The sequence below is a fragment of the Malaya genurostris genome, chromosome 3 (genome assembly GCF_030247185.1).
Source record: "Malaya genurostris strain Urasoe2022 chromosome 3, Malgen_1.1, whole genome shotgun sequence".
Taxonomy (NCBI): Eukaryota; Metazoa; Arthropoda; class Insecta; order Diptera; family Culicidae; genus Malaya; species Malaya genurostris.
Window position 1 is genome coordinate 67,471,287 of NC_080572.1, and position 576,716 is coordinate 68,048,002.

Here is a 576,716-nt window from a genome sequence, read left to right on the forward strand (position 1 = left end):
CGTTAACTCACGAGCAGTATAATCGAAACACAACCTCTTCGCTTGAGTGGTTTTTGCTGAATCATTTCGAACAATTTACCACTGTTGGCACTTGAAACAAAAATGGTGTTTCCACAAAAATCTCCCTTTTTTGTAAGGGCAAATTTCACTCATAGCCTGAATACGAACCTGACAGCCTAGAATGGACTATCCGGTGGGAAAATTTGATACTTCGGTGAAGTCAGGCTCTGCAAACCGTGTTCGAAGTCGGCCAGTGGGAATTCGATCAATCCACCGGGAGGAAAAAGAGCGGCGGCGCACCGTACGAAATAGGCTATAAGTGCCAAAGGAAATCTATCACCAGCATCCCGGGCCAGAGTGTTTCTTCATTATCGCCTCCAGAATCGAGGCATGGGTGTTGGCGAAATGATTCCGGTTGACCCTCACACTGCCGGCGGTGGCAGTGGTTTTACTTCCGATAGATGATACATTTCTCTGGGGCCCCGGGGAAGCGATGGGAATTCGAACTTAATTGTAGCTTTATTACATTTTCAGGATGCTTTTAACAGAAATTGAGATACGTCCGGCATTGGAATGGCAACCGGAGAAGGGAAATGAATTATTTCTTCTGCAACGACATCAGATATAAATTAGTCCAAGTTTGTTCTAATTGCAGTTGTAAGTTGATTTTCCTTTATAATTATATTATAAAATTATTATACTATATTTTGTCGAACAAGTCACTGCCCGTCCCGGAGGCAGAATACTTATCAATTGTTCGAACGACAGCTCTGCAAATTGCCATCCGAACCAGAAAACTGCATTCCGCCTAATTGATTGTTTATTGCTTTTCAATTAAATTAGATAATAAATTGAATATCGCAATTAAAATCGAACTTTTCTTCGCTCGTTCCCGTCAGCGCTGCTGACGGGCGAAAAGACGCAATTTCCCACGCCTGAATTGATTGTTTCCATCGGATTGTCGTTTGTTGCCGGTTGCTGTCTGCGATGACAGACGTAGAACCACTTACCTCCAAGTTACGATGGGATGCTCCCACTTCTGGCCCTGGATCACGAACCGCCGATGCCGCCGGTGCTGATAGTGCTGTGGGTGCAAACTGTTGGATGGCTGAAAGTCCGGTGAGTTGGGAAGATCCGGGGCCCCGCAACGGGGCTTCCGCATCAGTTCCAATGTTTCCCGGTTGATATCGCCCGTTGGATTCAAATTAGCGAACGACTGGAAGACGAAGAACCGTCAATCATAAAATGTCTGCGCGATAATTGTCGGGTTTTGTTTAAAACATCCGTCAAGGGTGTGGAATTGTTTAGTGTTTTGAAATTGGCATAAATTTCCGTCCCGATGGAAGTGAACTCACCTGAAATTGTCTCACTGCCTGTTTCAGTTGATCCATCGTGCGAAGGTTCCCCGTCTCGATGTTCGATTTCGGGAGGTAACCAAACTCCATTAAATAGTTTTGCTGAAACAAACGAGACAATCATCATTAGTTCGCAGACCATTTTAATATCTTTCAATAATTAATGGCGTAACGAATGTGTGTAAACATAACAACATAAACTACAAACCAGATTCACGATAAAACATGCAAAAAATACGTCACATTTTGCAACAATCTTGAGCAACAGAACATCTTTGAAACAGTTAACCAACCTAAAAAATTCTTCTGTCTATTACCGTTTCCGTTTTTGAACCTAGACGCGGGCTTTAAGTTTCTTAGGTTCTTTATCATTATAGCAAAACCGGCAATTATTGTCGTCAAAACTCGTTTTGCCTTTCTCATATAGAAAGGCTATGCAATCACTGTAAAAATCGACTTTTTAACCGAGGCCCGGAGGGCCGAATGTCATATACCATTCGACACAGCTCGACGAAGTGAGCAAATGTCTGTGTGTGTGTGTGTGTGTGTGTGTGTGTGTGTGTGTGTGTGTGTGTGTGTGTGTGTGTGTGTGTGTGTGTGTGTGTGTGTGTGTGTGTGCGTGTAACAAAAATATGCACTCACTTTTCTCAGAGATGGCTAAACCGATTTTCACAAACAAAAATTCAAATGAAAGGTCTCATAGTCCCATAGCCTGCTATTGAATTTCATTCCGATCCGACTTCCGGTTCCGGAGATATAGGATGATATGTACCAAAAAAGTGAAAAAAATATGCACTCACTTTTTTCAGAGATGGCTGAACCGATTTTCACAAACTAAGATTCAAATAAAGGGTACTATGGTCCCATAGCTTTCTATTGAATTTCATTTGAATGTGACTGCCGGTTCCGGAGTTATATGGTAATATGTGAAAATTTGGGAAAAAGCTTACACTCAATTATCTCTGGAACAACTCAACCGATTTTTGCAAACTAAGATTCAAACGAAAGGTCTTATAATATCCTAAAAATGTGTGGAACATTTTATCAGGATCCGACTTCCGGTTTCGAAACTAAAGTGTGATAAGTGGAAAATTACCAATTTTATTAGTATTTTTCCACGAACGATGGTTAAAAACAGGTACAAATCCCATAAAACTGTCCGATAATATCTTCTAGTTTGCAGAGCTTGTTAGTTTGTGGGCATAAAAACTTAATTCGACACTACTGGTCCCCTCTTTTCCTGTTCCGAGAGCACCGAAAGTGGAGAAGAAAAACTCCTAAAACTAAATTCACTTCGATTTCTCTGCGATGCTTGAATCGATTTTCACAAATCTAGATTTAAATTAAAGTTTATACTGTCTTTAAAGCTACTGTGAAATTTCATCCGGATCCGACTTCCGGCTCTGAAATTACATGTTTTATGCCGTTTAGCTCGACTTACATATGCAGAGGTAACAGAAACGCAGGTTCGTTTCGTTTGTTAGATTTAGTTTAATTGGTTTAATCGAAATAGAGCATGAGATAGTAAGTATAGGTTTAACTACGTTCAAAACTGTTTCAATTTGTAGGTCATATTTGTTGGTAGCAAACGGAACCAACTTTGGCTATTCCGTTTATCTGAATCCGGTTTCGGAAGAATTGGAAATAGTGATCAAAAACTCATTTACTTTTCTTGGAGATGGCCAAATCGATTTTCACAAACTTATAGGTTCAAAAGAAAAGTCTTACAGTTTCATACGGAATTCCTTAATTTGTTGTGGATACTACTTTCGGTTCCGGAACGACAGGGTAAACAGGTTTTATAGAGTTTGTGAGATTAGATCCGAACAAATTATCCTATTTCTATTCAATAAACAGTTGTTTTTGCGAATTTCACGGTTAATTTTATGATGTAATGAGTAATATGAGAAAGGCATCATTACACCACTAGGTGGATTAAAATAGGTTTTTGACATTTAAGTAGGTCTGTTTACATCTTCTTGAGGCAACTTGGTTCAACATTAGGTTCAATATTTGTGCTTTGAGCGGTTAGTGGAATGCAACTAAACTGTTTTAGAAAAGAGAAATGAAAGTCTGACCTCTAAGCTGATACACTGAGGATGAATGCAAATTATTTTTTTTATTGTGACGTCACAAATGAACAAGCATTCATCATTGACAGTTCAGCGGTACTGTTTTCAGACAAGCTTAAAGAAATCGAGGAGCACATCTCAAACAATCATCTTTAAACTTCATAGTCATCCAATTTTATTCAAGAAATCTTTAGCAACAAATGTTTTGGAACTCTATTTAAGCCAGATGAACCGTTAACGGCCTCATCCGTCTGTCAACAAACAAACAGAAAAAACTCTATTTACAAATAGTCAGAGATGCCAGGTAAAAAATTCAAATATCTGCAGACAGGGTTTCAAAAGTCTGTAGATGTGAAAAAAAAATCGGCAGTAAGCAAGCAAAACTGACTTGGCGAAGCAAAAAAAAAAAGGTCGCGGCAATTTCAAAAGTCTGTAAATTTGGACGAAAGTCTGCGAAAAACTCGATTTTCAAAAGTCTGCACAACAAAAACTGTCTGCAGCACTATACCCAAAATCTGCAGATTTACAAACAAATCTGCATATCTGGCATCTCTGCAAACAGTACTGCTTAACTGTCAAACTGTGTTCTTCCGATTGAGGTTAGCAGTGACGGTAAAAAACCTAATAGCATTCGAAATATTGCTATCTGTCTGTTACGATTACGTTAGTATTATAACGAAATAGTTAAAAACTTTCATAGTGGAATTTAGGAGAACATTCATTTTTCTTTTCTAAAACGGTTCAACAATAATTTTTTTACCGTTCTTGCTAACCACAACTTGTTCGACAATTCAGCAGTACTGTTTACATGATCGCAAGGTAATTTGGTTTGACTCATGGGTCAAAATCCATGAGGGCAGTACTGCTGAGCTGTCAAGGATGAACACTTATTCATTTTTGACGGAACGGTAAAAACTCTAATAAGCCAAAGTTAAGACAAAGTCTATGTAAACAGTCGTACTAAACTGTGATGATGAATGGACCGGAATTCATCTGTGTCGTCAAGATAAAAATTTATTTTATTTCCACCTTTCTCATTAACATTTCACGAGAAATCGATGCAAATTTCATATAGGACATTTCGAATAACTATTTCATTGTGCACAGTTATTTGGAAAATCCATTGTGGTCTGTATCTAGGCTAGCTAAACAGCTGAAATTGCCCAGAAATACCGTATGGCGAGTTATCAAACGGTATAAGGAAAGATTGACGACGATTCGGAAGCCTCCTGACAATCGTCGGAGTGGAACTGGCGACCGGAAACTGCGTGGTAAGATTTTGAAGACGATTAAGAGGAATCCTAATCTGTCGGACCGTGATTTGGCCAGAAAATTCGGTGCTACCCATAGTACCGCGAGGGGAACTCGACTCCGGGTAGGAATCAAGTCGTATCGAGCTAGCAAACAGCCAAATCGAACTATAAAACAGAATAGTGTGGTCAAAATTCGTGCTTGGAAACTATATGACCAGGTGCTGACCAAGTTCGACGGGTGTCTTCTGATGGACGATGAAACCAATGTCAAAGCTGACTTCGGGTAAATCCCAGGTCAAAACTTTTACTTGGCAACGACTCGGGGATGTTCCAGCCAAATTTAAATTTGTTTTTACCGACAAATTTGCAAGAAAATTTATGATTTGACAGGGCATTTGCAGCTGTGGCAAAAAAACGAAAGTTTTCGTTACAAATAAGACAATGACATCGGAACTATACCAAAAAGAGCGTCTCCAAAAACGAATTTTGCCGTTCATTCGATCCCTCGACCATCCCGTAATGTTTTGGCCAGATTTGCCAAGCTGTCATTACAGCAAAGTCGTTCAAGAATGGTATGCAGAGAAAGGGGTCCAGTTTGTTCCGAAAAACCTTAACCCATCCAACTGTCCCCAGTTCCGCCCTATTGAGAAATACTGGGCAATCGTGAATAGGAAACTCAAGGCAAAGAGGAAGGTTGTCAAAGACATCAATCAGATGATGACCTGGTGGAATAAGATAACTAAAACGATGGACGAAGAAGGTGTGCGGCGCCTAATGAGACGTGTTACAGGAAAAATTCGAGAATTACTTCGAAACCGTGACGAATAATTTTATCCGTATTTTTTCTTAAAAGTATGAAGAAAACGTTACATTTGTATAAAAAGAGATATATATAATATCAAAAGAGTCAAATTTTTCAAAAAAAATTTTTTTTTGCGATAACACTAAATTTGGACGTTTCATGCAATTTTAAGATTTTTTGCATCAAAAAAAATTTTCGATTTCGGAAATTTCATGTATTTCCCCTTATAGTGCTTTTTCAAGATCGAAAATTTTCACTTATACCATCATATCTCCGGAACCAAAAGTCACAGCCATTTGATCTTCAAACTTGATCAATGGCCTAACAATAGCTTTCAAACGGGTCTAGACATGTTAAAATCGGTTCAGCCATTTCCGTGAAACTTGCGCGATAAAAAACAACACGTTTTGTCAGATACGTCATTTATACCATCATATCTCCGGAACCAAAAGTCACAGCCATTTGATCTTCAAACTTGATCAATGGCCTGACAGTAGCTTTCAAACGAGTCTAACTTTGTTAAAATCGGTTCTGCCATCTCTGAGAAAATTGAGCGGAAAAAAACAACACGTTTTGTCAGTTACGTCACTTATACCATCATATCTCCGGAACCAAAAGTCACAGTCATTTGATCTTCGAACTTGATCAATGGCCTAACAATAGCTTTCAAACGAGTCTAACTTTGTTAAAATCGGTTCTGCCATCTCTGAGAAAATTGAGCGGAAAAAAACAACACATTTTGTCAGTTACGTCACTTATACCATCATATCTCCGGAACCAAAAGTCACAGCCATTTGATTTTCAAACTTTATCAATGGCCTGACAGTAGCTTTCAAACGAGTCTAACTTTGTTAAAATCGGTTCTGCCATCTCTGAGAAAATTGAGCGGAAAAAAACAACACGTTTTGTCAGTTACGTCACTTATACCATCATATCTCCGGAACCAAAAGTCACAGTCATTTGATCTTCGAACTTGATCAATGGCCTAACAATAGCTTTCAAACGGGCCTAGACTTGTTAAAATCGGTTCAACCGTCTTAGTGAAACTTGCGCGATAAAAAACAACACGTTTTGTCGGATACGTCATTTATACCATCATATCTCCGGAACCAAAAGTCACAGCCATTTGATTTTCAAACTTTATCAATGGCCTGACAGTAGCTTTCAAACGAGTCTAACTTTGTTAAAATCGGTTCTGCCATCTCTGAGAAAATTGAGCGGAAAAAAACAACACGTTTTGTCAGTTACGTCACTTATACCATCATATCTCCGGAACCAAAAGTCACAGTCATTTGATCTTCGAACTTGATCAATGGCCTAACAATAGCTTTCAAACGGGTCTAGACATGTTAAAATCGGTTCAGCCATTTCCGTGAAACTTGCGCGATAAAAAACAACACGTTTTGTCAGATACGTCATTTATACCATCATATCTCCGGAACCAAAAGTCACAGCCATTTGATCTTCAAACTTGATCAATGGCCTGACAGTAGCTTTCAAACGAGTCTAACTTTGTTAAAATCGGTTCTGCCATCTCTGAGAAAATTGAGCGGAAAAAAACAACACGTTTTGTCAGTTACGTCACTTATACCATCATATCTCCGGAACCAAAAGTCACAGTCATTTGATCTTCGAACTTGATCAATGGCCTAACAATAGCTTTCAAACGAGTCTAACTTTGTTAAAATCGGTTCTGCCATCTCTGAGAAAATTGAGCGGAAAAAAACAACACATTTTGTCAGTTACGTCACTTATACCATCATATCTCCGGAACCAAAAGTCACAGCCATTTGATTTTCAAACTTTATCAATGGCCTGACAGTAGCTTTCAAACGAGTCTAACTTTGTTAAAATCGGTTCTGCCATCTCTGAGAAAATTGAGCGGAAAAAAACAACACGTTTTGTCAGTTACGTCACTTATACCATCATATCTCCGGAACCAAAAGTCACAGTCATTTGATCTTCGAACTTGATCAATGGCCTAACAATAGCTTTCAAACGGGCCTAGACTTGTTAAAATCGGTTCAACCGTCTTAGTGAAACTTGCGCGATAAAAAACAACACGTTTTGTCGGATACGTCATTTATACCATCATATCTCCGGAACCAAAAGTCACAGCCATTTGATTTTCAAACTTTATCAATGGCCTGACAGTAGCTTTCAAACGAGTCTAACTTTGTTAAAATCGGTTCTGCCATCTCTGAGAAAATTGAGCGGAAAAAAACAACACGTTTTGTCAGTTACGTCACTTATACCATCATATCTCCGGAACCAAAAGTCACAGCCATTTGATCTTCAAACTTGATCAATGGCCTAACAATAGCTTTCAAACGGGTCTAGACATGTTAAAATCGGTTCAGCCATTTCCGTGAAACTTGCGCGATAAAAAACAACACGTTTTGTCAGATACGTCATTTATACCATCATATCTCCGGAACCAAAAGTCACAGCCATTTGATCTTCAAACTTGATCAATGGCCTGACAGTAGCTTTCAAACGAGTCTAACTTTGTTAAAATCGGTTCTGCCATCTCTGAGAAAATTGAGCGGAAAAAAACAACACGTTTTGTCAGTTACGTCACTTATACCATCATATCTCCGGAACCAAAAGTCACAGTCATTTGATCTTCGAACTTGATCAATGGCCTAACAATAGCTTTCAAACGAGTCTAACTTTGTTAAAATCGGTTCTGCCATCTCTGAGAAAATTGAGCGGAAAAAAACAACACATTTTGTCAGTTACGTCACTTATACCATCATATCTCCGGAACCAAAAGTCACAGCCATTTGATTTTCAAACTTTATCAATGGCCTGACAGTAGCTTTCAAACGAGTCTAACTTTGTTAAAATCGGTTCTGCCATCTCTGAGAAAATTGAGCGGAAAAAAACAACACGTTTTGTCAGTTACGTCACTTATACCATCATATCTCCGGAACCAAAAGTCACAGTCATTTGATCTTCGAACTTGATCAATGGCCTAACAATAGCTTTCAAACGGGCCTAGACTTGTTAAAATCGGTTCAACCGTCTTAGTGAAACTTGCGCGATAAAAAACAACACGTTTTGTCGGATACGTCATTTATACCATCATATCTCCGGAACCAAAAGTCACAGCCATTTGATTTTCAAACTTTATCAATGGCCTGACAGTAGCTTTCAAACGAGTCTAACTTTGTTAAAATCGGTTCTGCCATCTCTGAGAAAATTGAGCGGAAAAAAACAACACGTTTTGTCAGTTACGTCACTTATACCATCATATCTCCGGAACCAAAAGTCACAGTCATTTGATCTTCGAACTTGATCAATGGCCTAACAATAGCTTTCAAACGGGCCTAGACTTGTTAAAATCGGTTCAACCGTCTTAGTGAAACTTGCGCGATAAAAAACAACACGTTTTGTCGGATACGTCATTTATACCATCATATCTCCGGAACCAAAAGTCACAGCCATTTGATTTTCAAACTTTATCAATGGCCTGACAGTAGCTTTCAAACGAGTCTAACTTTGTTAAAATCGGTTCTGCCATCTCTGAGAAAATTGAGCGGTAAAATATCTTCGAAAAGTACACATACACACACACACTCACACACGCACACACACACACACACACACACACACACACACACACACACACACACACACACACACACACACACGCGCGCGCACACACACACACACACACACACACACACACACACACACACACACACACACACACACACACCGAGCGTGGTTAACCGTTGTCATCATCATTTCAAAGGTGTTTACCCAGAAGCCAGACAAACTGTGAATTTCGAGTCAGACAGTGCTACCGTCAACAATAAAAGCATTCTCAATTTCCAAATAAAAACTAATGTACTTCTCCTTCCGTCAACGTCACCGGAACGTGTCAGCTTCCGTCAAAATTAGTTTAATACTTTCTTTACCCAACTACCCGACGTTATATGTGAATGTCTCCATAAGAACGCATGTAATTAATGTTGACGGTAATCAAAGATCATCGAAAGAATCATTCGTTTCAAAAGTCATTATCACAGCATCAAAAAATATGATACATAGAAATAAAAAAAATTTTTTTATCATTTTCTGTAAACATCATCTCATGAAAAAAAATCACGCGATCCTGCCAGGAGTCGAACCTGGAATCTTCTGATCCGTAGTCAGACGCGTTATCCATTGCGCCACAGGACCCATATTTACTACTAGTTCTCAGTTCTAAAGAAAAACATCGTACCCGACACGTATCAAACATATACGATTAATTCTCTATGCATCGTCACGAATGAACTCAAATGTTCATTCTTGACCACTTGTCGGCTCTGCTTACATGGACATTATACCTGTTGAACGAAACGCTTATGCAACCGAAGCAGACTAAGTCAGTGAATTAATAAGTAGTTCAACTGGGAGCTGTAAAAGGCACAAAACCGCAAACTCGCATACTGCCGTTCGCATCCATCATCATTACCGAGCGCGTAACAGATTTAATGCCTCATTGTAAGAGGCGTCTGACTGAAACAAGAAAGAAAATCACGAGGCTTGAAATATTGCATGATTCATTCGTTTCTGAAATGTTTCAACACTTTAGCTGATGTGGTAAAACGAAAGAAAGAGAGAAAATGTGTGTGCGCATGTCACGAAATCTAATAATAGATTCTATGGAAACGTTGCCAGTTACATTATTACAAAACTATGAAAGAATATCAAACATACAGACTCAACAAGTCAAGCCATTTTCTTCAAATATCAAAATTAATTTGAATTATGGATAGTTCGGTATCAACGATATCTAATATCATCCGTATACAAAAAGAAATAGTTGGCTTCGTTTTCTATAGCGATGGAGAGTGTTTCATTGGATAAAACTTGTCCGTAATTTTTCAAAGGAGTAAACTTATTTTACGTGAATTTTTATTCTATGTATGAAGCACAATTATTCTTACTGATTAAAATATGAATATAAACAAATACTTGCAGTTTAATTCAAACCTAACTGCTGTTCGGTTACATTTATTAGTTACCAGTTCTAGCACCACTGCTAGTGGCTCGTCAAGCGAGTGCAGCTAAATGTGCGCAAGAGAAGACGGAATGAATGCGGATGAATTTATCGGCAAAGAAGGATACCGGCGACTTTATTCCCAAGTTTGCTATCCAACCCAACCAATATCGTTTTCGATTTCTTCACTGGAGCTACACCAGTGTGGGTCAGAAAGGATGCATTTGATCACACTCAAACTTGAGAAAGTCTAGTCGGGAGCTACACACTACAGTGGTGCACCGAGTAAAACCAAACCTAGCGAGGATTAAGTTAAAATCAATCAACGCTCTTATGCCTTCGTATTGAGTTGATGTGTTTCCACTTGAAGCAACAACACAAATATTAATGATAGTAATCACTGATAGTAATTGCATTGGTAGTAAACGCTTTAAAAGATTATAACTGTTCCTTATAGAAAGATTATAGTCACATAACAAAAAGCACGATGTTCCTCTCTTCTTCTTTCTAACTGGTGCCACTTCAGTTTGACACCGTCTAATAAACAAACACAGCAAGAAGATAGCATTGCAAGCTAATTTTTGTTGATGATAACCCTCACTGAATCGCCTGAATGAGGAGAAGGATCGAAAACGTTCACTTTCTTACCAAATACTTGAAATTTCACCACCTTGAACGCCAAAAGTCGTTGAGAGCTACGTGGGAAGCGTTAAAAAATGCAACGATGGCCTCCGAACATGAAATGATTGTTTTGAAATCAAAAATAAGCGGAAAAATGAGTATTTACATATATTTTCTCTGGTGCATCAAACATAATCAACTTTTCATTCATTCCAATAGGATTTATTCATTTGATTTTTTATTTATATACACCTAACCTGACCATACTGAAGCTTCGCAAAAAAATGGATGTGTCAGAAGTGGGGTTCGAACCCACGCTCCCTTACGGGAACCAGAGCTTAAATCTGGCGCCTTAGACCGCTCGGCCATCCTGACTACGTGAGAGAAGGGTGGATAAGAGCGCTTGGAGAGTTTTGTGTTAGTCGTACCTGGTACCGCTGTAAATAAATTGATTGTGTTCACAATCTGAATGCATCTCGTTGCATCTATTACAGAAGTCCAAAAACAGTCAACAGGTTGTTTGAGAAAGAGAAAATAATAATGGATTTCTACGAAACTTATTTTCTACGGCTTTTTGGTAGTAGGTGGATTTGAAACGCAATGCAGGAGTGATTTTTTCCACCTAGAATTGATCATGTTGATCGCTAAGATGATTGACAAAAGTAAATTGAAAAATCGTTCAACGGTTCATGTATAATTTAATACTGATCTTACATTGGCAACACCTAGGGCAATATTCAGATCATTCGTAGAAATCATTTCTCATCAATTTGTTTCGTATATACGTGAAAGGAAAGTGAGAATATCTTGTCATTCGAAGACAGTTTTTTCGAAGGTTTTCGTATGCTCTCTGTATTAAATTTTACAAAATAACATCACAAAAGAACTCGTGATGAATGAAGTTCATGTTTGATGATGGTAAATGGACAGGTGGCGAAGGTGCGGTTGTCTTCTTCTTCTTCTTCACTTCTGGTGGTGTCACCTCACTTGAGATGACGCCGATTGATGGCACAGCGATTTAGCTATATTGCCAGTTAGTTTTCGTTTATAGTCCAATGGACTTTCTTTTCACTGGACTACAAGTGAAACCCTCGCTATTAGGTTTTTTACCGTCACTGCTAACCTCAATCGGATGAACACTTTTTGACAGTCCAGCAGTACTGTTTGTAAACAGAAATTTCTTTTGTTTGTTTATTGACAAATTGGATCAGACTATTTACGGTCCGTATCGCCTAAATAAAGTTTTAAAACATTTGTTCACGATTGAATACGGTTCGTTTTTGATATTTATTAAATAAAAGTGACTAGTTGCAAAGTGTAAAGATGATTGTTTTAGATGTGCTCTTCGATTTTTGTTTAAGCTTGTTTGTAAACAGTACCGCTGAACTGTCAAGGATGAATACTTGTTCATTTGTGTCGTCACGATAAAAAACCTAATGTGACAACGTGGATTCACCGAAGTACGGATGAAAATCGTTTCTTTCTCGCGAAATACTCGAATTTGCACCGCACTAACACGATACGACGTGTTCACTCGTTGAGGGTTTCACCGGAAGTGAGGTGCGGTTGTCAAACAAGAAGAGAAGGAAAGAAAAGTGTAAACATCGAGCGTTTCAGGATTACTTGCGTGGATTCTAATTGGATTGCCGAAACTCTTAAAACTGCATGAAGCATCGAAATTTAGTGTCATCTCGAAAAAATTTTTTTTTGATAAAATCAACTTTCTGGGACTTTGATTTGATTTGATAATTTCGCGACACACTTGGAAAAAACCTTTTTCATGCTCAATTTTTCATGAAGGATAGTAAATACACTTCCATATGATATCTGTGTCATCTCAGCAATCTCACGGAGCTTCACTTTACGATCTTTTGTTATAATTTTTGTCACTTCACTCACATTTTCCGGTGTAACGGCTTCAAAATCGTTGCTTTTGATGGACAATAGTCCGGATAACATTTTTCAATCCATTGTTTCGCTTGCACGGTGTTTTTACCCATTAAAAAACAATGTTTTATCAGAACACGAAACTCGGCTTTTTCCATTTTTTAAACAAACTACAAAACGACTTTACTCCAACCTCGATAACTCAGCTGTTTCTGGTCGGATCGACTTAAAATTTTGACCCGTTTCAAGCAAAGGTTAGCACTCTAGAAAGACGTGGTTACTGGTTTACTACGAGCGCCATCTCTGCTTTGGTCTCGGGACTTATTGATCCATGTGTTAGTAATATAGTAATAGTAATAATATATAATAAAAGTAATAAAAATAGTAGAAAAAATTTATAAAAGAAATATATTTTCATGAGACTGTTATGAAAGAAGAGAAAGGCATTATCACACCACTAGGTGGATTAAGAAGGGGTTTTTCGCGATAAAACCAGATCTCGAGTTTTCATAAATTTTTAAGACGTCTGGCAACAAAACTTTTTTCCTTAGTTATGCGGTTGTTTTAATGCGAATTTTAAAAGCTATGCTGTTTTTGCTACGCGGCACGTATCCCCCGCATAAAAAAACACTTGAGTGTATTAAGTTTTTTTACCGTCACTGCAAACCTCAACTTTTTTGACAATTCAGTAGTACTATTTACATACTCGCAAGGTTGCTTGGTTTAACATAAGACAGACCAAAGGTAAAACCCATCGAGGCAGCACTGCCCAACCGACGACACGACCTGTCACTCGTCTATCAAAATTGTATCGCAAATTTAAGTACCCCTCAGTAACTCGTTACGTCAAAACGAAATCACTTATAAAAATGTTGAAACTGGCAACACATGCTGATAAATTATTGATATTTAATAATAGTTTCCATGGTTACTATTTATTGAAGACATGTAGAATGTAAATAAATGTAGGAAAGATGTGGTTAACGTTACAACCGGATTAAACCGAATTATTTCCGTACAAATAAATTTGGCTTTAATAGTGCAATATTCAATTTAAACATGGATGTTAATCTTGGAATAAAATCAACTTTGTTACTAACATGAATGGACGTACATTCTTAATTTCATATTTTGAATCTTTTTGGGATGATGATACCAATTTATGACATGTTTCAGTAAGTAGTAATTTTGACACACATCTGGAGTGGATCAGGATGTTTATTTCGTTCCATCATGCTTGCGACTACAGTGTCATCTTCTCGATAGCTTTTAAAGCGTGGAAACTATAACGGCGGTAATTGGTTGGACCTAGTTCAAAAACTGTGTTCCGATCCGGAAGAAACTCAGGAAAAAGTCCTTTCATTTGAATTTAACTCTAAACTCAATTTAACATCAATACTGTCCATACTATAGCAGTTACAACGAGAGAATAATTGCAAAAAGATTCGTGAGCGAAATTTAATGAAAACTTGAAAGCCATTTTAAAATTTATTGCGTATATTATAACGCACTATTTTGTAACAATAGAACCTAAATAAAAGTATAATAAGCAGCTATTGTTTTTCAATAAAATAATTTTTTTTTCAGCGATGAAACAAAAAATGACTCCAATATTTTCTCCGTAAAACATTGTCATCCCTATGGGAGGAGTGACAAAAAAGCCCTGTTTTTAAGTATTTCATTCTGGGCGAATGATCGAGCTTTCAGATTTGTAACAATATTTTTCGGTTTTTCCGGACCAGTCTTCCATTGGCGAAAAATCTGAAGTAGCGAAAATATCCCACCAATTGTACGGAACGATTGAATTGAAATCCTGAAAACAATTCTCTCTGAAATGCAAGTTACTGGTGCGACTGATGTAGCGGTTGATATACATATAACGTCAAGATGCAGATAGAGAACCTTCCAGCTTTGCTATGTTATCTCCATACACTCTACCGATAAACAAAGTTGTACTTTTTATTCAATCGTAGTCCAATCAGACTTAACGTACCTGTTACAAGTCCTTTTCCATAATCCGGAATATCTTTTTCACACTGTTTGTTTATTTATTCTGGGGTCCCTTAGTAACTAGCTCGTAGCAACTAAAACAGTGTTGCTCGATATAATTATTTTTATTGTTCTCTAGGGGTCGGTAAATTTATGATAACTGGCGGTAAATCGTTAACGGACATTTTTAAAGCTATTTTTTCTTCGGAGTGTCTGGTCGTGTCGTCGGCTCAACTGTTAAGGATGAACGCTTGTTTATTTTTGATGTCACGATAAAAAACCTGTTTTGATCCACCTAGTGGTGCCTTACTCATATCAATCATACTATCATATATAATACTGTGGTATTCTTCAAAGTAATTTTTATCGATTCTTAAAAGAATAACTGAAATCGGTTTGTTTGATTTTTAACACAGTTTACCCTATATTTCCGGATTCGGAAGTCGGATTCGGATGAAATTCAGGAATTACGTATGGGACCACAGGACCTTTCATTTGAATCTAAGTTTGTGAAAATCGGTTCAGCCATCTCCGAGAAAAGTTAGTGCAAAACACGTGTTTAATCCACCTAGCAGTGAGATGATACCTTTTTTTATCAATCCGCATGTGTTTTTTGCATGAATATTCTTGAAACTGCAAATCGGATCGAATTTGAAGTGTGATAATCGATTAAACATGCCATGATATGTAAGTTCCACTTTAGAGTTTACGGCAATTTAAGGTACTTCCAGAGCCGGTATTCAGGAACCAGCATAACCCAAACCGATTCGTATGGCCATATGACGAATAAATTACAACAGTTTTGAGTCCAACTTTGAAGCTTTTCGGGGTTGTCATCTTCTATACCGGTTTGAATTTTAAAAATTCATCATCATGTAATTCGAGAACCGGAAGTCATAATTGGATAAAATAATTAATTTTTGTATATAAGTTTGTTTTAATTAAAATTTTTGTTTCTGAAATTTGAATAGGCTTTTTTTAAGAAAAAGATTGAGTTTTGAGAAACGATTTTATGCTGGAACCGGAATTCTAAAATCGGTATGTCCGAAGTCAGATAAATTCACCTGAGTAGCTGTGCAGTTTACATTTGTTTCAAAATATTTGAAAATCAGTAAAGACATCTTTGAGAAATCATAGAACGAATTAAATTGTTGGGTGCCTTCTGAATCGAAAACTGAATACCACTAAAACTGAAAAAAGTTTTTTTTATCGACTATCCAAATCTGCTAACCCGATAAACCTGATTAATTTATGTGGAATAGACATTTTTATACCAATCACCCTGTATCCCCAAAACCGGAAGTTGGATCTGACTGAAGAGCAAGATGTTTTATAGAATCTTGAAACTTTTCATTTGAATTTTAGATGATTCTTAGATGTCATTTGAATCTTAGATCGGTTCAGCCATCTACGAGAAGAATGAGTTACACAATTTTGATTTCGTTTCACATATCATCCTGTAGTTCCAGAACCAGAGGTCGGAATCAAACATAATGCAAGAACTTTGTTTGGGAGCATACGACTTTTCGTATGAATCTGAATTTGTAGAAAAGAAATTTTCCGAGAAAATTTAGTGAAATTATTTGTCACACACGCATTTGCTGATCTCGACGAACTGATTCGAATGGTATATGGATGTTATGTTCTTCCAACATTTATTGCTGTAAGTAGTTTAAAACAATACAATTAAAAAAAAATCTGCCATCATCTGGTTTACATATGCCATGTTCGAAAGATTATGTTGCCAAAAATGAACCGTGCTAAAATTGGTCCGAGGCAAATTGTCATAAAAAAGGATGCTGTACACAGTGTTTTTGGTACTTAGAAACAATTATATGTAACAGTATAAAAAATCGTGTTTCATGTTGCTCCCAAACATTGCTTTTTCATACAGCGCTCAAAATTCCTTCTACTGGAATAAGGCTTACACAAAAATTTCGATATCTCCGTTAAAAATTGACGGATTTTAACAATCTATGGCTTGTTGGATAGGTATTACCGAGCGAAATCTAAGTCTGGAAACATATTCTGTTTTCAAGGTCAAATGTGACAGATACTGTCAAAAAACTGAACGTTTTGACATAAAACTTCGTATAACTCAAAAAGTAAACATCCGATCTCAAAACCATTCAATAGCGTTCTGGGTGACAGGGAGACCTTTCATTTGCGACTAGTTTGATCAAAATCGGTCCAGCCATCTCTGAGATCTCGACCTCTTAGTTGACAACACACATACAGACACACACACATACACACACACACACAGACATTTGCTCAGTTCGTCGAGCTGAATCGATTGGTATATGACATTCGGCCCTCCGGGCCTCGGAAAATTTTTCGAAAGTTTGAGCGAATTCTATACCTATTTTTTATATATATAAAAAAAAGGTAAAAACGTTACACACACATACACAAACATACACACACATATACACACACACAGACATTTTGCGTACTCGACGAACTGAGTCGAATGGTATATGACACTCGGCCCTCCGGGTCTCGGTTCAAAAGTCGGTTCTCACAGTGATTGCATAACCTTTCTATATGAGAAAGGCAAAACGGACACTCAACTCAGCACGTGAGCTAGCACATGAGTCAGCTCACGAGCTATCTCCCCATTCCAGCAGATTAGCCAGCATCGCGAGCTGGTTCTTCGAAGCATACGACTCTCGATCTAGTAGCAACACGGCACACGAGCGTGTGCTTCGGACTTCGTGTGCATGTTCTTGAAAAGGTACATCACACGGACTGTATGAGAGCTGGCTCGTGTGCTGGACCATCACTTAAAATCGCCTATAAAATACGTTCATCAACACCATTCCATTTAATTCATATTTGAAATCATCATATTTTCAAATATAATGCCTGAATGTATGTTGCACAGAATACCATCGTAGCAGAAACACGCCTGAAGTTATACCCATCAACGTCAACTGCGTTACGCCAAAATTTCAGCTTAATCAGTTCAAATGGATCATGATACGGGAACTTTTAATTATGTTGTATTAGAATAACACGGAAATATACTATTTTCTCTCGTTTACTAATTTCTAAAATCGGAACTTTGCCCGTGTATCAAAACTAACGTAACATAACAGTAACAGTTATCTTTTCGTGTACTAGAGAAACCATGTTAGGTTAAAGGCAATTTGGTCAATCACAATTTACACCAGATAACAAAGCAAATGAGTCACAGTGAAAGTGCAACAAACATTTCAATTTATCGGCATCCGTTAGCAGTAAGAGCCCTAGTTGATCTATTTTCCTTTTCGCACGCTCTCTTGGCTCCCTGTCTGTCGCCGTCGTCGACGATTGATTCAAGTTCGTTTCTAGGTAAGATACGGAAGCTAATAAAAATCAATTTATTACTCGAATTGAATCATTGAGGCTCGAACGGCGCTGCCGGAGCCGAAGGACGCCAACCAGCTAGCCGCTCTAGTGCTAGTCGGATCCTCGGGATAAAATCCCGTTAATTCTGGAAAATGTAGTATGAAAGAAACTGGGGCCATTTAATCGGCCAGGAAGAGCGCAGAAAAGCAAGCCAACAGTAACCTGGATACTTTTAGAGCCAAGTCGGAAGTTGGCCGCTTTGAAGCGCTTTAAAGGGTTTTAGTCTTTTTTTTTTGGGGAGCAAATCAGAAAATCAAGGAAAAATACATGTAGAAATTTGGTCAGGTTTTAAACACTTACAGCTCAGTCTATTTTGTATCAATTATTGTCGTGAATACGACTTACATTGTTATGGGGCTCCTTTTCAAAATTTACCCTCTGAGAGAGTGATAAGTTTTTGATCGTGAATATCTCCTGTTATATCTAACGAATAAACATAATTTTTGCTACATGCAATCGGAAATATGATCACAATTTTATGATAAAATTTTCAGTTGTGTGACATAATCCCAAACAATTCAAAATTTAACTTTTCTGAAATGTATCAAAGGGGATAATTCATAAGGCGCGTTTGCCTTTCTCGTATTTTTAAAGCTCATAGCTCAGGGTTTTTACCTTCGATTTGCGAAGAAGAAATCCTTATAGTTCTTTAGAAAACTTTCAGAGCCATTAGAACGGCTGATTTTGTGTGATGCTCTCCACCGTTGTCCTCTTTCCGTTGTTTTTCCACCAAAGCAAACAACTGGCAGCTGTGACGTTATCGCTCTTGTCGGAAGCGAAACTAGCTGAACAAACGACACTCAATACATCTGCTTGCAGTGGCGATAGAAACCAAACTGATCCAATTTTTGTTGAGAGGTTTGTTTTTACCTGATTTCGTTTGTAGCTTTTTCACTAATGGGCGGTCCTAACGGCTATAAAAATAGAGCAAATAGAATTTTCATTTCGATTATTTCATTTCGGATTTGCATTTCATTGAAAGAAACTATACGGATGCTGTACGGGATTCATTCCTGCCTTTCAGAAGGACCAAATTGTGGAACTCACTACGATATTAAGCACTGTTCGGAACATTTTTCCCGGACGATTTGTTGTACAGCAGCAGATATTTTGTTCTCTTCCTCAGAAGGCGTTCTGATTGGCTGGTGTTGACATGGGTCAAATGAGACAGGTTTTTCAATAGTGTACTATTGAAATACTTCAATGCTGTTGCTATACGCGTTTAAGTTGAAAATTTTCGATTCTATTGGTAGTTAGATTATATAAATCCTTTCACAGATCACTGAGCTATAAGCTTTCAAAGTAGGAGAAACGCAAACGCGCCTTATGAATTATCCTCTTTGATACTCATTTATACCAAACATTTCAGAAAAGTTAAATTTTGAATTGTTTGAGATTATTCAACAAAACTGAAAATTTTATCATAAAATTGTGATCATATTTCCGATGGCATGTAGCAAAAATTATGATGATACGTTAGATACAACAAGAGATATTCACGATCAAAAACTTATCACTCTCTCAGAGGGTAAATTTTGAAAAGGCGCCCCATAGTAAAGTATGTCGTATTCACGACAATAACTGTTTGCATACAATACTTGAACACAAGCTCGCAAGTATGTACAAAGATATAATTGCATACATTTGGGATATTGGTGTAATTTCGTCGGCTATGAAACAAATACAAATCAAGCGAAGCAATGTTCGGTGTTGGTTCCTAATCAAGATCAATCTAATGTCGTTTTCGTTTTTAAATTGCACTACACTGGTGTAGCGAAAGCTGCACTGAAACCGTTCGTTTTTACCAATTGCACTACACCAGTGCTACACTTTTTCTGCACCGATACCACTGGTGTAGCACTCATCAAAAGTTTGGTGTAGCTCTGTGCAATGGAATCGTTTATTGTAGTCAATGGTTACTGTTTATGTTTTCGTCATTTTTGTTCGTTTATTCATGCCTCAGTGTAGCACTGCACCGGTGTAGTGCAAATTAAAAACGAAATCGCCATAAGCAGACTCTCGTGCAATAGCGGATTCAAAAGTGTGACGATTGATTGAACTGTTTGATTGTAGATCATTAGAAATTTTGGTTGCCTTGTTCCACATCAATGGCTCGAACAACCACATGGGACTGATTTTTGTAGTTTTTTTGAGTTGGTTGAATTGGAAATGTTTCTGATTTTAGTTAACATAAGGTTCATTCATGATGGTAAACCTTGTTTAACGGTTTATTATATAGATTGGTTCAACATAATGCTAACAGTATTAAATAGCTAATAACGGAAATGAACTACTTCAAGTGGAAGCATAAGTCCTATCTACCACATTCAAGCTTTCGCCCTTTACAATTACACGCCCAGTTTACAAACAACCATCAACAACTAATCAAATTTCCAATCGGTTGCTTCGATGGGCTTCAGTCGATGGATGGAAAATTGAAAAAGGAAGCAACGAATGAAAAATCTGTTTTTTTTGCTTTCCTTATTCTCGAAGGAACAAACAGTTTCGAGATTCAACAAGCCGGCGCTTCGGTCTCTTGATGATGGTTGTTGTCCAACCCTAGGAGTCCGTTGGTCATAGGGAAGGGTAAAAGCTTTCGTGACCCATTAAGGCGAGACCGTGATGGGTGACGACGCATCGATGACCGTCTGGGAGATGGTGTTGGGTTGAACAAAACACGCATCCACTCACCATCGAGCGGTCTCTCCGGGCCGAGTGCTAAAAGTGGCTCAGCATGAATCCTTCGTCACTGCAAGACGGACTCAGCACGAACGGAAGCTGCATCGAAGAATGCTTTCAACACTAATTTCCTATCGGAATAAAGCCTTCTAGAATAAATTGTCATTTAAAATGTGTGACCACCCCCCCGCAGACGGATGTTAATTTTCAGCCACTGCGCACAATAAACCTCTACATCGGAAGCAACGTAATTACTTCTAAAATGTAACCCAGTTCGTACTGAACTGTGACTACTGTTGCGTCTGCGATGCGCGTGTCTGAGATTTGACGGATGGTCAAAGGCGGTGGTGGCCGAGTGGTGCGGTGGAAATGCATCCGCCCTGGCGACCAATGGCCACGCCACTCGCAATAGTACGTGTTGCCAAGTCCAGCTGCGTGAAAGGCAGAAATAAACAATACGTGACCTGCGGCCGCACGACAGCATCATCGCGAGTTTCTTTTTGTGACCACTGCACTGGCAGTCGGATTCTAGATCATGGTTTGTTGAAATAAATCACAACAATCGACGCCGGCGGGTGTAAATGACACGAGCAAAAAAAAAAAGAATATACATCACAATAACTATCGATTGCGTTGAACCGCTCGGTTCGCTCTGCATCTGCCTTTCCCGGGGCCACTGGTCGCCAATTCAGGATTATTCATCACGCTAGAACACTTTACACTGTTTTGCGTAAGCCCTTATTCAAACAGAAATGAAAACCTAACCTCACTGGAAATCTTCCACTTGTGCGAGCAGCACTTGAACCGAACTACTCCCCTTTCCTTCTTCGAATGTACCACAGCTGGGAACGCCTGAAAGCAGCCTGAATGACAAGCACACTCCAGGATGTCACCGGCAGCCGACAGGTGGACAGTTTGTTTATTCGGGCATAACCAGGACCGATTACTATAATTGTACGGCTTACTGAAACGTCCAACTTCCTGGATGATCATCATTTAAGGACAATCAGCACTCGGTTTTCGGGGTTGCGCAAGGGATGGGGGGACGGCTTCAGAGCGCGATAGCCGAGGATAGACAGGATCCTCGATAAATGTCCACTCGAAATCAATCGCAGTCCCGTTAATGAGTGGCATTCATTATGGGAGAAGTGTTTTGCGGAGGTGTGTTATTCTGCCAACCTGGTTATTATGTAAGCTCGATGGATCGGGAAGTTGTTTAGCTGGTGGAACTGCTGAAAATTAGCCTGCAAAATCAGAACCAACTTGTTCCAATTGGGATGTTACTTTGGAGAGACCAATTTGAATTAGAACTTATTTTCAAAAAGAGGATATGTATTTTTGCATGAATTTTTTTTCAAATCGTTAGGGGATACCGGGGCTGGTTGACCGAGTGGATTTTTTGAAAAGGCTATTATGTTCCACTAAAATCAGTACAGATATCGCTGATTTTAATGGAGTATAAGGTCATACATGTACACACTTAAATTTTATCATTGAATCTCGGCAAAATAGTGTCGAGATTTCTAAGACAAGACCAGAAAACTGGGGAGGCTGCTTTTGGTTCCAATTTTATGTCAGAATGGACCAGTTTCTGATTGGTTGATTTTGATGTTGCTACCCTCATCCTTGTGAAAAGAAAAAAAACTTTTGCAAGGTACGCCAGTTATGATGCCGAGTATAGAGAAAATCAGAAAACAAGTTTAATAAAATGTATAATTTTGATTCACCAATGAAAATAAAATTTTTCAGAGAATATTTCACTGTTTTTTTCACCTCATCTGTAATGAATAAGTATAGTAGCAGACAGTATAACTAAAAACAGCATCAAGCCGTTTTTATTTTCAGCGAATCAAACTGTTACCAATAAAGATATGTTAAACTAAGGTAACGGCTCCCTATTTCATCTGAGCTTCTATTTCCATCTCATTCCATCACCTCTTTACTTTGAACATGAATAATATTTACCAACCTACATGAACCAAACTGTGAAATGTTTTAAAATAATTCTAAAATCACTTTCCCATTGAAAGAAATGGTTTTAAATTCTTCGGTGATCGTTTTTTTCATTTAAAATAAACTCTTTTTTCAATTTAGGACACATTTTCGTCTCAAGATTTACAGTTCCTCATGTTTCTGAATATCTACTAATCGATTCGTCTCATAACATGATCACTATTTCGCACAATTACACTACCATTGAATGCTGGATGACTTCATAATTAGAAATGTTCACTTACCACTTGTTTAATTAACGATTAAACACTTCAAAAATTACTCGACAAGCAATAAAAGTCTTCAAAAATATGAAATGAAAGTTTTTCACTTAGTTCACTTGATTGCGCTTTGTTTTCATCTCATTTGGTGTCGCAAAGTTGCCAAGTTATCTCATAATGTTACAAAACAAAAATTGTTTTTCTTCTTCAAATTATCATCAAAAAGTATGTTTTTCGTATCCATGGCATTAGTTTAATTATATTATTGATGTTAATATTTCAATAAAACTGTTTCGGTTTCGAATATTACCTAGTAGCACTAGTACTAGTACTTACTAGTAGCACTGGTTTCATTCCGCTATACGTAAACATAACGCTGTGAAGTGTATGTGCTTCATCTGCTGCGGACAGAGATGCCAGATATTTTTAAAGAAAATATGTATTACTTTGCATAAAAAGTCTATATCTGCTCTATCTGTTTTCACTAATAAAATGATGTTAAAAGATAGTTCTTTATATCTCCGTAAATCATTTTTTATCAATAACAATATATATATATATATATATATATATATATATATATATATATATATATATATATATATATATATATATATATATATATATATATATATATATATATATATATATATATATATATATATATATATATATATATATATATAGAATTTTCGAAAATTTTCGTGTGGCGATTTTTATAATGGATGAAAATTTCATGCAGAGAGTTAGATCTCTGCGTTTGTTGCGGTAGGGTTCCCATTTCACGATGACATGACCTTCAGTTCCTTAAGCTGCTTCAACGTGATCGTACCTCTCTTGAAGTGAATTAGGTACAATGCGTCTCTGTACGTGCGTTTATCCTCTTCTCGACGTTTCATTCGATGAATTGCCAGAGCCGGTTTTTTAAGTGACTCTTCGCTGACTAACGGAAGTCCTCTCAGCACAACTTTGTATGGTTTTTCACTCGGCTTGTCATGAGTGAAAAATTCAGCTTTCGTTTCCTGGAGATGTACCATTACCAGATCATACTCGTGCTTTGAGCTTAGTCCCAAAGCTGCATAACTTGAATGTTGGTGCGACATTCAATGAATGTAGAGCCTCCCGCAATGAGTGATAATCTGCATTGACAACCATCAACGGTGAAAGCTTGATTTTCCTGATCACTGTTTTCCAAGTGGCATTATCCGGATCGGCATCCGGATTGGTATCAATATCCAGTGAAGCGTAGGTGTTCATTGTAGTCACTGACACATGGCTGGCAGATGATTCTTTGGAACTTGTAGTTTTCTTCCGCTTCACGGACCCTCCCGAACTGTCTCTCTCACAATCGGTCGCTTTAAGCGACATTATCTCCAATTCACTCGAATGTATCAAAGTTTTACCTGTGTACTCGTTGAAAACAAAGCACAGATTTTTTTTTACCATGTCGAGGTTCTTTTATCCTTTCAGCAATGTTTCAATTTCGCTTACTAAATACTCGAAAACTGCTTTTTTTAAATTAATAACGACTGCGACCAGAGACTTTTGAGAACACCGATTTTTATCGATAGGTTTAAGTCGTTGAGATACAGTGAAAATATGTACGGTCATAAAATGCTGTCTTCGGGATCTCCAGAGCTGACAGTTAAGGGCGCTGCTATACATTTTGCGGTCGATTAAAATAAAAATGATCAATTCTAATCTTTTGAGCTTGGCTGCTGTTATATGGTGATTAATTTAGTTAAAAGCTGCTGAGATATTCAATAATTTAATAAGGCAAGCGTATGAGTAGTGGATGTTAAGTGCTAAGTGAACATGACTGTCGACACCTTTCAATGACTACTATCTGTGTACGACAAGGAAGCCGTCATTAATTTTTTCTTTCTTTCGGCCCCTCAGTAAAGTTATGGCACTTAGGAGCAAAAAGGGTTTTTTCCAAGCAGCAAAAAATTTAACGTCTGCTTACCGGTATACATTAAACCGTTGCACAGTGGGGCAAAATGGACCAAAAGCGCGACGATTTTTTTGGAGGCATGATACAGCTGACAACAAAGCACTTTTTTGGTGTAAAATGGTCAGTAAAATCGATCCCATGTATTTAGAAGGGCCCGGGTTGGTGGTTCAATGCATAGGGCGCTGGTCTTACAAGCCAGTTGTTGTATGTTCGACCCCCGACCTGGAAGGATTCGTAGTGTCAGTAGGATCCATAGTACTAGCCATGCAATGATTCTGTACACTAATAAGAATCGGCTGCGAAGTCTGTTGAAACAGAAAAGCCAAATTCCACAAAAGGAATGTAATGCCAGAACTTTGCACGAAACGCTATCATGTTCATTTTACCTCAAATTCCCTTTTTATACTGCATTGTATTCAAGCTTAACTATATAACCATGGTTGTCGGAAGCACCAATCAGGTCACAACGAAATTTTGGCAAAATGTAACGACATTTTTGCAAAAATGAATGAGAATTTTGAGATGTGGAAAAATATTTTTAATGGGAAGATTAAACTACTGGAGCACGATATTGGCATACAAGTAGAGAAAGCAGTAGAAAGTTTAAAACATGAACTGTCCCGAAAATCATCTGGTAATACAAATAAAAAATCGTTTGCTGATGTGCTAAAAAATGATAACGGAAAAAATATTACCCCGAGCGGTCCTAGCCGAAATCTTAGATCTAGGAAGCGACCTAGAATTGACGATAATGATACGTTATCCCCGACTAACAATACCAGTGACAACCCGCTCTCATCGGTTAGTGGTCCACAGTCTCACAAAAATGATTGCGTCATCGTTGTTCGCCCAAAAGAAACAAAGCAAAGTGCCAAAAAAACTAAGTGTGACCTAAGCAATCATATTGATCGTGTTTTGCATAAGATTCAAACAGTTCGTGAAGGGAACAGTCGATCAATTATTCTTGGCATCAAATGTGCTGATGCTGTAGAACCCGCGGTTGCCGATGTTAGGAAAAAGCTTGGTGAAAATTACGAGGTGTCAGTCCCAAAACCAATCAAACCGAGACTGAAGATTGTAGGTGTTGCCGATATGCTTTCTGAAAGTGAACTTATGGAATGTGTGAAGGATCAGAATGAATCAGTCAACTTGACTGAGTTGAAATTAATCACTTGCTTCAAATCAGTGCGTAACGACATTACGGTATACGGTATTATATAGTCTAAGTGAATAATGATGCGAACAAAGCTAAGTTAAAGTTGGGTCGTGTAAACATTGGCTGGGATATATGTAGAGTGTTTGAATGCTTTGGGGTCGTGCGCTGCTTCAAATGTTGTGCTTATGGACATAAGAGCAATGAGTGCAACCACTCTCAAGTATGCTCAAAATGTGCTGGTGTCCATTCCACGGCTGTTTGTGTCTTAGAAATACTGTGTTGTGCTAACTGTGCTCAGATGAACAGAAACCGAAAATTGAATCTAGACACAAAACACGAAGCGTACAGTTTGGAATGCCCTGTGTATAAAAAGCTCGTTGAGAAGAAACGTCAGCATATTCTTCGTGCTGGATAGCAATTACTTGGATTTAAATCAACTGACGGACTACTGTCGTCTGCCATCGCAGATACTGACGCGGCCAAGCATATTTCTCCAGATCCTGATGTCGCCATGACTTTTTCTCCAGGTAAAGCTTGGGAGGCTATATGTCCTCTCGAAGCTACACTCGATACTGCACCTCCTCAAAAGAACTCTTGTTTGCAGCCAATGACTGAGAATGACGTCTGCAATCCCGATTCCGTCACTCGCCTGCTGACTGACATCGCAGATCCGGATCCTGATGCTACTACTGTACTACTAAAAATATACTATCAAAACGTGCGAGGTTTGCGCACCAAAATCGACGACTTCTTTGTTGCTGTTTATGATGCGGAATTTGATGTGATTGTACTATCGGAGACATGGCTGAACGACGACATCTCCTCGCTGCAGTTGTTTGGTCCTGGTTACACAGTCTACCGGAATGATCGTGACTCAAAAAGTGTTGGTAAAAAAAGAGGCGGAGGTGTACTTATTGCTGTTATTAACCGATTAATGTCAAAAGCAAACACAAACTGTAACAATATTTTAGAACAGCTCTGGGTTCATATAGGTAGTCGCGATTATAATGTCTGCGTGGGTGTGGTCTACATTCCACCTGATATGGCAAGCAACGCAAGCGTGATACAACAGCATATTGATTCTGCATTGAATATTGTGAGTGGACTGGATCCTTCTACTTCTCATTTGCTATTTGGAGATTTCAATCAACCTGGTCTTGTATGGAAGAGTACTTCCTACGGTTATGCTACCATCGATCCGTCATCTTCCTCTCTTTCGGGAGCAAATTGCACTCTAATAGACGGGATGTCTCTTTTAAATATGTTCCAAATTAGTATGGTGACAAACAAATTGAATCGTACTCTAGATCTTCTGTTCATAAACGAGGAAGCATTAGCGAATTGTCACGTGCGTCAAGCTGTCGAGCCTCTCGTTGGGATTGATCCTCATCATTCACCTTGGTCAAATCGGCACCTTCGTGCACTCAAACGCGTAAGAGCAGCTGCACTTCGGCATTATACAAATCGACGCAACCCTATAACTAAGCACGAAATCACTCTCGCTAGTAACAACTACAAGGTCTATAACCGCATGCTTTATTCTAGACATGTTTTACAAACACAAGCCGATCTTAAACAACATCCAAAACGTTTCTGGTCTTTCGTGAATAGTAAACGCAAGGAGGTAGGCCTCCCTTCTACTATGACTCTTGGAAATGAATGTTCAAATTCATCTTCTGGAATTTGCAACTTGTTCGCTAAACATTTCTTAAGTGTCTTCGAAACAATTTCATTTGATCCTGCTCAGATGGAATTCGGGCTCAGAGATGTTCCTTGCGATATTATAAGTCTTGGTAACATTCAATTCACATGCGAAGAAATCATTTTTGCGTTGAAAAAACTGAAGTCATCAACATCAACTGGCCTAGATGGCATTCCTGCCATCATACTCAAACGATGCGCGAATGCACTGTGTGTTCCTCTAAAGATAATCTTCAATAAGTCTCTGTCGCAAGGAATATTTCCACAATGCTGGAAAAAATCGTACATGTTCCCTGTGTTCAAGAAAGGAAATAAGCAAGACGTAGTAAATTACCGCGGTATAACTTCTCTTTGTGCTGGTTCTAAGTTATTCGAAATTCTCATTAGCAATGTTCTGTTTGAAAAAACCAAATCATACATATCGACCGATCAACATGGTTTTTTCCCCGGTAGATCAACAGCTACGAATTTAGTTCAGTTTACGTCACACTGCATCAGAAACGTTGAAGATGGAGCACAGGTTGATACAGTTTATACAGACCTTAAAGCAGCGTTCGATCGTGTTGACCATACTCTGCTACTTGCGAAAATTCGAAAACTAGGTGCATCGGAAACATTCACAGATTGGCTCAAATCGTATCTTGTTGGCCGTTCACTTTCTGTTAAGCTTGGAAATTGTGAATCAAATAGCTTCTCGAATCTGTCGGGTGTGCCTCAAGGTAGCAATCTCGGACCTATGCTATTTTCTTTGTTCTACAACGACCTCTGTTTTGCCTTGCCACCAGGGTGTAGGCTTGTTTATGCAGACTATCTCAAGCTATTTCATATCATTAGATCTGAAGAAGACTGCATGGCCTTACAACGACAAGTTGATGTCTTCAGCGACTGGTGTACGCGTAACCGATTGACGCTTAGTATATCGAAATGCTCCGTTATTTCATTCACACGCAAGAAAGAACCTATTCTCTGGAGATACACTATTTTTGGAAAATTCCTTGAGAGAGTATCAATTGTAAGGGACTTAGGTGTAGTACTTGATTCTCAGCTGTCGTTCAGAAACCACTACTCCCATATAATTGCACAAGCTAACCGGAATCTTGGATTTATCTTTAAAATAGCAAAAGAATTCAGTGACCCTTACTGTCTCAGATCATTGTATTTCACCCTTGTCCGATCTGTTTTTGAAGCTTCATCGGTAATATGGTGTCCTTACGCGGACGTTTGGATTAACCGAATTGAGTCAATACAAGCTAAATTCCTCCGCTACGCCCTCAGATCTTTACCTTGGCGCAACCCGACAGAATTACCACCTTATACTGATCGTTGTCGATTACTGGGTATGGACACACTTTCAAAAAGGAGGAATATTTCCAGAGCTGTATTTATAGGGAAACTATTGATGGGACAAATTGACGCTCCTAATATCCTTTCTCAAGTAAATATCAATGTACCACCTAGAACTTTAAGATCGCGGAACTTTTCAAGACTTGACTATCAACGTAACACTGACTATGGACAAAACAAACCGATTAGGGGAATGTGTAATAGTTTTAATAGTGCTTATGAATGTTTTGATTTTTCCATTTCATGTGATGTTTTTAAAAATAGACTAAGAAGATTATTGTAATGTATAAGTGTAAGCCCACAATGTAATATGAAAATGTATGTATAACTGTATTACTGTCAACCGTCAAAAAAGATGAAGAGGTTTTTTACGCCCAATTGGACGATTGAATTATCCTCAATTGGGCTTTTCCCCTTCCAATGCTTCATGGAGACTATAACAGGTCAGATGAAGGAATAAGAATAAGAAATAAATAACATGAAACCGAAGAACTTGCAGAAGAGCGGATAGAGTTTTTCCGATGTAAAAAAGTCTAACAAATCAATTGCATATAGTTTTATTGACAGTAGAAAACTCGTTGCACCGTTCTACCCCATTTCTTTTCTAGTTATAATATTCAGTTGAAATATGATCTACAATCCAAAAGCAGATGGAATACGATCTATCAATATTGGTTCATAATACGTGCAAAACATCTGTGATCCAATTAAACACAATGAGAATGACAGTACTAGCCTCGGTTTTTCAATGACTGAGCGGAAACATATATTGGAGAAGCCAAATGAATGAAAAACTAACAGAAAAGATGATTTTTTGGAAAAAGATACGCTCAGAGACAGGACCCGAACCTGCGTTCTTATGCATTCCGTGCATACGCGCTACCATTTCGCCACTCTGAATCTTGTTTTAGTCACTCTAAAACGCCAAACAGACACAATAGCGCGTACATGCATAAGAACGCAGGTTCGAGTCCTGTCTCTGAGCGTATCTTTTTCCAAAAATTCATCTTTTCTGTTAGTTTTTCATTCATTTGGCTTCTCCAATATATGTTTCCGCTCAGTCATTGCAAAAACTGAACTTAGTTATGGCGGCTTTACGTCAAACAACTAAAATTAATAAATCGTTAGTACTAGCCTGTTTAACCCGTTTTACCCCAATTTATATCAAAAGTCGTACTTCTGGTTAAACTTTCTCTCGCGTACCGAAAGCAAGCTGATTGCGGTTGATGAAAATAGATTGATATAACGAAGAAAGATCTGAAAATTGGATTACAAATGAATTCAATGACCGTACGAATCATGTTATACCGTTTTACCCCAATTTAACCTTTAACTGAGTCTTAAGATTTTGCTCCACATTGAATTCATCTGTAATCCTATTTTCAGGTCTTTCTTCGTAATATCAAACGATTTTCATCCACCGCAATCAGCCTGCTTTCGGTATGTGAAAGTAAGTTTAACCAAAAATACGACTTATGAATTAAATTGGAGTAAAATAAAAATTGTATTTGTGGGAAAATTGGGGTAAAACGATGTATGAACAAAGCATGCGATCTTGAACACTATCTGTAAATTATTATTTGAGGTTATATGCGAAACATAGAACTGTCTTGTTTAACCAAAATTGGTCCAAACACCGATCCGTAGAACTTTTTTTTCTGTAAATTCATGGAAGAAGATGACTGGGGGTAAAACAGAATACAGTTCATTTAGGGGTTAGCCAAATTTTGTGCTAGGGCACATAACCGTTTTCATTATTTTTACGTTTCGTCTTTGACTCATCAGTGCAGAGCAGTTTAAATTGAACTGCTTAGTGCTAAACTCGGCAGTTCAATTTGAACCGCTAAGCAGACGTAAAGTTTCTGCTACTTACAGAACACTTTTTGCCTTAGCACAAAATTTGGCTAACCCCTAAATGACCATACCTGCATCGGCCAGAAATAGTCGAAAACACGTTTTCGTTCGGCACGTCAGAAAAGACATTGCACTTCGTTGCAAAACAAAAAGTGTTCTGTAAGTAGCAGAAACTTAACGTCTGCTTAGCGGTTCAAATTGAACTGCCGAGTTTAGCACTAAGCAGTTCAATTTAAACTGCTCTGCACTGATGAGTCAAAGACGAAACGTAAAAATAAAGAATACAGTTGTTTGCGGTCAATCTTATTAAAAACAATCCATTTATCTAACTTATGAACATGTCAGGAATACCTTCCGATTGGTTGAATTGAATTTTTTCCTGAGTTTCACAGTTAGTTTTCAAAGTAAAGCCAGAAAAAAAGAATTGAAGCAAAACGGGCATGATAGTGAATTTTGCGGATCTTCTAACTATCATAAATCGATTCTACAGAAAAATTTGCATGAGAAATACACTGTGCGTTGGGTAGCGCTAGCAGCTCAACATAAACTGCTAATGCACTGATAAGTCGAAGATCTAACAATTTGAAAAAATAAATTTTCTAAATAACTATGCGTAATTTCTAGTAAAGGAAAAAAACTGACAAACGAAGTTTGATACAGAGCCAAATGCACACCAATACTGGTATTTGCAATATACTGCTATGGAATGCCAGAGAACAAATATTGAATTCATTGGGCTGCTGAAAACGAAAACACGGACGCTTCGCATTTGATCAGTCGAAGTAACTCGGAAAACTAGTGTTTGAAACACATTCTGACCTAGAAAACTGCCACAAACTGTTTATTGTCGTAAGTCGAAGAAACACGGTACCGAAAACATGTAGATTATTCGAGAACACCAGTAAAAGTTTATTCATTTTCAATGCTCACCAGTCGATGGTTATTGCTTCCGAGTATCCCCACCGGAGGGAACAATTGTCGGGATGGAAACTAGTTTTCCAAACTGCAAAGTGGGGCGAGAAAACAAGTGTTCTCGGAGGGATGCACACTTTGAAGAAATGCAACAGAATAAGAAAGAAAAAAAATACAACATTCTTACTGCTGATCGGTTTCGGTGATTTCGAGTTGCTTCCAGTGACAGAAAACTTTACACAATCGAGCCAATAGATATTTATTTTCTTTTGTGTGCGAATCCAGTCGGTGACCGCACTTACAGGAAAAACTACCGGACTGTGAAAGGCGAGAACCGAAAAGCAGTGGTATTTTCTTTATGTGTATTCTTCGTTCGAAGAAAGTTTTCCGGCGGATCGATGGGTGGAGCGAATCCCAATGGTGATCAGGGCCAGAGTGTTCTGTACTTTTACTGCTTTCGGGAATAACGAGGTTTTATTATGACCCACCAGTGACAAATAAACGCGCGCGCGAGTGGACAAACTGTTGGGTGAACGCATTATATGAGGACTTAACGGCTCGCGGACTCCCTGCGGGTGGACTTTCCGTCCAGACAGTGGACAAGACTTCTTTTGTTTTCGTTCTGTCGCGAAAACGATTCTGTACTGTGTGTGGGACTGGATCCGAACGAGGTGTTGATTTTATTGTTTACGAGGGTATCGAACTGAGTATCAACAATTTTATGGTTCACGCTGGTGAGGGTAAATTTCCTTGGGTTTCCGAAGTGAATGCGGTTGAATCGAATTACTGCTCATAACTAGTATCTCAACCCGTTCGTTTTTTTCTTCGATATGCTTGCATGTCTGAGAACTGACACTCAGACTAGCCTGGCTAGCTGAAATAATTCACTATTAACGCCGGATCTGAATGGCATTTTGTTCCTCGCGCACGCCTCGGGAAGCTAGCAATGCAATCGAAGGACATTCACGCCAAATCAAATTGAGACACGCGGCGCAAAACATCAGCATCAGCATTTATCGCGATTGGAGTTGTGTCATCCCTGTAGCAGCAAGTTTATTTTCTTTATCCCATCCGGAATTTTCCGAAGCACACCACCCACCGCGCCGAACAAGCCGAACCGGAATGTGCATCCTCTCCGATGCGTCGGGGGACTCCGACAGCCATAATCACATCTTGTTACACCAAACAAGTCAGCCAAACGGTTTTATTATTATGTTGTATTTCGTTTTGTTGAATAAGTGAATGTGGAAATGAGAAAATAAGGCGAGCAAACGTCCGATTTTCATTCCGAACCATGGAGTCTTCCATAAACATAAGCCATAAACAAAATACATAACTATTGCAGCTCACAGATCAACAATATGTCTGTGTGTGTGAGTTTGACCTACACCAAACCCCACTGTCTGAAAGCGGTTAAAGAAATGGAAAGAGTGTCATATACCATATACCAATGTCTATGTCTGAATGTCTGAAATAAATAAAATAAATTAATAAATCAGCCTTTTTTAAGGCTAGCTATTCAAAGAACTATTCTTCGAACAAATCAGTCTTTATTAAGACTACCACAAAATCAGTCTTTATCAAGACTTTTCCAAACTAGGAGTCTAGTCGAAGACTTATTTAGCCTAGTTAATTCAATTTCAAATTTCATTCATTTCAAAAATGCCTGCGTCCAACCGGAAAGGCAACAAGCCTAAGGCTAAAAATAATTCAATACGGAATAAATCAAAATCCGTTATTAAACATTTTTCTAAAAACATTCACGATCATATAGAATCTGAATTTGAAAATAAAAGATAACGGATGGATTTCCCTTCCGTTGATTCTATGCCGTCTAACAATATTTACGTGATTCTTCCTGAATCCGATTATAGCGACATAGAAGAAAATTCTTCGAAAATTCCCAAAATGGACGCTTGTCGTTCTGAAAAGAAACAACAATCTATGCCTCTAGTGACGGTGATGATTTCCGACTTCAAAGCTGAGCTTTCTACTTTTCTCCCGGAGGTAAAAGTCACATTTCAAATCGGACGAAGAGGAGAATGTCGAGTCTTGCTTGATGGATTGGAAGATTATGAACGTCTTATCCGATATTTGTCCGAGAAACTTCATAAATTTTATTCATATGATATAAAGTCAGACAGACCCTTCAAGGCTGTCTTGAAAGGCTTATCAAATGATCAAAGTACTGATGGAATTAAAAATGAACTAAAAGAATTGCTTGGATTTGCCCCTTCCCAAGTAATACTAGTAAAAAGCGAATGGTACTTCTAAACCACGCTCTGGAATTTCCCATGAACTTTACCTAATACACTTCAATCGAAGTGATGTAAACAATTTGAAAACTTAAAAGTACGTTTCATTTCCCACATTAAAATTCATTGGGAACATTATAAACGGCATAATCGTATTGCAAACTCAACGCAATGTCGTCGTTGCCAAGGCTTCAGCCATGAAACCGAAAATTGTCATATGGATCATAAATATAAATCCAATTATTTGAAATGTACTGTCAGGGAAAAAATTTTAAACGCTCGTTCGCTTAGACAACAAGTCAAATCAACGACCTTAAATTTACAGAACATACCTGAAAATCAAAAAACCGTTACAAATATATAGCCTAATTCTAAGAAGGCACTTATTTCTTCTAATTTAAAACCAAAAAACAGTTACGCCTTCCAGTTCGTCTTCTAACGAAAACAATTTATTGAAAGGTAGATCGACCTCGTCATCATCTTCTTCTTCTTCTAATGACAGTTACGCTTTTATAGCAGGTAGAAAACTACCACTTAATTCTTCTAATGTTAATAATCAAAACACAAGAACGCCTTGCAGTTCATCTTCTAACGAAAACAATTTATTAATAGGTAGATCGGTCAAATCATCTTCTTCAAATGACAGTTACACTAACGTAACAGGTAAACATTTACCTACCAATATTCCCTCAATGCCATTCGCTTCTTCAAACGAAGTCGATTTAGGCGATAAAACTGCAAATAAAATGATCTACCCACAAGATCAACTTTTTCAAATGATCATCCGAATGAATTCGACTGAATCACGTTTTGAAGCATTTCAAATCGGATGGCAATTTGCAAACCAAATATTATAATGAATTTAAAATTTAACAGTGATGTTAAATAATTATTTGAATATTTTAAATTGGAATGCTCGATCTTTAAAATTGAGTGAAGATGACCCAAGTAGCACGTTAAGTTGATGTCCTGTATTTTTCTAAAGATGCAATTTATTAAATTAGTTCATATTACTATTGTAGTAACTGTTGTGTTATGGAAAAAGCGCAATTTTCTGTGTTGTGCAACATATCTTCAAGTTCTTCCGTTGTCACGAACATTAATTCACAATTATTGTGCAACTGATACAAAAACTCATGCATCGACCTCATTACAAATGCAGCAATAAAATCAGCGAAAAAAACAACTGTGAAACTCATGGAAACTACTTCCTAATGTAAACAAGAATTGAATTGATGTTTACAAAAACATAGCAAACATAATTTCTAATGAATAAGTTTCACATTTGATTTTCAATACAACTGCCCGTAACACAATCATGGAACTTTAAAAATATTCTGCACATAAATAAATGGTAATACTACATATTGTAGAATTGATCTTTTATGTTTTAGTAAATAGAAAATCGACAACGAACTGCATTTTTATGGTGAAGCATGTCTTCGTACGCCTGAAATTTTCAAGCGCCTTTGAACGTACGTGTTTTGATGATTGCACATCAATTTCTATGCAAATAACAATCTATTCTTTTCAATGAATATGATCGAAGGAGTGTTTAAAATATGTACAAGAAAGTTATCGAACATTCATACACCTTTTCAGACGATTTTAATAATATTGATGTTTCAATTAATCTGAAAAATCTTGAAATGAATTGTTCCTCAATATTTTCCAATATGGCATCGAGAGTAACAGTGTGTTGAAAAGAAAATGGTTCACCCAACGTAATGATTTATTTTACCTAAATAAATGGAAATATAAACATGTAAATACTGGAAAGAGAAATTTTCATTTTTATTTTTATCAAACTAGTTGACCTAAACAACAATACAGTTTAGTCATTCATCTTAGTTAACCCGACATTTGTGATACGCACTGTAGGTATTATTTCGGCGAGTTCATGTGCTTTAGTTGCAAAAACAAGTTGCTCAAGCGGTAATATATAACTATGAAAGTAACTATGATGAACTTAACTTTTCGTTCAATATCTTTGAAAAGTGATGTCAGGTCTGTTCATTTTTTCGCGAGATGAAAACCGAATACAAATTATCTGATTTGATTTTTGTTTTCATTGCGTATGTAATGCTGTATTTCTGGAACTTTTATGATAATATTCTCATGTCGGCAAGTTTTACGTTTATTTCAAGCAGATAAACCTGGTACAACTTATTTGCAAGTTTCGAATTGTTTTTTTCTAAAAATGAAGAAAACTTCACACACTTGCCTAAAATTTCACGAGGCAGTCAAGACAATGTGGACTCGGCAGCAAAATAGTTTTTACTGCGAGGTTTTCAGTCCGGTTTACCATTTTTTGCCTTGCGGAGAGCATAATTTCACTATTTTTTTCTTCACAAGAGATATACAGCTATTTCGACATATATTGAGTCCGATACAAGTATGACAGCCATTTGGAAAATTTCTGATGAGTTGAACAATTGTTTTAGTTACTTCGTTTTTACATGACGATGTGAAAATTTAGGCAGAGCTTCTATAACTACTAGTGCAACGTGGGCAAGTTGGTGATTTGCTGCACAATTGTTTTAGATATACTTAAAATTGTTCTTAAGTGATTTTTTCGGTGTTATCGTGAAACTTAACAGGTATAAGTTGCACAACCGATTTTAATATATTTAAAAATCTTTTTGAACATATCTAACATAAAAAAAAATTCTAAAACAATTGTAGAACCTCTTGAAATTTCAATAAGTTGCATTTGCTACTTGGGGAATTTTATATTTTTTTCAAAGTTCATAAAATTCATATTGCCATTGTGACAGAAACATTTCTTAAACCAAATGTCAAATTGAAAAGTAATCTACATTATGTGGTTCATCGATTTGACAGGTTTACTGGAATGGGTGGTGGAGTTGCCATTTTTATCCAACGGCAAATTAAACATCGAATTTTACCTTCTTTCAATACTAAAGTTATTGAAAGCTTGGGAATCGAAATTGAAACCAGTCATGGAATTTATTTCATCGCTGCAGCATTTTTGCCATTTCAATGCACCGGCGAATAATTAAATTTCTTTAAAGGCGATGTGCAAAAACTCACAAGATATCGACCGAAATTTTTCGTAATAGGAGAGTTAAATGCTAAGCATGTCCAGTGGAATTGTAGGCAAAATAACAGTAATGGTAAAATACTTCATAATCAACTTTCTGGTGGTTACTTCACAGTTCTTCATCCCAGTAATCCGACTTGTTTCTCTTCCGTGAAAAACCCGTCTACAATTGATCTGGTTCTAACAGATCAAAGTCACATTTGTAGTGAACCGATTACACATGCTGACTTTGACTCAGATAATCTTCCTGTAACATTCAGACTTTCCAACGAAGCTATAATTAATCCTATTAGTTCTATATTCAACTATCATAGAGCAAATTTTTTGGATTACAGATCTCATATTGAAAAGCATGTGGATCATGAAACTATTTTAGAAAATTCATTATATTATCGAAGCTAGAAATCTTCCAGTTCCCAAAGCTCAAACTAAATTAAATTCTCCTATCATCGATGACAATCTTCAACTGCTCATTCGGTTGAAGAATGTTCGTCGACGACAATATCAACGTTCTCGTGATCCTGCTATGAAAAACATAGTTAAGGATTTACAAAAAAATTCTTATTAAAAATTTTCCCGATGTTGCCTTGAGACTCCTGGTTAAGATTTTCAACAAGTGTTTTTCATTAGCTTACTTCCCAAAAAGATGGAAAAAACGCTAAAGTAATTCCTATCCTCAAACCTGATAAAAACCCAGCAGAAACATCAAGTTATCGACCAATTAGCTTACTTTCTTCTATCAGTAAACTTTTTGAAAAAATTATCTTGTTGAGAATGATGTCTCATATAAATGAGAACTCAATTTTTTAACCAGAACAGTTTGGATTTCGTCATGAACATTCAACTACTCATCAACTTGTCAGAGTAACGAACATGATAAAAGCAAATAAATCTTCTGGGTTATCCACTGGAGTTGCTCTTCTAGACATAGAAAAAGCATTCGACAGTGTTTGGCACAAAGGTTTAATAGCAAAAATGTTTGATTTCCACACGGAAACACCCGCGATCCCATTTCAACCAGAATATTAGTTGATTTTCTGAATTCGATTGGTTAAAATTTGGTACAACTAATCGATTGTTGTTTTAACTAAACTGTCATTTTTGTTTTTCGATTAGCAGAAAATATGGTTGAAACAACTAATTTAACTGTTTGAAAAAAAAATGCTGTCAATTAGTGAGGACACATACCTTTCAATTTCAACAAATATTTTAGTTGAAATAACTTATGTTGTTATTGAAACAAAATTCTGTTAGTTGAAAAATAAATCGGTTTTATTTGTTTTAGACATTGCAAATAGTTAGAATAAATTATCATTACGAAATCAGTACTGATCTGATCTCTAAGTGATTTTGATTTTTGTATGATCATGATCATGTCAAGTCAAGATCAGTAAAGATCTAAATTTAAAAAAAATACTTCTGATTCGATCGGAAATGATTGATGTAGAAAAACGTTTTTAGTCAGCAAAAGTGCCCGGAGGGGCGAGTGCGAAATTATTAAATTTACCTAAAATGAGTATTGGAAGATGATGCCTTCAAACGGTTGAACTAAAGTTCTGCACTGTTAATTTTAGTCAATTTATATGAGCTTAAGTGCATCAACCGCTGGGAATTGGAATTTTGCGACGGCAATTCAAACGCGCCATTCAATCGCAGCGCGTTCTGTGTGTTTGAAACCCTTCGCTCCTGTTACTTTTATAAATTAAATTCATGTCAAAAAGCGTTTTATTGCTAATGCATGAACATCATCATCGGTATCGAACAGCTGGAAGTAAAACAGTCTGCTGGAAGTAAATCAATGATCGAATTTGAAGCATAAAATTTTTGGGCATACCTGAAAGATTACGAGATGATCATTCATTTACATTTTATAATTTGTCACCAAATCTTTTCCATCTTAAGGCCATCGTCCAAGTACCATGCGCGCGGGTGGTTTTAGGAAATTTTCGATGGAAATTTTGAAAAATTTGACAAAACCAAAACCATACAGACCTTTGAAATACTTTTATCTATCTACAGGGTTAAAATGGCTGGAATATTCGGACGATTTTCGGAGTTTTATCAAAAATAGCACTGAAAAAATGAGCTTTTTTTGTAATTTTTCACGATTATTTGAAAAAATAATTCGATGGTATGAAATTTTTTTTTTCAAAAAAACTTTATGCTGGCAACAAGGATTACATTCGGAAACATTTTTGGATAACCATATCATATAACCGATTTTGCGGAAATTTTTGAAATTCGTGTATTTTCTATAAAAAGCGTGAAAAGGTTTTCCAAAAATGTGTCCGAATGTAATCTTTGTATCCATCATATGGTTTATTTGAAAAAAAAATCTATGTCATCGCATTATTTTTCCAGATAATTGTGAAAGATCACAAAAACACTCATTTTTCAGAGCTATTTTTGATAAGACTCGGAAAATCCTCCGAATTTTCCAGCCATTTTCACCTTGTAGATAGATAAAAAGTATTTCAAAGGTCTGTATGTTTTTGGTTTTCTCAAATTTTTCAAAATTCCCATCGAAAATTTCCTAAAACCACCCGCGCGCATGGTACTTGGACGATGGCCTTAAACAAGGTTAACTTTATCACAACACCGCTGTTAGATAAACACTTGTTATATTAAATTTCTCAAATCGAATGAACACAATTTCACCAAACGCTTTAACCATCGATGTTGTTTTCATTGACATTTTGAAGCGACGCGAACAGATTTCAACTAAAAAAGTTGTTGATTTTGCATTGCGATTATTGTTTGGCTTTCAACTGTCTCCGGCATTTGACAGCATTCAAGACAACATATTTTTCAACTACTTGAATATATCCAAATCAAAAAGCATATTGGTTGAATCAAAAAGAAATTAGTTAAATCAACTATCGTAAAAATCAAAAACTGCGATATCGCAATTTTATGATCGAAGGGTTCTCCGTGCAGTTTCCTATTTATTTGATCAAAATGATTCAAAATTATTTAGTTGATCGCACTCTTCGGGTTAGCTATCAGAATTTTAAATCGGAATTGCTCCCCGTACGAGCCAGTGTTCCGCAGGGTTCGAGCTAGCTCCAATCTTGTATAATATTTTCTTCTGATCTTCCAAATCTACCCGTTGGTTGTCAGAAATCGCTATTCTGTGACGACACAAGTCTGTTAGCCACAGGTAGAAATCTAAGAGTGATCTGCAGTCGCCTACAAAGAAGTTTGAATATTTTCAGTGATTATCTGTCAAAATGGAAAATTAAACCAAATGCAGCAAAAACGCAATTAATTATCTTTCCTCATAAGCCAAGAGCTTCTTTTCCTAAACCAAACAATAATCACGTTCTCAAATAGAATGGCTTGGAATAGACATGGTCTGATCAATCTAAATACTTAGGTTTAACATATGACAAAAAACTCACTTTCAAGGATCACATTGAAGGAATCCAGAGAAAGTGTAATAAATATATTAAATGTTTATATCCTCTAATAAACTGAAATTCTAAGCTCTGTCTAAAAAACAAATTGTTAATTTATAAACAAAATTTCATGTTCCACCAGGAAGAAAACGCTTCAAAGGATTCAGAATAAAATTCTGAAAATGACTTTGAAGCGTCCTCCCCGGGTTTAGTACAAATGAGTTACACAGACTCACAAATATAGAACCATTAGATGTAATGTCACATAATATTATAAGCAAATTCTGACAAAAATCGATGCAATCTTCAATTGAATCGATTCGCTCTCTGTATTAGTTAGTGAGTTAGTATATAAGTTCCTTTTCCCCATTACACAATACAAGTTGGTTTAGAATTTTCCCTACACAAAAATCTCAGAATATCAGAAGCAAATGATGTCCTCATGGTGAAAACGAAATCATTTATATAATAGGGCTGAATAGTCACCACTTGCAGCTGAACACCCAATTTAAATCTTAATAATTTAGTTTTAACTCATATTCCAATAAATAGTTAATAAAAAAGAACTGAAATCAAGAAATCATTTGCAGCATATATTTATAGATTCCTTTTCGAACTACGCAGAATGATGCGGTGTTTTTATGCATGAGGCATAGCCTCCTATGCCGAACAAGAAAATGACGTCAATTTGGTCCGCTGGGATTGGTGAATGAAAACATAGGCCGATTCTAATCATTTTTTCAATAGTATGCTATTGAAATACTGAAACGGCGTTGCCATACATGTTTAAGTTAAAAGTTTCCGATTCGATTGGTTGTTAAATTATATCAATCCATCCACAAATGACTGAGTTATTAACGTTCAAAATTATGACGCAAAAAGGTTACTCGGCTATTTTTGAAACTTTTAATTGACCCCAGGCCCCGTATAGTGAAGAGTAAGACATTTTTAATGCAAAAAAAAACAAGCTCAAAACTCAAGCAAAATAAATTGGAAACTTGCTTCCATAGTCAATATTTTGGAATGTTTTGCTTTGATTCATAATTTACAAAATCTATTTATATTTTACCATTACGCACTAATGGTTACTAAAATCATTCCCAAATGAACCGTCTTAAAAGAATGATAGGTTCTTTTGGATTCCCCTATGAAAAATGAAACTATTTCGTTATGATTCTAACGTAATATTGAACGACCAGAGACCGGTATTTTAAAATTTTATATATCTATCCCAATTATTTGGCACTTGTTTATACAATTACTATTTAAATATAAATCTGAGTCAGAATTTCTGACCCGAACCGACAAATCGAAGGTAAATCACGCACAAATGAGAAAAGTTAGCCATTGCGGATCTAATAAGACAACATCCTATAAGTTGCATTTCACCACAACGCTACTTCCTTCCGGCTTCTGCTTCAATCTCGGGTTCTTGGAAATCCACGGAGAACGGACGGATGACTGTGGTATTAGTTTCCTGAATTATCACAAATCACGAACGCAACTTGATTTGCATTTTGTATACTTGCATCTTCCGATGTCAAGGATGTGCGGGGAAAACCGAGTGAAAGGATCTACAAATTTTTCTCGACATTCATTCGGAGAGGGTCCAGCTTTTTGCTTACTTTACTACGGGACGCCTTTTCAAAATATTCCCTGTACAGGAATGAGTAGAACTTAATCGTGAATATCTCTTATTGTATCTATCTAAATAGCAAATTTCTTGCTCCACGCTATCGAAAATGTGATCAACGATTTATGATTGAATTTTCAGTAGTGTGAAAAAACCACAAATAACTTTACATTACAGTTTTCAAACATGGTTGGTATTGAAGTTTCATTCATTCTAGCCTGCGCAGTTGAGAGTATTATTACCATAATTATTAAAGATTTTTTTGATAATGTTTTTCATAGACATTATTGAAGTTCGTACTCAACTTATGAGAACGATTTTAGGTATGCATAAGTGTGAAGAAATGTGGTAATTTTATTCCTGTTCACGTCATCCAGTTATGTCTCTGACATTACCCACCCACTATTGAGAAAAGTTATACAATCATTGTGAAAACTGGCTTTTGAATCGAGACCCGGAGAAATACTTCATCAACGCGTTAAATATTTCACAGGCTGATGGACGTAGGTTAGTTCATTGTTCATTTAATTTTCGGTGAAAATTTTAAATCGAAGATGGCATCGAAAGAAGAGCAAGTGTGAAAAGTAATTGTGTGCGGTCGCAATAAAAATCCGGATCTGTCAGTCAGAAGCAGAGCTAGTAAAAGTCATTTTCATTGACTGGAAAATAGACAAAAATGACAAGAAATTACTGTCACTCTCAGCTTCGCTTGCAAACTATGAGAACGAAATCCATGTCCAGTCAATGACATAAGCGGGACAGTAGTTTCAAAATTGTGTTTTTTCTTCCATTTGCCCTTTCAGTCATTTGCAGTTTTCAGTGAAAATCCCACAGTATGCAGTGTCGATATTCAACAACCCGTGGACAACTTGACAGCTCCCATACATCTAGAATATAAGTAAAAGTTTTGCTTCTCTGGTTCCACAATGGCGTCGTAAATAGAGTTACCTTTGGAAATAACGAATCTGTTTTTCGACAATCTGCGGCATTTTTTGACATTAAATAAATAACTATGATGATAAGTTACTATGGTTTAGTATAAGTATATTTTTTCTCTTTTCATCAATGGAAGGTTTACAAGTATGTAGTTCATCACATTTCAATGAACAATGAACGTGAAGTAATTTTTTCTACTGAATCTTGAAGCACAATACTACTAGTTTGCAAACCAAGATTAAATCTATGGTTTCCTTATCATTATCCAAGTCGTTAGAAGATCATTCAATGATATCAAATACTTCTACAAATGGTTACTAATTCTTTGCGTGTTCATTGATACGACTAAATACGTTAGGTACTCTTTAGTCACACACCACATTTCAAAAAACACTTCGTTTCTAACTCTATCAATTACTATTAATAGTTATCTTTTCAGAACAAAGAGAAAACTACAAGGATCAGCCCCATGGGGTTGTTCGAGCCGTTGATGTGGAACAAGGCAACCAAAATTTCTAATGATCTACAATCAAAAAGTTCAATCAATCCGAACCAACACCGAACATCATTTGTCTTGATTTGCATTTGTTTTATGACCGACGAAGTTACACAATTATCCCAAATATATGCAATTATATCTTTGTACATACTTGCGATTTCGATAATTAAGCTTCTCTTCGCCAAGCTTGTGTTCAAGTTTTTTATGCAAGCAGTTTTTAGCGTTAAGTTTCTCTACCATTCTGCGATTTCGGTTGAAGCGATAAACTATTTCTCATTATCAATCGAGTTCATCTAATATCAATTAGAAATTAATCTTAAGCACTCAAAATTTATCCAGAGGTTGTTGTCAATTTCTCATGGGGAAACGACATAACATGGAATTCCGAGCTTGCATGACAAGATCAGAGCATACCAATTAAGGACTGAGGCCAGTGTGTTTTAGGACGTTTTAACGGGTTATTTTCACGCTTCAAATCTAATTTTCTCAGAAACGATGACGAATAACAAAAAACCCAACTGACAATCTCTTAGAAATTTAGTTTAGATTATTCTGTGAAAATTTCTGAATGATTGTTTGACTTTAGCGGTCGGGAAAGTTTTTTTTTCTGAAGGAAGATTTGGACAGCTGAAAACGGCAACTTTCAACTTGTTCATTGAATATCTCGCCTTCAAAAGCATGGATCAAAAATCTATCCTGACAATGTCTAGATAATTTAGTTTAGATGCGATTAGTACATAAAAGCTTATATGTTGTCATGATAAAAATTAAGTGAATGTTATTTTTGTAATGGTAAGTACGTTTCTATGGCGGCACCATTTCTGCCTGGTAACGTAACGAAACATGAGAGAGAAATAATATCGGCTCATCAAGGCTGCCAAACAAGTGGTAGCTTTATTGGATTTTATGTGATGTAGTCAAACCGAAAATATCAAAACTTTCTTGGCCACCCGGCCACATCGAGAGTCATTTTACACATTTACGAGAGAGCATGGAGAGAAATGTAATACGCACAGCGAGCGACACGGTTTTACGCTAACAACTGGCATCAGAGCTTCAAATCGTTTTATGGCACGTTTTTGCCTTGCTGTCTAGCAACAACCTACCTCTAGCATGCTAGGAATAGGACTGAAACGTTAGCTTTAATTTCGCTTCTATTTATAGATTCGCGTGCTTTCAACGTTGGGCAGAGTGAATTTAAAGATAGAAAAATTACAAAATACGCATATTTGTAGATTTATGACGGGTGTTATGGATGAGTTTGTTGCTATGCAGCGCTGTTAGAAAAAAGTACGGGTGTGCAATGTCAGAGACATAACTGGATGTCGTGAATACGAATATGACACGCTTTATTTATGCTTCCGAATTCGAATTGGTAGTTGATCGATTGTTTGAGTTGTGCAATTTTCCCCTCTTTCATTACAAGAATTTAAAAAGATGCGCCTAGACTAAATTACAGATTAGTTACATTAAACATTCCGAAACGCAATTAAATATTATGAAATAAGAAGTATAGTTCTTTATAATAAAATAATGGTGGCTCTGAAAAGAACTTTTTATGAAAGCGTTCGTGATGGAGAGTGACGAGTTGAGTTAGTTCAGCACGCAGACTCTGAATTCTAAACCCATATTCCGGGAATAAGCTCTGAAACTTGAAGACGATTTTTCGCCATGACTAGAATTATGTTGCTACCATTAATGCAAGTCGAGATATTCACGATTAAGTTCTGCCCATTCTTCCATATGGCTAATTTTGAAAAAGCACCCCATAGTAAAGTAAGTCGTATTCACGACAAAATCGCAATATTTTCATTTCATTCAGGAGTTCTTGCGTGAGTCACAATATGAAAATTACGCTCCTTTTAAATATATTGCTGGACGCATACACAGTGACCGTAAATGACGTAATGAAGTATTGGTTTCTCTTGTAAACTTTTTGTTTCGTAATTCATTGCACCCGTATTGTTTAGGTACACTAGCGCCGTCCTGAATTCAGTGGAACAGATATGAAACAGGCTCATTTCTGTCATGTTGTGTATGGGTTGATATTCAACACAAAGCTGTGAGAATTGAAAACGACAGAAAAAGATTTCACAATAAGTTTTAACTGTTGGTGCTCGAATTTGTAGTAGTTTTGGTTTCTAAAGAAGTTCTGGGATGTAATTATTTCGATTTGCCATATTTTAATCACTTTTTATAGCCAAGCGTCACAGATTTTCAATACATCGGTGAAAGAATGAGAATTCTCGGTTGATTTTCCAGAAGGCCGTAACAGCAAGTGACAGTTTCTCTTTGTTCACTCTCTCTTCCGATTGTTGTGATGTGATCTAAAAAGATTTTTTTGGATTTCACAGTTCTGTTTGGAAGTCGAACGTTTCGAGCATCATTCTATGCAAAGAGTTAAGTGATAAACGTGTAAACCGCTTGGTAATTAATAGAAGAGAAAGTAAACAAAGAGAAACTGTCACTTGCTGATACGGCCTTCTGGAAAATCACCCAAGAATTGAAATTCTGCTGTTGCTACCTGAAGACGTTAGTTTGGTTTCGTCTTGTCACAGAGGAAAGAGCAATTATGCTCTCTCATTTTTCCGATGAGAAACGAAAATGCTTCGTCTCTCTTCGTTTGTTCTGGTGTCGGTCATTTACGAATGGGACAGTAATATATTGAAAATGAGGTTGTTGGAATGGTTTCTTTCATTGCGAATGCGTGACAAGTTTAAGCTCTGGTCAGAAGACTTGCGAAAAAGCTTGTTTTTCCTGCACGCACTGTCCATTACCGTCTTATATATTTCGATACACGTTTGACAACAACCAGGAAGGCTGGGGTAGAACTGGGTTGATCCGTTTTGTTTGATGTCTTCACGATAGTTACTCAGCAGAGTGTAAAGATTATTTTTAAGTGATAAACCATGCTCCAAACCTTACAGTAAAGACACAAAAAGTAATGTAAATTGAGTTTTTGTTTGCATAAAATAGTGTCATCTATATCTTCTAAACTATAAGAGATAGAGGGTTTATGTATTCCGCAAAGTTTTTGAATTTGAGTTTATCTAAAATATTGTACAAGATTCCAAAAACCTATTTCTTCAAATTAAAAAGTTAGACTTTTTTGTGTCTTTACAGTGAGTTTTGGAACATGACTTGTCACTTAAAAATAATCCTCATACTCAGTTGAGAAACTTTTGTGAAGACATCAAACAACTAAAATCAACCGTTATAGCATAATAAAAGAAATCACATTCCTATTACCACCACTAGCAGCAGTGGTGCTAGATATATTAAGGAGTGAGCCATTGTTCGGACCTTGAGTCGGTTTTCCTTTAATAACTTTTTCTACAAATTTCGTATTGTTTTGCAGTCTTCTAAAGTTTTCTTCCTCGATAAATTTTCTATGAAAATATCACATGGATTGATTTTTAGAGATCATAGGTTGATTTCCAGCCGATATTTTTGTTAAAAGTGAATTTCTCCATACCAAATCCCATACAAACTTTAAACCGTGGGTGCGAAAATATAGTTTATCCGATCGAGCTAAAATTTTGCATGATGCTCATGGGACCCAAATAGAACACGAAAAGTTCGGTGGAGCTGATATAAATTTTTTGTCCCACCCTAATGACCCCGCAGATGCAACTTCTCAGATAGTGTGTCTAAAAGCTGCTTGATAATTAAGACATCTATTGAAATTTGCATCTTCACGCCTTTTGAATTAGATAGAACACCAAATGTCCATTAAATTTTTTCAAACCGTTATATAAATGACGAGCTTGGTCTTCCGGGTTTCGATTTAAATCAGTTGATTTCCACAGTTATTAAAATTCTTTCCCATATTAGAAAAACATAACAACTCGTTTTCATAATTACCACTGTCTCCGGGAAAGGATAATACGATCCGCAATTCCTGCAACCAACAACGAGACTGTCGGGCCAAGACACGCGAAAACGAGAAAACACACATTTCTCATCCTCACACATATACACTCTCACACACACAAAACGAAACAAATTGTTCGATAAACTACTCCTCCTCTTTTTTTTCGGTGTGTGAAAGGACCGAATAAACAAGCATTGGTTGACTGAGTTTGTTCCATTACGATTTGTATTATTGTTATACAAACAAGTTGAACTTGTGCCGTGGATCGAAGCGAATAACCATTGGAACCCCATTGGTACTCTTTGTATATTCGATTTTCTTTGGCGAACTGACTGAAACCGTTTGTTTCACCATAACGCTTTCGGTCCCACGAATCGTCCTTTGCATGCTTTACGGTGCATATCAATTTCTTTTCTTTTATCTTCGCTTTATTATCAGCATGTACAGGTGTTTAAAACAATAACATTTTCCTTCTGCAATTCAATCTTGTGTTTGTTTTTTCTTTGGAATAAATTGTTTGCCTAAGTTTGAACTATGCAACAAAACAACAAGCAATGGAATTTCACCAATCTAGTAACCCGCGTTACCAAGTTAAGTTAATCAGGAGAAATCCGATCCGGACACTATTAGAATAACAATGCACTGCACAAGTGTCGTTATCCTATGCTGCCAAACAAGCTCCTTCGGCACGCTGCCGAGTTCGTTAGACGCGCATCGGGTCATCCAATACCGGAAATTGCACCGCACTTGTGTTAACAGCATCTTGAACAAAGAAAAAGAAAACATCGTCCGGAATCATACAAAAGTTGCGACAAAGCATAACACCAGAAAGAAGTGTCATTTTCCTATTTTTGTAGAAGATGAAATGGCAGCAAAATGATCTGCTTCGAGTGTGATAAGAAAAGTGCACTTTTATTACTTTCAACCGCTCCGATCCGGAATCACATCAGCAGTGTCCGTTCTGAGCAGCAACCGGAGAGGACATGATGTCCAATGTTCTTTTCGACAGTGTTTCCTGTCCCATATTGCTGAGAACTGATTTCGGTCGGGAAGCACGATTGGATTTCTTTGTGGAGGGTTTTTATCGTCTTGATTTTATTTTTCTTTTCGAATTTTGCCCTAGGGATAGGTTTCAAAACTTTAGAAGTTTCAGGTTACAGTTAACTGATTTTACCTCCAATGCTTTTATAGCCAGTTTGATTCTTCATAATTGTAATATCAGTCCGATGTATGTTTCCATCGTCGTCTTAAAGCTACGTATCACCGTACCACTCGTGTCGAACCTTATTCACTTAATCATCCCTACCAGAGTAATCTTAAACAGTTCAAATGAGAGTATAGCACCATTCCGTAGACCTCTTCTAGACTCGACAGTCCCCCAGGCCTTCTGGAGTATCTGTCGTATTGCGAATATTCCTTCTCTAATTATATCAGATAACGATGAAGTATTTGAAAGAGCACCTTGTCGTCAGGGTTCAGCAGGATGAATATGAAGTAGTTGTATGCCTTATTCCTTATTCCTTATTCCTTATTCCTTATTCCTTATTCCTTATTCCTTATCCCTTATTCCTTATTCCTTATTCCTTATTCCTTATTCCTTATTCCTTATTCCTTATTTCTTATTCCTTATTCCTTATTCCTTATTCCTTATTCCTTATTCCTTATTCCTTATTCCTTATTCCTTATTCCTTATTCCTTATTCCTTATTCCTTATTCCTTATTCCTTATTCCTTATTCCTTATTCCTTATTCCTTATTCCTTATTCCTTATTCCTTATTCCTTATTCCTTATTCCTTATTCCTTATTCCTTATTCCTTATTCCTTATTCCTTATTCCTTATTCCTTATTCCTTATTCCTTATTCCTTATTCCTTATTCCTTATTCCTTATTCCTTATTCCTTATTCCTTATTCCTTATTCCTTATTCCTTATTCCTTATTCCTTATTCCTTATTCCTTATTCCTTATTCCTTATTCCTTATTCCTTATTCCTTATTCCTTATTCCTTATTCCTTATTCCTTATTCCTTATTCCTTATTCCTTATTCCTTATTCCTTATTCCTTATTCCTTATTCCTTATTCCTTATTCCTTATTCCTTATTCCTTATTCCTTATTCCTTATTCCTTATTCCTTATTCCTTATTCCTTATTCCTTATTCCTTATTCCTTATTCCTTATTCCTTATTCCTTATTCCTTATTCCTTATTCCTTATTCCTTATTCCTTATTCCTTATTCCTTATTCCTTATTCCTTATTCCTTATTCCTTATTCCTTATTCCTTATTCCTTATTCCTTATTCCTTATTCCTTATTCCTTATTCCTTATTCCTTATTCCTTATTCCTTATTCCTTATTCCTTATTCCTTATTCCTTATTCCTTATTCCTTATTCCTTACTCCTTATTCCTTATTCCTTATTCCTTATTCCTTATTCCTTATTCCTTATTCCTTATTCCTTATTCCTTATTCCTTATTCCTTATTCCTTATTCCTTATTCCTTATTCCTTATTCCTTATTCCTTATTCCTTATTCCTTATTCCTTATTCCTTATTCCTTATTCCTTATTCCTTATTCCTTATTCCTTATTCCTTATTCCTTATTCCTTATTCCTTATTCCTTATTCCTTATTCCTTATTCCTTATTCCTTATTCCTTATTCCTTATTCCTTATTCCTTATTCCTTATTCCTTATTCCTTATTCCTTATTCCTTATTCCTTATTCCTTATTCCTTATTCCTTATTCCTTATTCCTTATTCCTTATTCCTTATTCCTTATTCCTTATTCCTTATTCCTTATTCCTTATTCCTTATTCCTTATTCCTTATTCCTTATTCCTTATTCCTTATTCCTTATTCCTCGATGACATGAAATACGATTAGAAACTCTTAAACAGTAATTGACTTTTCTGACAGCTCACTTACATCCACAAATGCCCATTTGCAACTTTGAAATTAGGTTGTTTTAATCACGAAACACCTTCCATCAAACATTTTAAAGTACGATTCAAACTATCAATTAATTTCTTTCAACATTTAATGTTTTAATAAGAGTTACAAACAGCTCCTTTCCATTGCCATTCCTTGCTTGTAACGGTCACCTGATATAACGTGTGAATCGTACTTTTGCCGAGTGACATACACCAAGGAAAAAGTAGGGGAAAGTCTTATAAAGCGCCCCTGCTAGCCAAAATGCCCCCTTTCCTTTTTTAAGCATTGAATACTTTTCTTAACCAAAGTTTTATCACTAACACTATCTTTTCGTAGGATCTTTCTGCTATGCAAGTTTGGTGTTTGTCGTTTGCAGGAAAGTATGAAAAAACTAAAAATTTCATTTGGCAGCTTTTCGATGTAAAGTTTTGCTTCGACTAAATAGATGTTTTATCCGCCATTTCTTTGACATACTGATTATCTCAAAACAGTAACTTTATGGACATTTCAAGAAGCATAATGCATCATTGTTGTGGGATAAAATGTCTTTTGTTGTGTGTCATGCCACTGATTTGTTGTGAGACATATTTTACGGCTGCTGGGGCATTATGTCTGAGGCGAGCGGAAAAAACTAAGAATGTAGCCGTTTTGGAAAATGTGTTTATATCAATCAATTCTCATCTTTTCTATTTGAGTCATTGAAAATTATGTTCCTCATCCGTATTGCAGTGAAATACTTACATTCTCGAGGAAAATATATCAATACACTTGGAAATATCTCAATGTTTTCTTAAGGGGGGCATATTATAACACTTTACCCTAAGTAAGTTTTTCATGAACAAAGAAGAAATCAAGTTCATTCCGAGTCTAAAGTCTTATTATCTATGCAGGCTAAAATTATTCACGTATTTCATCAATAGTATACGTAATGTGAAAATGTCATAATTTTGTCTTATGATTTAGTCATGACGTGCTTTTTTTGGAAAGAATGCTTCCGGATCCGGAAACATTAATAATTTATTCATTTACTGACCAATTTTATTATTCCAGAGGTCATGCATCAGCGAGTATGGGAACATTCTAAAGATATTTTCAGTACAAACCAGCTAAAACTGTCTTCAAAATGTTTTTAACGGTTGATACATAAAATGTTCAACAGACTTTACTATATTGCAAAAATAAAAAATATTGAAGAACTTCCCTTCTATATATCATAAGACAAACTTATGGCATCCATTTATGTTATTATCTCTACGTCTGAAAGTCATAATTCGTTCTTATGGAGTTCAAAGATCATTTCGTCTGAGTGTATGAAATTTGTTTTGCATCACGAAACATCCCAGTAATTTGTGCGAAAATCCCACCTAACTGCACTATTTCGGTTGTAAATGTTTCACAGCACAGCAACAGAACCAATATAACTAAATAAAATGCTAAAATATTAACATAGTTTCAATAAAAATAACATAAACATTTTTTAAATGTATTAGCGCTTATAATTTTAAAAAATGAACAACATTAAAAAAATCAGAACTGATTGTAAAGCGTTATCGACGATCATTTAAAACTGAGAACAAAAACCATCAAATCGATTAAGATGTCAAAAACACGAGTCACGCAATACCGCTGTTTGGAAACGATACACTTTTTTCCTAGCGGCACACAACCACTGTCGACTTTTGCCAAGCCAACCCGTGCTGCCTGCCTGCTGCTGCAATGCGGCTGAAACAAGTTGGTGAATCATCTTTTGCGCCACCGAAGTCGACCGATTGAAACAAGGCACCCTTGTGACGATTGCTGCTAAAGTTACCGTTTGATTAGTCCATACAAAGCAGCACCAGCTTTTAATTGACATCGAGCACTCGGGTAGGCACCCAAGTCAGAATGGCCGAGCGGTCTAAGGCGCCAGATTTAAGCTCTGGTTCCCGTAAGGGAGCGTGGGTTCGAACCCCACTTCTGACACATTCTGTAAAAGATTTTTTACTGACCATGATGATGGATTAGTTCCGGAAGCTTTTTTTTTTACGAAATCGGTCTTCGGTGTTGTGGTGGACTTGTCTTGTTACCGATTCAAACAAGAGCATTGATCACTTTGTTCGGACCGGCAACGAGACAAGTCAACAACACCGAAGACCACAGCACAGCGTTCGCAAAGGGGTGAGCGTTGCCGGCAAAGCGTGTGAGAGCGAGAGAACGTGTGAACTGAAGGTAATGCCATGATGAATTTGTGAAATAGACGTTCATTTGGTAGGGAGTGAATTTTTCATTCTGGTTTGTCATTGTATGCAAAATCGGTGTGCGTTTAGTGAACACGTGAGAATATTTCTGTTTTTCGATGGGCAGCTCGTACAGCTGGTGAATTGAAACAGATGGAAATTTATGTGAGCAACTTGACACCGCCATATGCAGCTCCAGCCAGGATAGGGTCGATCATTCATGTTCATATTCATTCAATTTATTCTTCACGGGTAGCGGTCTAAGCTGAATGGTCCGCTACTAAATTATTACATAGAATACAATTAGGTTGTTCACACATTTGGACATGTATAAGAAGTTGTGCTTACGGGGAAATTTACAATCTTCGAAAAACAGCCATTGTCACAAAACTCAAAAGCAGTTTTCTCCGCTGTCGTTGAGCGGAAATTCATCAATAAAATAAAATATCAGCTTATTTAGTTCATTTATCTGAATGAAATAATGTTTTGACTTTCTGTAATTGCTGGAAAAATCTCTGAGTTGCTGGAAAACCCGATTTACGAACGGAGCCTCGGAGACCATTCGAATGAGCTCAACGAGATCGGAAAATGTCTGTGTATGTATGTATGTGTGTGTCTTTTTGCCTTTCTAATATAGAAAGGTTTGCAATCGCTGTGAAAACCGACTTTACAACCGTGGCCCGGAGGTCCGAGTGTCATATACCATTCGACTCAGTCCGTCGAGATCACAAAATGTCACTCAATTTTATCAGAAATGGTGATTTTCAAAAATTTAAATTCAAATGAAAGGTCTTATAGCCTCATACAATTTTCTTGAATTTAATTTGGATCAAACTTCCGGCTACAAGGAAATAACAAACACAAACTTATTAAAAAATACGCGCTCAATTTTCTCGGAAATTTCTTAACCGATTTTCAGAAACTAAGATGCAAATGAAAGGTCTTGAAATTATTTAAAAAGTCCCCGAAAAAATGATTCAAATCTGACTTCCGATTCCGGTATTACAGTGCAAGTGAAGTTCGATGAATTGTTACTCATTTTTGAAATTGCTCAGGTGTATTCAGAGACCCGGAAAGACCGTAAGTAGTTATTTGGAAATTCTAGCATTAGGTTGCGAGTGATTTATAGTAACATTCATAACGGATCAATTGAAGTACAATCATTACTAGCGTTAATTATCTCTAATATTTACTCATAAAACTATAACTATTTGTTTCCACGACTTTTAAAACCATTTCTATTTATCTGTCTGACGTACGTAAAACCCATTCAAACACCACAAAACCAATCGTAAAACCGACCAGTCCAGCGGGCGCCAGTAGTGCTCCAGACACCACTTAAAAGATTTGCCCATAAAATAACTGCAATAAGCAGTTTGCTCCTTGAACAAGCGGTCAGGCGAATCAGGCCCTAATCGTGATTCAATAAATATCCTAAGCTGATCAATAAATTCACGATTAAAGAACAAGTTCACATCGTTGAAAATCGCCATTACGGAGAGGTTGGAGAGTTTGGCTCTGGTGTGAGGCACTTTTTCAAACTGTTTCATTCCATTGATAAGAATCCAATGGTCCGGTGGTTCAAGATCTCACTCTGCTCAGGCGTCCTTCGCGTTCCATCAGACCAGTAACAAGAAACGTTATGACAGGAGGCGGTAGTCGTTCTTAATCCGACATTTTTATCTCGCACTTGGTGCGAAATCACCCAGCAACTCTTTGCTTGATTGAATTTAGCACTTAGTACTGATGCTGACCGAGCACAGATTTATTTTGTTTTTTTTTTGCCAACGCCTTTTTCCTTGGGTCAGTGTGGAACCCGTCAATCATCCGGATCAAAAACAATCGTGTCTCGGTAAAAAGAATGTTCCATCAGAAGAAAAACTCTGTCCAATAAGGCGAGACAAAGTCCAGTAAGTTGACGGTGATCCTCGGCTAATGTATGCAAATTCAATTTTAACACTGTCATCTACAGAACGACAGGTCAGCGTTCAATTTGCAAGGGAAAACTTTGTGTTCACGATTTGAACACTTTCCCATCCGTCAGTCAGTCAGTCAGTCAGTTAGTCAATGTGAAGAATGCCGATCGCTTAGTGTTTCAAGCTATTGGATCCTAGTATTTTTAGATCGCACTTCTCGTGAACACTTGACACAATGTGATCTTGACGGACTGATTTGGTTTAGCGTCGCGCAGATTCTTGGGATGGAAAGGAAAACCGATCGGTGAATTATTTTCGGAGTACTATTTATATTAGTTCAGGTTCGCATTCAAAAGGATTCAAAATATATTGTAGAGTTTGGTTATACGGTTGAAAATATAATCGTAGTCGAAGAATGGACCGAGCTCGAGTATCAATCTAAAAATCTTTGTTGCTTTTCGCATAGAAAATCGTTTAGTTCTCATAGACAAACATTTAATTCCATACCATCCTGCGTCAACGATCATCATTCTGTGTAGGTGTTTTAAATATTTACAGAGGCGCCAAAACATGATGGAATTTGTAATAATTTATCGCACGCTTAATATATAAAAAAAAAATAAAATTTCTTAACGATTTTTCTGGGAAACTATTTGAATTAGATTAAATTTTAGATAGTTATTGTACTGTTACATAAATCCAGTGAGATACCACCGTAATCATAATTAATTATTTGCATGAACGTGTTACGCTACAGCCATTCAGAGTACAGAACCGTCCTTCAGCGACGACCGTGACAATTATCTTTCATGACGTTTTCCCTGTTGGAAAGGTTGTGCTACTGCTGGTGTCTACTGTCGTGAAATGAGATTAGAGCAGTCTCATTCACCTGGTGGATACTGTACTGTTTTTTAAGCAGAATTCTGTGTGGGATACAATCGACGCTTCAGCAGAGAATCTGTGGCAAGCGAATTTATTTTTGTTCCTATAGAGAAATTCCAGGAATGAGTAGACGAAAAAGTGACAAAATCAGAATCGATCTTCTCCGATTTGGATGAAACTTTGCACATGGCTTCAGTATGGCAAACCATAAGTTTTGAACCGATGGAGAGGTCAATCCGACTCACGACTGATTTTCAAAAAGGGCGTATGTATTTTTGCATTTCACAAAAACTGCCTTTTTCAAATCGTTATAACTCGGAAACCGTTAATTGTACAAAACTAGCGTTCAGGAAGAAGTTGTAGGGAATCGATTGGGCACTCTAAAAAATATATACACTGAAAAAAATTTTTGAATTTTTTTCTCAATAATTACAAAATAATTCGAAAAAGTTAAATAAAAAAAAATCAGGGTTATTAAAACCTACAGATTGATGGCTATCCGATCCGTGCCTTTTGAAAAACAAAGAAGTTACAGCTAAGACAATTTACAGATATATTCGAAATTTCAAATTCTCGTTGAAAGATATTTCAGTGTATATTTTTTCAGTGTATATTTTTTTAGAGTGCCCAATCGATTCCCTACAACATCTTCCTGAACACCATTTTTGTACCATTAACGGTTTTCGAGTTACAACGATTTGAAAAAGGCAATTTTTGTGAAATACAAAAATACATACGCCCTTTTTAAAAATCAGTCGTGAGTCGGATTGACCTCTCTCTTCGGTTCAAAACTTATGGTTTGCCATACTGAAGCCATGTGCAAAGTTTCAACCAAATCGGAGTAGGTCGAGTCGGATCATCTGCTAAGCATTTCTGGAATTGCTCTCAAGTGTTATTACCAAATAACATTATTGAGACGAATTTTTATGAAAATTAAGTCAAAATTAAGGAAACTTAAAAACATGAAGGCTTGGGGTAATGACGGAATTTTTAATATTCTTATTAAAAATCTTCCCGATGTTGCCTTGAGACTCTTGGTTAAAATTTTCAACGGGTGTTTTTCTTTAGATTACTTCCCAAAAAGATGAAAAAACGCAAAAGTAATTTCTATTCCCAAACCTGATGAAAACCCAGCAGAAACATCAAGTTATCGACCAATTAGCTTACTTTCTTCTATCAGTAAACTTCTTGAAAAAATTATCTTGTTGAGAATGATGTCTCATATAAATGAGAATTTAATTTTTTTACCAGAGCAGTTTGGATTTCGTTATGAACATTCAACTACTCATCAACTTGTAAGAGTAACAAACATGATAAAAGCAAATAAATCTTCTGGGTTATCCACTGGAGTTGCTCTTCTAGGCATAGAAAAAGCATTCGACAGTGTTTGGCACAAAGGTTTAATAGCAAAAATGTCTGATTTCCAGTTTCCTATTTATTTGATCAAAATGATTCAAAATTATTTAATTGATCGCACTCTTCAGGTTAGCTATCAGAATTGTAAATCTGAATTGCTACCCGTACGAGCCGGTGTTCCGCAGGGTTCAAGTGTAGCTCCAATCTTGTATAATATTTTCACTTCTGATCTTCCAAATCTACCCGTTGGTTGTCCGAAATCGCTATGTTGTGACGACACAAGTCTGTTAGCCACAGGTAGAAATGTAAGAGTGATCTGCAGTCGCCTACAAAGAAGTTCAAATCGATAGTCCCACGACAAAAGGGCCTAACTGCAAATGAGAGCCTCTCTTTGTTTACTTTCTCTTTTGATTATTACGAAGCCATTATTGCAAACTCTCTAAAGTTTCCAATATAAATCGAAAGCTTGTAGTTTTATTTACTAGCGTCAAATATAAAATCTGTTCGGTAAATCGTAAAAGAAAAAGTAAACAAAGAGAAACTGTCATTTGCAGTTAGGCCCTTTTGTCGTGGGACGGTCGAAATATTTTCAGTGATTATCTGTCAAAATGGAAAATTAAACCGAATGCAGCAAAAACGCAATTAATTATCTTTCCTCATAAGCCAAGAGCTTCTTTTCTTAAACAATCACATTGTCAAATTGAATGGCTTGGAATTGACATGGTCTGATCAAGCTAAATACTTAGGTTTAACGCAGGGGTGGAAATAAGAAAATTTTTTGATTCACAGTAAATCAAAATAGTCGGCATTATTTTTTCATATCACATATTTATTGTAGATATTATAATGAATTTTAAAACGAATGATTTTTGATAAGATAAATTTTCTTTTTACTTGGAATTTAAAAATGTCTTCATCGTTATCATTATCACTGTCTGATTCGGAAATAACATTTCAACAAAGTTAGGCTCGTTTTAATGCTACTCTGTGTTCAATAAACAGGGTTGAAGTTCAAATGGCTTACGGTTCCGGTGATATAATGGTACAGGTGACGTAAACGTCAAAACCGATGATTACCGCTCAATTTTCTCGGATATGGATTATCCGATATCAATAATTTTAGTCTCGTTAGGTGAGTTTATTTCATCAGTCACATCGGAATTCCATGCTTGGTGATTGGTGATGTATTTGAAAATTGTTCAGCAATACCGTCGTAGTGGAGTAATATCATCAATGAAAATAGTAAATAATATTACATACATGCTGCGATGAATAATAACTATAATGACAAGAAAAACATGTCCAACCACAAAGCATGCTATGCAGCTAAATAACGGAAGTAACAGGAGTACAGGATTTTGCTACGTCAATTAATACGCACCATTCGAACCCTGCGCTCCTGTTACTTCTATAAATCGAATTCATGTTAGAATGGGGTTTTATTGGGTTTAATTATAATCAGCATCAACCAGCTGGAAATAAAAAAAAACTTTTGTCGTATATTTTTTACTAATGTTGCATTGCGTATTGCTATTGCGCAGTGAAAACTGCTAAATTAACATTATCAATATGATTACGATCTAAACTGATTATTTACAGAATTCATCGTCTAGCATTCATTTCCCTTCATCTAGTATTAATATTATTGCGAACTCAACAACAGGATGCGAATTCAAACAGGGTTTGGAACTAACGAGAACATGTGATGAAACTTCGTAAACCGTGCAGTAAAGAAACTCTAGTGATGAGGACTGTTAAAGGAGCATTCCAGAAAGTTACAAATTGACAATTTTTCCCAATTTGAGCACCTTCATGCATATAAATTGACAAAAATCATTGATGTTAATGTATCTTCGAAGTGAACAGTTTCACTACCTGTAAAGTTCGAGAATTCTGCTGCAGTATCTTTTACATATGGGTATCGTTTTCTAATTAGAAGCAAACATTTGAAAAAAATGATGCCTAAACTATTCGTAGATTCTCAGTAGAACGATCTATCAAATGAGCAGAAAAATCAAACTCGACTTTTTCGAATATTTTCCTGATTCTGTTTGTATATTCGACTTAAAAGGTAATTTGAAATGTATAAGTGAGAAGGGGCTGGGGCCCACTAGGAGATTGATAGTACTTATTATCTTCCTCCGGACAGTACCAGCCTAGATGCCGTGTGGAATCCGGCGGAAAAAAATGAGTCATGTATAGATCCACTGGGTTCCTGCTTCCATGTCGTAAAAGGCGACAATTGCAGGAGTTACTTTTTCCTTTCAGTTATCAGATGTTTTTCAATATTTCACATCTGATTACTCCATTTTACTAAATTATCTCTTCATTCAACTCCATTCAACTTATCAATTTCTGGTTAGCTTCGGAGAAAGTATGTTTTCTTCTTCCATGTCTGTGCATGTCTTTCAAGATTATAAATTGAATGATTAAAATCAACTATTGTGCAAATCCATTAATATTACAAAGATAACATATATCGTCATATTTCATAAATAGTAAAAAAAGTACTTGTTTGATAAATTAATATTTTTTTCTCGGTAGCCTGCTGCCCAGATCAATCAATATAACCAAATCATAATTTTAATCAATAATTAAAATAATGAAACGGAAATAATAAACAATCAAGTCGCGCGTGAAATCTGTTGACCTTTGTCTGGTGATTTGAAATGATTTTAATGATTTTTTTAGAATATGTCACTACAATGAATCAACTGTTTTGTCTAAATACTATTCACTCGTTTATATTGTAGCAGATAATTCCATCTAGAAAAAATAGGAAAGTTTTTATTCGTTACGCGATGGTATTTTAAATTGTCCTTTAGTTTTCACGAATAAGAACTGTGAGTCACGATTTCCCGGGACTTCAGTTGATGAAACGTTCACTCAGGAAGTCAGCGAGTTTAGTGGTGCATCCGAGCATCTTGAACCGAAACATACTAGCTCGCGCCCGAATACTACTATTAATGAAATATATACTAACAAATATCCTTTTCCCGTGACACTTGTGGAGTGCGCAGTAGTATTAACGTCCTCTAGTAACAACAAGTGTTGGATTAACATCCCTTCCCATTCCTTAGACGATCTACGTTCGGGCCTGGCCGGCGCCGGTACTGATCAATGGGATTCTGGGATTACCAGAAGATGTACATTGAAGGATGATTTACCAATCCCAGGTCGAATCATCTAGAAAGTCCCTGTACAATTTCAGCTAATCCCGATCAGTAACGGAGTAGCAACCAGAGGTGGTCGGTCAAGCTCAAGCTCAAGCTCAATTTGAAATGTATGAGTGAGACCAGTTTTGAAGATTTATAACCTCTTTGTGTTCATTTATACGCCCGTTTTTATTTTTATTGATGAAGTTTTTCTGATCCGGAGAGGTAAATAACCATAAGGTTAAAAGTCTCATAATTCTGGAATTGCAGAATGGGAAGTTGGATCTAAATGAAATACAATTCATAATAACTTCGTTTTGAACCGCAAGTAAGTTGTAAGTTCGTGAAAATTTATCGATACCAGTTCCATTTTATATTTATTTAATTTTAGACTTTACATCGTGATTTAAATGAGCAACAACAACAAAAAAAAGATTTATTAACATGAATGAAACATTCATTTACAAAGCTTTTTATCAAAAAATCTCCGTGTGTGATGCTGTTTGAAACATAGCAGATTTCAAAAATTGATTGAGCGTTATATGAACGGCTGATAAGCGCAACTTATCGTTAAAACCCCTTTATAGTGGTTTTGAATACGAAAACCGAAGTAATATTCTGTGTGCCAAAACCGGACTTGAACTTTTCAGAGCAGAAAACATGTAAAAAAATGTAGCAGAAAACATGTAAAAAATGTAGTTGTATAAAAATCGGGGACTTATCGGAGTGTCAAGTCACTCGAACCTCGTCGTTGGCTAAATGGGCTGAAACCGTACGAAACGTACATTTATTTCTGCCGCGGTACATGAATGCGCAACCGAGTTTTTGAGAGAGCAGCTGAAGTTCTTCGCTTGCGCTTGGTTGTCTTCTAAGAAAGAGAACAAATTTGTCTAAGCGCAATAAAAAGAGTGCGATATGCATAAGGTCTGCTGCTGCTCTGTGTAATATACAGTTTGCGCAATTTAGAAAATGATTTCAATTTTAGTTTTATTGCCGAATTGTTTAATCCACGGTGTTAAGTTTTTTGATTCACAATCGGAACTCTTGATTCACATTTTCGTGCGCAAAATGGACTTATTTCCACCTCTGGTTTAACGTATGAAAAAAAACTCACTTTCCAGGATCACATTGAAGGAATCCAGGCAAAGTGTAATAAATATATTAAATGTTTATATCCTCTTATAAACAGAAATTCTAAGCTCTGTCTCAAAAAAAAATTGTTAATTTATAAACAAATTTTTCAGACCAGCCATGCTTTATGCAGTACCAATTTGGTCAAGTTGTTGTTGCACCAGGAAGAAAACGCTTCAAAGGATTCAGAATAAAATTCTGAAAATTATTTTGAAGCGTCCTCCCTGATTTAGTACAAATGAGTTACACAGACTCACAAATATAGAACCATTAGATGTAATGTCACATAATATTACAAGCAAATTCCGACAAAAATCGATGCAATCTTCAATTGAATCGATTTGCTCCATTGTATCATAAAGCTTACTTCATTTAGAATTGGAACAAACTTTTGCTCATATTGTGGCGCTCCTGGTGGACGGATTTGGAAGTTCTTGGTGCCCACGTGTCGGGAATTTTGTTAGCTTCACGTATGATTTTTAACATTCCGCAAATCGACTGTACTTTGTAAACAATCAAGATGGAAGCCGAAAGAAGGGAAAAAATTGTGCACATTTATTTGTAAAATCCATTGTGGTCTGCATGTAGGCTAGCTAAACAGCTGAAATTGCCCAGAAATACCGTATGGCGCGTTATCAAACGGTATAAGGGAACATTGACGACGATTCGGAAGCCTCAAGCCAATCGTCGGAGTGGAACTGTTGACTGGAAACTGCGTGGTAAGATTTTGAAAACGATTAAGAGGAATCCCAATCTGTCGGACCGTGATTTGTCCAGAAAATTCGGTGCTGCCCATAGTACCGTCAGGAAAACTCGACTCCGGGAAGGAATCAAGTCGTCTCGAGCTAGCAAACAGCCAAATCGGACCTAAAACAGAATAGTGTGGTCAAAATTCGTGCTCGGAAACTATATGACCAGGTGCTGACCAAGTTCGACGGGTGTCTTCTGATGGACGATGAAACCTATGTCAAGGCTGACTTCGGGCAAATCCCAGGTCAAAATTTTAATTTGTTTTTGCTGACAAATTTGCAAGAAAATTTATGATTTGGCAGGCATTTGCAGCTGTGGCAAAAAAACGAAAGTTTTCGTTACAAATAAGACAATGACATCGGAACTATACCAAAAAGAGTGTCTCCAAAAACGAATTTTGCCGTTCATTCGATCCCACGACCATCCCGTAATGTTTTGGCCAGATTTGCCAAGCTGTCATTACAGCAAAGTCGTTCAAGAATGGTATGCAGAGAAAGGGGTCCAGTTTGTTCCGAAAAACCTTAACCCACCAAACTGCCCCCAGTTCCGCCCTATTGAGAAATACTGGACAATCATGAAGAGGAGACTCAAGGTAAAGGGAAAGGATGTCAAAGACATCAATCAGATGACGACCTGGTGGAATAAGATAGCTAAAACGATGGACGAAGAAGGTGTAGCCGGCATAATGAGCCGTGTTACAGGAAAAATTCGAGAATTTCTTCGAAACCGTGACGAATAATGTTATCCGTATTTTTTCTTAAAAGTATGAAGAAAACGCTACATTTGTATAAAAAAAGATCTTGAATTCAATAATAAATAACTGAAATACAGGCAATTGTCTTCATTTCAATTCTATCTGAAGCAAGCTTTATTTGATTATTATTGTCGGTACTTCCGTAACCGAAAGCTGGATATCGGCATAGTGACATTCGGGTCATTCAACCATTCACTAATATGAACCACAAATTTATTTACGATTCGCTATGACGATTTCAATTTTGGAAAAAATGTACCGGTAGTCGGACTTGAATATAATTCAGTAGATCAATCATGGGACTATCAATGGTTACAGACTCTCATGGTCTGCAAGCTAGACAAATTAACTAGCCAATATAAAGAGGTAGCTTATGAAAAACAAATTCTTGAAACTGACATTTTTACACTAAGCACCCTACCTTCGGAAGCAGGGGTTTAAGCCGAATGAAAATTGAAATATTCTTATGGTATCTTAGGACCTTACATTTGAATCTAAGTTTTGTCAAAATCGGTTCAGTAATTTCCGAGAAAAGTGAGTGACATTATTTTCACATATTTGGTGCAAATCAACCTGTAATTCCGGAACCGGAAGTCGGATCCAAATGAAATTCAAGAACTCTGTATAGAACCAATAGATCTTTATTTTAATTTGAACTTTTGTTTCTGAAATTCGATTTGGCTTTTTTTGAGAAAACGATTGAGCTTTTAGAAACGAATCGATACTGGAACCGGAATTCGAAATTCGGTGTAGCCGAAGTCAGACAAATTCACCTGAGTAGCTGTTTAGTTTACATTTGTTTCGAAATGTTTGAAAATCAATGTAGTCATCTTTGAGAAATCGTAGAGCGAATTAAATTTTTGGTTGCCGAAAACTGAATACAACCAAAAATGAAATAAGTTTATTTGGTTATCGACTATCCTAATCTGCTAACCCGATAAACCTGATTAATTTATGTGAAATAGGCATTTTTATACTAATCACCCTATATCTCCGAAACCGGAAGTTGGATCTGACTGAAAAACAAGATGTTTTATAGAATCTTAAAACTTTTCATTTGAATCTTAGATGATTCTTAGATTTCATTTGAATCTTAGATCGGTCATCTACGAGAAAATTGAGTGACACAGTTTTAATTTCGTTTCACATATCATCCTGTAGTTACGAAACCAGAGGTCGGAACCAAACATAATTCAGGAACCTTGTTTGGAAGTATATAACTTTTCATATTAATTTGAGTTTGTAGAAAACGATTGAGTCATCTCCGAAAAAAATTGAGTGAAATTATTTGTCACACACGCAGTTTAAATCAATATAATTATGGAATTGCTTTCAACTCGAAAATTCTGCCATCATCTGGCCATAATCGAACGATTATGTTGCCAAAAACGAACCGTGCTAAAATCGGTCCGAGGCAAAATATCATGCTGTACACATTCTTTGGGGTACTTAGAAACAAATGTATGTAACAGTATAAAAAATCGTGTTTTGTGTTGCTCCCAAGCATTTCTTTGCCAGACAGCGCTCAAAACTTCTACTGTTGGAATAGGGGAAAAAGTCGCTTAAACAAAAATTTCGATATCTCCGTTAAAAATGGACGGATTTTAACAATCTATGGCTTGTTGGATAGGTATTACCGTGCAGAATTTATGTCTGAAAATATATTCTGTTTTCAAGGTCAATTGTGACAGATACTGTCAAAAAACGTAAAACTTCGTATAACTCAAAAAGTAAACATCCGATCTCAAAACCATTTAATAGCGTTCTGGGTGACGGGGAGACCTTTCATTTGCGACTAGTTTGATCTAAATCGGTCCAGCCATCTCTGAGATCTCGACCTCTTAGTTGACAACACACATACACACACACTCACACACACACACACACACACACACACACACACTCACACACACACACACACACACACACACTCACACACACACACACACACACACACACACACACACACACACACACACACACACACACACACACACACACACACACACACACACACACACACACACACACACACACACACACACACACACACACACACACACACACACACACGGACATTTGCTCAGTTGGTCGAGCTGAATCGATTGGTATATGGCATTCGGTCCTCCGGGCCTCAGAAAATTTTTCTAAAGTTTGAGCGAATTCTATACCTATTTTTATATTTATAAAAAAAGGTAAAACCGGTTCAGCCATCTCCATATACACACAGATATTTGCTCAGTTCGTCGAGCTGAATCGAATGGTACATGACATTCGGTCCTCCGGCTTCGGTTCTTCTTCCTCGTAAACTTTAGTCGTCTCAGACTACGAAAATCTTAAAATAAATTGAAAAAATACCACATTTTGGTCTACGTGGTTTATGAACGGTCCTTTATTCCAACACCGTGCAACGCATAGGTGTTTAATTATGCAATACAATCTGTCATCTTGCAACTTCATTAAACTCATCGAGATCACTAAACTAACTGATTACATAACCTGTTTAATGAGTTTTTTGCTCCGTACTCCGACTCATAACGGATTAGTTTCTATTGCTCCGATCCGTACGGTTGTCATCGAAACCCAACCGTCGCAACGCACGCGGTTCATTGAAAACAATAACTGCCCTTGTACTGGAGCGTTGAGTCTGCTAGCTCCCACAACGCTTGCCCCGATCTTGATTACCAGAGATAAGTTAATTCTTTCTAGCTTGAACAAGGATCAAAGCAACCAGCATTAACTAATGACCGGTTGGGCGGTGGGGAGTGCGACGAAGATCAAAAACAAAAACAGAGGTCGGTTTAGGTCCCATTTAGAGATTTATGATTTGAAGTTGATGTGAGATTCAGCTCGGATTTATGATTCTGCCGCACTCCAACGCAACGGGGGAATAAATCGAAAGCATTCAGCAGTGAACGTTTCTTGTGCGATGATTTGCTCTTGACGAGTCGCGAGCGCAGGACGGGTGTTTCCCGACGACGGTGGTGATAATGGAGCGATAAATAAATATAAACTTAACATTAAGCCGATCGTTATTGATGTGGAAGCCGGTCGACGGGGTGCCGTCCCAAATGGGAAGAAAAAGGCTTGCCGCAAGAATTTGCGGGGTTATATTATGACGAACGGGGAAATTATAGAATCAGGTCTTGATGAAGGCATTTTGATTTTCTTATCAGTTTTGATTTATAAAAGAGCGCGCATCGTAAATTTATTACGGGTTTACTTATCTAATGAGCTAGAGAGAGACATTTCGGCGATTGTTGAAACGGGCATTCGAAGCACGTACCTGAAACGATAAGAAAATAAAAATAAATCAGATTCAGTCAAATTCCAATAACAAATCTGGAATCGAAAACAATCCCGAAATCAAAAATAACTTCCATGGAAACCAAACTCATCGATAGGCTATGGAAACAAGCAGCGGAACTTTTTTTTCCCCATGAATAATTCATTATTCAATATACTATTTCAAATAGTAGTTATTTGTGTCATCAAACTTTTTCCATCCCATGCCGAAATTTTTGTTTTTTTCTCACCTGATTTAATTTTCTCTGCTCGCGATCGAGTTCATATCATACTTTATTTGGATGAATATTGACTGTTGTTGAATGTGTTGTTTCTGTTCGCCACTGATTTTACAATACCGACTACCGGCCATTAGCCTGTGGCCAAGCTTTGTGGACCACCGCGTAAATAACTGATATATTGGATTTCCGTGTCTCCTCCACTCTTGGCGCGAACGGAATGACTCTCTACCCGGTGTTTACTTTTGCTTTATGATTTGACCGATACGAACTCAGAATGAATGATTAATTTTGTGTCCGGTTGGGGACACGTTGGTTGGGACTCGCGGCATGCTCCCGGACCGGACGGGGTGCAGCTAGCAGTATTTTTTTTGGATCACGTTATGCGGTCCATATTGATTGTTTTGACTGATGGTTTTTGGCGCCCCGAGTGCCCAATCGTTTTTTTTTTCGATGATGGAAGGGGGGGGGGGGGATATGGAACCATCTCCCCGACAGGAAACTCGATAATTGGATTCAGCACCTTTGATATAAAGGTACGGTAGCAGGTTGATTTCGAAATAAGTATGCATGAATCATGGAGTTGGCCGATTCCGTTAAATTTGCTGGTCGGCAATATTTCACGCAGTTCCAGAAATGGGTAGTAAGTTATTAAGTTTCACCTAATCGAGTCCATGGATGCCAGTTTGCACGCGAGACCGAAATTTGACTGAAGAGTCTAGTTATTTTTGATGTGGAACACATCTTTATTTTCTACATAGGGGTGCAAATCAGAAACTCAAGAAAAACTACACGTAGAAATGTGATCAGGCTTTAAACACTTACAGCTCAGTCTATTTCATAATTATTAATATTATTTCATCATTTGATAGGAAATATTTCTATGTTTCGATTTGAATGTATCAAGCCACGTATTTTCAATTATATATGATTGAAATTTTGATTAGTAGAGAGCAGTGTTGTATTTGGCTGCTAAAAATCTTTGGTAAGCGGATTTCCCTGCCATAGACGACGGTTTTGAAGGAGTAAGCGATGTATCAAAGAGAGAGCATCGCTCTGATTGGTCGATCGATGCAAAAGCGAAGCTGTTGGAAGCACGCGAATCTATAAATAGAAGCGAAATTAAAGCTAACGTTTTTAGTCCTTCTCGTAGCATGCTAGAGGTAGGTTGTTGCTAGACAGCAAGACAAAAAACATGCCATAAAACGATTTGAAGCTTTAAGGGCTGAGGCCAGTTGTTAGCGTAAAACCGTGTCGCTCGCTGTGCGTATTACATTTCTCTCCATGCTCTCTCGTAAATGTGTAAAATGACTCTCGATGTGGCCGGGTGGCCAAGAAAGTTTTGATATTTTCGGTTTGACTACATCACATAAAATCCAATAAAGCTACCACTTGTTTGGCAGCCTTGCTGAGCCGATTTTATTTCTCTCTCATGTTTCGTTACGTTACCAGGATACAAGAGCAGAAAAAAATGGTGCCGCCATAGAAATGGACTTACCATTACAAAAATAACATTCACTTAATTTTTATCGCGATAACATATATGCTTTTATGCATTAATCGCATCTAAATTAAATTATCATGACATTGTCAGGATAGATTTTTGATCCATGCTTTTGAAGGCGAGATATTCAATGAACAAGTTGAAAGACGGCGTTTTCAGCTATGCAATTCTTCCTTCAGAAAAAAGACTTTCCCGACCTCTAAAGTCAAACAATCATTCTGAAATTTTCGCAGAATAATCTGTACTAATTTTCTAAGAGATTGTCAGTTGGGGTTTTTGATATTCGTCACTGTTTCTGAGAAAATCAAATTTGAAGCGTGAAAATAGCCCTTTAAAACGCCCTAAAACACACTGGCCTCAGCCCTTAATTTTTTTTTCTTCATAAATACGTTTATTTCTTAAGGCAGTTTACATAAGTTTTTCTTCGCCGTAGCATCACTTTTACATAATATTCTTATCCTAATTCAATTCTAACATAGTCACAACGTTTTGAATTTATTAAAACATATTCTCTTATTACTTAAATATCATCTTAGGTAACTCGTCATTAATTATGAAATCTACTCGGAAATATTATTTGAACCAAACGATTAACTTCTATAAATTATAAAATAAGCTGTTATTTTCAGAAAAGGACTGACAGCCCTTAATTGGTATGCTCTGATCTTGTGTCATGCAAGTTCGGAATTCCATGTTATGTCGTTTCCCCATGAGAAAATGACAACTACCCTCGGATAAAATTTGTGCTTAAGATTGATTTCTAATATATATTAGATGAACTCGATTGATAATAAGAAATAGTTTAACGTACAACCGAAATCGCAGAACTTAACGCTAAAAAAACTGCTTGCATAAAAAACTTGAACACAAGCTTGGCGAACAGAGGCTTAATTATCGAAATCGCAAGTATGTACAAAGATATAATTGCATACATTTGGGATAATGGTGTAATTTCGTAGGTCATAAAACAAATGCAAATCAAGACAAATGATGTTCGGTGTTGGTTCGGATTGATTGAACTTTTTGATTGTAGATCATTAGAAATTTTGGTTGCCTTGTTCCACATCAATGGCTCGAACAACCCCATGGGGCTGATCCTTGTAGTTTTTTTGGAAAAATATTTATTTCAAACTTGTTATAAAATGATGTTTTACAAACGTTTTAAAATAGTTTCAGCAGTAATTCCATTGCTTCTTAAATGATACCAATAAAGTAATCAGCTGTTCTAGTTTCAATAGCAATTTTGAAACAAGAAGATTTCAAAAAGTATTATGAAAGCTTTCATTAAAAAAGTGTTTAGGGGTTTTTTTTAATTTAATTTTCTGAGCCAGTTTTACAATGAAATAAAAAGCATTCATTTTCTACAAATTGTTCTTGGACGTCATTTTGACGTGAATCAGATATGGCCTAACCGATCTGAAAACTTTTTGATGGTTATACTAGTTGATATACAAACTTTTTTGTTATCTATCAGGAAATAAAACAAAAATATTTTGGAGAATATCGCATTATTATGTATGAGAACATGAGTGACATTAGAAAGGCATCATTACACCTCTAGGTGGATTAAAACTGTTTTTGCCTTTCTCATATAGAAAGGCTATACAATCACTGTGAAAACCGGCTTTTGAACCGAGGCCCGGACGAACTGAGCAAATGTCTGTGTGTGTATGTATGTATGTATGTGTGTATGTGTGTATGTGACAAATAGCGTCACTCGATTTTCTCAGAGATGGCTGAACTGATATACACAAACTTAGATTTAAACGAGAGGTCTTATAGTCCCATAGATCGCTATTGAATTTTATCTTTATCCGACTTCCGGTTCCGGAATTACAAGGCAATATGTGCAAATCTATTAGAAAATGCGCATTTATTTTTTTCGGAAATTTCTCAACCGATTTTACAAACTAAACCTTGCTTCAGATAGAATTGGAACAAAGACAATTGCCTGTATTTCAGTTATTTATTATTGAATTCAAGATCTTTTTTTTTAATACAAATGTAGCGTTTTTCTTCATACTTTTAAGAAAAAATACGGCTAAAATTATTCGTCATAGTTTCGAACGAATTCTTGAATTTTTCCTGTAACACGGCTCATTAAGCGGCACACACCTTCTTCGTCCATCGTTTTAGCTATCTTTTTCCACCAAGTCGTCGTCTGATTGATGTCTTTGACAACCTTTTCCTTTGCCTTGAGTCTCCTCTTCATAATTGCCCAGTATTTCTCAATAGGGCGGAACTGAGAGCAGTTGAGTGGGTTAAGGTTTCTCGGAACAAACTGGATCCCTTTCTCTGCATACCATTCTTGAACGACTTTGCTGTAATGACAGCTTGGCAAATCTGGCCAAAACATTACGGGATGGTCGTGGGATCGAATGAAGGGCAAAATTCGTTTTTGGAGACACTCTTTTTGGTATAGTCATTGTCTTATTTGTAACGAAAACTTTCGGTTTTTTGCCACAGCTGCAAATGCCCTGCCAAATCATAAATTTTCTTGCAAATTTGTCGGCAAAAACAAATTTAAATTTGGCTGGAACATCCTCCCGAGCCGTTGCCAAGTAAAATTTTTGACCTGGGATTTGCCCGGAGTCAGCCTTGACATAGGTTTCATCGTCCATCAGAAGACACCCGTTGAGCTTGGTCAGCACCTGGTCATATAGTTTCCGAGCACGAATTTTGACCACACTATTCTGTTTAATGGTCCGATTTGACTATTTGCTAGCTCGATACGACTTGATTCCTTCCCGGAGTCGAGTTCTCCTCACGGTACTATGGGCAGTACCAAATTTCTGGCCAAATCACGGTCGATGGTATCGATAGCACATCAGAGCGATACTGTTAGTATTGATACTTTTGGTCTCGATACTTACAGTATCGCAACAGATTAATGTCAATTCCCATTACGACGGAATATTTTTGTTGGTTACAATTACAGAGGCATTAACCAAAAAAAATTTCATAATCCTGTGTGCGGGGCTGAGTATCGAACCCAGGTGGGTTGCGTGAAAAGTATCGACTATGCCTGTGTGAAATATATAGATTATACCCGTCCCCAATAGAACATATTTTTTTCTTCGGCTTCGACGAAGGCCAGGCTCATGTATGGATTGGTATGACGTGTACTAGCCGTCTTTGAAACTCGTTCGCGACAATCTCGCTTCGTCCCACAAAGGGACTGAAAGAGAGTTCGATGAGAGAAAACCATCAACAAAACACGCACATAAAGGCCATATTCTCAGAGGATTCAATAATATAATTTTTCACACTCATATCACTTTCTCTCAGTGCGCCTGTGGGACGACGCGAAAATGGCGAGAACGAATATCAACGACGGCTAGTCCACGTCATACCAATACATGCGCGACCCTGGTGCTTCCGTTCCGTCCGTCCCCGGTCCCGTCGTAATAGCAAAAGGAATTGTTCGGAAATCTTCGCGTTTCGCTTTCGGAAATCTTCGCGTTACACCTTCGACTCATCAGTGGCTTGCGGAAATTCTTCGACGAGAACCAAAAGTCGTGAGAGGCGAAGTGAAATCTATGTGGCAAGAAATATAGGTATTGTTCGGATACGCGCGAAAGAGGCTAAAAGAAAAAAAAAACAGTTGTAAAGAAATTACATCATTTCTCGCACGTTGCTTATATATTCTAATTTTATTAACAGTGTTGGCAACAACAAAAAAAGAAAACATGAATGTATTTTATGTGAAGGTGAGAACATCATCTAGGGGTTCACCGTTGGTCGTAACACGTATACTGGTGATGCAACAAATTTATGGAAAAACATTTCTGTACATCATAAAATAACTCCACAGTTGACAATTTTATTTTATTCCGAAATGATTGCTGCGCGAGTATCAATTCATACTTACAGGTATCGATACTTTATTGCCTTTTGATATCTTGTATCGATACCCAAAATTTCGGTATCCCGATACCCTAGGTATCGATACATTGCCTTCCGAGTACCATCCCTACTCTGCATACCATTCTTGAACGACTTTGCTGTAATGACAGCTTGCCAAATCTGGCCAAAACATTACGGGATGGTCGTGGGATCGAATGAAGGGCAAAATTCGTTTTTGGAGACACTCTTTTTGGTATAGTCATTGTCTTATTTGTAACGAAAACTTTCGTTTTTTTGCCACAGCTGCATAAATTTTCTTGCAAATTTGTCGGCAAAAACAAATTTAAATTCGGCTGGAACATCCCCCCGAGCCGTCGCCAAGTAAAATTTTTGACCTGGGATTTGCCCGGAGTCAGCCTTGACATAGGTTTCATCGTCCAATATTTCCAAATAACTGTGCACAATTTTTTCCCTTCTTTCGGCTTCCATATTAATTATTTACAAAGTACAGTCGATTTGCGGAATGTCAAAAATATAATACGTGAAGCTGACAAAATTCCCGACACGTGGGTGCCAAGAACTTCCAGATCCGTCCACCAAGAGCGCCACAATATGAGCAAAAGTTTGTTCCGATTCTAAATGAAGCAAGTTTTAAGAAGTAAATGAAATGTCTTGAGATTCTTCAAAAGGTCATAGAAAGGTTGATCCAGGTCCAATTTCTGGTTCCGGAATTACAGTGCGATTAGTAAAAATTTTCGATTTCATGTGTATTTTTTCACAAGCGATGGCGAAACGAGGTGCACATTTTTATGAAATTTACTGGTAAATTCATCTAGTTAGCAGATCTTGTTAACTGGTGGATATATAAATCTATTTTGGGACTATTAGTGCCCGGTTTCCGCTTCCGAACGCACCGGTAATAGTGAAGAAAAGCTCCAAAAACGGAACTCACTTCGATTTCTTAGCAATGATTGAACCGATTTTCACAAATCGTGATTCAAAACAAAGCTCTCAGTGTCTTAAGAGACACTGTGCTATTTAATCCAAATCCGACTTCCGGTTACGAAATTATAGGGCCATAAGTATCAAAACTTTCAAACTGTCATACAAAATTATGCAAAATCGGTACGCATCGGTACGTGCTGGTACGGAAGAAGAAGAAAACGCACCCGCCTAGCACACAGTTTTCTTTGTTCAATTTTGAATAGTGAGCAGGGTTGCCACATTTAAATCTATATCAACTCGACATAGCTATTTACAAATCGAAAAGGTGATGGTTGTTTTTGATTTTATTCAAGTTTGAAAAAAAATCTTGTCAGAACATAAGTAATATGAGAAAGGCATCATTACACCACTAGGTGGATTAAAAAGGTTTTTTCATAGTGCGTGCCTCACGTCGCAAAAGTGGTCAAAGAGTACCTGGAAATGCTGAAATGGGAAGTCTTGCCCCACCCGCCGTATTCCCCAGATGTCGCCCCTTCTGACTTTCACCTATTCCGTTCGATGGCACACGGCCTGGCAGATCAACATTTTCAATCCTTCGAAGAGTTGGAAAAATGGATTGCTTCATGGATAGCGTCAAAAAAGAACTCCTTTTTTCGAGCCGGGATCCGAAAATTTTCGGAAAGATGGGAGAAAGTTGTTGCTAGCGACGGACAATACTTTGTATAATACATCTGTAAGCACTTTTTCGCAATAAAGCTTTCAATTTTGGAAAAAAAAACGGCGGAATCAAAGTTGTACACCTAATAGTAGTCGAAATACTGTATCCGTCCAGAATATGAAGAAAAATTAGCAGACTTAAAGGAAATGTTTGAGAGCGTGGTACAGGATACTAAAACTTTCGTCAAGACATACTGTAAACAGCTTCCAAAAGAGAACTATTAAACAGAAACTGGAAGATGAAGAGGTGGCACAGATTTTTAAACGCATTCAACTGTGGAATTATGCATAAAAATATCTCGAGTGGCTTGATCAACGACAATAACATCTCGACTGGAAATATAAGTGCAGGAATGTCTAAAACAAAAACCTGTTATAATCTACCTAGTAGTGTAATGATGCCTTTCTCATATCTCTCACATCCTCATATATAAATGTGTGAATTTTCACCAAATAATTTTGTTTGATTCTTGAAAAACAAAAAAGTTTGTCCAACAACTAGTATAACCTACAGAGTGAAACAAATCTGTAAGACCATCTCTTAGTAAACGAAGTGCAGGTACTTCCACTATTGCAGGTGCTTCCGAAACCGGTATAATCGAATCCTCGGTCGTAAATCGAAAACCGGGAACCAGGAAAGCCGAAATTAATTTGTTTGGCCGTCCACTGACAATCACTATCGATTGGAATTGTTTTGAGGCAAGCTTAGAAACTATTTTACGAGTTTTAATCACCGCTCTTAGTGACGGAATAAATATTTTAACAATCTTCACTTGATCTCGATTATTGTGAAATTTAAAAAGCGAAAAGTGCACAAATCTAATCAAACAGTTCTAGATTTGCACTAAACTGAGGTTTTTACCTTCGATTTGCGAAATCCTAATAGTTCTTTGGAAAACTTTTAGAGCCATTAGAACAGCTGATTTTGTGTGATGCTCCCCACCGTTGTCCCCTTTTCGTTGTTTTTTCACCAATGCAAACGACTAGCAGCTGTGACGTAATCGCTCTTGTCGGAAGCGAAACTAGCTTTGCAAACGACACACAAAACATCTACTCGCAGTGGCGATAGAATCCAAACTGATCCAATTTTTGTTAAGAGGTTTCTATTTACGTGATTTCGTTTGTAGCTTTTTTACTAATGGGCGGACCTAACGGCTATAAAAATAGCCGCATACAGAATTTTAATGTCGATTATTTCATTTCGGATTTGCATAATTCATTGAAAGAAACTATCAAAATGCTGTAGGGATTCGTTTCTAGCATTCAGAAGGGTCAAATTGTGGAACTCACTACGATATTAAGCACTGTTCGGAACATTTTCTCAAACGATTTGTTGTACAGCAGTAGATATTTTGTTCTCTTCCTCAGAACGCGTTCTGATTGGCTGGTGTTGACATGGGTCAAATGAGACAGGTTTTTCAATAGTGTACTATTGAAATACTTCAATGCTTTTTCTATACACGCTTAAGTTGAAAAATTTCGATTCTATTGGTAGTTAGATTATATAAATCCTTTCACAGATCACTGAGCTATGAGCTTTAAAAATACGAGAAAGGCAAACGTTCCTTACGAGTTCTCGGTAAATTTTTCAAAAGGGCGTATAAGCGAGTGACAGTTTCTTTTTGTTGTGCCTTGAATTGTCACAATCAACAAGATCTGAGATGGTTCTCGTGTGTGTCTTGTTTCGGCAACAGTTGCTCGGAAAATGGTAGGAAAGCGAGAAAATTCAACTAGTTCTTTATGATTATCTTTAGTACTGAAAAGTGCTTTGAGTGTGCCATCGTGCTGACGGTGTCTCGTACGTTCAGAGTAGCTGCTTTAACTTAAATGACGCTATTTCTCACATCACATTTCATTTTATACCTGCTACTGGCAGCGGTGTACGGACAGCCCTTTTGGAAAAATTCCTTTCCTGTTCGCAGAACGGAAAACAGTGAGACGACAGGTCCACGATGTTGCTCTCGTGTGTCTTGTTTCGGGAACAGTTGCTTAGCAAATGGAAGGAAAAATGAACCACTCAACTTTTATATGGATGCTCTTGTATAGATGCAGACATCTCGCGTTCTGATTGGCTGGTGCTGTCATGGGTTAAATCAAACAGGTTTTTCAATAGTGTACTATTGAAAAACTTCAATGTTGTTGTAATACACGTTCAAGTGAAAATTTTCGATTCTATTGGTAGTTAGATTATATAAATCCTTCTACAGATCACTGAGCGCCTTATGAATTATCCTCTTTGACACTGGTTTACACCAAACATTTCAGAAAAGTTTAATTTTGAACTATTTGAGATTATGTCACACAACTTCGTTTTGCGACATCTACTCATCAAATCCGTTCCGAAAATATCCATATTGCGAGGGTTTTCAAGAAATATCAATAAACCGGAAGTCGTTATCTTGGATTTCCAGAATACCTCAAACATCATTTTCCGGGATCTACTCATTACACTCGTTTCGAATAATACCTACATTGTAGGAGTTTCAAAGTATACGCTTTCAAGTAAAAAACGTTTACGTTGTTTGGGATTTGATTCGGGAAGAAAAGATTACGTTTTTTGGGATTTAGTTCGTGGAAAGAGTTACATAAAAAGACGTAAAAATAAGGGGGTTCGTAAACGGAGGCTTGGGTGTAATTTGGAATGGGTTTCCCCTCGAATACCCTCACCCGGGTTGGCGGCTCAATGCATACGGCGCTGGTCTTTACAAGCCAGTTGTCGTATGTTCTCGAGTCCTTCCCGACTTGGAAAGATTCTTAGTGTCAAAAGGATCCGCGTAGCACCACCCAGCCATGCTATGATTCTGTACGCTACGAATCGACAGCGAAATCTGTTAAAACAGAAAGGCCAAATTCCACAAAAGGAATGTGTGAAGCCTATGAATTTGTTTTGGCAGTATTTCCTCAGAGATGCCAAGCATCAAATGATACTGGTGGTGATTGGATTCAATATTAAACTGAAAGCGCGTTATCTCAGAATGTATTTTGATGTAAGCAGGGTTGCTGAAATTCGCCTCACGCAACTCATTAACGTTCATCGCCTGCGAACGATTCAAGAACGGAGACAGCAAAGCATGTAATGCCGGACGAGGCAAAAGCTATGCTCAATATGTGACTGCCTGAGCGACTCGCAAGAGAGAAGAGATCTTGCTTTTCATGCTTGTTGCTATTCCGCCGTGAGCCATTCTCTACCATTTCAAGAGCAGGTATCATCAGGCACGAGTAGCGCTTACATTGAGTCAATTTTTGACTCACTGCGAGTCAAAATGCCAGCAATCATGAATGCAAGTGTACGAAAAAAATTGAAGACAAAAATTAGCGATGCGATGGAAGCAATTTTTTATTTTGCTTAGTTTAATTGTCTCGTAGATATTGCCCTGATAAAAAGTGTGCGTTGAACATCACAAATTAGCTTGGAAAATTTTAAACGTAATATCATTACTTATTATTGGAAGATGGCGAAACGATTGGGTTGGATAAAAATTAAACTGATAAATAAAACTGATAGTCTACTTCAAAACGTCGTTTAAAATCGTATACTAATGTACATATAATGTACTTCCTACTGCAATAAAACTAATGAAACAGTTTATTCAGATTTCACCGAATACTATTCTCACGTTCGTACTCCGTGCTGTTGAAATTTTGCGGCAAGTAATGGCAGATAGATTTTAAAAAAGCTGGAGTTGAATCACCTGAGGGCAATCACTTTTGTAAAGTGAAAATTTTGCAGTTTATATGGCTTATATAAGAAATAAAATAAAAGGAATTATTTTCCACATACAACTGTAGCAACACTTTTGATTCTCTTTCGGGTTGGTTTGATATTTATTTTATTTATGATTTTGAAAATGGACTGAAATATCTACAGTGATATTTTTTAAATCACATATGATTATGAATGATCAAGTCCAATACGCAATATCAATATGCAATGCAAATAGAGTGACAAAAATATATTCTGAATATTGATTATAGAGGCAAGTCTAATCTTTTAATTCCAGGGATGATTTATTTTCTCATGTTTTTATTATATTAAACACAATTTAACGCTTCTTCGCATAGATTTGATTTTTAGAAGTAATAGGAGTGCAGGGTTTTCCACAACGTTTGAACCTACTGAGACGCCATGTAACTGCTTGCTCTGCAAAAATCAAAGCAATTAAGAAGAATGGCTAACAAAGAAATAGTCATTACTAACTAAATACTCATTCAGCATCTTTTACCATACATCTACGCAAATTATCGATTAGAATAACTGTACTACGATCAGGAAATTAAGACTTTTAAATTGAGAATCACGGTTGTGGTTCCGGCCAACTGCCACAGGATGTCGAAGCATTTTGTAAAACGCAACATAAAATTGGAGGAATAGATGTTCCATTGAAATTTACTTTTGCATTTTTGTATCGCCTTATTAACTTAGTCCTATTTTAATGCATTCATTAAATTTTTGCATTTAATATTATCATTTTTGGAGTTTCACAAAACTATTGCCTCGTAAGTTTTGCTTCCAAAAGCAAACAGCAAAATAATAACGTAATGTGATATCAGTTGAGAAATTGATGAGCTGAAATCAAATTAAGATTACAATCTGATATTGCTGTCAAAAATGTATTGAAAATATAATGTTCTACAATTGACTCCCGAAGTGATCGGTTTAGCTTTTTTTTAAAAAAGAACATCCGCTAGAAGAAATTGTAAATTCAATTTCATAACATTTTACAATATTCATATTACAGAGGAAACGATTTCAATTTGAAAAATAACACAATTTATTTATTTATTTATTTCGTCAAGCAAATGTAGACTACATATAAATTGTTTACAATGTTCACTTACATACTACGCATTATTTCTACGACAAAGCTGAGATTTGATTTGATTTTTAGACATAGTAAGGTCAAGATATTCGCAGTATTGATTGTAATGGCGCATTATTCGATTGACTGGACTGTATTTTGCATAATTTGTTCTAGCTTGTTTTTCTAAAAATAATTTCCTGGAACGTAATTGACGGCTAGGTATATAAAAATTTAATTGCGATAATAATGGAGCTGATTGAATGCGTTGAGAAATAATGTCGCTGATAAAATAAAGCATTGCAAAGTCGCGGCGTTCTTTAAGTGTTTGTATATTGATGAGCATGCAGCGTGCTTCATATGATGGTAGAGGAAATGCTGTCCAGTTTAATTTACGAAGTGCATATAAAAGAAATTGTTTTTGAATAGATTCGATGCGTTCTTCGTGAATAATATTGTATGGATTCCATACTAGGCTGCAATATTCCAAAATAGGTCTGACATATGTATTGTATAATAATTTAATTGTGTATGGGTCCTGAAAGTTATGACTGAAGCGTTTAATAAAGCCCAGCATGCTATTAGCTTTATTGATTATGGTATTGTAGTGTTCCACAAAAGTGAGCTTGGAGTCTAAGATTACGCCTAAATCTCTTACAATTTTACATTTTTCTACAAGTTGATTTCCTAGATGTATGTTTGTGGGTATAGTTTCATTTTTCCTACTGAAAGTTATTGAGTTACATTTTTTTACATTAAGTTGGAGTAGACTTTTGCAGCACCAAATGTAGAATAGATTGATTTCGTTCTGGAATATTACAGCGTCGTTGATATTTTTTATTTCCATGAAGAGTTTCATGTCGTCTGCATATATAAGCACTTTCAGATTTTTGAGTATGAAGGAAATGTCGTTTATATGTAAAATGAAAAGGAGAGGCCCTAAGTGAGAACCCTGAGGTACGCCAGATGTTACATTAATTGGTTCAGACAGAATGTTTTGGAAGCGGACTACCTGTACACGATTCGTTAAGTATGATTTGAGCCATTCAAGAAGAGTATGTTTTATGCCATATTTTTGTAGTTTGTGTAGAAGTAAAGGTATGTCAATACGGTCGAAGGCTTTGCTAAAGTCAGTGTAAAGAGTTTCTACGTAGTTGCCGGCGTCCATTGCATTCAGAGTGAATGTCATAAATTCTAAGAGATTTGTTGTAGTTGAGCGGCCTTTAAAAAAGCCATGTTGTTTGTTTGTTATTACATTTTTAAGTTGATGAGTTTAAGTTTTTCATTTACAATTTTTTCAAATAATTTTGGAATGCATGAGATAATGGCTATTCCACGGTAGTTCCGAATGTTTTGCTAGAATGTTAGATTTTGCACCAGATTTAAATATTGGTACAAGAAAGGAAGATTTCCATGCTTTAGGAAAAGTACATTTATTAAGTGATAGGTTAAAAAGTAGTTGTAGTGGTAGTGTAAGTTCTTCAGCAAGATTTTTTAAAAATATTGGTGGTATACTGTCAGGTCCGGGTCCTTTTGAGGCGTCTAAGTTTTTCAGTGCTGTCGAAATGTCATGTTCTGATAGATAGTTTACAGAGATGGAGTTGGAAAATGCAGGTATGAAAGAGAAGTATTCACGGTCACGGTCAGTTTCTGAATAAGATGTATATACTTCTTGGAAAAAATTTGCAAAGTGATTGCAGATTTCTGTACTATTTTTCCCTACATGTTCGTCGAGGTGCATTTGAGATGGAAAATTGTTGCTTTTTAGTTTAGTTTTTGTGTAGTTAAAAAAGCTCTTAGGGCAAGTCTTTATTTCGTTTTCAATTTTGCGGTTATATTCTTCATGTGCTGTGTTAATGGCTATTTTGAGTTGATTGCATAGATTTAAGTAATTTTGAAGATGGGCGTCACTTTTTTCTTGTTTGTAAGTTTTGTGCGCCTTTTGTTTCCTATTTTTCAAATGTTTTAGTTGTGAATTGAACCATACAGGTAATTTGCTGTTATGATTTTTTCTTCTTCTTTTCATAGGCAAAGTTTCGGCTAATATTTTGTTTATAATGTGATAAAATTTGTTTACTTCGACGTCGACATTTCCTTCTGTACTCAGTATGTTCCGCCAATTTATTATACTTAGTCTACACTTGACTACTTCAAAGTCAATTTTATTGTATTCCGGCACTTCCTCATATTCCAAGTCGTAGGGAAGGGATGCATTGTGTGTAAATCCGCGTGGTTTATCGATTTGTCAGATAGTGCGATTTAGAATTTTTGTTACTCATATCACACATTCAGTTTTGAAACTACTCATTGTATTATTTACCTTAAAACTGTGTAGAGCAAAAAAATTTTTACGTGAATACTTCAAGGATCACATACAAAGAGTCCAAATGAAATATAATTCTGTTATCACATAATCAGGAGATAGTAGGAGAATATAGGATCAAGAAAAAAATATGCATTTAATTCCACTTAATTTAACGTCACTAATGTCACGAGACAGATAATTTTGTTGTGTTTGATTGTATGATACTTGATTTTTGGATATTTATTTCGTTATTGGAAACTGCGGAAGGTCTTCATTGCACGATTATCAATGGCACAGTTTCCAACAAGTAATTGTAGAGAGTTTGTTTGTTTTTGATAATAATAGAAATATCATTCTTCAGTAAAATCTTATGTTGGCCTCCAAATTAGTGCCTTATACAAAATTATAGAAGTTCTATTTCGGTTTTAGTTTCTATTATATTGTAGCTCTAACGCCCTGTATATTGAATGTGACGGAATTATTTGGTGTTTATGGTTCTTCTAGTATTTGTACGAACTGATAGTGTTTATCATCAAAGTTGGTCTCAACTTTTTTGGTAGTTGACTTGGTTCGACACAACTTGTCTCGAAGTCAATACAAATACTATTAGTTTATTATGAATGATTAACATGAAATTAAAAGCAATCATCACATATGTTTATAATTATTAAGGAAACGATCGTCGAATGGCTTTGTAATCGGTATATAAATAGTTTCACGATCATGAGAAACAATAATAATTGACAAAAACTTGGGACTATTACTTCTCAGGCATAATAAACAACCCTACATTCGACCGAATGAAAAATACCAATTTGGCATTTCGAATGAGGTATAATTTGTTTGGAAAAGTCGAACTCGATCGAAACACAAAATGAATTTATTATAGAACTACGGAATAGGAGTGAAAGTTACATATTTACGACACACAAAAACGCTCCATTAATAACCCTTTACAGTTTGATGTTTAATCAATAACATATTCTGGTAGGTATCAAAGTTGTCCCTAACGCTACAAATCACGATTAAAGTATAGCAAACACCGAAGAAATGTGCAGTGAAGACAATTCAAAAAGATTCGACATCTTTCTTATAAGCTTTATACAGGAATAAAATTCTATCCTGGGCGGTCATTCAGTTGTACCGCCATACGTCGCAGAGCGTGAGTAGAAAATACCGTGAGTACCGTGAGTAGAAAATTCGACTCAACGCGAGTCATCATCACCACCGAATAGCTTTCTACCTAAATGCTTCGAAACGAACTCACTGTGAGTCAACAGAGTGCATATAAGATGCTTGCTTGCTTTGCCAAGCGGTTCAATTCTCTGAGTGGAAGAAAAGAATGAATAAAGCAGACACGGAATATATACAAACTGCTCGCCGCACGGGTAGAGCATCGCCGGTGAAGAGAATAGTTCACGAGTAATGTTTCATTGATAGGATCAGCAACCTTGGATGTAAGTGCTCCTCAATCCTCGTTGGATAAAAATGGAAACTCGTCCAAGAAAATGGATGACTACGAGATCCAGTATTAAAAATAGTAAAGCTTGTAAGCAAATAGGCTTGAATAAAAAATTTGTATAAAGAAAAGATTTTATTATTTTTTTTATTAAAATTAATCGATTTTCTCCGTTCAATCGATTAATTTTAATAATCGAGTAAAAATACCTTACTACACCTCGGACATTGCTTCACTCGGACGCAGAGATGCCAGGTATTTTCATAGAAAATCTGTATTGCTTTGCAGAAAAATCTGTATTTATCTGTATTCATTAATAAAATGAAATTTCTGTAATAAAATAATGCTAGAAGATGTTATTTCAATAGACTATGATTAAAGAATAACAGATTTAATGAACATTCATTCTTCATATCTTCGTAAGTCATTGCCGCGCCCACAATTAATCAACGAAATTTAATAGTTTCAAAATGTTGACTTCAAAGTTGACATGGAATCCAACGTCCAATATTCAACGTCAAGTCAGGTCATAAAACTCTCAGTCTGACAAAGTTTCATTTGCCATGACTTCCTTTAATATCAGTTCAAATTGGTTTCAAATTATACATGCTAAACTACATGTTGATTGATAAATTTTTATCTCGTCGCTGCATTCAAATACTAATAGATAAATTTAAAAGTTTTTGTTGGTTTGTGCAGAAACTGTGAATTGCCTTAAGCACTGACGCGAAAAAATAGAAACAAAATATGTGCTTTTCGCACAAACCAACAAAACTCCTAAATGTTCTCATTTTGCGACGGCCAGTATTAACCCGTCACTCGTTTTCGCATGAGACATCAATAATATGGCACTTGACTTGTACAATATCTTTTGAGGATTGCATAAATAGTGCCAACTTTACGTATGCTTAGCGGTATTGGCACATTGTCGCAAAGCTGATTTACCGGTAGCGACACCTGCCAATGAAAAATGGAACCATGTCTTTTGGATTATTTAGTTTTATTTCCAGGCATTTAAAAAATGGTATCAAACCAAGTTTAATGCTCTATTCTGAATAAACGGTAGATTTCGCACAATGAATTAAGATCAACATTACCACCTCAGAGTAAAAACTTTTTCTTCATCTTCTACTATGATTTTTCAAATGAATTTGCCCGTTTTCATAAGAAATCGTTGAAAAGTTGGAGTAATTAGAAATTTTCCTACCGATTTGAAAGCTCTTTTTAGTTAGTTCTGTTTAGTGAAAGTATCATCTCTAAACAAGCAGCGCCTCTACATTTCAGTTTTGCGACAATATGCCAATAGATTGATCTGCTAGGCGCGAGATGGCAGTTCAGTTTGAACTGCTTTAAGCACTGACAAGCCGAAGACGAAACGAAAAGAAATAGAAACTAATTGATAGCTCAGGCAAAATAGTGTAATTTTTTCTTTCTTACTTTTTGTGAAATCTGTATAAATCTGTATAAAATTTAGAAAATCTGTATAATATCTGTACTCTGTATAAAATCAGTATGCGTATTTAAAAATCTGTATAAGGGCATATTCAGGAGTGTTCTAGTTCTAGATGCATAATTTATGTCAGTTTTAAAATTTAAATCTAGAAATTATAACAAAATAAACTGGCAGCCCCAGCAGCGTTTTATCTGTGTTTCAAATATAGAAAAAATGGAACGGCAATGTATACCAGTTTTAAATTTGACACTAGAACTGGTCGAATAAATAAAACTAAAACGGATTGCTGGGGATACGTTTGTTTCAGTTTCATTCACATTATAGACCACCCATATGAATCTTGCAGCTGCTGAATTTGCTCTAATACAGATAAATCTTTATAAATGGCATCTCTGCTTTTCAGCAATTTGACGTCTCTGTTCCACACACACACTTAGAAAAAGTTACTCAGAGTTTGAGTACTAGTTACGTATCATACTTTATACCAGAGATGCCAGATATTTTCATATAAAAACGGTATTGCTTTGTATAAAAAATCTGTATTAATCTGTATTCACTAATGAAATGAAATTCTTACAACTAAATTATGCAAAAATATTTTATTCCAACAGATTGTGGACTTTTATCTCGTCACTGGAATCAACTACTAAAAGATAGCTCAGACAGAAAAGATTAATTTTTTCTTTCTTTTCGTGAGATCTGTATAAATCTGTATTAAATTTAGGAAATCTGTATAAAATCTGTACTCTGTATTAAATCTGTATGAGCATGTAAAAATCTGTATAATACAGATAAATCTGTATAAATGGCGTCTCTGCTCGGACGTACTCAAAATATGTATTCTGAAGTTTTGAAAGAACTCTTTGAATCGAAATCCCTATCGAGACTCGAACCGATGACAAGTGGCTTGCATAGCCGTGGCAAATCCAAACCATCAGCAACTGCGGCCTTTGAAGGTATAGTTTAAGCTTTTTCAGCCGCTAGTTAGAATGTACGAACCAACATTAATTTAATTAATTTACGATTCCCAATGTGGCCAGTCTTTCCCCCCCTCCTGTGCTACCTTCCGAAAATGAGACTAACTGCATTCTTTCCATAAACCAGAAAGAGGAGTGCGTCATCGAACAAAGTGGTTGAACCAGTCCAGAAAGGATTGATTGCTTGATTTAAATTTCGATACCAAATATAGGAACGAAGTCAGCTTTTTTTCTGGGTCCCATAGATGTAAATCGATTAACTTAATGGAGACGTTTCTGAGAGGTCCTATCGGTTTTGCCTGTAAACTACTGAGTTTCTCGGCTATCAGTTGGTCGTGTTTGGTCTGCAGCTCAACTAGCCTGGCATCGCAGCAATGTCTGGAGTAAAGAACGAGGTGCAAATTTAACTTTAGCTTTGGTGGCACAATTGATGACCAATTCCGCTCATGATGAATGGGTCTGGTTTGTATGCCGCGGTGCCTTGCTTCGTGTGTAAGATAAATGATTTTAATGATATCGTTGGGATTTATTGGTTAGTCGTGAGTGTGAATCATCTGCGGAATGGGGGCTTTTAATTCGACGCCATCATTAGTCAAAAGAAACGAATGGCGGCGCCTCGTTTAAGGTTAATTAAAGGTTATTAGTGATTTACAGTCCACATTTAGGGTAAAGTTTTATAATATGCCCCCCTTAAGAAAACATTGAGATATTTCCAAGTGTATTGATATATTTTCCTCGAGAATGTAAGTATTTCACTGCAATACGGATGAGGAACATAATTTTCAATGACTCCAATAGAAAAGATGAGAATTGATTGATATAAACACATTTTCCAAAACGGCTACATTCTTAGTTTTTTTCGCTCGCCTCAGACATAATGCCCCAGCAGCCGTAAAATGTGGCTCACAACAAACCAGTGGCATGACACACAACAAAAGACATTTTATCCCACAACAATGATGCATTGTGTTTCTTGAAATGTCCATAAAGTTACTGTTTTGAGATAATCAGTATGTCAAAGAAATGGCGGATAAAACATCTATTTAGTCGAAGCAAAACTTTACATCGAAAAGCTGCCAAATGAATTTTTTAGTTTTTTCATACTTTCCTGCAAACGATAACCACCAAACTTGCATAGCAGAAAGATCCTACGAAAAGATAGTGTTAGTGATAAAACTTTGGTTAAGAAAAGTCTTCAATGCTTAAGAAAGGAAAGGGGGCATTTTGGCTAGTAGGGGCGCTTTATAAGACTTTCCCCTACGTGGTTTGGACAAGTGGCAAGAGTTACAGTTCAGCGTCTGGAAAAACAAAGGCACTCAACAACATTGAAATGTGACCAAAGCAACTCCATCAAAGTCCATTAGGATTCATAAACACGCAGATCTTCTGTGAAGGATAAACAATTAAGCCGGGGAATTGCGTTTACCACTCAACGTCCCCGGACGGCAGAATTGGTCATCAAGTAGCTCAGGAGGAATGCCGGCGAGTCTTCTCGATTCCGTTCGTTTGCGGGCAGGCAGAAATGAAACGAATACCACGGTCCACGACCAAGCACGAACCAGCTTAAATTAATGGGAATAAACTGATAGCCCAACAACTGCAACATTAACAACAATAATAACAATTAAAAGTAAAGCTGCAATCGTGTCCCGTTGCATTTTGCTTGTGCGAGCAAAGTGACGTGCCGTGGGGAAGGAAAGAAAAGTGCTGAATAGAGCAACGATATTCGTTTTGCATACACAAAGAGTGCGATTTTTATTGCCTCCTCGGAGACCAATTCTCCGCCTGGAAGCGGACACGCCATTACGGGGAAGGGGGTGGCACATGATCCCATGAATTGGTGATGCCCACCGCTCGGACAAAGTTCTAAGCTTCCACCGACCAATCCAACCACCCACAGAACCCAAGCCCCCAACCGGACGGGGTGTAGGTGCCTTCCGGGGAACTTTGGAGGTGCACCGAAGCAGAAAAATTAATTAAAACTGCACTCGAATAATTAAAAGTCTCCAGTCGTCGTCATCGCCTTTGGCGGCAGTGGTACCGACGGAAGTTGCGATGATGCGATAGCAAAGTTTGGGTAGACTTTCAAATTTAGTCGCGTTTTGACAGTTTATCTTTCCATTCCTACTCTATCTCGTAAACGAAAAACAACAATCCGGTCTTTTTTCGTCTGTTGGTCGTTACCTTCGAAAGAATTGAAAGTTTAATGAACAGAAAAGATAAGATTTTCCTAACCGTATGGCAACACTTCGCCTCCACCGGGACATCAGTTGACCAGTGACGGAGTCGGAGGTACTACTCCTATTCGTTTCATCGAAAGACAACATCGGAATTGCAAAGAGCCACTCTGACCAAACTCCCGAGCAGGAGCACTATTCAAAGTAATCCACAGCAGCCCTAAATGGCGATAATAATCTCCAGGGAAATACATAAGTTTGGAATTGAAACAAACAACGGCCACAACGTGCCAAGATATGCAACGCAAAATAGCATGAACATGAGATATAAGTCCTAGCAGCTTAGTGCATATTCATAATTATTTATTTAAATATGCAATCGACTCCGTCCGGTTGGCCGAGTGCGGGCCGGAAAACCGAAGAACGCGGACAGAATTCCGACCGAACGCCGGTATCATCTCCTCCTGGACGGAGTTACTGTTCAACTGTTTGGTGACGAAAGAAAAATTAGGATTCATAACAATTGGCCTGGTGGCGACGGTGGCTGTTTCCGTTTCTTTGCGCGGGAAATGCAGAAAGTTCATCGCGTTGCTGATTTGCATGTGATTTGCATGCAGCAGTGAAAAAAATATTTGAAATACCTTCTTCGCTGCTGCTTCGGTTTTGGAATCGGAATGCGAAACAAGGGCTAAGTCGTAGACTAAAACAGAGAATGGTCATGCTGTCCGCAAGGACCCCCAGGCGCCACCATCTAAGGCCAGTAGAAAATGATGACGCACGACACGATAATTTCAGTTGGATGTCGCCAAATTGTGGCCTGGATGGAAGCGACTGCACTGCCCCATTTGGAGAATTTAGAAGTAATTGATTTAAAATTTGGAAGTATTTCCTTTTCACATCTCGTCATGGCGGATCGAAGAGCTTGTGTCACAACAGGATAGGTCGTACACGCTTAGATTTGATTCCACTGTTTGGTAGTTTTTTTAATCAGATTTCTGAAAATACGCAACTATTAAATACCAATAATCAATCGAAGATTGAAAGAAATCAAAAGCGGTTCGGCCAAATTCTTGGTCTCGGAAAATTCAAAACGATTCAACGAGTTGCAAAGAAATGCGAAGAAGAAAATGGAATTTAAATTGAATGAAATCGAACGAAACGTTCGAAGAGTTTCAAATAGATCCAAAGAAACTCAAAAAAGATTTAAAAAACAGTTTATTCAAAAGATCAAATAAATTTCAAAGATATACTTCAATGAAATTCAAAGAGGTTCAAAGAGATTCAAAGAGATTCAAAGAGATTCAAAGAGATTCTACAAGATTCAAAGAGATTTAAAGAGATTCTACAAGATTCAAAGAGATTCAAAGAGGTTCAAAGAGATTCAAAGAGATTCAAAGAGATTCAAAGAGATTCAAAGAGATTCAAAAAGATTCAAAGAGATTCAAAGAGATTCAAAGAGATTCAAAGGGATTCAAAGGGATTCAAAGAGATTCAAAGAGATTCAAAGAGATTCAAATAGATTCAAAGAGATTCAAAGAGATTCAAAGAGATTCAAAGAGATTCAAAGAGATTCAAAGAGATTCAAAGAGATTCAAAGAGATTCAAAGAGATTCAAAGAGATTCAAGCAGATTCAATAAGATTCAATGAGATTCAAAGAGATTCAAAGAGGTTCAAAGAGGTTCAAAGAGATTCAAAGAGATGCAAAGAGATTCAAAAAGATTCTAGAAGATTCAAAGAGATTCAAAGAGATTCAGAGAGATTCAATGAGATTCAAAGAGATTTAAAGAGATTCAAAGAGATTCAACGAGATTCAAAGAGATTCAAAGAGATTCAAAGAGATTCAAAGAGATTCAAAGAGATTCAAAGAGATTCAAAGAGATTCAAAGAGATTCAAAGAGATTCAAAGAGATTCAAAGAGATTCAAAGAGATTCAAAGGGATTCAAAGGGATTCAAAGAGATTCAAAGAGATTCAAAGAGATTCAAAGAGATTCAAAGAGATTCAAAGAGATTCAAAAAGATTCAAAGAGATTCAAAGAGATTCAAAGAGATGCGAAGAGATTCAAAGAGATTCAAAGATATTCAAAGAGATTCAATGAGATTCAAAGAGATTTAAAGAGATTTAAAGAGATTGAAAGATATTAAATGTTTACTTATACTCGGTTTTAAACGTTTGGTCTTTCGCAGCTTCAAAGAAATTCAACTACATTCGCAGAGATTAAAAAAATTCACGAATTTAAAGAGATTCAAAAAGATTCTAAAACATATAAAGCGAGAGTCTCCAAGAGATTCAGAAGATTAAAATGTATACCAAAATAGTCAAATAGATTGAAAGGAATTAAAAGAGATTAGAAACAGCTTGATGGAACTCAGTGAGATTCAAAACAATTCAAAAAGTTTAGTTAATCCACTAGCTCTTAGTTTAATGATGATACCAAAAACTCCATAATTACTGAAAACATCCACTTGTACTTTTAAGCAGTTCATACGGAACTTCTGAGAACTTTAAAGTAAACAACAAGTTTCACGTGGACTTTCGGCAACTTAAAAGTACAGAAGTTCAGAGTTCCGCGTGAAGTCTCTCGCTGCATATAGAAGCCGAGCAATGTACACGGAACGACCGAAATCAGCATTTTCGCGAAAAATTTAGTTGATTTGCTGTTTTTAGTTAGTTATTTTTTGAGACAACTAAAAAATTCTTACTTTTGCTAATTTAGATTTTTTATTCTCATTCCCTTAATAATAATAAAATATTTGTTGAAATGACTATTTTTTTTAGTTGAATTCACAAATTAAACGTGCTGTCATTTCTTAGCTAAGGCACATTTCATTTCCATTCAACTAATTTTTTAGTTGAAACAAAGAAATAAAATGTTGTTTTCAACCAACACAAATGGTTGAAATGCTTCTGCAATCTGCAGCTATATGGCGCCCTGTCACCGAAACGGTAACACCGTAATGACTACTAGCCACTAGATGGCACACTACTGCCGAAAAAATTTCAGACGCGGTTGTCTTTTCCATATTGGCAGGTATAAATACGATGTTGCATTGGAGAAAAAGACATAAACGAAACATAAACATCTTTTTGAATTTTGTTTGTTCTAAATCCCTGTTTCTTCATTCTCACTGAAAACTTTGAGCACTCGGAAAACAAAAACCGAATACAAATAGTACACCGGACGGCGCAGCTCGGAAGGTTTGAAGATACAAAAAAACTTCATCACAATTAGAGTGAAACATTCGAAATTCACTTCACTGTTCCGCGTAAAAACATCATTACGCACAATCGCTTCAAGTGCGCACAAATTCTGAATAAATACACTTTCCACTAAGAGTTTACGTCATGTTTACAAATCGAATCAGAAATTTATGTATGGATATATCGTAACACATGCGAAAAACATCAAAACAACTTGCAAGCAGTTTCAACAAGACTGTCCTTTTTAGCTTTTTAATGGATTGTTTTGCTTTGACACTTCTCATGGGTTTTTGGCTAATATACTTGTTAACTAAACCAACTTCATTTTGTGTTCTTTGTGCTGTCCTTCAGTAATGATGGTGATAGATAAATAGAAACAAATTTTCTGATTTCAATAACAAATTAGTTGCCAATGAGAATTTCGTGTTGGATTGAAATATTACTGGTTTTTGTCCAGAATATTCGCCAACTAAACAAGTTCTCTGAAAATAAGAGTTTTTTCCAGCAAAGTAAATTCTCAATTTTAACTAATTTTATAGTTATTTTGGAAATTTTGTTGTTAAAATCAACTAATTCAAAAACAGTAATACGAATTAGGCACAGAGCTAATTTCGGTCGTTCCGTGTATTCTGTTCGGTTGTGATGCGCGATCTTTCAAGTGAGGACAGCTACTTTAAAAACGAGCTGCTTAGAATTCTGATTTGAACCCTTTATCTGAAGAATTCTACGCAAGTGTCGGAAGCCGGAGAATGTCATCAACTAAAAAGATCTATAAATTGAAATAGTTTTAAAAAATTTTTACGTTCCCTGCATCGTCATTCATCTCGAAAGATCGATGTGAGATCTTAAGAGCTTCTAGGGAATTCACAAGGCGCAAAAAAATCGAACGGATTCAAAGAGGTTCTAGTAATTTAACGATTCAAAAAGATTCAGAAAAGCAAAAAGAGGAGATGCAAAGAAAATTATAACAAATTGAATGAAATTAAAACAGTTGCAATAAAATAAGAAAACGGTTTCAAGAAATTTGAAAAGATGTAATTGTAATAGATTCAATGAAAGTGAAAGAGACACAATGAGATTCAGCCCAACTGAAAAAGTCCCGATTTCAAGAGATTAAAAATGATTACAAAAAGGTTCAAAAAGGTTCAAAAAGATTCAAAAAGACTCAAAAAAATTCAAAGAGATTCAAAAAGATTCAAAAAAAATCAAAGAGATTCAAAAAGATTCAAAAAGATTCAGAAAGATTAAAAAAAAATCAAAAAAGTTCAAAAAGATTTAAAAAGATTCAAAATGATTCAAAGAGATTCAAAAAGATTCAAAAAGATTCAAATAGATTCAAAAAGTTTCAAAAAGATTCAAAATGATTCAAAAAAGATTCAAAAAAATTCAAAAAGATTCAAAAAGATTCAACAAGATTCAACCACATTCTACGAAATGCGATGTGATCTCTTCGGTCCTAAGACAGCAAAATTATGTCGTTTACGCTTGAGCAAACCTAAAACTACCCCAGGGTAGTTTCATCAAACAAACACTTTTCACGAAACTGTGTTGGTTTCGCACTTAGCAACGGGGGTTTGAGAAAACCTGATATAAAAAACGTGCTTAATCCGTTTAGCAGTGAGATGATACCTTATTTTATATATCCGCATTTGTTTATTGCATGAATATTCTTCGGTGTTTCAGTTTTCATGACATTATTCTAATGTCCGTCGTTTTAAGTGGCAATTTGAGATTTTAATCACTCATTACTCTGTAATGTCGAAACTGTAAATCGGATCGATGAATCTAAAAGTGTAACAATCGATTAAACATTTCATGATATGTCGAAGTAATTTCCACTTTAGAGTTTAGGGTAATTTAAGGTACTTCCAGAGCCAGTATTCAGGAACCAGCATAACCCAAACCGATTCGTATGACCATATGACGAATAAATTACAATATTTTTGAGACCAACTTTAAAGCTTTTCGGGATTGTCATGTTCTATATCGCTTTGAATTTTAAAAATTCATCATCCTACAATTCCAGAATCGGAAGTCAGAATTGGATAAAATTGGATTTAGTTTAATTTGAACTTTTGTTTCTGAAATTCGATTTGGCTTTTTTTGAGAAAACAATTGGGCTTTGAGAAACGATTTGATACTGGAACCGGAATTCGAAATTCGGTGTAGCCGAAGTCAGACAAATTCACCTGAGTAGTTGTTTCAAAATGTTTGAAAATCAATGTAGACATCTTTGAGGAATCGTAGTGCGAATTAAATTTTTGGGTGCTTTCCGAAACGATAATTGAATACAACCAAAAATGAAATAAGTTTATTTGGTTATCGGCTATCCAAATCTGCAAACCCGATAAACCTGATTAATTCATGTGAAATAGACATTTTTATACTAATCACCCTGTATCTCCAAAACCGGAAGTTGGATCTGACTCTAAAAAAACAAGATGTTTTATAGAATCTTAAAACTTTTCATTTGAATCTTAATTCTTAGATTTCACTTGAATCTCTGATCGGTTCAGCCATCTGCGAGAAAAATGAGCTACACAGTTTTAATTTCGTTTCACATATCATCCTGTAGCTCCGGAACCACAGGTCGGAACCAAACATAATTCAGGAACCTTGTTTGGGAGCATACGACCTTTTATATGAATCTGGGTTTGTAGAAAACGGTTGAGACATCTCCGAAAAAAAATTGAATGAAATTATTTGTCACACACGCATTTGCTGATCTCGACGAGCTGATTCGACTGGTATATGGCTGTTATGTTCTTCCAGCATTTATTGCTGTAAGTAGTTTAAATCAATATAATTATGGAATTGTTTTCAACTTAACAATTTTGCCATCATCTGTTTTACATATGCCATATTCGAACGATTATGTTGCCAAGAACGAACCGTGCTAAAATCGGTCCGAGGCAAAATATTATGCTGTACACAGTCTTTTGGGTACTTAGAAACACATGTATGTAACAGTATAAAAAACGTGTTTTACGTTGCTCCCAAGCATTTCTTTGCCAGACAGCGCTCAGAACTTCTACTGCTGGAATAGGAGAAAAAGTCGCTTACACAAAAATTTCGATATCTCCGTTAAGAATGATCGGATTTCAACAATCTATGGCTTTTTAGATAGGTATTACCGTGCGGAATCTAAGTCTGAAAATATATTTTGTTTTCAAGGTCAATTGTGACAGATACGGTCAAAAAAACTGAAAATTTCGACATAAAACTTCGTATAACTCAAAAAGTAAACATCCGATCTCAAAACCATTCAATAGCGTTCAGGGTGACGCACAGTGGTTCGAATCAATAAAAACGTGGACATAAATCAGTAGCTGCCAAACCGTTCTTTTAATGCATATAGTTGCTTTGAAGAAATTATTTACAAATATATACCGCGTAATTTGATCATATCATTAATTGTTCATGGCCTACTTTGACAAAAAATTTTACCATAACTTTTTTATCTGAAGAGATAGAATTTTTTTTTCTTCTAAAAAGTTTTAGAACTAGTAAAAATAATTTACTTTGTCAAATATACCAAAAGTCTAGGTCGCACCGTTTCGGATATACAAAGCGTTTTTATGGCAACCCCCTTAAAATCAGTTTTTTATTCATAAATTGTTTCGAGCTATTTTGTTATGCATACTTTGTTTGGAATAATTGTAGAATTTATAAAATCGCATATTTTTGTTGAAGATAGTGCATAGGTTTGTTCTTTCCTGGCAAAGTTATGCAACATTTTACCTTTTTTTACCTAGGATAAAACCTTACACCGAAGCGAAATATGCAACTTTATGCAGCTGATTTTTACAAAATTTGTAGGAAAAGATGTGCCCAATATCATAAAAAAAATCTAAGTGGAACTCGGTGGAACTTTTTTTTTAGGTCTTTTCAAAGATAGTTTTAATTACTGAATTATGGCAACCCCCTTAAAACTAGTTTTCTAATCATAACTTTTTTCGTGTTATTTTTTTATGCATACTTCGTTTGGAATAATAGTAGAAAATATAGAATTTCATAATTTTGTAGAAGCTAATGCATAAGTTTATTCTTTTCTGGAAAATTTATGCATAATTTTACCTTTTTTACCTAGGAAACCTTGTGCCGAAGCGAAATATGCAACTTAATGCAGCAAACTTTAATAATACTTATAGGAGAACATGTACTTTATCCAATTTATTTTCCAATGAGTATATCTTGAGTACTCTTCTTGTGACTCATTTTCACTATGGTCATGCTGAAGCCATGAATGGTTAAGAAACAGAGGGCGCACAGTGGTCCAAAACTGGAAAAAGACGGTCACAAGTCTGTACAGACTTTCACTGATTTTTAAGAGCTAACGTGTCTTCGAAGAAGTTTTACAAAATTCTATAACGCTTCTTTTGAAAGAAGCACCTTAATTTTTGTTAAGGAGGTAGCACCGATTTCGAAAAAAAAAAATTTTTATTTTTGACGAAAAATTTTTTTTTCTATCTCATTTCAAAGAAAATAACATTTCAAGTATTTTTGCTGAAGATATGAATAATGTAAAAAAATATATCTTTTGAGATATTCGCTTTATTTTAAAAACAGTTTTTTTGGATTTACCTACGTAGAATTTATCTTTATTACCTAAGTATCTACTACAAAGTTAGCATTTAAATGAGTAACTTTTCCCAACACTTTCACAACCTAATCAATCAACTAGGTAGTTAATGTTACCTAATAAATCATTACAATATGTCACTTAGTCGCATTGCATTCGATCAATAAGTATCAGTCACGCTATCGTCCGAGTTTTCCGTATCGCTAATTTCTTGTTCTGTTGTAAGTTCTAGCATATAAATTTCTTTCTAGTTTTGATAGGTTAGTAATAAATATTCGAAATCAGTGGGTCAGACGCTACTAGGAGTCTACAAAAAACAACTGTCATCATTTTTTCACGGCTATTTTTCCTCGTGCCCAAGTTTGGATTTTTTTATTTGTTTATTAATTTTTAACTTTTTTCATTCAATAAACTATAAAGGTTGTTTTATGGAATCGCTTATTTGAAACCTAAAAAAAAACCGTACACTCATGCCTTGGACGAATTTTTGTATCTTTGTTATATTTTACAGGCTGTTGAAAAAAGGCTTTGTGTGAAATACCCCATGGATTATTACTATACATGCTATGCACGTATGCAAATATATGAAAGATATTTCTATCCTATTTCCGACTACCAGTCTGGACGCGCGTAAACATGCATAAACAAGTTCATGCTTGCACGCGCAACTTAAGCAAATTGTTGCGATTTTTATTTTGTTACTTTTTGACAATTGACAATTTTAGAATTAATCTAAGTGGAAAAAATCCAAAAAATTATCAAAACTTCAACACATATTTAAAAAATGGAACAATGTTTTCTAGACAGAATATGATAAAGTATTGTTAAAGTACAAACCTTTACGAAGAGATTTCATGTTTAAACGTGTAAATAAATTAAGTTATCGCGAAGCAACACGATTTTTAAGACGAGATGTTGATCGGGCGACGCTCACTGCAAAAGTGAGTTACAGAAATAGCAGACGCGTGACGCCCTCTGTTTCTTAACCATTCATGGTTTCAGCATGACCATAGTGAAAATGAGTCACAAGAAGAGTACTCAAGATATACTCATTGGAAAATAAATTGGATAAGGTACATGTTCTCCTATAAGTATTATTAAAGTTTGCTGCATTAAGTTGCATATTTCGCTTCGGCACAAGGTTTCCTACACGGAACGACCGAAATTAGCTCTGCGCCTAATTCGTATTACTGTTTTTGAATTAGTTGATTTTAACAACAAAATTTTCAAAATAACTATAAAATTAGTTAAAATTGAGAATTTACTTTGCTGAAAAAACTCTTATTTTTAGAGAATGTGTTTAGTTGGCGAATATCCTGGACATAAACCAGCAATATTTCAATCCAACACGAAATTCTCATTGACAACTAATTTTGTTATTAAAATCAGAAAATTTGTTTCTATTTATCTGTCACCATCATTACTGAAGGACAGCACAAAAAAACCAAAACTGAAATGGGTATTATTAACAAGTTTATTAGCCAAAAACTCATGAGAAGTGTCAAAGCAAAACAATCCATTAAAAAGCTAAAAAGGACAATCTTATTGAAACTGCTTGAACATTGTTTTGATGTTTTTCGCATGTGTTCGATATATCTTTATTTAAATTTCTAAACCGATATGTAAAAATGTCGTAAACTGTTAGAGGAAATCGTATTTATTCAGAATTTGTGCGCACTTGAAGCGATTGTGCGTAATAATGTTTTTACGCGGAACAGTGAAGTGAATTTCGAATGTTTCACTCTAATTGTGATGAAGTTTTTTTGTATCTTCAAACCTTCCGAGCTGCGCCGTCCGGTGTACTATTTGTATTCGGTTTTTGTTTTCCGAGTGCTCAAAGTTTTCAGTGAGAATGAAGAAAACAGTGATTTAGAAGAAAAAAAAATTCAAAAAGATGTTTACGTTTCGTTTATGTCTTTTTCTCCAACACAACATCGTATTTAGACCTGCCAATATAGAAAAGACAACCGCGTCTGAATTTTTTTCGGCAGTAGTGTGCCATCTAGTGGCTAGTAGTCATTAAGGTGTTACCGTTTCGATGACAGGGCGCCATATAGCTGCAGATTGCAGAAGCCAATTCAACCATTCATATTGGTTGAAAACAACATTATATTTCTTTAATTCAACTAAAAAATTAGTTGACTGGATACGAAGTGTGCCTTAGCTAAGAAATGACAGTACGATTAATTTGTGAATTCAACTAAAAAAAATAGTCATTTCAACAAATATTTTATTATTATTAAGTGAATGAGAATAAAAAATCTAAATCAGCAAAAGTAAGATTTTTTTAGTTCTCTCAAAAAATAACTAACTAAAATCAGCTAATCAACTAAATTTTTCGCGAAAATGCTGATTTCGGTCGTTCCGTGTAGGTAAAAAAGGTAAAATTATGCATAAATTTTCCAGAAAAGAATAAACTTATGCATTAACTTCTACAAAATTATGAAATTCTATATTTTCTACTATTATTCCAAACGAAGTATGCATAAAAAAATAACACGAAAAAAGTTATGATTAGAAAACTAGTTTTAAGGGGGTTGCCATAATTCAGTAATTAAAACTAACTTTGAAAAGACCTAAGAAAAAAGTTCCACCGAGTTCCACTTAGATTTTTTTTATGATATTGGGCACATCTTTTCCTACAAATTTTGTAAAAATCAGCTGCATAAAGTTGCATATTTCGCTTCGGTGCAAGGTTTTATCCTAGGTAAAAAAAAGGTAAAATGTTGCATAACTTTGCCAGGAAAGAACAAACCTATGCACTATCTTCAACAAAAATATGCGATTTTATAAATTCTACAATTATTCCAAACAAAGTATGCATAACAAAATAGCTCGAAACAATTTATGAATAAAAAACTGATTTTAAGGGGGTTGCCATAAAAACGCTTTGTATATCCGAAACGGTGCGACCTAGACTTTTGGTATATTTGACAAAGTAAATTATTTTTACTAGTTCTAAAACTTTGTAGAAGAAAAAAAATTTCTATCTCTTCAGATAAAAAAGTTATGGTAAAATTTTTTGTCAAAGTAGGCCATGAACAATTAATGATATGATCAAATTACGCGGTATATACTTGTAAATAATTTCTTCAAAGCAACTATATGCATTAAAAGAACGGTTTGGCAGCTACTGATTTATGTCTACGTTTTTATTGATTCGAACCACTGTGTGACGGGGAGACCTTTCATTTGCGACTAGTTTGATCAAAATCGGTCTAGCCATCTCTGAGATCTCGACTTCTTAGTTGACAACACACATACAGACACACACGGACATTTGCTCAGTTCCTCGAGCTGAATCGATTGGTATATAACATTCGGCCCTTTTTTTATATTTATATAAAAAGGTAAAACAGGTTTGAAACTGACTCGATTTTTAGTTCAACAACGTTGAAACTAGGTTCGAAACTAGCTTCAAACAAACGGTTTGACAGCAGTTAGGGCGGAAACTGGGTTAGGTTTGGTATCAAGCGAAAACGACATTAGTATCACTAATGATCAATATTTGTATTCGAGTGCCTAAAACCTGAGTGACGACATCCCATTCGTAACGTTGGCAACAAATCACAACATTTGATTTGTATTCAACAGGTCGATCGCTCGTTTTAGACACTCTAATTTCTGTGTCAACGACGCGTAAATTAAAAGCGAACTTTAATTGCTTGCATCTGAGAGATTGATGGTTGTATTCAGACTGCTAAGAAAAAAAGTGAAACTGACAATACTTTTCATCAGTAAATTTTCTCATGTATTCACTGTTAACAAATTCTGGTTATTCAAAACATGTTCTGCCATCGTTCATCGACATTCAAATTCCAGTAGCTCATCAGCCGTCGTAATTATGCAAACAATAAATCGCTGATAAGTGTCATAAAACTGATTGGCATCACACACCCGACACGGAAGTCAAACCACAAATCACAAGTGTAAACAAACAAAAATTTCAAATTCCTCCAAAGTGCTAAAAATAACCGATGCGTAGTCCTTAATCATAATTTTAGCTCGTAGGAAATTAGCTTGGTCATCAAGAGTATGAAGCAACTGGCAGCAAGTCAAAGACCCACAGATTTTCCATACTGATGGCGTCGTCTTGCAAACGATGGTGAAAATACACTGTTTCTCATCCTTCCGCGAACCAAAATAACAACACCGAATGCAGTGTATGTATTTACGTGTTTTCCCATTACCTCATGACGTTTTCCGCATCGTTGAAAATCTCTAGCGCCACGATGATTCAACTGTGGCTTGACGGTTATTCGATTTTCTGCGGAATAAATTTTCCTCGAACTCTAAAACCGTTTTACGCCGTTCTTTCTATTGACCATTAGTTCATGTCGAAAAAAATAACCGGAATGAAATTAAAATGCTGTAGCACTTTGTTTCTGACACTAATAATTATGAATCTCATGAATAATAATATTTTCTAAACCTTGGCGCAACTTCGGGGAGTCCATTGGCCTCTATTTTTGCGTACATGTATCGCCCTCCAATCAACCATCTGGCAGCGTCAAATTCGAAGCCGTTCGAAGCGCTGTTCCCTTTCATTCTTTTGCGAAAATCATATTTTACTCGATTTCTCAGCTTCTAAACATTTCACACGTGCTTCTTGTTTTGGTTTATTTTTTACTTTCTTCATTCCGCTCATGCTGCTACGTACACAAACCCACTCGACGTATCGTTAGGTATATGTGTGTATGTATGATGGTGATTATACCGGCCGGCTTCGTTGCGTTTGTTTTGATGCTACGAAATAGACACGGAAGGTAGCGGGAAGAGCTATTTTTAATGTTCGTCTTCATTCTCATCATCCTCGTGAAGCTGCTGCGGTGGCAAATTTCAGATGACGTGGCAACTTGGGAACCAACGAACACGCATCTCGGTCCTGTGGCGCAATGGATAACGCGTCTGACTACGGATCAGAAGATTCCAGGTTCGACTCCTGGCAGGATCGCGTTGAGAGATTATTTTTTGTGAAAATGGGCTTTTTTTGAAACTATGGAATGTATATTAAGCTAAGATCATATTTCAAAACCCAATAAAGTTGATGGTGTTGGCAAAACGATTGCTTTTATTTGGCTCATGCGTATGACTTCGAAAATAATTATATTTGAACCATATCATTGATGTAAAATTACTCCAATCGGAAATGAAATTTGAAATAAAATCTTTCTGTAAATTTTACAATACTATATGATGCATGATTAGTTAGTGATAACTTGATAGATTAAATGATATGATTCTACTGTGATGTGAAGTGAAGCCATCATCAGTTCAAGGACTTGCCAGTGGATGCGGGTAGACTTACAGTAGCCCCGATATGACTCATCCATTCACCTTCTTACTATAGCTGTTACCGAAAAGCGAACAAAAAGGGTTGGGCGGATATGTAAGTAGAGTCACTTACTCGTATTCCGCGGGAATAAAAGATGCTCTTCTAACCATAATATCCAGTGCATGGATGAAGCATATCGCTATACAGGGTCTAGTATAACGCGGTACACCCGGGGCGTGAAAAGCGAATCCGCGATAAACGGGACCCAGAGCATATGGGATTTCGACTGGTTGGGGCTGTGAACGATTATCTCGCTTCGGTCGACAGATAGAGCTATGCAATCTTCGGCAAACTTGTTGTAGATACTTAGACCAACAATTTAGTGTAGTTTGACCGACAATTTGTTAAGAACTGCTCCGCCAGGGGCGCTTTGAAAAGAGCATGAAATAATTCATATGTTCACAATTGAAAAACAGTTTGAACATGAAATATCGCGAATATTTATTTTCGGTGGTGTCGGTGTTTTCGGAAAGAATATTCCGGAGGTCAAAACAGATCAAATTGTGTAAACAGTAATTGATATTTCTCGCATGGCTGACTCTAGTGTGCAATTCAGCGTTCGAAATTCCTGCAACTCAAAATCATGTTGACTTATTAAAATGGTTTCTTCGAGAAGGTGTATTAAGGTTCCAATACCTATTGCATGATTGATGAAACAGTTCTTATTGTATCTACAATGTGATCTTCTGTAACTGAATACCATACTCGTTTATGAGAGCGATCTTATCGATCAGTTTTTGAATAAGTTGATGGAGGAGAGACAGATTTTAAACTGTTTTTCTTGAAGGCGTTAGTAAGTTACTAAAGTATTAAGATGAATAAGCTATCGACATCTGAAATCTGAGGAACTTGATAGAGTGAAAACTCGAATTTCATGCTTAATGTTTTTATTATTTATACAATTATATATAATGTTAAGTACATAAAATGTGACATATATTGCTCATATAGTTTCATTTTATTTTTTATTTGAATTAAATCTTTTTTATTGAACAGGGAACAGCCCAAATGGAGCGAAAATTTTATAGTCACGCTCTTCATCAGGCAGTAAATCTCTAAATTCAGTTTTTGTAACAAGGGCGGTTAACCAATTCGAGGTTATTACAAGTGGGGATAACCAATTCGAGGCATTATCCAACAATAAGAGAGCCTTGAATCCGATGTTGCGATTTAAGCAAAATTGTTCTAACTCGGGAATGAAACAGTTTTGCACCCAATCTTGGAAAATTTCTCGAGTCATCCAGCCTTTTTTATTGCTCCGGTAGTGTACTGGGAGATTCGAAGGCTGCAATTTTTTTAAAGCACGTGGATTAGCTACACTCCAAATACCAAACCTGAAAAAAAGTTAGTAACATCGAGCTGTCATTACGCTGTTTTTCAACGAATCTCAATAAATTTTTGCACCCTCGAATTTTGTGAAGTTCCTGAAATGATTAAAAACTTTGTAGCAGACGATTGGTAAAGAAAAACCTATGAAAATTTGATTTTTCCCGTTCCAGGTTTTTTTTTCACGCGCAAAAAATGCCCTATCTGTATGATTTCAAGCTCGCTTCACGTCTTTAACACAACCAAATGAAACGAAAGAAAGAATCTATGATCGTTCTCTCTGTTGCACTGTAGTTGTTTTTATATTCTAGCTTTCAACGCGACTCAACTAGTATATAGTAGTATGTATGCGAGAAAGTAATTCTGCAGAAACACACTAACACAATTGCGATAGCGTCGCGTAGGATGTATGCTTAGTAGATTTGTTAGAGAATCGCATGACACAAAATCATGCACATGAGTTCGCATCATTATGCGAATCCTCTGAAATAACAGCTATTTTAGCAAACCGAAAAATTCAGAAAACTATATAGAAACCGAAACTTGATAAATCCCATAAAAGTAATCATATTTCTTATCAAGTTTGTCCGCGACCAGACAGCCAGTGCAGTAAAACTTCATTCAATTCAATTGAAACTGAATGTGGAACATATTGACGATCTCTCCACTGCAGTAAACTTCACTCTCTGACACACACAATGTTTGCTGACGGCCCGAACGAGCAGCATTCAATTCATCACTCGTTTCTCTTCAATCGAGGCTCAGTTTAATTACCGTCAGTTGATCTCTCTAAGTAACAAAATATCTCTTTCAATAGTCTGAGAGCGGCATTCAAATGAGGTTCATGTAAACATTCGAAAATAGCATTCTAATAGCATGATCGCAATAGCGCAACCTTTTTTCGAATACTGAACTACTGTTCATATTATCGAATACTTTTTGATATCCCAAGCAATGTTGAGGAATATTATCTCTTAAATGCTCTTAAATTATCACACACAAGCTTTTATCAATCTTCTAACCAGTTTGTAAACCCTCGAAAAAACGATCTTAATAAATCAAAATGAATCAAGATTACAGGAATTTCCAACCCAGAATTGCACACCTAATTGCACCAAGTGAGAAAAATTCTTACAACTGTTCACACTGTTTAATCTGTTTTTACCTCCTCTACTTTCTTTCCGAAAACACCGCCAATCTATATCATCAGATTTTAGAGATATCACATAATAAATTTTATATTGTAAGATTATGATCACACTAGAGCCATTCTGTGGGTAAGTTCTCAACTAACCTAGTTTTCATAATGTAAACTATAACATTCCTAACAACTTTCCAAGAAACAAAACCGCTCTATATCTTTTAGTTTTTTTTATAAGAACATAGTTTTGATAATTGATATTTGTATTCAAGCACACTAGCTACATCTGATGGAGTAAGTCCGAGTTAATACTTTTGCTGTTTGCTAAACTTTGAATTCCCGCATTCTTCAAAATACTATAATTTACGAGTTACTTGAAGCTCAAAAGCGCTCCTAGCGGAGTAGTTCTCAACTAATTGTCTGTCAAACTATACTAAATTGTTGGTCTAAGTATCTACAACAAGTTTGTCGAAGATTGTGAGACTCTATCTGTCGACCGAAGCGAGATAACCGTTCACAGCCCCAATCAATTGAAATCCCATATGCTGTGGGTCCCGTTTATCGCGGTTATCCGGCAATAACGAATCCGGCAACAACGAATACCGGCAGAACCGAATCTGCGTTGTACGAGATCCCACTGTACATGCTTGAACCCACCTGATGGTTTGTTTGAGAAGGGCGTGTCAGACTCATTTCAAACCTTCAGAAAGAAACAAGTTTCCTTCAAGTGACTTGGGCTGGCTATCCACAATCCCTCGTCCAGTCATCAATTCGTCCGATGCCCTGATGCTCCCTCCCCTTTACGCCCTCGTGCAAAATGTTTTATATTGATAAATACAATGAAAAATAGTGTAATGAAATTAATATAACATAAAATGATATAATAGATTACAAAATAATATAATATAACATAATATAATAAAATATATTTTAATTTAATATAATATAATACAATGTCGTACAATATAATATAACATATTATAAAACAATATATAAAATAACAGTTAATGTAGGGTGCCAGTTATGCTCTTCTATCTTCGCAATACTGCAGGAAGTAGAATATTTCTCTTCTAATAACAATAAATATAATAATGAAAATAATAATAAAATAATAACAATATAATATAGTACAATGAATTATATAATAAATAATAGAATGAATAAAATGATATGTTGCGATATGCTATGGTATATTACTTCAATTTATATGTCATTTCTCATCCTCTCATTCTGCCATCAACGCATTCCATCGACCAATTGTCACCACAGACACACGTGTATGAAACATGAAACAGGAACCAGTGAGGACCAAGCTCACCTTGTGACAACCTTGATATTTAGTTAAAAGTTACTTTAAAAATGATAACTTATAAAGAAAACAAATTTGTTGTTTGCGCAGAGGTACGTAATACTACTCATAATAAACCCGATAATATAATATAATATAATATAATATAATATAATATAATATAATATAATATAATATAATATAATATAATATAATATAATACAATATAATATGAAATAATGCAATGCAGTATAATGCCATACAACATAGTATATAATAACATAAAATAGTGTAAGACGATAATATATGAAATAATATGCTATGATACAATATAACAGTTAATGTCGCAGTGTAAGTTACGTTCTTCTAATAATAATAAAAATAATAATAATAATACATGATGTAATAAACAACAGAATTATATGTTGTAATATACTATGATATACACTGCACTTTAGGATGGGCTTCAACCCTTTCGCACCCTCTCATTCTGCTACTAAGGCAGAAGGCGATAGCACCCAGTCGACGCCGTTCTATTGACCAAATGTTATCATAGACGCTCGGGGAGGCATGAGATAGAGACTTGTGAGGACTTAGTTATTTCACCATTTGACGACCATTAAATGATATGATTCTACTGATCTAATATTCAGTATGGTAACCTACTTATTTTGTAAGGATAAAGAGACTAAATCATTCCGTAATTATCCGACACGGAATGACCGAAATTAGCTCTGCGCCTAATTCGTATTACTGTTTTTGAACTAGTTAATTTTCCAAAATAACTAATAAATAACAAAATTTCCAAAATAACTATGAAATTAGTTAAAATTGAGAATTTACTTTGCTGAAGAAAAACTTAATTTTAGAGAGTGTGTTGACCAACTAATATCCTGGACACAAACCAGCAATATTTCAATCAATTTCATTTCAAATTTATCGTCTCATATTTTTGGGGCAAAACGATCCGAATTGTGTGAGGCAAAATGCTTAAGAATTCGCTTACAAAGATTATCCATAAGTTATCAATTGAATGAATAATAGTGAACAATCTTCCACCTGACAAATATTTCGTCAACGAAAACTCTAAAGCTTTCTTTAAATAAGAAGAAGAAACTTTATGAGAGTGCATATTGCCCCGTGGTTGTCATGAGCTTTTATCCAATGATGGATGTTTACCGGTTGTTTAAGATCATCCTGCCTCTATGTTCAGATAATCGTCACTTCGCGTAAATTAAAATGTATATTTTTCATGTTTTCCACGATCGGGCGTAATGCCCCGCATATATTTCAATAGAAAATTTTTAAGGGTTTTAGAAAATAAGATATTTAATGTATTGCCTTTCTCATATAGAAAGGTTATGCAATCACTTGAAAAACCGACTAGTGAAAATTGGCCCGGAGGGCCAAGTGTCATATACCATCCGACTCAGTTCATCGAACTGAGCAATGTCTGTGTGTGTGTGTGTGTGTGTGTGTGTGTGTGTATGTGTCAAATAATCTCACTAGGTTTTCTCGGAGATGGCTGAACCGATTTTGACAAACTTACATTCAAATGAAAGGTCTCGTGGTCCCATACGGAATTCCTGAATTTTATCCGGATCCAACTTCCGGTTCCGGAGTTATAGGGTAAAGTGTGTTACATATTGTACACCGTCACTTAAACCGGCGAAACAAAAAACGTAAAAAAATTTCTAAACTGGTCTCAAAACTACACAAATCGATAGTTATTATCAGTAGGCAACTAAACAAACTGATTCCGGCTATCCTGGTTCCCGGTATCCGGTTCCGGAAGTACCGGAAATAGTGGTTATATATACCAAAATGGATCTCACTCACTTTTCTCAGCGATGGTTTGACCGATTTCCACAAACTTGAATGAAAGGTCTTGTGGTCCCATACGAAATTCCTGAATTTCATCCGGATCCGACTTTCGGTTCCTTAATTATAGGGTAAAATGTGTTCAATATTGTACACCGTCACCTAAAATATTTTCGGATGCAACAAACATTCAAATTGTAATCTAGAGTGCGTACTAGAAGAGTTTGTACGTCATTTTAGTTGGTGGCCGTACGAACCGACTTTGATTATACCGGTTCTCGGGTTCCGGTGTCGGAAGTGCATATAATAGTGAACCCATTTCGTTTTCTTAAGGATGACTTACTGAATCAAAGCACTGTTTTATTCTGTATGAGAAATTCTGAATAGAATGTCACAATATTATATACATGAGAAAGGCATCATTACACCACTAGGTGGATTAAAATAGGTTTTTTTCAATGCTTTCAGCGAGTATTTGTACGTAATTTTGAGAAATAATGATTACGGATGCTAGTCATGCATGAAACTCTTCCGTGTTATTCTCTATAATTCAGATATAGCTACATTTCCTCAGAGGGTGCGTTTTACCCCTAATCGCCCAGAGTTTTTCTATTGCGCAAAGTTCTGGTGAGTTTGACGGATTGGCCTCGGTCGGTACAAAAATATCCATATCGCTGGCTTCGTCCATAATGCCAGATCCGGTCCAAACAGAATATCAGGCGTATGGTTCGAGCCCCGACCTGGAAGGATTCTTAGTGTCAGTAGGATCGTAATACTAGTCATGCACTAGTTCTGTACGCATAATGAATTGGCTGCGAAGGCTGTTTAAACAGAAAGGTCAAATTTGACAAAAGCAATATCATGCCAAGACTTTTTTATGAATAATATATAGCACTGGGCCCTCCGGGTCTCGGTTCAAAGTTCGGGTTTCACAGTAATTGCATATTCTTTCTATATAAGAAAGGCCAAAACGCAGATTCTGTGTCTAAGTTGTTGAGTGGTGAAGTTGATAGCTCTGAGCCTTCGATTTTATCGCACTACTTTCGGATGTTAAGAAGCAATATTCTACTAGAAATGCACTGACGAGACGACGAAAAAAAAACATAGAAATGTTAAAATAAGTCAAGTGCACTTTTTCCAAACCGGTTATCCACGAGGTACCAAAAACTACGACAGGAAAATAGCGGTTAAATTTATAACATATGCATAAATGAGTGAGACGAATGTTTTCGGTTACCCGTTATCTACTACTACATATGTTTTATTTTATTCACCAAGTGTCACTAAGAAAGCGGCTACGTGTAGTTACGTGCAGTTGAATAATTTACTTGCACAAACAATTTCTTTTTCAGGCCGGGTATTGCAACTAGTTCTGTATGTGCCTTCATCACATTCATCGAACACAAAATATTATTTTCTGTGCTATAATGTGAGTATAACCGAGAACCGCAGTTTTTTTTTCTTCTAATTTTAAGTGTGAGCTGACTACAACACATTCATTGAATTCTGGGCTTTATGATGCCTATTAGAAACAATACGTATTTCGTTGGAATTCTTGAGGTGCACTTGCGATTTTTACTGTTTGAAACTTAACAAAAACGTCAACAAATTGTAGGACATATTCAGGAGATCGACGTATTTTTCCATTGACATGATGAAGAATCCTCCACAACTGAAACCGAGTCCTCGTTGACAACGCGCTATAATTAAAAGGTACGATTGAACAGTTCCCCGATATTCCTTGATATGATTTGGTGAGAACTGGAGTTTGGTTGGCCACGGCAAACCATAAACGATGTCTCCAATTTTGTTGGTCTGCAAAAAAAAAAACAAATATATAAAAAGATACATACCAATTTACTTGGATTTACCATGCTTTCAAGATTTTCGATGCACTTGCAAATTTGCCACCACTGAGCGAGAATAATTGCTGCTACAAACATGCATGCCAGAGAAAATTCGGAATTTTTATCGTAAAAGCCAATCAGAACTATCAATGCTATCAAGCCGTACGAGGAATAATACTGAAGTAGAAACGTCGGTCCCGTCAATTTCTGCAGCTGCTCGACACAATCGAAAAACTCTTGCTGCTTCTGCACGGCCAGTGCAAGCTGAGTTGTCAAATATTTCGCGAACAATCGATCGTTAACGGAACCGGAGGGCTGTTGACTGAGTAAATCGTTGACATTTCGTTCCAGATCCTCGAATATGTCAACCAAAATGTCCAACTCGGTTTCCAAACCCACGAGTTTCGTGATGATACTAACGGGAAAATACATCGTCAGAGTTCCGATAATCGCCATACCCACAAATTGGATACTTTTCGTTAAAACAGAAACCATCCAAAAACGTTCACCTAGATCCAGATTCACTAAGTATTGCGAATTCAGCCACGTTCCGCTGATGAAAAAAATGGACTGAACGACTACGGTCATGAAAACGTGAAACATTGCGTATTTCACGTTGAACCGAAATGACCGGGTTCGTTTCTGTAAGGCTCGTGAGTCTTTTGGTAGATTCTGTCTAGCGTTGACATAAGCGCGAACTCGATCCTGTTCCTTTTGGGCCCATCGGTACAGGGCAACTTGCACCAGATTCTTTCCATAGACCAACCACATAGCGAACGATCCTCCGGAGTAGTGCAAATTTCGCCATTCGAGCGAAGTAGCCACGCAAAGTTTTACGGTCTGAGCTACGAACATCAGAACCAGGCAGCTTACGTAAGCGGCCCAACCGAAACGTTGACCACGGGTCCAGGATTCTTTGTTGTAACCTGTGTTGAACGGAATGTCATCGCAAATTTCTGAAATATTTCCACGTATAAATACCGATAAAGATATCCAAAGGTTTCAGATAGTAAAAATAATCGACGTCCTTCTCCAGTCTGAAGAAATTGAAATGCAACATCTTGGATATAACTTCCCGAAACGTCACCATTGCGATAAGTTTCAACTCCAACGAACAACTGAAAGACAATCTACACTCCATCGAGGACATTCGATTCGATTCTAATTGGTCGGGAAAATCTGTTGGTGGAAACAGATGGCCAGAATTGTATTCGCTGTATTTTGATTCACGATTTCGCAACTATCCAAGAAAAGTAGTTGCTTTGATCATTTCGGATGTGTCTTCGATTGAAGCCACTATGAAATAGGAAAGCGCTTTTTGTGATGTTTTATTCATAGAATTTTGACAGCACTGCAGTGTTTAGATTCACTGCAATGGTGCGCCAACAATGCGATGACAATCCTCTCCATGTGCGTAAAACGGAAACGGTGTACGTTCGGGACCTTTGGATCCTTTGTGTTTGCGTCACCATTCTGGTACAGATAACTACTCCAACGGATAACTAAGTAACAATCCACACTATATCCAGGTCATGTACGACAGTGTAATTGGTCGGGAAAATCTGAATGACAGAAACACATGGCAAAAGTTGCATTTTCGCTTTGTTATTTCGCCACTTTTCAAGAATACTCATGTTATAGTTTGCACTACAAATATTCTTCTATTGCGGCAATTGTAAATCCCTAAGAGTTGTGCGGTGCACAATGTGGCTGACTAAAAGTAAATTGCCACCCTTCGGTACGCCGCTAGCACGCATCTGGTGTTTTTAATTACTATTTATTGAAATATGAGTTAAAATTGAATTATTAAGATGTTAATTGGGTGTTCAGCCAAAGTCCTGGCATTACATTCCTTTTGTGAAAATTGGCCTTTCTGTTTCAACAGACTTCGCAGCCGATTCTTAGTGTACAGAATCATTGCAGGGCTAGTACTATGGATCCTACTGACACTAAGAATCCTTCCAGGTCGGGGCTCGAACATACGACAACTGGGTGTTCAGCCACAAGTGGTGACTTTTCAGCCCTATTATATATATATGATTTGGTTGATACAATGAGGACATCATTTGCTTTCGCAATTCTGAGATTTTTGTGTAGGGAAAATTCTAAACCTACTTGTATTGTGTAATGGGGAAAAGGAACTTATATACTAACTTACTAACTAATACAGAGAGCGAATCGATTCAATTGAAGATTGCATCGATTTTTGTCGGAATTTGCTTATAATATTATGTGACATTACATCTAATGGTTCTATATTTGTGAGTCTGTGTAACTCGTTTGTATTTACTAAACCCGGGGAGGACGCTTCAAAATCATTTTCAGAATTTTATTCTGAATCCTTTGAAGCGTTTTCTTCCTGGTGGAACAACAACTTGACCAAACTGGTACTGCATAAAGCATGGCTGGTCTGAAAATTTGTTTATAAATTAACAATTTGTTTTTTAGACAGAGCTTAGAATTTTTGTTTATGAGACGATATAAACCTTTAATTTGGATGAAAGTGAGTTTTTTGTCATACGTTAAACCTAAGTACTTAGCTTGATCAGACCATGTCAATTCCAAGCCATTCAATTTGAGAATGTGATTATTGTTTGGTTTAAGAAAAGAAGCTCTTGGCTTATGAGGAAAGATAATTAATTGCGTTTTTGCTGCATTTGGTTTAATTTTCCATTTTGACAGATAATCACTGAAAATATTTAAACTTCTTTATAGGCGACTGCAGATCACTCTTAGATTTCTACCTGTGGCTAACAGACTTGTGTCATCACAGAATAGCGATTTCTGACAACCAACGGGTAGATTTGGAAGATCAGATGTGAAAATGGTATACAAGATTGGAGCTACGCTCGAACCCTGCGGAACACCGGCTCGTACGGGTAGCAAATTCAGATTAACAATTCTGATAGCTAACCTGAAGAGTACGATAGATTAAATAATTTTGAATCATTTTGATCAAATAAATAGGAAACTGGAAATCAGACATTTTTGCTATTAAACCTTTGTGCAAACACTGTCGAATGCTTTTTCTATGTCTAGAAGAGCAACTCCAGTGGATAACCCAGAAGATTTCTTTGCTTTTATCATGTTCGTTACTCTGACAAGTTGATGAGTAGTTGAATGTTCTTGAGGAAATCCAAACTATTCTGGTAAAAAAAATGAATTCTCATTTGTATGAGACATCATTCTCAACAAGATAATTTTTTCAAAAAGTTTACTGATAGAAGAAAGTAAGCTAATTGGTCGATAACTTGATGTTTCTTCTGGGGTTTTATCAGGTTTGAGGATAAAGCTTGCTTCATTTAGAATTGGAACAAACTTTTGTTCATATTGTGGCGCTCCTGGTGGACGGATTTGGAAGTTCTTAGCGCCCACGTGTCAGGAATTTTGTCAGCTTCACGTATGATTTTGCACATTCCGCAAATCGACTATACTTTGTAAACAATCAACATGGAATCCGAAAGAAGGGAAAAAATTGTGCACAGTTATTTGGAAAATCCATTGTGGTCTGCATCTAGGCTAGCTAAACAGCTGAAATTGCCCAGAAATACCGTATGGCGCGTTATGAAACCAATCGTCGGAGTGGAGCTGTCGACCGGAATTTGCGTGGTAAGATTTTGAAGACGATTAAGAGGAATCCTAATCTGTCGGACCGTGATTTGACCAGAAAATTCGGTGCTGCCCATAGTACCGTGAGGAGAACTCGACTTCGGGTAGGAATCAAGTCGTATCGAGCTAGCAAACATCCAAATCAGACCATAAAACAGAATAGTGTGCTCAAAATTCGTGCTCGGAAACTATATGACCAGGTGCTGACCAAGTTCGACGGGTGTCTTCTGATGGACGATGAAACCTTTGTCAAGGCTGACTTCGGACAAATCCCAGGTCAAAAATTTTACTTGGCAACGGCTCGGAAGTTGTTCCAGCCAAATTTAAGTTTGTTTTTTTCTGACAAATTTGCAAGAAAACTTATGATTTGGCAGGGCATTTGCAGCTGTGGCAAAAAAACGAGAGTTTTTGTTACAAATAAGACAATGACATCGGAACTATACTAAAAAGAGTGTCTCCAAAAACGAATTTTGCCTTTCATTGGATCCCACGACCATCCCGTAATGTTTTGGCCAGATTTGGCAAGCTGTCATTACAGCAGAGTCGTTCAAGAATGGTATGCAGAGAAAGGGGTCCAGTTTTTTCCGAAAAACCTCCACCCACCCAACTGCCCCCAGTTCCGTCCTATTGAGAAATACTGGGCAATCATGAAGAGGAAACTCAAGGCAAAGAGGAAGGTTGTCAAAGACATCAATCAGATGACGAACTGGAAGAATAAGATAGCTAAAACGATGGACGAAGAAGGTGTGCGCCTTCTAATGAGCCGTGTTAAAGGAAAAAATCGAGAATTCCTTCGAAACCGTGACGATTAATTTTATCCGTATTTTTTCTTAAAAGTATGAAGAAAACCCTACATTCGTATTAAAAAAAAGATCTTGAATTCAATAATAAATAACTGAAATACAGGCTATTGTATTTGTTCCAATTCTATCTGACACAATCTTTTTGGGAAGTAAGCTAATAAAAAACACTCTTTGAAAATTTTAACCAAGAGTCACAAGGTAACGCCGGGAATATTTTTAATAAGAATATTAAAAATTCCATCATTACCAGGAGCCGTCATGTTTTTAAGTTTCCTAATAATTGATTTAATTTCATTCAAATTAAAATTGTGGACACTCTCGAACTGCTGAGCAAGTTTTTGAGATTTTTCGCCATTGGTAAGAAGTATTTGATTTCCTTCCTTGAGAGCAGGAATTGGTTTCTGAGGTTCCTTAAGAACCTTAGAAAGTTACCAGAAAGGTTAAGAACATGGTTTGGGAGCTGAAAGATTTTTAGCTTCGATAATGTAATGATTCAAATTATCAATTGCTGTGTCGATGTCCGCACAATTTTCTAAAATAGTTTCATGATCCACATGATTTTCAATGTGATATCTGTAATCCAACCAATTTGCTCTATGATAGTTGAATATAGAACTAATTGGATTAGTCACAGCTTCGTTTGAAAGTCTGAATGTTACAGGAAGATGATCTGAGTTAAAGTCAGCATGTGTAATCGGTTCACTACAAATCTAACTTTGATCTGTTAGAAACAGATCAATTGTAGAGGGGGTTTTCACGGAAGAGAAACAAGTCGGATTACTGGGATGAAGAACTGTGAAGTAACCAGCTGAGAGTTGATTATGATGTATTTTACCATTACTGTTATTTTGCCTACAATTCCACTGGACATGCTTTGCATTTAAGTCCCCTATTACGATAAATTTCGGTCGATATCTTGTGAGTTTTTGCAAATCGCCTTTAAAGAAATCTAATCGTTCGCCGGTGCATTGAAATGGCAAATATGCTCCAGCGATGAAATAAATTCCATGAATGGTTTCAACTTCGATTCCCAAGCTTTCAATAACTTTAGTATTGAAAGAAGGTAAAATTCGATGTTTAATTTGCCGTTGGACAAAAATGGCAACTCCACCACCCATTCCAGTAAACCTGTCAAATCGATGAACCACATAATGTGGATTACTTTTCAATTTGACATTTGGTTTAAGAAAAGTTTCTGTCACAATGGCAATATGAATTTTGTGAACTTTGAGAAAATTATAAAATTTATCTTCACTCGATTTTAAAGATCGAGCATTCCAATTTAAAATATTCAAATAATTATTTAACATCACTGTTAAATTTTAAATTCATTATAATATTATTTGCAAATTGCCATGAATTCGACTTCATTCGGATGATCATTTGAAAAAGTTGATCTTGTAGGTAGATCATTTTAGTTTCAGTTATATCGCCTAAATCAACTTTATTCAAAGAAGTAAATGGCATTGAAGGAATATTTGTAGGTAGACTGCCATTAGAAGAAGATGATATGGCCGATCTACCTATTAATAAATTGTTTTCGTTAGAAGATGAGCTGCAAGGCGGTCCTGTGTTTTGATTATTTACATTAGAAAAATTAAGTGGTAGATTTCTACCTGTTATACTAGCATAACTAACATTAGAAGAAGATGAGGTCGATCTACCTGTCAATAAATTTTTTTCGTTAGAAGACGAATTGGCAAGCGTACCTGTTTTTTGTTTTAAATTCGAAGAAATAAGTTCCTTAGAAGAGTTAGGCGTGGCTTTTGTAACGTTTTTTTTGATTTTAAGGTATGTTCTGTAAATTTAAGGTCATTGATTTGACTTGTTGTCTAAGCGAATGAGCATTTAAAATTTTTTCTCTGACAGGACATTTCAAATAATTGGATTTATAATTTCCATTGCAATTTGAACATGAAAATTTATCAGTGATTTCATTCATTGGACAAACTTCTTTCGAATGCGATTTACCACAATTCAAACACCGAATATCCATATGACAATTTTTGGTTCCATGGCCGAAGCCTTGGCAACGACGACATTGCGTTAAGTTTGCAATGCGATTATGCCGTTTATAAGTTCCCAATTAATTTTAATGTGGGAAATGAAACGTACTTTTTCTAAAGTTTTCAAATTGTTTACATCACTTCGACTGAAGTGTATTAGGTAAAGTTCATGGGAAATTCCAGAGCGTGGTTTAGAAGTACCATTCGCTCTTTTTTTCATAAGAATTACTTGGGAAGGGGCAAAACCAAACAATTCTTTTAGTTCATTTTTAATTTCATCAGTACTTTGATAATTTGATAAGCCTTTCAAGACAGCCTTGAAGGGTCTGTCTGATTTTATATCATATTAATAGAATTTATGAAGTTTCTAGGACAAATATCGGATAAGACGTTCGTAATCTTCCAATCCATCAACCAAGACTCGACATTCTCCTCTTCGTCCGATTTGAAATGAAACTTTTACTTATGGGAGAAAAGTAGAAAGCTCAGTACGGAATGCTTTGAAGTCGGAAATCATCACCGTCACCGGTGGCATAGATAGATGTTTCTTCTCAGATCGACAAGCGTCCATTTTGGGAATTTTTGAAGAATTTTCTTCTATGTAGCTACAATCGGATTCAGAAAGAATCTCGTAAATATTGTTAGACGGCATAGAATCAACAGAAGGGAAATCCGTCCGTTGTCTTTTATTTTTACATTCAGATTCTATAAGATCGCGAATGTTATTAGAAAAATGTTGATTTTGATTGTGATTGTGATTTATTCCGTATTGAATTAATTTTAGCCTTGCTGCCAGGCATTTTTGAAATGAATGAAATTTGAAATTAAATCAACTAGGCTAAATTAGTTTTCGATTAGACTCCTAGTTTGGAAAAGTCTTGATAAAGACTGATTTTGTAGTAGTCTTAATAAAGACTGATTAGTTCGAAGAATAGTTCTTTTATTCAAAGCCTTAAAATAGGCTGATTAATTTCTTAGTCACTCTAATATCACTCTTTGTATAGCCTTGAGGAAGGCTGACTAATTGTTAGTCCTTAAAAAGACTGTTAGTGATACAGGAAGCCTTGAAAAAGACTGAAGTAGTTGGTCAACACCAGCGGCCTTATTATTTTTCAACCGGCTTACCTCCTCCTCGACTTCTTGGAGGTCTGGGACCGGCAGTCTATCGTCCTCCGCACGCGTTCCCAAGTTCGTTACCGCGCCACCACTTTCGTATTCCGCCACATCGTCATTAAGGTGCTCATCGGAATACTGCCACCACCTCACAGTCGTTCGTGAGAAGATTCCCGTTGATGTCCTTGCACATATCAGCCTGTGGCACATGTTCTCTGCGCGAACGATTCAACTTCTCGTAGAACTTCCTTGTGTCATTAGCACGGAACAGCCAAGCTGCATTCTGCTCGGCCTCTAACTGGTCACATTCGTCGTCGAACCAGTCGTTCCTTATGTTTGGAGCCTCCATACCTAGCGTTGCTGATGCACTGCAACCTATGGTAGAACGGATGTCTCTCCAGCCATCTTCAATAGTAGTTGCGCCAATCTGCTCTTCCGTTGGTAGTGCCACTGCATACTGCTGCGCGTAATCTTTGGCTACTCCAACATCCCGGAGCCGCTCGATGTTAAAACGCAACGTTCGGTTTCGACGTTTGGAACCTACCGTCGAAAGTTTGGTGATGTCCGAGAAAATGTTTCCGTCGATCAAAACTCTGTTGGTCAGGTGATCTTCAGATAGCTTCTGTGGATATCCTTGCGGGGAAAGAAGGTGCTTCTGACTACCATTCCTCGGGAGGCCGCAAAGTTGAAACATCGTTGGCCGTTGTTATTCGATGCGGCATGAAGGCTGTTCGGTCCGATTACCGGTCGGTACATTGCCTCCCTTCCTACACGGAAAGACCGAAATCAGCATTTTGGAGAAAAAAATAGTTGATTTTCTGATTTTAGTTAGTTATTTTTTGAGACAACTAAAAAAATCTTACTTTTGCTAATTTAGATTTTTTAATTCTAATTCCCTCAATAATAATAAAATATTTGTTGAAATGGCTATTTTCTTAGTTGAATTCACCAATTAAACATGCTGTCATTTCTTAGCTAAGGCACACTTCATATCCATTCAACTAATTTTTTAGTTGAATTAGAGAAATAAAACGTTGTTTTCAAACAACATAAATGGTTGAATTGATTTCCGCAATTTGCAGCTATATGGCGCTCTGTCACCGAAAAAACGTTAACACCGTAATGACTACTAGCCACTAGATGGCACACTACTACCGAAAAAATTTCAGTCGCGGATATCTTTTCTATATTGCCGGGTATGAATACGATGTTGTATTGGAGAAAAAGACATAAGCGAAACATAAACTTCTTGTTTGAAAATTTTTCTTCTAAATCGCTCTTTTCCTCATTCGACCTCGCGAAATCGACTCTCTCACTGAAAACTTTGAGCACGCTTTCCACTAACAGTTTACGTCATTTTTGTCGTGAATACGACTTACTTTACTATGGGGTGCCTTTTCAAAATTTACCCTTTGAGAGAGTGATAAGTTTTTGATCGTGAATATCTCTTGTTGTATCTAACGAATCAACATAATTTTTGCTACATGCCATCGGAAATATGATCACAATTTTATGATAAAATTTTCAGTTTTGTGACATAATCTCAAATAATTCAAAATTAAACTTTTCTGAAATGTTTGGTATAAACGAGTATTAAAGAGGCGCGTTAATTAATTCATAAGGCGCGTTTGCCTTTCTCGTATTTTTAAAGCTCATAGCTCAGTGATCTGTGAAAGGATTTATATAATCTAACTACCCATGGAATCGAAATTTTTCAACCTAAACGTGTATAGCAACAGCATTGAAGTATTTCAATAGTACACTATTGAAAAACCTGTCTCATTTGACCCATGTCAACACCAGCCAATCAGAACGCGTTCTGAGGAAGAGAACTAAATATCTGCTGCTGTACAACAAATCGTTCGAGAAAATGTTCCGAACAGTGTTTAATATCTTAGTGAGTTCCACAATTTGGTTCTTCTGAAAGGCAGGAATGAATCCCGCACAACATCCGGATAGTTTCTTTCAATGAAATGTAAATCCGAAATGAAATAATCGAAATTAAAATTCTACATGCTGCTATTTTTATAGCCGTTAGGACCGCCCATTCGTGGAAAAGCTGCAAACGAAATCAGGTAAAAACAAACCATTCAACAAAAATTAAATCAGTTTGGATTTTATCGCCACTGCGAGCAGATGTATTTTGTGTCGTTTGCAAAGCTAGTTTCGCTTTCGGCAAGAGCGATTACGTCACAGCTGCCAGTCATTAGCATTGGTGGAAAAACAACAGTGGAGAACATTACACAAAATCAGCCGTTCTAATGGCTCTAAAAGTTTTCTAAAGAACTATTAGGATTTGTTGTTCGCAAATCGAAGGGAAATATCCTCAGTTTAGTTCAAATCTAGAACAGTTTGGTTAGATTTGTGCACGTTTCGCTGTGTGAAATTTACGTCTCCCTTCGTGTGGGCAGTGCACGTTAATGATGCTGTAATTGAAAAAACGGCCTTTCATTCTCAGCTTACACATCCTAGCGTTGATCGGCTACCACCCAATCACTCGCTGTTTGAAGCCGGTCTTAACATGGAGTACAGACGTCGTTTACTAACCAATAAAAAAGGTTTTTTAAGCAAACGTTAGTCACGTTAATCATCTCATCCCATATATGGGGCTATTAGACGATCTTCGGGACAACATTCGCCGTGAAATTGCCGCAATTGATACTGATACGTTGAGGAAAAGTGAGTGATACTTTTGTGAATGGCTAGAAAGTTGCGTATCAAGTTATGAGAAGAAAAAAATGTCCGTTCAATAAACTGCCGATTTTTGATCGATTTAATATTTTACTGGAGCTATATTTTGCCCCCGCCCTGATACGGCATCCAGCAATCGGATGCCACAAAACAACTCACCCGGGCACAATCGCACTGCTGCTAAACGGCTGACTATCTCTCAACACAACGACCAGCTACATTCATTCATTCATTCATTGACACGGTTCTGCACACCTGAGTTCCGTCAACACTGTATAAAAGCGGATTATGTTTACTCGTGAATAGAGTAACCGTCGCCATATTTTACTCAGAGGAACTGAGTTTGTCACTAGTCTACAAGAATCATTAGGTGGAGTGAGATTGGTATCCGATGCATTGGATAAAATAAATTCAGCAATTCGTTTGGACGTACACAAACTAATGAGAGTATGGGTACAAATACCTTATATTACTGCCGGCTTCAGCTGTGAGTCCTGCTGCAGGGTGTTGCCCCGAAACAAAGACTGCTCAACACAAGCAAATTCAACGGAGCGGATAATCCGAAATATGCTGCTTTGAAGCGAAAAGCACCTTCCAAACTGTGAAAGGTCGTTGTGCGACTTTCAGTGCTGTGTAGGAAATTCCACCATTATTAGTCATTTGTCATAATGTAGGTTATAGTTAAGCAATAGCAAACTTCGTTATTTGATTGGAAACAATGGACCACTAATTTTTTGCGCATCTCTGTTTCCAAGTCAGAAAAAATAAGCCATTTATTATGGAAACACGAAAGGGTTTCCAATTAGTCTGCCATTCGTCATCATCTCGCGCGATGATAGTAGACAACTGCAAAAGATCAATTATCATCGCCTGTGTGTTTTCTACCATTCCAGCTGGTGAATTCAAATCCCCAGTTCCGTAGAAGATGACTAAGACGCAAAAAGCCCCGGGAGCTAATGGAAAAACTGACCACCATGACGAAGCTTGATTAAGGGATCCCAAAGGTACTGGGGCTCGCACGCCGAACAGTACGGCAAAGGTATGCAGTTCCCTTCTTCCACCACCGGTTCAGTTCGCTGCCACCAACTTGCGGTGACACATTACTGACACGATTGTCTCTTTGTGTCAGGAAACAAAAACATTCCGCTCCGGTGAGGATGCTGTGCGAGATCACCGTCTGTCGTCTGTGGACGGTCGGCATTCAACGGCTTCAGACGAATCGCTGCTTATGAATTACGGTCCGGACCGGTGTCGGGAGGACACACGACCGAGGTCTAGTTCCTATAACGAGGGGGAAGCTGGAGGATAACTACTTTTCTCGGCTGCTGTTGAATGATGGTTTGTTTGTTTGTTTGTTTGCATAAATAGAAGGTGCTGCGCCAATAAACTTGTCTTGCTGGGAACAAGCGACGCAATTGGTCAATGGTTTCACGATGAGCTTTGGTATTTCCGTGCATCGTTGCGTGGTCGGAGGTAAAATTCATAATAGTGGTGAGTTGGCAAACACGTTCGAAACAATATTGTATGGTACAGAAGCTATACGAAACTGGTGACGAAGGATTTACGCGAATTTCAGAACTTGCCAAATTTGACACATCCATGCTAAAAACCAGCTTGACGGAAAGTGGCACGATCAACGTTAAACAGTATATTATTAGATTCAATAAAGTCTTTTCTCTTCCGTCCAGCTTGTTTTGAAATTTTGAAATGCAACCACTGGCAAGTAAAATTTTATTTGTTTGTTTATTAAAATAATCCATCTGTTTATTTGTTAAAATAATCCATCTGACAACTAAAAGTCTTAATGAATAACACGAAGTACAAACGACAAACTTATAAAAAGGATACACTTCATAATTTCTGTGAGAACTTGTGCGTCGGTTCACCAAATTCAAAGAGATGCTCAACTTTGGAAAATGCACGTATACATGCTGTCATTGGTTCATGTAGTCCGAAAGTAGTACGATGATATCGCGTAGAGATCGCTGAGAAGCACGGAAGTCAAGGAGAGATAACAATTTTGGTGAATCAATATCGCCATTGATTACTTTAGGGGCTATCATAAAAGACGTCACGTTTTTCTGGCAATTGCCGGTTACCGATAAAGCCCAAGAAATTTCACTGAAAATGGAAAAATACGAGGTCTGTTCAAAAAGTACCCGGAATTCTCATTTTTCTAAAAAAATATTTATTTATTCGTCTACATCTATATGGTCCCCTTCAAAGTAATCCCCCCTAGATATAATACACTTATGCCAACGTTTTTTCCAGTCTTCGAAACACCCCTGATAGTCACTTTTTGTAATGCTCTGTAGCACTCTCAGCGATTCTGCCTTTATATCTTCAATCGATGAAAAACGCTGTCCTTTCATGGGTCTCTTCAACTTTGGGAACAGGAAAAAATCACACGGAGCGATATCTGGTGAATAAGGAGGTTGGGGCATGATTAAAGTCTTGTTTTTTTGATCAAAATTCAGCAGTTTTGGAACGAATTTTGCTGCCACTCGTTTCATGCCCAAAACATTTGAAAAAATATGATGGCATGAGCCAACTGATATGCCAACTTCATCAGCAACTTCTCTAATAGTGATTCGGCGATCATCCATAATCATTTTTTCCACTTTTCCCACATTTTCATCGATTATTGACGTGCTGGGTCGACCGGAGCGTTCGTCGTCTTCAACGTCTTCGCGGCCATCTTGGAAACGCTTATACCACTCGTAAATACTTGTTTTTTTTTATAGCAGACTCACCGTAGGCTCTCTGTAACATTTCGCACACTTGGTTACACTTTATTTCATTTTTCACGCAAAATTTAATACAAATTCTTTGACTCTTCAATTCTTCCATTGTTTAAACTAACAAAAATCGCCGAGCTCAAAAAAACACGTCTACACCAGCCGCTACAAGACAGAATGTAAACAATGAATACAGCTGAAAATTTCACCATACATTAGGGACATATGTACCAACAAAATAAAAAAAAAATTTTGATCACCGGACTCTCCAGGCGCGCGCAATTAAAAAATTCCGGGAACTTTTTGAACAGACCTCGTATAAGTAAAGACTGCAGTTATTCAAAGAAAAAACGTTATTAATCCACCTAGCAGTGAGATGATACCTTTTTTTTGTCAATCCGCATGTGTTTTTTGCATGAATATTCTTCGGTGTTTAAGTTTTCATTACATTATTTTAATGACCGTCGTTTTAAGCGACAATTTGAGATTGTAATCACTCATTACTCTGTAATGTCGAAACTGCAAATCGGATCGAATTTAAATCTAGAAGTGCGATAATCGATTAAACATGCCATGATATGTAAGTTCCACTTTAGAGTTTACGGTAATTTAAGGTACTTCCAGAGCCGGTATTCACACGGAAAGACCGAAATTAGCATTTTGGCGAAAAAATTAGTTGATTTTCTGATTTTAGTTAGTTATTTTTTGAGACAACTAAAAAAATCTTACTTTTGCTAATTTAGATTTTTTGATTCTAATTCTCTTAATAATAATAAAATATTTGTTGAAATGGCTATTTTTTGGTGAATTCACCAATCAAACGTGCTGTCATTTCTTAGCTAAGGCACGCTTCATATCCATTCAAATAATTTTTTAGTTGAATTAGAGAAATAAAACGTTGTTTTCAACCAACATAAATGGTTGAATTGGTTTCTGCAATCTGCAGCTATATGGCGCTCGTTAACACCGTAATGACTACTAGCCACTAGATGGCACACTACTACCGACAAAAATTTCAGTCGCGGTTATCTTTTCTATATTTGCAGGTATAAATACGATGTTGTATTGGAGAAAAGACATAAGCGAAACATAAACTTCTTTTTGAAATTTTTCTTCTAAATCGCTGTTTTCTTCATTCGACTTCGCGAAATCGACTCTCTCACTGAAAACTTTGAGCACTCGGAAAACAAAAACCGATTACAAGTAGCACACCGGACGGCGTAGCCCGGAATGAGAAGATACAAAAAACATCATTTGACGTGTACAATTAGAGTGCAACATTCGAAACTCACTTCACTGTTTCGCGTAAAAACATTATTACCCACAATCGCTTCAACTGCGCACAAATTCTGAATAAATACACTTTCCACTAACAGTTTACGTCATTTTTACATATCGGTTTAGAAATTTATATAGGGATATATCGTAACACATGCGAAAAACATCTAAACAATTTGCGAGCAGTTTCAACAAGACTGTCCCTTTTAGCTTTTTAATTGATTGTTTTGCTTTGACACTTCTCATGAGTTTTTAGCTAATAAACTTGTTAATAAAACCAATTTCATTTTTGTTTTCTTTGTCCTGTCCTTCAGTAATGACGGTGATAGATAAATAGAATCAAAGTTTCTGATTTTAATAACGAAATTAGTTGTCAATGAGAATTTCGTGTTGGATTGAAATATTGCTGGTTTGTGTCCAGAATATTCGCCAACTAAACACATTCTCTAATAATAAGAGTTTTTTCAGCACAGTAAATTCTAAATTTTAACTAATTTTATAGTTATTTTGGAAATTTTGTTGTTAAAATCAACTAATTCAAAAACAGTAATACGAATTAGGCGCAGAGCTAATTTCGGTCGTTCCGTGCAGGAACCAGCATAACCCAAACCGATTCGTATGGCCATATGACGAATAAATTACAGTTTTGAGTACAACTTTGAAGCTTAATTGGATAAAATTCATTAATTTCTGTATGTATGTATAAAACTAATTAATTTTGTATATAAGTTTAATTCAATTTGAATTTTTGTTTCTGAAATTTGATTAGGCTTTTTTGAGAAAACGATTGAGCTTTGAGAAACGATTTTATACTGGAACCGGAATTCTAAAATCGGTATGGCCGAAGTCAGATAAATTCACCTGAATAGCTGTATAGTTTACATTTGTTTCAAAATTGTTGAAAATCAGTGAAGACATCTTTGAGAAATCATAGCACGAATTAAATTTTTAGGTGTCTTCTGAATCGACAACTGAATACCACTAAAACTGAAAAAAGTTAAATTTTTTTATCGACTATCCAAATCTGCTAACCCGATAAACCTGATTAATTTATGTGGAATAGACATTTTTATACTCATCACCCTGTATCCCCGAAACCGGAAGTTGGATCTGACTGAAGAGCAAGATGTTTTAAAGAATCTTGAAACTTTTCATTTGCATCTTAGATCGGTTCAGCCATCTACGAGAAGAATGAGTTACATAATTTTGATTTCGTTTCATATATCATCCTGAGGTCGAGGTCGGAACCAAACATAATTCAGGAACTTTGTTTGGGAGCATACGAATTTTCGTATGAATCTGAATTTGTAGAAAAGAAATTTTCAGAGAAAATTGAGTGAAATGTTATGTTCTTCCAGCATTTATTGCTGTAAGTAGTTTAAAACAATATAATTAAAAAAAAAATCTGCCATCATCTGGTTTATATATGTCATATTCGAACGATTATGTTGCCAAAAACGAGCCGTGCTAAAATCGGTCCGAGGCAAATTGTCATGAAAAAGGATGCTGTACACAGTCTTTTTGGTACTTAGAAACAATTGTATGTAACAGAATAAAAAATCGTGTTTTCCGTTGCTCCCAAGCATTGCTTTGTCATACAGCGCTCAAAACTCCTACTGCTGGAATAGGGGGAAAAGTCGTTTACACAAAAATTTCGACATCTTCGTTAAAAATGGACGGATTTTAACAATCTATGGCTTGTTGAATAGGTATTATCGTGCGGAATCTAAGTCTGAAAACATATTCTGTTTTCAAGGTCAATTGTGACAGATACTGTCAAAAAACTGAAAATTTTGACATAAAACTTCGAATAACTCAAAAAGTAAACATCCGATCTCAAAACCATTCAATAGCGTTTTGGGTGACGGGGAGACCTTTCATTTGCGACTAGTTTGATCAAAATCGGTCCAGCCATCTCTGAGATCTCGACCTCTTAGTTGACAACACACATACAGACACACACACACACACAGATATTTGCTCAGTTCGTCGAGCTGAATCGATTGGTATATGTCATTCGGCCCTCCGGGCCTCGGAAAAATTTTCGAAAGTTTGAGCGAATTCTATACCTATTTTTTATATATATAAAAAAGGTAAAACAGATTTTTTTCTTTTTGGAAGCGTTTTGGACAAAAGTCTTCATTGTCTGATGGTGACTTTGCCTTGGCTCTCTTGGTCGATGGTTTGAATGGTGGCGCGTTTAGGTGATGATTTGGCCGGTCTTCCACGTATTTTGTTAGCCGGAGAATCTGCTGTATGAGCAGCTAGATGTTTGGCCAAAACTTTGACTTGCTTTGTCTCGACAGCAGCTTGTATATCACTGACAGTTTTTCACGATTTTTCGAAAAAAATGGGGAGCCGGTAACCAAAATCGGTAGACATTTTGAAAATGACTAAACAAATCTTTGGTTGCGAAAATTGTAATAGCGTCCGGTGTTAAATCACGAAATAGATCGGTTTCACCTCATAAATATTCAACCCACACACCTTTCCGATTGACGCTTCTCGATTTATGATACTATAAAAAAGTCAAAAAAAACTGACCGTCGTTTTAAGCGACAATTTGAGATTGTAATCACTCATTACTCTGTAATGTCGAAACTGCAAATCGGATCGAATTTAAATCTAGAAGTGCGATAATCGATTAAACATGCCATGATATGTAAGTTCCACTTTAGAGTTTACGGTAATTTAAGGTACTTCCAGAGCCGGTATTCACACGGAAAGACCGAAATTAGCATTTTGGCGAAAAAATTAGTTGATTTTCTGATTTTAGTTAGTTATTTTTTGAGACAACTAAAAAAATCTTACTTTTGCTAATTTAGATTTTTTGATTCTAATTCTCTTAATAATAATAAAATATTTGTTGAAATGGCTATTTTTTGGTGAATTCACCAATCAAACGTGCTGTCATTTCTTAGCTAAGGCACGCTTCATATCCATTCAAATAATTTTTTAGTTGAATTAGAGAAATAAAACGTTGTTTTCAACCAACATAAATGGTTGAATTGGTTTCTGCAATCTGCAGCTATATGGCGCTCGTTAACACCGTAATGACTACTAGCCACTAGATGGCACACTACTACCGACAAAAATTTCAGTCGCGGTTATCTTTTCTATATTTGCAGGTATAAATACGATGTTGTATTGGAGAAAAGACATAAGCGAAACATAAACTTCTTTTTGAAATTTTTCTTCTAAATCGCTGTTTTCTTCATTCGACTTCGCGAAATCGACTCTCTCACTGAAAACTTTGAGCACTCGGAAAACAAAAACCGATTACAAGTAGCACACCGGACGGCGTAGCCCGGAATGAGAAGATACAAAAAACATCATTTGACGTGTACAATTAGAGTGCAACATTCGAAACTCACTTCACTGTTTCGCGTAAAAACATTATTACCCACAATCGCTTCAACTGCGCACAAATTCTGAATAAATACACTTTCCACTAACAGTTTACGTCATTTTTACATATCGGTTTAGAAATTTATATAGGGATATATCGTAACACATGCGAAAAACATCTAAACAATTTGCGAGCAGTTTCAACAAGACTGTCCCTTTTAGCTTTTTAATTGATTGTTTTGCTTTGACACTTCTCATGAGTTTTTAGCTAATAAACTTGTTAATAAAACCAATTTCATTTTTGTTTTCTTTGTCCTGTCCTTCAGTAATGACGGTGATAGATAAATAGAATCAAAGTTTCTGATTTTAATAACGAAATTAGTTGTCAATGAGAATTTCGTGTTGGATTGAAATATTGCTGGTTTGTGTCCAGAATATTCGCCAACTAAACACATTCTCTAATAATAAGAGTTTTTTCAGCACAGTAAATTCTAAATTTTAACTAATTTTATAGTTATTTTGGAAATTTTGTTGTTAAAATCAACTAATTCAAAAACAGTAATACGAATTAGGCGCAGAGCTAATTTCGGTCGTTCCGTGCAGGAACCAGCATAACCCAAACCGATTCGTATGGCCATATGACGAATAAATTACAGTTTTGAGTACAACTTTGAAGCTTAATTGGATAAAATTCATTAATTTCTGTATGTATGTATAAAACTAATTAATTTTGTATATAAGTTTAATTCAATTTGAATTTTTGTTTCTGAAATTTGATTAGGCTTTTTTGAGAAAACGATTGAGCTTTGAGAAACGATTTTATACTGGAACCGGAATTCTAAAATCGGTATGGCCGAAGTCAGATAAATTCACCTGAATAGCTGTATAGTTTACATTTGTTTCAAAATTGTTGAAAATCAGTGAAGACATCTTTGAGAAATCATAGCACGAATTAAATTTTTAGGTGTCTTCTGAATCGACAACTGAATACCACTAAAACTGAAAAAAGTTAAATTTTTTTATCGACTATCCAAATCTGCTAACCCGATAAACCTGATTAATTTATGTGGAATAGACATTTTTATACTCATCACCCTGTATCCCCGAAACCGGAAGTTGGATCTGACTGAAGAGCAAGATGTTTTAAAGAATCTTGAAACTTTTCATTTGCATCTTAGATCGGTTCAGCCATCTACGAGAAGAATGAGTTACATAATTTTGATTTCGTTTCATATATCATCCTGAGGTCGAGGTCGGAACCAAACATAATTCAGGAACTTTGTTTGGGAGCATACGAATTTTCGTATGAATCTGAATTTGTAGAAAAGAAATTTTCAGAGAAAATTGAGTGAAATGTTATGTTCTTCCAGCATTTATTGCTGTAAGTAGTTTAAAACAATATAATTAAAAAAAAAATCTGCCATCATCTGGTTTATATATGTCATATTCGAACGATTATGTTGCCAAAAACGAGCCGTGCTAAAATCGGTCCGAGGCAAATTGTCATGAAAAAGGATGCTGTACACAGTCTTTTTGGTACTTAGAAACAATTGTATGTAACAGAATAAAAAATCGTGTTTTCCGTTGCTCCCAAGCATTGCTTTGTCATACAGCGCTCAAAACTCCTACTGCTGGAATAGGGGGAAAAGTCGTTTACACAAAAATTTCGACATCTTCGTTAAAAATGGACGGATTTTAACAATCTATGGCTTGTTGAATAGGTATTATCGTGCGGAATCTAAGTCTGAAAACATATTCTGTTTTCAAGGTCAATTGTGACAGATACTGTCAAAAAACTGAAAATTTTGACATAAAACTTCGAATAACTCAAAAAGTAAACATCCGATCTCAAAACCATTCAATAGCGTTTTGGGTGACGGGGAGACCTTTCATTTGCGACTAGTTTGATCAAAATCGGTCCAGCCATCTCTGAGATCTCGACCTCTTAGTTGACAACACACATACAGACACACACACACACAGATATTTGCTCAGTTCGTCGAGCTGAATCGATTGGTATATGTCATTCGGCCCTCCGGGCCTCGGAAAAATTTTCGAAAGTTTGAGCGAATTCTATACCTATTTTTTATATATATAAAAAAGGTAAAACAGATTTTTTTCTTTTTGGAAGCGTTTTGGACAAAAGTCTTCATTGTCTGATGGTGACTTTGCCTTGGCTCTCTTGGTCGATGGTTTGAATGGTGGCGCGTTTAGGTGATGATTTGGCCGGTCTTCCACGTATTTTGTTAGCCGGAGAATCTGCTGTATGAGCAGCTAGATGTTTGGCCAAAACTTTGACTTGCTTTGTCTCGACAGCAGCTTGTATATCACTGACAGTTTTTCACGATTTTTCGAAAAAAATGGGGAGCCGGTAACCAAAATCGGTAGACATTTTGAAAATGACTAAACAAATCTTTGGTTGCGAAAATTGTAATAGCGTCCGGTGTTAAATCACGAAATAGATCGGTTTCACCTCATAAATATTCAACCCACACACCTTTCCGATTGACGCTTCTCGATTTATGATACTATAAAAAAGTCAAAAAAAACTTTTGTGTTGATTTTCATGCAGTTAAAATTTGTTTTAAGCGCAGCAAAAAGTACAAGCGTCTGTTTGCTTTGGCACCCGGCACAAAATGAACGTGCTGCTATTACACGCACATAACATTTGTCGGAACGACATTATCTGTTTTCTGTCAAAGGGACGGTGAGGTACCGGCAACCGAACACCTTCCCCTACAATGCGTTGCTGAGAAATCGAAGTGAGTTCGGTTTTTTTTTACCTTTTCTTCACTATTACCGGTGCGTTCGGAAACGGAAACCGAACACTAGTAGACCCAAAGTAGATTTATATATCCACCAACTAACAAGGTCTGCCAACTACCAGTTAATTTTATGAAAATGAAGTCGGACTTTCATTTGAATCTTAGTTTGTGAAAATTGGTAGAGAAATTTCCGAAAAATATGAATGCGCATTTTCTCATAGATTTGCACACATTGTTTTGTAACTCCGGAACCGGAAGTCGGATAAACACAAAATTCAATAGCGAGCTATGGGACCATAAGACCTATCCTTTGTAACTAAGACTTACTTTACTATGGGCCGCCTTTTCAAAATTTACCCTCTGAGAGAGTGATAAGTTTTTGCTCGTGAATATCTCTTGTTGTATCTAACGAATCAACATAATTTTTGCTACATGCCATCGGCAAAATGATAAAATTTTCAGTTGTGTGACATTTTCATATAATTCAAAATTAAACTTTTCTTAAATGTTTGTTATGAACGAGTATCAAAGAGGATAATTCATAAGGCGCGTTTGCCTTTCTCGTATTTTGAAAGCTCATAGTTCAGTGATCTGTGAAAGGATTTATATAATCTAACTACCAATAGAATCGAAATTTTTCAATTTAAACGCGTCTAGCAACAGAATTGAAGTATTTCAATAGTACTCTATTAAAAAACCTGTCTCATTTGACCCATGTCAACACCAGCCAATCAGAACACGTTCTGAGGAAGAGAACAAAATATCTGCTGCTGTACAACAAATCGTTCGAGAAAAATGTTTCGAACAGTGCTTAATATCGTAGTGAGTTCCCCAATTTGGTCCTTCTGAAAGGCAGAAATCCCGTACAGCATCCTGATAGTTTCTTTCAATGAAATGCAAATCCGAAATGAAATAATCGACATTAATTTTATATACTGCTATTTTTATAGCTGTTAGGACCGCCCATTAGTGAAATAGCTACAAACGAAATCACGTAAAAAGAAACCTTTTAACAAAAATTGGATCAGTTTGGATTCTATCGCCACTGCGAGTAAATGTATTGTGTGTCGTTTGCAAAGCTAGTTTCGCTTCCGACATGAGCGATTACGTCACAGCTGCTAGTCGTTTGCATTGGTAAAAATAACGAAAAGGGGACAACGGTGGAGAGCATCACACAAAATCAGCCGTTCTAATGGCTCTAAAAGTTATTAGGATTTGTTGTTCGCAAATCGAAGGTAAATATCCTCAGTCTAGTGCAAATCTAGAACAGTATGATTAGATTTCTGCAATTTTCGCTGTGTGAAATTCACAGCAATCGAGATCAAGTGAAGCCTTCTTTGTTTTTGCGAAAAATGTGATAAAGGGAAATGCTTGCATAATTCATACAATTTATGAACTAACTGATATTCGGAGGTGTTAAGGAGCATGTCAGTCGTGTTTGTATTTATAACATCCAGTTATGTCTCTGACATTACCCACCCGCCCTTTTTTAATTTTTTTTGTGCATGTGCATGGAAAATTGCTTACATTTTATGAATGTAGATTGCAATTACCTAATCAAAAACCTGTTTGAATCCACCTAGTGGTGTAATGATGCCTTTCTCATATATAATACTGTGGTATTCTTTTCAAAATGTTTCTCTTCGATTTTTGAAAGAAACCGAGGGATTCTTTGTGCATTAACTAAAGGGTGATTTTTTAAGAGCTTGAGAACTTTTTTAAACAATAAAACGCATAAAATTTGCAAAATCTCATCGGTTCTTTATTTTAAACGTTAGATTGGTACATGACATTTACTTTTTGAAGATAATTTCATTTAAATGTTGACCGCGGCTGCGTCTTAGGTGGTCCATTCGGAAAATCCGCTTTTTTATCGACAAATTTTGTTCAGCGATGAGGCTCATTTCTGGTTGAATGGCTACGTAAATAAGCAAAATTGCCGCATTTGGAGTGAAGAGCAACCAGAAGCCGTTCAAGAACTGCCCATGCATCCCGAAAAATGCACTGTTTGGTGTGGTTTGTACGTTGGTGGAATCATTGGACCGTATTTTTTCAAAGATGCTGTTGGACGCAACGTTACAGTGAATGGCGATCGCTATCGTTCGATGCTAACAAACTTTTTGTTGCCAAAAATGGAAGAACTGAACTTGGTTGACATGTGGTTTCAACAAGATGGCGCTACATGCCACACAGCTCGCGATTCTATGGCCATTTTGAGGGAAAACTTCGGAGAACAATTCATCTCAAGAAATGGACCGGTAAGTTGGCCACCAAGATCATGCGATTTGACGCCTTTAGACTATTTTTTGTGGGGCTACGTCAAGTCTAAAGTCTACAGAAATAAGCCAGTAACTATTCCAGCTTTGGAAGACAACATTTCCGAAGAAATTCGGGCTATTCCGGCCAAATGCTCGAAAAAGTTGCCCAAAATTGGACTTTCCGAATGGACCACCTAAGACGCAGCCGCGGTCAACATTTAAATGAAATTATCTTCAAAAAGTAAATGTCATGTACCAATCTAACGTTTAAAATAAAGAACCGATGAGATTTTGCAAATTTTATGCGTTTTATTGTTTAAAAAAGTTCTCAAGCTCTTAAAAAATCACCCTTTAGTATAACCTACAGAATGAATACAGTGTCAATACAGTGCTTTGTTCGCGTAGGTCATCCTTAAGAAAACGAAGTGGGTTCACTTTAAGTATGTAATTCCAGCACCGAAACTCGAGAACCGGAATAATCTAAGTCGGTTCGTACGGCCACCTACTAACATGACGTACAAACTCTACTAGTTTTTATCCAAATTTGGAAGTTTTTGTACGATTTTGCCATCGTACTCTATATGACCAATTTTTGTTAAATCCGAAAATATATAGTATTTTTTGGTACGACCATTAAAACCTAACTTTTCATTTGACCCTAAGATTGGGAATATCGGTTCTGCAAACTCTGAGAAAAGTGAGTGAGATCCACTTTTGAGCATATGACTATTTTCTCCCGTCGTTAATCGAAAGCCGGGAACCAGGATAGCCATAATCGGTTTGTTTAGCTGCCTACTGATAATGGCTATCGATTTGTGTAGTTTTGAGACCAGTTTAGAATTTTTTTGCGTATTTTGTTTCACCGGTTTATGTTACGGTGTACAATATTTAACACATTTTACCCTATAACTCCAGAACCGGAAGTCGCATCCGGATGAAATTCAGGAATTCCGTATGGCATCGTGAGACCTTTGATTTAAATCTAAGTTCATAAAAATTGGATGAGCGGTCTCTGAGAAAATCAATAGCACGTTTTTAGTTCACTTTGCACATTTTACCTGATAACTCGCGAACCGGAAGTCGGATCCAGATGAAATTCAATAGCAACCTATGAGACTACATGGCTTTTAATTTGAATCTTATTTGAAGAGAATCGGTTGAGTGATCTCTGAGAAAATCGAGTGCACTTTTTCTTAATTTTTTGCACATTTTACCGTTACTCCCGAACCGGGAGTCTGATCCGGGTAAAATTCAATAGTACTCTATGGAACCAAGAGACCTTTCATTTGAATCTAAGTTTGTGAAAATCGGTCCAGCTATCTCCGAGAAAATCGAGTGCACATTTTTGTTACATACACACACCCACACCCACACACATACTAACACAGACATTTGCTCAGCTCGTCGTGCTGAGTCGAATGGTGTATGATATTCGGCCCTACGAGCCTCGGTTAAAAAGTAGGTTTTCACAGTGATTGCATAACCTTTCTATATGAGAAAGGCAAAATGTTAGCAACACTTCTCAATGCATTTGTATCAGATTGCGCTACAAAACTGAGTATTTTCTGTTACAAAAGCAGTTCGCCGGAAAAATAGGTATATAGTTTTACGACAACATTCCATATTCATTGCCTTTCGCGTGTTAAATTAAAGGTTCCTATTTAGCGGGTTTACTTTTAGAAGGTACGTAAATCTTCATATCGCAATATTTTCTGCAAGAGGAAATCCATATAGGAATGTGTTTGTTGCTAATCAAATGTGTTAGTGGAAGTAAGCTGAAACTGAAACAATTTTTCTCGAGCAGTTTTAAGGAAAACGGAGGAGTTTTAGACTAAGATTTTCGCTTTTCTTAAACGGCAATTTCAAGCAGAATAAACTGACTGGTTTAATTTTCAACCATATGGAAGATTAATCGAATAAAATCAGGAAAAGAAGCGCCGGAATTTGTTTTTACGCAAACATTGTTGACATTACCCATACGCTGGCAATGAGTCTTGCTCCTTAATCTTGACGTCGACCGAAGTTGATCAATCGTCTGAATCGTGTTTAATGCTGGCGTTTCCTGATGAAAACACAAACCAATCTCATTTGCATTTGTGGTTGTAAGTGAGCTGTCAGTGAGCCTAGTAGCGAAATAGTGAGCGTTAAAATCATAGGTGCCAGGTTGCAGATTTGTATGTTAGTTTCCCGATTTCTTTTGGAAGCAGACTCTGCAATTTTGCAGACTTTTTACAGGTTTTTGAAACTTTTATATATCTAATATTGCGTTGGGTTTCTTGTTTAGGGTTTCCATGTCATACTTAAAAAAAATTACCACTTGCATTGGATCATTTCTAGTATGCGATACGTGAAAATTTTAACTTGCATCTCTGCCAGGAGTTGAACCCCTTCGCTTCGCTTCTGTTGTACTGAAGTTTACAGCATTGTTATATCAAGCATTAAGGCGAGTAGAGAAATAAATAATACAGATTTAAAAGATAATATTCTCTTGTGGCAAGAATGATTTGTTTATGCACTAAAACATCAACAAATATGTATCTGTCAAAGACGACTGAATTTTTAGAGTAGACGATTTACATTTTTTATATAGTAGGTTATTTTTATAGATAATATTGATAATGTTTCTAGTGCGGCACGAGGTTTTAAAAACCAAGACGTCGGATAATACAAAGTATCATTGTATAATTATTCGGGTTATAAAAACATTTTGTGGCCTCGAAGGGGTTGAATCGAGGCGAATTACAGTTTCGCTATTTTTGTTTGGTATTTTGTTGATATCTTGTCGCATCGCAATCTTTGTTAAACGTCAGTGAAAATGACAATAAATCGCGGTCGTTGAGCATTGTCTTAATTACATCACTTCCAGCATCGATCGGTTACGCAAGCGCGAAACTTGTTCAGTGGAATGCAGTACAACAATGTTTCCGGTCCCATATTCGGTTGACTACGCCGACGCTTCATTGGACCGCTTTTTCACACGTAAATGCATTGATGTAATAAAAATAGGAATTTCAATTAATAAGTGATCGCTGCGAGTACAGTTCCAGGTTAGCATTGTATTCAATATTGAAGACCGGATTGTTTTTTTGTCCATAAAAGATAGATGAATGTCCTGGAAAGCACATATTAGAACTGTAAGGCCTCAGTAATCGGCCGTTTGTACTGTCAACCATCATGATTGATGTCGCTTGAACATGGCAATTCATCATAAATTATCATCAGAACAGAGCTATTCTACTCGTAATTAAATCAATTCCCCTAAGAGATGTGGCCAAACTAGAAATCAATCAATCCTAGTAGGCGGCCGAAGCATTTCAGTTCAATCAGCTCCGACTGATCAGACACCAGAATTTCCTATGAATTGAGCTATGCCACGCAAAAGAAATGCATTCATGGAAGTACCCAACTGCGGGGTGGTCCCATAAATTATCGCCAACTGTCAAAACATAGTGTCGAACAGAGACTTTTGAGATGAGACATGTTCCTTCGGAAATACAATAGCAAGTTTATTTAGGGAGCGTTCAATGAATGGCGCCGCCGTCGCCGTCGACTGGAACGGAGAGCCGGGATGCGACTTCATGCGACAGGAGAGTGATGGTGATTATGATGACGTGATGCAGCCGAGACGGGCTATTCATAAATGCAATGCAGGGATCTCACTTAATTTTTCATTCTCTAATCTTACTTTATGCCTCATAATCTGCATTCGAATGGGCTGAGCCGTGCGCTTGCTTTGGAAATGGATTTAGTTGTCTAGAGTTTTCTGCGCCGTGTCGGGAATGCTTCTTCCCGCAGGAATGATTGCATGAATTATGGGCTCCGGTGCAGCGTGTCCTCGTCTGCCTCGGAGAACACTTCGACCGCGGTCGAATATAGGATGAACGGTTAGGGGGAACGCACAGGAAAGATGTCATCACCAGATTTTAGCTGACGGGAATGAAAGTTATAGCAGTCTGCCGATTTAAGAAGGGATGAGGAGGCAGAGAAATCCCCCGAAAAGATTAGTAATTTTCTTGGTGAACAATGTGTCACTTCGAAATTTGACAGTTAAAATAAGTTCTAAATTGCTGTATCGTTGTCCGAGTGTCGCTACTCCGTTATTGATTACAATATGTTGAACGTAGAAAATATGCTCCTGTAAAGCAACATCTCAGTGAACTTTGTCGAACTGCATCGGTCCGATCATCGGACCGATTGAGCACGATATACCCTAATGATCGGGTAACAAGTTTATAACAAAAAGCTGTTTTCGTAGCAAGTGCTGATATAAGTCTGCCCAAGTAACAATTTTAATATTAATAAATACTTATAGCTGTCTTCAATGCTACATAATAAATCTTGCATTAAAACTTGAAACTCCACGAAAGCCTACTGAAAACCTCTATAAGAGCATGTTCCTGCCAAGTGGACCATTCTTCATAAGGTTTATAAAGCAAAATGAAGAATTAGCATAAACCTGCGTTAAAACTCCAAATTCAAGAAAATTTTGAAAACATCTTTGCGATCAACATTTAATTTATTCGGAAGGAATGAATTCCGCTATGAATAAATTGTCGTTTTGATAATATTTTTCATGGCTATGTGTGTGTCATGTCTGTTTTGAATGCAACCGGTAAGAATACATTAGATTTTATTTACAAGTTTGAGGTTTTTTCCGAACGTAAAAACTTTATGCGCTTTTATTTTTATCGTGAATGTTTGGATAAAAATAAGAATTTTAACTTATCGCCTTCAAATAAATGCAATTTTTGCGAAAATCTCCATGATTTTTGAAAATTATTTTTTGTGATTCTTCGTCATTTTTGTATAAAACTATTTCGTGACATTAAAACTTGTGTATATGTGCTGAAAATGAATCATTAAAGCCCATCATTTTCATTCGTTTTTGCATTTCGAAGTATATTTGATGTCAATAAATGCTACGGTATAGGACGTCATAATGGCGGCCATGAAATTTTCTTTAATGCAAATTACGCTTAACCCAAGAAGCAATAAATCAAATAGCTCACAACAAACGTGTCATAAATGTACTTTAGAACCCTCAAATTTGCTCTGAGTGAAACTGTCATCAATGAACACGCACACACACAAAAATAGATTTATGAAAGAATTCAACTGACAATAATGTTTTAAAGAAAATGTTTGAAAGCAATATTAAGAGTGTTTGCATGGTTTTATTCTAGTACACATTGTTTTATTTTTAGTCCAGTTGTTAGTCTGGGTAAAAGCGTCTATAAAAGCTTTAAAAACTATGATATTACTTGTCAAAAGAGACATTTATTATAGCCGTCATAAAACAGGTATTGATTGAAAAATCAATTACAAAACTCCTATAAATTACAATCAAAACCATTAGGCATTCGAATTGTTACTTGGGTGGTCTCATTAGTAGTTAAAATATTGAAATTTTCGAATAAGTATCAAAAAGAGAAATAGTTTAAATAGGGTAAGGGACTATTTCATCTCATATGTAAGGACGTTACCTTAAAAACCTGATTTAGCCACTAAAATTACCAAGATTTTTTCATATTCCTGCTCAATTCGCCTTGCTCCACATGGAAAATTGGTTCACATTCCTTGGAAATTAAAATAATGTTCAAAAAATCAGCTAAAACACTTCTGGTATGTTCACTACTCTGCTCCTAATTCCATCTCGAAGGATTTTTATTCATCCTATCGTTGGTCCTTTATTCATCCTATTAATTAGTAATGGCGACAGCAATCAAAACAAAACATTGCACTATTACACTCTCAGGCTCGAAATGTCCGAATTTTTCTTAAAAATGGCCTAATGCCAACTATAAGACAACACACACGATATTTTTTGAACCAGTTTTGAATCATTTCGACGTTGAAAAATTTTCGGGTCGTTTTCGTTACCTTTCGTTTTAAATTGAAAATTTTACTGTGCAGATAATTTGGTAAACTTAACAACAAAACAAAAAAGGAATTGTTTTTATTGAGGCATTAGCCCTTCTAAAAACAAAATGCAGAGCAGGAGATGCCATTTATACAGATTTATCTGTATTGTATAGATATTTGCGTTCGCATACTGATTTAAATCAGAGTACAGATTTTATACAGATTTCCTAAATGTAATACAGATTTGTACAGATTCATGAAAAGTGAGAAGTAAAAAATTTGACTTTTTTCTCTGAGTATCTATTAGTATTTGATTGCAGTAATTATTTGTTAAGTTTATTAATTAACGGACATGTTAAAATGGAAATCTTAACAGATATGAAGAATTATCTTTTAACATCATATTATTAGTGAAAACAGATAGAGCAGAAATAGACTTTTTATGCAAAGCAATACATATTTTCTGTGAAAATATCTGGCATCTCTGTGCACAGCCAATGAAACATACACACACTCACTTAACAGCGTTTTGTTGACATATAGCGAAAAGAAACCAGTGCTACTAGATTTGTCACAATGGTTATTTTATTAGTAAATAACACGCTGTTTCTGGTAATATTCGAAGCCGAAATAGTTTTTTTTAAATACAAATATCAATAATATAATTAAACTAATGTCACGGATAAAAAAAACTTTTTGATGATAATTTGAAGAAGAAAAACAATTTTGTTTTGTAACATTATGAGAAAATCTGGCAACTCTGCGAAACCAAATGGGATGAAAACAAAGCGCAATCAAGTGAACTAAGTGAAAAACTTTCATCTCATATTTTTGAAGACTTTTATTGCTCGTCGGGTAGTTTTTCAAGTTTTTATTCGGTAATTAAACAAGTGGCAAGTAAACATTACTACATATGATGCATTCGATGGTAGTGTAATTGTGTAGTGATCATGTTTTGAGACGAATCGATTAGTAGATATTCAGAAACATGACGAACTGTAAATCTTAAGACGAAAATGTGTCCTAAATCGAAAAGTGAGTTTGTTTTGAATGAAAAAATCGATCACCGAAGAATTTAAAACCAATTCTTCCAATGGAAAAGTGCGACAATAACTTAAATATTCATTTAAAAAATATTCACAGTTTGGTTCAGGTACGTTGTAAGATATTATTCATGTTCATAGTAATGAGGTGAAGGGATGAGATGGAAATATCAGCTCAGATGAAATAGGGAGCCCTTACCCTACGATATGTTGATCGGAAGCTGAAAGACGTGAACATATTCTATCACACAAATAACGCTGAACAGTACGACAAACAATGTTATAGTGAAGATTTACATACTGAGTGAAGGAAAACTTCGCATAGTTCTTTGGGAATATTTGAGTGGTTCTAAAACGAGCCCATTTGTGAAATTTATCCGATGTTTACAAATATTGAGTACTTTTTGCCACCATTTATTGTCGTGAATACGACTTATTTTACTATGGGACGCCTTTTCAAAGTTTACCCTCTGAGAGAGTGATAAGTTTTTGATCGTGAATATCTTTTGCTATGTCTAACGTATCAACATAATTTTAGTTACATGTCATCGGAAATATGATCAGCAATTTATGAAAACATTTTCAGTTGTACACCGAAACCTCCATTTACGAACTAAACGGGGGTTCGTAAAAAGAGGTAGTTCGTAAAAAAAGTTTACGTTATTTGGGATTTGGTTCGTAAAAAAAGTTTATGTTATTTGGAATTTACTTCGTAAAAAAAAGTTTTGTGTGATTATTGTGGAAACCGCGCATCATATGTATATTTCCGGAACGGATGTGAAGAGTAAGTGCAAGAAAATGATGTTTGGGTTCGTTTCAAAATCCAAGATGGCGACTGCCGGTTTATTGAGATTGTCTAAAACCCCGCCATATTGGATTTCAGAACCACCTCAAACATCATTTTCGGACATCTACTCATTAACCCCGTTCCGAAAATACCCATATTGTAAGGGTTTTCGAGGAATATTAACAAACCGGAAGACGCCATCTTGAATTTCAAAACTACCTCAAACATCGTTTTCTAACATCTACTCATCAATTCCGTTCCGAAAATACCCATATTGTAAGGATTTTTTAAGGAATATCAACAAACCGGAAGTCGCCATCTTGAATTTCAAAACTACTTCAAACATCGTTTTCTGGCATCTACTTATCAATTCCGTTCCGAAAATATCCATATTGTAAGGGTTTTCAAGGAATATCAAGAAACCGGAAGACGCCATCTTGAATTTCAAAACTACCTCAAACAACGTTTTCTGACATCTACTCATCAATTCCTTTCCGAAAATACCCATATTGCAAGGGTTTTCAAGGAATATCGATAAACCGGAAGTCGACATCTTGGATTTCAGAACCACTTCAAACATAATTTTCCGACATCTGCTCATCAATTCCGTTCCGAAAATACCCATATTGCAAGGGTTTTCAAGGAATATCAACACACCGGAAGTCGCCATCTTGGATTTGAGAACCACTAAATTTCATAATAATTTTCCGACATCTTCTCATCAATTCCGTTCCGAAAATACCCATATTGCAAGGGTTTTCAAGGAATATCGATAAACCGGAAGTCGACAATTGGATTTCAGAACCACTTCAAACATAATTTTCCGACATCTTCTCATCAATTCCGTTCCGAAAATACCCATATTGCAAGGGTTTTCAAGGAATATCAATACACCGGAAGTCGCCATCTTGGATTTGAGAACCACTTCAAACATAATTTTCCGACATCTACTCATCAATTCCGTTCCGAAAATACCCATATTGCAAGGGTTTTCAAGGAATATCGATAAACCGGAAGTCGACATCTTGGATTTCAGAACCACTTCAAACATAATTTTCCGACATCTTCTCATCAATTCCGTTCCGAAAATACCCATATTGCAAGGGTTTTCAAGGAATATCGATAAACCGGAAGTCGACATCTTGGATTTCAGAACCACTTCAAACATAATTTTCCGACATCTTCTCATCAATTCCGTTCCGAAAATACCCATATTGCAAGGGTTTTCAAGGAATATCGATAAACCGGAAGTCGACAATTGGATTTCAGAACCACTTCAAACATAATTTTCCGACATCTTCTCATCAATTCCGTTCCGAAAATACCCATATTGCAAGGGTTTTCAAGGAATATCAACACACCGGAAGTCGCCATCTTGGATTTGAGAACCACTTCAAACATAATTTTCCGACATCTACTCATCAATTCCGTTCCGAAAATACCCATATTGCAAGGGTTTTCAAGGAATATCGATAAACCGGAAGTCGACATCTTGGATTTCAGAACCACTTCAAACATAATTTTCCGACATCTTCTCATCAATTCCGTTCCGAAAATACCCATATTGCAAGGGTTTTCAAGGAATATCGATAAACCGGAAGTCGCCATCTTGGATTTGAGAACCACTTCAAACATAATTTTCCGACATCTTCTCATCAATTCCGTTCCGAAAATACCCATATTGCAAGGGTTTTCAAGGAATATCAACACACCGGAAGTCGCCATCTTGGATTTGAGAACCACTTCAAACATAATTTTACGACATCTACTCATCAATTCCGTTCCGAAAATACCCATATTGCAAGGGTTTTCAAGGAATATCGATAAACCGGAAGTTGACATCTTGGATTTCAGAACCACTTCAAACATAATTTTCCGACATCTTCTCATCAATTCCGTTCCGAAAATACCCATATTGCAAGGGTTTTCAAGGAATATCAACACACCGGAAGTCGCCATCTTGGATTTCAGAACCACTTCAAACATAATTTTCCGACATCTTCTCATCAATTCCGTTACGAAAATACCCATATTGCAAGGGTTTTCAAGGAATATCGATAAACCGGAAGTCGCCATCTTGGATTTCAGAACCACTTCAAACATAATTTTCCGACATCTTCTCATCAATTCCGTTCCGAAAATACCCATATTGCAAGGGTTTTCAAGGAATATCAACACACCGGAAGTCGCCATCTTGGATTTGAGAACCACTTCAAACATAATTTTACGACATCTACTCATCAATTCCGTTCCGAAAATACCCATATTGCAAGGGTTTTCAAGGAATATCGATAAACCGGAAGTCGCCATCTTGGATTTGAGAACCACTTCAAACATAATTTTTCGACATCTACTCATCAATTCCGTTCCGAAAATACCCATATTGTATGGGTTTTCAAGGAATATCAATCAACCGGAAGTCGCCATCTTGGATTTCCAAAATACCTCAAACATCATTTTCCGGAATCTACTCTTTAAACCCGTTCCAAAAATACCTATATTGTAGTAGTTTCCATGGAGTCGGAAATCGCTTTCGATGAATGACAAAACCTCTTTTTACGAATTTGGTTCGTAAAAAAAGTTTACGTTATTTGGGATTTGGTTCGTAAAAAGAGTTATGTAAAAAGAGGTTACGTATAAAAAGTGTTCGTAAACGGAGGTTTGGGTGTAATCACATAATCATATAATTCATAATCACAAATAATTCAAAATTAAAGTTTTCTACACTGTTTGGTATCAACGATTATGAAAGAATGAAGCTTTTCTCGTACCTGGGTAGGTATAAAAGGTTAACTGGTAAAACAAAGAATATGAAAAAAGGTTAACACTTGATATATTTCGTTCATACTAGCCTGCGCAGTTGACTGAGCAGGAAGTAAAGCAGAGCTCAGTTGCAGTTCTAGTATCATGAATTCAGTTCAACTTTGAATCAATTGCGGGACGTTTGCAGAGCCAGTTCCGTTTCAAACAAGAGCGAGTGCGTCATTCTGCTACTGGTCGTTCACATTGGAGCAAAATGGGGAACATTATACAAAATCAACCCTTCTAATTGATGCTTCATTTATTCTTGCCTACGTAGTTGACCTGTTTCAATCCAGATCGGAATCCAATTCTAGGGTTTAGTTCTCAAATTCAGTTTCTGAATTCAATACCTGATTTTGTTTTCATTCCCAGGACTCAGATCTAAAATTTGGTTCATCGCCCAGAAGCCAAGTACCATAATTCTGGAACTGAAACCAAATTTCTAAGCCGGGATTTTGAAACCGAATACTAGATCTGCGATAAGCATTGACCCGAGACCTGGACTGTAGATCTGAATTCTGGAACTGGAATAGTGGTTAAGATCAGAATTCAGTTCAGAAATTTCCGGTCGGATTTCAGATTCAGAATATAGTTTCAGAATTTAGGTTCAGAATTCTGTACCAGAAATTCTGGATCTTCAGATCGAAATCCAGGAACTGAACTCAGATCGAAAATTAAGTTGTATTTCATTAATTGAGTTCTACACTGCATTCCAGAGTCCAGGATCGTAGTTCTAAACTAGAATTTGGTCACTGATTTGTCACTTGAGCGTTTAGTAGAATAATTTCACTTGAATAATATTCTAACACCATTCAATTCTACTATGTATAGTAGAATTGAATGGTGTTAAAATATTATTCTACTAGAATTCTAGAAATGTAACTGAACTTAGGAACTAGATTCCGAAGATATTTGAACTGAATTCTGGATCCGAATTTGAAAACCGACATTCTGGAGTTCAGTGCTAGGATTCAGGTTCAGAATTCAGAGCCGAAAAAGAATCCTAATCTCGAATTCAGTTCCACAACATAGTTTCAGTGATGAGTTGAACTGTTCAGAATTCAGTTACCGAATTCAAGTTCAGAATTAAATTCCCGAATCTAGCATCGAAATTGAGTTTCAGAATTCAATTCTTGTATTCGGATAAAAAAATCGGTTCCTGAATTCCAGCTAAAGAATACAGAATCTTCAACGTAAAAGAAACTGAACGATCCATTTTATTCGTATTCACGTCGTCCAGTTATGTCTCTGACATTACTCACTCGCCATTTTTATCCACATCAGTACCGGCATTGTAGACATTCAGGAAAGGGAACCGAATCAAAGAACTAATGTCTGAACATGGGACTAGCTCCGACTTCAGTTGCAAAGTTCAGGTTCCAAATCAATAACTCAGTTCATGAGTGTAGTTCTAGAGCTCTGGCACTGAACTCATTTCTAGAGTTTAGTTTTAGGAACTGAACTCAGTTCAAAACTTGCAAAACTGATTCCTGTGATTAAAACTGAAACCAGCCAAAACCGTTCGCCTAGATCCAGATTCACTAAATATTGCGGTTTTCGCCAGGCTCCACTAATGTAAAAACTGCCCATAATGACTACGTACATAAAAACGTGAAACATTGTGTATTTCACGTTGAACCGAAATGACCGGGTTCGCTTTAGTAAGGATCGTTGATCTTTTGGTAAATTTTGTCTAGCATTGACATAAGCGCGCACTCGATCCAGTTCCTGATGGGTCCTTCGGTAAAGGAGAATTTGCACCAGAACCATTCCATTGATCAGCCAGCTTCGTTCCAGTAATCTAGACCGCGCCATTCGATCATCGTAGCGGTGTAAAGGTCGACGGTCCGGACCACGAACATCAGAAACAGACAGCTTACGTAAGCGGCCCAACCGAACCGTTGACGGCGGGTTCAGGATTCCGTGTTGTAACCTACGTTGAACGGAAATACCATCAGAAAGTTCAAAAGCTGGTTTGCGAATAAATACCGATAAACTTATCCAAAGGTTTCAGATAATAGAAATAATCAACATCCTTTTCAAATCTGAAGAAATTGAAACGCACGACCTTTTTGATAAATTCCCGAATGGTCAACATTCTGACAGGTTTCAACTCCAACGGACAACTGAAAGACAATCCGCACTTCATCGAGGACCTGTTGGATTCTAATTGGTCGGGAAAATCGGGAGGCAGAAACAGATGGCAATGGGCTGTGTTTTCGTTTTATAATTTTGCAACTGTTCTAGAAAACATATTTCCTTGTTCGCACCGGATATGACTTCGATTCATGCGATTCTAAAATAGGAAAGCTTGTTTTTTTTGTGATGATTTATGCATATGGTTTTACCTCGGTGAAAAGATGCACTGCACTGGGTGACGACAATGCAGTGACAATTTTCTATACCCATGAACAACGGGACGATGTACGTGGAAGTCCACGTCATTTGAAGGTGGGATTCAAATGACGTGGACTTCCAATAACGTAAGACTCTGTTTCATGTTCTTTGTCTTGACCAGCAATAGATTTATAAGTAGGTAAGTGTAGAATTATGGAATGTTTCGAAAAGTTTTAAAATGACGAACACTTGGAACAAAGGCCCGAAATGATACTGGGAGGAATAGTTTAAGAGCAATAGTTGGTATGAATTTTTAAAGAGAATTTTTTCTGGTCCCATTTTAATATCAAACTCACCTCACACAGCAGCGATAGTCTTTGAGTGTCCTTCACTGTATCTACCAAACGTTCACAACATGCGATTGATATTATCTTGATTACGATGTGACAGTTATTATTATTAATCAAACAGCATAAACATTGAAATATATTCATTTACAACAATAAACTCCGAAGTCCGATGATGTTTTACATAGAACAATGAACTTTATCATCTCATTGATTTTTTTTACTTCAACAGGGAATAAGAGAATGAGAGAAAAAACAAAAAATGTCGCCTGTCTTTGGCTGAGTATACTTCTACTTGGTCATAGAACTATCGAGTATCTCATTTGACAGACACTTTCATCGTGCCGATTACAGTTGATGATGATTTTAGTCAGTCTTTCAATGTCATTCGACATGACTGACAAATTGCAACTCTGCTTGAGAAGTACCAGTTCTTTGTAGACTGTGATGATGGATATTGAAATTAAATTTTCATAACGGTATTAAGTTAGCAGCGAAGACTGCTCAGAAGACATCATGATGGGGAGCGGATAACGGGTTAGCTTACAACGGTCCTGTTAGCTGGGAAGGGTCTGTGGGTCTTTCCAAGGGAGATGACGAAGCAAACGAATATGCGTTTCGATAAATGCAATACGCTGGATGCCATTTTGGTGTACGAATAAAAAAAAATGCAAAAAATCAACAGTATTCCGATGAAAATGATTGGCAAGCATTGTTGGTATTGTCAGTCTCGAAAAATTAGCTACCATCACCGATAATAGTATTTTACATAATCATAACCGGACATCATAACGAAATTGTTTGATTTTCTGGAAATGTACTGGGACAGCATTCTTACCCCTGATCTGAAAAAATCCACTGTAGTGATGATTGTTTTAATATCAGATCGTTGATTTACTTATGCACTGTATTGCGTAAACGCAATTAAACGCTATTTACCATGAATTTGAATTATACATATAGGTAAGAGGAGCGCAGAATTTTACTTGTCATGAACACCTTGTAGGCGCAGTGATTGAACGTTTGTTTGTGATCGCTGTACTTGTTAGGTTTGCCTGACAGGCGAAATCCAGCGCTCCTGCTAGTTCTGTGTATGCAGTTCAAGTAAGTAGTGTAATATTTTTGAAACGGCAGTGAGTGATTATCATTTCATTATCATGTATGAGAAAACATCACTATAAGGTCAGAATTCGTAAAATCGTTTAAAAAAAATTGAAACTTTTATTTTTCGTTTAAGTGTTGATAATTTGGTTCTATTTAATAATTAAAATGACTTTCTGAAAAATAGAATGAAAAAAATGTTTTTTGAAAGTTATAGTAAAATGAAATTTTTCATTAACAAACAAACATATTGTCATTTCATGAACAAACAAACATATTGGAATGCGACTTTCACAGATCGTAGATAATACAATAAACTTAAACTTATTGTATAAAAATAACAAAAAAAAATCTTTTCAATATTTTTCTGTACAATTTTTGAAAACAATTGATCTCTATTTTGGACATTTTGAAAATTGAAAAAAATTATATAGAATTGTAGAATCTTAATCCGTTAAAAAAAACTTCAAAATTTATGACGAAAAGTATAAATACCGCCCTCCCCACGGTGTACAACCAAAAATGTTGAAGCCGGGGTAAAATAAATGGTAAAAAATATATGACTCCTCGCATGGTATTTTCATACAAAACGGGTCTTGTGATGCGCGCGTTTGTAAACACACGTGTAATTTTCCAAAGCACGTTGACGAATTCGCTAATTGTAAAATTCCATGCGCATTTCGGAACACCAGTTTTGTATGAAAACCCCGGTATGGTGTCTTGGCCATACTTTTCATGATCATAATTATCGTTGATTTTGTGGATGGTGATAATCGATGTTGGAGATCGGGCATGGTATTTTCAGTTTTTCAGCGAAGCTATTTGGTTATTTGAGATTTCCGCAACACTGTCCGTAAATATTTCAAAACCGGACTAATCGTTCTATCAGTTGAACAATTTGCAGTCATTGGGTCAGAAATACTTTCTGATCTGCTGTGAAGAAGTTGGCAATAGAACTGCGCAGGGCCGACTCAAGCTTCATTTTTGTTGTAGACAAATTTTATTTATTTATTTTTTTATTATTTTTTTGTGGAGCAGAGAAAAATCCGCCGGAGATGAAACTCCTTTGATATCTATCTCCAACAAAAACCTCCTCATCTTTTGTACCAGCAGATTTTTCACATCCAAATGATACATACATCATAACCTTAAATAAATAAAAATAAAATCCATTTTCACTTACAAGCTAACACTAATTCTAAGGCTAATTTGACAAGTGAATTGGAGACAATAGATTGATTGCACTACGAGATAGGTGGAAATCGAAGGCATTGGAGCAGTTCTAAGGTCAGTTTAGTATGGAGAATAACTCCTAAATCCTTCGCGAAAGACTCAAGTTTGAGCAGTTTATAATCGTACTTAGTTAGCGAGTAAACGACAAGACTGAACACTTTGATGCATTTAAAACCATCTTATTGTCATGGCATCAGTTCGCGAATAAGCCCAACTGAGACTGCAAAAATATAGTTCCTTCCATTTTTTTTCATTAGGGAATCTAATTTGAAATCGTCCGCGAAAGATAACTTGTGGTGTTTGAAGAAAAAGTTGAGATCGTTAATGTATAGTAAACATATAAATGGTACTAAGTGACTGCCTTGAGGGACTTCAAAGCAGATGGCGAAAAAGTTGTAATGCAGTGTCCGATTCTTATTGACCTCTCACACCAATTAGATGAGAATGTAGCGATTTAAGTAGTGATCCGCCGAATCCAAGTCTATTGAGTTTTGCCACTGTTATTTGATGCTTCATTTTGTCGAAAGCAGCGGAGAAATCAGTATATATAGCTTCAACTTATAGACGTGCTTGCTGACATCGAATAATAAAGGATGTGTAAAATAATAAGTTAGTTGAGGTTGATCGAGTTGGTATAAATCCGTGTTGACTTTCAGAGATGTAGTTGTTGCCGTTATGCGTAATGAATTCGAGAACAATAATTTCATGTTATTCTGATATGGCGCATAGTGCGGCTATCCTACGGTCATAGGAAACATCAGATTTTTTTCTCTTTTTGAACACAGGGAATTTTTGCCAGATTTCGGAAAATGTTCCTGAATTGAATGATATGTTGAATAGCATCGATAGTGGAATTAATAGGCTGTTTGAGCATTTCAGAAACCAGCGTTCGAAGATGATTTCAATTTAGAACACGCTTCTACAATTATGATATCAGTAATTAAAGGGTGTGGACCAATTAAAGAACGACGAGGAACATTGATAATAGCTTTGGATATTTGAACATTGGATATGGTTTCGTGCGACAATACACTGCTGTCGTTGAAACATCAATTAAAACCGATGATTCTATTTCGCCAAGAAACATCTGGCTTCCAGAAAAAAAGGATCTCAAGCAGCTGATATAACCTTCCAAGAGGGAACCACACGATTCTGTAAGCGAAGTGGCGAATGACTTAAATAGTTCAAGCCACTCAAAAAAAAAACTGCACAGTAAAACTTTCGCGCAAGACGCGGAGAAAACAGGAAGGACTACACACGTACAAAGTTCGAATGTCTCCGTATCGCAAAGAACTGCAGAATACGGTGGGAAAATCACGAGCACGGAAGCTCTACACCCAGATGGTGACCAAACCGCATTGTCTAATTATTGATGACGAGAGACATACGGGAAAGCATACCTTCGACCGCTTCCGGGACACAAGTTTAATTTTCCAGAACGTTAGAAAGCAGAATATGTCGAGGTACTTCGCCTCGCTTCAAATTTGGAATGAAATTTCGGCAGGTGGACGAAGGGAATTCCGCCTTTTTTTCTGCATTGGAGACATAAGCTTTCAGCTTAAAATCGCTCAACTCTAATAGTTTTCCTGATGGTTCAGAGGTTAACTAGCAGTGCAATTAGATCTGCTTACGCACTGAATAATCAAAACCGAAACACACACAAAAAACCCTTCTAAATCCAGCTAGTGGTGTGATAATGCCTTTCTCTTCTTTCATAACAGTCTCATGAAAATATATTTCATACTTTTATTAAACAATTTCGGATACTAATTTTGACACCAATTGATTCAGATTGATTAGAATAGTTCACAAAAGCATGCTTCAGTGTTTATGTCACACAGTCAGCATAATTTTTTCAAACTAGTGCTTACATTTGCGTGACGACATTATTTTCACATTTCTGGTATATACCACCCTGTAATTACTGAACCGGAAGTCGGATCCGCATGATATTTCAGAACTTTGTATGGGACCATAAGACCTTTCATTTGAACCTAAGTTTATTAAAATTGGTTTAACTATCCCAGAGTAATGTGAGTGACATTACTATCACATTTTTGATGTATTACTTTCACATTTTTATGCATATCACTCTGTATTTCCGGAATCAGAATTTGGATCTACATGATATTCAGGAACTTCGTATAGGACCGTGAGACCTTTCATTTAAATCTGAGTTTGAGAAAATCGGTTTAGCCATCTACGAGAAAAGTGAGTGACATTATTTTCACATTTTTGGTACATATCACCCTGTAATCCCGGAACCGGAAGTCGGTTCCAAAGAGAATTCTGGAACTTTGTATGGAACTATAGGGCCTTTCATTTGAATCTAAGTTTGTGAAAATCGATTCAGCCATCTCGGAGAAAAGTGAGTGACATTTTTTTTACAGATTTTTTACATATCACCCTGTAGCTCCGGAACCGGAAGTAGGATCCAAATGAAATTCAGGATCTCTGTATGGGGCTATGAGACCTTTCATTTGATCTCCGAGAAAAGTGAGTGACAATATTTGTCACACACACTAGAGATGGTCGGGTATCGGGTATTTTACCCGAAACCCGACCCGTACCCGTACCCGACGGGTTTTTGGTCGGGTACGGGTAAAAATTTTTATTTTCAATCGGGTACGGGTCGGGTACGGGTAAAAAAAATTTACTACTTACTCGGGTACGGGTCGGGTCGGGTAAAAAAATTTACTACTCACTCGGGTACGGGTCGGGTACGGGTAAATTTTTTTTTCTGATCGATTACCCGACCATTTGTACTTCACATAAATATGTTTACACGTTGACGAGAATTTTTTATTGCAAAACAGTTATTCCGAAAAATAAACAATTTGATTCAAGGGGTTTTGACATTCGCGCCTAGAACCAGACCTGAAAACTGGCATCTTTTTCCAGAAAAAAACATTTCTTTTCTTCATTTAAAAAAAAACGATCAATCATAGTTACGTGAAAAGTTATGTGAATATTTTCCACCCTACTTTTTTATAACATATTTTATAAGATACACTGCCTTAGCTCTAAGATGTTGCGGTCAGACCCTACTTTCCACGTAGGTTTTAATGGACTGCCATTTTAAAGCTGTTTAATGCACAATCCAGTAAAAATTATTTGATTAATATATAAAATGTAGTGTAGTACTCATATCACATTCAGATACCAGAAAACTGTTATTTTAAATATGGTTGAGATTTTCAAAATTTACATATAAATCATTAGGATTCTAACCATAAAAACATGAACATTTATTTCAGAAAATCTGCATAGAAGTTCTTCTTATTCTTCACTTCTGGGTGGTGTCACCTCACTTGAAATGACACCGATTGATGGCACAGCAAGTTGAGCTATATTGCCAGTTCGATGTCAACATTTCATAAGGGCACATAAACCAATGTTTACTTTCTCTTTTGTGAATATCTCCTTAATTTTCACGTGTACCTACAAAGTATTCGTGTAGAATGAAAGATAATATCTCCATGTTTCCAACATTACCAAATATGTAACGAACGTTTGTATAATAACGCAGATATAGTCGAAAGAGAAAGTAAACAAAGAAAATCTGTCAATTGTTTTTAGGCCCTTTTGAAATGTTGACGTCGAGTTAATTTACGTTTCTTTTCACTGAAAATCTCGATGCGTGACAGTCGCAAAAGTACGGGTGAAAATCTTTTCACGCGAAATGCTCAAATTTTCACCGTGTTCACTCGTTGAGGGTTCCAAGGGAGGTGGAACAGAAGTTCAATGGCTGTAAAAACCACCAGCTCCCGTTAACATCGTTGGTGTGGGTTTGTGAGGCTTACAAAACGGGCATATTTGACAGATTAATTTAAATCAAAATCATAATTCATTTTGCTTTGTAGTAAAAAAAATGTAACCAAAAAAAATTTCTCACAAATGTTCAAACTACTTACACTTGAAGGACTCACAGTTCACCATTTTCAAAATTGAATTTTTCACACCGGGAATACACGTGAATTATTTGATGTTTGGTCAATTCACGTAAACGAACCGATGATACTCTATTAATTTTAGGGGATGTTCGTGATTTTTCAAGTGATTCTAATGTGAATTTTTATTTGTGTGTCAAGATAATGAGCACGCTTACTTGTGGTTCTAAAGAATTGGATCAAAAGTCGCACTGTTTCGTAAAAACCATACCTACCCAAAATTGAATAAAATGGGTATTACGACATTTTGGATAAATATGCTTCTCGAAAAATTTGAGTAGATATTACTCCTTTTTGTTGACATTTGTAAATCAGTATAAAGTACCAAAGACATTGGAAATTTATTCATGCTTCACAGTGTATTTATATGTTTAAATGTAAACAAGCATTTTAATGTATTTTACTGACAAACTAGAGCCTGATACGCTCTATCTAGCTCGCTATCTAAAACACTATTTTTTTCCATCCTGAATTTTGGTAAACTTTTTACTACTCATTCGGGTCGGGTACGGGTACAGGTAATTTTTAATCGGGTACGGGTCGGGTACGGGTAATTTTTTTTTATTTTTTATCGGGTACGGGTCGGGTACGGGTAATTTTTTTTTATTATTGATCGGGTACGGGTCGGGTACGGGTAATTTTTTAAATTTTTAATCGGGTACGGGTCGGGTACGGGTAATTTTTTTTGCTGATCACTCGGGTACGGGTCGGGTTCGGGTATAAGAATTTCTATACCCGACCATCTCTAACACACACATACACACACAGACATTTGCTCAGTTCGTCGAGCTGAGTCGAATGGTATATGACATTCGGCCCTCCGGGCCTCGGTTCAAAAGTTAGTTTTTGCAGTGATTGTATAGAGTTTCTATATGAGAAAGGCAAAAAAAAACTTTTTATTCCACCTCGACGTGCGATATTACTTTACTTCTTCTGAATTGTCTCATTCAAACATTTGTAAGATTCTATTCTCGGCCATTAGTATTGTGAGTTTGTCAAAGATCGAGTCTAAGTCTTTCGAGATCGATTCTTTCATCTCCGAGAAATTTTGTTGCATTAAATTTCAATAGTAACATTCAAACGCGCCTAGATTTGTCCGAAAAAAATTGAGCGATTAAAAAAAACAACGCGTTTTATCGGGTATGTCACTTATGCCATTATATCTCCTGAACCAGAAGTGAACATTTAATCTTCGAACTTGATCAAGTGTTCAAAAGTGACTTTCAAACAAGCCTAAATTCGGTGAAATCGGCATAGTGCCACACACAGACATTTTTCGATTTTGTCGAGCCGAGTCAAAAGGTATTCATATGGGTTTCCGAGAGGCGCGTACCCAGACATTTTTTTCGGGGGTTGTTTTAGAGCATGTTGATGAATGTCCATACAAATGGAAGTTTTTATATAATTGTTTGAACAATTTTTTATTGTACAGACTTTTGTTGACAGTTGTTTGTTTTATTATTTACTTACTAGCTGACCCGTCGAACTTCGTCTCGCCAGAAGAATTGTCAAAAGACTAAGTGGTCAACGTTTCTCTCCATTATTTTTCTGATTACTAACCTACAATTAAATTGATAACCTACAATTAAATTCGAATTCGACACACACTCGCTTTAGCTCAAAAAGAAGAAATAACACCAAAGATTAATGTGAAAATATGTAATACCTCTGTTTAGCGAAAACTGAACAAATACACAGATTTCTATTCTGAACAGTCCGTTTTAAGGAATTACTCATACGTAAATGTTAACCCGACAGAACAAACTTCGAAGCAGTTTCTTATACATACAAAAAAATCTATTTTTGTGTTCGGTAATAATTTTTCCGGCAACGATCTATACAATATTATTTTTACTGAAAGCTACTGAATATCGGAAAATCCTATGTAAAAGTTACGATTATTTATTGTTTACTGACACGTTCTGTGAACTCTGAAATGTCATTTCTCTTGACGAACTCAGTGAAAGTTTTACCAATATTCGGAAAATTAATAAAAAATAATGAAGAATTTCGGTAATCATCACTATACATTCAGCAGAAATAAAGATCTGTCAAATAACATAATTTTCGGACGTAAAGATGTGAAAATTTCTAGATTTGTAGAGAAAAAAAAGTGGTGCGAGTTGATTGCTTGCGAAAAATAGATAATACTGATTCCTAGCGGTAATTTTTCATTTAGTGAATCTATTCAAAAAGCCTTCTACAACTTTTTATTTCAGCACTCTAAAAATATGAAGGGTGATCCCATATTCTACTAAATTTCATCCGAAAGATAATTGATCATTTTATTTGAATAAATTATTTCTGGAGAGCAAATGTAATTCAATTCATTCATCACACGCAAAAAAATAATTAATCGGATGAAAATATGTTCTGTAAACCAAATGACTTCTTCCTTTCCCAGATCTCTAATACAATTTACCAAAAAATTGTAACACTTTACGGGTCAAGACGTTTACATATTTTTAGAATTGTTTTGTAAATTTCGCCGAACGTCGCTATAGAATGATGAAGAAGTCATTAGAATTATGACAGATCGAAGTTCAGTGGAACTGTACCGATCATTCAGCAAATAAAACTTTTACTGAACAGATTACCGAATGTCCAGCTGTTTGAAAGTCAGTAAAACTGTACCGACATCCGTAAAAATAATTCGATGTGTACAGCTTTTAAGCAGCGAGAAATTTTTCTAAGAATCTGTTCTGTACGTTCAAGTTATCAAAAAGTACCATGCGTATTTTAGAGCTCTAATAAAGTGGATATTTTCAGGTACTGTGAAACTTTTGATTGCTTAGAGACAACTATTAAATTGTAATTTGATATTGATCTTACCAGTTTGAACATTCTTCACAGAATATGCAACATGAAATAACAGTCTCAATACATTATGGTAATCATCTTGAACATTGATATCTAATAACCACTTACCTTGTGCGCTTAGTCTAATATAAATCATTAGAAAGAAAAATGCAAGGAAAATCTCTTAGTGTGACCTTAGCGCTTCTACAGCGCAATCTTTACATTGATTCATTAAAAAAATTTCTGATTTGTTAATCTTGTCCCCGCAATCTACTATCTACTATTCATCTGACTCCATTGAACACAATTCATCAACTGAAAAATGATATCAAAACTTCTTCTCCTGCCTACAACGGTTTTCTAGAACAGTCATTGAGTCATTCATGTCGTTTTCGCTTGATGCCAAACCTAACCCAGCTTCCACTCTAACTGCTGTCAAACCGTTTGTTTGAAGTCAGTTTCGAACCTAGTTTCAACGTTGTTGAACTGAAAATCGAATCAGTTTCGAACCTGGTTTTTAAATCAGTTTTACTCAAACCCCCGTTGCTAAGTGCGAAATCATCACAGTTTCGTGAAAAGTGTTTGTTTGATGAAACTACCTTGGGTCAGTTTCATATTTTTCAAGCGAAAACGACATTAGTAAGCAATAATTTTGATACCCATTTGAGCACGTGGTTCGAAATGACGAATCACATCCATCAAGTATGCATGTGAAATCTCGACACTAAATATCTCGTTGCGCGCCAAACAATTTTTTCAACGATCTAGTATTCTTTCTTTCAACGGTCAAGCACTTATGCAAATCGTTGCGCGCCATCAATCGTAAATCTAGCAATCATTGGCGACTTTTTCAGTGGAAAATTCCATTGTCCATACAAAATAATTTTATTGGTTTTTCCCACTTTTCCGGTAAGTTTTCCAAATTTTTTTGATGTACGAACCCGGTGGGGGTAAAAACTGATCAAACAAAAAAAAAGCATCTCAATCCGTCCATCCGTTCTTACGTGATGCGATTACAAAGAATGATCTGTGCATTTTTATATATATAGATTTGAAAAGAAGAGTTTGCATAACATAATAATTCTTTGAGTTTCGGAGAGGGTTTGACCCTCTGTATACGCGCCTGGTCTCCGAGGTTTCGTTCGAAAGTCGACTTTTCCAGCAATTATTTTCCTATGCAGAAAGCCAAAACAAATAAATTATAAGCACGAATTCATCAAATTTGATCAATTTCACTATTTTTTCAGAATGCTGAATGGATTTATATTATTTATTTTCTACACCAAGATTCGAAATAACAAAAGATCGAATCTAACATTTGGTTCCTGAGTTTCAAGAGACAACCATCGGTATTAAAATTTCAACATTGGCTAGTTGACACCAGAGATGCCAGATCTGCAGATTTGTCTGTAAATCTGCAGATTTCGGGTATAGTGTTGCAGACATTTGTTGTTGTGCAGACTTTTGAAAATCGAGTTTTTCGCAGACTTTCATCCAAATTTACAGACTTTTGAAATTGCCGCGACCTTTTTTTTGCGCGCCAAATCAGTTTTGCGTGTCATACTTAATAGAGAAATTGCTGCCTGCAAGGCATGTTTGCTGACTGCAGATTTTTTTTCACATTTACAGACTTTTGAAACCCTTTCTGCAGATATTTGAAATTTTTACCTGGCATCTCTGGCTGACACTGACGCCTAGGGCAACAAAATGTATATCAAAGTATGTGTAAATATCGATCGAAAAAAAAATCTAGAAACACTAAAAAACACCTGTGGATGGTTCGGCAATTGGTGGATAAAATGGCTGCTGAAGTCGGCGAACAGCGTTTTCAATAAACTACCAGGGATGGGGTTGTTCTCACTATTGACGTAGGGCTACACAATTGTTGCCAAAATCACTGCTGAAGTTTGTTTTGCAAGTCTGTTCGACACTCCTAATTGTAACATTGATACCGCGGTCGAGTTTCATATATTTCACAGTTCACGGATTCCGGTGAATCGCAAAACATTCGAAGAAAGCTGCGTGACAAACAGCAAAACAATTTGAGTCGGTGCTTCATGATTAATTACATTTATCATTCTAAATCAGAGATGCCAGATATTTTCAACGACAGGAAATGGGCTGAGCGGTTTCAAGAAGCAAACAAAAACCAAAACCTCATCTGTCAAACCAGCAGCCCGTAAGTAATACGATAAACTACTGTGCGGAAAATCGGCACGTGTGATGAATCCAACGCGAAATTTGATAATAAGACGCTTCCGAGTTGCTTTGCTTTAAGCTCGTACTGTTTTGATGGAATTTTGCATCAGTGCACTACGCAAAGGTCACGGTGGCTTAGTACAAAGCCAACGAAGCCGCATTCGGACCCAAGAAGAAGAATCGTCCAAACTGTCCCCAGGCCATACCAATAGAAACCAATTTCACATTTTTCACAACAGGAAGGTGTCTTCGAGTTTGGAGACTCATCCAGAAAACTTACACCCGTCATACGTAGACAACATATATTCTATCTATTGGTTCACTAACACCATTAATAGTGCAAAACGGGGTGCAAATTTTTTAAAATTTCTGTAGACGGCGGTTGAATCCATGTAACCCAATTGATTTCATATAATCCAAGAACTCGTCTGGCGGGGGCGGTTCCATTCTTAAGCCAAAAATTCAAATATTTACATTTCACTGTCCAGAATTTCCCCCTATATGCCTTTGTTTTTCACCGTGACTGGCAGCCTCCCGAAATAGATTTCCCCTTGTTTATTATTTATGACTGCAGACGACCCCAAAACCCTACGGAAATGCATCTTTAGGGACTGAACGCGATAATCGACGATGACGACGGAGACTACGGCGGAGACGTTACCGGAAGGTCAACATCCTACTGACCCAAATTGTATTCGAGATGTAAATAAGCTACGGAGGCGGCCAACAGCAGTAGCGCACGAACGATGAGTCCGAGAACACGCACATCTGCCCACGCTGCATGCGGTACTTCTATTCTGCCACTGAAAATACTCTCAACTTGATCTAATCTCCTCAGTTAGAAGATTCCTCTACGCACACACACACAGTGGAAGTGTCTTCATCGTTGCTGATCTGACCGCGGTGGCAGTGTCTCGCGACCGTTTGATTCCGTTATTGAGTACCTGACTCTGCCTTCTCAGGCCATTACTCATCCGTTTGTGTCTCGACGAACAAGAACCGAAACGCTGATCGCATTCGTCGCGGGGGGTGGATGGATAAAAAGAACAAAAGCGGTCCGCCCGACTGACCGTGCAACATCTGGTCACGGTCTGCGGATTGCAGTGTTGTTTTATTTGTGTCTGCATCGTGCCCTCCTGGCCGTCGTTCCAATCGAATTTCTCTACGAACTTCGAACACAATGCTAATTTGTCGCCGCTTGAGCTCCCGACCCGAACAACCAGGGCCGTTCATCAATTAGCGACGTTAGAGTGCAGTGGAATTGGCGCACATTTTCGTCATTCCGTTCGGATGATCGTGCGAATTTTCCGACGAAAAGAATCACCGGAATTTCGGGATGCTGATGCAGTGGGGCTGTTCTAGTTTCTTTTTCTGGAAGCGGACCTCGTGATTCACGGAATTAGTTGACTTTTAATTTGAACGTTGAGATCTATTTTAAGTATTTTACACATACGAATACTTTTGGTTTTGTTTGGCTCAACTCGTGGTGTTTCTAGAGTTTGTGACAAAAACATGAGTTCTCATGTAACTCATAATTTCAAAAAAAAGATACATTCTATAATTCTGGAAACCAGAAGTCGGATCAGAATGAAATGCAGGAATTTTGTATGGTTCCACAAGACCTTTCATCTGAACCTAAATTTGTCAAAATCGGCACAATCTTATTTAAGTCAAGTTTCCCCTGTATGAGTATTTTCTCTTATTCTTTCACGAGACGAATGGAGGAAAGTGTAAGATTGTTACGTTGTTTGTTAATTACGTAAACAGTGAAAAAATAGGTCCAAACACGGAACATCAAAATCAACCGAATCTATAAATAAACCCTGTTGCATGTTTGCTGTTTCTCATGCCCAGACGCAGAAAAACAGCATACTCGATCAAATGCACATAACAAAATTATAACAAATGTTCAGTTATCTATACAGTATATTTGTCGGTTTATAATAACGCACAATATCGATATTATAATACAGTCTGTTACAATTACTTTCAACGTATACTATTAAAGTCAAATATTTATTATTGTTTATCGTCTTGACATCTTACATGGAAAGATGGGATAAAACGCGCCTTGAGGCAAACAAACGTATCGCTTTATTTAAAAAAAAATACGACAAAATCATTCAAAATATTGACGCAAATTGCTGAATACTGAAGTTATGTTAGGAAACAGCTAATTCCACAAAAATGTTCTCTAAAATAGTTTTGTTCCAATATAGGTCAGATATTTGGAATACAATTAGTGACTCTACACTTATGCCAACTGATCAAAATTATATAAATTTCGAGAAGAGCAACACTTCGCCATTGGTTTTAAGTATGAATTATCGAATTAAAGAATAATCGTGAATAATTCTTACATTTAACAAGTGCACTCGCTTAAAAAATGTTCATCTATCTTTAATATAAAAACAACGTATTTTAGTGATGAGTTTATATGTGTTGCTCGTTTTGTCATTTTATTGCATTATTATATTGCAATAAGTAGTCTTTCAACAATTTTCGGAACCCGGGATCGGTTAGAACGAAGCAAATTTATTTGGTCATCAACATAAATTGAGCTGATACACCCAAACCTCCATTTACGTTATAATCGGGGGTTAGTAAATCGAATAATGACGTATTAAAAATTTACGTTACTTGGAATTGTCAACGTAAAAAAAGTTTTTCTTATGTAAATGTATTATTGGGTATGTATAATATAATGAATATTTTTGGAACGGAAATCATCAGTATTTGCAGGAAAAGGATGTTCTAAATAGCTTCAAAATCCAAGATGGCGACTTCCGGCTCATTGAAGTGTCATAAAAACCCTTACAATATGGGTGTTTTTGGAACAGGATTGATGAGAAGATGTCAACTGTATGCTTATGTCAGGTTGTGTAACTCCATCGAAATTTTCCGTCATCTAACCATAACACCCGATATGAAAATGTCGAAATTTTTACGGTTTTTAAAAGATATCAATAAACCGGAATTCAACATATTGGAATTTAGAACCATTTTAAACATCCTTTATCGACATCCAATGCGTTCCGAGAATACCCATACTGTAAGGAATTTGCTTCGTAAAAAAAGTTAACGTTATTTGGGATTTACTACGTAAAAAGGGTGACGTAAAAAGAGGTAACGAACAATATTGCAAATTTCACGTTCGTCACTGTAGGACAATTTTGTAGTCATCACTCATCTCAAGCCTCGAATTTCAAAATAAACTGGAAACTTGCAAACTTTTGGTTGGTGGCTATTTTCACAGATTTCACAAATCCGTTATTCCGTAACCGGAAATCGATACCGTATAACATCCAGTAGCTGCTAATCATGATCTATGAAACAGTTCATATTTCGTATATGTCGATTTAGTTAACCACGTAAAAATTATGTGCACATTCTTGTCTCATTCACTCGATTTATGTATCGAATGATAGGTTGGTTTTCGTTCTTTTTTGCATAAGAAAGGTAGTGCTAATCTAAAACAAAATAATCAAACTAATCCCATATGACTCTAAGTATATTGTATTCAAAATAATTTCCGTTTGTTTCAACTGATTTAAAGCCATATAAAATTTTCACTAAGCCATATAAAATATATTTTTATACATAGGCAAACATCAAACCTATGTAACAGTTCGGCTGAAAAGTTCGTATCGTTTAATAGAAACACACATCAGATGCGATACAGCGATTATAGCGATCTTCCAACTTTTCGATACCATTTTTGTAGTACGATTTGTCCTTTGCCTCAAAATAGGCCGCAGTTTCAGCGATTACCTCTTCATTGCTTCTAATTTTTTTACCAGCGAGCATTCTCTTGAGGTCTGAGAACAGGAAAAAGTCACTGGGGGCCAAATCTGGAGAATACGGTGGATGAGGGAGCTATTCGAAGCCCAATTCGTTCAATTTCAGCATGGTTTTCATCGACTTGTGACACGGTGCATTGTTTTGATGAAACAACACTTTTTTCTTCTTCAAATGAGGCCGTTTTTTTGAAATTTCGTCCTTCAAACGCTCTAATAACGCTATATAATAGTCACTGTTGATGGGTTTTCCCTTTTCAAGGTAGTCGATGAAAATTATACCATGCGAATCCCAAAATACAGACGCCATAACCTTATAGGCCGATTGTTGAGTCTTTCCACGCTTTGGGTTCGGTTCATCGCGTGCAGTCCACCCAGCTGACTGTCGATTGGACTCCGGAGTGAAGTGATGGAGCCATGTTTCGTCCATTGTTATATATCAACGAAAAAAATCGGTTTTATTTCGATATAACAGCTCCAAACACTGCTCAGAATCATCAATTCGTTGTTGTTTTTGATCGATTGTGAGCTCACGCGGCACCCATTTTGCACAAAGCTTTCTCATATCCAAATATTCGTGAATAATATTTCCTTTGATATCTTTAGGGTGTCAGCTATCTCGACCAACTTCCGTTTACGGTCATTGAAAATCATTTTGTGGATTTTTTTCACGTTTTCATCGGTAACAGCCTCTTTTGGACGTCCACTGCGTTCATCGTCTTCGATGCTCATATGACCAGTACGAAATTTTGCAAACCACTTACGAATTGTTGCTTCGCCCGGTGCAGAGTCTGGATAACACTCATCAAGCCATTTTTTGGTATCGGCGGCACTTTTTTTCATCAAAAAGTAGTGTTTCATCAACACACGAAATTCCATTTATTCCACTTTTTTCACAATAACAAAAGTAGCTTCACTCAAAATGCAATATCTCACAAACTAATAATCAGACAGCTGTCAAATTTATACACGTTTCTTTTGAAGGTTGCTACTAACTGAAAATGGTATGGATTTAATTCTAGTGGCGCCCTCTCATAGAAACGATACGAACTTTTCAGCCGATCTGTTACATCCCGTTTCACATCTATATAACACGCACAACAATTGTATTTAGAAATTTTAACGAATTGATAAAATATGCACGAACATCTTACCCTGTAAGAAACAATGGCAATTACATTTCATTTAATCTCTTCCGTCGCTAAAAGATCCTTCTCCAGTTTTGAACTGCCACTTTTATATTTAGTAGAGTAAATGTCATCATTATCGTAAGGGACTGTATAATTACTTTCACTGCTACGAGTACGAAGAAGAACAAAAATTAGAATGAATTCTAAGTTCCAGGAATAGCTTGTAAGAAATATTCAGCACTCAATTTAGACAAAGAAGCTGTTTTAGGCAATCTACGATCATGCTTTATCACGTATGCCATTATTTACAGGAATACACAGTTTAAAAAAGACAAACCAACTTTCAATCTGTAGCGTATAACCATTTAAACATTTCAGGTTTACATACCCCACGCAAAAACCCACTTACATGATCACTCACTGGTTAAAAAGATGCTACGCAAAAAGGGTGCGACGATGAAAACCATCTCCATTCAGCTTTATTATTAAACACCGCTTATCATGTATTGGTGATATTTCCATCCACTCATAGGTAACCTTCACAGTCTCGTGTATTCGAAGTGTGTCTTGGCAATCGCAATCTTCCCGGTTGAAATTTGGTTCCGATTGCCGGATGCTTTTTTTTATTTCAAACAACAAAATCTCCTAAAGGTATGCAATTGTATGGCACATAAAATCTATTTTTACAATTGCACGGTGAAATTTTACGCTCCATAAAATTGGTAATAATAGTTGAAAATCCTACCGAATTCATAACAAATTTGGATATAGTATTGATATTAACATATTAAGTTTTGTTACAATTTAGTTGTCATCTAAGCCAATTTTAGATATAATTTTTGTTATTTTAACAGCTAACCAGCCAAATATAAAACCAATTTTGTTATGTGAAATAAATATCCCAATTTGTTATAAACTTGTTTCGACCATCTGATCGGGATATCTGCTGTAGGACGTTCGCAGTGTAGGTTTCGCTACAGACAAGAGCGAGTGCGTCATCCAGCTGCTGGTCTTTGGCATTGGAGAGAAAGGAAACGAAAAGTGGACAACGATGAGGAACAGGATCCAAAATCAGTCATACTAAAGGCTCTGAATGTTATCTAAATATCATCCGTTTAGTGGAAATCTACAAAATATTCGATTAGCTTTGTTCACTTTCAATAGTGTGGAATTCGCACCAAACGAGCGTGAATAAAGCTAGCATTTGGCTGCATCGCGTTCGAGAAAAATGTTCCGGAAAGTGTTTAATATCGTAGAGAATTTCGCAATTTGGCCCTTACAGTATTGTGATAGTTTCCTTTACTGAAATATTCAAATTCGGAATGAAATAATCGACAACAAAATTCTACATTTTACTATTTTCGTGGCCGTTGAGACCGCTCATTTGTGAAAAAGCTACAAACAAAATCATGTAAAAAGAAAGCTCTCAACTAATTTGATTGGTTCAGTTTGGAATCAATTGGCACTGTGAGCAGTTTGAGTGATTGGGTCATCGTTTGCATTGGAGAAAAAGAAAAGTGAACAACGGTCATTCTACAAAATCAGTTCTGCTAAGGGCTCCAAATGAGGAGCGGGTCATTTCGCCGAATGCCATTTCGCCGAAAGTCGATTCACCGAAAGGGTCATTTCGCCGAAAGGGTCGTGTCTCCTGCATGTTATGTTTCCTGTATAATTGATGTGGCGCAGCCACATAACCGAAGCCAAGATGCCGAGGCGACGCCGGCTGAGACGGCCGGCGACCTGCCGTCGAAAGCGGCGGCCTTTTGCATACAAACCTGTAACCGCCTCGTTTGCCCGGTCTACTCAAAGCTAGGTTTCTTTTCTTTAGTTAGGTCCGAACGAGCGGTAGCGAGGTCGGACAACACATGAATGTGGCAAAACGATGTGGCGTAGCCGCATTAGATAATTTTTCATTTTCACTTAATAAACTTAAAATGCCTGGTAGATACACCTCTGCAATTGCTTTGATGCTTAGTAGCTAATAGTCAACAAGTTTTCTTGTGAACTACTTTTTGAGGTTCATGAATCAATCTTTATTCAAGAGTACAAGAATCAATCTTTATTCAAGAAGTACATTGTCTTTATTCTAAATCAATTCTAATTACGATTTTAAGACGATTTCAGGATTCGGTGAAATGACCCTTTCGGCGAAATGGCAATCTGCGAAGTGGCCCATTTGGTGAAATAACCCTTTCGGCGAAATGGCTTTCGGCGAAACGGTTTTCGGCGAAATGACCCTGATCCCTCCAAATGCTATCTGCAGAACTATAAAGATTGAGAAATGCTCCGAACAGCGTTAAACTACCTCCTGAAAGCACGAAATGAATCCCGCGATTACATCATTCAGCTACTGGTCGTTTGCGTTCGAGTAAAATTCTCCGAAAATTGAACGGCAACAGAAAAAAAACGCATTTAATCAGCCCGAGAAATAAAAAATGAAAATTCGAAATCAACCTCAAAATCCTATATGTTGTTATTTTTGTAGCAATTAGAGCCGCTGTTCTGGAAGAACGTGCCAACGAAATCTCGTAAAAAGAAAACCCTTCACAAGACACACGGAAAAAGTGAAGCCTTCTGCGCGAACGATTTCGATCTTTTGATCTCCAACGACCATCGTTCGCAGTGCGACTGTCGCTTTAAACAAGTGCGAAAAATTCTTCAAAGTGAATACAACAGAAAGAATACATATACAAATTGATAGTGTTATAATCCGCAATTACGGTCAATTTGATATTTTTCCATTTAGTTCCTACGTGTTTTCAGTGTCTCCACATAGTATCAAGCAAATAGCTAACTGGATTTCTTCATATACATTAATTTGATTCTATAAAATCGGTTTCCAATCTGAATAAGTGTCGCCACTAATACATACAACGTCCAACTTCTTCAACTTGCGGAACGTTAGCACTGTAAAAAAAGGCCTCACAAACAAGTGGCAGATTTTCTTTGTGCGCAGTTCACCAAACGTGTTCGGAATTTTGCTCGTGGAAATAATTATGAACAGTGTTGAAAGTTGAAGAAATGATAACCTTCGATTCTTTTCAGAATTCAAAGCATTTTACAAAGAACTAATGAGACTTTACCTTAAATGAATGATTTATTAATAGAACAATTCATTGTGGACGCGCATTTTAAAAATGATTTGGCCCTTGTCAACAGCTGTCCTACGTTAATCTCGCATTTATGTCGCTAACATTACACTGCAAAAAAGCAATCGATCATCACTTTTAGATTGTAAAAATTCTTTTTTTTTGCTGTGTACCTACAACAAGTTTTTGCCTTTCTTAAATAGAAAGGTTAAGCAATCACTGTGCAAACCAACTTTTTTTAACATAAATTTGTAAAAATCGGTTTAGTTGTCTCTAAGAAAATTAGGTGCACAAAAAAGTTACATAATATAATAAAGTTAATAAATATTCCATTCTGAACATCGATTATACAGACAAACGCTTTGTTTCATTTTCAACTAGTTGATTTACATCTCATGCACAATTTTGATTGAAAAATGGATGACTAGGCGACTTAGTTTCAACTAGTTTACTTGAAAACAAGTTATTTCCGTGTTATGGAAAGATAAGTTATTTCCGTATGGCTTTTTCTTAGCCGACTTAGCCAAGTAGTAGAAAATGCGCTTTTTGAGTCACGCAAGTGGTTAGATGTTAATAGCAATCACTCAAATTTCTGGTTGCAAACTAGTCACAAATAAGCTAGCGTAACAAAAATTGTTTCTGATGCGCTTTACCTTATGTTCAAAAAAGAACCGGAATTTTCATTTTAAAATTCCCGCGCTTGTCCAATCGGTAAACTTTTATTCTCTCAACGTTGGCAACACTTTTATACGCATTCTGTCAAATTTTGACGCATATCGTACGATTAGTTTTTGTTTGGCGTCTATACAAAGAAGTTAAAAAATTTTCGTGTGGCGATTTTTATAATGGATGAAAATTTGGAACAACGGCTCGCCTTCGAAGCGCCATTCGGTCGATTGTTGTGCGGTTTCGACGTCATATTCATAGATCCACACCGCATCACCAGTTATGATGCATTCGATGAATGTGGGGTCACTATCTGCGTTGGAAATCATCTCTTTGGCCACATCAACACGACGCTGTTTTTGAATGAAATTCAGCTTTTTTGGCACCAGCCGAGAAGCGACGCGTTTCAAACCCAAAACATCAGTTAAAATGTGTTCGGCTGATCCATAAGAGATGCCCAACAACACAGCAATCTCTCTTATCGGTACAGAACGATTTTGCAACACGATTTGCTTCGCCGCTTCAATGTTTTCTTCAGTAACATATGTTGTTGGGCGGCCAGGGATCTCATCATGATCCTAGCTTGTACGACCACCTTTGAAGCGTTTATATCACTCGTATGCCTGTGTTTTTCCTAGACACTAACATTTTCAACGTTTTGGAACACTTAAATCCATTTGCAACAAAAAATTTGATGCACGCATGTTGTTCTAAATTTTCATCCATTATAAAAATCGCCGCACGAACATTTTTCAACTTCTTTGTATAGACGCCAAACAAAAAATAATCGTACGATATGCGTCAAAATTTGACAGAATGTGTATAAAAGTGTTGCCAACGTCGAGAGAATAAAAGCTAACCGATTGGACAAGCGCGGGAATTATAAAATGAAAATTCCGGTTCTTTTTTTATCATAAGGTATATGAAGGTTTGAAGTTTTTGACACTCATAACCCTGACATTTCGTAATCGTAGTTCGGATCGTTCATTTGAAACCAATTTTACGAAAATGGGTTAAGCAATCGCGAGGAAAAGTGAGTTCTATTTTAGAGTACTGGGACTGGTATAACCGAAGTCAAATCGTTAGGCCGTATACCTGTATGAAGTTTTCAAAACTCCTTATCCTGTAGTTTCAGAACCGGAAGTCGGATTCGGATTAAATTCGGGACTTTTGTGTGAGACCATGAGACCTTTCGTTTGAACCTAAAAAATTAAAACGGTAAAATCGGTTACGGTCATGTCTGAGAAAAAAATTAGAGGGTTGTATTAAAGACACGACCGAGTACAATAACATTAAAAATGGAACGTTTCTAGGGTCTTCACAATTAATACTAAAAAGAGATGATAATGATGATACACTAAACTAAAAACTTATTCAAGTGACTAATTACAAACTTGCTCTAGTTTAAGCGCTTAGATTGTTAGCGAATGATAAAATTGATAATTAGATGTTTTCTTGATAATTTATTCTATTCAATTTTGATCCCTTTCTACAAATTTTTACATTGTTAAGTTTTTGAATAACGTCCTTTAACTAGAAGTCAATTATGATGAATTCAAAGTTACTTGTAAGCTCAATTTTAGATGCAAACAACCTAAAGATTTAAACCTGAACGAATGAAACTGTTTTATTTTATGATAGTAATTTTCGAGAAACGTACAAACTTATTAGTTTTATAAACAATTAATCGATCCAAGAGAAGATTTTATTTATTTTATCGAAAAATGTTGTACCAGTAAACTCAGTAATAGTGTAATTTTATTATTCCTTCTTCAAAATCATCGATAATCTTCGGAAAGTGTCGGTAAATAATATGGCAACAATACGAGAAAGAAAACGTGTGAAACTTACATTGATTATCGCTTTGGCATATTAGGAATATACGGAATGGATACGGAACAAAATTCCGAAATTTTGTTCATGTTGTAACTTGATGTTATTAACACTTGAATGAACATTGTCATAATTACAACGCATGTAGCCATTGTTTTGAAGCAAATAATAATTAAACTGAAACTGGCCATTAACCAAATTCCACTAGGGTTCCTATTCAAACAATTGTAAAATCGCAGGTAAATTCACCTTGAGTTTATCTTTGATACTATATGATATTGCATCTAATTGTACTGTATATGAGAGCCTGTGGTACTCATTTATACAACTAAACCGAGGAGGCCGCTTTTAGATAAGTTTCAGAATTTAATTTTGAGTCTTTTGAACCGTTTAATTCCTGGTGGGACAACAACTTGTTCAGTCACATATAATGGAAAAGAAGTATCTATGATTATCATCATCACACAACTTTATACTGAATCCATTTTCGCGCCACCGTTTTGTTCGTATAGGAATGGAGATTTAAGTATGCAAACCGATCCGTTGACAAATTAAAGCATTTTTAATCTTACAATATTGAAGCTTTGGAATCATTTAAATTAGGAAAATCCATTAACAAATCATCGAGGAACAAGCGCTGCAAATTAGATCCGAAAAATCTATCCCCGATAATTCTAAATTGGCCTGATAGTTACCAGAGAACCTAAATAAAATCATCAATTCAAATAAATTTTTCAATGGTATGCAATTGAAATATTCAAATGACGTTGTCTCATAAGTTTAGGTTAAATGTTTCCGAATCGATTGTTTGTTGAATTATATAAATCCATCAACAAATGACTAAGTTATAAGCGTTCAAAATTATGACAGAAAAATGTTACGCGATTAGTTTTGCATGTTTTAAATTGACATCCAGCCTCGGGAAGCGAAGTGTAAGGCATTTTTAATGGCAAAATCGACCAAAAATTTGCTAAATACATGGGATATTTCAAAAGAATCACCACGCTGATTCGGTTCTTCAATAGCTAGATGATAGGTATAAGATACTCAAGCGAACACGGTGTTGCGCTGACAGCAGGTAATTTCACCAACACATAATGCAAAAGCGACATTCCAGCAAGTGAACGCATATACAATCCAGTCATCAGCTCACTGGACGAGCTACTTGTTTCATTCACAGTCAAACATCAACTAGGCAAAGAAATATTGTGCAGCCTATATTTATAGATTTCTCTTCATACTACGCAAAACGATGCGGTGTTTTTTATGCATGACGCAAAGCCTCCTATGCCGAACAAGAAGTTGACGTCATTTTGTACAACAGGGATTGGTGGATGAAAACATAGGTCGATTCCAACCATTTTTTCAATAGTTTGCTATTGAAATACTTAAACGACGTCGTCATACATGTTTAAGTTAAAAGTTTCCGAATCGATTGGTTGTTAAATTATAACAATCCATCAACAAATGACCGAGTTATTAACGTTCAAAATTATGACACAAAAAGGTTACGCGACTATTTTTGAAACTTTTAATTGACACCCGGCCCCATATAGTGAAGAGTAAGGCATTTTTAATGCCAAAAGAGCAAACAATTTAAAATTGGAATTTTTGCACAAATCACCCTGTAATTCCGGAACCGGAAGTCGAATCCAAAAAAAAACAGGAACTTTATATGGAACAATTATACCTTTCATTTCAATATTTTTTTTCAGTTTGAGAAAATCAGTTTACCTATCTCTGAGATTGTTAGTACACTTATTTTAACTTTTTTTTACCGGAAATGGTAGTCAAGTTCGTATGAAATTTAGAAGTTTTGTTTGGAGCTATAAGACCCTTCTTTTGAATCTATAAGTTTGTGAAAAAGGTTCACTTTTAAAACAATATCTGTGGGATCTAAGATCTAATGTTATGTACCTTAATAAACAAATAATTAAGAAAAAGATAGATGTAAGTGAAAGGCAATCGAATGCGATGAAATATGCTGACATTGAAAGAAAGTCCTAATTTATCTATTTAAAAATAAAAATTTATCGCACTGTTTGTAATACAGTTCAAGAATCGAATATTAGTTTCAAACAAATCGACTAAACATAAGTCGATTATCCGGGTTGTTAATCGATTACACGATTAATCGATCGACATTGCGACATCCCCAAATACAAGTGTTCATATTAAATAAAGTAGGGACATAGATTTGATTTAATCAAATAACCCAAAACAACTGAAGCGTACCGAGCTCTACTACGAACTAACCTCACGGATACTGGCTGACGTGAGGCTCTCGTTGATGCTTTGTTGTCTCAAGCTCCAGTATTAGAGCGGTTGCCCAAAAGCAAATGATAGTAGCGACCGGGAAGAAACACAAACAAAAACCAAGACGGTGCCGATTGGCTGGTGATTTGCGGCAGCAGCTGACTAGATTTTTAGCTTTTTTTGTTTGTTTGTTAACTTAGTAAATATATGCTGTAAAAGCTGTCTGTCTATCTACACACGACTGACTGACTCTTGGTTTTCGACATAAACCATTGATCAGTTTCGTTGCACTAAAATAAAAAAAAGTTCGCGACCATGGCAGGACTCGAACCTGCAATCTTCGGATCCGAAGTCCGACGCCTTCTCCATTAGGCCACACGGCCAACGGTTATCTTCAGACAGAACGTAACCAAACAGCGTCTTTTTTGACATATCGAAAATTGACACGAGCGAAATAGTCCATCTATATCGAATAGGAAACAGCTCGATTAGCAGATCATAACATGATTCAATCGAAGAGATATTCTTCTTTCGCATAGTAGATTAATGAAACCCTCTTAGAAAAAAAAAAACGTTCAACGGTGGTCTTTCGTCGGTCCAATACGTTGTATTGTTGGTCCAATTAATCGTTCAACGGGAGGCCAACACGGGACCCTCGTTTGAAACAGACCATTGAACCTAGCGCCATTTTTTTTAGTTAAACGAATTCAATATGAGAAGTTGGAGCCCCGTTGGACTAGTTTCACTGGAGTATTTTAGAAGTTTTTATACACTGCTGTGTGGGAATGAAGATATTGTATTCGATTTTATTACAATTCGTTGATTGAGAGTCGAGTAATCGGCAAAAATCCGTTTTGCCCTACGTCGGCTACCTTGGAGAGACCCTTAGATGTAATCTAATTGGACTTGAGTTGCTTAGTGATTGACGCAATGTTTGGAAAGCAATGTTTGTTTCCGATTTAATTATGGGAAACATCGACTGCTCCAGCCTTCTCGGACAACTCGATATAAATATCAGACGTAGAACTCTCCGGAAAAACCCTTTTCTTGTCCGCCAGTTTGCTATAACAAATTATGCGAAGAACGGACTTGTATCGAGCATGATTCGTATATTTAATCGTTGTTATACTATATTTGATTTTAATCTGTCTCGTACTACTCTCAGACGCTCATATATAGTATTTTTAAGAACTTGACCTAAGAATGACATTACTTATAATTCGTATGTTTGTATTTAAGTTTGTGAGTGTTAAGTATATTATGTTAGTTTGTAAGTGTACCTTGTATTTAATTATGATTAATTAATGTATGATTTGGATGTAATTATCTGTTGGTACAAAAGATTAGGAGGTTTTATGCCTAATGGAGAGAGAGAGACTTAACACTCCAAATACCAAGCCTCAAAAAAAGTTGGAACGGTAACTTTGAGCAGTCATAGCTCAGCTGTTTTTCAACGAATCTCAACAAATTTTACACCCTCGAATTTTGTGAAATTCGTAGATTGATTCCAAAACTAGCAGACGATGTAGCAGACGATTGGTAAAGGAAAACCAGTGAAAATTTGATTTTTCCCGTTCCAAGTTTTTTTCACGCGCCCAATATGCCCTATCTGCTTTGCAATTTTCTTTCCTTTGGCATAAACGTCGCATAGAAAATATTGAATACTTCAACTTTACCGAGTCATAACTTTGTTGTTAGTCAACCGATCTTCAAAATTTGTTCACCATTGGAAAGGTACTACTTCCACAAATAAAATGCACTGAAAAAAACTAAAAACAGGGTTGTCTACCCAAAGTTATAATGAAAACTGTAGATAGATGACCTAAGAAAAGATGAGACTTTTTACAATGATCGTAAATATCTCGAAATTCAAAGCGATGACCTATATATTTTTATACATCATTCGATTGCTAGTGATACCAGCTACAATTTTTGCTCAACTACCATTCCTGCACAATCAAAAGAAAACATTAAACAATCGATGAATTTATAAATATATATGAATTTTTCATTTTTTTTTTTCACATGTTTGTATATAACTCAAAAATTAAAGCGATGACAGGTACATTTTTTTGATTCAAAATATTGGAATCATTACCAGAAACAATGTATTGATGATAAAAATTATATATCCGTTCGAAGAATCTCAAAAAAATTGGTACAAATACAGAGAATTTCTATAATTGAGAAAATTTAGCGAAACAAAATCGAATCAAAACTTTTAAATTTTATGAAATATATTTTTTTATTATTTTAGTTGGAAATTTATTATGAACAAAATTTACAAAAAAAAACTGAAACTTGGATTTCACAGAAAATCTTAAAAATTTTGGTAAATATACCTAAACTCTAAAAATAATTATGTTTTTGTATTGGACAATTTTTATGCACAACCCGATCAGAAAATCTAATCAAAATTATACCAAAATAAGATATTATAACAAGACATTAAAACATATCTCATTTTGATTTAAAATCACTATGGATAGTTGTTAAAATATCAAGTGTTTATAGCAAAAATATGTATCGATTATATCTGATTATATATAAGAACCTTTCTTCACGAAATATCATATTTGTTTCTGCTTTTGATAAAATTATTATACCAATAAATGATATAGTTTTGTAATGTTACATCTTAGGAAAAGTATCATTTATATCTGAAAATTAAATCATTGTATCAACGAAAATCAGAAATTCTTTCTAGTATAGAAAACTAATTTATTATTTTGGGATATGTATTCTCTTTATTTCATCAGTGTTTTTACTCTAACTATTTGGATAATTATTTTATTTGTTAAGTTCTTCTTTGTTCCCATTTTATATCCTTCGGTGCTTTAGTCGTTATAATTTCTTTTACACTGCTTCTACCTCTATTCATCTTTAGTGGTCAGAACATGCTACTTGTATATGAATATCAACCTAAGGCTCAAGCGAATGTGTGTTCTTATGCTTGTAATACGCCAAAACACGCCTTATTAAATCCTTGAAATTTCTTGCCGCTTCATTGGCTTCTAGTGGAGAATCGCCTTTCATCATACGGTGTTCATACAAGCGATCTGAAAATTATACAAATTGATAATGCCATATATACATTGAAATTTTATATTTACCATAGATGTATTGCACTTTATCTGGTTCTAGAGGAACCGACGTTGAATAGGATGTAATCGAATGAGATTTACTGTTACCCAAGATAGGTTTCCTTCCACGTGGATTGTTTGACATTCGCCCATATATTGTTCTGCCTTTGAAACCTTCTTGCCATATTTCAAACATTAATAATTTGACAAATACGTAGTCCGATTTTGAATTTCTTGAAAAAGCTTCAAGTTGATCTTCCGTCAGCATTCCTTCAATATATGTAAATCTTTGTCTTGTATTACCCGAAATGTTGAGAAAGTCAGTTAGTCGTAGACATCTGCGATTTGATTCTGAACATTGTTTTTTCAACCTGAGCGACAACGCTTTCAATTTTTTTACTCTCAAAGTAAGTTTGGTTACCATATCATATTCATCATTCTCAGACAATTCAGACTAGAACATACATAAACATTTAAGTATACATTGAACAATCACTTTATACATGATGTCAACATACCTGTTCACCATCACGTAGCAGATCTTCGTCGATTATTGATTCTGGTTTTCTTTGTGATTTTGACAAAGTGCATTTAATTATGCCTGGTTTGTACCGATTTCGGTCACCTGACCCTGCGATAGTTGACAAATTTTCGTTACATGCTATTGGGGATGGATCCGTATCAGCGTCAACTTTTAGTCGTGGTCCAGAGACAGGAGATTTTAATGCTCGAAGAATATCGCACTTAACGGTCTCTATATCCATTAAATTAGACTCATCTTGCGACGATGTTCCGCTGGCTTGTACTGACCACTTCATTTTTTCTTTTTTTCGTTTGGGAATTTGCACTTGTGTTCCATGAACAGTTACGACTGGAGGTGGATGCTCGTTACTATGCCCTAGATTCTGGGAAGAGTACATTTTTGGCTCTACTAATGGTATATGATGAATGTCAGACGACGAAGCTTGGTTCCATGATGATTCAATATTTGTTACATTTGAAAGAAATTGTTTTTGCTTTGACAGTGAACAAATCTTGTTTCCCTGTTTGCGTTTAATACGATCTAATCCTTGTGATACATTGAACGAAATATTTTGACACTTGAAGCATGAAAAGAGATTGGCAAAAATATTTGCTCGATGAAAATAACAAACTTCCTGTTTACCAGCAAATTACTAACCTCAATTACGTCGTGGGGTGGAGGATCCAAAGAAGTTCCATGATTTTGTGATGATCTCAAAAACCGTTTTTGTGAAGATCCAATTGGTGAGCAAGTAGCAATAGTTTTCAAGCACTGAAGTTGAATTGATATGGAAGCATATAAAACTAAATTATCCACATCATAATTTATCTCCATACATTTTTAAAATTGTGGTTATGTCAAAGAAATTTTTTTTTTGAATTGACAAAAGAATATACAAACTTACCTGATCTTTTTTTAAAAACAGTAAATTCTTTTCGTTTGCGGCTGATTTTAGCATTCGAGTTGCTTTATTAATGTACTTTTTCCCCATACTTAACGACAGATCAATTTTTCTGCATATTCTCACAACTCAATGTACCAGAGATGCCAAATATTTTAAAAGAAAATCTGTATAACCCAGTATAAAATATCAGTGTATATTTGTTCTCGCATTCACATAATATTTTTAGTTTTTGTATAGAGCGTTCCATGAGGCGGAAAATGAAACAATATGTGATTGCATTACTCGTTTGTTCCATTCTCATACAAAAAGGTTGTAAAATGACTTTAAAAACTTACTTTTAAAACGAGGCCGGCAGTGTCGAGTGTTACATACCATTCGAATCGCTTCGTCTAGATAAGAATATGCCTATGTCCGTATATGTGTATGCATAAGGTACAAATAATGTCAGTCAATTAAAACAGAGAATAAAAGTATTCGCTTCATTGCTCGATGTATTTAGCATAATGGCAACTCTGCTTCAGTATGTATGCACTCTTATCATCCGCTACCTCATTTTGTGTAGAAACCAATCCAGAGTCCACCATAGTACATCTTCACATTTTTAGGTAATTAGCGTATTACACAAACCAGACTAACGACTGGTGGTGCTTTTTCTCTTGGTGTTTTAACAACAATGGGAAACAATTAATTGATCATTCCAGTCTAATTCTTGCAATAAAAGACGGGCAAAATTGCTCTGCATCGGTTTGAATCGACCAGTACACTGGTATTTTATTCGTTTTGCTTTTATGTTCGTTAGAATATTGTGAAGGACAATAGTACTGTTTTTGCACTACCTAATCGGATAAACACATCTTCATCTCTCAAAAATCAATATATCTACAATTTTATTTCCTAATAAGATTTTTTTGTACTTAGAAAATTCTTGCAAAATAAAAAAAATTTCAGCAGCTTCACCTGATATTCCATGAATCTGTGAAATAGATTCTATAATGACAGTCGAAAATTATTTCTAATTTTCAACAAGTAAAGAATTGATTTTAAATGAATTCATTTAAGTGTGCTATAGATTTCAAATGAAGTGCTGAAGATATTTTTTGATACAGACTTTTGAAAATTTAATTTTTTTGCAAACTCTTGTTGCACTTGTTCTGCAAAATTTAAGACAAGATAAAACAACTGACGTTATGATTTTGGAGCCACGCGCTTACTTGCGGCTACTCATTGAGTGAATCAAAAATACTCATTTTCGACGACTGTAAACAGGTGTCAGTAAACGAGTAGAATTTCAAACTATCACTTAGTCATAAATACTAAATCACCCCATCCGACATTTTGAACTTTGAAATTTTCGGGTGATTTGCAATTTTTCAAGATGGATCAAAACAAGTGTAAAACATATCTTTAAAATCGCACGTGGTATTTAAAATACAACTACCTTCGGAGTCATATAATCATCATTGGGTCGAATAATACTGGATTATTCTCACTTGTTCGTAAATACTATCAAAAAAAAGTTTAACCCAAACTTTGTGAAAAGCATATTTACTCAAAATTGCGAAATACCTTTTATACTCAATTTTGAGAAGATACCGTTTTTGCGAAATTGGGTGACTTTTGATCCACAATTGAGTAGTCACAAGTAAGCGTGCATACCTCGGGAGCAACTTTGACGTCTTCAACGAATTAGGCTCTCTGACAGCTCACTTACAACCACAAATGCAAATGAGATTGGTTTGTTTTCATCAGGAAAAGCATGCATTAAATACGGTTCAGACGATCAATCAACTTCCGTCGACGTCCAGATTATTTTTATTAATTTTTTTAGCCGAATATTGCTCACGTATCCGACGTTAAAATGTTCCGTGAACTTGACGTAGTGTCCTTTCATATGAATTGCTTACAATTAGTGTTGTTGTTCCGTAATCGTTCCATGCAGCTGATAGTCACTTGATGCTGCGTGTGAATCGCTTTTACATATTGTTTTGTTTTCATCAGGAAACGTGTTGGCCGCTCATTTTTCAGTCGGGCCACCGTTCATTTTTCACCGGGCGTAGAAACCTCAATAGTACTGTTTTATCTACCACAGGGCCATTCTCATCGTGTTCGCAGTGTTGGCATCATGATTATAGAAGGTGATTAAATGAAACTATAACCAACATACTTGTTTTCACGTTTATTGTTGGACCCTAGCCAGGTTTTCTAGAAACTCATAAACCGAGAATATGTTGAATGATTTATTACTAGATAAAGTAGGACGAAATATTCGTTGATATGACGAGTATAACTATTTGAATTGTACATTAAAATAATTCTTGAATAAATAAAAGAAACTGACTGCATTGCCATCGTCCCTAACTGCATGTAGTCAACTGTAGACAATGTATCAACAGGGCCCATAAAAGCAAGAAAAACTGAAATAAGAGGCTAGGTCTTAGGGCAAAATCTGTGCATCAGCTATGCATCCGGTTCGCAGACCAAAACATTATTATCTGCGGTATCCCTGGTACAACAAGAAGTATGTAAAAAAGGTATGTTTATAAAGGGTGATTTTTTAAGAGCTTGAGAACTTTTTTAAACAATAAAACGCATAAAATTTGCAAAATCTCATCGGTTCTTTATTTTAAACGTTAGATTGGTACATGACATTTACTTTTTGAAGATAATTTCATCTGCCACAACGTCGAATTTTCAGTGAATGGGCCCTAGAAAAGTTGGCAGAAAATCCGCTTTTTTATCGACAAATTTTGTTCAGCGATGAGGCTCATTTCTGGTTGAATGGCTACGTAAATAAGCAAAATTGCCGCATTTGGAGTGAAGAGCAACCAGAAGCCGTTCAAGAACTGCCCATGCATCCCGAAAAATGCACTGTTTGGTGTGGTTTGTACGCTGGTGGAATCATTGGACCGTATTTTTTCAAAGATGCTGTTGGACGCAACGTTACAGTGAATGGCGATCGCTATCGTTCGATGCTAACAAACTTTTTGTTGCCAAAAATGGAAGAACTGAACTTGGTTGACATGTGGTTTCAACAAGATGGCGCTACATGCCACACAGCTCGCGATTCTATGGCCATTTTGAGGGAAAACTTCGGAGAACAATTCATCTCAAGAAATGGACCGGTAAGTTGGCCACCAAGATCATGCGATTTGACGCCTTTAGACTATTTTTTGTGGGGCTACGTCAAGTCTAAAGTCTACAGAAATAAGCCAGTAACTATTCCAGCTTTGGAAGACAACATTTCCGAAGAAATTCGGGCTATTCCGGCCGAAATGCTCGAAAAAGTTGCCCAAAATTGGACTTTCCGAATGGACCACCTAAGACGCAGCCGCGGTCAACATTTAAATGAAATTATCTTCAAAAAGTAAATGTCATGTACCAATCTAACGTTTAAAATAAAGAACCGATGAGATTTTGCAAATTTTATGCGTTTTATTGTTTAAAAAAGTTCTCAAGCTCTTAAAAAATCACCCTTTATAATCCTTTTTTTCAAAAAGATCACGCTTCGTTCCATAACGATATTTTTCACCTTTCTAATTGGAAGATCACTGTTATGTTTTCCGTTACGTTCCGAATTGTGAGTGAAGTTCCAGAAATACCATAAAAAAGTACATTTTCCTCAAAATTTTAGGGCATAACAATACAAATAAGTCCGTCGGTGCACAGCAGGCTGCAAGCGTTATCAGAAACAGTTGATGATGGAAACATAAATCGCATGACAAATGTAAATCGATTATCGTTATTAGGCGAGAATTCTGTTAGCTTTGACAGTCATCAGTCCATTGAAGATACTGTAATCGAAGAGGACCGAACATCTCATGAAAACATTTCAAATCACGCGATAACAGATGATGGAGGGAAAACCAATTCACGTAATCTCTCTGAAGAATATTCAACTTTTTCTGAAACAGAATCCGAGAGTGCATATGATCAAGAAAAGGATAGGAATCATCCATTTCCATTTGAATGGGTTAAAAATTAACACTTATGATACTGTATTCAATATCACATATATTGTTTCAATTACAGGAATACTTTTGTAATAATGAACGCATCAAGTTTGTGGATTTCATGTACACCAAGGATGTAATGCTAATGTTGTTGAATTTTTATGTAAAGCATAAGCTCACACAACAAGCGCTGCAGGATCTACTTCGCCTGATAAATGTACTAACTTATTCGAAAACGATTCCAGAAAATTTCAACGCATTCGTAGCATCTTTTCCGGATCCATACAATGTTGAACGAAAATTTTTCTGTACTAATTGTCAATACGGGTAGGTTTGACTTACAACATTATTTTGTCCCAAATATAAGTATATTTTTATGAAAATTACCTCTACATGTCGTTTTCAAATCACGGTACACATCGTTCTAATATTTAACACAAATCTGTTGTGTACACTGACGTACTCTGAAATGTAAAATCAATATTGCACATAAGCTTTGATAGTTGAAGTGCTATTTATTTTTAATATTTTTAGATATGATGGCGTTCCTTCGATCGATATTATATGCCCTGTAGATAGCTGTGGATCAAAGGATAAAGATTATTTTATCATTATTCCAATAGAACAACAAATACGGGAAACTGTCCTAAAGTTTCATAAAGAAATAATAGAATATGAAATAAAAGTGTTGAATGAAAATATTAATTACATCAATAGAGCTGAAATAGCTAATGCGATCATGAAACAGGATAATTCCAAATTCATTACATTGTCTGCGAATGAAGACGGCGCTGCTGTGTTCAAATGCTCCGTAAAAAGGCCACTGTATCCATTATTCATAACTGTCAATAATTTACCGCCAAAATTACGCTTCTGCAAGAATAACTTAATTTTAGCTGCTCTATGGTTTAACAGAAGCAAGCCTAACATGGCGTTGTTTCATAAATATTTTGTTCAAGAAATTCAGAAGCTACGCAATGGAATAGAAATAGCAGGTCAACTGTATAAAGTAGTTTTATTGCAAATCTGTTTGGACTCCATAGGCAGATTTGAGTTGTTCTGTGGTACTCAGTTCAACGGCAAATATGGATGTACCTATTGTTTACATCCGGGAACATTGTTGAACAATCAAATCAAATATAAATTATCGAAATATTGTCTTCGAAAGGATGAAATGACACGTCGTATCATGATTGAGGTCCACGAATCTAGTACGTCAAACCCGAAATTTGGAATAAAAGGATTGAGTGTAATGTGTGGAGTGCCTGACTTCGATCTTGGAAATTCTTTTCCCGTGGACTACATGCATATGGCCCTACTTGGAGTTACCAGGTTGTTATGGGAACTTCTGATGCATAGTAATAGAACTAAACCATTCTTCATTGGTAACAAATGTCAGGTGATCGAAGAAAGATTCTTATCGATTCGACTTCCTAGCAACTTTCCCCGTCAATTGAGGAGTATAGAAGAATGGAAAAAATTTAAGGCTAGTGAATGGGAGAACATCTTGTTTCATTGCATGTATCCTTGTATGCACGACTTATTACCGAAAGAATACGGCGAACTAATTATGCAATTTGCAACCGGATTGTTTTTCTTACTTGAGTTAGAAATATCAAAACAAACGTTAGGAAAGTGTGAAAAAAACTTGAAACAATTCACTAAGAACTTCCAAAAATATTTTGGTGTTGAAAATATGGTATATAACGTTCATCTTACAACTCATCTTGTACAATCTGTAAAAAAACTGGGAGCTCTCTGGAACTACTCTCTATATCCTTACGAGAATGGAAACGCAATGTTGGCCGGATTTCATTCATCTAATAATCATCCTGTCGTTCAAGTGTCTAACAAGTACATCTTGAATAGAATTTGCCATTTTCACAACACAAGTAATGATACACACACTATGCAATGGATTTCAAGTTTATGGCAGAAAACTTGGAATGAGAAAACATTCAATCCAATAAACCACAGCTACATATCTGCTGATGTAGAAATACACGAAGAGGTAAATACTTCAATTTTTTCTGATGTTGGAAGATGCAAGTTCAATGGAATTCCCATATGCACGATGTCATCATGCTCTAAAGTCAAATATGATGATTCCTACATACAATTATCTGGATCGTTCTACCGTGTTCTCCGTATTCTTGTTGATTCGACCAATGAACTTTTCATAATCGGACAAAAACTGGAAACCGATATCTTATATGATAATATGTTCGAATATACATTGTCCACAGTAAAATGTTTAAGAAAGCTCAACAACACAGTCAGACAATGCGTCAGTGTTTCAGTAAATATTAATTCCTCTTGTGTTCGTCATTTTATATCACTCTGTAAAACAAGAACTCAAGTTGATTAATAAACGTTAATATTAAAACTTTGGCAGATCAACCTATGATGCTTTGTGTACTATGAGAGCGATGTTGTTATAGCCATATTCGAAATATACCATTTTGAGAATAATTACGGTTATATATAATACAATATATATATATATATATATATATATATATATATATATATATATATATATATATATATATATATATATATATATATATATATATATATATATATATATATATATATATATATATATATATATATATATATATATATATATATATATATATATATATATATATATATATATATATATATATATATATATATATATATATATATATATATATATATATATATATAAAATTCATATTATTTAACACGAATCAAAATTTGATATTTTTTTAATATAATTTTTTTTCAGTTAAAAAAATTATATTTCATTTGTAGGAGTTTCTGATATAAATATCAAAATAATCAACAATTTAAATATAATTTTGATACTATTTTCTGATCGGGAACCCAAACGAAATTGACAATTACTCAAATTAGGTTTTTTTGTTTTAGGTTTTCCGTAAAATCTCAAAAAATCGGTACAAGATCGGAAATTTCAAAATTTCAGATATATTTTGCGTTCCAACGTTTCTGCAAATCAAAGTGAAAATATTGGAATCCGTTTTGATTTCATCTGTTTCAAAGAGACGTAGAATTTGCTTTTTATTACTAAAATAAATTTTGTGACAACATAAAAATTTTGAATTATTACAATTGTCTTGTACAATAAGAAATAGATTGTAAAATTATATGAATTCCATATACTAACCCATGGCAAAAGAAACCAACTACAATTTGAAAAGCCTCCTATGCCGAACAAGATGTTGACGTCATTTTGTACAACAGGGATTGGTGGATGAAAACATAGGTCGATTTCAACCATTTTTTCAATAGTTTGCTATTGAAATACTTAAACGACGTCGTCATACATGTTTAAGTTAAAAGTTTCCGAATCGATTGGTTGTTAAATTATAACAATCCATCAACAAATGACCGAGTTATTAACGTTCAAAATTATGACACAAAAAGGTTACGCGACTATTTTTGAAACTTTTAATTGACACCCGGCCCCATATAGTGAAGAGTAAGGCATTTTTAATACCAAAAGAGCAAACAATTTAAAATTGGAATTTTTGCACAAATCACCCTGTAATTCCGGAACCGGAAGTCGAATCCAAAAAACTTTACAGGAACTTTATATGGAACAATTATACCTTTCATTTCAATATTTTTTTTCAGTTTGAGAAAATCAGTTTACCTATCTCTGAGATTGTTAGTACACTTATTTTAACTTTTTTTTTACCGGAAATGGTAGTCAAGTTCGTATGAAATTTAGAAGTTTTGTTTGGAGCTATAAGACCCTTCTTTTGAATCTATAAGTTTGTGAAAAAGGTTCACTTTTAAAACAATATCTGTGGGATCTAAGATCTAATGTTATGTACCTTAATAAACAAATAATTAAGAAAAAGATAGATGTAAGTGAAAGGCAATCGAATGCGATGAAATATGCTGACATTGAAAGAAAGTCCTAATTTATCTATTTAAAAATAAAAATTTATCGCACTGTTTGTAATACAGTTCAAGAATCGAATATTAGTTTCAAACAAATCGACTAAACATAAGTCGATTATCCGGGTTGTTAATCGATTACACGATTAATCGATCGACATTGCGACATCCCCAAATACAAGTGTTCATATTAAATAAAGTAGGGACATAGATTTGATTTAATCAAATAACCCAAAACAACTGAAGCGTACCGAGCTCTACTACGAACTAACCTCACGAATAATATGTTTGTCTGTAAAAGCTGTCTGTCTATCTACACACGACTGACTGACTCTTGGTTTTCGACATAAACCATTGATCAGTTTCGTTGCACTAAAATAAAAAAAAGTTCGCGACCATGGCAGGACTCGAACCTGCAATCTTCGGATCCGAAGTCCGACGCCTTCTCCATTAGGCCACACGGCCGACGGTTATCTTCAGACAGAACGTAACCAAACAGCGTCTTTTTTGACATATCGAAAATTGACACGAGCGAAATAGTCCATCTATATCGAATAGGAAACAGCTCGATTAGCAGATCATAACATGATTTAATCGAAGAGATATTCTTCTTTCGCATAGTAGATTAATGAAACCCTCTTAGAAAAAAAAAACGTTCAACGGTGGTCTTTCGTCGGTCCAATACGTTGTATTGTTGGTCCAATTAATCGTTCAACGGGAGGCCAACACGGGACCCTCGTTTGAAACAGACCATTGAACCTAGCGCCATTTTTTTTAGTTAAACGAATTCAATATGAGAAGTTGGAGCCCCGTTGGACTAGTTTCACTGGAGTATTTTAGAAGTTTTTATACACTGCTGTGTGGGAATGAAGATATTGTATTCGATTTTATTACAATTCGTTGATTGAGAGTCGAGTAATCGGCAAAAATCCGTTTTGCCCTACGTCGGCTACCTTGGAGAGACCCTTAGATGTAATCTAATTGGACTTGAGTTGCTTAGTGATTGACGCAATGTTTGGAAAGCAATGTTTGTTTCCGATTTAATTATGGGAAACATCGACTGCTCCAGCCTTCTCGGACAACTCGATATAAATATCAGACGTAGAACTCTCCGGAAAAACCCTTTTCTTGTCCGCCAGTTTGCTATAACAAATTATGCGAAGAACGGACTTGTATCGAGCATGATTCGTATATTTAATCGTTGTTATACTATATTTGATTTTAATCTGTCTCGTACTACTCTCAGACGCTCATATATAGTATTTTTAAGAACTTGACCTAAGAATGACATTACTTATAATTCGTATGTTTGTATTTAAGTTTGTGAGTGTTAAGTATATTATGTTAGTTTGTAAGTGTACCTTGTATTTAATTATGATTAATTAATGTATGATTTGGATGTAATTATCTGTTGGTACAAAAGATTAGGAGGTTTTATGCCTAATGGAGAGAGAGAGACTTAACACTCCAAATACCAAGCCTCAAAAAAAGTTGGAACGGTAACTTTGAGCAGTCATAGCTCAGCTGTTTTTCAACGAATCTCAACAAATTTTACACCCTCGAATTTTGTGAAATTCGTAGATTGATTCCAAAACTAGCAGACGATGTAGCAGACGATTGGTAAAGGAAAACCAGTGAAAATTTGATTTTTCCCGTTCCAAGTTTTTTTCACGCGCCCAATATGCCCTATCTGCTTTGCAATTTTCTTTCCTTTGGCATAAACGTCGCATAGAAAATATTGAATACTTCAACTTTAACGAGTCATAACTTTTTTGTTAGTCAACCGATCTTCAAAATTTTTTTCACCATCAGAAAGGTACTACTTCCACAAATAAAATGCACTGAAAAAAACTAGAAACAGGGTTGTCTACCCAAAGTTATAATGAAAACTGTAGATAGATGACCTAAGAAAAGATGAGACTTTTTACAATGATCGTAAATATCTCGAAATTCAAAGCGATGACCTATATATTTTTATACATCATTCGATTGCTAGTGATACCAGCTACAATTTTTGCTCAACTACCATTCCTGCACAATCAAAAGAAAACATTAAACAATCGATGAATTTATAAATATATATGAATTTTTCATTTTTTTTTCACATGTTTGTATATAACTCAAAAATTAAAGCGATGACATGTACATTTTTTTGATTCAAAATATTGGAATCATTACCAGAAACAATGTATTGATGATAAAAATTATATATCCGTTCGAAGAATCTCAAAAAAATTGGTACAAATACAGAGAATTTCTATAATTGAGAAAATTTAGCGAAACAAAATCGAATCAAAACTTTTAAATTTTATGAAATATATTTTTTTATTATTTTAGTTGGAAATTTATTATGAACAAAATTTACAAAAAAAACTGAAACTTGGATTTCACAGAAAATCTTAAAAATTTTGGTAAATATACCTAAACTCTAAAAATAATTATGTTTTTGTATTGGACAATTTTTATGCACAACCCAAACGAAATTGACAATTACTCAAATTAGGTTTTTTTGTTTTAGGTTTTCCGTAAAATCTCAAAAAATCGGTACAAGATCGGAAATTTCAAAATTTCAGATATATTTTGCGTTCCAACGTTTCTGCAAATCAAAGTGAAAATATTGGAATCCGTTTTGATTTCATCTGTTTCAAAGAGACGAAGAATTTGCTTTTTATTATTAAAATAAATTTTGTGACAACATAAAAATTTTGAATTATTACAATTGTCTTGTACAATAAGAAGTAGATTGTAAAATTATATGAATTCCATATACTAACCCATGGCAAAAGAAACCAACTACAATTTGAAAAAAAAAATATTGCTTGATTTTTGTTTTACAAGCAATTAAGAACAAAAACATATATCTTCAATTTTTCGCTATCCTAAACGACATCATTTATAATCGATAGAATATTAAAATTTAAATATCAAAAACTTAGAATTATTTCGGAATGTATAGAATTCGAAAATCATTTGAATTTTCTATTAGTATACAATTCAGAAAAAGTAGAATTCCGAATTTAGCACAAAAAATTACACGAAATTAAGTAAAACTTGTTTTATCCACTTAGTTGTGCATCATTACACAATTTTCTCATATCTCTTTTATTCTCATATAAAAAATGTAATTTTCAAACAGTTTTGTTTGATTTTAGAAAAACATGAAAGCTAGTGCATGAACTAGTGTAACCTACAAACTGAAACAGTTCTCAAATCGGTTAGGTCATCTTTGTCAGTGAAGTGAGTTCCAATATTTCAGGTACTTATAAAACTGAAATCACCCCGAATATTGGCTTTGCAGCCGCCTTTGCGATTAGCACCAACCAACCAATCTATTTGCAGCTTACAGTTGTCTTCGTCTCGTAAAACAACCTCTTCGTTTGAATGCTATTTACTGAATGAAACCTTACACCTATGTTATCAGAACTAACTGGCTCAAGTGGCATGTTCCCCTAGTTATTTGGAGATTTGTGCCTTGCCGTTCAACTTCCTGATGGGAAGGGAAGGATAAAAGGAAAATGGAAGGAAATTGGGAATTGGGTGAGGTGGGAAAACAGAACAAAACATAATGAAATAAATCGTCCTGCATCCCCGAAAGGATGCTGAACGATCTGCAGGTACCAAAATGCACGTTTGATAAAACCTCCAACTACCGAGATGCCATAGAGATTTTACAAAAGCGACACCATTCTGCATTCCCAGAAGAATGCAGAACGATTTCTTTCCGAATATGCACTTGAATTAATTTAACACTTTAGAAGACAAAAATACCTTATTTTCATATATAGCTAATAAATGACTTACATGATACGAATATATTTTCTGTCAAATACAAGAAACGGATTTTTTTCGTTTGCCTCAATGTTAGATATAGCAGTTTAAAAATAACCGTTTTTTTTAACTAGTTTTGCTCATAACTTCGGTTCAGAAAACGCTACCTGAATACGCTAGTCATTAAAAAATTGATTTTAACCAACTCTAAAAGATGTTCAAAGACACCTATACGAAAAGAGAAAAATATAAAAGCTAGAGCAAAAAATCTGATATTTTGAGGAACACCCTAAGTTGCTCTTTAAAAATAGTTGTAACACTAAAACCGTTGCAGATACTACTATGGTGTCCTCAGCAAAGCTGCTCGATATAAGTTTTTCAACAATTTTGCCGAAGAATGCAGTCCTCTATCTCAATACATCCGGAAAATAAGTTTTGGATTACCCTAATAATAAGAGCCACCCTAATACCATGTACATCGACATATGGCTTATCTTCACTGATCATTTTTTTTGAAGACATCATAGCTCTAAAGTATAATAAGGTTAAGCCACAAATGTTTTTGTCCCCCTAAATTGTGGATCCGGACCACTGTGCAATGCAATTTAACTCGGAAATTTCAAAATTTCCGATCTTTTACCTATTTTTTGAGATTCTACGGCAAACCTACAACAAAATCAGAATTTTAGTAGTTATCAATTGCGTTTGGGTTGTGCATAAAAATTGTTTAGATCGTTTATCCAATACAAAAATATAACTATTTTTAGAGTTTTAAGTTATTTACAAAAATTTTTAAATTTTTCAGTGAAATCCAAGTTTCAGTTTTTTTTTGTAAATTTTAATTATAATAAATTTCCAACTAAAATAATAAAAAAATATATGTCATAAAATTTAAAAGTTTTGATTCGATTTTGTTTGGCAAAATTTTCCCAATAATAGAAATACTCTGTATTTGTACCAAATTTCTTGAAATTCTTTAAACGGTCATATAATTTAGGTCATCAATACATTGTTTTTTGGTAATGATTCCAATATTCTGAATCAAAAAAATGTACATATCATCGCTTTAATTTTTGAGTTATATACAAACATGTGAAAAAAAAAATGAAAAATTCATATATATTTATAAATTCATCGATTGTTTAATGTTTTCTTTTGATTGTGCAGGAATGGTAGTTGAGCAAAAATTGTAGCTGGTATCACTAGCAATCGAATGATGTATAAAAATATATAGGTCATCGCTTTGAATTTCGAGATATTTACGATCATTGTAAAAAGTCTCATCTTTTCTTAGGTCATCTATCTACAGTTTTCATTATAACTTTGGGTAGACAACCCTTTTTTTAGTTTTTTTCAGCGCATTTTATTTCTGGAAGTATAACCTTTCCAATGGTGAACATATTTTGAAGATCGGTTGACTAACAACAAAGTTATGACTCGGTAAAGTTGAAGTTTTCAATATCCGATTCGCGATGCAGGTGCCGCATGAATGCAGATAGGGCACGTTTTGAGCTTGAAAAAAAACTTGGAACGGGAAAAATCTGATTTTCATTAGTTTTTCCTAAAAGATCGTCAATAATGATATACCTAAAATAATCTACAAACTTCACAAAATTCGAGGGTGAAAAATTTATCGAAATTGGTCAAGTAACAACTGAGCTATGATAGCTCAAAGTTACCGTTCCAACTTTTTTTGAGGCTTGGTGCTTCGCGTAACTTTTTTAGGCTTGGTATTAGGAGTGTTAATAAGTATCAACTCCAGTGGGCTTTTCCCTGTTCCAAATAAATGAATGAATAATCGTGATGCCAACACTGCAAATACAATGAGAATCATGGATGTTAGGTCAGGCACTCTATAATAAACCAGATCTTTTGCCAAATTTTTCAGATTTCACCTGATTTTCAAAATTTCTGCATATAAAATACCAGTTTTTTCAGTTTTAGTTGAATAAATCGTTTGAAATCGTCCAATAAGTAGAACAGTTGCAAATCAGTATCTTTAAAGCAGCGCTAATAAAAGTCATTTGCATTGACTCAAAATAGACGAAAATGACGAAAAATTAATGTCACTCTCAGCTTCGCTTGAAAACTATGAGAACGAAATCCATATCCAAACTATGAGAACGAAATCCATATGACATAAGCGGAACAGTAGTTTCAAAATTGTGTTCTTTCTTTCATTTGCCCTTTCAGTCATTAGCAGTCATGTTTTAGTCACTCTTTATAGCCAAGCATCACTGATTTTCAATACATCGATGAATGAATGAGAATAGAAATTCAGCTGATGCTCCCTGCAGACGCTATTTTGGATTCGTCTTGTCATAGAGGAAAGAGTGACATTGGCAATTATACTCTCTCATTTTTTCAATGAGAAACGAAAATGCTTCGTCTTTCTTCGTTTGTCGGTCATTTACGCATGGCGCAGTAATATATTGAAAATAAGGTTGTTGGAATGGTTTCTTTCATTGAGAATGCGTGACAATTTTAAGCTCTGCTTTAAAGACATTGCGCCACACGGAACGACCGAAATCAGCTCTGCGCCTAATTCGTATTACTGTTTTTGAATTAGTTGATTTTAACAACAAAATTTCCAAAAAAAACTATGAAATTAGTTAAATTGAGAATTTACTTTGCTGAAAAAAACTCTTATTTTTAGAGAATGTGTTTAGTTGGTGAATATAACTGCAAATTGTAGAAGTCAATTCAACCATTTATGTTGGTTGAAAACAACGTTCTATTTCTTAAATTCAACTAAAAAAATAGTTGAATGGAAATGAAGTGTGCCTTAGTTAAGAAATGACAGCACGTTTAATTGGTGAAATCATTTAAAAAAAATAGCCATTTCAACAAATATTTTATTATTATTAAGGGAACGAGAATTAAAAAATCTAAATTAGCAAAAGTAACATTTTTTTAGTTGTCTCAAAAAATAACTAACTGAAATCAGAAAAATAACTGATTTTTCGCCAAAATGCTGATTTCGGTATTCCCGTGCACAGGGTAATTATTAAGTTGAGTTTTATGTCTGTGGTTTTGCCTTTCTCATATAGAAAGGTTATGCAATCACTGTGAAAAACGACTTTTGAACCGAGGCACGGAGGGCCGAGTGTCTATACCATTCGACTCAGTTCGTCCAGTACGCAAAATGTCTGTGTGTGTATGTGTGTGTGTGTGTGTGTGTGTGTGTGTGTGTGTGTATGTGTGTGTGTGTGTATGTGCGTATGTGTGCATGTAATGTGTTTTTTGTTCACTAACTTTTCTCGGAGATGGCAGAACCGATTTTCACAAACTTAGATTCAAATGAAAGGTCTTGAGGTCCCATAAAAAATTCCTGAATATTATTTGGATCCGACTTCCGGTTCGGGAGTTATGGGGTAAAATGTGCAGAATAAAGAAAATATGTGTTCTAACTTTTCTCATAGATGGCGCGACCGATTTTCACAAACTTAGGTTTAAATGAAAGGTCCTGTGGTCCCATGTGTAATTCCTGAATTTCATGCGGATCCGACTTCCGGATCCGGAAATATAGGGTAAAGTGTTTCAAAAATTGTATACCATCACTTAAAATGGGGAAAACCTTAAAAAAAATTCTAAATCGACCTCAAATCTTTTCCAATTGATAGTTTTTATCAGTAGACGGTCAAACAAACCGATTTCGGTTATTCTTTTAAGAATCGAAGAAAATTATTTTGAAGAATACCAGAGTATTATATATGATGGTATGATTGATATGAGAAAGGCATCATTACACCACTAGCTGGATTAAAACAGGTTTTTCGAGTTGCTATAGACGTGGTCTTAATTTACTGACAAGTCGGAGATGAGGCGTACAGGAAAAAATCAGTATAGAATTTTCATTACGACCTAAGTGCAAATGGCAAATTCTCATTGTTTAGTTTTTCTTTCCATTATCACGGTACTCTTAGCAACCCGTCTCGCAAACTGTTTGCAGAGAACAATAACTAAAACTATCTTCTTTTAAACAATACTGAAAAAATTATCGATAAATATAGGACTAATCCGTAATAATTGAAAGAGTAAGTAAACAAAGAGGATTTGTCATTTGCACGTAGTTTGCAATGAAAAATATATACAGAAATGGAAATCAGATTTAATTTTTAGCACTTGGCATCCCTGGCTCTGTGGCATTTCAAAAATCTGTTAACTTGACATCACTGATGAGAATGGCCCTGTGGTGAAGAGCTGAACACGGAACCACAAAACTATCTAATGTTGAGTACTCTCCACCTGATTCCGGAGTTCCGTTCAATAACTTAATTTTAGGTAGTGGAAAGTATTATAAATCGTCCCTGCTGGCCAAAATGCACCACTTCCTTTTTTAAATATTCAAGACTTTTCTACACAAAATTTTTATCTTTTCGTAAGATCTTTCTGCTATGCAAGTTTGACAGTCGTCATTTGCTGAAAAATATGAAAAAAAACGGAAAATATCATTAGGCAACGTTTCAATGTAAGGTTTTGCTTCGAATAAATAAGCATTTTAACCGTGTAAAACGTCTAATGATTGGTTGCTATTTAGTAATTAACTTTTAGCAGTGCTAATTTCTCTATTTACAGTATAAAAATCCAGAGAAACAAAGCCATTTCCTACGTTCTCGAAGAAAATATAGCAGTACATTTAAAAATATCTCAATATTTCCATAAGGGTGGCATATTATAACACTTTACCCTAAGTAGTGGGCCTATGTAAAAATATATTGAAATGTGAGTTACATCTACTCAACGGTTGTGTTCATTTTGATTTATTGACTCTCACTGTTCAGTGGTTTTGCTCTTTGTGTTTTGACAAAAATAGAGAGACCGAATGGAATAAAAGTTTCAAAACAACTCAAAATCCATTCAGTAAAAAGCATTCAAGCAAAAAGGTTGTGTTCAATTATTACTGGCTCGTGAGTTAACGGCGGCTACCGAGACGAAACAACTCTGGCTACAGGTAAAAAAATCTGTGAGAGCCAATCGCAACTGAGACACAGTCGTGCGGAAATGTAGGGGTGCATAGGTACCAGAATTTGTACGGGGCAATTTAATTTTTGTCGTGAATATGACTTACTTTACTATGGGGTGCCTTTTCAAAATTTACCCTCTGAGAGAGTGATAAGTTTTTGATCTTGAATATCTCTTGTTGTATCTAACGAATCAACATAATTTTTGCTACATGCCATCGGATATATGATCACAATTTTATGATCAAATTTTCAGTTTTGTGACATAATCTCAAATAATTCAAAATTACACTTTCCTGAAATGTTTGGTATAAACGAGTATCAAAGAGGATAATTCACAAGGCGCGTTTGCATTTCTCGTATTTTTAAAGCTCACAGCTCAGTGATCTGTGGAAGGATTTATATAATCTAACTACCAATAGAATCGAAATTTTTCAACTTAAACGTGTATAGCAACAGCATTGAAGTATTTTAATAGTACACTATTAAAAAACCTGTCTCATTTGACCCATGTCAACACCAGCCAATCAGAACGCGTTCTGAGGAAGAGAGCAAAATATCTGCTGCTGTACAACAAGTAGTTCTAGAAAAATGTTCCGAACAGTGTTTAATATCGTAGTGAGTTCCACAATTTGGTTCTTCTGAAAGGCACGAATGAATCCCGTACAGCATCCTGATAGTTTCATTCAATGAAATGCAAATCCGAAATGAAACAATGGAAATTTAAATTCTGTATGGGGCTATTTTTATAGCCGTTAGGACCGCCCATTAGTGAAAAAGCTACAAACGAAATCACGTAAAAAGAAACCTCTTAACAAAAATTGGGTCAGTTTTGATTCTATCTCCACTGCGAGCAGATGTATTGTGTGTCGTTTGCAAAGCTAGTTTCGCTAGTTTGCATTGGTTAAAAAAAAACAACGAAAAGAGGACAACGGGGGGGAGCATCACACAAAATCAGCCGTTCCAAAGGCTAATGGCATTTAAAAGTTTTCTAAAGAACTATTAGGATTTCTTCCTCGCAAATCGAAGGTAAATAACAGTTCGGCTGAAAAGTTCGTATCGTTTAATAGAAACACACATTTTTTTGCCAAAATTCGTTTTTATTATTCAACATAATTGCCATCAGAGGCGATACAGCGATTATAGCGATCTTCCAACTTTCCGATACCATTTTTGTAGTACGATTTGTCCTTTGCCTCAAAATAGGCCTCAGTTTCAGCGATTACCTCTTCATTGCTTCTAAATTTTTTACCAGCGAGCATTCTCTTGAGGTCTGAGAACAGGAAAAAGTCACTGGGGGCCAAATCTGGAGAATACGGTGGATGAGGGAGCAATTCGAAGCCCAATTCGTTCAATTTCAGCATGGTTTTCATCGACTTGTGACACGGTGCATTGTCTTGATGAAACAAAACTTTTTTCTTCTTCAAATGAGGCCGTTTTTTTTAAATTTCGTCCTTCAAACGCTCTAATAACGCTATATAATAGTCACTGTTGATGGTTTTTCCCTTTTCAAGATAGTCGATGAAAATTATACCATGCGAATCCCAAAGTACAGAGGCCATAACCTTACCGGCCGATTGTTGAGTCTTTCCACGCTTTGGGTTCGGTTCATCGCGTGCAGTCCACTCAGCTGACTTTCGATTGGACTCCGGAGTGAAGTAATGGAGCCATGTTTTGTCCGTTGTTATATATCGACAAAAAAAATCGGTTTTATTTCGATATAACAGCTCCAAACACTGCTCATCAATTCGTTGTTGTTTTTGATCGATTGTGAGCTCACGCGGCACCCATTTTGCACAAAGCTTTCTCGTATCCAAATATTCGTGAATAATATGTCCAACACGTTCCTCTGATATCTTTAGGGTGTCAGCTATCTCGACCAACTTCACTTTACGGTCATTGAAAATCATTTTGTGGATTTTTTCACGTTTTCATCGGTAACAGCCTCTTTTGGACGTCCACTGCGTTCATCGTCTTCGGTGCTCATATGACCAGTACGAAATTTTGCAAACCACTTACGAATTGTTGCTTCGCCCGGTACGGAGTCTGGATAACATTCATCAAGCCATTTTTTGGTATCGGCGGCACTTTTTTTTCATCAAAAAGTAGTGTTTCATCAACACACGAAATTCCTTTTTTTCCATTTTTTTCACAATAACAAAAGTAGCTTCACTCAAAATGCAATATCTCACAAACTAATAATCAGACAGCTGTCAAATTTATACACGTATCTTTTGAAGGTTGGTACTAACTGAAAATGGTATGGATTTGATTCTAGTGGCGCCCTCTCATAGAAACGATACGAACTTTTCAGCCGATCTGTTATCCTCAGTTTTGTGCAAATTTAGAACAGTTTGATTAGATTTGTGCACTTTTCGCTGTGTGAAATTCTCAGTAATCAAGATCAAGTTAAGCCTTCTTTGTTTTTGCGAAAAATGTGGAAAAGGGGAATGCTTGCATAATTCATACAATTGACCAACTAATTGATATTCGGAAGTGTTAAGGAACATGTCAGTTGTTTTCGTATTCACGACATCCAGTTATGTCTCTGACATTACCCACCCGCTTTTTACTATAACTGAAATTCAACTATTCTTAAGTTTCATTTTGATATTATTAATTTGAAATTTGATGTAATGGATAACTTCGAAGAAATTCTAGCATAAGCTTCAATACTCCCAGGACTACGCAGAGGATACTTCAGGGCCATGGACAGTCTATTTTCGGCTCAAAATAAAGTAATTTAATTTGATGCAAAAACAATAATTCAGTGGGTTCCATTTCACACCCACCAACAAGATTACTGAAACTTTTGGAAATTTTAGAATGGATTTTCGCCGCATTGAATATTTCTGAACCTCTAAAGACCCTCATAACGGCATTCCTCCCAATAGCTAGAACTTTTTTGAAGCAGTTATCAGCTCAATGGCCAGTTTTATTGAATAGTCAAAAATGTGATGTATCTGCTTTGTGCGAAACCTAGCCTACATCAAACATAGCTTGATATTCTAATGGTTTTTTATACTATACGTCTCGATAGAGACTCTCCGTATGGCGCTATATATTCCTCCAAGAGCTCAAGTTGAACAGCGACAGCCTAACGAAATGGTATAAGCCCTTCCTGCTACACGATTGATTCTGGGAGATTTTAATTCGCACGGATATATAATGTTTGCGACAATTTTAACATGACAGTATTAAATATGGGTAGTAAACACGGATTCCAAGACCTCCTGAACGTCCAAGTGCATTAGATTTATCTGTTTCCACGACATCAATTCGACTAGATATCATCTGGAAAATATTGCCTGATTTACAACAAATGCAGTGCTAATTCAGTTAATATTCCATATGATTTGACCAAAAATATTGACTGGATTAAATACCAAAGTAGTATCTCCAGTATTTTAAATTCAATGGAAGAGCTCCCCCACTTGAAGAATATGACTTCCTCGTTTGATTGATCTTGGAGCCGGCAGAACAATCCCAAACTAAACGTTTTCCTGGGCCACTAACTAACAGGAGGCCTTCCTACCCTTGGTGGAAGAGATAGTCTGAGCGCCATTGAAGCCATTCGCTCAAACGCTGCTGGCAAAAATGAACCGATCTTCTTGGGCAAAATAAAACAGTGCCTGAACGACATATTGAACAATAATTATCAAATCTCTATAGTTTGGGTCCCAGCTCGTTGTTCCATTCCAGGCAATTCCACGTTTCCAGGGATTTTAAAGAAAAATGAAGCTGCAATCGAAATTTACAACATCTGTACAAATCTATGGATACCTAGCAGACCTGTTTAGAACCATCAGCGATTTGCACACTCAGAAAAAAAAACCCGGGCTAATGCTGTACCAATGAGTCCATTCGGGATTAAACGCCATAACAAAATATATATTTTGCTAACCAAACTCAAAATTGAATGCTGATAGAAATACCTAATGCAACTGCGCGGCTCATTTTCACACCAACATTTGTTAATTTTGGAAAGGTGGATGCAGCGGAACCGGAGACTAAAGCTAACAGCCAACAGTGGAAACAATTCGACTTCAGTGGATGCAAATGCATACATCGTTTTCGACATCCAAACGGAGCAGTTTTCATTACGCAGTCACCCACTCGAACACCATTCCACTGCCATCCACTGTTCAGTGTCCTCAAAACCGGTTCATTTCAATTAGTTTTATTAATTAGTTTATGTAACTGCATATTGAAAACTGGCAGAAACATGTTGTAGTTAGGCTAATGTGGTAGCGGGACTGCAATTGCGATTGAACATTATCCTGAAAGCTGCGCACTTTTGGGATATTGATAACAAGTTGCCATTAGGTGTTGAATGGATGGCGTAGGTGGAGGCGCATGGTGTTGTGTCAATATGTGTTCAAATGCATATTTGGGGGGGGGGGGAGCGAGAAGGCGAGGTGTGATCATTAGCAAAAATTAATGTTCCGCTGGAGGATTGAATAGTCGCAAGGATCCGGCGCCCGGTCGGTTTTCACCTGGACGCGAATCCCGCATTGCAACCGACCTCGCAACCGAAGATGCTGTGTGCAACGGCTTGAGACTGCGCTGCCACTGAGATTAGAAGACAGCGCAGTTGATGTGATTGCAACTTGGAGCTCGGTACGGAGCATGATCTTCGACGGTGTAGCGCTTCCCTAGCACTGGGCCATCCCGACATAGCTGCTAATCGAAACCGCACTCGACATCATCATTCATTCTGGTGCGGTTTGAGGGTTATTTTTAGCTGAACGCTACTCAGGAGATAATTTTCACACATCGACTGAGAAAGTGCTATTTTGGATTTTGTTTGTTAAACATTGGTGCCTATCGCAGTGTGAGATTCCACTGAGTGATGGATCCTGTTCTCTGTTTGGCACTTCTCACAGTCTGATTTTATCAGTTAATGAAAACTTTAGTTTTCAATCACTTTTTTTTGTGTGAGAACAAATATATTTTATTTTCTATTCAGGCACAAATTTTGGGTTCCCTCTCTAGAATTATGCAACAATTCTCATCAAACATATATGAAAACATTTTGTTTTCGGTTGAAGTTTGTTCGAATTGATTCTTACATTTATCTACGAACACCTTTCTAAATGAGTAATTGTTTGGCTTTGTTCTGTCGTGAAGTAAATTTTACTTGTTTTATTATCCGTTAGTTTACAAAGCAGGTCGTTACAAATGGTATGACTTTCCATGCTATTTGTGGTATAGTTAAGCTTTTATGAACCTATGGAATATCGAGGACCAGTTCTCAGGAACCGCGATTCGATTGTTATGTTGTATCTTTGTGTCGTTACTTTTCATAAAAACTGTCCCAGAAAGTATGTATGCAACCAAAACCCGCTGCCATTTCGCAATGGTTTAGAATCTGTCAATTTTTATGGCTGCGTCCTGTTGTTTACACTCTTCTCTAACCACTTGTGCAGTTGTTTATTCGTTTTCATTAATTTGTTTCGAGATGCGTGGACTTTCAGCAGAACAACGTCGAAAAATTGTGTACAAATGGTGGATAAACCGAAAACGGGTCGAAAAAAGATCCTGCTAACCCTTAGTTGGATAAACGTATACTCGAGCAAAAGAAGAAGGTTTCAGTTCGGGATGTGGCCAAAAAAGTGGGCACTTCGTTTGAATCTTCGAACCTATATAAAGAAGAAACAACCAAAACATAGTCCGAAACAAGAAGCATCGATCAGGCCGAGGGTTCGAAAGCTGTACAATACGATTCTTGCTGGAAATTTGAACTGTATAAACATGGACGACGAAACCTACGTAAAAACTCGATTACAAATCCTTGCGGGACCACAATATTATTCGGTGCGAGAAGGGCAAGTGTTAAACCAGTCCGAGACATCGATTGAAGTAGAAAAATTTGGTAAGAAAGCTATGGTCTGGCAAGTAATTTGTAGCTGCGGTAAGATTTCGAAACCCTTCATCACCACTGCTTCATTGAACAGCGAAATATACATCAAGGAATGTTCACAAAAACTACTTCTACCCATGATTCGAAGCCACAAGGATCCTGTTGTCTTCTGGCAAGATTGCTTCTTGCCACTACTCGAAATCAACGGTAGAATGGCAGAGATGGCATTTCACCAGAGTGATACACGCTGGAGTCAGATTCTTGTCCACACCGAGGATGCAAAAACCGAAGCACCGCACAAAGAGGAAAGCGCACTTCTTCTCAGTGTCGAATAGACAGCATTTGAGTGTGTGCTTGTGGTTAAAGTAGCTGGCGCGAGTGAAACACATTCTCTTCGCATGAATCGCTCACACGCGCTCTCGTCTAAATACACCCAAGTGACCACTGGCGCGTGATGGTGAGCGAACACTTCTGTGAACTTCAATTAATAGAGAGTAAATCTGGCCTTGCTATGAAAAATTTGCAAGGAAAACCGAAAATTTTACGATGAATTGTTTTATTTTGCTGATTTTGCGTGTCCACGCTTCTTCTACGCAAACCATACAGCAGAGTGCTCACCGGCATGTACACCTCTGTGAAAGTATCTGCATCCACCTCAGAGAATTTATTAGCTAATGCTCTAGCACTTTGGTGCGATTCAGTGGAAGAGGAAGTGGAAAAGGAAATAAACAAACGCACTCATGATGCGTGCACACTTTATACAACAGCGGTGTATTAATGTGAAAGAGAAGAGCTCTCGTTGAAGTTGTCAGTGCGAGGGGAGAAATTTTGCTTGCTCTTCGTCACACAGAGGAGATAGACATCTCTGTAGAATGGTATACTACCAAAAATGTCACTTTCGTCCCAAAAGACATGAATCCACCAAATTGCCCACAACTTCGACCAATTGAGGATTTTTGGGCATTAACGAAGGCACATCTTAGGAAACATGTCTTGGCAGCCGAAACCATTCAACAGTTCGAAAAAGATTGGAAAAAAGTGTCAAAACTTGAGGAACGTTCGCAAGGAGGTGCGCCAGCTAGTCTACAATGGCAAAGTAGCAAATTTTGAGAAAAATATTCTCTTGTTGTAGTTCAATATTATCAGTATATCGAATAAAATTTTAATATCTAACACTTGTGAATTATTTACAGTGAAATCAAAGTGCGTCCATACTTTCTGGGACAGCCCATCACTCAATAAGTTGTGTAACTAACGAATTTTGTTTTTGGTCTCAAGTAGGTTTCACATTCAGCAATTGCATCTTCAATTGAGTTGAATTCTTTACCGGCGAGCATTTTTATTTTGAGATCAACGAATCGCCAGTAGTCACTGGGGGCCAGATTTGGACTATACGGCGGATAAGGAGTCGATTCGAAGTGTAGTTCGTTCAATTTAACCATCGTTTCCACAGACTTGTGAATCGATGCATTGTCTTGGTAAAACAGTGTTCTGCGTGTCTCTACAGAAATGCTGGAAAGAAATACCGGGTCATGTATGAGACACGATCGATCATGATGACAGTAAGAATGCAACTGCAAAACTCTCTCATCAACAGATTTAAATTTGAAAAATAGGCAAATAATTAAGAAACATTATCTAATATTCTAAAGCTAGTTTGAGGAAGTTGGAACCTTCAGTTTCCAATGTATCACCGTCAAGTACGTTCAAGAAGTATTCATAATAATATTTATAACAAACTTTTTTTTAATAAAAGCTGGTCCTTTTGGAAGAGAAAGCCTGACAAAATATGGTATCATCTAATTAAATTAAGATCTTGATGCCCTACACAGACGTAAAGTTTAACTCTACCTGTTGTTTTCTACTCAGTTGACGGTTTTAAACCATGTATTTCGAGTGTATTCAAATAGAACTGTGAAAACTGATATTCCATGCAGGGCCGGTGAAACATGTTAAACTCAGGTGGGTAATTTTTCATACTGCGAAGAACGACCCACTATTTCGAAGTATTTCTCTATTCTGATGGAAATGATATTTATCCCTAAAAAGAACAAACAAGAACATTTAACATCAATAGCACCACGAACACTGAATCTATCGACATATAAGTGACGTTACTAATTCATTTATGAAAAATGGAAATAAATGTTTAAAGGGAAAAAACGCGCAAGCCGCTATAGCTTGAGAAGTGTTTCCCCCACTAGGATCCATTAAAAATGAATGTTTGTGGTATTCAGATTTTGAACGTGGCTAAATGAAGCAGTCAACCTTGAAAAATTAAGCAAGTTTTGATAATCGTGATGTATGAACGCAAAAGCAAAGTTCGTGAGATTAGATATGCTGAGATCGTTAGCACATGAACTGGAAGTCCTTTTACGATCTTGTACGAAAATTTGAGTATAAAAAAACGTCACCAAACGGATCTCGAACACGGCCGCTCATAAGCAACAAAAGTCTGCCGTAATAAAATGGAATGCGTTGGTATGGAACAATGGACGAAACATGGATCCACTATTTTTAACCGGAGTCATACCAACATTCAGACTGGGAAAGCCATCTGAACACGTAACAGGTAGCTGGAACAATCATGACATAAGTTTTTCAGATGTTCGAGGTATAATTAACATCGACTATCTTGAACAGGACAGTACCATCAAAAGTGATTCACCGTTAACCAAGACAATGCACCGTGCCATAGGTCAACGAAAACAATGAAAAAATTAAACGAGTTGGGTTGCGATCTGTTTCCTCATCCACCTTGTTCAAAATTACCTAGCCCCAGCGATTGCTTGTCCTTGCGGATCAGAGAAAGACACGCCAGCGAAAAATTTTTGGCTCGAATAAGACAGTCATCGCCGCAAAGGAAGCCGATGTTTAGACCAGTGACAAACCATTTTATAAGGATGATATTGAAAAATTATGAAAAGTGCGTATGTTTTTCTGGTTAGTTCCTGGACTGTTTGAACGACGTGTTAGCAACTTTTACTTCTTTCCTGAACCACACAGAGTTCAACTTTATTCGATACAGAATCTTGGTTTGTATGAGTGATTTTCTTAAAAACGAACACACTCTTTGAAACGCAGAAATTTAATGGAAACCGTGAACTTGTATGTATTTGTTAGAAGAAACCATGACCAAGATTTTCGTTACAAACTGAAGTTTCGATCACCAATTATCTGAAACATGATTTTATAGATATAGATTCATCTACTTCAATCGAAGTGTAGAAATATTTTTAATGCAGTTCATGTAATGATATGGAAAATTGATTAAAAATGATGGAGATATAGATGTTCAAAACCTGAGCACTGTTTGTACTGTTCTCAGTATTTTGAATTTGCACACAACGGTATAGAAAGCAAAAACGTAGTCATCTGCTCGATTCTTTCGATCCCCGTCCCAGTCTACCATCTTTATTGGAACTAACAAGATCCTTTTTATTATCACTAACATTTTCGTTCTCCTTTCCCCCGTCTTTTCACCATTTCGATGGCAACTAATTAGATCTCTGTCGTATTTAGACAGGCTGTTCCCACATCCCCTTTTTACCTCGTTTTCCACAATATTTACTTCTCTTTCATTCTCTTCAGTAACATCACCATCACCGACAACGAAGAACCGCACCAGTCGATGACAAGGCTGCGGGCCACCCGCCGAGTCTTCGTAGCCTGATGACTTTTCCCGCGGAACCACACGGACTGAAAGATGCGGCCAAAATAGATATTTACCAACGCCATCTGGAAGACTCTCATGCTGTATTCAATTCACCGGCCACTGCTGATCGTCACCAGAAAGTTGAATTTTCGAGAATCCGCGACCTCGTTGCGATATTACCTAATGATACGATTCTAGTTTAAAGTTAGTCGTTAATTAAGATTAGAAAATACCCTTGGCATCTTAGAGCTTAAACAGTGTGCCTTAAAATTATATTGTATTATTGAATATAAAAAAAACGTAGTCATAGATTTTGAGTGATTTTCTTCATGTGAAGGTGAGATGTGACAAGGTTTATTTCATCATGCAGAAATCTTTTAGTAACTCAACTTTCACTTTTTACAAGAGGAGTCGACCTTAAACATCTGCCGGAAAATTCCGATGAAGGTCTTCTACTATGTACTATTCCGGCAAAGCTACCAAAAGTTGTTACTTTCTACTTGTTACTGCATTCTTCTTTTGCCGGTTCGGAATGTAAAGAGTAAAAGACCTTTATCGGCATTTTCCGGTATCTCAGAGACCCGAGTGATTCGCATTGATGAGAGGCTTAAGCTCGGCTCATTTGTTGGAAGGGAAAAGCTAGGTTACTAAAAGATATCTGCCTGCTCAAATGACCCTTATCACGTCTCACATTTCTGCCGTATATCTTCACATCCTTGATCTACCTTAAGAATTAGCATTCTATAATTTTGATTTTATTTATTATTCCGAATTACAATAAAACTATTCTTATTATTTTGAATATTTCCATTGTTTTTTGTTCGAAATTTCAGGTGGGTAACTATCCACCTTTGGAATTTTCGGGTGGGTAGTGCTACCCACCGTACCCACCTCTTCCACCGGCCCTGATTCCATGTGCAGAAAGTTTGAAATTTGGGTGAAACTTTAAAAATCTGGTTTGTTAGAGTGTCTGTCGCAATGAGAACCATCTGATGAATGTCAGATAAATCTAGAGCATTGGCAACTCTGCCGGTGGACCAAAACTAATAGCGAACGAACGAATATTCAACATACAGCGTCGATGACCACTCGTCAAGTGGATGGTCAGTTCCACTGCAACTATCGGGCTGATCGGACGCAAGTTCGTGTTTCTCCAGTGGTGCGGTAAATTGTTTTATTCCGCTTTCAAGGTCATTTCGTATTCTATTGTCTGAATCAGTGCGGTCGAGTGATAGTTCGAATTAATCCGTCTTCAAGGTCAATTGTGAGTTGTGTAAAGAAGCACTGTGTGGTACCGTTAGCCAGCGCCCAGCTGGGCGCTGTTGCTATATTGTTAACAAATACATTGGACAGTGTATAGTGAAAAAACGTATAAGATTCCATTGTACAGTGCAGAAAGAGACTGCAAAAAAGTGCTTTTTCCTCTAGGAGGTTTTTTGCACTTTATTGATCAGGAATATCCACCGATTGCCTAGGACCGGGCCTTGTCTGCCGTTCACCCTTTGAGAGCTAAAGCTAAGTATTTTTGCCTTTTTCTTTTTTCCCCCTGTTCTTCAATACCACTACATTTGTCCTCCAATATTTACCCGCACGGACACATTTCCGTGCCATGACAGAAGGCACAGAATTGCCTGACCTCCCTCCAGATGACAAAATGGAATCATCTTATAGCCAAATATCTCGTGTAAAAAATTATCCCGATGGACTTGCACTCCCGGCCGGACCGTATGCGGTTTACATCCGGACCAAAGCCAACGGTAAAAAATTGAATCTTCTAAGACTTTCTGAAGACCTGTCCTCGCGATACAATACCGTACAAAAAATTGAAAAAGTACGCCCGGACAAGCTTAGGGTCTTGTTAGCCAGTGCAAAACAGGCTAATGAGATCGTTCAAAATGAGCATTTCACGCGGGAGTATCGCGTATACGTACCAGCTCGCGAAGTCGAGATAGACGGCGTGATCACCGATCCGAGTCTGACTTGCGAGGACGTTCTTAAGCATGGGGCAGGCGGTTTTAAAAACCCCTTACTCAAGAACGTTAAGATACTGGACTGCAAGCAATTGCGTTCAGTATCGACCGCTGAGGATGGCACTAAGTCCTATATCCCATCAGACTCGTATCGGGTGACTTTCGTTGGCTCGGCTTTGCCTAACTACGTCCTCCTGGACCGAATTCGTTTACCTGTTCGCCTTTTTGTGCCGCGGGTCATGAACTGCACTAATTGCAAACAATTGGGACATACAGCATCCCATTGTTGCAATAAATCCCGGTGTATAAAGTGTGGAGGGAGTCATGCGGATAACTCCTGCAGTGGAGACAATGAAAAGTGTCTCTACTGTAAGGAGGGGCCGCATGACCTCTCTGATTGTCCCGCGTACAAATTGCGCCAGGATAAGATGAGGCGTTCACTTAAGCAACATTCAAAGCGTTCTTTTGCTGAAATGTTGAAGAGTGCTACGCCTCCAGTAAACCTGTACGCTTGTTTGGCAACTGACGAGAGCGAATATGATGACCCCCTCGAAGGTACATCTTCGGCTGTCCCTCTTAGCTCATCATACAGAAAGAGAAGAAATAAATCTTTTCAAAAGCTCCCTAGTAAGGGTTCGAAGATGTCCTCTGATGGGTCTCGAAAAATTACAACAACTGGTAGTGATGGCAAAAAACCAGAGAGAAAAGCTCCAGGCCTTGGAAAATTAAATTCCGAGCAAGAATTTCCATCACTTCCTGGGACTTCAAAACCCCCGAAAGTCCCTAAAGATCAGTCAGAAAATTTACCAAATACTGGGTTTGTTAAATTCTCTGATATTGTGGACTGGATCATGTCTACTTTCAATATTTCTGAACCTCTTAAAAGCCTGATAATGGCTTTTATTCCTACAGTTAAAACATTCTTGAAGCAGTTGACTGCAAAATGGCCCCTTCTTTCAGCGATCGTATCCTTCGATGGCTAAGACACCCACCGAGGTCACGGATACAATTACTGTTATACAGTGGAATTGTAGAAGTATCATCCCAAAAATAGATCCTTTCAAATTTCTAGTAAATAATCTGAAATGTGACGCATTTGCATTGTGCGAAACTTGGCTAACTTCTGAAATTCCCTTAAACCTCCACGATTTTAACATTATTCGTCTGGATCGAGATGATTCCTATGGAGGAGTACTTTTGGGGATCAAAAAGTGCTATTCTTTCTATCGCATTAACCTCCCCTCGATACCAGGTATTGAAGTTGTCGCATGTCATGTTACAATCAAAGGCAAGGACCTTTGCATTGCTTCCATCTACATTCCCCCAAGAGCCTCGGTTGGGCATCGGCGGCTCAATGATATCATAGAGCTTCTTCCCGCACCGACGTTGGTTTTAGGAGACTTTAACTCACACGGTACGGGATGGGGCTGTCTTCACGACGATAACAGATCAACTATGATCCATGATATCTGCGACAACTTCAATATGACAATCTTGAATACGGGAGAAATGACACGAATTCCTGCACCACCAGCAAGACCAAGTGCGCTAGACTTATCCCTTTGCTCGACATCGCTACGGTTGGATTGCACGTGGAAGGTAATCCCTGATCCCCACGGTAGCGATCATCTGCCTATCGTAATTTCAATCGCCACCGGATTAAGACCATCGGAAACAATCAATGTTTCGTATGACCTCACACGAAACATTGATTGGAAATGCTACGCAAATTTGATATCTGAGAATCTAGAAACAACACAAGAACTTCCTCCGGAGGAAGAGTACACGTTTTTGGCTGGCTTGATTCTCGACACCGCGACTCAAGCTCAGACGAAACGTGTACCCGGCGCGAAAACTAACATCCGTCCCCCCAACCCGTGGTGGGACAAAGAGTGCTCAGAATTAAACGCGGAGAGAACTTCATCATTTGTCGAGTTTAGGAAAAACGGAACACCTGATAATTTTAGAAACTACGCGGCATTAGACGCTAAAATGAAAAGCTTGATTAAAGCGAAGAAAAGCGGTTATTGGCGTCGATTCGTAGACGGATTATCGAGAGAAACATCAATGAGCACTCTTTGGAACACAGCCCGACGAATGCGCAACAAAAACACCACAAACGAAAGCGAGGAATATTCTAACCGCTGGATATTCGATTTCGCTAAAAAAGTATGTCCTGACTCTGTTCCGGAACAGACAATCATGCGCGTCGCTTCATCAAACAGAAACGAAACACCTTTTTCGATGGTCGAGTTCTCACTTGCGCTTTTATCGTGTAACAATAAATCTCCGGGGTTAGACAAAATCAAATTCAACTTGTTGAAAAATTTGCCTGACTCTGCCAAAAGGCGCTTATTGAACTTATTCAATAGGCTTCTTGAGGATAATATTGTCCCACATGACTGGAGACAAGTAAGAGTTATTGCCATTCAAAAACCAGGGAAACCAGCCTCCGATCACAATTCGTATCGGCCGATTGCTATGCTTTCCTGTATCCGGAAATTGTTCGAAAAAATGATTCTGTTTCGTCTAGACAATTGGGTCGAGACTAATGGCTTACTTTCAGATACACAATTCGGCTTCCGCAGGGGCAAAGGAACGAACGATTGTCTTGCGTTGCTCTCAACCGAAATTCAAATGGCATTTGCTCGTAAAGAACAAATGGCGTCAGTTTTCCTAGACATCAAGGGGGCTTTTGATTCAGTTTCCATAAACATCCTATCTGAGAAGTTGCATCAGCATGGTCTTTCACCAATTTTGAATAACTTTTTGTATAATCTGTTGTCCGAGAAATACATGTATTTCGCGCATGGTGATTTGTCGACAATACGATTCAGTTACATGGGTCTTCCTCAGGGCTCATGCTTAAGCCCCCTTTTATACAACTTTTACGTGAACAACATTGATGAATGTATCAACACATCTTGCACGCTAAGACAACTTGCCGACGACAGCGTTGTGTCTATTATAGGACCCAAAGCTGCCGATCTCCAAGGACCATTGCAAGATACCCTCGACAACTTGTCGACATGGGCTCTTCAAATGGGTATCGAGTTCTCCACGTAGAAAACTGAGCTGGTTGTATTTTCAAGGAAGCGAGAACCAGCACAATTACAGCTTCAACTAGGGGGTGAAACCATAGCTCAGGTCTTCACATTTAAATATCTCGGGGTCTGGTTCGACTCCAAAGGCACCTGGGGATGTCACATTAGGTATCTGAAACAAAAATGCCAACAGAGAATCAATTTTCTTCGTACAATAACCGGATCATGGTGGGGTGTCCACCCAGGAGACCTGATCAGGTTATACCAAACAACGATATTGTCCGTGATGGAATACGGATGCTTCTGCTTCCGATCCGCGGCGAACACTCATTTCATCAAGCTGGAAAGAATTCAGTATCGTTGTTTGCGTATTGCCTTAGGTTGCATGCAGTCGACTCATACGATGAGTCTCGAAGTGCTCGCGGGCGTCTTACCGTTGAAAAACCGATTCTGGGATCTCTCATATCGATTGCTAATCCGATGCGACATCTTGAATCCGATGGTGATTGAAAACTTCGAAAGGCTTGTCGAGCTCAATTCTCAGACCCGTTTTATGTCCTTGTATTTTGATTACATGGCTCAGAATATTAATCCTTCTTCGTTTGTTTCCAATCGTGCTCATTTCTTGGATACTTCTGATTCTACTGTGTTTTTCGACACATCCATGAGAGAAGAAATTCGTGGAATCCCGGATCACGTGCGCCCTCAAGTGGCCCCAAATATTTTTTATAATAAATTTAGAACAGTCAACTGTGAAAATGTGTTTTACACTGACGGTTCAAACATCAACAGGTCCACAGGCTTCGGCATCTTCAATCAAAACATCACCGCTTCTCACAAACTCAATGATCCGGCTTCAGTTTACGTCGCAGAATTAGCTGCTATTCAGTACACCCTTGAGATCATTGAAACCTTGCCCAAAGACCATTACTACATTGTCACGGACAGTCTAAGCTCAACAGAAGCTCTCCGGGCAATGAAGCCAGGAAAGTATCCCCCATATTTCCTGGGGAAAATACGGGAACACTTGCGAACTTTATCTGAACGGTCTTATTTAATATCGTTAGTCTGGGTCCCTTCGCATTGTTCCATTCCAGGCAATGAAAAGGCAGACTCATTGGCTAAGGTGGGCGCATTAGAAGGTGATATTTATGAAAGACCAATCTGCTTCAATGAATTTTTCAGTATCTCTCGTCAGAAAACTCTCGAAAGTTGGCAAACTTCTTGGAGCAATGGCGAACTGGGACGATGGCTACATTCCATTATCCCTAGGGTATCGACGAAACCTTGGTTCAGGGGGATGAACGTGAGTCGCGATTTCATTCGTGTTATGTCGCGGCTCATGTCAAATCACTACACTTTCAACGCACATCTCCGGCGTGTTGGGCTTGCGGAGAGCGGTCTCTGCACCTGTGGCGACGGTTATCAGGACATCGAGCATGTCGTGTGGTCGTGCGTAGAGTATCGTGACGCCAGGTCGAAGCTACTGGAATCCCTTAGGGCCCGAGGTAGACCGCCTGAGGTTCCGGTTCGGGATGTGTTGGCGAGTCGGGATAGTTTATATATGCTTCTCATATACCAGTACCTTAAACACATTGATATACAAGTGTAATGTGTTATCCCTCGCTCAGAAAGTATAAACTCCACCTACAGCTTCGACACTAACATCCGCCCGATTCTCTCGATCCCCGTCCCTGTCCACCATCTTCATTGGAACTAACAAGATCTTTTTTTGTCACTAACTTTTTCGTTACCCCTTACCTGTCTCTTCACCATCTCGATGGCAACTAATTAGATCTTTATCGTTTTCAAACATTTTGTTCCCACATCCCCTTTTTACCCCGTTTCCACAATATTTACTTTTTTTTTTCATTCTCTTCCGTAACATCACCATCATCGTCCACGGAAGGCCGCCCCAGTCGAAAACCAGCACGCGGGCCACCCGCCGGGCCTTCGTAGCCTGGGGGTGTTTCCCGCGGACCCACACGGACCGAATGATGCGGCCAACATGGATCTTCGCCAACGGCATATGGAAGACCCTCATGCAATATTCAATTCACCGGCCACTACCGATCGCTTCTCGAGAATCCGCTACCGCTACATTGCATAATGATACTATTCTAGTTTTAAGTTAGTCGTAATTAAGATTAGTAAATACCCTTGGCATCTTAGAGCTTAAGCAGTGTGCCTTAAAATTATATTATAATATTGAATAAAAAAAAAAGTGGATGGTGAGAGGAATCTCAATAATTTTTAATGCCAATATTATGCGACAAATCAATTCATTTTTAAGCGTACAATATTGAAGTAATTCTTTCGAATCCAGTTAAATGTGGCAAATCCATCCAACAAATCACCGAGTTACAAGTGCTTCAAGTTAGGTCCAAAAAATCTATCACCGATAGTTCTAAATTAGCCTGCTAGTTCCCGCCAAATCAATAGCTATTTGGTATTCAATATACTCAAGCGAACACGGTGTGTAGCAGACAGAAAATGACATTCACGCACACAAACGCAACTATCCAGCGAGCGAATGGATGTAACTCAGTTCTGTCATCCACTCACTATACAAGCTACGTTGTGTCAGTGAATCGAATCATAAAAGTGATCTAACAGCTCACAGCTCTTTTTGAGAGATCCTCAGCTCAGCTGAGTGAATTTGCTAACTTGTTCACCGCATTAGGAAGAATGGAGTGTGCTACGAACTGAACTGATCGTCGGCTTTTGACGTTAATCTATTCGTTAAGGATAAAATATGACGTTGTCAGTACGAAATCTTAACTTTCACTCAGTAAGTAAAGGTACAGTCAGGCATTGCCACCTTTGCAAATATTCTTCAAATTCGGTAAAATAATTATGGTTCACAGATTATTGCTATTATTTTTAATACAACTAAGTTGACTATTATCACATCTAGATACGCATTGTATAAAAACTAACCGTTCAGTTCAACCTAAATGAGCTGATGATCTGATAAATCGAATCGATTCACTTTGGTAAACTGATCAGTTCGGAGTTGTTCACCAATATGAACTGTTTCGCACACTTCTTATTCGCAGGCACCAAGCGACTGAAAATGAAAACTGTAAAATAGTATATATTTACAGATTCTTCATTATTCCAATATTCATAGTAAGGAGAACGATGCGATATGTTTTATGCATGACGCGAAGCCTTCCTATGTCGATCGAGGGCAGAACAGCTGCCGAAATGAAATTCAAGGTGAAGAGCAACGATCGAAACCGTCGGCCATGCGAGAGAAATCAAACGGATGACATCATGATGACATGCTGTGATTGACTCGTGAAAATATAGGTCGCTTCAAGCCAGTTTTTGAACAGTATGATATTGAAATACTGAAACGATGTTGCCATACATATTTAAGTTGAATGTTTCCGAATCGTTTGGTTGTTAAATTATAGCAATCCATCAACAAATGACTGCGTTATTATCGTTCAAAATTATGACAGAAAAAGGTTACGTGTCTATTTTTGAAACATTTGATTGACTTTAGAGTTTCAACCTATGACCCTCTAAAATCTTCTGCGGATAATATTTTCGTAGGGAATTCAAACGCGGAGCAAAACCTTCGAAGGTTGCAAAACAATCCGACATTTCGGTAGTAACATGTGATTAGGGCATATCGCACGATAGGCCCTTGCGAATGTTACAAAATATAATGCTCATTGTTCGGCTCTACAACCTTCATTAACATAATAATCGATATAATCTCGTAGATAGAATCTACGAAATTGTGCGCAATATGCTTCAATTTCATGTTTAAAACTTGAGTAATGAGCATTATTTTTCGTAACTTTCAAAAGGGCATATCGCACGATATGCCCTAATCACATGTTAGTACCGATTTGTAGGGAAATTTATTAAAAGAAAACGACAGAAGGTCCGAACAATGGTTCATTCTTTAATATATCTTGCACCACTGCTACTAGTGAAAGTAATACCACTGTAACCAATAAGCACATACTAATGCCGCATTATGAAAGCAAATAATCACTAATTGGCATTTCAATTGCAATTGAGACTAAATTAGGCCGACTTTGGCAAAATATACGGCTATTCATAGATAGTGCTTTTTTATGGCTGGTGTGCATTCTGAAAGCTGCATTCTGATTGATTTACAACAGATAATTCTTTTTCAAAATTATCGTTCAACAAAATAAATTCAAATGTTTGGCATGGCATGAAAAGCATCATTCGAACAGCATTTTGTTATATTTTCGTGGAAAAATATTGAGAAATAAGTCGGTCAAGAGGCATTTTTGAGAACGCTTCTTAAAAATCATGATTTGCGGTGTCCACTGTATCTCAGCGCAGACTAATCAGAAGTGAACAAATCAAAGCAGCTTAGTTAGTGTAAAGCTTGCTTCATTTAGAATTTGAACAAACTTTTGCTCATATTGTGGCGCTCCTGGTGGATGGATTTGGAAGTTCTCCGCGCCCACGTGTCGGAAATTTTGTCAGCTTCACGTATGTTTTTTGACATTCCGCAAATCGACTGTACTTTGTAAACAATCAACATGGAAGCCGAAAGAAGGGAAAAAATGTGCACAGTTATTTGGAAAATCCATTGTGGTCTGCATCTAGGCTAGCTAAGCAGCTGAAATTGCCCAGAAATACTGTATGGCGCGTTATCAAACGGTATAAGGAAACATTGACGACGATTCGGAAGCCTCAAGCCAATCGTCGGAGTGGAACTGTCAACCGGAAACTGCGTGGTAAGATTTTGAAGACGATTAAGAGGAATCCTAATCGGTCGGACCGTGGTTTGGCCAGAAAATTCGGTGCTGCCCATAGTACCGTGAAGAAAACTCGACTCCGAGAAGGAATCAAGTTGTATCGAGCTAGCAAACAGCCAAATCGGACCGAAAAACAGAATAGTGTGGTCAAAATTCGTGCTCGGAAACTAAAGGGTGATTTCTTAGAGCTTGAGAACTTTTTTAAACAATAAAACGCATAAAATTTGCAAAATCTCATCGGTTCTTTATTTTAAACGTTAGATTGGTACATGACATTTACTTTTTGAAGATAATTTCATTTAAATGTTGACCGCGGCTGCGTCTTAGGTGGTCCATTCGGAAAATCCGCTTTTTTATCGACAAATTTTGTTCAGCGATGAGGCTCATTTCTGGTTGAATGGCTACGTAAATAAGCAAAATTGCCGCATTTGGAGTGAAGAGCAACCAGAAGCCGTTCAAGAACTGCCCATGCATCCCGAAAAATGCACTGTTTGGTGTGGTTTGTACGCTGGTGGAATCATTGGACCGTATTTTTTCAAAGATGCTGTTGGACGCAACGTTACAGTGAATGGCGATCACCATCGTTCGATGCTAACAAACATTTTGTTGCCAAAAATGGAAGAACTGAACTTGGTTGACATGTGGTTTCAACAAGATGGCGCTACATGCCACACAGCTCGCGATTCTATGGCCATTTTGAGGGAAAACTTCGGAGAACAATTCATCTCAAGAAATGGACCGGTAAGTTGGCCACCAAGATCATGCGATTTGACGCCTTTAGACTATTTTTTGTGGGGCTACGTCAAGTCTAAAGTCTACAGAAATAAGCCAGTAACTATTCCAGCTTTGGAAGACAACATTTCCGAAGAAATTCGGGTTATTCCGGCCGAAATGCTCGAAAAAGTTGCCCAAAATTGGACTTTCCGAATGGACCACCTAAGACGCAGCCGCGGTCAACATTTAAATGAAATTATCTTCAAAAAGTAAATGTCATGTACCAATCTAACGTTTAAAATAAAGAACCGATGAGATTTTGCCAATTTTATGCGTTTTATTGTTTAAAAAAGTTCTCAAGCTCTTAAAAAATCACCCTGTATATGAGCAGGTGCTGACCAAGTTTGACGGGTGTCTTCTGATGGACGATGAAACCTATGTCAAGGCTGACTTCGGGCAAATCCCTGGTCAAAAATTTTTCTTGGCAACGGCTCGGAGGGATGTTCCAACCAAATTTAAATTTGTTTTTGCCGACAAATTTGCAAGAAAATTTATGATTTGGCAGGGCATTTGCAGCTGTGGCAAAAAACGAAAGTTTTCGTTACAAATAAGATAATAACATCGGAACTATACCAAAAAGAGTGTCTCCAAAAACGAATTTTGCCGTTCATTCGATCCCACGACCATCCCGTAATGTTTTGGCCAGTATTGGTGATTGCCGAAAATTTCACAGAAGCTGCTATATTGCTATCTATATTGTATACAACATTTTCAATCCGGTAGAAGATGCTACAAGAACTCGAGTCTCTCAATGCATGAACCGCGAGAGAATTTTTCTACATTCCTTCGCTCCACTTCATACTCTGAGTATTTCTCGGCCCTTAAAAAAAATTACAGTCTGATATTGATCGTTGCTGTGTGGAATTTCCCAAGAGAGAATCGCAAGTTGACAATTATCGCAGAAAATCGAGTCGATGATTCAACTTGATGATTCTCATACTAGGTTGCAATATTTCAAAACCCTTGTGTGGAGCATTCACAGACATTTTCATAGACACAACTTATACAAAGATTATATGCACATAGTTAAAATAAGCGGCAATAGTAAAATGATTCTACCGCAATTATCAACTGCCTGTATAGAATCGGATCGCGAAACGAGAATAAGCGACCGTTTGTTGCTTCAGAGAAGATCCCCACAGCGACGTGCAAACCTTTGATTCTCAGAAATGTCATCGAGAGAAATTCGATCTCGCACTGTTGTCGATTCTATGTTAAATGAGCCATGCCGGGTTTTTGTTGTTGCGATGATTTCCAAATCTCTTTGATGGCACTGATTCAATCGTTGAAGAGTTGTCAGCGAACGTTCTTCGATACGATAAAAGCCATCCTTGGTTTTGGCCAGATTTGTCATCACAGCAAAATCGTTCAAGAACGGTATGCAGAGAAAGGGGTCCAGTTTGTTCCGAAAAACCTTAACCCACCCAACTGCCCCCAGTTCCGCCCTATTGAGAAATACTGGGCAAGCATGAAGAGGAGACTCAAGGCAAAGGGAAAGGTTGTCAAAGACATCAATCAGATGACGACCTGGTGGGATAAGATAGCTGAAACGATGGACGAAGAAGGTGTGCGCCGCCTAATGAGTCGTGTTACAGGAAAAATTCGAGAATTCCTTCGAAACCGTGACGAATAATTTGATCCGTATTTTTTCTAAAAAATATGAAGAAAATGCTACATTTGTATGAAAAAAGATCTTGAATTCAATAATAAATAACTGAAATACAGGCAATTGTCTTTGTTCTAATTCTATCTGTAGCAAGCTTTAGAAGTTTTTCTAGATCGCAACGTTTGGTACTTCGGTACCAAATATATAAGTGTTTTGCAAATAGCATTAACTTTACGTCTGCTTAGCGGTTGAACTGTTTAAGTTTGCAATAAGCAGTTCAATTTGAACTGCTCTGCACTGACGAGACAAAACGTAAAGAAAAGTAAAAACGGTTATGTGCCCTAAGCACAAACATAGGCTAACCCCTAAATGTTTTATAATTTGTTATAGTGAATCATTTCAAGAATGTTTTGTAAAGTTTTTAGGTCAATCGGAAGCAGAAGTCTTGGGCCTGTGTGCCGAGCTCTTACTTCTTCGCAGTATGAGAGAAGCAAAGGTAACTTGCTGAGTTTTCTTCCAAAAGCCTTGAAAAATTTCACAGAATATTTTCGAGATGTTTTACTAAAAGAATATACAACGAAAAAAATAAATGATTTTCCAAAAGTTTTAGACCCTACCCGCCCCTTAATGTGCTATAACGGTTGATCTGAGTTGTTTGATGTCTTCACCATAGTTCAAATACTTCAAACAACTCAGATAAACCGTTATAGCATAATAAAACCTGTTTTAATTCACCTAGTGGTGTAATGATGCCTTTCTCATATCATATCATATGTAATACTGTGGTATTCTTCAAAATAATTTTCTGCGATTCTTAAAAGAATAACCGAAATCAGTTTGTTTGACCGTCTACTGATAAAAACTATCAATTGGAAAAGATTTGAGGACGATTTAGAATTTTTTTTAAGGTTTTTCCCCATTTTCAGTGATGGTTTTCACAATTTTTTGCACATTTTACCCCATAATTCCGGAACCGGAAGTCGGATCCGCATGAAAACGTATGGGACCACAGGACCTTTCATTTGAATCTAAGTTTGTGAAATTCGGTTCAGCCATCTCCGAGAAAAGTTAGAGCAACAAAACGTACTCGACGAACTGAGTCGAATGAGGAAGTGCCGGAATACAATAAAATTGACTTTGAAGTAGTCAAGTGTAGACTAAGTATAATAAATTGGCGGAACATACTGAGTACAGAAGGAAATGTCGACGTCGAAGTAAACAAATTTTATCACATTATAAACAAAATATTAGCCGAAACTTTGCCTATGAAAAGAAGAAGAAAAAATCATAACAGCAAATTACCTGTATGGTTCAATTCACAACTAAAACATTTGAAAAATAGGAAACAAAAGGCGCACAAAACTTACAAACAAGAAAAAAGTGACGCCCATCTTCAAAATTACTTAAATCTATGCAATCAACTTAAAATAGCCATTAACACAGCACATGAAGAATATAACCGCAAAATTGAAAACGAAATAAAGACTTGCCCTAAGAGCTTTTTTAACTACACAAAAACTAAACTAAAAAGCAACAATTTTCCATCTCAAATGCACCTCGACGAACATGTAGGGAAAAATAGTACAGAAATCTGCAATCACTTTGCAAATTTTTTCCAAGAAGTATATACATCTTATTCAGAAACTGACCGTGACCGTGAATACTTCTCTTTCATACCTGCATTTTCCAACTCCATCTCTGTAAACTATCTATCAGAACATGACATTTCGACAGCACTGAAAAACTTAGACGCCTCAAAAGGGCCTGGACCTGACAGTATACCACCAATATTTTTAAAAAATCTTGCTGAAGAACTTACACTACCACTACAACTACTTTTTAACCTATCACTTAATAAATGTACTTTTCCTAAAGCATGGAAATCTTCCTTTCTTGTACCAATATTTAAATCTGGTGCAAAATCTAACATTCGGAACTACCGTGGAATAGCCATTATCTCATGCATTCCAAAATTATTTGAAAAAATTGTAAATGAAAAACTTTTTCATCAACTTAAAAATGTAATAACAAACAAACAACATGGCTTTTTTAAAGGCCGCTCAACTACAACAAATCTCTTAGAATTTATGACATTCACTCTGAATGCAATGGACGCCGGAAACTACGTAGAAACTCTTTACACTGACTTTAGCAAAGCCTTCGACCGTATTGACATACCATTACTTCTACACAAACTACAAAAATATGGCATAAAACATACTCTTCTGGAATGGCTCAAATCATACTTAATGAATCGTGTACAGGTAGTCCGCTTCCAAAACATTCTGTCTGAACCAATTAATGTAACTTCTGGCGTACCTCAGGGTTCTCATTTGGGGCCTCTCCTTTTCATTTTACATATAAACGACATTTCCTTCATACTCAAAAATCTGAAAGTGCTTATATATGCAGACGACATGAAACTCTTCATGGAAATTAAAAATATCAACGACGCTGTAATATTTCAGAACGAAATCAATCTATTCCACATTTGGTGCTGCAAAAGTCTACTCCAACTCAATGTAAAAAAATGTAACTCAATAACTTTCAGTAGGAAAAATGAAACTATACCTATAAACATACATCTAGGAAATCAACTTGTAGAAAAATGTAAAATTGTAAGAGATTTAGGCGTAATCTTAGACTCCAAGCTCACTTTTGTGGAACACTACAATACCATAATCAATAAAGCTAATAGCATGCTGGGCTTTATTAAACGCTTCAGTCATAACTTTCAGGACCCATACACAATTAAATTATTATACACTACATATGTCAGACCTATTTTGGAATATTGCAGCCTAGTATGGAATCCATACAATATTATTCACGAAGAACGCATCGAATCTATTCAAAAACAATTTCTTTTATATGCACTTCGTAAATTAAACTGGACAGCATTTCCTCTACCATCATATAAAGCACGCTGCATGCTCATCAATATTCAAACACTTAAAGAATGCCGCGACCTTGCAATGCTTTATTTTATCAGCGACATTATTTCTCAACGCATTCAATCAGCTCCATTATTATCGCAATTAAATTTTTATATACCTAGCCGTCAATTACGTTCCAGGAAATAATTTTTAGAAAAACAAGCTAGAACAAATTATGCAAAATACAGTCCAGTCAATCGAATAATGCGCCATTACAATCAATACTGCGAACATCTTGACCTTACTATGTCTAAAAATCAAATCAAATCTCAGCTTTGTCGTAGAAATAATGCGTAGTATGTAAGTGAACATTGTTAACAATTTATATGTAGTCTACATTTGCTTGACGAAATAAATAAATAAATAAATAAATAAATAAATAAATAAATGAATGGTATATGACACTCGGCTCTCCGGGCCTCGGTTCAAAAGTCGATTTTCACAGTGATTGCATAACCTTTCTATATGAGAAAGGCAAAAAAGTCAAATCATATTCCGACCACTAGCAGCAGTTGTGCTAGTTATATTAAAGAATGAGCCATTGTTCGCCTTGTGTCGGTTTTATTTTAATACCTTTTTTTTTTACAAATGTCGAATTGTTTTCCAGTCTTCGAAGCTTTTCTTCATCGATGAATTCCTTACAAAAGTAACACATGTGCTGATTTTTAGAGTCTAAGAGTTGATCTTCAACCATTTTTGTTTTGTAAAAAGTCCATTTCTCTAAACTAAATCCCATACAAACTTTAAACCTCGGGTGTGATTTTGTTAAAATTTTGCATAGACACCGATTCGACTGAAAACTGATACTTGAATAGGGCGCATGCATTTTTTCACTGTTACTCGTACACAGTGTCAAAGAAAACGTTGACGGAACTGAATCTCTAAATTTTATCTTTATATTTATATTTTAGATCCATATTTGCAATTGTTTTACCTGCAACTTTTTCATTTTAAAAAATACACCCATCGCATTCCACCAAGTATTGGATTTAAGTTTATTTTCAAAAGTTCTGCATCATTGACATTGACGTGATGATGCTTCGTATTTCGTGATGACAGTTACGTAAATATGACAGTGAAATTAATTTTGGAGAATTACCCTGATCAGAATTTTTCGCTTTAAGTCACATAAATAGAACTTCCATTTAAGAAGTGACAAGTGATTTATTTCGTTAAAAAAAATAAAAATAAAATCGAATTTGTTGAAACAATTTTGTGCAGATTTTGTCTAATAATCAGTTTCAAATATTTTTCGATTAAAAATATAAACTTATTGAGAAAATATTTGTTACACTGGAATTGCGCCATAAAAACTTCAGCCCACTCAACAGATCAATCCATTGATAACGTAACTTGGAACCGCATAACGGAAACAAACAAAAAATAAAAATGAATAAATTTGTCATGGCATGCAAGTAACAGACGAATGCATAAAAATCGTTACATCCGGCGATCCAGGGAAGAGAGCAACCAAATGCGAAGAAGTAATTTTCATTCTTGACGCATTTATCACCAGTCGGTCGCAAAGTTATCTTTTTCCTTCGTCATTCTTATTTCCTTTTTGTACATCAGTCAGAAGCAAAATCTGCGGGATCGCATGAACTTGGCTTCTGTCTGGGGTGACGCGTGTAGATAAAGTCTAACTCGAAGAAATATTGCACCCGCATCATTTTACACCCCTTAGGGTAAAAGGGTTCAACAAAAAAACAGGAATCTAATTAAAAATATATAACCAAAAAAAATTTTTTTTTCGTCGAAAATTTCCTGGATCGACCAAAAATAAATAGCTTCTAATTCCTTCTGTAGAATAACCGAAGAAACTGGACCCGACACAGCACAACAGAAGTGAACAGTAAATTGTTTTGTAAAGACCTAATTTTAAACACATCAACGTCGACTCCTGACAGAGTATTCCGTTTGTCTGTTTTTTTGTTCTGTGTTGTCACGAAACTGGATTTTCGTTGAACCAAATCTGAATAAGATCTTTTGCACCAGCCACCGCCCGAGACGTCTGTGGCTTAGAAGGATCGCACACACAAAGTTGACTGCTGGCTCATTGACCCACGAAAGTTAGAAAATCTTATAGTCGGGACCGGGTGCACCGGGGTAAGAGTAAAACCGTACTATTTTTGGAACTGATTGATTTTGGTTTTCAAATATTTATGACAATCATAGTATTCCGATGAAAGAGTTGTCCAATTTGTTTGCCTCACTCAACCTAATTCAGTTCTGTCGTGCCGTAACTCATTATGCTCGATTCTACACGGTCCGTTTGAGAGGGGTTGAAGCCGACTGAAATTTAAAACTTGCCTTCCCGTAAAAAAAACATATGTTCAATTGTTTCCGTTCGTTTCCTTTGGCAGACTCAGAAAAATAAAAATGTTGCTAGCTGAACAAATACTCGTCGCTTTTCCTCACTGCACCTGCAGGTATTTCGGCTATCGTTATAATCGGACGTTTATTCCAATTAGATTGTGAAATATCTTCACCAATAATAGGTTGAAAATATTGCTCAAAACAAACCGCCATAATTCACCTACCAAGCCGGCATGAAATAACTTCATAAATCACCGACGATGCTGCAAAACATTGCGGAGACCTCTCGGCTCCCTGTTGTGTGTCAGTGTGCGGCTGTACGAGATTACCTTTTGCCCTTCCAACAGCAACAGCAACGCAGATAGTATCTTCTCAGGTTACCACATTTCCCGTCATACGCAGCAGACAGAAGCTGAAAAATGACTCTACATGCCTCGACAGTACATGAGTACAAGGCTTCCCAAGGAAGAACGGAGCGTAAACAGAACCATTCCTTGGCCTGCTTGATACGCATGCCAGAGTCTGTGAATTCCTATTATTTTATTTTTTTTTGTTGAACACACAAATGTTTTTCTATTTGGGTTACCATCCCAAACACTGGTTCCATGTCGTTTAATGGCGCGAGGATCGTTTGGATGACAGCTATAAACGATCTTCGTTTTGTCATTATTCCGAAGCTAAATCATTTTTGTTTGTTCGGATCTACGATGACGAATTTGGGTTCTTTTCTCAGTATCCTTGGGGTGGAAAAAATTGAACTTTGATCTGATTGTTGGTTTGAATTAAGGTGACGATGTATGAAGAATCTGGTGGAATGTTAATTGGGCCGAAATCAAATAATTTACATACCAATAAGGATCACTCTGACGAAGCCCATACAATTCGAAAAAGTCATAACAGGAATCCCCTCTCGTGTCAAAGTAGGCTACTTATTCGAAAATGTTCGCTAAATTGCATTCAACATGCATCGTGAATTGAAATGTCAAAAATCAGGCAGCAAGATGTTTCTAGAGTGACTATAATCAGAGTGGCGACAGCTGTTCGTTTGGAATGACAGCTACCAGTTCCAAACGAGCAAACGACCTGTCAATTCAATGTAAAGCTAATGGAATGTTTTTAATTGTTGCCAGCATTACGGATGAGATGTCGTCACTCTGGTTATAGGCACTCTAGATGTTCCATTAGAGGTGTGAACAGTTCTATAATGAAGTGTGTTATATTCTCCTACAAAGTTGAATATCGCGTACAAAGAATGCGAATCAAAACAACAAACCGATTCATAGCCCATTTATAGAATTAATGCATTTTCGTTTTTACATTCATTTGAAGATGCTCGCGTATGTATGTAGTGAATAGTACTGAAAAGCCAACTGTCAAATCACTTAGAATGGTTTTCTTGTTGTTTTTTTGTGTGCTTCAAGGGGCAAATCAACTCATTTAATCCGAAATCATCTCACCTAATCCCCCGCAATCCCTCTCAAACTTTTTTTTAATACCTGTAAAACTTTTCCAAACTTTTCCCGCGCAATCTTTCCTAAAATTGCTTACACTAACACACAATCACACAATCTCTCCTAAACTGTTCTAAACCCTCTGAATCTTGTGTGAGTTCAGACAAATTTGAGAGAGTTGTTTACCCATAGGTGCACCGATGCCAACCCAACGGGTTTATCCGTAGATCTACGGATAATCTGACATTTATGCGGATCTACGGATGAACCATTCAAAATCTATGGATTCGCCAACATCATCCAGAACTACAAATAATGTTCCACGTTGTTGTTGTCTCATTTTTGGTATCCTGCATTTATCGGTCCAAACTGTTTAGCTGCTGACAAGCGTGTGAAATTGCCGCTCAATATTAAATTGAACCGAATTATGCGAGGTTTCCTGAATCGAGGAGTACTAAAAACGAAGCCAGGTAAGGTAATGGTCTAAGCAAGCATAATATTGTATAGCATAAGGTTAGTTCTATCAATTACAAAGTTATCTACTTTTGACGACTTCGCGAAAATCAATATATCTATCAGAGCGTAGAGAGATTGATTTTCCAAATTATATAGAAGCAACGTGCTCACCCGTTGAGAGTTTCACCGGAAGTGGTGATCGTGTCACAACATTCGGCAGAGACACTAAGCTTGCTTGCTTGGCTGCTTTTTATTTTCTCTAACCTAAATTGTCATTTATGGTTCAACTAAAATGTCATTTATGATTCATCGTGCTGGCAGTATAGCTATGACACCCAGCAAAGACACGAACCACAAACGAGTAATGAAATGTTACAGTTGAGCAGTGACATACACCATAATACCGCTGACAGACATGTGATTTCCGTACAATGATTTCTATACAACGCTGTACACGTACTGCGATGAAGTGACAGACATGTTTGTCCGTGCAGAGTGAAACGAAACAACTCAAAACTAGGCTTGATTTTCCCAGCTCCGATCGACGATATTGAAAACCACATTAGTTTTGTGGTCCGTAGCTCATCCCTAGTAACTGCCTTATGTCTGCTATAATCAATGCCCCTCCAAATTTTCCATCAAACTAGTTTTGTATGTGTGTGTTCAACGGATGACAGTTTCACTCATAATAAATTTTGTGGTTTTAAAGTACATTTATGACACGTTTGTTCTGAGATGTAAAATTTATTCCTTTTTTGTTTAATTGAAATTAGTATTAAGGAAAATTTAATGTCCATAATTTTGATGTTCTACCGTGTCATTTACTGGTATTAAATAAAAATAGAAAATGGAAAAAATATGAATAACTAATTTCGGTCGACCTGCACTATTATTTACGCAACGAATGAAAGATCATGAATGATGAATCACCAAGTTTTGTTTATAAATCATGCCGACTTTGGCAAAATCCACATTAATTTCAAGGCGATTCGTTATAGTTCCTTTTTTACTTGTAAAAACTTTTTACATTGAGCGAAAGCTTCGAAATAGTATATAAATCGAAGATATTCTTAGTATGTAACCATAAAAAACGGCATAGCACACGCATTTTCCAGCAACATGCTATCAACGTGACAGTTAATTCATTACGGGATTTTCATGAAAAAAAAAACATGATTAACATAAAGCTGATTTAACTAACTAATTTAGGAGTTATCCTGTTTGTGCTCAGGGCACATATTCGCTTTGAAATTTTCTTTACGTTTCGTCTTCGACTCGTCAGTGCAGAGCAGTTCAAATTGAACTGCCTAATGCAAAACTCGGCAGTTCAATTAGAACCGCCAAGCAGACGTAAAGTTTCTGCTATTTACAGAACACTTGTTATTTGGTACCGAATTACCACGTCTTTTCTAACGTGCCGAACGAAAACGTTTATTTTCGGTTTATAGGGTAAGAGCTCCCTATTTCATCTCATTTGTAAGGACGTTACCTTAAAAACCTGATTTAGCCACTAAGATCACTACGATTTTTTCATATTTCTGCTTAATTCGCCCTGCTCCACATTGGAAATTGATTCATATTCCTTGATAATTAAAATAATATTGAAAAATTAGCATCAAAACACATCTGACATGTTCACTACTGTGCTCCTAATTTCATCTCAAAGGTTTAATATTCATCCTATCGTTGGTCCTTTATTCATCCCATAAATTAGCAATGGCGACAGCAATCGAAACCAAAATATTGCACTATTACACTCTCAGGTTCAAAATGTCAGAATTTCCCTTAAAAAAGGCCTAATGCCAACTATGAGACAACACACGATATTTTTAGAAACAGTTTGGAATCATTTCGAAGTTTAAAATTTGTTGGACCGTTTTCGTTATCTTCCGTTAAAAAATTTAAAATTTTGCTGTGTAGTTAATTTGGAGAACTTAAACAAACAGATTTATCACTATTCAGGCATTAGCCCTTCTAAAAACCAAATGCAGAACCAGAGACGCCATTTATTCAGATTTATCTGTATTGTATAGATTTTTGCGTTCGCATACTGATTTAAATCAGATTACAAATTTTCTAAATTTAATACAGATTTGTAAAGGTTCATAAACAGTGAGAAGTAAAAAGTTAGACTTTTCTCTCTGAGTATCTGTTAGTATTTGATTGCAGTACTTCTTTAAAAGTTTATTAATCAGCGGACATATCACATGTTAAAATGGAAATCTTTTGTCAAATTTTTGATGATGAACACTGATAAACATTTATATTAAAATTTTAAGCCAATTTGAACTGATTCATTTTATTAGTGAAACAGATAGAGCAGACACATATTTTCGATGAAAATATCTGGCATCTCTGTGCACAGCAGATGAAACACACACAGTTAACAGTGCTACTAGATTTGCCACAATGGTCGTTTCATTAGTATTTAACACGCTCTTTCTGGTAATATTCGAAGCCGAAACAGTTTTATTGAAATATAAATATCAACAATATAATTAAACTAATATCACGGATACAAAAAAAAACTTGTTGATGATAATTTGAAGAAGGAAAACAATTTTTTTTGTAACATTATGAGAAAACTTGGCAACTTTGCGAAACCAAATGAGATAAAAACAAAGCGCAATCAAGTGAACTAAGTGAAAAACTTTCATCTCTTATTCTTGAAGACTTTTATTGCTTGTCGGGTAATTTTTGGAGTTTTTAATCGTTAATTAAACAAGTGGCAAGTGAACATTGCTAATTTTGAAGTCATCCAGCATTCAATAGTAGTGTAATTGTGCCCGGGTTGGCGATTCAATGCATAGGACGCTGGTCTTACAAGCCAGTTGTCGTATGTTCGAGCCCCGACCTGGAAGGATTCTTAGTGTCAGTAAGATCCATAATACTAGCCATGCAATGATTCTGTACACTAAGAATCGACTGCGAAGTCTGTTGAAACAGAAAGGCCAAATTCCACAAAAGGAATGTAATGCCAGGACTATGCTTTGTAATTGTGCGAAATAGTGATCATGTTTTGAGACGACTCGATTAGTAGGTATTCAGAAACATGTCGAACTGTGAATTTTGAGACGAAAATGTGTCCTAAATTGAAAAGTGAGTTTGTTTTAAATGAAAAAAAAAGATCACCGAAGAATTTAAAACCATTTCTTCCAATGAGAAAGTATGACAATACCTTGAATAATCATTTTGAAACATTCTACAGTTTGGTTCAGGTTTGTTGTAAGATATTATTCATATTCAAAGTAATGAGGTGGAAATAGGAGCTTAGATGAAATAGGGAGCCGTTACCCTACTTGGTTTTAAAACTATATTGAATTTAAGATGATTTCGAAATAGATTTGAAATACGTTTGATGCTTTTAGCATAAATAAATTTATTGATGGTCTACTTGGCTGGAATATAATCTTCTAATCAGTAGAGTTTTTGGAGTTCACAGTTGTTATGCTAGATTTATGAAGCAACACTGAAGACTGCAACAAGTATTTATAAAAATTGAATATGTTTCTTGGTACATGTTGAGCTTCTACGTATCCACAGTGAAAGACTTGATTCGCTGTTAACGTTTCGAAAAGTTTTTTCTTCCATCCAACGGCATTTAATCAGATGAGAAAAGATAAATTAACTAGAAGATTCAGAGTTTCCAGAACTGAAAATAGGAAGTCAATTTGATAATTAGTATTTTGATTGATCATCAATTACCAATTTATTTATTAATAACAATATGGAAATATTGTTTTCCTTATGTGTATTTCAAAACTTTACCAAATTCATGAACATTTCTTGGTTTGACTTTTTTGTCTTTCTCATATAGAAAGGTTATGCAATCACTTGAAAAACCGACTAGTGAAAGTGTCATATACCATTCGACTCAGTTCATCGAGCTGAGCAATGTCTGTGTGTGTGTGTATGTGTGTGTATGTGTCAAATAATCTCACTAGGTTTTCTCGGAGATGGCTGAACCGATTTTGACAAACTTAGATTCAAATGAAAGGTCTCGTGGTCCCATACGGAATTCCTGAATTTCATCCGGATCCGACTTCCGGTTCCGGAGTTATAAGGTAAAGTGTATTACATACTATACACCGTCACTTAAACCGGCGAAACAAAAAACGTAAAAATTTTTCTAAACTGGTCTCAAAACTACTCAAATCGATAGTTATTATCAGTAGGCAACTAAACAAACCGATTCCGGCTATCCTGGTTCCCGGTATCCGGTTCCGGAAGTACCGGAAATAGTGGTCATATATACCAAAATGGATCTCACTCACTTTTCTCAACGATGGTTTTACCGATTTCCACAAACTTAGATTCAAATGAAAGGTCTCGTGGTCCCATACGGAATTGCTGAATTTCATCCGGATCTGACTTTCGGTTCCGGAATTATAGGGTAAAGTGTGTTCAATATTGTACATTGTCACTTAAAATATTTTCGGATGCAACAAACATTTAAATCGTAATTTAGAGTGCGCGTACTAGAAGAGTTTGTGTGTCATGTTAGTTGGTGGCTGTTCGAACCGACTTTGATTACACCGGTTCTCGGGACCACAATATTATATACATGAGAAAGGCATCATTACACCACTAGGTGGATTAAAACAGGTTTTTTAAATTTACTGCAACTTTGTTTCAACTATGATTTTTTATTATTTGATGTTCAGAAGAGGAAAGAATCGTTTCATGAGGTCACCATCGCTCATCGATGGCGCTGATAGCATAAATTTTTGAAACATCATATTATTATAGAAATTCTATTTTATTAGTGAAAACCAGAGCTTAAAATTGTCACGCATTCTCAATGAATGAAACCATTCCAGCAGTCTCATTTTAAATGTTTTATTGTCTCATTCGTAAATGACCGACACCAGAACAAACGAAGAGAGACGAAGAATTTTCGTTTCTCATCGAAAAAAATAAGAGAGCATAATTGCCAACGTCACTCTTTCCTCTGTGACAAGACGAAACCAAACTAACGTCTTCAGGTAGCAACAGCAGAATTTCAATTCTCATTCTTTCATCGATGTATTGAAAATCTGTGACGCTTGGCTATAAAAAGTGACTAAAATATGGCAAATCGAAGTGATTACATCCCAGAACTTCTTTGGAAACCAAAACTACTTCAAATTCGAACGCCAACCTTTTTCTGTCGTTTTCAATTCTCACGGCATTGGTTGAATATCGACACTGCATACTATGGGATTTTCACAGAAAACTGCAAATGACTGAAAGGGCAAATGAAAGAAAAAACACAATTTTGAAACTACTGTTCCGCTTATGTCATTCACTGGACATGGATTTCGTTCTCGTAGTTTTCAAGTGAAGCTGAGAGTGACAGTAATTTCTTGTCATTTTCGTCTATTTTTCAGTCAATGAAAATGACATTTATTAGCTCTGGTGTAATTGACATTTATTACACTGGTTTTAGATAGTGCAATACATATAGAAATGAAATGAAAATATCTGGCATCTCTGTGCACAGCCGATGAAACACACACACTTAACAGCGTTATGTTAACATATCGCGAAAAGAAACCAGCGCTACTAGATTTGCACAATGGTTATTTCATAAGTATTTAACACTGGTAATATTCGAAGCCGAAACAGTTTTATTGAAATATAAATATCCATAATATAATTAAACTAATGTCACGGATACCAAAAAAATATTTGTCGATGATAATTTGAAGAAGAAAAACAATTTTGTTTGTAACATTATGAGAAAACTTGGTAACTTTGCGAAACCAAATGAGATGAAAACAAAGCGCAATCAAGTGAACTAAATGATAAACTTTCATCTCATATTTTTGATGACTTTTATTGCTTTTCGGGTAGTTTCTCAAGTTTTTAATCGTTAACAAGTGGCAAGTGAACATTACTAATTATGAAGTCATCCAGCATTCAATAATAGTGTAATTGTGCGAAATAGTGATCATGTTTGGAGACGATTCAATTCGTAGATATTCAGAAACATGACGAACTACAAATCTTGAGACGAAAATGAAAAAGGCGGGTGGGTAATGTCAGAGACATAACTGGATGTCGTGAATACGAAAACAACTGACATGTTCCTTAACACTTCCGAATATCAATTGTATGAATTATGCAAGCATTCCCCTTTTTCACATTTTTCGCAAAAACAAAGAAGGTTTCACTTGATCTCGATTACTGTGAATTTCACGCAGCGAAAAGTGCACAAATCTAACCAAACTGTTCTTGATTTGCACTAAACTGAGGATAATTACCTTCGATTTGCGAACAACAAATCCTAATAGTTCTTTAGAAAACTTTTAGAGCCATTAGAACGGCTGATATTGTGTAATGCTCTCCACCTTTGTTTTTTTTCCAATGCTAATGGCTGGCAGCTGTGACGTAATCGCTCTTGTCAAAAGCGAAACTAGCTTTGCAAACGACACAAAATACATCTGCTCGCAGTGGCGATAGAATCAAAACTGATCCAATTTTTGTTGAGAGGTTGTTGTAACTTTTTCACTAATGGGCGGTCCTAGCGGCTATAAAAATAGCAGCATATAGAATTTTAATGTCGAATATTTAATTTCGGATTTGCTTTTCATTGAAAGAAATTATCAGAATGCTGTACGGAATTCATTCCTGCCTTTCAGAAGGACCAAATTGTGGAACTCACTACGTTATTAAGCACTGGTCGGAACATTTTTCTCGAACGATTTGTTTTTTTTTTTTTCATAAATACGTTTATTTCTTAAGGCAGTTTACATAAGTTTTTCTTCGCCGTAGCATCACTTTTACATAATATTCTTATCCTAATTTAATTCTAACATAGTCACAACGTTTTGCATTTATTAAAACATATTCTCTTATTACTTAAATATCATCTTAGGTAACTCGTCATTAATTATGAAATCTACTCGGAAATATTATTTGAACCAAACGATTAACTTCTATAAATTATAAAATAAGCTGTTATTTTCAGACATTTTGTTAATAATTTCATAAACTGTTTTGAGTTTGTTTGTATCATTACATTATTTTTATTCTAATTTAGCTATTGGTTGAACTCATGGACGCAGCTGGGATCAGAACTAAGTCTTGAAAGGGGCCTTTATTAAATTGAAACTCCAGTTTTCTTTATGAAATGATAAATAAGTTTCATGTATGAAAGGTCACGACAAGCAAGAATGTCTCGAACTGGGACATTGGATAGTCTACCTTGGGTACGCAAAGAATTTATTAGTTGAGATCTGACATCACGATACTCCACGCATGTCCAAACGACATGATCAATACCCCGATAACCTTCTCCGCAAGCACAATGATTAGTCTCGGAGAGCCCAATTCGAAGGAGATGTGCATCTAACGTGTAGTGATTGGACATGAGTCTGGACATCACACGAATGAAATCTCTACTCACATCCAGTCCCCTGAACCATGCCTTTGTCGATATTTTCGGAATAATTGAGTGCATCCACCGACCAAGATCATCTTTATCCCAAGAAGCTTGCCAGCTGGCAAGTGTTCTTTGGCGAGACGAGCTATAGAATTCGTTGAAAGCAATTGGTCTCTCATAAATTTCACCCTCAATAGCACCACGTTTGGCTAAAATATCGGCTCTTTCATTGCCAGGAATGGAGCAATGAGCCGGGACCCAGACTATAGTGATTAGATAATTATTGTTCAATATGTCGTTCAGGCACTGTTTTATTTTGCCCAGGAAAAACGGTTCAGTCTTGCCAGTCATGTTTGAGCGAATGGCTTCAATTGCACTCAGACTATCTGTGAAGAGGAAATAATGGTTTGGAATTAATGTGACGATTACACTCAAACTATAATGAACTGCTGCTAGCTCTGCTATATAAACAGATGCAGGTTCTTGAAGCCTAAATGAGGCCGATACATTATTGTTGAACATACCAAACCCTGTCGCTTCTTCAATTCGCGATCCGTCCGTGTAAAACATTTTCTCAGAGTCAATATGCCTGAACTTACTTGAAAATATTTTTGGGATTTCCGTCGAACGTAGATGATCCGGGATTCCACGCACTTCGCGCTGCATGGATGTATCGAAAAATAAAGTTGAGTCAGGGACATTTAGGAGGCTGACACGGATAGGAATATATCTTGAAGGGTTGATTTCCTGTGACATATGGTTAAAATATACTGTCATGAATTTTGTTTGAGATCGAAGCTCGACTAGTCGTTCGAAATTATTAATTACCATGGGATTCAGCACCTCACATCTTATTAGCAGGCGTGATGAAAGCTCCCAAAATCGATCTTTTAATGGAAGAACTCCCGCCAGAACATCAAGACTCATTGTATGTGTCGAATGCATGCACCCTAAAGCAATTCGCAAACAACGATACTGAATTCGCTCCAGTTTGATAATATGAGAGTTTGCAGCGGAACGAAAGCAAACGCATCCATATTCCATCACTGAAAGTATCGTTGTCTGATACAATTTTATTAGATCTTCCGGATGAGCACCCCACCAAGATCCTGTTATTGTTCGAAGAAAATTTACTCTTTGTTGGCATTTTGTTATCAGAAACCTAATGTGTCCTCCCCACGTGCATTTGGAATCGAACCACACCCCGAGGTATTTAAAAGTTAAAACCTGTTGGATCATTCTTCCCATCATATGGAGCTGAAGCTGCGCGGGATCATGCTTTCTTGAAAAGACGACTAACTCTGTTTTCTCCGCAGAGAATTCGATACCAAGATGAACAGCCCAATCGGACAAGTTATCTAAGGTATCTTGCAATGGTTTATGCAGATCAATAGTTTTGGGTCCAGTAACTGAAACCACGCCATCATCTGCCAATTGTCTTAGTGTACATGGGGTTACTAGACAGCTGTCAATGTCATTTACGTAAAAATTATAGAGGAGCGGACTGAGGCATGAGCCTTGCGGGAGACCCATGTAACTATTTCTGAGTGTTGCCAAATCGCCATGTGAAAAATACATGCACTTCTCTGACAAAAGGTTGTGCAAATAATTATTTATAACCACTGGAAGTCCATGTTGGTGGAGCTTGTCTGAAAGAACATCAATGGAAACTGAATCAAATGCTCCTTTAATGTCTAAAAATACAGATGCCATTTGTTGCTTTTGAGCGAAGGCAATTTGGATGTCAGACGAAAGTAATGCAAGGCAATCATTCGTCCCTTTATTTCTACGGAAGCCAAACTGAGTATCTGACAACAAACCGTTCGTCTCGACCCAAGTGTCGAGACGTCGTAGAATAATTTTTTCGAACAATTTTCTGATGCAGGACAACATCGCAATGGGTCTATATACGAACGATTTGTTGTACAGCAGCAGATATTTTGTTCTCTTCCTCAGAACGCGTTCTGATTAGCTGGTGTTGACATAGGCCAAATGATACAGGTTTTTCAATAGTGTACTATTGAAATTGCTTTTGCTATACACGTTTAAATTGAAAATTTTCGATTCTATTGGTAGTTAGATTATATAAATCCTTCCACAGATCACTGAGCTATGAGCTTTCAAAATACGAGAAATGCAAACGCGCCTTGTGAATTATCCTCTTTGATACTCGTTTATACCAAACATTTCAGGAAAGTGTAATTTTGAATTATTTGAGATTATGTCACAAAACTGAAAATTTGATCATAAAATTGTGATCATATATCCGATGGCATGTAGCAAAAATTATGTTGATTCGTTAGATACAACAAGAGATATTCACGATCAAAAACTTATCACTCGCTCAGAGGGTAAATTTTGAAAAGGCACCCCATAGTAAAGTAAGTCGTATTCACGACAAAAAAAACCTCCTTAATCCACCTAGTGGTGTGATAATGCCTTTCATAACAGTCTCATGAACATATATTTCATACTTTTGTTAAATAATTTTGGACACTAATTTTGACACCAATTGATTCAGATTGATTAGAGTAGTTCACAAAAGCATTCTTCAGTGTTTATGTCACACAGTCGGCATCATTTTTTCAACCTACTGATTGACATTTGTGTTTCCTATTTGTATGAGAAGAGTGATGCTAATCTAAAAAAAACTCTTCTTAGTTCACTTAGTGGAATTTTCATATATCATGAAAAATCACCATGAAATTTTTCGAAATCGAAAAAAAAATTGATGCTAAAAGTCTTAGAATTGCATGAAACGTCGAGATTTGGTCTCATCTCGAAAAAAAAATTTTTTTAAATCGACTTTTTTGGGGTCCCAGAAAGTCGATTTTTTAAAAATAATTTTTTTTTGAGATAGCACTAAATCTCGACGTTTTATGCAATTTTAAGATTTTTGGCATCAAAAAAAATTTTCTATTTCGGAAATTTTATGTACTTCCCCCTATGGTGCCTTTTCAAGATCGAAAGTTTTCCAACTTTAACCGCCGGGCAGCACCCCTTACCCATGTCCGATTGAGCTCAAATTTTGCATGAGGACTTTTTATCGAGTTGCTTGAACTTTTGAACAATGGCGCTTTACGAAATTAGAGGTGATCCCAAAAGATTGACACCCTTATATACATTAGAGCGGTAGGAAACAACGTGTTTTGTCGATTACGTCACTTATACCATCATATCTCTGGAACCAGAAGTCACAGCCATTTGATCTTTGAACTTGATCAATGGCACAACAGTAGCTTTCAAACGAGCCCAAGTTTGTTAAAATCGGTTCAACCATCTCTGAGAAAATTGAGCGCGCATAAATATCTTCGAAAAGTGCACACACACACACATACACACATACATATTCCGATCTCGTCGAATGGTATATAACACTATGGGTCTCCGAGGCTCCGTTCGTAAGTCGGGTTTTCCAGCAATTCTAATACCTTTCTATAGAGAAAGGCAAAACCCTTCTTAGTCCACTTAGTGGAATTTTCATATATCTTGAAAAATCACCATGAAATTTTCGAAATCGAAAAAAAAAATTTGATGTCAAAAGTCTTAGATTGCATGAAACGTCGAGATTTATTGTCATCTCGAAATTTTTTTTTTTAATATCGACTTTCTGGGACTTAGTAAAAATATCAAAAGTCCCAGAAAGTCGATTTTTTCAAAAAAAATTATTTTGAGATAACACTAAATCTCGAAGTTTCATGCAATTTCAAGATTTTTGGCATCAAAAAAAAAGTTCTATTTCGGAAATTTCATGTACTCTCCCCTATGCACAGTGGTTTGATTCGACAAAAACGTGAACTTAATTCTCTAGCTGCTAAACCGTTGATCCGATATACATAGTTCTTTTGGAGAACTCATTCACAAAATTATACCTCGCGATTTGATCACAATAAAAATGTGCAAAGCCTACTACGATAAAAGTTCATTTCAACAACTTTTTTCCCTGAAGAGATAGAAAAACGATGTCTTCGACAAAGTTTTAGTACTTCCAACGAGAAAAAACTTTGCCGAAGAAGCTATAGGTCTAACGCATAATGTTTCGGATATAAGAAGCATTTTCGTTTGAAATCACTCAAAACCAATTTTTTGTACATAACTTTTTTCGCAATTATTTTCAGTGTTTACTATGTTCGAGACAATTTCTAAATACATAAAATTACATATTTTTGTTGACGACAAGCACGGTTTGGATTTTTTCCTAAAAAGTTATTTAACATTTAAACTTTTATATACACTAACTTTAACTACTAATTGGAAGCAGGGTCGCAGACCAAAAGGCACATACATATACTTTTTGGAAAGCTTATATCAAGTAATATATAGTAACGAAGTGTGTAGCGTGGCCTTTTTAAATTGTGTGAATGAGACAACAAAATATAGAGTGCTTTTTTGACCATTTTCTTAGCAAAAACATTGACTAAAACGACTATTTTTGGTTTATTAAAAGAGCTTCGTAGAAAATGAAATGAAAGTTGATTTTTTCAACAAATTTTTTTTTTGAGATGACACTAAATCTCGACATTTCATGCAGTTTTAAGAGTTTCGGCATAAAACAAATTTCGATTTTGGAAATTTCATGCACTCCCCCCTATGGTGCTTTTTCAAAATCGAAAATTTTCAAACCTTAACCGCCGGGCAGCACCCCTTAGCCATGTCCGATTTAGCTCAAATTTTGCATGAGGACTTTTTTCGATTTTGCATGAGGACTTTTTTGCTTAAACTTTTGAACAATAGCGGTTTACGAAATAAGAGGTGATCCCAAAAGATTGGCACCCTTATATACATTAGTGTGGTAGAAAACAACGTGTTTTGTCGGTTACGTCATTTATACCATCATATCATTGGAACTGAAAGTCACAGCCATATTATATTCGAACTTGATTAATGACCCAATAGTAGCTTTCAAACGAGCATAAGTTTCTGCAAATCGGTTCAGTCATCTCCTAGAAACTTGCGCGATAAAAAAAAACAACACGTTTTGTCGGTTACGTCATTTATACCATCATATCTCCGGAACCAAAAGTCACAACCATTTGATCTTCGAATTTGATCAATGGCTTAGCAATAGCTTTTAAACGGGCCTAGACTTGTTAAAATCGGTTCAGTCATCTCTGAGAAACTTGCGCGATAAAAAAAAAACAACGCGTTTTGTCAGTTATGTCATTTATACCATCATATCTTCGGAACCAAAATTCACAGCCATTTGATCTTCGAACTTGATCAATGGCCCAACAATAGCTTTTAAACGGGCCTAGACTTATTTCTATAGAGAAAGGCAAAACGATCACCGAAGATTTTAAGACCATTTCTTCCAATGGAAAAGTGTGACAATAGTTTAAAAATTCATTTTAAAGCATTTCACAGTTTGGTTCAGGTACGTTGTAAGATATTATTGATGTTCAAAATAATGAGGTGAAAGGACGAGCTGGAAATAGGAGCTCAGATGAAATAGGGAGCCGTTACCCTACATAAAACACCCAATGCATTTTTATCTACGGGTTCCTGGATCCTTTAACTCACCTACTTGACATTCCCTCGGCCAGTCGTCAATGTCACTGCTCAAGGAAAATCGTAAAAAATGAACAATTAATTCGGCAAGAATTCCTTCGAAATCACACTGATCACTATCGAAAGGCTAGACATCCATTGTCACAGCAAAACAATCGGATTCCGTCGTTTGCCACCGGTTCGACCAAATTATGAACCACCACGTCCCGATCGTCCCCAGCAGTGGAAGGTAGTAATTGCTGACCCTCCTTCGATAAAGAAATTAATATTATTACTGCTGCTCACGCGCTCAATGTCAAGCGCGCCTCAAGTTCACGTCAATTAATTAACGGGCCTATCCCTTCGGATATACATTGTCTGCTCGGGGAGGGAATGGAGTCGTAAGTTTGTAACCGCAGTCGCTCACCCTCTCACTCTTCTCTTCTCCTTCCTCATCATGCGAACCCCCGCGACATCCTCAGCAACGACGGTTCGTGTTCGGTTTGCTAGAACACATGTCAGCTGAAATTTAATAGGTTTACTTTCCACTTCGGAGGGCACCCATCCCTAAGAGACTTTCCGAACTGAAGCCAGAGGGCGGTGTATGTATTATGAAAAAAAAAATAGAACGGAACAAACCGTGAAGGACTTTTGGCATACGACGCGAGACGGAGTAGATCCGTCTGGTGGCGGCTGCTCGTATTTGCAAACTTCTTTGTTGGTTTCGATAGGCCAAGCCTCCAACCGCAACCCGCTCTATTATGGTAGTAAAAATTGTGATGGTCTTCCTGAGTTACCCATTGTTGTTGTTGGATCGTAAACATGGCTAAATTCTCGTTGTGATGTCGGGGAGGTTTTATTATCAGTTTTGTTGGTTGGTAGTAGTTTTATTCGTCTTTTTGACCAAGTTGCAAAAAAAAGAAACGGGTGGAATTCGTTATAATTTCATACGCATCGTGATGAGTTGTTCGTCTGTTTTTTTTAATTTTCCATGAATTTTGACAAAAGTTTTCAATAAAAAAATAGAAAAAAATTCTTCCGTGCTTTACGGCTCATTGGCGCTGATTGTAAGATCATCAATATTTCATGCGTTTATGATGGAAAGTCGTTCATATTCTCACGTTTCTCAACATGAAACAAACGACCTGATGACGGCACTGCACTAGTGGATCCACGAAGCAATTTCGTCATACCTCCACCACCAACTGTTCCCCACAAATAGTTGAAGTCCCGCTGTAATGGGACCTATTTGTTTCCCCCTCCCCCTGGATGATCCCTCGAACGATGAATGGGCGGTGAATTATGCGTGTCTTGTATTTTTAATTAACTCCATAGCACTGACAACACCATTTCTCACGAGCTGTCAATTGTCGAACGGAATGGATGGCCGGCAGCTATAAAGTTCAATTTTCTTCGGCAAGCTGCAAACGGTTGGGCTAACGAAAGTCAATCACCCGATGAAGAGACGACAACAAACAACCTCATCAATCTCGAATAACCCACCGACGACATCGCCGGTGACTGACACAGAAACCGTTCACACGTGCCAAACGTGAGTACAGACGAGTCGGCAGTGAAAGGTTAAGTAGCATAAATCTGACGTTCATCCTGTCCGGGCTGACATATCGTGGTTTACCTTTTTGCCTCCTTAGTTGATTGACTATTTGCTGGCTGGAGTACAACAACAAAAAAAAAATGCCAAGAAGTGATCCTAATTAGACATTCAGTATAGGTTGAGCCTTTTCCTGTGCGACTGAGTAACATTCGAGCAACATTAACATAATCAAATCCATAGAATATACAATTGGGTAATGCTTTGCTGTTGTCACACTCAGACCAGACCCCACCAACAGGAAAGGATTCCGTGCTTTGAATTATGAATCGGGCCCAAAAGGTGGCAAAATTGAGGCCGTCATATTCGGAACACTGTGGCAATAAAGTGGCGTGATGTCATGGGCGATCGGGAAGGAACTGATACCACTCAGAACTATTTAATTGATAGTTGCTGCTGTCGGGTGAGGAATATTGATGAGAGATTAACACTTCTCCTAGTCAATCGGGACCGGGCCGTGTGATTAATGTGTGGCCATTTTGGAAAATTGGACCACACGCCGTACGAGTTGTGGTCGAGGATAACCGAAATGTTTCGAGGCTGATGAACTTCTTAAAACTTAAACTTATAAATTGTATTAAAAAACTTTTTTAATCCACCTAGTGGTGTAATAATCCCGTCCTCATACTACTTAAAGACTGTCCCAGAAAGGATGGACGCAACCAAAAACCGCTGCCATTTCGCAATGGTTCAGAATTTGTCAATTTTTATGGCTGCGTCCTGTTGTTTACACTCTTCTCTAACCACTTGTGCAGTTGTTTATTCGTTTCGATTAGTTTGTTTCGAAATGCGTGGACTTTCAGCAGAACAACGTCGAAAAATTGCGGACTGTCACTGAGAAAGATAGCAAAATTGGAAGGAGTAAGTGAAAAAGCCTTTGAGGATAAACCGAAAACGGGTCGGAAAAAAGGTCCTGCTAATACTCAGTTGGATAAACGTATACTGAAGGCGTTCGAGCAACAGAAGGTGGTTTCACTTCGGGACGTGGCCAAAAAAAGTGGGCACTTCGAAGTCAAATGTTCTTCGTGCTAAAGAACGATTGAATCTTCGAACCTATAAGAAGCAGAAACAACCAAAACGTAGTCCGAAACAAGAAGCATCGATCAGGCCGAGGGTTCGAAAGCTGTACAATACGATTCTTGCTGAAAATTTGAACTGCAAAATCATGGACGACGAAACCTACGTGAAACTCGATTACAAATCCTTGCTGGGACCACAATATTATACGGTGCGAGAAAGGCAAGTATAAAACCAGTCCGAGACATCGATTGAAGTCGAAAAATTTGGTTAGAAAGCTATGGTCTGGCAAGCAATTTGTAGTTGCGGTAAGATTTTTTTTTTATTTATTTATTTATTTATTTCGTCAAACAAATGTAGACTACATATAAATTGTTTACAATGTTCACTTACATAATACGCATTATTTCTACGACAAAGCTGAGATTTGATTTGATTTTTTGACATAGTAAGGTCAAGATGTTCGCAGTATTGATTGTAATGGCGCATTATTCGATTGACTGGACTGTATTTTGCATAATTTGTTCTAGCTTGTTTTTCTAAAAATTATTTCCTGGAACGTAATTGACGGCTGGGTATATAAAAATTTAATTGCGATAATAATGGAGCTGATTGAATGCGTTGAGAAATAATGTCGCTGATAAAATAAAGCATTGCAAGGTCGCGGCGTTCTTTAAGTGTTTGTATATTGATGAGCATGCAGCGTGCTTTATATGATGGTAGAGGAAATGCTGTCCAGTTTAATTTACGAAGTACATATAAAAGAAATTGTTTTTGAATAGATTCGATGCGTTCTTCGTGAATAATATTGTATGGATTCCATACTAGGCTGCAATATTCCAAAATAGGTCTGACATATGTAGTGTATAATAATTTAATTGTGTATGGGTCCTGAAAGTTATGACTGAAGCGTTTAATAAAGCCCAGCATGCTATTTGCTTTATTGATTATGGTATTGTAGTGTTCCACAAAAGTGAGCTTGGAGTCTAAGATTACGCCTCAATCTCGTACAATTTTACATTTTTCTACAAGTTGATTTCCTAGATGTGTGTTTGTAGATATAGTTTCATTTTTCCTACTGAAAGTTATTGAGTTACATTTTTTTACATTGAGTTGGAGTAGACTTTTGCAGCACCAAATGTGGAATAGATTGATTTCGTTCTGGAATATTACAGCGTCGTTGATATTTTTAATTTCCATGAAGAGTTTCATGTCGTCTGCATATATAAGCACTTTCAGGTTTTTGAGTATGAAGGAAATGTCGTTTAAATGTAAAATGAAAAGGAGAGGCCCTAAGTGAGAACCCTGAGGTACGCCAGAAGTTACATTAATTGGTTCAGACAGAATGTTTTGGAAGCGGACTACCTGTACACGATTCGTTAAGTATGATTTGAGCCATTCCAGAAGAGTATGTTTTATGCCATATTTTTGTAGTTTGTGTAGAAGTAATGATATGTCAATACGGTCGAAGGCTTTGCTAAAGTCAGTGTAAAGAGTTTCTACGTAGTTTCCGGCGTCCATTGCATTCAGAGTGAATGTCATAAATTCTAAGAGATTTGTTGTAGTTGAGCGGCCTTTAAAAAAGCCATGTTGTTTGTTTGTTATTACATTTTTAAGTTGATGAAAAAGTTTTTCATTTACAATTTTTTCTAATAATTTTGGAATGCATGAGATAATGGCTATTCCACGGTAGTTCCGAATGTTAGACTTTGCACCAGATTTAAATATTGGTACAAGAGAGGAAGATTTTCATGCTTTAGGAAAAGTACATTTATTAAGTGATAAGTTAAAAAGTAGTTGTAGTGGTATTGTAAGTTCTTCAGCAAGATTTTTTTTTAAATATACTGGTATACTGTCAGGTCCAGGCCCTTTTGAGGCGTCTAAGTTTTTCAGTGCTGTCGAAATGTCATGTTCTGATAGATAGTTTACAGAGATGGAGTTGGAAAATGCAGGTATGAAAGAGAAGTATTCACGGTCACGGTCAGTTTCTGAATAAGCTGTATATACTTCTTGGAAAAAATTTGCAAAGTGATTGCAGATTTCTGTACTATTTTTCCCTACATGTTCGTCGAGGTGCATTTGAAATGGAAAATTGTTGCTTTTTAGTTTAGTTTTTGTGTAGTTAAAAAAGTTCTTAGGGCAAGTCTTTATTTCGTTTTCAATTTTGCGGTTATATTCTTCATGTGCTGTGTTAATGGCTATTTTAAGTTGATTGCATAGATTTAAGTAATTTTGAAGATGAGCGTCACTTTTTTCTTGTTTGTAAGTTTTGTGTGCTTTTTGTTTCCTATTTTTCAAATGTTTTAGTTGTGAATTGAACCATACAGGTAATTTGCTGTTATGATGTTTTCTTCTTCTTTTCATAGGCAAAGTTTCGGCTAATATTTTGTTTATAATGTGATAAAATTTGCTTACTTCGACGTCGACATCTCCTTCTGTACTCAGTATGTTCCGCCAATTTATTATACTTAGTCTACACTTGACTACTTCAAAGTCAATTTTATTGTATTCCGGCACTTCCTCATATTCCAAGTCGTAGGGAAGGGATGCATTGTGTGTAAATAATGAATATTCAATTGCAGTGTGAAATGCTTCATTTTTCCATAATGGCAGGTTTGATGCGTTCACACAAAAGTCTTCTGTGCAGTTTGTGAAAAGAAGGTCTAAATAAGCATTTTGTTGATTTTTTACGGAGTTTACTTGATGCAGGCCAAAATTAGAAATTTTGTCGAAAAAGTAGTGCAATGTTTCGTTTTCTCCAACGACTGGGAGTAAGATTGATTCATTTTCAATGTCAGAAATGAAGTCCGCATTACGTTGATTGAAGTCGCCAAAAATATGAAGCTTTACTTCAGGTACAATATTCGAAATAATTGTGTCTAAAGATTGAAAGAATAATTCAAAGGAGAATTTGTTCGCATTTTCGGGTGGGAAGTAGAAAGAGCAGTAAATATGAACCCTTCATCACCACTGCTTCAATGAACAGCGAAATATACATCAAGGAATGTTAACAAAAACGACTTCTACCCATGATTCGAAGCCACAAGGATCCTGTTGTTTTCTGACCAGATCTTGCTTCTTGCCACTACTCGAAATCAACGGTAGAATTGCATACTACCAAGAATGTCACTTTCGTCCCAAAAGACATGAATCCACCAAATTGCCCACAACTTCGACCAATTGAGGAATTTTGGGCATTAACGAAGGCACATCTTAGGAAACATGTCTCGGCAGCCGAAACCATTGAACAGTTCGAAAAAGATTGGACAAAAGTGTCAAAACTTGTCGCCAAAAAGTCTGTACTGAATTTAATGAGGAACGTTCGCAAGAAGGTGCGCCAGCTAGTCTACAGTGGCTAAATAGCAAATGTTGATAGTAATATTCTGTTGTTGTAGTCTAATATTATCAGTATATCGAATAAAATTTGAATATCTAACACTTGTGAATTATTTACAGCGAAATCAAAGTGTACTTTCTGGGACAGTCTTTATATTTTTAAAAATATCACTTTTTTCACTTCACTTTACCCTATATCTCTGGAACCGGAAGTCGGACCAGGATGAAATTAAACAGCAACCTATAGAAACTTTTATTTGAGCCTAAGTTTGTGGAAATAGATCAAATCATCTCAGAAAAAATTGAGTGAGTCTCATTTTAAACTTTTTGACCACTATTTCCGGTACTTCTGAAGCCGGGAACTTGGAACCAGTATAGCCGAAGTCGGTTCGTTTAGTAAGTAACTACACAGAAAAAATAATGAATTTTACTGGTGACAAAATTCTACAAACCATACAATTCACACACGGAACCACCCGCGATCCCATTTCAACCAGAATATTAGTTGATTTTCTGAATTCGATTGGTTAAAATTTGGTTGTTTTAACTAAACTGTCATTTTTGTTTTTCGATTAGCAGAAACGATGGTTGAAACAACTAATTTAACTGTTTGAAAAAAAAAATGCTGTCAATTAGTGAGGACACATACCTTTCAATTTCAACAAATATTTTAGTTGAAAGAACTGGTGTTGTTATTGAAACAAAATTCTGTTAGTTGAAAAATAAATCGGTTTTATTTGTTGTAGACATTGCAAATAGTTGAATCAACTCGAACAATGTTATTGATTTGCGAAAATTTTAGTCAATTTATATGTGCTTGAGTGCATCAACCGCTGGGAATTGGAATTTTGCGACGGCAATTCAAACGCTCCATTCAAACGCAGCGCGTTCTGTGTGTTTGAAACCCTTCGCTCCTGTTACTTTCATAAATTAAATTCATGTCAAAAAGCGTTTTATTGCTTCATCTTAAACAAGGTTAACTTCATCACAACACCGCTGTTAGATAAACACTTGTTATCATAAATTTCTCAAATCGAATGAACACAATTTCACCAAACGCTTTAACCATCGATGTTGTTTTCATTGACATTTTGAAGCGACGCGAACCGATTTCAACTAAAAAAGTTGTTGATTTTGCATTGCGATTATTATTTTGCTTTCAACTGTCTCCGGCATTTGACAGCATTCAAAACAACATATTTTTCAACTACTTCAATATATGCAAATCAAAAACCATATTGGTTGAATCAAAAATAAATTAGTTAAATCAACTAACGCAAAAATCAAAAACTGCGATATCGCAATTTTATGATCGAAGGGTTCTCCGTGTAACTCTCAAATATTCCTAAGACTAGATGCGTGCTAGCGGCGCGTAAGTAACTCTGTTGTCTGATGCAATCGTTCTTGCTTGAATTGAAACTAGCAATTGAGGTTTTTAACCTCGCAGAAGGTGCGCTCTCCGATGTCGCTTTTTGAATAAGTCTTCTTGCCCCGACGTCTGCTTCCATCCAACACACAAGAAGAAATGATCGATTTTCGACCACGGTTCCCCTTTCATAGCGTTCAGTTGAAGATATATGCCTGACTACCTCAAAATCGTAGTCCTTGCGCGAAAAATCCAAGCGAAAGTAAAGAGGTTTCCGCGTTGTTTTCAAGTTTTGAGAAAACTTAATTTTTGAGTTATTTGTGGTTATCTCACACTGTTCCAAATATTATCCTAAATTCCTGATCATATTTTTGATGAAATAGTGAAAGAATTATGTTGCTGCCGTTAATACAAGTCGAGATATTCACGATTAAGTTCTGCCCATTCTTCCATATGGCTAATTTTGAAAAGGCGCCCCATAGTAAAGAAAGTCGTATTCACGACAAAATTAATTTTAACTCGGAGTTTTGAAGCGAAATAAACACAAATTAGCTATGCTTTTGCTTGGTTGGTTTATTTAGCTCCAACTCTGCTAGGCTCAACGTCAGCGCCTTGGACTTAACGCTGCGCATCAAATCCTGTACCCAGCGTTGCACTTTCGCCCATTCTTTGTTCAAAACATTATTTCAAAATCAGACATTTTCTATTGGGCGAAATTCTGACAAGTTTGGTGGAATTTCCTTTTTTGGCACAAAAAAAAAGAACGTCGTTGATTTCGTGCCGCTCCATCACCGGGTACGCATGATGGCACGATGCCAAATCCGACCAGAACCTAGTGTCATCTTCTTGGGACCGAAGGAAATGACCACAGGAATTCTTATTTCTATATTTGGTCGTTGATGTGCCGATCATTATGTACGGAATGCTGAATTCACCGCATCAACATATCGATTTCTTGGCAATTTTTTCAACTATTTTGATATATTGGTTTGAAATACATTGCTTGTCAAGACAATGAAACATGAAACAGAATCTTATTGGAAGTCCACGTCATTTGAATCCCTCTTTCAAACGACGTGGACTTCCACGTACATCGTTCCGTTATTCATGGGTATAGAAAATTGTCACTGCATTGTCGTCACCCAGTGCAGTGTATCTTTTCACCGAGGTAAAACCATATGCATAAATCATCACAAAATCAAAACAAGCTTTGCTATTTTAGAATCGCATGAATCGAAGTCATATCCGGTGTGAACAAGGAAATATGTTTTCTAGAACAGTTGCAAAATCATAAAACGAAAACACAACCCATTGCCATCTGTTTCTGCCTCCCGATTTTCCCGACCAATTAGAATCCAACAGGTCCTCGATGGAGTGTGGATTGTCTTTCAGTTGTCCGTTGGAGTTGAAACCTGTCAGAATGTTGACCATTCGGGAATTTATCAAAACGATCGTTCGTTTCAATTTCTTCAGATTTGAAAAGGATGTTGATTATTTCTATTATCTGAAACCTTTGGATAAGTTTATCGGTATTTATTCGCAAACCAGTTTTTGAAGTTTCTGATGGTATTTCCGTTCAACACAGGTTACAACACGGAATCCTGGACCCGCCGTCAACGGTTCGGTTGGGCCGCTTACGTAAGCTGTCTGTTTCTGATGTTCGTGGTCCGGACCATCGACATTTACACCGCTACGATGATCGAATGGCGCGGCCTAGATTACTGGAACGAAGCGGCTGGAGTTTGGCTGATCAATGGAATGGTTCTGGTGCAAATTTTTCTTTATCGAAGCACCCATCAGGAACTGGATCGAGTGCGTGCTTATGTCAACGCTAGACAGAATTTACCGAAAGATCAACGAGCCTTACAAAAGCGAACCCGGTCATTTCGGTTCAACGTGAAATACACAATGTTTCACGTTTTTATGTACGTAGTCATTATGGGCAGTTTTTACATTAGTGGAGCCTGGCGAAAACCGCAATATTTAGTGAATCTGGATCTAGGCGAACGGTTTTGGCTGGTTTCCGTTTTAATCGCAGGAATCAGTTTTGCGAGTATGGCGATTATCGGAGCTCTGTCGTCAATGTTCGCGGTCATTTTGATCTCGCATCTCGTGGGTATGAAAACCGAGTTGGAGATTTTGGTTAACATATTCAATGATCTGGAGAAAAATGTCGACGATTTACTCAGTCAACAGCCGTCCGGTTCCGTTAACGATCGTTTGTTCGCGAAATATTTGTCATCTCAGCTCGCACTGGCCGTGCAGAAGCAGCAAGAGTTTTTCGATTGTGTCGAGCAGCTGCAGAAATTCACGAGACCGACGTTTCTACTTCAGTACTATTACTCGTACGGAATGGTGGCTGTGAGTGTAGTGGTTGGCTGTTACGAAAAAGATTCCGAGTTTTTTCTGGCATGTATTTTTCTAGCAACAATTATACTAGCTCAGTGGTGGCTCATTTGCAAGTGCATCGAAAATCTTGAAAGCATGGTAAATCCCAGGAAATTTGTTTGGACATTGTCATTTTTTTGTGTTTTTTTTTTGTAGACCAATAAAATTGGGGATATCGTTTATGGACTGCCATGGCCAACAAAACTTCAGTTCTCACCAAATCATGCCAAAGAATATCGGGGAACTGTTCAATCGTACCTTTTGATTATAGCACGTTCCCAACGAGGACTCGGTTTCAGTTGTGGAGGATTCTTCATCATGTCAATGGAAAAATTTGTCTATCTCCTGAACATAACCTACAATTTAATGATGTTTTTGTTAAGTTTAAAGAAGTGAATACATTTTTATAATTCACAGGAATCATGCGTTCAGAAACATAAATATAAATGTCTACATAGCGGCAAGTAATGGATTTTATCGATGTGTAGCACTAATTAGAATAAAGCACCTTCGTAATTCTACGTTGCATATAAAAGCCGTACTGCAATAATTATTCGACACGTTGTAAGTTTCAACAAAAAAAAAAAACGCAAAAGAAGATAATTTACTGTGTTTAGTCTATTGTAATCGATGAATGTAATAAACATGCACAATAAACATAGCGAAACACCGCGAGCACGATAGAAACAATAGTTTTCATCCATTTAATAAACGAAAACCCGCTTCTATAGCGTCTTGGTGGAATGCCTCATAAAGGCGTTCGCTTTTCAGATGTCTTTTGACATGAATACGACCCTTTGCAAAAATTGCACGGTATACGAAAGGGCAGAACTTAATCGTGAATATATCGAGTTGTACTAAACCTAGCAACATAATGCTTTTGACATGCCATCAGAAATACGAGCTGCAATTTGTGAAAAAATAATAACAACAGTGTGAAAAGCAAAGCCTTAGGAATTACATTCCGCTGTGTGGAATTTGACATTCTGTTTCAACAGACTTCGCTGCTTTACAAAATCAATTGCATGGCTGATGCTACGATCCTACTGGAACTAAGAGTCCTTCAATGTTGGGCTCAAACATACGATAACTGGTTAGTAAGACCAGTGCCCTATGCATTGAATTGCTAACTGTGTGATATAATCTTAAATAACTCAAACACTAATTTTACGTTTCGTCTATGATCTCATCAGTTTATGTTGAACTGCTAGCGTGACCTGATGCACTGATGAGTCGAAGACGAAATGTAAAATTACTAATAGTACTGTTGTTGTACCGTTGAATTCCACTATGTTATATCACGTCATTACACTCTCACAAAGTCACTATTTTCACAGTCACTATGGTTACCAAGCCAATGGTTACCAAGCCAAGTGAGCCTAATAGGTTTATTAAGTTAAGAAAGAAAATTGTGGGAATATCGAGAGACATTGCATTTTTGAAAAAATGCAGTAGATTTGGATTAACTCCCACATGCTGCAAGGTAAAGGGTGGGAGATCTTTTTCTAAAAATATTCAAAATAAAATTCAACACGAAATTCTGAAAGAGAAAACTAAAAAATTGTTTAGCATTCTGAACGTGAAAACTTTGGAATGTTATAATCTTCATTTAAAATTAGCGAAACAATATCCCCAAGGTTTCGAAATTTTCCTAAGCAAAGTTAAATTTGCAGAACACTGCGAATCTGAGCGAAAACGAATTCTCCTTCACAAGAAATTCGAAAATTTACGTTTCAAAAATTCCGCACGCCGCCCCCCAAAACCTCCAATACAGTTTTCAGAAGACTTCCTAATCAATCGGTCATCTCAGAATTTTACCAACGAACAAACAAAACTTCTCAATCTTGGGTTAAATTATGCAATTTCTTCTAAAGTAAATCTCGAACAAGTTATTATAGACGTAGAAACAGGCCTAAATAACTGTAATCTTTCTTTTTCTCAAATTAATGATGCCAGAACTATTGTAGCTGATATCATTAAAAATACCTCACTGAAAAATCAACAAAATATGGGTGATAAAGAAATAGTGAAACAATTGCGGGAAAAGCCTGTATTTTATGTTAAGGCTGATAAGGGAAACAAAGTGGTAATTATGGACAAAGAAGATTATGATAATCTGATAATTAAAAAAAATCAATGACGGCCCTTATAGGAAACAAAGAGCCGACCCCCTTCCAGATATTATTAAAAAAGTAGATAAAACTCTTCATGAATGCAACCCAAACTTCGATATCAATCTCAGTAGTCTCAAAGTTTCTAACCCTTCTTTATCCAAAATAAAAGGACTACCAAAGGTTCATAAACCTGGTAACGAAATAAGGGAAATCATTTCTTCAGTAGGGGCCCCAACTCAAAAAATATCCAAATGGCTAGTAAAAGAATTCCAATCTATGCCAAAAAAATTCTTCAGTAAATCAGTTCCTAACACACAGACATTCGTTACTCAACTTCAGAATTCAGGCGATATCAAAGATGACGAAATGATGGTATCTTTCGATGTAACCGCCTTATTCCCAAGTGTCCCAGTGAAGGACTCAATCAATCTGTTGGAAGATTGGTTACTTCAACAAAATAGTAGTAGTTTATGGAAATGCAAAGTACGGTCTTATCTTACTCTAACTCGGCTTTGCATGGATGTAAATTATTTCAAATTCAGAGGGGAATTTTATAAACAATTACAAGGGGCACCAATGGGCAATCCACTCTCCCCGTTTTTATGTGAATTATTCATGGCAAACCTTGAAGAACTTCTAAATAAGCAGGGATTATTACCTAATCGCTGGTGGAGATACGTAGATGATATATTTTGCATCATCAAACGCAACGATTTATCGAACTTCTTAGAAATAATTAATAATTTACATAAAAATATTAAATTCACCTATGAGGAAGAGAAAGACAACAGTTTACCTTTCTTGGACATTCTTATTGTCCGGGAAGCAAAATCCTTAACTTTCGAAATATATAGGAAGCCAACCAATACGGACCGTGTCATACCAAATACTTCTAATCATCCCCATCAACACAAAATGGCAGCATTCCACCATATGATTCACAGAATGCTATCTTTGCCCCTTAGAAAAGATGCTGCGATAAAAGAGAAAAACTTTATTTTCGAAATTGGAAAGTTCAATGGATATCCAGAGCATACAATTCAAACCATCTTCGATAAAAAATTAAGACTGTTGAAAAAACAATCACTTACAACTTTGACCCCCCCTTCTGAAAATTTTAAAAGAATATCAGTGGACTTCAATCAAAACATTTCACACCCACTAAAATCAAAACTAAGAAAATTTGGTTTAGATTTAGTGTTCAGCAGTATGAACTACCAATTGAAAACTCTACTAGGTTCTACAAAAGATCCTACAGAGAATTTGAAAAAGTCTGGGGTATACAAAATCTCGTGTCCTCATTGCGATAAAATATACATCGGACAAACAAAGAGAACACTGGACATTCGTTTCAAGGAACATATCTCAGAAATAGCGAAAGCATCCAAAGAATTGGAAAAGGGACTACCACATCACTTCAAGTCAAAAGTAGCAGAACATGCCTTTTTTGAAGATCATGAACTCTCTACTAATGACATAAAAATCTTAAGACAAATTTCCAATCCATGGAAATTAGATTCAGCAGAAAGTTTAGAAATTTTCAAAAATAACTCCATCTCTTTATTAAACCGAGACCAAGGGAATAGATCTTCTTGGCTTTTCCAGTTACTACCCATATCCAAGATAAAAACAAACATAGAAAACACTTAACTCTTCCAGTTTTCTGTTACCTGTTTTTACCTTTCATTTTGTGGTTTACCTACTTACGTTTCTACCTACTTACGTTTGTATAAAAGGAACTTCATTGCAGCATTCTTTCAATAAACTTATAAAACCGATACACTGAAGAAGGATGCAAATAGCACTCCGAAATACGTATCTGTATTATAACGTTTTATACACTTTCGGAAAAATAGTGACTGTGAAAATAGTGACTTTGTGAGAGTGTAATGACGTGATATAACATAGTGGAATTCAACGGTACAACAACAGTACTATTAGTGACAACATTCTACTAACAGCTCAAACAAAAATTTAATGTAAAATTAGTCACAATGGGTATGTGCACGTGCATAAATTTAGGGGTAAAGGAAAAAAATGTTTTATTGTTCCCTTTCCCCTTCTTATGATCAAAAACTAATTTTTCTCTAACTTTTGGAAACAATAATGTAGTGTAGTTCGGCTGCTCGGCCATCCATGGAAGTTGTCAACTTCCCTTTCTGAGCAGCCTAGATAGCCGTGTAGTATCGGTAGCGGTTCCCCAGCTGGCTAAGAATAACGCTACGGTCCATAAGTCCACCAAACAGGTAAGCCGTGTGGCATCCGGCGGAATCATTTTTCTACCAAGAATTGATTCACTGGTTTCCTGTTCCATGTCGTAAAAGGCCACAAAAATAGGAACTCCTAAGTCAAGGTGTATTTCCGTGCCGATGGCTGAATGGCTGCAGGAGGTTAAACATTGCAGTCGTGAACGGAATATCTTGGGTTTTTCTCTTACTGGATACACGCAATGCTTAGCAATCAACTTCTTTGATCATCGCTTCGGCGATCCAGAGATTAGAAAGCTGAGTGTCTGTGGGTGTCCTCAAGGTGGTGTACTATCCCCACTTTTATGGAACCTAGTCGCTGATGGTTTGTTAAGGAAACTTAATAACCTTGGATTTCCGACTTATGGTTTTGCCGACGATTATCATATATTGATGACCGGTATAAGCATTAACACTCTCTTTGATTTAATGCAGCAAGCCCTGCGATCTGTTGAACAATGGTGTTGTCAGGTTGGATTATCTGTGAATCCGGGCAAAACATCAATGGTGCTTTTCACTCATCGTAGGATAATCACAGAGCTCGTCCGTTGCAGTTCTTTGGTTCAGAGGTCACTGTGGTCGATCAAGTTAAATACGTCGGGGTTATTCTTGATTCAAAACTGAATTGGTCTGCTCACATTGACTTCAGAATTAAAAGAGCTTGCATGGCTTTCGGCCAATGTAGACGAGCTTTTGGAAAATCATGGGGACTCAAACCCAGATACATTCATTGGATCTACACAACTATCGTTAGACCAATTTTAGCATACGCATGTCTTGTATGGTGGCAGAAAGGAGAAGTCGCGACAGTTCAGTCAAAGCTAAATCATCTCCAAAGGATGGTCCTAATAGCGATGACAGGAGCATTCACGACAACTCCTACTGCTGCTCTAGAGGCGCTACTGTGCATTAAACCGCTACATGTGTTCCTAAAACAAGAAGCATTATCTTGTGCATACCGTCTTACGGTTACAGGGCTTTGGAACAGTAACCCATTAGATTATGCTACTAGCCACACTCGCTTGTGGTCTCAAATGGTTACGTGGGATGAGTATTTACTAGCTCCTTGTGACCTAACTCTCACATGCAGTTTTCCTTTCAAAACATTCAATGTGAGCTATCCTTTTCGTGAGGAATGGTTGTCTGGTTGTTTGGAACGACAACTTGATGAACACATAGTTTGTTATACTGACGGTTCTCTGTTAAATGGTCGTGCTGGTGCTGGTGTCTACTGTCGTGAAATGAGGCTAGAGCAGTCTTATTCACTTGGTAAATACTGTACTGTGTTCGAAGCAGAAATCTACGCGATTCTGTGTGGAATACAATCGGCACTTCAGCAGAGAAACTGTGGTAAACGAATTTATTTTTGTTCCGACAGTCAGGCAGCTTTAAAATCACTCAGTTCGAATGATTCACGGTCGAATCTAGTGATCGCATGTCGAACTCAAATTGAAGACCTCAGCATTTCAAATGCTGTTTACTTCTTATGGGTACCCGGCCATTCTGGTATTACTGGAAATGAATGGGCTGATGAGTTGGCTATAGCTGGGGCAACGAATGATTTCGTTGGCCCGGAATCAGCTTTACCATTTTCAACTAGTTGGATAAAGCACAAGATTCGTTCTTGGGCTGCATCCAAACATGCCAGCAAAAGGATATTCTCTTGTGTCTCACCCAATGTAATAAGGAGCTATAGTCAGAAGGGTTCATCGTTCTTCCTGCAGTGAATGAATCCTTTCTGTATTTACCTTAAATAGGGTTTAGCAGATTGTTTGGCATCCCTTATGGGGTACCGAATTTACTTCTGCTCGTACATACTACGGTTCGTTCTGCATTCTTCCGGGAGGATTTATTAACTGTACATCGTTCATCAGAAAGAACGCACATAGTAACAAACCTAAATAGGTTTTACAGCAGACTGTTCGGGACCTCGTAGAGGTTCAGAATTTACTTCTGCTTCCACTAAATGTGATCCCCAGCTGATTGTTCAGCATCCCTTAGGGGTGCAGAATTTACTTCTGCTTTTTGTGTTTTTGTGTCGTCAATTTTCCCCATCCTCCTAGTCCAAACCTTACCATTTCCCTTCAATCCTTCCTCCCTCCACCATACCGCTCTTGGCTCCTGGAATTTTTTTCTGGCTACCTAGAGTTTCATTGATTCAAAGCTTCAGTCTTTTTAAGGCTACCTTAATCGCTAACAGTATTTTCAAAGACTAACAATTAGTCAGCCTTTCTCAAGGCTATACAAAGAATGATATTCTAATAAAACTTTTCTTCGAACTAATCAGTATTTATTAAGACTACCACAAAATCAGCCTTTATCAAGACTTTTCCAAACTTGGAGTCTAATTGAAGACTAATTTAGCCTAGTTAATATAATTTCAAATGTCATTCTTTTCAAAAATGCCTGCGTCCAACCGGAAAGGCAACAAGCCCAAGGCTAAAAATAATTCAATACGGAATAAATCACAATCCGTTATTCAACATTTTCCTAATAACATTCACGATCTTATAGAATCTGAATGTAAAAATTAAAGACAACGGACGGATTTCTCTTCCGTTGATTCTATGCCGTCTAAAAATATTTACGAGATTCTTCCTGAATCCGATTGTAGCGACATAGAAGAAAATTCTTCAAAAATTCCCAAAATGGACGCTTGTCGTTCTGGGATGAAACAACAATCTCTGCCACCAGTGACGGTGATGATTTCCGACTTCAAAGCATTCCGTACTGAGCTTTCTACTTTTCTCCCGGAAGTAAAAGTCTCATTTCAAATCGGACGAAGAGGAGAATGTCGAGTCTTGGTTGATGGATTGGAAGATTACGAACGTCTTATTCGATATTTGTCCGAGAAACTTCATAAATTTTATTCATATGATATAAAATCAAACAGAGCCTTCAAGGCTGTCTTGAAGGCTTATCAAATGATCAAAGTATTGAATAAATTAAAAATGAACTAAAAGAAGTGCTTGGTTTTGCCCCTTCCTAAGTATTACTTATGAAAAAAAGAGCGAATGGTACTTCTAAACCACGCTCTGGAATTTCCCATGAACTTTACCCAATACACTTCAATCGAAGTGATGTAAACAATTTGAAAACATTAGAAAAAGTACGTTTCATTTCCCACATTTAAATTCATTGGGAACATTATAAACGGCATAATGGTATTGCAAACTTAACGCAATATCATGGGTATCAAGGCTTCGGCCATGGAACCAAAAATTATCATATGGATATACGGTGCTTGAATTGTGGTAAATCGCATTCAAAAGACGTTTGTCCAATGAATGAAACCACTGATAAATTTTCATGTTAAAATTGCAATGGAAATCATAAATCCAATTATTTGAAATGTCCCGTCAGGGAAAAAAATTTAAACGTTCGTTCGCTTAGACAACAAGTCAAATCAACGACCTTAAATTTACAGAACATACCTGAAAATCAAAAAACCGTTACAAATTCCACGCTTAATTCTTCTAAGTCACTTATTTCTTCGAATTTAAAACATAAAACAGGTACGCCTCCCAATTCGTCTTCCAACGAAAACAATTTATGGACAGGTAGATCGACCTTGTCGTCATCTTCTTCTAATGACAATGATGCTAGTATAACAGGTAGAAATCTACCACTTAATTCTTGTAATATAAATTATCAAAACACAGGACCGCCTTGCAGTTCATCTTCTAACGAAAACAATTTATTAATAGGTAGATAGGCCATATCATCTTCTTCTTATGGCAGTCTTCCTACTAATATTCCTTCAATGCCATTTGCTTCTTTAAATGAAGTTGATTTAGGCGATATAATTGAAAACAAAATGATCTACCTACAAGATCAACTTTTTCAAATGATCATCCGAATGAATTCGACTTCATCACTTTTTGAAGCATTTCAAATCGGATGGCAATTTGCAAATAATATTATAATGAATTTAAAATTTAACAGTGATTTTGAATAATTATTTGCATATTTTAAATTGGAATGCTCGATCTTTAAAATCGAGTGAAGATGAATTTTATAATTTTCTCAAAGTTCACAAAATTCATATTGCCATTGTGACAGAAACACTTCTTAAACCAAATGTCAAATTGTAAAATAATCCACATTATGTGGTTCATCGATTTGACAGGTTTACTGGAATGGGTGGTGGAGTTGCCATTTTTGTCCAACGGTAAATTAAACATCGAATATTACCTTCTTTCAATACTAAAGTTATTGAAAGCCGGGGAATCGAAGTTGAAACCATTTATGGATTTTATTTCACCACTGGAGCATATTTGCCATTCCAATGCACCGGCGATGCAAAGCATGTCCCGTGGAATTGTAGGCAAAATACTTCATAATCAACTCTTTCAGCTGGTTACTTCACAGTTCTTCATCCCAGTAATCCGACTTTTTTCTCTTCCCTGAAAAATGCCTCTACAATTGATCGGGTTCTAATAAATCAAAGTCACATTTGTACTGAACCGTAGATTAAATTAGGATATTTGTATTGAACCGAAGATTAAATTAGGATATATTCAAATTATGAAATATTCACAAATCCATAACTAATCAAAAAGAGTCTCTTTTTTGCAAGTCAACAACACGTGAGGTAAGCCCACTGCGCTCAATCACTGAAAATATTCTTGGTTTCTCTGTGTCAGAGTTGCCTGTTATACTTTGTGCGACATTCAGTTCGGCTTAAGCGGTTGCGTGCATTTTTAGTACTATATTTCACCTTAAATTATAAGAACAGTTCCATAAAATTCAGGTGAAGGCTAGAAAGTTCGAGTCGTACCTCTGAGTTAAACTGTTTCGTTCATTTCTGTCCCAATTCATCATCCGTTGAGTACTGATCGATAGCCACTACTGGGCCCGACACTGCCGTGCGGATGGTAACCCTATTTCTGGATGTAGTTCCAGAATCTAGGTCTAGAGCTCTGATGCTGAGTCATGGATCTGGATCTGGCACACCGATGAGTGCATTTACTTTGAATGAGACTGGCTATTACTAAAATGACTAGAAACTGGTATCCAGAAACTGCATCCAGAAACTGCAACCGAATATGGACTTACCGTATTTCTAGTCTACTTTCAAGATCAGATTCAGAATAATATGGTCCATTTCCAGGAGCAGGATCGCGATCTGGACTTGGACATTACCATTTCAAGTCCAGGTCCAACTGCTTTTTCTCATACAAGGTAAATACACTCAACAGTGTTCAACACCAGAGATGCCAGGAGAAAATTTCAAATATCTTCAAACAGTGTTGAAAAGGTCTGTATACTCGAAAAACAAAGTCAACCAATTTTGATAAATGTCTGCGAAAAGTATGGTTTTCAAAAATCTACAACAAAAGCATGTCTGCAACTAAATTTAGAAATCTGCAGATTTTCAGGCAAATCTCTGCTCAACAGCACAAAACAGGAACGATCCATTCCATACGTATTCACGTCATCCGGTTATGATTCTGAATTTACCCACCCCCCTTTTCCTCTTTAAATTTCCAACGGCACGTCACCACTAAGAATCAGTCTGATTACAAACGCAAAATACATGTATGTATTTTGCCATTACGAGAGGTACACATCTACATATATTGCGATTTTAACAGATTAATTTATCAAACTAGTCCGACTTAAGCTAGAACGAGCAAATGCATCGTCAGCTGCCAGATATGTGCAACGTTGCACCGCAAGCAGATCGACTAACTGCACTACCTTAGGTTGCACAACTTTAAAGGTGCACTAATGTAATTCTTCGGTTGCGCCGTTACTAATGAAAGCCTATTCTCTAAGTGCTCCGCCGGAAGATGAACTGCCCGATTTGGAAACGTAAATCATAATATTTAATAGACACTTCGCGAACGAGTGCGAGAAATCAAACCGCGACATAAACCAGGCGCCGCAGTGCATTTCATGACAGTAGAGAGAGAGAGAAAAAAAAACGTTGCAGTTTCTCACCGTACGGATTCGCATCTCGTTGGTGGTGTGCTGGCTTGTTCCCGTACGCTTTTTTTCAATTCTTCTATGAAACCTACAGAAAGATTTGGCGTTCAATTTGTCAATGTGTCAGGACGTCCTGGCGCAGGTGAGGTTCGAAGCAACTCCGGGACATGACGATGCAAGGATAGGAAAAAAAAGTGACGCAAAGCGCACTTTAGCGCCTGTCAATGAGTGTATTATTATCGCACGTTTGTTATGGGTCAAGTACATAGGTGAGTTATGGTTTAGTTTTTTTTGCCCGTGCAGTTGCATCTGCATCGAGTGCGGTTCAATCGGATTGAAGAAGTCGTTCATTCACAGGCGACAAACCATTCATTTTCGGAGCAGACATGGGAGTGGCACTGCTATGCAAGTAGGGTAACAGAGGTATTTTGGCCCACTTTAAGATTGATTTTATTTTGGCCCACTTTGTAAAAATATCCCCCAAATGTTATAATATCTTTGAAAACCCCTTCCGCAATAGGTAATTTAATGTGATTAGCTTCAAATTGATGCAACATGGGTTACTTAACATCGATAAAATCCGATGAAATTGATAAAGTTTGTTAGGTGGGCCAAAATATATGAAGTGGCCAAAATACCTCTGTTACCCTACTGTTCGTTTGTGTGGGCTTTAATTGGTGTTGGAATGATACTGAGGAAAGTAGATAATGATGTTAGTTTGACAAGTTTGAGTTTCGGTTGAGATTGGGACTGAAAAATCACAGTTAAGGTTTAATATACGCTCACTGACATTTACGCTTGACGTAAATTCAAGAAGGACGGAATTTCTCCGGTGATGACACAATATAACATCTACTAACACGTAAACATAAAGACTAATTTTCTCTTGAAAAAGGCCTTCAAAAATGGCCGAAACGTCGGGCAAATTCAAAAACAAATCGTCTGCCTTACTTTTTAGACTGAGAAAAGCCGTTCAATACAATAACATAAATTTTGCGTCAGTATCGATGTAAGCTTCAGCCTAATTAACTGTAAAGTTAATGATATGACTTATCTTTACATGCTTTGTATTGTGAAAGTAAGTGAATCGCGACGCTCCTTTTATGTGCATTTACAAAGATGTAACTTTTTCTAAGTGTGTACACACTTCGAAAAAAATCCTGTGATTTTACATCTTATTAGATGCACATAAATGGAGCGTCGCAGCTCACGCAAATCTACGTGGAAGAACATTTGATGTTATGTCTAAAATTCCATGACATGAAATTCATTGAAATATAAAAAAAAATAATACTAATTACGACCACCGCCCGACTTGAATCGAGAATCATTGGATCACAAAGTATGTCTGTTGATCGACTGAGCCACAGAAGCACACATCTGCTTGGCTGGTAAAAGGTGCAGAATGAAAGTTACAGTCGAAAGCAGTAAATTTCAAGCTAATCTAACTTTAAGTCATTACAAAAGAAATGAGGTCTTTATAAATTGCATCGTATGAGTGGTTATGTCACCTGCAAAATTCATTTTTTTGAGTGTCGCTTTTGTCGTAATCAAACTGTTGAAAAAGTGTTTGTTTTGGCAGTATACAAAGGTCTTCGACAAAAAAAAACATCAGAACGAAAAACATAAGTCATTTTGGTTACATCAACAACGCTTATTAGCAGTATTTCAACATATGCTGCCAATACACTATTGAGTCCAAGACGAAAACCAAAAACGTATGAAAATATTCAAAATGCTTTATGGTTATCAAAAACCGGTTTTTCGTGAGGGACTAAAACTCCTACTTTCTTACCACTCGTTGGCGGTCAGGAAGCAATTTATTTGTTCCATTCTTACGGTACGACAGGAAAAAAGGCGGATGGGTAATGTCAGAGACATAACTGGAGGACGTGAATACGAATTACACTGGCATGCGTTTTTCACACTTCCGAATGTCAATAACAACTGCTTCGTGAATTCTAAAGTTCGATATGAAAATATTCCGAGAATAAAAACATACCGAACAGCACAACACGGTTGAAGTATTATTTTCACTCAGAAGATCGAAAACTGTAATTGAAGAAGAATTTAGGTGAAATTGCGCGAATTGCGAATTTTATCAATCATTCAAAAACTCTATCAATGTTCGAAAAACAAAAAACACTTTTCGTAATTAAACTCACTATCAGCTATCTTTTTCTGTACCCGAACCCGACCAATACCCGTCGATAGGCGTGTACCCAGAATTATATTTCGGAGAGGGTTTCAGAACATGTTGTTTAATTTCCATATGCATGAAAATTTGTTTGCAGATTTGTTGAATAAAGTTGCTTGTTGAAAATTGTTCATTTGATAATTGATTTTATAATTACGCGCTAAATCATGTTCACAGTTGGCCAAGTTTTCTCAGATTTGAATGACACTTTCTGGACATGCAGACTTTGTATTGAAATGGCACCTATGTTATTTTTCCAAAATTGATCTAGACATTCTAGACTGTCTTTTGAAAAGGACTAGAAATTTTTACCAATTTTTTGCAAATCATTAGGGTAGAAAAATGTCACATCCTACAAAAAACTGTTGCGCTGGTGGTGTTCCTCAAAATAAGTCTTATCTTGGGACCAAGGATGGCTTTTATCGTATCAAAGAACGCTCACCAGCAACTCTTCACACGATTGAATCAGTGCCATCAAAGAAAGACGGATATCATCGCAACAATAAAAACCCGGCATGGCTCATTGCACATAGAATAGACACCAGTGCGAGAGCGAATTTCTCTCGATGACATTTCTGAGAATCAAAGTTTAGCAAGCTGCTGTGGGGATCCTCTCTAAAGCAACAAACGGTCGCGATCTGATTCTATACAGGCAGTTGATAATTGCGATAGAATCATTTTACTATTGCCGCTTATTCTAACTATGTGCATATTGTAATTTTCACTATCGGTTAGAAAAGATTGCGATGCAATAAGATATCGACAAAATGCCGCCAAGATAGAGAAACTGTCATTCGCATCGATTCAACCCCTTCGAGACCACGAGCCAGAAAAAATATTTTTCAAATTGACCGTTACAATGACAAATTTCTATTAGCAGAATATTTATTAAGTAAACTTCAATCATAATGAATTAATTTTTATAATGCGTATGTGATCTGCCATTGGCTAGAACTGGCACGGATTTTTTTAAGCGTGTGTTATTTATTTGATATAATAATTATTTTGTGCTTAGTATGTTTCCTTTTCATTCATATTTTGTATTAATCGATGACTTGATCTTCAAAACTTCGTGTTTTTTTCGATACATTATCGATTTTAACTATAAAAATAAACTATTACAAAAAATTGTAAATCGACCACTCCAAAAAGTTGGTCGTCTTTGACAGATATATATTTGCTGATGCTTTCAATGAACAATGAAATAACACTGATCGCTAAGGATTATTACCAGTTGAAACTACAATTGACCTCAATCCACCAGTCGATTATATATTCTTGTGGCTCTAATGCTAGTTAATTTCAATACAACAGACAGCGAAGAGGTTAAAACAACTGTCCAATATTCTGGCAGAGATGCCAGGTAAAATTTTGTGCGTCCGCATACTAGAAATGCTCCTATGCGAGCTCAAAATTTAAAATTATGACGAGATAAACCAAACAAATACCCTACAGTAATAGCAAAAGTCATTAAATTGGACGTATGTTTATAAAAACTTTGAAAATCTGCAAAAAGTCTGCTTGATTGCAAACTCTGCTAACAAACGAAATTGCAAATTTGCATACCAATCTGCAAACCTGGCATCCATGGTTCTGACGCTCATTATTTCGCTATTAGGTTTTGCACGAACATGACATAACCTCACAAAAATTAACAGAATGAACTTTTTTGACAGTCGACGTGTACTTGTTTACAGTTTAAAAGTTCATCAGAAGTTCATCGTTCGAATGTCAAAATTGCAAGTCGCCTCACACTCAACAGATTCATACATGTATCGCTCCTTGATGCTGGAAACACATACAGGGCAATTTTTCTAGTTATTTTCACTGTGGAATACGTTTTTAACAGGCACTTTTTCGTCATTTTTTCAATTTTTAATTTGCAGTCGCAAAACAAAACAAGTACACGGCAACTGTCGAAGATGAACTTGATTCATCTGCAGTTCATTTGTGTCGTCATCGTGCAAAACCTAATTCTGCGACGATTAGGTTTTTTATCGTGACGACACAAATGAACAAGTATTCATCCTTGACAGTTCAGCGGTACTGTTTACAAATAAGCTTAAACAAAAATCGAAGAGCATATCTAAAACAATCATCTTTGCACTTTGCAACTAGTCACTTTTATTTAATAAATATCCAAAACGAACCGTATTCAATCGTGAACAAATGTTTTAAAACTTTATTTAGGCGATACGGACCGTAAATGGTCTGATCCAATTTGTCAATAAACAAACAAAAGAAATTTATGTTTACAAACAGTACTGCTGAACTGTCAAAATGTGTTCATCCGATTGAGGTTAGCAGTGACGGTAAAAAACCTAATTCCGTCGCATTCTATGTCCAGCTGAAAACCACTATATAACCTTTGTTTTGTCTATGAAAATGTATGTGAATGCTCCACACAAGGGTTTTGAAATATTGCAACCTAGTATGAGAATTATCAAGTTGAATCATCGATTCGATTTTCTGCGATAATTCCACACAGCAACGATCATTATCAGACTGTAAATTTTTTTAAGGGCGTGAAACACTCAGAGTATGAAGTGGAGCGAAGAAATGTAGCAAAATTCTCTCACGGTTCATGCATGAGCGACTCGAGTTCTTGTATAGCATCTTCTACCGGATTGAAAATGTTGTATACAATATAGATAGCAATATAGCAGCTTCTGTCAAATTTTCGGCAATCACCAACACTGCTTGGGACAAAATTTTATCAAATTCAATAATGGTTTTGTTTTGTAAATCGATTTTAAATTTTTATAGTCCATTTTTTGCCTTTCTCACTGCGAAAACCGACTTTTGAACCGAGGCCCGGTGGGCCGAGTGTTACATACCATTCGACTCAGTTCGTCGAGTACGCAAAATGTCTGTGTGTGTGTGTATGTGTGTGTGCGTAAGTGTATGTAAAGTTTGCCCTAACTTTTCTCGGAGATGGCTGAACCGATTTTCACAAACTTAGATTCAAATAAAAGGTCTTTTGGTATACAAAATTCCTGAATATTATATGGATCCGACTTCCGGTTCCGGAAATATAGGGTAAAGTATGTAAAAAAATTTATACCATCACTGAAAAGGACGAAAAACCGTAAAAAGTTTTCTAAATCGACCTCAAATCTTCTCCAATTGATAGTTTTTATCAGTCGAACGGTCGAACAAATCGATTTCGGTTATTCTTTTAAGAATCGAAAAAAATTATTTTGAAAAATACCACAGTAACAGTTCGGCTGAAAAGTTCGTATCGTTTAATAGAAACACACATTTTTTTGTCAAAATTCGTTTTTATTGTTAAACATAATTGCCATCAGAGGCGATACAGCGATTATAGCGATCTTCCAACTTTTCGATACCATTTTTGTAGTACGATTTGTCCTTTGCCTCAAAATAGGCCTCAGTTTCAGCGATTACCTCTTCATTGCTTCTAAATTTTTTACCAGCGAGCATTCTCTTGAGGTCTGAGAACAGGAAAAAGTCACTGGGGGCCAAATCTGGAGAATACGGTGGATGAGGGAGCAATTCGAAGCCCAATTCGTTCAATTTCAGCATGGTTTTCATCGACTTGTGACACGGTGCATTGTCTTGATGAAACAAAACTTTTTTCTTCTTCAAATGAGGCCGTTTTTTTTAAATTTCGTCCTTCAAACGCTCTAATAACGCTATATAATAGTCACTGTTGATGGTTTTTCCCTTTTCAAGGTAGTCGATGAAAATTATACCATGCGAATCCCAAAGTACAGAGGCCATAACCTTACCGGCCGATTGTTGAGTCTTTCCACGCTTTGGGTTCGGTTCATCGCGTGCAGTCCACTCAGCTGACTGTCGATTGGACTCCGGAGTGAAGTGATGGAGCCATGTTTCGTCCATTGTTATACATCGACGAAAAAAAACGGTTTTATTTCGATATAACAGCTCCGAACACTGCTCAGAATCATCAATTCGTTGTTGTTTTTGATCGATTGTGGGCTCACGCGGCACCCATTTTGCACAAAGCTTTCTCATATCCAAATATTCGTGAATAATATGTCCAACACGTTCCTTTGATATCCTTAGGGTGTCAGCTATCTCGATCAACTTCACTTTACGGTCATTGAAAATCATTTTGTGGATTTTTTCACGTTTTCATCAGTAACAGCCTCTTTTGGACGTCCACTGCGTTCATCGTCTTCGGTGCTCATATGACCAGTACGAAATTTTGCAAACCACTTACGAATTGTTGCTTCGCCCGGTGCAGAGTCTGGATAACACTCATCAAGCCATTTTTTGGTATCGGCGGCACTTTTTTTCATCAAAAAGTAGTGTTTCATCAACACACGAAATTCCTTTTTTTTCCATTTTTTTCACAATAACAAAAGTAGCTTCACTCAAAATGCAATATCTCACAAACTAATAATCAGACAGCTGTCAAATTTATACACGTATCTTTTGAAGGTTGGTACTAACTGAAAATGGTATGGATTTAATTCTAGTGGCGCCCTCTCATAGAAACGATACGAACTTTTCAGCCGATCTGTTATTATATATGATAGTATGATTGATATGAGAAAGACATCATTACACCACTAGGTGGATTAAAACAGGTTTTTTCAGTGTAGGACTCAATAAGGATTTTTTTCAGTGTTTTACTGAAAAATTTGACTGGTTTTTTGAAAATTACTGGTCACTGCACAGTGGGTTCAAAAGCGCAATTTCACGCTCTTAATTGAGAACTCATAGGATCGTGGTTTTTGAGGTACAGTATCTTCAGCAAAGTTACTCAGAATGATAGACGCCATCTTTTGGAGAATTTTATTTTTGTGATTAATCCCCCTAAAAGTGAGGAAAAAAATATTATTTTAGTTCAGAGTCAACATAGGGGCTAAGTAACTTCAGAAAATCACTTCCAACAAATTGCAGAAGGTACTATTCCCGTAACTTGTGTGTAATTCATGATACAATGTATTTTCTGAAAAGGGTGTCCTAAAACCAGTTTTTGTAAAACATATATAATTAAATATCCTTGCCCTTGACATTTGCAATGATAAGGTTCATTGTATGTCAGATCAGATTGCAGTATATATTAAATACCATGATACTTGCCACAAACTATGATTTTTTTGCACATTGAAGTCTATAAATTGAACAGTTTAGTAACTGTTTTGTCAAGCAATCACCAAATCGAATTAAATTATGTCATCTTCTGGTAGAGAAAAGTATGATTAAAACTCATACTCACACTACTCACCCGACCACCGCTAGTAAATATGCATTTTGTTGATTTTGACGGAGTTTATTTGATTTAAGCAAAAATTGATTTTTTCTAAATTTTTAACAACGAAGCGAATCTCCTACTAATGGGGTAACCAATGATCATTTCTTGTAGTAACAGATAGCATTGCAAAGAGATTGAAAAATTGTTTTAGCTCTGTATCAGCAATTCGAAACCTTGTCAGCGAGCCAGTTTGCAATTTCTGTGAAATTATAATTTTCTAGCAAATCTTCAATTTGAAGAATACTGCAAAAAAAAAACTAGTTCGACATCACTAAAGCCCTGTCTGCTCTGCTTGCAACATATGTTCTGCGTATTCCCAACAACCCAGGCGGAATCGTGCTCAGCCTTCTCCGTATCCCAAGATGCTGCGATGCAGTCATTCTGCGTTGAACCGAGCATATGTTGATGCGTTCACAATTTCGTACGGCTATAAATAAATAAATAATTCCAAGCGGCATCGGGCTGATGATCTCGGTCTCTGGTTGGCCGTTCATCAGTCAGTCCAAAGTCGGTACCAGCAGCAGCAGCAGTGACTCTTGGGCCGCTGGAACGCGGTATTGTTCCGAATACATACGAACAAGCGCAAGCACGCATCAGGTCCAGCTAGCCATAGGTGGATGAACAACCAGGCGGAAAGAAAAGGTCAATCTTAATTGAACCATTGAATCATATTCATCGCATTCGGTTCGTGGTGGAAGAATTCTAAGCGTGGCGATAACCGAGAGTTCAACTAAACGCTTCGTGCTGCCGTTGTTTTACCGATGTGTGTTTATTTAAAATTTAAATGAGCATTTTTTTTTTCCCTGAGCATTTTGAATTCATTCACATCGGGGTGGAAAAATAAACCGGAAATGTTTTTCTCATTTCATTGCGTGGTCGTGAGTGATGCGCTTTGGTTTCATTATTTTTCTTTCTTTTTGTTTGCTGCCAGTCAGTGGGAGGGAGTGCGTTTCGCTAATAACCTAACAACCAACTAACGGATCACATCTCATCGATTCGTTTGTTTTGCTGGAAGCTGCATGGGACGGGATCTGAGCTTAAGCGTGAGTCATGGAATAATTCTCTTCTGGGCTGGCAAATTGTGTGCTGGCATATTTGCAGTGTAAAATTTGGAAAGAGCATGTGATGGACAGCACATGTTCCAGAATAAACTTGGCCTTTGGTGATGCGTCAAAGTTAGTTTGTGGGGGCGCAGTCTGTGCTTGGCCTGAGACTGGGCAGTTCTGCCAGTGTGTGGTCAGCAAATGTGGCGAACGATTCGTTAGGCATACTTTTTCCTTTGTCGTTATAATAACAATGTTTTTCGAGCATCAAAGTTATGCAAACTTTGGTAAAAGGTTCGCAGCCGTTTTAATAATTTTAATTTTAATTCAATATCGCGACAACCTTTGCCACAAGCACAATGATTAGTCTCGGAAAGTCCAATTCGAAGGAGATGTGCATCTAACGTGTAGTGATTGGACGTGAGTCTGGACATCACACGAATGAAGTTCCTACTCACATCCAGTCCCCTGAACCATGCCTTTGTCGATATTTTAGGAATAATTGAGTGCATCCACCGGTCTAGATCATCTTTATCCCAAGAAGCTTGCCAGCTGGCAAGTGTTCACCACGTTTGGCTAAAATATCGGCTCTTTTATTGCCTGGAATGGAGCAATGCGCCAGGACCCAAACTATAGTGATTTCATAATTATTGTTCAATATGTCGTTTCGGCACTGTTTTATTTAGCCCAAGAAAACCGGTTAATTTGCCAGCAGCGTTTGAGCGAATGGCTTTAATGGCGCTCAGACTATCAGTAAAGAGGAAATAATGGTTTGGAGATAATGTGACGATTACACTCAAGCTATAATCAACTGCTGCTTACTCTGCTATATAAACCGATGCAGGTTCCTGAAGCCTAAATGAAGCCGAAACATTACTGTTAAACATACCAAACCCAATAGCCTCTTCAATTCATGATCCGTCCTCGTAAAATATTTTCTCAGAATCAATATGGCTGAACTTACTTGAAAATATTTTTGTGATTTACGTCGAGCGTAGGTGATCCGGGAGTCCACGCTCATCGCGCTGCATGGATGTGTCGAAAAATAAAGTTGAGTCAGGGACATTTGGGAGGCTGACACGGATAGGAATATATCTTGAAGGGTCGATCTCTTGTGACATATGGTTAAAATATACTGTCATGAATCTTGTTTGAGATTGAAGATCGACTAGTCTTTCAAAGTTACTAATAACCAGGGGATTCAGCAATTTGGATGTCCAACGAAAGTAATGCAAGGCAATCATTCGTCCCTTTATTTCTACGGAATCCAAACTCATTATCTGACAACAAACCGTTCGTGTCGACCCAAGTGTCGAGATGTCGAAGAATAATTTTTTCGAACAATTTTCTGATGCAGGACAACATTGCATTGGGTCTATATGAGTTGTGTTTGGAAGCTGATTTCCCCGGCTTTTGAATGGTGATAACTTTCACTTACCTCCAGTCAGGTGGAACAATATTTTGCTCAAGAAACTTGTTGAACAAAGCCTTCACCAATTCTTCACCAAGTTGAATTTAATTCTGTCCAACCCAGGAGCGTTATTGTTATAAGACAAGAGTGTTATAGGAAATTCCATCATTGAAAAGAGGCTATCAATGGAACCATTATTTGGGGTAGACTCCCGAATAATGCTCTGCGTAGGAACACAATCTGGACAAACTTTCCTAGCAAAGTCAAATATCCGTTGGTTTGAGTATTCCTCACTCTCATTTCCTACGTTACGATTCCTCATTCATCTGGCCGTGTTCCAAAGAGTGCTCATTGAGGTTTCTCTTGACAAACCATCGACAAAATGTCTTCAATAGCTTCTTAGCCCGAAGTATGCACTTGCACTTGGTTTCTAAAATCAAGAATTTTTCAAAATTCTGAGGAGTTCCTCCTCCTCGTTTCTAAAACGTCTTGAAAGCATTTTGTTCTGCATATTTAGCATCTGAGCACTCTTTGTCCCACCAAGGGTTTGGAGGTCTTCTGTTAGACGATGGACCAAGAAATCGTTTGGTTTGGGCTTGTTCTGCGGCCTCCAGAATCGAACAAACGAGGAAGTCATATTCTTCAAGTGGGGGGAGCTCTTCCATTGAAGTTAAGACACTTGAAATATTACTTTGGTATTTAATCCAGTCAATATTTTTTGTCAAATCATATGGAATATTAACTGAATTAGCCTTTGTTAATGTTAATTGGAATGAAATATAGTCGAATTGAAGTCGAGCAAAGAGATAAATCTAATGCACTTGGACGTGCAGGAGGTCTTGGAATCCGTATCATGCTAACCATATTCAATACTGTCATGTTAAAATTGTCGCAAATATTATATATAAAGGATGATATGTTATCATTGTAAACGGAACCCCAAATCATTCCGTGCGAATTGAAATCTCCCAGAATCAAACGTGGAGCTGGAAGGGCTTCGACAGTTTCATTTAGCTGTCCTTGTCCAACTTGAGCTCTTGGAAGAATATATACCGAAGCAATGCAAATGTACTTTCCTTTAATGTTTATTTGACAAGCAACAACTTCTATACTAGAAGTCGAAGAAATGTTTAATTTATAAAAGGAATAACATTTCTTAATTCCTAAAAGCACTCCGCCATACGAAGAGTCTCTATCGAGATGTATAATTATCCATCAAATGATACAAAACCTGAGAGAACTGTCCATTGAGCTGATAACTGTTTCAAAAAAATTTCTAGCTATAGGAAGGAATGCCGTTATGATGGTCTTTAGAGGTTTAGAAATATTGAATGCTGCGAAAATTCATTCTACAATTTCCGAAAACTTCAGTAATCCTGTTGGTGAATGTGAAACGGAGCCCACTGGATTATTGTCTTTTCTTATGCTAGTACCTGGATTGGTTTGTGAATTTGACAAACCAGGAGGCACAGTTTTTAGTTTTCATTTTAGCTTTTTAGATTTAATACGGGGATCTTTGTTTGAATGTGTAATTTTAGGTGTCTTTTTTACAGTTCGTGCAATTCATAACATGCGGTACGAAAAGCCGAACAGGAAGACGAATTTTATCGATAAAGACATGGCTAGGCAAATGTTGTGTCATATGTGTTTCAGTTATAAGAGAAATAAAAATATTAAATTTAATTAAATCTACCTTGGTGCTGTTGTCTCTGTTCCTCTTTCGTAAAGAACGACGTGAAGCTCATCCAACGATTTCCAATTGGCAGTCTTTTGGTATCGTTTTCTGCTATCTCAGTTGCTCTGCCGTCGTTGTGGTCACCACTGAACTTGGTGAGCTGCATGTACCTGGCACCAGGTGGCTATTGTTCTTGGTGACGAACAAATGTGATGCTTGCAGTGTAGCACCTCGCGATATATGTCGTCTCTTTCGATCCTACGCAGCGTACAAATTCTGGTAGATCAGCACTGGGGTTGCCTCAGCACCTCTGTGCCTTTGCATCCCTTCGTCTTCGCACTTTTATGCGATGGCATCACTGTGCCTCGTCACTTCTATGCGTTCGCACCTCTGTGTCTCTACACCTCTGTGCGTATGAACGGGATGGCCTTCGTTACTATTGCCTTTGCGATTAGCACCAGCAGTTTAACTACCTGCAGCCTAGAGTAGCAACCGTTAACTAATGAGCCAGTATAATCGAAACACAACCTCTTGAATGGTTTTTACTGAATCAGTCAGCACATCTTTGTCGTATTTGTATTCAATATCTATTTGGAATAGTAACAACTCTATCATTAATTGTTTTAAATGCAGCATATGAAACAGTTTCTATGACAAAAGCCTCTTCCTAGTCCACCTAGCGGTGTGAAAATACCATTCTCTTGCCATTCAAATGGTCTCATTAGAACCTTTTTTTTCAGTTAACTAATTTTTGATACAATTTTAGGTTGCTTCATTTGGGTCCATTCTAAATTATTCGAATAATTCTCAAAAAGATCACGTTACTTATTCGGAGACATTCGCGAAATCAAAAGAATCAGCAATAATACATTTGAAAAAAAAAGAATACGGTCATAAAAAGTGTGACTCGTCGGGTACGTCACTTATGCGATTATATCTTGGGAACAAAAAGTTCTTCCATGATCATTGTGAGCTTGTCAAATAATCGAATACTAGCTTCCAAACGAGCTAAAGATTTTTTGGAATCTTTTACGGTTCGGGTATCTCCGAAAATATTCAGCGTTAAAAATAAACTCTATCGGTTACGTCACCTATGAGATTACATCTACCGAACAGAAAATGTTTACCATGTTTTGCCCTTCCGAACCTGGATCAATGACTTCACAATAGCTTTCGAATAAGCTTAAATTTAACGAAATTTGTAGAGCAAATTGAGTTGATGAAGTGTGATTTGTCGGTTAAGTCACTTATACCATTAGTTCCATCGTTGGTACTGGAAGTGCCGGCCTTTTGAGCCACAAAATTGATCAATGACTCAACAGCAGCTTCAAACGAACCTAAGCTTGTCGAAAGTTGAGCGAATTAAACAAACTACTCGGAGTGGGTAATGTCAGAGACATAGCCGCGAGAGTCACGTAGAATCGCATTCTAAATGTGTGTGGATATTGATATGGATATGGATATATTTGATACCGTTCGAACGTTTAACATTTTGTAGTCCAGTTCGTTACGTTACTTTTGAGGTCCTGGAAAGGATCGTTAGTGGCTTTGAAAAGGACTATTTGATTACGGATGATTGCGTTTGTATTCCAGAAGGGCGCCATTCCAAGTCATTTGTAAATTTGAGCGTTGAACTAGACGAAATCATTACATAAATATAATGGCAATACAAATCGTACAATCGCTCATATATTTTTATATTTCATACATCTCAATAGGGAAAGAAACTATCACAATGCTGTACGGGATTCATTTTCGTCTTCCAGAGAGGGCCAAATTGAGGAATTATCTCCAATATTAAACACTGTTCGAAACACTTTTCTCGAATGCGATGCAGCCAAATGCTAGTTTTATTTGGGCTCGTTTGGTGCGAATTTTACCCAGCAAAAAGTGTACAAAGCTAATCCAATTATTCTAGATTTGCACTAAACTGATGATTTTTATCTTTGATTTGCTAATAAGTAATCTTAATACTTCTGTAGAAAACATTTAGAGCCGTTAGAAAGGCTAATTTCGTATAATGTTCTCCATCGTTGTCCACTTTTCGTTTTCTTTTTCTCCAATGCAAACGACCAGCAGCTGAATTACGCAATCGCTGATGTAACTCACACTGCGAATGTCCCACAGCAGATATGCTCACAGAAGAACTAGTTGTTTTTTGCGTTTAGGCTTGAGGAACGGAGATTTGAGCATATTCGCCACTGGCTGATACACCAGTTGAATTGGACCTATTTCTTCACTATTTAAACAATGTTTACGTAATAAACGTACATGAGCAGAGATGCAATGTTAGCTCGACAATCGAACTTTAGTAAAAAAATCAATTAAAGAACCGGTTTAGTTGTCAAATTGTTTCGAACTTATGTGAAAAAAAAACTATACAATAATAAACATGGAATAACAGCTATAAATTCATGGTAAATACAAATAAATTGAATATCTGAATAGTATTGCAGAGGACATAAACTCTTCAGAGTGAAGTCAACAGATTATTTATTCGTGTTTCCACACGAGGTACTTGGAGAGGACCCAACTCAGGTAGCATTTATATACTTCAATCCGAGCGACAATTTAGAAATACACCCTCAGATCTGGAACTCACCACATTATCGTCGAAATCCCACGACTTCGACTGCGAACCATCGGACCGCGACGTTTCCAATGGTAGTCCGGAGATCAAACGAATCCAGCAGAAGGGAATCAGGAGCAAGCCACCGATTATCGGTAGCAGTAAGGTATTCCACTGCTTCGGACACATCTTCCGCTCTCTACCAGCCGCGGTAGCCATCGCGGCTTTTGTATTGATTTCGAGCACCTCAACAGCACTTATTATATCACTTAAAACCGGCTTTTTCGAACTAATATATGTATGCTTTTTTTCTTCTCTTTTTTTTTATTCCGTAGCCTCCGGACAATCAAAACTTTTTTTTATGCACTCAGCCCACCGTTGAGAGCTTCTTCCATTCCCGCCGTAGCCCCATGAAAACGATTAATGACCGGCACCACGAATCAGCTTCGTGTCTTATTTCACTTCATTTCAAGACACGATTCGCACATTTCCTGGGGACACTCACGGCTAACAAAGAACGGATATTTTATATTTTTTAGCACGTTTTCTTTCTTCTTCCTGTATACTAACGAATTTACTAGCATATCCAATGCCGGCTGGCGCGCCTTCCGTCAGAGCCGTTTCTCCGGAAGATCGAAGAAGGGCGACGACACGGGCGAAAATATAAACCGGTGGGGAAGTGATGCAGAATTCTGGCGTCGCAAGGATACTTTCGTGAACTTTCATTCATGGAATTATTCCCTCGTTTTTTTTTTATTTCTCCGCGCAGGATCCTGGGATGAATCATACACAAACCCCGAAGCGTGTTGTTTACTTTTTGAAATTCGAATCCCAACCAGCAACGAGCACTTAATTGGAACCACGTTGCAGCCGAACTTCAATCGTTGGATCACTAGTCACAAAATTTGGTTACACTCGGAAACCATCAGCTGTTGCCTTTGACACGATTAATCCGATATGAACTGCACCCGTCGTCGCGGCCCGGAGCACAACCCGACCGGTGCGTGCCACAACAAAAAGGGCTGAAATACACAAACACGTTCACGGACGGTACGGCGAATATTGACCGCGCAGGCGCTTGCCTCGGAACCTTACCGCATCTAGCAATTCCCCCGACAAAACAACACGCAACAATCGAAGAAGTGTTTGCACCCTTCCGCGGGACGGAATTCGATTTCGGATAAATTAGCACCACCCGGCGAGTCCCTAGTTCCGTTACACGGATAACTCGAACGAACAAAACTCAACCCCACGAAAAAAGCGCGCGCGATCCGATCAACGGACACCGTAGTACTAACTAACCACCAAACCGGAATTCACCATCGAGTCCTGGACTACCAAGTTACCAGTCAGAGAAGGGCCAGTACAAAGCGATCAAGAATGATCTTCGAGCGTTCATGTGTTCACTCATGAATTCTTCAATGGGCCCTATTATCGCTCGCGTCCGATGCAGTCAGTAGGCGTTCGTTCATTACACGTGCGTTTGCAAGAGATCGAGCAGATCGGCATGGCTGTGTGTGAGTGTAAGTGCGTGTCTGTGGTACGCGGCTTGCCGGTAGAACGCACGCACACCAACTGGAAGGCAGCAGCGTTTTGAAAATACAGACGACTGTGGCCGATTGCAGTGTTTTGTTTATCGCATCCGCATGCATGTTTCGTTTGTTGATTTAATTTGTATGCACGAGTACTGTAAAGACGTTGTTTTGGTTTAATTGGCAAATAATGGACGAGAAAGTCATGTTCGTGTGTGATTTAGGCAGAAGTTTTCAAAATTTCGGTTGATTTTTCAGAAGGCCGTAAGAGCAAGTGACAGTTTCTCTTTGTTTACTTTCTTTTCTATCAAATTACCAAGAGGTTTCCACGTTTATTACTAAACTCTACATAAAATGATACCCGAAACTTTCGACTTTCGAATGAGAACGTAAACAAAGAGCAACCGTTGCTGAAAATTAACCCATTATAACCCAGGGGTTCCCAAATTTGAACCAAATGAGTAGATATCATCAATACCATGTGTTGAAGATCTTGGGAAATGCCATCCCAAGTAACATTTTTATTATTAATAAATACTTGTTGCTATCTTCAATGCTACATCATAAATCTTGCATTAAAACTATATGTGTCATGTCTGCGTTGAATGCAATCAGTAAGAATTAATTGGATTTTATTTACAAGTTTGAGGCTTTAACCGAACGTAAAAACTTCATGCGCTTTTATTTTTATCATAAATGTATGGATAAAAATAAGAATTATAACTAATCGCCTTGAAATAAATACGGTTTTTGCAAAAGTCTCCATGGTTTATGAAAATTATTTTCTGTGATTCATCGTCTTTTTTGTATAAAACTATTTCGTGGCGGTAAAACTTGTGCATACGTTCTGAACATGAATTATAAAAGTCCATCATACTTCCTCGTTTTTGCATTTCGAAGTTTATTTGATGTCAATAAAGGCTACGGCAAAGAACATCATAATTGCGGCCATGAAATTTTCTTTAATGCAAACTACACTTAATCTAAAAAGCAATGAATCAAATAGACCACAACAAGAGTGTCATAAATATACTATAGAACCCTCAAATTTGCTCTGAGTGGAACTGTCATTAAATGAACACGCACACACACACACAAAACTAGATTTATGAAAGAATTTAACTGACAATAATGTTTTAAAGAAAATTTCTTAAAGCAATATTAAGAGCGTTTGCATGGTTTTATTCTAGTACAAATTGATTTATTTTTAGTCCAGTTGTTAGTCTAGGTAAAAGGTTTTATAGAAGCTTTATAAACTATGATATTACCTGTCAAAAGCGACACTTATTATAGTTGTTATGAAACAAGTAGTGATTGAACAAGCAATTACAAAACTCCTATAAATTATAATCAAAACCATAAGGCATTCGAATTGTTACTTGAGAAATCACTATTGAAAATCTTTTCCAAACGAAATTATCCTATGTATGATATAGCATACGCTGAGACAATACAGTAGCAAAAAAAGACACAATACACAAATAAAAATATTTTATGAATTTACATCTATTTGCATGCACATATTTGAAGCAGATAATTAAACATAAAATTACTTTACAATTTTGTACGTTTCAATACGATTTAATCGCAAAATAAGCGTTAATTAAAAGATACAGCTATATTCATTGAAAATTCAATGCAATCCAATTTAGTTTAGCATCGATGAAGGTTTTCAATCAAAATTCTGATTCAACCCATGTCTATTCCATGTTACTATTGATTTACATCTCGTGTAAATTTCATTATTTTTTTTCTGTGTATAAAACGAAATATTCGATGCATTTCGTTTAAATATTTCTTCGTTTCGTTTTTTAGCGGATTGTTATTGATAATATAATTTTTTGTATATATTGTATTGTAAGCTGCAATAAACAATTTAATTTGAAGAAGCCTTTTATTAAGCCAACCTGGGTTCGATTCCCAACCCCGCACACAGGGTCAGAAGGTTTCTCTGGTCTGGAAGTGGTGAATGACTTTAAGGTTAAAACCTGTGTGATCGAAAATAAAACATAACTCCATTCATTTCCATTTCTTCTTTTTAGAAAAAAAGCCTATTTGATATTTGAGATATTTGTACGATTTGTTGGGAGTATCGTATGCTCATTTGATAGTTTTTCCAATGTTTAATAAGTTAGAGAGGTATTTATACTTCCTTTTCTAATTTAGCGTTCTACTCCATGTTTACGTGTTCGATAAATCCAAAAGGTTCCCTATCCTTATTACTATTTTTTGCAGCTATGTTTTTGAATATTCTACGTTTCGAAGATATATAAAAATGAATTTGATTTGCTGGTGGCAAGAGATTTTCGAAAGACCACTAATCAGACAATTCTTATGCTCGAGTTTATGGACTAACGATATGCTTTGGAAAAAAATACTACTGTATTATCCCACCCTATGATATATCACACGTTCAAATGTTAACAACAATTTTTTATTGTCTAACATATTTTTTTATATTTGGCTGCAGAAATAACTAATTTGAATCTTTGGCAATGGTTTATCAAAAGATGGAAGTATTACCTTATGGTTTCGAACATAAGATTCACACGAATATGTTGCTTACTTTTCTTTGGTCGTTTGTGTGAACTTTGCAAGGTTATAATACGAATAAAACGTTGACACTTGAAAACAATTTTAATATATAAAGAAATAAGAAGTGTAAACTTTAAATTAGTACTCTAGTAAAGCTGTTAGGTGTTGAATTTCTAAAGTAAACATGTATTAAAATATAGGAAGTTTCGCGTATGATATATCCTACGCTAGGACATAATGGGTTAACCGAGAAATATGACAACGATATGACTATTAAGTAGACTAGAAATCCGACACTAGTGTTCCGATGCAGCCCATAGAGGCTCAATGGGTCGGACAGGTCATGACAACGGTTATCTGAGATTGTTATGGTAGTCTTTTCATGAGCTACCTTGAAAAACAAAAATTTAACCATTGACAGTAAGTAGGGGAAGGGTTTTACCCTATCCCCGAGGCGTAATGCACCTTTTGCTTTTCTCAAAAGTAACCAATTCTTTTCACTGAAATTTTAATGAAACTGAAAGTCCGCCATAACAACAAATTACTATAATATTTTGGTAGCGATGGTTCAATCATATCTAAAAAAAATATAAAAAACCAATTATGTTTCTGTTATAAGTAATTTTTGATGTTCATTCTATAGTCATTTTATAGGGTGAGGAAGACGATTTTAATTATTTATCATGTATTTGCAATTTTATAGAAAATTCGTCAAATTTATCGTCTCATATTTTTGGGGGCAAAATGGCCCGAATTGTGTGAGGCAAAATGCTCAAGTAGTCGCTTACAAAAATTATCCATAAGTTATCAATTTAATGAATAATACTGAACAATCTTCCACCTGGCAAATATTTCGTCAACGAAAAGTCTAAAGCTTTCTTTAAATAAGAAGATGTTTTATGAGGGTGCATATTGCCCCGTGGTTATCATGAGCTTTTATCCGATGATTGTACCGGTTGTTTAAGATCATCCTGCCTCTATGTTCAGATAATCGTCACTTCGCGTAATTTGAAATGTATATTTTTCATGTTTTCCATGATCGAGCGTCATGTCGCGCATATATTTTAATAGAAAATTTTTAAGGGTTTTGGAAAACATGATATTTAATGTATTTTTCAATGCATTCAGCGAGTATTTGTACGTAATTTTGAGGAATAATGATTACGGAAGATAGTCATGGATGAAACTCTTCCGTGTTAATCTCTACAGTTAAGATATAGCAACATTTCCTTAGGGGGTGCGTTTTACTCCATCTACTCCTATTGGTGTGCATTATTCGAGCGATCCAATACCGAAAAAATCGACAATATGCCTGTACATAAGACCCACGCTACCATCAACGATTTAGGGGTCCAATGGTTTCTCCATCCACATTATGCTCTTAATTTGTTTTCCACGAACCATTAACAGATCGGCTGAAAAGTTCGTATCGTTTCTATGAGAGGGCGCCACTAGAATTAAATTCATACCATTTTCAGTTAGTACCAACCTTCAAAAGATACGTGTATAAATTTGAGAGCTGTCTGATTATTAGTTTGTGAGATATTGCATTTTGAGTGAAGCTACTTTTGTTATTGTGAACAAAATGGAAAAAAAGGAATTTCGTGTGTTGATGAAACACTACTTTTTGATGAAAAAAAGTGCCGCCGATACCAAAAAATGGCTTGATGAGTGTTATCCAGACTCTGCACCGGGCGAAGCAACAATTCGTAAGTGGTTTGCAAAATTTCGTACTGGAGGCTGTTACCGATGAAAACGTGAAAAAATTCACAAAATGATTTTCAATGATCGTAAAGTGAAGTTGATCGAGATAGCTGACACCCTAAAGATATCAAAGGAACGTGTTGGACATATTATTCACGAATATTTGGATACGAGAAAGCTTTGTGCAAAATGGGTGCCGCGTGAGCCCACAATCGATCAAAAACAACAACGAATTGATGATTCTGAGCAGTGTTCGGAGCTGTTATATCGAAATAAAATCGATTTTTTTCGTCGATATATAACAATGGACGAAACATGGCTCCATCACTTCACTCCGGAGTCCAATCGACAGTCAGCTGAGTGGACTGCACGCGATGAACCGAACCCAAAGCGTGGAAAGACTCAACAATCGGCCGGTAAGGTTATGGCGTCTGTATTTTGTGATTCACATGGTATAATTTTCATCGACTACCTTGAAAAGGGAAAAACCATCAACAGTGACTTTTATATAGCGCTTGGAGGACGAAATTTCAAAAAAAACGGCCTCATTTGAAGAAGAAAAAAGTTTTGTTTCATCAAGACAATGCACCGTGTCACAAGTCGATGAAAACCATGCTGAAATTGAACGAATTGGGCTTCGAATTGCTCCCTCATCCACCGTATTCTCCAGATTTGACCCCCAGTGACTTTTTCCTGTTCTCAGACCTCAAGAGAATGCTCGCTGGTAAACAATTTAGAAGCAATGAAGAGGTAATCGCTGAAACTGAGGCCTATTTTGAGGCAAAGCACAAATCGTACTACAAAAATGGTATCGAAAAGTTGGAAGATCGCTATAATCGCTGTATCGCCTCTGATGGCAATTATGTTGAATAATAAAAACGAATTTTGGCAAAAAAATGTGTGTATCTATTAAACGATAGGAACTTTTCAGCCGAACTGTTACGATCTCCTTGTGTTTTTTTTTGTTTCAAAATATCAAGAAATCGATGTTTCTTCAATTTGGTGTTTTCGATTGCTACTTCCGGAACCTGAAATCGGGATCCAGTTTTGAGGAAGATGTAGAAATTTTGAAAAACACTTCACTTAATCTGGCAATTATTCGACCCTGTGGCTAGTTCCTAGCGGCTAGTGTTCGGATTTCATAGAAAACTAGGTTGGCGAGTTTGACGTAGGACTGCAGTCGAGTTAAATAAAAAGGCGGTTGGGTAATGTCAGCGACATAACTGGATGTCGTGAATACGAAAACAACTGACATGTTCCTTAACACTTCCGAATATCAATTAGTTGATCAATTGTATGAATTATGCAAGCATTCACTTTTTCCACATTTTTCGTAAAAACAAAGTAGACTTCACTTAATCTAGATTGATGTGAATTTCACACAGCGAAAAGTGCAAAAATCAAATCAAACAGTTCTAGATTTGCACTAAACTGAGGATATTTCCCTTCGATTTCCGAGCAAGAAATCCTAATAGTTCTTTAGAAAACTTTTAGAGCCATTAGAACGGCTGATATTGTGTAATGCTCTCCACTGTTGTTTTTTCACCAATGCAAATGACTGGCAGCTGTGACGTAATCGCTCTTGCCGAGAGCGAAACTAGCTTTGCAAACGACACAAAATACATCTGCTCGCAGTGGCGATAGAATCCAAACTGATCCAATTTTTGTTGAAGGGTTTGTTTTTACCTGATTTCGATTGTAGCTTTTTCACTAACGGCTATAAAAATAGCAGCATATAGAATTTTATTTTCAATTATTTCATTTCGGATTTGCATTTCATTGAAAGAAACTATCCGGATGTTGTACGGGATTCATTCCTGCCTTTCAGAAGGACCAACTTGTGGAACTCACTACGATATTAAACACTGTTCGGAACATTTTCTCGAACGATTTGTTGTACAGCAGCAGATATTTTGTTCTCTTTCTCAGAACGCGTTCTGATTGGCTGGTGTTGACATGGGTCAAATGAGACAGGTTTTTCAATAGTGTACTATTGAAATATTTCAATGCTTTTTCTATACACGCTTAAGTTGAAAAATTTCGATTTATTGGTAGTTAGATTATATAAATCCTTTCACAGATCACTGAGCTATGAGCTTTAAAAATACGAGAAAGGCAAACGCGCCTTATGAATTTTCCTCTTTGATACTCGTTTATACCAAACGTTTCAGAAAAGTTTAATTTTGAATTATTTGAGATTATGTCACACAACTGAATATTTTATCATAAAATTGTGATCATATTTCCGATGGCATGTAGCAAAAATTATGTTGATTCGTTAGATACAACAAGAGATATTCACGATCAAAAACTTATCACTCTCTCAGAGGGTAAATTTTGAAAAGGCACCCCATAGTAAAGTAAGTCGTATTCACTACAAAATTCTGCGTCTAAAAACTACTGAAGTACCACTCTCGAAGTATGTAGTTTTGAGAAACACACAGATGAGTATAGAAAAGAAAGACGTAGTCCTACGTCAAAAGCTAAGCATATCAGCATTTGTGCACGAATTCAATCGAAACGAATTCATTTTTAGATTCATCACTGTCTCATGTTGCGTTCTAAATCGAATTGCATTTTTTCCAGTTACTCATTTCAGTAAAACCTAAAGTGACTAATTATCGTCATTGCTGGGAATTTCTCTTTGTTGCGAAGTAAAAATCGATTTTTCACCTGCCAGTGTGTGTCTTTCCGCAACCTTGCCGCCCGTGAATCACCTGAAAAAGCATGCTCCGTGACCGATGGACTCATTTCTACACAGCAATGTCACGCAATCAGTTGCTTAGTGTCAGCGGTTTTTGTTTTTGTTAACTATTTTCGTAATGCTTATTGATAAATCGGATTGGCAATCAAGGTCAAGATTTAGAATTTTGTGATGATAAGATATTTTTTTAAAATCATTCTTTACTAATACTCTCAAACAAACTTAACTGCATTTTTGAACTCGTAACTGTAGAAATGTCAACAAAGGCTCCAATGAAATTGCGCACTTCGTTAACCCGTTAACGATAACCAACTTAAATAGGAATCATGTAAATTACCATTTTTGAAAGCTGAAAATTATAGAAATCGCTTGAGATAATTGAACTTTTAAAAAAAATTGTTATTCGTCTGAATTGTCCCTCTTAAAAACATCAGAATAACAGATGCTCAACCGATGAAACAAACACACACACACACACACACACACACACACACACACACACACACACACACACACACACACACACACACACACGCTCCAGCGTTATGTTGACATACACAGATGAAAATATTTTGTGAATTTACATCTATTTTCATGCACATATTTGGAGCAGGTAATTAAACATAAAATTACTTTACAACTCTGTACGTTTCAATACAATTTAATCTCAAAATAAGCGTTAATTGAAAGATACAGTTATATTCATTGAAAATTCAATGCAATTCAATTGAGTTTTGCATCGATGAAGGTTTTCAATCAAAATTTCGATTCAACCCATGTCTATTCCATGTTACTATTGATTTAAATCTCGTGTAAATTTCATTATTTCTTTCTGTGTACACTCTTACCAGCCGTTACCTAATTTTGGGTCAAAACCTACTCAAAATCAACTAATGTCCATCTCCCCAATTTTGGGTAACGAGTGATGACCTCAAAATTTAGGTAAATGTAAGTTTAGCACACAAGCCACCCATTTTTACCGCTCAACTCAAAGTTTGAGTAGATAACGACCTAATTTTGGGTAGTTTATAGAAGAGCTCGACAATGAGTGATTTCTCAGTCGGTGTTGAACAGCCGTTCGCACCGCACGCGTATAGCTCTTGGCTCCTGGAAATTTTTTCTGGCTACCTAGAGTTTCATTGATTCAAGGCTTCAGTCTTTTTCAAGGCTATCTGAATCACTAACAGTCTTTTTAAAGACTAACAATTAGTCAGCCTTTCTCAAGGCTATACAAAGAGTGATATTAGAGTGACTAAGAAATGAATCAGCCTTTTTTAAGGTTAGCTATTCAAAGAATTATTCTTCGAACTAATCAGTCTTAATTAGGACTACCTCAAAATCAGTCTTTATCAAGACTTTTCCAAACTAGGAGTCTAATCCAAGACTAATTTAGCCTAGTTAATTTAATTTAAAATTTCATTCATTTCAAAAATGCCTGCGTCCAACCGGAAAGGCAACAAGCCTAAGGATAAAAATAATTCAATACGGAATAAATCACAATCCGTTATTCAACATTTTTCTAATAACATTCACGATCTTATAGAATCTGAATGTAAAAATAAAAGACAACGGACGGATTTCCCTTCCGTTGATTCTATGCCGTCAATATTTACGAGATTCTTCCTGAATCCGATTGTAGCGACATAGAAGAAAATTCTTCAAAAATTCCCAAAATGGACGCTTGTCGTTCTGGGAAGAAACATCAATCTATGCCACCAGTGACGGTGATGATTTCCGAATTCAAAGCATTCCGTACTGAGCTTTCTACTTTTCTCCCGGAAGTAAAAGTCTCATTTCAAATCGGACGAAGAGGAGAATGTCGAGTTGGTTGATGGATTGGAAGATTACGAAGGTCTTACCCGATATTTGTCGGAGAAACTTCATAAATTTTATTCATATGATATAAAATAAGACAGACCCTTCAAGGCTGTCTTGAAAGGCTTATCCAGCCCGGTGGCAAGGATAGGGCGCTCCAGCAAGTGCTAGCGTGGCCAACATCTGCGACATTTGGTGGGCAATCAGAGCTCCAGATTTTTGTTAGCCATTCTTCTTCGTTGTTTTGGTTTTTGCAGAATGATGCTGGTGACAGTTTCATGACGTCATAGCAGGGGGCTGGGCTTATCAAATGATCAAAGTACCGATGAAATTAAAAATGAACTAATAGAATTGCTTGGTTTTGCCCCTTCCCAAGTAATACTTATGAAAAAAGAGAGAATGGTACTTCTAAGCCAGGCTCTGGAATTTCGCATGAAGTTTACTTAATACACTTCAATCGAAGTGATGTAAAAAATTTGAAAACTTTAGAAAAAGTACGTTTCATTTCCCACATTAAAATTCATTGGGAACATTATAAAAGGCATAATCGTATTGCAAACTTAACGCAATGTCGTCGTTGCCAAGGCTTCGGCCTTGGAACCAAAAATTGTCATATGGATATACGGTGCTTGAATTGTGGTAAATCGCATTCGAAAGACGTTTGTTCAATGAATGAAATCACTGATAAATTTTCATGTTCAAATTGCAATGGAAATCATAAATCCAATTATTTGAAATGTCCTGTCAGAGAAAAAATTTTAAACGCTCATTCGCTTAGACAACAAGTCAAATCAATGACCTTAAATTTACAGAACATACCTGAAAATCAAAAAACCGTTACAAATGCCACGCCTAACTCTTCTAAGGAACTTATTTCTTCGAATTTAAAACAAAAAACAGGTACGCTTGCCAATTCGTCTTCTAACGAAAACAATTTATTGACTGGTAGATCGACCTCGTCATCATCTTCTTCTAATGTCAGTTATGCTAGTATAACAGGTAGAAATCTACCACTTAATTCTTCTAATGTAAATAATCAAAACACAGGACCGCCTTGCAGTTCATCTTCTAACGAAAACAATTTATTAATAGGTAGATCGGCCATATCATCTTCTTCTAATAGCAGTCTACCTACAAATATTCCTTCAAAGCCATTCGCTTCTTTAAATGAAGTCGATTTAGGCGATATAATTGAAAATAAAATGATCTACCTACAAGATCAACTTTTTCAAATAATCATCCGAATGAATTCGACTTCATCACTTTTTGAAGCATTTCAAATCGGATGGCAATTTGTAAATAATATTATAATGAATTTAAAACTTAACAGTGATGTTAAATAATTATTTGAATATTTTAAATTGGAATGCTCGATCTTTGAAATCGAGTGAAGATGAATTTTAAAATTTTCTCAAAGTTCACAAAATTCATATTGCCATTGTGACAGAAACTTTTCTTAAACCAAATGTCAAATTGAAAAGTAATCCACATTATGTGGTTCATCGATTTGACAGGTTTACTGGAATGGGTGGTGGAGTTGCCATTTTTGTCCAACGGCAAATTAAACATCGAATTTTACCTTCTTTCAATACAAAAGTTATTGAAAGCTTGGGAATCGAAGTTGAAACCATTCATGGAATTTATTTCATCGTTGGAGCATATTTCCCATTCCAATGCACCAGCTAATAATTCAATTTCTTCAAAGGCGATTAGCAAAAACTCACAAGATATCGACCGAAATTTTTCGTAATAGGGGACTTAAATGCTAAGCATGTCCAGTGGAATTGTAGGCAAAATAACAGTAATGGTAAAATATTTCATAATCAACTCTCTCAGCTGGTCACTTCACAGTTCTTCATCCCAGTAATCCGACTTGTTTCTCTTCCGTGAAAAACCCGTCTACAATTGATCTGGTTCTAACAGATCAAAGTCACATTTGTAGTGAACCGATTACACATGCTGACTTTGACTCAGATCATCTTCCTATAACATTCAGACTTTCCAACGAAGCTATAATTAATCCAATTAGTTCTATATTCAACTATTATAGAGTTAATTGGTTGGGTTACAGATATCACATAGAAAATCATGTCGATCATGAAACTATTTTAGAAAATTCTGTGGACATCGACACAGCAATTAATAATTTGAATCATTACATTACCGAAGCTAGAAATCTTTCAGTTCCCAAAACTCAAACTAAATTAAATTCTCCTATCACCGATGACAATCTTCAACTGCTCATTCGGTTGAAGAATGTTCGTCGACGACTATATCAACGTTTTCGTGATCCTGCTATGAAAAACATAGTTTAGTATTTACAAAAAGAAATTAAACATAGATTTACTCTTTTGCGAAATAAAAATTTCGCTAAAGAAGTTGAACAAATTAAACCATATTCTAAACCTTTCTGGAAACTTACTAATTTTCTCAAGAAACCTCAGAAACCAGTTCCTGCTCTCAAGGAAGGAAATCAAATACTTCTTACAAATGGCGAAAAAGCTCAAAAACTTGCTCAGCAGTTCGAGAGTGTCCACAATTTTAATTTGAACGTTGTGAGTCGTATTGAAAATGAAGTCTCACTGAAATATGATCATATTTCAACCCAAGTGTTATCACAAGATGACATTATTGAGACGAATTTTGATGAAATTCAATCAATTATGAGGAAACTTAAAAACATGAAGGCTCCTAGTAATGATGGAATTTTTAATATTCCTATTAAAAATCTTCCCGATGTTGCCTTGAGACTCCTGGTTAAAATTTTCAACAAGTGTTTTTCATTAGCTTACTTCCCAGAAAGATGGAAAAACGCTAAAGTAATTCCTATCCTCAAACCTGATAAAAACCCAGCAGAAACATCAAGTTATCGCCCAATTAGCTTACTTTCTTCTATCAGTAAACTTTTTGAAAAAATTATCTTGTTAAGAATGATGACTCATATAAATGAGAATTCAATTTTTTTACCAGAGCAGTTTGGATTTCGTCATGAACATTCAACTACTCATCAACTTGTCAGAGTAACGAACATGATAAAATCAAATAAATCATCTGGGTTATCCACTGGAGTTGCTCTTCTAGACATAGAAAAAGCATTCGATCGTGTTTGGCACAAAGGTTTAATAGCAAAAATGTCTGATTTCCAGTTTCCTATTTATTTGATCAAAATGATTCAAAATTATTTAATCTATCGTACTCTTCAGGTTAGCTATCAGAATTGTAAATCTGAATTGCTACCCGTACGAGCCGGAGTTCCTCAGGGTTCGAGCGTAGCTCCAATCTTGTATAATATTTTCACTTCTGATCTTCCAAATCTACCCGTTGGTTGTCAGAAATCGCTATTCTGTGACGACACAAGTCTGTTAGCCACAGGTAGAAATCTAAGAGTGATCTGCAGTCGCCTACAAAGAAGTTTAAATATTTTCAGAGATTATCTGTCAAAATGGAAAATTAAACCAAATGCAGCAAAAACGCTATTAATTATCTTTCCTCTTAAGCCAAGAGCGTCATTTCTTAAATTAAACAATAATCACATTCTCAAATTGAATGGCTTGGAATTGACATGGTCTGATCAAGCTAAATACTTAGGTTTAACGTATGACAAAAAACTCACTTGCAAGGATCACATTGAAGCAGGGCCGGTGAAACATGTAAAACTCAGGTGGGTAATTTTTCATACCGGGGGAAACGACCCACTATTTTAAAGTACACTAAAACCCCAATTTACGCGAATTTAATTTGCCCGACTTTTTTCACGCGTTCTATTCGAAATAACGCGATTTCTTATTTAATTTACGCGATGATCGCGTAAAAAAAGGTTTTTGCATAATGATGAAAATTTCAATTTATATAATTACAAAACAATCTAGCATACTTCAGGGAATTGAATATTATGAATTGTTTAATTTCAAAGAATCTAAACAAGAGCGTGGGCATCCAAGAATTATCTGGAAAACAAATATTGTATATAATCGTTTTCATATAACTATTAAGTGCGGTATGTACTCGTAGTACTATTTATAGAAAATTGACATACTGTGATAAGATCTGTAGAAGAACTTGCTCATTTAAAACCTCCTCGGAAACGGCCTCAAGATCTACCAACGTAACCGATGATCCAGCCGAAAACTTCCTGGAGTTTAGGCCTTAAGATCTACCAGTGTAACAAAGTGCATTAACGAACTTATCGTTCTCGGTCTGCTGAATGCTCGTATTGATCTTAAGATCTGTTTTCACTGAAGTTCTTGGACGACTGGGAACCTACCTGGAACAGCTAGAAATAAACAAGTGAACAATGTGTAGCTCTAAAAGTTTGAACTACAAACAAAAAACGTATTAGCCGTTGTAGTTCTGATTGTGACACAGTGTAGTTCCTAAGGACAGTACTCCAAGTAGTTCTTGGATCTTGGAACATCTCTTAAGCATTTCCATAGTCACAGAACATACTCAGAAGGTCATCAGACGCTAAAGCATTGGACGTAGTAGGATTGTTCATGTTATTTACACTAGTTTCAGTGTACTCCTTTGTTCTAATGGAAATTCTATTTATCCCTTAAAAGTGCAAGGTCGTTTTTTTCCTAATGTTTTGTTTCTATAAAACATTGCATGTAACGAAGGACTACCCAGCTAGTTTCTATACAAAGGCAGCAGGCTTTCGTGATCCGTTTTAACTTATTCGTGTCTGCGAATTTTCGAGATTATTGCTTTGAGAATTTTCCAGGTTATCCAGCATTTCCTCGAAAACAACCGATCTTCAATCGAAATGTGGCGCGAGTCGAACGGCGCATAAATCAAATCGATGAACAGTCCAGCCGCTGATGTACATAACGCATTGACCAATAAGTCCCGGGACTGACCCAGAGATGACGTTTGTGATGTCGAACTAATCTCATTTTTCGAAAGTACCAACCTTCAGAGAACATGTGTCAAATTTTCAGATCAATAGCATCACAAACACTGAATATAATACGTTACATATAAGCGACGTTACTATTTATGAAAAATGGAAATAACGATAAAACATTGATAAAACCGTCTATTGATAAAACATAGCGTTTTAATAGGGAAAAATCAGCGCAAACCCAACACTAGCTTGAGAAGTATTTCCCCCACTCGGACCCATTAAAAAAAAGGCGGAAAAAATTAAGCAAGTTTTCATAAAGTTCATTAGATTAGATGTGTTGAGATGGTTAGCACATAAACTAGAAGTTCTTTTACGATATTGTACGAAAATCTGGGCATAAAAACAATACGTTTGTATGAAGCAATGGACGAAACATGGATCCACTATTTTTATCCGGAGTCATACCAGTATTCATACTGAAAAAGTCACCCGAAAACGTACCAGGTAGCTGAGGTGCTGAGGTGCTCTAGATATCATCAACATCGACTACCTTGAGCTAAAAGTACCTTCAAAAGTGATCATTACACTGATTTATTGATGCGTTTGAAGTGCAAAATCGTAAAAAACGGCCCCATAAGATGAACCAAAAAATCACCCTTAACCAAGACAATGCATCGTGACATAAGTCAATGAAAATATTAAACGAATTGGGCTGTAATTCGTTTCCTCACCCACCTTATTCACAATAACCTAGCCCCCAGTGACTGCTTGTCCGTAACTGATCAGAAAAAGACACGCAAGTGAAAAATATTTGGCTCGAACGAGACAGTCATCACTACAACTGAAGTCTATGGTCAGGTCATTGACAAATAATTCTATAAGGAGGGACCCAAGTAACATTTTTAATAATAATAAATACTTGTAGCTATCTTCAATGCTACATAATAAATCTTGCATTGAAACTTTAAACTCCACGAAAGCCTACTGAAAACCTCTATAAGAGCATGTTCCTGCCAAGTGGACCATTCTTCATAAGGTTTATGAAGCAAAGTGTAGAATCAGCATAAAGCTGCGTTAAAACTTCAAATTCAAGAAAATTTTGAAACCAGCTTTACAATCAACATTAAATTTATTTGGATGGAATGAATTCCGCTATGAATAAACTGACGTTTTGATAATATTTTTCTTGACTATATGTGTCATGTCTGCGTTGAATGCAATCAGTAAGAATTCATTGGCTTTTATTTACAAGTTTGAGTCTTTAACCGAACGTAAAAACTTCATGCGCTTTTATCGTGAATGTATGAATAAAAATAAGAATTATAACTTATCGCCTTGAAATAAATACGATTTTTGCAAAAGTCTCCATGATTTATGAAAGTTATTTTCTGTGATTCATCGCCTTTTTTGTATAAACCTATTTCGTGGCGGTAAAACTTGTGCATAAGTTCTGAACATGAATTATAAAAGTCCATCATACTTCCTCGTTTTTGCATTTCGAAGTTTATTTGATGTCAATAAAGGCTACGGCAAAGAAAATCATAATGGCGGCCATGAACTTTTCTTTAATGCAAATTACACTTAATCTAAGAAGCAATGAATCAAATAGCCCACAACAAGAGTGTCATAAATGTACTTTAGAACCCTCCAATTAGCTCTGAGTGGAACTGTCATTCCACGCACACACAAAACTAGATTTATGAAAGAATTTAACTGACAATAATGTTTTAAAGAAAAATTTTAAAAGCAATATTAAGAGCGTTTGCGTGGTTTTATTCTAGTACAAATTGATTTATTTTTAGTCCAGTTGTTAGTCTAGGTAAAAGGTTTTATAGAAGCTTTAAAAACTATGATATTACTTGTCAAAAGCGACACTTATTATAGTTGTTATAAAACAAGTAGTGATTGAACAAGCAATTACAAAACTCCTATAAATTATAATCAAAACCATAAGGCATTCGAATTGTTACTTGGGGAGTCTATTCGATACAGAATCTTATTTTGTATGAGTAATTTTATTAAATGCGAACGCACTCATTGAAACCCAGAAATCTTATGAAAACCGTGTACAGACGAAACTGTTTTATTTGCTAAAGGAAACCATGACAATGATTTTCGTTCCTAACTCAAGTTCCAATCACCAATTATCTGAAATATGCGTAGAAATATTTCCAAGCAGTTTGTGTGATGTTTGTGTTTGTGATATTGAAAATCAATTCAAAATGATTGAGATATTAATGTTCAAAACCTGTTTGTATGGTATTATTTTCTGTATTTTGAATTTGCACACCGGAGTAGAAAACATAAACGTAGTCTTACGTCAAAAGATTTTGAGTGATTTTATTTATATCTTAGTATCTTAGCTTTCACTTTATACCAAAGGAGTTGAGCTTAAACATCTGCCGGAAAAATCCCGATTAAGCACTTCTACCATTTACTATTAGATTCATCAAAGCTACCAGAAGTTGTCACTTTCCACTGCATTCTTCTTTTGCCGGTTCGGATAGTAAGGGGTAAAAGACCTTTATCGGTACTTTCCGGTATATCTGAGAGTGGAGTGGTTTACATTGATGAGATGCTTAAGCTCGGCTGGAAGGGAAAAGTTAAGTTACAAAAAGATTTCTGCTTGCTCAAATGATCCTTTTCATGTCTCATCTTAATAAATATATTGTTAAAAAAAATTCACATCCTTGCTCTACCTTGAGAACTAGCATTCTTTAATTTGGATTTTATTTATTTTTCCGAATTACAATAATAAAACTAATGTTGTTTTTCGTTCGAAATTTCAGGTGGGTAATTACCTACCTTTGGAATTTTCGGGTGGTTAGTACTACCCACCGTACCCACCTCTTTCACCGGCCCTGCATTGAAGGAATCCAGGCAAAGTGTAATAAATATATTAAATGTTCATATCCTCTTATAAACAGAAATTCTAAGCTCTGTCTAAAAAAAAATTGTTAATTTATAAACAAATTTTCAGACCAGCCATGCTTTATGCACTACCAGTTTGGTCAAGTTGTTGTTCCACCAGGAAGAAAACGCTTCAAAGGATTCAGAATAAAATTCTGAAAATGATTTTGAAGCGTCTTCCCTGGTTTAGTACAAATGAGTTACACAGCCTCACAAATATAGAACCATTAGATGTAATGTCACATAATATTATAAGCAAAATCCGACAAAAATCGATGCAATCGTCAATTGAATCGATTCGCTCTCTGTACTAATTAGTAAGTTAGTGTATAAGTTCCTTTTCCCCATTACACAATACAAGTAGGTTTAGAATTTTCCCTTCACAAAAATCTCAGAATTGCGGAAGCAAATGATATCCTCATGGTAACAACCAAATCATATATACAATAGGGCTGAAAAGTCACCACTTGTGTTCAGCCACCCAATTTAAATCTTAATAATTTAATTTTAACTCATATTCCAATAAATAGTTATTCAAAAAAAAGAATGAGTGATTTCTCCTAAACAAAATATGTTGAAATGATTTTCAGTGTACGGAAAGATACCACACTTCTAAGAACTGTCACAATCAGTGGGATTCTATGATCGAAATTCATTACTCAGGAAGACAGCAGAACGACCGTTGGATGTTTCGTCCGCTAGGCTGTGTGTTTCGAACACGCCATTCAAAACACTTGATAAAGACTTGCTGTCCTGTATCAACCGTCAGCCGATAAGAATGAATTCTCTAACGTCTGCCTTTCCGTACAAATCACACTAGGAAAACGGAACGAAAACCTCCCTGAAACGCGATAACGCACTATTCAGGCGCGTGCGTTGACTATGCAAACAAGTGTTATGCTATGCAAGTTTGTGCAGCCTTATCAATTGCACAGAGCAAACTAAGTTTCAAGGCATCGCACGGATGACCGATTCGATCCGTTTGACCAGGAACACCCGTTGGCTCAAGTCAAGGGAAACTTCGGACCAATGTCTTGAGATGTTTACTTCACTCTTGAGAATTGCATGATTTTCAATCAATCCCCAACCCAAACATTTTCCCAGACAATTAATCATCTCCCTTGGCCATTGTACAGGAACAGCATGCGCCGCTCACAGGACTGTAAACACTCCGGACTGTCACGTCCGATCTCCAGCGATGCGTTAAGGTTACCCTTTTGCCCAGCACAGTATGCATTTCACGCGAGAAGGCCAATATCAAGATCGCGGGAGCGTGGGTGATCGATCCTTGACTCATCGTGTCTCGCCCCTTTCCGATGACTCGTTTCCGTCAAAACTGCTTGTAGGTCTTTACGGATTATGTTGTTGACATCGGTGTCTCACTGAGCCGTGTCAATATTTGGTCAGTGGTTGAGAAAGTGCCCGAGACTGGGCAAGTGGCACTTCTGAAATTAATGAGTTGATTGGATGATCAACATTCAACCGATGATGCGATAGGTGATTACTTTTGGCAAAAGGAAAGGTAAAAAACGAAACAAAACGAACCATTCAGTGGATACCCCAACTGGTAGGAATTTTACATTACTGGACGGCAGCATCACATTGTGCGTTCCTTTTACGGCGCGACATTTGCCAGTGTTCTAAAAATCCGATTTGCCGTCTGCTCTCCTGACCGTACAAGGAAACTTGCTTGCCACAATGTTCTTGATTCATGTTTCGTTTCGTGCTTCTCGGTTTGTCGAGTGCAAGGCTTCGCAGTCGGTTGCAGTTTTATTATAACAGCTTGTCTTGTTTACTTTCAGATGAATGCATGAAGTGAAGACGGTGCTTGGCTGTGTGCGAGTGTGTTAGTTTCCATGTTCATCAGTGAATATTGTGACTGTGTTTTCATTTTGTGACAGTGGGGATGTTTAGAAGAGTTTTTAAAATTAGTCTTTTATCACACAGTTCAATGTAAGCAGTCGTGGCCGAGTGGTTAAGGCGTCTGACTCGAAATCAGATTCCCTCTGGGAGCGTAGGTTCGAATCCTACCGGCTGCGATAATTTTTTGCTACCTCCTGTAGGAAAAAAAACCTCAGTAGATATTCTACAGCAGAGACACCTCCCGTGTTCATGTGGCACACCACTACCTAGCGTGCTACAATTTATAGCACGCCTAATCAACTGTGGCCAACGGCTGATTATTTTTGACACTCATACAAAAGTGACGAAAGCTGTAAACAACACCAACTGACTACCACCACCATGGTGAAACAAACAGTCTGGCATCTGTCATCGTCTAAAACAAATTCTCCAGAAGGCGGTTGAAAGAAAAATTGTCTATCGGGTCTGCAAAACTCATGATATCACGGTGTAATTAGGGTGTGTTTGCTCGTTTGCCTTTGAGTGAAGGTTGATGCTGGGAGTGGAAGTGATTCCTCTGCTACCATCCAGCAGCCGGTGGCGATTTCAAGTTCTCGGCACACTGGTGGCTTGGTATAATGGTGAGTAGTAGTACTGGCGTGACAAATAAAACTTGTTCTTTTTTTGCGGTGGTAGTAATAATCATCGATTAGAGCCGGTAAATCAGTGAATGTAAACAACGCTCAGGTTTGGGCTTAATTAATCTACACTAGCAAGGTAAGTTCAAGTACTTGTTTCGTTCAATTGTGCGATCCGGCATACGTTATTTGGTGTTAGTTCTGAAGCTCAACTCTAATTGAGATTAATTTATGTCTTATGAGAGCAACAGAATCAGTGAAAACAAAGTGACATTTGAAAAGCAAATAACATGAAACGTTAGGAAAAAATACCCGTTTATAAGGATTGGATGAGTCTTCGGTCAGCAACTGGAACGATGAACTGTGAACTTCCTACTATAGACCGAACAGTTGTAGAGTAGTAAAAGTCGCGTAGGCGTTGGGAAGTGATCAATTTGTAGCAATTACGGGACGACAGGCATTGAGACATGAACGAGTCTAGCAGTCAGAATGATGAATGACGATCAGAAACGAGTGAGTGGGAGTTCGAAAAGTTTTGGCGCTAACGACGGAAGAATTGGGAAAGGAATTTTAAAATTTATTGAACAAAACACTGCATCGAAAGGATATAGACTGTATTCGAACAAAATTTTCATAGGCGAAATGAGTCTCTCTTAATGGCGTCCGCAGCGCCATCTTAAAGACCAGTAGCGTAAAAGGCTAATTTTTATTAAACATTTATTGAAAAAATTTGACACGCAGTAGCGACAGAAAATTATTTTAATCTTCTAAAATCATTTTCAAGCAATGGAAGTGCGATATTTTCGACGAAAAACCCTAAAACCATTGCATTTTTATCCAAGAAAAAGTTTTACGCTGTAAATACCTGGGGCGAATAACACGTGAAACAATGTTGCACCAACGAGAAAATGCTTTTGAGAGGAAATTCACAACCCTGTTAAAATATCAACGTGGATTGCGATCTGTCGACTGCTGGTCAGTGGTCAGCGATATAAAATTCTACCGAAAAAGATAAAAGACAGTCTCTGTAAGTTGCCCGTAAAAACGAAGTTAAATTTTTAGTTGATTGTTTATATCACTGTAAAACAGTAGAAAAAATCCAAAGTAAGCACGTTTTGTCACAGGCTTTGCTGGAAATTGAAAAAACCGAAGACCTAATTCTACGAATCAAGAATTCATTCCTTGTTACAAAGAATTTTTAAATCTATGCATTATTAAATTTCATAACATTCCAAAGGCTTTTTTCCCTTTCGATGCGCGGATCTTCAGTATTTCCCGAGGCACACATAACGTGCACAATTTTATCAACTTTTGGCAACAGTTTCAAGTTTATATGTGAATGTCTATGTTCTACCTTTATATTTGAAACTCTCTAATCGCGGTATACTGCCCATACTCGCATATCAGTCCCATATGAAAAATCGGCATATCGAGAAAAAGACGATTAAAATTTTATTTCAGAATTATTTGATTTATTGTGCTTCCTAATGCTAAATCATGGTATTATTACATGAAATATCGTGATACACCTTTGCTATTCCAATATTGTAACAAATGAAATTATTGAAATTTGCACTGAGTGGGACTGACATGCGGGTACTTTGCATATGGGACAGACATGAGTTAATTTTTTTCACATTTTACTGAACAAACCCTCAAATTTTATTGCAATTTCTGAAAGTATATTGAGGATAGATTTCATTCCTCAAGCTAACTCAAAATTGACGAAAATCGATATGGGACTGATATGCGAGTATGGGCAGTATAACCACATACAAATAATACTAATTTGTATTTGGTATAGCTCTCTACATGAATTGTGACACTTGCTTTTTCATAGCCTTCTATAAATTCTGGTAAATTTTGAATCAAATACGAACGGATGCATGGTCAACACACACTTACGTTTAACAATTTCCGTTCTACCTCCATACCCTTTAGAAACGAAAGTTTCTAAAGGGTATGGAGGTAGAACGCTGGGCTAATTGCAATCAGAAAAAGGTAAACCCAGATTTGTACGAACAATACATTAGGAAACGTTGCTCAGCAGTGGGGAAGGATTGCATCTAACGTCTTTACTTGGCCAAAAAATCCACGGTTGAAGATTTAAGAAAAGTGTTCCTGCCAAACTACATTAACCCTCCGCCTGACAGATATTGGTATAAATTAGAAGTGTATTCATGTATGTATTATAAATATTTATTTATTTATGTATTATAAATATGTAAAGTTGATGGTAAAAGACGGAGGGTTAAATAACAAGCTAAGTGGTCGGAAGGCTAAACCAAGTCTAAACTTCATTTGACAAAAGAAATATTCTTACTTTCGAAACCAGGTTTCCTAACATACTTAGGTTGGTCAGGTTCTTTCGGTTTTACAAATCTTAAAAGAATATCAAATGTTGGTAAAAGCTTTTTCATTGTTGAAATGTTAGTGAATGTCCTTCTTTGGAGCAGGGCTTTTTTGCCACTTCTCTCTAAGGTTGCTTACGCTCGTGCATAATTTTTTGTACCCCCTCCACAACGTTTTAAGTAGAAAATATTGAAGTCATTCCTTTTTTCGTTGTTTAAAAACACAGTATTTGAGTAAAAAAAATGACAGCTGAACTTGTATTTATGTTTTATTGTTATGAAATGGGTGCATTTGATTACAATGCACAGTTGCCCAGGAAGCAAAATTAACAGGAAACAATTGTTTACGCTTTTATTATTGGCCTTAGAGATTTGAAGTCTTCGGCACATTAGTTACACTTAATAAACTGCGTTTTTCGGCCTTAGTGGTTACAGGGTGGTCCTAAAACAAACTATGAATTGAAAAAATATTTCAAAATCTGGATGAGATAGAACAATGCATCCTTTCACAATAATTTAGAATAATCAATTTAAGGCAACTTTGTTGAAGATATTGGTTGTGTATCTTTAACCGGTTTTATATTAGAACGGTTTACATATCCTAAGTTAGGGTGCTTCCTAAATAAACAGTTTTTATTCAATAACTTTTTCATTTGAATTTTCTCAATAAAGTAATGTTCTAAGAAATTTAGGAGCCTAAAAAGGCGCAACTTTTAGTGGAAGAAGATTTTTTTTATACTACCTGGTTTAATAGTTATGAAAGATTTTAACAAAAAAATACGCCTTTTTTAAATAACGGTTTCTAAAATGGGGCAATCCGAAAAAAAAATCGATTGCATTTGACAGCTTGTACTTTTCTATATAATATGAGAGAAAATTGGAAAACAATTATTTTTCTATCTCATTTAAATTAAAATTTCGTGCAAGCATGACATAGCATGACAGCGAAGAATATTTTATTTGAACAATTTTAACAAGGCTATCAACCCTACTTCCATATCATGGGCTCAATTACGAAAAAGTCGTTAAAAGTTCCGCTTTGCGCGAGAAAAAAAACGTGACAGTACTACTGAATTGTTAAAGTGTGTTCATTCGTTTGAGATTGACTGCGGAGAAAAAAAAACGAATTAAGTTTTACAAGATCACATCACAAACGAACTCATGATGAATCAAGTTTTTGTTTAACATGTACCGATGGTTTGCTTAAATTTTACAATAACACCGTTATCTGTCAAATGTGTAAGGGGCGCTTAATAAGTTATTTTGAATGTGTTTACATTACTAATGCATATGCAATTGCCATAGCAACCAATACACTTGTTTGGTTGCAAACAGAAATTTTCAAATTCCAACGTGTAAGGTACTCCTGATTTTGATTACTGTCTTACCACAAAATAATGGAACTCCAACGAAAAGAAATCGTTCAATTCTGGATTAGTGGAATTAGCGAGAAACGTGTTTTTGAAATAATCAAAGAAAAATTTCCATCCGTATGTGCGGTAAGTATGCAAAAGATAGTGCGCTTAGAGCGAATACAATTTGTCAAACGTTGGGCGAATAGCTCGCGTTATTACTCGCGATTCGAACAGAATAACGCGAAATGGCTTAAAGGAATATTAAAATTCATGGTTGGAAATAAACAAAAAGGACGAAAGTCGAAATCTTTTTCCGAATGCTGCCGAAGAATGAGACTGAATCGGGTACGGAAAATTTAGGAGAATTTCTTGACAGAGGAACTCATGCTGACAGCTTCGTCAAGTGCGAGAAATTCAGGTCAACGACTTGCAGGGAAAATACTACAAAATCCCCAACCCAAAAGCGTAGAAGTGGTCAAATACAGAAAGGTCACGCCGCTGACACCTGAAGAAGCGATAGTGTTTATTTGTAGAAACAATTTCAGCAAGTCGCAATATCAAGATGTACGATCTCCTAGCCTCAAGCAAGGAGCAGATTTGTATCCTTGTTACAATAGAATCGTGGAGGCAAAAAAAAACTCTGTTACCCTTCTGGTATATAGACATATAGATAAATGTCATACAATACATTCAATAATATAGGAATTTCTGTCAAACCCTCAGAGGCTCGTGTCGTTCTTCAGGATTTAGTAGACCACACTGTAAAACGACTTTTTCAATATATAAACAGCACAATTGAATTGAATCAAGAGCAAAAATTGAAGACGGCAAATTAAGCGAATACAGCGATTCGAACATATTTACTGTATCGATGGTGCCATTACGTTTATTAGGGGATATAAATGGTGTCAAAACCGTAATTTGGAATAACGACTGTCCTTCATCAGTATCTTTGTGTTGACCAATTATACTAGTTTTCGCAAAGGAGAATGTGCAACTTACAAATCGAGTAGTATCAGATATTAACGCTGAGATCAATGAACTTGTGCCTACCAAAATTGATTCTGTTTCTATCTCAACAAAGATGTGTTTCACAATGGTAGACACGAAAGTTATTAACGATTCGACGGGAGCTTCTTCACAAGCTTGCTTCATTTGTCGGCGATCCGGTATGAAACTTAATCTTCCAAAAGAAGCACTAGACTCGGGTAATGATTCTTCCAAATACCAATTCGGACTCTCTCCGCTTCATGTGTATACTCGCACTATGAAGTTGCTTCCCAAGATTTCTTATCATTTGTGCTTGGAGAAACCAACGTGGACAGCTTCAAAGAAAAATAATGCAGTGAGTCATCATGAAAAATCTATCCGCTCGGTTCTTCGAGAGTAATTAGGTCTACGAATTACTGAACCTCGGCCAGGGGGGAGGAAATTCAGGCAGCGATAATGTTGCGAGGCGGTTTTTTGAAGAAAGAGAGATTGGTTCTAAAATTACTGGACTGGATCATGATTTATTGGAAAGATTTTATGTTATACTATCACTAATTAACAGCAAAATGGAGATCGATGTGGTGTTTTTCGGAATATATACGAACAGTACACATGAGCTATACAACAAGTTGTATGGTTGGTCCCGGCTCATTGCTCCATTCCAGGCAACGAAAGAGCCGATATTTTAGCCAAACGTGATGCTATTGAGGGTGAAATTTATGAGAGACCGATTGCTTTCAACGAATTCTATTGCGCGTCTCGCCAAAGAACACTTGCCAGCTGGCAAGCTTCTTGGGATAAAGATGATCTGGGTCAGTGGATGCACTCAATTATTCCTAAAATATCGACTAAGGCATGCTTAAGGGGACTGGATGTGAGTAGGGATTTCATTCGTGTGATGTCCAATCACGTTAGATGCACATCTCCTTCGAATTGGACTTTCCGAGACTAATCATTGTGCTTGTGGCGAAGGTTACCGCGATATTGACCATGTTGTTTGGAGATGCGTGGAGTATCGTGATGTCAGATCTCAACTAATAAATTCCTTGCGTACCCAAGGTAGACTATCCAATGTCCCAGTTCGCGACATTCTTGCTTGTCGAGACCTTCCTTACATGAAACTTCTTTATTATTTCATTAAGTCCATTGGAGTTCCAATTCAAATTTTATTTTATATTAGACTGTTTTCTCTTCCATGAGTTCAACCAATAGCCAGCTATCTTATATTGAATGAAAGTGATTAACTGATACAAACAAACCTGAAACAGTTATAAGATCATGTACAAAATAAATGAATTTCATTTAATGTAATTTATAATAGCAACTCGCTTGATAAAAACAGTGTTTAGATTAACTAATGAATACCAACATACTAATATGATATTCGTAATGTATTAGGTTTAAAGTACTATGTATTGTGGATGCCACGGCGAAGAAAAACTTATGCATATTGCCTATGAAATAAACGTATTTATGAAAAAAAAAAACAAGTGGTATGGTTGGTACGCTTTGTCACCAACTGTACACAAATTACTTTGTAAGGCCTTTTGCTAGCTAAACTTTTTGTATTACCTGCCATCTCGGGTGATACGCAACACGTAGACAACTTGACAGCTTCAATACATCCGTCATATAAGTAAACACTTTGGTTCTCTGGTTCTGTTAGCTATGGCGACTTCAAAGAAATCGTCTTAGTCAAGGGAAATGACCTTTAATGCACTGATTAATGCCATTAAACGTTGCTTAGTGGATAAGAACCCGAGTAAAGTCTAACATCAAAATGAGTACAAATTGAAATCTGCTTATGATAGCAACATCAGATTAAAATCCTAATATGATATCGACTCATCAAATTTTCAATTAATATCACATTATGTTATCATTTTGCTGTTTAAAGGCAAAAGTTTTGTGAAACTCAAAAAATGAAAATATTAAAATCAACAACTTAGTGAATCCATTGAAATTGAGTAAATTCCAAATGGCAACACAAAAAACAAAGTTAAGTTTCAATGGAAGAATTATTCCTTCAATCCTATGTTGCCTTTTACAAAAATGCTTTGACATCCTGCAGTTGACCGCAACCATAACCGCGAAGAAACGATTTTTTTCGACATTTTTCCAACTTTTACGCAAATAATGCTCCTTCTTTTTAACCACAAGAATATTAAATTGGCGATCATCGGCACCACGATTGTCTGAAGCAGGTCAATCTGAATAGTGGCTTTGGCATTCCCATCTCGCTGATCGTCTGCCTTAGAAGGAGCTTATTTCAGAATTTGATATAACAAATATATTTGACGTCAGCGATTTCCTTCTAGATACGTTAAGTATCCGAACCTGTAACAATTTTAGCGTTCAGTTAAAAAAAAACGTTTCGATATTTGTAATCATACGACGTCACGAAGTTCACTCCAAAGTTTTAAGACCATTATTTCCAGTGCATCCAGAAATCAGGGACCTGAATGGCAAAAATAATTTACTCGCCAAACCCGTTCTGATAATACCCAAAACTTTATATCCAACAATATGGAAAAATTCATTGTTTACGAAGTTCGAACATCAAACATTGAATGTCTCAGATTTCAGTACCTAGAGCTAATTGTTAATAATATTTTAGTGGCTTAGAGGAGCCACAAAGAAAATATATATTTAATTTGTATATTCCTAAGGAGGCCACAAACTGTGACGAAGACACTCTCTAAAACAATTCTCATTCCTAGTTATAAATGCTTAGAACTTCATATACTCACTTACTCTAGATACGATGAGAAGTATTTTTTCAATCATCTAATAGATCTTGGAACTTTAATACACTTTTCTAAGGAAACCGTTTAACTAAATCGTCATAATTTTGAGTCACCTGACTAATTCTGCATCAGATGATTGCAAATTACCTTATGATAAAGAAAGAACCGGAATTTTCATTTTAAAATTCCCGCGCTTGTCCAATCGATAAACTTTTATTCTCTCAACGTTGGCAACAAAGAAGTCGTCTATACAAAGAAGTTGAAAAATTTTCGTGTGGCGATTTTTATAATGGATGAAAATTTAGAACAACGTGCGTGCATCAAATTTTGTGTTGCAAATGGATTTAAGTGTTCCGAAACGTTGAAAATGTTAGAAAAGGCCTTTGGTGAATCGTGTCTAGGAAAAACACAGGCATACGAGTGGTATAAACGCTTCAAAAGTGGTCGTACAAGCTTGGATCGTGATGAGATCCCTGGCCGCTCAACAACATCTGTTACTGAAGAAAACATTGAATCGGCGAAGCAAATCGTGTTGCAAAATCGTTCTGTACCGATTAGAGAGATTGCTGTGTTGTTGGGCATCTCTTATGGATCAGCCGAACACATTCTAACTGATGTTTTGAGTTTGAAACGCGTCGTTTCTCGGCTGGTTCCAAAAATGCTGAATTTCACGATAATGCGCCGGCTCACACAGCGTTGGTTGTGTCGCAGTTTTTGGCCAAAAACTCAACCAATATCATCAACCAAGCACCGTACTCTCCAGATATGGCCCCGTGTGACTTTTTCCTCTTCGTCAGACTCAAATAGCCATTGCGAGGAACGCGTATTGAGACCATAGAGACCATAAAAGAGAATTCGCTGCGTGAACTAAAGGCCATACCTTCGGCGGCCTATAAAACTTGTATGGAAAATTGGATCAAGCGTTGGCATGCATGTATTGCCGCAGGAAGAGAGTACTTTGAAGGCGATAATAAAGAAATTTATTAAAAATTGAAATTTTGCGTATTTTAATAAAATTCCGGTTCTTTTTTGATCATAAGGTATAAGTCTATCTGTGGTCAGAAGCGAGATAATCGTTCATTGTCCCAATTAGTCGAAAAAACAAATGATCTGGGATACCTTATTGCCGGATTCCTAATTCACGTTCACTGTGTTGTAGAAAACTTCACTGCAAAACATTCGGTCTTCAGAGCCTCTAAATTCGTATTTCAAAGTGATTACATGTGCGAGTTGTGTGAGATCAAGTAGATAACTTAATTCAATGTTATAAGCTTAGGATATGAGAAGGACAAAGAGAACATTTTTATACTGTGCTCAAATAGCCACACTGCTATTCACGGTGGATGCGGGATGGAAGTGACGCAACGAGTGTGCATTGACAGAAACTACCTGCATACAACTTTGTAAAACAACACTGCTTGTCATATAACCGAACATTGTCTGTCTACTTATAGCTAACACTTATGTCGTTTTTCATTGAGAACACTCATGGAGTGTTTTGCTCGATTCGTGCACTTTTCGTGCAGTCGGGCAATCAAAACAGGTGCACTGTGTTTCATTGATTTGCACCGCACGAGAAAAATGCACTTTCGGGGCAATTCGCGGGCAACTATTTTGCACCCGTTTTCTTTTCCGAGCAGCATGTGTGCAAACCAAACTTTACAAAACCGTTTCATTGATCGGCTGTCAGGGCAGAACACTGGCACCGAGCGAGTGGAATCAATGAAAAACGACATTACAGTCCATAGCAATCGCAAAAAGCTCGCCTTCCAAAACCACCTAAGTTCAAAACCTGATTCTCTCCGCGGTAGTGTGAAGAGACTGCATGAAATCTTTTTTGTTGCTTGCGAGTAATATTGCCTAAATGCATACTACCCCGGACCTGTTTTGGCTGTTCTATTTTTAGCTTATGCTCGTGACGTGTCATTTTAAGGAAATCTACATCATATTAAGTTTTCAATGTGCTTTCACTGAGAGCAAAACTAGTTTTCAGTTTGATGTCACACAGCATTTTTTTGCTTTAGATTTTGATCTTTTAACCGTTAAAATGACCAAAACGATAGCAAATTAAGTAATCGATATATACGAACAGCACAACATCAAATTCAATTTCCTTTTTGATCTCACATTCTACTCGGGATGCTTCTACAGTACACCCAAACCTCCGTTTACGAACACTTTTTATACGTTACCTCTTTTTACGTACCTCTTTTTACGAACCAAATCCCAAATAACGTAAACTTTTTTTACGAACCTACTTCGTAAAAAGAGGTTTTCTCATTCATCGAAAGCGATTTCCGACTCCATGGAAACTATTACAATATGGGCATTTTTGGAACGGGTTTAAAGAGTAGATTCCGGAAAATAATGTTTGAGGTATTTTGAAAATCCAAGATGGCGACTTCCGGTTTGTTGATATTCCTCGAAAACCCATACAATATGGGTATTTTCGGAACGGAATTGATGAGTAGATGTCAGAAAACGATGTTTGAGGTAGTTTTGAAATTCAAGATGGCGACTTCCGGTTTGTTGATATTCCTCGAAAACCCTTACAATATGGGTATTTTCGGAACGGGGTTAATGAGTAGATGTAGGAAAACGATATTGGAGGTGGTTCTTAAATCCAAAATGGCGACTTCCGGTTTCTTGATATTCCTTGAAAACCCTTACAATATGGATATTTTCGGAATGGAATTGATGATTAGATGTCGGAAAATGATGTTTGAAGTAGAGCTGTGCGCCGCCGCACCACGCCGCCGCCGCCGATAATTTCGACACGCCGCCAATTTAAGAAAAAGATGATCAGCGCGCCGGTTATCACATTTTAATCACCCGCATAAGCCGAAAAAATGATTTTATCAATGTGGAAAATTGTTTACAGTTTTCATGAAAATTCATTGAAAATTACAGTACAGTTACTTTCCTCCTACTTATACTGAAAATCAATACTACCGATGTCAACCGAAGCCAATGTCATTTGATTCAAAGTCTATCTTTATTTGAAAGGTTTTGAGCGCTGTCTGGCAAAGAAATGCTTGGGAGCAACATAAAAACAAGATTTTTTATACTGTTACATACATTTGTTTCTAAGTACCCAAAAGACTGTGTACAGCATGATATTTTGCCTCGGACCGATTTTAGCACGGTTCGTTTTTGGCAACATAATCGATCGAATATGACATATGAAAACCAGATGATGGCAGAATTTTCGAGTTGAAGGAATTCCATAATTATATTGATTTAAACTATTTACAGCAATAAATGATGGAAAAACATAACAGCCATATACCATTCGAATCAGTTCGTCGAGATCAGTAAATGCGTGTGTGACAAATAATTTCAATCAATTTTTTTCGGGGATGACTCTCAACCGTTTTCTACAAGCTCAGATTCATATGAAAAGTCGTATACTCCCAAACAAGGTGTCTATTTCACATAAATTAATCAGGTTTATCGGGTTAGCAGATTTGGATAGTCGATAACCTAATAAACTTATTTCATTTTTGGTTGTATTCAGTTTTCGATTCGGGAGGAACCCAAAAATTTAATTCGCACTACGATTCCTCGAAGATGTCTACATAGATTTTCAAACATTTTGAAACATATGTAAACTACAGCTACTCAGTTGAATTTATGTGGCTTCGGCCATACCGATTTTAGAATTCCGTTTCTTAAAGCTCAGTGGTTTTCTCAAAAAAAGCCTAATCGAATTTCAGAAACAAAAGTTGAAATTAAAATAAATCCAATTTTATCCAATTCTGACTTCCGATTCTCGAATTGTAGGATGATGAATTTTTAAAATTCAAAACGATATAGAAGATGACAATCCCGAAAAGTTTCAAAGTAGGACTCAAAATTATTGCAATTTATTCGTCATATGGCCAAACGAATCGGTTTGGGTTATGCTGGTTCCTGAATATCGGCATGTTTAATCGATTGTTACACTTTTAGATTCAAATTCGATCCGATTTGCAGTTTCGACATTACAGAGTAATGAGTGATTAAAATCTCAAATTGCCACTTAAAACGACTGACATTAGAATAATGTCATGAAAACTGAAACATCGAAAAATATTCATGCATAAAACACATGCGGATTGATAAAAAAAAGGTATCATCTCACTGCTAGGTGGATTAAGCACGTTTTTTTAGAAACCAGTGTAGTGTTGATTTCTCAGGTACTAGAATGTTTAGTGATCGAGTACCATTTATTTTGGATACTTTATTTGTTATTTCCGGGCATTTGAAAAATGGTATTGAAGAAAGTTTCATGCTCCATTCTAAATAAACGTTAGTTTTCGCACAATACATTAAGATCAATGTTACCAACTCAAAGTAAAAACATGTTTTTCTACTTCTACTATGACTTTTCAAATGAATTTACCCCTTTTTATAAGAAATCGTTACAAATATGAAGTAATTAAAATTTGAATTTGTAAATTTGATATTATTTTATATATCTGAATGAATTTGAGCGCCAAATCGATTTTATGTTAATTACATACGTACGAAAAAGATATACTAATTTTTTGAGTTGATAAAACGATTTTTATACATGATAATTATCAACTATGTAAAAAGCGATTTGAAAAATAGTTCCGAATAAAACTTCATGTTTCTTGCTCATAATAAAAAAAACCTTTGTATATGAATGAAATATTTATTTAAACAATAGTCAACCATCTCCAAATAATCGCACTTATATTCATCTCAATTTCTCCTCTAATTCGATGCATTCGAAACCATTTACCATCTCTATTCACTACGTTGGCTTTAATGGATCACATAAACATTAGGATCTTTGAATGTAGGTCGACAAAACAATAAGATAGAGAAATTGTCCTGTGTGAATCAATATTAAAATTTTTAATATGTTTATAATTGATTACGCCGAATCGCGCCGCCTCCGCCGCCGATGTTTTCAGGGAATAGCGTCACGCCGATTCGCCGCCGCCGCTGGTCAAAAAGACGTTTCAGCCGCCGATGTTGACAATTTTGATCGGCGCACAGCTCTAGTTTGAAGTGGTTCTGAAATCCAAGATGGCGACTTCCGGTTTTTTGATATTCCTTGAAAACCCATACAATATGTGTATTTTCGGTACGGAATTGATGAGTAGATGTCGGAAAATGATGTTTGAAGTGGTTCTGAAATCCAAGATGGCGAATTCCGGTTTGTTGATATTCCTTGAAAACCCATACAATATGGGTATTTTCGGAACGGAATTGATGAGTAGATGTCAGAAAACGATGTTTGAAGTGGTTCTGAAATCCAAGATGGCGACTTCCGGTTTGTTGATATTCCTTGAAAACCCGTACAATATGGGTATTTTCGGAACGGAATTGATGAGTAGATGTCAGAAAACGATGTTTGAAGTAGTTTTGAAATTCAAGATGGCAACTTCCGGTTTGTTGATATTCCTTGAAAACCCTTGCAATATGGGTATTTTCGGAACGGGATTGATGAGTAGATGTCAGAAAACAATGTTTGAGGTGATTCTTAAATCCAAGATGGCGACTTCCGGTTTTTTTTATATTCCTTGAAAACCCTTACAATATGGATATTTTCGGAACGGTATAGTGTTTCAAAGGAAGACCAAGTTAAAGGAAAATGGCAAAAACTTTCAAAAGATACTAATAAACCGGAAGTCACTGTTTTGCATTTGAAAACCACTTCAAATATAATTTTCCGACGTCTACTTTTAAATCTCTTTCCAAAAGTACCCATATTGTAAGGGGTTTCAAGGAATATAAACAAATCGGAAGTTATCATCTTGGATTTAAGAACCACCTCAAACATCGTTTTCTGACAACAACTCATAAATCCCGTTCCGAAAATACCCATATTGTAAGGGTTTTCAAGGAATATCAACAAACCGGAAGTCGCCATCTTGGATTTCAGAACCACTTCAAACATCATTTTCCGACATCTAATCATCAATTCCGTTCTAAAAATACCCATATTGCAAGGGTTTTCAAGGAATATCAACAAACCGGAAGTCGCTATCTTGAATTTTAAAACTACTTCAAACATGGTTTTCTGACATCTACTCATCAATTCCGTTCTAAAAATACCCATATTGTAAGAGTTTTCAAGGAATATCAACAAACCGGAAGTCGCCATCTTGGATTTCAGAACCACTTCAAACATCATTTTCCGACATCTAATCATCAATTCCGTTCTAAAAATACCCATATTGCAAGGGTTTTCAAGGAATATCAACAAACCGGAAGTCGCTATCTTGAATTTTAAAACTACTTCAAACATGGTTTTCTGACATCTACTCATCAATTCCGTTCTAAAAATACCCATATTGTAAGGGTTTTCAAGGAATATCAACAAACCGGAAGTCGCCATCTTGGATTTCAAAACTACCTCAAACATCGTTTTCTGACATATACTCATCAATTCCGTTCCGAAAATATCCATATTGTAAGGGTTTTCAAGGAATAACAACAAACCGGAAGTCGCCATCTTGAATTTCAAAACTACCTCAAACATCGCTTTCCGACATATACTCATCAATTCCGTTCCGAATATACCCATATTGTTAGGGGTTTTAGGCAATCTCAATAAACCGGAAGCCGCCATCTTGGATTTTGAAACGAGCCCAAACATCAATTTCTTGCACTTACTCTTCACATCCGTTCCGAAAATAAACATATGATGCGCGGTTTCCACAATAATCACACAAAACTTTTTTTACGAACTAAATCCCAAATAACGTAAACTTTTTTTACGAACCAAATCCCAAATAACGTAAACTTTTTTTACGAACTACCTCTTTTTACGAACCCCCGTTTAGTTCGTAAATGGAGGTTTCGGTGTACCTGAATCAAAATCGTGCAATCTCGAAATCTTTTCATACCATGAAGAATAATTAGTAAATTGATTTAAAATGACAGAATTTGCAGATTTTTCATTTTTAAATACATTCTCATAAAATGCTCAACCAAAGAAATTATTCAGATGATGAATTCGTTAGTTGTATTCCTGAACTTTAATAAGAATTTGTCGCCGGCTAAGTCGTTCAAAATACGATGAGTTATTTCTAGTTGAAAAACGTAAACAAACGACAAGAGGTGTTTTCTATTTCCTTGTCTAATTCAAAATTGGATTGAGTAGAAAATTTGGTCATTTTTGCTCGATGTAGAATCTTTGTTTGTTTGGTTCAATGCCATTGAACTAAAACTCAGGTTGGTATCGAACCTAAATTCTATTATTGACATCATTCACACCACAGCAAGGCACCTTACAACCAATTTTCGTCTAGAATGTTTACTTGAAGCAATTACCCTCGATTCGTTTCAGAATTTCCATGTGAAAATTTCATTAGTTCAAATGAATTTACTTTAACGGGTGATGCAATTGTTCAATTTGCTGTTCAACCATGTTAGTTACAAAAACAACAGCTGGCGAGTAGGTAACTGCTTTGCTTTGATCCGATTTTGTTCACGAATTGTGACGTTCGCAGTATTGAAACAAACATCCAAAGTGTAACAGTGCATTAAGTTAAGAGCCCGGACGCTTCAAAGCAATTAGTGTAATAGTAATGTAAAAGAGCTGTCAGTGACACCAAAAGCGCCGTCTAGGGAGAATTTGATGTGTGTGAATGCTCCAAAAATGTATGTATAAAGTTACCTGCGCCTTCCACACAACCACGGTATGAGCTGCCAGTGTTTCTGTCCAGAGGGAAATTCAGGTTTACTTCATTTATGAGTCGCCTTAGGAAAAGCAGGGTTTAGTCAAAATGAAGGTATTTTATTGCACCTTTACAACAAATAATTGCCAAATATTCCAACGGTGATCGGTTAGTTGGCGATATTTTGGTCAACGAAATCCTGAAACAGTGATGGCAGCTTGCAAAATCTTGACGAAACTACAGGGTATACAGCTGCATTATGTTGACAATGGTACGCTTCCTTTCATCGTTACTGAGAAGACATCTTCTGTACTTCCAATATATCTCAAATAATCACTCTGCGCCTATTCTTATCACTGGATCATTGATTGATCTGCTTCTTAGCTCCAGTATCCAGTTTGGAAACTACTGCGGCAGCCGGCTAACGTCTTGCTAGAATTCGGCAGGCATCTCCGATGTTGGAGTGCATTATCCGCGAAGGGAAATTTTAACCTGTTTATCGGTGCTCAGATTATGTTCAAAATGAAACTGAGAGAAGCTTCCATGGATTTCAATTTTTGTGTATGTGACAAAAAAATATGCACTTGATTTTCTCATAGATGTGGCTGAACCGATTTTCACAAACCCAGATTCAAATGAAATGCCTCATAGTTCTATAACTTGCTATTAAATTTCAACTTCCGGTTCCGAAATAACAGAGTATCATGTGCAAACTATTGAAAAAATGTGTACTCACTTTTCTCAAAGATTTTTCAACCGATTTTCCTAAACTTAGATTCAAATTTAGGGTGTTTTTGAAAGCTTGCTGGCTTACAATTTGAATAAAACACTCGCAAAAATTATAAAATGGACATTTTTTTTATTTGGTAGATAATTTTGTGGCATTCGACATTTAAATATGACGCGACGACTATTTGCCACAATGGTCATTCTGGAGGTCCAATTTTCAAGCATTTGAGGGTGTATTTCAGCAATGACACGTTGAATATAGGTGTTTTCAAAGCATCAATCGTTTCTGGTTAAACCACATAAACTAATGACTTTACGTATTCCCACAAAAAAATCGATTGGCGTCGAATCACACAAACGTGGAGGCTAATTCACCGGTACATTTCTCGATATAATTTTGTCGCGGAAATGTTCTCTCAATGAGTCGATTGTTTCGGTCGCAGTATGACAAGTGGCGCAGTATGACAAGTAACGTGTCGTCCTTCCTGATTTTTCAAGAAATAAGAACCGATGATTGCACGAGCCCGTAGACCGCACCAGCGCTATGAACAGTTTCATTTGAACGCTGCTTTTGAAAATAAATTAAACGATTTGGATGCGTTGTTCCGGAGTATACTGAACAATACTGAGTAGAGAAGTCACTTTACACTGTCAAAACAACTTCCAGTCAATAGAGTAAACCCTATTGAAAAAACCTGTTTTAATCCACCTATTGGAGTAATGATGCCTTTCTCATATATAATACTGTGGTATTCTATTCAAAATGTTTCTCTTCGATTCGGCCATCCATTAGAAAACGAAGTGGGTTCACTATAATATGCGTACTTCCAACACCGGAACCCGAGAACCGGTATAACGGAAGTCGGTTCGTTCGACCACCACCTAACGTGACGTACAAACTCTACACGGAAAGACCGAAATCAGCATTTTGGCGGAAAAAATAGTTGATTTTCTGATTTTAGTTAGCAATTTTTTGAGACAACTAAAAAAATCTTACCTTTGCTAATTTAGATTTTTTAATTCTCATTCTCTTAATAATAATAATAATAATAATAATAATGAAATATTTGTTGAAACAGCCATTTTTTAGTTGAGTTCATTAATTAAACGTAATGTCATTTCTTAGCTCAGGAACACTTCATTTCCATTCAACTAATTTTTTAGTTGAATTAGAGAAATAAAAGGTTGTTTTTAACCAACATAAACGGTTGAATTTGCTTCTGCAACTTGCAGCTATATAGCGCACTTACTTATGTGTCCTGCGCACCGGCAGTGCTGCAAAGGGCCAACGATTGTTTGCCACCCTGGGCGATAGTTTGCCTTCGCCACGACCTGGACCCAGGTCAAATTCTAATTTACTCGCTTAAGGTGACTGTGGACAGAAGCCAAGGAAAATAAATGTAAAAGTATTGGTGAAACAATGCTTTTTCATATAGTAATAGTATTTGTGAGGAGAGAGGAATGAAATAATAATATTTATGTGCTGAAGGAATACAGTTGCAAGACCAAATTGTAAACATTGAAACTATTCAAATCACCTAGCAGGACAGAGTGGACTTATCTCATCTTCATGCTCATTCTGGAGTTAACAAATAGCAATCATGAGAATATAATGATTGTGCCAAAGAAGATAGTTTACTGTTTGCCTTCGTTTGGTTCTTGGCATTTTTCTTACATTACAAAGTAAAAAGGAAGCTGTTACATTGATGGATTGAGTATAGTAACACCACACGAAATCAGAACAAACTCTGTTGCAATGGCTTTTTGTATTAATTTTAATATTTGATAATGAAGCTCGCATATTCAAAAAATACAAACCATTTTTCTATTTATTTTTGCGAATGAGCGCTGCTTTCCTCTTCTTTGATGGACGAGGCATGTTGACAAGATTGCAATACTTGAACTATTTGTTTATTTTTTGCATTCCATAGCGACGGTAAATAAGACAACAGGGTTGCGGATAACTAGGAGGGGAAGCAGTGTTTGAAATGGAAATTAGGCAAATGTTATCGTTTTTTTAAATATTGAAATTTTAGATGGTGACGTACGAAAGTAGTTTTGATCCGTAATTTTAACTATATCAATGTGCGACTAGTTAAAAATATTGCCATTTTTAGTGCATTGCAAGTTTTTTTTCACTAATTATGTATGGCAACACTGCCAGGGCAAAATAGCTGCCAGGGCAAAATAGCGGAAGGTGGAGTGGGAGGGTAGGCGGTTTCTTCGTTGCCATTTGTGGCTCGCTTCCATGGTCACCTTAAATTCCTTGTTCAGGCTACGCCGCCATGAGCTCCTAGGTCTACCTCTGCTGCGATGTTCAGCTGGATTCCAGTCCAGCGTTTGCTTGCAGATTTCGTTTCCGCTCTTTCGAAGTGAGTGTCCGACCCACCGCCACTTACGTTCCCGAATTTCAGTCAATATCGGCTTCTGATGACAACGACGATCGAGCTCGGCATTCGAGATCCAATTGTCAGGCCACCAGGCACGAATTATATACCGCAGACATCGGTTGTTAAACACCTGCAGCTTTAGTGTGCTTTCAGCTGATATACCCCAGGTTTCGCTGACGTACAACAGTACAGATTTCACGTTTGTGTTGAAAATTCGGATCTTAGTGCGTAGACGAATCTGATTTGATCTCCAGATATTTCGTAGACTCGCAAAGGCAGACCTTTTGGTCCCACCGTCTGACACTATCTGGCTGCCAAGATATTGAAAGCTTTCAACTTTATCCACTACCTGACCAGCTACCGTAAAGTTGGATGGATTGGCGCGTTGACATCCAACGATTTAGTCTTGCTGACGTTGATGTTGAGACCCGCCGTTGAGGAGCGTTCGACGAGATCGTTGAGCTTACTCTGCATGTCAGAGCGCCGTTGCGATACTAGAACAACGTCATCTGCCAAATCGAGGTCGTTGAGATGCTCCATAGTGATAGGTTGCCAAAGCAGCCCACGGTTTTGTACACGATCAGGAATCAGGAATCAGAACAAATTGGCTCAAATGGCACGTTCCCCTTGATATTTGGAGATTTGTGCCTTGCCATCAATATGTTTTTAGCATCATTTTCCCGATATATAAGAGGGAAGGATTGAAAGGAAATGGTGAGGGTTGGACTAGGAGGATGGGAAAAATTGACGACACAAAAACACATAAAAGCAGAAGTAAATTCTGCACCCCTAAGGGATGCTGAACAATCTGCTGAGGATCACATTTAGTGGAAGCAGAAGGAAATTCTGATCCTCTACGTGGTCCCGAACAGTCTGCTGTTAATAAAACCTCCAACCCCCGAGAGGATTTAGAGATCTTTCAAAAGCGACACCATTCTGCACTCCCGGAAGAATGCAGAACGACTCGCAGTATGTACGAGCAGAAGTAAATTCGGTACCCCCCAAAGGATGCCAAACAATCTGCTAAACCCTATTTAAGGTGAATACAGAAGGGATTCATTCACTCCAGGAAGAACGATGAACCCTTCTGACTATAGCTCCTTACCACATTGGGTGAGAAACGAGAGAATATCCTTCAATTTTAGCTCCGCATACACAGACTCAACCATGTATGGAGAACCAAAAACCCGGATACGTAGCTGAAATGCAGTAGACACTTTGACATTTTCAGATTTAAATCTGGTAGAAATGCTTTTGTCTGAGCGCAAGTTTGCAAGCTGCGCCAGTAGCTGGCATGTTTGGATGCAGCCCAAGAACGTATCTTGTGCGTTATCCAACTAGTTGAAAGTGGTAAAGCTGGTTCAGGACCAACGAAATCATTCGTTGCACCAGCTCTAGCCAACTCTTCAGCCCATTCATTTCCAGTAATACCAGAATGGCCGGGTACCCATAAGAAGTAAACAGCATTTGAAATGCTGAGGTCTTCAATTTGAGTTCGACATGCGATCACTAGATTCGACCGTGAATCATTCGAACTGAGTGATTTTAAAGCTGCCTGACTGTCGGAACAAAAATAAATTCCTTTACCACAGTTTCTCTGCTGAAGTGCCGATTGTACTCCACACAGAATTGCGTAGATTTCTGCTTGGAACACAGTACAGTATCTACCAAGTGAATGAGACTGTTCCAGCCTCATTTCACGACAGTAGACACCAGCACCAGTACGACCATTCAACAGAGAACCGTCCGTATAACAAACTATGTGTTCATCAAGTTGTCGTTCCAGACAACCAGACAACCATTCCTCACGAAGAGGATAGCTCACATTGAATGTTTTAAATGGAAAACTGCATGTGAAAGTTAGGTCACTAGGAGCGAGTAAATACTCATCCCACGTAACCATTTGAGACCACAAGCGAGTGTGGCTAGTAGCATAATCTAATGGGTTACTGTTCCAAAGCCCTGTAACCCTAGAACGGTATGCACAAGATAATGCTTCTTGTTTTAGGAACACATGTAGTGGTTTAATATACAGTAGCGCCTCTAGAGCAGCATTAGGAGTTGTCGTGAATGCTCCTGTCATCGCCATTAGGACCATCCTTTGGAGATGATTTAGCTTTGACTGAACTGTCGCGACTTCTCCTTTCTGCCACCATACAAGACATCCATATGCTAAAATTGGTCTAACAATAGTTGTGTAGATCGGTCTAACAATAGTTGTGTAGATCCAATGAATATATCTGGGTTTGAGTCCCCATGATTTTCCAGAAGCTCGTCTGCATTGGCCGAAAGCCATGCAAGCTCTTTCAATCCTGAAGTCAATGTGAGCAGACCAATTCAGTTTTGAGTGAAGAATAACCCCGACGTATTTAACTTGATCGACCACAGTGACCTCTGAACCAAAGAACTGCAACGGACGAGCTCCTGTAATTATCCTACGATGAGTGAAAAGCACCATTGATGTTTTGCCCGGATTTACAGATAATCCAACCTGACAACACCATTGTTCAACAGATCGCAGGGCTTGCTGCATTAAATCAAAGAGAGTGTTAATGCTTATACCGGTCATCAATATATGATAATCGTCGGCAAAACCATAAGTCGGAAATCCAAGGTTATTAAGTTTCCTTAACAAACCATCAGCGACTAGGTTCCATAAAAGTGGGGATAGTACACCACCTTGAGGAAAAACCCAAGATATTCCGTTTACGACTGCAATGTTTAACCTCCTGCAGCCATTCAGCCATCGGCACGGAAATACACCTTGACTTAGGTGTTCCTATTTTTGTGGCCTTTTACGACATGGAACAGGAAACCAGTGGATCAATTCTTGGTAAAAAATAATTCCGCCGGATGCCACACGGCTTACCTGTTTGGTGGACTTATACCACCGGTACAGGTGGACCGTAGCGTTATTCTTAGCCAGTTGGGAAACCGCTACCGACACTACACGGCTATCTAGGCTGCTCAGAGAGGGAAGTTAACATTGATGGTCAACTTCCATGGATGGCCGAGCAGCCTTTGACTTTGAGTGGCACCAATCATTATCTCGTCTATCACGATGAGGAACAGTAGCGGTGATAGACTACATCCAGCGACTACCCGAATAGGGTCAGACAAGGCTCCATTATGCAGTACTCTACACGTGAAAGCCTCATACTGCGCTTCGAAGAGGTTGACGATTTTATCTGGGATTTCCTTGCGCCTTAGAGCGCCCCACAGGTTTTCGAGATTGAGTCGGTCGAAGGCTTTTTCGTAGTCAATGAAGACCAAGTAAAGGGACTCTTGAAATTCATTGACCTGCACCAGAATAATACGAAGCGTGACAATATGGTCCACACAGGATCTTCCGGCACGGAATCCTGCCTGCTGCCGTCGGAGAGTCACATCGAACTTCTCCTGTATCCGGTTGAGGATAACCTTACACAGAACTTTGAGAACAATACGCAGTAACATGATACCTCTCCAAATTGTCGCATACAGTTGAGTACCCCTTCTTCGGGACCTTCACTAAGGCGCCCTGCATCCAGTCGACCGGGAATGTCGCGGTGTGCCAGATATTCCGATGCAGTTGATGCAACATTTGAGCAGATAGTGTGGGGTCAGCTTTGAGCATCTCCGCTGATATGCGATCGAGCCTAGGAGCAGTGTTGGTGATTGCCGAAAATTTCACAGAAGCTGCTATATTGCTATCTATATTGTATACAACATTTTCAATCCGGTAGAAGATGCTACAAGAACTCGAGTCTCTCAATGCATGAACCGCGAGAGAATTTTTCTACATTCCTTCGCTCCACTTCATACTCTGAGTATTTCTCGGCCCTTAAAAAAATTACAGTCTGATAATGATCGTTGCTGTGTGGAATTTCCCAAGAGAGAATCGCAAGTTGACAATTATCGCAGAAAATCGAGTCGATGATTCAACTTGATGATTCTCATACTAGGTTGCAATATTTCAAAACCCTTGTGTGGAGCATTCACATACATTTTCATAGACACAACTTATACAAAGATTATATGCATATAGTTAGAATAAGCGGCAATAGTGAAATGATTCTATCGCAATTATCAACCGCCTGTATAGAATCGGATCGCGAAACGAGAATAAGCGACCGTTTGTTGCTTCAGAGGAGATCCCCACAGCGGCGTGCTAACCTTTGATTCTTAGACAGGTCATCGAAAGAAATTCGCTCTCGCACAGGTGTCGATTCAATGTTAAATGAGCCATGCGGGGTTTTTGCTGTTGCGATGATATCCGTTTCTTTTTGATGGCACTGATTCATTCGTGTGAAGAGTTGCCAGTGAGCGTTCTTTGATACGATAAAAGCTATCCTTGCCTAGGAGCCTTGTTGGATTTCATGCTTTGGATGGCGGGTTTGATCTCCGGTAAAGATGGCGACTCAGAGCTGATACGAGAGATGCGTTGCACTCTTGACCGTCGAAACTTGAAGAAGTTGTTCGAAGTGTTCAAACCAACATTTTAACTGGTAATTTTCAAAAACCATCAAAATTCAACTTTCATTCCGGTTTGATTGTGTGATATCTATCTATAATGCGGGTCGGTTGCTTTAAACTCTACATTGCAAATTTCGAACTCCAGCTCATGGTTCCGGATTGGAAGTAATCAAAATACTACGAAATGAGACTATCATAAATTTATCAGATATGCAAAGAGTAAATTTTCTTCGAACAATAACAGGATCTTGGTGGGGTGCTCATCCGGAAGATCTAATAAAATTGTATCAGACAACGATACTTTCAGTGATGGAATATGGATGCGTTTGCTTTCGTTCCGCTGCAAACTCTCATATTATCAAATTAGAGCGAATTCAATATCGTTGTTTGCGAATTGCTTTAGGGTGCATGCATTCGACAAATATAATGAGTCTTGAAGTTCTGGCGGGAGTTCTTCCATTGAAAGATCGTTTTTGGGAGCTTTCATCGCGACTGCTAATAAGATGTGAGGTACTGAATCCCCTGGTTATTAATAACTTCGAAAGGCTAGTTGAGCTTCAATCTCAAACAAGATTCATGACAGTATATTTTAACCATATGTCACAGGAAATCAACCCTTCAAGATATATTCCTATCCGTTTAAGCCTCCTAAATGTCCCTGACTCAACTTTATTTTTCGACACATCCATGCAGCGCGAAGTGCGTGGAATTCCGGAACACCTACGCTCGTTGGAAATCCCAAAAATATTTACAAGTAAGTTCAGGCATATCGACTCTGAGAAAATGTTTTACACGGACGGATCGCGAATTGAAGAAGCGACAGGGTTTGGTATGTTCAACAATAATGTTTCGGTCTCCTTTAGGCTTCAAGAACCTGCATCTGTTTATATAGCAGAGTTAGCAGCAGTTCATTATAGTTTGAGTATAATCGTCACATTATCTCCAAACCATTATTTTCTTTTCACAGATAGTCTGAGTGCAATTGAAGCCATTCGCTCAAAGGCTGCTGGCAAAAATGAACCTTTTTTCTTGGGCAAAATAAAACAGTGCCTGAACGTCATATTGAATAATAATTATCAAATCACAATAGTTTGGGTCCCGGCTCATTGCTCCATTCCAGGCAATGGAAGAGCCGATATTTTAGCCAAACGTGGTGCTATTGAGGGTGAAATTTATGAGAGACCAATTGCTTTCAATGAATTCTATAGCGCGTCTCGCCAAAGAACACTTGCCAGCTGGCAAGCTTCTTGGGATAAAGATGATCTGGGTCGGTGGATGCACTCAATTATTCCTAAAATATCGACAAAGGCATGGTTCAGGGGACTGGATGTGAGTAGAGATTTCATTCGTGTGATGTCCAGACTCATGTCCAATCACTACACGTTAGATGCACATCTCCTTCGAATTGGACTTTCCGAGACTAATCATTGTGCTTGTGGCGAAGGTTACCGCGATATTGACCATGTTGTTTGGACATGCGTGGAGTATCGTGATGTCAGATCTCAACTAATAAATTCCTTGCGTACCCAAGGTAGACTATCCAATGTCCCAGTTCGCGACATTCTTGCTTGTCGTGACGTTCCTTACATGAAACTTCTTTATTATTTCATTAAGTCCATTGGAGTTCCAATTTAAATTTTATTTTATGTTAGATTGTTTTTTCTTCCATGAGTTCAACCAATAGCCAGCTATCTTATATTAAATAAAAGTGATGAACTGATACAAACAAACCTGAAATAGTTATAAGATCATGTACAAAATAAATGTATTTCATTTAATGTAATTTATAATAGCAACTCGCTTGATAAAAACAGTGTTTAGATTAACTAATGAATACCAGCATACTAATAGGATATTCGAAATGTATTAGGTTTAAAGTACTATGTATTGTAGATGCCACGGCGAAGAAAAACTTATGTATATTGCCTATGAAATAAACGTATTTATGAAAAAAAATAAATATTAAGATCATATATAATTATAATAGAATCCTGTTAAGCTCTGTTGATCGGATTCATATCTAATCACCATTTATTGTGTGCGCTTAGTCTAATCTAAATCATTAGAAAGAAAAACGCAAGGGAAATTTCTTAGTGTGATCTTAGCGCTTCTACAGCACAATCTTTTCATTGATTCAAAAATTATCTGATTTTCTAAATTCGCGCCCGCGATAACCAATGAACTGGCAAATGACGACCATTTTCTCCTGCCTACAGCGGTTTTCTAGAACAGACTGTTCTAGAAACTGTTCTGTTCTGAACAGTCGTATGCATTCCGTCGTTGAGTCATTTGGCAAGCAATAATTTAGTTACCCAATTAAGCATGTGGCTCGAAATGAAGAACCACACGAATCAAGTGTGCGTGTGAAATATCTACACAACACAACTCGTTGCGCACAAAACATTTTTTTCAACGATCTATTATTCTTTTCTTCGACGGTCAAACCTTCATGCAACTTGTTATGCGCCAAACACCTATCGATGATTTAGCAATCATTGGCGACTTTTTCAGTGGAAAATTCCATTGTTCATACAAATCAACAATCTGGATTTTCCTACTTTTGCTGCAAGTTTTCCTATTTTTTTTTGATGTACGAACCCGGTGGGGGTAAAAACTGATCAAACAAAAAAAGAATCGTGTAAACCCGTCCATCCGTTCTTAAGTGATGCGATTACAAAGAATGATCTCTGCATTTTTATAAATATAGATGTAAAAATTCGTCAAATTTAAAACATTCAATACCACTTGGCGTTCAGGGTTTGGGGAATATTGTTGGGACTATCTCAAGATGACTAGTCAAAACGTAAATCAAAATGCCGAATTATTATCTCGAAAGTGGTAAAAACATTTACGAGACTGCGTAAAAGAAAAGTGCAGAACAATATCGTTAGATGACTTGTATATATTTAATATTCAAGCGTCATAATTCGCATTCCTCTGAATAACCCCTTGCCGCTTTCCCATGTCTAGATGACACTAAAACGGTATAATGTTTTTTTTTATTTATATAGTCATTGTTCTAAACAATTCAAACCAATTTTCACCATTCATCGATACATCCAGGCCACGATAATGCCGACGCGTCCTATTGGCCCGGTTGCATCTCCGGGTTTTGTCATGTTCGCCTCGATAACTATCAAACCTGTCATCACACCAGTCAATTATTAGTGTCCTCACTTTGCTCACTCACGGACACCTCCATCGCCAGCAGATGACAACCTATCATCAATGTGAGCTGTTTGATTTCACTTTCACGCAAATTATCTTCGGCTGAAGGGGCCATCGTGCACCAGGACCGGCACTGTCAGGGCGCATTACTGATAATCGTGCAATGCGATTTGCCTGCCCAACCCAACTCGGTAGCACTGGTAGACACGCACCAGTCAGAATGTGATAGTAGTTTCAGGGCTTCTTTGCCATATTGTCTTTTGCATATTTTTGTTTGGCTTTTGTTATCATTCCCCTGCTGACTGCTGCTCAGACCTCCGACTGTTATTACCGCTGTTTGACTCGTTTCCAGTTACCCCATCTTCCACGGTGGCGCGCTGACTTATCCAACAGCAGCAGAGAATTAGCTGCCCGGTCTGCCATATGTTTGTGTTTGTTGTTGTTGTTCTTGTTACTGTATTGTACTTTCTTGTGAGCAGCCTCAGTTCATCGCCACCACCACCATTAGATCGATTCCGAGCAGGCAAAGCGGTACGAAGCGACGCCGCACGATCAGTTCTATTCAGCTGGTCAGATTCTGCGGCAGGATTACACTTCCGACGCCTGCCGCGTTCGGGTGTGCATATTTACTGCACTCCAGTCGCCACCCGCGCCGTTGTCTGTCTGTCGTTCCAGCCGGTAGTGCTGTGTACTATAAAAGTGATAGTTTTAAACCCGCCGGAGCTCATAAGTTGGCCAGTGTATTTCGTGGCGGGGCCACCAACGGAGTCGTGGTCGATTGGAGTCCTTAGTCTTTAGTGCCGTAGTGATTGTGCTTGCTTTCTTCCAGAAGAAGTTGCTAATTGAGTTAGTGATAATAATTGAGTGTGGGCAATCGAGGAAGTCTTGAAGACACTGAACCGGCCTTTAATAGCTTGCTAAGTTTCGGTTAGCAGAATCTGTCACGGAAGATGGCAATCTATCGTATGGAACGCCGCGGAACGGGTAACCTATTTTTTTTTGGATTGCGAATTTTGGTGAAGTATTTTTAGCAACATTCATATCTCTGTGACCATACTGTGACATCGAATGCTAATTCATTTAATGATGTATTGTTTGTTTTGGGAGGTCGAAGAATTGAAACATGTTTGAAACTAGCTAGTTCAATACAGCAGGTGTGCCCTTACAATAGTGCGATCGAGTCCTGATCTTCGTGCCTAGCCATAGAAAGAAACTAACTTATTATACACGGAAAGACCGGAATCAGTATTTTGGCGAAAAAACTAATTGATGTTCCGATTTTAGTTAATTATTTTTTGGGACAACTAAAAAATCTTACTTTTGCTAATTTAGATTTTTTTATTCTAATTCCCTTAATAATAATAAAATATTTGTTGAAATGGCTATTTTTTAGTTGAATTCACCAATTAAACGTGCTGTCATTTCTTAGCTCAGGCACACTCCATTTCCCTTCAACTAATTTTTTTAGTTGAATTAGAAATTTAAAATGTTATTTTCAACCAACATGAATGGTTGAATTGGCTTCTGCAATCTGCAGCTACATGGTGCACTGTCACCGAAAAAATGTTAACACCGTCATGACTACTAGCCACTAGATGGCACACCACTACTGGAAAAAATTTCAGTTGCGGTTGTCTTCTCTATATTGGGAGGTATAAATACGCTGTTGTATTGGAGAAAAAGACATAAACGAAACATAAACTTCTTGTTGAAAATTTTTCTTCCAAATCGCTGTTTTCTTCATTCGACTTCGCGAAATCGACTCTCTCACTGAAAACTTTGAGCACTCGGAAAACAAAAACCGAATACAAGTAGCACACCGGACGGCGTAGCCCGTAAGGCAGGAAGATACAAAAAACATCATTTGACATATACAATTAGAGTGCAACATTCGAAACTCACTTCACTGTTCCGCGTAAAAACATTATTTCGCACAATCGCTTCAAATGCGCACAAATTCTGAATAAATACACTTTTCACTAAGAGTTTACGTCATTTTTACAAATCGGTTTAGAAATTTATATATGGATATATCGTAACACATGCGAAAAACATCTAAACAATTTGCAAGCATTTTCAACAAAACTGCCCTTATTAGCTTTCCAATGGATTGTTTTGCTTTGACACTTCTCATGAGTTTTTGGCTAATAAACTTGTTAATAAAACCCATTTCATTTTTGTTTTCTTTGTGCTGTCCTTCAGTAATGCTGGTGATAGATAAATAGAAACAAATTTTCTGACTTTAATAACAAAATTAGTTGTCAATGAAGATTTCGTGTTGGATTGAAATATTGCTGGTTTGTGTCCAGGATATTCGCCAACTGAACACATTCTCTAAAAATAAGAGTTTTTTCAGCAATGTAAATTCTCAATTTTAACTACTTTTATAGTTATTTCTGAAATTTTGTTGTTAAAATCAACTAATTTAAAAACAGTAATTCGAATTAGGCGCAGAGCTAATTTCGGTCGTTCCGTGTAGTTCCGGCTCACATTTGTATAGTAAATGTCCAACCCGTTTTCTGTTCAAGTTCGAATTTTTTATTTACTCAGCTTATTTACAGTCAAATATTGCTTATTATGTCTGAAAAATGGTATATTTGCCCATGTTATTCACACACTCAAAACCTGATGCCCATCCTGGTTGAAGCTGGATCTCGATTGTGCGTAGTGAAAAGAAAAAACCTTCTTTAATTCAGCTAGTGGCGGAATGGTGTATTTCTCGTATTATTTATATTTCCAAAAATATCACTAGAAGATTCTGTCAAGAAATCTTGAATAAAATAAGAATCTTTCTTTGGGTAAGAACCTTTCCAAGTTGTAAACAGTACACGGAAAGACCAAAATCTGCATTTTGGCGAAAAAATTAGTTGATTTTCTGATTTTAGTTAGTTATTTTTTGAGACAACTAAAAAAATCTTACTTATGCTAATTTAGATTTTTTAATTCTAATTCATATTCATTTATTCATTCAAATAAGAATAAAATATTTGTTGAAATGGCTATTTTTTCAGTTGAGTTCACCAATTAAACGTGCTGTCATTTCTTAGCTAAGGCACTAATTTTTTAGTTGAATTAGATAAATAATACGTTGTTTTCAACCAATATGAGTGGTTGAATTGGCTTCTGCAATTTGCAGCTATAGCCCGGAAGTTTGGAAGATACAAAAACATCATTTGACATATACAATTAGAGTGCAACATTCGAAACCCACTTCACTGTTCCGCGTAAAAACATTATTACGCACAATCTCTTCGAATGCGCACAAATTCTGAATAAATACACTTTCCACTAAGAGTTTACGTCATTTTTACAAATCCGTTTAGAAATTTATATATGGATATATCGTAACACATGCGAAAAACATCTAAACAATTTGCAAGCAGTTTCAATAAGACTGTTCTTTTTAGCTTTTCAATGGATTGCTTTGCTTTGACACTTCTCATGAGTTTTTGGCTAATAAATTTGTTGATTAAACCCATTTCATTTTTGTTTTCTTTGTGCTGTCCTTTAGTAATGATGGTGATAGATAAATAGAAAAAAAATCATATTTTAATAACAAAATTAGTTGTCAATGAGAATTACGTGTTGGATTGAAATATTGCTGGTTTGTGTCCAGGATATTCGTCAGCTAAACACATTCTCTAAAAATAACAGTTTTTTTTAGCAAAGTAAATTCTCAAATTTAACAAATTTCATAGTTATTCTGGAAAATTTGTTGTTAAAATCAACTAATTCAAAAACAGTAATACGAATTAGGCGCAGAGCTAATTTCGGTCGTTCCGTGTATGTAGATGATGCAAAATCTTACTAAATGATTAAACACACTTTAACCCTACAGTTCTGGAACCGGAAGTCGGACCCGGATGATATTGAACAGCAACCTATGAGACTATAGGAACTTTTATTTGAGCCTAAGTTTGTGGAAATCGATCAAATCACCTCTGAAAAAATTGAGTGAGTCTCGTTTTAGAGTTTTTGACCACTATTTCCGGTACTTCTGGAATCGGGAACTGGGAAGCAGTATTGCCGAAGTCGGTTTGTTAAGTAAGTAACTAATGTAGCCTACAAATTGAATCAGTTTTGAGCCAAATCTTGAAGAATTTTACCCTTTTTTGAATTGTCGCTCTGAATGACGGTGTGCAATTTTGAACACTCTTTACCCTATGAAAGCATGATGAAATTCGTATGAAACTATGAGTTTTTTATTTTATGAGTGACATTATTTGACATATGCTCACACGCATACATGCTTACACAGACATTGTTCAGCTCGATGAACTGTGTCGAATGATGTAGAACACTTAGCCATCCGGGCCAATTTTCATTAGTCAATTTTTCAAGTGATTGTATAAACTTTCTATATGAGAGAAATCATGATGTTGCAATAACACTAACACTTTGTACCTAATTGAATCAAAGTTTTACATCATCTGAAAAATATAGATTTGAACATTTTTAATGACGATTTGAATGTTTTAACACTCATCGCCCTATAATTTCAGTATATTTTAAGATAATGAGAGCTTCAGTTTGATTTTCCATGTTTCGTTAAAATCGGTTTAACCGTTGCTGAGAAATCGAAGTATCGGTGCTTTTGGAAGCGGAAACCGGAGAATAGTAGTCCCAAAGTAGTTTTATATATTCGCTAACTAACACGATCTGCCAACTAGATGAATTAGGCTGTAAGTTTTATAAAAATGCACACCTCTTTTCGCCATCCCTTATGAAAAAAAAACTCATGAAATTCGCACTGTAATGCTGAAACCGAAAGTCGGATCTGGATGATTTTTTCGGGGACCTTCTAAAGAATTTCAAGACCTTTTATTTGCTTCTCAGTTTGTGAAAAATCGGTTGAGAACTTTCCGAGAAAAAAGAGTGCGAATTTTTTAATAAATTGTATACAACATTATCAATTCGGTAGATCCTACAAGAACTCGAGTCTTTCAATGCATGAACCGCGAGAGAATTTTTCTATATTTCTCTGAGTATTTCACGGCCCTTAGAAAAAATTACAGTCTCATAATGATTGGTGCTGTGTGGAATTTACCAAGAGAGAATCGCAAGTTGACAATTATCGCAGAAAATCGAATCGATGATTCGACTTGACTTGATGATTCTCATACTATGTTGCAATATTTCAAAACCCTTGGGTGGAGCATTCACATACATTTTCATAGACACAACTTATACAAAGTTTATACATGCACATAGTTCGAATAAGCGGCAATAGTAAAATGATTCTATCGCAATTATCCACTGCCCATACAGAATCGGATCGCGAGATGAGAATAAGCGACCGTTTGTTGCTTCGGAGAGAATCCCCACAGCAGCGAGCCTTTGATTCTCAGACAGGTCATCGAGAGAAATTCGCTCTCGCACTGGTGTCTATTCTATGTTAAATGAACCATGCCGGATTTTTGTTGTTGCGATGACATCCGTCTCTCTTTGATGGTACTGATTGAATCGTGTGAATAGTTGCTAGTGAGCGTTCTTTGATACGATAAAAGCCATCCTTGTCAACGGCGAAATCGATTCTCCAAAGATCCTGTTCCTCATCGACTTCCGCGGAAGAAGAATATTTGTTAGTAATAATTTTAAGTAATGGTAGTATTCACGCGCATTTTTTTTTATGTTCCGTTTTCAAGATGTTCCGATTCACCACAATACTCATGGACTTATCGATTCACTGTTTTTATTCGTAGAAACTTAATTCAAGCTTAATAAAGGTAGACTAGAAAGAAATTTTTAAGTGCTAACGTGAACCAAAAAGAGAATTCCTTACAGTGGGGGACGGATATAGCGCGATCAAAACAATCATTTTTGATTTGGATGAATTTTGTAACAAAATTGGTGATTACTTACAGTCAAAAATTGAAGTGGGCACCTTTAAGGAAAAACGTTATTTAAAAAAAATATGTCCTTGTAAAAAACTGATTTTCTTCCAGTGTAATTTTATCGAAAACTATACCAATTATCTCAGAATTCAATGAAACTCATTTTGTGTTTTGTGAGAAGATATTGTCTAGAAAAGCAACTAAGAATTATAGAATGTATTAATCAAAAATTCCATTGAAAAGAATTTATGTCATTAAACAATAATTGCATTATTCCTTCTAACATTATGCATGCTATTTTCATTGCTATTCTTGGTTCGTCTTCTGAAAATAATATAAATTAGGAATAGGCACACCAGATATTGTTTTGGCGTTATTATACAGTTCTTCGAGAGCTTCGGACATTTTGTTGTATTGTTCAGTGTGCATGTAGCAGAAATTTAATTTCGTAATATTTTTTTCAGATTGTTAAACTGCCGAGTTATAGAACTCTCGGGGGGTTGTTATGGAATTTTCATAGTCGCGAGCAAGACTGGCTCTTTTTGCCATTCGTTTTGTAGTGCATCACAGAGACCTTTTCCATGGGATGTTACAAAAAATGCCATTCTGCGCTTGATTCATACTTTAACTGGAATCTACCCAGGCTTGCAAAGTTTTTACCTTTCTCATACAGAAAGGTTATACAATCCCTGTGAAACTCGACTTTTGAATCGTGACCCGGAGGGCCGAGTGTCATATACCATTCGTGTATGTGTGTGTGGGTGACAAATAATGTCACTCACTTTTCTCGGGTAACTTAGATTCTGCCATAAGAATATCCCAATTTTCATTCGAATCAAACCCCTGGTTCTGGAGGTAGGGAGTTTAGTTTAAAAATGTCAATTCTAAGAATTTTTTTTTTCATAATCTAACTCTCGTGAATTTCTCTAGTTTGCAAACCATGAGAGTCTGTAACCATGTAAACTATTGCTTTGATTTGCTGCATTTTATCCAAGTCCGACTATCGGTACATTTTTGATGTGGAACACATCTTTATTTTCTATATAGGAGTGCAAATTAGAAACTCAAGGAAAAATACATGTAGAAATGTGGTCATGTTTAAAACACTTACAGCTCAGTATATTTTGTATCATTTATTTATATTATTTCATTATTTGATTGGAAATATTTCTACGATTCGATTTGAATATATCAAGCCACGTATTTTCAATCATAAATGATTGAAATTTTGATTAGTAGCGAGAAGTGTCCTATTTTGTCTGCTAAAAATCTCCGGCATGTCGGATTTCCCTGCAATAGACGACGGTTTTGAAGGAGTAAGCGATATATCAAAGGGAAAGCATCGCTCTGATTGGTCAATCGATGCAAAAGCGAAGCTGTTGGAAGCACGCGAATCTATAAATAGAAGCAAAATATAGCTAACGTTTCAGTCCTACGCGTAGTATGCTAGAGGTAGATTGTTGCGAGACAGCAAGACAGACAAAAAGTGCCATAAAACGATTTGAAACTTTAATTGGTATGCTCTGATCTGTGTCATGCAAGCTCGGATGAAATTTCATGTAATGTCGTTTCACCTGAGAAATTGACATCTACCCCAGGGTAAATTTTGAGTGCTTAAGAATAATTTCTAAATTATATAAGATGAACTCGATTGATAATCAGAAAAAGTTTATCGCTTAAACCGAAATCGCAGAATGGTAGAGAAACTTAACGCTATAAAAATAACTGTTTGCATACAAAACTTGAACACAAGCTTGGCGAAGAGAAGCTTCAATATCGAAATCGTAACGCAAGTATGTACAAAGATATAATTGCATACATTTGGGATATTGGTGTAGTTTCGTCGGCTATAAAACAAACAATGTTCGGTGTTGGTTCCTAATCAAGATTAATCTAGACAGACTCTCGTGCAATTGCGGATTCAAGCGTGACGATTGATTGAACTGTTTGATTGTAGAACATTAAAAATTTTGGTTGCCTTGTTCCACCCCATGAGGCTGATCCTTGTAGTTTTTTCCAAAATTCAAATCGCCACTATGCCGATATTCAGCTTTCAACTCCGAAAGTAGCGACAATAGTAATCAAATGTGATAAAATGGACTTTCTCACATATGATTGAAAAGAATTCACTAACTTAAATTCAAATGTAGCATTATGCAGCAGAAAAACTTCAAAACTATTTTCTAGACTTTTTTAAAGTGTAGTACTTCTGGGAGTTTCTGTTGTAATATACAGGAGAAAATAAAAATGAGAAAGATATCATTACACCGCTAGGCGGATTAAAATAAGTTTTTTCATCAGTGATTTGGATTTGTAAATCACTTTACTTGCAAAATCCTTGGTTATAATTGAATAATTTTGACTGTGTAATTGAACCGATTTATAAGTGAAGATTTGAAACATTTATATTTAAGATACAGTCAAATCTCGATAAAAAGTCTTTTTGAAAGAATTTTAAATGTGCACAGTATTCCTGCAGATTTCTATCGTTAGCCTGTCGTTGGATGAGATACGGAGATTGTGTCAACTTCCGACATCCCATAGTGCGTTTAAACTTCAAAAGTTTGCTCGTGAAGCTCAAAAGTTTTTGCCTTAATTGACTTGATCGCGTTGTAAATTGCAAGTTGGCTTATAGCGTTTCGTTTTCAACGGTAACACTACACCGGTGTAGGGTAGAAAAGGATGCTTTGAATACACTCGAATTTGAGCGAGAATAGTCGTTGGCTACACTGAACTGGTACAGCACTGGAAACAAAAACGACATTAGTTATCATATCTATACTGTTCAACTTTGATATTTGTTTCTGGGTTGTTGGAATAGCATCGAAGCTAGAATAGCTACGTGTCTAAATTTTGCTAGTCCATCACGAAAAACCAAACTACTCGCTAGCAAAGTAGTCTAAATTGATCTGAAAACTGGACGGGTTGAAATCGAACGCCGGATGTCGCAAAATTGTCGAAAAGAGTGGGCATCTGTTTCAAGCGGAACCCCAATTTCTCCATCCAAGATTTCACAAGCATGCGGAGAATCCCGTCTGCAACCGAAAATCGAATACATATAAAAACCGTTATAGCATAATAAAAGAAAGTAAAATCATATTACGATCACTGACAGCATTAAGGAATGAGCCGTTGTTCGGATCTTGAGTCGGGTTTCCTTTAATAACTTTTTCTACAACTGTCGGATTGTAATTCGGTCCTCGAAGGTTTTCTTTCTCATTAAATTTCTTACGAAAATAACACACTGCACTGATTTTTAGAGTCTATAGAGTAAAATTTTAACTCTTTACTTTCGCTTGGGTTTTTCGCGCAAGGACGACGATTTTGAGGTAGTCAGGCACATATCTTCAACTGAATGCGTATAAAAGGGGAACCGTGGTCGAAAATCGATCATTTCTTTTCGTGCGTTCGATGGAAGCAGACGTCGTGGGAGTGGAATCATCAACCAGCAGCGACGGAGAATGCACCTTCTGCGTGGTTAAAACCTCAAACGCTCAGGTCGCATCTCTCATTCGCTTGCTGGCCATCGAGGCGAGAGGACCTTAACCAGCAGCAGCAGCGGGAGTTAACCAGTTCTCTATTCCAGACTTCTATTCGGTTCTTCTTAAAACCATAATAATACTCCTAAAGAATTATGTGGAATTTACTTTAGTGTACCTCTATACAACCCATTTTTGTCGTGAATACGACTTACTTTACTATGGGGTGCCTTTTCAAAATTTACCCTCTGAGAGAGTGATAAGTTTTTGATCGTGAATATCTATTGTTGTATCTAATGAATCAACATAATTCTTGCGACATGCCGACATGGAAATATGATCACAATTTTATGATAAAGTTTTCAGTTTTGTGACATAGTCTCAAATAATTCAAAATTAAACTTTTCTGAAATGTTTGGTATAAACGAGTATCAAAGAGGATAATTCATAAGGCGCGTTTGCCTTTCTCGTATTTTTAAAGCTCATAGCTCAGTGATCTGTGAAAGGATTTATATAATCTAACTACCAATAGAATCGAAATTTTTCAATTTAAACGTGTATAGCAAAAGCATTGAAGTATTTCAATAGTACACTATTGAAAAACCTGTCTCATTTGCTCCATGTCAACACCAGCCAATCAGAACGCGTTCTAAGGAAGAGAACAAAATATCTGCTGCTGTACAACAAATCGTCCGGGAAAAATGTTCCGAAAAGTAGTGAATATCGCAGTGAGTTCCTCAATTTGGTCCTTGTGAATGCTAGAAACGAACCCCTACAGCATATTGATAGTTTCTTTCAATAAATTATGCAAATCCGAAATGAAATAATCTACAATAAAATTCTGTATGCGGCTATTTTTATAGCCGTTAGGACCGCCAATTAGTGAAAAAGCTACAAACGAAATCACATAAAAGGAAATCTCTTAACAAAAATTCAATCAGTTTGGATTCAATCGCCACTGCGAGCAGATGTGTTTTGTGTCGTCTGCACGCTTTCGACAAGAGCGATTACGTCACAGCTGCCAGTCATTAGCATTGGGAAAAAAACAACGGTGGAGAGCATTGCACAATATCAGCCGTTCTAATGGCTCTAAAAGTTTTCTAAAGAACTATTAGGATTTGTTGTTTGCAAATCGTAGGGAAATATCCTCAGTTTACTGCAAATCAAGAACAGTTTGCTTAGATTTGTGCACTTTTCGCTGTGTGAAATTCACAGTAATCGAGATCAAGTGAAGCTTTCTTTGTTCTTGCGAAAAATGTGAAAAAGGGGAATGCGTGCATAATTCATGCAATTGATATTCGGAAGTGTTAAGGAACATGTCAGTTGTTTTCGTATTCACGACATCCAGTTATGTCTCTGACATTACCCACCCGCCTTTTTTTTAGATATCTCATCTTTTACGATCGTCATGCTATCTAGCAGCAAAAAGCGTCTAAACGTGTTGAAGTATCTGTATCTGTTATCAGCAATGATTGAAAGCATATTATCTGTAGATAATGAATGTTGAAATTGTAAGTCGTCCTCAATAACACTAGTGTAGATATGTAGATAAAAAGGCGAAGGCTACCTCACGTGAAATGATGTTAAGTGGATTCCTTGAGCGATTGTTACTATCAGTAACTAATATCTACAAGTTGCTCATAACGATTACAATGTAGTAAAGTAACGCGATTGTGACATCTAAAATAATCGGGCGACGAACTAATCCACAATCCACACACTCTTCGAAGAAAATGTCATCCGATTCACTGCCCTGAACCTGATAAGATAGAAACCGAACCAGAAACGGGTTGTTATCAGTGTTGGAAATTCGTTCAGTCAGTTTTATTTTAAAGTTTTGAGAGATAACTTATTAATTTCGGGGATCACCAACTCTGACTGCTGTTGAAAAGCGAGGCACTATCGAAATTTCAGCACTTTCTCGATTACCCAAGCCCACGCAGTCAGGACTCCAGTGCACCGAACGCACGATGATACACTGGAAAACAAATTCCGATTACAAAGGCGCAAAAATGCGCGTCAGTTTGATAGCCGATGCCAATGAATGGGCTGGCTTGCGGTGCCTACTGATAGGGCGCGGTTCGCCGTATGACGATGGGAAAGCTTCCCGGGCGGCCGGCAATTCCAAATTCAAGATAAGCACACCGACGACAGGCGCAGCCAATATGTGATAACCGGCATCGAGTCGCGCGCACCAGCGTAACTTCAACCGGATTCGTTCGAACGGGTGGTGCGGATGTTTTTCTGTTCTAGTGCTCGGTCATCGGTGCCTGTTGTGGTGGAACCAGTGAAAACGAAACCTGTCCGTGGGAGGGCACCGCACCGTGATAGTTGTGAATAGTTCATAGTTCATAGCAGGTGGAGACATTTTCCAACATTTGCTAAGGTGATCGACTAGTTGGCCATGATCGTTGGCTGAAACCAAGAACTTGAATGGGTTCTGATGACGAAACTAGTCGCCTGGTGCAGTTGCGCAAACGTCAGAAGCGTCGCCTCGAGAAGCTACGGGAGATTCAACACAGCCACAACATGCGACTGCTGGTATCCGTTTTGATCGGTAGGTGAATGCGTGCGGGGTGCGGTGCTGGAGGGCAATGAGAATTTCATGTTATGTAAATAAGTCGGTGCTATTCATATCAGCGTTGTTGTTTTTTTTGTAACACAGTAATTTTCATTGTTACATCGGAATCTTTTGAATATAAGCAACCGTGGGGAACTGTAGTAAAATTGTAACGGTTTTGTAAAATCAAGTGATTTGGCATTTTTTATGTCCAATGAATTCAAATCTGTATCACATTGTATTTGAACCCGTTTTACAACTTCTCTTTAGTGCATTGAGAAAATCGGTATTCATTTATAATCATAAGAAAATTTCGTAGTCCTGATATCTGTTGATAATTTGTGTTGGCACAAAATAGTGATGGTACTCGGAAGGCAAAATATCGATACCTAGGGTATCGGGATACCAAAAATTTGGGTTTCGATACAAGGTATTAAAAGGCAATAAAGTATCGAATAATTGATACTTGCGCAGCAATCATTTCTAAATAAAATAAAATTGTCGACTGTGGCGTTATTTTATGATGTACAGAATGGTTTTTCCATAAATTTGTTATGCCAACAGAATAAAGACTGTCCCAGAAAGTTTGGACGCACTTTGATTTCGCTGTAAATAATTCACAAGTGTTAGATATTCAAATTTTATTCGATATACTGATAGTAAGGATTGTATAGAAAATAAGCTATCCACACATTTTTCTTTCAAATTATGATAAAAAACGATATTTTGTTCAAACTAAAAATTGATCCTCTATTGTACGAGGTTAAACTTGAGCATAATGAAAACCGGATGAAATTTAAGTTATTCCTTCACGAATTTTCGAGCTTTTGATCGAACGCTCTTTTTCAAGTTGCGGACAAGTGTTGCATCGCATTTTTTGGACGCTTGAGCCCAAATTTTGTTGAACTCCTGCATGTTCCCAGCTGCCTTACCAGTCTTCTTGAAGACCCTCTTCACGATTGCCCAGTAACGTTCGATGGGTCGAAGCTGAAGGCAATTTGGTGGATTGATATTTTTCCCAACGAAATTTATACCCTTTTCCGCAAGCCAATTGACAGTGATTTTGGCATAGTGAGCCGACGCTAAATCCGCCCAAAACAGTGGAGGTGTACTATGCTTCTTATATAAAGGCAGCAATCTCTTCTGGAGACACTCAGATCGATAGATTACTGCATTTATAGTTCCGGTAGTGTGAAAAATGGTTGACTTTAAACCACAGGTACATATTGCTTGCCATACCAGTACCTTTCGACCGAATTTATCCACTTGAATCGACCTGTCCGCATCGCTCACATCCTCCCCAACGACGACAGTAAAGTATTGTGGATCTGGAAGGGTTTTTGAGTCCTTCTTTACATAAGTCTCATCGTCCATTAAAACGCATGCATCCGGACACTGCAAAAGACGCGAATACAATTTCCGGGCCCTTGTTGCTGCTCGCTTCTTCTGTTCTATACTTTGTTTCGAGATTTTCTGCTTCTTGTAGCTCTTCAGGTGATTTCGCCTCTTGATTCGCTGGATCATTCCGAAACTTGTTCCTGCTTTTTTGGCCAAATCACGTATTGACATTGATTTGTTCTTCATGATTAGAGATACCACTTTCTGGTCCAGTTTCGGGTTGGAAGAGCCGGGTTTTCTGCCGCTTCTTGTTAGCTCATCCAAAGAATAGTGTTCCCCAAACTTATTAATGATGGTTTTAACACTGGTATGATGAATTCCAAACCGCTTCGCCAATTTTCGCATAGTAATACCCTTCTCACTTAGCCATGTGTCCAGAACCTTAATTTCCACTTCCTTTTCAATACGCGACATTTTTAAAACGCAGAATTTCAAACGCACAAACAAGTAAACAAACGAAAGCTGACAGCCAAACGCACAGCATGCTGTGATCTGAGTATAAAAACCCATCACAAATACATGCGTACAACACAAATGTATGTGGATAGCTTATTTTCGATACACTCCTTATTAGACTACAACAACAGAATATTATTCTCAACATTTGCTACTTAGCCATTGTAGACTAGCTGGCGCACCTTCTTGCGAACGTTCCTCATTAAATTCCGTACAGACTTTTTGGCGACAAGTTTTGACACTTTTTCCAATCTTTTTCGAACTGTTGAATGGTTTAGGCTGCCGAGACATGTTCCCTAAGATGTGCCTTCGTTAATGCCCAAAATTCCTCAATTGGTCGAAGTTGTGAGCAATTTGGTGGATTCATGTATTTTGGGACGAAAGTGACATTTTTGGTAGTATACAATTCTACCATCGATTTCGAGTAGTGGCAAGAAGCAAGATCTAGCCAGAAGAAAACAGGATCCTTGTGGCTTCGAATCATGGGTAGAAGTCGTTTTTGTAAACATTTCTTGATGTATATTTCGCTGTTCATTGAAGCAGTGGTGATGAAGGGTTTCGAAATCTTACCGCAGCTACAAATTGCTTGCCAGACCATAGCTCTCTTACCAAATTTTTCGAATTCAATCGATGTCTCGGATTGGTTTAACACTTGCCCTTCTCGCACCGTATAATATTGTAATTGGATTTGTAATCGAGTTTCACCTAGGTTTCGTCGTCCATGATTATGCAGTTCGAATTTCCAGCAAGAATCGTATTGTACAGCTTTCGAACCCTCGGCCTGATCGATGCTTCTTGTTTCGGACTACGTTTTGGTTGTTTCTGCTTCTTATAGGTTCGAAGATTCAAACGTTCTTTAGCACGAAGAACATTTGACTTCGAAGTACCCACTTTTTTGGCCACATCCCGAACTGAAACCTCCTTCTTTTGCTCGAACGCCTTCAGTATACGTTTATCCAACTGAGGATTAGCAGGACCTTTTTTTCGACCCATTTTCGGTTTATCCTCAAAGGTGTCATCCTTACCGAACTTCCTGATTGCATTTCGCAAGGCTTTTTCACTTACTCCTTCCATTTTTGCTATCTTTCTCAGTGACAGTCCGCGTTCTGTGCACCATTTGAACACAATTTTTCGACGTTGTTCTACTGAAAGTCCACGCATTTCGAAACAAACTAATGAAAACGAATAAACAACTGCACAAGTGGTTAGAGAAGAGTGTAAACAACAGGATGCAGCCATAAAAATTGACAGTTTCTGAACCATTGCGAAATGGCAGTGGTTTTTGGTTGCGTCCATACTTTCTGGGACAGTCTTTATATAGAATGTATAGATAAAAATAAGTATTATAAATAATGAAATCTTTCTTGTAATTTATCGTCATTTTGATATAAATCAGCTATGTTCCTGAAAGAGAAAAATTTCCCATTTTATAGTATTCTGAAATTTATTTGTTGTTCATAAATGCAACGGTAGAACATCAAAATGGCGTACATGAAATTTTGCATTAAAGAAACTTGCATTACAACTTAACCTAAAAAGTAATAAATTCTATATATATATATATATATATATATATATATATATATATATATATATATATATATATATATATATATATATATATATATATATATATATATATATATATATATATATATATATATATATATAAATGGATGTAAGTTTGTATGTTTGTAACGCCATAACTTCGGAACTACTGATAGGATTGCCACCAAACTTGGCACAGATACTACTCGCATTTCAGAGATGGTTTAGGAAGCATTTCTATAGGGGAGGGATCGTAGCAAGTGTAATTAACAGGAGGGGGTCATGAAAAAATTCATATAACTTGACGACAATCGATACGTTTTGAAGACCATAGAAACATTTTGCATACATTAGATATGACTTTACGGGGGTGGATGTAACAAGTGGCTTTAAAAAGGGGGGTGTAATGTTTGAAACGGCACAATTCCGAAACTATCGAACAGATTGCCACCAAACTTGGCACAGATACTTCTTGCTCTTCTGAGAAGATCATAAGGATATTTTAATGGAGCAGGTAGCGTAGTAAGTGTCCTTAACAGGGGGGGGTCATGAAAAAATTTGTGTAATTTGACGAGAATTGATACTTTTTTAGACCTTAGAAACAGTTAGCCTATATTAGATATGATTATATGGATGGTGGATGTAGCAAGTGCCTTTAAAAAAGGGGGGGTGTAATGTTTGCAATGTAATAACTCCGGAACAAATTAACGGATTGCTATCAAACCTGGTTCAGATACTTATTGCTCTTAAAAGATGGTCATAAAGGTATTTTTGTGGGGGAGGGAGCGTAGCAAGTGTTCTTAACAGGGGGGTCATGAAAATTGACGAGGGGGTCTAATTTGACGAGAATAGATACTTTTTGAAAACCATAAAAACATTTTGCATTCCGTAGGTATGATTATGTGGGGGTTGGATGTACCTTTAAAAAGGAGGGTGTAATGTTTTCAACGGCCTAACTCCAAAACTACTGAACGTATTGCAATCAAACTTGGCATAGGTACTTCTTGCTCTTCACAGATGATCATTAGGACAAGCTTTCTTAATATGAGATGGCCATGTCGAAATTTATCTTATTTAAAGAGAATTGATACTTTTTAAAACCATACATACATTTTGATAAACTCAAATATGGTTTTAAGAATATTTGTGGGGGGTGGATATAATGAGTGCCTCTAAAAAAGGAAGTTTAACGTGAAGTTCATAGAATTTTCCATAAAACGATACTTCTTGCTGAGTACAAATATTATTTGCGCTTCAGATGATCTTAAGAGCATTTTTAAGAAGAAGTGGGAGCGGGTGGATAAAGTAAAAGTCTCATCCAAGGGAGGAGCAAAATTCAAATTGTTAATATAATCGAACGTAACTCCAAAACAACTCAAACTCACCACACCTAACTAGGTTGGATATTTTGGTGGGGGGGGGGGTTTACTTTCTACTATTCAGAGGTGGTCACGACGAGCTTAGATATTCATGACAAAGGTTTATTGTAACATTTTCTTATTCGTCGTCAAACAAGATAGGGGGGCAGATTCAGACTAGGAGAAGGGGATCTTGAAAATCAATTTTTATCTTGATTTTTTTATGAAATAAGAGAGGGGCAAGAATGTCAAGATTGTGCTAGATAGTATTGCTATCGTTAATTTGAAATAAGTAGTTCTGCTATTGTTAATTTTAATGAATTAATCGATACTTTTCGAAGAGCACGGATACTTCGTACACTACTAAGAGGTGGTCATAAGGGTTATCAAGGTAGGAGAGCTGTAGTAAGTTCACTAATAAAAGGGGAGTTCAATATAAAATTTATTCTACGAGAAACGATGCATCTTGACAAATACAGATACTACTTTTATGTCAATGTAGAATAAAAGGTTTTTTTAAAGGAGAGCGAGTGCAGCAAGTGCCCCAAACTTGGGAAGTGTAAGGTAAAATTGATTGAATAACAACATAAAACTGTTCAGAGTATTACACTAAGTAAGAAAACTTCGGGAATTTTGTTCGGCCTTTTCTTCCCGAAACATTTCCGAGCAACGCCGAATTGAATTTATGTTTAATTGTTTAACTGTCGCTCTAGTTATTTTACTTTTGGTGAGTTGTGTTTGCTAAATTGTTATACCATGCTTGGCTGGATTCTGGAAATAGATTTTGGACCTAAATTCTAGATTGAACACATGAGCTTTGGATTCTGGTAATAAATTCTAGATCTGAATTCAGGAGCTGAAACTGGATCCTGGTAATGAATTCTAGAATTTAATTGTCGGTCTGCATTTTGAAAGCTGAATTCTGGCAATGGATTATGAACCTGAGCCCTAATTTTGAGCTCTCGACTTACTGTTGAATTCTGGACTAGGATTATGGGCTTGCATTCTGGACCTGAATTCTAAACTAAACTTCGAAACAGAAATCTGGCCCTGAATTCTGAATCTTCATTCTGGAAATGAATTTTGGACCTGAATTTTCTATTCTGTTCTAGAATTCTAGAATTTGATCTGTATCTGAATTATAAATGTGTATGCTTGAGCTGGATTCTGGTTCTGGGAATGAATTCTGAACCTTAGTGCCGAACTTTTATCCAGAACCTGAACTCAGTGTCTGATTTCTGGACTTGAATTATGGATCTGAATTAAAAGTCTGCAACCGATTCCGCTGCTTTTGTCCAGGATTTTCGAAATTTTTCTATAGTTGTAGTTTATTTATATGTATTAAGAGAGCTCTCTCTTCACCAGAGCCCAATACCGCTCGATAGGTCACAACTTAAGGCAGTTAGATGCATTCACCTCTTTCGCTACTACATGGACTCCATTCGTTTTGTATCATTCTAAAACATCATTGGCGTAGTGACAAGATGCCAAATTAGGCCAGAACAGCAAGGAAGCATCATGGCTACGTAGGAATGGTAACAATCGATATTCTTGACGACATATTTCCTTGTTTACCGTTCCGGTAGTGATGAAACTTTGGCTTGCTCGACCACAGCTGTTTATTGCCTGCCAAACCAAGTATTTTTTCTTTGGAAAACTTGGCAATTTTCTTCATCCTTAAATGCTCCTCTACACCGTTCCGTTACAAGGTAGTATAAAAACACATTCCGGGAAGCTTCTTGAAGACTTCCAGCACGTAAGTTCCATCGTCCATTATTACGCAGGAAAGCTTCGTCAAACACTGCGAGCGCGGGTTTTGGCGGTCACATTCTGGTTACCATTACGGTTCCAGAGATATACGTATTCAGAGGTGTCCAGATATTGTCGCGAGCAAGGCTTAATACGAGACGACGTGTTCACCGTTGAGGTCTTCACCGGCAGATGATGAACAACAAATTTTATCGCGCAGGTGCCTTAAAGGATCACTTTGCTGTAAATTGAATTTATGTATATAACAAAATAAGAAATATAGAGTTCACGTGAATCCACATATGATGCTAATCATAAACACGAGGTTCGTGGAATGGTTGGAATTTACGGAAATGACTTGAAGTTGTGATACACATGCGCAGTCTCCCACACGGGCATGTAAAATTACACGATTGAACACTTAAAAATGCAATAATAATGTGATAAATCAACTGTAACAATAGTGCGGCGAACGACCCACACGTGGTTGAAGCCGCTAATAAACGACAACAACAACTGTAAAAATATGTCATTTTTACTCGACTTTTTTAATGTGGAACACATTTTTGTTTTCTATGTAGAGGTGCAAACTAGAAACTCAAGAAAAATACATGTAGAAATGTGGTCAGGTTTTGAACAATTACAGCTCAGTCAATTTTGTATCAATTATTAATATTATGTCACCATTTGATTCGAAATATATCTACGTATTGATTTGAATGTACATAGCCATGTATTTTTAATTGTATATCATTGAAATGTTGATGAATAGCTAGCAGTGTCCTATTTGGTCTGCAAAAAATCTCCGGCATACCGGATTTCCCTTGCCTCAGGGCTAGAAGAAGGATACTGTTGGCGCAGTCCGAGCAAGTTCACCGAACTCAAAATCAGCAGACCACAGTTTGTATTGGTGGTGCACGCTTTTAGCTGCAAATTTATTTCAGTTAATATAGGTTTCAATAAATTCAATAAAGCTTACAAATTTCGGTTATCTTCCTTGCTCTTCCTTGCAGTATTTAACCTCACTTGTTCCGTACTATCACCTCTGTAACCGTACTAATTAGCATTTAACTTCAAACAATTTAGTTTTACTTACTTCCGTACTATTAGCAGATAAGTAGAGAACAAATTTAGAATAACAATTTACTCATAGAATAACAAATTTTTTAAACTTAGGTTATCAAATTGTGAGAAAATAATAACGATTATTTTTTACGTCTGCTCCGTTCTGCATATGGTTTGATTTTGACATTTTACTCTAGCTGCCGATGTAGCATCTCTTTCCCGCACCGACCTGTCATGTACGACCGTGTTGCCAGTTGTCCACATCCTCCCCCCCGTAACACTGACCATCAGGTTCTGTTTTACCCCTACTTGCCACATCTAACACAGCCAGCTTGGCTACCGGTCTACGTATGATCCCCCTCGCAGTTTTGACTACGGCCTGTCGCACTCTCCCATCTACCGACTTGATCAACTCCTGTACCCGCCCACGAATCCAGTTATTCCGCTTCGACTCATCGACGATGAATACAAGATCACCTTCGGCTAATGGTTTCACCTCTCCAAACCACTTGGTTCTTCTGGTCAGGGTTGGCAAATATTCGCGCGTCCATCTCTTCCAGAAACGGTCTAGTTGCAGTTGGATCATGTCCCAGGAACTCATGATGGACCTTATTGGGTCGGTTGGCTTTACAACTGGCTGACGGACTCCGTTGGAACTTCCTAGCAGGAAGTGGTTTGGAGTTAGGGCTTCGCTTTCCTCAGCGTCCAACGGTAGATAAGTCAACGGACGACTGTTAACTATTCCCTCTGCTTCGACTACCATCGTCTCGAGTCCTTCATCATCCAGCTTTCTATCGTTGTTGTACGTGGTTTCCATAGCTGTCTTTATCGATCTCACCAATCTCTCCCAGGCACCTCCCATATGGGGCGCAGCTGGAGGAATTAGTAGCCACCTGGTGGTCGTGCCGGTAAATGTCGTTACCAGATCATCCTGAATACGCTGTACTTGCTCCTTCAGCAGTCGTTCGGCTCCTTGAAAATTGGTTCCGTTATCTGAGTATATCTCAGCTGGTGATCCGCGGCGAACCACAAATCGACGGACACACTTTACGCACGAATCCGTGCTCAAACTGTAGGCCACCTCTACGTGTACAGCTCGCAATGTCAAACAGGTGAATAGGGCGATCCACCTTTTCGCAGTACTCCTACCGATCTTCACAGTCAAGGGACCAAAAAAGTCCAAGCCTACGTACGTGAAAGGCTTGCAAAACGATGACAATCTAGCCGCGGGAAGCGGAGCCATCCGGGGAATTCTCGGTTTCGTATTTTGCACTCGACACCATTGACAGATTTTGATGACTTTCTTCACAACCGCTCTCAACCGCGGGACGTAAAACATCTGACGGACCTCGTTTACTACGGTCTCAAAATTGGCGTGGCGATACTTACGATGATAGCTATCAATCAGCAAGTGAGTGAACTTATGTTCCTTAGGTAGAATAACAGGGAATTTGACGTCCATAGATACATTACGGGCTGCTCCGATCCTGCCATCCACCCGTAGGATTCCGAACTCATCCATTATTGGAGTAAGAGGGTATAAGTTGCTACTTTTCTCCAATTCTTCGCGTTTTCCGGTGGGAGATTGCAAATTGCGCCTAATTACGACCATTTCGTCGCCGAATACTTGCCACTGAACCAATTGAATGAGTTTTCGTTCGGCTGTTTGAATCTCTGTCGTGTTGAGCAGACCGACAATGGCCTCCTCACTACCTTTTTTCCTCTTCAAGTTCTCTATGCATCGAAGGACGTAGACCATAGCTCTGACGGCACGTTCGTACTTGGATACTCTGTTGAAATCGAATACTAACTCAGGAATTGCTATAGCACGATGACTGTAAATAGGACGCAATTCTTCTTCTGCTGTCGATATTATCGTCTTCTGTTGTGGCCATTCTTTTTCCGGAAGCTGCAGGAACTCTGGTCCGCTAAACCATGTACCGGTTGTGTTTAACTGCGGCCCCTTTCCCCATTTCGTCGCCTGATCCGCTGGGTTTTGTTTCGAAGGCACCCATCTCCAATCTTCCACCGATGTTGATGTGAGCAGTTCTCCCACTCTACATGCTACATACTGACGATATCTACGGTGGTCTGACCTCAGCCAACCCAGTACGGTGGCGGAGTCACTCCATAGATACTCCTGATGAATCGATACACTGTGACTCTCTTTCACAAACTGCATGAGACGTACTCCCACGACTGCAGCTTGCAGCTCAAGGCGCGGGATTGACAACGGTTTCAGAGGTGCAACCTTGCTTTTCGCTGCTACTAAAACACATTCCGGTTTGCTCTTCACTCCAATGGTTCGAAAGTATGCAAGTGCTGCGTAGGCCACCTCACTCGCATCTACGAAAATGTGAAGTTGAAGATGACGATACCGTTCAGATGTTGCATCTACAAAATAGCAACGTGGTATCTTGAGGGTTTCGACTGTCTTCATTAGCAATATCCACCTTCTCCACTGTTCATAGATGTCTTCATTAGCCTTCTCATCCCACTTGATTCCTGAACGCCATACACTTTGAAGAATTACTTTACCATGCACGAGGAAAACACTAAGTAGTCCTAAAGGATCGAAAAAACCCATTAGACACTTCAAAATCTGTCTCTTCGTGGGTCGATCATTGTCGATCAGCAACTGTTGAATTTCCTCCTTCATAGAAGTGGAGAAGCAAAGCACGTCCTCTTCAGTGATCCACAGCATTCCCAGAACTCGACCATGTGTATGACTAACGTCAACGCTTACGGATTTGCTTACAGCAGGATTGGTTTCTCCCAGCGTTCTAAGCACCCTTTTGCTGTTTGACAACCAGTTACGTAGGTTAAAGCCTCCACACCGATGAATAGTCCGAATCTCTTCAGCAACGCGAGAAGCTTCTTCTTCACTCTCGAAGCTATCCAACAGATCGTCCACATAATGATTCTGGATTACTGCGTTTACTGCCCTTGGATATTTTTCGGCAAAGACTTCGGCGTTCTTGTTCTTGACGTATTGTGCAGTCGCCGGGGAACACGAAGATCCAAAGGTCGCCACATCCATCAGAAAGACCTCCGGAGCACAGGATGGATCACTTCTCCACAGAAAGCGTTGTGAATGCCGGTCATCTGGTCGAATAGAGATTTGGTGGAACATTTCCTGTATGTCGGCTGAAACTGCCACTTTAAACTGCCTGAAGCGTGACAAGATCGCGGGTAACGAGACCAGCTGATCGGTTCCCTTCAAGAGCATTGAGTTCAACGAGATGCCGTCCACTTTCGCCGCAGCATCCCAGATTATACGAACCTTGCCAGGCTTCCTTGGATTCGTCACAGCACCTATTGGAAGATACCACACACGTCTCATGTCAACATTGGCTAACTCAGCTTGGGTAGCTCGATGCGCATATCCCTTTAACTGGTACTCCTTCATTTGGAGGTGTAAATTATCCTTCAGTTGCGGCTCACGGATCATTTTCCTTTCCAGGCACTCCAATCTTCGTAACGCCATTTGGTAACTGTCAGAAAACTCCACGCGATCATACCGCCACAGCAATCCTGATTCAAAACGAACGCCCTTTCTAACAGTCGTTTCTTCGAGTATTCTTTGCGCTCGTTTGTCTTTATCGGAAATAAGCCCTGTTGCAGCCCGTGTCCCGATTTCCTCCAGCTCAAAATGATTCTTTACGATATCGTGGATTTCCTGATCACCTGTACAGTTGCAGGCGTGATAGTTTAACGTCGACACTCGGTTTCTTGTTTCTCCGCCATACACGCACCACCCCAATCGGGTTTTCACAGCGATTGGTTCTCGGAATTGCCCTTCCTTGACTCTTAAAGGCACGGTAAGGTTCACGTTGTTCACCCCGATGAGTAAACGTGGTACAGCATCATCATAACTTGCGATGGGTAACCCACGCAGGTGTTGGTAACGGCTGGCAAGGCTCTTGAAATCGATCGTCTGCTTCGGCAGTGAAAGTTCTCTCACAGTTTGGACATCGTTTAATCTGAACTGCTTCTGGCTTCTAGTACCAGATATATTCAAAGTAATCTGCATAGAATTTTCTTCCCTGCGAGTCACATTAGCGGTCCACACTAAGCACAGGGGGTTTTTGATTCCAACAGCACCGATCTGACGAGCTAAACCTTCTTCTATGAGGGTCATTGAAGAGCCATCATCGAGTAGGGCAAATGTGGTAACAACACCACGCGGTCCACGCAGTGTGACAGGAACGATTGGGAACAATAATGACTTTTCCAGCTGACGATGAGTATGATTTTCCGCAACAATTTGTTGCCGATTCCGTGCGCAATTCACAGAAGAATGCAGGAGAGGGTGATGCCGACTCTGGCAACCATTAATTCCACAAGGTTTCGGGTTGCGACAGCTCCTTCTGCCGTGAGCATTTAAACAAGTCCGACACAGGTTATTCAATTGAACGAATTTCCAACGATCATCTACTGAGGTGGATCTAAACGAACGGCAATCCTGGATACGGTGCCCCGGTTTCTTGCACGAGGTACATAACCTTTCTACCTCACGGCTATCGCTGGTATCATCCATGTGTGTGTAAACAGATCCTTTCTGCTTCATTCGCGTTCGTTCACCAGCAGTATTTTTACTGCCTCCAGTATTTCCAATAACTTTGCTGACGGATAACATCACTTCAGAAATGAAACCACTGAACGTTTTTAAGTTCACTACTTCACACTTGCGCAAGTATCCACCCCAATCAAGTTTCACATGGGCGGGTAACTTGTCCACTAACTCCATGAGGAGTGCTGGATTTGACAGATGAGCATGTTGACCTGCTGCTTCCAAATGGTCACACAAGCTCTGTACGGCCATGCCGAATTCTAATAGCGTTTCCAGTTTCTCTGTTTTAGGGGCTGGAACGGAATGAATCTTTTCGAGGAGAGCGGTAATTAACATTTCAGGCCTTCCATATAACAATTGAAGGGTGCTGACTACCTGAGGAACGGACTCAGGAAGAAGTAATCTACTTCGTACTGCTTCATATGCTTGTCCCTTCAAGCATCGTTGTAGCCTTGACATATTTTCTACGGAACTATAGCCGCAGGCGAGTGTAGTATTCATGAAACTACTGATAAACACGGGCCAGTCCGCTGGGTCGCCTGAAAATGTAGGCAAATCACGAGGCATAACTTGTCTAGCGGCCAACTGCGAGGGGGTAGGAATGAATTCAGTAATCGTTGGCAGTTCCTGTGCAATAGGAACAGTACCAAACATTGAACCCGGTTGGAACAGTTTGAGATTCCCAAATTGTTTTATCAACTCATTGAGATTATTATCAACGCGCGGGGGTTGGGCGGTTGTGTTTGTTTTTTTGAAATATCCGGTTCGCGCTTTAGCGCTTTCGTTAAAAATAGATAGTGGCCTACCTGGTATGGCTAGTTGTGTTACGGAGGACTGAGAGAGGATGCTAGGGTTACCTGTGGCTTGGCTAGTTACCCCGTCGTCCTGAAGATTGGATTCTGATAGCTGCTGCTTCGAATCACGTGGTTTAGAGAGCAGCTTCTTCGGCGGTAAATTTGGGATGTCGTTGCGGTCGTCTTTCTCCTTTCTCTGGTTGCGTGTATCTGGCGATTGCGATAACAATGAGGCTGCTCCTTGGCTACGTTGGCTCTGGTCGCCTTTCACTTCATCCGCATTTCCGCTCAACCACTGCTTCACCAGGTTTAGGCTTTTCCGTCGACTAATTCTGCTACGACAGCTCTCCCGGTCTTCATCGTCGTCTAATTCCTCCTCCAATAGCTTCTGTTTATCTTCTAGGAACTTTATCTCCAGCGCATGTTTTTCCTCCAACAATTTTAACCTCAACTTTGTCCTCGCTCGCTTGGCACTTGAGGTTATACTTTGATCACATGTGCTTTCTAACAAACAATTACGGCAATTCCAATCCCGTTCGGCGACAGATTCTGTGACACCGGCGCATGACATATGCCACCAAGAATCGCACTTATCGCATTGGACAAAGTCATCCACACTATCCGGACGGTCACAGCCAGCACAACTACTTTCTGCTCTAGGAGGGGTTTGAGGGCTTCCATTATTCTCATCGACATTCATGGCGAAATTTCTAAAAGAATGTTGGCGCAGTCCGAGCAAGTTCACCGAACTCAAAATCAGCAGACCACAGTTTGTATTGGTGGTGCACGCTTTTAGCTGCAAATTTATTTCAGTTAATATAGGTTTCAATAAATTCAATAAAGCTTACAAATTTCGGTTATCTTCCTTGCTCTTCCTTGCAGTATTTAACCTCACTTGTTCCGTACTATCACCTCTGTAACCGTACTAATTAGCATTTAACTTCAAACAATTTAGTTTTACTTACTTCCGTACTATTAGCAGATAAGTAGAGAACAAATTTAGAATAACAATTTACTCATAGAATAACAAATTTTTTAAACTTAGGTTATCAAATTGTGAGAAAATAATAACGATTATTTTTTACGTCTGCTCCGTTCTGCATATGGTTTGATTTTGACATTTTGCTCTAGCTGCCGATGTAGCATCTCTTTCCCGCACCGACCTGTCATGTACGACCGTGTTGCCAGTTGTCCACAGATACAAAGAGCTCGATCAGCGGAGATGAGGATGGAGAGGCACACGGCATTCAAAACGGCGAAGTTAGCACCAAACAAATCCATCAGCGCAAGCAAAAGAGCTTGTTTCGACCAGCTATGTGAGGGAGCCAACTCCAACCCATGGGGCGATGCCTACAGGATGGTAATGGCCAAAACGAGAGGGGCGCTAGCACCCCCTGAACGTAGTCCGGCGAGGTTGAAGGAAATTATAACGGTTCTCTTTCCCCACCACGACACGTCCTCCTGGCAGCCAGCCCCGCTACCAGCGAACGAAGTTGAAAAGGTAACGAACGAGGAGTTGCTCACTGCGGCGAGATCACTCGATGCAAGGAAAGCCCCGGGACCAGACGGTATCCCGAACGTGGCTCTAAAGGCGGCTATAATGACAAAACCGGACATGTTCAGGGAGGTCATGCAGAGATGTCTGGATGAGCGTATGTTCCCAGACATTTGAAAAAGGCAGAGGTTGGTACTACTACCGAAACCTGGGAAACCCCCAGGGGACCCATCGGCGTATAGACCAATCTGTCTGATAGACACTGCGGGAAAGCTCCTTGAGAAAATCGTCCTCAACAGGCTAGCCCCCTTCATAGAGGAGGCAGGAGGACTGTCCAGCCAGCAGTACGGGTTTCGCAGAGGCAGGTCGACGGCGGACGCCATAACATCGGTGGTAACCACGGCAGAGGTAGCTATCCAGCGCAAACGACGAGGAATCCGCTACTGTGCGGTAGTAACGCTAGACGTTAAGAACGCGTTCAATAGTGCTTGTTGCGCAGATATTGCTGATTCCCTACTTCGACTGGGAGTACCGGAAGGGCTGTACAAGATTCTGGAAAGCTACTTCCAGAACCGAGTATTACTCTACGAGATCGACTAAGGCACACGTAACACTCCAATCACGGCTGGAGTACCACAGGGATCTATCTTGGGCCCGATCCTGTGGAATATAATGTACGATGGAGTACTAAGGTTGAGGCTCCCTCCGGGTGTCAAGATAGTCGGGTTCGCGGACGACGTCATACTGACAGTCTACGGCGAATCCATCGAAGAGGTCTAACTGAGTGCATCACACTCAATCCTAGGGTCACACCTAGGGTCTCGAGTTGGTTAGATAGACCTCACGGAGAAGTGAACTTCGGCCTGACGCAATTCCTCACAGGCCACGGGTGCTTCAGATGGTACCTCCACAGGTTCGGCCATGCGACATCCCCTGTATGTCCTGGCTGCCCAGACGAGATCGAGACGGCAGAACACGTCTTGTTCGCATGATCCCGTTTCGCGACTCAAAGGAGTGAGCTACTGGAGGCATGCGGCATTGACACCACACCGGAGAACCTGATACAGAGAATGTGCCACTGCGTAGAGAACTGGAACGCAGTGTCGACCGCGGCATCCCAAATTGCGGGCATATTGCAGCGGAAATGGAATGCGGATCAACAACGGGCAGCCGCGACAGCTAGCCGCGTGTAACTGTAGTAGGCTCAAGAGGGATCAGCGAATAAACGTCGGTCCGGGAGAACCTCCTTCGCCGGGGAATTCTTCGTCGGAGTAGTCTAGATCCATCGTCGGGGACTAGACGAGTAGTACGTAAAACTGTTAGGATCGTCGGGGCGCCAGTGAACCGGAAGCTATCCTCCAACCGGAATCACTGGATCGACCCAGGCATCCTCTCGGTTGGGCGTTGACGGGTATCGAAAGCCTCGGTTTCGGGAGAGCCTCCTTCGTCGGGGAACTCTCCGTCGGTTTAGGCTAGATCCTTCGGCGGGGGCTAGTCGAGCAGTCGCCACAACACCGATTCGAGTCGTCGAGGCGCCAGCGAACCAGAAGCCATGCTCCAACCGGAATCGCAAGATCGACCTCGGCACTCCGTCGGGTGTCCCGTGTGGTGTAAGAGACTCGGTGTCGGGAGATTTTCCTTCGCCGGGGAACTCTCCGTCGGAGTAGTCTAGATCCTTTGTCGGGGACTAGATGAGTAGATCGTCACGTGGTACTGCTAGGATCGTCTGAGCGCCAGTGAACCGGAAGTCACGCTCCAACCGGAATCATCGGATCGACTTAGGTATCCTTTCGGTCGGGTCGTAGACGCGTACCGTAAGCGTCGGTTCGGGAGAACTTCCCTCGTCGGGGAACCCTCCGTCGGTGTAGACTAGATCTTTTGGCGGAGACTAGTCGAGTAGTTCCGCGACGTAGCATCAGTTTTGGGTCGTCGAGGCGCCAGTGAATCGGAAGTTACCCTCCAGCCGGCATCACTGGACCGACCTCGTCATCTATTCTGCATAAATCTGGGGAAGGTGCTGTGAGCACAAATAGCCTTCCACCCTGAAGTAATACCTAGCGGTGGTGCCGGGGAGGTAAGGTTGGAGATCCAAGGTGTTTTAGTGGGTAGTTCCAATCAACAGTTGGGTAGTCCTGTGGAGAGTCCCACACTCCGTGCGTTAATGCATTTCACCTTGTGAAAAAAAATACCGGATTTCCCTGCCATAGTCGACGGTTTTGAAGGAGTAAGCGATATATCAATTGGAAAGCATCGCTCTAATTGGTCAATCGATCTAAAAGCAAAGCTGTTGGAAGCACGCGAATCTATAAATAGAAGCAAAATTATAGCTAACGTTTCAGTCCTACGCGTAGTATGCTAGAGGTAGGTTGTTGCTAGCAACAACAGCAAAACAAAAAGTGCCATAAAACGATTTGAAGCTTTAACTGGTATGCTCAGATCTAGTGTCATGCGAGATCGGATGAAATTCCATGTTATGTCGTTTCGCCTGAGAAAATAACAACTACCCCAGGGTGAATTTGGAGTGCATAAGATTAATTTCTAATTTATATAAGATGAACTCGATTGATGATGAGATAAAGTTTATCGCTTCAACCAAAATCGCAGAAGGATAGTAATGGTAGAGATTATTCAATAATCGAGTATAATTTTCAAACTATTTGATTGAGTTTAAATCGATTTTCTGGGTTAACGATCGATTACGTTACATAACCGCTTTGAATTTGGTTAACGTTTTGTCTTGAACTGCTGTGCACTGATGAGTCTAAGACAAAACGTAAACAAAATTCAGATTTTTTATGCTTAGTAGTTAACAAGCTCCCTTGGGAACTCCGTTCTGTGGATCATGAATCAATCTTTATTCAAGAGAGTAGGCTTTCTGGATTAAACTCAGGGAAATCCGTTATTTTAAATATGAAACATTTGAGGATTTGGGTGGAATGGATTCCGGCGAAATGATGAAATGGTTGTCGGTGAAATGACCCTGACCCGTAAATAGATATGTGTGTGTTTGCACTGAATTAAGAAAAAAATATTTGATCCACACGAGAGAAAGTCATTGTCACACCAATTTGTGGTGGATTAAAGCATGTTTTTGTATTTAGTACTACACTAGAATAACTTGAGTTTAGGTGTTATCAAGACATACTGCATACATACTCCATTCGAGTATTACCAGTCTAGAAAAATGTAAACGTTTGCAAACTGCCTTTAACATTTAGGTTGTGGTAGGAATTGAACTCCAATTTAGAATTAGAATTTTATCAGGAAGCTCCTAAATACAGCTTTCACTATACTACTTTGACGATCACTGTTTCAATTTGCTTTTGTTCTAACCATTACCGGTACTACTTCCTTCGGCAAGGTAGTCGGCAAACGGGACTCGGAAATCGGATATGCCAAGAGCCCATATCTGTGCTCGTTTGTCTGTGATGCAAGGACAACATAAGCAAAGCAGGACAGAACAGCACGTGGTTTTCACTAACCGTAAAGGTAATGATTCATTGTGCATCGTAGGCGTGCGCTCGAAGGAGTTGAACTTGATAGGGTAATTGAACCTTTGTTTATTCTGTTAGTCGAAACAATACTCTTTATTTTATTGATATGTATTCGAGTTCGAGAATATTTCTTTCGAATGTGAAATTTTCAGTCTATAATTCAATCGAGTGATACTTTTGCACAGAAAACTGGAACTCGATCGATTTACAGTATGCCAAATTTCGCATTCAACCGACATACTAAGATTCGAGCGAAATACAGAATAGGGGTGAATAGCTGGAAACACTGGAGTCTTAACAAAGTGGAAATCAATCTATTACTCATATGTTCTTGTTTGACCTCAGTAAAGTCTTGGATACCTTATCGGAAAAATGCGGCTTTCTCAGTCAAAGTTCTCCGTTTCAATTTTATAAACAAATCGTTTGCCTATATCCATTTGACTGAGAAAGCCGCATTTTTCCGATAAAACTCCAAAACAGTCGATATATACAAACTTGAGATCGTCTTGGATACCTCAATTCAAATCATAAGCTATTAAAATGAAACTAGCGGATGAGATGTGTGTAGGTACGGTGACTCTAAAATACTGACCTGCCTCAACGACTGTGGGCTACATTTATTAAAACTCCAATATAATATATCTAGTTGCCATTGTTTTGTGATGTGAATATTTCAAATTTGCGTTGTGATAAAGTTATAAATATTGACATGAAAGCCTCAAAGTCAAGTTTTCTATTTTTTTTTCAATTATCGAAAGAAGCATGTTAGCGTTTTTCTAGCACGGTCGAAAGTTTTAATGTAGCATACGTACTTTTTTCACTGGATTTGAAGCTGGTGGAAAAAAACGTAAGTTTTCATATCAGATGAATCTATGTACTCAAAGCTTTACAGTGAAAAGTGCCTGACATTAGAACCACATTCTATCATGCATCAAAGCACACAAGACTATGCTGAGTTTTGTCTAGCTGCCACTAAAAAGACCGAGACACCTAAATGGAACCGTGGCCACAGGGAGATTTTTTTTTGAGAAAATATCAACTCTGCGGATTTTCTTTCGATTTCACCCCATCGAGAAATATTGATCAAATATTTCGCAGAAAAAGTTACACGGGATATTCCGAAATAGAATAGCCGTTGACAAACTGAGTATAAAAAAGATGCAAGGTATTTCAAGAGTAGTTAGGTGGTTCATCAAACTCAATGGAATTATTTCATCAAACCTAATGGAATTTTATTTATGAAAGTGTTATAAAAACCTTCGTTTTGACTGTTCAACAATTTTATTTTATTAAGAACAATATCGATATTTACGTTGATTTTTTATGTCTACATATCTCGTGAATCGTGCTTTAGTGTAAGAATTCCTTAAATTTTGGTACATTGTGAACAGATTAATGTATGGAGAACCAAAAACCAAGATACGCAGTGGCGTTAATCCTGGGTAATTAGATTACAATTACAAATTAGTTGATATAATATTCTACAATCAAGTTCACACCAATCACATAATTACTAATTAGTATTCTCAGTTGTAATCATATTGTATAACACATTTTGCAATCGTCAGTTATAGTTCTGACCAAAATGCAGCATTGTGCTTTAAATAATAGTAGTATGAGTCTTCACCAACGCATTCGATCTTTGCTTTGCTTGCTACTCATGAAAAGAGAATAGCTTTCAAAATGCTAAGTTCTTCAATTCGAATTAGGAATTCTCAACCAATTCAGCCGTCAATCCGACTTTGGCCGCATTATCGTATCTAGCTCTGAAATTAGATATCCAAAAAGCGTTAATAGCACCATTTGCAAACATGCATGCACGAGGCATATTGCGGGGTTTAGTCATGCCAGTCACCTCACAACCTTACAACATTTTCTTCTTTGAAATCTTTTTATACAAATTATAGTTTTCGAGAACCAACGATTTGAACAAATTTTGTTTCAAAACTATATTCGCTCTTTTTAAAAATCAATCTTGAGTCTGGTTAGTAAAAACTGAAGGTGTGGTTAAAGTTTCATGTAAATTGGAGTGATTCGATCCTAAATTTGCCTTCGTTTTCTAATAATTATTCATGGATTAGCTCAGGAGCCCTTATTTTGTGAAACGCTGGAGATTTCTTGATCCAACATAATTAGAGCAACGAATTCAAGCTGTTTGTCCTTTTTGTTCTACGATAGATACTGACAAAGTGAACAGTAAACAGTAAACAGTAAACAGTAAACAGTAAACAGTAAACAGTAAACAGTAAACAGTAAACAGTAAACAGTAAACAGTAAACAGTAAACAGTAAACAGTAAACAGTAAACAGTAAACAGTAAACAGTAAACAGTAAACAGTAAACAGTAAACAGTAAACAGTAAACAGTAAACAGTAAACAGTAAACAGTAAACAGTAAACAGTAAACAGTAAACAGTAAACAGTAAACAGTAAACAGTAAACAGTAAACAGTAAACAGTAAACAGTAAACAATAAACGGCATTAATGAACCGCACAGTAGTAGTTTTTCTTGCAGAAAAAGTGGAAAAATTATACATTACTCATTTTTTTAGTATCGACCTCTTGTTTTACCTACTAGAAATCGATGCGTAGAAATATGTCAAATCAGTAAGTGTAATCTAGAAAAGCTGTCCAAATGTCTAAAATGTTCAAAACCCGATCGCTGAATGTACGAGTTTGGTTTTTGAATTTACATTTCGTAGTCCTACGTCAAAAACTGATACCTAAGGCTGTGATCCAACTCGCGAATGATTTTAACTTTTGGTTAAAATTTTACCAATTCGGAATTAGACGAATGGAAAGTAGTTTAGAAATTTTATGCACTGAAAATAAACGATTATAGGTATTTTCATTTACTGATAGTATAAGAAATAACCTTATTCTTAATCCACCTAGTGGTGTGATGATGCCCTTCTCTTGTATTTGACAAAGTCTCTTAGAAATATTTTTTGCTCAGTTTTATTAGGATAATTTCTGATACGAATTTGGGCTCACTTTTGATATTATTTCATTTAGATTGAATCGGTTAGTTCTCAAAAGTATGCTTCAGCGGTTACGTCACATATTCGGCAACGTTTCTCAAACCAAATGTATCAGCAATAATACATTTGAACTTGATCATTGATCCCTTTCTGAAGTAATTGGTTCATCCGTATCCGAGAAAATTGAACGGTAATGAGTTTTGTCTTTTACGTCACCTATACCATTACACCTTCGGATCCGGTAGAGACAGCCATCTGATATAATCTGAACTCAAGCTTGTTGAAATCGGCTCAGCCATCTCCGAGAAAAAAGAGCGATAAAAAAACTAGCAGTTTATTATATCATTATATCTCCGAAACCAGAAGTGATAGCCATTTGATCTTCAAACTTGATCAATGACTCAAACGACCCTAGGCTTGTTGAAATCGGTTAATCCATCTCCGAGAAAATTGTGCGAAAAAATGCGTTTTGTCGGTTGCGGTTAAAAGAAGGAACGCAGGGAACGATTTGTAACGCCTATAACTTACAAAAAAGTAACGCATGTAATGCTTCTTAACATCTAAAACTTATATAAAGTACGATTGTAACGCTTCGTAACGGCTTTAACTAACAAAGTAGTAACGCATGTAACACCTGTAATTCACAAAATAAGTAACGCACGTAACGCCTACATCTCACAAAAAACTAACACAAAGTAACATGTTACTTTTTGTAACGCCTGTAACTTACGAGTAACGCTTCATTCGTCTATTACTCATAAAAAGTAACGCATGTAACTTTTCGGAACGTCTATAGCTCACTAAAATGTAACGCATTTAATGCTTCGTAACGCCCAAAACTTATTAAAAGTAACGCATATAACGCTCCGTAACGCCTTTAACTTAAAACAAGTAACGCTTCGTAATGCTCGGAACTTTGTTTTTAAAAAAGTAAGGCATGTCACGCTTCATAACACATGATTCACAAAATAGTAACGTAACGCCTATAAATTATTCAAAAGCAACATATATAATGCCTCATAACGCCTATAAATTACTAAAAAGTAACGTATGTAACGCTTCGTAACGGCTATGACTCACGCATGTAGCGCTTCGTATCACCAAAAACTTATGCATGTCACTTTTTGTAACGCCTGTAACTTATAAAACGAACGCATGTAACGCATCGTAACGCTTGTAACTTACAAACAAGTAACGCTTCATTCGTCTATTACACATAAAAAGTAACGCATGTTACTTTTCGGAACGTCTATAGCTGTGTCGCATGTAACACTTCGTAACGCCTATGACGCAAAAAAAAAGGAACACATGTAACGCTTCGTACCGCCTATAAATTACTAAAAAGTAACGTATATAACAATTCGTGTTGCTTATGACTCACAAAAAACGCATGTAACACTTCGTAACACTTGTAACTCACGAAAAACTAACGTATGTAATGCTTTTTAATGCCTATAACTTACAACAAAAGTAACGCTTCGTAATAAGTATAACTTACAAAAAAGTAACGCTTCGTAATGTCTATAACTTACGAAAAAGTAACGCAAGTGACGCTTCGTAATGCCTATAACTTACAAAAAAGTATCGCATGTAACGCTTCGTAACATGTATGACTCACTAAAAAGTAACGCATGTAACGCTTCGTAATAACTATAACTTACAAAAAAGTAACGCAGGTAACGCTTCGTAACACCTATATCTTACAAAAGAGCGACGTGTATAACACTTCGTAACGGCAATAACTTGCTAGAAAATAACACATCGTAACTCGCTTACCGCAAGAATCTAACCCTTATAACGGTTTTAAGGCCATCGTCCAAGTACCATGCGCGCGGGTGGTTTTAGGAAATTTTCGATGGAAATTTTGAAAAATTTGACAAAACCAAAAACATACAGACATTTGAAATACTTTTATCTATCTACAGGGTGAAAATGACTGGAAAATTCGGAGGATTTTCTGAGTCTTATCAAAAATAGCACTGGACGATGGCCTTAACGGCTGTCAAATCCGTACACGCTCTTTGAAGATAACTCATGATTTGAGTTGCGATTACTCAAATTCAAAAACAGGAACAATATGTCAAAATTTGAGTATGAACTTGAGTAAAATTTACTCAGGCCATGAGTTCTCTCGCATTTAATCATACATTAGAGTAAGCGTTAAGTTTTCAAACATTTGAGTGAAAAAAATGTTTCTTCCGGTTCAGTGCGTTTTGATTAACAGAAAATTCTAATCGTGTTTAGAAATGCGAGAATACGTCGTTTTTCATTAACGTTTCTAGATCCGGTTTTCTGAAACCAGAAATCATCAATCATAGTTTTTTTTTTAATTGAAACGTTTCGGTTTCAATTATGCTAAGTGAGATGTCTGACATAAGGATATCAAATTCATTAATTTTTTAATCCAAACCGGTCCAAAGAAAATGATGTTGAATCAATTTTTGGCCAACGACACGACCTGGCACTCCGTGCCATGCATTAAAAGGTATTTGTTAACGATTCACCGTTAGTTACCAGAAATTGAGCGACCCCTTCCTAACGATAAAAATAATACTGTTGAGCAACACTGTACTTGTTGCTATGAATTAGTTGCTAAGGAATCATTGCTATAAATAAACAACTCAATTCAACAAACAGTGGGAATGTTGTAGTACTCTTTTCCGAAAGTTAAAATCCGTTGTTCTAAACTGTTTGAAGAAGGTTAGTTGATATTTTTTTTTCAATTCAGTCTTATTTCATTGATCATAATAAAATGTATTTCAGTTTCGGATATTTACACAAAACTACCGGGAATTTTTATTCAGTACTCTTAAACTTTTGCTTCAATTTCCGTTCAATTGTTTTTAAAATGAAAATATTCTGTTTTTGAAAAACGACGACGCAAGAGATAACGTGTTTACTTGCGTTGATTACTTCAGTTTTGATTTTGTGTTTCAGAATTTAAACACTTAAACGAACTGCATGAAAAAACACGAGTGAATCAAACCTCTTAAAAAGAAACTCTATGTCGAATTCTTGCAAAAAAAATCGTCTTATTCATAATATTTAGGCGCATTAATACAGCTTGTTTTGTTATATCTATGAAACAAATTAATCGAAGTGGTTGAACAAAATATTTTTCTGATTTTCGTTAGATGGTGTTCTAAATTCACAATCGAATTAAACGCTAGCTCTCAGAATATTATTCTAGCAATAACGATCACATCAAATATGTAAGAATACTTTCAATGTTACATTGATGTTTGTCAAATGATAAGCGTAGCCGTGCTTAGTCTCTTATGATGTCAATTTTCGGTTAATTATCTTTATTTTTATGTTATGTTTAATTCTCTATCAGTCGGTGGGTAAAACAACACGATTATTAAATAACATGCTTTAGGATCAAGTAAACATTTTCAGTAGGTCTTGCTTTTCAATGTCTGCTTTTTGCTTTACCATTAATCTATTAATCTATCACATCACTTGAGGCAGAGGGTTCAAAGTGATATCCGGGTAGAAAATTAGAGTTACGAGCTTTGAAAGAAATGCATTCTTCAAGTAACGCATTTTCGACAATGATTAATTTTCATGGGAGAAGAGTTATTGCTCATGATTTCATAATAAGTTAAAATGATTGGTTTCATGATTTTCTAATCATAACAGAAGTAACGAATTTCTTTCCGTGTACGATATTTAGCACAGTTCGAAACATTTATCTCGAACGTTTTTTGCACAGCGAAAAGTGCACGAAGCAAATCAAATTATTTTGGATTTTCACTAAACTGATGATTTCTACTTTCGATTTACAAAGAAGTAATCTTTATAGATCTTTAGATAACATTTAGAGCCATTAGAACGGCTGATTTTATATAATGTTGTCCACTTTTCGTTTCTTGTTTTCGTTCTCTCCAATGCAAACGACCAGCAGCTGATGCAATCGATCTTGCTTGAATTGAAACTAGCTTTGCGTACAAACCGACACATCCGCTCGCAGTGCCAAATGATGCGAAACTAGTTTAATGCGTCTTCTCGCCTTGCCGACCGGAAGGCAAATGAGAACTACGACCTGAGCGTTTGAGGTTTTAACCATGCAGAAGGTGCGCTCTCCTATGCCGCTGTTTGAATGCGTCTTCTCGCCCCGACGTCTGCTTCCATCCAACACACAAGAAGAAATCGATAGTCCCACGACAAAAAGGCCTAACTGCAAATGAGAGCCTCTCTTTGTTTACTTTTTCTTTTGATTATTACGGAGCCTTTATTGCAAATTCTCTAAAGTTTCCAATATAAATCGAAAGCTTGTAGGTTTGCCTTGAAAGTTTTGCGACGAGTAAAGCGTCAAATATAAAATCAGTTCGGTAAATCGTGAAAGAAAAAGTAAACAAAGAGAAACTGTCATTTGAAGTTAGGCCCTTTTGTCGTGGGACGGTCGAAACGATCGATTTTCGACCACGGTTCCCCTTTTATAACATTCAGTTGAAGATATAAGCCTGACTACCTCAAAATTGTCGTCCTTGCGCGAAAAACCCATGCAAAAGTAAAGAGTTTTCCGCATTGTTTTAAAATTTTCAGAAAACCTAATTTTTGAGTCATTTGTGGTTATCTCACACTGTTCAAAATATTATCCTAAATTCCTGATCATATTTTTGATGAAATAGTGAAAGAATTATGTTGCTGCCATTAATACAAGTTGAGTCGAGATATTCACGATTAAGTTCTGCCCATTCTTCCATATGGCTAATTTTGAAAAGGCGCCCCATAGTAAAGTAATTCGTATTCATGACAAAAAACTGCAGTTGAAGTCGAAACTGAGTTGATTTTAGCTTCAAGCGAAAACGTCATTAGTACATTAACAAAATTTGACTTAGTCTTCAAACAACGAGACTAAACGGTGATAACGCAGGTACAAATAGAGTGAACCAATCGCCCTGTGATATATTCAGACCAGTGATGTAGTAAAAAGCATACACAAGATAATCGCCCTTATACTGAACAACGACGTATCGTTTTTTTTATCGTATTTCATTCGTATTCCTAATAACGCTAGCAAAATCAAAGGTAGCTAGGATTCGACCGAACCATATTCGATCGAAAAACCAATACGACGTTATGCAGAATAAGGGCGAATGGTAGCCTATTTTTGCCTATTTTCGACCGATAAGCTAAGGTCACCATATTCCGACGGAAACAAGTTGGAGATTATAATTGATGACAGACAATCGCTCAATTCAGCAGAGATCACCTTTTTTTCGACTGGTTATCCAGATGCAGCAAAGCACCTATCGGTTTAAGATACTTGAAAACTGTTGCGCAGGTTTAAGTTAATGAAAGCAATTTGACAACTCGCATAGTCCCATAAAGCAACAAAAAATACACATACCTGCACACCAAAATCTCCACCATTATCGCTATCATCCACGCAAACACACAATGAATCATTTGTGTGTAGACGTCTTTTTTTTCGGCATCTGCCGAATCTTGTTTACTCGTCCAATTTAGTGCCAATTTACACGATGCCAGCCCGCTGCTGCTGCTGCTTCTGCCACTCGTTCTGCTGATGCGTTAATCTTGTAAACATTCTACCCCAAGTCCAGGTCATCCTCGTCGTCGTTACCCAATCCGCCACCCGGTCGAACTCCAATCGGTACTGGGCAACCGAATCGGGGTGTGTGTACACTTACTTATCACACTCCTCACGCCCGCAGTTGGAATTATGTTCTAAGCGTTGCCGGTCGGAGTGACGCTGTCGCGTTCTAGTTCCTCCGGTTCTAGTAGTCTAGTAGACGGTGCGCGCTCAGACAGCCTAGCAGCAGTCAGTCAATCAGCTGCCGCAGTGCACCTTTCGTTGAGTTCCGTTGGTTCCGACAAAGCCTACGCTACCTACCGTCGCATTATCGACGGTTCGGTAGAACTTTCATTCCGGGAGCGTTGTTGTGATATGTGTAAATAGTTATTGATTCTTGTGCGACCTCCCAAAAAGTGACCAGTGGGTGTCGTTGACAGTCAGTCAGTTTGTATGCAATTTTCTGATGGGACTTGATTTTTTCCCGCCTTCTGTGATTTTTCAATGGGCTAGTCAGCACCTGTCGCAAGTTCATGCCGTGGTTGTAGGTCGAAGTAAGAAGCATTCCGGTGGCATGAAATTACTCACCACCATCGAACAGATGATCCGCCGAAGACCACGAAGGACAGCCGTCCTAACAGGTGAGTTGAACGGACCGTTCAGTGGCTCTGTTGAGGAGGACTAGGGGGGGCTAGGCACAAGGTGAAGGGTATAATTATGCCCCCAGCACTGATCACCAGCGGTGAAGTGGGTAAATAGTATAAATATTTAATGTCATTACAACGCCGGAATGTGAACGCTACACTAACCGAATGTTCGCGGCAGGTGGTACGGGGAATCGATTTGTAGTACAAGGTTCTCTGGAACTATGAAGTGTTTTTTTTTGTTTTTACGCTGGGGGAGTTGCGGTGTCAGTTGGAATACAATGCTTACTGTCTATCGATGAAAACTTTTAAATTAAAATGTTCACTACAGGTGCGATAACGTAAAGTGAATTTTAGGGTGGGAATTGTTCGTATCTATTTCCGGTTTGTCATCGGTGAATGTTGGCTGGCTGATTGAATGTTCCTTTTGGTGTGTTTCTAGTTTCTAGTGCCAACTGAAAAATCGGTGTTAACGACTATTTTGCAACATCCCGGTAAAATTACTGTGGAAATTTATTGACTGTCAGTAAACGTACTCTTGAAGAGAATTTGTTTATATTAGTCGGGTGGTATCCAATTGATTATGAAACCTGTACAATAAACACGGAGTGGCGTAGTTCATATGTTCTATTTAGTTAGCTAGAGAGAAGTTTCAAAAATAACCGCGGATTTATTTCGGTTGGTTTATTGATATCTTTCGCTCGTATAGAAATAGTATGTGCTGAATAACTAATTCATCAATTTACTGATTACTCAGCCTTCAGAGTATAAAAATGCAGCCAGAATGAATGCGATTTGCGATGCGTAATTCGATGCGAGGTAATTAGATGCAATCATAAATCAAATAATCTTAGAGACCCGAGTGTAATAGTAATATATTGGAGCTATCAGTAATACCCGAAGCGCCGTCTGTATTTTTTTTTTTCATAAATACGTTTATTTCTTAAGGCAGTTTACATAAGTTTTTCTTCGCCGTAGCATCACTTTTACATAATATTCTTATCCTAATTTAATTCTAACATAGTCACAACGTTTTGAATTTATTAAAACATATTCTCTTATAGCTTAAATATCATCTTAGGTAACTCGTCATTAATTATGAAATCTACTCGGAAATATTATTTGAACCAAACGATTAACTTCTATAAATTATAAAATAAGCTGTTATTTTCAGACATTTTGTTGATAATTTCATAAACTGTTTCGAGTTTGTTTGTATCATTACATAATTTTTATTCTAATTTAGCTATTGGTTGAACTCATGGACGCAGCTGGGATCAGAACTAAGTCTTAAAAGGGGCCTTTATTAAATTGAAACTCCAATTTTCTTTATGAAATGATAAATAAGTTTCATGTATGGAAGGTCACGACAAGCAAGAATGTCTCGAACTGGGATATTGGATAGTTTACCTTGGGTACGCAAAGAATTTATTAGTTGAGATCTGACATCACGATACTCCACGCATGTCCAAACGACATGATCAATATCCCGATAACCTTCTCCGCAAGCACAATGATTAGTCTCGGAGAGCCCAATTCGAAGGAGATGTGCATCTAACATGTAGTGATTGGACATGAGTCTGGACATCACACGAATGAAATCCCTACTCACATCCAGTCCCCTGAACCATGCCTTTGTCGATATTTTCGGAATAATTGAGTGCATCCACCGACCCAGATCATCTTTATCCCAAGAAGCTTGCCAGCTGGCAAGTGTTCTTTGGCGAGACGAGCTATAGAATTCGTTGAAAGCAATCGGTCGCTCATAAATTTCACCCTCAATAGCACCACGTTTGGCTAAATTATCGGCTCTTTCATTGCCTGGAATGGAGCAATGAGCCGGGACCCAGACTATAGTGATTAGATAATTATTATTCAATATGTCGTTCAGACACTGTTTTATTTTACCCAAGAAAAACGGTTCATTTTTGCCAGCAGCGATTGAGCGAATGGCTTCAATTGCACTCAGACTATCTGTGAAGAGGAAATAATGGTTTGGAATTAATGTGACGATTACACTCAAACTATAATGAACTGCTGCTAGCTCTGCTATATAAACAGATGCAGGTTCTTGAAGCCTAAATGATGCCGAAACATTATTGTTGAACATACCAAACCCTGTCGCTTCTTCAATTCGCGATCCGTCCGTGTAAAACATTTTCTCAGAGTCAATATGCCTGAACTTACTTGAAAATATTTTTGGGATTTCCGTCGAGCGTAGATGATCCGGGATTCCACGCACTTCACGCTGCATGGATGTATCGAAAAATAAAGTTGAGTCAGGGGCACTTAGGATGCTGACACGGATAGGAATATATCTTGAAGGGTTGATTTCCTGTGACATATGGTTAAAATATACTGTCATAAATTTTGTTTGAGATCGAAGCTCGACTAGTCGTTCGAAATTATTAATTACCATGGGATTCAGCACCTCACATCTTATTAGCAGGCGTGATGAAAGCTCCCAAAATCGATCTTTTAATGGAAGAACTCCCGCGAGAACTTCAAGACTCATTGTATGTGTCGAGTGCATGCAGCCTAAGGCAATTCGCAAACAACGGTACTGAATTCGCTCAAGTTTGATAAAATGAGAGTTTGCAGCGGAACGAAAACAAACGCATCCATATTCCATCACTGAAAGTATCGTTGTTTGATACAATTTTATTAGATCTTGCGGATGAGAACCCCACCAAGATCCTGTTATTGTTCGAAGAAAATTTACTCTTTGTTGGCATTTCGTTATCAGATACCTAATGTGTCCTCCCCACGTGCATTTGGAATCAAACCACACCCCAAGGTATTTGAAAGTCAAAACCTGTTGGATCATTCTTCCCATCATATGAAGCTGAAGCTGCGCGAAATCATGCTTTCGTGAAAAGACGACCAGCTCTGTTTTCTCCGCAGAGAATTCGATACCCAGATGAACAGCCCAAACGGACAAGTTATCTAAGGTATCTTGTAATGGTTTTTGCAGATCAATAGCTTTGGATCCAGTAACTGAAACCACGCCATCATCTGCCAATTGCCTTAGTGTACATGGGGTTACGAGACAGCTGTCAATGTCGTTTACATAGAAATTATAGAGGAGCGGACTGAGGCATGAGCCTTGCGGGAGACCCATGTAACTATTTCTGAGTGTTGCCAAATCGCCATGTGAAAAATGCATGTGTTTCTCTGACAAAAGGTTGTGCAAATAATTATTTATAACCGCTGGAAGTCCATGTTGGTGGAGCTTGTCTGAAAGAACATCAATGGAAACTGAATCAAATGCTCCTTTAATGTCTAAAAATACAGATGCCATTTGTTGCTTTTGAGCGAAGGCAATTTGGATGTCAGACGAAAGTAATGCAAGGCAATCATTCGTCCCTTTATTTCTACGGAAGCCAAACTGAGTATCAGACAACAAACCGTTCGTCTCGACCCAAGTGTCGAGACGTCGTAGAATAATTTTTTCGAACAATTTTCTGATGCAGGACAACATCGCAATGGGTCTATATGAGTTGTGATTGGAAGCTGGTTTCCCCGGCTTTTGAATGGCGATAATTTTCACTTGTCTCCAGTCAGGCGGAACAATATTTTGCTCAAGAAACTTGTTGAACAATTCCAACAAACGTCTTTTTGCGAGGTCGGGCAGATTCTTCACCAAGTTTAATTTAATTCTGTCCAACCCAGGGGCGTTATTGTTACAAGACAAGAGTGCTATAGAAAATTCCATCATTGAAAATGGGTTATTAATAAAACCATTATTTGGAGGAGATTCCCGTATAATGCTTTGCGTAGGAACAGAATCTGGGCAAACTTTCCTAGCAAAGTCAAATATCCATCGGTTCGAGTATTCATCACTCTCATTGCCCACGTTACGATTCCTCATTCGTCTGGCCGTATTCCAAAGAGTGCTCATTGAGGTTTCTCTTGACAAACCTTCGACAAAATGTCTCCAATAGCTACATTTTTTGGCTCGAAGTATGCTCTTGTACTTGGTTTCTAAAACCATAAGTTTTTCAAAATTCTGAGGAGTTCCTCCTCCCCGTTTTAGAAACGTCTTGCAAGCATTTTGTTTTGCGAGTTTAGCCTCTGAGCACTCTTTGTCCCACCAGGGGTTGGGAGGCCTTCTGTTAGTCGTTGGCCCAGGAAAGCGTTTAGTTTGGGATTGTTCTGCTGCCTCCAGAATCGAACAAATGAGGAAGTCATATTCTTCAAGTGGAGGGAGCTCTTCCATTGAATTCAAAATACTAGAGATACTACTTTGGTATTTAATCCAGTCGATATTTTTTGTCAAATCATATGGAATACTAGCGGAAGTAGCAATGCAATTGCTACTGCTAATTAAGATGATGATTGGTAAATGATCGCTACCGTGTAAATCAGGCAATATTTTCCAGGTGCAATCTAGTCGAATTGATGTTGAGCAAAGAGATAGATCTAATGCGCTTGGGCGTGCAGGAGGTCTTGGGATCCGTGTCATGCTACCCATATTTAATACCGTCATGCTAAAATTGTCACAAATGTTTTGTATTAAAGATGATCTGCTATCATTGTAAACGGAACCCCACATCATTCCGTGCGAATTTAAATCCCCCAGAATCAATCGTGGAGCAGGAAGGGCTTCAACCATTTCATTAAGCTGTCGCTGTCCAACTTGTGCTTTTGGAGGAATATAAACCGAAGCTATGCAAATATCTTTGCCTTTAATGTTTATTTGGCAAGCAACAACTTCTATACTAGAAGTTGAAGGGATGTTTAATCTATAAAAGGAACAGCATTTCTTAATTCCCAAAAGCACTCCACCATACGGAGAGTCTCTATCGAGACGTATAATGTTAAAATCATTAAAATTTAAAGCTATGTTTGAAGTAAGCCATGTTTCGCATAAAGCAAATACATCACATTTTTGACTATGCAATAAAATTTTAAAAGAATCAAGTTTTGGCATGATGCTTCGACAATTCCACTGCAGGACAGTGATTGTATCATTTGCGGCGGGTGATAAATTATCCATCAAAAGATACAAAACCTGAGACAATTGGCCATTGAGCTGATAACTGCTTCAAAAAATTTCTAGCTATTGGAATGCTTTTCTTGCTAATGCTTTTCTCTTTCTTCAAAACAGTAACATGATTTATATATATATATATATATATATATATATATATATATATATATATATATATATATATATATATATATATATATATATATATATATATATATATATATATATATATATAAATATATATATATATATATATATATATATATATATATATATATATATATATATATATATATATATATATATATATATATATATATATATATATATTATAGCGGAAAAAGTGTGTGTTGCTAATGTTCTCTCGTATGCATGGGCCGATCTTCAAATGATTTTTTTTGTTCGAAAGATGACGTTTATGCGGAGGTTTAAGGCTATAGTACATAATGAAAATCCTTTGGGAAAGTAGAGAAAAACTAGAAAATTGGTTCGTTTAGAATTGAAAATTGTCCATTCAATGCATGCTAGATCTCCAATGATTGTTTGGCGCGTATCGCGTTATGCAAGGCTGCTGCCCGCTGGAGAGCAAAATATAAATACTAGATAATTAATAAAACCGTTTGGCGCCAAACGGTTTTTTGTGCAAAAATTTCACTGAGCCTACTTGATTCACGTGTTTCTTTATTTCGAATCACATGTTCAATTGAGTAAGGGCGCCAAATGAACAGCATACAGGTTTCCATTTTCCGATATAAAAATTTGGGTTCAATATCGTGAAATCAAATTATAAAGCGACTATGAGAAATGAAAATGATTAACGTTTTTTTTAGTATTCGTTGTTTTCCTAAAATTCAGAAATGTGAATTGTATCTTCTTGATAGATATAATTATTGCTGTCACAATGCACTGAGACAACAGGATTGAGGTGTGCTGCCACTTCAAATTAAGACCGCTAACTCAAACACCAAAGCTGTTCGGCTATCTACTTTTTGGAACAATTCCATTCGAATTAGAAGGAAATTTTCAAAGCAATAATATTTTCATATGCATTTCCTATGCTATACCTTTGAAGGATTTTTGGGCGGGATTTTGTGTAAATTTTTCTCGAAACGACCTCCAAATTTCGTCAATTGCTTCAAATGGCAAGTTCGGTTATTTATTTGAGTCCAAACATCTTCAATTGGCCTAATTCCCGTTTGCTTCTGTTTTTAAATTACATCGATTAAACCGAAATTCGGTAACTCATTGACATGTTTTACCTATTCGAATGATTCACTCTCTTTCTCATAAACCGTCAAACTGATTTTGGTTGAATTTTGCTTGAATCATTTGGGACTTTTAAGAGCAGGAAAAAAACTGCTTTAAAGCGCGAAGTGTACGTGTGTACCTGAATTGGGGAAAAATGTTGAGATCGAATCAAAAACAATTGTCAGATGGTTCATTTTTACAGAACACTCTACCATTCTACTTCACTAATCTCGAGCAATCATGAGGGTCGTTCGATTATTCTAATTTAAGAGTATTCGAAATAATTTCCATCCAAAGATAATTTTTGAACTGTGAGAAGCTACTGTGACAGCTACAGGTACAGAAATAAAAGGAACAAGTACAGAAGCTAAGTTCAGGAAAAAATGTGACGTCCAATATTTTCAATGAGCGCATTTTTGAAATACCTAATTATATTACTGATTTGCCCTATTTCCTGAAAAAATCTCCTCAATAAACGTTTACATTCTATAGGAAAACGTATATTTGTTGATGTAAAAGCTTCTTCTTGTAAATTCGGAAATCGGGTGGGGGGTCTTTGCTTCTGTAACAATTTGTGACAAAGGGGGGATGGGGAGCCAAAGATCGTCAAAAAAGCGTGACGTCTTTTATGGACTTTATTATGAACCAACACCGAACACGCGAAACCCAGAATATATACTATATTTGTCATGATTTGTATTTGTTTTTTAGCCGACGAAATTACATCAATAACCCAAATGTAGGCAATTATATGTTTGTACATGCTTGCGATACAGATATCTTTATTTAAGCTTCCAAGCCAAGCTTGTGTTCAAGTTTTGTGTGCAAGTAGTTATTTTTATAGCGTTTCTCTACCATTACTACCATTCTGCGATTTCGGTTGAAGCGATAAACTTTTTCTCTTTATTAATCGAGTTCATCTCATATAAATAAGAACTTAATCTTATGCACTCAAAATTTACCTTGGGGTAGTTGTCAATTTCTCAGGCGAAACGACATAACATGTGATTTCATCCAATCTTTCATGACACAAGATCAGAGCATAGCAATTAAAGCTTGAAATCGTTTTATGGCACTTTTTGTTTTGCTGTCTAGCAACAACCTACCTCTAGCAAGCTACGTGTAGGACTGAAAAGTTAGCTATAATTTTGCTTATATTTATAGCTTCGCGTGCTTCCAACCAGCGTTGCCAGGTTGCCAGATTTGTCTGGCATATGCCAGATTATTCTCGCTTCGCCAGACACTCAAACTAACCAGATCTTTTACCAGATTTTCCAATTTTTCCCAGATTTTCCAAATTTACCTAGATTTTGTCAGATCTCGCTAGATCTTTACGGTTTTGGCCTCTATACGATAGGTGGAGAGACCTTTTTTTTGCTCACTGAAAATGAAGCCCGGCAAAAATTTCCTTGTATATAGTAGGCCCAGACAAATCCAGATAAATTTTTGAGTTTTGACAGATTTTAGAAAAAATAACCTGGCAACTCTGCTTCCAACAGCTTCGCTTTTGCATCGATTGACCAATCAGAGCGTTGCTTTCCCTTTGATATATCGCTTACTCCTTCAAAACCGTCGACTATGGCAGGGAAATCCGGTATGCCGGCGATTTTTTGCAGGACACTGCTAGCTATTAATCAACATTTCAATGATATACAATTGAAAATACATGGCTATGTACATTCAAATCAATACGTAAACATATTTCCAATCAAATGGTGATATGATATTAATAATTTGTACAAAATTGGCTGAGCTGTAAATGTTCAAAACCTGACCACATTTATACGTGTATTTTTCTTGAGTTTCTAGTTTGCACCACTATATAGAAAACAAAAATGTGTTCCACATTAAAAGTTTTCATTTCACGCATTCCAATGATGCGCACTGCTATGCCATTTGAATTTGAACGTCATTTTCTCATCCGTTCAACTTTTCTGTTACCGTCAATAATCGTTAGGAGTTTGTGACGTGAATTTTTCAGATGGCAAATTGTAGGGTAAAGTGTTATAATATGCCCCCCTTAAGAAAACATTGAGATATTTCTAAATGTACTGATATATTTGCTTCGAGAATGTATGTATTTCTTTGCAATACGTCAGAGGAACATAATTTTCAATGATTTCGGAAGAAGTGATTAGAATTGATTGATACAAACACATTTTCCAAAACGACCACATTCTCAGTTTTTTCGCTTGCCGTTGACATAATGCCCCAGCAACCGTATAATATGCCTCACAACAAATCAGTGGTATGCTCCACAACAATGATGCAATATACCCCTTGAAATCTCGGTATAGAAGAAAAGCAGATGAAGAAGATATTCTTTGCATCAAAAATCAATTGCATAATCAATTAATTACAATTGGAAACCAACATTTTTTATCCTCCCAACGCTACTTTTTGTTTTATTAACCGTTATAAATATTTAAAACAATATTTTAACTCGAAGCATACTGTTGAATCGAAGGTGGGGCATAATGTCCATATAGTGATTGTTATGAGAAAATTCGTATATCAAAGAAATGGCTTTGTTTCTCTAGATATTTATACTGTAAATAGACATTAGCACTGCTGAAAGTTAATTATTAAGTTGCAACCGACCATTAGACGTTTTTCACGATTAAAATGCTTGTTTAGTCGAAGCAAAGCCTTACATCGAAAAGCTATCTAATGATATTTTCAGTTTTATCATATTTTCCAGCAAACCGCAACTGCCAAACTTGCATACCAGAAAGATCTTACGAAAAGATAACATTAGCGATTGAACTTTTGTTTAGAAGAGTCTTGAATACTTAAAAAAAGGAAGGGGGACGTTTTGGCCAGTAGGGGCGCTTTATAACACTTTCCCCTATATATAAAATAATAGTGGAAAAAGTGTCTGTTGCTAATGTTCTCTGATATGCGTGGAACGATTTACAAATGATTTTTTTTTGTTCGAAAGGTGGCGTTTATGCGGAGGTTTTAGGTATAAGTAAAATCCTTCGGGAAAGTTGAGAAAAACTAGAAAATTGGTTCGTTTAGAATTGGAAATTTTCCACTCAATGCATGCTACATCTCCGATGATTGTTTGGTGCGTATCGAGTTATGCAATGCTGCTGCCCGCTGGAGAGCAATATATGAATACTAGATTATTAATAAAGCCGTTTGGCGCCAAACGAGCTGATTTGTGCAAAAATTTAACTGAGCCTACTTGATTCACGTGTTTCTTTATTTCGAACCACATGTTCAATAAGGCATGGGCGCCAAATGAACAACATACGGGTTTCCATTTTTCGATATATAAATTGTGTTCAATGCCGTCAATTCAATTTAAAGAACGAAATAAAAAAAGAAAGTGATTTACGAGAGCACGTTATTTTATGGTTCGTTGTTTTCTTAAAATTCCAGAAATGTGAATTTCTATCTTCACGATGGATGTAATTATTGCTGTTACAATGCGAACAATTCCATTTGAATCTAAAGGATGTTTTCTGTTTTTTCGGTTTAAATTTTACATAAGCATTTCCAATTCCCGAAAAGTAAAACTAGCATCACCAGTTGGGGCCATTGGTTCATGTGGGACCAAACGTCTTCAATTGGCCCAGACAGGATCCAAATTACTTCGACATTTCAAATTATTTGCGTTTATGTGGCTATGAACAGATCCGTACAATATACTCTAACTAACAACTCTTGCTGCTTTCACGGACATCATCGATTGAACGGGGTTTGGAAATCATCACATTGACATTTTTCACCTGTTTGAAACGATTCATCGACTTTCTCACAAACTGGAAAATTGCTGAGATTCATTTTACCATTCAACTTCATTGATCGCGAACAATCATGACCACACTCTTGTGATACCGACTTTCACACAGGCCGTTTGATTATTCTGATTTTGTTAGTGTTCGAAATAATTTCCATTCAAAGATAATTTTTCAGCGGAACGAAGTTCGCCTAGACAGCTGTAGGTACAGAAATAAGGGGAACAAGTTGGTAGGTACAGGAACAGGTAGAAAAAGTGAAAAAATACAGAAAGTATAGGAAAAAGTACAGACATGAGAGAAAAAATACTGAAAATACTGAAACAAGTGCAGAGAGGATAGGAACATGTAGAGAAAGCACAGAAATACAGAGTACTGAAACAGGTATAGAAACTGATACATACAATTCAGAAACAATAGCAGAAAAAACAGGAACAGGTTCAGAAAGTACAACAATAAGTACAGAAAGTACAGGAGCAAGTGCAGAAAAAAAGTTCCAAGTTAAAGGTTAATGGCAAATGCTATCGAGGGAACGATTCCAATGATACCCACTGACATGTCATTCAAATTGAAACGTTAATTTCCCGTCAGTTTAGCTTTCATAGTACTGCCAATAAAGCACAAGAGTAATCGTAAGGAGTTTGTGTCATGAAGTTTGAGTTTTTACATGGAAAATTGTATGTTGCCTGTTCGCGTGTTGGCAAACCATCGGTTTGACATACTCTTACCGAAAATGGAGAAACAAAAAATGTTTTTATCGCAGAGCAGCTATTCTCAACCTGTGGTCCGCGATATAAAAAGGCTCCGTTTTATTGACAATAACCATGAACATTGATTGAAAGAAGAATTGATTTATTTACATCTAATCTAATATTATTGCGCTAAGAAGTGTGCAGGGGTCCGCTAGTCTATATATATATATATATATATATATATATATATATATATATATATATATATATATATATATATATATATATATATATATATATATATATATATATATATATATATATATATATATATATATATATATATATATATATATATATATATATATATATATATATATATATATATATATATATATATATATATATCTTATATCTATATATATAAAAATGCAGAGATCATTCTTTGTAATCGCATCACGTAAGAACGGATGGACGGATCGAGAAGATTTTTTTTTTTGTTTGATCAGTTTTTACCCCCACCGGGTTCGTACATCAAAAAAATTAGGAAAACTTACCGGAAAAGTGGGAAAAACCAATAAAGTTATTTTGTATGGACAATGGAATTTTCCACTAAAAAAGTCGCCAATGATTGCTAGATCATCGATAAGTGTTTGGCGCATAACGAGTTGCATAAGTGTTTGGCCGTCGAAGAAAGGAATACTAGATCGTTGAAAGAATCATTTGGCGCGCAACGAGTTGTTTTGTGTGAATTTATGTGGTTCGTCATTTCGAGCCACGTGCTTAATTGGGTATCAACATTATTGATAGCCAAATGATTCAATGATGGAACGCATATAAGTGTTCTAGCTATACCGTAAACATGATCAAAAGTTCTGATACTGTTTACCAGAAGATGCATTGTGTGCAATGTAATCAGTTAGTTGTTTATTGTTGGCCATCGTAGGCGTGAGTTGAACAAATCACCTTATAAATAGAACGATTTTTGTATGAATCAATGATAAGATGCTGCTGTTTAAATAATGAGATCAATCATAGAGGTTTGCTTTGAATTTAGCATGCTGAAGTTCGTTCGCTTCGGGTAAATTCTGGTGTTGTGAGATTTTATGCATTGACTCGATCGATAAACTGAATACTGGTACAATCACTCCTCATTTTCACTCCTCTATAACAGAAGAACTGCACATTATTTTCATATAAAACTTTCTGATATAGATTCTCAGTGCCGAACTCCAGGGTACTAAACAAAATTATGTGGTGTTGACTAATAAGATGACTATTGATAAAACTATTAAACGAATGCAGTGTTCATGTAAAAGTTAATGGATACAATATTTAAAAGAATGGTAACTTGAACTTTCGAATGTCCAAGAATTACTCATTTTATCATTCGATTTTTTAACAATATCAAACTAACCATAGTACTCAAGGAGGAGTAAGGATTTGAAGATAAAGTGCGGAAAATTCGACGTGACAAGGTTCATTTAAGTAAGAAGAAGATTTCTCGCATCTAAACTTTTACCGTCTAACAGAGCAGTCGAACTTAGCGATGCGAAACATCCGAGTCTCTGAAATGTTAAAATTTTTATTTTTTTTTGCCCACCGCACTCCCCACACCAAAAAATTTACTAAATAGTTACTGACTGACCAGAAGTCATACATTGAAAGTAAAAATAAAGTTTTATCGCTAAATTGTTAATGGAAATTTTTTCCTGTGATTGTCACGCTACGAACATTCATCAAACACGATTAAATAATATCACCAGACTAGCGAGAAGTGACGAACTACAAGTCGCGAGGGCAGCTTTTGTAAATTTGTTCTAATCAATTTAAAGTAGTCATCTCAGTTATTTTTGCTTCACTTTTTATTCCATATGTCGAAACCATAGTCTGAGAGAGATCAACAATCGCAATTCGATGCACTGACTCAAAAGATGATTCGCGGTGCATTCGTTTTGTTTTTGCGTAACAAAAGCTTTTAACATATTCACAATTTTTTTATGAATTCATCGCAGCCAAGTAATCAGTAAAATAATGGAAAGATACATTAACAGCATAACGTTTGACAATTCTACTGTCCGAAAACATAAATTTAAAAAAAACGGGCGAGACGAAGTTCGACGGGTCAGCTAGTATATATATATAAATGCAGAGATCATTCTTTGTAATCGCATCACGTAAGAACGGATGAACGGATTTACATGATTCTTTTTTTGTTTGAATAGTTTTCACCCCCACCGGGTTCGTACATCAAAATAATTTGGAAAACTTACCGGAAAAGTGGGAAAAATCCATGAAGTTGTTTTGTATGGAAAATGGAATTTTAAGAAGGACAAGTCGCCCATGCTTACTAGATAATTGATAGATGTTTGGCGCATAACGAGTTGCATAAGTGTTTGGCCGTCGAAGAAAAGAATACACTGAGGTCTTTTTATGCGGTTTTTTCATGCGACTTTTTTCATGCGAATTTTCAGAGTTATGCGGTTTTTTTTTTATGCGAAGTTTCATAGTTATGCAATTTTTTTATGCGAATTTTCAGAGTTATGCGGTTTTTTATGCGAAGTTTCAGAGTTATGCGTTTTTTTATGCGATTTTTCAGAGTTATGCGGTTTTTTATGCGAAGTTTCAGAGTTATGCGAATTTTCAGAGTTATGCGGTACGTAAATTCGCATAAAAAAAAGACTTCAGTGTACTAGATTGATGAAAAAATCCTTTGGCGCGCAACGAATTGTTTTGTGTGGAGATTTCACATGCATGCTTGATTCATGTGATTCGTCATTTCGAACCACGTGCTGAATAGGGTATCAAAATTATTGCTTACCAAATGACTAAATGGCAGAATTTGTATGGCTTTTCTAGCTATACGATCGGCAGGAGAAAAACTTCTGGTATTGTTTACCAGTACCAGTCATATGTCATATGAATAATATTGGTCATCGTGGGCAAGTTTAACAAATAAAAAAATTTATGAATGAATCAATGAAAAGATTGTGTTAAATTTCCGAAATCGAAAAAAAAATTTTGATGCCAAAAGGCTTAGAATTGCATGAAACGTCGAGATTTAGTGTCATCTCGAAAAAAATTTTTTTTTTTAAATCGACTTTTTGAGACTTAGAGAAAATATCAAAAGTCCCAGTCCCAGTTTCAGAAAGTTGATTTTTTCAAAAAAAAAAAAATTTTTTTTAAATGACACTCAATCTCGAAATTTCATGCAGTTTTGAGACTTTTGACATGAAAAAAATTTTCTATTTTGGGAATTTCATGTATTCCCCCATAACACCGTAGCTTTTTCAAGATCGAAAATTGTCAAACCTTTACCGCCGAGCAGCACCCCTTACGCATGTCCGATTGAGCTCAAATTTTGCATGAGGGCTTTTTTCGAGGTGCTTAAACTTTTGAACACTACAGCTTTACGGAAATAGAGGTGATCCCAAAATTTTGACACCCTTATATATATATATATATATATATATATATATATATATATATATATATATATATATATATATATATATATATATATATATATATATATATATATATATATATATATATATATATATATATATAAATCAAAATAAAATCAACGTGTCTTGTCGGTTACGTCACTTATACCATTATATCTCTGGAACTAAAAGTCACAGCCGTTTGGTCTTCGAATTTGATCAATGGACTGATAGAAGCTTTCAAACGGGTCTAAATTTGTTAAAATTGGTTCAGCCATCTTCGAGAAACTTGCGCGGTAAAAAAACAACACGTTTTGTCGGTTATGTCATTTATACCATCATATCTCCGGAACCAAAAGTCACAGCAATTTGATCTTCGAACTTGATCAATGACCCGACAGTAGCTTTCAAACGAGCATAAGTTTGTTAAAATCGGTTCAGCCATCTCTGAGACAATTGAGCGATAAAAATATCTTCGAAAAGTGCACACACACATGGACGTTTCCCGATCTCGTCGAACTGAGTCGAATGGTATGGGCCTCCGATTCTCGGTTCAAAAGTCGGGTTTCCAGCAATTCTAATACCTTTCTATAGAGAAAGGCAAAAAATAGACCCACTTCTCACTAGAATCGCTGTCAGTGTCTTCGTACAGTGGGAAATCTGCACTGCGGTAAAATCAACTAAGATCAACATATGTGTGTATATATATATATGTGTGTATGTAACAAAATGTGAATTCGATTTTCTCGGAGATGGCTGGACCGATTTTCACAAATTTAGTTTTAGGCTTCCGGTTCGGGATTAACGGGTCAAAATGTGCAAAATGAACTAAAAACGATTCATCGATTTTTTCAGAGATCGCTTATCCAATTTTCACAAGCGTAGGTTCAAATAAAAGGTCTTACAACCCCATATAATCCTACCAAATTTCATCCGGATACGACTTCCGGTTCCAGAATTACAAACTGATAGGTATAAAAATTTGCATGTTTTTCTTCATGACACGGAAAAATCTCATCAAATACTTTCAAATAGCCGTATAGTTCTTGAATTGGACAGATTTGGTTAGTTGATGACGAAATATATTGATTTTGGGTATACCGGATCTTCGTTTCAGATTCAGGAAGGATAGAAAAAAAGTGGTCGTGCACTTCAAACCGAAAATCATTCCAATTTCTTTGAAGCGGATGAACCGATTTTCACAAACTCAGATTCGAATGAAAAGTCTTGTAGTCCCATACTAAATTCCTGAATATTATTCCGACCGGATCCGACATCCGGTTCCGGAAATATGGGGTAGGTAAAATGTGAAAAAATGGTTAAAATAAGTGCATCAACTTTCCTCAGAGACAAGCTTAGATTCGAATGAAAGGTTTTGAATTTTGTTTGGATAGGACTTCGGGTTTCGGAATTTCAGGGTGAAGTGTGTTAAAAATTTCATGCCATTACTTGAGGTGAAATGTAGCGGAATGCGAAAATCGCGTTTTTGATCAATTATTCAAAAACTAGACTGATTTGCGAAAAACCAAAAGCACTTAAGTTTTTGAAATCAAATTTATCATAACTAAGTATTCTTAGAATTTTGAAATTTTGCTTTGCCGAGCCGTAATTGGTTTTTGAAATGTATAAACGGTAACTGTTCCGTTCCACGGGGATGATTTTAGAACTGAAAAGTAGTGTTTCTATCAGAATTTCACAAAGAATCTGAAAATGCAACTCAAAATCATAAAATTTTAGCTAAAACAACCGAAATTTGATAAAGTTTACATAAACTTTTCCGCATTTTTTTATTGCTTGCGCGCTACTGTTTCGTATTTATTTATTTATTTATTTCTATTTATGTCCATCGGATAAACGAATCTAAATGGACAGATTGGGTGGGAAAAAGCCCATTTGAGTCTTGTTTGTCATTCTCATACGGGCGTAAAAACCACCATCTTTTAAAACAGTTACAGGAACAAAAACAAGAACAAAACAACTACAATAATCTTAAAACGGCTAACTACATACTAAATAAATAACATAAAAAATGAATATTGTAAAACATTGTCAAAACATAATGGCACATCGTTTAATTTTACTAGCAAAGCGACTAGATGATTCACCAAACTCGAAGTGATCTTCGACTGCAGTGAACGTTCGAATACAAGCGGCTATCGGTTCATTATATCCGAAAAGAGTCCTGTGGAATCTGTGCTGAAGCAGAGTTGCATTTCGCAGTGTTCTACTCGGTGTCCGAAAATTCATTTCACAACGTAACTCAGTTGCATCAATCTCTCCGTTAATCAATTTTGCGACGAACAATGCTTGCTGAATTTTTCGGCGACGTTGCAAAGTATCGATACCAATTAGTTTACATCTATCAGGATAGGGTGGCAGATTTGCTGGATCTCGCCACGGCAGGTGTCGCAGTGCCAAACGAACGAAGCGTTTTTGAACACGTTCAATTCGCATGCACCACGAAATTTGATGAGGAAACCAAACAACTGACGCGGTCTCAAGGATTGACCGAACCAGTGAACAGTACAAAGCCTTCAAACAATGTGGATCTTTGAATACCTTAGCGATTTTAGAAATGAATCCCAATTGACGTAACGCTTTCGTGATTATTAATGATCGATGTGAATCGAATGTCAATTTTTCATCCATTTGTATTCCCAAATCATTCACCAGGTTCACTCTAGTCAGGACTGAACCACCAATACAGTAGTCGAATTTAACAGGATGCATATTACGATGAAACGTCATCACCTGACACTTTGATACGTTGATAAAAAATTTATTCACGCAGCACCAATTGACGAAGAGTTGTAGTTGATGCTGTAGTCGCCGACAATCCTCCACAGTTCTAACTACGACATACAATTTTAAGTCGTCTGCATATATCAGTTTGAAACCATCACCCAGAGCCAATGAAACATCATTGAAGAACAGTGTGAATAGCAATGGTCCCAAATTACTGCCTTGTGGAACTCCAGAACTATTCGAAAATTGCGATGACGTACAATTATCCAATTTTACTCGTAAAATCCTACCAGAACGATACGAGTTTAACCACGACACAAGCTGAGCAGAAAACCCGAGATGAGACAATTTGCACAACAGTATTTAATGGTCAATTTTGTCAAAAGCAGCTTTTAGATCCGTATAGATAACATCCATCCGTGCCTTAGTCTCCATGCAAGCGATGCACTTTGACGTAAACGTCATTAAATTAGTTGTTACTGATCGTTCTGGCATAAACCCATGTTGGTGGAATGAGATGTAGTTCTTTGCACGATCCATGATAGCCTCGCTGACGATAATTTCAAAAAGTTTTGAAGAAGCAGAGAGACTGGTTATCCCGCGATAATTTGCCACATTTCGTCGATCCCCATTCTTGAATACGGGGCACATGAATGATTGTTTCCATACAAGTGGAAATTTTGCTAGTTCAAACGATCGATTGAAAATAGTGCTAAGCGGTCCTGCTAAAGCAGTAATACAACGAGTTAAAATAGCAGCAGGTAATCCATCAGGCCCGGGAGCGAACGAGCATTTCAATTTTGTCGTGAATACGACTTACTTTACTATGGGGTGCCTTTTCAAAATTTACCCTCTGAGAGAGTGATAAGTTTTTGATCGTGAATATCTATTGTTGTATCTAATGAATCAACATAATTCTTGCGACATGCCGACATGGAAATATGATCACAATTTTATGATAAAGTTTTCAGTTTTGTGACATAGTCTCAAATAATTCAAAATTAAACTTTTCTGAAATGTTTGGTATAAACGAGTATCAAAGAGGATAATTCATAAGGCGCGTTTGCCTTTCTCGTATTTTGAAAGCTCATAGCTCAGTGATCTGTGAAAGGATTTATATAATCTAACTACCAATAGAATCGAAATTTTTCAATTTTAACGTGTATAGCAAAAGCATTGAAGTATTTCAATAGTACACTATTGAAAAACCTGTCTCATTTGCTCCATGTCAACACCAGCCAATCAGAACGCGTTCTAAGGAAGAGAACAAAATATCTGCTGCTGTACAACAAATCGTCCGGGAAAAATGTTCCGAAAAGTGATGAATATCGCAGTGAGTTCCTCAATTTGGTCCTTGTGGATGCTAGAAACGAATCCCTACAGCATATTGATAGTTTCTTTCAATAAATTATGCAAATCCGAAATGAAATAATCGACAATAAAATTCTGTATGCGGCTATTTTTATAGCCGTTAGGACCGCCCATTAGTAAAAAAGCTACAAACGACATCACATAAAAGGAAATCTCTTAACAAAAATTGAATCAGTTTGGATTCTATCGCCACTGCGAGTAGATGTATTTTGTGTCGTCTGCACGCTTTCGACAAGAGCGATTACGTCACAGCTGCCAGTCATTAGCATTGGGAAAAAAACAACGGTGGAGAGCATTGCACAATATCAGCCGTTCTAATGGCTCTAAAAGTTTTCTAAAGAACTATTAGGATTTGTTGTTTGCAAATCGTAGGGAAATATCCTCAGTTTACTGCAAATCAAGAACAGTTTGCTTAGATTTGTGCACTTTTCGCTGTGTGAAATTCACAGTAATCGAGATCAAGCGAAGCTTTCTTTGTTTTTGCGAAAAATGTGAAAAAGGGGAATGCGTGCATAATTCATACAATTGATATTCGGAAGTGTTAAGGAACATTCAGTTGTTTTCGTATTCACGACATCCAGTTATGTCTCTGACATTACCCACCCGCCTTTTTTTTGCAGCTTTTTTAACCATCTCTGGAGTAACGATAAAAGTGCTCAAATTCACCATATCTTCGGGAGAAAATAAGCGATCACATCACGTTTTTTGAAACGTCGACAAACTTTCTAAACACCAAGCCGGTTGGCCAACACGCAGGATCGAGAGCTTGCTGCTTGAGTGCTGGATCAAGACCAATCTTGAAAGAAATGTAGGTCATATTGGTTATGTCCACACCCTTAGGCACAAGTCGAATAACATCAAATGGATCAGACGAATGAAGACAACGGGTGACTATCTTTTTACATCATCATTGCTTATCAATGGTTGAAAGCCCGACAGATAGAGCCAAAATCTAGGTGGAGGTGCTGCCGGTGTGACGAATGCAACTGAGAGATCATCAAAATACATTGAGTTAGTGCCTCGATCGGCAGGTGGTAGTGTTGATGTGTCATTATCCACACGACAACGCTTCCTGTTAGAATTTGGCCATAAAGGTGTCATGGGATCACGAGTCGTAGAGGGTTTCCGAATTGAAGTATTTGCAATAAAATCAACTTTTTTGCTGAGTACTTCAACAATACCAGACAATTGTTCAATTTGTCTATTATTATTGTCAGTTGTCTCATTTGGAGACAAACGTTTGTTTTGATCTGCCATGTAGGCACGAATAGATCGACCATTAAGCTCACCTCTACAAGATGTACAAATAAATATTATCTTGCCTTGGGCGAAAACATCCTTGCATGAGCGCAAATTGAATCCGCAGCAATTTTGGCTAATGTGAGAAGGAGTATCACACATTCCACAACGTATTGGCTCAAGATCATTGATTTCGTGTTGACACTCTCCGCATTGTTTTTTCTTCATCTCTGCTTTGTTCAATGTTGACAGCAGAACACAGGATGACACAGACTGCTTATTGAAGTACGAAGCGGTGCTGGTGCTAACGGTCGGTATAGTGCCAAAAACTATCAGACTTGACCAGAATTAACAGCAAATAACGTTACAACAGGCTCAAGCTAGATGCACACTCCAATGCCCGGTATTGTAAAATATACTGCCGAACACGACTAATACTGATGTGAATCAATATGTTGAGTACATTCAGTAAAAACCATTCAAGCGAAGAGGTTGTGTTTCGATTGTACTGGCTCGTGAGTTAACGGCTGCTACCGAGACAATTCTAAGCTTCAGGTAGTTAAACTGCCCATAGCAAACGCAATATTCGGGGCGTTTCCCGACTGGAAAGCTAGCAACGAAGGCCATCCCGTTCATACGCACAGAGGTGTAGAGACACAGAGGTGCGAGAGCATAGAAGTGACGAGTCACAGAGGTGCCATCGCATAAAGGTGCGAAGACGAAGGGGTGCAAAGGCACAGAGGTGCTAAAGCAACCCAGTGCTGATCTACCAGGTACCAGAATTTGTACGCTGCGTAGGATCAAAAGAGACGGCATATATCGCGAGGTGCTACACTGCAAGCATCGCATTTGATCGCCACCAAGAGCAAAAGCACTGTACCTGGGGTCAGGTACAGCAAGTGCAGTGGTGTTCACAACGACGGCAGAGCAACTGAGATAGCAGTAAACGACAGAAGACTGCCAATTGGAAACAGCAAAAGACTGCCAATTGGAAATCGTTGGAAGAGCTTCACGTCGTTCTTCACGATAAAGGAACAGAGACATCAGCTACAAGGTAGATTTAATTTAATTTATTTTTTATTTCTTATATCTGAAATTTTACTAAACATAAGTTTTTATTTTGGTATTATTAATTTACAAAAAAAATTTAATGTAATGGATGATCTCATGGAAGATCATCCGAATCCGATTCCGGATACTAGTAAAAGTTTAAATACTCCGAGGGCTAAACATTATCCACAGGGTACCACTGGGCCATGGATAGTCTATCTTCGAAAAAAAGAAAAGATTTTAAACTTGATGCAAATTACAAAGGATTTGACATCACATTTCTCTGAAGTTAAAGAAATCTGTAAGGTTAATAGAGATAAAATTCGAGTTGTAGTTAACGACTTGAAACAGGCAAACGATATTGTAACCTGTAAATTATTTGCTATTGAATATCGAGTTTACATTCCATCGAAGGAGGTAGAAATTGACGGTGTTGTGACTGAAGCAAGTCTGACAGCAGATGATTTACTTAAAAATGGAGTTGGCCGTTTTAAAAACTCCATGCTTGAGGGAGTTAAGATACTCGAGTGCAAACAATTGTACTCAGCATCTATTGTCGATGGAAAAAAGTCTTATCGTCCCTCAGATTCGTTTCGCGTAACATTTGCCGGATCTGCATTGCCTAGCCATGTCTATATCGATAAAATTCGTCTTCCTGTTCGGCTTTTCGTACCGCATGTTATGAATTGCACGAACTGTAAAAAATTCGGACATACAGCTACTTACTGTAGTAATAAGTCCAAATGTATCAAATGTCAAGGGCCTCATAAGGATAATCTTTGCGATAAAGATGTTGAAAAATGTGTTTATTGTGGGGAAAGCCCTCATGATGATCTTTCAGTGTGCGCTGCATTTAAGCTGCGTAAAGACAAAATGAAGCTTTCTTTAAAAGCACGGTCTAAGCGCACATATGCAGAAATGCTCAAAACGGTCATACATGTCTCCCCTTTGGAAACCGAAAACGGTTTTTCAAATCTTGCGGAGCCAGAGGAATCTGACTCTGACGGAAATAGTGAAGATACCTCGTTTGTCACTCCTCAAGGGTCTGTTAAGAGGAGATTAACAAACCACAAAATACCAAAAAAGACACCTAAAATTATACCTTCAAAAAAAGATCCCCGTGTTAAAGCTAAAAAGCCAAATTTAAAACCAAAAACTGTGCCTCCTGGTTTGTCAAATTCACAAACCAATCCAGGAACTAGCTCAAGAAAAGAAAATAATCCAGTGGGCTCCATTTCACATTCACCAACAGGATTACTGAAATTTTCGGAAATTGTAGAATGGATTTTCGCTGCATTCAATATTTCTGAACCTCTAAAGACCATCATAACAGCATTCCTTCCAATAGCTAGAACTTTTTTGAAACAGTTATCAGCTCAATGGCCAGCTCTTACAGGTTTTGTATCATTTGATGGATAATTTATCATCCGCCGCAAATGATTCAATCACTGTCCTGCAGTGGAATTGTCGAAGCATCATGCCAAAACTTGATTCATTTAAAGTTTTGTTGCATAGTCAAAAATGTGATGTATTTGCTTTGTGCGAAACATGGCTTACATCAAACATAGCCTTAAATTTTAATGACTTTAACATTATACGTCTCGACAGAGACTCCCCGTATGGTGGAGTGCTTTTAGGAATTAAGAAATGTTATTCCTTTTATAGATTAAACATTCCTTCGACTTCTAGTATAGAAGTTGTTGCTTGTCAAATAAACATTAAAGGAAAGGACATTTGCATTGCTTCGGTATATATTCCTCCAAGAGCTCAAGTTGGACAACGACAGCTTAATGAAATTGTCGAAGCCCTTCCTGCTCCACGTTTGATTTTAGGAGATTTCAATTCGCACGGAATGATGTGGGGTTCCGTTTACAATGATAGCAGATCATCTCTAATATATAATATTTGCGACAATTTTAGCATGACGGTACTAAATATGGGTAGCATGACACGGATCCCAAGACCTCCTGCACGTCCAAGTGCATTAGATTTATCTCTTTGTTCGACTTCAATTCGACTAGATTGCACCTGGAAAGTATTTCCTGATTTACATGGTAGCGATCATTTACCAATCATCATCTCAATTAGCAGTAACAAAGGCATTGCTAATTCAGTTAATATTCCATATGATTTGACAAAAAATATTGACTGGATTAAATACCAAAGTAATATTTCAAGTGTCTTAACTTCAATGGAAGAGCTTCCCCCACTTGAAGAATATGACTTCCTCGTTTGTTCGATTCTGGAGGCCGCAGAACAAGCCCAAACCAAACGATTTCTTGGTCCATCGTCTAACAGAAGACCTCCAAATCCTTGGTGGGACAAAGAGTGCTCAGATGCTAAACACGCGAAACAAAATGCTTTCAAGACGTTTTTAAAACGAGGAGGAGGAACTCCTCAGAATTTTGAAAAATTCTTGGTTTTAGAAACCAAGTACAAGAACATACTTCGGGTTAAGAAATGCAGCTATTGGAGACATTTTGTGGAAGGTTTGTCAAGAGAAACCTCAATGAGCACTCTTTGGAATACGGCCAGACGAATGAGGAATCGTAACGTAGGAAATGAGAGTGAGGAGTACTCGAATCGATGGATATTTGATTTTGCGAGGAAAGTTTGTCCAGATTCCGTTCCTACGCATAGCATTGTTAGGGAGTCTTCTTCAAATGATGATTCCATTGATAGCCCCTTTTCAATGATGGAATTTTCCATAGCACTCATGTCTTGTAACAATAACGCTCCTGGATTGGACAGAATTAAATTCAACTTGGTGAAGAATCTGCCCGACCTCGCAAAAAGACGTTTGTTGGAATTGTTCAACAAGTTTCTTGAGCAAAATATTGTTCCACCTGACTGGAGACAAGTGAAAGTTATCGCCATTCAAAAGCCGGGGAAACCAGCTTCCAATCACAACTCATATAGACCCATTGCGATGTTGTCCTGCATCAGAAAATTGTTCGAAAAAATTATTCTACGACGTCTCGACACTTGGGTCGAGACGAACGGTTTGTTGTCAGATACTCAGTTTGGCTTCCGTAGAAATAAAGGGACGAATGATTGCCTTGCATTACTTTCGTCTGACATCCAAATTGCCTTCGCTCAAAAGCAACAAATGGCATCTGTATTTTTAGACATTAAAGGAGCATTTGATTCAGTTTCCATTGATGTTCTTTCAGACAAGCTCCACCAACATGGACTCCCAGCGGTTATAAATAATTATTTGCACAACCTTTTGTCAGAGAAACGCATGCATTTTTCACATGGCGATTTGGCAACAATCAGAATTAGCTACATGGGTCTCCCGCAAGGCTCATGCCTCAGTCCGCTCCTCTATAATTTTTACGTGAATGACATTGACAGCTGTCTAGTAACCCCATGTACACTAAGACAATTGGCAGATGATGGCGTGGTTTCAGTTACTGGATCCAAAGCTATTGATCTGCAAAAACCATTGCAAGATACCTTAGATAAATTGTCCGTTTGGGCTGTTCATCTTGGTATCGAATTCTCTGCGGAGAAAACAGAGCTGGTCGTCTTTTCAAAAAAGCATGATCCCGCGCAACTTCAGCTTCATATGATGGGAAGAATAATCGAACAGGTTTTGACTTTCAAATACCTCGGGGTGTGGTTTGATTCCAAATGCACGTGGGGAGGACACATTAGGTATCTGATAACGAAATGCCAACAAAGAGTAAATTTTCTTCGAACAATAACAGGGTCTTGGTGGGGTGCTCATCCGCAAGATCTAATAAAATTGTATCAGACAACGATACTTTCAGTGATGGAATATGGATGCGTTTGTTTTCGTTCCGCTGCAAATTCTCATATTATCAAACTTGAGCGAATTCAGTACCGTTGTTTGCGAATTGCTTTAGGCTGCATGCATTCGACACATACAATGAGTCTTGAAGTTCTGGCGGGAGTTCTTCCATTAAAAGATCGATTTTGGGAGCTTTCATCACGCCTGCTAATAAGATGTGATGTGCTGAATCCCATGGTAATTAATAATTTCGAACGACTAGTCGAGCTTCGATCTCAAACAAAATTCATGACAGTATATTTTAACCATATGTCACAGGAAATCAACCCTTCAAGATATATTCCTATCCGTGTCAGCCTCCTAAATGTACCTGACTCAACTTTATTTTTCGACACATCCATGCAGCGCGAAGTGCGTGGAATCCCGGACCACCTACGCTCTATGGAAATCCCAAAAATATTTTCAAGTAAGTTCAGGCATATTAACTCTGAGAAAATGTTTTACACGGACGGATCGCGAATGGAAGAAGCGACAGGGTTTGGTATGTTCAACAATAATGTTTCGGCCTCATTCAAGCTTCAAGAACCTGCATCTGTTTATATAGCAGAGTTAGCAGCAGTTCATTATAGCTTGAATGTAATCGTCACATTATCTCCAAACCATTATTTCCTCTTCACAGATAGTCTGAGTGCAATTGAAGCCATTCGCTCAAACGCTGCTGGCAAAAATGAACCGTTTTTCTTGGGTAAAATAAAACAGTGTCTGAACGACATATTGAATAATAATTATCTAATCACAATAGTTTGGGTTCCGGCTCATTGCTCCATTCCAGGCAATGAAAGAGCCGATATTTTAGCCAAACGTGGTGCTATTGAGGGTGAAATTTATGAGAGACCGATTGCTTTCAACGAATTCTATAGCGCGTCTCGCCAAAGAACACTTGCCAGCTGGCAAGCTTCTTGGGATAAAGATGATCTGGGTCGGTGGATGCACTCAATTATTCCTAAAATATCGACAAAGGCATGGTTCAGGGGACTGGATGTGAGTAGAGATTTCATTCGTGTGATGTCCAGACTCATGTCCAATCACTACACGTTAGATGCACATCTCCTTCGAATTGGACTTTCCGAGACTAATCATTGTGCTTGCGGCGAAGGTTACCGCGATATTGACCATGTTGTTTGGACATGCGTGGAGTTTCGTGATGTCAGATCTCAACTAATAAATTCCTTGCGTACCCAAGGTAGACTATCCAATGTCCCAGTTCGCGACATTCTTGCTTGTCGTGACCTTCCATACATGAAACTTCTTTATCATTTCATTAAATCCATTGGAGTTCCAATTTAAATTTTATTTTATGTTAAACTGTTTTCTCTTCCATGAGTTCAACCAATAGCCAACTATAGGATATTGAATATAAGTGGTGAACTGATACAAACAATCCTGAAATAGTTATAAGATCATGTACAAAATAAATGTATTTTATTTAATGTAATTTAAAATAGCAACTCGCTTGATAAAAACAGTGTTTAGATTAACTAATGAGTACCAACATACTAATATGATATTCGAAATGTATTAGGTTTAAACTACTATGTATTGTGGATGCCACGGCGAAGAAAAACTTATGTATATTGCCTATGAAATAAACGTATTTATGAAAAAAAAAAAAAATATGTTGAGTAAAACATTCCCAAAAACGTAAAAAACTTAGCGTAGAAAACTCTCACGATGTTCCAAAATGTTACACACTGAGAAAAATTGAGGTGGTGTGAGAAATGCACGGTGGCATTATATCGTGAGCAAAAATTATATATAAAATTATGACGCGAATTTATGCAGCCTTGGGTTTTGTGTTGAAATAAAAACGAGTTGAATACAATAAAATGGGTATTGTAAGAAATTGTTTATTTTCTGAGTAACTGTCATTTATAATGTTAATAATGTCCAATTCTGTTGAGTTCAATGCATTGATGTTGCTGAAGCAATAAAGCCTGGCTGTGTGATATCGTATAACAGGTATTATTTTAGATTGTAGCAATTTTTATAGCAAAACTATAACTTCATCATTGACAAGCTACTGTATGAAATACAAACCAAGTATTATCGTGATACAAACAATGTGATAAACATTGAAAAACAACAGGCATATACATGGTTAGCAAGTTGGTCAATACATATACATATAACCTTATGTTAGTCATTCATAATTACTCATGATTTATAGCTCTAGCGTAAGAGTAATCACTAACAATAACGATTGAATTAGCATATATTCAAAGTGTGAAGGATTCAAAAATCCATTACGTCCAGTCTTCTTCACAAGCCAATATATCGAGAGGTAAGCCCACTGCGCTCAATCATTGAAAAAAGTTCTTGTTTCAATGTGTCCGTTTTTCTTGGTATGCTTTGTGCGACGGTTCGTTCAACTGAAGCTGATAAAATTTTGCGCGCATTTTATGACGCTACATTTCACCTTAAAGGAGCGAAACGAATAACTTCAAAAAAAAATTCTAAATCGACATCAAAACTGTTCCAATCGGTAGTCATTATCAGCAGACGGCTAAATAATGCGATTCCGGTTATTTCTTCAAGAATCGTGCATTAAACAGCCACGATTGACGATTGAAAAATTTTCTACACTGAAGCATTTGAAAGTAGCCGCCCTATATAAGTTCGTTTTCCAAACTTGCAACCTGATCTTCCAAAACTATTATTACAAGTCGTAAATATTTCACTTCGTTTAATACCAAGCATGGGAACTGAACTGAATTTATTACATATTTGACTGCCACATCGTTTCATTTTATAAATCAGTTTTTACTACTCGGAATTAAAATGATTTCCTGGTTTGAGTTTTGCTGCAACCTTTTATGATGATTATCTGGTGTAGCGTAATTTTCATCGAAATTTATTGCTCTTCAACCGCACACTGATGCAGGCACTGCTTCTTGGAAGAGAATAATGATTCGAGTTTCCGCTAATAGTCTTGAAGGGCATCCCCGACGACGTCCATCAGTCATTTCTCGGTTCAATATTAGTTAGGTTTTGTTTGCACGACGTTTTTATTACACACCAATTTCGTTCGATCTGTTTACGTCATAAATCAGGGTTTCTGCATCTTATGTGTGAGTGTCGTACCAAGGATGGTAACTAAAACAATACAATTCTATGATAATTGTTTACATTTTGCCGCCAAAGCTTGTCGTCGTCGTTTCAAGCAGTTTGTTTACGAACAGTTCTCGTTAGGCCTTCGTCGAGCAAAAATTTGCTGTATCGATTCGTTATGTTTATTCGATCTCGAATTATAAAATCTGACAAACTTGCTGATGAAAATCTCTCAACTTCGCTCATTTGTAAGGGTAAATATTCATCCAAACGGTACTAAAACCATCGTTGCGAAGATAAACCGTTTTTACATTAGAAAAGCTTCCAAGAATATGATAGTAAAATGTACAGAATCTTTAAAATGGTATCTCTTCGATGGGGAAAAAAAATTACAACTGAAAATGTTTTGAAGAGGCCGAACCATAGAAGAATTCGTAATATTTTAGTTCGAATATGAAAATTACAGTGTTTGAGTTCACCGAATGTCATCAAATGTGAACAATAAAGTTTAACACGAATTCAATATAACCACTCAAAATAAACTTCATGAATTTCTTCATGCAATTACCAACAAATAGATATGAGAGAAGATTATCATTTCAATGAGTTTTTACATCATTGAAACCTAGCTAACCATAATCTTATAAATCATACCCTGGAGTAACAACAGGCGGTCTCGGTTGACGTGGATTCTAGCGGGGGTCCGGATTGTATTTGCTACTGGCATGTTTGGAGCAGAATCGATCACACGAAAAAATGATGGAAACCGTACCCAAAATAGCATGTTAAGTTGCTGTCCTGTAATTTTTCTACTGATTGTGCGTAATATATTTATGCGTCGGTCCCATCACAAAAGTAGTAATAAAATCAGCGCAAAAACAATTGTGGAACTCGTGAAAACTACTACGTAATGTAAACAAGAAATGGAATGACGTTGACAAAAACATGCAAACTTAATTTCGAATAAATAAGTTTCACATTTGATTTTCAATACAACTGCTCTTAACACAAACATGGATCTTGTAAAATAATCTGCACATGAAAAATGAGAATGCTACTTATTGTAAAATTGATCTTTTGTATTTTTGTAAATGAAAAATCGACAACGAACTGCATTTTTATGATACAACGTGTCTTTAACGTGTTCTGATGATTATACACTGATTTCTGTGAAAATAACAGCCTATTATTTTTTAATGATAATCATCGGAATGGTGTTTAAAATACGAATATTCAAACATTCTTAAAATTTTCAGACGATTTTGAATATTTTCCAATATGGCATCGATGGCTCATTTTTAGTGGGTAGTGGTGGGCAATGAGTCGCAAATAGTGGGCTTCGCTGGTTAAAAAAAATCTTTCTGAGTTAGGCCTTGAGTAATTGTGGAAAACTTTTCAATATATCATTGCGGAATACAATCAAGAATCAAGCCAATCTATTTATTGAAAGAATGATGTGATTAGTAAATCATTGAGTCCTTGTGAGATTTGTGACTAAGAAAATGAAAGTGAGAAGATGAATACTTAAGTGGTGCTACGGCCAAAAATTGGTCAAATAAGAATGTGTGTAAATACACTTTTGTGAAAATAGTGACTGTGAAAATAGTGACTTTGTGAGAGTGTAATGACGTGACATAATAGAATTAAACGGTACAACAACAGTACTATTAGTGAAACTTTTCTACTAACAGCTCAAACAGAAATTTAGTGAGTGAAAATAGTTTAAATGTTTCATTAGAAATTCCAATCATATCTTTTTCCAAATTCAATTCATACAAGAAACAGAAAGGAAATTCAGGTACAGATTCAGAATTCAGAATTAGAATCCAGGTCCACATTCATGATTCAGATGTATGCCTCGAATTCGAGTCCAAAATCTTGTTCAAATCCAGAGTTAGGGTCCAGAATCCTGCTTCCCGGATCAGAATTTTGGTTCAGATCCAAAATTTATCCAGAAATTCAGATTCAGAATCTAGGCCTGGAATGAGAATTCATGTCCAAAACTGAAGTCCATGTCCATGTCAAATCTAGCACCAAGGTACAATATTCAGGCCCAGAATTCGGATCCCGATTTCCACTCAGGAATCCAGATCCATTTCCTGAAACTAGGTCCAGAATTCCGGTGAAAGTCAAGGTTCAGGATCTAGTTTTAAAAACTCTGTCAGAGGTTCCGGTCCTGAATTCAAATCCGGGATCAGGATTCTGGCCCAGAACCAAAGTCCAAGTCCAAGTTGAGAATTGTTTTCCAGAATCCAGATCCAACATCCAAGTTCAGGTAAAAAGTCTGTCGAGAATTTTGGTCCCGAATCTGGTTCCATGTTCAGAATTCATATCCATAGGTGAAGAGTTGAGGTCCAGAACCTCGTTCCAGAATCCAGGTCCGGACTAAGAATTCTGGTCCAGAATCGAAATCCCGAATTTAGGTTCAGAATTCAGATTCTGCACTCAAATCTCAAATTCATATTCAGAGGTTAGGTCAAGTTATTCCATTCAGGTCTAGGTTCTGAATCCAAACAAAGAATACTGGTTCAAGGTCAGAATCTTTATCCAGAAAGCAGGTACAGAACTCAACAACTTATCCTCAAAACATAAATTTTGCCTCTATTTTCTCCATGCAAATAAACTGTTTGATTTCAAATGTTTTCGTTTTTGTCGCTTACACAAGTGAAACCAAAACCATAAATGACTCGAAAAATTACTTTTGGCGAGCACCTGAAAAATAATTCACAGTGTTGTCATACATACGCTACAAGAAAACACCCATGACTGAAGAAATCAAAAAAAGTAAAGAAAACGAAATCCAAAAACTGATTTCACAAGCTCTGAGAGACAGTTACAAATCGAATCGTTCTGGGAAATCGTTACTTAACTTTTCGTTCAATATCTTTAAAAAGTGATGTCAGATCTGTTCATTTTTTCGGGAGATGAAAACCGAATACAAATTATCTGATTGATTTTTGTTTTCATTGCGTATGTAATGCGGTACTCCTGCAACTTTTATGATAATATTCTCATGTCTGCAAGTTTTGCGTTCATTTCAAACAGATAAACCTTGCACAACTCCGTTGCAAGTTTTGAGTTTTGTATCACTATGCGAACTGAGAAGAAAAAATATTCTTTACAGCAAGGTTCTCTATTCGGCCTTATCATTTTTTTGCCTTGCGGAGAACATCATTTCACTAATTTTTCCTTCACAAGAAATTTATAGCAATTTCGACGTATATTGTGTACATACGATACAATTATGACAGCTGTTTGGAAAGTTTTTGATAAGTTGCACAATTGTTATAATTACTCCCGTTGTTTGCAGAACTTCTATAACTACTAGTGAAACATGAACAAGTTGATGATTTGCTGCCCAATTATTTTAGATGTACTTAAAGTTGTTCTACAGTGATTTTTTCGGTAGTATTGTGAAATATTGATAATTTAATATTATTCAACAATCTTTCTGAACATATCTAACAGAAATAACAATTCTAAAACAATTGTAGAACATCTTGAAATTTCAATAAGTTATATTTGCTACTTGGGTAGCGAGTCGCAGATATGATCTCGGATTAAGCGAAATCCGAAACGTCATATTTTTTTCGTTCAAAAAATGTCAATATACAGATGGTTCCAGGTAAAAAAATCCCAAATGTGATGCAGGAGACCAGCTAGAAAACAAGAGCCCGTAAAACGTACGACACATTACTGACAAAATTTGGCTGCGAAGAATTATATCGTATTACATTATGCCAAAGTTTCTTCCATTTCAATGCCAAAAAGCTGATTAAGTTGCGTCGCGTTGTGACAATGCTTTACCTACTTTACGGAAGGAGAACGACTCATCACTTTCTTCCATAGGCTTCGTGGAGTTGGTAGTTTAGATGAGTATAAGGTCTGGTATTCACTCTAACGCAAAGCTACATTTATGCCTTTCTCATATAACAGTTCGGCTGAAAAGTTCGGATCGTTTAATAGAAACACATATTTTTTTGCCAAAATTCGTTTTTATTATTCAACATAATTGCCATCAGAGACGGCGATACAGCGATTATAGCGACCTTCCAACTTTTCGATACCATTTTTGTAGTACGATTTGTCCTTTGCCTCAAAATAGGCCTCAGTTTCAGCGATTACCTCTTCATTGCTTCTAAATTTTTTACCAGCGAGCATTCTCTTGAGGTCTGAGAACAGGAAAAAGTCACTGGGGGCCAAATCTGGAGAATACGGTGGATGAGGGAGCAATTCGAAGCCCAATTCGTTGAATTTAAACATGGTTTTCATCGACTTGTGACACGGTGCATTGTCTTGATGAAACAAAACTTTTTTCTTCTTCAAATGAGGCCGTTTTTTTTTTAAATTTCGTCCTTCAAATGCTCTAATAACGCTATATAATAGTCACTGTTGATGGTTTTTCCCTTTTCAAGGTAGTAGATGAAAATTATACCATTCCAAAATACAGACGCCTTAACCTTACCGGCCGATTGTTGAGTCTTTCCACGCTTTGAGTTCGGTTCATCGCGTGCAGTCCACTCAGCTGACTGTCGATTGGACTCCGGAGTGAAGTGATGGAGCCATGTTTCGTCCATTGTTATATATCGACGAAAAAAATCGATTTTATTTCGATATAACAGCTCCAAACACTGCTCAGAATCATCAAATCGTTGTTGATTTTGATCGATTGTGAGCTCACGCGGCACCCATTTTGCACAAAGCTTTCTCATATCCAAATATTCGTGAATAATATGTCCAACACGTTCCTTTGATATCTTTAGGGTGTCAGCTATCTCGATCAACTTCACTTTACGGTCATTGAAAATCATTTTGTGGATTTTTTTCACGTTTTCATCGGTAACAGCCTCTTTTGGACGTCCACTGCGTTCATCGTCTTCGGTGCTCATATGACCAGTACGAAATTTTGCAAACCACTTACGAATTGTTGCTTCGCCCGGTGCAGAGTTTGGATAACACTCATCAAGCCATTTTTTTGGTATCGGCGGCACTTTTTTTCATCAAAAAGTAGTGTTTCATCAACACACGAAATTCCTTTTTTTCCATTTTTTTCACAATAACAAAAGTAGCTTCACTCAAAATGCAATATCTCACAAACTAATAATCAGACAGCTGTCAAATTTACACACGTATCTTTTGAAGGTTGGTACTAACTGAAAATGGTATGGATTCAATTCTAGTGGCGCCCTCTCATAGAAACGATACGAACTTTTCAGCCGATCTGTTAGAAAGGTTATGCAATCACTTGAAAAACCGACTAGTAAAAATTGGCCCGGAGGGCCAAGTGTCAAATACCATTCGACTCAGTTCATCGAGCTGAGTGTGTGTGTGCATCTCAAACAAACTCACTAGGTTTTCTCGGAGATGGCTGAACCGATTTTGAGAAACTTAGATTCAAATGAAAGGTCTCGTGGTCCCATGCGAAATTCCTGAATTTTATCCGGATCCGACTTCCGATTCCGGAGTTATATGGTAAAGGGTGTTCAATATTGTACACCGTCACTTAAACCGGCGAAACAAAAAACGTAAAAAAATCTAAACTTTTATCAAAACTACACGAATCGATAGTCATTAGTAGTAGGCAACTAAACAAACCGATTCAGGCTATCCTGGTTCCCGGTATCCGGTTCCGAAAGTACCGGAAATAGTGGTCATATATACCAAAATTGATCTCACTCACTTTTCTCAGCGATGGTTTGACCGATTTCCACAAACTTATATTCAAATGAAAGGTCTTTCGGTCCCATACGGAATTTCTGAATTTCATCTGGATCCGACTTCCGGTTCCGGAGTTATAGGGTAAAGTGTGCTCAATATTGTACACCGTCACTTAAACCGGCGAAACAAAAGACGTAAAAAATTTACTAAACTGGTCTCAAAACCGTTATTCCCAATCTTAGGCTCAAATGAAAGGTCTTGTGGTCCTACCAAAAATTACTGTATATTTTCGGATACAACAAACATATAAGTCGTCATTTAGAGTGCGATGGCAAAATTGTATAAAATCTTCAAAATTTGAAACTAGTAGAGTTTGACGCCATGTTAGTTGGTGGCCATACGAACCGACTTCGATTATACCGGTACTTGGGTTCCGGTGCCGGAAGTGCATATAATAGTGAACCCATTTCGTTTTCTTAAGGATGACCTACGCGAGCAAAGCTCTGTTTCATTCTGTATGTTATACTAGTTAATGCACAAAAAATCTCTTGGTTTCTTTCAAAAATCGATGAGAACAATTTTGAATAGAATACCACAATATTATACATGAGAACTGGACGACAATCGATACGTTTTGAAGATCATAGAAACATTTTGCATACCTTAGATATGACTATACGGGGGGTGGATGTAGCAAGTACATACCTTTTAAAAAGGGGGGGGGGGGGTATTGTGTTTAAAAAGGCATAATTCCGAAACTACTGCACGGATTGCCACCAAACTTGGTACAGATTTAATATGATCAGTATCTAACGGGGAAACAGGTTGGAAAACTGTAGTTTGGAAGCCGCAATTTCCCCGGTTAGGAGTTAGCTTACGGGTTCGAGTCCCGTCTCTGCGGTAACATTTTCGCGGATTTCATTACATCATTGTGTTCATATGTCAGTTTTCCAATCTGTTTCCCCGTTAGATACTGATCATATTAAAACTAGCTCAAGACGGCTCTCTACGTCTTAACAAAGACTAAAACAAATCGTTGGTACAGATACTTCTTGCTATTCTCAGATGATCATAAGGGTATTTTAATAGGGGTGGGAGCGTAGTAAGTGTCCTAAACAGAAGAGGGGGTCATGAAAAAATTTATCTAACATAACAAGAATCGATACTTTTTTAAAACCATAGGAACATTTTGCATATATTAGATATGATTATATGGGGGGTGGATGCAGCAAGTGCCGTTAAAAAGGGGGGTGTAATGTTTGTAATGGTATAACTCCGGAACTACTGAACGGATTGCTATCAAACTTGGCACATGTACTTCTTGTTCTTTAGAGATGGTTATGATGTATTATTTTTATGGGGGGAGGAAGCGTAGCAAGTGTCATCAACAAGGGGGCTCATGAAAAAAATTATTCGATTTGACGAGAGTCGACACTTTTTGAAGACCATAGATACTTTTTGCGCGACTTAGATATGATTAAAAGGAGGCTTGATGCAGTATGGGCCATCTAAAAAGGCATAACTACGGAGCTACTCAAAGGGTTGCTATCAAACAGATACGTTTTGCTCTTCAGAGATGATCATTAGGACATTTTCAGGGGAGAGAGTGTGTAGCAAGCGTCCTTAAAATGGGGGGACAATGTCGAAATTTATCTAATTTAAAGAGAATCGAAGACCATACATACATTTTGAAAAACTCAAATATTGTGTTGAGGGCATTTGTGGTTCATAGGTTGGATATTTAAAGTGGGGGTGTGATTAGTGTTCGCGAACAATCGACATTTTTCGACAGGCACAAATAATTATAACAACTAAAAGATGATATATGTATAACTATATGTAAACGTGTAAAAGGATAACAAGTGTCGCTAATAAAGAAGCTGTAAGTCAAATTGTGTCTATATATCAGCAAAATTCCATAACAACTTAGTAAATTATCACCAAACTTCCCACTTTTGAAACAGGTACTTTTCACAATTCAGAGGGATTTTTCGATTTTGCTCGACGAGCTTCGATATTCATTGCAGAGGTGTAGAATTCGTAGCAATTGCCTCTAAAAAGGGATGTTTATTGTAACATTTTCCTATATGTCGACAAACAAGAGAGGGGAATGAATTCAGACTAAGAGAAAGGGGTCTTGAAAACCAATTTTCATATCCCATTTCTTATAAAATAAGGGAGGGGGAAAAATTTCAGGGTTGTGCGAGATAGTATTTGAAAAGATCTGGTTCTATTTGCCGGGAAATTCAAAGAACTTAGGGACAATCATCTTTATCTGCCTATGAACGCGAGTGTATGCAAGTTTCAGCATAACTACGAATCAACCAAACGAATCGTCACCAAGTTTGGCACAAAATACAGAGGTGGGAATCGATACTTTTTGAAGAGCACATATACTTTGTACACTACTTATAGATCGTCATAAGGGTTATCTTGGAAGAGAGCACACAGAAAGAAAAGATGGAACTTACACGACATGTAAACCGACACGGAACGACCGAAATCAGCATTTTCGCGAAAAATTTAGTTGATTTGCTGATTTTAGTTAGTTATTTTTTGAGACAACTAAAAAAATCTTACTTTTGCTAATGTAGATTTTTTATTCTCATTCCATTAATAATAATAAAATATTTGTTGAAATGACTATTTTTTAGTTGAATTTACAAATTAAACGTGCTGTCATTTGTTAGCTAAGGCACATTTCATTTCCATTCAACTAATTTTTTAGTTGAATTAAAGAAATATTGTTTTCAACCAACATGAATGGTTGAATTGGCTTCTGCAATCTGCAGCTATATGGCGCCCTGTCACCGAAACGGTAACACCGTAATGACTACTAGCCACTAGATGGCACACTACTGCCGAAAAAATTTCAGACGCGGTTGGCTTTTCTATATTGGCAGGTATAAATACGATGTTGTATTTAAGAAAAAGACATAAACGAAACATAAACATCTTTTTGAATTTTTTTCTTCTAAATCACTGTTTTCTTCATTCTCACTGAAAACTTTTAGCACTCGGAAAACAAAAACCGAATACAAGTAGTACACCGGACGGCGCAGCTCGGAAGGTTTGAAGATACAAAAAAACTTCCGCTTCCGATACAAAAAACTGTTCCGCGTAAAAATATTATTACGCACAATCGCTTCAAGTGCGCACAAATTCTGAATAAATACGATTTCCACTAACAGTTTACGACATTTTTACGGTTTAGAAATTTAAATAAAGATATATCGAACACATGCGAAAAACATCAAAACAATTTTCAAGCAAAAAGACTGTCCTTTTTAGCTATTTAATGAATTGTTTTGCTTTGACACTTCTCATGAGTTTTTGGCTAATAAACTTGTTAATAATACCCATTTCAGTTTTGTTTTCTTTGTGCTGTCCTTCAGTAATGATGGTGATAGATAAATAGAAATAAATTTTCTGATTTTAATAATAAAATTAGTTGTCAATGAGAATTTCGTGTTGGATTGAAATATTGCTGGTTTGTGTCCAGGATATTCACCAACTAAACACATTCTCTAAAAATAAGAGTTTTTTCAGCAAAGTAAATTCTCAATTTTAACTATTTTATAGTTATTTTGGCAATTTTGTTGTTAAAATCAACTAATTCAAAAACAGTAATACGAATTAGGCGCAGAGCTAATTTCGGTCGTTCCGTGGATAGTACTATGAAATAGACTTCAGTTGAACCAAAAATCTGATTTTAAACCATGATTGATGTAAAATTACAATTGTTCAATAAAGTTTAAACTCGTTTCGTTCCAGCTCTAACGTTCCTGATTATGGGCACCATCGGTTACATGGTCAACACAGTATTCGGTGCAATGTTCACAAGTGGAAACGAGTCTTCAACGGTGGGATTACTCTATCCGATGTAAGTGGCATGAGCTGAAAATTTTTTTTTATCGATATAAAATCGTTCATTATCGCTTTTGATTCCAGTGAATCCGAGACGCGGGAAGTTAAAAAACTAGACGGTATGTGGAACTTTGTCCGCACGGATACCACCGATCCCGGCAAGGGATTACGGGAAAAATGGTACAGTGATGATCTGAGCAAGTTCCGATCGACGATCGCAATGCCGGTGCCGAGCAGCTACAACGATATAACGGAGGACGCTGGCTTGCGGGATCACGTTGGGACGGTTTGGTACGACCGGAGATTTTTCGTGCCGAAATCTTGGACCAGCCAGCGGGTATTTGTGCGGTTTGGATCCGTACACTATGATGCCATTGTGGTGATTATTAACTTAACCGTTGAATTGAATGAGAATTTCTATGTAACAACTTATGATTTGATTTCAGTGGATCAATGGTCAGCAGGTCATCAAACATGAGTTCGGTCATTTACCGTTCGAGGCGGATATCAGTGGGGTGCTGAACTACGGAGCAGAAAATCGTGTCACGGTTTTGTGTGACAATGTGCTCCTCCAGACCACCGTTCCACAAGGGAAAATTCTTTCGCAACCCGTAGACGGTGGCTCTGAAGTGGTTCAGACATACACGTTCGACTTTTTCAACTATGCTGGCATTCACCGGACCGTTGCTTTGTACACGGTGCCCCGGGTGTTCATCCGTGAAGTTGTGGTTAACACCGATCTGGTGGGCGACGAGGGTCAGATCTACTACTCGGTGGACAGTAGTGTGAATGCGACCAACGACCTTCAAGCGACGGTCAAAGTGATTGATAAGGACGGTACGGTGGTGGGGGTTGACATCGCCACGGGGACGGCACTGAAGGGGGTGGTCATTGTGAAAAATGTCAAACCTTGGTGGCCGTATTTGATGCACGAGGATCCGGGCTACATGTACACGATGGAGGTGACACTGGAGGGTAAATCTAATGAAGCCTCCGAGCCGGTCGGCGATATTCACGATATTTATCGACTGAAAGTTGGGGTGCGGGTACTGGAATGGAACAGTACTTCGTTGCTGATTAATGGGCAGCCTATTTATTTCCGTGGGTTCGGAAGGCATGAAGATTCTGATGTGAGTTAGCGGAATCGTTAGACATGACAGTCACTGATGATACTTTGTTTATCGTTGGTAGATTCGAGGCAAAGGCCTGGATTATGCATTATTGACGAAAGATTTTAATCTTTTGAAATGGGTTGGAGCAAACGCGTATAGAACATCGCACTACCCGTACTCGGAGGAGAGCATGCAGTTTGCGGATGAACACGGGATCATGATAATCGATGAGTGCCCAAGCGTGGACACTGAGTAGGTTTTTTTTTCAAATAATTTATGTTATAAACATTTCTCAGTAAATAATGTTTCAGGAGCTACTCGCAAATTCTGTTGGAAAAGCACAAATTCAGTGTGGAACAGCTGGTACATCGGGATCGCAATCATCCGAGTGTAATTATGTGGTCCATAGCCAACGAACCTCGTACCAATCAGATGGCTGCTGATGCATACTTTGAGGCAGTTGCCAAATACACCCGTGAGTTGGATCCTTCCCGGCCCGTAACTGCTTCCATTGCTGTTGGCGTTGACGATGATAGAGCGGTAAGATTGATCGATCTCACTTTATCAGAGGTTCAGTTGGACCCTAGAATTGAAGTCTCCGTAATAAATTCACTACGCGAAAATCAGTCACTTCTAGTTGCGAAAAAAAAAAGTTCGCAGCCGGTAGGATTCGAACCTACGCTCCCAGAGGGAATCTGATTTCGAGTCAGACGCCTTAACCACTCGGCCACGACTGCTGGTGGGTGTGTGGGGTTTTATGGCCTACTTTATACTTGATACCATCGTCTAGAAAAAGAATGAATGAATGAGTTGCTATAATCGTGAATGACATTTCACCTTTTGTTCTCCCGTAGGCCAAACATTTGGATATCGTTAGCTTCAACCGTTACAACGGATGGTATCAAAATGCCGGAAAGTTAAACATGATCACGAATCGGGTGATGGACGAAGCTCACGCGTGGCACACCAAACATAACAAACCGGTGCTTATGTCCGAGTATGGTGCGGACACAATGGAAGGCCTACATCTGGTTAATATGCTCATTTCTCTCTTCTCATCAGCATGCTTTTCAAACCAGATCCCACAGATCGACTAACCCGATCGCATTTACCTTCCAGCTTCCGGCTTACATCTGGTCCGAAGACTACCAGTCGCAGGTATTTAGTCGGCACTTCCGTGCCTTCGATCGACTCCGGCAGGAGAAATTCTTCATCGGAGAGTTCGTGTGGAACTTTGCTGATTTCAAAACGGCTCAAAGTAAGGACCGACCGCAGCGTCATTCTTCGGACGCGGATAATCCTATTCTTCTTCGCCTTACAGCGTACACCCGGGTGGGAGGCAACAAAAAGGGTATTTTCACGCGTAATCGGCAACCGAAAGCGGCGGCCTATTTGCTGCGACAGCGGTATCACGCATTAGCCAAAGAGCAACAGCAGAGCGTAAGATTACCGGACGATCTGTTCCTGTATACGGCAGGGGGCAGTGAGAGTGCGGTATGCGAGAAGTGTGAGCTATAGATTGAAGTGACCAAATCGAGGATTTCAGTTCTTTTACAGCCTACAAATGATCAGGGATGCAATTTATGTCTAAAAATCTAAACTGAAATCTTTACAATTAAAGAGTTTTTTTGTAAATAATTTTATTGTTATAAATAAAATGATAAATCCGAGGCTAACAGTTTGGTTATTTACATCACATCGGGAGGCTCAACCACTTTCAGGCATTCGTCGGCGAACTCCACAAACAGTGGTTCCATCATCGCAATTTGAATGGCTTTTCGAGCACTTGGAGCGCTATCGATCTCTTCCAGCAGTTTTCGCAAGTGTGGATTGTACAGCAGATTTTTCAGAGCCTCGGAGTTTCCTATTGAATAAAAAATCAGTTCGGGGTCAATACTTTTATTGGATTTTTATACTTAGTTCCTCCAATTTTTCGGTTTCCACGGTGTCAATTGTTGTGTACAGAAGAATCCTCTGGGGCCGTCGGTCCTCTCGGATCTCAAGCTCGCGTGTAGAACTGTTACCACAAGGTACTTCCTGGTGTTTCTTGTAGCATGCTACCGAACAACTGCGAAAAAGAAAGACCGGCTTTGATATTAATATCTCGAAAAATTATAGTTTGGATATTCCAATTTACAGATAAACTGTTTAAATATTAGATGTTGATTTTGTCACTCTACAATATGGAAATCACCTTTAATAATAATAATAATTTGTATAAGAATTTCATGGTTCGGGCCAATTATATCAGTTGTTTGCCATTCCTCATCTATTTTGAATCAAAAAATTCGATTTGTATCGTCCGATGCCAGAGGGAATTCACCTCTATTGTTCGATTTGCTCCCCGATCCCAGCCCACTTCGCGAAAGAGCATCCCAACAAAGGGAGATACTAAACGATAGTAAGCTGTTAGATGCGCTGAGCGAATTTGTATACAAAAATCCATATTGCTGCGCCGAAACGGATAATAATTACAGAAAAAACTAAATTATTATCATCTTACCAAAGAATTCTAAAACAACCAGCACCTTTATGGCACTAACTATCGCTCTTTACGAAACTGTTCCCTAGGGTGAATTTAATGAAAAATGGTAAATATACAACGAGGCAAAAATGTAGCAAGCTGTGAAACAAAAATATTTGCTCCGCTTCTATAAAATTTGGAAAAAAAGAGATCTACCCTGGTTTCTGGCTGACTTTTCAGTAATTTGGATTATTGTACCAAAAGTTATCTCACTAGCTAAGCCACCACGAGCAACGAATTGTGATACAATCGGATACGATATCTCGCTTCAGCTGTAATTTCCAATATCACGGATAAATAAGTTCAACAAATGTTCAAAACTATACTGTTAAAACGAAGCGAAATTTTAAAGTGAATGAACCAATGTTCAGAATACCATAGATTAATGCATCGTACATAGCGGATCTCACTTTAACTAATGGTTTTAGAATATGAATGTTGGAGTTACCCTAACTATCCATTCGCGACTTATTGTTATCTAAACTTGAATTTTAGTAAAAACAAGAACAATAACTCTATTTGAAAATGGTTTAATTTGTTATTTTAGTTTAAATACAATATTGAGTTTTATTTAGTTTATGTTTAAAATAATACTCATGAATCCATGTTACGATTTGAATTCATTGAAATATCCTAGTTCGTAACAAGCAATTTTTGAGTTTGATAGACAATTAATCGTTTTGTTGATTCAGAAAAACTTCACTGCCGTTTCCCATAGCAGAATTTCCTTGTTTATTGCACATGCAAAATTCTTCAGTTTTTTTTTCTTTGCTGTGTCACTAACATAACAGGCTAAGGCCAGTGATGGCCCATCTTGCCCGTGTATTGTTAGATTATTGTTTGATATTGTTTCAATTTCGATTGTGATTTTATTCACATGTGTTCACTTTTATTCTTATAGGTTATATTTCGATTGTGGTTTTAATTTCGATTATTTCATTTATTTTCGATTGTAATGTATTTTACAGTGACTCCCTATGATAGTTTCGCGGCGTCGCAATACTGTTTCACTCCTGAACGCGAAAAATCGCGAAAATAAACAAAATTTCATCGCACTAGTGCGAAGCAACATCCTCACACGATGAGAGCTCTACCGGAAGTGAATTCTCCAGTTTGAGCAAGGATACCTTCGGAAAACAACAATGTCAACAAAACCAATCACTTACTAAGGCACTTCGCATGTTTTGCACTTATATTTTTTGTCATTTTCGTCACAAACCGCGCACTTCATCATCACGCTTGAAAACTGTTTCTTTCAAACAACAGGTAAACAAATGTATTCATTGCAGCTGTCATTCAACTATAAAACAGATTTATGGAATCGAACAGTGTATCGTATTCTTCTTTACCGACATAATGAAATATAGCATGATCAAGAAAATTATGGTAAGGTCACAGTTGAATTGGAAGAATTGCGTTTGTTTTCCAAAAAAAAAATGGGTGCACAAAAATTATTACTACAGATCATTAAACTTTGCAATATATAGAAAATTTTATAAAGGAAACGGAGAGGTTAGAGCAAATAAACAGCAACCAAGTAAGCAAGATTAATTTCTCTTCCGAATGTTTTGACATGATCATAAACATTTTCCTTACTATTCGAGCAATAACCAATATTCGAAAGTGGTAAAATATAGCATATTTCACATTGTAGTAAATTAGTTTAAAAAATTTAGTAACAGTAAAGAAATATAAACGATTATGAAGACGAACCACGGGGATAACTGGGAAAAGTGTTATATCATGAGATATTTATGGCAAATTTTCAAATATTTATTCCAGTTGCCAAAATATTGGAAGGGCATGGCCAACACAAAAAATCTTTTGAAGGGGAAAAAAGTGCTTTGACCACGCCTGATCATGACAAGATACACATTTGATTGCGAAAGTGGCCAACAGTGAAAAGAATGTCCCTTATGAACTTTTAGCTGAATATGGTGCAGAAAAATGGTAAAATTTACAAATTTAATACCGAACATTCGCGATTATTGATTATCTATAGATTAAACGAATTGAATAATGCTTTTTTACGTGAAAATATCACTGCAATTTCATTAATGGAAGATGTTTGTACTCAAACGGAACATTCTTGAAGAAGGAAAAATCGGATCTAAAGAAAAAGTTATGAGAAAAAACCAAAACCATCCATCAGAGCGTGGTATTGTATGTATACTTTGATGGTCATAAACACATGCCACCTTCATTTCGACGTAAATATAAAGATCGAGTAACTATAATTCTAGACTGCTTAGAAATTCCAATTGAATCACAAAGATCTCAAAAAAAAAGACTGCAAATGCAAATGTGTGCAGGTTTTATAACACAAAACAGTCTGTTGTGGAAGGCATTTGGAGGAAAAACTTCTGATAAACATAATAACTATTATGTCTGGAGGGCCTGATTTCAATGAGGAAGAAGACTTTGCTCTTGCAGATCGAGGTTTTTTAATTTTAATTTTACAATAAAAAGGTGAATTATGAAAATTCCAGCATTAAATAAAGCTAATAAACAGTTAGAACCTTTAAATGCTCACGATTCAAAAAGTAAGGGTGTGTAATATCAGCGACATAAATGGATGTCGTGAATACGAATAAAACTGTCACGCTTTCTTTATACTTCCGAATATCAATTATTGGATCGATTGTGCGAATTGTGTAAGTTTTACCCTTTTTCACTAGTAAATTTTGAAACGATACACCTAAACTAAAGTACAGATTAGTTACATTGAACATTCTGACATACAATCAAATATTACGAAATAGCTAGTATAGTTTTTCATGATATCAACGATTTTGCATGCGATGCACTGCAAACTACTTGATTTGCACTACACTGATGGTTTTAATTTCCGATTTTCAAAGAAGCAATTTTTATAGTTCTTTTGATACCATTTTGAGCCACTAGTAGGGCTTATTTTGCATACCGTACCCCATTGTTGTCAATTTTGCATTATATTTTGCTCCAATGCAAACGACCAACAGCAGGATGACGCAATCGATCTTTTTTAAAGAGAAACTGGCTCTGCAACCTGTGCGTTTGAGGTTTTATACCACACAAAAGGTCTGCGTTTTCATTGCCGACTTTCTCCCGACGATCGAAGTCCAAATAAAAGCACGACCTGAGCGTTTCAAGCTTTATATTTGGTTTGTTCTTAAGAATGTTGGTGGGAGAACCTCACCTCGACATCCAGTTCCGTCTAGAGAACACTTGAAGAAATGAACGATTTTCAATCAAAACTTACCTTTTATGCTCGTCCAGTAGACGATCGGAACTGATATGTGCTTGACTACTTCAAACCCGTCGTCCGGGTGCGAAAAAGTCAAGCAAGTGTGATGAATTTTACCCATTAGTTCCAAAAGTTTTAGTAAACTTTGTTTTTCAGTTATTTATGGTTATGTGACGTTTTTGAAAATTTAATCACAAATTCCTGATGATTTATCCGATAGCTTGTAGAAAAAATTATGTTGTTTGCTTAAGTACATCAATCGATATTCGCGATAAAGTTCTGCCGATTCTTGTACAGGGTAAATTTTTAAAAGACGCCCCATAGTAAAGTAAGTCGTATTCACTCCATTTCTCAATATTTTCCCACGAAAAAAATACAAAATGTTGTTCGAATGATGATTTAATTTAGAGAAAACATTTTAATTTATTTTTTTATCGATAGCTCTTGAGCAGTCGAAACCTTTGAAGAATATATGAATTTTCATAGTTTTGCCATACATATGTAAATCTGTAAATCTGCAGATTTCGGTCATAGTGCTGCAGACATTTTTTGTTGTGCAGACTTTTGAAAATCCAGTTTTTCGCAGACTTTTGGTCAAACTTTACAGACTTTTGTAATTGTCGCGACTTTTTTTTCTCATCAAGTCAATTGCTGCCAGTAAGACATACTTGCTAACTGCAGATCTTTCTTCGGATATACAGACTTTTGCAACCCTGTCTAAAGATATTTGAAATTTTTATCTCACATCTCTGCACCCTAGTATAATGCAGTATAAAATAATATAACAGCAAATACCCGGGTTGGTGGTTCAATACATGCAGCGCCAGTAATATAATATAATACAATGTAATCTAATACAAAACAATATTATATAATATAATGTAACATACTATAATATAATATAATACAACACAGCATAATATAATATAATGGTTTTTATTACTGTTCTCACTTCCACTTCCACATTCACCTCACTTGATTTTCCCTATTACCAGTGTCACGCACAGTGTAGTAATCACTATAGTGAAAATCGTTTTGTCAACAAAGTTTTGGCGATGTGATGCTCGTAATAACCACAAGCTCATTAAAGTAATTATTTTTTTCTCTGAAGCGACTTCTGTAATAAGAACCTACATTCACTTCACTTGTTTTCCACCGTGTAATGATACCGGTAATAAGGGCCAACACAATATATTACAATATAATAAAACGTAATATAATATGATATATCATAATATAATACAATGAAATATAATATAATATAATATAATATAATATAATATAATATAATATAATAAAATATAATATAATATAATATAATATACTACTACTAGGCTGGAATATAATCTCATAATGGTTTTATTAGGATTTTGAGGAGTTTAAAGTTGTGACTATTGATTTATTGATGTATTGGATATTTATCGTTTATGATTACCACATGTGCATTCAAAATATGAATTATAATGTGTTCTAAATCCATTTCAACAATAAATTTCCTTGTTATTGAAAAAAAAAAACAATATCTCAATAGTGCTGATTTTATGTACAAATATGAATATATTGTTTTCCTTATTTGTATTTAAAAACTTCACCAAATTTATGATCATTTCTTGGTTTGACTGCTTTTTGAAAATAAGCTACAACGTTGATAAAGTGTATAAGTTTTATACTGCTGGTTAACATTTTCCATAGATTTTTGGTTGTTTATTATTTGATACTCGGAAGAAGGAAATATTGTTTCGTGAGTTCACCATCGCTCGTCAATGGCACTGGTAGCAGCAAACAGTGATGTGATTTTGCACAGTACAACGATAAATGACCGTAGTACGAAAGTCACCGTTGTATCATGATGCTCGCGTAATACCACCGCGATTCAGGGTGACAAACATGTGATTTAATAGTGTACAGTGATTCCGATATCACATGTCTGTCATAAGCATTACTCATAATACCCCTGACAGACATGTGATTTCCGTACAATGATTTCTGTACAACGCTGTACGCGTACAACGATGAGGTGACAGACATGTTTTGCGCACAGAATGAATATATAGTGAAACGAAACAACTCAAAGCTTAGCTTGATTTCCTAGCTCCGATGATCGATAATATAGAAACCAAAAATTTTCACGGTTTGGAGTGTATTCCCAGTAGCTGGTTTATGACTGATATAATCAATACCTCTCTGAATTAATAAACTAGTTTTGTGTGTGAGTGTTCATCGGATGACTGTTTCACTCCTATCAAATTTTGTAGTTTTAAGGTATATTTAAGACACATTTGTTCTGGCATACAGAATTTTTTCCTTCATTGTTTAAATGTTATTAGCATTAGGTAAAATTTGATGTCCATAATTTTGATGTTCTACCGTAACATTGACTGACAAAAAAAACGGAGGAAATATGGTAGACACTAGCACTATTTTTTATGCAAAGAATCTCATTTCTACCCAAAAAGGTGATGAATTGCGAAATTTTGTTTGTAAATCATGCCGACTTTGCAAAATCCGTATAAGCTTCAAGGTGTTCAGTCATAATTCCTTTTTTATCCCGCACATTCACGATAAAATTAAGAGCGCCTAAACTTTTAACATTGAGCCTCAAAATAGAAAATAAATCCAAGATATTCTTAGTATGTAACCATCAAAAACGGCATGGCACACACACAGGCCCGTACCCAGGATTTCGTTTCGGGAGGGGCCCAAAGATAAAAAAAATGTTACTGAAGATTGCTTATGTACCTAATTCTCGGTGTGCCTTTTACGAGTTCTTTTAACAGACACTTTGAACTTTTCCACTGGAACTGTTATTGTATTACATTTCTTTACGTTTACTGTCTTGTTATTTCTGCAACACATGTCTTAGACCTTCTAAATAATTATATATCTGTTTTTGATTTCGGGAGGGGCCCGGGCCCCTCGGGCCCCCCCTCTGGGTACGTGACTGCACACACACATATTCCAGAAAAATGCTATCAATACGAAATTTTCATAAATAGGATTATGTTTATCATAAACCAGATTTTAAAACCTTCTTGAAATTTAAATCATTCCGAAATAGATTTGATACTTCATTTTGCTTCATAAATCTTATGAAAAATAGTCTACTAAACTGGAATATAATCTCATAATGGTTTTATTGGGATTTTAAGGATTTTAACTTACCCACACTGAAAAACATGATTCACTTCATATATCATGCATCTTATTCAACACGTAAATAATATATTACTTGTAAGGTACAGGTTACGTGCTTTCATGTAATTTTCTACTGATTCTCACGTAATGATTACATGAGACGAATATCTATTTTGAACATAGGAAATTCACATAATATTCACATGAAAATGACACATTAATAGTAAACCCACAGACTAACAGACAGGACACTTAAATTAGATTCTTCAATCATTTTACCGGTCATTTCGAATATTCCTTTATTTGGGACATGTGTCATGATGGCGCCACGTTACCCTATCAAAAACATCCTGTCTGTTATCTAGACTGTGTTTATTTTTTCATTTACCAACAGAGTTGCCATTCATACAGAATTGCCTGTAATGTATTGATTTGTTTACGTCCATGCGAATTTCATGCAAGATACAGATTTAATACATATTGCCAAAACTATATACATAATAGTGCCTACTTCTCATCTTCCAACGGAATACGAAATCGAACCCGTTTTGTTACAATATTTACTTGCTTCTGGTCTGCCGCCACTTAATTTCGGGTGAAAACTACCAACACAATAAAAAATAGTCTTAATGAACAACGTTGAGTCAAATAAATGGTTATCTTCGCGAAAAAGTTAAATGTATTATCAACGTAATCCAATAATTTATTGTGTCGATTCATTCTCAAATATGTTGATAAAATCAGGCATCCCTGCAAGCAGCTGATCGGTGTTGACAAACGAGGGGAAACCAACTAGTAAAAAAACTTTCACATAACACAAGGGGTGTACCGATAGTAAATAGTTCGCGCAGTACAATATAGGTGGAACTAGTGCATCACGAAAAATTATTTTTAAAAGAATTTACTCATACTGTCATGTCTGTTAGTCTGTGGTAAACCTTTCAATCCAATATGAATAGAAAGAGCTATGCATTGGTAATTTATTTACTTAGACGGTCTCCCAACACAATTGAACATAATCTAAGGTCGATATTTCTGGTTGGCCTTACCATTCCTAATAACGTCTGAATTGGCATCCTTTTGATAATCATAAAATTTTTCTTAGCCTTGGTCGATTCGCTGAGCTCGATGTTTGATTAATGGTAATCCTCGTCCATACCATCTTCTGCTTTTTTTTCTATTTATTTATTTCCTAAAAGTGCTCTGAATTGTCCAGAAAATATCCTGTAGCAAACATTAGGAGTTTAAATTAGCTAATGTTCTTTCACTAAAAATGGAAACGTAAAATTACATATAGGTATATTTAAATGTCCTACTTTCGTTTAAAATCTTCCAACAAGAGAAGCAGAATATCCAATTCGGCAAGCAGAATGTCAGAATGAATTTTGATTTTGATTTTTTTCATACAGGAAATTCACTTAACTTCCCAGTATGTGTTTCATCACATGAAAATGGTTATATATAGGAATCACATAAGGAGGAAAAATAAGTCAAACAATGCATTCACGTGAATAAAACTATGAAACTCAAGTGATTTATTTTTTGAGTGTAAGCATAACTAAACTAAACCACAAATTATAGCACGAGTTTCACACATTTTGTCACAGATGTCACGGCGCACAGCGTTAGGTAGGCTAAAAATAGAGCATCGACCATTAATAGCATATGGTACGCTTGCCTATCATCAACTGAAATCTGAATGTTTCAAGTTTGTGGCTAAATAAGGCTAACTAAATAAATGTTTAAGGAACGCTAGCTAAATAAGATCCAATGGGATGGATTACAATCGAATGAGCAACAAATCAAGGGTATATTGAATGATTATATTATGATTCATTATCTATTAGCTGTGCTGAAAACTTCTGCGATTGATTGGATTACAGTTAGGCCGTTGTACCCTATTATTTTATCTTGCACTAACACAACGCTACCCACTTTGCAGGTGAAAAATAATTAGTCTGTTAACCGTCTGCAGAAGCTGATAAAAGTTCAATTCAACATGGGCGGTGTTTCTGAGATGCTGTCAGTCAGTGTTTATAGCTCCTTCGATTAACCGCTATCAAATGGACGATTTATGCGGAAACAATCTTAAAATAATAATGAATGTATTAGAATCTCATGGAACATGAAATAATCTCCAAAACTAAAGAACCCAATTTTCCCGAAGCTACAAAACCAAGTGACGCTGCTGCTGCTGCTGGAGTTGTTTGCTATACTTCTCAGTATAGTTTTCAATTATATTGTGAACCCTGTATGATGACCGATTACACTGGGAAGGGTGGCCAGAAATAAATATGGCCGCTGGCATCATGTCACGCACCGCCCCAGTGGCCTAATGGACAAGGCACCGGCCTCCTAAGCCGGGGATTGTGGGTTCGAGTCCCATCTGGGGTAATCTGATACTTTTTTTTGCTGCTAACTGAATGTCAAGCGAAAGTTGCTATAAAATAAACTACGCACAATTAAACAGATTAGCGTTTGTTTAAGGCTTGGTTGGGGGACTGTCAATCTATGAGATTATTTGGCGGTTCTCGATGACGCATCGAATTTGATATTGGGATGGGAAACAACAGATCATCGGAAGAGTCTTTCGAACTGGTTGTATTCGACCGATTAGTCCCGTATTTCCATAACACTTCCAATGTTTGTCAACTGGCAATATAATGAACATTCATTGAAAAATTGAATGAATGTAGCACATGTTATCACAGGGAACGAATACTTAGGCTAACATTCGAATGAGATTATGTAATTAGAAAAGAAAACTGTTGTCAAACACTTGATAAAATGTCACTAATGTCGTTTTCACTTGATGCCACACCTAACCCAGTTTCCACTCTAACTGCTGTCAAACCATTTGTTTGAAGTCAGTTTCGAACCTAGTTTCAACGTTGTTGAACTGAAAATCGAGTCAGTTTCTAACCCAGTTTCCACTCTAACTGCTGTCAAACCATTTGTTTGAAGTCAGTTTCGAACCTAGTTTCAACGTTGTTGAACTGAAAATCGAGTCAGTTTCGAACCTGGTTTTTAAATCAGTTTCACTCAAACCCCCGTTGCTAAGTGCGAAATCAACACAGTTTCGGGAAAAGTGTTTGTTTGGTGAAACTATCTTGGGTCAGTTTCAGTTTTTTCAAGCGAAAACGACATAAGATGCAACAGCGATTGCACTCTCCGTGCTACCGACCTATCTCACACGGAGAACTCCCACATCCCAAAAATACAATATTGGAATTGTTGTTTTATGCCTTGGATGGTTTCAAAAACTAGAATAATATTCATGTAATTCCTACTTCAGATCGTTTTCTCAGATAATGAAGACAGCGCAACATAAAAATCCTCTTCATTTCACCAGAATTGTTTGATGTTGGAAATTTTAAATGGCACGAAATGTCACTTATGTAAGTGAGTAAGTGGGACAAAATATTGATTTCAGCTCCACCAAACTTTTCCTGTTCCTTTTGGGTCCCATAAGCACAATGCAAAATTTTAGCTCCGAGGTTTAAAGTTTGTATGGGATTTAGTATGGAGAAATTCACTTTTTACAAAAAATCGGCTGGAGATCAACGTATGAACTCCAAAAATCAGTGCATGTATTATTTTTGTAGGAAATTGAACGAGTACGAAAACTTTAGAAGAACGCAAAACAATCCGACGTTTGTAGAAAAAGTTATTAAAGGAAAACCGGCACAAGGTCCGAACAGTGGCTCATTCCTTAATATATCTAGCACCACTGCTGCTAGTGAAAGTAATATGATGTGACTTCCTTTTAATGTGTTATAACGGTTGATACGAGTTGTTGGATGTCTTCACGATAGTTACTCAGCAGAGTGAATAGATTATTTTTAAGTGACAAACCATGCTCCAAACCTTACTGTAACGATAAAAAAGTCATGCAAATTGTGTTTCTGTTTGCATAAAATAGTACCATCTATATCTTCTAAACTATAAGAGATAGAGAGTTTATATTTTCGGCAAAGTTATTGGATTTCAGTTTATCTAAAATATTGTAGAAGATTCCAAAAACCTATTTCTTCAAATTAAAAAGTTAAATTTTTTTGTGTCTTCACAGTGAGTTTTGGAACCTGGCTTGTCACTTTAAAAAAATTCTCATAATAAGCTGATAAACTTTTGTGAAGACATCAAACAACTCGTATCAACCGTCATAACACATTAAAAGGAAGTCACATCATATTACTTTCACTAGCAGCAGTGGTGCTAGATATATTAAGGAATGAGCCACTGTTCGGACCTTGTGCCGGTTTTCCTTTAATAACTTTTTCTACAAACGTCGGATTGTTTTGCGATCTTCTAAAGTTTTCTTCCTTGTTAAATTTCCTACGAAAATAACACATGCGCTGATTTTTTTAGTTCAAAGGTTGATCTCCAGCTAATAATGAATTTCTCTATACTAAATCCAATACAAACTTTAAACCTCGGGCGCGAAAATATAGTTTCTCCGATCGAGCTAAAATTTTGCATGGTGCTTATGGCACCCAAAAGGAACATGAAAAGTTTGGTGGAGTTGAAATCAATATTTTGTCCCACCCTAGTAAGTATACAGAACAACATGGGAATTATTCAGGGGCTGGGGTCCACTAGGAGATTGATAGTACCTATTAGCTCTCTCCGGACTGTACCAGCCTAGATGCCGTGTGGAATCCGGCGGAAAAAAATGAACCAAGAATAGATCCACTGGGTTCCTGATTCCATGTCGTAAAAGGCGACAATTGCAGGAGTTTCTTTTTCCTTTCAGTTATCAGATATTTTCAATGTTTTACTTCTGATTACTCTATTTTACTAAATCATCTCTTTATTCAATCTATCAGTTTCCGTCTAGCTTCGGAGAAAAGTTTCATTAGGAATGATTTCTTCTTCCATGTTATTGATTGTCTTTCAGGATTATAAAATGAATGATAAAAATAAACCATTGCGCAAATCCGTTTATATTACAAAGTTATTAACAGAGATAACATATATCGGTATATTGAATACATAGTAAAAAACACTTGATATTAATATTTCAAACAGTAAATTAATATTATTCTCGGTAGCCGGCTGCCCAGATCAACTAATATAACCAATTAATAATTTCAATAAATAATTAAAATAATAAAGCGGAAATAATAAAGAATCAAGACGCGCGTGAAAACTGTTGACCTTTGTTTGGTGATTTAAAATGATTTTATAATAACTGTTTAGAATATTTCAATGCAATGAATCAACTTTTTTGTCTAAATCCTATTCGCTCGTTTATTTTGTATCACGTAGTTTCATTTATAAAAACGTGCTTAATCCACCTAGCAGTGAGATGATACCTTTTTTTATCAATCTGCATGTGTTTTTTTGCATGACTAAAAAAAACGCGAAAGGTAGATGCATAAACGAGTGACTGCATACTCGACAGCCGGCTGTCCGGAGTTTTGTCAATTTCGGAGATTGACTGTTTCGTGCATTATATTGCCAGCACAAAGTAACACATAAAACGATAATACTTAAAAACATTCTTGGTAGCCGGCTACCCAGAGCAATAAACACATGATAACATTATTAAAACATTTACTAACAAAGTATCCTCTCCTGTGATGCATGTGGGAATGCAGAGGATTCCTCGGTTCTTAGTAGCAACATGCATCGAACTAACAATCCTTTCCCTCCCAAGTAGATCTGCATTCGGACGTGGCCGGCGTCGGTATTGATCAGCATGCATGGTTCAATACAGTTTGCACAGTGTGAAACAATGTGTTATTCCCAAACATGTTACTTCAAAAAATCATTTTGCAATCTCAATTGGTCCAGATCAATAACGGAGTAGCAACACACGGGCGGTCTCTAATGCTAATGCTAATGCTAAGAACAACATGGGAGTTATTCGTAAACCCAGTTTGCATTGTGTTGACTAGATATTTCTGCAGTATAACTATGGTTATTGCATAGTTATCTAATTAGTGGAATCGCGATGTTATTTTGTCGATTAAAGACTGTCCCAGAAAGTATGGACGCAACCAAAAACCGCTGCCATTTCGCAATGGTTCAGAATCTGTCAATTTTTATGGCTGCGTCCTGTTGTTTACACTCTTCTCTAACCACTTGTGCAGTTGTTTATTCGTTTTCATTAGTTTGTTTCGAAATGCGTGGACTTTCAGCAGAACAACGTCGAAAAATTGTGTACAAATGGTGCACAGAACGCTGACTGTCACTGAGAAAAATAACAAAAATGGTAGGAGTAAGTGAAAAAGCCGTGCGAAACGCAATCAGGAAGTTCGGTTAGGATAACACCTTTGAGGATAAACCGAAAACGGGTCGAAAAAAAGGTCCTGCTAACCCTCAGTTGGATAAACGTATACTGAAGGGGTAACAGTAAAGTTTAGTTGCCAGGAGAGGTGGCTTTGGACATGGCAGAGAATATCTCCAACTATACTAGACACCCGATACTTCAACTATTTCCGCACAACGATAGGCCCTCCTGTAAACTACCCTTCTGAACTCCTTTGCTTAAGTGCCAGTACAGGGGATCCTGCACGACGAAGGAGCATGTTTTACCGGCCCGGCTAACTTTCTCAGGGCAGGTCAGGTACGAACTACCTGAACCAACTCCAACTAAAGGAAAAGAAATCTAGAAACGAATCCAAAAGCTCTTGAACCTCCACCAAAACAACTGTACGGTAAGTGAAAACTATATAAGCAGTTTATAATTTATATTCATTAGCTTAACTCTGCTCTACAGATATCTTATTCTAAGAGGTGAACTTCCACCCCGAAGTAATACCTAGCGGTGGTGCCGGGAAGGTAGGGTTGGAGATCCAAGGTGTTTTAGTGGGTAGTTCCAATCAACAGTTGGGTAGTCCTGTGGAGAGTCCCACACTCCGTGCGTAAATGCATTTCACCTTGTAAAAAAAAAAAAAGGGTGAACTGAATGATCTGACCTTCATATTCCGGTGTCGATATCACTGACTGCTTTCTGCTTCGATGTCGCGGTGCCTTCCGGAGCGTTTCAGAGCCTCGACTCGGTCGTCACCGAGGAAGCTTGCATAGGAAACGAAGATACCAGTTGGTATGAGTGGTGCAAGTGCAGATGTTGTTCTCGGACGGAGAGATGAAACGACGTGACTATCGGGTCAGCCGTGTAGACTGGACTCACGGGATGCTGAACGAGAACGATGTGACTAGAATGATATCAATCCACGATGGCGGAACGATCGATTGCGTTATGGCTGCCGTTTCGGAGCAAGGCGGTATCGTGGACCCTTTCGTAGGCTAGTTAGCGTTAGGTTTCAGTGCTCCTCGATCAATCAGCAGTTTTCTAGCTGAAAATTAAAACCTTCGCCTGAAGGTTCTTCAGGCGGAAATAGACATTTCTTTAGCACTTTTCATGAGCCAGATTCAACTAATCATTTACCTGTATTCGAACTATGTCGCCTAGTACAATTCTGGTTCACGCTATTTTATCTAGTGGCAATTGTCCTAAACGTATACAATTATATTATGTATGTTACCTAAGGCTTGCTGTGTAATGAAACTCACTTTTCTGAATAAATTGTCGTTTGCCTTTTTCTGGCCACTTTACTGGATTGCCTACGTTTGCCACATTTATCCTTTCATCACCGTCTGCACTGTCGAGTGGTATAACGATCAAGTGATTTTGGCTTTGCTCTCACGGATCCGAGAACCCCTTTCGGGTTCGGTAGTTATCGCGTGATCTCATAAAGTTCCGGAGGTGTCCTGCCCTGATTGGTTAGCTTTTGTCGGACTTAAACCATACGGCTCAGTCTTGCGATCGATCCAATGTTTCAGAAAAGTAACGATATTCGAACCCCGTCTACGGGAGCTAAAGATCAGGTTGGTGTAAGTCAATATTTGGTTACTAAACTCACCACCGCCATCTCATGTCACTGGCGTCGCTTGACGGTTACAATGGCGTTCGAGCAAAAGAAGGAGGTTTCAGTTCGGGATGTGGCCAAAAAAGTGGGCACTTCGAAGTCAAATGTTCTTCGTGCTAAAGAACGTTTGAATCTTCGAACCTATAAGAAGCAGAAATAACCAAAACGTAATCCGAAACAAGAAGCATCGATCAGGCCGTAGGTTCGAAAGCTGTACAATACGATTCTTACTGGAAATTTGAACTGCATAATCATGGACGACGAAACCTACGTGAAACTCGAATACAAATCCTTTGCCGGGACCACAATATTATACGGTGCGAGAAGGGCAACTGTTGAACCAGTCCGAGACATCGGTTGAAGTCGAAAAATTTGGTAAGAAAGCTATGGTCTGGCAAACAATTTATAGCTTCAATGAACAGCGAAATATACATCAAGGAATGTTTACAAAAACGACTTCTACCCATGATTCGAAGCCACAAGGATCCTGTTGTCTTCTGGTCAGATCTTGCTTCTTGCCACTACTCGAAATCAACGGTAGAATGCCTGCCAAAATTGTCACTTTCGTCCCAAAAGATATGAATCCACCAAATTGCCCACAACTTCGACCAATTGAGGAATTTTGGGCATTAACGAAGGCACATCTTAGGAAACATGTCTCGGCAGCCGAAACCATTCAACAGTTTGAAAAAGATTGTAAAAAAGTGTCAAAACTTGTCGCCAAAAAGTCTGTACGGAATTTAATGAGGAACGTTCGCAAGAAGGTACGCCAGCTAGTCTACAATGGCTAAGTAGCAAATGTTGAGAAAAATATTCTGTTGTTGCAGTCTAATATTATCAGTATATCGAATTAAATTTGAGTATCTAACACTTGTGATTTATTTACAGCGAAATCAAAGTGCGTCCATACTTTCTGGGACAGTCTTTAGAGGTAGATTCTACGTAGGTAAAACCAAAAAAAAACTGTTTTTAAAATAAAGTGAATATATCTAAAAAAAATATTTTTTTCACATTATTTATATATTCAGCATAAATACTTCAAATGTTTTTTCCTTCAAAATAAGATAGACAAAAAATTGTTTTTGTGAAAAAAAAATTTTTTTTTTTCAGAATTGGTACTACTTCCTTAACAAAAATTAAGGTGCCACTTTCAAAAGAAGCGTAATATAATCTTGTAAAACTTTCTCGAAGACACGTTAGCTCTTAAAAATCAGCGAAAGTCAGTACAGACTGTTGACCGTCTTTTTCCAGTTTTGGACCACTGTGCGTCGCGCAAGTTTACAAATGATCAATGATTGTCAAATTTTGACCGCGAATGAATTGTACGAGTGGGCTAGGAAAGCATCTTCTCTACCCAATATTTCAGTCATATACAAATGTTCGGAAGATTATGTAAAAGCAGAGAAATTTCTTAAAAATCGTTTCGAAAAATGTAAAACTATTTCTGGAACACAATCGTTTCACTATGTTGAACCGCACGGAGACAAGGAATTAAAAATGAAAGTTTTCTCTTCCCAGGACACGTTTGAAGTGTTGAGTTTTTGTAAACCAGAAAAACCAAATCATAGAAAAATTGCAACTGTGCAAAAACACACAATTATTTTATTACTCACGTAAATCCTTTTTCCCAATTTTACTCGCTTTCTACCTGAAACATTGCTAACAATAAACTAATAAAGTTGGAATTCGATCGGCGATGGCGCGACATGTGTCGACAAGTAAAGCCCGCGGGTCGTAATTAAAAAATTCACTGCTCCGAAAGTATTGATCTCTCCACTCTGAAACTTTACCAAGATTGAGTTAAACCCCTAAGGTTTCTTTTTTCAACAAAAAAAGAAAAGAAAAAGAAATTACTGCCAAGTTTAAAATTTTTATATATGTTTAATAGTTTTTAACTTTTTTTTATTATATTAACTTTAAAGGTTGTTTTATGGAATCGCTTATTTGAAAGCTTTATTACAGTATAGGCTGTTGAAAAAAGGCTCTCTTTTGAAAACGCGAAATTTCAAAAAAACATATCTGGAAAATTCCACGTACCATATTGAAATAAAAAAATACGTTTCGAATATTTTCGAGTTCTTTACCGAAAAAAATAAGTAAATGAAAAAAAAAATGTTGGGGTGCTGATTTTGCGTGGAATGCCCCATATAGGGTAAGGGCTCCCTATTTCATCTCATTTGTAAGGATGTCGTCTTCAAACACCGATTTAGCCACTAAAATCACTATAACTATTTCATATTACTGCTTCATTCGCCTTGCTCCACGTTGAGAATTGATTAACATTTCTTGAAAATTTAACTAATATTCAAAAAACAGCTAAAAACACTTATGATGTGTTCACTACTCTGCTCCTAATTTCATCTCAATGGATTTTTATCCATCCCATCATTATTCATCTTATAAATTAGCAATGGCGACAGCAATCAAAACAAAATATTCCACTATTACACTCTCAGGTTTAAAATATCAGAATTCTTCTTAAAACGGCCTAATGCCAACTATGAGAGTACATAAGTATATTTTTAGAACCAGTTTGAGATCATTTCAAAGTTTAAAAATTTTTCGGTCGTTTCCGTTACCTTTCGCTTTAAATTTAAAAATTTTACTGTAAAGTTAATTTGGTGAATTTTAAATAAAAACAAAAACTATTGCTATTTAGGCATTAGCCCTTATTAAAAAATGCAGTGCCAGAGATGCCATTTATACAGATTTATCTGTATTGTATAGATTTTTGCGTTCGCATACTGATTTAAATCAAAGTACAGATTTTATACAGATTTCCTAAATTCAATACAGATTTGTACAGCTTCATAAAAAATGAGAAGTAAAAAAAATAGACTGTTCTCTCTGAGTACCTATTAGTATTTGATTGCAGTGTTTCTTTAAAAGTTTATTAATCAACGGACAAATCACATGTTAAAATGGAAATCTTTTGTGCAAATGTTAGATGATGAACACTGACAAACATTTATATCAAAATTTAAAACCAATTTGAATTTGATTTGAATTTGAATTTGATTCATTTTATTAGTGAAAACAGATAGAGCAGATACATATTTTCCATGAAAATATCTGGCATCTCTGTGGACAGCCGATGAAACACACACACTTCAAAGCGTTATGTTGACGTATAGCGGAATGAAACCAGTGCTACTAGATTTGCCACAATGGTAATTTCATTAGTATTTAACACGCTCTTTCTGGTAATATTCGAAGCCGAATATTTTTATTGAAATATTAATATCAATAACATAATTAAACTAATGTCACGGATACCAAAAACATACTTTCTGATGATAATTTGAAGAAGAAAAAAATTTTTTGTTTTGTAACATTATGAGATAACTTGGCAACTTTGCGAAACCAAATGTGATGAAAACAAAGCGCAATCAAGTGAACTAAGTGAAAAACTTTCATCTCATATTTTTGTAGACTTTTATTGCTTGTCGGGTAATTTTTGAAGTTTTAAATCGGTAATTAAACATGTGGCAAGTGAACATTACTAATTATGAAGTCATCCAGCATTCAATAGTAGTGTAATTGTGCGAAACAGTGATCATGTTTTGAGAGATGAATCGATTAGTAGATATTCAGAAACATGACGAACTGTAAATCTTGAGACGAAAATGTGTACTAAATTGAAAAATGAGTTTATTTTAAATGTAAAAAAACGATCACCGAAGAATTTAAAACCATTTTTTTCAATAGGAAAGTGTGACAATAGCTTTTATAATCATTCAACATTTCACAGTTTGGTTCAGGTACGTTGTAAGATATTTATCATGTTTAAAGTAATGAGGTGAAGGGATGAGATGGAAATAGGAGCTCAGATGAAATAGGGAGCCGTTACCCTATATATAAAGGTAAAAAGTACACTTCCCGAAACCGCATCCGCCTCCCCACATCACCAGTGAAATCAGTTTCTTCAGCTCATTGTGAAATTGCATCATCACATACTCATCGACGAATGGATTGTCAAATGAGAGGCGCGTTCCGCTTGGACATACCCAAGCCTACTCCGAACAAGGCGGATGTAAAAAATTGAAACGACTGCCGACATCCAAGCAAGCCTGGCAGAAGCCGAACTAGCAGATGCGAACTCGCATGCCCATAATACTCTCTGCGAAAGGATGGATCGGACGAGAGCAACAAAAAAAAATGGCAAAGTAGTCAAGGTGAAAGAAAAGAAATCCGAAGGTTGAAGCACCCAAGTTTGGACGATGGTTACTTGTCGACTTCATCAAGGAGGGTCGGTCGACGGCAAATCAGAGGGGAAGCCCAGTTTATCGCTTATGTATGCGAATGTCTTAACTTCATTCATGCTTTCGTCAGCAGTGCTGCCAGTGACGAGCACGTGTTTAATGCTGGCGCTTGAACCAAGGTATGCATTACAAGTAATACGGTTATTGACGGAGGCAGCAGCAGCCGTACACCGAGACAAGACCGGATCGAGTTTCGTTCTCCATCAGATCAATTTGGTATGCATGCATCCACCAGTCGGTCGTTAGCTGAATTATCATGTTTCAATGTTTCACTCACGACACATGTTATGCATGATGGGCCCGCCGCCGTCAAAGAGCCTATAGCGACGTGGAATCGACTTTCTTCTGCCTTCGTATAACTCGGGTGGCCACCGGTGATGCCTGAAATTCGGGCTGGATAGATTCACTTAGCAGGGTCGGATAATTTGCTTAACATAATTAGACCATGCTTATTGTTGTTCGCCATGTCCAAATCACGAATTACATTAGAGTCTCTTCCTAGTAAGTCATAGAAATAAAGTCTCTTTTTTTTCGATCCAATTCTAAGAAAATGCGCACCTGAAAAATGTGCCAAATGCGGCCTACGCTCTCCCTTGTTATGGTTATGGATCCTGGTTGAATGAGCGTTAAACGGATGGAATTCGATCAAAGATTTAGCGTTTTGTTTTACATTCGATCCTCGGTGCCATTTTCCCATTCGGTCGAACAGTGTTGGTGCGATGCGAAAAATGGGTAGACAATTCCACCATGATTGAGGCTGGGGGTTTCCCAAACCTCCCCGGATCACGGATTTCGTTATTACCTATACTACTCGTAACCCGCGTGGCATGCAACAATCGCCCCATGCCACACGGCCCAACGGTCAAAACACTTTACTTCATGAAGATTAAGTGGTTGTTTGATGAGGGCTGCGAAAAGCCGGAGATCCGCCGAATGCGAACGAAAACTAGTTTAGCTTTTCGGACAGGTTTTAAATTGGTGAAGGGAGAAAGATCATGTGAATTTTTGGCGAAGTATTTTAAATAGTCATTTCCGTGTGCGGTTTCTTGCCGGGTTGTCGGACGTTATGCGAAAATCAATTGAAACGAATAGACCAAGTAGTAGGGTAAGGGCTCCCTATTTCATCTCATTTGTAAGGACGTTACCTTAAAAACCTGATTTAGCCACCAAAATCACAACGTTTTTTTCATATTTCTGCTTAATTCGCTTTGCTGCTCATTGGGAATTGATTCACATTCCTTGGAAATTAAAATAATAATTAAGCTAAAAACACTTCTGATATGTTCACTACTGTGCTCCTAATTTCATCTCAATGGTTTTATATTCATCCTATCGTTGGTCTGTTATTCATCCCATAAATTAGCAATAACGGCAGCAATCAAAACCAAAATATTGCATTATTACACTCTCAGGTTCAAAATGTCAGAATTTTCCTTAAAAAGGGCCGTATGCCAACTATGACACAACACACGATATTCAAAAAAAACAGTTTGGAATCATTTCGACGTTTAAAATTTTTTGGATCGTTTTTATTACCTTTCGTTTCAAATTTAAAATTTTACTCTTCAGTTAATTTGAAGAACTTAAAAAAAAACAAAAAAGGAATTGTTACTATTTAGGCATTAGCCCTTCTAAAAACAAAATGCAGAACCAGAGATGCCATTCATATAGATTTATCTGTATTGTATAGATTTTTGAGTTCACGTTCGTTAAATCAGATTACAGATCAAGGGGAGGTCGCTTAGAACAATGTGCCAATCACCCAATAACACAATGCGTTGGTGCATTTATCAATATTGGCACTTTCGTTTTCATATAGTTGCACAGTTGCGGCACACAAAGGGCTCAGTTTTGATAAGTAACTGTTTCATAAAGCACAGCGTGGCACACTTAGACTCACAGTATATCACGTGTTTTTTAGAGGCACAATATAGTTTGTGTAAGGCGACTCTCCCCTTGTTACAGATTTTCTAAATTTAATACAGATTTGTAAAGGTTCATAAAAAGTGAGAAGTAAAACGTTAGACTTTTCTCTCTGAGTATCTATTAGTATTTGATTACAGTACTTCTTTAAAAGTTTATTAATCAATGGACAAATCACATGTTAAAATGGAAATCTTTTGTGCAAATGTTTGATGATGAACACTGAAAAACATTCATATCAAAATTTTAAACCAATTTGAATTTGATTTTGATTCATTTCATTACTGAAAACAGTTAGAGCAGATACATATTTTCTATGAAAATATGACACACACATTAAAGAGTGTTATGGTGACGTATAGCGGTAAGAAACCAGTGCTACTAAATTTGCCACAATGGTTATTTGATTAGTATTTAACACGCTCTATTTGGTAATATTAGAATCCGAAACAGTTTCATTTATATATACATATCAATGATATAAATTAAACTAATGTCACGGATACCAAAAAATACGTGTTGATGATAATTTAAAGAAGAAAAAATATTTTTTTTATTCAACATTATGAGAAAAATTGGCGCGTCCCGGGTTGGCGGTTCAATGCATAGGACGCTGGTCTTACAAGCCTGTTGTCGTATGGTCGAGCCCCGACCTGGAAGGATTCTTATGCCGTTTTTCATTGAAAAACACTGGTGGCGTGGATTGCTCTGATTTTGCACTTTCGAGCAGAAATGCAATATTTTGACGGTGTTTCATTGCCATTTCTGCTCGAAAGTGCAAAACCAGAGCAATCCACGCCACCAGTGTTTTTCAATGAAAACCACCATTAGTGTCAGTAGGATCCATAGTACTAGCCATGCAATGATTCTGTACACTAAGAAGAATCGGCTGCGAAGTCTGTTTAAACAGAAAGGCCAAATTCCACAAAAGGAATGTAATGCCAGGACTTTGCTTTGCTAGAAAACTTGGCAACCTTGCGATACGAAATGAGATGAAAACAAAGCGCAATCAAGTGAATTAAGTACAAATTTTCATCTCATATTTTTCATTGCTTTTATTGCTTATCAGGTAATTTCAGAAGTCTTTAATCGTTGAATAAACAAGTGAAAAGTGAACATTACTAACTATAAAATCATCCAACATTGAATAGTGGTGTAATTATGTGAAAGTAAATATTCAGAAACATGATTAATTGTAAAATATCAGACACAAGTGGTTCCTAAATCAAAAAGTGAGTTTATTTTAACAGTTCGGCTGAAAAGTTCGTATCGTTTAATAGAAACACACATTTTTTTGCCAAAATTCGTATTTATTATTCAACATAATTGCCATCAGAGGCGATACAGCGATTATAGCGATCTTCCAACTTTTCGATACCATTTTTGTAGTACGATTTGTTCTTTGCCTCAAAATAGGCCTCAGTTTCAGCGATTACCTCTTCATTGCTTCTAAATTTTTTACCAGCGAGCATTCTCTTGAGGTCTGAGAACAGGAAAAGGTCACTGGGGGCCAAATCTGGAGAATACGGTGGATGAGGGAGCAATTCGAAGCCCAACTCGTTCAATTTCAGCATGGTTTTCATCGACTTGTGACACGGTGCATTGTCTTGATGAAACAAAATTTTTTTCTTCTTCAAATGAGACCGTTTTTTTTTAAATTTCGTCCTTCAAACGCTCTAATAACGCTACATAATAGTCACTGTTGATGGTTTTTCCCTTTTCAAGGTAGTCGATGAAAATTATACCATGCGAATCCCAAAATACAGACGCCATAACCTTATCGGCCGATTGTTGAGTCTTTCCACGCTTTGGGTTCGGTTCATCGCGTGCAGTCCACTCAGCTGACTGTCGATTGGACTCCGGAGTGAAGTGAAGGAGCCATGTTTCGTCCATTGTTATATATCGACGAAAAAAAATCGGTTTCATTTCGATATAACAGCTCCAAACACTGCTCAGAATCATCAATTCGTTGTTGTTTTTGATCGATTGTGAGCTCACGCGGCACCCATTTTGCACAAAGCTTTCTCATATCCAAATATTCGTGAATAATAAGTCCAACACGTTCCTTTCATATCTTTAGGGTGTCATTTTGTGGATTTTTTTCACGTTTTCATCGGTAACAGCCTCGTTTGGACGTCCACTGCGTTCATCGTCTTCGGTGCTCATATGACCAGTACGAAATTTTGCAAACCACTTACGAATTGTTACTTCGCCCGGTGCAGAGTCTGGATAACACTCATCAAGCCATTTTTTGGTATCGGCGGCACTTTTTTTCATCAAAAAGTAGTGTTTCATCAACACACGAAATTCCTTTTTTTCCATTTTTTTCACAATAACAAAAGTAGCTTCACTCAAAATGCAATATCTCACAAACTAATAATCAGACAGCTGTCAAATTTATACACGTATCTTTTGAAGGTTGGTACTAACTGAAAATGGTATGGATTTAATTCTAGTGACGCCCTCTCATAGAAACGATACGAACTTTTCAGCCGATCTGTTAAATGAAAAAAGCGATCGTTGAAGGTTTTTTCACTATTTTTTTTAATTGGAAAGTGTGGCCAAACCTAGAATAAATGTTTTAAAATGTTCCACAGTTTTGTTCAGGTACGTTTAAAGATATCATTAATGTTCAAAGTTATGAGGTGAAGGAATGAGATGGAAATTGGACCTGAGATGAAATAGGGAGCCCTTACCCTATTTGTGCAGACTACGGACTCCGGAAACTCGTGGTTAATAGTTGTTACTTTTTGGTTTTGATTTTAACATGATAATTACTTTAAATAGACTTACTTCGTAAGTGGAAGATGCGGAAACCGAAATCCATTGCATTGAAAAAGTTTGGATTAGAAAAAAACATACAAAAAATGTTTATTTTTCTTGAAATTGAAAATTACTTTGTAACGGATATTTTTGATAAAAATGCTGTTCTTTTTAGTATATCGCTGGCAATCAATCCATACCAGCCATTCACTGCACATGTTCATGAAACTCTAACGGATTGTTTGGCTAACTTAGTTGTCACTTCACTATACCGGCTCGAGTTCATAATAGGAAAAATTAAACCATACAAACAGTCGGTGAAGGTGAGGCAAGCGCCTCACTTCAACAAAATATGATGGAATTGGTAAAAGTTTGTTATATAAATAGCTTATTAAAAAAATAATTTCTTACCAATTTTTCCGAGAATATTTTTTTAATTATATTAAACTTCAGAATAGTATTACACTCTTACCAAAATCCGATGAGATCATTATTACTTACTTACAACTCTTGCAACCCTTAATAATACTCTGCAGCCATTAGTAATACAGATCATAAGAAGTATTTTCCATGAGCAAGAGACACCCTCTTCTCGATTGATGCTGTACACTTGGACCTGCCAAAGAGCGTATTCTCCAAAAGCAAACCTGCAAACCTATTAAAGAGCAAGAATTTGATTTTCTAAACGTAAAATATTCCTCCGATTTGTGTGTCTTCTACAGTGCTTATTTAAAAACTTGTACTTGCATGAAAAAGACATTTTTTGTGATTGATTGTCTCATTGAGAAGGTTTCCATTCCACCAAAAATTAGCTTTCTGAGAGGGTTAGTCATTCCCGAAAATTTGCTAGTGGGAGGTCCACATTTGGTAAAATGTGCTTGTGTGAAGATTTCCTTACTATTCACGGAACTGATATCACCCATTTCGACGTAGGACTACGCCTCTGTATAGCAGTGCGAATTCAAAATACGCTAATAGTAGTCAGGTCACATCGTTTTGAGTACACAGAACTATATATTTGAGATAAAACTACAAATAATAGCGAGCAATGTATGATTTTATAATTTATAAGTATGGACTATCAGATGAAATGTGCAATGCTGACTTCTGCTCTAGATTCGCACAACGAAGTTTCAAAGTCAATTGATAAAGATTGCGTTAATAGTTTAAACTTTTCTTATAACCCTCCACTTGACCATTTTATGATTGCGCGAGAAACTAAACAATATCCTCAGTTACAACAAATTTTTAAATACATAAAGCAAGGATGACCAGACAGATTGGATAAGAGCTTGAAAAATATTTATTCTCAATACCAAGATTTGGAAGAGATAAAGGTTGTTCGATGTTTCAAAATAGAGTAGTAGTTCCATTTGCTTTGAAAAACACAATGTACAAACTTTAACATACTAATCATGCGGGAACGATGAATATGAAGCAACTCGCTCGGACATAGAGTGCGATATTTGTTTTAAAATGGCTTCAATTCCTGGAACAAACATAATATACGAATGGAGTCCAACAACTAAACCTTTCAGTAGAGTTCATGCCGATTTCTTTTATTTTGAAAGTAATGTTTTTCTCCTGATTGTTGACAGTTTTTCTAAATGGCTTGAAGTAACATGGATGAAGTTTGGTACAGTTTTTCAATTTCAACGGTTTTTTGCTTGTTTCGGTCTACCAGACGTGATTATTACAGATAATGGGCCACCATTCAATTCTCAACACTTTATATGTTATTTTGAAAGGCATGGAATCAAGGTGATGAAAAGTACGCCTTATTACCCTTAAAGTAATGGACAGGCGGAAGATATTCTAAAAAAAAATTCTACTTGATTCTGAAATGAAGAGTTTGGGTATGCAAGATCGGTTAGATTATTTCTTGTTCAATTATCGCAACAGCTGTCTTACCAATGGAAGGGATTTCCTTTCAGAAAGAGTTCTGTGTTATAAGCCTTTGTTGGAAAATCCAAATCATATTATGCCTAGAAAACCTAACGAGCTACATGAGCCAAAGCAAGTTGAAAATGAACTTATTGATCCTTTTGCTAAGTTAGTCGCGGGAGACAAGGTTTACTACAAAAAATCACAAAAATGGTTAGAAGCCAAATTTCTCGGCTCACAGGGAGGGGGCAGATTAAGATTGCAAATGAGCCGGAACGCAGACCCAATGTGACGTTTCAATTGGAGAAGGAGATACCTGATCATGTACCAAGTTAAGGTACTAAGAGAATTGAGAATTCCGACGACGATACACCATTCAGAGGTTTCCTACCTGTTCCACCACCAGCCGGAAGCGAAATTAATTATTAAATCAGTCGGTGTTGAACAGTCGTACAGTCGCATCACACGCGTACAGCTCTTGGCTAGTGGAAATTTTTTCTGGCTGCCAACACTGAAATGAAAATCTTACTTATATTCATCAGATTTGTCATATGGATCGTATGCAGAATATAATTCATAGAGGTTATATGAAAACTTATAATCTTTATTTAAAGTGTACGTTAAATCTAAATAGACGTTACCATAATGAAAGTTATAAGAATATTCCATATAATGTATATGAAAATCCGATGAAACCTAACTCGTTACATAATTTATATTCATTGGATGTGTCTTATGAATCGTACGCAGATGGTATTTCACAAAAGACATATGACAACTTATGACCTTTAATGGTACTCTACATAAAATCTAAATGATGTTCAATAAATTTTATATCTCCATAATATTTATGATATTGATAAACATACCATATATAAGTTAGGCGAAAAGTCGATAAAACATAAGTCAATATAATTTTAATATTCACTACATTTGTCTATTAATCGCATGCTGATTATGGTTAATAAAAGTCATGTGAAAACTTATAATTTTCATTGGAAGCGTACATCAAATCTGTAACAAGGAAGAAAACGAGACAGCTGAAGAAAATAACAACAAATAGAGTTTGTTTTTACAAAAGAATAGTTGTGAATCGCACTGCTTGAAGCTGAAGAAAGAGTTGTGTCCTCGATATTCATCGACTGCTCCAGACAGTTTTTTTTAGGAAGTTCTGTTTTTTGAAATCGCTGACAAGACAGCTCATTAAACTTCGTTCAAGGATATGCCCCTGAAATGAATATCCGGTACGTTTCATTACTCTGTCTGTCTAGTATAAGGATTTAAATTCTTCATTTATAGTTTCTGGATCCCACGTCTCCTCCGCAAATATCAGGAGGTGCTCCTTTACGGAACTGATGACTAGTACATCTTGAATCCTCGAAAAAAGGAATAGTTTCCGATTATCAGCTTTTCGGAGTGCATCTGATTCGTCTGGTGACAGTAAATTTCCGATGAAATCAGCCAGTCCCAAAGAAGTAAGTGTAGTTGAAATATTAAAATAATATTTTATTATGATACTCTTTATATACGAAAAATATAACAATAAGCTTTTGATAAGACAATTATTTTTATTGTTGTTTTTGATTCCCTTAAGCACCATAATCCCAGTATTTTTTTTAAATTATAATCTTAAACTTATTAAAAGTTATATATAAATTTTATTAAACTAGTCATATGGTATATATAAACCTATCTATATTTATTCGAAATGAATATAATATGCGCTTCATAAATTGTTTCAATGTATATTGTGTGGATATCTAGTAATGGTTATAGGGCGTGCCAATAAATTTGACTCAGACTGGAAATTTCATTCATTATATGAAAATCTTGTAAAAATAACGTTACGAAGAGTTTTATGTTTCATAAGATTATCTTATATTTTTGACATGATGTTTAATAAACTTTGTAGCTATCATTGGAAATGCTAATAGTGAAGAATCATTAGAATATCATATAACGTGAAAATGAAAATTTAGCTCAGTGTAGAGTTTCTTTGATTCAAGACTTCAGTCTTTTTCAAGACTCCCTGAATCACTAACAGTCTTTTTAAAGACTAACAATTAGTCAGCTTTTCTCAAGGCTATTCAAAGAGTGATATTCTAATATAATCAGTCTTTTTCAAGACTAAGAATTTAATCAGCCTTTTTTAAGGCTAGCTATTCAAAGAACTATTCTTCAAACTAATCAATCTTTATTAAGACTACCACAAAATCAGTCTTCATCAAGACTTTCCCAAACTAGGAGTCTAATCGAAGACTAATTTAGCCTAGTTAATTTATATTTTTTCAAAAATACCTGCGTCCAACCGGAAAGGCAACAAGCCTAAGGCTAAAAATAACTCAATACGGAATAAATCACAATCCGTTATTCAACATTTATTCTAATAACAATCACGATCTTACAGAATCTGAAAGTAAAAATAAAAGACAACGGACGGACTTCCCTTCGTTGATCATATGCCGTCTAACAATATTTACGATATTCTTCCTGAATCCGATTGTAGCGAAATAGAAGAAAATTCTTCTAAAATTCCCAAAATGGACGCTTGTCGTTCTGGGAAGAAACAACAATCTATGCCTCCAGTGACGGTGATGATTTCCGACTTCATAGCATTCCGCATTGAGCTTTCTACTTTTCTCCCGGAAGTAAAAGTCTCATTTCTAATCGGACGAAAAGGAGAGTGTCGAGTCTTGGTTGATGGATTGGAAGATTACGAACGTCTTATCCGGTATTTGTCCGAGAAACTTCATAAATTTTATCCATATGATATAAAATCAGACAGACCCTTCAAGGCTGTCTTGAAAGGCTTATCAAATGATCAAAATACTGATGATACTAAAAATGAACTAAAAGATTTGTTTGGTTTTGCCCTTCCCGAGTCATACTTATGAAAAAAGAGCGAATGGTACTTCTAAACCTCGCTCTGGAATTTCCCATGAACTTTACCTAAAACAATGATAATTGTAAACAATTTGAAAACTTTAGAAAAAGTACGTTTCATTTCACACAGCAAAATTCGTTGGGAACATTATAAACGGCACAATGGTATTGCAAACTTAACGCGATGTCGTCGTTACCAAGGCTTCGGCCATGGAACCAAAAATTGTCATACGGTGTTTGAATTGTGGTAAATCGCATTCGAAAGACGTTTGTCCAATGAATGAAACCACTGATAAATTTTCATGTTCAAATTGCGATGGAAATCATAAATCCAATTATTTGAAATGTCCTGTCAGGGAAAAAAATTTAAACACTCGTTCGCTTAGACAACAAGTCAAATCAACGACCTTAAATTCATAGAACATACCTGAAAATAAAAAAAAACGTTACAAATGCCACGCCTAATTCTTCTAAGGCACTTATTTCTTCGAATTTAAAACAAAAACCAGGTACGCCTTCCAATTCGTCTTCTAACGAAAACAATTTATTAGCAGGTGGGTCGACCTCGTCATCATCTTCTTCTAATGACAGTTACGCTTTAGTAACAGGTAGACAACTTCATCTTAAATCTTCTAATTTAAATAATCAAAACACAGGAACGGCTTCCAGTTCATCTTCTAACGAACACAATTTATTAATAGGTAGATCGGCCAAATCATCTTCTTCTAATGGCAGTTACACTACCGTAACAGGTAGACATATACTTACCAAGATTCCTTCAATGCCATTCGCTTCTTAGAACGAAGTCGATTTAAGCAATATAACGAAAAATAAAATGATCTACCTACAAGACCAACTTTTTCAAATGATCATCCGAATGAATTCGACTTCATCACTTTTTTAAGCATTTCAAATCGGATGGCAATTTGCAAATAATATTATAATGAATTTAAAATTTAACAGTGATGTTAAATAATTATTTGAATATTTTAAATTGGAATGCTCGATCTTTAAAATCGAGTGAAGATGAATTTTATAATTTTATCAAAGTTCACAAAATTCATATTGCCATTGTGACAACAACTTTTCTTAAACCAAATGTCAAATTGAAAAGTAATCCACATTATGTGGCTCATCGATTTGACAGGTTTACTGGAATGGGTGGTGGAGTTGCCATTTTTGTCCAAAGGCAAATTAAACATCGAATTTTACCTTCTTTCAATACTAAAGTTATTGAAAGCTTGCGAATCGATGTTAAAACCATTTATGGAATTTATTTCACCGCTGGAGCATATTTGCCATTCCAATGTACCGGCGAACAATTAAATTTCTTTAAAGGCGATTTGCAAAAACTCACAAGATATCGACCGAAATTTTTCGTAATAGGGAACTTAAATGCTAAGCATGTCCAGTGGAATTGTAGGCAAAATAACATTAATGGTAAAATACTTCATAATCAACTCTCAGCTGGTTACTTCACAGTTCTTCATCCCATTAATCCGACTTGTTTCTCTTCCGTGAAAAACCCGTCTACAATTGATCTGGTTCTAACGGATCAAAGTCACATTTGTACTGAACCGATTACACATGCTGACTTTGACTCAGATCATCTTCCTGTAATATTCAGACTTTCCAACGAAGCTTTAATTAATTCAATTAGCTCTATATTCAACTATCATAGAGCTGATTGGTTGGATTACAGATCTCACATTGAAAATCATGTGGATCATGAAACTATTTTAGAAAATTCTGCGGATATCGACACAGCAATTGATAATTTGAATCATTATATTATCGAAGCTAGAAATCTTTCAGTTCCCAAAGCTCAAACTAAATTAAATTCTCCTATCATCGATGACAATCTTCAACTGCTCATTCGGTTGAAGAATGTTCGTCGACGTCAATATCAACGTGATCCTGCTATGTAAAACATAGTTAAGGATTTACAAAAAGAAATTAAACATAGATTTACTCTTTTGCGAAATGAAAATTTCGCTAAAGATGTTGAACAAATTAAACCATATTCTAAACCTTTCTGAAAACTTTCTAAGGTTCTTAAGAAACCTCAGAAACCAGTTCCTGCTCTCAAGCAAGGAAATCAAATACTTCTTACAAAAGGCGAAAAAGTTCAAAAACTTGCTCAGCAGTTCGAGAGTGTCCACAATTTTAATTTGAACGTTGTGAGTCCTATTGAAAATGTAGTCTCGCTGAAATATGATCATATTTCAACTCAAGTGTTATCACAAGATGACATTATTGAAACGAATTTTGATGAAATTAAGTCAATTATTAGGAAACTTGAAAACATGAAGGCTACTGGTAATGATGGAATTTTTAATATCCTTTTTAAAAATCTTCCTGATGTTGCCTTGAGACTCCTGGTTAAAATTTTCCACAAGTGTTTTCTTTAGCTTACTTCCCAAAAAGATGGAAAAACGCTGATGTAATTCTTATTCTCAAACTATTCAAATAACTATTCTGTGACGACACAAGTCTGTTAGCCACAGGTAGAAATCTAAGAGTGATCTACAGTCGCTTACAAAGAAGTTTAAATATTTTCAGTTATTATCTCTCAAAATGGAAAATCAAACCAAATGCAGCAAAAACGCAATTAATTATTTTTCCTCATAAACCAAGAGCTTCTTTTCTTAAACCAAACAATAATCCAGACAAAGTGTAATAAATATTTTAAATGTTTATATCCTCTCATAAACAGAAATTCTAAGCTCTGTCTAAAAAACAAATTGTTAATTTATAAACAAATTTTCAGACCAGCCATGCTTTATGCAGTACCAATTTGGTCAAGTTGTTGTTCCACCAGGAAGAAAACGCTTCAAAGGATTCAGAATAAAATTCTGAAAATGATTTTGAAGCGTCCTCCCCGGGTTTAGTACAAATGAGTGTGTAACTCACAAATATAGAACCATTAGATGTAATGTCGCATAATATTATAAGCAAATTCCGACAAAAATCGATGAAATCTTTAATTGAATCGATTCGCTCTCTGTATTAGTTTGTATATAAGTTCCTTTTCCCCATTACACAATACAAGTAGGTTTAGAATTTTCCCTACACAAAAATCTCAGAATTGCGGAAGCAAATGATGTCTTCATGGTAATAACCAAATCATATATATATATATATATATATATATATATATATATATATATATATATATATATATATATATATATATATATATATATATATATATATATATATATATAACAGGGCTGAAAAGTCACCACTTGTGGCTGAACACCCAATTTAAATCTTAATAATTTAATTTTAACTCATATTCCAATAAATAGTTATTAAAAAAATTATTAAATCAAAACAGGTTTTGATGCAAGAGAAAATAATATCGCGAAATTCATTTTGCAAAAAAAAAACATAATGTTCTTGTAATTTGACTTAAAAGTTGAACATCGCGACAATCTTCATTCAATTCTCGACACAAAAAAATCATTCGCGGGCTCGTCCGGGAATTGAACCCGGGACCTCTCGCACCCGAAGCGAGAATCATACCCCTAGACCAACGAGCCACTTGGGAAGGGGGGCGCTAAAACATTCGCGGGTGGCTCGCCGCGGTAAGTGCAGTTTACGTACACCTTTTGATCGTTAGCCATGCGTTTTGATGGTATCGGGCAGGCAAAGCAAATTACCCAATGGTTAACGAACTTACCAAAGAGTAATCAATTGGCAACGACAATGTGGCAAAAGCCTGACTAAGCTTGTTTGTAACTGTTTCGAAGTAGAACGGGAGGGCGAGAGATAGTACAATTAATTGCGCTTTTGACTCTAGTTCAATGCATTGATTCTAATGGTAACTCACTGACTTCCTTTTGACTGTTGGTTGACTCTATACTTATGCTAAACTAGTAAAATTCGATGTTTTTCTAAAAACATCAAATCTTTCTTAGTTCAGAATAAACTCGAGATGATAACTAGTGCCGCGACTGCCATACGATAGCCTGTGTTCCAGCCAAGTCAAATTCAAAATACTCAATTTACGAAAACAAAAGTTGTTGTTTAAAACGTGTTGATTCTTCAATTGCCATCCTGGCAGCATAGATTACCTTTCTAATTGGAAAGCCCAGAGGGATTTTATTTCGAATGCTACAAAAAGTCATCGATTAGCACAAACTGCTTTTTGAACCCATTCAATAGAACATTAACTCTGAAATACCGCCAAACAAGACACCTCGGTTTCGCCGTGGTCAGACAGGTGAAAGCTTGCCAATGTAGATCATGCATGCCACATAACATCAATCATATTTGCGGTAGGACAAAAAAAACTAACACACGACTATTCAAACTCTTCTCGTCGGGTGCCAAACCGAGCATTGACGTCATCGGAAGCCTCTTGCCAAGCCTTCCAGAACAAGCCATGCAAAAAAGCATCCCCTTCAACGGGCCACTTTTTTTCACTATGCATAATCGCATCGAACTATGGCCGTTACCATTTTTCTAACACGCTCCAAATCTCTCTTTGTTGTTCATTGTTCTGTGCTGCTTGTGTTATTTTTTTTGTTATTGTGGTATGTTGCTGTTGTCATTGCCTCGGAACGATAACTAAATTGAAAATAAAATCAATGACGATGATGGCATGGGGAACAAAAAACGGACCATGCTAGGCGATAGTACTTTGGAGGTTATGAAAATAGATAGCCAATGCCCGGTGGCTGTAATACTCGGTGGCTGCGATACTCGGTGGGGGGTAGGAGGAGGGGGGCGTACCGGCGCTACAGTTAGAATCGTTTTTTTGCTGTTCCATAGGGACTATTTTTTCGGTCAATTACTTCGGAACCACGGCTGGTTCGGCTGAACGTGCGAAAGTTTCCCACACACACACACACGCTCACACTTCGCTCAATTGTTGGAGAACCCGGTTCGACAAGAGTTCTTGGTTGACGAGTTTCCGGACTGTCGATGGACTTCTATCGTTGATTAGGTTAGCTTTCGGTGTCAGCAAGGTTTGCATATTTATGACGGAAATAATGGTACCAAGTAGGGCCACCATCACAAATACAAACACTCGTCCGCCAGCAATTTCGATTGGGTAACAAAATTCCTGCAGTTGAAGAGAGTTGCTTGTCCAACTTTATTCGTAGTTTGTTTGCAGTGTAATAAACGGAATAGAGCTTCATTTACCGGTAAGAAAACGATGCGTGTGAGATACGCATTGTTTCGTCTGATTGGGCTGATCAAAATTGTTTAACGGTGATCTACTGGTTATAGCTGTATTTCTGTATTTCTGTATTTCTGTATTTCTGTATTTCTGTATTTCTGTATTTCTGTATTTATGTATTTCTGTATTTCTGTATTTCTGTATTTCTGTATTTCTGTATTTCTGTATCTCTGTATCTCTGTATTTCTGTATTTCTGTATCTCTGTATCTCTGTATTTCTGTATTTCTGTATTTCTGTATTTCTGTATTTCTGTATTTCTGTATTTCTGTATTTCTGTATTTCTGTATTTCTGTATTTCTGTATTTCTGTATTTCTGTATTTCTGTATTTCTGTATTTCTGTATTTCTGTATTTCTGTATTTCTGTATTTCTGTATTTCTGTATTTCTGTATTTCTGTATTTCTGTATTTCTGTATTTCTGTATTTCTGTATTTCTGTATTTCTGTATTTCTGTATTTCTGTATTTCTGTATTTCTGTATTTCTGTATTTCTGTATTTCTGTATTTCTGTATTTCTGTATTTCTGTATTTCTGTATTTCTGTATTTCTGTATTTCTGTATTTCTGTATTTCTGTATTTCTGTATTTCTGTATTTCTGTATTTCTGTATTTCTGTATTTCTGTATTTCTGTATTTTTGTATTTCTGTATTTCTGTATTTCTGTATTACTGTATTTCTGTATTTCTGTATTTCTGTATTTCTGTATTTCTGTATTTCTGTATTTCTGTATTTCTGTATTTCTGTATTTCTGTATTTCTGTATTTCTGTATTTCTGTATTTCTGTATTTCTGTATTTCTGTATTTCTGTATTTCTGTATTTCTGTAATTCTGTATTTCTATATTTATGTATTTCTGTATATCTGTATATCTGTATTTATGTATTTCTGTATAACTGTATATCTGTATTTATGTATTTCTGTATTTATGTATTTCTGTATTTCTGTATTTCTGTATTTCTGTATTTCTGTATTTCTGTATTTCTGTATTTCTGTATTTCTGTATTTCTGTATTTCTGTATTTCTGTATTTCTGTATTTCTGTATTTCTGTATTTCTGTATTCCTGTATTTATTTATTTCTGTATTTCTGTATTTCTGTATTTCTGTATTTCTGTATTTCTGTATTTCTGTATTTCTGTATTTCTGTATTTCTGTATTTCTGTATTTCTGTATTTCTGTATTTCTGTAATTCTGTATTTCTATATTTATGTATTTCTGTATATCTGTATATCTGTATTTATGTATTTCTGTATAACTGTATATCTGTATTTATGTATTTCTGTATTTATGTATTTCTGTATTTCTGTATTTCTGTATTTCTGTATTTCTGTATTTCTGTATTTCTGTATTTCTGTATTTCTGTATTTCTGTATTTCTGTATTTCTGTATTTCTGTATTTCTGTATTTCTGTATTTCTGTATTTCTGTATTTCTGTATTTCTGTATTTCTGTATTTCTGTATTTCTGTATTTCTGTATTTCTGTATTTCTGTATTTCTGTATTTCTGTATTTCTGTATTTCTGTATTTCTGTATTTCTGTATTTCTGTATTTCTGTATTTCTGTATTTCTGTATTTCTGTATTTCTGTATTTCTGTATTTCTGTATTTCTGTATTTCTGTATTTCTGTATTTCTGTATTTCTGCATTTCTGTAATTCTGTATTTCTATATTTATGTATTTCTGTATTTCTGTATTTCTGTATTTCTGTATTTCTGTATTTCTGTATTTCTGTATCTCTGTATTTCTGTATTTCTGTATTTCTGTATTTCTGTATTTCTGTATTTCTGTATTTCTGTATTTCTGTATTTCTGTATTTCTGTATTTCTGTATTTCTGTATTTCTGTATTTCTGTATTTCTGTATTTCTGTATTTCTGTATTTCTGTATTTCTGTATTTCTGTATTTCTGTATTTCTGTATTTCTGTATTTCTGTATCTCTGTATCTCTGTATTTCTGTATTTCTGTATTTCTGTATCTCTGTATCTCTGTATTTCTGTATTTCTGTATTTCTGTATTTCTGTATTTCTGTATTTCTGTATTTCTGTATTTCTGTATTTCTGTATTTCTGTATTTCTGTATTTCTGTATATCTGTATATCTGTATTTCTGTATTTCTGTATTTCTGTATTTCTGTATTTCTGTATTTCTGTATTTCTGTATTTCTGTATTTCTGTATTTCTGTATTTCTGTATTTCTGTATTTCTGTATTTCTGTATTTCTGTATTTCTGTATTTCTGTATTTCTGTATTTCTGTATTTCTGTATTTCTGTATTTCTGTATTTCTGTATTTCTGTATTTCTGTATTTCTGTATTTCTGTATTTCTGTATTTCTGTATTTCTGTATTTCTGTATTTCTGTATTTCTGTATTTCTGTATTTCTGTATTTCTGTATTTCTGTATTTCTGTATTTCTGTATTTCTGTATTTCTGTATTTCTGTATTTCTGTATTTCTGTATTTCTGTATTTCTGTATTTCTGTATTTCTGTATCTCTGTATTTCTGTATTTCTGTATTTCTGTATTTCTGTATTTCTGTATTTCTGTATTTCTGTATTTCTGTATTTCTGTATTTCTGTATTTCTGTATTTCTGTATTTCTGTATTTCTGTATTTCTGTATTTCTGTATTTCTGTATTTCTGTATTTCTGTATTTCTGTATTTCTGTATTTCTGTATTTCTGTATTTCTGTATTTCTGTATCTCTGTATCTCTGTATTTCTGTATTTCTGTATTTCTGTATCTCTGTATCTCTGTATTTCTGTATTTCTGTATTTCTGTATTTCTGTATTTCTGTATTTCTGTATTTCTGTATTTCTGTATTTCTGTATTTCTGTATTTCTGTATATCTGTATTTCTGTATTTCTGTAATTCTGTATTTCTGTATTTCTGTATTTCTGTATTTCTGTATTTCTGTATTTCTGTATTTCTGTATTTCTGTAATTCTGTATTTCTATATTTATGTATTTCTGTATATCTGTATATCTGTATTTATGTATTTCTGTATAACCGTATATCTGTATTTATGTATTTCTGTATTTATGTATTTCTGTATTTCTGTATTTCTGTATTTCTGTATTTCTGTATTTCTGTATTTCTGTATTTCTGTATTTCTGTATTTCTGTATTTCTGTATTTCTGTATTTCTGTATTTCTGTATTCCTGTATTTATTTATTTCTGTATTTCTGTATTTCTGTAATTCTGTATTTCTGTATTTCTGTATTTCTGTATTTCTGTATTTCTGTATTTCTGTATTTCTGTATTTCTGTATTTCTGTATTTCTGTATTTCTGTATTTCTGTATTTCTGTATTTCTGTATTTCTGTATTTCTGTATTTCTGTATTTCTGTATTTCTGTATTTCTGTATTTCTGTATTTCTGTATTTCTGTATTTCTGTATTTCTGTATTTCTGTATTTCTGTATTTCTGTATTTCTGTATTTCTGTATTTCTGTATTTCTGTATTTCTGTATTTCTGTATTTCTGTATTTCTGTATTTCTGTATTTCTGTATCTCTGTATTTCTGTATTTCTGTATTTCTGTATTTCTGTATTTCTGTATATCTGTATTTCTGTATTTCTGTATTTCTGTATTTCTGTATTTCTGTATTTCTGTATTTCTGTATTTCTGTATTTCTGTATTTCTGTATTTCTGTAATTCTGTATTTCTATATTTATGTATTTCTGTATATCTGTATATCTGTATTTATGTATTTCTGTATAACCGTATATCTGTATTTATGTATTTCTGTATTTCTGTATTTATGTATTTCTGTATTTCTGTATTTCTGTATTTCTGTATTTCTGTATTTCTGTATTTCTGTATTTCTGTATTTCTGTATTTCTGTATTTCTGTATTTCTGTATTTCTGTATTTCTGTATTTCTGTATTTCTGTATTTCTGTATTTCTGTATTTCTGTATTTCTGTATTTCTGTATTTCTGTATTTCTGTATTTCTGTATTTCTGTATTTCTGTATTTCTGTATTTCTGTATTTCTGTATTTCTGTATTTCTGTATTTCTGTATTTCTGTATCTCTGTATCTCTGTATTTCTGTATTTCTGTATTTCTGTATCTCTGTATCTCTGTATTTCTGTATTTCTGTATTTCTGTATTTCTGTATTTCTGTATTTCTGTATTTCTGTATTTCTGTATTTCTGTATTTCTGTATTTCTGTATATCTGTATTTCTGTATTTCTGTATTTCTGTATTTCTGTATTTCTGTATTTCTGTATTTCTGTATTTCTGTATTTCTGTATTTCTGTATTTCTGTAATTCTGTATTTCTATATTTATGTATTTCTGTATATCTGTATATCTGTATTTATGTATTTCTGTATAACCGTATATCTGTATTTATGTATTTCTGTATTTATGTATTTCTGTATTTCTGTATTTCTGTATTTCTGTATTTCTGTATTTCTGTATTTCTGTATTTCTGTATTTCTGTATTTCTGTATTTCTGTATTTCTGTATTTCTGTATTTCTGTATTTCTGTATTCCTGTATTTATTTATTTCTGTATTTCTGTATTTCTGTAATTCTGTATTTCTGTATTTCTATATTTCTGTATTTCTGTATTTCTGTATTTCTGTATTTCTGTATTTCTGTATTTCTGTATTTCTGTATTTCTGTATTTCTGTATTTCTGTATTTCTGTATTTCTGTATTTCTGTATTTCTGTATTTCTGTATTTCTGTATTTCTGTATTTCTGTATTTCTGTATTTCTGTATTTCTGTATTTCTGTATTTCTGTATTTCTGTATTTCTGTATTTCTGTATTTCTGTATTTCTGTATTTCTGTATTTCTGTATTTCTGTATCTCTGTATCTCTGTATTTCTGTATTTCTGTATTTCTGTATTTCTGTATTTCTGTATTTCTGTATCTCTGTATCTCTGTATTTCTGTATTTCTGTATTTCTGTATTTCTGTATTTCTGTATTTCTGTATTTCTGTATTTCTGTATTTCTGTATTTCTGTATTTCTGTATTTCTGTATTTCTGTATTTCTGTATTTCTGTATTTCTGTATTTCTGTATTTCTGTATTTCTGTATTTCTGTATTTCTGTATTTCTGTATTTCTGTATTTCTGTATTTCTGTATCTCTGTATCTCTGTATTTCTGTATTTCTGTATTTCTGTATCTCTGTATCTCTGTATTTCTGTATTTCTGTATTTCTGTATTTCTGTATTTCTGTATTTCTGTATTTCTGTATTTCTGTATTTCTGTATTTCTGTATTTCTGTATTTCTGTATTTCTGTATATCTGTATTTCTGTATTTCTGTATTTCTGTATTTCTGTATTTCTGTATTTCTGTATTTCTGTATTTCTGTATTTCTGTATTTCTGTATTTCTGTAATTCTGTATTTCTATATTTATGTATTTCTGTATATCTGTATATCTGTATTTATGTATTTCTGTATAACCGTATATCTGTATTTATGTATTTCTGTATTTATGTATTTCTGTATTTCTGTATTTCTGTATTTCTGTATTTCTGTATTTCTGTATTTCTGTATTTCTGTATTTCTGTATTTCTGTATTTCTGTATTTCTGTATTTCTGTATTTCTGTATTCCTGTATTTATTTATTTCTGTATTTCTGTATTTCTGTATTTCTGTATTTCTGTATTTCTGTATAACCGTATATCTGTATTTATGTATTTCTGTATTTATGTATTTCTGTATTTCTGTATTTCTGTATTTCTGTATTTCTGTATTTCTGTATTTCTGTATTTCTGTATTTCTGTATTTCTGTATTTCTGTATTTCTGTATTTCTGTATTTCTGTATTTCTGTATTTCTGTATTTCTGTATTTCTGTATTCCTGTATTTATTTATTTCTGTATTTCTGTATTTCTGTAATTCTGTATTTCTGTATTTCTATATTTCTGTATTTCTGTATAACTGTATATCTGTATTTATGTATTTCTGTATTTATGTATTTCTGTATTTCTGTATTTCTGTATTTCTGTATTTCTGTATAACCGTATATCTGTATTTATGTATTTCTGTATTTATGTATTTCTGTATTTCTGTATTTCTGTATTTCTGTATTTCTGTATTTCTGTATTTCTGTATTTCTGTATTTCTGTATTTCTGTATTTCTGTATTTCTGTATTTCTGTATTTCTGTATTTCTGTATTCCTGTATTTATTTATTTCTGTATTTCTGTATTTCTGTAATTCTGTATTTCTGTATTTCTATATTTCTGTATTTCTGTATAACTGTATATCTGTATTTATGTATTTCTGTATTTATGTATTTCTGTATTTCTGTATTTCTGTATTTCTGTATTTCTGTATTTCTGTATTTCTGTATTTCTGTATTTCTGTATTTCTGTATTTCTGTATTTCTGTATTTCTGTATTTCTGTATTTCTGTATTTCTGTATTTCTGTATTTCTGTATTTCTGTATTTCTGTATTTCTGTATTTCTGTATTTCTGTATTTCTGTATTTCTGTATTTCTGTATTTCTGTATTTCTGTATTTCTGTATTTCTGTATTTCTGTATCTCTGTATTTCTGTATTTCTGTATTTCTGTATTTCTGTATTTCTGTATTTCTGTATTTCTGTATTTCTGTATTTCTGTATTTCTGTATTTCTGTATTTCTGTATTTCTGTATTTCTGTATTTCTGTATTTCTGTATTTCTGTATTTCTGTATTTCTGTATTTCTGTATTTCTGTATTTCTGTATTTCTGTATTTCTGTATTTCTGTATTTCTGTATTTCTGTATTTCTGTATCTCTGTATCTCTGTATTTCTGTATTTCTGTATTTCTGTATCTCTGTATCTCTGTATTTCTGTATTTCTGTATTTCTGTATTTCTGTATTTCTGTATTTCTGTATTTCTGTATTTCTGTATTTCTGTATTTCTGTATTTCTGTATTTCTGTATATCTGTATTTCTGTATTTCTGTATTTCTGTATTTCTGTATTTCTGTATTTCTGTATTTCTGTATTTCTGTATTTCTGTATTTCTGTATTTCTGTATTTCTGTAATTCTGTATTTCTATATTTATGTATTTCTGTATATCTGTATATCTGTATTTATGTATTTCTGTATAACCGTATATCTGTATTTATGTATTTCTGTATTTATGTATTTCTGTATTTCTGTATTTCTGTATTTCTGTATTTCTGTATTTCTGTATTTCTGTATTTCTGTATTTCTGTATTTCTGTATTTCTGTATTTCTGTATTTCTGTATTTCTGTATTCCTGTATTTATTTATTTCTGTATTTCTGTATTTCTGTAATTCTGTATTTCTGTATTTCTATATTTCTGTATTTCTGTATTTCTGTATTTCTGTATTTCTGTATTTCTGTATTTCTGTATTTCTGTATTTCTGTATTTCTGTATTTCTGTATTTCTGTATTTCTGTATTTCTGTATTTCTGTATTTCTGTATTTCTGTATTTCTGTATTTCTGTATTTCTGTATTTCTGTATTTCTGTATTTCTGTATTTCTGTATTTCTGTATTTCTGTATTTCTGTATTTCTGTATTTCTGTATTTCTGTATTTCTGTATTTCTGTATCTCTGTATCTCTGTATTTCTGTATTTCTGTATTTCTGTATTTCTGTATTTCTGTATTTCTGTATCTCTGTATCTCTGTATTTCTGTATTTCTGTATTTCTGTATTTCTGTATTTCTGTATTTCTGTATTTCTGTATTTCTGTATTTCTGTATTTCTGTATTTCTGTATTTCTGTATTTCTGTATTTCTGTATTTCTGTATTTCTGTATTTCTGTATTTCTGTATTTCTGTATTTCTGTATTTCTGTATTTCTGTATTTCTGTATTTCTGTATTTCTGTATTTCTGTATTTCTGTATTTCTGTATTTCTGTATTTCTGTATTTCTGTATTTCTGTATTTCTGTATTTCTGTATTTCTGTATTTCTGTATTTCTGTATTTCTGTATTTCTGTATTTCTGTATTTCTGTATTTCTGTATTTCTGTATTTCTGTATTTCTGTATTTCTGTATTTCTGTATTTCTGTAATTCTGTATTTCTATATTTATGTATTTCTGTATATCTGTATATCTGTATTTATGTATTTCTGTATAACTGTATATCTGTATTTATGTATTTCTGTATTTATGTATTTCTGTATTTCTGTATTTCTGTATTTCTGTATTTCTGTATTTCTGTATTTCTGTATTTCTGTATTTCTGTATTTCTGTATTCCTGTATTTATTTATTTCTGTATTTCTGTATTTCTGTAATTCTGTATTTCTGTATTTCTATATTTCTGTATTTCTGTATTTCTGTATTTCTGTATTTCTGTATTTCTGTATTTCTGTATTTCTGTATTTCTGTATTTCTGTATTTCTGTATTTATGTATTTCTGTATTTCTGTATTTCTGTATTTCTGTATTTCTGTATTTCTGTATTTCTGTATTTCTGTATTTCTGTATTTCTGTATTTCTGTATTTCTGTATTTCTGTATTTCTGTATTTCTGTATTTCTGTATTTCTGTATTTCTGTATTTCTGTATTTCTGTATTTCTGTATTTCTGTATTTCTGTATTTCTGTATTTCTGTATTTCTGTATTTCTGTATTTCTGTATTTCTGTATTTCTGTATTTCTGTATTTCTGTATTTCTGTATTTCTGTATTTCTGTATTTCTGTATTTCTGTATTTCTGTATTTCTGTATTTCTGTATTTCTGTATTTCTGTATTTCTGTATTTCTGTATTTCTGTATTTCTGTATTTCTGTATTTCTGTAATTCTGTATTTCTGTATTTCTATATTTATGTATTTCTGTATATCTGTATATCTGTATTTATGTATTTCTGTATAACTGTATATCTGTATTTATGTATTTCTGTATTTCTGTATTTCTGTATTTCTTATTTCTGTATTTCTGTATTTCTGTATTTCTGTATTTCTGTATTTCTGTATTTCTGTATTTCTGTATTTCTGTATTTCTGTAATTCTGTATTTCTATATTTATGTATTTCTGTATATCTGTATATCTGTATTTATGTATTTCTGTATAACTGTATATCTGTATTTATGTATTTCTGTATTTATGTATTTCTGTATTTCTGTATTTCTGTATTTCTGTATTTCTGTATTTCTGTATTTCTGTATTTCTGTATTTCTGTATTTCTGTATTTCTGTATTTCTGTATTTCTGAATTTCTGTATTTCTGTATTTTTGTATTTCTGTATTTCTGTATTTCTGTATTTCTGTATTTCTGTATTTCTGTAATTCTGTATTTCTGTATTTCTATATTTATGTATTTCTGTATATCTGTATTTCTGTATTTCTGTATTTCTGTATTTCTGTATTTCTGTATTTCTGTATTTCTGTATTTCTGTATTTCTGTATTGCTGTATTTCTGTATTTCTGTATTTCTGTATTTCTGTATTTATGTATTTCTGTATTTATGTATTTCTGTATTTCTATATTTATGTATTTCTGTATATCTGTATTTCTGTATTTCTGTATATCTGTATTTCTGTATTTCTATATTTATGTATTTCTGTATTTCTGTATTTCTGTATTTCTGTATTTCTGTATTTCTGTATTTCTGTATTTCTGTATTTCTGTATTTCTGTATTTCTGTATTTCTGTATTTCTGTATTTCTGTATTTCTGTATTTCTGTATTTCTGTATTTCTGTATTTCTGTATTTATGTATTTCTGTATTTATGTATTTCTGTATTTATGTATTTATGTATTTCTGTATTTCTGTATTTCTGTATTTCTGTATTTCTGTATTTCTGTATTTCTGTATTTCTGTATTTCTGTATTTCTGTATTTCTGTATTTCTGTATTTCTGTATTTCTGTATTTCTGTATTTCTGTATTTCTGTATTTCTGTATTTCTGTATTTCTGTATTTCTGTATTTCTGTATTTCTGTATTTCTGTATTTCTGTATTTCTGTATTTCTGTAATTCTGTATTTCTATATTTATGTATTTCTGTATAACTGTATATCTGTATTTATGTATTTCTGTATTTATGTATTTCTGTATTTCTGTATTTCTGTATTTCTGTATTTCTGTATTTCTGTATTTCTGTATTTCTGTATTTCTGTATTTCTGTATTTCTGTATTTCTGTATTTCTGTATTCCTGTATTTATTTATTTCTGTATTTCTGTATTTCTGTAATTCTGTATTTCTGTATTTCTATATTTCTGTATTTCTGTATTTCTGTATTTCTGTATTTCTGTATTTCTGTATTTCTGTATTTCTGTATTTCTGTATTTCTGTATTTCTGTATTTCTGTATTTCTGTATTTCTGTATTTCTGTATTTCTGTATTTCTGTATTTCTGTATTTCTGTATTTCTGTATTTCTGTATTTCTGTATTTCTGTATTTCTGTATTTCTGTATTTCTGTATTTCTGTATTTCTGTATTTCTGTATTTCTGTATTTCTGTATTTCTGTATTTCTGTATTTCTGTATTTCTGTATTTCTGTATTTCTGTATTTCTGTATTTCTGTATTTCTGTATTTCTGTATTTCTGTATTTCTGTATTTCTGTATTTCTGTATTTCTGTATTTCTGTATTTCTGTATTTCTGTATTTCTGTATTTCTGTATTTCTGTATTTCTGTATTTCTGTATTTCTGTATTTCTGTATTTCTGTATTTCTGTATTTTTGTATTTCTGTATTTCTGTATTTCTGTATTTCTGTATTTCTGTATTTCTGTATTTCTGTATTTCTGTATTTCTGTATTTCTGTAATTCTGTATTTCTGTATTTCTATATTTATGTATTTCTGTATATCTGTATATCTGTATTTATGTATTTCTGTATTTCTGTATTTCTGTATTTCTGTATTTCTGTATTTCTGTATTTCTGTATTTCTGTATTTCTGTATTTCTGTATTTCTGTATTTCTGTATTTCTGTATTTCTGTATTTCTGTATTTCTGTATTTCTGTATTTCTGTATTTCTGTATTTCTGTATTTCTGTATTTCTGTATTTCTGTATTTCTGTATTTCTGTATTTCTGTATTTCTGTATTTCTGTATTTCTGTATTTCTGTATTCCTGTATTTCTGTATTTCTGTATTTCTGTATTTCTGTATTTCTGTATTTCTGTATTTCTGTATTTCTGTATTTCTGTATTTCTGTATTTCTGTATTTCTGTATTTCTGTATTTCTGTATTTCTGTTTTTCTGTATTTCTGTATTTCTGTATTTCTGTATTTCTGTATTTCTGTATTTCTGTATTTCTGTATTTCTGTATTTCTGTATTTCTGTATTTCTGTATTTCTGTATTTCTGTATTTCTGTATTTCTGTATTTCTGTATTTCTGTATTTATGTATTTATGTATTTCTGTATTTCTGTATTTCTGTATTTCTGTATTTCTGTATTTCTGTATTTCTGTATTTCTGTATTTCTGTATTTCTGTATTTCTGTATTTCTGTATTTCTGTATTTCTGTATTTCTGTATTTCTGTATTTCTGTATTTCTGTATTTCTGTATTTCTGTATTTCTGTATTTCTGTATTTCTGTATTTCTGTATTTCTGTATTTCTGTATTTCTGTATTTCTGTATTTCTGTATTTCTGTATTTCTGTATTTCTGTATTTCTGTATTTCTGTATTTCTGTATTTCTGTATTTCTGTATTTCTGTAATTCTGTATTTCTGTATTTCTATATTTATGTATTTCTGTATTTCTGTATTTCTGTATTTCTGTATTTCTGTATATCTGTATTTATGTATTTCTGTATTTCTGTATTTCTGTATTTCTGTATTTCTGTATTTCTGTATTTCTGTATTTCTGTATTTCTGTATTTCTGTATTTCTGTATTTCTGTATTTCTGTATTTGTGTATTTCTGTATTTCTGTATTTCTGTATTTCTGTATTTCTGTATTTCTGTATTTCTGTATTTCTGTATTTCTGTATTTCTGTATTTCTGTATTTCTGTATTTCTGTTTTTCTGTATTTCTGTATTTCTGTATTTCTGTATTTCTGTATTTCTGTATTTCTGTATTTCTGTATTTCTGTATTTCTGTATTTCTGTATTTCTGTATTTCTGTATTTCTGTATTTCTGTATTTCTGTATTTCTGTATTTCTGTATTTCTGTATTTCTGTATTTCTGTATTTCTGTATTTCTGTATTTCTGTATTTCTGTATTTATGTATTTCTGTATTTCTGTATTTCTGTATTTCTGTATTTCTGTATTTCTGTATTTCTGTATTTCTGTATTTCTGTATTTGTGTATTTCTGTATTTCTGTATTTCTGTATTTCTGTATTTCTGTATTTCTGTATTTCTGTATTTCTGTATTTCTGTATTTCTGTATTTCTGTATTTCTGTATTTCTGTATTTCTGTATTTCTGTATTTCTGTATTTGTGTATTTCTGTATTTCTGTATTTCTGTATTTCTGTATTTCTGTATTTCTGTATTTCTGTATTTCTGTATTTCTGTATTTCTGTATTTCTGTATTTCTGTATTTCTGTATTTCTGTATTTCTGTATTTCTGTATTTCTGTATTTCTGTATTTCTGTATTTCTGTATTTCTGTATTTCTGTATTTCTGTATTTCTGTATTTCTGTATTTCTGTATTTCTGTATTTCTGTATTTCTGTATTTCTGTATTTCTGTATTTCTGTATTTCTGTATTTCTGTATTTCTGTATTTCTGTATTTCTGTATTTCTGTATTTCTGTATTTCTGTATTTCTGTATTTCTGTATTTCTGTATTTCTGTATTTCGGTATTTCTGTATTTCTGTATTTCTGTATTTCTGTATTTCTGTATTTCTGTATTTCTGTATTTCTGTATTTCTGTATTTCTGTATTTCTGTATTTCTGTATTTCTGTATTTCTGTATTTCTGTATTTCTGTATTTCGGTATTTCTGTATTTCTGTATTTCTGTATTTCTGTATTTCTGTATTTCTGTATTTCTGTATTTCTGTATTTCTGTATTTCTGTATTTCTGTATTTATGTATTTCTGTATTTCTGTATTTCTGTATTTCTGTATTTCTGTATTTCTGTATTTCTGTATTTGTGTATTTCTGTATTTCTGTATTTCTGTATTTCTGTATTTCTGTATTTCTGTATTTCTGTATTTCTGTATTTCTGTATTTCTGTATTTCTGTATTTCTGTATTTCTGTATTTGTGTATTTCTGTATTTCTGTATTTCTGTATTTCTGTATTTCTGTATTTCTGTATTTCTGTATTTCTGTATTTCTGTATTTCTGTATTTCTGTATTTCTGTTTTTCTGTATTTCTGTATTTCTGTATTTCTGTATTTCTGTATTTCTGTATATCTGTATTTATGTATTTCTGTATTTCTGTATTTCTGTATTTCTGTATTTCTGTATTTCTGTATTTCTGTATTTCTGTATTTCTGTATTTCTGTATTTCTGTATTTCTGTATTTCTGTATTTGTGTATTTCTGTATTTCTGTATTTCTGTATTTCTGTATTTCTGTATTTCTGTATTTCTGTATTTCTGTATTTCTGTATTTCTGTATTTCTGTATTTCTGTTTTTCTGTATTTCTGTATTTCTGTATTTCTGTATTTCTGTATTTCTGTATTTCTGTATTTCTGTATTTCTGTATTTCTGTATTTCTGTATTTCTGTATTTCTGTATTTCTGTATTTCTGTATTTCTGTATTTCTGTATTTCTGTATTTCTGTATTTCTGTATTTATGTATTTATGTATTTCTGTATTTCTGTATTTCTGTATTTCTGTATTTCTGTATTTCTGTATTTCTGTATTTCTGTATTTCTGTATTTCTGTATTTCTGTATTTCTGTATTTCTGTATTTCTGTATTTCTGTATTTCTGTATTTCTGTATTTCTGTATTTCTGTATTTCTGTATTTCTGTATTTCTGTATTTCTGTATTTCTGTATTTCTGTATTTCTGTATTTCTGTATTTCTGTAATTCTGTATTTCTGTATTTCTATATTTATGTATTTCTGTATTTCTGTATTTCTGTATTTCTGTATTTCTGTATATCTGTATTTATGTATTTCTGTATTTCTGTATTTCTGTATTTCTGTATTTCTGTATTTCTGTATTTCTGTATTTCTGTATTTCTGTATTTCTGTATTTCTGTATTTCTGTATTTGTGTATTTCTGTATTTCTGTATTTCTGTATTTCTGTATTTCTGTATTTCTGTATTTCTGTATTTCTGTATTTCTGTATTTCTGTATTTCTGTATTTCTGTATTTCTGTATTTCTGTATTTCTGTATTTCTGTATTTCTGTATTTCTGTATTTCTGTATTTCTGTATTTCTGTATTTCTGTATTTCTGTATTTCTGTATTTCTGTATTTCTGTATTTCTGTATTTCTGTATTTCTGTATTTCTGTATTTCTGTATTTCTGTATTTCTGTATTTCTGTATTTCTGTATTTCTGTATTTCTGTATTTCTGTATTTCTGTATTTCTGTATTTCTGTATTTCTGTATTTCTGTATTTCTGTATTTCTGTATTTCGGTATTTCTGTATTTCTGTATTTCTGTATTTCTGTATTTCTGTATTTCTGTATTTCTGTATTTCTGTATTTCTGTATTTCTGTATTTCTGTATTTCTGTATTTCTGTATTTCTGTATTTCTGTAATTCTGTATTTCTGTATTTCTATATTTATGTATTTCTGTATATCTGTATATCTGTATTTATGTATTTCTGTATTTCTGTATTTCTGTATTTCTGTATTTCTGTATTTCTGTATTTCTGTATTTCTGTATTTCTGTATTTCTGTATTTCTGTATTTCTGTATTTCTGTATTTCTGTATTTCTGTATTTCTGTTTTTCTGTATTTCTGTATTTCTGTATTTCTGTATTTCTGTATTTCTGTATTTCTGTATTTCTGCATTTCTGTATTTCTGTATTTCTGTATTTCTGTATTTCTGTATTTCTGTATTTCTGTATTTCTGTATTTCTGTATTTCTGTATTTCTGTATTTCTGTATTTCTGTATTTCTGTATTTCTGTATTTCTGTATTTCTGTATTTCTGTATTTCTGTATTTCTGTATTTCTGTATTTCTGTATTTCTGTATTTCTGTATTTCTGTATTTCTGTATTTCTGTATTTCTGTATTTCTGTATTTCTGTATTTCTGTATTTCTGTATTTCTGTATTTCTGTATTTCTGTATTTCTGTATTTCTGTATTTCTGTATTTCTGTATTTCTGTATTTCTGTATTTCTGTATTTCTGTATTTCTGTATTTCTGTATTTCTGTATTTCTGTATTTCTGTATTTCTGTATTTCTGTATTTCTGTATTTCTGTATTTCTGTATTTCTGTATTTCTGTATTTCTGTATTTCTGTATTTCTGTATTTCTGTATTTCTGTATTTCTGTATTTCTGTATTTCTGTATTTCTGTATTTCTGTATTTCTGTATTTCTGTATTTCTGTATTTCTGTATTTCTGTATTTCTGTATTTCTGTATTTCTGTATTTCTGTATTTCTGTATTTCTGTATTTCTGTATTTCTGTATTTCTGTATTTCTGTATTTCTGTATTTCTGTATTTCTGTATTTCTGTATTTCTGTATTTCTGTATTTCTGTATTTCTGTATTTCTGTATTTCTGTATTTCTGTATTTCTGTATTTCTGTATTTCTGTATTTCTGTATTTCTGTATTTCTGTATTTCTGTATTTCTGTATTTCTGTATTTCTGTATTTCTGTATTTCTGTATTTCTGTATTTCTGTATTTCTGTTTTTCTGTATTTCTGTATTTCTGTATTTCTGTATTTCTGTATTTCTGTATTTCTGTATTTCTGTATTTCTGTATTTCTGTATTTCTGTATTTCTGTATTTCTGTATTTCTGTATTTCTGTATTTCTGTATTTCTGTATTTCTGTATTTCTGTATTTCTGTATTTCTGTATTTTTGTATTTCTGTATTTCTGTATTTCTGTATTTCTGTATTTCTGTATTTCTGTATTTCTGTATTTCTGTATTTCTGTATTTCTGTATTTCTGTAATTCTGTATTTCTGTATTTCTATATTTATGTATTTCTGTATATCTGTATATCTGTATTTATGTATTTCTGTATTTCTGTATTTCTGTATTTCTGTATTTCTGTATTTCTGTATTTCTGTATTTCTGTATTTCTGTATTTCTGTATTTCTGTATTTCTGTATTTCTGTATTTCTGTATTTCTGTATTTCTGTATTTCTGTATTTCTGTATTTCTGTATTTCTGTATTTCTGTATTTCTGTATTTCTGTATTTCTGTATTTCTGTATTTCTGTATTCCTGTATTTCTGTATTTCTGTATTTCTGTATTTCTGTATTTCTGTATTTCTGTATTTCTGTATTTCTGTATTTCTGTATTTCTGTATTTCTGTATTTCTGTATTTCTGTATTTCTGTTTTTCTGTATTTCTGTATTTCTGTATTTCTGTATTTCTGTATTTCTGTATTTCTGTATTTCTGTATTTCTGTATTTCTGTATTTCTGTATTTCTGTATTTCTGTATTTCTGTATTTCTGTATTTCTGTATTTCTGTATTTCTGTATTTCTGTATTTCTGTAATTCTGTATTTCTGTATTTCTGTATTTCTGTATTTCTGTATTTCTGTATTCCTGTATTTATTTATTTCTGTATTTCTGTATTTCTGTAATTCTGTATTTCTGTATTTCTATATTTCTGTATTTCTGTATTTCTGTATTTCTGTATTTCTGTATTTCTGTATTTCTGTATTTCTGTATTTCTGTATTTCTGTATTTCTGTATTTCTGTATTTCTGTATTTCTGTATTTCTGTATTTCTGTATTTCTGTATTTCTGTATTTCTGTATTTCTGTATTTCTGTATTTCTGTATTTCTGTATTTCTGTATTTCTGTATTTCTGTATTTCTGTATTTCTGTATTTCTGTATTTCTGTATTTCTGTATTTCTGTATTTCTGTATTTCTGTATTTCTGTATTTCTGTATTTCTGTATTTCTGTATTTCTGTATTTCTGTATTTCTGTATTTCTGTATTTCTGTATTTCTGTATTTCTGTATTTCTGTATTTCTGTATTTCTGTATTTCTGTATTTCTGTATTTCTGTATTTCTGTATTTCTGTATTTCTGTATTTCGGTATTTCTGTATTTCTGTATTTCTGTATTTCTGTATTTCTGTATTTCTGTATTTCTGTATTTCTGTATTTCTGTATTTCTGTATTTCTGTATTTCTGTATTTCTGTAATTCTGTATTTCTGTATTTCTATATTTATGTATTTCTGTATATCTGTATATCTGTATTTATGTATTTCTGTATTTCTGTATTTCTGTATTTCTGTATTTCTGTATTTCTGTATTTCTGTATTTCTGTATTTCTGTATTTCTGTATTTCTGTATTTCTGTATTTCTGTATTTCTGTATTTCTGTTTTTCTGTATTTCTGTATTTCTGTATTTCTGTATTTCTGTATTTCTGTATTTCTGTATTTCTGTATTTCTGTATTTCTGTATTTCTGTATTTCTGTATTTCTGTATTTCTGTATTTCTGTATTTCTGTATTTCTGTATTTCTGTATTTCTGTATTTCTGTATTTCTGTATTTCTGTATTTCTGTATTTCTGTATTTCTGTATTTCTGTATTTCTGTATTTCTGTATTTCTGTATTTCTGTATTTCTGTATTTCTGTATTTCTGTATTTCTGTATTTCTGTATTTCTGTATTTCTGTATTTCTGTATTTCTGTATTTCTGTATTTCTGTATTTCTGTATTTCTGTATTTCTGTATTTCTGTATTTCTGTATTTCTGTATTTCTGTATTTCTGTATTTCTGTATTTCTGTATTTCTGTATTTCTGTATTTCTGTATTTCTGTATTTCTGTATTTCTGTATTTCTGTATTTATGTATTTCTGTATTTCTGTATTTCTGTATTTCTGTATTTCTGTATTTCTGTATTTCTGTATTTCTGTATTTCTGTATTTCTGTATTTCTGTATTTCTGTATTTCTGTATTTCTGTATTTCTGTATTTCTGTAATTCTGTATTTCTGTATTTCTGTAATTCTGTATTTCTGTATTTCTGTATTTCTGTATTTCTGTATTTCTGTATTCCTGTATTTCTGTATTTCTGTATTTCTGTATTTCTGTATTTCTGTATTTCTGTATTTCTGTATTTCTGTATTTCTGTATTTCTGTATTTCTGTATTTCTGTATTTCTGTATTTCTGTATTTCTGTATTTCTGTATTTCTGTATTTCTGTATTTCTGTATTTCTGTATTTCTGTATTTCTGTATTTCTGTATTTCTGTATTTCTGTATTTCTGTATTTCTGTATTTCTGTATTTCTGTATTTCTGTATTTCTGTATTTCTGTAATTCTGTATTTCTGTAATTCTGTATTTCTGTATTTCTGTATTCCTGTATTTCTGTATTTCTGTATTTCTGTATTTCTGTATTTCTGTATTTCTGTATTTCTGTATTTCTGTATTTCTGTAATTCTGTATTTCTGTATTTCTGTATTTCTGTATTTCTGTATTTCTGTATTTCTGTATTTCTGTATTTCTGTATTTCTGTATTTCTGTATTTCTGTATTTCTGTATTTCTGTATTTCTGTATTTCTGTATTTCTGTATTTCTGTATTTCTGTATTTCTGTATTTCTGTATTTCTGTATTTCTGTATTTCTGTATTTCTGTATTTCTGTATTTCTGTATTTCTGTATTTCTGTATTTCTGTATTTCTGTATTTCTGTATTTCTGTATTTCTTTATTTCTGTATTTCTGTATTTCTGTATTTCTGTATTTCTGTATTTCTGTATTTCTGTATTTCTGTATTTCTGTATTTCTGTATTTCTGTATTTCTGTATTTCTGTATTTCTGTATTTCTTTATTTCTGTATTTCTGTATTTCTGTATTTCTGTATTTCTGTATTTCTGTATTTCTGTAATTCTGTATTTCTGTATTTCTGTATTTCTGTATTTCTATATTTCTGTATTTCTGTATTTCTGTATTTCTGTATTTCTTTATTTCTGTATTTCTTTATTTCTGTAATCCTGTATTTCTGTATTTCTAGATTTAAGTATTTCTGTATATCTGTATTTCTGTATTTCTGTATTTCTGTATTTCTGTATTTCTGTATTTCTGTATTTCTGTATTTCTGTATTTCTGTATTTCTGTATTTCTGTATTTCTGTATTTCTGTATTTCTGTATTTCTGTATTTCTGTATTTCTGTATTTCTGTATTTCTGTATTTCTGTATTTCTGTATTTCTGTATTTCTGTATTTCTGTATTTCTGTATTTCTGTATTTCTGTATTTCTGTATTTCTGTATTTCTGTATTTCTGTATTTCTATATTTCTGTATTTCTGTATTTCTGTATTTCTGTATTTCTGTATTTCTGTATTTCTGTATTTCTGTATTTCTGTATTTCTGTATTTCTGTATTTCTGTATTTCTGTATTTCTGTATTTCTGTATTTCTGTATTTCTGTATTTCTGTATTTCTGTATTTCTGTATTTCTGTATTTCTGTATTTCTGTATTTCTGTATTTCTGTATTTCTGTATTTCTGTATTTCTGTATTTCTGTATTTCTGTATTTCTGTATTTCTGTATTTCTGTATTTCTGTATTTCTGTATTTCTGTATTTCTGTATTTCTGTATTTCTGTATTTCTGTATTTCTGTATTTCTGTATTTCTGTATTTCTGTATTTCTGTATTTCTGTATTTCTGTATTTCTGTATTTCTGTATTTCTGTATTTCTGTATTTCTGTATTTCTGTATTTCTGTATTTCTGTATTTCTGTATTTCTGTATTTCTGTATTTCTGTATTTCTGTATTTCTGTATTTCTGTATTTCTGTATTTCTGTATTTCTGTATTTCTGTATTTCTGTATTTCTGTATTTCTGTATTTCTGTATTTCTGTATTTCTGTATTTCTGTATTTCTGTATTTCTGTATTTCTGTATTTCTGTATTTCTGTATTTCTGTATTTCTGTATTTCTGTATTTCTGTATTTCTGTATTTCTGTATTTCTGTATTTCTGTATTTCTGTATTTCTGTATTTCTGTATTTCTGTATTTCTGTATTTCTGTATTTCTGTATTTCTGTATTTCTGTATTTGTGTATTTCTCTATTTCTGTATTTCTGTATTTCTGTATTTCTGTATTTCTGTATTTCTGTATTTCTGTATTTCTGTATTTCTGTATTTCTGTATTTCTGTATTTCTGTATTTCTTTATTTCTGTATTTCTGTATTTCTGTATTTCTGTATTTCTGTATTTCTGTATTTCTGTATTTCTGTATTTCTGTATTTCTGTATTTCTGTAATTCTGTATTTCTGTATTTCTGTAATTCTGTATTTCTGTATTTCTGTATTTCTGTATTTCTGTATTCCTGTATTTCTGTATTTCTGTATTTCTGTATTTCTGTATTTCTGTATTTCTGTTCTTCTGTATACTGCATATTTATTCAAGGTTCTAGAGCTCCAAACACATATTATATTCAAAAATAATACTAAAGGAAGATCAACTATTCCCATTCACCCAAAACGATAAGATTTCTCTAGTTTTGTCATTTCTACGATGATTCACTAGGGACTCGCAGTAAGGTAAAACCGCGACCGAAAACCAAGTCTGAAAAATTATTAACTGCAGTGATTTCGTACTCTCGCCTGACAGGTCGGTAAGTACTACACATAAAGCATTTTCACCACAAAACTAGTTAAGTAGGGGGCAAAAAAAACTGGAATATATAATATCTCAAAGCCATACCAGTCTGTCAGGTGAAAAATATTTTCGGGTGAACTGCCGCAATTCATGGCGTGAAAAGAATCATTTTCGGGTCGCAGGTAAACTAATTCGTGCGGCTCAATCGTTCGTTTCTTTTTTTTTCCACTGCATCCGCACCCAGCCGGAAAGGATTGCCCCGTAACTGCCTTTCCGGTGAGTATTATCCTACAATTATGCGATTGTTAAAGCTGCCAGACTCGGGAGGTCTTTTAGGGAAACTAGTTCCTTTTCCACGCGGAGAAATCCTGGAAGTTAAGGAGAAAAGAATTACGGAGAAGGGAGGGCGGGTGCAGAGGTACGCTTTACCGCACGGAAATTGCCTCCGCTTTGGGGGGGTAACATTAAACATGAATGCAATCATAAATTCGGCCGGATTCCAACGCTATCTCCTGCTGGGCGCTGCTGCACCACGGATGGTTCGGGATGGGAAAAGTGTCCCTGCGGCAAAATAGAATAAAAGTGATTTTTTCCCCCTGCCGACACTAACTGTGGTGGCTTGACGAGTTATTACGTGGACGTGAGTTCCTGTAGCGATAATAAATTTGCAACAATCTGTTTCTTGGTAAAGTTTGCGCAGGATGATGGGAGCAATTTCGGCTGAATGCAAATCCAGCTGGCAGCGGGGCAGCAACGGTTTAAATAAGGAAAAAGAATGACTTAAATGCTTCCATGTTATGCTAGAGCAAATCTGCATTCTTAAGCAGAAGTGCAGCTATTTCGGCATTCGTGCGATTTCCCGGCCTTTGATGTCCTTTCAGCGGTGCCGTTTCTAGTCATGCAACACGTACAGGGAAGTACGATTCCGGATAGGAATTAAATCGGAACATAACTGCACGCTATCAGCGATTGGATATTTTAGCAAAGAGCTAAAAACGTATGTAAATAACGTGACCAGTCGATTTGCTAAAGTGAAACAAGGGTCGACATATTATCTGCTGAATTATAATTATGTTTTCATTTTTACGCGACTGAATTCCTTATAGTTCGCATGTTTAAGTCTATGCTTGAAGTAGACATTGAAAACTTTATCTAGAACTGCCTTTGTTCTGCCCTATAAATAACATATAAAAGCACGACGTTCAAAGGTAGTTTATTTGACGTTCAACTGTATTTCATGCGAATAAACTATTTCCAGAAGAATCATCAAAATTTATTTTTATATACTTCAACCGCACATTTTCATTTTCTAATAAAAAAATAATAATAAATAAAACCTAATTTAATCAATTGTAAACTTTTCCAGTGTCTGAATCAGAATTGAATTCTAATCCAGACTCGGTAAGTAGTTAAACTTTCATCAAATTGCAAAAGGGAATAGGAGAAATATACAATTTTCGGAAATATTACCGCATAGGCAGGACTCAAGACCGTTTTTTTCTATTCAGGGAAGCCATTTTGTAAATTTAACTACCCCGCATGAGAAAAACCACACGGACATCAGGCTGATAACTGAAAATCTTAGTAGAATTAAAGCTGCGAATTGGCGTTCTGGTTTAGGTTAGAGGAGGAAATAAGCCCATTTTGCGCACGAAAATGTGAATTACAAACAATTTAATTTATAACTACTTAGCTTGTCAAATGACGCAATATTCCATTTGTGGAACTTTGGATTTCTTCTGGCTGGATCGCTTCGTGTCGGGGTACAAGTGTCTTCACGTCCGTTCTTGACGACTGCTTATCTGAGAATGACTCAATCGATGGTCACGAGTATTCTCGTCTCAAGGCTGACTTGGATCTTGATGTTCGATGACTTGTCGTAGCCAAGTTATTTAACTTCGACAGCTTGGCACTGGGTGGCATCACATCTCCCTTCCCCTTTATAAATATTATCTCCATTAATTTGTACATATATTTTGCTAGTAGTAATTGTTTCGGAATAATTGTAATGAATTAAAATCAATTTTAATAACTATTTCAATTTATTTCTTCGAGTTCTTGTATAAAGTTTTCCAGGTGAGCTGGAACTCGTTTTTCTCTCGTAGAACGCCTCAGAGGTTCTTCATCCTTTGAACAGATGGTGTCCTCAGTTGGGGTATCCGTGCTCCGCCACGTGTGAACTTTTTTCGTTTGACACACATGTCGCTTCAGTATTCGACCATCCTTGTCACAGAGGACAAGATTTCCATTATTTTCTTCTATTACCGTGTAACGGAGCGGGTCAAATCTTGAATCTCCCTTTATTCGAGAAAGTCGTTCAATAATAACCGTATCCCCAGGTTTCAACCTGGATTCTCGTGCTCCTCTTCGTGTATCTTCACGGACTTTTGCCTTCAACTTAGCTTCTCGGTCTTTTACATCTAATAAATTTTCATCATGGTCCGCTTTCTTATGATGCAAGAGCGGAAGTCGGCGCTTAATTTTCCGACCCAACATTACTTCTTCCGGAGGGACTCCCGTCACTGCATGGGCGGCAGAATTAAAAGCGCTGACTGCAGCACGCAACTCGTTTTGATAAGGAGTGTTGCTTGAGACTGATGCGGCCATTGCTTTATTAATGACTTTCATACTATTTTCTACCAATCCATTTTGTTGTGGGAACAGTGGTGTCGAGAAAACAGTTTGAATCCCTCTATCCGAACAAAATTGTTTGTATTCAAGGCCGTTGAATGGTGGCCCGTTATCAGAACGGATACATTGCGGAAATCCTTCCCTTTCGAAGATTTCCTCTAGAACAGATTTTGTACAATCAAAACTCGTCGATTTTACAGCACGAGCGATTAAATATCTTGAACGATAATCTACAATTACCAGTATTGAAATATTACCAAACCGTGCATAAGGGCCGTTAAAGTCTAGTGCTATTGTTTGCCAAACAACTTGAGGTGCGAAAATTCGACGCATCGGTGTTGGTTTTTCAGGTCTGCCATTCGTGGCACAGATTTTGCATGACAAGACACATAATTCTGCATCACGGGAAATTCCCGGCCACCACACTCGCTGTCGTAGAATGCTTTTCATTTTTGCGGATAACGGGTGGCCATCATGTGCTACATGGAGAGCCTTTTTTCGAAGTTTGATAGGGACTATCGCGCACCCGTTTTTTATGAGAATTCCGTCTTGGAACCAAAGATTACTCTCTAGGGATTGAAACCGTTTCAGTTCTTTTGACCACTCTCCCGTGTTTAAAGCGTTAGCAACTTTTTGGAGTTCTTCATCTTCTTTAGTTGCTTCTCGGATTTCCTGTTCCGTCAAGAAACCCGCAGTATTTGCTTCTAGAGCAGCTACTTCCCACGGACTATGATGCTCATCAAATGGATCGTCTTCTCCCACATATAAACGAGATGATGAATCTGCTATATTGTCGCGCCCACGCACATACTCCGCATCATAATCATAAGGGCTGAGCCTAAGTGCCCATCCATCTGTCCTGGTTAAGGCTCTTTTCGAATTCTCACGAGATCTATTTAGAATGAAATGTACTCCTTGGGCATCTGTTTGAAGAGTGAAACGTCTACCGAGCAAGAAGAATGAGAAATGTTCGACAGCCCATACTGCTCCTAAAGCCTCTCGCTGATTCTGGGCGTACTTTTTTTCTGTAGCCGTCAAGGTCTTTGACGCAAAGCTTATGATTCTTGGTTTTCGATCTGTTCTTTCCTGTACGAGTACTGCTCCAAGTGCTCTTGGAGAGGCATCGGTATATAAAATGGTTTTATCTTTTTGGGAAAAGAACCCTAATGTGGTAGTGCATTGTATTATTCGCTGTTTAAGTTCTTCAAATGCTCTTTCTTGATCAGTTCCCCATGACCATGTTTTGCTGGTAGCTACTGACCATAGTGGGCTAGAAATGTCAGCGAAATGTTCGATGTATGTACTGATATAAGAAGCTAACCCAAGGAAGCTACGAAGTTCAGAAACTGTGGTTGGGTGTCGAAACTTACGGATGTCGCTTACTTTGGCTTCATCTACATGAAAACCGTTTTGATCTATGTTGTGACCAAGAAATTTAACATAAGTTCTATCAAACTCACATTGAGCCATGTTCAGTGTCAGATTATTTTGTCGTAGGATTTGAAGGACTTGGGCTGTAGTGGATCGTAGGTCCTCTAGGCTTTCTCCGAAAATTAGGATATCATCTATATAGACTATAACATTTCTGATTCCATCGAGAATCCGACACATTTCTCTTTGGAAGACTTCGGGAGCACAATTTACGCCGAACATGAGTCTCGTAAATCTATACATCCCGCCTTCAGTTAAAAAGGTTGTTAGATCTCGTGATTGTTCGTGAAGCTCGAGATGATAAAATGCGTTACTCAGGTCTAACTTGGTATAGTATTTCGATCCTTGCAGTTTCAATTTCATCTCGTCTAACAGTGGAAGTCAATAATATTCCCTCTTTATTGCTTTGTTTGGAGCGCGCATGTTTACAACCAGGCGGAAGTCATTTTTTCCTTTGGCCACTGCGGACATGCCGCTTATCCAATTCGGGGCCGTTTTTACTTTTTCTATTATTCCTTGAGATTCCATTTCCGCAAGACGAGACTTCGCTGCTTCTCGGTAAGCGGCGGGTACGTTGAAATATGCGTTTCTAACAGGAGGTACAGCTTTATTGATGCTAAACGTTATTTTAACTCCCGGCATCTTGGGGAACGCTTTTATTGCACTTGTACTCTCACAACGATTAACCGCTAGTCCTACTTCGAGTAATCTCATTTCGCTGGCAGTTGTTCTACCGAGCAGCGATCTATGACCTTGGTCTACGACGACAAATTCTGCGGAAACAATAGGTTTGTTTAATCCGACAACCTCTACTTGTGCTCGGAAGGAACATTGAATCTTCATAGGATTTGTTGATGCGTAGGCACGGAGCTCTCCGTTTTTCAAACAAATTGTTGGTTCTAAATGGGCAACTTTTACATGATATTCCTTTTTGAGAGCTTTCCAATCATCGCCTCCGATGACGTTAACGTCAGCTCCTGAGTCAATAAGAAAACAAATCGGACTTGATGAACCCAAACGGCAATTAACCAATACGTCATTTAGAGAAAGGGCATTTGCACACTGAAATTGGGGGATCTATTTGTCAATAATATAGAAAATCATTTTATTTCTCTAGTATTTCAGAACATACAATGAAATTATACCTGATTATTGCAATTTTCGTCGTCAGTCCAACCCGTGGAATCTCTATTTTCCTTAACATTTTGGACTACTCTAACTCGTCTCCTGTGGCATGTTACAGCGAAATGACCAAGCACACCGCACGAGTTACACTTTTTATTAAGAGCCGGACACGGTTCGTGTTTATGTTCCATTCTATTGCACTTCGAGCAACGGAATCGTCGTCCTTGACCAGGTTTATTTTTATAAGGCCTTTGGCGCATGGTGACGTCATCATTTTTGCTTTGACGATTACGGAGCTTTGCAACAGAAAGCCTATGTTGCTGAGACACAACAAATGCGCACGAATCTTTCGGTGTTGAGTTTTCAGCAACATATGCCTCTTCTCTCGTGGCGGATTGTACAATGTAAATTGTTTCGTATCCAAATGTACGAGCAGTTTTCGCAAGTTCCCTGTTTATAAGTCCCTTGAGGAGTTGAGCGCGAACGAATCGCTCTTGGTCGTTCATGCTGTATCCACAAAGCCTAACTTTTTCTTGTAGTCGGGCATGAAATGCTACCGCTGACTCATCCTTGTTTTGCCGCATGTTCATGAAAGCCTCATGCTCTGCTGCCGTATCGGTCATTGATTTGAGATGTGCATCAATGTTATTTACCATAGTCGTATAACAATGGGGGTCCCGAAGGTCAGGTCGAAGTTTTGCTGCTCTTACTATTCCCTGTAGGTCTTCCCCCATGGACAAAAATAACATTTGAGCGCGTCGGGCGGGGTCGTTGGCGTTAGATAATGATGCGGCTATCTCAAAATTTTCCAAGAACCGGTGCCAAGCTTCCCAAAGCTTATTTGCAGGCACGTTTTTCGGGAAAGAAGGAGTATCGAACCGAATTGTTGGTTGGGTTTCGTTTAGCTTTTTAGTTTCGTTATCATTGGAATAACCCCAACCGTGCTCAGTTTCACTCACTGAGTCATACCCAGGTCTGACAGAGTAAACGTTGGGGACGCCTCTTTTCATAGCACACATCGTTTCATTCAGCAATTTTTCCATATTTTCTAACCGCTTTCTAAATTCATCTTGAATGTTCGTATTTTGCTCAGTATCTTCGGTTTCTTTTTCCGACGACATCTCGATCGAATCTGTATCTATTACTGTGGTTTCATTGGCTCCAAGTTCTAATGATTCTAGTTCGTCGTTGTAACCATTTTGCGATGAATGGCTGATCAAATCAGCGTCCGCCACGATATCGTCGCTTGGAGCTTTGACGTATTTTCCTTCGTTTGACATTTCTAAATTTTTGGAAGGAGAGAAGAATAAAGATTCTCAGATTCTCATACCTTTTTGCATCTTTTAGAATTTTTGATGAATTTGTTTCTGACGGTTGTCCAAACACGTCCCATATCTATTTTTTTATTATACCAACGGTTGTCCAAACACGTTTATTTATTTATTTTCCATAATAGTTTTTATCATAACTACGCGAAAGATCAAATCGAACAGTTCTGTTTTATTCAGATCAGTTATCCGAAAACACGCATTACGTTCGTACAGACCTTGTGTGGAATAACCTATTGAAGATGCTACCCACAGAATTCAACGGTTGACGGTTGACGGTTCCCAAAGCTTATTTGCAGGCACGTTTTTCGGGAAAGAAGGAGTATCGAACCGAATTGTTGGTTGGGTTTCGTTTAGCTTTTTAGTTTCGTTATCATTGGAATAACCCCAACCGTGCTCAGTTTCACTCACTGAGTCATACCCAGGTCTGACAGAGTAAACGTTGGGGACGCCTCTTTTCATAGCACACATCGTTTCATTCAGCAATTTTTCCATATTTTCTAACCGCTTTCTAAATTCATCTTGAATGTTCGTATTTTGCTCAGTATCTTCGGTTTCTTTTTCCGACGACATCTCGATCGAATCTGTATCTATTACTGTGGTTTCATTGGCTCCAAGTTCTAATGATTCTAGTTCGTCGTTGTAACCATTTTGCGATGAATGGCTGATCAAATCAGCGTCCGCCACGATATCGTCGCTTGGAGCTTTGACGTATTTTCCTTCGTTTGACATTTCTAAATTTTTGGAAGGAGAGAAGAATAAAGATTCTCAGATTCTCATACCTTTTTGCATCTTTTAGAATTTTTGATGAATTTGTTTCTGACGGTTGTCCAAACACGTCCCATATCTATTTTTTTATTATACCAACGGTTGTCCAAACACGTTTATTTATTTATTTTCCATAATAGTTTTTATCATAACTACGCGAAAGATCAAATCGAACAGTTCTGTTTTATTCAGATCAGTTATCCGAAAACACGCATTACGTTCGTACAGACCTTGTGTGGAATAACCTATTGAAGATGCTACCCACAGAATTCAACGGTTGACCAAACACGTTGCTATGGTTTGTTTTGAAAGACAATTGCGGTGCTACGCAACCACGCAACCAATATCCAAGGAAGCAAAACTCGGATTTTCATTTGCTGGCCATTTTTCACACAGAATAAGGAATGTACAGAATTTTCATTTCAACGGTTGCCCAAACACGTTGCTATGGTTTTAGAAAAAAAAACCAATGCGGTGCTACGCAACTACGCAACCTCATAGAAAGCAGAACTCAAATCATTTTCGTTTTCTGTACAATTTCTACACACAGAATAAGGAATGTACAGAACGTTCTTTTCAACGGTTGTCCAAACACGTTGCTATGGTTTTAGAAAAAAAACATTCGCGGTGCTACGCAACTACGCAACTAAAACCATAGAAAGCGAAACTTAAATAATTTTGATTTTCTGCTTTAGAATAAGGATATTTGTTGTTAATTATTTAAATAGCAAACCTGGCAGGATCGCCAATGTGGAACTTTGGATTTCTTCTGGCTGGATCGCTTCGTGTCGGGGTACAAGTGTCTTCACGTCCGTTCTTGACGACTGCTTATCTGAGAATGACTCAATCGATGGTCACGAGTATTCTCGTCTCAAGGCTGACTTGGATCTTGATGTTCGATGACTTGTCGTAGCCAAGTTATTTAACTTCGACAGCTTGGCACTGGGTGGCATATGTAGTATATCACACCATTCGTGCAGCATTTTACAGGATCCAAGTGTTATTTGCAATTAACTCAATAAATTAACTAACGTGCTCTGTGATCTACTGTTTCTCGGTTCAAGTCGCGCTGTTGATAAGCGGTCTTTTGTTTTTTTATTTCACTCGATTTTAATCTTTGTAATTTTTAAATCACACAAGTTCTTGAATATAAATTAGTGTGAAATACGACGCTCCATTTAAGTGCATTTTATAAGATGTAAAATCAAAACACTTTTTCGATATGTGTATGTTCATGACACTTGTGTTGTGGGATATAAGATTTATCACTTTTTAGGTTGAGTAAGCATTAAGTTCGATTTCATGTCCGCCATTTTGTTGTTCTACCATAGCATTAGTTGAATTCAAATGTCAGAATTCTAAAAAAAGGAAATACGATTGATTTTTATGCCTCATTTTCTGATCGCATGTTTTGACCCAACGGAATTGATTCCTACCAAATCACGACGATGTGATCACAAAAAAAAATAAATCATGCAGATTTTTTCCAGAAGCGCATTCACTTCAAGACGATTAGTTATAATTAGTTATTTTTATCTACACATTCACAATAAACGTGAAAGATCTTTTTTTTTAATTCGGAGAAAGCCGAAAAACCGTTTATAGAATCTATGATATTCTCACTATAGAATTCATCCGAATGAATTTAATGTTAACCGCAGATCTTCAAAATAAATTTTAAAAGTGCACTCAATTTCCTCAAAGACCGCTCATCCAATTTTCACAAACATAGCACAGTGGGAAAAAATCTATGAAAACCCGCAAAGAATTCTGTACCTCTTGAACTAATTGAGATAGGTCAACAAACTAAAGCGTTTCTTATGTTAAAATGTCCAAGAAATTAAATGGAATGGTTTACAATGGCCGCATGAATCGCAATCCTGCTCGTTTTGCCCTAAATGTACAGCAGTTTTGGGGTTTCCTACACGGAACGACCGAAATTAGCTCTGCGCCTAATTCGTATTACTGTTTTTGAATTAGTTGATTTTAACAACAAAATTTCCAAAATAACTATAAAATTAGTTAAAATTGAGAATTTACTTTGCTGAAAAAACTCTTAGTTTTAGAGAATGTGTTTAGTTGGTGAATATCCTGGACTCAAACCAGCAATATTTCAATCCAACACGAAATTCTCATTGACAACTAATTTTGTTATTAAAATCAGAAAATTTGTTTCTATTTATCTATCACCATCATTACTGAAGGACAGCACAAAAAAACCAAAACTGAAATGGGTATTATTAACAAGTTTATTAGCCAAAAACTCATGAGAAGTGTCAAAGCAAAACAATCCATTAAAAAGCTAAAAAGAACAGTCTTATTGAAACTGCTTGAACATTGTTTTGATGTTTTTCGCATGTGTGCGATATATCTTTATTTAAATTTCTAAACCGATATGTAAAAATGTCGTAAACTGTTAGTGGAAATCGCATTTATTCAGAATTTGTGCGCACTTGAAGCGATTGTGCGTAATAATGTTTTTACGCGGAACAGTGAAGTGAATTTCGAATGTTTCACTCTAATTGTGATGAAGTTTTTTTGTATCTTCAAACCTTCCGAGCTGCGCCGTCCGGTGTACTATTTGTATTCGGTTTTTGTTTTCCGAGTGCTCAAAGTTTTCAGTGAGAATGAAGAAAACAGTGATTTAGAAGAAAAAAAATTCAAAAAGATGTTTACGTTTCGTTTATGTCTTTTTCTCCAACACAACATCGTATTTATACCTGCCAATATAGAAAAGACAACCGCGTCTGAATTTTTTTCGGCAGTAGTGTGCCATCTAGTGGCTAGTAGTCATTAAGGTGTTACCGTTTCGGTGACAGGGCGCCATATAGCTGCAGATTGCAGAAGCCAATTCAACCATTCATATTGGTTGAAAACAACATTATATTTCTTTAATTCAACTAAAAAATTAGTTGACTGGATATGAAGTGTACCTTAGCTAAGAAATGACAGTACGTTTAATTTGTGAATTCAACTAAAAAAAATAGTCATTTCAACAAATATTTTATTATTATTAAGGGAATGAGAATAAAAAATCTAAATCAGCAAAAGTAAGATTTTTTTAGTTGTCTCAAAAAATAACTAACTAAAATCAGCAAATCAACTAAATTTTTCGCGAAAATGCTGATTTCGGTCGTTCCGTGTATAATATTCGCTCTGTAACTAGAAAAGAAGTCGAGTGCGGTAATCTGGAATAGCCTACTTTCATGTAAGAAAGTCTGGAGAATCAATTAGAAGAACTCACACTGTCCGCACGAAACGTTCTGGTGACTATTTTACCCCAATTCCTCTATTTCATGATATCATATTGTAAATCGTCCTTAAATCTTGGCAAAACTTCTTGCAAGTTTTCTAAATCTAGCTTATCTTATGTAAAAAAGCCTGTAGAATCGAACGGAAGAACCTACACTGGCCGTACGAAACGTTTTGATGACTATTTTACCCCATTTCCTCCATTTTATGGTATTTTATTGTAAATCGGTTTTAAATCATGGTAAAACTTATTGGAAGTTTACTAAATCTAGCTTATCTTGTAGACAAAAGTCTGTAGAACCGAATGGAAGAACCTACACTGGCCGCACTGAAACGTTCTGGTGACTATTTTACCCCATTTCTCTATTTCATGATATCTCAAAGTCATCAAAACGTTTCGTGCGGCCAGTGTAGGTTCTTCCATTCGATTCTACAGACTTTTTTCTATAAGATAAGCTAGATTTAGTAAACTTCCAATAAGTTTTACCGAAATTTAGGGACGATTTACAATAAGATATCATGAAATGGATGAAATGGGGTAAAAGAGCCACCAAAACGTCTCGTGCGGCCAGTGTACACTCTTCCATTCGATTCTCCAGACATTTTTGCATAAAATCAAACTGTTTCAGTAGACCGCACTCGATTTCTTTTCAAGTTACAGAACAAATACTGCAGAAAGCCCTACAACTGCTGGACAATTGGGGTAAAACGAGCAGAATGGCGATTCGTACGGCCATTAAAAACCATTCCATTGAAATTCTTGGATTTTTGCCTTTCTCATATAGAAAGGTTATGCAATCACTGTGAAAACCGACTTTTGAACCGAGGCCCGGAGGGCCGCGTTTCATCTACCATTCGACTCAGTTCGTCGAGATCACAAAATTTCTGTGTGTGAATGTGTGTGTGTGTGTATGTATGTACGTGTGTGTGTCAATTAATGTCACTCCCCGGCTGAACCGATTTTCACAAACTTTTACTCAAATGAAAGGTCTTGAGGTCCCATACAAAGTTCCTGAGTTTCATTTGAATCCGACTTCCGGTTCCGGAATTACACACACGTTTCTCAAAGATGGCTGAAACGATTTTCAGAAACTTAGATTTAAATGAAAGGTCTTATAGCCTTATACAATTTTCCTGAGTTTTATTTGGATCCCATCTCCGGTTCCGGAATTACAAGGAAATATGTGAGAATTTATGAAAAAATATCCAATCAATTTTCTCGGAAATTTCTTGACCAATTTTCACAAACTAAGAAGCAAATAAAAGGTCTTGAAATTCTTTAAAAAGTCCCCAAAAAGTGTATTACAAAAGTATTACAGTGCGATTGGTGAAAATTTTCAATTTCATGAGAAATCGCAAAATGCTAAATTGATCTAGTTGACGCGTCTTATCAGTTAGTGATTATATCAAACTACTTTGGGACTACTAATCCCCGGTTTCCGCTTCCGAAAGCACCGGTAATAGTGAAGAAAATCTTCAAAAACGGATGCAGGAGAACGAGTATAGCGTGATGGGTAAGTCGATGCCTTTCACGCTGCCCACCTGGGTTCGATTCCCAACCCCCGCACATAGGGTTCAGAAAACTTTTCTGGTCCGAAGAGGTGAATGACAACAATGTTAAAACTTCTATAATAAAAAATAACGACGATACAAAACAGGTACGCGACGGTACGTACCTTTGCTCCATTCACAGCGTGCTTCGTTCAATTTCGTATAGCGTGCAGGGTTGTCACATTAAAATTTATATTTTTCAGGTGAAAAATATGTAAATTTCTAACCCTTTTATTCAATTTGTATCTACTTGTTAGTGTTATTACAAGATCATGATAACGATGCTTTTCTATAAAAGTACACTTATTGCCTTTCTTATATAGAAAGTTTATGCAATCACTTGAAAAATTGACTTGTGAAAATTGACCCAGAGGGCTAAGTGTTTTATATTATTTGACACAGTTCATCGAGCTGAGCAATGTATGTGGCTATGTGTGAGTATGTGTCAAATAATGTCTCTCATAAAAAAAATCTCGTAATCCTGTAGGTTGTTATTGAATTTCACACCGTCATTTAGAGCGACGAAAGGTAAAATTCTTCTAGATTTGTAGGCTATATTAGTTACTTACTAAACGAACCGACTTTGGTTATACTGGTTCCAAGTTCGTGGTTCCAGAAGTACCAGAAGTAGTAGTCAAAAAGTTTAAAACGAGACTCATTCAATTTTCACAGAGATGATTTGATCGATTTCCACAAACAGGCTCAAATAAAATTCGATTTCCGGTTCCAGAACTATAGGGTAATCATTTAGTGCGACGATGAAAAATAAAGAAAAATTTGTATCAACTTGACACAACTGTTTACAATTTGAAAAGGTTATGTTAGTTTATACCCAAAGAAAGTTTCACATTTTATTCAAAATTGAAAAAAAATTTCTTTTAAAATCTTCTGGTGATATTTCTGAAAATATTAGTAATATGAGAAAGGTATCATTACACCACTAGGTAGATTAAAACAGGGTTTTACATAAGAAACACTCTTGTTTGTTGCCTTTCTGAATGGTTCCCGATTTTTTTTCGGGTTTCCTGGGTTGTGCATAGGTTTAAATGAAAGGTTTCACAATTCCATAAAATCTTATCAACTTTCAGCCAGATACGACTTCCGATTTCGGAATTACAGGCTGATAGGCTTAAAAATTTCATTTTCAGGAGCTTGTTTTCATACACGGCACGGAAAAACGAGCAAAACATCTTCATCGAACCGATTTTCCCAAACATAGATTCAAATGAAAGGACTTCCAGTTCCGAAATTATTGCCACCCGTCATTTAGAGTAATAATGCCAAAAAAAAAATCTTCTAAGTTTGGTTTAAAATTGTTTCAATTTGTAGGTTATATTAGTTGTCGGTCAAATGAATCGATTTCGGCTATACCTGTTCTCAGTTACTGGTTTCGGAAGTACCGGAAACAATGGTCAAAAACGGAATTCTCTTCATTTTCTCTGAAACGGCTGAGAAGATTTTCAGAAATTCTAACTCGAATGTAAGGTTTAATGGTCTCATAGACTGCACATAACATTTGTTGGATGCAGCTTCCGGTTCCGGAATAACAGGGTTAAGTTTGTTTAAAATTTACAACGTCATATAGAGCGAAAATGCATAAGAAATCGAAGAATTCCTATAAACTTTACTTAAAACGTTTTTATAAATTGGAAAGTTTATGCTAGATTCAAATAAAAGTTTTTTGAAGACTCCCTTAGTAATATTTATTGAAACGTGAGTTATATGAGAAAAACATCATTGAAAAACAGGCTTTTGTATTTTGAATCATTTCGAAATAAATTTTTTTAAACAAACATATACTCAAAAACATACGCACATTACTTAAATACAACGTTTTTCTCTGACAGTATTTCAAACGAGTCACTATATGAAAATATCAATTTAAATAAGGAACAAATCCTCCAACGATTATACTCAATTACAAGGGTTTATAAAATGACTTGTCATGGCACATAAACGAGAAGGAATTAAAATATTCAACATTGAAATGCCCCGTATCAGCCATCAATCTCAGTAGGAAGAACCCAGTCGAAGACAACTTCTACAAATTGCCGAATATTCAACCTGTAACCCAGCTTCCAATTCTTTCGATGGGCTCGAATTGATCATGAAGATGCTGAGAAAAGTTCAGCATATAAAAATGCGGGAAAAAAGGAAACGAAATGAAAATATCCTTCAGAGCCGAAACGGTAGACTTCTAGTCGTCGTTTTTAGTTCGTGCTCTGGGAACTAAACGTCACTTGCTGCGGAATTGAATGTATAGCCCAGTTCTACTGGGTAAGAGTAAAGTGAATCTGTTCCTCGTTTTTTTTTGCTCTCTTCACTAGGGGCCTTACCGTAGCAGCAGATTGGGAAGGACCATCCGACAGAAAAAAAACCAAGCCTCAAGATGCTAAGATAATTTATGTTTATTTTTCCGTACGCGAATTTTCCTTCAAGACAGTCATGCTCAAGTCAACGAGTAACTTTAGGCTGTTCAGCCAGACTCGTTCAGCCAACAAGTCTTTTTACTTTAAAGTGAGATTCAGTTATTTCATAGAAGCGTTGTTTTACATACGATTCGTACAAGTATCTCAATCTTATCGGTAAACATCAATAAACCTAGTGATGAAATCTCATTCCACACTTTACGCGAATAAAAATAAAACGTCGCTCCACTTTCCATTCGTTGCAAATGGCCGTGAACTGCAGCATCGGTGTCGGAAGTTGCAGTAAAAGAAACATCTCTAATGCAGGTCCGTAACTCTTTATTTGATATCCCATAAGTGCATCGCTTCTCCCCAAACTAATTAATCTTTCAACAGCATCAGCGTTGTCATCGTTGGGTTTCAGTGATAGTGGAAATAAAAAACCGGAAGTGCGAATAGTTGCACGATTTTCGCTCGCACTTGACAGACCGACCAGGGCAGTATAAATGACAGCCTGAGACATATGCTTCCTGCTGGACAGGGAAGGTGAAACTAATGAACATGGAATTTGTGGACCGTTTGTTGACAGTTTCAGTGAACAAAATTTTGTAACACACAAAAAATCAGTGGTAGATTTATGTTACATGACATATTTTGATTAGTTTTGATTGAATCCTATGTTTTTGCACGAATCTGTCAAAAATGGAAAAATATTTATAGTTAATTCGGTTGAAAAATGTGCAACAAAATTATTTCTGGGTGAATACGTGAAAATTGATTAGATTCAAGTGTGAATTATTTATTTACATCTACTCTATACCCCCATTCATGTTCATCGAAGAAGTATTGTGATTTTACATCTTATACGACGCACATAAATGGAGCGTCGTATTTGACACAAATTTATATTCAAAAACATGTGAAATTGTGTGATTTAAACGGCCCCCTGTCACAACGCCATCTTGATGAGATCAAAATCGGAACTTCAAAATCAGTTGATTGCAAGGTAAACAAACAAACAGTAATACATTTGTTTTATGCGTTTACCTTGTTTAGTGCACGAAAATTAGTGAATTTTGGGTCGACTCTCTCACAATAACTTGTCGGTTTACCTAAAATACAGCAGACAGTGTTTTGGGACATCAAGTGGAGATAATTTTCACAATTTGAGAGTCGCGATGAGTATCAAAATATCGCAGTGTTTGGGGGTCGAAACGCGAGGGGCTCAACGTAATCGGTATACTTTCAAATGGCTGGTGCACACATACCGGTGTCAGATGGGTGGATTTGAAAATTACTTACTTGAAATCAGGCCTTCCGAATGCTCATGCGTGCACAAATACGACAGCGAGAGCGCACCGAAAATCTGTGTGTCGCATATATATATATATATCCTGTGAGCGAGAGCGCCGATTAAAAGAGCAAACCAAAAGCGTGTACGAGACGCGTAGCGAGCACATAGAAACGGGATGTGCTGCTAGAAATTTCAGAGCATCGCATTTTCTTCTGCGCGCGACTCGTGCGCTTTGGTCTCACGAGACAGCGCACGAGATTTTTTATGAGCGCAGCGTGTGTGCGATATGAGCCACAGTAAAAGTTTATGTTATAATTTTTTTTCGTTCCTAGAGCGGTACAAGTTGTTGGGCAGAGTTGGCGATCGGTTTCAAAATAAAATAGTCTTAATAAATTGATTATGATAAGAATTTTGGAAATAACATTGTTAATGCATCCTTCCTTCTATCGCAGCTCAAGGCGTTGACTCAAATTATGGTTGCGATGTATATGCTGAAATGGTGCTATGCGTTTATATTAAATTGTATGGAATGTCAAGTGATATGACACGGCATTTTCTCGGATATCAAGTAAATCCGAATATTATATGATGTCAGCTGTTATGTGAAAATACTATAAAATGCGAGGCGAAGATATTGAAAATCATTGAACATTAATCTGTTGATAAGCAAAATGTTGTGGTGGCTAGAAAAGATTAATATTGGTACAATTGTCCAATATTGAATAATTCTTATCATTACACTATGATGCAGTCTGTAGAAACTTTTGAGCATTTTAAATGCAATTGAATCAGAGTAGCAGATTTTAATTCACAAATAAATGACCATGAACGGCATGTGCAACGATACCTCTTTATATCAAAGTCAACAAAAAAACCCATTTTTTCATATGAAAAAACTTCGATGCACCCAAAAGTTACATAGTTTCTTTCTTATATTACTATTTTTGTCATAACATAACATTATGTATAGAACTATGTTCACGCAGCCAGCCTGGGTCAATTCCTAACTCCGCACATAGGGTCAGAATCTATTTCTGGCCAAAGAGGTGAATGACCTTAAGGTTAAAACCTCCATATTAAAAACAAAAAGGAATTATGTTTACTGCATTCTAAACGTTTGGAATTATGTTTACTGCATTGTACGTTTTTAAATTTCTTTGAGGTGTTGAAAACTGATTTAACGCAACTCATAGAGTAAAGCTTTATTTATTTTAATCTAATCCATAAGATCTGATGTCTTCCAATTTTAACTTTTATACGTTTCTCAGGTATAGCGAAACAGATTTTTATAAATCCTGATACTAGAAGAACCTTGCACGTGTTTCATAATAAAGTGAAGTACATTATGTACATTTCAAAAACTTTGAATAACATTTTGATGATTCGGTAATTATGTTCAAAAATGAAAAAAAGATCACGATATTTGTCACGATCACAAAGAAAATTTAATATGTTATATTCCCTATAATCGATTAATAGAAATACAGGTGACGAGAAATGACAATGTTATTGAGACCGTAGCATTTTACCAAGCTTTCATTTTCTCTCCCCTTCAAAGTTGGTAACAAAACCAAATAGCAACGAAAGTTTAGTTTTGGAAGTGTTTATTACAATTTGTAGGTATAACTATTTATAATTACAATTAATTTTCTTGTTCGACTGTTTAGGGTATTGGCTTTATTAAAACTCTTATAGCGATTGTGAGAACCAGTCTAAATATGCAACAGCAAATGTATGATCAATCTCAAAATTGAAAAATCGGTAGGAACGACGGTTTGGTGATTGAAAGGGCCATTTCTAGTTACATATCACGAGCGATTGATAATAAGAATATTCTTCAAGTTTCAGTTCTGGAAGTATGTGAATACTTTTTTGGAAGTATGTGAATATTAATTTGTCAATCTTGCAGATCCTCATTCATTATCCAGAAAGAAACTTTCAGTTCTTCGCCCTAACCGAAGGAGAGTTGATTTATAAGTTCATTACGAGACTTAGCTTCAGTTTAAATGAACAGCTTTCTAACCAAACAAACAGAACAAAACCCAGTGCTTGCAAAATCTACATTTCCAAAATTGGATTGAGCCTGGAAAAAGAAGGTATGATCAAGAGACTTTTCGAAGTTTGAATAGTTCTTTGCAAAAACTTTCTAGTTCTTTGCAAAAACAGGAAGAAAATGATTCCCAGATTATCAGCTCAGATTATGTCGGCTGGCTGAGTTTTCATTCAATTTTTGCAGAAAGTTTTTTTACGGTTCTTGCAAAAAAGATGTTTTTAACTGATTTTTGCATTGCGAAACTCGTGTCCGGCTTTTGCACTAGATATTTTTATTCGATTTGCGGTTTAGAGTATAAGACGCTGGTCTGACAAGGCAGGCATAATATAATATGTTTGAGTCCTGACATGGAAAGATTATTTGTTTCGAGAATACTTAATCGGGTTTTTCAAACTAAGTGAATACATAGATATACTGAAATTTGTAATCATCTAATGTTCATAATTTACTATACAGTCGCATAAAAAGTACGACATGGGGCTCTTCTCATTGGAAAATTGATTGATTCATTATTCATTTCAGAATCACACTAACGAATACCGAATACAGTATCTTCGATTTGAATATATCTCTCGCTACGATCTGCGCCAACTGTGCACGGCTTTCTTCGCTAGCATTTATTTATTTGCAACTAAGTGTAAGGAAGAAAGGAAGAGGAGAGCGCATGAAACGAGCGCGCCGCGCTATCTCTTGCGACAAGAGCGCTTGAGTCTCGTTCTTGGCAGAATGCGATGAGATTATACAACGAAGCGTGCATCAGTTTCTGGTGCGGTACGTAAATGTGCCAAAGAGTTCTCTTGAGAGCGGCATAAGCACGTCGCATGCGCGTGGTTGTCTTATGAGAATGAGAATAAATTTGTCTCAGCGCAAAATAAAGAGCGCGCGTGCATAAGGTTGAAATAGAATGAAATAAAAACACCGTTAGTCAACAGCGCGACTTGAACCGAGAAACATTAGATCACAAAGCAAGTCAGTTAATTGACTGAGCCACAGAGGCACATATCTGCATGATGAGTAATTGTTACATATAAATCCATACAGCGGCAATTGAAAATAACACTTGGATCTTGTAAAATTCTATTCGAATGGAATATGGCGTCATTTGACACGTTAAATAGTTATAATTTATAACTTATAAATTGTTTGTAAAATTATGTCACCTGTAAAATTCAAAAATTTTTTTCTTTGTTCGAAACATTTCGAAAATGATGGATTGCTAAGAACCTGCTGCTTAGCGAATTTCTCATCCATTCTTATATCATTCCATATACTGAATATTCTGAGTTTAAGCTCATCGATCTCATCGTCGGAAGCAGGATCTCCAACTATTATTTTATTTCATTTATACGTTGAAGACTAAAGTCGACTTCGATCATCTTTTGTTCCATGCAAAGCCAGATTTGTATAATCCACATTCGAATGTTTCATTTGGGCATTCCAATGTTTTTTTGTTCGACAATAGTGAATGTACGATTTCCTCGCCTTTGTCAAAGTGATTGCGTGCCACGGATACTCCCATCAATGCCACATCAGATGCTGGAAATATTGCATCCTTAAGTATGATTAGTGTTTCACCCCGATACCATGATTCGTTGATCTCTTTCGGAGGGATTATCTTTAACGGTGGCACCTATTGATTTGTTTGCGCGGCACAGCTTCCAGATAAAGACGAACTTCTCCGATAAATGTTTACTGTTATATTACAAGTAGTTGATATATTTCCTATCTTTGTTCGTTTTATACACGGAGAACCCTTCGATAATAAAATTGCGATATCGCAGTTTTCTATTTTTGCGATAGTCGATTTAACTAATTTCTTTTTGATTCAACCAATATGGTTTTTGATTTGCATATATTCAAGTAGTTGGAAAATATGTTGTTTTGAATGCTGTCAAATGCCGGAGACAGTTGAAAGCAAAACAATAATCGCCATTCAAAATCAACAACTTTTTTAGTTGAAATCTGTTCGCGTCGCTTCAAAATGTCAATGAAAACAACATCGATGGTTAAAGCGTTTGGTGAAATTGTGTTCATTCGATTTGAGAAATTCATGATAACAAGTGTTTATCTAACAGCGGTGTTGTGATAAAATTAACCTTGTTTAAGATTAAAAAGATTTGGTGACAAATTAGAAAATGTTAATGAACGATCATCTCGTAATCTTTCAGGTATGCGCAAAAATTTTATGCTTCAAATTCGATCGATCATTGATTTACTTCCAGCAGACTGTTTTACTTCCAGCTGTTTGATACCGATGATGATGTTCATGCATTAGCAATAAAACGCTTTTTGACATGAATCTATATCTATCTATCTATATATATAAAAAGAGATAAGAGATCATTCTTTGTAATCGCATCACGTAAGAACGGATGGACGGATTTACATGATTTTTTTTGTTTGATCAGTTTTTACCCCCACCGGGTTCGTACATCAAAAAAATTAGGAAAATTTGCCGGAAAAATGGGAAAATCCATAAAGTTATTTTGTATGGACAATGGAATTTTCTGTTGAAAAAAGTCGCCAATGATTGCTAGATCCACTATTGATGTATGGCGCGCAAGAAGGTGCTCAGTATTTCGCCGTTGAGGAAAAGAATACTAGATCGTTGGAAAATTGTTTGGCGCGCAACGAGTAGTTTTGGGTGGAGATTTTACATGCATGTGATTCGTTATTTTGAAACATATCAACATATAGAACGTTTTTTTAACGAATTAATGACAGGATTCTGCTGCTGAAATAATGAGGTCAAATAAAGAGAATTTTCTTTCATTTAGCATGCTGAAGTTCCTTCAGCCGCTTCGAGTAAAATTTTAAGGATGCTTGGGCTGCTTATGACATCATGACATTTGTAAGCTGCTTAAGTCAAATCGTTCCATTCTTCGAACTTTGTGTTACTTGACCAATTACCAAATGCAAATCGTGAATACCACATCTGGAGGAAAAATCGTGGCATTCAAAAACCATTACTACTACTGATTTATGCATTGGTTTGAACGATAAGAAGAATACTGGTATAATCACTCCTCCGCTAGAACAGAAAAATTGCACATTCTTTCATATGATTCTTTCTGATATTGACTCTTAAGACCGAACTCAACGCCATTCGTTAATTGTAGATCGAGTACTAATTAAAATGATGAGGTGACTCAACTAATGAGACGGCTATTGATACAATTATTTATAAATTCAATTTAATTTAATAAAATGATAATTTGAGCTTTCGAATGTTCAATAAATTCTTATTTCATCGCTAAATTGTCAATCGGAATTTGATCCTGTGATTGTCATGCTACGAACATTCATCAAACAAGATTAAGTATTATCATCAGACTAGCGGTGAAGCAGCTAATGGACAATCGTTCAAAACAGGTTTGTTCCTTCCGATAATCCAGTATTATTATTTACCATTAAATTTTTTAACGTCTTCAGTCTACAATTAAACCTTACAATGATAAACAACAAGTCGCTTTTGGAAATTTGCGGAATCAATTTCAAGTATTCATCTTGGTCATCTCTGCTCCACCGCTCATTTCATATGTCGAAACAATTAGTTTAAGGATCTACAAACAATCTCCGGGAAACAGCCATTGTTGAAAAACTCAATGGCAGTTTTCTCCACTATTGCTTGATGAATCGAAGAAAACATCAGTTTATTCAGAAAAAATGTGCCAAACAAATTGATATTTCTGTTTTGAATTTCTGCTCGAAGACAGCTAAGAAAGCTACTTTTGTGTTTTGCAACAATGGCTGCTTTTCTGAAAAGGTAAATTGCCCCATAAGAGAGATCTACACTTTCAATGCACTGACTCGAAGGATAAGATGGCGATCGGCAGTGTTGGTGATTGCCGATAATTTGACAGAAGCTGCTATATTGCTATCTATATTGTATACAACATTTTCAATCCGGTAGAAGATGCTACAAGAACTCGAGTCTCTCAATGCATGAACCGCGAGAGAATTTTTCTACATTTCTTCGCTCCACTTCATACTCTGAGTGTTTCACGGCCCATAAAAAAAGTTACAGTCTGATAATGATCGTTGGTGTGTGGAATTTCCCAAGAGAGAATCGCAAGTTGACAATTATCGCAGAAAATCGAATCGATGATTAAACTTGATGATTCTCATATTAGGTTACAATATTTCAAAACCCTTGTGTGGAGCATTCACAGGCATTTTCATAGACATAACTTATACAAAGGTTATATGCACATAGTTTGAATAAGCGGCAATAGTAAAATGATTCTACCGCAATTATCAACTGCCTGTATAGAATCGGATCGCGAAACGAGAATAAGCGACCGTTTGTTGCTTCAGAGAGGATCCCCACAGCGGCGTGCTAACCTTTGATTCTCAGACAGGTCATCGAAAGAAATTCGCTCTCGCACAGGTGTCGATTCAATGTTAAATGAGCCATGCGGGGTTTTTGTTGTTGCGATGATATCCGTTTCTTTTTGATGGCACTGATTCATTCGTGTGAAGAGTTGCCAGTGAGCGTTCTTTGATACGATAAAAACCATCCTTGGCGATCGGTGCATTCACTTAATTTTTCCGTAACAAAATCTTTTAACATATTCACAATGATTTTGTATGAAATTTCTTTTTCGGGCCGAAGTTAATGTGTTGGATACAAATTCGTCGAAATTCGTTTATTTTGGGCTAAATAATCAGTAAAATAATGGAAAGAAGCATTACCGTTTGACAATTCTGCTGTCAGGAAAGATAAATTTAAAAAATAATTTCAAGCGAAACGAAGTTCGACGGGTCAGCTAGTTTAATTTATAAAAGTAACAGGAGCGAAGGGTTTCAAACACACAGAACGCGCTGCGATTGAATGGCGCGTTTGAATTGCCGTAGTAAAATTCCAATTCCCAGTGGTTGATGCACCCAAGCTCATATAAATTGACTAAAATTATCAGTGCATAACTTTAGTTCAACCGTTTGAAGGCATCATCTTTCAATACTCATTTTAGGTAAATTTAATAATTTCGCTAATTTACACGCCCCTCCGGGTACTTATGCTGATTAAAAACGTTATTCTACATCAATCATTTCCGATCGAATCAGAAGTATTTTTTAGTATTTAGATCTTTACTGATCTCGACTTGACATGATCATGATCATACAAAAATCAAAATCACTTATAGATCAGATCAGTTCTGATTTCGTAATGATAATTTATTCCTTGGTTAAGATCACTTGAAATTAGCAGTGATCGGTGGTTTTCCCAGCCCTAAAGATATTACATGTCAATATAAAATACTGTTTATATTTTAACAACGATGTTTATTTCATGAATCTCAACCAGGCGCGTATACAGGGGGGGGGTTTCAGGGGTTCAAACCCCCCCCGAAACAAAAAATTATAACCCATGGGAAACATTGTGATATAAATTGTACATGTGTTGATTTATCACCATGTTCTAAACCCCCCCCCCCCTCCCCCCCCCCCCCGAAAATTTTCTCTGGCTACGCGCCTGATCTCAACATAACGAACTTATTTCAAATAGATCATGACGTTTATCAGTAGGTATATTTTGATTATTTTCGCAAATCAATAACATTGTTCGAGTTGATTCAACTATTTGCAATGTCTAAAACAAATAAAACCGATTTATTTTTCAACTAACAGAATTTTGTTTCAATAACAACACCAGTTATTTCAACTAAAATATTTATTGAAATTGAAAGGTATGTGTCCTCACTAATTGACAGCAGTTTTTTTTCAAACAGTTAAATTAGTTGTTTCAACCATCGTTTCTGCTAATCGAAAAACAAAAATGACAGTTTAGTTAAAACAACAATCGATTAGTTGTACCAAATTTTAACCAATCGAATTCAGAAAATCAACTAATATTCTGGTTGAAATGGGATAGCGGGTGGTTCCGTGTATATTTAGGTAGCAGATTGAAAAACCAGAAGAATACATTTCATTGGTTTGATAAACTTGAAAAGCTTGAGTATTTATTTCCTGGTTGAATAAAGAGTTTGAATTATTGCTATACATTGCTTAATTTTCATCTGTGTCTAGTTTCCATGGGTTAGAAATTTGTTTAATAATTTTTATATCATTTATCGTAAGTAATTTAGTATATTGCGGATTTTTTTCAAATTATCTGTCTCTGGTCTTTTGTAGTAAAGTTTTTCATTGATAGTTTTTGCTGCTGTATACTAAATCCAGACCAAACGATTTTAGTTTGGTTTTGAGCGGATGTGCTACATCACGGTTCAATTCTACTGGTATACTTTTCAAATAAATAATGATGGTTGGGTTAAAGTGTTCAGTGATTGTTTCTTTAACAGTGTTTCTTTTCAATCAAGGTTTGTTTGAATTGATCACTCCGAATATCCATTGAGCTTTCCAATATCGAAACTGAATTTTTTTCAAAAGATTGTACATTTAATCATACATTGTTGTGTTTTTTGTTTCGTTTTAGATTATATAGGTTTTAACTTTGAGGTCATTCGCCTCTTCGAACCAGAAAAGTTTCCTGACCCTATGTGCGGGTTTGGGAGTCGAACCCAGTTTGTTGTTTGTTGTTTGTTGTTTGTTGTTTGTTGTTTGTTGTTTGTTGTTTGTTGTTTGTTGTTTGTTGTTTGTTGTTTGTTGTTTGTTGTTTGTTGTTTGTTGTTTGTTGTTTGTTGTTTGTTGTTTGTTGTTTGTTGTTTGTTGTTTGTTGTTTGTTGTTTGTTGTTTGTTGTTTGTTGTTTGTTGTTTGTTGTTTGTTGTTTGTTGTTTGTTGTTTGTTGTTTGTTGTTTGTTGTTTGTTGTTTGTTGTTTGTTGTTTGTTGTTTGTTGTTTGTTGTTTGTTGTTTGTTGTTTGTTGTTTGTTGTTTGTTGTTTGTTGTTTGTTGTTTGTTGTTTGTTGTTTGTTGTTTGTTGTTTGTTGTTTGTTGTTTGTTGTTTGTTGTTTGTTGTTTGTTGTTTGTTGTTTGCTGTTTGTTGTTTGTTGTTTGTTGTTTGTTGTTTGTTGTTTGTTGTTTGTTGTTTGTTGTTTGTTGTTTGTTGTTTGTTGTTTGTTGTTTGTTGTTTGTTGTTTGTTGTTTGTTGTTTGTTGTTTGTTGTTTGTTGTTTGTTGTTTGTTGTTTGTTGTTTGTTGTTTGTTGTTTGTTGTTTGTTGTTTGTTGTTTGTTGTTTGTTGTTTGTTGTTTGTTGTTTGTTGTTTGTTGTTTGTTGTTTGTTGTTTGTTGTTTGTTGTTTGTTGTTTGTTGTTTGTTGTAGACCTCATCTGCTCAATATTTTCGAACAGTTATTCATTGAGAAATGTAATATACAATAACACAATTTTATCATTCTTATTGCATATCATTCTATGATCTATCAGAATAGAGCAACCAACTGCTACCGAGAAGAGGGTCGCGGATGAATACCGATGTATCAATCGCCCTGTTGGGAATAACTGCAATCCATCGCGGACCCAGGAACGTGTCGGCATGAATGAGAACCAGCTTCGAACGAATCCGCCACGCTTGACTGTAGCAGACCGTGTCACAGTCGGGAGAGCATCTTGTCGTTCTTCAACGCTACCCTTCCCATTTACCCACTGCAGGCGTCACTTATGTTCGATGCGACACAAATTGCGGTTTGAAGATATGCAATAAACAAAACGGATAAGATACGCGATTTCGCAGCAATCATGCAATGGGGTTTTGGGGCTTTGCCGCAGAACCCTGTTCGATTATGTATGGAAATTTAGCGAATTATTGTTATGCTGTCGCTTCTAAAAGCGAGAATTATAAGCGCATACAACATCCACGGTGACGACGACCAGCGGCAAGATTGGATCGACCGCAGGACCCACGACCACTGTTTATTCGACAATAATCTGCGATGGGGATCAACTCCCCAAAAGGGATTGCGCTCGGAGGTGCGTTCTGAAGAGTGCTGCAATGATTGCGATATCATTATGGGACCACTGAATGGAAGAAGTTTCGCTACTAGTCGAAAACCAGCGAAGCGGTCGCTAGCATACTGCAAGGATAATAATGCCACTGAATTTCTGGCACGCGTTCCAGACATGAAACAAAACGAAACAGGACTAAAAAAATGTTGGAACAAAGCTGGGCAAAAAGTATCCTCTTCGTGTTATAGAATTAAACTTATTTGGGTAAGCAGTTTTTTTTATGCCAGATGAATAATACTAGTTCGTGTTGGACCGTCCTTTTTTGGGTCTCAGCTTCCATTGCACAAACGGGACAGTCATTATCTGTCTCTCGCTCGCTATAGCGCAAAGCAATAACTCATAAATTGTAAATCACGCAAGACAAAGTTTGTTTTTCGTTCTACTTCAAAGAGGAAAGTGGTTAACTTAATATGCTGCGCTCAAAAATGTATGTAGCGGAATACTTTGGGTTGGTTGGTTAAGAAGTTAGCAGCACAAGCATACAAACTGACGTGGATTGCAATAGCCTGTGAGTATCTGTTTTAATCTGACTGAGCCAAGTATCGGTAGAAAAATATAATTTTCCAATCGAAATAAATCGTATACTTCTAATGTTCAATTTAAAAAAAAATTGTTCAACAACATTTCTAAATTAAAGTTTCCTTGCAACACTCTTCCGCCCATAAAACGACCCGTTCTTTTCTAGTGAAAAAGAATTCGCATTCGAAGTGAAATGTTATTCAAATGGAGACAGTATGGAAATGCAGAGACTCGGCTGGAGACCTCCGGGGAATACATTCTTCGCCAAGAATGTGCTCAATTTCAATTTGCTGTCCCTGCCCTGCCGTACTCTGCCATTTACTTACCAACAGAAGCAATCGGTACACGCAATGGACGTACGGCGATTGAACAATGTTTTGGCTTCTCGAAGCCGCTCATACGTAGGTTTCCTTTCCCATGGCAATCCTTTCATCGCACGGAACCAACCCACAAAACCTGAAAAGAAGAATGAATTCTTCCCTCCGAGTGTGTGCAGTTATGGATTCGAGCCAACTGCGTAAAAATGAGACTCCTGTGTGTTCCAGATTACTGACTGCGAGCAACTGCTGCAAGAAGGAAGTGTGAACGGCCTCGTGCCGATTTTGTGGACTGTGGGTTCCTCCGACTAACGCAATTCTGAGTCGTTGTTCTACTTTATAGTTTGCTTCTCGAAGAGGATTCCCTGGCCAGTATCTACAGAGCAGATACACAATCGCACGGGCCGAACCGGAAGCTGTACATTTTCGCAGTTACGCATTCACAAATCAAATTGTAGTTTCCCATTCTTCCGTCGGCTGCTAGTCGGAAGCTCTTGTCGGGCAATCCTTTTGCCTTGCGCCTGTACCAGTGCCCAACTGAGGCTAGATTTATAGCATGTTCTCACACTTCAAGGAACGCGCGCGCCCTGTCACTACGGATAGTGAGCGGCACTGCTGGAATCGGTGAAGCTTATCTTGACTAATTGTTTGTTGCTTTATGATTTAGCTTCGTTGTTTTTTTTTTGTTCGCTCTGACAAATGATAAACTAAATAGGTTTTCATTGCCCCAGCATCACAGGGTTGGTAATTATCAGGGTAGATGATGTGGTGGCCGTGTGGCCTAATGGAGAAGGCGTCGGACTTCGGATCCGAAGATTGCAGGTTCGAGTCCTGTCACGGTCGACGGATTTTTTTAGTGAAAAAGTAAGTGAATTTTTCCTCGCAATAATTACTATCGCTTAATGAATTTAGTTTATTTCATTTAGAAGATTGATCCACAAATCGGGGTTCAACTTGACAGTTCCTTGGTAACCAAAATTTTAAGTATAATTTAAACGGGCGGACAGTACATATATATATATATATATATATATATATATATATATATATATATATATATATATATATATATATATATATATATATATATATATATATATATATATATATATATATATATATATATATATATATATATATATATATATATATATATATATATATATATATATATATATATATATATATATATATATATGTATGTATATATGTATATATATATATATATATATATATATATATATATATATATATATATATATATATATATATATATATATATATATATATATATATATATATATATATATATATATATATATATATATATATATATATATATATATATATATATATATAAATTTATATGTACTTGTTGTACTTTAGTTATAAATTTTTCAAAATTCCAAGAGTGGCATTTATAATCTATGGCTATTTAATTTAATTTAATTTAATTTAATCTAACAAAATCTACACATCCTGTTAACCCTTTATTGCCGAAACCGGAAGTAGTATCCACAACGAATTCAAGAATTCCGCGCGAAACTGTAAGACTTTCCCCTTGAATCTAGAATCTAGAAGTTTGAAAATCGATTTGACCTTCTTAAAGAAAAGTGAAAAGTTCTGTTTTGTACCATTATTTCCAATACCTCTGAAATTGGATCTCTAGGACCGGAATAGCCGAAGTTGTTTTTATTTTTTTATTTGCAGAAAATTTGGCAGCACTCTTCACAATTCTAAAGCTTCATATGGGACTATAAGACCTTTAATTTGAACCTAAGCTTGTGGAAATCGGTCACGCAATACCTGAGGAAAGTAACCCTATGGCATCTATCGCATGTACGTCAACAACCTGAATCAGCAGCATAACATATGTAGTAGGATTACTATTATTGTAAATTATTGTATATAATTTTCATGACAGTGTGTATGTTAATATCATTTACTGTTTTCATTAAGGATCAAGAGTAAACCAAGTTAACTTGTGTTGGTAATTTGTGTATTACGTACATTTTATTTGGTACGTATGTCTTAGATCTATGTATTCATATATGCAGTGCAGCCAGTTTATCAAAGTGGCTTGCACGATTGAGTTTCAAACAATCTTTTTTAGCAATAATTTATTCTCAAACGAACGTTAAGCCCGAATTTTCTGGATGAATTGTCAGTTTTGATAATTTTTTTACCAACGTTTGAAGGAAAATTGTTTACATTTTATGAATGTAGATTTCAATTCCCTAATAAAAAAGTGGGTGGGTAATGTCACAGACATAATTGGAGGACGTGAATACGAATAAAACTGATATTTTTCTTTCTCACTTCCGGATACAATTAAATAACACGGAACAAATACAGTTTTGTAGATTTAGATACTAGTAGAAATAAACTTCTCAAAATCCTTTGGAAATATTTTAGTGGTTCTAAGAAACCGCTTTGAGTAATTTCAAGAACTTGTATATAAATCTGGGGCACACTCTGCTGCAAATTTTCGGAATCTAGATCAAAAACTGAGGTCATAAGTTTACTTCTAGAAGTAAGGAAGTGAAGTTATTTTTAGAATTTCCCAAATTGCGTTAAAGAACTAAATTCTGAACTTGAATTCCAAGTCTTAATAAAGGAACTAAATTCAGTTCCAGAAATCATGTTCACAATTTAGTTCCAACATGTAGGTTCTGAATTCTGGAAATTAATGCTGAGACTGAATTGATGAATTAGATTCTAAAACTTAATTCAGAAATTAAACTCTGGTTTTGAATTCAGTTTTTAAATGAAGGTTCGGTGTTCAGAATCCAGATCTAAAATTCATATCCTGAATTTTGTTCATGAATTCTGAAAAATCCTTAATCATATCTCTGGATTTGAATACCTGAATAAGGAACTAAATTTGAAACCATTTTCAAAATCCAGAAATAGTATTCAGTTCTAGAGTCAGAGTTTTGAATTCTAAACCTGTAATCTGGAACTAAATTTTGAAATAGGTGTATGACACTAAATTCGGAACTTTAAATTAATTTCAGAATTCAGGTGGACTAGAATCTAGGTTCTGAGATTGATTCTTGAATTTAACTAAAAATTCAGTTCTCTGCTACTACTGGTTTACTGCTAGCCAAAACGTCCGAATGTAAAGAAGAGCACCTCCTGAGCATTTGAGGTTTTTACCACCTCAATATTACTGAAGTTGATGGAAGAACCTCAGCACGACATCCAGTTCCATCTAAGGTACTAGAAAAAATGAACAATCCTCGGTCAAGATTTACCTATTACACTCAACCAGTAGAACATCGGAACTGATATGTGCCTGACTACCTCAAAACCGTCGTCCTGGTGCGAAAAAGGCAAGCAAACGGGATGAGTTTTTCTCGTTGTTTCCAAAAGTTTGAGAAAACATAGATTTTGAGTTATTTATGATTATTTTACACTGTTAAAAATTTAAACACAAATTCCTGATTATATTTTTGATAGCATGGAGAAAAAAATATGTTGTTGCGTTAAGTATAACAAGAGATATTCACGATCAAAAACTTCTCACTCTCCCAGAGGGTAAATTTTGAAAAGGCGTCCCATAGTAAAGTAAGTCGTATTCACGACAAAAGTTAGCAACACTGCTTCAATGGATTTGTATTAGATTTCGCTACACAATTCAAACAAAACTAAATATTTTCTGTTACAAAAGCAGTTTTCCAGAAAAATAAATAGTTTTACGACAACATTCCATATCCATTGCCTTTCGCGTGTTAAATTAAAGGTTCCTTTTCTTCGTGTTTACTAATAGAAGGTACGTAAATCTTTATATCGCAATAATTGTTGCAAGAGGAAATCCATATAGAAATGTGTTTGTTGCTAATCAAATGTGTTAGTGGATGTAAGCTGAAACTGAAACATTTTTTCTCGAGCAGTTTTAAGGAAAGCGGAAGAGTTTTAGACTAAGATTTTCGGTTTTCTTGAATTGTAATTTTAAGCAGAATGATCCGATTGGTTTATTTTTCAACCATATGGAAGATTTATTGATTAAAATCAGGAAAAGAAGCGCCGGAATTTGTTTTTACGCACACATTGTTGACATTTCTCTTACGCTTGCAAAGAGTCTTGCTCCTCAACATAACTACCGGTACGGTATTACTGCACTACCGGCTGTGAAAATTGCATATGCATAGCGAAGCATAAAGTACCGATGTTTGTTTATTTTTTCAAATAAATTTCAATTTATCGACATTCCTTTTTTCGTTATTTTGACCGTCGCACAGTGGTTCGAATCAATAAAAACCTGGACAGTAACTGTCATACCGTTCTTTTTATGCATATAGTTGCTTTTAAGAAATTATTTACAAATATATACCGCGTAATGTTATTCTATCCCTAATTGTTCATGGCCTACTTTGACAAAAAATATAACCATAACTTTTTTTTCTGAAGAGATAGAAAATTTTTTTCTTCTTCAAAGTTTTAGGACTATTGAAAATAATTTACTTTGTCAAATATACCAAAAGTCTAGGACGCACCGTTTCGGATATTCAAAGCGTTTTTATTGCAACCCCCTTAAAATCACTTTTTTATTCATAACTTGTCTCAAGTTATTTTTTACGCATGATTTGTTTGGAATAATTGTAGAAAATAAAAAATCCCATATTTCTGTTGAAGGTAGTGCATAGGTTTGTTGTTTCCTGGCAATGTTATACAACATTTTACCTTTTTTTTACCTATGATAAAACCTTACACCGAAGCGAAATATGCAACTTTATGCAGCTGATTTTTACAGAATTTATAGGAAAAGATATGCCCAATACTATAATAAAAAATCTGAGCGGAACTCGATGGAACTTTTTTTTTATGCCTTTTCAAAGGTAGTTTTAATTATTGAATTATAACAATCCCCTTAAAACTAGTTTTCTAATCATAACATGTTATAAGTTATTTTCTATACATACTTTGTTTGGAATAATTGTAGAAGATATAAAATCCCATAATTTTGTAGAAGGTAATGCATAGGTTTATTCTTTTCTGGAAAAGTTATACATCATTTTACCTCTTATTACCTAGGAAATCTTGTGCCGAAGCGAAATATGCAGCAACAAACTTTTACAATACTTATAGGAAAATATATTCCTAATCCAATTTATTTTCCAATGAGAATATCCTGAGTACTATTCGTGTGACTCATTTTCACTATGGCCATGCTGAAATCATGAATGGTTAAGAAACGAAGGGCGTCTCGCGTCTGCTATTTCTGTAACTCACTTTTGCAGTGAGCGTAGAGATGGGCAATTCGCTCATGAGTTATTCCAGTGAATCGAATATTTAAAGTGAGCTGATGACTCACAGCTCTTTTTAAAAGAACCGCAGCTCACCAGTTCACCGCACTGGTAAGCAGGGATGCCAGGTTCACAGATTAATCTATGTTTCACAGATTTGCAACCTTTTTTACAGATTTAAAAAATGGCACAGATTTCTGAAAATGGTCAAAAATTTATACAGATTCTGAAATCGATCACAGATTTTTGAAATTGATCACAGTTAAGCACCAAAAATTACAGAGCGGTAGGAAATATGGAGACCTTTTTTGCTTACCAAAATAATTCGGATCAGCTATTATGGAAACGTGCACGGATTTTGCACAGACAGGTTTTTGGCTTGATCACAGATTTTTGAAAAAACCACCTGGCATCCCTGCTGGTAAGGTGGAAACAAGCTACGAGCTGAACGGATCTTCGGCTCTTGAAGAGCGAGTTATAAATGAGAAGAAATGCGTGCATGAGCTTTTGTTGTTCTTCCAATTGTGTATCAATTCTTCTTTAACAGATTGAATAAGCCATTGTCAATAAGAAATCTTACCTCTCACTCAGTAGGCTAAGGTACATTCAGGGATGCCACTTTTGCAGATATTCTCAAATATAACATAATAATAATTCGCAGACAAGTTAGTTCGCATAGCATTGTTCTTTGTGCTTCGATGATTTCGATCATGCATATGAAAGAAAAATGGAGTAAGAAAAACGGCGCTCAAAACAAACCTTCAGTTCAATCTAAATGAGTTGATACATTGAATCGATTCCCTTTAGTGAGCTGATCGGTTCGGAGCTGCTTCGCACATCTCTAAGTGAGCGGCGCACGATCAACATATCGTCTTAAAAACGTGTTGCTTCGCGATAATTCAATTTATTTACACTTTTAAAAATGAAATCTCTTCGTAAAGGTTTGTGCTTTTACAATACTTTTTCATATTTTGTTTGGAAAACATTTTTCCATTTTTTTAATATGTGTTGAACTTTTGATAATTTTTCGGATTTTAAATATTTAAAATTAACTTTGAAAAGGCCTAAAAAAATTGCATTGTTTATTGTCAAAAAGTAAACAAAATAAAAATCACAACAATTTGCTTAAGTTGCGCGTGCAAACATGAGCTTGCTTGTATATGAGTGTTTACGCGCACTTTGTAGAAGATACTTAGGAAACAGAAGGAGATTATCCGAAAAAACTGTAGATAAATCCAAAAACACTGTTTTTAGAATAAAGTGAATATATCACAAAACATTATTTGTTTACATTATTTATATCTTCAGCAAAAATAATTCAAATGTTTTTCTCTTCAAAATAAAATAGAAAAAAGTTTCTTTTGTGAAAAAAAATTTATTTTTATTCGAAATTGGTACTACCCCATTAACAAAAATTAAGGTGCCACTTTCAAAAGAAGCGTAATATAATCTTGTAAAACTTCTTCGAAGACACGTCAGCTCTTAAAAATCAGTACAGACTTTTGACCGTCTTTTTCCAGTTCTGGACCACTGTGCGTCGTTTGTGAAAAATGCTCATGAAATTGAAAATGTTCACTTATCACTTTCGAATGCGGAAGCCGGACACAGCTATCCGGCTTCCTTCTATTATAGTTAAGAATAGGTAATGAATATGGTTTCATAAAATTGTTCATTCGTAGAAAAGCTTTGTCACCTACAAAAACACAAGCAGCAGTTTTATCGCTATTTGAGAGTTCAGAAGAAGTAGGGATGTTTAATTTTCCCCTTATTGAGAAAATCGTAAAACTGAGTATTTCTGATAACGTCGCCATCTGATATTCTCCCATTCGTCCCAACATCAGCCAGAATAATTTCATAGTTTGCTGTAACAATCGCCATCAATACGACACTATACGAGCCTTAATACTTATAATAGCGAGATCCAGATCCTGGAGGTTTTACCTTTTTATATATATAAAAAACGTGTTTAATCCACCTAGCAGTGAGATGATACCTATTTTTATCAATCCGCATGTGTTTTTTGCATGAATATTCTTCGGTGTTTAAGTTTTCATGACATTATTTTAATGACCCTCGTTTTAAGCGACATTTTGAGATTTTAATCACTCATTACTCTGTAATGTCGAAACTGCAAATCGGATCGAATTTGAATCTAGAAGTGTGATAATTGATTAAACATGCCATGATATGTAAGTTCCACTCTTGAGTTTACGGTAATTTAAGGTACTTCCAGAGCCGGTATTCAGGAACCAGCATAACCCAAACCGATTCGTATGGCCATATGACGAATAAATTACAACAGTTTTGAGTTCAACTTTGAAGCTTTTCGGGATTGTCATCTTCTATATCGGTTTGAATTTTAAAAATTCATCATCATGTAATTCGAGAACCGGAAGTCATAATTGGATAAAATAATTAATTTTTGTATATAAGTTTGTTTTATTTAAAATTTTTGTTTCTGAAATTTGATTAGGCTTTTTTTGAGAAAACGATTGAGCTTTGAGAAACGATTTTATACTGGAACCGGAATTCTAAAAGCGGTATGGCCGAAGTCAGATAAATTCACCTGAGTAACTGTACACTTTACATTTGTTTCAAAACATTTGAAAATCAGTTAAGACATCTTTGAGAGATCATAGCACGAATTAAATTTTTAGGTGCCTTCTGATCGACAACTGAATACCACTAAAACTGAAAAAAGTTAATTTTTTTATCGACTATCCAAATCTGCTAACCCGATAAACCTGATTAATTTATGTGAAATAGACATTTTTATTCTAATCACCCTGTATCCCCGAAACCGGAAATTGGATCTGACTGAAAAGCAAGATGTTTTATAGAATCTCCAAATTTTTCATTTGAATCTTAGATGATTCTTAGATTTCATTTGCATCTTAGATCGGTTCAGCCATCTTCAAGAAAAATGAGTTACACAATTTTGATTTCGTTTCACATATCATCCTGTAGTTCCGAAACCAGAGGTCGGAACCAAACATAATGCAGGAACTTTGTTTGGGAGCATACGACTTTTCGTATGAATCTGAATTTGTAGAAAAGAAATTTTCCGAGAAAATTAATTGAAGTTATTTGTCACACACGCATTTGCTGATCTCGACGAACTGATTCGAATGGTATATGGATGTTATGTTGTTCCAGCATTTATTGCTGTAAGTAGTTTAAAACAAAATAATTAAAAAAAATTCTGCCATCATCTGGTTTATATATGTCATATTCGAACGATTATGTTGCCAAAAACGAGCCGTGCCAAAATCGGTCCGAGGCTAAATGTCATGAAAAAGAATGCTGTACACAATCCTTTTGGTTCTTAGAAACAATTGTATGTAACAGTTTAAAAAATCGTGTTTTCCGTTGCTCCCAAGCATTTCTTTGTCATACAGCGCTCAAAACTCCTACTGCTGGAATAGGGGGAAAAGTCGCTTACAGAAAAATTTCGATATCTCCGTTAAAAATGGACGGATTTTAACAATCTATGGCTTGTTGGATAGGTATTACCGTGCGGAATCTAAGTCTGAAAACATATTCTGCTTTCAAGGTCAATTGTGACAGATACTGTCAAAAAACTGAAAATTTTGACATAAAACTTTGTATAACTCAAAAAGTAAACATCCGATCTCAAAACCATTCAATAGCGTTTTGGGTGACGGGGAGACCTTTCATTTGCGACTAGTTTGATGAAAATCGGTCCAGCCATCTCTGAGATCTCGACCTCTTAGTTGACAACACACATACGGACACACACACATACACACACACACACACACAGACATCTGCTCAGTTCGTCGAGCTGAATCGATTTTTTTTTTCCATAAATACGTTTATTTCTTAAGGCAGTTTACATAAGTTTTTCTTCGCCGTAGCATCACTTTTACATAATATTCTTATCCTAATTTAATTCTAACATAGTCACAACGTTTTGAATTTATTAAAATATATTCTCTTATAGCTTAAATATCATCTTAGGTAACTCGTCATTAATTATGAAATCTACTCGGAAATATTATTTGAACCAAACGATTAACTTCTATAAATTATAAAATAAGCTTTTATTTTCAGACATTTTGTTGATAATTTCATAAACTGTTTCGAGTTTGTTTGTATCATTACATAATTTTTATTCTAATTTAGCTATTGGTTGAACTCATGGACGCAGAGCTGAATCGATTGGTATATGTCATTCGGCCCTCCGGGCCTCGGAAAAATTTTCGAAAGTTTGAGCGAATTCTATACCTATTTTTTATATATATAAAAATAGGTAAAAAAGGTATAGAATTCGCTCAAACTTTAGAAAAATTTTCCGAGTCTCGGAGGGTCGAGTGTTATATACCAATCGATTTAGCTCGACGAACTGAGCAAATGTCCGTGTGTGTATGTGTGATTTTCAAACAGTTTGAATCAAATGTAAACTATACAGCTCCTGAGGTGGATTTAAATGACTTTGGCTACACCGATTTTCGAATTCCGGTTCCAGTATCGAATCGTTTCTCGAAGCTCAATCGTTTTCTCAAAACAGGCCGAATCGAATCTCGAAAACAAAAATTCAAATTAAAGGATTCATGGTAAAAAGTTTCAAAATTGGACTCAAAACTATTGCAATTTAATCGTCATATTAATTTATGGCTATACGAATCCATTTAGGTTATGCTGGTTCCTGAATACCGGTTCTGGTAGTACCGTGAATAACCGTAAACTCTAAAGTGGAATTTATTTCGACATCTCATGGAATGTTCAATCAATTATTACACGTTTAGATTCAAATGCGATCCGATTTGCAGTTTCGACATTAGAGAGTAATGAGGGAATAGAACTTTAAATTGCCGCTTGAAACGACGGTCATTAAAATAATGTCATGAGAACTAAAACACCGAAGAATATGCATGCAAAAAACACATGCGGATGATAAAAAAGGTATCATCCCACTGCTAGGTGGCCTTTCTCATATAGAGAGGTTATGCAATCACTGTGAAAGTCGACTTTCATATACTATTCGACTCAGTTCGTCGAGTACGCAAAATGTCTGTGTGTATGTGTGTGTAACTTTTCTCGGAAATGGCTGAACCGATTTTCACAAACTTAGAATGAAAGGTCTTATGGTCCCGTACAAAATTCCTGAATATTGGATCCGACTTCTGGTTCCGGAGTTATGGGGTAAAATGTGCGAAAAATGAAAATATGTATTCTAACTCTTCTCATAGATGGCACGACCGATTTACACAAACTTAGGTTCAAATGAAAGGTTTTGTGATCCCATAAAAAATGCCCGAATATTATTTGAATCAGACTTCCGGTTCCGGAATTATGGGGTAAAATGTGCAAAAAATTTTGAAAATAAATGCACTAACTTTTCTCAGAGATGGCTGAAGCGATTCTCACAAACTTAAATTTAAATGAAAGGTCTTGTGGTCCCATACAAAATTCCTAAATATTATTTGGATCAGACTTCCGGTTCCGGAACAAGGAAATATGTGAAAAATTATGAAAAAATATGCAATCAATTTTCTCGGAAATTGCTTGATCGATTTTCACAAACTAAGAAGCAAATAAAAGGTCATGAAACTCTTTAAAAAGTCCCCGAAAAGTTCCAGATCCGACTTCCGGTTCCGGTATTACAGTGCGATTGATGAAAATTTTCAATTTCATGAGTATTTTTTCACAAGCGATGGCGAAACGAGGTTTACATTTTTATAAAACTTACTGCTAAATTGATATAGTTGACAGATCTTATTAGTTAGTAATTATATCAAACTACTTTGGGACTACTAGTCCCCGGTTTCCGCTTCAGAAAGCACCGGTAATAGTGAAGAAAATCTCCAAAAACGGAACTCCCGTCGATTTCTCAGCAACGGTGAAACCGTTTTTCACGATTTATGATTCAATCATTGTCTTTAAATATACTGTGCAATTTTATCCTGATCCGACTTCCGGTTACGAAATTATAGGACGATGAGAGCCAAAATATTCAAATTCAAAATAATGATGCAGGGGAACGGGTATAGCGTGATGGGTAAGTCGGTGCCTTTCACGCTGCCCACCTGGGTTCGATTCCCAAATCCAGGGTCATAAAACTGACCTTGACAGACTGACTAAAATCATCGTTAACTGTAATCGGTACGGTCAAAGGTCTGTCAAATGAAATACTCGATAGTTCAATGACCAAGTAGAAGTGTATACTCAGTCAAAGACAGGTGACGCAATTTGTTCTCTCTCTCATTCTCCTATCCCCTGTTGAAGTAAAAAAATTCCATGAGAGTACTAACATAAACATAAACATAAAAGAAAGTTTATACAATCACTTGAAAAATTGACCAGTGGAAATTGACCCGAAAGGCTAAGTGTTCTATATACTTCGACACAGTTCATCGAGCTGAGCAATGTATGTGGGTGTGTGAGTATGTTTCAAATAATGTCACTCATAAAAAAATCTCGTAGTCCTATAGGTTGCTATTGAATTTCATACAATTTTAGAGCGACGAGGGTGAAATTCTTTTAGATTTGGCTTAAAACTGATTCAATTTGTAGGCTATATTAGTTACTTGCTAATCGAACCGACTTCGGCTATACTGGTTCCAAATTCCCGGTTCCAGAAGTGCTGGAAATATTAGTCAAAAAGTTTAAAGCGGGACTCACTCAATTTTCTCAGAGATGATTTGATCGATTTCTACAAACAGGCTCAAATAAAAGTTCCTATAGTCTCATAGGTTGCTGTTTAATTTCATCCGGGTCCGACTTCCGGTTCCAGAACTATAGGGTAAAGTGTGTTTAATTATTTAGTGCGACGATGTAAAATAAAGAAAAATTCTTATTAACTTGACATAACTGTTTACAATTTGAAAAGGTTATGCTAGTTTGTACACAAATAAAGTTTCTTATTTTATTCAAGATTGAAAAAAAAATTCTTCACAAAAACTTCTAGTGATATTTTTGAAAATATTAGTAATATAATGAGAAAGGCATCATTACACCACTAGATGGATTAAAACATCATATATATATATATATATATATATATATATATATATATATATATATATATATATATATATATATATATATATATATATATATATATATATATATATATATATATATATATATATATGTATATATATATATATATATATATATATATATATATATATATATATATATATATATATATATATATATATATATATATATATATATATATATATATATATATATATATATATAAATAGGTATAGAATTCGCTCAAACTTTAGAAAAACTTTCCGAGAACTTTTTTTATAGTGTTACAGACAATTGTTTCTAAGTACCATTAAGACTGTGTACAGCATCCTTTTTCATGACATTTTGCCTCGTACCGATTTTAGCACGGTTCGTTTTTGGCAACATAATCGTTCAAATATGACATATGTAAACCAGATGATGGCAGAATATTCGAGTTGAAAGCAATTCCATAATTATATTATTTTAAGCTACTTACAGCAATAAATACTGGAAGAACATAATACCCATATACTATTCGAATCAGTTCGTCGAGATCAGCAAATGCGTGTGTGACAAATAATTTAACTCAAGTTTTTACATTTTTTCGAAGATGACTTAACCGTTTTCTACAAAATCAGATTCATATGGAAAGTCGTATGCTCCCAAACAAGATTCCTGAATTTTGTTTGTATCCAATCTCTGGATCTGGAACTACAGGATGATATGTGAAACGAAATTAAAATTATGTAATCCATTTTTCTCGTAGATAGCTGAACCGATCTATGATTTAAATGAAATCTAAGAATCATCTAAGATTCAAATGAAAAATTTGGAGATTCTATAAAACATCTTGCTTTTCAGTCAGATCCAATTTCCGGTTTCGGGGATACAGGGTGATTAGTATAAAAATGTCTATTTCACATAAATTAATCAGGTTTATCGGGTTAGCAGATTTAGATAGTCGATAACCAAATAAACTTATTTCAGTTGTCGATTCAAAAGGCACCCACAAATTTAATTCGTACTACGATTTCTCAAAGAAGTCTACACTGATTTTCAAACCGTTTGAATCAAATGTAAACTATACAGCTCTTGAGGTGGATTTAACTGACATCGGCCATACCGATTTTTGATTTCCGGTCCCAGTATCGAATCGTTTCTCAAAGCTCAATCGTTTTCTGAAAAATATAGCCAAATCGAATTTCAGAAACAAAAATTAGAAATTAAAATAAAGAAACTAGTCCCATACAAAATAATTAATTTTATCCAATCCTGACTTCCGATTCTGGAATTACAGGGTGATGAATTTTTAAACTTCAAACCGATATAGAAGATGACAATCCCGAAAAGTTTTAAAGTTGGACTCAAAACTATTGCAATTTATTTGTCATATGGCCATACGAATTCGGGTTGGGTGATGCTGGTTCCTGAATATCGGCCCTGGAAGTACCTTAAATTCCCGTAAATTCTAAAGAGGAACTTACTTATCATGGAATCTTTAATCGATTGTTATACTTTTAGATTCAAATTCGATCCGATTTGCAGTTTCGACATTACAGAGTAATGAGTGATTAAAATCTCAAATTGTCGCTTAAAACGACGGTCATTAAAATAATGTCATGAAAACTGAAACACCGTAGAATATTCATGTATAAAACACATGCGGATTGATAAAAAAAAGGTATCATCTCACTGCTAGGTGGATTAAACACGTTTTTCTGCACCACTTTCGGTGCTTCCGGAACAGGAAAAGGGGGACCAGTAGGGCCGAATTAAGCTTTTATGTTCACAAGCTAACATGCTCTGAAAACTAGAAGAATTTATCAAACAGTTTAATGGGGTTTGTACCTGTTTTTGACCATCGTTTGTGAAAAAATACTAATGATATTCGTAATTTTCCACTTATCACACTTTAGATCCGGAATCGGAAGTCGGACCTGAATAAAATGTTCTAGAAATTTTTAGGAAATTATAAGACCTTTTATTTGAATTTTAGCTTGTGAAAATCGATTGAGCTGTTTCAGAGAAAATTGAATACACACTTTTTCTCTTATTTTCACATGTTACCATGTAACTCCGGAACTGGAAGTCAGATCCAAATGAAATTCAATAGCAGGCTGTGGGACCATAAGACCTTTCATTTGAATCTTAGCTTGTGAAAACTGGTTCAGCTATCTCGGAAAAAAGTGAGTGCATATTTTTGTTACATACATACACACATACACTCACACACAGACATTTGCTCAGTTCGACGAGCTGAGTCGAATGGTATATGACATTCGGTCCTCAGGGCCTCGGTTAAAAAGTCAGTTTTTACAGTGATTGCTTAGTCTTCCTATATGAGAAAGGCAAAAATGGTTATGGAAGGGCTTTGATAAAAGACGATTTAAACCATTTTGAAGGAAACAAGCTGCTCTCTCAAGTTCGGACTTCGGGTAACAGTTCACGTCGTCATCCGCATTTATTCCACACTATTGTCTTTTCCTGCAGCAGAACTCCAATAAATAAACATGACATTCTAACATGCAACTGTAAGCTTTCGGTTTGCCCACGAAGATGCCCAAAGCCCCAACAAACGCCATAACTGCGGGCTTCCGGACAGCAAATCAACGGCAGCGGAAAAACATACAAATGAACTGATAAATGATGACACCTCATAGTCGACCGCGTGCTCGGCTCATTTTGCGGTCCATTAAATCAGCCTGAATTCCCATCAGTTGCCAGAGGGCAAGTGTTCCTGTAGGTCGGTCGAACAACACCGGTTTTAATACCCAGAAATCGGATTACACGGCCTTTCGGCACAATCTGACCGAAGAAAAACAACCCGTCCGGAGGATTGTGCCTCGTGGTTTACCTGCTGTTGGCACTTTATTCAGATTGGTCCGGAGAAAAATTGCCAACCGAGCCCTTACAGAGTGTCGACAGGGCCTTGGATTGGTGCTCCCCTGGTTTAGCAAAGCACTCTCTATTGCTTGATTAGCGCAATATGCAGATGAGCGGTGTTACTGCGGCAACGGACTACCAACGGATGGTTAGCAGTATGCCTATGGATTGCATATAAAACGGATACGGGGTTTTTCGGCACATCCAATTTACAGGATTGGCAAAAGGATTCCCCTCTGGAGGTTTCCAACTGCAGTCCCGAAGAACGAGATAGATTAGAGGTTAAGTCACTTTAAATTTATGATTCTGAATAGTCAATGAATACAACTATGTGGCAATGCTGTAAAGATTATGCCAGCCGGCGTTTGTCGAAGCGAGGATAAACAGGATCTGATATCCGATGACAGTGTTTCGAATCATTCGCTCTAGCATTGAAACCAAACTGAGCCGCGAACCAAGTAGATTTTCATCACTCTTCTAGCTCGCTTTTTTTTTCACCGCACCGCTCGCCCTGGGCTAGTGGATCCATGTCCACAGTTAGTCCCAACGAGTTTACGACTTGCTGCAAGTTTTTCCGTGCACATTCCCACTTGGGAAAAGCCCGTTCGCTGCCCTGACCGTCGTCGTCATCGTTGTTGTCGTTGTCGCCATCATCGTCATTGTGTCGTTTTCCGTTACACTGCAGATTTTCAATTTACCAATGCAGATAAGCGCGCGGCCCTCTCCCAGGAGACAAGGCACGGGAATGCTAACCATAGTAGCAAAATGGTAGGCCAAAGAGCACCCGGCCATAGGCGCACCGGCACACGACCAGGCGGTGTCACACAACCCGGCCACCAGGAACATACCCAACTGTGCAGGGCCAACCGGGTTGGTCAGGATTCACAGTAGGTTACTCCATCGGAATGAATGCGTTCGTGGACTTTTGGATTTTGTGCTTTGCTATTCCGTCAAGGCAGACTAGAGTTTGTAGAATTTTAGTGTGCTCGGTGATGTATTCTATTCTTTCTCAAATTGGAAAATATAAAAATAAATCGATTGAACAAATAAAGCTCTAGAATAAGTAACAAAATGTGTAGTACAGAAGTAGATGTTGCGACTTATGGCACAGTCAAATTTCATCGGTCATGAGTGACTCCAACATATCATAAAATTAAAACAGATTCATGCTGCTCAGCCATTTAATTCGGTCCAGATTTTTTTTATAGTTAAAAGCAGCATTTATTTCCAAATAAAAAGAATTTAAAGATTAATTAAAGTATCGTCCATTGCTAGTTATTACTTTTTCCCACCTCACAGGCAATTTTCGAATTCCATGTCGAAGAAATATCTCGTCTTTTAAAGTGATCTAAGATTGTAGTCAATTTACGATTTTTGCTAAAGAAGTCGTATCTGAACAACCATCCATTAATTAGAAGGAGCAATGTCAAGGAAATACGGCCGGTGCGGCAAAATGTACCAATTGAACGTTTCCATATATTGTTTCATGAATTTTGCGACATGAGGCCGACCATTGTCATGCAGAAGAATAACTTTATCATCTATTTCTTCGCGGTTCGCCTTCGGCTCGTCAGTGCTTAAAGCAGTTAAAACTGAACTGCCATCTCGTGCCTGGCAGTTCAACTTTAACCGCTAACCAGACGCAAAGTTTGCACTATTTATGCAACCCTCAAATAATATTGCACAAGTGCTATATCAGTTCTACTGTAGCTATCGGGCCGATCGGACGCAAATTCGTATTTCTCCAATACTGCGGTGAATTGTTTATTCAGTTTTCAAGGTCATTCCGTATTCTATTGTCTGCATCAGTGCGGTCGAGTGATTCGAATTAATCCGTCCTCAAGGTCGAATGTGAGCTTGTGTAAAGCAGCACTGCGTGTGGTACCGTTAGCCAGTGCCAGCTGGGCGCTGCGCATATATCGTTTACATATACATTAGAAACAGTGATAAATATATATAGTGATAAAAAGAGACACGTTTCATTGGACTGTGTAGTGAGAGACTGAAAATAAAGTGCTTTTTCCTCAAAGAAATTTTTTGCACTTTATTGAACAGGAATATTCACCGGTTGCCTAGGACCGGGCCTTGTCGGCCGTTCACTCTTTGAGAGCTAAAGCTAAGTATTTTTTTTCTTTCCCTGTTGTTCAGTACCACTAGATTTTTTATTGCCTCCAATATTTACCCGCACGGACACATTTCCGTGCCATGACAAAAGGCACAGAATTGCCTGACCTTCTCCTAGATGATCAAATGGATGCTTCTGATGGCAATAAATCTCGCATTAGAAGCTATCCCGATGGGTTTGCACTCCCGGCTGGACCGTTTGCGGTTTACATCCGGACCAAAGCCAATGGGAAAAAAATAAACCTCCTTAGACTATCAAAGTACCTGACCTCGCGATATAATACAGCACAAAAAAAGTACGCCCGGACAAGCTTAGGGTCTTGTTAGCCAGTGTAAAACAGGCTAGTGAGATCGTTCAAAGTGAGCATTTCACGCGGGAGAATCGCGTATACGTACCAGCTCGCGAAGTCGAGATAGACGGCGTGATCACTGATCCGAGTCTGACTTGCGAGGACGTTCTTATGCATGGGGCAGGAGGTTTTAAAAACCCCCTACTCAAGAACGTTAAGATACTGGACTGCAAGCCATTGCGTTCAGTATCGACCGCTGAGGATGGGACTAAGTGCTATATCCCATCTGACTAGTATCGGGTGACTTTCGCTGGCTCGGCTTTGCCTAATTACGTCCTTCTGGACCGAGTTCGTTTACCTGTTCGCCTTTTTGTGCCGCGGGTCACTGCACCAATTGCAAACAATTGGGACATACAGAATCCCATTGTTGCAATTAGCAACATTCAAAACGTTCTTTTGCTGAAATGTTGAAGAGTGCTACGCCTCCAGAAAACCTATACTTTTATTTGGCAACTGACGTGAGCGAATATTATGACCCCCTCGAAGGTACATCTTCGGCTGTCGCTCTTAGCTCATCATACAGAAAGAGAAGAAATAAATCTTCTCAAAAGTTCCCTAGTAAGGGTTCGAAGGTGTCCTCTGACGGGTCTCGAAAAATTACAACAACTGGTAGTGATGGTAAAAAACCAGAGGAAAAAGCTCCAGGCCTTGGAAAATTAAATTCCGAGCAAGATTCCATCACTTCCTGGGACTTCAGAACCCCCGAAAGTCTCTAAAGATCAGTCAGATAATTTACCAAATACTGGGTTTGTTAAATTCTCAGATATTGTGGACTGGATCATGTCTACTTGCAATATTTCTGAACTTCTTAAAAGCCTGATAATGGCTTTTATTCCTAAAGTTAAAACATACTTGAAGCAGTTGACTGCAAAATGGCCCCTTCTTTCAGCGATCGTATCCTTCGATGGCTAAGTCACCCACCGAGGTCACGGATACAATCACTGTTATACAGGGGAATTGTAGAAGTATCATTAACCTCCCTTCGATACCAGGTATTGAAGTTGTCGCATGTCATGTTACAATCAAAGGCAAGGACCGTTGCATTGCTTCCATCTACATTCCCCCAAGAGCCTCGGTTGGGCATCAGCGGCACAGGGATATCATTGAGCTCCTCCCCGCACCGATGTTGGTTTTAGGAGACTTTAACTCACACGGTACGGGATGGGGCTGTGAAAAATCGCTTTCCAATGTGTCTCGGTTTCAGTTCACAAGCTACCACCTAACTACCTTGCTTTTAAATCATTCCCATGGATTTTAATCGTACAGAAACTGCTTGTTGAGTCACTTCCAATGATTCAACAAGCTTTTCTTGCGTTTGACTCGGATATTTTTCGAGTAATGCTTCTAACTGTTTATTTTGGAATTTTTTTGGTTGTTCGAAGCGAGGCCTGTCTTAAATGCTGAAATCTCCATTCCTGAATCGTCGAAACTATTTCCTATACGATTTATCAGTTGGAGCATTATCACCATAAACATACACAAGCATTTCTTCAATTGCACTTTTCTTCTAATTAGTGAAAAACAAGGGTGCTATCATATCTTAACTTGTCGCGAGACGGTGGTGAAACTGAATAACAGCACTGTTTGCAGTTAGATCTGGATTACTTCAAGGAAGTAATTAAGAACCGTTCATATTTTTACTCTATCTAAATGTTCTGAACTTCGAACTCTCGTTTGCGGATGATATCAAACTATATTCTCTGATAAAAGACACAGAAGAAGGTGTATGCTTTTTGCAAGCTGAATTGGATACATCCGTGGAATGGTGTCACTCCTACAGGATGGTACCAAACGCCACTAAATGTTCTGTCATATCATTCTCCCGCTGGCGTTACATAATTAGATGGGCCTACAATTTTGTGCAAAATGTTATTAAACGCCAATCAATTTGCACATAGATGTAATGCTTTATGTTTAAATTGCATTATGTTCTAAGTCATTCGTGTACCATTTGGCAACTGTCGAACCGTTGGTATAAAAGATTAGGAGGTTTTATGTCTATTGGAGAAAGAGACTAGATAATCTCAGCTCAAATAGGATTTTCTTTGCTCTCAATACATAAACAAATTATTAAATCTGTTTCAGTTTATTTTCCGGTACAATGATGTCTTTCTCATGTGGCTTACGGAACCGATTATGAACTAATTAATTGGCAAACACGACCCATATACCATTCTACTATTGTCATTGTCGCATGTCATGTTCGAGCCCCGACCTGGAAGGATTCTTAGTGCCAGTAGGATCTATAGTACTAGCCATGCAATGATTCTGTACACTAAAAATCAGCTGCGAAGTCTGTTGAAACCGAAAGGCCAAATTCCACAAAAGGAATGCAATGCCAAGACTTTGCTTTGCATTGTCGCAAAAGGTCAGTGTGTGTGTATCTGCGTATGTATGTATCAAGTGTACAACTTTGCTTTCGCCGTTTTTTCCCGAAATTAAAAGCTTTATTGCGAAAAAGTGCTTACAGATGTATTATTCAAAGTATTTTCCGTCAATTTTTTCCCATCTTTCCGGCAATTTTCGGATTCCGGGCTCGAAAAAAGGAGTCCTCTTTTGACGCTATCCATGAAGCAATCCATTTTTCCAACTCTTCGAAGGATTGAAAATGTTGATCTGCGAGGCCGTGTGCCATTGAACGGAATAGGTAGAAGTTAGAAGGGGCGATATCTAGGGAATATGGCCTGTGGGGCAAGACTTCCCATTTCAGTGTTTCCAGGTACTTTTTGACCACTTTTGCGACGTGAGGCCGAGCATGGTCGCGTTGGAGGATGACTTCGTCATGTCGCTCTTGATATTGTGGCCGCTTTTCTTTTAGCGCGCGACTAAAACGCATCAGTTGCGTTCGGTAGCGATCTCCTGTGATGGTTTCACCCGGTTTTAAGAGCTCGTAGCTCCTAGTTGTTCATCTTTGAAGGGTTCTTCTCTTCCACCACCATGCTTGTCTTCGACATCGATATCACCATTTTTAAAACGTTGAAACCACTCCCAACTCGTTCTTTTACTCAGAGCAGCATAACCGTAAGTTTCTGAGAGCATTCGATGCGCTTCAGCTGCATTTTTTTCGAATTGTAACAGAAAAGTAAAACTTCCGCAAATGGTGAGAATTGGGCAGATAAACAGACATTTTCGAGCGTGAATAATACGAAAACAAGAACAACTGTCACTGAAACGGCGATGTACACATTCACTTTAAAGGCATTATCATCTATGTATTTTGACCAGCCTCAGCCGGTACTGCCAAGCAAAGCAAAGCCTTGGTATTACATTCCTGTAGTGGAATTTGACCTTCTGTTTCAACAGACTTCGCAGCCGATTCAGAGTGTACAGAACCATTGCATGGCTAGTGCTACGATTCTACTGACACTACGAATCCTTCCAGGTCGGGGCTCGAACATACGACAACTGGTTTGTAAGACCAGCGCCCTATGCATTGAACCGTCCACCCGGGACACCGGTACTGCCACCTATCGGAAAACGGCGGAAGCAAAATTGTACACCTGATATGTATGTGTGTTTGTATGGGTGTATGTAACAAAAATGTGCACTCGATTTTCTCAGAGATGACTAACCCGATTCAAATGAAAGGTCTCTTCCATAGGTTGCTATTATATTTCACCCGCATCGATTTTCTCAGAGACCGCTCAACCGATTCTCTTCAACATAGATTCGAATGAAAGACCTTATAGCCCAATAGCTTGCTGTTGAATTTTATCTAGATCCGACTTTTGATACCGGAGTTTCAAAAAGTGCTCTCGGTGTTCTCATAGACTGTTCATCCATTTTTCACAAACTTAAGTTCAAATGACAATCCCATATAACCCTACCAAATTTCATTCGGATACGACTTCCGGAAATACAGGATGATAAGCTTAAAAATTCAATTTTCAGGAACGAGTTTTTATACATGATACGGAAAAATCAAGCCAAATACATTCAAATAGCCGTATAATTCTTCAATCAGTCAGATATGGTTAGTTAATGGGCAAATACTGCTTTGGTGAGTTAATGGTCATCAAATGGTGAGATAGCTAAGTGCTCACAAGTTCCTATCTCATGCCTCATTTGATCAATAGAACGGCGTCGACTGGGTGCTATCGCCTTCTGCGATAGTAGCAAAATAAAAGGTTGCAACATGGCTTTTACGTTAAAGCTATATATACATTGAACTGAATTCTATCACATTATATTATAAATTATAACTATTATTATTATTAATATTATTAAATATTATATTTCCTGCAGTACTACGAAGAAAAAAAAGCATAACTTACATTGTGAATTTAACTGTTATATATTGTATCATAGTATATTCTTTCATATATTATCGTCTTATATGAAAGACTGTCCCAGAAAGTATGGACGCACTTTGATTTCGTCTGTAAATAATTCACAAGTGTTAGATATTCAAATTTTATTCGATATACTGATAATATTAGACTACAACAACAGAATATTATTCTCAACATTTGCTACTTAGCCATTGTAGACTAGCTGGCGTACCTTCTTGCGAACGTTCCTCATTAAATTCCGTACAGACTTTTTGGCGACAAGTTTTGACACTTTTTTACAATCTTTTTCAAACTGTTGAATGGTTTCGGCTGCCGAGACATGTTTCCTAAGATGTGCCTTCGTTAATGCCCAAAATTCCTTAATTGGTCGAAGTTGTGGGCAATCTGGTGGATTCATGTCTTTTGGGATGAAAGTGACATTTTTGGTAGTATACCATTCTACCGTTGATTTCGAGTAGTGGCAATAAGCAAGATCTCGCCAGAAGACAACAGGATCCTTGTGGCTTCGAATCATGGGTAGAAGTAGTTTTTGTAAACATTCCTTGATGTATATTTCGCTGTTCATTAAAGCAGCGGTGATGAAGAGTTTCGAAATCTTACCGCAGCTACAAATTGCTTGCCAGACCATAGCTTTCTCACCAAATTTTTCGACTTCAATCGATGTCTCGGACTGGTTTAACACGTGGCCTTCTTGCTCCGTATAATATTGTGGTCCCGGTAAGGATTTGTAATCGAGTTTCACTTAGGTTTCGTCGTTCATGATAATGCAGTTCAAATTTCCAGCAAGAATCGTATTGTACAGCTTTCGAACCCTAGACCTGAGCGATGCTTCTTGTTTCGGAGTACGTTTTGGTTGTTTCTGCTTCTTATAGGTTCGAAGATTCAAACGTTTTTTAGCACGAAGAACATTTGACTTCGAAGTGCCCACTTTTTTGGCCATTAACCTTCTTCTTCCATGCATTTCACACGGCTTTTTCACTTACTTTTTTCCATTTTTGCTATCTTTCTCAGTGACAGTCCGCGTTCTGTGCACCATTTGTACACAATTTTTCAATGTTTTTCTGCTGAAAGTCCACGCATTTTGAAACAAACTAACGATAACGAATAAACAACTGCACAAGTGGTTAGAGAAGAGTGTAAACAACAGGACGCAGCCATAAAAATTGACAGATTCTGAACCATTGCGAAATGGCAGCGGTTTTTGGTTGCGTCCATACTTTCTGGGACAGTCTTTAATAACTTCATTCAGCTACATTTCACCTTCCCTCCTATTTCATATCAATACGACAGACGTAAATATAAAATCTGTCATTAGAAAATAAACTTTATATTTTTTTAATGTAAGGGTATTGTACCAATAGTAATCCCATTAGTAGAGTCACCATATTATATTGCCGATTACTCGACTTGCAATCCACGAATCTTTGCTTCAACCCGAAGAAGCAATCACACAGAAAAAAAATCTACAGTGCAACTTTTAAAGCAACGCAAAAATTTGAAGCGAATTTCTATCGAACAGAGACAGCAGATCTCACTCTATCTAATGTTTGGCGTATACTTGATATGACTACTAGAGCTGAGATCACTACTAAAGTCGTAACCCTATCAAAATAACAGTTGATTCATTACGGATATCACTTCATCCGAATAAATTTAATGTTAACCTAATAGCTGGTCTTAAGAGTTATTTGAATTTTTGTATCGCATGGGTACCGGTTTTGTGCTAAGTGCACATAACTAATTTCACTTTTCACTTTTTAGCTGAAGGCAAAACGGAAAAAGGTGGTTTCAAAACTTTCTAGAATTTTTAATCATTTCGAAATAGAGGCCCTTATTAACGTTCTCACTTCCACTTTCACATTCACTTCACTTGATTTTACCTATTACCAGTATCATGCATAGTGAAATGATCACTGTAGTGGAAAAAAAACTCATTTTTTCCAAAAAAAAATGATGATGTTCATAATGACATCAAGTTCATCCAAGTAATTACTTTTGTCTCTGAAGCGACTTCCGTAGTAAGGACCTAAATTCACTTCTCTCGATTTTCACCGTGAAGTGATACCGACAATAAGGGTCACAATCACTTCACTTGGTTTTCACCGTGAAGTGATACCTGTAATAAGGGACAGATTCAATGCAGGCTAGAATATGATCTTCAATTTCAGGGGATTTTTTTCAAAAGAAAATGGCGAATTCTTCAAAACTGTTTAGCAAAACTTGCAGTAAGTTGTCATTGCCCAGTAAACTCATTTCGTCTAGACGAGTTCCCGGTTTTCTGGTTCGAAAGTACCGGCAACAGTGACTCAAACTCATACATAATTGGCATCATGAGTGACGGTGAATTTATTTTAGATTCCAATACAAGAATCTACGGATTGCCACGGAATTTCATCTTGATCCGATTTCCGGTTCCGGAGTTGTCTAATTTTATCATTTTCCTATCCACTACATTTCTGGGTGATGGTTTAACCGATTTAGACAAGCTTAGGTTTGTTTGAAAGCTACTATTGAGTCATTGATTGTGTTCCGGAGATATAGCGGCATAAGTAATGTAACCTAGAAGTCACTCTGTTTTTATCCGCTCAATTTTTTCACCAATAAATAACCGAATGTCGGTGGTTTTAGGCTTATTTAATAGATACTATTAGGTGTTATTGCGAACATTTTCCGTTCGGGTTCTTTATCCGTCCTTGTGGCACACTTGGTACGGGATGAAGTTAGTCAGGGCTCAATGTTTTGTGGAGTCTAAGTAAAAATCCCTGTGACAATGCGCCTTCCTTTTCTCTCGTTTAATAAGATTTTTTATTCATGTGCGAGTTTCTATTTGAGCGACTTTTTTGCACTTAAGAGCCGTGTCGGACATCGAAATCTCTGACATGTAAAGACAAGAGAATAAATTGCAAAATACCAAGCGCAAACATTTTGTGTTTTTTTTTCTGTCCGAAACAAACGGTCATCTACTTCGTTGGAGCCTTCTACGCAGACCGGGATGTACATAAACTAGCGCTGCTTTTGTCGGTTTTCACATTGGTGAAGCCTCGGTCGTTACCACTTCACTTCTACACTTCCAAGCGCAGGCACTGCGTCTGGCCGCCGTCAGTGTTGCTAGTGGTGTCCTTAAACGAGTTTCCGGTGCGAGCGAATCCCGAACAGCAGCGGAATAAACGGAACCGAATAGTAAATGTTGACCTATATCTGGTGGAGTATTTTTTATTAATAAATTTATCTGTTTGGTGGTGTAAAATATTACCGTCCCTTCAAAGCATTGCCAGCTGCATTCCCTCAGTGGGAAGCAGAGTGTCCTGCCACCGTGGCAGAATAGAACAAATTTGCGGGCTTCATTCTGGCTCCCCATTTGGCGGGAGCCAAACGATGAAGTCAACCGGGCGGAAGTGGATTAATGTGGAAAGCCAACAACGCGGCGTTGTTTGCAGCAGCAGCAGCAGCAGCAGCAGTAGGCAACTGGCACTACGCCGATCATGCTGATGGCCGATGTAATATAATGGGATGTTTGGCTTGGTTCATCCGAGAAACCGACGCCCAAGAGAAAGCACAAAAAAATCGAATAGCACCATGCAAAAATGGAGTATGAGTAAAGATTGCATTTTGTTTCTTTCTCTAGCCGGGGCCGTTGAATTAGTTGGCTTGTAGTAACTGTCGGGTTGGCTGCCACTTCTATCGGCCAAATGGTCCTTTCAGTTTGATGACAGTATGGTTCTGTTGGCACTCCCAACTCGTATCATTGCTAGCCTCATATGATGATGTATCGATAGACGATAAAAACAACTTACGCTGGTTGGGGCTGCAGTTAATTCTGGGTTATCTTCAGTGAGGATGGCATTGCGATAAGGTAGATTGATATTCACAACCGATGGTAGCTGGACCATGTGTGATTTTATTTCGGGTCCTGAATATTTTCATTTGATTACCTAAGTAAGCAATAAGCATCAAATCGATGCTGTATATTTGCTTTATATATATGGGACATTCCACGCAAAATCAGCCACCCAACATTTTTTTAAAATCTAACTATTTCTTTTCGGCAAAAAGCAATATTCGAAACATATTTTTTTTATTTCAATGTGGTACGTGAAATTCTCGGGAAATGATTTTTTGAAATTTCGCGTTTTCGAAAAAGAACCTTTTTTCAACAGCCTATACTGTAAAATTTAATAAAGATACAAAAATTCGTCCAAGACATGAAATGTGTGTCTTTTCCTTAGCTTTCAAATAAGCGATTCCATAAAATAACCTTTAAAGGTAATATAGTGAAAAACGTTAAAAATTAATAAACAAATACAAAATTTTAAACTTGGCCATATTTTTTTTATTTTCTGTTGAAAAAAGAAACCCTAGCGGTTTAACTCATTCTTGGCAAAGTTTCAGAGTGGAGAGATCAATACTTTCGGAGCAGTGAATTTTTCAATTACGACTCGCACGCGCGTAGCGTACCGTAGCGCAATTCGCTCTGATACGGGCTTAAAAGGCTATCCGCATTATGCCGGTCGGATCGATCCGAGCTCTCCGGCGTTGACTTTTTTCTGCTTCGGCTATAGCTGAGCTGCACATGCATTCTTTCATTACACGAAAACAAACTTCATATTTTCAAAATGTGAAAAAAAATTGAAGAGTGACGAAAGTTTAATAATTTGCGATTTTGCGGAAAATTACACCTTCGTTATTCAAAACGCCATAACTGGCTTTCATTGGAACAACGACCAAGCGACTATATTCCCCATTCCCCAGCAAAATTGATAATAAAACATTAGTAATTATTTCTGATTGCAAGAAACATGACGCGATAGCTGTGTATGTATTTCTCGAAGCTCTTAATCAATATTTTTCACAATACTATCCACATTATTATCTCTATGTCTGAAAGTCATAATTCGTTCTTATGCAGTTCGAAGATCATTTTATCTGAGTGTATGAAATTTGTTTTCATCACGAAACATCCCAGTCATTTGTGCGCAAATCCCACCTAACTGCACTATTTCGGTTGTAAATGTTTTACATCAGCACAGTAACAGAACCAATATTACTAAATAAAATGCCAAAATATCAACATAGTTTCAATAAAAATAACATATACATTTTTTAAATTTATTAGCGTTTATAAATTTAAAAAATGAACAACATTAAAAAAAAATCAGTTCGCTTTCACATCTCATCCAAGTCAGTCGATAAAACAAAACCACTTACGTTCGGGACAGAAGAAACCAAGTACAGTATTGTGTAGTGAACAATAGAAAGACCTCCAAATGAGTGAACCAAACGAACAAAAGCTACCGCCGCTACGAAAGAATACAATTATTGTTGACTTCAGGCAGTGCAAAATTCGACCTTCGGTACGAGAACTTGAAGGTTTGCTTAAGGAGCAAATGCATCTTGACATTAAACGTGTGCAATTTACTTCAATGCAATAAGACAAATAATGTTTTTTTTTTCATAAATACGTTTATTTCTTAAGGCAGTTTACATAAGTTTTTCTTCGCCGTAGCATCACTTTTACATAATATTCTTATCCTAATTTAATTCTAACATAGTCACAACGTTTTGAATTTATTAAAACATATTCACTTATAGCTTAAATATCATCTTAGGTAACTCGTCATTAATTATGAAATCTACTCGGAAATATTATTTGAACCAAACGATTAACTTCTATAAATTATAAAATAAGCTGTTATTTTCAGACATTTTGTTGATAATTTCATAAACTGTTTCGAGTTTGTTTGTATCATTACATTATTTTTATTCTAATTTAGCTATTGGTTGAACTCATGGACGCAGCTGGGATCAGAACTAAGTCTTGAAAGGGGCCTTTATTAAATTGAAACTCCAGTTTTCTTTATGAAATGATAAATAAGTTTCATGTATGAAAGGTCACGACAAGCAAGAATGTCTCGAACTGGGATATTGGATAGTCTACCTTGGGTACGCAAAGAATTTATTAGTTGAGATCTGACATCACGATACTCCACGCATGTCCAAACGACATGATCAATATCCCGATAACCTTCTCCACAAGCACAATGATTAGTCTCGGAGAGCCCAATTCGAAGGAGATGTGCATCTAACGTGTAGTGATTGGACATGAGTCTGGACATCACACGAATGAAATCCCTACTCACATCCAGTCCCCTGAACCATGCCTTTGTCGATATTTTCGGAATAATAGAGTGCATCCACCGACCCAGATCATCTCTATCCCAAGAAGCTTGCCAGCTGGCAAGTGTTCTTTGGCGAGACGAGCTATAGAATTCGTTGAAAGCAATCGGTCGCTCATAAATTTCACCCTCAATAGCACCACGTTTGGCTAAAATATCGGCTCTTTCATTGCCAGGAATGGAGCAATGAGCCGGGACCCAGACTATAGTGATTATATAATTATTGTTCAATATGTCGTTCAGGCACTGTTTTATTTTGCTCAAGAAAAAAGGTTCATTTTGGCAAGCAGCGTTTGAGCGAATAGCTTCAATTGCACTCAGACTATCTGTGAAAAGAAAATAATGGTTTGGAGATAATGTGACGATTACACTCAAACTATAATGAACTGCTGCTAACTCTGCTATATAAACAGATGCAGGTTCTTGAAACTTAAATGAGACCGAAACATTATTGTTGAATATACCAAACCCAGTAGCCTCTTCAATTCGTGATCCGTCCGTGTAAAATATTTTCTCAGAGTCAATATGCCTGAACTTACTTGTAAATATTTTCGGGATTTCCATCGAGCGTAGGTGTTCCGGGATTCCACGCACTTCGCGCTGCATGGATGTATCGAAAAATAAAGTTGAGTCAGGGGCACTTAGGATGCTGACACGGATAGGAATGTATCTTGAAGGGTTGATTTCCTGTGACATATGGTTAAAATATACTGTCATGAATTTTGTTTGAGATCGAAGCTCGACTAGTCGTTCGAAATTATTAATTACCATGGGATTCAGCACCTCACATCTTATTAGCAGGCGTGATGAAAGCTCACAAAATCGATCTTTTAATGGAAGAACTCCCGCCAGAACTTCAAGACTCATTGTATGTGTCGAATGCATGCAGCCTAAGGCAATTCGCAAACAACGGTACTGAATTCGCTCAAGTTTGATAATATGAGAGTTTGCAGCGGAACGAAAACAAACGCATCCATATTCCATCACTGAAAGTATCGTTGTTTGATACAATTTCATTAGATCTTGCGGATGAGAACCCCACCAAGATCCTGTTATTGTTCGAAGAAAATTTACTCTTTGTTGGCATTTCGTTATCAGATACCTAATGTGTCCTCCCCACGTGCATTTGGAATCAAACCACACCCCGAGGTATTTAAAAGTTAAAACCTGTTTGATCATTCTTCCCATCATATGGAGCTGAAGCTGCGCGGGATCATGCTTTCTTGAAAAGACGACTAACTCTGTTTTCTCCGCAGAGAATTCGATACCAAGATGAACAGCCCAAACGGACAAGTTATCTAAGGTATCTTGCAATGGTTTATGCAGATCAATAGCTTTGGGTCCAGTAACTGAAACCACGCCATCATCTGCCAATTGTCTTAGTGTACATGGGGTTTCTAGACAGCTGTCAATGTCATTCACGTAAAAATTATAAAGGAGCGGACTGAGGCATGAGCCTTGCGGTAGACCCATGTAGCTAATTCTGAATGTTGTCAAATCGCCATATGAAAAATGCATGCGTTTCTCTGACAAAAGGTTGTGCAAATAATTATTTATAACCGCTGGGAGTCCATGTTGGTGGAGCTTGTCTGAAAGAACATCAATGGAAACTGAATCAAATGCTCCTTTAATGTCTAAAAATACAGATGCCATTTGTTGCTTTTGAGCGAAGGCAATTTGGATGTCAGACGAAAGTAATGCAAGGCAATCATTCGTCCCTTTATTTCTACGGAAGCCAAACTGAGTATCTGACAACAAACCGTTCGTCTCGACCCAAGTGTCGAGACGTCGTAGAATAATTTTTTCGAACAATTTTCTGATGCAGGACAACATCGCAATGGGTCTATATGAGTTGTGATTGGAAGCTGGTTTCCCCGGCTTTTGAATGGCGATAACTTTCACTTGTCTCCAGTCAGGTGGAACAATATTTTGCTCAAGAAACTTGTTGAACAATTCCAACAAACGTCTTTTTGCGAGGTCGGGCAGATTCTTCACCAAGTTGAATTTAATTCTGTCCAACCCAGGAGCGTTATTGTTACAAGACAAGAGTGCTATAGAAAATTCCATCATTGAAAATGGGTTATTAATAAAACCATTATTTGGAGGAGATTCCCGTATAATGCTCTGCGTAGGAACAGAATCTGGACAAACTTTCCTCGCAAAATCAAATATCCATCGATTCGAGTACTCCTCACTCTCATTTCCTACGTTACGATTCCTCATTCGTCTGGCCGTGTTCCAAAGAGTGCTCATTGAGGTTTCTCTTGACAAACCTTCGACAAAATTTCTCCAATAGCTACATTTTTTGGCTCGAAGTATGCTCTTGTACTTGGTTTCTAAAACCATAAGTTTTTCAAAATTCTGAGGAGTTCCTCCTCCCCGTTTTAGAAACGTCTTGCAAGCATTTTGTTTTGCGAGTTTAGCCTCTGAGCACTCTTTGTCCCACCAGGGGTTGGGAGGACTTCTGTTAGTCGTTGGCCCAGGAAAGCGTTTAGTTTGGGATTGTTCTGCTGCCTCCAGAATCGAACAAATGAGGAAGTCATATTCTTCAAGTGGAGGGAGCTCTTCCATTGAATTCAAAATACTAGAGATACTACTTTGGTATTTAATCCAGTCGATATTTTTTGTCAAATCATATGGAATACTAGCGGAAGTAGCAATGCAATTGCTACTGCTAATTAAGATGATGATTGGTAAATGATCGCTACCGTGTAAATCAGGCAATATTTTCCAGGTGCAATCTAGTCGAATTGATGTTGAGCAAAGAGATAGATCTAATGCGCTTGGGCGTGCAGGAGGTCTTGGGATCCGTGTCATGCTACCCATATTTAATACCGTCATGCTAAAATTGTCACAAATGTTTTGTATTAAAGATGATCTGCTATCATTGTAAACGGAACCCCACATCATTCCGTGCGAATTTAAATCCCCCAGAATCAATCGTGGAGCAGGAAGGGCTTCAACCATTTCATTAAGCTGTCGCTGTCCAACTTGTGCTTTTGGAGGAATATAAACCGAAGCTATGCAAATATCTTTGCCTTTAATGTTTATTTGGCAAGCAACAACTTCTATACTAGAAGTTGAAGGAATGTTTAATCTATAAAAGGAATAGCATTTCTTAATTCCCAAAAGCACTCCACCATACGGAGAGTCTCTATCGAGACGTATAATGTTAAAGGCATTAAAATTTAAGGCTACGTTTGATGTAAGCCATGTTTCACACAAAGCAAATACATCACATTTTTGACTATGCAACAAAACCTTAAATGAATCAAGTTTTGGCATGATGCTTCGACAATTCCACTGCAGGACAGTGATTGTATCATTTGCGGCGGGTGATAAATTATCCATCAAAAGATACAAAACCAGAGACAATTGGCCATTGAGCTGATAACTGCTTCAAAAAGGTTCTAGCTATTGGAAGGAATGCCATTATGAGGGTCTTTAAGGGTTCAGATATATTGAATGCTGAGAAAATCCATTCAACAATTTCCGAAAACTTCAATAATCCTGTTGGAGGCTGTAAAATGGAGCCCACAGGATTATTATCTTTTTCTGTGCTAGATCCTGGATTGATTTGTGAATTTGACAAACCAGGAGGCACAGTCTTTGGTTTTGACTTTTTTTGTTTAACACGGGGATCTTTTTTTGAAGATGAAATTTTAGGTGTCTTTTTTGGTAATTTGGAAGAAGACTTCTTTCTCTTAACTGACCCTTGGGTAGTGATAAACGAATTACCTTCACTATTTTCGTCAGAGTCAGAGTCCTCTGGTTCCTCTAGATTTGAAAACCCGTTTTCGGTTTCCAAAGGGGGGACATCAATGACCGTTTTAAGCATTTCTGCATATGTGCGCTTAGACCGTGCTTTTAAAGAAAGCTTAATTTTGTCTTTGTGTACTTTAAATGCAGTGCATACTGAAATATCCTCATGAGGACTTTCTCCACAATAAATACATTTTTCAATTTCCTTGTTGCAATCATTATCTTTATGAGGCCCTTCACACTTAATACATTTTGGTTTATTACTACAGTAAGTAGCTGTGTGGCCGAATTTTTTGCAGTTCGTACAATTCATTACATTTGGAACAAAAAGCCGAACAGGGAGGCGAATTTTATCGACATCGACATGGGACGGCAACGCAGACCCGGCAAATGTCACTCGAAACGAGTCTGATGGGCGATAAACTTTTTTTTCCTCTTCATGAACTACTGAGTACAGTTGTTTGCACTCCAGTATTTTCACACCCTCAAGCATAGAGTTCTTGAAACGACCAACACCATGCTTGAGTAAATCATCTACCGAAAGACTCGCTTCGGTAACAACACCGTCAATTTCGACATCTTTGGAGGGTATGTAAACTTTATACTCTTTATTGAAATGTTCCGAAGAGACAATATCATTCGCGTGTTTCAAATTATTTACCACAACACGAATTTTATCGTTATTTACTTTTATGATCTCTTTGATTGAAGAGTATCGTGATGTCAAACCTTTATTAATTTGTAAAATGTTTAATGGCTTTGATATACGTCTAAAAAAGACTATCCAAGGCCCAGAAGAGCTCTCCTGATATTTTTTCGTTCGTGGGGGTATCGGATTCATGCTAGGATTTACGTCCATGGATTCATCCATCACATTAAAATTTGTAATCAAACTTTAAAATAAAAAATGAAACCAACACTACACAGTACTCAATCAAAAGGAAAAGAAAAAACTTCTACCTTGAAATTGTTGTCTATCTCCGTTGCACTGCCGTGTAGATCCTCGTTGCTCTAGATGTTCTTGTTGGATGTATCTGGACGTTGATACAATGCTGAAGCTCACTGTAGCGATAGAATATGATGTGATGCTACTGCTACCTGACATCCAGCACCACTCGAATTCCGATTTGCTTTCGTCTTCGCCAGCTGTAACCAGCGCAGGTCACCGGTGTATACCTGCGTGTTGTATGGCAGTGGAAAGACCGAGTTGTCTTGTCTCCTTCTTCCTTGTGCTCCGCACCGAAATGCTTCTGCACCGAAGTGCCTTCGCACCGGTGTGCCTTTGCACTCTCCTGCTTCTGTGTGCCTTTGCACTCTTCTTCTTCGATGTGCCTTTGCACTCTCCTGCTCAGCACTTGTGGCTGTATATTGTGGCCTGGGTAGAGCTTGGGAAACGCCCTTTGTTGTTTCCTTCACCAGCTTGGCTCTCTTATGCAGCACGACTATACGTTTTAACGGCTGCTGCCAACAGGTCTCTACCTGTAGTTCAACCGTTGTCGTATTTAACGCGTGTAAACTAACCAGCGTTATTAAACTGTACGCTTCTATACACAACCTTCTCGGTTGAACGGCTATTACTGAATGACAAATAATGTTGTTTACATCCAGTTTTATAAAGAGTTGGTTGCAATTCAATTCGCAAAAGTCAATAATAAAGTGCATTATGTGGAGCACGAGAACATTAAGTACAACATTCCAGTATATATGGAAGATTATGCTATAGAAGTGCGTGTGCATGATCTTCCCTCGAGCGTGACCGATTCATATGTTCGTAAAACTAGGTCCCAATACGGAGAGATTCTCTCTATCAAAAAAGAAAAGTGGAAGAATTTTTTCCCCGGTATTCTAAATGACGTACGTTTGTTACGCATGCGCTTGAAGAAGCCTATAACTTCTTATGTGATTTTCGGTCAAGATACAAAAATTCCGTGCAAATCACTTGCTACCTATGACAATCAGATGGCCACATGTCAATATTGCCAAAAAGCTGTTCACTACGGTAAACCATGTGATAAACTGGACAAGGAGACAACCACACCAAAGGACAACGGTGCTTCCTTCACACCAACCCCAAGCAACCCCAGTACACCTGTGACAGCCACCAACAACAGTGAAGCATCCCCTTCAACGAATCCATCATCATCCCTTATAGAACAAAATACACCAGCTGCAGTTAACTACTTACCCTCCAACCAACCAGCAATTGCAACCAATGTACAACAAGGTGCATCCACAGCAACTAGCAACGAAAAGAAGACGGAAATAGGCAACAATACCATCGATGCGGCAATGGATGACGAGACGAACCACGAACAAACTGCCCCTCAATCCTCGCAGGAGGAAAATGGAAGCTCCTCTCTCCCTAGAAAAAGGGTGACAACGATATCCAACTAAAAAAAAGATTTAAAAAATCGTCTCAATCGGCCACGCAAAGCTTGTACGCAAATGGGCCTGAATAAAAATATCTTTTAAATTAAAAAAAAAAAGTTTCAGAATGGAAAGATCAATACTTTCGGAGCAGTGAATTCTTTAATCACGACCCGCACGCGCGTAGCGTACCGCAATTCGCTCGGATACGGGCTTAACTTGTCGACACATGTCGCGCCATCGCCGATCGAATCCTAACTTTGTCAGTTTATTGTTAGCAACGGTTTAGGCAGAAAGCGAATAAAATTTGGACAACGGATTTACGTGAGTAATAAAATAATGGTGACGTAAAGTTTTCGCACAGTTGCTATTTTTCTATGATTTGGTTTTTCTGGTTTACAAAAACTCAATACGTCAAACGTGTCCTGGGAAGAGAAAACATTCATTTTTAATTCCTTGTCTCCGTGCTGCTCAACATAGTGTTCCAGAAATTATTTTGTGTTCCAGAAATTATTTTACATTTCAACATTGTGTTCCAGAAATTATTTTACATTTTTCGAAACGATTTTTAAGAAATTTCTCGGCTTTTACATAATCTTCCGAAATTTTGCATATGACTGAAATATTGGGTAGAGACTAGAGAAGATGCTTTCGTAGTCCACTCGTACAATTCATTCGCGGTCAAAATTTGACAATCATTGATCATTTGTAAACTTGCGCGACGTGTCATTCTTTTAATAGTTCCTCCAACACCGTCGCATGGTCCTTTTTCATGAGCTGCCGCGTGAAAATTCCACTGTGCAAAACGATGAAAATCATGCTCGTGATGAAAAATATTCGCAAAGTGTTTTACATTTCTGAATTGCTGAGGAGCGCCGTCAGAAAAATAGATGCACATTCGTATATTGGATAGTATTGTGAAAAAATATTGATTAAGAGCTTCGAGAAAAACATACACAGCTATTGCGTCATGTTTCTTGCAATCAGAAATAATTACTAATGTTTTATGATCGATTTTTCTGTTCAACAATGGAGAATATGGTCGCTTGGTCGGTGTTCCAATGAAAGCCAGTTATGGCGTTTTCAATAGCGAAGGCGTAATTTTCCGCAAAATAGCAAATTATTAAACTTTCGTCACTCTTCAATTTTTTTTTTACATTTTGAAAATATGAAGTTTTTTTTCGAGCAATGAAAGAATGTTTGAGAAACATTCTTGCGGCTTTGCAAAAATTTTCGATAAACTTATCAGTAGCTGTTGTTATTTTTTCCCAACATGTTTTTGGTTTCATAACCCATTGTTTGTGCGTGACTTTTTTACTTCATTCTTTTTCACGATTTATTAATTTTAGTTGTTTGTCGTAAAGCCGCCATAACTAAGTTCAGTTTTGCAATGACTGAGCGGAAACATATATTGGAGAAGCCAAATGAATGAAAAACTAACAGAAAATATGAATTTTTGGAAAAAGATACGCTCAGAGACAGGACTCAAACCTGTCGTTCTTATGCATTTCGTGCATACGCGCTACCATTTCGCCACTCTGAATCTTGTTTTAGTCGCTCTAAAACGCCAATCAGACACAATAGCGCGTACATCGAACATGGTCTACATCCTGGCCGTCACCCGACCGATACCTTATATCCAAACATCTTCTCAAGCATTGAGTAGGAGAGTGTATTTATAATCGCTTGTCACGATGTCCAGCCAGCGACTGGCACCATTAAAGAAGGTGCTGATTCCCTTTAGTGAGCTGATTCAGAGCTGTTCACCGGTATGAGCTTCTTCGCACATCTCTAAGTGGGTGTCGCACGATCAACATATCGTCTTAAGAAACGTGTTGCTTCGCGATAACTCAATTTATTTACACGTTTAAAATGAAATCGCTTCATAAAGGTTTGTACTTCTACAATACTTTTTCATATTTTGTTTGGAAAACATTTTTTCCATTTTTTTAATATGTGTTCAACTTTCGACAATTTTTCGGATTTTCAATATTTAAAACTAACTTTGAAAATGCATAAAAAAAATTGCATCGAATTCCACTTAGATTTTTTATAATATTATTAATTGTCAAAAAGTAATCAATATAAAAATCCCAACAATTTGCTTAAGTTGCGCGTGCAAGCATAAGCATGTTTATACGTGTTTACGCGCACTTTGTAGTAGATACTTAGGTAATAGAGGTAGATTCTACGTAGATAAATCAAAAAAAAAAATGTTTTTAGAATAAAGTGAATATATCTCAAAAAAAATTTTTTTTACACTATTTATATCTTCAGCAGAAATACTTCAAATGTTTTTTTCTTCAAAATGAGATAGAAAAAAAATTTTTTTGTCAAAAAAAAATTATTTTCATTCAAAATTGGTGCTACCCCCATAACAAAAAATAAGGTGCTACTTTCAAAAGAAGCGTAATATAATTTTGTAAAACTTTTTCGAAGACACGTTAGCTCTTAAAAATCATTGAAAGTCAATACAGACGTTTGACTGTCTTTTTCCAGTTTTGGACCACTGTGCGACGCAACGAATGTTTTTGATTTTTGCTAACATGAGTCTCACAATTAAATGGATTGCAGCAACGATTTTTGAATTTTGAATTCATTTTTACACCGCGATCTTAACGTTGCTAACAATAAACTGACAAAGTTAAGATTCGATCTGTGGCGCGACATGTGTTGACAAGTTAATCCCGTATCCGAGCGAATTGCGCTACGGTACGCTACGCGCGTGCGGGTCGTAATTGAAAAATTCACTGCTCCGAAAGTATTGATCTATCCACTCGGAAACTTTGCCTTGATTGAGTTAAATCTCTAAGGTTTCTTTTTTCATCAAAAAAAAGAAAAAAAATTAGGCCCAAGTTTGAAATTTTTTTATTTGTTTATTAATTTATAACTTTTTTTATTATATTAAATTTAAAGGCTGTTTTATGGAATCGCTTATTTGAAAGCTAAGAAAAAGACGCACATTTTATATTTTATGGACGAATTTTTGTGTCTTTATTAGATTTTACAGTATAGGCTGTTCAAAAAAAGGCACCTTTTCGAAAATGCGAAATTTCAATAAATCATATCTCGAAAATTTCACGTACCATATTGAATTAAAAAAATACGTGTCGAATATTTTCTTTACCGAAAAAAAATTTGGGTGGCTGATTTTGCGTGGAATGCCCCATATACTAATATCAAGTAAATTTACGTCTTGATAGCGCCGCAGTCTATCTAAATATACAACCCGAAAGATGTAAACAATATGTGATTTAGACAGCTCGGCAGACAGAAAATTCATGGTAATTTGAAGGGGAAAAGCTTAGGCGGATGGGTAATATCAGAGGCATAAGTGTATGATGTGAATACACAGAAAAAAATCTAAATTGTGCAGGTGACATAATTCTAAAAAAACCTTTTTTAATCCACCTAGTGGCGTAATGATGCCTTTCTAATATTACTTATATTTTCAAAAATATCATCGGATGATTTTATGAAGAATTTTTTTTTCAATCTTGAATAGAATAAGAAACTTTCTTTGGGTATGAACTAACATAACCTTTTCAAATTGTAAACAGTTATGTGAAGTTAATAAGATTTTTTCTTTATTTTGCATCGTCGCACTAAATGATTAAACGCACTTTACCCTATAGTTCTGGAACCGGAAGTCGGACCCGGATGAAATTAAACAGCAACCTATGAGACTATAGAAACTTTTATTTGAGCCTGTTTGTGGAAATCGATCAAATCATCTGGAGGCTCGATCAAATATTGGAGGCTGCTCGGCCATCCATGGAAGTTGACCATCAATGTCAACTTCCCTCTCTGAGCAGCCTAGATAGCCGTGTAGTGTCGGTAGCGGTTTCCCAACTGGCTAAGAATAACGCTACGGTCCACCTGTACCGGTGGTATAAGTCCACCAAACAGGTAAGCCGTGTGGCATCCGGCGGAATTATTTTTTTACCAAGAATTGATCCACTGGTTTCCTGTTCCATGTCGTAAAAGGCCACAAAAATAGGAACTCCTAAGCCAAGGTGTATTTCCGTGCCGATGGCTGAATGGCTGCAGGAGGTTAAACAATGCAGTCGTGAACGGAATATCTTGGGGTGTTCCCTTATTGTGTTAAGCGAAGCTCTGGCACAGTGGACGACTTCTTTCTTCGCAACTCGTGGGATTTAAATGATAATAACATTTAAAAAAATCCTTACATGGTTCGTTATAGGCGATTATAAGCCAATATATTTGGTTTCTTGTAGTTGTTGTACGGTTGGTGCTGGAGGTGGAATGTTCGTTACTCTAATTTATAATGGTTAGAGTGGCACAAATCAATCTTCAGCATAAACGTACAGCAACTATGAATCTATCCAGACTTCTTCAAGAAGGTAAAGCTTCTATAGCTTTGATTCAAGAACCATATTTCCAAAAGGGAAACTTCTACGTTGGAAAATTGTTAAACCCAGTCTTTGTTGCCTTCAACAAGATCGGTATGACTAATCCACGTGAAATGCCTCGAGCATGCATACTTGCAAATAGTGCTCTCGATGTTTCTCTCATATCGGAGCTCACAACTCGGGATATTTGTGCTGTCACAGTTGGTATGACTATTGATGGCATAGACAGGAAATATGTCTATTGTTCGGCATATTTACCGCATAACCAACCTTCGCCAAGCGATGACTTCAAAAAGGTTGTATCATACTGCTGCAAGAGTGATATACCGCTTGTAATCGGCAGTGACATAAATGCTCACCATATCATTTGGGGCAGCACAGATATAAATTCGAGAGGCTCTGATATGATGGAATTCGTGAGCAGTACAAACCTGCACATAGTCAATGCAGGAAACCGCCCAACTTTTGCGAGATCTGGAAGAGAGGAGGTTTTGGACGTAACTCTCTGCTCTGATAGAATTGCGCATGAGTTGGTGAATTGGCTCGTCTCCGATGAGCTCGAACCTTCGTTGTCTGATCATAAGTACATATTCTTTGATCATTCAAACGTTAAATTTGATATTGTCACATATCGTAATCCCAAATCTACAAACTGGGACCTCTATGAAGAGGGCTTGGCGACTAGATTTTACGGGTACCAACCAACAATTGAAACCCCAATTGATTTGGAAAATGTTGTCGACGAGACAAATTCACTCATAGTTGCAGCATATGAAGAGGCTTGTCCACTTCAGATTGTGCGAGCTACTAGAGGAACTCCTTGGTGGAATGCTGAACTTGCTAGACTAAGGAAACTATGCAGAAGAGCTTGGAACCACCGACGCAGAGATGGGTCGGAGGCATTCGTGTTGGCTCGAAGGGCTTACAAAAATGCTCTTCGATCGTCTGAGCGAAGTGGTTGGAAAAGCCTCTGCACAAATGTCTCTAGTCTCAACGAGGCTAGCAGATTAAATAAGTTACTTTCGAAGTCTAAGGACTTTAATGTCAGTTTCTTAAGAACTTCAGATGGTGAACACTTGTCTGATGAAAGCGATGTACTTCACTGCCTTTTTAAACACTCACTTTCCAGGATGTATGGATCCATCACCGACAGCTCTTCCCGAGACTTTTTCAGATAGTTACGATTCTTGGGCCCTTGCTCGAAGCGTTGTGACGATTGAATCGGTCAAATGGGCAGTTGAGAGTTTTGCTCCGTACAAATCTCCTGGAAAGGATGGAGTTTTCCCAGTGTTACTGCAGAAAGGGTATGAACATTTCAAACATGTTTTGAAGAAAATACTTACTTTTAGTCTTGCGACTGGATATATTCCAAGAGCCTGGCAGGAAATAATTGTCAAATTAATTCCCAAAGGCGGTCGCAACACTTATGAGGAAGCGAAGAGTTTCAGGCCTATCAGTCTTAGCTCATTTCTTCTTAAAACAGTGGAACGCATAGTCGATCACTATATCAGGAATGTTAGTCTGGGCGTGCAACCGCTACATGGAATGCAATATGCTTACCAGCGTGGAAAGTCCACTACAACCCTGTTACATGATGTTGTGTACAACATTGAAAAAGCTTTCTCACAAAAGCAATCTTGCTTGGGAGTTTTCCTAGATATTGAAGGTGCCTTTGATAACGTGTCTTTCAATTCAATTCTGGAAGCAGCCCGTGGTCATGGCATACCTTCAAGTATCACAAATTGGATACACGCAATGCTTAGCAATCGACTTCTTTGTTCATCGCTTCGGCAAGCAGAGATTAGAAAGCTGAGTGTCTGTGGGTGTCCTCAAGGTGGTGTACTATCCCCACTTTTATGGAACCTAGTCGCTGATGGTTTGTTAAGGAAACTTAATAACCTTGGATTTCCGACTTATGGTTTTGCCGACGATTATCATATATTGATGACCGGTATAAGCATTAACACTCTCTTTGATTTAATGCAGCAAGCCCTGCGATCTGTTGAACAATGGTGTTGTCAGGTTGGATTGTCTGTAAATCCGGGCAAAACATCAATGGTGCTTTTCACTCATCGTAGGATAATCACAGGAGCTCGTCCGTTACAGTTCTTCGGTTCAGAGGTCACTGTGGTCGATCAAGTTAAATACGTCGGGGTTATTCTTGACTCAAAACTGAATTGGTCTGCTCACATTGACTTCAGGATTAAGAGAGCTTGTATGGCTTTCGGCCAATGCAGACGAGCTTTTGGAAAATCATGGGGACTCAAACCCAGATATATTCATTGGATCTACACAACTATTGTTAGACCAATTTTAGCATATGGATGTCTTGTATGGTGGCAGAAAGGAGAAGTCGCGACAGTTCAGTCAAAGCTAAATCATCTCCAAAGGATGGTCCTAATGGCGATGACAGGAGCATTCACGACAACTCCTAATGCTGCTCTAGAGGCGCTACTGTATATTAAACCACTACATGTGTTCCTAAAACAAGAAGCATTATCTTGTGCATACCGTCTTAAGGTTACAGGGCTTTGGAACAGTAACCCATTAGATTATGCTACCAGCCACACTCGCTTGTGGTCTCAAATGGTTACATGGGATGAGTATTTACTCGCTCCTAGTGACCTAACTCTCACATGCAGTTTTCCTTTCAAAACATTCCATGTGAGCTATCCTCTTCGTGAGGAATGGTTGTCTGGTTGTCTGGAACGACAACTTGATGAACACATAGTTTGTTATACTGACGGTTCTCTGTTAAATGGTCGTGCTGGTGCTGGTGTCTACTGTCGTGAAATGAGGCTGGAGCAGTCTCATTCACTTGGTAGATACTGTACTGTGTTCCAAGCAGAAATCTACGCGATTCTGTGTGGAGTACAATCGGCACTTCAGCAGAGGATCTGTGGTAAACGAATTTATTTTTGTTCCGACAGTCAGGCAGCCTTAAAAGCACTCAGTTCGAATGACTCACGGTCGAATCTAGTGATCGCATGTCGAACTCAAATTGAAGACCTCAGCATTTCAAATGCTGTTTACTTCTTATGGGTACCCGGCCATTCTGGTATTACTGGAAATGAATGGGCTGATGAGTTGGCTAGAGCTGGTGCAACGAATGATTTCGTTGGTCCTGAACCAGCTTTACCACTTTCAACTAGTTGGATAAAGCACAAGATTCGTTCTTGGGCTGCATCCAAACATGCCAGCTACTGGCGCAGCTTACAAACTTGCGCTCAGACAAAAGCATTTCTACCAGATTTAAATCTGAAAATGTCAAAGTGTCTACTGCATTTCTCCTAGCAACATTGCAGTATTCTGGTCAGAGCTCTGACTGGACATTGCAAACTCAATTATCACATGGCTACTATTCAACGTGCTGAGTATTATTCGTGTGATTTGTGTGAATGCGATTATGGTACTTCATATCATCTGATATGTAACTGTCCCGCATTGACGCAGCTACGTATCCGGGTTTTTGGTTCTCCATACATGGTTGAGTCTGTGTATGCGGAGCTAAAATTGAAGGATATTCTCTCGTTTCTCACCCAATGTGGTAAGGAGCTATAGTCAGAAGGGTTCATCGTTCTTCCTAGAGTGAATGAATCCCTTCTGTATTCACCTTAAATAGGGTTTAGCAGATTGTTTGGCATCCTTTAGGGGGTGCCGAATTTACTTCTGCTCGTACATACTGCGAATCGTTCTGCATTCTTCCGGGAGTTCAGAATGGTGTCGCTTTTGTAAGATCTCTAAATCCTCTCGGGGGTTGGAGGTTTTATTAACAGCAGACTGTTCGGGACCTCGTAGACGTTCAGAATTTCCTTCTGCTTCCACTAAATGTGATCCTCAGCAGATTGTTCGCAATCCCTTAGGGGTGCAGAATTTACTTCTGCATTTATGTGTTTTTGTGTCGTCAATTTTTCCCATCCTCCTAGTCCAACCCTTACCATTTCCTTTCAATCCTTCCCTCTTATATATCGGGAAAATGATGCTAAAAACAAATTGATGGCAAGGCACAAATCTCCAAATATCAAGGGGAACGTGCCATTTGAGCCAATTTGTTCTGATTCCTGATTCCTGATGAGACTATAGAAACTTTTATTTGAGCCTGTTTGTGGAAATCGATCAAATCATCTCTGAGAAAATTGAGTGAGTCTCTTTTGAAACTTTTTGACCAATATTTCCGGCACTTCTGGAACCGGGAACTTGGAACCAGTATAGCCGAAGTCATTTGGTTTAGTGAGTAACTAATATAGCCTACAAATTGAGTCAGTTTTGAGCCAAATCTAAAAAAAATACCCTTCATCGCTCTAAATGACGGTGTGAAATTCAATAGCAACGTAAGGGACTTACTTACACACTTACACGCACAGACACATACATTGCTCAGCTCGATGAACTGTGTCGAACTTAGCCCTTGGGTCCAATTTCCACTAGTCAATTTTTCAAGCATCGTTATCATGATCTTGTGATAACACTAACAAGTAGAGCAATTCCAGAAATGCTTAGCAGGTCATCAGACTCGACCTTCTCCGATTTGGGTGAAACTTTGCACATGGCTTCAGTATGGCAAACCATTGGTTTTGAACCGATGGAGAGGTCAATTCGACTCACGACTGATTTTTAAAAAAGTGCGTATGTATTTTTGCATTTCACAAAAATTGCCTTTTTCAAAACGTTGTAATTCGGAAACCGTTAATCGTACAAAAATGACGTCCGGGAAGAAGTTTTAGGGAATTAATAGGGCACTCTAAATAAAATATACACTGAAAAAAAAATTTGATCTCTTGATCCCGGCATAAATAGACGAAAATGACGAGAAATTGACATCACTCTCAGCTTCGCTTGCGAACTATGAGAACGAAATCTATGTCCAGTAAATGACATAAGTGGAACAGTAGTTTCAAAATTGTGTTCTTTCTTTCATTTGCTCTTTAAGTCATTTGCGGTTTTCAATGAAAATCCCATAGTAGGCAGTGTCGGTATTCAACCGAAGCTTTAAGGATCGAAAATGACAGAAAAAGGTTCCACAATGACTTTTACCTGTTGGCGTTTGAATTCGTAGTAGTTTTGGTTTCCAAGAAGGTTCTGGGGTGTAATTACTTCGATTTGTCATATTTTAGTCAATCTTTATAGCCAAGCGTCACAGATTTTCAATACATTGATGAAAGAATGAGCATTGAAATTCAGCTGATGCACCCTGCAGACGTTAGTTTGGTTCCGTATGGTCATAGAGGGAAGAGTGACGTTGGCAATTATACTTTCTCTTTTTTCAATGAGAAACGAAAATGCTTCGTCTCTTTTCGTTTGTTCTGGTGTCGGTCATTTACGAATGAGACAGTAAAATACTGAAAATGAGGCTGTTGGATTGGATTCTTTCATTGAGAATGCGTGATAATTCTGAGCTCTGCGGCAGAGCAACATCGAAGACCTCACGCCTTTGGAATGAAGCGAGCGCCGAACAGCAGAATTGTGCCGAAGAAGTACACCTGTTGCCTGCCAGTGGGAGTCGCCAGTCGTCATGAGAGTTCTGCTCAGTTAAGTTCTATTTGAGTCGGAATTCATTGTGAGTTTCAAATGCACCTACTGATTCCGTCTGAAATGGATTGTTTCATCTTCTTTGGAATCCTATTCGAAATTACAATGAATTCTGAGTCAAATTTCGGACGAATTTACCGTCATCTCAGATCTACATGCAAACCCTGCTGGTTTTGACAATAATTTATTTTTCTCCATATCTTACCAAAAGCATCAGATTTATCAAAATGGATGTTAAAAAAGTTTGCGCCGTCACTAACACATTCAATTACGATGGCAACGCTCTCATGCAATGCGAAAATGGAAGTATTGATGTAGAACACAACTTTATACTAGTATGTGTGTCGTTTCGAAATATGCCGTGCGAAACAGGGTTGCCACATATACAGATTAATCTGTATTTTGTTTCTCCTGAAAAATACAGATTTAAATGTTGCGTAAGGATCTTTCTTAACACCGCTAGAAATTCACATTTGTTTAAAAAGTGTTTTTCTAAATGCATCTCGTGTTTCTAAGCGGATTAAAAAATTAATTTTTATATTCTCGTAAAAATACGCCGATGATAGCTGTGGGAGATTTCAATATAGATGCCTAAAACAAAATTTATTGATTTCATGAGCAAGCAAATGAAGTTGGATATGAAATCTGTTCCTGCACAAGCCACTACGCTTGGAGGCACATGTTATGGTAGAAATATCAATATAGGAAGCCGTAGATATATTTCATACTTTTCACATCATAGGCCTATTGTATCATTAATCAACCCAGCGAATTGATGTTTTCTTCATTGGGAGATTATAATCGATTGTGAACGCTTTACCTACGCCAACCATATCAGTATTTCATCCACGGACAACAGGGCGGCTTGAGAACAGATGACGGAAGTTAGCGGCATCGATCGGAGTTCGAATTCAGCTCGTCACTCTCCTACACGAACATCTGCATGAAATGTTCTTTTCTGAACCACCATTATTTCATTATAAAGAGCTGTACAAATTACTTCGTGAAATTTAATTGTCTGTCAGAATGTTTGATGTAACTTATCCGTACTTCAGTGTAGGTGCATCGGGAAATGTTTGCATAATTTACACAATCGATCAACTTACTGATATGCGGAAGCGTGAAGGAAACGTGCCAATTTTATTCGTATCCACAACATCCAGTTTTGTCTCTGGCATTACCCACCCCAATTATTTCAATTAAAATATTGGTTGAAATTGAAAGGTATGTGTCCTCACTAATTGACAGCATTTTTTTTTCAACCAATTAAATTAGTGGTTTCAACCATCGTTTCTGCTAATCGAAAAATAAAAATGACAACATTCGATTAGTTCTACTAATTTTAACCAATCCAAATCAGAAAATCAACTAATATTCTGGTTGAAATGGGATCGCGGGTGGTTCCGTGCGGATAACGAAGGCATTGTTTGAAGGTGCGTTATCGTGATGCAAGATCCATGAGCTGTTTGTCCACAAATCTGGTCTCATAACGCTCAAATAATACTCCTTGTTGACGGTCTGGCTTTATCTGACCCACAGGCTCACGGTCACTTTTTAAATGTTCGTGCCACTGATAAACGACTGTTTTCATCAGAGTGTCGTCTCTTCCTACATTTGCAATGTCGTCGCACCATTGGAACCTTTTTTAACGCAAAAATTAATGCAAACTCGTAGTTGCAAATTCAATTCCATTTTGAAAATTGTACAAAATCGAGGACACGCACAATCGCAAGTGTACTCGATACAGTATAACTTTTACAAACGTCCAGGTATCAAGCTGAAAATTTGATAGAATATCAAAAAAAAATCTAGCCGGGTGACTGAGAGTGCCACCCTGTGGTGATCACGGTAGTACATTGCTTAACATAAAAATGTACACTTCCTTGTGCACTGCTAAACACATCTTTCCTCACCCCACCGAGACGGGATCCGAGCTCTCCGAACTGGTTGTCAGAGTAATCACGTAGCCGGTCGATTCTTAAAATTTCCCCACACGACGTTTGGCTGTTTCACAATCTGCACACGCATCCTTTCATCTTCATCTCCAATGCGACACTTGACTACTTATCATTCACGGCTGAGCGTCTCACTGCTCACTGTATCTGCAGTCAGTTTTCCCATCTTGCTGTAAGTTATCGGCACCCGAAGGAACCCGGGCTACTCGTGTTCCTGGTTCATTCGATTGGCGACCAATGAAGTCCTTCTTAGGCCGGAAAGGCTCTGGTAAAAATACTACCGGGTAGGGGATAGGAATGGGGATGGCGCATAGATAGATAGTATCAGTGATTTCCACGAAACTTTCATTGCCATAATGCATCGAGCTAGTTGCGTATGCAGCACCAGGCTCATCCAATGTTCGTTTAGGCCTCGATATGATGGACAGGAAAAATCAGGTCACGCAACTGAAATATACCCTCTTGAAATAAGGGAAATTAAATTTCGCGTGCTTTGACTTTGATTTGAAAAGATAATAAAGCAAGTGATTAGTTTTTTCCCCAATTTTGACCTATTTAGTTAAAAAGCTCCACTTAAATGCTGGTGGGCTGAAGAAAGAAATTCGACGCGACTGGCGACTTCTAATGTTTAGGATTGCAAAGGATTTTTGCCCTCAATCCGAGTGTTCTGTCTGAGCATCAGGAGGCGATAGAGCGTGATTCATTAAAATTTTTACCCACGCTGACAGTTTGATTGTGTGCCGTCACAATTTTTTGCCTTGCTACTCATGGTTTTCGTGACATGCGAAAATTTTATTTAAAGCACGTAGAAACTGAGTTTCCGTTTGTTAAAGCTCGTTTCCTAGTTTCCGATTGGCTTTTTTTTAAACAATTGAAGCCTGTTTCCAACTGATCGTCTCTGAGGTTACTTCGATATGGAGGATCTTAGAAGCTTGGTCTACGCAGTTCGAATACACTGGAAAAAACACTCACTTCATACCGGTATTTCTGGTAGTAATGTCTGACAGCGTCTGTTTGCCAAACATTAATGATCACAGGTCGGTGTTGAACAGTCGTTCGCACGCGTATAGCTCTTGGCTCCTGGAATTTTTTTCTGGCTACCTAGAGTTTCATTGATTCAAGGCTTCAGTCTTTTTCAAGGCTACCTGAATCACTAACAGTCTTTTTAAAGACTAACAATTAGTCAGCCTTTCTGAAGGCTATACAAAGAGTGATATTCTAATAAAATCAGTCTTTTTCAAGACTACGAAATTAATCAGCCTTTTTTAAGGCTAGCTATTCAAAGAACTATTCTTCGAACTAATCAGTCTTTCTTAATACTACCACAAAATCAGTCTTTATCAAGACTTTTCCAAACTAGGAGTCTGATCGAAGACTAATTTAGCCTAGTTATTTTAATTTCATTTCAAAAATGCCTGCGTCCAACCGGAAAGGCAACAAGCCTAAGGCTAAAAATAATTCAATACGGAATAAATCACAATCCTTTATTCAACATTTTTCTAATAACATTCACGATCTTATAGAATCTGAATGTAAAAATAAAAGACAACGGGCGGAATTCCCTTCCGTTGATTCTATGCCGTCTAACAATATTTACGAGATTCTTCCTGAATCCGATTGTAGCGACATAGAAGAAAATTCTTCAAAAATTCCCAAAATGGACGCTTGTCGATCTGGGAAGAAACAACAATCTCCATTCGTATCCGAGCAGTCGTCCGCGATACACTTGTTGTTTTTTCGCTCCGTATCGGGACGGTATCGATTACAAAACCTCGAGTGCGAAAGTGTTTCCCTAGCAAGGGCTGGAGGAAACATTTTTTTTTGTTCTCTTAGATCCAGTGGTTGATCGAGTGATAAACACCGGCAGCAGACAGTGGTATACACACTTGCTTGCGACCATCTCTACCTGTCGCTTCAATAGCATCGGCAGCAGCAGTGAGTGACTGGATCATCAAGGTCACGCGAGAGAAATAATCCAAGCAAAGGACCAACTCACCCATCAGCTCAACAAACCATACCGGTGAAGTAGTTTTTTTTTCATTTTATATTTCAACTTTTCTCCTACTTCTCACTATCCTATCTATTTTTTCTATTTTCCTTGATAGTGTGGGAGACTTTGTTTCTCCTGCACAGAAAATATGTCTTCCGATGAGGGGAACCTCGTCGAAGATGATGATAAACCTAGAGATGAGGAACGTTTGGATGAATATCCTGATAGTGATACATCTGAAATGGATATCCCCGCTCCCCCTCTGGGAAAACCACCAATCCGTCGGAAGGTCTATCAGGATGACGGATCGGATGGCCCGTGGGTGGTATACTTCCGGCCCATAGCTAAATCCCTCAGAGTCCTCAATATTGCTCGAGATCTGGCTAAACACTACTCGGCAGTAAAACACATGGACAAGGTATCTCCGAACAAACTGCGCGTTGTCGTAACTGATCTAAAACAAGCAAACGACCTTGCTACCAATGAGATTTTCACGAGGGAATATCGCGTCTACGTACCTTCTCGGATGGTGGAGATCGACGGTGTGGTCCGCGAAGAAAGTTTAACTGTCGAAGATCTGTTGAAGGATGGGATTGGCCGCTTCAAAAATCCCGACCTTCAACCAGTGAAGATATTGGAGTGCAAGCAATTGCACTCTAAATCGACACAAGATGGAAAGTATCATCCATCAGACTCTTTTCGTGTGACCTTCGCCGGTTCTGCACTTCCGAATTACGTTGTAGTGGGAGGGGTTCGTCTACCTGTTCGGTTGTATGTACCGAAAGTAATGCACTGCTCAAACTGCAAACAGATGGGACATACGGCTCTAGTCTGTTGTAACAAACCACGATGTGGTAAATGTGGTGAGGGACACAGAGATGACTCCTGCAGGAAGTCAATCGAAAAGTGTATTTACTGTGGTGAGAATCCGCATGCTCTTTTTGAGTGCTCGAAATATAAGCAACGCGAGGAAAAGCTCAAGCGAACCGTGAGGGAGCATTCCAAACGATCTTACGCGGAAATCCTCAAACGAGCTACTCCACATATCTCTGACAACCCATTCGCTTTTTTGTCGACTGACGCTGATGTTTCAAATGACCCCGACGAAGGACCTTCTTCTGTTCAGCTAGGAACAAACAGGAAACGACCAATTATGTCCTCTCCTAAGCTTCCTCGCAAAGGTCTTAAAATACTAGAAACTAAAATATTAAAACGAAACCAAAACAACAATGTCACAGAGCCGAAGCCAATACCTCCTGGATTTCGAAAATCGAATTACAACCAGGAATTTCCAGCACTTCCAGGGACACTGAAAATCCCAAGTGATCCCAAAACACAACCAGAAAACCCGACAAGCGTTGGATTACTGAAACTCTCTGATATCGTGGACTGGATATTAACAGCCTTCAATATAACTGATCCTCTTAAAAGTATTCTAACGGCTTTATTACCAACAGTAAGAACATTTTTAAAAGAGTTGACTGAACAATGGCCCCTCCTTACAGCGATCGTATCTATCGATGGCTGAAATACCTACAGAAATCGAGAATATGATCACTATACTCCAGTGGAATTGCAAAAGTATCACCCCAAAATTAGATTCTTTCAAATTTTTGATAAATTCGCGTAACTGCGACGTATTTTCATTGTGTGAAACATGGCTCACTTCAAATATAAACTTTGACTTCCACAATTTCAACATTATACGCCTGGATCGAGGAGACTCCTATGGAGGGGTTCTTTTAGGGATCAAAAAGTGCTATTCATTTTATCGAATTAACCTCCCCTTGATCCCGGGCATTGAAGTTGTTGCTTGCCAAAGCAGAATTAGAGGCAAAGATCTTTGTATAGCTTCTATCTACATACCTCCCAGAGTCTCGATAGGGCATCGACGACTTGCAGACATCATGGAGCTTTTCCCACTCCGCGGTTAGTTTTAGGAGACTTTAACTCGCATGGTACGGGGTGGGGCTGCCTATATGATGATAACCGTTCTTCGTTAATTTATGATCTGTGCGACAACTTCAATATGACAATTTTAAATACGGGTGAAATGACACGCAATCCAAGACCGCCAGCCCGCTCTAGTGCGCTGGACTTATCCCTTTGCTCGACATCACTACAGCTAGATTGCAAGTGGAAGGTAATCCCTGATCCCCACGGTAGTGATCACTTGCCGATTTTGGTTTCAATATCCACTGGTGCACAAACACCGACATCCGTCGATATGACATATGATCTCACGAAAAACATCGACTGGAATTCCTACTCGACCGCGGTATCCCAAGCTCTTGAAACGAAACAACCAGATTCGCTTGAAGAAGAATACAAATCCCTAGCTGACTTGATCCTCAACGCCGCGATTCAAGCCCAGACCAAACGAGTACCCAAAACTACAATCACTACGCGACCTTCAACCCCATGGTGGGATAAAGAGTGCTCGGAAATATATAAAACAAAATCATCCGCGTATAAAAAATTCGGGAACAGTGGCAAGAGCGAAGACTACGAAAAATATGCATCATTAGAAAAGACCATGAAAAATCTGATTAAAGCAAAAAAAAAAGGTTACTGGCGTCGGTTCGTCAATGGCCTATCTAGGGAAACATCGATGACCACTCTGTGGAATACAGCCCGTCGTATGAGAAACGCAACCACTAATAACGAACCCGTAGAATATTCAAATCGCTGGATATTTGACTTCGCCAAGAAAGTTTGCTCGGATTTTGTTCGGGAATCGAATACCTATCGCGTCGCGTCCTCTCGATACACTGAAAACGATACCCCCTTTACGATGACGGAGTTTTCTCTTGCCCTCTTATCGTGCAACAACAATGCCCCAGGGCGTGATAAAATTAAATTCAATTTGCTTAAAAATCTTCCCGATATTGCGAAAAAACGTCTGTTGAACTTGTTCAACAAGTTCGTCGAACAGAACTTTGTCCCTCAAGACTGGAGACAAGTGAGGGTTATCGCTATTCAGAAACCGGACAAACCAGCCTCCAACCACAACTCGTATCGGCCGATTGCAATGCTTTCCTGTATTCGGAAACTGCTGGAAAAAATTATTCTGTTTCGTCTCGATGAATGGATGGAAACAAGTGGCTTGCTTTCAGATACACAATTTGGCTTCCGTAAAGGCAAAGGAACGAACGATTGCCTTGCGCTGCTTTCTACAGAAATTCAAATGGCATTCGCCCACAAGAAGCAAATGGCATCAGTATTCTTGGACATAAAGGGGGCTTTTGATTCAGTTTCCATAAAAATTCTCTCGGAGAAGCTGCACAAGCATGGTCTTTCCCCACTTCTCAACAATTTTCTGCACAACTTATTATCGGAAAAGCACATGTTTTTTACACATGAAGACTTGATGACCTCACGAATTAGTTACATGGGCCTTCCCCAGGGCTCATGCCTCAGCCCCCTTCTTTATAACTTTTACGTCAATGACATCGATGAATGTCTTGAAAATTCTTGCACGTTAAGGCAACTTGCAGATGATGGCGTGGTGTCTATTATAGGATCCAAGTCTACCGACCTGCAAGGACCATTACAAACTACCTTAGACACTTTGTCTACATGGGCTCTAAAGCTGGGTATCGAATTCTCCACGGAGAAAACTGAGTTGGTAGTATTTTCCAGGAAGCGTGAACCTGCACAACTACAGCTTCAACTAATGGGTCAAACCATAGCTCAGGCCTTCACATTCAAATACCTCGGAGTCTGGTTCGATTCCAAAGGTACCTGGGGATGTCACATTAGGTATCTGAAACGAAAATGCCAAAAAAGAATCAACTTTCTACGTACAGTGACCGGGACTTGGTGGGGAGCTCACCCAACAGATCTTATAAGGCTGTGCCAAACAACGATATTGTCAGTGATGGAGTATGGATGTTTCTGTTTCCGTTCAGCCGCGAAAATACACTTTATCAAGCTGGAGAGAGTCCAGTATCGTTGCTTGCGTATAGCCTTGGGTTGTATGCAGTCGACTCATACGGGGAGTCTCGAAGTACTGGCGGGAATTCTCCCGTTGAAAAACCGTTTGTGGGATCTCTCATATCGACAACTCATTCGATGTAGCGTCTTAAACCCGTTGGTTATCGATAACTTTGAACGGCTAGTCGAGCTTAATTCTCAGACCCGATTTATGACATTGTACTTTGATTTCATGTCACGTAACAATAATTCTTCTTCCTACAATCCTCACAGTGTTCGTTTCTATGATACTTCTAATTCTACGGTGTTTTTCGACACATCCATGAAAGAAGATATTTATGGAATCCCGGATCACGTATGCCCTCAAGTGATCCCAAATATTTTTAATGACAAATTTAGAGAAGTCGACTGTAATAAAATGTTTTACACTGACGGATCACATCTCGACGGGTCCACTGGCTTCGGTATTTTTAATGAAAATTCACCGCCTCCTATAAACTCAGTGATCCGGCTTCAGTTTACGTCGCAGAACTAGCTGCAATTCAGTATACCCTTGAGATCATTGAAACTTTGCCCACAGACCACTACTTCATTGTATCGGACAGTCTCAGCTCTATCGAGGCTCTTCGCTCAGTGAAGCCTGGAAAGTACTCGCCGTATTTCCTGGGGAAAATACGGGAACAACTGAGTGCTTTATCTGAAAAATCATACCGGATTACCTTGGTTTGGGTCCCATCACATTGTTCCGTAAGGGGTAATGAGATGGCGGACTCACTGGCCAAGGTGGGCGCATTACAAGGTGAAACCTATGAAAGACCAATCTGCTTCAATGAATTTTTCAGTCGTTCTCGTCAAGAGGCACTCGTCAGCTGGCAAACCTCCTGGAATGATGGATATCTAGGACGGTGGTTACATTCCATTATACCGCAGGTATCGACGAAAGCTTGGTTCCGAGGGTTGGATGTGAACCGGGACTTTATTCGCACAATGTCAAGACTTATGTCCAACCACTCTTTGCTCAAAGCGCATCTTCATCGTGTTGGCCTTAGTGAGAGTAATCTTTGCGTTTGCGGAGACGGTTATCATGACATCGAGCATGTTGTTTGGGTGTGCTCCGAGTATTGCGACGTCAGACTCCAGGTAATTGATTCCCTTCGGGCCCGTGGTAGACCACCTTATGTTCCAGTCCGTGACGTTTTGGCAACCCGAGATCTCCTTTACATGACCTACCTCTATAACTTCCTCAAAGCTATAAACGTGCAAATCTAGTTCCCTCTCTTTCTCTTTCTTTCTTCTACAGTGGTCCTACCCCAAACGAACTAAACACTGGTCAAGCTGAATTGCTGGAAACCATCCATAAATGACACACCAACATCAAAGTACACCAACATCAAAGTACACCAACAAAGCATCCGAGTTTAGTATAGTCTCTTCCTCGTTACAATCTGGAGAACGTCGAGAACCCGGAAATGCAAAGTGTGTTTAAAAGATGCAAGCTATTAATGAATGATTTGTAATATCAAAATATGTTCAAAATCAATACAGTATAGGTCCCACCCTCCTGACACTCCTTTACTAACTCTAGGGGAGCAGGTCGCCCCATAATACGGCTTCCACTCTTTTCCACCTAACAACAAGACAATCGGCCACGTTAAGCTAACGCAAATGAGCCCAATAAAAATTTTTATTATAAAAAAAAACAACAATCTATGCCACCAGTGACGGTGATGATTTCCGACTTCAAAGCATTCCGTACTGAGCTTTCTACTTTCCTCCCGGAAGTAAAAGTCTCATTTCAAATCGGACGAAGAGGAGAATGTCGAGTTTTGGTTGATGGATTGGAAGATTACGAAGGTCTTACCCGATATTTGTCCGAGAAACTTCATAAATTTTATTAATACGATATAAAATCAGACAGACCCTTTAAGGCTGTCTTGAAAGGCTCATCAACTGATCAAAGTACTGATTAAATTAAAAATGAACTAAAAGAATTACTTGGTTTTGCCCCTTCCCAAGTAATATGAAAAAAAAACCCTTCTTAATCCACCTAGTGGTGTGATAATGCCTTTCTCTTCTTTCATAACAGTCTCATGAAAATATATTTCATACTTATATTATATAATTTCGGATACTAATTTTGACACCAATTGATTCAGATTGATTAGAATAGTTCACAAAAGCATGCTTCAGTGTTTATGTCACACAGTCAGTATCATTTTTCCAAACTAGTGCTTACATTTGCGTTGCCTATTCGTATGAGAAAAGTGATGCTAATCTAAAAAACGAGTGACATTTTTTTCACATTTCTGGTATATATCACCCTGTAATTACTGAACCGGAATTCGGATCTGCATGATATTTCGGAACTTTGTATAGGACCATAAGACCTTTCATTTGAATCTAAGTTTGTTGAAATCGGTTTAACCATCCCAGAGTAATGTGAGTGACATTATTATCACTCTGTATTTCCGGAATCAGAATTTGGATCTAAATGATATTCAGGAACTTCGTATAGGACCGTGAGACCTTTCATTTAAATCTGAGTTTGACAAAATCGGTTCTGCCATCTCCGAGAAAAGTGAGTGACATTATTTTCACATTTTTGGTACATATCACCCTGTAGCTCCGGAACCGGAAGTCGGATCCAAATGAAATTCAGGAACTTTGTATGGGACCGTGGGACCTTTCATTTGAATCTTAGTTTGTAAGAACCGGATAAGCCATCTCCGAGAAAAGTGAGTGACATTTTTTTCACATTTTTAATGCATTATTTCCCCCTTTTTGGTGCATATCACCCGGTAATTCCGGAACCGAAAGTCGGATGCTAATGAAACTCGGTAACTTTGTATGGGACCATGAGACCTTTAATTTGAATCTAAGTTTGTGAAAATCGATTCAGCCATCTCGGAGAAAAGTGAGCTACATTTTTTTCACATTTTTTGTACATATCACCCTGTAGCTTCGGAACCGGAAGTCGGATCCAAATGAAATTCAGGAACTTTGTATGGGACCGTGGGACCTTTCATTTGAATCTAAGTTTGTGAAAATCGGTTAAGCCATCTCCGAGAAAAGTGAGTGACAATATTTGTCACACACACAGACATTTGCTCAGTTCGTCGAGCTGAGTCGAATGGTATATGACATTCGGCCCTCCGGGCCTCGGTTCAAAAGTCGGTTTTTTCAGTGATTGTATAGCCTTTCTACATGAGAAAGGCAAAAAGCGAATGGTACTTCTAAACCACGCTCTGGAATTTCCCATGAACTTTACTTAATACACTTCAATCGAAGTGACGTAAACAATTTCAAAACTTTAGAAAAAGCACGTTTCATTTCCCACATTAAAATTCATTGGGAACATTAACTTAACGCAATGTCGTCGTTGCCAAGGCTTCGGCCATGGAACCAAAAATTGTCATATGGATATACGGTGTTTTTAAATCGCATTCGAAAGACGTTTGTCCAATGAATGAAACAACTGGTAAATTTTCATGTTCAAATTGCGATGGAAATCATAAATCCAATTATTTGAGATTTCCTTTTTTTTTAAATCAACGACCTTAAATTTACAGAACATATCTGAAAATCAAAAAACCGTTACACGCCAATTCTTCTAAGGCACTTATTTCTTCGAATTTAAAACAAAATACTTCTAAAGTCATCATCTTCTTCTAATGACAGTTACGCTTTGGTAACAGGTAGAAACTACCAATTATTTCTTCTAATGTAAATAATCAAAACACAGGAACGCCTTGCAGTTCATCTTCTAACGAAAACAATTTATTAATAGGTAGATCGGCCAAATCATTCTTCTTCTAATGACAGTTCTAATGCATGTTTACCTACCAATATTCTTTCAATGCCATTCGCTTCGATTTAGGCGATAAAATGGAAACCTACAAGATCAACTTTTTCAAATGATCATCCGAATGAATTCGACTTCATCACTTTTTGAAGCATTTAAAATCGGATGGCAATTTGCAAATAATATTATAATGAATTTAAAATTTAACAGTGATGTTAAATAATTATTTGAATATTTTTGATTGGAATGCTCGATCTTTGAAATCGAGTGAAGATGAATTTTATAATTTTCTCAAAGTTCACAAAACTCATATTGCCATTGTGACAGAAACTTTTCTTAAACCAAATGCCAAATTGAAAAGCAATCCACATTGTGTGGTTCATTGATTTGACAGGTTCATTGGAATGGGTGGGGGAGTTGTCATTTTTGTCCAACGGCAAATTAAACATCGAATATTACCTTCTTTCAATACTAAAGTTATTGAATGTTTGGGAATCGAAGTTGAAACCATTCATGGAATTTATTTCATCGCTGGAGCATATTTGCCATTCCAATGCACCGGCGAACAATTAAATTTCTTTAAAGGCGATTTGCAAAAACTTACAAGATATCGACCGAATTTTTCGTAATAGGGGACTTAAATGCTAAGCATGTCCAGTGGAATTGTAGGCAAAATAACAGTAATGGTAAAATACTTCATAATCAACTCTCAGCTGGTTACTTCACAATTCTTCATCCCAGTAATCCGACTTGTTTCTCTTCCGTGAAAAATCCCTCTACAATTGATCTGGTTCTAACAGATCAAAGTCACATTTGTAGTGAACCGATTACACATGCTGACTTTGACTCAGATCATCTTCCTGTAACATTCAGACTTTCCAACGAAGCTTTAATTAATCCAATTAGTTCTATATTCAAGTATCATGGAGCAAATTGGTTGGATTACAGATCTCACATTGAAGATCATGTGGATCATGAAAATTTTAGAAAATTCTGCGGACATCGACACAGCAATTGATATTTTGAATCATTGCATTATCGAAGCTAGAAATCTTTCAGTTCCCAAAGCTCAAACTAAATTAAATTCTCCTATCATCGATGACAATCTTCAACTGTTCATTCGGTTGAAGAATGTTCGTCGACGACAATATCAACGTTCTCGTGATCCTGCTATGAAAAACATAGTTAAGGATTTACAAAACGAAATTAAACATAGATTTACTCTTTTGCGAAATGAAAATTTATGCAGTACCAATTTGGTCAAGTTGTTGTTCCACCAGGAAGAAAACGCTTCAAAGAGTTCAGAATAAAATTCTGAAAATGATTTTGAAGCGTCCTCCCCGGGTTTAGTACAAACGAGTTACACAGACTCACAAATATAGAACCATTAGATGTAATGTCACATAATATTATAAGCAAATTCCGACAAAAATCGATGCAATCTTCAATTGAATCGATTCGCTCTCTGTATTAGTTAGTAAGTTCCTTTTCCCCATTACACAATACAAGTAGGTTTAGAATTTTCCCTTCACAAAAATCTTAGAATTGCGGAAGCAAATGATGTCCTCATGGTAATAACCGAAGCATATATATAATAGGGCTGAAAAGTCACCACTTGTGGCTGAACACCCAATTTAAATCTTAATAGTTTAATTTTAACTCATATTCCAATAAAAAAATCGATTCTCTGGCATAAATGGCAACAACCCCGTGTGCCTGGAATGGGTCAAACAAAAAGCTACAGTGTAACGCAGAAAATTATTACACCACACACACACACACACACACACACACACACACACACACACACAAACATTGCTCAATTCGACTAACTGAGTCAAATGGCAAATAACACTTGGCCCTCTGGCTCAATTTTTATTATTCGGTTTTTCAAGTGCAACCTTTCCATATATAAAAACGGTGCTTAATCCACCTAGCAGTGAGATGATACCTTTTTTTATCAGTCCGCATGTGTTTTTTGCATGAATATTCTTCGGTGTTTCAGTTTTCGAGACATTATTTTAATGACCGTCGTTTTAAGCTGCAATTTGACATTTTAATCACTGATTACTCTATCTAAAAGTGGGACAATCGATTAAACATTCCATGATATGTCGAAGTAAGTTCCACTTCAGAGTTTACGGTAATTTAAGGTACTTCCAGAGCCGGTATTCAGGAACCAGCATAACCCAAACCGATTCGTATGGCCATATGAGGAATAAATTGCAATAGTTTTGAGTTCAACTTTCAAGCTTTTCGGGATTATCATCTTCTATATCGGTTTGAATTTTAAAAATTCATCCTCCTGTAATTCCAGAATCGGAAGTCAGCATTGGATAAAATTAATTAATTTTGTGTGGGACTATAAGTTTATTTTAATTTGAATTTTTGTTTCTGAAATTCGATTTGGCTATATTTTTCAGAAAACGATTGAGCTTTGAGAAACGATTCGATACTGGAGCCGGAATTCGAAAATCGGTGTAGCCGAAGTCAGACAAATTCACCTGAGTAGTTTACATTTGTTTCAAAATGTTTAAAAATCAGTGTAGACATCTTTGAGAAATCGAAAACTGAAAACCACTAAAACTGAAATACGTTTATTTGGTTGTCGACTTTTATAGTCAGCAAATCTTAGATGATTCTTAGATTTAATTTGAATCTTAGATCGGTTCAGCCATCTACGAGAAAAATGAGTTACACAATTTTAATTTCGTTTCACATATCATCCTGTAGTTCCGGAACCAGAAGTCGGATCCAAACATAATTAAGGAACCTTGTTTAGGAGTATAAGAATTTTCATATGAATCTGAGTTTGTAGAAAACGGTTAAGTCATCTTCGAAAAAAAGGTAAAAAATTGAGTGAAATTATTTGTCACATACGCATTTGCTGATCTCGACGAACTGATTCGAATGATATATGGCTGTTATGTTCTTCCAGCATTTATTGCTGTAAGTAGGTTAAATCAATATAATTATGGCATTGCTTTCAACTCGAAAATTCTGCCATCATCTGGTTTACATATGGCATATTCGAACGATTATGTTGCCAAAAACGAACCGTGCTAAAATCGGTCCAAGGCAAAATGTCATGAAAAAGGATGCTGTAGACAGTCTTTTTGGTACTTAGAAACAATTGTATGTAACAGTATAAATAATCGTGTTTTACGTTGCTCCCAAGCCTTTCTTTGCCATACAGCGCTCAGAACTTCTACTGCTGGAATATGGGGAAAAAGTCGCTTACACAAAAATTATGATATCTCCGTTTAAACTGGACGGATTTTAACAATCTATGGCTTGTTGGATAGCTATTATCGTGCAGAATCTAAGTCTAAAAACATATTCTGTTTTCAAGGTCAATTGTGACAGATACTGTCAAAAAACTTGACATTTTGACATATAACTTCGTATAACTCAAAAGCAAACATCCGATCTCAAAACCATTCAATAGTGTTCTGGGTGATGAGGAGACCTTTCATTTGCGACTAGTTTGATCAAAATCGGTCCAGCCATCTCTGAGATCTCGACCTCTTATTTGACAACACACATACAGACACACACATACACACACAGACATTTGCTCAGTTCGTCGAGCTGAATCGATTGGCATATTACATTCGGCCTTCCGGACCTCGGAAAATTTTTCGAAAGTTTGAGCGAATTCTATACCTATTTTATATATATATATAAAAAAAGGTAAAAGGTAAAAATCCAAAAATATGTAATCAATGTAAAATAAACTATACGGATTCATACTGATTTTTTCTCTCCTCCACCTCCCCGATACTTGATGGAATATGGAAATTCAGCGCACAGGATCCGGCTCCGCTGATAGCAATATCGCAATTTTATGATCCGAAGGTTCTCCGTGTAAATTCGAAGTATCATTTCAGAAGCTACACTCACTAGATAATCAACGGAAAACACTGAATGAAGTCACGCTAAGATCATTCTAACAAGGCAAGCACATAACATTTCACTCATCGGAGTCTATTGAAACGAAACGTCGGTAAAATTGAAACGAAACGCTGCCTCATATGTATGACTAAAAAATTTAGGTTATCAAATTTTCATACAAATTCTGCAATTTTTTGCCAATTATTTCCAAACATTTCAGAAGCAGATGAATCCCAAATTCAACGCACCACCCTCGAACCAAGTAACGAAGAACTCTGTCGTCATCAAGGCAGAAAGGCGGTGGAGGCAGAAACGCACGAAATGAGCTCGTAAAATATTTTATCAAATATAGACAGACAACGAAAAGAAAAAAAAACGGAAACACCCGTTAAATTTTGCGTCTAACGCATGCGTGCGTGCGCTCTGTGGCCCCGAACACGGCAGGTAGGTAACCCGAAATGGAACAGGACGGGACGGAATGCAAATCAAACGGAACCCACGTTCCATAGTAGCCCCAGATGTTACGCACTTTCAAACCATACTTCTCTAAGTCTTCGTACGTACGCGCGAAAGATGACAGATCGAACAAATTTGTATCAAGCGAATAAAAAAAACTTGTATTAGTTTTTGCTGCCCGTAGTCGTGCGGCCGTGGCCAGCTTAGCCGCGTAGGCATAACCGAGGGGGTAACGCGAACATGTGGCCGGCCGAAAAAGTGAAAGACGATTGTTTAAACCGGGCGGTCATTGAACTGCCGAAAAAATTCGCGAATCGTTTCTCGCACGCACACCGGTACCCGGTCGATTGGGCAAGGTTTGTAGTAGTAGGTACCGGTTGGGTCTGATGGTGTTCCATGTTAGAAGCGCGAACGGATCGGAGCGGAGGTGGAGGTGGATGATGATGATCTAAATTCTTTCGACCTGCGTGTGCCCTCGCAGCTCTTGACGACGCTTTCTCGGTCGGTTCGGTCATATGTTGTTTATGTTTTGTTGATATTCTTGGGGCTTTCGCATCTTCCCTCAGCCGGCTTCCTGCGAGTTGAGTCAAGTGACCTGCACACCAACCTGCCCCTGGTTTGCTAACGGATGTTCGACGTTTACGCGTCTATTTCTGCGCGTTTTTTGTGCGAATTTTTAGTTCTCAAGGTTTGTTCGCTCACGCTGTGAACTATATTGGCCTGTGCTGGTGGTGGTGGTGGTGGTGGAACAACTAAGCTATGGAATAGAATACGCGCTACAAACAAGGAAACGAATGGCAAACAGAAAAGAATTAGGCAGAGCTAGCGCGTAGTATCTAGTCAAGGGCGTATGTTGAACTCGGTTGGCTGTTGGCGAGAAGCGCTATTGAGGGCGAACGTTGTTTCTGAGACGCAAATGGAACATGATTGACGATTGATCGGATTATGAATGGTTAGATTCTCTTACGGTAGGCATTATTTTCAGATACTCTGTTTAATGAATTTTTGAGTAAATTGATAATACAACTCTCACGTTTTATGAGTATTGTAAATCAACGTTTGAAACATGAAGCGTGTTATGATCAAAATCTTTGTTTTCTATATAAGGGCGCAAATTAGAAATTCAAGGGTTAATACAAGTAGAAATGTGGTCAGCTTTTGAACACTTAAAGCTCAATCAATTTAGTTTCAATCAGTAATATTAGTTCATCTATTGATTAGAAAGATTTCTTCGTATTGATTTGATTATTTATAGCCATGTATTTTCAATTATATATCATTGAAATGTGATCGATAACTAGCAATGTTCTATTTTGTCGGCTAAAAATCTCCGGCATACCGGATTTCCCTAACGTAGAAGACGGTTTTGAAGGAGCAAGCGATATATCAAAGGGAAATCATTGCTCTGATTGGTCAATTGATGCAAAAGCGAAGCTGTTGGAAGCACGCAAATCTATCAATATAAGCAAAATTATAGCTAACGTTTCTGTCCTAAGTGTAGCATGCCAGAGGTAGACAGCAGTTGACAGTTGCTAGACAGCAAGACAAAAAGTACGGGTGTGTAATGTCAGAGACATAACTGGATGTCGTGAATACGAATATAACTGAAACGCTTTCTTCTTACTTTCGAATATCAAATCGAATCGAATTAGTGGATCACTTTTATTAATTCTACCAGTTTTCCCCTTCTTCACTACTAAAATTTGAAACGAAGCACCTAAACTGAGTCGGTAATATGAATTTTAAGGAGTGTATCGAAAATAAGCTATACACATACATTTGTGTTGTACGCTTGTATTTGTGATGGTTTTTCATGCTCAGATCACATCATGATGTGCGTCTGGCTGTCAGCTTTCGTTTGTTTACTTGTTTGTGCGGTTGAAATTCTGCGTTTCAAAATGTCGCGTATTGAAAAGGAAGTTAATATTAAGGTTCTGGACACATGGCTAAGTAAGAAGGGTATTACTATGCGAAAATTGGCGAAGCGGTTTAGAATTCATCATGCCAGTGTCAAAACCATCATTAATAAGTTTGGGGAACACTATTCTTTGGATGATCTACCAGGAAGAGGCAGAAAACCCGGTTCTTCCAACCCGAAACTGGACCAGAAAGTGGTATCTCTAATCATGAAGACCAAATCAATGTCAATACGTGATTTGGTCAAAAAAGCAGGAACGAGTGTAGGAATGATCCAGCGAATCAAGAGGCGAAATCACCTGAAGACCTACAAGAAGCAGAAATCTCGAAACAAAGTGTAGAATAGAAGAAGCGAGCAGCAACAAGGGCCCGGAAATTGTATTCGCGTCTTTTGCAGTGCCCGGATGCATGCGTTTTGATGGACGATGAGATTTATGTAAATGAGGACTCAAAAACCCTTCCAGGCCCACAATATTTTACTGTCGTCGTTGGGGAGGTTGTGAGCGATGCGGACAGGTCGATTCAAGTGGAGAAATTCGGTCGAAAGGTACTGGTATGACAAGCAATATGTTCCTGTGGTTTGAAGTCAACCATTTTTTACACTACCGGAACTATAAATGCAGAAATCTATCGATCTGAGTGTCTCCTGAAAAGAATACTGCCTTTATATAAGAAGCATAGTACACCTCCACCGTTTTGGTCGAAATTAGCATCGGCTCACTATGCCAAAACTACTCTCAAATTGGCTTGCGGAAAACGGGTATAAATTTCGTTGAGAAAAATATTAATCCACCAAATAGCCCTCAGCTTCGACCCATCAAACTTTACTGGGCAATCGTTAAGAGGGTCTTCAAGAAGACTGGTAAGGCAGCTTGGAACATGCAGGAGTTCAAAAAAATTTGGGCTCAAGCGTCCAAAAAAAGCGATGCCACACTTGTCCGGAACTTGATGAAGAGCGTTCGATCAAAAGTTCGAAAATTCGTGAAGGAATAACTTAAATCTTATCCGGTTTTCATTATGCTCAAGTTTAACCTCGTACATTAAAGGATTCATTTTTAGTTTGAATAAAATATCGTTTTTCATCACAATTTGAAAGAAAAATTTGTGGATAGCTTATTTTCGATACACTCCTTAGCAAAAAGTCCCTACAACAAGTCCCTGGTTGAAAAAAAGACCGTATATAGTACAGTAAAGTAAATTTTCGCATAGTTCTTTGGGAATATGTTAATTGTTCTAAAAAGAACTGATTCGAACAATTTTGAATAAAGGGACTGAACCTGAGTTCAAGAACTAAATTCAGAATTTAGAGCAGGCTCAGAATTCAACTGCAATTTAGATTTAGAACTAGTTCCGAAACTGACTTCAGTTCCGGAATCCTGTTCCAACGTTGCACGTTCTGAATTCTGAACCTGTATTTTGGAACTAAGTTCCTGAAACTAAATTCTTATTCCGACGATTGAAAACACGACCATTTCTTTTGCATAAATATCTGTTTATTAATCTTATTTTTGTGTATTACATCAACGTGTTTTGACCCTTTGGCCTTTCATCTTTGTTGTTTATATGATTCGTTTTTAATAATAGGTGTTTTAGTTACTCTTGTTTTACACACTAATGTTTAATCATAATATTTATTTTAATTGTTAATAAAATATCTACCTACTTATAACTATCCCTAACCTAATACGTACAAATTTTGAATTATTTGTATTTCAGAGATTGAGAACCTCTCTTCAAATTTCGTGCAGTATTGTTCGAATTTTTGTTCTAGTATATCCAGTGAGGCAATCTCATGTACTTCACTAGTCCTTGTACAAGGGGGTAGATTTAGAATCATCTTTAAGATCTTACTTTGAATGCGCTGAAGCCTAAGTTTGTGTGTTCGTGCACAGCCCCGCCAAACAGGGACTGCGTATTCAATTGCGGGGTAGATGATTTGTTTATAGACAGCCATCTGATTCTTCAGGCACAGTTTAGATGTTCTACAAATCAGCGGAGACCTGATGAGTATGCTGCATTTTTGAGCGATTTTGTCAACATGTGACCTGAATATCAGATGCCTGTCAAAGGTGAGTCCTAGATAGATAACTTCATCGGACCATTGGATGACCTCATCACCGAATCGTATTCGGCATTCGTCTGATGGAACAAGTTTTGGAGATCTTGAATGTGGAAACAAGATGACCTGAGTTTTTGCTGCATTGATCACAATTTTCCAGCTTGTAAAATATTCAGTTAGGACGTCCAGACCTGTCTGTAGTTTATTCTTCAGAGCATTAATGACACGACCTTTGTAAAGAATGGCAGTATCATCAGCAAATTGTGACAGAACACCACCACCCGGAAGAGGTGGGATGTCTGATGTAAAAATGTTGTATAGAATGGGAGCTAGGATGCTTCCTTGGGGTACACCAGCAGGAATAGTAAATCTTTCTGAAAGTGCATTATTCAGAGAAACCTGGAAAGCTCCATCTGCAAGATAATTTTTGATAATTTTAATAAGATACATGGGAAAATTATACCGATGCAGTTTGAACACCAGTCCATCGTGCCACACATTATCGAATGCCTTTTCAATATCCAATATTGCCATGGCAGTCGTTTTGGACACTGATTTGTTTTGCTGGATGACGTTGTTAACCCTTGTGAGCTGGTGGATGGTGGATCTTCCTTTCCGGAACCCAAACTGTTCTTCCAGAAATATATCCTGTTCATCCGCGAAAGCAAGAATTCGCCTTTATATTGACTTTTCAAACAACTTGGATAGGGCAGAGAGTAAGCTGATGGGCCGATAGCTCTTGGAAAAGGAAGGATCTTTCCCCGGTTTCAAAACTGGGATAACTTTAGCTAACTTCCACTTTGAAGGAAAGTAACCAAGCTCCCAGCACCTGTTAAAAAGTTTAGCTAAGAAGACAAATGAGCGAATACTCAAATGTTTCAGCTCAATGTTGAATGTGTTGTCGAAACCGGGGGCCTTCATATTTTTGGATTTTTTCACAAAAGCCATCAGCTCATTCGCAGTGACTCTACTTTCCTCAGGAACCAAGCTGTCTGATTGGTCAACCTCAGCTACGCTCTCAGCAACGGCTCTTTCATATGGACTAACAATGTTGAGTTCTAAATTGTGAGAACACACAAACTGCTGGCCTAGCGCATTTACCTTCTCTACTGGTGTGATTAAAGGTATTCCTTCAGCTGCGTCCTGGGGTGACATCAGAGGAGGAATAGGCTTCGGTTTTTCTTAAGCACCTTCGTTAAGGGCCAGAAGGGCTTTGAATGTGGGAAAATTTCTCGAAGCTTTTGCAGGAAGTTCCTGTTGCGAAGCTCAGATATAATGGAATGAACTCCCGATCTGGAAAGTCGCGTTGGTTGATCCGAAGCGAGGATGTTGTACTGTCCAGCTTCACAATCTTGGGCAAGTACGAATCCATTTCGATTCTGTCTTTTGTTTCCCCACAGCTCATGACGTGTGTTCTGGTCCCCAGCAATGATGAATTTGTTCTGTCGTCGAGTGAGCATAGCCAGATCTCACTTCAATGATGCACACGTACCATCTCGAAGATTTGTTTGTTTGGGGCAGTACGCTGCAATGATGATGATGGGTCCAATCGTCGTTGTAATCTCAATTCCGATGGCTTCTATAAGTTGCAATTTCCTTTCACGCAGCCCACTTGGGTTCGATTCCCATCCCCGCACATAGGGTCAGAAAATTTTTCTGGCCCGAAGAGGCGAATGACCTTAAGGTTAAAACCTCTATAATCGAAAAAAAAAGTTGCAATTTAAAGGCAGGCAGAAGCCTGTGCTGTTTAATGGCAATGGCAACTTCCCCTCCTCTGGTAGTTGTCCTGTCGAGCCTGTAAATTCTGTAATTGGAAATAAAAATATAAATTTCAGATTTAAGATAAGCTTCAGCTAAAATAGCAATATCGGCATTCTTCTCTTGGAGAAAGTCGGACAATTCAGCAGTTTTGCTCCTGAGTGAGCAAGCATTCCAATTTACTACAACCAACTCATTATATTGCATTTTTGATGATGAATTTGCCTAAGACGTTGATTTGATCTAACCGCGTTCTGCAGTTTCGTAGTTTTGTTGTCATTGTTTCAAAAATGACGATCAGTTGTTCAGCAGAGAATAAGTTATCAGAGTCATCCTTTGCTTGTGGTTAATTATTGCCCCATCCAGGAGGGATTTTTGAGGAAGATTCTTTTTGTGATCCAGCGGCTGAATCTTTTGGATTGCTGCGAGGAAGTGGCGGCAAATTTGGAATATCCCTCTTCGGTGGGAGCCGTGGGAAATTAATTTCATCCTTCTGTGGAACATTCTTGCGCGTTGATTGTTTACGGGACGCCTGTTGTCGAATTTTTGTGAACTCAGCACGTTTGGGACACGATTTGCTAGTAGATGGATGGTCGCCATCACAGTTCACATATTTTACAGCGAAGTCATCTAGTAGGCAATCGTTGGTATTGTGTGATTCGGCACATTTCCCGCACTGACTTTTCATGTGGCAATTCCTCGCTTCATGGCCGTAGTTCAAACAGTTCGTGCACTGTGTGACATCCCGATGTACCGGTTTATACTTTTTAATGTGGAACACATTCTTGTTTTCTATATACGGGTGCAAACTAGAAACTCAAGAAAAATACACGTAGAAATGTGGTCAGGTTTTGAACAATTACAGCTCAGTCAATTTTGTATCAATTGTTAATATTATGTCACCATTTGATTGGAAATATTTCTACGTATTGATTTGAATGTACATAGCCATGTATTTTTAATTGTATATCATTGAAATGTAGATGAATAACAGTTCGGCTGAAAAGTTTGTATCGTTTAATAGAAACACACATTTTTTTGCCAAAATTCGTTTTTATTATTCAACATAATTGCCATCAGAGGCGATACAGCGATTATAGCGATCCTCCAACTTTTCGATACCATTTTTGTAGTACGATTTGTCCTTTGCCTCAAAATAGGCCTCAGTTTCAGCGATTACCTCTTCATTGCTTCTAAATTATTTATCAGCGAGCATTCTCTTGAGGTCTGAGAACAGGAAAAAGTCACTTGGGGCCAAATCTGGAGAATACGGTGGATGAGGGAGCAATTCGAAGCCCAATTCGTTCAATTTAAGCATGGTTCACATCGACTTGTGACACGGTGCATTATCTTGATGAAACAAAACTTTTTTCTTCTTCAAATGAGGCCGTTTTTTTTTAAATTTCGTCCTTCAAACGCTCTAATAACGCTATATAATAGTCACTGTTGATGGTTTTTCCCTTTTCAAGGTAGTCGATGAAAATTATACCATACGAATACCAAAATACAGACGTCATAACCTTACCGGCCGATTGTTGAGTCTTTCCACGCTTTGGGTTCGGTTCATCGCGTGCAGTCCACTCAGCTGACTGTCGATTGGACTCCAGAGTGAAGTGATGGAGCCATGTTTTGTCCATTGTTATATATCGACGAAAAAAATCGGTTTTATTTCGATATAACAGCTCCAAACACTACTCAGAATCATCAATTCGTTGTTGTTTTTGATCGATTGTGAGCTCACGCGGCACCCATTTTGCACAAAGCTTTCTCATATCCAAATATTCGTGAATAATACGTCCAACACGTTCCTTTGATATCTTTAGGGTGTCAGTTATCTTGATCAACTTCACTTTACGGTCATTGGAAATCATTTTGGGGTTTTTTTTCACGTTTTCATCGGTAACAGCCTCTTTTGGACGTCCACTGCGTTCATCGTCTTCGGTGCTCATATGATCAGTACGAAATTTTGCAAACCACTTACGAATTGTTGCTTCGCCCGGTGCAGAGTCTGGATAACACTCATCAAGCCATTTTTTGGTATCGGCGGCACTTTTTTTCATCAAAAAGTAGTGTTTTATCAACACACGAAATACCTTTTTTTCCATTTTTTTCACAATAACAAAAGTAGCTTCACTCAAAATGCAATATCTCACAAACTAATAATCACACAGCTGTCAAATTTATACACGTATCTTTTAAAGGTTGGTACTAACTGAAAATGGTATGGATTTAATTCTAGTGGCGCCCTCTCATAGAAACGATACGAACTTTTCAGCCGATCTGTTAGCTAGCAGTGTTTTGTTTTGTCTGCAAAAAATCGCCGGCATACCGGATTTCCCTGCCATAGTCGACGGTTTTCAAGGAGTAAGCGATATATCAAAGAGTAAGCATCGCTCTGATTGGTCAATCGAATCAAAAGCGAAGCTGTTGGAAGCACGCGAATCTATAAATAGAAGCAAAATTATAGCTAACGTTTCAGTCCTACGCGTAGTATGCTAGAGGTAGGTTGTTGGTAGACAGCAAGACAAAAAGTGCCATAAAACGATTTGAAGCTTTAACTGGTATGCTCTGATCTTGTGTCATGCAAGATCGGATGAAATTCCATGTTATGTCGTTTCGTCTGAGAAAATGACAACTATCCCAGGGTAAATTGTGAATGCATAAGATCAATTTCTAATTTATATAAGATGAACTCGATTGATGATGAGATATAGTTTATCGCTTCAACCAAAATCGCAGAAGGATAGTAATGGTAGAGAAACGCTATAAAAATAACTGCTTGCGTACAAAACTTGAACACAAGCTTGGCGAAGAGAAGCTTAAATATCGATATCCGTATCGCAAGCATGTACAAACATATAATTACATACATTTGGGCTATTGATGTAATTTCGTCGGCTACAAAACAAATACAAATCACGACTATTAGGTTGTTCGCAACGCTGTTTTATTTCATATGGACTGATCTACTTTAGATCTACAACTGAAACATGTCAATCACGACGCTGAGATTTAGTTCTATTTTTCGAGTACAAATTTAAAACAGATTTAAAACTGCTCGACGAAATTGTTTTGATTAATGAATATTTGAAACACGAATAGAACACTGTTTTAATTTTTTTTTTGCGTGAGCGTCTGTTACGAAATCTGAGAGACGAGATGTCAAAGCGTCGAATGACATTTCAGAAATTATCAATATAAGCGTTAAATGTTTTGTACTGAATAATACAGTTTCATTTAGAAGCACTCCAGCTCATTATGATCTGTAAAAATATTCATATCGTTTTCGAAATCATTAATTTAGTTTGTTTGTTTCTGATTTGAAACAGTGAAGTGAATAGACACAACACCAATACATTTACAGAAATATATAGAACAGTTTTGAAATCTTTCCGTCGAGATCGTCAAGCTCGAGTTTTATTTTTGACAGTTTTAAATTATACAACAGTATGTCATTTTAGAACAGATATCCATCACCGCGTTGCGAATAGCCTTAGAGTCTATGTTCTGGGTTCGCGTGTTCGGTGTTGGTTCCTAATAAAGATCAATCTAAGCAGACTCTCGTGCATTTGCGGATTCAAAAGTGTGACGATTAATTGAAAATATCGATCATTATAAATTTTGGTTGCCTTGTTCCACATCAATGGCTCGACCAACCCCAGGGGCTGATCCTAGTAGTTGACTCATGATGATGGAGCCCTTCTCCAGAAGAATCAAGTACAGTTGATCTCGATACTTTCGATTGTTCGTGTTGTGTCGTTTCATTTTAAAAACCATCACAGGCTTTAGTACAGCCTCCGACAGTGCCTGCTTTAGTTCCGCTTCCATTATGTCTTGTAGTTTTCGAAGTACAACCTTCATAGGTTTGTTGGCGGCAATATCGTGTGTGAAGTATTCCGCTTTTGTCTGCTTTAGGTAGCATTCCACTGCTTTGTGGTTCAAAGCCGCAACAGTTATTTTGTAGCCTTCAGTACATAAACGGATTGTTGCCTGTAGTCCTTTGCTGTTCAGCGTGTTGAAATCCAAGCGTAGAGTTGGTCGGAAGCCATTCAGGTATAAAAGCGGCATTTTTTCCATCTTCTGCAGTTCCTCTTCGACATCAACAGGCAGATGCCTTCGTTAATGCCCAAATTCCTCAATTGGTCGAAGTTGTGGGCAATTTGGTGGATTCATGTCTTTTGGGACGAAAGTGACATTCTTGGTAGTATGCAATTCTACCGTTGATTTCGAGTAGTGGCAAGAAGCAAGATCTGGCCAAAATACAACAGGATCCTTGTGGCTTCGAATCATGGGTAGAAGTCGTTTTTGTAAACATTCCTTGATGTATATTTCGCTGTTCACTGAAGCAGTGGTGATGAAGGGTTTCTAAATCTTACCGTAGCTACAAATCGCTTGCCAGACCATAGCTTTCTCACCAAATTTTTCGACTTCAATGGATGTCTCGGACTGGTTTAACACTTGCCCTTCTCGCACCGAATAATATTGTGGTCCCGGCAAGGATTTGTAATCGAGTTTTACGTAGGTTTCGTCGTCCATGTTTATACAGTTCAAATTTCCAGCAACAATCGTACTGTACAGCTTTCGAACCCTCGGCCTGATCGATGCTTCTTGTTTCGGACTATGTTTTGGTTGTTTCGGCTTCTTATAGGTTCGAAGATTCAAACGTTCTTTAGCACGAAGAACATTTGACTTCGAAGTGTCCACTTTTTTAGCCACATCCCGAACTGAAACCTCCTTCTATTGCTCGAAATCCTGCAGTATGAGTTTATTCAACAGAGGGTTAGCAGGACCTTTTTTTCGACTCGTTTTCGGTTTATTCTCAAAGGTGTTATCCTCACCGAACTTCCTGATTGCATTTCGCACGGCTTTTTCACTTACTCCTTTCATTTTTGCTATTTTTCTCAGTGACAGTCCGCGTTCTGTGCTGCATTTGTACACAACTTTTCGACATTATTCTGCAGAAAGTCCACGCATTTCGAAACAAACTAATGGAAAGGAATAAACAACTGCACAAGTGGTTAGAGAAGAGCGCAAACAACAGGACACAGGCATAAAAATTGACAGATTCTGAACCATGGCGAAATGGCAGCGGTTTTTGGTTGCGTCCATACTTTCTGGAACAGTCTTTATGAGAAAGGCAAAAATCATGTTGTTGAGTTAAGTACATCAAGAGTTATTCGCGATTAAGTTCTGTCCATTCTTGTACAAGGTATATTCTGAAAAGGCGCCCCATAGTAAAGTAAGTCGTATTCACGACATGAATAATAATATAACCACTTTCTACTTATCCGAAGATAGCAATGGAAGTCAATTATAAACGAATATAATAAATACTTGAATACTTTTACCTAAATTTCATCTCAGAAGCGTGAACAGTCTGTCAAACTGCTGTCAAACATACCGAAAATACTAGATGGTTTTCTTGTTTTCAATCGTTATTTTGAAGGAGAAGCCATACTTGCTACTAAACTCAGGCATATACATGGTAAGCAAGTTAGTCAACAAATATACATATAACCTTATGTTAGTCAATCATAATTACTCATGATTCATAGTTCTAGTGTAATAGTAATCACTAACAATAACGATGCAATTAGGATATATTTAAAGTGTGAAGGATTAAAAATTCCATTACGAATCAATGAGTCTTTTTTACAAGCCAACAAAACGAGTGGTAAGCCCACTGCGTCTAATCACTGAAAATATTCTTGGTTTCGGTTTTTCTTGTTATGATAACCGTAAGAAATTAAATTTTTGATGAACGAATTATACAACAAATTCTTACCAATTCCATCATGGTTTGGCGCCCCCTGGATGTTAGCGTCTGAGGTGATTGCCTCACTCGCCTCACCGTCACTACGGCACTGCATTTTCACAACAGTCAGCGGGAATGGTTATGGCTTCAGTATTTCTCGATCCACCTGGTATAATATGCACCGATTCACATGTCGACGAAGGTTAAGTTGAACGAATGACACTTAAGACCCCCAGTTACTACTGGGTTTTCATCGATCCAAAAAAAATGCCCAAATGAAGAAACAATTGCTGAATATTAAGCCTACATTGAGACAAAAGGCAAATCGTTCTACCAGAACGGCATTGAGAAGTTCGAGAAGCGTTGAAATGATTGTATTGGTCTTGTAGAAGATAACATTGGTGAACAAAATCGATCTTTGCCAAAACAGATGTGTTTTTATTAGTCACATGATGCATTGAGTGTTGTGTTATAATATTTACATGTTGGCAGGTTGAGATCAAATTTCAAACGGAATAGGATCCAAGTCGAAAACTTGAGTATAGGGTAAGTATTTCAATTTCAATTAACTGATACGTTATGAAGTAGTTCAATTTGCGAATGCTCAAAAATGCATTGGATACTTTTCATGTGTTTCGTTACGACAACAATTATTACTTAATCTGGTTTCTAACTGACCACGGAAACTGCGCATTGTATAGCCAATTTGAATATCTCTTAGAACGACAGTTTCTCCCTGCAGGCTTCATTCCGGTATACGTTCATTGTTTCACGTGCCAGAAAACCATTTCTCGCTGGGTACGGTCGGTTCAACGCCATCGAAGCTTTCAGTTTTTTTTTTTCGTTTTTTTTGTTGCCATTTGTCGCAATCCAAGTGGCACACGAACTTCGTTAGTTCTTCATTACTCGATGTTGGGCAGTGCTTCGTGGATATTGGAGCAACAAAAAAAAAAAAAAGAAAACTGCTGGCACCTGCGGGTTAACGAGCAGCCAGCAGCCGACTGACTGTTCACCGGGTGCACCAGAGTGAGTAATTTAGTTCTCAGCGAGTTTTGACCGTAGTTTCCGGAACTGCAGTAGCAACAAACGGCAACGCATTTGCCACGAAAAACACATTAGGAAGAAATTTTAATTGTACACTTTCCGTGCGGTTTACTTTGCAATAAGTTTTCCTTTCGCTACCCCATGTGAACTACAATGTGCTGATTTGCTACGTGCGTGTATTGCCGTATGCGCCTAGCAGTTAGTCATGTGACGCTGTCCCGATCCTGGACTGGGAGGAGCGGTTCGGTTGTGGTCTCGAAACTACGATATGCGACCACAGGCCGAAGGGTACAAGATTTTGATTAAAACTTTTTTAAGTAGATTGTACTTTTAACTTTGGTCGAATGCCATCAGTACTGCTTCTGCCCGGAATTTGTTTCATAGTTTTTCAGAAGCCTTTTTTCAATACAGTGTCAGTGTGCGTATGTTAACTGTTTTGGTTTCGTTTTGATAGATTGGTTTACTTAGGAGCTAGCAGAAGAAAGAGTCGATTTATACTCAATTAGCAATTTCATTAATTTTCCTGTGACGACAGCAGAGTGTTTTTTTACAGACAATTGAGAGCATATTCAAGTAGTGATATGTAATTTGAATCCATTAGACTATTTGACCCCTGGTAAAGTGCCCAACGCGTCTTCATAATACATTTCTCTAGTACCACTACAACTTCTTTTGTTACCACCGAACAGTAATTTTAACTCATGCTCTCATGCTCAAAGTAGTTATTTTGCAACGGTTTCTACTGCTCCGCAATTCTAAGTAAAAAAACCTTTCTTAATCAACCTAGTGGTGTGATAATGCCTTTCTCTTCTTTCATAACAGTCTCATGAAAATGTATTTCATAATTTTATTAAATAATTTCGGATACTAATTTCGAAACTAATTGATTCAGATTGATTCGAGTAGTTCACAAAAGCATGCTTCAGTGTTTATGTCACACAGTCAGCATCATTTTTCCAAACCAGTGCTTGACATTTGCGTTGCCTATTTGTAATCAGTTATGCTAATCTAAAAAACCTGTTTTAATCCACCTAGTGGTGTGATAATGCCTTTCTCTTCTTTCATAACAGTCTCATGAAAATATGTTTCATACTTTTATTAAATAATTTTAGATGCTAATTTTGTCACCAATTGATTCAGCCTGATTCGAGTAGTTCACAAAAGCATGCTTCAGTGTTTATGTCACACAGTCAGCATCATTTTTCCAAACTAGTGCTTGACATTTGCGTTGTCTATTTGTAATCAGTGATGCTAATCTAAAACCCTTCTTAATCCACCTTGTGGTGTGATAATGCCTTTCTCTTTTTTCATAAAAGTCTCATGAAAATATATTTCATACTTATATTAAATAATTTCGGATACCAATTTTGACACCAATTGATTCAGATTGATTCGAGTAGTTCACAGAAGCATGCTTATGTCACACAGTCAGCATCATTTTTCCAAACTAGTCCAAACTAGTCCACTTAGTGGAATTTCCATATATCTTGAAAAATCACCATAGGGGGGAGTACATGAAATTTTCGAAATCGAAAAAAAAATTTTGAGGCCAAAAGGCTTAGAATTGCATGAAACGTCGAGATTTAGTGTCATCTCGAAAAAAAAATTTTTTGAAAAAGTCGACTTTTTGGGACTTAGAAAAAATATCCCAGAAAGTCGATTTTTTCAAAAAAATTTTTTTTGAGATGACACTAAATTTCGATGTTTCATGCAGTTTTAAGAGTTTCGGAATTAAAAAAAAATTTCGATTTTGGAAATTTCATGTACTCCCCCCTATGGTGCTTTTTCAAGATCGATAATTGTCAAACCTTTACCACCGGGCAGCACCCCTTAAGCATGTCCGATTTAGGTCAAATTTTGCATGAAGGCTTTTTTCGAGGTGCTTAAACTTTTGAGCACTAGAACTTTACGAAAATAGAGTTGATCCCAAAATTTTGGCACCCTTATATATACAAGAGCGGTAAAAATCAACGTGTTTTGTCGGTTACGTCACTTATACAATCATATTTCTGGAACCAAAAGTCACAACCATTTGATCTTCGAACTTGATCAATGGCACGACAGTAGCTTTCAAACGAGCCCAAGTTTGTTGAAATCGGATCAGCCATCTCTGAGAAAATTGAGCGCGTTCAAATACAACGCTTTTTGTCGGTTACGTCACTTATAGAATCATATCTCCGGAACCAAAAATCACAGCCATTTGATCTTCGAACTTGATCAATGGCCCGACAGTAGCTTTCAAACGAGCCCAAGTTTGTTCAAATCGGTTCAGCCATCTCTGAGAAAATTGAGCGCGTTCAAATACAACGCTTTTTGTCGGTTACGTCACTTATAGAATCATATCTCCTGAACCAAAAATCACAGCCATTTGATCTTCGAACTTGATCAATGGCCCGACAGTAGCTTTCAAACGAGCCCAAGTTTGTTCAAATCGGTTCAGCCATCTCTGAGAAAATTGAGCGCGTTCAAATATCTTCGAAAAGTGCACACACATACACACACACACACACACATACACACACACACATACACACACACACACACACACACACAGACATTTTCCGATCTCGACGAACTGAGTCGAATGGTATATAACACTATGGGTCTCCGAGGCTCCGTTCGAAAGTCGGTTTTTCCAGCAATTCTAATACCTTTCTATAGAGAAAGGCAAAAATTTTTTTTGAAAAAGTCGACTTTTTGGGACTTAGAAAAAATATGAAAATTTTTCTAAGTCCCAGAAAGTTGATTTTTTCAAAAAAAAATTTTTTCGGGATAACACTAAATTTCGATGTTTTATGCAGTTTTAAGAGTTTTGGCATCAAAAAAAATTTTTTATTTTGGAAATTTCATGTACTCCCCCCTATGGTGCTTTTTCAAGATCGATAATTGTCAAACCTTTACCACCGGGCAGCACCCCTTAAGCATGTCCGATTTAGGTCAAATTTTGCATGAAGGCTTTTTTCGAGGTGCTTAAACTTTTGAGCACTAGAACTTTACGAAAATAGAGTTGATCCCAAAATTTTGGCACCCTTATATATACAAGAGCGGTAAAAATCAACGTGTTTTGTCGGTTACGTCACTTATACAATCATATTTCTGGAACCAAAAGTCACAACCATTTGATCTTCGAACTTGATCAATGGCACGACAGTAGCTTTCAAACGAGCCCAAGTTTGTTGAAATCGGATCAGCCATCTCTGAGAAAATTGAGCGCGTTCAAATACAACGCTTTTTGTCGGTTACGTCACTTATAGAATCATATCTCCGGAACCAAAAATCACAGCCATTTGATCTTCGAACTTGATCAATGGCCCGACAGTAGCTTTCAAACGAGCCCAAGTTTGTTCAAATCGGTTCAGCCATCTCTGAGAAAATTGAGCGCGTTCAAATATCTTCGAAAAGTGCACACACATACACACACACACACATACACACACACACACATACACACACACACACACACACACACACACACACACACACACAGACATTTTCCGATCTCGACGAACTGAGTCGAATGGTATATAACACTATGGGTCTCCGAGGCTCCGTTCGAAAGTCGGTTTTTCCAGCAATTCTAATACCTTTCTATAGAGAAAGGCAAAAACCCTTCTTAGTCCACTTAGTGGAATTTTCATATATCTTGAAAAATCACCATAGGGGGGAGTACATGAAATTTTCGAAATCGAAAAAAAAAATTTGATGCCAAAAGGCTTAGAATTGCATGAAACGTCGAGATTTAGTGTCATCTCGAAAAATTTTTTTTTTGAAAAAGTCGACTTTTTGGGACTCAAAAAGTCCCAAAAAGTTGATTTTTTCAAAAAATTTTTTTTTCGAGATAACACTAAATTTCGATGTTTTATGCAGTTTTAAGAGTTTTGGCATCAAAAAAAATTTTCGATTTTGGAAATTTCATGTACTCCCCCCTATGGTGCTCTTTCAAGATCGAAAATTGTCAAACCTTTACCACCGGGCAGCACCCCTTAAGCATGTCCGATTTAGGTCAAATTTTGCATGAAGGCTTTTTTCGAGGTGCTTAAACTTTTGAGCACTACAACTTAACGAAAATAGAGGTGATCCCAAAATTTTGGCACCCTTATATATAAGAGCGGTAAAAATCAACGTGTTTTGTCGGTTACGTCACTTATACAATCATATATCAGGAACCAAAAGTCACAACCATTTGATCTTCGAACTTGATCAATGGCCCGACAGTAGCTTTCAAACGAGCCCAAGTTTGTTAAAATCGGATCAGCCATCTCTGAGAAAATTGAGCGCGTTCAAATATCTTCGAAAAGTGCACACACATACACACATACACACACACATACACACACACACACACAGACATTTTCCGATCTCGACGAACTGAGTCGAATGGTATATAACACTATGGGTCTCCGAGGCTCCGTTCGAAAGTCGGTTTTTCCAGCAATTCTAATACCTTTCTATAGAGAAAGGCAAAAATGAAACAGGCCATAAGAACATGTGACAAAGAAGAAGAAAAAAAAAGCAACTCGTAAAGGCGATCGTAAAATTGACGTTCCCTGCTGATTTCCGCATCGCCACCCACCCAACCAACCAACTTCCATCAACGTCATCGACGTCCTTCATCACGTCTGCTGCAACGCTTCGTGACTGATGCCATCATCCATCCACAACCGAAACGCCCAATTGTACCGTGCCAGTCGGAGAGGGGAGAAGGGGAAAAATATTTGACGACAGGAAACCGTAATCCGGAGGATACCACAATTGGAAACACACAGCCTGTACCGATTTCTAAGTTTCTGAGCTAGGCCCTTCGATGGGAATTTCGAGAATTAAAAGAGTTCTGTTCTGATAACAATTGAAAAACTCGATTTTTTTACAAACCAAATCCTAAAAAAAGTAAACTTTTTTTTACGAACCTACTTTGTGGAAAAAAGTTTCTGATGAAAAAACAAGTACTTTTGGAACCAAATGTCCAATTAAAAAGCAATCCACATTATGATTTGACACGTTTATTGGAATGGGTGGTGGAGTTGCCATTTGTATCCAACGGCAAATTAAACATCGAATTATACTTTCTTTCAATACTAAAGTTATCAAAAGCTTGAAAATCGAAACTGAAACCATTGATGGAATTTACTTCACTGCTGGAGCATATTTGCCATTCCAGGTGAACAATTTAATTTTTTTAAAGGCGATTTACAAAAACTCATAAGACATCGACCGAATTTTTTCGTAATAGGGAACAAAGTATGTCCAGTGATATTGTACTCCCTGCTGGTTGCTTCACAGTTCTTTATCCCATCAATCCGACTTGACTCTCTTCCGTAATAAAAAAACTCTACAATTGATCTGGTTCTAACAGATAAAAGTCAGATCATCTTCCTGTAACATTCTGACTTTCCAATTAATCCAATTGGTTCTACATTCAACTATCATAGAGTTAATTGGTTTGAATACAGATCAACATTGAAAATCATGTGGAATCAGGAATCAGTCTCGTACCCAGGATTTCGTTTCGGGTGGGACCCTATGATAAAAAATTATGATACTGGGGGTTGCATAATTTTCGGTACGCCTTTTACACCCAAACCTCCGTTTACGAACACTTTCTATACGTTACCTCTTTTTACGTAATTTTTTTTTTGCGAACCAAATCCCAAATAACGTAAACTATTTTTACGAACCTGCTTCGTAAAAAGCAGTTTTGCAATACATCGAAAACGATTTCCGACTCATTTATATTCCATGGAAACTACTACAATATGGGTATTTTTGGGACGTGTTTAAAGAGTAGATTCCGGAAAATGATGTTTGAGGTATTTAGGAAATCCGAAATGGCGACTTCCGGTTGATTGATATTCCAAGAAAGCCCTTAAAATATGGATATTTTCGGAACGGAATTAATGAGTAGATGCCGGAGAACGATGTTTGAGATGGTTCTGAAGTTCAAGATGGTGACTTTCCAAGATGGCGAAAACCTTTACAATATGGGTATTTTCAGGAAGTATTCAATAAACAGATGCCGCAAAACTATGTTTGGCGTAGTCTCGAATTCCAATAAAACATCCTCCGGTATTTCGATATGCCTTAAAAACCCTTAAAACAAAGAAATTTCCAGGAACAGATTGTATACTAATAAAAGATGTTTGAGCTCGTTTCAAAATTCAATGAGGTGATCTACGGTATAGGGTTTTTGAGGAATGCCAAGTTCAAGGAATACGGCAAAAACTTTTAAGAAATACTAATAAACCGGAAGTCACTGTTTTGGATTTTAGAACCACCTCAAATATCGTTTTTTAACATCTACTTCTCAATCTCGTTCCGACAGTACCCATACTGTAAGGGGTTTCAAAGAATATCAACGAACCGGAAGTAGCCATCTTGGATTTCTGAATCACTTCAAACATCGTTTTCTGACATCTACTTATCAATCCCGTTCCAAAATACCCATATTGTAAGGGTTATAAAGGAATATCAAGAAACCGGAAGTCGCCATCTTGGAATTCAGAACCTCCTCAAACATCGTTTTCCGACATGTACTCATCAAACCCGTTCCGAAGATACCCATATTGTAAGGGTTTTCAAGGAATATCAACAAACCGGAAGTCGCCATCTTGTAATTCAGAACCACCTCAAACATCATTTTCCGACATGTACTCATCAAACCCGTTCCGAAGATACCCATATTGTAAGGGTTTTCAAGGAATACAACAAACCGGAAGTGGCCATCTTGGATTTCAGAACCACCTCAAACAACGTTTTCTGACATCTACTTATCAATTCGGTTCCAAAATACCCATATTGTAAGGGTTATAAAGGAATATCAAGAAACCGGAAGTCGCATTTTGGAATTCAGAACCACCTCAAACATAGTTTTTCGACATGAACTCATCAAACCCGTTCCGAAGATATCCATATTGTAAGGGTTTTCAAGGAATATCAACAAACCGGAAGTAGCCATCTTGGATTTCTGAATCACCACAAACATCGTTTTCTGACATCTACTTATCAATCCCGTTCCAAAATACCCATATTGTAAGGGTTGTAAAGGAATATCAAGAAACCGGAAGTCGCCATCTTGGAATTCAGAACCTCCTCAAACATCGTTTTCCGACATGTAGTCATCAAACTCGTTCCGTAAATACCCATATTATTAGGGTTTTCAAGGAATATCAATAAACCGAAAGCCGCCATCTTGGATTTTGAAACGAGTCCCAATATCATTTTCTTGCACTTACGCTTCACATCCGTTCCGAAAATAGCCATATGATGCGCGGTTTCCACATTCATTACACAAACGTAAACTTTTTTTACGAAATACCTCTTTTTACGAACCCCCATTTAGTTCGAAAATGGAGGTTTCGGTGTACCGGTGTTTTCAACAGACAGTGGAACTATGATTACTAAGTATTTAAATTAAATTTGTAACTGTGACCGAGAGAAGGTCCATTTCTAGAGCACAAAAATCCACAAGACTTGTGGAACGGATTCGTGAAGTGGTCCGAGATAGTTCCATTACTCCGATTCGTGGAGAACGGAAAACATGTTCTAAATTTCAGGTACCGCAAGCAGCGGTCTAAAATTCCAAAACGAAACTCACATCGATTTTTCAGAGATGTTTGAAAAAAATTTAGAATTGGAACAAACTGTTGCTCATATTGTGGCGCTCCAGGTGGACGGATTTGGAAGTTGTTGGCGTTCACGTGTCGGGAATTTTTTCAGCTTCACGTATGATTTTTGATATTCTTCAAATCGACTGTACTTTGTAAACAATCAACATGGAAGACGAAAGAAGGGAAAAAACAGTTAAGTAGAAAGGAATTAGAATCGCTGGAATAACCGAATTTCGAACGGAGCCTCGAAGACCCATAGTGTTATATACCATTCGACTCAGTTCGACGAGATCGGAAAATGTCGGTGCGTGTGTATGTATGTGTGTGTGCACTTTTCGAAGCTAGACACATGTTACCAAGAAGAACAAACAAACACAATGGGGAAAAAGGTAAGGACGCCGAATACAGGTAACTAGGTCGTTAACATTAATAATACATAACGTACATTATGTTATATTATATGATGGGGAAGCGGAAGATAACAACAAGGCACCCAAAGGAAGCGAAGTGGACAAGGAGAGTAGAGTCGCTAACTCCTGGTTGTTAACATTTCGTGAAAATTAGGCGGGCTCTTACTTACCTTACCTAACAGCTATAGGCCTGGGATGTCCTTTACTGTATCAAGCATACGTCTCCACATAACTCGGTCCATGGCTGCTCGTCGCCAGCCACTCAAGGCACGGATGCTTCTGAGATCACCCTCCACTTGATCGATCCACCTTGCTCGCTGCGCTCCTCTTCTTCTTGTACCAGTCGGATTAGATTCAAGAACCATTTTCACTGGGCTGTCGTCCGACATGCTTATGACATGCCCAGCCCATCGTAGACGTCCGATTTTAGCTGTCCGTACGATGGGTGGTTCTCCTAGCAGCTGTTGCAATTCGTGATTCATACGCCGTCTCCACGTTCCGTCTTCCATCTGCACTCCGCCATAGATGGTCCTCAGTACCTTTCTTTCGAAAACACTGAGGGCGCGTTGGTCCTCTGGCAGCATAGTCCAGGTCTCGTGGCCATAGAGAACAACCGGTCTAATGAGCGTTTTGTAGATGGTCAAAATTTCTCTGCTGGTGTCATTATCGACGATCACCAGTAAGCCCAAATACACGAACTCGTCAACCACCTCGATATCGTCCCGTCTATCAATAATCCTGGTGGGAGGCGTAGTGTTTCTTCTCTAGAGCCTCTTCCTCTCATGTATTTTGTTTTCGACGCATTTATGGCCAGTCCGATACGCCTAGCCTCAGCTTTCAGTCCGATGTAGGTTTCCGTCATCTTCTCAAGGTTACGTGTCACAATATCAATATCGTCAGCGAAGCCAAAAAGTTGTACGGACTTTCGGAAGATCGTGTCACTCGTGTCGATCCTCGCTCTTCGAATCACACCTTCCAGGGCAATATTGAACAAGATACAGGAAAGTCCATCACCTTCACGTAGCCCTCTCCGAGATTCGAAGGGACTCGAGAGCGTCCCAGATACTCGGACGTAGCACATCACTCTATCCATCGTTGCTTTGACCAATCGCGTCAGTTTATGCGGGAAACCGTATTCGTGCATTATCTGCCATAGCTGTTCTCGATCGATTGTGTCGTATGCCGCTTTGAAGTCAATGAATAGGTGATGCGTGGGAACGTTGTATTCACGACACTTCAGTACTTGTCTTATCGCGAATATGTAATCCGTAGTGGCGCGGGCTCCAGTAAATCCCGCTTGGTACGGCCCTACGAATTCCTTAGCTATTGGTGATAGACGACGGCAAAGGATTTGGGAGAGTACCTTGTAGGCGGCGTTCAGCAATGTGATTGCGCGGTAATTGCAACAGTCTAGTTTATCGCCCTTTTTGTAGACAAGACATACCACTCCATCCATACATTCCTGCGGTAGAATCTCCTCCTCCCAAATCCTAGAAATCATCCAGTGCAGCGCTCTAGCCAGTGCCTCTCCTCCATGTTTGAGCAGCTCGCCTGGCAACTGGTCATTGCCCGCGACTTTGTTGTTCCTCAAGTTGCCGATCTCCTCAATTATCTCCGACAGATCAGGGGCTGGGAATCTGTCGTCGGCTGAGCGTGCACCCAGATTGATTCCTGTACCGTTCTCTGTATCTTGTGCTTCGCCATTCAGATGCTCGTCATAGTACTGCTTCCACCTGTCGATCACCTCACGTTCATTCGTGAGAAGGTTACCACTGGAATCTCTGCACATTTCGGCGTGTGGCGTGTAGCCTCTACGTGAGCGGTTCACCTTCTCATAGAATTTCCGTGTGTCATTTGCGCGGTACAGCTGTTCCATCGCTTCGCGATCTTGGTCTTCCTGGTGGTGCTTTTTCCTCCGGAAAACTGTGTTCTGTCTGTTCCGTGCCTGTCTGTATTGTTCCTCGTTCGCTCTAGTGCGGTGTTGCAGCATCCTCGCCCTTGCTGCATTCTTCTCTTCGATCAACTGCTGACATTCACCGTCAAACCAGTCATTTCCTCGATTCGATGACCTCGTACCTAGAACGGTTGCAGCAGTGCTACTCACGGCGGACCTTATGTTCCTGCAGCCGTCTTCAAGAGTCGCCGCGCCAAGCTGCTCTTCCATTGGTAGCACTAACTCCAGTTGTTGCGCGTATTCCTCTGCAGTACGAATGCTACGTATCTGCTTGAGATTGAGTCCCGGCGTTCCTGTGCGACGAGTATTGTGCACCGTCGATAGTTTTGAGCGCATACAAACCGCGACAAGGTAGTGGTCAGAATCAATGTTGGCACTGCGGTAAGTGCGGACATTGATGACGTCGGAGAAGAATCGCCCGTCGATGAGAACGTGGTCGATTTGATTTTCCGTATGTTGATCAGGTGATCTCCAGGTGGCTTTGTGGATATCTTTGCGGGGGAAGAAGGTGCTTCGAACTACCATTCCTCGAGAGGCTGCAAAGTTTACGCATCGTTGACCGTTGTCGTTTGTTACCGCGTGTAGGCTCTCCAGCCCGATCACGGGCCTGTACATTGCCTCCCGGCCTACCTGAGCATTCATGTCGCCGATGACGAGTTTTACATCCCGCCGTGGACAGCTGTCGTAGGTTCATTCCAGCTGCGCGTAGAATGCTTCCTTCTCGTCATCGGGTCTCGTCTCATGTGGGCAGTGCACGTTGATGATGCTGTAATTGAAGAAACGGCCCTTGATCTTCAATACGCACATTCTATCACTGATTGGCTGCCACCCAATCACGCGCTGGCGCATCTTGCTCAACACTACGAATCCCGTTCCTAGAACGTTGGTTGTGCCACAGCTCTAGTAGAAGGTAGCCGCTCGATGCCCACTTTTCCACACCTTCTGTCTCGCCGGAGGGCCATCGTGTCAGCACTGTTTAGAGTCCCACACTGACACAAGGACGGTAATCAGCCGCTCCTAACATGGAGAATAGACGCTGTTTCGAGCCGCCTCAACATGGGGAACAGACGCTCGGGTAGGCTCGCTCTCTGTAAAGAGAAGGCAAGCCCCCCCTTCCCTGTCAGCATACGACCAAGGTCCCACCGGGGTTGGTTACCCGATCTTTCCTATGGTTACTCGCACCCCAGCCGGCACCGCGGGGAGGTAGGGATAGGAGTTACTGGACAAGAGGCTATGAACCACATTGGGGCCTGAATTGCGCATTGTCCAGTCGTTTACCAACCGGGCGGGCTCTTATTCACACCTATTGGGGTTATTCCCCACTACAATGGCTTGTACATCGATTGACTTTTAGGAGCATACCATTGAAAAAGAATCCTCAATCCTCAATTTCCAAGTTTATACAGTGGTATGAAGATCAGGGTCAGTGAGCGGTGCAAGAACAAATTGTGGTGGAAGGACGACCCAGTGCGAACGACAGCAGTCTTGCTACAATGGGTGGTAGATACACATCATCATACATCATAGTGAGCCGACGCTAAATCCACCCAAAACAATGGAAGTGTACTATAGCAAAGTCCTGGCATTACATTCCTTTTGTGGAATTTGGCCTTTCTGTTTCAACAGATTTCGCAGCCGATTCTTAGTGTACAGAATCATTGTATGGTTAGTACTATGAATCCTACTGACACTAAGAATCCTTCCAGGTCGGGGCTCGAACATACGACAAACTGGCTTGTAAGACCAGCGCCCTATGCATTGAACCACCAACCCGGGCCAAGTGTACTATGCTATTTATATAAAGGCAGCAATCTCTTCTGGAGACACTCAAATCGATAGATTTCTGCATTTATAGTTCCGGTAGTGTAAAAAATTGTTGACTTTAAACCACAGGAACATATTGCTTGCCATATCAGTACTTTAATTGACCTGTCCGCATCGCTCACATCCTTCCCAGCGACGACAGTAAAGTTCTTGTGGACCTGGAAGGGTTTTTGAGTCCTCTTTTACATAACTCTCACGTCCATCAGAACGCATGCATCCGGACACTGCAAAAGACGTGAGTGCAATTTCCGAGCCCTTGTTGCTGCTCGCTTCTTCTGTTCTACACTTTGTTTCGAGATTTTTTGGTTCTTGTAGGTCTTCTGGTGATTTCGCCTCTTGATTCGCTGGATCATTCCGACACTCGTCCCTGCTTTTTTGGGCAAATCAAGTATAGACATTGATTTGTTCTCTGTGATTAGAGATACCACTTTCTGGTTCAGTTTCGGGTTGGAAGAACCGGGTTTTCTGCCTCTTCCTGGTAGATCATCCAAAGAATAGTGTTCCCCAAACTTATTAATGCTGATTTTAACACTGGCATGATGAATTCCAAAGCGCTTCTCCAATTTTCGCATAGTAATACCCTTCTCACTTAGCCATGTGTTCAGAACCTTCCTTTTCGATACGCGACATTTTGAAAACGCAGAATTTCAAGCGCACAAACAAGTAAACAAACGAAAGCTGACAGCCAAACGCACAGCATGCTGTAATCTGAGCATAAAAAACCATCACAAATACATGCGTACAACCCAAATGTATGTGGATAGCTTATTTTCGATACACTCCTTATAGAGAAAGGCAAAAATGAAGTATTAAATGGTGATGTACGAAAGTAGCATAGAGCCGTAAATCTAACTACGTAATCAATGTGCGACGAATAGAAATTAAATCCATTTTTAGTGCATTCAAAAGTTGTTTTCTAATGGCATCACTGACAATATAAAAAGGTGGCATTGTCAATACTAAAGTACGCCGCCAACCTTTATATTGCGGATTTTTAAAATTCCAAATCACAAATATGAGTTTTCTAAAAATATATTTAGATCAGTGGATAACTTTATCGTTGAAGAACCATCGATTGGTGTTTCATACAGATTGCTTATGACACAAAGTTATAAAAACCTGTAAATTGTAGAAGTGAGTGATAAATTATATGCTAAGAAGATACTTCCAACTTGGGTTCAAAACTTGTAACAAAATTGCATCCAAATCAAAAATTGTTGTTTTTTTCTGCAAATCGACTTTAAATTTTTTAAATATATTTTTTTAAGTGTTAGAGTCGATTCCATTTTTTCATGTTTGTATTCGAAAATTTGACTACTTTTGTAAAAATCTACAACACTTTTTGTCATTAATTATTAAATTAATAAATATTGTACTTTCGTCCCAATAATAAAAATGCTACCCAGCAATCCAAACATATCTTTCATCTCGAGCTGTCAATCGGTTCGTTTCTCGATAATTAAACTCATCGTCCCGTGGCCAGTAGTTCAATAGTTCAAGCAAAGTAAAAGTTTTCTGCTGATTTTACGGCTTACATGTTTCGTTTTATTTCAGCTGCTTTCTTCGTTCTGTTTCACTCGACAGAATTTTATCACGTTTCTCACGGTTTACGATTGGAGACCCCTGAACCGCTTCCTCAACCCCGCTACGGTAATCATGTTCAACCGTCATCCTTTGCAAAACACTAAAACTCGAGGAGCTTCAGCAATTTATTACCATATCGAAAGACGAAACAGAACTTAGTGGCTCGGCACTTGACGGCAGTAGTTTGTTTCGTCCTCTCCCTCCCTCTGACGGTCCAAAAATTCAATGAATACAAATTTCTTTTAATTACGACAGCACCAATCATGCCCGAGTCAGGGCTTTGGAACTGCTGTCTCGGAAAAGGATTCGTTTGGTAGGCGATGTAACTCGGTTCGCAGGGATGATCTTTTATCCGCTCATCAACCGTAGAAGCCAGACTTGATTATGAAGCGAACTGCTGGCGGCAGGAATTGTATTCAGCGTACTTGTGGAGGTACGTGAGGAGCTCCTTCATGCTGGCCTTGAATATCAATGATTCCGAATTGAATTCACTGCTTAACTGCGTCGTATATTTCTTCTGTATGCTTCTGCTGTTCGCCGCCGGTCGTTTTTGGCCTAAATACCTTTGACTCTCAGTTTCATAGTTTCATTCATACATCAGAATACAGCAAGGTGTCAGTAATTTTTATTTTGAAATTTTTAGCAGAACTCGAACTTTGTTTAGACGTGTCGTGACTTTGGCTATGCAATGTTGTTACTTTGTTGTGTCCGAAAAACAATTTACCTATTAAGCTCTTCACAGAGAAGTTGGAAAAAAATTAATAAGTAAGCATACACATTCTGATGGATTGAATGAGATAATAAACGTATATCTCAAACTGGAAACATCACTACCAGCCAGAACTGAAAGTAGAGATGCCAGGTAAAAATTTCAAATATCTTCAGACAGGGTTGCAAAAGTCAATAAATCCGAAAAAATGTCAGCAGACTTCAATTTCTGTAGAAAGTATGATACACTAAACCAGTGATTCCCAAAGTGGTCCCTACCTAGCTCATTTTAGGTGGGTAGTAAACTTTGGATTGACAACAGGGTTTGGAGGGTAATGAGTCGAAAATAGTGTGCTTTGCAAGTTAAAAAAAAACCTTTCTGAGATTGGCCCTGAGTAAATGTGTAAAACTTTTCAATATATCATTGCGAAATACAATCCAAAACCAAGCCAATCTATTAATTGTAAGAACGTGTTTAGGTTCAGATCCTAAATTTCTCCAGGAATTCAGATGCAGAATCAAGGTCTGGAATAAGAACTCATGTCCAAAACTGAAGTCCAGATCCATGTTCAAAATTCTGGTCACGGAAATCTATGAATTCCTGTCAGGAGTCTAGAATCAAGGTAAAAAATTCAGGCCCAGAATTTGGATCCCGATTTCCGCTCAAGAATCCAGGTCGTGACGTTCAGGATCTAGTTTCAGGTTCCAAAACTCTGTTAGGAGTTTAGGTCCTGAATCCAAATCCGGGAATCCTAAATTCTGGTGCATGTCAAATTATCAGAGTAAAAAATCTTGTTTAGAATCCTCAATCCAGGTCCATAATCCTGCTCCAGATTTAGACTCAACATCTACGTCAGTAGTTCAAGTCAAGAAACTAGGTTCTGGTCTAGAATCCGAATCCATGCTCAGAATCCTAGTGCAGATTTCTGCTTCAGGTTCAGGATTCTTCTGTCAAAATTCTGGTTCAAAATCCATGTCCAGATTCAATATTAATAGAACTCACGTCCACAGTCTAAGATTCAAAGTTTAATTTCAGAACCTCTGTCAAAAGTTCGGAAAACAAAATTCTGGTCCAGAATCCAAGTGTTTCGAATTTAGGTTCAGGTTCAGAATCTATCAGGTGTACAACGGCTGAGTCTGGTTAAAATACATAGATGATAATGCCTTTAAAGTGAGTGTGTACAGTGCCTAACGAATTGTCATCGCCGTTTCAGTGACAGTTGTTCTTGGTTTCGTATTATTCACGCTCGAAAATGTCCGTTTATGTGCCCAATTCTCGCGATTTGCGGGAAGATTTACTTTTCTGTTACAATTCGAAAAAAATGCAGGTGAAGCGCATCGAATGCTCTTACTTACGGTGGTGCTGCTCTGAGTAAAAGAACGTGTCGGGAGTGGTTTCAACGTTTTAAAAATGGTGATTTCAATGTCGAAGACAAACATGGCGGTGGAAGAGAAAAATCCCTCAAAGATGAACAACTAGAAGCATTGCTTGATAAAGACTCGTCCCAAACCCAAGAAGAGCTTACCGAATCGTTGAGAGTGAGTCAACAAGCCATTTCAAAACGTCTCAAGGCCCTGGGCATGATTCAGGAAGAAGGAAAAGCGGTCACAATATCAAGAGTGACATGCCAAAGTCATCCTCCAACACGACAATGCTCGGCGTCACGTTGCAAAAGTGGTCAAAAAGTACCTGGAAACGCTGAAATTGGAAGTCCTGCCGCACCCGCCGTATTCCCCAGATGTCGCCCCTTCTGACTTCCACCTATTCCGTTCGATGGCACACGGCCTGGCAGATCAACATTTTCAATCCTTCGAAGAGTTGGAAAAATGGATTGCTTCATGGATAGCTTCAAAAGAGGACTGCTTTCTTCGAGCCGGGATCCGAAAATTGCCGGAAAGATGGGAGAAAGTTATCGCTAACAACGGACAATACTTTGAACAATACATATGTAAGCACTTTTTCGCAATAAAGCTTTTAATTTTGGAAAAATCGGCAGTAGCAATGTTGTACACCTGATAGATTAAGTTCTCTGTCAGAAGTTTTGGTTCACAATCTCGGTCCAGGTCTGAAATCCAGATCCATGTTCCGAATCCGAGGACTGAATTCTTCTTCAAGTTCATCCATATCCGAATCGAGAATCTCCAGAATCCAGAATCGAGAATCAGATTCAGTGTTCAGGACCAGACTGCAGATCTGGATATCGCTTGATTATTATTGAGTGAGATGACTAACAATCATAGAACCAAATACTAACAAAAGTAATACACACAATCATTCACATCTTTATTCCCAAAACTTAATTTTTGTCTTTATTTTCTCCGTGGAACCTTATGGTTTGAAAAAAAGCGGTTTGATTTCAAATGTTTTCGTTTTTTGTCACTTACACTAGCAAAACCAAAACCATAAATGACTCGAAAAGTTACACCTGAAAAAAATTGCTCACATACGCCATAAGAAGACACACCTAATGCAGGCGTCACAAGCTCTCACAGACAGTCACAAATCGAACCGTTCTGCCAACTGAACTACGGTGGATGTGATGATACACCCCTCTCAGCAGGCCGTTCTATTTTGTTAGTCTTTGAGCGCTTTTTGAACAACATATGCACGAAATATTCGTTCAGTTTGCTGAACCTCATATTAAAAATGGCTCAACAATGGATCTCTGTCTGCCGGGTTTGTTGAACAAAAAAAATGGCATTCGGTTCAACGGTCTGTTTCAAAATCGGCAAACAAAGGTCCCGTGTTGGCCTCCCGTTGAACGATTAAATGGACTTTCATTGGACCAATGATCCAACGTATTGGACCAATGAAGGACCACCATTGAACGTTTTTTTCAAGAGGGACAACTCAGAAGAATTCCCGCTAGAAAGAAAACTTGGTATTTGATCTGACTGTGCACGGCCGGTGTGGTTCACAGTTTAGTAGATCCCATGTGGTAGAATTTGCACATTTCCCCTAACAAGCGATTTCTCTTTAATTCGCCAGTTGAAGAATTGTATGCTACACACTTAAAATCATTGGATCGCAAGTTCGTCTGATAATCGACTGAGCCACAGAAGCATGCATCTGCTTGGCCGGTAAAAGGTGCATTTAAATTCATACAGTCGCACCTGCTAGTAGAACGCAAGTTACAGTCGAAACCAGTAAAATTCAAGCTCATCTAACATTAAGTCATCACAAATAAAATATTCCGTCATTTGACAAATTAGGTCTTTATGAATTACATCGTATGAGGGATTAAGTCACCTGTAAATTTCAAATTTTTTTAGAGTGATATTTCGTTGTGTCTCTATTGACTTTCATTTTGCTTGCCCAATGTTTGATTAATAGAATCTTGAATTAATAATTATTTTCTATTGCCTTAACTGTAAAATGATAATTCGATTGCCGGAGAATTTTAATATTTTTTTTTCTTCTTGGTGGATAGTAGAATGAATAATATATTCAAAATTCGACCAGAATAGTTTGAGAACCACTGCACTAAACTGTTTTGGCGAGCAAACAAAAACATAAAACTCGCGACAATTTCAAAAGTCTTCAAATTTTGACGAAAGTTTGTGAAAAACTCGATTTTCAAAAGTCTGCAAAAAAAAATTTGCAACAAACAATGTTTGAAGCACTTCATACGAAATCTGTAGATTTACAGACAAAAATCTGCACACCTGGCATCCAGTGTTGTTACATTTAAATTGGCATCTTTTAGAAGAAAAAACTGTAAATCTGTATTAGGAGATCAAAAATCTGTATTAGAAATCTGTATATAGAAGTGATAAGAAATCGAAGCAGAACGGAGTGAAAAGGTGTTTAGAACACAAATTTAAAGATACCAACTTTTCTTGGTCTGAATTTTATGATGATGCAGTTGGAAAAACGCTGGAAGTTATTTTTAAATTTGAGCCTCTCGAAATGATTATTTAATGAAAAACTTTTAAAATGCATTCTGAAAATGAGAACTTAGTCTGATTAATTTTACTCTCGTTTATAAGGTACAATTGACAATCTTCCTTTTTCATTACCTTACGTTATGACCGAGGTCATCATCTTCCCATCTTATCAGAAGCAATTTGTAAAAGCATAAGGAATTACGCTACCCTATTTGCAAGATGAAGTGAGCATAGAATATATTTATTAGCAGATAGAACATCTGTGTTTACTGTCCGTGATATTCTCTTTTATGTAAGTTTTATCTTCGTTTCAGAATTTACACAAAATCAGGATAATGTTTTTACTTCGAGAAACAACAGTACCATTATTCAATACATTTTAACTTGATCATTATTCAATTTTTCCAAGACCTCCTGCACGTCCAAGTGCATTAGATTTATCTCTGTGCTCGACTTCAATTCGACTAGATTGCACCTGGAAAGTATTTCCTGATTTACATGGTAGCGATCATTTACCAATCATCATCTCAATTAGCAGTAACAAAGGCATTGCTAATTCAGTTAATATTCCATATGATTTGACAAAAAATATTGACTGGATTAAATACCAAAGTAATATTTCAAGTGTTTTAACTTCAATGGAAGAGCTCCCCCCACTTGAAGAATATGACTTCCTCGTTTGTTCGATTCTGGAGGCCGCAGAACAAGCCCAAACCAAACGATTTCTTGGTCCATCGTCTAACAGAAGGCCTCCAAACCCTTGGTGGGACAAAGAGTGCTCAGATGCTGAGCACGCGAAACAAAATGCTTTCAAGACGTTTTTAAAACGGGGAGGAGGAACTCCTCAGAATTTTGAAAATTTCTTGACTTTAGAAACCAAGTACAAGAGCATACTTCGGGCCAAGAAAAGTAGCTATTGGAGACATTTTGTCGAAGGTTTGTCAAGAGAAACCTCAATGAGCACTCTTTGGAATACGGCCAGACGAATGAAGAATCGTAACGTAGGAAATGAGAGTGAGGAATACTCGAACCGATGGATATTTGATTTTGCGAGGAAAGTTTGTCCAGATTTTGTTCCTACGCATAGCATTATAAGAGAATCTTGTCCAAATAATGGGTCCATTGATAGCCCCTTTTCTATGATGGATTTTTCCATAGCACTCATGTCTTGTAACAATAACGCTCCTGGGTTGGACAGAATTAAATTCAACTTGGTGAAGAATCTGCCCGACCTCGCAAAAAGACGTTTGTTGGAATTGTTTAACAAGTTTCTTGAGCAAAATATTGTTCCACCTGACTGGAGGCAAGTGAAAGTTATCGCCATTCAAAAGCCGGGGAAACCAGTTTCCAATCACAACTCATATAGACCCATTGCGATGTTGTCCTGCATCAGAAAATTGTTCGAAAAAATTATTCTACGACGTCTCGACACTTGGGTCGAGACGAACGGGTTGTTGTCTGATACTCAGTTTGGCTTCCGTAGAAATAAAGGGACGAATGACTGCCTTGCATTACTTTCGTCTGACATCCAAATTGCCTTCGCTCAAAAGCAACAAATGGCATCTGTATTTTTAGACATTAAAGGAGCATTTGATTCAGTTTCCATTGATGTTCTTTCAGACAAGCTCCATCAACATGGACTTCCACCGGTTATAAATAATTATTTGCACAACCTTTTGTCAGAGAAATGCATGCATTTTTCACATGGCGATTTGGCAACATTCAGAATTAGCTACATGGGTCTCCCGCAAAGCTCATGCCTCAGTCCGCTCCTGTATAATTTCTATGTAAACGACATTGACAGCTGTCTCGTAACCCCATGTACACTAAGGCAATTGGCAGATGATGGCGTGGTTTCAGTTACTGGATCCAAAGCTATTGATCTGCAAAAACCATTACAAGATACCTTAGATAACTTGTCCGTTTGGGCTGTTCATCTGGGTATCGAATTCTCTGCGGAGAAAACAGAGCTGGTCGTCTTTTCACGAAAGCATGATTTCGCGCAGCTTCTGCTTCATATGATGGGAAGAATGGTCGCGCAGGTTCTGACTTTCAAATACCTTGGGGTGTGGTTTGATTCCAAATGCACGTGGGGAGGACACATTAGGTTTCTGATAACAAAATGCCAACAAAGAGTAAATTTTCTTCGAACAATAACAGGATCTTGGTGGGGTGCTCATCCGGATGTTCTAATAAAATTGTATCAGACAACGATACTTTCAGTGATGGAATATGGATGCGTTTGCTTTCGTTCCGCTGCAAACTCTCATATTATCAAATTAGAGCGAATTCAATATCGTTGTTTGCGAATTGCTTTAGGGTGCATGCATTCGACACATACAATGAGTCTTGAAATTCTGGCGGGAGTTCTTCCATTGAAAGATCGTTTTTGGGAGCTTTCATCGCGACTGCTAATAAGATGTGAGGTACTGAATCCCCTGGTTATTAATAACTTCGAAAGGCTAGTTGAGCTTCAATCTCAAACAAGATTCATGACAGTATATTTTAACCATATGTCACAGGAAATCAACCCTTCAAGATATATTCCTATCCGTGTCAGCCTCCTAAATGTCCCTGACTCAACTTTATTTTTCGATACATCCATGCAGCGTGAAGTGCGTGGAATCCCGGATCATCTACGCTCGACGGAAATCCCAAAAATATTTTCAAGTAAGTTCAGGCATATTGACTCTGAGAAAATGTTTTACACGGACGGATCGCGAATTGAAGAAGCGACTGGGTTTGGTATATTCAACAATAATGTTTCGGTCTCATTTAGGCTTCAAGAACCTGCATCTGTTTATATAGCAGAGCTAGCAGCAGTTCATTATAGTTTGAGTGTAATCGTCACATTAATTCCAAACCATTATTTCCTCTTCACAGATAGTCTGAGTGCAATTGAAGCCATTCGCTCAAACGCTGCTGGCAAAAATGAACCGTTTTTCCTGGGCAAAATAAAACAGTGCCTGAACGACATATTGAACAATAATTATCTAATCACTATAGTCTGGCTCCCGGCTCATTGCTCCATTCCTGGCAATGAAAGAGCCGATATTTTAGCCAAACGTGGTGCTATTGAGGGTGAAATTTATGAGCGACCGATTGCTTTCAACGAATTCTATAGCTCGTCTCGCCAAAGAACACTTGCCAGCTGGCAAGCATCTTGGGATAGAGATGATCTGGGTCGGTGGATGCACTCAATTATTCCGAAAATATCGACAAAGGCATGGTTCAGGGGACTGGATGTGAGTAGGGATTTCATTCGTGTGATGTCCAGACTCATGTCCAATCACTACACGTTAGATGCACATCTCCTTCGAATTGGGCTCTCCGAGACTAATCATTGTGCTTGCGGAGAAGGTTATCGGGATATTGATCATGTCGTTTGGACATGCGTGGAGTATCGTGATGTCAGATCTCAACTAATAAATTCTTTGCGTACCCAAGGTAGACTATCCAATATCCCAGTTCGAGACATTCTTGCTTGTCGTGACCTTTCATACATGAAACTTATTTATCATTTCATAAAGAAAATTGGAGTTTCAATTTAATAAAGGCCCCTTTTAAGACTTAGTTCTGATCCCAGCTGCGTCCATGAGTTCAACCAATAGCTAAATTAGAATAAAAATTATGTAATGATACAAACAAACTCGAAACAGTTTATGAAATTATCAACAAAATGTCTGAAAATAACAGCTTATTTTATAATTTATAGAAGTTAATCGTTTGGTTCAAATAATATTTCCGAGTAGATTTCATAATTAATGACGAGTTACCTAAGATGATATTTAAGCTATAAGAGAATATGTTTTAATAAATTCAAAACGTTGTGACTATGTTAGAATTAAATTAGGATAAGAATATTATGTTAACGTGATGCTACGGCGAAGAAAAACTTATGTAAACTGCCTTAAGAAATAAACGTATTTATAAAAAAAAAAAAAAATATTATTATTATTATTATTATTATTATTATTATTATTTTTATTATTATTATTATTATTATCATTACTATTATTATTATTATTATTATTGTTGACATCACTACACCACCGGCATGGTGTTACTGCACTACCGGCTGTGAAAATTGTATTTTTTGTTCAAATAAACTTCAATTCATTGACATTCTAAATTACGCGAAGTGACGATTATCTGAACATAGAGGCAGGGTGATCTTAAACAACGGGTTAACATCCATCAAAACAACGGATTAAAGCTCATGACAACCACGGGTCAATATGCACCCTCATAAAACTTTTTCTTCTTCTTCTTCTTTAAAGAAAGCTTTAGACTTTTCGTTGACAAAATATTTGCCAGAATGAAGATTGTTCACTATTATTCATTAAATTGATAACTTATGGATAATTTTTGTAAGCGAATTCTTGAGCATTTTGCCTCACACAATTCGGGTCGTTTTGCCCCCAAAAATATGAGACAATAAATTTGACGATTTTTCTATAAAATTGCAAATACATCGTCTGTATCAGAACTAATTTTAGAAAGCCGAATGATTGGCAAAGAAGTTTACTGGTTACAAAATTAAAATCGTCTTCCTCACCCTAGAAAATTACTATGAAACGAACATCAAAAATTACTTATAACAGAGACATAATTGGTTTTTTTAAAGTTTTCCAGATATGATTGAACCATCGCTACCAAAAATTTATAGTAATCTGTTGTTATGGCGGACTTTCAGTTTCATTGAAATTTCAGTGAAAAAAATGGTAACTGTTGAGAAAAGCATAAGGTGCATTATGCCTCGGGGGGTTCGTTTTACCCCATCTTCCCCTATGGCGATTTGAAAACTTCGACACTCATCGCCCTGTAACTGCGGAACCGAAGGTCGGATCGGGTTAAAATTTCACAGTAGCTTTAAAGATAATATGAGCTTTAATTCAAATCAAGACTTGTGAAAATCGGTTTCAAGCATCACAGAGAAAACGAAGTGAATTCAATTTTTGGAGTTTTTCTCCATCACTTTCGGTGCTTCCGGGACAGGAAAAGGGGGACCAGTAGTGCCGGATTAAGTTTTTATGCCCACAAACTAACAATCTCTGCAAACTAGAAGAATTTATCAAACAGTTTTATGGGATTTGTACCTGTTTTTGAATCTATATATATATATATAATATTTCTATACGAGAAAAACCAAAACAACAATCGATTAGATGGACCAAGTTTCAGCTTTTTTTTTTAGATGTTCTACGCTCCGTGTAATTACGTAAAGCCACTTTTCACATCGTCCAGTATCGTCTAACGTATAAGAATAAATGTTGGAATATTCAATTAGACTGCATATGTTAAGTAACAACATGCACGAGCGATAACGAAAGACCTATCAACAGAAATGTGACGTTCCTGAGAAGAATTTCACAACGTGAAATTTGACAACCATATAAAACCATGTTAATAGCGCAAAATAAATTTGTAACTTTCAGAAGGCGGATTTCAGTCCTTCTAGCAATTGAAATGATCATGAGTTTGGCTTTATTTTTTCCCACTGCCACCGCACAGGAATTCGATAAAGGCTGAAATCTAGTTCCGTAGGTTTCGTATAACTCGTTAATCAAAAATCGATTCGGTTTGAGTGTCTTTGTAGAAGCATCGATGAGGAATCATTTGCGAATAGATGTGAACGTTGGCGAAAAACTGGTGTAAAATGGTGTAGGCAACGAAATCCGCAAACAAGAAACAAAAAATCGAAGCCATTTTTTTCTGATGTTGGATCACTCGAATGCGATGGATCCAATGAAGAGCACTTTCAAATAGGTTTGCGGTTCCACCAATCCACGTGTTGTGCCTCTCATTCATAAGGGTCATAAAATGTATCGATAGAAAAAAAACCTCATAGGTTCGATCGTGGATTCGGCGTCATTTCATTTTTCATGGGCTCACTTGCACTTGTGTTCGTACCAGTTAGGTTCGCAGCAGCAGAAAGGTTTCGAGTTACTTGAGTACTGTACAATTCGTTTCGCGCCGATGACGATCAACGGAAGCGCCAACTGTCGGCTCGTGTTGAATCATCTCAAGGATGAAAGAATGCATGCTTTTAGCGAGCGTTTACTGGTACCGGAGGTAATTGCGTAAATCTAATTCTGTCTGGAACGCAGAAAATCCGAAGCCCGGCGATCAGCAATGCAAAACTGGGATTGTCTGCTAGGCTCGCGATAGCCGTGCTGAGCATCCGATCAGGGCCAACATGGACCTGATGACGGTGACAAAGTATGCTAATGTCATTCCGATTCGGACTTCCATTTGGAAGTCAATTGATCAACGGACTCTGACATAATGCATTATCCAACGTTTTCAAACTAGAATTTCAAAAATCAGAAGTTATTGAAGAATCGGTTTCAAGGGCAACGACGAATAGATTTGACGCCCACGGCTCGAACCGTCGGTACCGGCACGGATTCATTCGAAGTTGGTGTTCAACGAGATAACGCAACGGAATGAGTAGGATTTGCATACTTCGACGGTTCTACCAAATAAGTACGGTTTTAGGTTTTAGGCCAATTGAATTGCAGATTATATGTACACTGCCGACGCGTTGTGGTTCCAAGCTCTAACCTGTCAACAGGAGATAATTATTTGAAATTTGTAACATGGTCGTTTTTTTAGTCAATTGTCATTGTCTGAAAATGGCTCAAAATCTTACATACTTTTTTAACTCTACCAATGTTATGGAATGTGTAGAAACAGGATAATAATGTCCATTACCGATGGCATACACTTAAACCGTCATTTACGAAGACTTTCTACTATTCTCACACAGAATAACTACGCAATCACAGTACACTCAAACCTCCCTTTTACGTAAACTTTTTTTACGTTACCTCTTTTTACGTAACTCTTTTTACGAACAAAATCATAAATAACGTAAACTTTTTTTACGAACTACATAAATCCCAAACTTTTTTTTATGAACCTACTTCGTAAAAAGAGGTTTTTGCATACAATGAAAATCATTTCCCGCTCATTTATTTTCCATGGATATTACAACAATATGGATATTTTTGGAATGGGTTTGATGAGTACATGTCGGAAAACGATGTTTGAGGTGGTTATGAATTCCAAGATGACGACTGCCGGTCTATTGATATTCTTTGAAAACACTTATAATATGGGTATTTTTGGAACGGGTTTGTTGAGTACATGTCGGAAAACAGTTTTTGTGGTGGTTCTGAATTCTAAATAACGACTTCCGGTTTATTGATAATCCTGGAAAACCCACACAGTATAGGTATTTTAGGAACGGGTTTGATGAATGAATGTTGGAAAACGATGTTTGAGGTGGTCCTGAATTCCAAAATGACATAGCCATCTGCTCTAGTCTTTTATATCCAGAATTTCACTTTATTGTGGTACTTGTTCAGCAGTTTCAACAGTCTTGATAATCTGAAACTGATTTGTCTGGTAATTTAATCTTTTTTTTACCTAATCCGGCTATAATTTAGATCTCCCGCAGATATTAGGCTACTACTCCAAAAATGTAAGCTCTTAATAATGAAAACCGTTTCGAACATATGCCTATTGTGAAAGTATTCAAGTAATTCGAGAAATATCGATACAAATTGTAAGGGTTTTCTAGGAATAACCGAAAGCCACCATTTTTATTTCAGAACGACTTCAAACATCGTGTTCCGACATCTACTCATCAAACCCGTTCCAAAAATTCCCATATTATAAGTGTTTTCAAAGAATATCAATAGACCGGAAGTCGTCATCTTGGAATTCATAACCACCTCAAACACCGTTTTCCGACATCTACTCATCAAATCCGTTCCAAAAATACCCATATTATAAGGGCTTTCAAGGAATATTAAGAAACCGGAAGTCGCCATCTTGAAATTCAGAACCACCTCAAACATTGTTCTCTGACATCTACTCATCAAATCCGTTCCAAAAATACCCATATTATAAGTGTTTTCAAAGAATATCAATAAACCGGAAGTCGCCATCTTGGAATTCAGAACCACCTCAAACATCGTTTTCCGAGATCTACTCATCAAACCCGTTCCAAAATATCCATATTATGAGGGTTTTCAAGGAATATTAAGAACCGGAAGTCGCCATCTTGGAATTCCGAACCACTTCAAACATCTTTTTCTGACATCTACTGACATCTGACAAACCCGTTCCAAAAATACCATATTTGGTAAGGTTTTCAAAGAATATCAATAAACCGAAAGTCGTCATCTTGGAATTCAGAACCACCTCAAACATCGTTTGCCGACATCTACTCATCAAATCCGTTCCAAAAAATGCCATATTATAAGGGTTTTCAAGGAATATTAAGAAACCGGAAGTCGCCATCTTGGAATTCAGAACCACCTCAAACATCGTTTTCCGAGATCTACTCATCAAACCCGTTCCAAAATATCCATATTATGAGGGTTTTCAAGGAATATTAAGAACCGGAAGTCGCCATCTTGGAATTCCGAACCACTTCAAACATCTTTTTCTGACATCTACTGACATCTGACAAACCCGTTCCAAAAATACCATATTTGGTAAGGTTTTCAAAGAATATCAATAAACCGAAAGTCGTCATCTTGGAATTCAGAACCACCTCAAACATCGTTTGCCGACATCTACTCATCAAATCCGTTCCAAAAAATGCCATATTATAAGGGTTTTCAAGAAATATTAATAAACCGGAAGTCGCCATCTTGGATATTGATGCGACCTAGAACATCCTTGTCCTGCAAATACTAATAATTTTTATTCCATAGTGATCCATTATAGTAAACATATCCAATAATATACATACATAGGGAAAACTTTTTTAAGTTGAAAAATCTAAATAACGTAAACTTTTTTTACGTCATAACTCGATTTACGAAGTCCCGATTATTACATAAATGGAGGTTTGGGTGTACAAACCTTAAGAGTGTACGGAACCAAATTGCATCACAAGAAAATGTTCGGCAAACATCACTCTTTCAAATGATTATCAAAACTCTCAGTGAATCGAATCAAAGATATTATGTAACATTTTGATTACCATATCCAAATGCACGGAACTTTTGTACCCACATTTTTTTCTTTTGAATGGAATACCATTTTTTCTCAATATCTTCCTTTGATATTACTTCCTTAGTATGTTTCCGAAGCACCTTCTTCTTGATGGCCTAGTACTTTTCAATTGGTCGTAGTTCCTGGCGACGTTCGGGGGATTGAAATCCTTCGGCACAAAGTTGACGTCATTAGCCTAGTACAACTCCAGCACATCTTTCGAGTAATGACACAAAGCTAAATCCACTCAGAAAAGCGTAACACCCATGTGTGACCTCAGAAGTGGAAGTAGACGCTTTTGGAGGTATTCTTTCAAAGTACCTATTAATCGCACCGGTTGTCACAAATGAAGCGTTTCGCTTTCCACATGAGCAAATTGCTTTCCATACCATGTAATTGTCGGCAAACTTTGACATGTGCTTTCTAACAACTTCTGGATATCCGAGAATATCATGTGTTGACCAGTGAAAAATAGGAGTTTAGAAAGCTGCCGGAAGTCTGCATAACCGTACGTTTCGACATCCATAATGTGAGACTCAACTACTATTTTTCACGTTTTACCCAACTACAGTTTTTTTGCCATATCTTTCACATAACTGTTTGGATTCCTCTTGAAAGTTACTTTCTCTTTCCGATCATTAGATAAATGTTTTACGTTTTGACGTTCTATCTTACGCTGCTGCTGTTCGTCCGACTTCATTTTCGCAACGATTGGATCGTGATAATAGGAACAGTGTTGTCGGAGAAGATCATTTTTGTCATTTGTCAAACTTTACATGTGTGATCGGTATAGCAAATGAAGTATTTTTCACTGGTCGAGAAAATTTTTTCACTCAAGACTAATTTTTGAAAAAAGCGTATGTGTTTTTAGTCACATTATTTTCAAACAAATATAACTAGAAATGAATTGTTTTTACAAAATATATGTCAAAGAAAATGGTAATCAATTGAAGTTTTACCAGTTGTGAAATCGAAAATAAAATTAATTTTTCAAAATTCTTAGTTATTTTACCGTTCGATTTTTTTAAATTTCGTATAACAAAACGTGCTTAATCCACCTATCAGTGAGATGATACCTTTTTTTATCAATCCGCATGTGTTTTTTTCATGAATATTCTTCGGTTTTCATGACATTATTTTAATGACCGTCGTTTTAAGCTGCAATTTGACATTTTAATCACTCATCACTCTATCTGAAAAGGTTACAATCGATTAAACTTTTCATGATATGTCGAAGTGAGTTCCACTTTAGAATTTACGGTAATTTAAGGTACTTCCAGAGCCGGTATTCAGGAACCAGCATAAACCAAACCGATTCGTATGGCCATATGACGAATAAATTGCAATAGTTTTGAGTCCAACTTTCAAGCTTTTCGGGATTATCATCTTCTATATCGGTTTGAATTTTAAAAATTCATCCTCCTGTAATTCCAGAATCGGAATTCAGCATTGAATAAAATTAATTAATTTTGTGTGGGACAATAAGTTCATTTTAATTTGATTTTTTTTCTGAAAATCGATTTGGCTTTATTTGAGAAAATCGATTTAGCTTTGAGAAACGATTCGATACTGGAGCCGGAATTCGTAAATCGGTGTAGCCGAAGTCAGACAAATTCACCTGATTAGTTTACATTTGTTTCAATATGTTTAAAAATCAGTATAGACATCTTTGAGAAATCGTAGTACGAGTTAAATTGTTGGGTGCCTTCCGAATCGAAAACTGAATACCACTAAAACTGAAATAAGTTTATTTGGTTGTCGACTATTCAAATCAGCAAATCTTAGATGGTTCTTAGATATCATTTGAATCTTAGATCGGTTCAGCCATCTACGAGGAAAATAAGTTACACAATTTTAATTTTGTTTCACATATCATCCTGTAGTTCCGGAACCAGAAGTCGTATCCAAACATAATTCAGGAACCTTGTTTAGGAGCATACGAATTTTCATATGAATCTGAGTTTGTAGAAAATGGTTGAGTCATCTTCGAAAATAAGGTAAAAAATTGAGTGAAATTATTTGTCACATACGCATTTGCTGATCTCGACGAACTGATTCAAATAGTATATGGGTGTTTTGTTCTTCCAGCATTTATTGCTGTAAGCAGTTTAAATCAATATAATTATGAAATTGTTCAGAATTCGGAAGTACTGCCATCTTTCCAATATGTCATATTCGAACGATTATGTTGCCAAAAACGAACCGTGCTAAAATGGGTCCGAGGCAAAATGTCATGAAAAATAATGCTGTTCACAGTCTTTTTGGTACTTAGAAACTATTGTATGTAACAGTATAATAAATCGTGTTTTACGTTGCTCCCAAGCCTTTCTTTGCCATACAGCGCTCAGAACTTCTACTGCTGGAATATGGGGGAAAAGTCGCTTACACAAAAATATCGATATCTCCGTTAAAAATGGACGGATTTAACCAATCTATGGCTTGTTGGATAGCTATTACCGTGCGGAATCTATGAATCTATGAAAATTTTGACATAAAACTTCGTATAACTCAAAAAGTAAACATCCGATCTCAAAACCATTCAATAGCGTTCTGGGTGACGGGGAGACCTTTCATTTGCGACTAGTTTGATCAAAATCGATCCAGCCATCTCTGAGATCTCGACCTCTTAGTTGACAACACACATACAGACGCACACACATACACACACACAGACATTTGCTCAGTTCGTCGAGCTGAATCGATTGGTATATGACATTCGGCCCTCCGGGCCTCGGAAAATTTTTCGAAAGTTTGAGCGAATTCTATACCTATTTTTTATATATATAAAAAGAAGGTAAAACCTGTCTTAATCCACCTAGTGGTGTAATGATGCCTTTCTCATGTACATATAATATTGTGGTATTCTATTCAAAAATTTTCTCTTCGATTTTTGAAAGAAACCAAGTGATTGTTTATGCATAACATACAGAATAAAACAGTGCTTTGATTGCGTAAGCCATCCTTAAGAGAACGAAATGGGTTCACTATTATATGCACTTCCGGCACCGGAACCCGAGAACCGGTATAGTCAAAGTCGGTTCGTACGGCCACCAACTAACATGACACACAAACTCTTCTAGTACGCACTCTATAACTCCGGATTCGGAAGTCGGATCCGGATGAAATTCAGGAATTCCGTATGGGACCAGAAGACCTTTCATTTGCATATTAGTTTGTGGAAATTGGTCAAACCATCGCTGAGAAAAGTGAGTGAGATCCATTTTGGTATATATGACCACTATTTCCGGTACTTCCGGAACCGGATACTGGGAACCACGATAGCCGGAATCGGTTTGTTTTGTTGCCTACTGATAATGACTATCGATTTGTGTAGTTTTGAGACCAGTTTAGAAAAATTTTCACGTTTTTTGTTTCGCCGGTTTAAGTGACGGTGTACAATATTGAACACACTTTACCCTATAATTCCGGAACCGGAAGTCGGATCCGGATGAAATGCAGGAATTCCGTATGGGACCACGAGACCTTTCATTTGAATCCTAGTTTGTCAAAATCGGTTCAGCCATCTCCGAGAAAACCTAGTGAGATTATTTGACACATACACACACACACAGACATTGCTCAGCTCGATGAACTGAGTCGAATGGTATATGACACTTGGCCCTCTGGGCCAATTTTCACTAGTCGGTTTTTCAAGTGATTGCATAACCTTTCTATATGAGAAAGGCAAAAACATACGACATCCGATGCTTTTGTGATTTTTAGGGCTTGCTACGGGCTCCGTAACCAGCTGAAGGCTCGCAGCTTGCAAACACGCACAAAACTTGAGATATACAATCATGGTCGTTGAAGGAAACAGATGTTCGAGTACTTGGAGTTTTTAAGAGAAAAATCCTACGCTCAATACTCGGCGGCTAAAGTGGGCTGGACATGTAGCAAGAATGCCGGAAGAGAGAATGGCCTACGTGATGTTCAGCCGAGAACCTGGGAGAGGCCGTCGACTGCGGGGTGGACCTCGCACTCGGTGGCTGTGCGCAATCGAAGAGGATGCACGCCCAGCGGGAATACAGAGCGACTGGAGAACGGCGGCTCAAGATCGAGTGTCCTGGAAAGCTACAATTCGTTCGGTCATGTTCCGAAGACGGGATGTGCACCATTCAAGTAAAGTAAGTATAACAAAAGCGCCAGATCACAGATTCAACAATGGAGTTTCCTCCATAATGAAAAAAATACCTGTTTTAGGTATAAAAGTTTACCTATGATATAAAAGATTTTCTACGGTCGACTATAAAAGAACATTTTTCAAATACAATGCGTCAGTGTGAAAACTAGCATCAACAAACTATAGTATTCAGTGAGTGTGATTTATTGATGAGAAATATAATTGTTGTAAACCTTAATCGTGATAATTTAAATACCTTGTTCGCCTAAGCGTCGTAAAGTAACAGATAGATATGAACGAGATGCCAAATTATACGACAGTTTCGCCAGCAACATCGAGAAATAAATTAGAAGAAATACCGCTAGCTACATCGAAATATGATTTTGAAGAAATACCATCAGCAGCTTCACTCGTCTCAGCATCCTCCCAACACTGAGGTCTAGCGGATGATTTGAGGAACCAAAATGTTGAGGTATTTAATAAGGTATTTGTGGAATTCATGTATCTCCTAGAAACCTCTGATCTGACAACTATCGTCAAAAAAAGTATTCCAAAACCATTGAAGGCATCAGGAAACAACTATTCGACCTATCTTTGGGTATGAACTAACATAACCTTTTCAATTTGTAAACAGTTATGTCAAGTTAGTAAAATTTTTTCTTTATTCTACATCGTCGCACTAAATGATAAAACACACATTAACCTATCGTTCTGGAACCGGAAGTCGGATTCGGATGAAATTAAACAGAACCCTATGAGACTATAGGAACTTTTATTTGAACCTGTTTGTGAAAATCGATCAAATCATCGCTGAGAAAATTGAGCAAGTCTCGTTTTAGAGTTTATGACCACTATTTCCGGTACATCTGGAATCGGGAACTTAGAACCAGTATAGCCGAAGTCGGTTCGTTCAGTAAGTAACTAATATAGCCTACAAGTCGAATCAGTGTTGAAAGTGTGAAATTCAATAGCAACCTATAGGACTACGAGATTTTTTTTATTATATGAGTGACATTATTTGACACATACTCACATACATACACGCTCAGACACACAATTTTTCAAGTGATTGCATAAACTTTCTATATGAGAAAGGCAATAAGTGTACTTTTACAGAAAAGCATCGTTATCATGATCTTGTAATAACACTAACAATTAGATACAAATTGAATAAAAGAATTATAAATTTACATTTTTTTCACCTGAAAATATCAATTTTAATGTGGCAACCCTGCACGCTATACGAAATTGAACAAAGCACCCTGCGATCGGAGTAAAGCCGCACGTACCGACGCGTACTAATTTTGCATCGTCATTTTGAATGACGATTTGAATGTTTCGACACTCATCGCTCTATAATTTCGGAACCGGCAGTCAGATCTGGATGAAATTGCACAGAATATTTTAGGACAATAAGAGCCGGAATTTTAATCATGAATCGTAAAAATCGGTTCAACCGTTGCTGAGAAGTCGAAGTGAGTTCCACTTTTGAAAATTTTCTTCACTATTATCGGTGCTTTCATTCAGTAATAGCCGTTCAACCGAGAAGGTTGTGTATAGAAGCGTACAGTTTAATAACGCTGGTTGGTTTACACGTGTTAAATACGACAACGGTTGAACTACAGGTAGAGACCTGTTGGCAGCAGCCGTTAAAACGTATAGTCGTGCTGCATAAGAGAGCCCTAGTGCTGGGCCAAGCTGGTGAAGGAAACAACAAAGGGCGTTTCCCAAACTCTACCCAGGCCGCAATATACAGCCACAAGTGCTGAGCAGGAGAGTGCAAAGGCACATCGAAGAGGAAGAGTGCAAAGGCACATAGAAGCAGGAGAGTGCAAAGGCACACCGGTGCGAAGGCACTTCGGTGCAGAAGCATATCGGTGCGGAGCACTAGGAAGAAGGAGACAAGACAACTCGGTCTTTCCACTGCCATACAACACGCAGGTATACACCGGTGACCTGCGCTGGTTGCAGCTGGCGAAGACAAAAGTAAATCGGAAATCGAGTGGTGCTGGATGTCAGGTAGCAGTAGCATCACATCATATTCTATCGCTACAGTGAGCTTCAGCATTGTATCAACGTCCAGATACATCCAACAAGAACATCTAGAGCAACGAGGATCTACACGGCAGTGCAACGGAGATAGACAACAATTTCAAGGTAGAAGTTTTTTCTTTTCCTTTTGATTGAGTACTGTGTAGTGTTGGTTTCAAATTTTATTTTAAAGTTTAGTTAAAAATTTTAATGTAATGGATGAATCCATGGACGTAAATCCTAGCATGAATCCGATACCCCCACGAACGAAAAAATATCAGGAGAGCTCTTCTGGGCCTTGGATAGTCTTTTTTAGACGTATATCAAAGCCATTAAACATTTTTCAAATTAATAAAGGTTTGACATCACGATACTCTTCAATCAAAGAGATCATAAAAGTAAATAACGATAAAATTCGTGTTGTGGTAAATAATTTGAAACACGCGAATGATATTGTCTCTTCGGAACATTTCAATAAAGAGTATAAAGTTTACATACCCTCCAAAGATGTCGAAATTGACGGTGTTGTTACCGAAGCGAGTCTTTCGGTAGATGATTTACTCAAGCATGGTGTTGGTCGTTTCAAGAACTCTATGCTTGAGGGTGTGAAAATACTGGAGTGCAAACAACTGTACTCAGTAGTTCATGAAGAGGAAAAAAAAGTTTATCGCCCATCAGACTCGTTTCGAGTGACATTTGCCGGGTCTGCGTTGCCGTCCCATGTCTATGTCGATAAAATTCGCCTTCCTGTTCGGCTTTTTGTTCCAAATGTAATGAATTGTACGAACTGCAAAAAATTCGGCCACACAGCTACTTACTGTAGTAATAAACCAAAATGTATTAAGTGTGAAGGGCCTCATAAAGATAATGATTGCAACAAGGAAATTGAAA

The 576,716-nt window shown here is 36.8% G+C and overlaps 4 protein-coding genes and 11 non-coding genes across 21 annotated transcripts; 6 read left to right on the forward strand and 9 right to left on the reverse strand.

Annotated features, from left to right (window-relative positions):
- Window positions 1-1,006: 1,006 nt before the first annotated feature.
- On the reverse strand, window positions 1,007-265,488 carry LOC131439494 (matrix metalloproteinase-2-like). Its single transcript, XM_058610575.1, has 3 exons — window positions 263,984-265,488; window positions 1,356-1,457; window positions 1,007-1,216 (listed from the first exon to the last, which is right to left on the reverse strand). The coding sequence occupies exons 1-3, from the start codon at window positions 264,167-264,169 to the stop codon at window positions 1,007-1,009; spliced, it is 498 nt and encodes a 165-aa protein (XP_058466558.1). The 5' UTR covers window positions 264,170-265,488.
- On the reverse strand, window positions 9,601-9,673 carry Trnar-acg (transfer RNA arginine (anticodon ACG)). Its single transcript has one exon. It is a non-coding gene; the product is annotated as a tRNA-Arg (tRNA).
- Window positions 11,391-11,474, reverse strand: Trnal-uaa (transfer RNA leucine (anticodon UAA)). Its single transcript has one exon. It is a non-coding gene; the product is annotated as a tRNA-Leu (tRNA).
- Window positions 52,641-52,724, forward strand: Trnal-uaa (transfer RNA leucine (anticodon UAA)). Its single transcript has one exon. It is a non-coding gene; the product is annotated as a tRNA-Leu (tRNA).
- On the forward strand, window positions 99,293-99,365 carry Trnar-acg (transfer RNA arginine (anticodon ACG)). The gene has a single exon. It is a non-coding gene; the product is annotated as a tRNA-Arg (tRNA).
- Window positions 167,320-167,392, reverse strand: Trnar-ucg (transfer RNA arginine (anticodon UCG)). The gene has a single exon. It is a non-coding gene; the product is annotated as a tRNA-Arg (tRNA).
- LOC131439493 (uncharacterized) lies at window positions 169,747-171,176 on the reverse strand. The gene is made up of 3 exons (XM_058610574.1): window positions 170,611-171,176; window positions 170,123-170,546; window positions 169,747-170,068 (listed from the first exon to the last, which is right to left on the reverse strand). The coding sequence occupies exons 1-3, from the start codon at window positions 171,010-171,012 to the stop codon at window positions 169,932-169,934; spliced, it is 963 nt and encodes a 320-aa protein (XP_058466557.1). The 5' UTR covers window positions 171,013-171,176; the 3' UTR covers window positions 169,747-169,931.
- On the reverse strand, window positions 179,777-179,849 carry Trnar-ucg (transfer RNA arginine (anticodon UCG)). The gene has a single exon. It is a non-coding gene; the product is annotated as a tRNA-Arg (tRNA).
- An 18,462-nt stretch (window positions 265,489-283,950) lies between the features above and the next one.
- Window positions 283,951-284,032, forward strand: Trnas-cga (transfer RNA serine (anticodon CGA)). The gene has a single exon. It is a non-coding gene; the product is annotated as a tRNA-Ser (tRNA).
- A 235-nt stretch (window positions 284,033-284,267) lies between these two features.
- Window positions 284,268-388,965, forward strand: LOC131434775 (beta-glucuronidase). Of its 7 annotated transcripts, none has more exons than XM_058601898.1 (9): window positions 284,268-284,476; window positions 386,091-386,199; window positions 386,268-386,562; window positions 386,630-387,313; window positions 387,375-387,547; window positions 387,607-387,835; window positions 388,150-388,326; window positions 388,415-388,553; window positions 388,617-388,965. In XM_058601898.1, exons 1-9 carry the CDS (start codon window positions 284,389-284,391, stop codon window positions 388,811-388,813), a joined length of 2,091 nt encoding a protein of 696 aa, XP_058457881.1. In that variant the 5' UTR covers window positions 284,268-284,388; the 3' UTR covers window positions 388,814-388,965. The 7 variants fall into 7 exon arrangements, with proteins under 7 accessions (XP_058457881.1, XP_058457885.1, XP_058457884.1 ...); XM_058601902.1 differs by lacking the exon at window positions 284,268-284,476 and adding an exon at window positions 284,591-284,612; XM_058601901.1 differs by lacking the exon at window positions 284,268-284,476 and adding an exon at window positions 299,360-299,539.
- On the reverse strand, window positions 387,951-388,032 carry Trnas-cga (transfer RNA serine (anticodon CGA)). The gene has a single exon. It is a non-coding gene; the product is annotated as a tRNA-Ser (tRNA).
- Window positions 388,904-391,104, reverse strand: LOC131434776 (zinc finger HIT domain-containing protein 3). The gene is made up of 3 exons (XM_058601903.1): window positions 390,986-391,104; window positions 389,212-389,363; window positions 388,904-389,159 (listed from the first exon to the last, which is right to left on the reverse strand). Exons 1-3 carry the CDS (start codon window positions 391,051-391,053, stop codon window positions 388,984-388,986), a joined length of 396 nt encoding a protein of 131 aa, XP_058457886.1. The 5' UTR covers window positions 391,054-391,104; the 3' UTR covers window positions 388,904-388,983.
- Window positions 391,105-398,501: 7,397 nt separating this feature from the next.
- Window positions 398,502-398,574, forward strand: Trnar-ccu (transfer RNA arginine (anticodon CCU)). Its single transcript has one exon. It is a non-coding gene; the product is annotated as a tRNA-Arg (tRNA).
- A 22,671-nt stretch (window positions 398,575-421,245) lies between these two features.
- Trnap-cgg (transfer RNA proline (anticodon CGG)) lies at window positions 421,246-421,317 on the reverse strand. The gene has a single exon. It is a non-coding gene; the product is annotated as a tRNA-Pro (tRNA).
- A 49,485-nt stretch (window positions 421,318-470,802) lies between these two features.
- On the forward strand, window positions 470,803-470,875 carry Trnar-ucg (transfer RNA arginine (anticodon UCG)). The gene has a single exon. It is a non-coding gene; the product is annotated as a tRNA-Arg (tRNA).
- The last annotated feature ends 105,841 nt before the right edge of the window (window positions 470,876-576,716 follow it).

What these genes read in the sequence shown, in the direction of transcription:
- LOC131434776 (XM_058601903.1), bottom strand. Translation starts at nt 391,053, where the DNA reads ATGATGAAGTGCGCGGTTTGTGACGAAAATGACAAAAAATATAAGTGC. An exon ending in AAAACATGCGAAGTGCCTTA is followed by an intron (nt 389,364 to 390,985) that starts GTAAGTGATTGG and finishes TCTTTTTCGCAG; the next exon opens with TTGTTCGGTAGCATGCTACA. An exon ending in CGAAAAATTGGAGGAACTAA is followed by an intron (nt 389,160 to 389,211) that starts GTATAAAAATCC and finishes TTTATTCAATAG; the next exon opens with GAAACTCCGAGGCTCTGAAA.
- LOC131434775 (XM_058601895.1), top strand. Translation starts at nt 349,086, where the DNA reads ATGGGACTTGATTTTTTCCCGCCTTCTGTGATTTTTCAATGGGCTAGT. An exon ending in GTGGGATTACTCTATCCGAT is followed by an intron (nt 386,200 to 386,267) that starts GTAAGTGGCATG and finishes TTTTGATTCCAG; the next exon opens with TGAATCCGAGACGCGGGAAG. An exon ending in TGATTTCAAAACGGCTCAAA is followed by an intron (nt 388,554 to 388,616) that starts GTAAGGACCGAC and finishes TTCGCCTTACAG; the next exon opens with CGTACACCCGGGTGGGAGGC.
- LOC131439493 (XM_058610574.1), bottom strand. Translation starts at nt 171,012, where the DNA reads ATGTACTCTTCCCAGAATCTAGGGCATAGTAACGAGCATCCACCTCCA. An exon ending in TGCTACGTGATGGTGAACAG is followed by an intron (nt 170,547 to 170,610) that starts GTATGTTGACAT and finishes TGTATGTTCTAG; the next exon opens with TCTGAATTGTCTGAGAATGA. An exon ending in TAAAGTGCAATACATCTATG is followed by an intron (nt 170,069 to 170,122) that starts GTAAATATAAAA and finishes TATAATTTTCAG; the next exon opens with ATCGCTTGTATGAACACCGT.
- LOC131439494 (XM_058610575.1), bottom strand. Translation starts at nt 264,169, where the DNA reads ATGGCTACCGCGGCTGGTAGAGAGCGGAAGATGTGTCCGAAGCAGTGG. An exon ending in GGGATTTCGACGATAATGTG is followed by an intron (nt 1,458 to 263,983) that starts GTGAGTTCCAGA and finishes CGTTTGTTTCAG; the next exon opens with CAAAACTATTTAATGGAGTT. An exon ending in AGGCAGTGAGACAATTTCAG is followed by an intron (nt 1,217 to 1,355) that starts GTGAGTTCACTT and finishes TTCGTCTTCCAG; the next exon opens with TCGTTCGCTAATTTGAATCC.